The 489,718-nt window shown below is 52.8% G+C and overlaps 1 protein-coding gene, 2 long non-coding RNA genes and 1 pseudogene across 6 annotated transcripts; 1 reads left to right on the plus strand and 3 right to left on the minus strand.

The window, feature by feature from the left end:
• Positions 1-19,788: 19,788 nt before the first annotated feature.
• LOC119873603 lies at positions 19,789-34,652 on the minus strand. Of its 2 annotated transcripts, none has more exons than XR_005365478.1 (4): positions 34,541-34,652; positions 33,292-33,485; positions 32,069-32,195; positions 19,789-20,153 (listed from the first exon to the last, which is right to left on the minus strand). It is a non-coding gene; the product is annotated as an uncharacterized LOC119873603 (long non-coding RNA). The 2 variants fall into 2 exon arrangements; XR_005365479.1 differs by lacking the exon at positions 19,789-20,153 and adding an exon at positions 27,316-27,374.
• An 809-nt stretch (positions 34,653-35,461) lies between these two features.
• LOC119873718 lies at positions 35,462-58,116 on the minus strand. The gene is made up of 4 exons (XR_005365480.1): positions 57,984-58,116; positions 45,077-45,333; positions 44,849-44,926; positions 35,462-35,557 (listed from the first exon to the last, which is right to left on the minus strand). It is a non-coding gene; the product is annotated as an uncharacterized LOC119873718 (long non-coding RNA).
• An 83,145-nt stretch (positions 58,117-141,261) lies between these two features.
• On the minus strand, positions 141,262-475,421 carry TBC1D22A (TBC1 domain family member 22A). 3 transcript variants are annotated; one of them, XM_038550203.1, is made up of 13 exons: positions 475,189-475,421; positions 451,825-451,881; positions 450,459-450,799; positions 445,663-445,839; positions 384,290-384,360; positions 372,452-372,580; positions 368,931-368,993; positions 350,023-350,137; positions 296,418-296,527; positions 276,842-276,917; positions 236,512-236,639; positions 177,019-177,114; positions 141,262-141,838 (listed from the first exon to the last, which is right to left on the minus strand). In XM_038550203.1, the coding sequence occupies exons 1-13, from the start codon at positions 475,248-475,250 to the stop codon at positions 141,710-141,712; spliced, it is 1,554 nt and encodes a 517-aa protein (XP_038406131.1). In that variant the 5' UTR covers positions 475,251-475,421; the 3' UTR covers positions 141,262-141,709. The 3 variants fall into 3 exon arrangements, with proteins under 3 accessions (XP_038406131.1, XP_038406133.1, XP_038406132.1); XM_038550205.1 differs by lacking the exon at positions 236,512-236,639; XM_038550204.1 differs by lacking the exon at positions 177,019-177,114.
• LOC102152907 lies at positions 437,768-443,868 on the plus strand (annotated as a pseudogene).
• Positions 475,422-489,718: the final 14,297 nt, after the last annotated feature.

Raw genomic sequence — 489,718 nt, forward strand, 5'->3', positions numbered from 1 at the left:
GGTTTCCCGCTGCTTCTGTTTTATCTTGTTCTAGAAGTCTTAAAAAGCAAGGAGAATTTAAAAAAAAAAAAGAACGAAGGAAAACTCTGTAATATAAACATTAGATCAGGAAGGAAGGGACAAAAAGCTTCATAATCTGGAAACCATGTCATTCCTTTTTATAGAACGGCCTTGTGGAGACGTAATTCATGCAGCATACCCTCACTCAGCACAGTGAACAATCCCAGGTCCGGGGGAATATTTGGAGTTGGACAACCATCGCCACAACCACCTTTAGGATATTTGCATCGTGACCAAAAGAGAGCTGGTGCCCGCTGGCAGTCACTCTGACCTCCCCCCACCCCATCCGTGTCCTGAGCAAACACTAATCGACTCACCGTCTCTCCAGACTCACCTATTCTGGACACCCAGTTGAATTCGAATCACCCACCATGGGGCCTTTTATGCCCGGCTTCTTTCACTCAGCATCACGCGTGCAGGGCTCATCGTGTTGTAGCACGTGCCAGGACTTGACTTCCTTCTTTTCTCTCTTAATTGAAGAATACCTGACATGCAATATTACATTCATTTCAGGTGTACCACACAGCAAGTCAATATTTATATACGTTGCAAAATAGCATGATGAGCGTAGTTACACCATCTGTCACTGCGACGGTTGTTATTGGACTAGTCCCCGCTGTGTTCCCTGTTTCACACATTACACACCAGGTCTTATCTATCTTTTAACTGGAAGGTGGCAGCTCTCAATCCCCTTCACCTGTTTTACCCACCCCCACCCTCTCCCCTCTGGCAACCACCAGTTTGTTCTCTGTATCCATCAGTCTGTTCCTGTTTTCTTTGTTCACTTGTTTTTTAGATTCCACACATAAGTGAAGTCATACGGAATTTGTCTTTCTCTGACTGGCTTATCCACTTAGCATAATACCCTCTAGCTTCATCTGTGTTGTAGAAAATGGCAATGTGTCCTCCTTTTTATAGCTGAGTGATATTCCCCTGGGTAAATGTACCCCATCTTCTTTATCCATTTATGTACTGATGGACATTCGAGTGGCTTCCATGTCTTGGCGATTGTCAATAATGCTGCAGTGACTATAGGGGTGAGGTGTCTTTTTGAATGAGTGTTTTCATTTTCTCCAGATGAACACCAAGAAGTAGAATTCCACTTGATTTGCATTTCCCTGATAATGAGTGATGTGGAGCATCTTTTCATGTGCCTGTTGGCCATCTGGATGTCTTCCTTGAGGCAGAAAAAAAACATGCAAGCAAAAAGAGAGTTGGGTGAAATATTTAAAGTGTAGAAAGAAAAAAACATTAGCCTAGAATCCTGTACAGAAAGATCACCCTTCAAGCATGATAGAGAATGGAAACATCCAAACAGACAACCAAGAGAACTTGCTGAAAGTGGATCTACCTTGCATGAAATACTGTGAAAGGAGTTCTTTGTAGACAAAGAAAATAATACAGACCATATACTTAGATGGAAATAATGAAAGAAAGCTTCAGAGAAGGAATAAATGAAGGTAAAATAACATTCTTATATTTTCTTTAATCTTACCTGATCTAATAAATATTTGTTCAAAGCAATAATGGCAACAATATGCTGGGTGATCACTGCACATGGATGAGTGAAATGAATGACAATTATTTAATGAGGGATGTGAAGAACAAATGGGAATATTCTGTTAAAAGTTACCTGAATTGGCCACAAAATGGTTTAGTGTTCCTGAAAATAGCCTGAGGCTATTGTAAATGTCTATTGCAAACTCTAGGGCAACCAACTCAAAATTCTAAAAAGCAGTGTAGGGACGCCTGGGTGGCTCAGCGTTAAGTGTCTGCCTTCGGCTCAGGGTGTGATCCTGGAGACTCAGGATTAACTCCCACATCAGGCTCCCCGCATGGAGCCTGCTTCTCCCTCTGCCTATGTCTCTGCCTCTCTCTATGTGTCTCTCATGAATAAATACATAAAATCTAAAATAAGATTTATTTTTTAAAAAGCAGTGTAACCACCAAGAGAGGAGAGAAAAATGGAATTGTATAAAATGCTCAATTAAAACTGCAGAAAGCAGCAAGACGGAGGAGAACGAGCAACAGTGTACAAGTGCAATTCATTGAAAGCAGTTACTAACCTGGTAGATATTAATCCAACTGAATCACTAATCACTTCAACCAATTAAAAGAGAGACTTCCAGAGTATATTTTTAAAAGACCCTTCTCACCATTTGCTCTCTATAAGAAACTGACTTTAGATATAAAGACACAGATAAATTTTAAGTAAAGAGACAGAAAAAGATATCCCACACATACACTAATCAAAAGAAAACTGGAGAAACTATTAATTCCAGACAGCGCAGACTTCAGAATCAGGAAAATATCAGGGATTAAAAAGGATTCTACAGGGCAGCGTGGGTGGCTCAGCGGTTTAGCACCACCTTCAGCCCAGGGCATGGTCCTGGAGACCCAGGATGGAGTCCCACGTCCAGCTCCCTGCATGGAGCCTGCTTCTGCCTCTCTCTCTCTCTGTCACTTATGAATAAATAAATAAATAATCTTTAAAAAAAAGGATCCTACATAATGATGAAGGATCATCCCCAAAAGACATAATGATTAACATGTATGCATCTAACAACAAAGTTCCAAAATATATAAAGTAAAAACTGAGAGACCTGATACAACAGACAAACCCACTGTTGTAGTTAGAGACTTGAACACGTCTCCACCAAGTGATGGACTGATCCAGCGGGCAATCAGTAAGGATATGGTTGAACTGAACAGCTCTGTCAATCAACTGGATCCTACTGATATTTATAGAATAGGTCACCCAACAACAACAGAATACACATTCCGTTCAATCTCCCAAGAAGCATTCGCCAAGACAGATCCCGTGCAGGGCCATGAAACACACCTTACAGAATTTAAAAGAATGGAAATCATACAAAATATGCTCACAGACCATCATGCAATCAAATCAGAAGCCAATAACAGACAGCTTAAAAATCTCAAAATATCTGGAGATTAAATAACATTTTTTTGTAATACCTGGGCTATCTTCTTCATAGAAGTCTCAGGAGAAATTTTAAAATATTCTGAACTAAATGAAAATAACAGAGGGGCAAGATGGCAGGAGAGTAGGGTCCCCAAGTCACCTGTCCCCACCTGATAACCTTCAAATCATCCTGAAAATCTACGAATTCGGCCTGAGATGTAAAGAGAAAACAGCTGGAATGCTGCAGTGAGAAGAGTTCGCGCTTCTATCAAGGTAGGAAGACGGGGAAAAAGAAATAAAGAAACAAAGGCCTCCAAGGGGGAGGGGCCCCGCGAGGAGCCGGGCTGAGGCCGGGGCGAGTGTCCCCAGGACAGGAGAGCCTCGACCCGGAGAAGCAGGAGCTGCACCAACCTTCCCGGGCGGAAAGGGGCTCGCAGGGAGGTGGAGCAGGACCCAGGAGGGCGAGGATGCCCTCGGGCTCCCTGGGACACTAACAGACACCTGCTCGCCCAGGAGAGTGCGCCGAGCTCCCTAAGGGCGGTTCCGGCAGAGGAAGAGGCTCCGCCCGGAGGGGGCTGCGGGGGCGGGAGCGCGAATCCAACAGCGCAGGCCCTGGAGCACAGGGCGCGGGGACACAGCCCAGGATCCGGCCTCCCCCGAGATAGGCAGAAGCTGGGAGGGCCCAGGACAGCGAGGACGCTCCTGCCCCAGCTGAGCAGATCAGCGGCCCCGCCCCGGAGCCTCCAGGCCCTGCAGACGGAGACCTCCGTGGTGACTGCAGGGGCTGACTCCAGGGCTCCAGAGCTGGCCCCACCACTGGGGTTGTTCCTTCAGGGGCCTCACAGGGTAAACAACCCCCACTGAGCCCTGCACCAGGCAGGGGGCAGAGCAGCTCCCCCAAGTGCTAACACCTGAAAATCAGCACAACAGGCCCCTCCCCCAGAAGACCAGCTAGACGGACAAGTTCCAGGGGAAGTCAAGGGACTTAGAGTATACAGAATCAGAAGATACTCCCCCGTGCTTTTTTTTTTCTTTTTGATTTCTGATTGCTTCCCCCACCCTTTTTTTTTTCACCTTTCTTTCTTTTTCTTTCTCTTTTTCTTCTCTTTTTTCCTTTTTTTCTTCCTTTTTTCCTTTTTTCTTTTTCTCTTTTCTTTTCTTCTCTCTCTCTCTTTTTCTCCTTTTCCCAATATAACTTGTTTTTGGCCACTCTGCACTGAGCAAAATGACTAGAAGGAAAACCTCACCCCAAAAGAAGGAATCAGAAATAGTCCTCTCTCCCACAGAGTTACAAAATATGGATTACAATTCAATGTCAGAAAGCCAATTCAGAAGCACTATTATACAGCTACTGGTGGCTCTAGAAAAAAGCATAAAGGACTGAAGAGACTTCATGACTGCAGAATTTAGATCCAATCAGGCAGAAATTAAAAATCAATTGAATGAGATGCAATCCAAACTAGAAGTCCTAATGATGAGGGTTAACGAGGTGGAAGAACGAGTGAGTGACATAGAAGACAAGTTGATGGCAGAGAGGGAAACTGAGGAAAAAAGACACAGACAATTAAAAGACCATGAAGACAGATTAAGGGAAATAAACGACAGCCTAAGGAAGAAAAACCTACATTTAATTGGGGTTCCCAAGGGCGCCGAAAGGGACAGAGGGCCAGAATATGTATTTGAACAAATCCTAGCTGAAAACTTTCCTAATCTGGGAAGGGAAACAGGCATTCAGATCCAGGAAATAGAGAGATCCTCCCCTAAAATCAATAAAAACCGTTCAACACCTCGACATTTAATAGTGAAGCTTGCAAATTCCAAAGATAAAGAGAAGATCCTTAAAGCAGCAAGAGACAAGAAATCCCTGACTTTTATGGGGAGGAATATTAGGGTAACAGCAGACCTCTCCACAGAGACCTGGCAGGCCAGAAAGGACTGGCAGGATATATTCAGGGTCCTAAATGAGAAGAACATGCAACCAAGAATTCTTTATCCAGCAAGGCTCTCATTCAAAATGGAAGGAGAGATAAAGAGCTTCCAAGACAGGCAGGAACTGAAAGAATATGTGACCTCCAAACCAGCTCTGCAAGAAATTTTAAGGGGGACTCTTAAAATTCCCCTTTAAGAAGAAGTTCAGTGGAACAATCCACAAAAACAAGGACTGAATAGATATCATGATGACACTAAACTCATATCTGTCAATAGTAACTCTGAACGTGAACAGGCTTAATGACCCCATCAAAAGGCGCAGGGTTTCTGACTGGATAAAAAAGGAGGACCCATCTATTTGCTGTCTACAGGAGACTCATTTTAGACAGAAGGACACCTACAACCTGAAAATAAAAGGCTGGAGAACCATTTACCATTCAAATGGTCCTCAAAAGAAAGCAGGGGTAGTCATAAACTAAAATTTACCCCGAAGACTGTAGTGAGAGATGAAGAGGGACACTATCTCATACTTAAAGGATCTATCCAACAAGAGGACTTAACAATCCTCAATATATATGCCCCGAACGTGGGAGCTGCCAAATATTTAAATCAATTAATAACCGAAGTGAAGAAATACTTAGATAATAATACACTTATACTTGGTGACTTCAATGTAGCTCTTTCTACCCTCGATAGGTCTTCTAAGCACAACATCTCCAAAGAAACGAGAGCTTTAAATGATACACTGGACCAGATGGATTTCACAGATATCTACAGAACTTTACATCCAAACTCAACTGAATACACATTCTTCTCAAGTGCACATGGAACTTTCTCCAGAATAGACCACATACTGGGTCACAAAGTGGATCTGAACCGATACCAAAACATTGGGATCGTCCCCTGCATATTCTCAGACCATAATGCCTTGAAATTAGAACTAAATCACAACAAGAAGTTTGGAAGGACCTCAAACACGTGGAGGTTAAGGACCATCCTGCTAAAAGATGAAAGGGTCAACCAAGAAATTAAGGAAGAATTAAAAAGATTCATGGAAACTAATGAGAATGAAGATACAACCGTTCAAAATCTTTGGGATGCAGCAAAAGCAGTCCTAAGGGGGAAATACATCGCAATACAAGCATCCATTCAAAAACTGGAAAGAACTCAAATACAAAAGCTAACCTTACACATAAAGGAGCTAGAGAAAAAACAGCAGATGGACCCACGCCCAACAGAAGAAGAGAGTTAATTAAAATTCGAGCAGAACTCAATGAAATCGAGACCAGAAGAACTGTGGAACAGATCAACAGAACCAGGAGTTGGTTCTTTGAAAGAATTGAGAAGATAGTTAAACAATTAGCCAACCTTATTAAAAAGAAGAGAGAGAAGACTCAAATTAATAAAATCATGAATGAGAAAGGAGAGATCACTACCAACACTAAGGAAATACAAACGATTTTAAAAACATATTATGAACAGCTATTTGCCAATAAATTAGGCAATCTAGAAGAAATGGACGCATTCCTGGAAAGCCACAAACTACCAAAACTGGAACAGGAAGAAATAGAAAACCTAAACAGGCCAATAACCAGGGAGGAAATTGAAGCAGTCATCAAAAACCTCCCAAGACACAAGAGTCCAGGGCCAGATGGCTTCCCAGGGGAATTCTATCAAATGTTTAAAGAAGAAATCATACCTATTCTACTAAAGCTGTTTGGAAAGATAGAAAGAGATGGAGTACTTCCAAATTCGTTCTATGAGGCCAGCATCACCTTAATTCCAAAACCAGACAAAGACCCCACCAAAAAGGAGAATTACAGACCAATATCCCTGATGAACATGGATGTAAAAATTCTCAACAAAATACTAGCCAATAGGATCCAACAGTACATTAGGAAATTATTCACCATGACCAAGTGGGATTTATCCCCGGGACACAAGGCTGGTTCAACACTCGTAAAACAATCAATGTGATTCATCATATCAGCAAGAGAAAAACCAAGAACCATATGATCTTCTCATTAGATGCAGAGAAAGCATTTGACAAAATACAGCATCCATTCCTGATCAAAACTCTTCAGAGTGTAGGGATAGAGGGAACTTTCCTCGACATCTTAAAAGCCATCTACGAAAAGCTCAGCAAATATCATTCTCAATGGGGAAGCACTGGGAGCCTTTCCCCTAAGATCAGGAACAAGACAGGGATGTCCACTCTCACCACTGCTATTCAACATAGTACTGGAAGTCCTAGACTCAGCAATTAGACAACAAAAAGACATTAAAGGCATTCAAATTGGCAAAGAAGAAGTCACACTCTCCCTCTTCACCGATGACATGATACTCTACATAGAAAACCCAAAAGTCTCCACCCCAAGATTGCTAGAACTCATACAGCAATTCGGTAGCGTGGCAGGATACAAAATCAATGCCCAGAAATCAATGGCATTTCTATACACTAACAATGAGACTGAAAAAAGAGAAATTAAGGAGTCAATCCCATTTACAATTGCACCCAAAAGCATAAGATACCTAGGAATAAACCTCACCAAAGAGGTAAAGGATCTATACCCTAAAAACTATAGAACACTTCTGAAAGAAATTGAGGAAGACACAAAGAGATGGAAAAATATTCCATGCTCATGGATTGGCAGAATTAATATTGTGAAAATGTCAATGTTACCCAGGGCAATTTACACGTTTAATGCAATCCCTATTAAAATACCATGGACTTTCTTCAGAGAGTTAGAACAAATTATTTTAAGATTTGTGTGGAATCAGAAAAGACCCCGAATAGCCAGGGGAATTTTAAAAAAGAAAACCATATCTGGGGGCATCACAATGCCAGATTTCAGGTTGTACTACAAAGCTGTGGTCATCAAGACAGTGTGGTACTGGCACAAAAACAGACACATAGATCAATGGAATAGAATAGAGAACCCAGAAGTGGACCCTGAACTTTATGGTCAACTAATATTCAATAGAGGAGGAAAGACTATCCATTGGAAGAAAGACAGTCTCTTCAATAAATGGCACTGGGAAATTTGGACATCCACATGCAGAAGAATGAAACTAGACCACTCTCTTTCACCATACACAAAGATAAACTCAAAATGGATGAAAGATCTAAATGTGAGACAAGATTCCATCAAAATCCTAGAGGAGAACACAGGCAACACCCTCTTTGAACTTGGCCACAGCAACTTCTTGCAAGATACATCCATGAAGGCAAGGGAAACAGAAGCAAAAATGAATTAATTATTGGGACTTCATCAAGATAAAAGGCTTCTGCACAACAGAAGAAACAGTCAACAAAACTAATATTCAACCTACAGAATGGGAGAAGATATTTGCAAATGACATATCAGATAAAGGGCTAGTATCCAGGATCTATAAAGAACTTATTAAACCCAACAGCAAAGAAACAAACAATCCAATCATCAAATGGGCAGAAGACATGAACAGAAATCTCACAGAGGAAGACACAGACGTGGCCAACAAGCACATGAAAGAATGCTCCACATCACTGGCCATCAGGGAAATACAAATCAAAACCACAACGAGAGACCACCTCACACCAGTGAGAATGGGGAAAATTAACAAGGCAGGAAACCACAACTGTTGGAGAAGATGTGGAGAAAGGGGAACCCTCCTGCACTGTTGGTGGGAATGTGAACTGGTGCAGCCACTCTGGAAAACAGTGTGGAGGTTCCTCAAAGAGTTAAAAATAGACCTGCCCTACGACCCGGCAATTGCACTGTTGGGGATTTACCCCAAAGATACAGATGCAATGAAATGCCGGGACACCTGCACCCCGATGTTTCTAGCAGCAATGTCCACAATAGCCAAACTGTGGAAGGAGCCTCGGTGTCCATCAAAAGATGAATGGATAAAGAAGATGTGGTTTATGTATACAATGGACTATTACTCAGCCATCAGAAACGACAAATACCCACCATTTGCTTCAACATGGATGGAACTGGAGGGTATTATGCTGAGTGAAGTAAGTCAATCGGAGAAGGACAGTGTATGTTCTCATTCATTTGGGGAATATAAATAATAGTGAAAGGGAATATAAGGGAAGGGAGAAGAAATGTGTGGGAAATATCAGAAAGGGAGACAGAACATAAAGACTCCTAACTCTGGGAAACGAACTAGGGGTGGTGGAAGGGGAGGAGGGCGGGGGGTAGGGGTGAGTGGGGACGGGCACTGAAGGGGACACTTGACGGGATGAGCACTGGGTGTTATTCTGTATGTTGGTAAATTGAACACCAATAAAAAATTAATTTATTAAAAAAAAAGAAAATAACAACTTATCAAACCAGGTGGGATATAATGAAAGCATGGCCTAGAAGGAAATTTATAGCATTGAATGCATGTATTAAAGAAGAAGAAAAATCTAAAATCAATAAGTTAAGCTTCCACCTAAGGAAGCTAAAGAATGAAGAGCAATATAAACCTAAAGCAAGGAAAAGAAAATTAAAAAAATAAAATTTGGAGTAGATATTGATGACATTAGAAATAGGATATTCATAGGAAAAGTCAATGAAATCAAAAAGTTCCTTCTTCAAAAAGATCAAAACTCATAAAATGTTATCCAGGCCAACAAGATGAAAAAGAGAAGACACAACTTATTAACATCAATGATGGAAGAGGAGTCATCACTCTTGATTTCATGGACACAAAAGGATAGTAAAGATTATGAATAACTCTATGACCACAAATTTGATAATTAGATGAAATGGACCAATTCCTTGAAAGAAAACAGCAGCCAAAACTCACATGAGGGAAAGCATGCCATCTGAATCTAAATCCATTAAATCAGTTGAATCAAAAATTTAAAACATCCCAAAAAAAAAGCACCAGGCCCACATGGTCACACTGGCGAATTCTACCAAATATATCACCAATACCATTCCTCTCCAACTTCTTCCAGGAAATAGAAGCACAAGGACAATTTCCTATGTCGTTTCATGAGGCTACCGTTGCACTAATGCTAAAACCAGATAAAGGTGTTACGAGAATGGAAACTCACAGACCAACATTCATTATGAACAAAGAGGCGAAAATCCTCATCAAAACATTCTTTTACACCAGACCTAAAGATAAACTCAAAATGGATGAAATGTCTAAATGTGAGACAAGAATCCATCAAAATCCTAGAGGAGAACACAGGGGAAACCCTCCTGCACTGTTGGTGGGAATGTGAACTGGTGCAGCCACTCTGGAAAACTGTGTGGAGGTTCCTCAAAGAGTTAAAAATAGATCTGCTCTGACCCAGCAACTGCACTGCTGGGGATTTACCCCAAAGATACAGATGCAGTGAAACGCCGGGACCCCTGCACCCCGATGTCTCTAGCAGCAATGTCCACAATAGCCAAACTGTAGAAGGAGCCTCAGTGTCCATCGACAGATGAATGGATACAGAAGCTGTGGTCTATGTATACAATGGAATGTTACTCAGCCATCAGAAAGGACAAATACCCACCATCTGCTTCAACGTAGATGGAACTGGAGGGTATTATGCTGAGTGAAGTAAGTCAATCGGAGAAAGACAAACATTATATGGTCTCATTCATTTGGGAATATAAAAAATAGTGAAAGGGAATAAAGGGGAAAAGAGAGAAAATGAGTGGGAAATATCAGTAAGGGAGACAGAACATGGAAGACTCCTAACTCTGGGAAAGGAACAAGGGGTAGTCAAAGGGGAGGTGGGCAGGGGGTGAAGGTGACTGGGTGACGGGCAGTGAGGGGGGCACTTGATGGGATGAGCACTGGGTGATATGCTAGATATTGGCAAATTGAACTCTAATAAAAGTATATATATATATAATTTAAAAAACAGTAGCAAATTGAATCCAACAATGTGCAAAAATAAATATATGCCTGCATCAAGTAGGGCTGATTCCAAATATACATTCAATTAATGTACATCATCACATCAACCGGTTAAAGAAGAAAGATCACGTGGTTATACCATAGGTACGGAAAATGCTTTTGACAAAATCCGACACATCGTTGATGATGGAACCTCTCAGCACACTAAGACTAGAAGAGAATTTTCTCAACTTGATAAAGAACGTCGACAAAAAACTTACATCTGGTCCCGTATATCATGTTGAAAACCTAGGTGTTCACCCCTAAGATCAGGAACCGGGTGAGTTTGCTCCCTCTCACCCCTCTTATTAACATTGTACTGGAAGTATTAACTAAGCAAGATAAGAAAGAAACCAATCTGAGAAGGCCGCATGCTGCATAATTCCCACTATAGGATATTCTGTGAAAGGCAAAACTATACAGACAATCAATTAAAAAAAAAGAAATCAGTGGTCACCAGGGGTTAGGAATAGGTGAAGCTCAGGGGTTTTTAGGGCAGGCGAAGTGATCGGAATTCTGTAACAGTGGACACAGGACATTGTACATTGGTTGAACCCCATGGGATGACAATATAGAGTGAACCTTTGTGCCAACCGTGGACTTTGGATAACAGTAATGTATTGATAATGGTTCACCAGGTGTGACAAATGTATCCCCCTAATGCAAGATAACAAAAACAGGAAGAATGGAGGAGAAGTCTGTAGAAACTCTCTGTACTATCTGCTCAATTTTTCTGGAAGGCTAAAACTGTTCCAAAAAATAAAGTCTGTTAAATTTTTTTAAACAAAGAAAACATATGGGGTGCCTGTGTGGCTCAGCGGTTGAGCATCTTGCCTTCAGCTCAGGGTGTGAGCCCCGGGGTCCTGGGATCGGGCCCTGCATCAGGCTCCCCGCAAGGAGCCTGCTTCTCCCTCTGCCTGTGTCTCAGCCTCTCTCTCTGTGTCTCTCACAAATAAATAAATAAAATCCTAAAAAAAAAAAAAAAAAAGACGGTGTCATTTCTGCAAAGTCAATGCATACGTGTATCGTAATTCCAGTCCAACCTCAACAGCGTGCTTCGTGGAACCTGAGAAGCTCGCCCTAGAACTCATCTGGACAAGCAAGCAAAGGCTCAGAACTGGCTAAGAAAACACGGAAGTACAGAACAGGGGAATGGGATGCGTCGCCCCGAAGGGCAGAGAGCAGTCACGGGGGCAGATACTAGCACAGGAACAGAAGAATGAGCCTGTGAAGCAGGACTCACAGAAACAGACCCAAAAAGCTGATACTCACAGAGTGACATGATGATCAGTAGGTGGGGGGCCCCCTCCCACCCCCATACCTGGGAGTAAGGAAAGAGCTGAACCCCCCCAACCCCTCAGCCCTCCAGCCCCCCAGGGACCAGGGCTCAGCTCCAAAGCTCAGTCTCTGAGTGGGGAGTGCGAGGAACTGCTCCTGAGCGCCCCTGCTTCCAGCCAGAGATCTGCAAACCTCCAGAGGGAGACCGCAGGACCTTAGGCTTGAAACTATTTCTACTGTTTTCCAGCTCCGATGCCCAACATCCATCCAATCGATATGAGCCAAGCACACAGCAAGGCAAAGCGCGAACCGGTAGGGAACAAATGAATTATTCTGCAAATGTCGCTGCAATGAGTGTTCATGTACAGAAAATAAAATTTGAACCCTGATGTAGCCCTGCAGCGCACGAGGCTGGAGGCCTGGCTAAAATATTTTGCAGCAGCAATACGCTGTTTCTGCAAGTTCGAATTACGTATTCGCAGCCGATCCAGCCGATGAGTGCGGCTGGGATGTGTGTGTGAGCACGACCCTCAGGACGCCGGCTTATGGTGGGGACTCGCAGGGGCCCGCGGGGATGGTGGCGGGTTGCACTGCGGTGTTCGGGGCCTGAGAGCTGCCCCGGTGTCAACGTCCTCGTAAAGGCCCCCGGGATCTCCAGTCACGTTACATCAAAACTCCACCATAAATACTTTATGTGGTCAAAGAAAAGCTCCTTTAAGAAGCCACATTCCAGAGTCCAGTATCGTCTCCTGGGTGGCATTTGCTCACAACACCAACCCCCCGGGCTGCGTTGTGCATAGACCGCAGAATAGTGACCAGAAACCCCAGGCTTGCGGTCTCCGCTCCGTGAGCCCCTGACCAACATGCAGTGAGCGCTTGGCAACACCCGGCAGGGCCTGCACCCAGCACGGCCCCACCTCACCCGACACACTCAGCCCCACTTCTAGTGGATTAAAAAAAAACAAAAAAACAAAAAAGATCTACGTGGTAGAAAGAAAGTTCTGAAAATTCGTAAAGAAAATATGGGAGCACGGGAGATTTCTTAACACTCACACGCAGGTGCGCACACACCCCCACACACAAACCCACGAACTAGGAAGGCAGGGAATTGTGTTCATCAGAGAGACAGCACACAGGGAAGCCGGCGCCCGGAGGGGAGGTGATTCCAGCCAACATACCGGAGCAGGCGTCAGTACTTGGAACATATAAAGGCACCACGGGCATGCCACCGAAAAGAAAACGGGAATTTGAGTTCTGCGGGGAAGCAGAACCAATCAGGAGATAGATACTCAGTGTTTGTTTTAAGGAATCAGCTCACACAGTTACGGGGGCTGGCGGGTCTGACGTCCCCTGGCCACGCCAGTGGGCTGGAAACAGAGGCAGGAGTTTGTCGTTGTGATCGTAGGGCAGTGTCTTCTTTTCTGGGAAATCTCAGCAACAGCTTTACGAGTCCTTCAACTGATTGGGTGTGGCCCACCCACACCTTTACTTAACGTCTGCCTACTGTAGGCATCAACCACATCTATGGGATACCATCACAGCAACCCCCAGGCCGGGGTTTGATTAAGTACCTGGTTCCCATAGCCTCATCAGGCCGATACCTGAAAAGTAGCCGTCACATCCCTAAAGGTGACGGGATGCGCACAGAGGCTACCGGCAGGGAAGCGCACGTACCCAGCACAACATCCCAGCAGCATGGCAGACGGCCCGTCCGACCACACCGTGGGTTGTTGAGGGTGTGGAGGGACCAGATGGCGGCTGCAAAGAACAGGGGTCGAGGCCTGGGACAGCTCCTGAGCGACCCAATGCTGCGCTTTCCCTCTTCAGCCCCAGAGCGGGGTGGCCAGGGATGGCATGCTGGCCCTGGCGTGTCTCGGCCCTGGCACAGCACAGGGCAGCTGTGTCCACAGCAGCCAACCCCCGCCCCCGAGAGCAGGAATGGAGGGACAAGCCCCCATCGGTGCTACGCAGCCAGTCAAGATCAATGGGCTCCTGGGTAGATTTTGAAAAAAATAAAAATAAAACACGGAGATTCCACTCATAGGGAATTTCAAGCACACAAACAATACTGGATATTGTTTATGCACAAATAGAGTAAAAGAATAAGAATAACGTCCACCAAACCCAGTGTGGGGGCTGCTTCCTCAGAAAGAGGGAGAGAAAGGGGCTTTGAGCGAAAATGTGATTTTTAATCTTTCAAAAACAAAGTATCTGCAGCCAATGTCTCAAAATGCCAATATGCTTCAAATCTCGCTGGTGAATATATAGATGCGGAGCGCATTTTCTCCTACTCCTCTAGATTAGGGCTTGGCCAGCTTTTCCTGTAAATGCCTAAACTAATGGCCGTGGCTGTGTTCCGATAAAACTTTATTTACAAAATCACCAGCCAGACAGATTTGCCAACCCCTAGTCCAGATGATTCAAATTCTTCAATCTTTTTTTCCACTCCCGTCAGCCTGTCCTTTGCTCTGAGGCAAACTGCAATGACAAAGGGACCGAGGGGGAGGAGGCCACCACCCCACCCCAGACACCACACAGAGTGGACACGCAGACGGAGCGGGGCCGCCGACCCAGCCGCTCACGCACGAGCCCTTGCCACCCGTGGCCAGACCCTCCCCGTCCGGCATCCTCCGTCCTAATTGGTTGGGCTCAGATCTGCAAGGGTGTTCAGGGTTCTTCACTTTTTTCTCCTGCAAGGTCCTCAAAGCAGAAGCTGCAGAGTCAGCTCCAGATCTTGGAAACAGAATCACCAATTTCTGGGCAACAAGCGGCCGCTGTTTCATCCCGAGGCTGCAGACCCCGCATGCTCCGTGCTCCTCATGAGAGGGACTCCCGTGGGGTCCACCGGCCTCCAGACCCCGCTCACCCAGCATTCGATGGCCCCAGGCCGACCCCAGGTGCCCCCCAGCAAAGCCACGGGCTCCCTGGAGCAGAAGCGGGCCCAGCTGCAGGACACATGGTGGGGACACAGTGGGCGTTCGCCGCACCCGTGGGTCAGCCGTGCTCGTGGAGGCTGACGTGTCACAGGCCGAGGATCCCCTCGGTTCCCTGGAAACTCTGAGTTACAGGTGACCATGGTATCCTGAGCTCCAGCCCGTGGGCTGCAGCCTGGATGGCAGTCACCCTCCGTGTTTCACATGGACCCCGGCCCTGGGGCCACCAAGGGGCTGGGAACCCGGCTGCAGGTGATGCAGGGACAGGAGCTCAGAAACAACCCACCTTAGTGCCATTTTACTCAAAGCAGCCTCACCGCTGTGCAGCCAGGGGATGAGGGGACGGTGGGACGGGCAGCTCGCAGGCCCAAGGGTTCCTGTGGGGTCGGCGCTGACTCGATGACAGAGCCTCACGGATGCAGGATGACAAGCAGTCAAGGGTGCGGGCTCCGAGCACAGAGAATCTTAACACGGGCGAGATTTATCGGCCTGTCACGCACCAGATGTACTTACAATAAAACCTGACATCATGAGTTTCTGGAACAAATATTTCCTTATTTCATGCCCTGGCTTTGGACCCCGTCCAGCTCCAAGTGGCCCCATGTGCGTGGGCAAACAGCAACCCGGAGCCTGGTATGTGGGGAGCAGGCAGCAGGCGGTCCCCTCAGGTCTGGATCTTGAGCACACGCCACCCACCCCTGGTTCCCGGGGCAGTCACACCTCCGACGTGCTAGTTCCTGAGGAGCCCGTGCAGCACAGGGACAGGTGACGAACGTTCCTCAAGCCTCGGGGCTCTCCGTGAACTGGCAGGGGACCCTCCCTGAGTGCCTGGAGGGGTGTCATGTGGTTTCGGTGACTAAGTGAGCAAATGCCAGGAGGGCTACCCTCGGGACATCGCGCCACAGGGACACGCACGGGGAATGGTGCACGAAGCCCCCGGGCCAGCCCGCGGTCACGTCTGCCCTGAGGACCCGCTGGACCCCGGGAAGAGTCTCACCCTCACCGTCCACGGGAAGGAGGTGAAGAGCAGGAGGGAGGACGTGTCTTTCCGAGCACGCGCAGTGTCTGTGGAACCAAGCTCGGGACTTCGACACATCTCTCCTTCTGATCCCAGCCACGGCTCCCAGGACCATCCACAGCGTCCCGTAGACAACAGGATCCCGATGAACCGACACCACTGGTCCCCGTCAAGAGCACAGCCTACTTATTTCCAGTAGGACGCTGTGCCATAGACGTCCAGGTCAAATATGGCCCAATAGTTTGGTTTTTCGAAAAAAAAAAAAAAAAAAAACAGAGGTACAGAGTTTGGAGGAATCTTGTTGGGGTTTAGAAACTGCTTTGAGTTTTTTTTTGTTTTTGTTTTTGTTTTTGTTTTTGTTTTTGTTTTTGTTTTTGGAGATTTTGTTAAAACCCTTTGTCAAAGCCTGTTTGCAGGGGGAGGGCGGCTCATGGGGCTACAGCTGGCCTACAGTGTGAAGTGGAGCGGTGGCCATGCCTGAGCAAGCTGTACCTGAAGGTGCTCTGCTCTGCAGGACGCTTCACCAGGGAAAGGCGCTCCAGAGGTGCAGGCAGTGTCGGCAGGCCTGAGGGCAGGGTGTACCGTGACGTGGGCTCTCAAGGGTAGGGATGCCCGTGGATCCACTGAGAGCGCGTGAGCCTCTCGGGGCCAGGGCGCAATGAACGTTGGCCGACGATGAACACACTTACCTGCCCTTTTTCTCCCCGGAATATTTTCGAACACGGCTTCTCCCCGGCCCCCAACCTCCTTCCCAGCATCACATTCGGCGTGAAGGGCGAAGCTCCGGTTGTCTGGAGACCACCTGTGGACCCTCTCGGCTTGGACAGGGAGAGAACGGCTCTTTGAGATGAAGCTGTTGGTCACCACGGTGCTTCTGGGCCTCGGCCAGGCCGGGCGCAAAGCTGGGGGACCCCTTGGCTCAGCAGGCTTGGTGGGGGACCCTGGGACACCAGCAGAGACAGGCAGCTGAGGCCGGGGTCCTCCGACTCCAGTGCGCATCGGCATCCCCCGGACAGCCGGGAGCAGATCCAGGCCCAAGCTCAGAGCACCGGGTTCAGGGGGTCGGGGTGCCTGAGCATCTGCATTTCTAGCAAGTTCCGGGGTACTGCGCTGCTAGTAGGCGGGGCCGGCCTTTGGAAGCATGGCCCACGGAAGGGGAGGATGCCTGTCCAGCCCCTGGTCACCGTGGCCCCTACAGGAGGGGGTGGCCAGGTCCCCGCCCGATGGAGGACACCCCACGCCGCTGGGAGTTGCATCCTGGGTCCCTTCTCGACAGCACGAGGATCACACCCCTGCCTACCCTGCAAAACCAGGAGGATGGAATCAGGAAAACGGCCTCACGGGGCTTCTGGGTTCAGTTCTGTGTGGATCAGGCCCCACCTGATGCCCCAGTCCCATGCGTCACCCCACAGCGGCCACCGACCCTCCCAGAGTCTCCCTGGAATCGCCTCCCGAGAGCCGGACACCTCACCTGTACCCTTTACTCTGCTGGCAGCCTCCTCACATGGCTCACCTGCTAGTATCCTGGCCACCACCCCTGTGCCCGGGAGCCCCACCTGTGCCCCTTTACTCAGCGGCATCCAGGCCCCCCACCCTGGCCTTGCTGCCAGCAGCTGGAGGTCACCGGGATACAGAAACCAGCCAAGTCGAGGTGCTCACCCTGCTGGAGGTGACCATGTGGCAGCGGAAACATGCCCTGACGGACCCGTGAGGTGGGCAGCGGGGACCTGATGAAGGGGAAGGGAGCACAACCCCGTGCACCCCACACATGTTGTGTGTGTACCTGCTGTGCACTAGTGTGTGCACCTCCTGTGCATTGGTGTGTCACTGTGTGCAGCTGTGTCTTTGTGTGCACCTGTTGTGTCGCTGTGTGCACCTGCTGTGTGTCTGTGTACACCTGCTGTGTGTACACCTGTTGTGTGTCTGTGTGCACCTGCTGGGTATACACCTGTTGTGTGTCTCTGTGCACCTGCTGTGTATACACCTGGTGTGTGTACACCTGTTGTGTGTCTGTGCACACCTCCTACGTATTCATGTTCAGCTATTGTGTGTGTCCACCTGGTGTGCACTGGTGTGTCTTTGTGCACCTACTGTGTGCCTGTGTGCACCTGCTGCACACTGGTGTGTCTGTGCGTGCACCTGCTGTGTCAGGGTGGGCATCTCTAAAACCAATGTGTGTGCACCTACTATGTGTGTGCACCTGCTACTGCCTATCGATGCGTCAGTGTGTGCACCTGCTGCATATCTGTGTCCATCTGCTGTGCCAATGCGTGTGCACACACCAGATGCCACGGTGCACACCTGCTGCATGTTGGCGCCTGGCCACTTTGGGCTTGGATCCCATCAAATCCTCACAAGCACAGGGCGTAGCTACACCGCTTCCCAGGTTACAGACAAGCAGACAGGCTCGGGACACTAAAGGCGTTGCGGCATGTGCACGGCGGAGGTGGGGCAAGACCCCATGTCCAGGTCCGCGCCCTCCGAGCCCTGCCCCCTCCTTTGCCCTGTCCCAAATACTCCACATGCCCCCCTGCCCTGGACAAAGGCTCATCCCAGAATCGTGACTCCCCACTCCTAGGTCTGAGGACTTGGCTCCAACAGACTCAGAGGGGACCTGACCCTGCTTCCGTGAGCCGCGAGCCTCGGTGTCCGGAGCCCGAAGAGCACTCTCAGCCTCACCAAGCACCCACTTTCCCAAGCACCCATCTGAGTTGGGCTGAATGGCAGCCCCTGAAAGGAAGTGTCCAGAACCTGTACATGTGACCCTAGTTGGGAAACGGGAGTTTGCAGATGTAATGAAGTCCTGGACGTCCAGGTGGAGCCCTGAATCCAACTGCAAGTGTTCTCAGAAGAAACAGAAAAGAAGACACGGACTTGGGGAGAGGCCCGTGACGACATGGGGGGGCTGGTGCTGCAGCCACAGCCCAGGAGCCGGGGCCACCGGCAGGCAGCAGAGGCCGGAAGGGGCCATCCCAGAGCCTCAGAGGGAGCTCGGCCCTGCTGACCCCGGGATTTCAGAGGGAGGGACTCGAGGTCTGTCGTTTCAAACCCCCTCCCCGTCCACGGGGCACGAATGCACCTTCCTGCCGTGACCCAGATGCACCTCCCCGTCGGGCAGCTCTGTGGGCGTCCCCGGAGTGGTGGCTTCTCAGTCTGGGCCACCCGCCACCTCTGGGAGGAGCTGTGCCGCTGTGTCGGCTATGACGCCCGGGGAGCTCTGCACTCGGGCCACCCCCCGACATCCCCGGAAAGGGTCATCTGGTCTGCCAGGGGTGGAAGAGGATGCAGAGGGACAGGGACGGGAGGCCTGGACTGGGGCAGGGCTGCCCAGCAGGGACCCCTCAGGGCTCAGCAGGGAGAGCGCCCAGCACAGGCTGTTCCGGCCGACGCCCCCAAACCCGGGCCCTGCTCCAGGCCTGGGCATACAGCGTGGACACAGCACCAGCTTGCGTGCCCCCGTGGGGAGCCTCTTGACCTGCTGGTCTCTCGAGAGCCCATCGAAGCAGGAGAACGCTTGATGGCTCTGGAGGCCCCTTGAGGTCTCATATTCCTGTTGCATGAACAGGAATCTGAAAATCGTGACCCTCCAGGCCCATCACAGATGCACCCAGCATTTGCCCCACAGACAACAAGCGCTTGGTGACAGGTGCCTCCTGTCATCCACATCCTCTGCTGACCCACTTTGAGCCTGCCTCCCGCTGCCACCCACCCCCGCCCCCCGCCGGATCCCCTCCCCTCCCACGGGGGCCCCCCCTCCTCACCCGCACACAGCCGCCCAGCGCTGCTGAGTCAGGGGACGGGCAGACGGATGGTCCTGCCACTGCAACCGCTTCAGAGGACATACTTAAATAAAACAAATCCTTCTATTGGAAGTAAAACCTCAAAAACATTTTTAATAAATGGGCATTAACGTCTCTCCTGGCAATGGAAACCGTGAATCTCTTAGCAAAGTTCCGGCAATAATTCAGGCACATTTTCCTACCTCGCGTGGCAACGATTCTCAGCGGATTCCCCTGGAATAATCGGCCCATTCGGGTTGTTAGGACGTGGTCTTTAAAACTGAGTTATTCCTGAACATCTTGGAAAATAGGCGCTCTCCATCTCGCCAATTATGAAATACTGCAGACATTGTTTGCTATCAGAAAGAAAGATTTATCATCAAAGATAATGGCAAGGCTGCGGCCTATGCTCCCCAAGACCCTTCTCTAGAGTTTTTCATCATTTTGCAAGTAACATTTGGGGAGGATTTAACTACTGTGCGGTGGAGGAGAGGATGCTGCCCGGGCGCCCCTGTCAGGGAAGGGGGTGATGGAAGGAGGCCCCGCCGGCCTCCGTGGGAGGAGAGCACCGGGATTTACGGGCTGAGTGGGGCCGAGGCCGCACCGGGTGGCTCTCTCATCCCCTCCTCTGTGCCGGGCGCTGCCGCAGGGGCTGGCTTCCTGGGCGTCTGGCCACGAGACACCACCCCCGAACCCTCCTGCCCACCCAGGAGTGCAGGGCTTGGAGGCCGCTGGGAGGGAAGGTGAGGCTGGCCGTCCCGGCGGAGCTGACCCAAGCTGAGGCTGTGGGATGCAGGGGCGCCCCGCGGACGCACGGAGACAGAGAAGAGATGTTTCCAAAACGTGAGGCCTAAGGAAGGGCATCTTCCAAGCAGCTCACGCACCTGACTCTGGCTGGGATGCGGGGCAAGGGAGGCATTTGGGGCCAACGCGGGGGGCAAGCACAGAGGGGCAGGTCCACCCCCATGGGGAGCACAGGCACTGGTCCCACCTGCCCAAACAGTGCTCCCCTCCCCGCCAGTGATTTCACACCGATGGAGGCCCAGCCAGTCCTCCACGGCCGCTGCGAGGAGCCTGCATGGGGCTGGAGGCCCGGAGACGAATGGGTGTGCAGACAGGGTGATGGGCCCTGGGCATGGGCACCCCAGGGGCAATGGGGACACTTGTGTTGTTCGCAGCAGAGCTCACAGGCAAGGGGGTCCTGGGGTGGGTTGACTATGATGCCCCCAAATTCATGTCCACCCAGAAGCTCAGAATGTTATTGTATTTGGGAATAGGGTTTTCTAGCTGCAAGTAAGGTAAGGATCTTGGGATGAGATCATCCTGGATCAAGTGGGCCCAAATTCCGCACACTGGTGTCCCCAGAGGAGGGACACACACCCAGGGAGGAGCCGGTGAAGACAAGGCCAGAGAGGGGAGGGACGTGGCCACCAGCCTGGGAGCCAACCAGGAGAAGGGAGAGGCAGGGAGGAGCCTCCCCCGGAGCCTGGGATGAGCGCAGCCCTGCCCACCTGGCATCAGACCTCAGGCTCCAGACGGGGTAGAGAGAAAATCCTGCTATTTGAAGCCGTCTGGTTTGTGGTCCCTTGTGAGGGCAGCTCCGGAACACCAGCGCTCCCTGCCCCACGTCCCCGTCACTGCCCTGCAGCCCCTGACATGACCAGCTGGCCCTGGGACGCCCCGTCCACCCCGAGCTCCCCAAGCCCCCCACGGGCACTGGTGGCAGAGGTCCTGACCCCTCACCCCCTCGGGGCTCCAGGCCCAGTAGGAACCCTTTGGGGGAAGACCTGGTGATTGGCTGAGAGCTGGGTGAGCATCTCCTCCTTCCTCCAGCCAAGCCTCTCTGTGTCACCACATGGCCCCATAGGGCAGGGGGTCACCGCCAGCCCCACGCCACACGGGCCAGCACACACCTGGCAGGCTGGGATGCTGGGACGCCGGGAAGGGGCCACTCACACCTGCCTGTCACAGCTCCCTGCGTGGCTCTGGGCATGCCCCTTGCCCCCTTGTGACTCAGTTTCCCCAGTGAGCCTGGTGATTGCAGAAGGACAGTCCGGCCTCCTATGATCTTAAGTTAAAAATGTGTCTCTAGATATCCAGCGATTTCATGAATTTCTCAGCAAAGGGGCACCTAAGTTCTGAGGGCGGATGGGGGTCTGCGGGTCTTACTCTACACGATGTCACTGTGCTCTGCACGTACACATCACCATCAGGCACTCGATTGTACGACATGCACCCCTGGAGCCAAGGCCTGCCCCCCCCCAGAGGGCCACTGAGGCCTGGCCCTGTCCCCCCCTCCTCTCCTGGGCTCAGCCCCCGCTGGGACCTGCACAGACCCCCTCTAGGCAGGTCTTTTGGAGGCACACAAACCCCATCCCGGGACTTTCCTCCTAGAACCTGTGAGAAGCCCACTGGGGCCCCGGGGTAAACACACAAACCTCCCCCTGGCAGCCAGCCCTGCACAGTCCACCTCGCCAGCCTTAGCGGCCCCGCGCTCCCCCTTTCTGCTTGCAACAGACCTTTCAGACCACCGTTCAGTGCCTAATCCCACCCTACTGTTTCCAGCCATGGAGCTGTGCACACACTGTGCCTTTGGCCTGGAATATTCTTCTGCTTGAAGGAGGAATTTCTGATTCCTAAGGCTGGTTTTCCTCCCTCTGTGGTGGAGGCAGCAATGTGGTTTCCCAAGCCCTGCAAGCTCTACCTCCTGCATTCCAGCAGGTGAAGGGGGGGGGGGGGGACAAGACAGGCTGCAGCGCCCGCCTCCCCCTGTGGCGAAACCCAAGGATAAATTATCTGGGACTCAAAGGGACCCACCGGCTGGAAGGAGCTTACGTGGGACTCTGAGCATAGGGCTGCAGCGGGAAGGCTGCCCGACCTCGGTCATAATCACGTGGTGGCACCTGTTCCCTGGGAGGGCGCCAGCACTCAGCCAGCACCGGGGCCAGGCCACAGGCAAGGTCTCTTCTCTGGCTCTTTTCTGTAGCACAAAGGTCAGGGGTGAGCGCACAAGGGGGGACATCTGGTCCGGGTGCAGCGTCCTACAGACGAGGACACCCAGGCCCTGAGGACGTGTGAGCTGGGCACAACCACGAGGGGTCAGCTGAGGCCCCAGCACCAGAGTCCAGGTGCCTGGGTCCTGGTTGGCCTACCTGAGGTGGCCGGCGGGGAGCCAAGCTGGAAAGTGGAGGGAGGGGCCGTCGCAGGTGGGGCCACTGGCAGGGTGGGAGGAGGGGGTCGTGCGGAGGGCCCATCAGGCCTGGCCGCAGTGGTTAGCGGGATCCTCTGGGCGCCCCGCCATCATGGTCCTGCTTGAGAGCATCTAGAGGATGCTGAGTGCCTGATTCTGCCCCACTTGTCTCTCCCCCCAAAGCAGGGCATTGGGGCTGGGAGGAACATGAAGGAATCCGGCAAGCACATCCCCCCATTCAGCTAAGCAGGAGCACTGTCAACGCCCCTCCTCCGTCCCGCACCCCAACCCCCCCCCCCCCGGCCCTCCCAGGCCTTCCTGCACACCCTCTCAGAGGTGGGCATCCCTCCCCCACTCCTGGTGCCCACCCACTCTCCAGCGAGCCTGAGCCACCCCCAGCTGTCCTCGGCCTGAGACTCAGAGCCCCGGCAAGGCCACAGGTAACCAGCGTGGTGTCCTGGAACCAGGGGACCTGTGTGCCTGCATGACCGTGAGCTCCCCGAGGAGGGACCCCGCACAGACAGGGCTGTGCCCCTCAGGCCTGCCTCCAGCATCTAGCACAGCCACGTCCCAGAGTCCATGCTGGGCACAGGGACGCTCCAGAGTCCCAAAGGCATCCTACAGGACAGAGACCCCCACGCTCTGGGACTCCTGAGGAAAGGGAGTCTAGGCTCCTGCGGGAGGGGTGGAGGGTGAGAGCACACACTCAGGTCTGTCCCAGAGCGTCTAGGGCAGTGGTTGGAAGCCCACATGTGGCGCAGCCATCGGTGACTGGGGAATGCCATCAATTGTGAGCCCGGGGCCCTCGGCCTGGGGCGTTGGGGACCCTGGGGTGCAGGGAACACCTCAGGAGGCAGCTCCCACCCTGTGGCCGGTCATCCATCCGCGGGGCGGGCGGTGGGCCGAGGCTCACCCTCGACGGCACAGGAACCGGGCATTGGTAAGACGGGAGAGCAGCTGAGGCACCCGGGCCGAAGTGTGAACCTGGGACCCCAGGGGAGCTGTGAATTCTCACAAGTAGCACCAAGACCCCGTGGCGGCCACCAGAAGGCGGACACGGCCCACCCAGGGGCCAGCGCTCGGCGGGGCGGGCGGCAAGGCCCCGCGTGGGCTTCAGAGTCAGGAGGGGCCACGGGGAGCAGGACCAAGGTGTGGAGCTGACCCTGGCGCCCCATCTCCCTGGTGAGGAAGGCCCGCCACAGTGCTCTGAGCGCTGCTGAGCTCGTCGCGCTTTGAGTTATGTCAAGTTGCTGCTAGAAAACCGTGTTTAATTTGCTCAAGTGTGCTTTGGTCACTGTGACAAACCCTTTCACGGCCGGCTTTATAAAGGCCAGAGCAAATGAGCCCTATTTATGGTCGTAAGTGCTTACATGGTCCGAGGAGAACCACAAATCCTGGTTCCTGGTGGGGGAGCCGAGAGTTTCGTGAACTGCAGACGGGAGGACGGCCAATCCCTTCAGCAGCCGCACTCAGTCTTATCCTGGATGCTGCAAAAACTCCTGACTTAGAATACATTTCCAATATTCATTGTCACTGAGAAACCACACAATGCAAATTTAAATAACAATGAAAGCAGTTTTTAAATGGCAGGGGAGAGACAGTGGAATCCCCCCCTCCCTGGCCCTCCTCGTCCTCATAGGCGTTAACAGAAGAACAAAGCAAAATAAGAAACAGAACTGCACCTGCAGGCCTGACCTGAGTGTGAGGAAGGGCTGGGTTTGCACTAGAGGTCACAGGACGCCCGGAAAGAGGCCAAGAGGGATTGTCCTCCAAGGCGGCAGGTGTCTGGGGTGGGGGAAGCCAAACCATGGTGGATGCTCAGCTCACAGTTTCACATAAGGGGAAGGGGATGTAGACATGTGACAGAAGCCTCCGTGGGAAAGCAGGTGTCCAGACTCAGGAGGCTGGAACCGAGTGGGGCTTCCGTCCAGGATCGACGTCTAAAGGAAGCGGCTTCTTACAGAGGTGGACTCCAGAGAGGTGACGCCGGGAAGAGCCAAAGGAGCATAAGCAGCACACACCAGCTGCTTCACCAGGACCAAGGAAAATGAAATGTTTAGGGGACCCCTGGGGGGCTCAGCAGTTGAGCACCTGCCTTGGCTCAGGGCGTGATCCTGGGGTCCTGGGATCGAGTTCCACGTCGGGCTCCCTGCATGGAGCCTGCTTCTCCCTCTGCCTGTGTCTCTGCCTCTCTCTCTCTGTGTCTCTCATGAATAAATAAATAAAATCTTTAAAAAAATAAATAAAAGGAAAATGCAATGTTTAACAGAGGACTCTGTTCTATAAATAAGAACACAGAGCAGAGATGAACCCGTCAAGAGAAGACACAGAGACGGAACGAAACCCAGCAAAGCTCAGGAAACAACAGGAGGAAAGCAACGGGCCTGAGACGCCAGCCCAGAGCAGGTGGACAGACACCCAGTGAGGACGACAGCCACGGTGACAGAAGGGAGCACCGGGGCTGTGGGGAGCAAGCCAATGCAGCAGAAGCCCACGGGGGCGGGGGGTGGCAGGAGTGTGAGGAGGGGGCGAGCACAGCCGTGGGACACCCAGCACGGGCGGAGCAGGTGTCTCTGCAGAAGACAACAGGAGTCACCGAACAGAAGAAATCACGTAAAATCACCCACGAGCCATTTTCACCAGTAAATGGGACTCGTGTCTGCAAATTGAAAGTGCGTGTCTCGGGGTGGGGGTAAAATTGGCAAAAGATGGTGGTAAAATTGCCGGATTTTAAAGATAAACGGAGAATTCTTTTGGCATCCAAGGAGAGGGGAAAAAAACTCAAGTCACGGAAGAGGGGAAAACCGTTAGACCGGCCTCCTTGATGTTACCATGACGACGCTGGATGCTGGGCTCCAGGGATTAATGCCTACAAGGTCCTCATCGAGGAGGCGGCAACCCCGGAGTCTCACAGCCAATCTGTCTTTCAAATACGAAGATGAAAGGCAAATACGTTTTGAAAATCCAACATCTAGAGGAACATCTCCAAAATGAGCCCATCCTGGTGAAACCGTCAGAACACAGCCTTGGCCGACAGAGAGACAGATGGAGAAAGTGTCGCGGGAGATCGGGTGGCGGGTGTGCTAATGCATTTAACAATAAGGGGAAGATAAAAACAAATATGTGTTTTAGTTACCAAAGAAAACATAAATGTGAACTACGAGAACACTTGAGGATTTTACCTGTCAGAGACCGGGAGGAAAAAGACAAGGAGGGTCAAGAAGTGGTGTCAGAACAGATGTCCTCATCTGTCTCCACCAGCGACAAAATATATTTACATCTGGTAGGTCGATTGCCAGATGTACATGTAAAAATATAAAGATGAATACTGAGATTCTGTAAAAAAATAAAATAAAATAAAATTAGGGAACCCTAGGTACTTCAGCAGTTGAGCATCTGCCTTCGGCTCAGGGCTTGACCCCAGGGTCCTGGGATCGACCCACATTGGGCTCCGTGCATGGAGCCTGCTTCTCCCTCTGCCTGTGTCTCTGCCTCTTTCTGTGTGTCTCTTATGAATAAATAAATAAAATCCTTTAAAAAAAATAAAATCAAGAGCAGAGGAAGCTGAGATGTACTTGCTCTATACTCATCCATCGTGTGGGCTCAGTAAAGAATTGAGTAGAACATACAAAGTCAGGGGTATAAGACAGCAGCAAAACAAACTTCCAGTTCTTTCCAAATAATAAAAATAAACAGACAAAACAGAGGAAAGGACACAGAGAATCTATAGAGAAAGATGTCCTTGAGGCACATTCAAAAGTGGAAAGTAAAACAGTAACAAGCCTCCAACATACTTGCACGTCCCCACGGGGTGAAACCGGAAGGATCCAGCCACGGGCTGATTCCGAAGATTATTCAATGACCAAGCCACAGAGATGGGTTAAAAATACAAACATACAACAGAAACGCACTTTAAAAAAAATGCAGGGACAGCAATCAATACCAGACACTGTTTATTTGGGGACAAAAGGTGTTACACCAAACGGAAAAGCGCCATACGAGAAAGGCCGCCACACACAAGGATGTGTGTCAGTTGTGGATATTAATGCATCACAACGTGAAGTTGGGAGCTTGGAGAGGACCTGAAGAAGCCGGGGTGCGAGGGTGGGAAATCGTCACGCGTATCTCCCGGTCCATGACAGCTCAAGGTGAAAAAATTAGTCAGAACACAGAAGCTCAAGAATATAATGAACACAGCCCGCAGGTTTTAAAGGAGTCGGAAAGGGACCCCTGGGTGGCTCAGTGGTTGAACATCTGCCTTCGGCTCAGGGCGTGACCCCAGGGTCCTGGGATCGAGTCCCACGTCGGGCTCCTGCGTGGAGCCTGCTTCTCCCTCTGCCTGTGTCTCTGCCTCTCTCTGTGCCTCTCATGAATAAATAAATAAAATCTTAAAAAGAAAAAAAAAAAAAGGAAAAGGAGTTGGAAACATGTAGGGAAGCACGGGGAGAGCTTGTGAGGAGCCCACTGCCTCGGCTGCGACAGGTGTAGTGCAAAACCCAAAATCCATAGAAGAAAACAAGTTTGACTACATAAAACATTATTTTAGTCTTCAAGAAAAATACAGATAAGCTAACTCGAAAGACAGACTGCAAGCCTGAGGAAGGGTTTGCGATCTATGCCACAGACAGTCCCATTTCTTTACAAAGAGAGGGTTCCTTCGATCAACATGAAGACTAGCAGATAATCCATGGATACGAACCTGGTTTGCAGAACCAGGAATACAAATGGCGCAAGCGCATAAAGAAGGTTCAGCCTTACACATGCACACACACTTCTGAAATCACATCTACAGTGAGATCCCATCTCCAGATTGTGACCGGATGTGGGCACGCACCATGGTGCGGAGCCTGGAGCCGTGGGCACACGTATGGAAGGTGGATACACTCCAGGTACTTCAGTCAAGAGGGGATTTACTGCAGGCAATTACAGGCTTATGAACCATCATGAGACCCGGAGGTCACGGAAACTTCTAGAGTGTTCCAGAATCCGGGAACTCGACGCTGCAGGGAGCCACCACTGCAGACCCGAACGGTGCCCACGGCATCTGCAGGAAACTGCCCCAGCCTCTGCAGACGCTCACATCTCACACGCCCGACACACGTGGATGTCTCCTGCTGGGCCTCTGACCCCCACACCAGCGGCCCTCATGGGCAGACACTGAGCAAGAAGCAGGTTGGGAGAAGGACTTGGGCGAAGCAGGTTCCGGGCTCCTCCCCCTGCCACGCAGAGGGACACAGAAGAGAAAGCAGCAGATAATCCAGAAGAGTGTGCTCAGGCAACTGCCCCCCCCCCCGCCCCCGCCCGAGTCAGAGCACCCGTGGGATTGACCCTTTGACCAGCAGTTGCACTGCCAGGAATTTATCCAGCAGGTGTTTTAGGGCTTGTGCGAAATGACAAGGACTCCTCATGGTGGTGTTGCAATGTCAAGATGGGAGATACGGCGAAAGCCCGTTAACGGACGGAGGGGACAATCCGATACGTCGCATCCACGTGATGGAGCACCGGGCGCCTGCTGAGAGCAAGGGGGCAGCTCCACCTCCAAGACGTACTGGCAGGCGAACAAAGCCAAACAGGGCGTGCGATGTGCTACCCTCTGTGCCAAAAGCATACCGTTGTGTAAAAATTTAAAATAACCACGTATAAATACACTCGCTTGGGCACAATTAACTTTCCAAGACTCATGAGAAGCGGCGACGTAGTTCTACCTGGAGGGACCTGGGGACGGGCCGGTCGGAAGGGTCACCCCACACAGTCTGCACCGGCACATCTCCGCCAATTGCCTCATCACAGATAATAAGTTGTATCAGCCAAGGTTCACTCGGAGCAGCAGACCCGCGGATACGGGGCAGGGACAGGGACGAGGAGGGGCCCACGGCCGGGAAGGTAGATTCGCTGCGGGGACCTGAGCTCAGACGGCCGTGGGTGCTCACGCCTTGGGACGGGCAGTGGGAGGGCGGCTGGCGGGGGGGCTCCAGAGGAGGGGCGGAGCCCACGTGGGTCTGGATGCCTCCGATCGTGGCGGCGTGGGCGTTCTGGCAAGCTGGGCAAGTGGGCAAGCTGGGCCCTTGGTAGTGGACACGAACACACACCAGCCTCGGGGGTCAGAGGGCGGAGGCGGCCCCGGGAACAGGTGCAACGTGAGGCCTGACACGGGCCAGCCTCTAAGCGACAGCGTGTGGGAGCCACCGCGGCTGCTGTCCAGGTCTCCTCGCGGCTCACCGAAGACCCCCCGGGGCAGCTCCGACCCGAAAGCGCGGGGCAGGGGCTTCTGGGAAGTGTAGGTCACCTGGCCAAGGTGACACACCAGGAAACCACCACGCTCTGAGAAAGAATCACGTGGTGGTGTCTCATATTCCACTTTGAAAGACACTGAGACATGAGCCCTGATCCTGGCGAGAGTTCAAGAACATCGATGCGGTCATACGTTACCGGTGACAGGACAAACGGGCACGGGCTTAGAATATAACTGGGACATAAAGTCAAGAGCCATGGGGGCCCTCATTCCACTTGTGGGAATTGGACAAGAAGCCAATCGTAACCCAAACCTGGGGAGGGGGCGGAGGACGGGGGGGTGTCCCTACTGATAACTGTAACCTCCTCTCTAACAACAATGAAAACCAAAATCAATATTCAGAAAAAAAAAAATCACCAATGAGTATAGTCTCACCGTCCCTAACTACGTGTTTCCATCTTACGAGCCCTGGCAACGTGAGAAATGCTGGCACTGTTAAGTGAAATAAGGCAGGAGACCAAAAATGCTCGTGTCTCTGCAGTAAAATGAGGTACGTGAGCCCGAGGCCAGCCCCCACCCTCTGCGAGAGCCGGCCAAGGGCCCTGGCAACTCCCCAAATATCAGACCTTTTCCAGAAAGCAGGTGCCTGCGGCTGGCTGCCTTTCACCCATCCCTTCTCCCCGCCACCTGTGATGGAGGGTGCCTCCGGCCCCCCTGCCTGGCGAGGGAGCGTGGCCGTTGTCAGCCCTGCAGAAACCAAGGTCGGGCCAGTTGAAGCCACCAGCCAAAGCGTCAGAACCTCAAGTGGCCGACCCAGCCGAGCCACAGCCCACTGGGGGCACCGTACCATGCCGCCCCCCGTCCCCCAGGGTACATCCAAAACAGGGCAAGCGGGTGCCTGCTGACTGCCTTTCTCAGAGTAATCTCACGTTCCATCCGACTCCAGGTAGCGGTTTGGCGGGGGCTTCTAGTCCCCTAGCATGTCCATCCGTATCACATGGGAGCATTTTCCAAATTGATTGAAGAGCCTTGCTCCAGGGGCCTGGGTCCCGGCAGGCTGGCGAGGCTTCCACAGTGGCTCCTAAGTGATTCTGATTTATTTTAGAACAGAACCGAGGATGGGAAGGAAGCTTCCAGTGGAGCTCGTGGAGACCGGGCGCTCCAGAACCGGGGGACCCACCGACTAGCGCGGCACAGCCTTCCGTGTCCCGTGGAAGCCAGAGATCACGCAAGCAAGTGGTGGGAACAAGGCCACCGTCTAGCAGCCACCAGCCACCGCGTGCCCTGAGCCTCTGCCACCCACGGCGAAGAGCGAGTGGCCGTCCAGCTGCTCGAACTCCGAGGCCCAGGCCGGGCTGTGAGGCAGCTGGTCCTCAAACCCGGCGCACATCTCCCTCCCAGCACCCAGGCTCCTTCACCATGGGGTGCGGCCTCCCTCCGGTTTCTGTACCCCTCACCCCGGGGCTGGGCTTGCTCCGGCCTGCACCAGCCTGCACCTGGAGCTGTGCCAGGACAGGTGTGACAGTGCCAGGCCCAGCGGCACAGCCACCCGGCTGACCTGAGGCTGACCGTGAGCGCCCCAGGGAGTCCCATCGAGGCCCAGAGACCGTCCCAGCTGCGCCCAGCCCACAGGGCCGCCCACGGAGGCCTGCACTCAGTGTTGAGGTGCAGGGTGCAGCCTGAGGCTATGGAAGCCAACAGACTCCAGTGGCTTCATGACTGGGTGGCATCACGAGCACCCTCGTTTCATCTCTGGCTGTGCCTCTCCTGCCCCTTCCCTCTGGGTGGAGGATGAGCAAGCCGAGGGGCCATCCGCCGTCTCCCCGTTTGCATGCAGGCCCTGGCTGTGGCACCTTAGGGCTGTTCGAGGCCCCCGCCCCCTCAACACACCGAAGCATCAGGACCCCCAGTCGCCCACCCCCTGGGAGTCAGATGAAGCCGTAGAGCCAGACGGACCCCAAGATCCAGACCGTGGCTGAGGGGAGACAGGGACCCCCGTGCACACCCGAGCCCGAACTTTATGCTCCAACCAGCCATGCAAGTGAGCCCTGCCCGGGGTTCCCGTCGTCGATCACACACACCACACCTGCGTGGCCGGCGCTGTGCTCTCAAGCTTCAGAGCCGAGCGTGAGGGACGGGCCGGGACGTGAGGGTTCCTGGGTCCCCGGCAGGGACGCCACCGAACACGTCAGAGTCCCCCCCCCCCCCCATCCCTCAGGAAACCTCCAGTCCCGTTCACACGTGTCTGGGGTTCGATTTAAGGGAGGAATCGGACAAGTGCATCAAGATCGATATTGGGGGGCGTCCCCGCAGCCTTATGACCGCGGAAAACAGGACGGACAGGGAGCTGGCTAGACGAGGCGCATCCGAGGATGCAGCAGACGGGGCTCCAGGGCCCAGAGCCGAGGACTGTCATCACCTGCTACAAACAGGCCGCCCCGGGGCGCCTGCGGAGGAGCACGGCCCACTCACAACCTCCTGGGAGCCAGAGTCTGGGGAGACCCGGGAGGGGGCACTGGCCGGCTCTGAGGAGGCGGGGTTGGCTCCCCCATCCCCGGGCCTCCAACCTACTCCCCAAGCCCATGGGTGCCCCCTCCCCCTGCCCTTCCGTCACGGCCTGACCTCCTGCCCCCAGAGGCCATCCGGGCCCACGCTCTCCCCGTGCTGCTGCCCCAGCCCCTGTCCTGGGAGCACGGCGTCATTGCTCACTGCCAGGGCCCCCTCCCTGGCCTCCACAGGCCTGCCCGGCCCCCCCTTCTCCGCCACAGCCCCCACCCCTCAGCTCTGCCCCTTAACCCACAGACATGGTCACACGCGGCCCCTCCCCTCCCAGCCAGCCTTGCACTCACCGTCGGGAAGGCTCGCTGTACACGTCTACGCGGCCAGGCTGAGGCGTTGGTCGAACACCGGCCCAGGTGTGTCCGCGAAGGTATGATGCAGGTATTACAGGTGTCATTAGCGCTTGCCATAAGCTGGCTTCAAGGAAACAGGTTGAAGGTGTTAAGACGAAACAGGCTGAGGTCCTCCGAGGAGGAGGAGGGGTCTCCCCACCTGCCCACCGCCTGCAGCCCCGAGACGGCACGTGAACTCCTCCCTGGGCGTGCAGGCCGCCCCGAGGGCTACGGACGTGCCCCCACAGTCACATGAGCCAGTTCCCTAAAATCAGCCTAGACTCTCCGTGAGTGTAGGTATTTGTGGATGTGTGTATGTATATGTGTGGGTGTATATATGCATGTGCACCTGTGTGCATGTAGATGTGTGTGCAGGTATGCACAGGCATCTCCCATTGGTCCTGGCTCCATGGGGACCCCCCACAGATGCAGCATCCTAACCCCAGCCATCAGCCGCTTCCCCAGGACTCACTCCAACCTCAGAACAGGCCTCTGTTGTCACATCCACGGGCTGTGCTCTGGGCTCCCTCTGCAGGACCTGTTACACACCTGGCCCTGCTGCCCCTTGCCCCCCCGCCCTCCCGACCCCATGGAGTGGTCCTCCCTCATGCTCCTCCTGCCATCTCTCAGAAAGGGTCCTCTCTGCCCGTATGAACTTCAAGGGCTTCCTTTGATCATGGCCTCAGTGCTGTGGATCCTGGGCCCCCCTGTGCAGCCCCAGGCCCCTCCCTCCGTGTCCTTCCTCTGGGGAGACTCATGAGGAGCCAACGGGCACTGGCCCTAATGACTGTCAGGGGCTCGGTCACCTGGGGCTCACGGTCACTGTATGTACTGAGACACCAAGCCTCCAGGACCCCTCCCCAGGCCTGGGCTGCCTCCCTGAGCACTACCCCCTGGTTTCATTACCCACAGTGCACCCTGCCCAGCCCACATGCAGGCCCTCCAAAATTTCACTACCTCCTGGGCCCCAGGACTCTGCAGGGAGGTCCCGGCAGTCACCACGCAGGCCCCCACCTGCCCAAGCTGCTGCTTGGCCTGCCCGACCCGGATCCGAGCGGCACCTGCAGGCCCTGGACCAAGCCGGGGGCGTACAGGTGCAGGCTGACGACTGTCACTGCTGGAGATTTGTAATCATCCAACAATTTTCTTCCTCAGACCCTGGGTGGTATAAAGCAGTTTACCTTAGTTTGAAATTCTTATTTTCAAGTCCTGCCTTGAAAAAGTTTTCATTATCAGACTGATTTCGAGATTTGCTGGGAAAAGGTGATCGTATCTTCCTTCTGGGATTTCACTCTTCAACCAATCAATAAATCGTTTCTGATGGCTTTAACATGGATTAGCCCACGAGAGGAGCCACGTCAGGGTTTATTTAGCTCTGCGGAGGGGAGAGACTTTCAACATTGAGGTTTAGGAATGGAACAGAGGTCTGCAAGCCCTGAGCTCTGGGGTCACACAAATGCCTGCCTGAGGCCCAGGGTGGCCCGTCCCCATGGGCCCGAGAAGCCCGAGTCAGGGGTTGCACCCCCCACGCCAGGGACGGCCGTGCTCCTGGGAGTCCATCCTGACAGGTATTAGCCCAGCCCCCCGGCCTGTGGGAACGGGAGGGAGGGGAAACCAAGGCAGACGTGTCAGAGCAGGAAGACGGGGGAGCCGTGCTGGGCAAGTTCCCTGGGCACACACCCACCCCTCAGCTGGGCCCCTGGACCCCACCCTCCAGCTCCGACCATGCTCCCCGGTGAGCTCATATCTCCTCACACACACACACACACACACACACACACACACTCATATATACATCACATACACCACATACACAACACACATCACACACACACGACACATACAACACATACACACACATACACACCGCACCAGGTATCACATATACATCACACATAGCACACAATCACACACACACAACACATACACATACCCACACCAAATACACACACACACCCCCCACACCAGACATTCACATAAACATCACACACACCATAGATACACATGCACACACACGCACATACCACACAGATGTACACACACAGACACACCTATACCACACACATACACATCACAGGCGTGCACACACACACACACACACACACCTCACAGGCTCGTTTGCGAGCACCCCAGCAGCCCCCACACACCCTCCCCATTTGGGAACTGGGGGGTTAGCTCATAGCAGCCCCTCTACAAACAGCGCTCTCGGTGCCCTTCCCGGAGCCAGGCTCTATGTCACCTGCTGAGGTGTCAGGCACAGCCGCCCCCAAGAGGACCCTCAGCAGATGGCCGACGGAAACGTCCTCAGGGACGTCTGTGCCCCAACCGTGTGAGAAGCCCCAGGGAGAGCCTGCGGAAGACAGGTACGGAGCACACACCCCAGGACCATTGCAAGCAAACCAGGACAAGCTGTCACCTCAAAGCACAAACCTCATAGGCCGGAGGCCCCAGAAGGACACACAAGGCTCTGGAGTGAGAGTCACACAGCCAGGGATCCTCACCTGGGAGCCTGCACCTCGGTTGACAAAGTCCTGTCAGCCTGGAAGAAAGCAGAGGACATGGGCATCCCATCTAGTCTCCTTCCTTAGATGGAGAGCCATGGACGCTGGCAGCTGCCCGTCCGCACCAGGACTGCGGGTGTCCAGGCCCAGAGGGAGGCCTGAGCACAGGGAGGGACATCAGCCTCGGGCCTGCCGGGCAAGTGTGTGCTCTTCTAGGCCACTCAGTCCGTGCCGCTCTGCAAGGGCAGCCCGGGGGACCCTAACATCTGGCAGGTGCTTGTCCACTGGTCACAAGGTGGCTGCTCCTCCTCCTGTATGGCATCTGCTCTTAGGATGGGAAGAAGGGGAAAGCAGTGGGTAAAAGCTATCCACCCGCCAGCTGAGTCTGCCTTCCCTTAGAAGAGCCTCCTGAAAGCCCCAGCCAGTGACTTCTCCCTACATCTCATCAGAGAGAACTTGGTCCCGTGGCCTGGGCCGCAGAACATGACAGACAGTAGAGGTATCACTGTTCTCCCGCCAGACACATTCCCACCCCAGCAGACTCAGGATTCTGTGGAGAAGAAAGTGGGTGATGTGGGTGCTTTGAAGGCGAGTAGCAGTGGTATCAGGAAGGATGGATGAGGTCCTGGTGCTGAATCATGCCCTCTGGCTGGAACCTCGTTGCTTCCTTGAGGACACAAATTATTTCTCAAAAAAGATACATAATACTTATAATATTTACCATGCACCAGCCACTGTCCTAAGAGCTTCACCTGTACAACTCATTTAATCCCCACAGCACATCTGAAGGAGCTCATCTCATCCCATTTCATAGGTGAGGGAATTGAGGCAAAGTGAGATTGAGAAACTTGCCTGAGGTCATGCCAGGGAAGGGGCTGGCATTTGAGCCAAAGCCCCATCATCCTCTCCACAGTGCTTAAAACCAGCTCTGCTGACATTATAACTGCTGCAAAAAAAAAAATATTTATTTGATTAACTAAAGTGCATAGGAAAAATTAATTCAAAAAAATGTCCCTTTGAGCCACAAGTGACACACGCCTGAAACCGTGTGGATCTGCTTTGCCCCTCAGCAAGCTGGGAGCCAGGACAGTCAGGATTCCCTCCCATGAGAAGGGCTCTGAGGTGGGTGCTGAGCCCCTCATGATGTAGGCGGAATACCAACTTCTAGAAATTACAGAAATAGATGTTCATGTTAGCATAGGAAGAGCTTCTAGGGGTCTTGGAATCTAGTGCCACATTAGGCTCTGTGCTCAGTAGGGAGTCAGCCTCTCTCTCTCCCTCTGCCCCTCCCCTCTGCTCAAGCTCTCTCTTTGTCTCTCTCTCTCTCTCTCTCTCTCTCTCAAATAAATAAATAAAACCTTAAAAGAAAAAAAAAAAAGCAAGCGCTTCCCCAAGTTGACTAAATACTTCCCTATTGTGCCATTCGCAGCAGGTCAGCACCAAAACCATCTGAGCTTTGACTTGATAATCTCCATTTTTAAGCCTCTCGCTCACCCACCAGTGTTGTCACAAATCTGCAAATCCCATTCTCCGTGGAGTCTAAGCTCCATTCTGGTTCCCCGTGTGGATGGCACAGGCCGAGCACTTCATCGAGGGGATTTTTATCATGATTATTAATTTTGAATGACATTTTCCACACCAGAGTTTTCTCCACCTCTTCTCTATGGCGATGAAACCGAAGAATTCTGCACTTTGACTCGATATCAAAGAAAATAGCTCAGCTTTTCTGTAATGATCATCAATTTTCTGGCCCATCTCTGGCCTCAGTGATCCATTCAGTCCCAAATTATGGCGAGGCTTCCAATCCCTGGCTCACAGCTTCACCCTGAGCCGCCTTAGCTCAGCCCAGGCTGACTCTTCATCCTGCCTGAACCCCCTGGCTCCCTGCCTGTTGGTTACTTCTGGAACATTTTCTTCCCTTTGCCCAGATCTCCTCAGTCTCCCAGTAAACCTTTTGCTTATTTATTCCACAAGTAATTATGGAACACCTGCTCTGAGGCTCACACTATCCTAGGCAGTAGGGTGAGCAGGGAAAATGAAGTCCCAGCCCTCTAGGAGCAAATATTCAAGTGTGTGGGTCAGACTACAAAACCAGAACAGATCAAGGAATAATATAGTTTTGGTTTACATGGGGCTAATAAAATAAATACTGGGTAGGATAGCCAATCGCCACCTCCTGCTCTTCTTTATCTGTGCACAGCAGACCTACACTTAAAATTTTAAAAACTTACATAAACTTCTTCAGGTGAAGTAATGATATCAGGTGGAGATGTGGATCCACACAAAGGAATGAAGAGCAGTGGAAATGGTAAATATGTGGTAAGGGTAAAATCTTTTTCCCTAATTGTTTTTTTTTTTTTTAGAAATTAATAAAATGGACTGTTTAAAGGAAAAACACATATTTGGAGACTGTAAAATATGCAGGAAAACTATTAAAAAGGACAGAAGGAAAACACACAATGAAGCACATCGCTCTAAGTTCCTTACACTGCATATAATGCACATAAAATGGAATCAATGCAAAATAAATTGATCAAAAGAAGGCAGGAAAAGAATAGAAAAGAAGAAAGGACCAGTGGGACAAGTAAAAACCAATAGGAAGGTGAGGGGGTTGAAGCCAATTACATGCACAATATAGCTCAAGTAATTGTTGCTCTGGATGAATAAGTAAAAATCAACAATATTCTGCCTGTAACAACTTATTTAAATATAAAGACACAGAAAAAAAAATAAATAAGTAAAGACACAGAAAAAAGGTTAAAAGTAAAGGATGGGAAATATATGCCACGCATACCGCTAAGCATAAGAAAGATGGGTGTTACCAGCAACAAACGGAGATGTTTCATAGTAATGAATGAACGGATTCCTTAAGAGTGCATAATGACCCAAAATGTGAATGTACCTAATAACAGTCCTTCTAAAGACATAAATCAAAAGCTGACAGAACTGAAAGAAGTGGACAAACCACATCATAACTGGAATTTTAGAGACTCTTCTCCAAGAAAGTAACAGAACACGAAGACAGACTATCAGCAAGGATGTCCAAGACTTAAACAATGTTATCAACCAGCTGGACCCAGTTGGCACTTGCAGAACACTCCACTCACGGACGACAGAATATACATTCTATTCAAATACACATAACACATTCACCAAGTATACCAGAGACTGGACTGAAAAATAAGTCTCCATATGTTTAAAAGAATTGACCTCTTCAGGTTTTCTATTTCTTCCTGTTCCAGTTTTGGCAATCTGTGGTTTTCAAGAAATACACTTGCCAACAGGCACGTGAGAAAATGTTCCGCAACCCTTGCCGTCAGGGAAATACAAATCAACACCACAATGAGATCCCACCTCACACCAGTGAGAATGGGGAAAATCAACAAGACAGGAAACAACCAATGTTGGAGAGAATGTGGAGAAAGGGGAACCCTCCTGCACTGTTGGTGGGAATGTGAACTGGTGCAGCCACTCTGGAAAACTGTGTGGGGGTTCCTCAAAGAGTTAAAAATAGATCTGCCCTACGACCCAGCAACTGCGCTGCTGGGGATTTACCCCAAAGATACAGATGCGGTGAAATGCCGGGACACCTGCCCCCCGATGTTTCTAGCAGCAATGTCCACAATAGCCAAACTGTGGAAGGAGCCTCGGTGTCCATCGAAAGATGAATGGATAAAGAAGATGCTGTCTATGTATTCAATGGAATATTCCTCAGCCACCTCAGCAAAGGACAAATACCCACCTTTGCTTCAACGTGGATGGACCTGGAGGGTATTATGCTGAGTGAAGTAAGTCAGTTGGAGAAGGACAAACACTATATGGTCTCACTCATACGGGGAGTATAAGAAATAGTGAAAGGGATTATAAGGGAAAGAAGGGAAAATGAGTGGGAAATATCAGAGAGGAGGCAAACTATGAGAGACTCCTAACTCTGGGAAGGGGTAATGGAAGGGGAAGTGGGTGGGGGGACGGGGGGCGCTGGGTGATGGGCACTGAAGGGGCACTTGGCAGGATGAGCACTGGGTGTTCTACTATATGTTGGCAAATCAAACTCCAATAAAAAAATACATATAAATTTTTTTAAAGTGACTTTCTGTCGCTTTAAGGTTGATATTAAAAAGATAAAAATAAAATATTTGTAAAACAGCAATGATAAAATGTATTCAATGAACAAATCTACATTGTGGTTTGCCAGGCCTTATTCACAAGCTGAGCTTCATAATTTTCTATATTCCTCTAATACTAAGAGGTTATACATGTTATAGGACAGTTTAAAACAAACATTAAAAGGGAAATCTGAAATTACAAAAAAATAATTGAAATAATAGCAAAACAGAAATTTTACAAAAACAAATTAGAAATCAATAACAGAAAAAGATATTTTTAAATATCTTTAAATCCCCAAACATTTGAAAATTAAATGACATACATCCAAATAATCCACGGATCAAGGAAGAAATCCCAAAGGAAAATAGAAAATAATTTATGATGAGTGAAAATAAAAAGGACATTATCAAAATGTGTGGGATGTAGCTAATGCAGTATATAGAGGGAAATTAAAAGCTTTAAATGTTTGCATTAGAGAATTAGAAAGGTTTACTCTTAATCATAGGAAACAAACTGAAGTTTGCTGTGGGAGGAGGATAGGGGATGGGGTAACTGGGTGATGGGCATTAAGGAGGGCACAATATGTAATGAGCACTGGGTGTTATATACAACTGATGAATCACTGAACTCTACCTCTGAAACTAATAATAATAATACATAATAACTGTATGTTAATTAATTGAATTTTTTAAAAAATAAAATATTTTTAAAAAGATAATTAGAAAGGTTTAAAATTAACTTTCCTATTTTTCACTTTAGGAAGCTAAAGAAAGAGTGTAAGAAGTAAAGTTACTAGAAGGAAGGAAAATATAAAGTTAATAACAGAAATAAAGCAGAAAAAAAAGAGAAACAGAGAAAAATCAATGTAGTCAAAATCTAGTTCTTAGCAATAATGAACTAAGTTGATAAACATCTGGTATGGCTGATGAAGATTATAAGCCAGAAGATGGATTTACCTTCAGGAATGAAAGATGTGACATCACTATAGATCTTATGATCATTAAAAGGACAGTATGAAAATATTATGAAAATATTGTAAGCCAATAAATTCAATTACTTGGATGAAATAGATTTCTTGAAAGACTCAAATTACCAAAACTGACTCAAAAAGAAATGGAAAACTTGAATAGCCCTATAATTACTGAAGAAATTAAATTCACAAAAATCTATGTGCCCACAAAAATAACTCCAGGCCCAAGTGGCTTCACTCATGAAGAGTATTACACATTAGGAAACTTTACAACCAATTCTACACCATTACTTTCAGAAAATAAAGAGAGAGGGAATCTTTCTCAATTCATTTCCTAAAGCCAGCATTACCAATTACTAAAACCTGATAAAAATATTACAAGAAAAGAAAACAACCTACCAATATTTCCCATTACATACTCACAAAGAACTTTAACAAAATCTTAGCAAATCAAGTAAAAGTTTGTGGATTACAGTAATGCAAGGTTGTTGTAGTATTCAAAAAATCGAAACAATTCACTAATGGAATATAGGAGAAAAACTATATGCTCTTCCCAGTAGGTCATAGGAAAAGCATGTAACACACAATTTAATATCCATCTGTGTTAATAATCCTCCACAAACTAAGAACAAAAAGGAACTTCTTTAAAATAATAAAAAGCACCTACCAAAAGCTACAGCTAACATAATATTTAGTAATGAGAGACCAAATCCTTTCCCCCTAAGATTGAGAATAAGACAAGGGTGATTCCTTTCGTCATTTCTGCCCAGCTAAAGATCTTAGCTGGAGCCATGAGGCATGAAGTAGAAATAAGAAGCACTTGAATTAGAAAAAAAGAAGCAATATATTTTCACTAATAGGTACAGACTCATATCTGATATCATTAAATGAAATGAATCATAGAGTTACATGTTAGTACTAAGCTATAAAAGTTTGAGAAAAATATCTTAGCAAACTTGAGATAGCAAACATTTCTTGGATGTGACATAAAATACACAAACATCAAAGGAGATGTTGATAAATTGGACTTCATAAAATTCAAAACTTCTATTCTTCAAAAACATCACAGGGAAAATGAAAAAGCAAGCTACAGACTATAAGATGATATTTGTAACCATATATCTTAACAAAGAACTGACATCCAGAACATGTAAGGAACTCCTACAACTCAATGTAAGAAGACAAGTAAAAATGGGGCAAAGATTTGAAAAGATCCTTCATAAAAGAAGGTAAAAAAATAGTCAATGAGAACATGAACAGATGCTTAATATTACTAGTCGTCATATAAATGCAAATTAAAAGCACAATCAAATACCACTATACACCCTCTGCAATGGTCAAAATATGACCAAATTAGGAGAATGTGGAGTAACCAGGACTTTCACACAATGCTGGTGATACAGCATAAAATGTTACAATCATGCTGAAACATCTTAATATCTTAATCTTGCCCTAACACTCCTGTTTTACTCCTATTATTTGCCTAAGATAAAGGAAAATATTTGCTAAGACTTGTACATAAATATTCATAACGGCTTTATTTGTAAAAGCCAGACACTGATTACAACCCAAATGACCATCAACAGGTGAATGGGTAAACAAATTGTGATATAAACACACAGTGGGATACTACAAACACCACAAAACCACACACACACACAAAAAAAAACCCTCACAAAAATGAACATACAACATACAAGCCTGACACTCAAGAAAGTGAAATGCAGTGAAACTGAAATGACCATACTGGATAGAAGAACCCAGAGAAGAGTATCTATGGTAGGATTTCATTCATATAAAATTCCAGTAATCTCTAGTGATGCAAAGATCAGTGGCTGCCTAGGACCAGGGGGGAGGGTGGGAGTTGGCTGAAAATAGGCAAGATGTGGTTCAGGGCAATGGAAATATTCTGTATCTTGATTGGGGTGATGGTGACACTCATGTGTACATTTGCCAAAATTCATCAAACTCTACATTTAAAGCAATTGCGTTTTATTATTTAATAAAGCCACTTTCAAGGTGAGTAGGAGACTTGACCAGACACCTGACTAAAGAAGATATATGCATGGCCAATAAGCATATGAAAAGATGCTCAACATCCTTAGTCTACAGGGAAATGCACATTAAAATGATAATGAATAGGACATCCCCCCTCAGAAAGGCTAAAATGCACATGGCAGATAACAAATGTTGTGTGGATGTGGATTGAGGGGGATTCTCAAACATTGGCTGGTGAGGGTACAACTGCTTCGAAAAATCTTTTATATTTTCTTATAAAGTTAAACATATCTCCATCCTATGAACCACACATTCCTCTGCTAGCTATTTACCCAGGAAAATGAAAGTCCACACAAAGACTTTTACCGGAAAGTTTATAGCAGCTTTGTTCATAACTGCCAAGGGCTAAAAGCAACCCGAATAACCATCACTAGGTGGATGATAAATTTTGGTGTAAATATGATATACCGTAAATTGGTACAGTCATCTAATGAAATCCCATTCTGTAATAAAAAAAAAAAAAGAAGCAAGCTACTGATACACAAAGCAGCAAGCCTAAAAACTTTATGTTGAGTGAAAGAAGCCTGACACCAAAGAGTAAATATTGTCTAATTCCATTTACACAGAGTTCTAAAACAGGCTAATCTAATCTACAGTGACAGAAATCCAAATGGTGGTTGCCTCGGCAAGAGGGATACGACATTGCCCGGAAAGAGGCACCAGGGAACTTTGCTGATTGAGATCTTACTTGAGTGTATGCGTACGTCAAAATTCACTGAGCTATACATTCTGTGTAATTTATTGTACATAAATTATACCTCAATAAGAAAAGCTCAGGAAAAAAATTTACAACAGCATCTAAAAATATGAAGAAGTAAATCTAACAAAGATGTAAAAGGTCTTAAGGAAACTGTAAAACATTTATTGAGACATTTTAAAGCTCTTAAAAATGGAGAAACTAGAATTTGCATTGATTGGAGGACACAAGATTATAGGCATGTTAATGCTGCCCACAGAGAGAGCCTATGTCATACCAAACCCACTCCCCCAAAAAAAGAATTTCTGGGGAACTTGGGCGTGTTGGTTCGGTCCTAAAACTTCTATGGAGATTCACAGAGCAAGAAAAGCCAAGACATTGTTGACAAACGAACAACACTTGAGCTCATTTGCGCTACCTGACACCAAGATTTACTTATTTTTTTAAGATTTTATTTTATTTTGAGAGTGAGCATGAGAGCATGAACAGGGGGAGGGGCAGAGGCAGAGGGAGAAGCAGACTCCCCGCTGAGCAGGGAGCTCCCCCCCCCCCCCCCCGCTGTGGGGCTCCATCCCAAGACCCTGGGATCTTGACCTGGGCTGAAGGCAGACAATTGACCAACTAAGCCACTCAGGCGCCCCCACCAAGACATAATCATAAAGCTCCCATCATCAAGCCAGAAACAGGCCATAGGTATGTGGACACTTGATTTAGAGCAAAGATGGTTCTGGAGAGCAGTGATGGGGAGAAAGTTGACCCCTCTGCCACTCATGATACACAAACATCGATTCCAGGCAGATGGAGGTCCAAGTGTGAACCCCAAACACATAACAAAGCTTTTAAAAGACAAGGTAGGAAAACATCTTCACAATCTTCAGATGGGGGGATATTTTTGAACAGGATTCAAAATGCAATAACCATCAAGGAAAAGTTGGACAGACTTGGCCACATAAAAATTAAGTATTTCAAAAAAAATTGAAAATTGAAGTATTTCTGTTCACTCAAAAACAGTAGTAAAATCATGAAAAGGCAAGAGAAGTAGAGGCAGAAAGCATTTACAACACACATTCACAGACAAAGTTCTTGTATCTGAAATACATCAATTCCAAAGACTATGAATCCAGAAACCGAACCAGGCCGGACACCTGAACGAGCACATTGCAGAAGCACGTCCTCAACCGGCCGTGGGTCATGAGGGAAATGTACATTGAAAACCCAACGAGTGGGCAGCCCGGGTGGCTCAGCAGGTTAGCGCCAAACTCGGTCCAGGGCATGGTCCTGGGGACCTGGGATCGAGCCCCACGTCGGGCTCCCTGCATGGAGCCTGCTTCTCCCTCTGTCTGTGTCTCTGCCTCTCTCTCTCTATGTCTCTCATGAGCAAATAAATAAAATCTTTAAAAAATAAATGAATAAAACCCAACGAGCAATCTCTGCAAACCCCCCAACGGAGCTAGAATGGCAGGGACCGGTGAGAACACGCAGCCAGGGAGACTCTCCTGCGATGCTGTTTGCCCTGAAGCAATGGGCAAGGGACAGAATTTTCTAGGAAATTGTAAGACGCACATGCTCCATGACCAGCCACTTCACTCCGAGGCATGTGCGCCACAGAAAAAAACGTGCACCAAGGCACCAGCGCCCAGATATGCTTCAACAGCAAAGCAGATGAATGAATCCTGGTACCCAGCACTGAGAATGATGTGGCACAGCTGCACCCAACACTATGGATTAATCTTGAAGATGTAATGTTGGGTCAAGAAAGTCAAACACAAAACTGCATACTCTCTCATTTTGTTTGCATAAATATCGAGGAAATGTAGAACTCAACTGTATTACTTGAAGATAACCACCTCCCTCTCTGAGGATGGAAGGTTATAGAATAAGGCAAGAGTAGACATGAAGATCAGGGGGATGGTTATCTCCTGGGAGGACAGAGGCTGGGAATGAAGGGCGGGGGGGTGCTGGAGGTGACCCTGGAGGGAACAAGACGGTGTGGGGAAGTCTGTGCCCAGGTGGGGTGGGCTCAAGTGCCCGGGCAGCTCATCCAACAGAACAAGGATCCAGGACAGGAGGCCAATAGCTGGGATTTCCTGTCTGGTTCCTTCCCCGGGAGATCTGGTCAACCAGCCCCCCCCCCCACACACACACACCCCTGTCTGCTCAGGTGCTGATGGCTCCCCATGGTGAAACTGTGGGATGCTGAGATCCCTAACACCCATGCTGCTCGCAGAGTCCAAGCAAGGGGCTGGAGCTCTCACCTGAATCCCCAGAGGCCAATCCCTGAATGGGGGGGACACGTGCTGATAAAAGGGGCATCATGTGTGGGGGGGAAAGAAAGGGACCCAACTGGGCAATGAGTTTCTCCAAGAGGTCTTTTCGAGAACATCGTGGAAACATCCACATCTCACCAAGAGGATGTGCCTGGCAGGAGCCCGTTCTGGGAACCCCGGAATTCAGGACCTTCCATGCAAAACCTGCCGGTAGATCTGAAACGATGAAATTGAGGGATTTGGTCACTACCGGCTGTTCTTGGCTTCCTGGGAAGCGGTGGGATCAGAGCCCCACACGGCTCCTTCCCAGGGGACGGCGGGAGGGATGGGGTCCCGAGTTTCCACCCCGACGGTCAGAATCCTCACTTGGCAGACTGATCCGAGGCAGAGTCACGGGCTCCAGAAACAGCTGACTTCACGGACATGCTGAGCACGGAAACACACTTGTTTGAAAATCGCAGGAACTGCGTGAAAATACGGCGACGTTTAATGATGAGGCTCATGGGTTCAGAGCCAAAGCGTCGACGTCGGAGAAGTGTAGCCAGAAAGGGCTCACCCGCCATATGCGGTGGGGGTTGTAATCCGAATCCTAAAGAAGAATGATGGGGCTGGCAGGGCAGCAGCTGTGGGGGCCGAAGAGGATATTGTCGTTATTTTGAAATATTTGATATAAAGAGTTCAATTAGATTCAAAATCCATTTGCATTATCTCACACACACACACACACACACACACACACACATTCCAACATTGTATTTGTCAACGAAGGAAGACAACGTGTGGTTCGAGTTGACGCAGGTGCACCCGGCAGGGGGTTCAGCTGAGGGGTGGGGCGCTGGCTGGTGGCAGGAGGGGACTCTCTGCCGAGCCGCCTTCGGCGACCTTGGGCCACATGCGCAGCCACTGGCTGGGGTCCCAGCGGTGGGGACTGGGGCTACCAGGAGCCTGGGGACGCCCACCCTGGAGCTGCCCAAGCCCCCCAGATATGACCCTGACCGCAAGGAGGTTGTGCGGCTCAGCCTCTGATTCTCATTTTTTCTTTTTTAAGATTTTATCCATTTATTCATGAGAGACCCAGAGAGAGAGGCAGAGACACAGGCCGAGGGAGAAGCAGAAAGCTTCCCCCCCACCCCCCGACGCGGGACTCGATCCCGGGACCCCGGGGTCACACCCTGAGCTGAAGGCAGATGCTCAACTGCTGAGCCACCCGGGCATCCCTGATGCTAAATTTTTGAAAGAGTTTTATTTCAAAGTTTTACATAAATTCAATATTCAATACCTTCCCTGCTACTTTGCATTTTTTTTCTGAAAATTATATAATATGAGAACATGTGGACATGTTCCCCAAACCCCACATGTGCGGCCCCGGATCGCCTGAGGTTTGCCCCAGCTCAGTGTGCAAATGCATGTTCTGTGTCCGCCGGGCCGAGAGCGGGGCTCGGAACCCTGTCTAGTCACCAGCCGGGGACCAGAGAGGCGGCTCTGGACACACAGACTCCGGGCGTGGTCCCCACTCCGGCTGCAGACCGTCCTCGATCACCTGGGCTCCCAAGCCCCATGCAGTTCCCTCAGCTGTAAAATGGGACAAATAACAAAAGAGCATTTTGTCAACGTCGAGCAGGCTAATCCTGGCCCCAGATGACCACTCGGTCTGTCTGAGACCACTTTGCAAGCGGAGGGCACACAGGCCACTGGCCAGAGCAGCCCCCCGGTGACGGGGTCCCCAGGCGGTCCAGCCCTCGAGCTGGGGCTCTGCCCACCACCCGGAGGCTGGGTCCGGCCACCCATCCGCACACCTCGCTGCCCGGGGTGCCTGGGGTGACACCTGAGGCCTGCTGCCAGAGGGAAGGACCCCTCTCCTCCGGGAGCCCCCAGCCCAGGCAGGGTCTCCGGGAAGCACCCAGCTCGCGGCAGCGTGGCTCCCACGGGCAATGGAGACATCCTCATCCAGCTCGCGGAGTTATCTCCGCTCCCCAGCCAACATTTCGGCTCATTCCATGGCAGGGCGGGGGGTGCGGCGAGGGGCACGTAGGGCACGGCCCACCCCTGCAAACCTAGGCCATGTGACCAGGGCAGGTCAGGGAAATGTGAGTGGGGTTATGGGTGCATCGTGTGTACGTTGTATGCTGTGCACAGGTGTGTGCGGTGCATGTGCAGGAGGCCATGGGTGGCATGCGTGTGTTGTGTACATTGCGTATGTGGTATGTGAGCAGCTTGTGCATGTGTGTGTGGTGTGTGCTGTGCGTGTGTGTCTTCCAGCACAACACAAGCCCCCGCCCAGCTGGTGCGGAAGCAGCTCACTGGGCCTGGGGCCCCTTGATTACGGGCCCTGCCTCCCTCTCCTCAGGGGCCATGTGGTGAGTGACAGACAAACCTTCCCCCTGGTTGCGGGCTGTGGCTCACGGCTACACATCCTTGCCCGTCCTCACTGATTCCCCCACCATGGTGCCCGGAGTGCGCCCAGCGCTGGTGGCCAGGGGACGCTAGCGGGGCCGGTGCAGTCCCAAAGGCAGCTGTCCTAACCAGAGCCCTGGGTCAGGCCAGCAGGTGCCCCGGGGGTGCATGTGGTCCGGCAGGGGCCCTGGAGCTCCCCGCCGCGTGGCCCGGGCTCTGCGGGGCTGGCTGTGGCTGGAGCGGGGTCAAGAGCCCTGAGGGACAGTGGCCTCTCCCCCAGCAGCAGATACCTCTGTGAGGCGGACAAGGGTTCTCCCCCCTCCCGCCGAGAGGGGCAGGCGCCTCGTCTCTGTTGTCTTGTCAAATCCAAACGAGTCTAGGTAGCAGGTGCTTTCACATCCGCCCTCCACACCCCTCAGGAGGGGACCCAGCTGAGATGCTCACCACCTGTCACACCCCTGAGCCAAGCTCACCCAGGGGTGACTCTGCCTGGTCCTTCCCAAGCCCTTCTCCGGCCCTCACGTGGCTCTGGTTCCACTAACCAGTCGTCGGCCCTTCGGTAAAGATCAATACTCCCAGGACGCCCGGGGGGCTCAGCGGTTGAGCATCTGCCTTTGGCTCAGGTCGTGACACCGAGGTCCTGGGATCGAGTCCCGCATCAGGCTCCCTGCAGGGAGCCTGCTTCTCCCTCTGCCTGTGTCTCTGCCTCTCTCTGTGTCTCTCATGGATAAATAAAATATTAAAAAAAACAAACAAACACTCTCTGGCACCCTGTGGAACCCAGGCCGCTGCCTGTCACCCCGAGCTCCTTCTTGGCCTTGCTCCCAGGTGCGTGGCCCCCTGGGCCCTCCTCCCACGGCGAGGCCCACAGCTGTAGGTCAGACCCCACACACCAGCTCGGACAGGCCGTGCCGTCACCAGGGAGCCCACATTTCACGGCTTCCTGTCATGGACACTTGTTTGCTTCCCAGCTTCCCACCTGGCAGGCTTCCCCGGCCTCGCCGATTCCGTCCCTGGCTGTCCCTGCCTAGGGACCCTGGGGTCCTCCACGGCCAGCCAGCAGGAGAGGGGGCAGGTGAAAGAGGCACACCCCCGTCTGCAGCCGCCTGGCTGGAAGGACCCGGTGCTTCCCCATAATGCCTGAGCACCGGGGCTCCAGGACAGGAAGTTAGGAGGACCCGCCATGGCAGCAGCGTCCCAGCAGGATGGCAGAGGGGACATGTCACAGATCAGGGCAGCCTCGCAGCTACCAGGCCCCTCCTGCCGCCCAAATGCTCTCCACTTGGCCCCGACCGGCCGAGCCCCCGGACTCAGGCTGTGACCTGGGCCTTCCTGGCACCCGGCCAGCACTGTGGCCCTAAACCCAGCTGGGGGTGGCCGGGCCCTAGGACCAGCCACTGGCTCTACCTAGCTGTGGCTTCCTGGGGGACTGTGAAAATCCCTTCAAGCTTCTCCGGGCCGGTTTCCGTCCCATGAAGTGAGGGCCCTGCACTCAGCACCCTCTCATCCCAGCCCCGCGTGATACTTTTGGGGTCAGTAACTCAAATCAAAGCCAGGCCCAGCACTTGATGGGATGAGCACTGAGTCTTATGCTATATGTTGGCAAATTGAACTCCAATTAAAAAACAAAACAACAACAACAACAAAAAAACAACAAACAAAGCCAGGCCCAGGGTCCCAGAAGACGACAGGCCGGGGTTGGTGTCCTCCGGGCGGTAACGCATGACCACCGAGCACTAACCGGAATCCAGAATCCACCAGGCCGGGCCCGAGAACCGGCAGCGTGTCACAGAAATGTGTTTCTCCACAGACAGCATGAAAGCAGCCCAGGCCTAATTAACAGCAGCCGAGCGGAGCTGCGCGAGCGGTAGGGGTGAGCCAGCAACCCTGCAGCCCCGCGCCAGCCCCGGGCGCCAGGCCTCAGGCTTCTGGTGGGTTGTCATTAACTGCTCCTCATCGTGGCCACAGCCACCTGGGGAGCACCCGACAGGTGCCTCAGCCTGGTCAACGGCCCAGGTGCCTTTGGAAGCACAGAGGCCCTCGGAGGGCCGCAGGGGCCCCAGAACGTCCACCCCTCACTTCACAGGTGGGACTCCAGTCCACGGCCAGGTCACCAGTGGGTTACCAGGGTGCCCTCCCACCACCCTGTGCCTCACAGGCTGCACAAAGGAAGGAGCTTCTGGCTGAATGGATGAGCTCAGCCCTTCCCAGCCCTGGCCTCCGGCTGTGGCTCAACTCTTTGAGGCAAACATCATTGCATGAGTCAGCTCGGGCTGCGTAACAAATATCACAGCCGGGGCTGCTTAAACATCCGATGTTTATTCTCTCCCCGTCCTGGGGCTGGAGTCGGACACCCGGCATGGGCAGGGCTGGCTTCTCCAGAGGCCTCCCCTGACATGTAGACAGCCGCCCTCTCCTCGTGTCCTCACACAGCCGTCCCTCTGCCCACCTCCGTCCTAATCCCCTCCCCTTATAAGGACACTGGTCACATCGGGAACCCACCCCAATGGCCCCATTTATCTTAATTACCTCTGATCTTAATTACCTCTGGTCACACTCTGAGGCATTGGGCATTGAACTCCAATTACAGATTTGAGGGACACAACACAGCCCCTAACGCTCATAATCATGACATCTTATGTATCTCGATGGCCTCAGCTTGCTCGCATGCGGAATGGACCCACAGATAAGTCCCTTTTTCAGGGTTACAGTAAGGATGAAGGGAGGTTTTAGGTGTGGAGCCCCTTGCACCGTGCCAGCCTGGCACACAGGGCTCCACGGGGTCTCACCTGCCTCCTTTACGTGACTAGGAGAAGACTGTCCGTGGACAGAGCTGTGGGAAGGCCAGCTCCTCATCCTCAAGGGAGCCCTCCAGGACAGACCCTTGGGGCCCCTGCACCAGCCCCGACTCGGCCCTCTGAGGTAAGAAAGCTGTGAGAGGTGAGGGGCCCCTGCTGGATTCCCCTCATCCCTCCATCGGGGCCTAGGGGACCCTACTGACAGGCACCTGCTTCTCTGGGCAGACGGTTCCCAGATGTCCCGCCCAACAGCGGAAACAGCAACATCCACTATTTGTGGGGCTTTTACTCTGACTTATGAACCTGCTAGATTCTTATTTCATCTTACAACAAATAGTGAGTTCCAGGGCACGATTATGACCCCTACTCTTCCGACGAAGAAATGGAGGCGCAGAGAGAGATCAAACCACGTGCCCGAAGTCACACAGCAAAGACGGGGCCCGATCCAGGCTCGGTGCCCACCCAGCCATCAGCCTGGTAACCGTGGGGTTAATTTTTATGGAAAATATTAAAAATAGCAACTGTATGATCCGCTACAGTGGAGGTGTTTCTTGTTTAATTAAAGTCCAACCGAGCCCAGAGCTCCCAAGGGCCGGCTGAGCTCTGTGCTGACTCCCAAGCTGGCATCCCCTCACCTGCGAGAGGAGAGGCCAGGCCTGGGCTTTGCTGGAGGAAACGTGACCCTGAGCCAGCTCGGCACCCATGTGTGACCGATGCCTCCCCGTGCAAGGGACAGAGCTGGGCGCTGGGTGCTCGGGGGGCAGAGGCAGTCACAGCACAGGGGCCCCGCCTTGGGGAGAACATAGGACAGCATCTATCAATGTCACAGGCGGTGTGACCAGGCCCAGCTCAGAAGGGCTGCGAGGAGCCCACGGGATCGCTGTGGTAACACCCCTGCGGGTCAGCGCTCCTGCCCACTGCTGGCAGGGGGGCGGGACGGGGGCCCTCAGCCCCACCACGGCTTGTTGGAGGCCAATTGAGTGATGTGTCCTTTCAAATGTGTATCCTCTCTCCAGCATATCCACGCCTAAGAACTTACCGGAGAGACTCTCAAGGATTTGCGTAAAAACAGACCAAAAAGGGCAGCTCTGGTAGCTCAGTGGTTTAGTGCCGCCTTCGGCCCAGGGTGTGATCCTGGAGACCCGGGATCGAGTCCCACATTAGGCTCCTGCATGGAGCCTGCTTCTCCCTCTGCCTGTGTCTCTGCCTCTCTCTCTCTCTCTCTCTCTCTCTCTCTGTGTCTTTCATGAATAAATAAATAAAATCTTTAAAAAAAATATACAGACCAAAAAGATCTTGGTGCCAGCAATGTCTGCAGGAGTGAGACGGCACAGCCGCCGGGTACGAGTTGCCACAGCCACCAAAGCGGGGTTGCAGATGAGGACCGGGGCAGGAGAAAAGTTTAGAAGATGCTACAAAGTGAAAGATGTAGCCTCCGATTGTCTGCAATCAAGTTTCCAACACAGGAGCGCGCACCACGCACCGTGTCGGCCCTGCGCTGAGGGCTGGAAACCCAATGATCCTTCTCCTTGGGCCACCCTCTGGGTTTTCCAAGTGTCCGATAATGAGCACGTATATTTTAAGAAATTAGTAGGATCTAGTCTGTGCAACATGCCGTGATGTATTCCCAGGTCCGTGGGACCAGCCGGCCCCAAGTAAAGGGTGTGTGCACGCCGCCGTGTGCCGCAGACGCAGGATGCCCGTATGACAGCCTGATGACAGCGCACACCACCCCCTCGGCTCAGCGCGCTTCTCAGCTCGTTGAACAGGGGAGTTCACTTCCTCCAGCGCCACCCAGAGGAGGGGCCTTCATGCTCCCATTTCGCAGATGAGTGGCCGAGGCACAGAGGGCTGAGTAACGGGACGCAGGCTGTCACCCCCTTTGCACGGGGGCCTGGATAAGAAGCACCCAGGCAGCGTGAAGGCGCAGGCCCAAGGCAGCAGCGCTGACCCCCAGCCTCGTCCTCCAGGGCTCGGGGCCAGGCAGAGAAAGCAGAGGACCCCTGGGAAGAGGCCAGGGTGACCCACCGCCTCCCCTTGAGGCTGGCCTGGGGCGGTTTGGCAGGTCCGCAGGTGAAGGACGTGAGGCCCTGACCAGGGGAGAGGGGCGACCCTGCCACGGCCGTCCGCATGGTGCCTGCAGCCTAGGACCCTGCAGACTGTCGTAGGACTCCCCGCCAAGGGCATCTAAGCCTCCCAGAGACCAGGGCTGGGCAGGGCCTGCCAGGACATGGTGACCCTCATCCTCACACTAGTGGGGGGTCCAGAGAGCCTCTGCCCCACGTGTCAGCACCCGGGCCAGCAGGGGCCAGGGCAGAGGTCAGGGCAGAGGCTAAGGCAGAGGCCAGGGTGAAGATCAGGGTGAAGGTCAGGGCGGAGTTCATGGTGGAGGCCAGGGCAGAGGCCAGGGTGGAGGCCAGGGCAGAGGCCAGGGCAGAGGCCAGGGCGGAGAGCAGGGTGGAGGTCAGGGCGAAGGTCAGGGTGGAGGTCAGGATGGAGGACAGGGTAGAGGTCATAGTGGAGGCCAGGGCGGAGGGCAGGGCAGAGGCCAGGGTGGAGGGCAGGGCGGAGGTCATAGCAGAGGTCTGGGTGGAGGCCATGAGGGAGGACAGGGCAGAGGTCAGGGCGAAGGTCAGGGTGGAGGTCGGGGCGGAGTTCATGGTGGAGGCCAAGGCAGAGGCCAGGGTGGAGGCCAGGGCAGAGGCCAGGACAGAGAGCAGGGTGGAGGTCAGGGCGGAGGTCAGGATGGAGGACAGGGTAGAGGTCAGGGTAGAGGTCATGGTGGAGGCCAGGGCAGAGGCCAGGGCGGAGGGCAGGGTGGAGGACAGGGCGGAGGTGAGGGCAGAGGTCATGGCGGAGGTCTGGTGGAGGCCATAAGGGAGGTCAGGGTGGAGGCCAGGCTGGAGGCCAGGGCAGATGTCAGGGCGGAGGTCAGGGTGGAGGCCAGGGCGGAGGCCACGGTGGAGGTCAGGGCAGAGGCCGCGGCAGAGGCCGGGGCAGCAGCTGGGGTGGAGGCCAGGGCAGAGGTCAGGGTGGAGGCCATGGCAGAAGCCAGGGCAGGCCACCCAGTCGCAGGCAAGCATCAGCCGGGAGACGTAGCTGACCACAGGGGAGGTGCAGAGATGCAGGCCTCCGTCCCTGGGAGCAGGCGACCCACTGCACCCTCCGCACCCAGGTGGCGGTGACTGTTGCTCCCACGCTTCGCGGATGAGGGACGTGAGGCTCGGACGGTGCACGGAGCAGGCGGGTTTGCTCAGTTGGAGGCGCGGGGGTCGCGTCGTGTGTCAGGAAGCTCCTGCGTTCTGGGCCCTGGTGAGGCCTGGTGTGCGCAGCCTCCCGCCCGCTGCCTGGCACCGCTGTCCCCCCCCCACGTGAGCACCCACGGGTCACGGAGGGTGAATGATCGCCCCTGCTCACAGCCCAGGGAAGGCGGAGTGACGTCAGACCCGGCAGGTAAGAGGTTCGGTGCCTCCGGGCTCAGGCCCTGCGGGCAGGAAGGTGTGAGCTGGTCGAGACCAGGGAGGCGCGTGCACACACACACACACACACACACGGGGAGGGCAGGCTGGCCTCGCCCTCGCTGAGCCTACAGGTCAGCTGGACGTGGACGCGGCGGAAAACGGTGACAGTGCAGCGTGACGCAGGCCAGGCTGATGAGCAGAGCAGAAGACGCCCAGCCCAGCCCTGGGGGTGACGGGAGGCTTCCCGGGGGACGAGAACATCATGTCACAGAGTAATGGGGCCAGGTGCCCGGGTCAGCTCTGGCTGCACAACAAACAGCTCTGAAACCCGGCCCCTGCTCGCCGGAGGCACCAACGCTCACGCGCCTGGGTCGCGGGTCACCCGCACTTGGGTCAACCAGGCTGGGCCCCTCCATGCAGGCTGGGTCCGGGGCTGTCCCTGCAGGCCCCCGGCGACAGGGCCACGAGCCCAGAGCGGGTCCACACACACGAGTGCACGCCAGGTCACCGGCCTGCCGCTCCCGGGGTGGAGGAGGCGGGAGACGGCAGGAAGAATGTTCCAGAGTGTTCCAGGCAGCAGAACCAGCACGGGCAGGCGCCCAAGGCTGGAGGAGGTGCAGGCGGGTGAGGTCTGGGGGCGGGAGGGTGGCCTCGAGAGCCCAGGGGGAGCCCGGCCGCCCCCGAGGCCAAGTCCCAGCGCTCGGCCCCTCCTCCAAGGGCAGAGCAAGGGTGCAGAGCCAAAGAGCCTTGTGCGAACCCAGGACCCCGATGCCTCTGGACCGACAGCCCCTCGGTGCCCCCCGCTCTGTCCCAGAGGGGAGGCCAAGGGCCCGAGGGCCTGGGGGACCCCTCCTCGAGCCCTGGGTCCCGCGGCCACACTGCAAGGCCTCGTGGAAAGTAAGGTGGTGGAGCCCCTCCCATCGTCTCTCGGGCCGTGTCACCCTGGGCACGGACCCCGTTGACGGAATCAGTATCGGCACACGCGTTCCACGGCCTCTTCGCAGCAAATTCCCAGGCCTCTCCGCTTCCACCACCGCGGCAGAGTGCGAACCAGCAATTAACTCCCCAAACCTCCGGTGGAAACCAGTCTTCCTTGATTCTTGTCAAATCCCTTTAATTATGAACTTGCAGTTGGCCCGCTCCTAAACTCGTCTGAGCTCTGAGGCCGCTTGCCTTCTGCCATGTTTCCCAAAAGCATTTTTTTTTAAATGAGCCCTGAATTTCAGCCAAGAAGTGAACTTTATAAAACATACTCTTGCTTAGAGACGGGAGGGTCCCACCTCCTCCAAGAAGCCTTCCCGGACCGAGCCCATCCCCGTCGTCCGCCCTCTGGGCTCCAGGAGGACGTCCTGCCAGCATCACCGGCCCAGTGTCCCAACTGCTCCCCGAAGGCGGGGGCTGTGTCCTTCCCCTTGCAAACGGGCGGGCGCCGTGATTCACTTTGGCCAAAAAAATCCAGCCGAGGTGATGTGTTGGTGCTCTCGGGCCGGGCTCGGGGGGCCCCGCAGGCCTCCACTCAGTCACTGACCCCCCCTGCACCCCCCGGGCCATCCCAAGGCCACAGGCTGTACTGAGCTGGGGGTCCCCGGCCCAGGCCGACCTCACCCACTACAGCTCCTCGGGGACACGGGGAGACCTTCCCGAAGCACACGGCTGCCCGTGATGCCACCACGGGCTCCTGGGGCCCCGAGTGAGGCCCTGCCTCCCACGCGGACACTGGGCCCTTCCCGACCGGGCCCTGTGCCCCTCACACACGCTTTCTCAGGCTAGGATGCACCCCTCCCGGCCCTCCTGCTCCCGACACCCCCCTGCTCCGCCCTCAGGAGCCACCTTGCCTGACGGCCCTCGGCCCAGGCGGCCCCCAGCAGGCTGCGCACAGGTGACCTTGACCTTGGGAGGTCGCCGCCTCTGCCGCTGAGCTGCTGGTGACCCACGGCCATCACCAAGCCCTCTGAGCCTCGGTGTCCCCATCTCTAACATGGACACGATATGGGGACCTCCCCCACAGTGTTGTCACCAGAGGTGGGTTGTGCATATACAAGACAGGCCCAGAGACGGGGCCCTATCCCCGCTTGCCCTCCAGGCCCCCCGCAAACCCACTGTCTACACTTGGGACCCAACGGGATGAGTATCCGATGCCAGCCTTTCAGCCAAAGCGCTGGATTTGGGCAGATTTGGGGGCCCGTTCCCCCTCCCGCTCAGCCCCATCGAGCGGCCCCAGGGGCCGCCTGCTTCACTCAGCACCCGAGCGTTTTGGGGGCGGCACGGACGCAACCTCTCCCCCTCTTTGCAAGGTGATTAGCCCGGGACCACTGGGCTTCGTTCCTTTTTTTTGTTTGTTTAATTGGAGTTCAATTTGCCAACATTTAGCATAACACCCAGGGCTCATCCCGCCAAGTGCCCCCCTCAGTGCCTGTCACCCAGTCACCCCATTACCTGCCCAACTCCCCTTCCACTACCCCTTGTTTGTTTCCCAGAGTTAGGTGCCTCTCATGTTCCGTCATCCTCACTGACACTTTCCCTCCTTCCTAACGCCCTCTCCCTCATCTCCCGGCCGCCTCCCTGAGTTCCTGCACCCACACCCCACCTCCCGCCCAGGGCCACCCCGGCCCCAGCCCAGCCCGCGCTGGATTGGGCCTCCCCATCCCTGGCATTTGCACGACGGGAGGGGGACGTTCTGAGTGTCTGTGACCGCTGATGACGCCTTTCCCTGCAATTTTTGCAGAAGGCGCTGGCTCCCCAGCCAAGGGAGGCAAGGGGGGATTAACTGGCAGAGCCAGAGGAGGTCCGTTCCGCCCCCAAAGTGGGCAAGGGGCAGGGAGAAGTCGCTGTTTAATGGTTATGTGTGACCCCCTCCTTTTGTTTCCTATTTAATTCTAACTTTTCACATCTGAAGCCGCATCAATATTAATTATCACTGCCTCTCTCTGCGTCCCCTCTCTCCCAGGAAAGGGCAGGTCCATCCCTCAGAGACCGGGGGGCGGGGGCGCCCAGAGCTGCGGGGCGCGGCAGCCAAGAGCAGCCCCGGAGAGTCGGTGTCTGCAGGTCCAGCCCTGGCTCCTGGCCCGGGAAACTGAGGCCGGAGAAATGAGGCCTGACCCAGGCCTCGCAGCCTCCAAGCCGGCCCAGTGAGCGCCGTGGGTCTCATGGACGCCTCGCGCCTGCATCCGATGAGCAAGGAGGAGGCCCGGTGGAGGGGGCACAGGCGCTCTCGCACCCCCCAGGCGGGCAGCAGGAGCCCTCTGCACAGTCGTGAAGGACGGTACCCCAGCTGCCACCGGAGGCACCCGGCCTGTCCCGTCGACGTGACCCCACCGCCTGAGGCCGGGTCTGCGCAGGGGTATCGGGAGCCGAGCCCTGACCTCCCAGGACTCAGCGGCGGGAGCGGCACCAGGGTCCCCCGCGGCCCCAGCGACCCAGGCGGCGGGATGGGTGCTCCCCGCCACACAGGTCCACAGCGGCGACCGGATTGCAGGCATGTGTCGCAGGCCCGGGGACCCAGCCTGGTGCCCGACGTTGGGGGGGGGGGCGGACTCCTCCCCCTGCTGGCCCTCCCCCCCGTCCCCGCCCCGTCTGTGCACACTGCTCGAGCCCCCCGGGGCCGGTGCTGGGCGTGTGCGGCCTCGTGCCCACAGACCTGCTGAGGGCTGGTCCCAGTGACCTGAGACTGGGGGACGAGGGCGCTGGCCGTCAGGGTCACTTGGTGGCCTCCCAGGCCCCCCACCTGCCCCGAGATGACCCCCAGCCTGGTGCCAGGCATCGGAGACTCAGCAGGAAATGAACCCAAGGACCAAGCCCATCTTCCTCCACGCTTGCTCCCAAATGCTCCAGACGCCAAGTGCCAGCCGGGAGGACCTGATGGGCCCATCTCCGGGCTCCTGCTCACCCCAGCCACCCCCGGGGGCCCGGGGCCTCGACGCACAGCCGGCCGCTGCCACCTTCCTTCCCGACAGGCCCCACCGCCAGCCACCCGCCTGAAGTTTCAAGTCTTCACGCCTTTTCCAGAAGCTTCCATCACTGGCTACAAAATACAGTCCTTTGAGCCGCCCGCTCTAATTGCAGATAGCGATGACTCCCACCGTTTCAGGGCCAACAGCTAGGCTAAGTGGCCATCCCCAAAACCCATTTCCTGCCTGGCTGGGTACAGAATGTTCTTTCCCTCTAAGTAAAATAAACAGGTCTGAACTCATTGGACTTTTCTATCGCCGTCCACTAAAGCCTCCTAGCTCCTGGGTCTTTATACAACTGAGATTTATAGGATCTATTCTCACCAGTGCAGAGTCCCCAGATAATGTTAATAGATGGCTAGTTTTGCCAATAAATCCCTCCAGCAGCGGAGAGAAATATCTATTTCAGATGAGTTCTCCAGAGCTAAATCCACATTCCAAGTGGTGGAGGGCACTTAAGCTGAAATAGCTCCACTCCACACACAAGGGCACGTCTGCAGGTGGCACCCGGTCCTTCCCCTCTGCAGCCCCGGACCTCCCCGGACGGGGACAGACCCCAGGCTTCCGACCCTCCCCCAGCCTCCCCCAGCCTCCCCCCTCCCCGCCCGCAGGGCTGCTGACCCGGTCTCCTAACGGGTGCCTGTGCCTCGGCCCCCTGGCTCTGCACCCACACCTGTGGCCAGGTCACCCCTGGTCCAGGGACCATCTCTACAGTCCCCTGGGTCCCTGCCGAAGTCGTCCCAGGATCCCAAGACCCAGCACAGATACTCGCCAGACAGTCTTCCCGGTCAGCCGGTTCGCCAAGTGCGCACCACGCACAGCACAGTCCCTGCGCCAGGAGGCCGGGCCCAGCCCCCCACCCTCCTCCCTCAGGGCCCAACTTCCTGTTCCTGGAGGCTCTGCTCATCTGGGCCCCGAGGTCAGGAGCCGGGTTACCCTCCAGCACAGGACAGTCTGCGATGGCCCCTCTGCCCGTCCAGGCAAGGTCTGCCCCGTTCCAGGGCCACAGGGGAGCCCAGCCAAGGTGGCAGGGACACGGGCAGTCAACCTCCATCTTCTGTTTGAGAAAAAAAAAATAGCAAGCTTCAAAACCATTTACTCCGCGTGACCTCAAACACAGAGGAACAGAAGCATGCAGGGTCACAGCCAAAGCCAACACGTGTGTGCAGAGCATGGCTCCGGGCCACACACCGCACCGTGCGTGCGTTCACACGTATCCTTGTGTGATCCACCAGGAGTCCTCGGAGGCCATCCGTGTGGTCAAGTGCGGGACCGGCACACGGACCACACGGACGGCGAGGTGGCGAGGCCGTCGGGACCCAGGTGGCGAGGCCGTCAGGGCCCAGGGAGACCCGGGGCTGCTGTCCTTGCACGTCCCAGGCGGGACACGAGCAGGCGTCCGACACAGCGACACAGGCCCTGACGCCCCATGAACCACGCGCTGTGCTGAGCCAAGCTCAACATCCAGGGTCCATCCAGGTTGACTTGCCCCCTCGTGAGCATCCCCGGGTCAGTGCACCCCCGGCCAGGGCTAGTAGCAGTCACCGCCCTTAGACCGTCTGGGGCAGGCCTGACACCTCTCCCCAGTCCAGGTGGAGGCCCTGGGTCTGGAAAGACCAAAGATCCCAGAGAACGTCAGCATCTTCTCCAGCAGACGTCGTCCTCTGAGGGGGGAGCTGCCCTGCGCCCGTGGAGACAGACGCTCCCACGACTATTCACAGGGCACCTTCTGACGCCCGAGACAAGCCCCTCGTCTGTCACACGCCCACGGCAAGTGCACACAGGGTCCACCGCTCCTCTCCCCTCCTCCACCCACCAACCGTCCCAAAGTGCCACCAGACCTGCTGTGAGCCCTGGGGAGGGGGGGCTGCAGAAACAGACGAGGCCACAGGGCCCAGGTGAGGCCCGGCCCTCCGCCAGCCCACCCCGGTCTCCAACACCTCTCAACACCCCGGTGCCAAGGATAAACTGAGTCCCGCCAGGGTCTGCAGCTGCCGTCTTCTCAGGAGAAACGTCCTGAAATAAGGCGGGGCGTGGGCTCAGCTCTGTTGTGTGTTTCTGTGGCTCCCTGGACCCTAACGTTAGCACCGCATCATCGTCGTTGATAAAATGAACAGGTGCTTCCAGAGCAGTAACTACCCAAACCCGGGGCAGCATCTCAGAAATACTGGGGGGTCTCAGTGCCCCTGCTGACGACCAGCTTGGGTCAGTTAGACACAGACTCTGGAAAACAGGGATGGGGGCCGGGGAGGGGGGGTCACGAAACAAGCCCTGTTGGTGCATCCTCCTCCTGAGGAGCTGGAAAACAAAGGAGACACAGAGACAGAGGAGAGGAAACTGGCCTTACCCGCCCCCCCGCCCCCCGGGAGCCCAGCGGCCCCTGCCCACCAGGACCGACCAGGCCTCTGGTCCGCGGCCATGAGCACACAGCTGGGACCCCGTGCGCCCTAAAGTGTGTTGTGAAGAGCTGGGCAATGCCCCTGACTACAAACACAGCCCCACAGGGACTGCCCAGCGCAGGGTACACACCTCAACCGCCCAGGGTTTGCTTGGGTCACTGGGGGCCTCAGCCTGGCCACCCCATTTATCCAAGCAGAGGGTCAGCCCAGCAGCTGCTCGATCCGTACGGGGTGATGAACAGATGGATTCCTCTGCTTATCCTCTGTCCACTCCGCACCAGTGCCGACCATGCCCCTTGAGCGGGACGCAGGATCACCCCAGGGCCGCACAGACGGGCCAGACTTGGCCCTGGTCGAGGGTCCGGTGAGGGCGAGGGGTGAAGCCCTGCAGGGTGTGGTCAGGGCCCCGCGCTGGTCCCGGAGGGCAGAGGGGCTCCACCCAGGAGAGAACCAGCTGCCTCCCACCTGCCAGGTGGCCCACGGTGGGTGAGCCTTCCAGGATGGGGGGGGTGCAGAGGGTCAAGCTGCCCATCCCTCCAGGTGCCAGAGACCAGCATTCCTTTCAGAAGGCCCCCAAAGCAGGGGGACCCCCATTCTACCCCACGGGGACTGGCGGGATCACAGGATTCAACACCCAGAGCCAAGGACCCTCCCCCCGCCACGCAGAGCTCCCTAATATGAGAAGCTAGATGCTGGTGCGTAGGGTGTGCAGGGCCCGGAGCCAGGCCCGGGCTCTGCTGGGAGGACAGCGGTGGTCCCAGGGGATGGGGGCCGTGGCTGTGGCCGCGGGGGGTACCTCGGGGCCGGGAAGCATCAGGAGCCTCAGCTGGGAGAGGCCCGTGACGTGTGACATCCAGGAGAAGAATTTGGACCCACGTGCCTGGCCTCCAACAGAGGAAAAAGCAGGGGGGTCTTTTCCGTCGGGGCGGCGGCATCTCAGGGGACCCGGGGCCACTTTTGTCTGTATGTCCATCCTGGGTTCTCACCGCAGGGCAAGCTCCCACCTGACAGAGGGGAGGGGGCAGGGCCACGTTGGGGCTGCGCCGGACACAGGGCCACGGCTCCCGGCCCCACGGCTCCCGGCCCCACACCTCATCCACCCAGGAACTTGGGGATGTGGCCTTCCTTGCCGCCCCCCTGGCCCCACCGCAGCCCACCCAGCAAGAGGAAGAGGGGAAGTTTCTAGAACTTCTAACCAAGGGGGCCCTGGGGGGGATTCGTGCCCTCCCCCAGGGGTGGACGGGACCCCAGTGAGGCTGGATCCCTTCCAGAGTGACGTGGTATCTGCTCATTCATTCATGCATTCATTCATTCGTTCATGCAGGCATTCGTTATATGAAAGCCCCTGCTGGCTCCGGCCTCCTGCCAGGTGTGCTTCTGGTCACAGGGACTCCACAGTGAGTGACTCCAGTGAGGGGTCCCTCTCGGGGCACTTACATATGTCCCCAAGCCGCCCCGACTGGACCAGGGTGCTCACTCGTCCCTGCACCTACACGCAATGTGGGCAGCACACACGGTTGGGCAGCAGCCCAGGCTGGCCCAGGGGGACCCTCGCCCCGAGACCTTGGCTCTGAGGAGCAGAGGCAAGGCCGTGAGAAAGTGCTGTGCTCGGCAGCGGGGAAGCCAAGGTGGCAGGTGGGCCGGAGATGAGAGGAAGCCATCTGTGGACGGAGCTGCAGCCTGGGGGCTTGGGGCGAGAGTGAGCTGCCACAGGCCTCCACACGTCCCCCTTTACCCTACGCTGGGGGCCCCGTGCATTCTACCTGATGGTTGATGCAGGGGCTGAGAACGGCAGCCTGACGCAGGGACCCACCCCCTGGGACTCGGGGGCCTGGGCTCCAGTGGCCACTCCTGCCTCACCAGCTGGGGGGCCTCAGCCCCCCACCTGGGCAGAGGGAAGGTCAGCATCCTAGGGTGTCAGGCATTCTGTGATGGGGACTGGGGATTGCTGTGGAGCCCTCAGCCCTCTCCTCGGTACCCCCCATAGAGCCGCTCACCCTCTCTCTGAGTTTTTCTTCCATCTGTCCGCTGGTCTTCACCCCCAATCACCCAGGAAGCAGAGCCAAAGCATCCAAAGCATCCTGCCCCCAGGTTCGGGGGCCCCCACCACACCACTGCACACCCCCAGCCCTCCCCCGGCTTGCCCTCCACCCGGGCGTCCTCGATCAGGATCCCGGGACCCCACGGCTCCAACCGCAGAGGACCCCAAGCCCAGCGCCCAGGCTGGCCAGGCTTCAGGTTTCACGTCTGGTCTCTAACGGATCATCCATCCTTGGGAGCACAGACGCCGCGTTGTCCTGTCCTTGTCCCCAACACTGTTCGGAGGAGGGCCTGGGCACTCATCTACTCGCTCACCGTCCTGCATCAGTTTCTTGCAGTTCTGGGTCAGAACTCTTAGTGGGTCCCACGGGGCTGACATGGACGGAGGGCAGGGCTGCCTCCCCCACGGCGCCAGGGGACAGGCCGGCTTCCTGCCGCCCTCAGCCCGTGCTGCTTGGCCTCTGGCTCCTTCTCGGGCTTCAAAGTCAGCAGTGACCGTTGGTTGTCTTTCACATGTCACGTCCCCTGGACCCTGAAACCTGCCTCCCTCTTTCACTTATGAGGACTCTTGTGATGACACGGGACCCACCAGATACCCCTGACTCATCTCATCATCTCAAGACCTTTGACTTAGCCACGTAAGGAAGTCCCGTTGGCCACATAAGGCGACATATTCCTAGATTCTAGGAATTAGGGCACCGACGCCTTTAGGGACCATTACCGGACCCACCACATACATCCCGGGGCTAACGTGCCAGACTCTGTGGGCCGGCCCCCGGGCCGCAACCTCATTCTGCCCCAGGACGTTGCAGTGTAGCAGGAAGGGGGTCTGGCCGGATCCCACCCCGCCTCTGCCTTGCCTCGGGCAGCCCTTCCTCCTCTCTGGGCCTCATCTCCTCTTCTTCCAAGCAGGTGCGACCACTCCTGCATGGCTGGCCCTAGAAGGGACCCCACGGGTTCCCTGGATTCCACAGGTGAGCCCAGAATGGGGCAGCAGGTGGGTGCGATGGGATTATTGTGGGTAGTCTATCCGCATCCAACTTACACCTGTCTGATGGAGTCCAAGGCCCAGGAAATCGTACAGTGAAGACAAACACCCACACTTCCCTGATGCTCATTTTCCAACAGGAGGAGGGAAACTCCACTGTGTACGCACCACAGCTTCCCAGGGGCCACAGGTCATGCTCAGGAAGCAGGGTCTGGCCCTGGCCTGGAGTGAGGAGCTCACCCGTGAGCCTGCCTTGCTGGACACCCCAGGGAAGTGGCCTCCCAGCCCTGAGCCCTCATCCCTCTGCAGGTGCGGGGCTGGTTCAGACACCGGGCTGGCCCCCACCCCGGCCCCTCCAGCACCTCTGAGTCTGACTACAGCATCCCTGCATGCAGTGCCTGCCCCGGACCAGGAGGGCAGGGCTAGGCCAGATCTGCCCACCCGCCGCTGCCCACTCCAGAACCGAATTCCAGCTGCAACCACCTGGCACCCCTCGCCTGGACCCGACCCTCACAGGGGGCAGCGCCAGACTCCAGAGCCCCACCCACCTCCATGGTGGGGACATCCGTCGGGGGAGGCAGGAGCGGGCCACCCCCTGCCCAGCCCAGGACTGTCCACGTCCTGTGCACGTGATTGTCGGGCTCGGGACCCTAGGGGCGCGTGCAGGACGGATGCCTAGAGACGCAGCCTCATAAGCCCTTTTGGAACAGACGCCCCAAGGGACTGAGAGACCTTGGCCAGAGTCGCCTCTGGGGCCGACAGGTTTAGCGGCGTTCACACTCTCCATCTGGAATGTAGCGGGGATCCCAGGAGGCTGGTGGCGCGGTGCGCAGGGGTGTGGGCTCTGGGGTCAGGCTGCTGAGACCCCAAAATGCCTTCAATGACAAAAACTGTGAAGGAATCCTTTCACATCCGTGTAGGGGCCACCACACGGTCCCAGAACAGATGAGTCACAGCTCCATATGGACCCTGATTTAGGGTCCAGGAAGTTCTATTGTTCCTAATGACTCACTCCCCTGCCCTGAGCGAATTACTGCCCTGCCTGCAAACTGGCCGACATTCCCCACACTTCCCAAAGCGCCACCTAGGTCCCTACAAGCAACCATTTACACACCTCGGAGGATGGGGAATGCGACAGGGAGGTGGTCCCAACACTCACAGTGGCGATGAGACCCCGATGACGAGCCAGAGGCCACCGAGGGCCACCCCGCGCCAGCGCCCACCTGCCCTGCGCTCACAGCCACTCAGGGCCACACGACCCGGCCAAGGAGAAGCCGGGCTCTGGAGGTCGGGCCCCGCCTGAGCCGGGTCCTGACCCGTCCCCCCAGCGCCGGCCTCCTGAGCGCCGCTCCTTTGCGGAGCAGCCTCCCAGCGACCTGCCCACCTCCCCTCCTCCCGCTTCCCTGCGTTGGCGTCGCAACTGCTCCACATTCTCCCAAGTTGCTCAGGAGTCACCCAGCCATGAAATAGCAGAGCCGCCGCGCCTTCCAGATAAACTGACCGTTTGTCCGCGCTGCCCCCCGACTTCTCAGGCACCGGCCCGTGGGGACCGCAGAGGGGCTGGGGGCGGCTGGTGGGAAGGAGCCGTGGAGGCCTCCCGCCCCTCCCCGGCCCGTGATGGAGAGTCCTTTGCTGCTGTTTTATCAACTTTCCCTCTGCAGGGGATTGCCTTGATCCAGGAGCTAATTGTATTGACATTAACCTGTTTTAACAGGTCTAAAGTATCAATAAATCATTTTTTAGTAGCTCCTCTTATTACAGCACTCTGTTAATGTATTACACTTGAAGTGACAAATAGCCCGAGAAATCACGGCTTTCCTGTAATACACTTTGTCTTTTTTAAGCCTTTTCTTTCCTCCTGGTAGTTCAGATCCTTCTAAAGTTGATTTAGACGCAGATAAAACGCAGGCGAGGCCGGGGCTGTGAGCGAGGCCATAACCCTCCACCGCCTGTGGGCTCCGCTCGGGCTGGACCAGAGCCACCCGCACATCCCGCCGTGTCGGCAAAACACTCACATTTGGATGATCGCAAGGTATTTGCTCATTTCTGTGTGAGACAGGCCTGCATAGAGCTCGTTTCTGTGTGAGAAGGACCTTGGTTCCAAGAATGGCCTGAGGCCCAGTGTCACAGGGAGCAAACTTCATGCAGCCCTTTGAAAATGTCAAAAACCCCTCGATGGGTAAAGAAAGAAAACCTGTAGAAACTCCAGCTCACTTCGAGGTGGCCAAGAGCCAAGATCTAGAACTGAGCTTCCTGGCGGCCAGGGCAAAAAGGGGAATACGTTCTTGTATTTAGTTGGTATTTGGAAGAATTGGGCAGCTGGCCGGTTGTTCAGGGTCAGGGAGCTCCCTCGTGGTTCTGCGTCATGTGGGGCTCCGTGCGGCATGCACCGTGGGTCAACAGCCTTCCTAGCATTTCATCCTTGCCGAGCACCTGCCAGCCCCAGGAGTGAGCACAGGCTGTTCTAAGTGGTCTAGCGTGTCACATCTCCTATGAGACAGAAGCCATCCTGACCCAGTGGGCAGAGGGGAAACCGAGGCATATGATGAGGTTAAGGAGCTGGCGAGACACCCAACAGTCTGGAGACCGCAGACCTGGACCATGACCACCCTGTAGGGTCTGGACTCCTGCTCGGACCCACCACTGTGGGCTGGGGTATGCCTTGAATGTTCCGGAATACATCCGAATACTTTTAAATGAAGGCATGAGCGGCAGTGGCTTCAACAGATATGAGGACCGAGTGACGTGGACGGGGCACCGCCCTGCGCTGAGCCCCCATGGCTGTCTGTGCTTCACGGGGAGGCCGGCCACCGAAGCTCTGGACCTGCCTCCTCCTTTGCCAGTGCTCTCAGTGAGAACAAGGGGACTTGGGGCAGCGGGTGTTCAGAAGAGCGGGGAAGCACTTGTCTCCCTCCCACACTCCACCGGAACATCAGCAAAGTCTTAAGGTCAGAGGAGAACGGGAAAGGAGGCGCCACAGCCAACGGCTGGAGGCCACAGAAGGGGCTGCGGCAGGTGAGCGGCGTAGCTGCCCCTGGAAAGGCCGATTCCAAACCTGCAGCCGAAAATGCAGACCCAGGACACTCCCAGCTGGGACCGAGGGAAACAGGCACCCCTGGAACCCGAGATGAGAAGCAGGGTGACACAGGCAGAGGACTCGGCAGTAACGGTACGAAGGGCAGCCAAGGCCTGATGCCCCCAGCTCCGCACACCTGCACGCCCACCCCGGCTGGGGGTTGGAGGCCTACCCCCCATGAAGGAAAACAGACGGATTCTGGACTGAGCTTCCTGCGGAGTGGACAGGGCTTGGAGTTTGGTTTTAGTGCCAGCTCAGGGTAGGGGGTGGAGGGTTGGGGCGCGAACACGAGATTTTTTTTAAAGATTTTATTTATTTATTCATGAGAGACACAGAGAGAGGCAGAGACACAGGCAGAGGGAGAAGCAGGCTCCATGCAGGGAGCCTGATGTGGGACTCGATCCCGGGTCTCCAGGATCACGCCCTGGACTGAAGGGGTGCTAAACCGCTGAGCCACCCGGGCTGCCCGTGAACACAAGATTTTAACGCAGAAATTCCCACGCTGCCCAAGGGGCTGGCAACCAGCCCTGCGCCCTTGGGAAAGGAGCCTGGAAGAGCCACTCCGGGGCACCTGACAGCGCCGCGGGGGACGCACCCTGGAACACAGCCCACCCGGACTGGCCCAGAGCAGAGCAGCCCCCCACCCCCGACACTCCCAGCTCCCCGACGCTCCTAGACGCCCCCTTCCTAATTCCGAGCTGAGGGCCAAGGATCAGCAGACAGTGCCTCCAGCACAGAACACAGAACGCTGGAGCCGAACTTGGGAAATGCCTGCGGGGAGCCGGCCCGGACTGCTCGGGAAGAAGAGATTTCTGGACGGTGCCCTTCGTATCCTTAGAGACAACGTGACATCCAAGAAACAAAATCAGGAGTTCTGAAGAAATTTGAGGGGAGGGTATCATTTAAGATGGATGAAAATTAAAAAAACAAAAAAAAAGGATGCCTGAAAATTTCCCAGGAAGGAAAATCGTTGACAAATTGCCACGGCCGCCAGCGCTGCGTGCAACAGATGAGAGCGGGCCTGCCGCAACACACAGCCCTGAGAAGTAGCCGAAACTTCCAGAAAGGGGAAGCAGCAGGTCACATCCAAAGAATCAGATAACAAAACGGGTTCACATGCCTCCACAGAAGCCTGAAATCCGGTCGCTAGCGAAGCGTCCAGATCCTCAGGAGAAATCATTCCCAACCAGGATGCTTTACCCGGGAGGATGGCAGCCAAGCGAGAGTGCGAAATAATGACATCTGCCGATGCACAAGGTCTCAACACTGTAGGCTCCTTGCGCCGTTCCCAGGAGATGGTGTCCCCAGAACTAAAGCATAACAGGGGAGGGGAAGGGGAGGCACGGGGGTCAACGCAGAGACCCCCCACCCAGGAGGGGCATGAAAGGAGGGGGAGGGGAGCGTGGGGGGGGACAGTCCAGGCTGGAACGGCGCGACCCAAGGGACAGACGTGCTAGGGTGGGCAGCACCAAGGAGCTCGCTGCCGTCACACCGTCCAGGGACGCGAGGACAGACACCGCGGTGACAGTGGCCAGAGTGGCGATCCGTGCTGGGCTTGGCCGCCTACGGAGGAGCCGTGCTTCCCTTCCAGACCCATCACCCTCCCTGCAGAGCTCCAAAACACCGGGCCGCCCCACAGCGCCTCTGGACACCGTGAATGCGGGGAGCCCTGGGCACCCCGGACAGACCTCGCCACCACCCCCTCCCCAGGAGGGACTGGCTAAACCCTCGGGGAGCTGGAGGAGAGAATGAGACCGGAGGCTGCTGGCTCGACCTCTCCAGGGCACCAATGCCCGTGCTCACACATCATGCCACGCAGGCCTGCGGGTCGTCAGCGTGCACAGCGGACCCTCCGGAACCTCCGGCAGCACTTGGGAAGGGTCGACACGTTGGGCTCCTGCCTCCAAGCCGTGGGCCTCGTCCTCTGGACCCCGGGGCTCCCTAGACATCCCCCAAGCCACCCACTAGAGAGTCCCTGGGCACCACCTTCACTCCCGCCCGCCCGCAGCCGGCGCCCAGCGGGCCCAGGGCTGCAGCCGGGACGCCGTTCTCCCTCCACGCCGGGCCGCGGCTGACCTTCACTGACCTTCACTCACCCGCACTCACCGTCACCGGAGAATCTGCCATGACACGCATGTGGGGTCCGTCCTCTGTGACGCGTGATGGGGACCGTCTCCTGCCAGAGGGTTGCCCTCGTGTGGGTGGTAATGCACGGAACCCCATCACAGCGATGACACGTTACAAGCCAAATTTCACAGTAATCTGGTTAAATTTCCAAATCGGTGTATTCCTTTAAGAATATATATTGAAGGGGCGCCCGGGGGGCTCAGTCGGTGGAGCATCTGACTCTTGGTTTCAGCTCTGGTCGTGATCTCAGGGTCGTGAGACCGCGCCCCACGTCGGGCTCCGCGATCAGTGGGGCGTCTGCTCCGGATTCTCTCTCTCCCTCTCCCCCGGCCCCTCCCTCCACTCTAAAAAAAATAAAATTTAATTTAAAAATGTATGGACAACCCCACCTGCTAGGGCCTTGGCAGATCAAAGTTTCTCCAAATTGAAATTAGTTTTTAGAAACTATCTAAAAACTACAATAACTCAAGAAAGGGTGTCCAATTTGTCATGACTGTCAATACGATGCAAATTACGTGAAAATCTTAATTATAACAACATAATGAGTGATATTGCTGAAATGAAGGCGAGAAAATAAATTTTATAGAATAAACATACGATAATTTAAAAATTATGCATGTTTTTGTTTTATTACTCATCCAAGCATTATTGGCCCATCAACAGAACACCCAGGCATATGCGATAATAATTAAATGCACTTCTCTTTGATATTTTGCCAGCTTTCAGTTAGCAAAATATAACCCATAATTTTATACATTTTTTCAATTTTGTTAATATGAAGGTATATTTGTCAAGGCAGGAGGCTGGAACATTTTTTATTTAACAGTTCGTTAACTTGATTTATAATTTATAAATATTTTGACATATGGTATGTGGGGCTGTGTTTCTATTATCGCTCTGAGCCCCACAAATGTTAGGGGTGGGCTGGGGTGAGGCAGGGAGGGAGGGAGGGAGATCGAATTTGGAAGGGGCACACGGAGGCTCCCAGGCCCGGAACATTCCATTTCTCATCCACGGGGTGGGTGTGTAGGTGTTTCTTGAATTATTTTTCTCTAAACTGTATTTATATTTTATGCATTATTTTTCTTTTTCTCTTTTTTAAAGATATTTATTTATTCAGGAGAGACACAGAGAGAGAGAGAGAGGCAGAGACAGAGGGAGAAGCAGGCTCCCTGCAGGGAGACCGATGGGGCCTCGATCCCAGGACCCTGGGGTCGCGTCCTGAGCTGAAGGCAGATGCTCCACCGCTGAGCCACCCAGGTGCCCCCCGTGCATCCTTTTTCATGTGTGATACGTTCGGAAGTAGGAAACAAAATAAAATTAAAACTGAGTTGAGAAAAAAAAATTCACCCTGTGTGCCATGCAGAGGTCATCTGTTTTCCCAGACAAGGTCAAACGTAGGAAAGCAAGGTGTGAACCGGAAGCCCGGCTCCGATGCAAACTGTCCTTACGGTTAGTCTGGCCCTGGCAGGGGCGGGAGGGGAGGGGGCTCTGAACACGCTCGGCTCAGTCGGGAATGAAAATCCTGTTGACATTTCCCATACCAGAATTTTTAATAACACGCTTCCCTTCATACTAACGCTGAGCACGAGACTTGCCCATTGTGGAAAATGAGGAATCTGAGGATAAAAAAACAAGGCTAGCAGCTCACCGCGGAGACAAAACCTCGGCCGAAAGGCTGGCATTGTTCGGTGCTTTAAAAAAGAAAGAGAGAGAGAGAGAGAGAGAGAGAGAGAGAGACGTGTCTATCTTTCGATCTGTAATTTTGTGTGGTTGAGATTGGCCTCCAGACATTCTCTTTTACCTTGTTGGTTTTCTCACTTAATATGCCAGGCGTTTCCCCGCCTTATTACAGACCCGCTGTGGGCGCCTCTGGCTGCGTGATGTGCTTCACCGCGAGCTCGTTAGGGGACACGAGGTGAGGTCTGAGTCCCGCTCACGGGCTGCCCGCGATGAGCACGCCCCGTCCCCGCGCACCTCCAGGGCTCCTCTTAAGATGGACACCCAGAAACGGCCTTGAGGGCTTCTTACAATTCCCAACACAGCCCCTGAGACGTTTATTTGGAATCTACGGGTACCACTGACCTCGCCGTCTGGTCACCTGCTGTCACCCTGGTGCACAGCGTTGGTGGCAAAGCGGCTCTAGGAGCCCCGTGGAGGCAGGCAGGCTTGGATCGCAGAACAACGTCGGGTGACCTCTGGACGGTCACTAAGGCTCCCCAAGCCTCACTCTCTCGCCTGCGGACACCTACCGACCAGGTACAGTACCCATAAGGCTCCCAAACCACCTAGGTAAACACCTAGCCCTGTGCCCGGCACACAGTAGGTGCTCAATAAATGGTGAGAACACTTACATCTGTTTAAGTGCCCTTTTTCTGATTATTCCAGGAGGCCCCAGGGCGGACTCTGATTGGCCGGCCTGAAGTTGTGGGGTCTTCTTGGGCCAATCGCTGTGGGCTCTGACGGGCCAGAACTGGGTCTCCTGCTCATCCTACTACAGGGGGAAGTGGCCTGGGGACGGCCGCGCCTGAGCCTCCAGACCCCACATGCACGGGTCCCCGAGGAAGGGAGTCTGCTGTGCTGCGGTGAAGGGGACAGCCCGGCGTACGTGGAGCTCACCCTCCACGTGTACAGAGGTGGCCTGAGTCTCAGAGGGAGGACGAGGGCGGGCCACGTGGAGCCGTGGTGGAGGCATCTCTGCTGCTCCCCAGGTGTCTGCCTTCCGCCTCTGCTCTGCGGTGGCCACAGCGCCGTGTACCACAGCCGGTCAGAGGGCTTACCTGTCCCCCCCGGGCCACTGCCGGGTGCCCCAGGGTCGGCCGGCCACCTCCACGTCCCTGCTGCCAGGACTGGCGTCAGAGAGGCAATTTCTCCGCTAACTCGGCACAACCGGTGCCCCCGTGATGGACATGAGCTGGGCCAGCACGTGGTGGGTCCAGGCCTCACAGAGGACGTGGACGGTTCTGATGGCCAGGCCCAAATGCAGGCATTTTGATGCAGAAGCTGTGACTCCACAGCGGCAGGGACTAGTTCCTGTCAAGCTTCCTGATGATCCTGTGCTTAGAGGGGACCGGGACCCATTGGTCCAACACACGTCCATGCACCTCACAAATGATGCCCTTGGCACCAAAAGATGGGCCTCCAGCTGGGGGGATGCCCCCAGCTAGCAGGGAGGAGGCCCTCAGGCATTGAGTCCTCCACTGGGGTCAGTCCGGATGCAAACGCACGACGGAAACCCCTCAGCCGGGTCGGCTCAGGCCCGTGGGGGCCTTCTAAGGCTCAGCCCCCGCAGGCCCACAGGGCGGGAGCGGGACTTGGAGCGAAAGGACCCGCCAGCACTCACCGCTCACGTCCTGTGTCCGGGGGTCGGTATGTCCCTGGACAGCCCTGCAGCCCACTTACAACACAGGGGAACCCCGTGGGCCGACCGCTCCTTCCAGGGGCCACAAACCACAGGAGGTAGGGCAGGAAGGGCCTTGAGCTTCTTGCTCCGCACTGCCCTGGACGGAGGGGGAAACTGAGGCCCAGGTGGCTGAGCCCTTTCAGCCAGGGCCCAGCTCAGGGGAGCGGATCCTGCTGCCCCAGACCCATCTCCACCCGCTTTCCTCCCTGTCGTCTGACGTCCTGGCATGACCGATGCTCTCCCAGAGGTGACGCTCCTCAGATGACCTTGTGAGGACAACTAAAGCTAGCCTTCCCTTTTTAAGTTTGGCTTGAAAATCATAAAACAGGGGTGGGGGGGGCAGGATGCTGAAATTTGCTCGTTTTGCGCATCCCTGGGCGGCACCTCGAAATCGAATCCCAAACTGTGCTAACTTTAAAGACACAGAGAAACAGTCGGGGGGAGAAAGGTGGACGGGACCAGGCCGGGCTCCTGCAGCGTCGTGGGCGCTGGGGGCTGGTGCAGGCGGGCAGAGGGCGCCGCGGGCTCGGGGACGCGGGGAGAGCTCCCCCTGAGGCCTGGAAACCCGGGGGACCGAGGCCAGCAGTTCGCTGGCCCGGGGCTGTCGCGGCGGCCTGGGGGCGGGGTTTCCAGATGGCCGCGCGGGGACCGCGGGACAGCCGTCCACTCCCGGCCAACGCAGCGCTGCCACCTGCCGCGTCTATCACACGCATCCTTTAGGCCTCGACAGTCACTCAGACTGGGAGTTGGCAGATTTTTTTTTTGGCAGATTAATTTTATCTAAAATCTTTAGCCAGTGGAAATATCTCAAAATGGAGCTTTTTTACAACCAGACGCCTGTGCTTGGGCCGCTAGAGAGGCGGCACCTCGAGGGCCAGTTCGGGCCACGGCCATGCTCTGGCCGGTCGAGGAAGCCGTGACTCACCAACAGGTGCACCCAGCGCACCGACTGCACGCGGGCCCGCCTCACGCTGACCGAAGCCCCGAAGACCCTCCAGGCGCGCGCTGCGTGCTGCGGGGCTGCGGTGCGGGGGCTCCTCGTCCAGCCTCGGGCATCAGGGGGATCTGAAAAGGAGGGACCGGTGAGCCCAGGAGTAGCTCATTCATCCACCGTGCGGACAGGAGGTGGGAGCCTGAGCTACGGCGGCTGAGCCGGGTCACCCAGCAGCTGACAAGCCCAGGAGGACAGACGCCCAGGAGGACAGACGCCCAGGAGAATGGGACAAGGACGGCTGACAACCACGGTGACGAACCAGGCTGGGTCCAGGGGCTGCAGCTCCAGAAGGAAGGAAAAGCCCTAATGGAACCGGGCAGACAGCACAGCGGGCTGGACGGCAGGCCTTCTGGGCACGAGGGGGGGCTGCAGGCAGAGGGGGCAGGACCAGGGTGGGGGGCCTCCCCGCCCCACTACGGCCCCACCGAGTCATGGGGGACCCACCCCGTGGAGCAGGCGAGGCTCACCGGCGCCCCTCCTGAGGACTGAACAGAGCAGGAGCCCCGCGTGGAGCAGGGGCTGGGCCTCCCTCCAGGACAGAGAGAGAGCAGGCCTGAAGCCCGGCCGCGGCGGAAGGTGCTGGAACACCAGCAGAGGGCAGGCTGGCCCTTCAGGCCCCAGCCGAGCGGGACCTGGTCCTTGGCCCTGCCAGCTACCAGGAGACGGAAGTGCCTGTGACATTCACGTCCACTCGTCCTTGCCGCGGCCCGAGTCATCGTCCCCATCACAGGAGAGAACGCAGGCTGGGGCAGCGAGCGACTGGCTCATGGACCTGGATTGTCCGGCCACCCCCTCCGCCCCCACCCCTGCCCCGGCCTCCCCTGGACCTGCTCCCGCTGGACCTCCCTTCATCAGCCTCCAACAAACCAACAGGCTAACACATGGATTTCTCACCCTAGGGCTCCGGGGCCGGAGTCCGAGGTGGGTGGCAGGGCCGCGTTCCTTCTGGAGGCCCAGGGAAGGCCATGTCCTTGCCTCGTCAAGCTCCTGGGGTCACCCACGCTCCGTGGCTTGAGACCCCACGTAACTTTGACCTCTGTCTCCATGGTTCACGTCTCCTTATGACTCTGACCCTCCTGCCTCCTTCTAAGTGAGGGTCCTTGTGATCACATTGGGCCCACGTGGGTGATCCAGGATAATCTGGGGGTGATCCAAGGGGAACCCCTAAATTCCAACACCCAAAGAGCTCAAAACGCCAACAGGTTTTCCATAATTCAGTTCGGCAAGAAAATCTCAACCGTAGTCCCAGGTCGCTCAGCACCTTTGTGGACCCCCAAGTGGTTGAGTTTTTCTCCTAAAACGACAAATTGGATTGGGGAGGGGCGGGGGTGTAATGCCTGCTGCAAATCACCTTCCAAAACCCAGAGGAAAAGATCTGAAACGTGGCCCAGGGTTTGAGCTGGGGAGTCCGAGGCCTGCATTGTGACCCGTGTTACAGGTGAAGATGCTGAGGCCAAGCAGGTTGAGAACGTTCCTCGTGGGGAGGGGTGGCTGCTGGCTGGACAGCAAAGCGAGATGTTCCCCTCTGTCCCCAAGCCTGCACTCCCTCCCAACCCGGCCCCTTTGTGCCGTCAGCCCTGACTCTTCATGCCTCACACCGGGTTCCCCGGCCTGCACGTCGGCAGTGGGGGCCAGGCCGTGGGCACCCCGTGAGAACCACTCACGTGTGAGGGCAACGGCAGGCTTGATCTCCAAAGGGACGAGGATGGAGACGGGACTACGCAGCTGGCCTGTCCGCTTGGGTCTCGACGCCAGGATGTGATCGTGGCTCCTGAGGGCCGTGCCGAGTCCCGATCCCCGCGGCCTGTGCTCGGGGCGCCAGGCGCTCTCTCAACCCCCAGGTGTGGCTGAAGCCAGCCGGGCCCCGAGCAGCCTGGCTCATCTCTAGCCGATTAGGTTAATTAAAAGCAGGATGGATGCCTGCCCGTGTTGGAGGCGATCATTAGACACTCCAAATGCTCGGGTACAAGGAAGTAATTGCACTTCACGAGACCCTTTTGCCATGAAGGCAGAATCAATCAATAATTAAATTAGAAGTGAAAATGAGTTGCTCAGGCCCACGGCTCGCTGCCTTCACAGCCACTTAGTGAAGCCCACCGCGTGCTGAGGGCAGGGAGACGGGGGGCGCCGCCCGAGCCCCGAGTCCCACCGGCGGCGCCCCGTCGGAGAGCAGGAGCTCTCGGCAGTGCCGGGAAAGGCATTTCACACGGCGGGCTCTAAAACCTCAGGAGCACAGCATCCTCTCAGCTTAAAAAGTTAGTGTACTAATGAGAGAGAGAGAGTGTGTGTGTGTGCAAGCGGGGGAAGGGGCAGAGGGAGAGGGAGCGAGACTGTCCCATAGACGGCGAGGTCCGATGCGGGACTCCATCCCACGACCCCGAGATCATGACCTGCATAAAACCAGGAGTCAGACACTCAGCCGACGGCACCCCCGGGCGCCCCATCTTCTTGGTGTAAAGACACATAGACAAGAAAGGGGAAGGTGCAGTCGCTGGTGTCACAGACAAAGCCCCGAAGCTCAGTAGGCTGTGCCGTGGCTGCAGGGGTCGGGGGCCTGCTGACCCCGGGTGGTCCGAGCCTCCGGCTGCAGGTGTCCTCTTCGGCCTGGGGGCAGCTGCTCACGGGGCAGCGCCGGGAGGTGCCCAGGATCTCCAGAAAGCCCCATCGCCACCCTGGGTCCAATCCAGGGCGACTCCCTGCAGACCCTGACCCAGAGGGCCGCAGGGGACATTTGTGGTCATGCGTCACGGCCGCAACAGAGGCTGACACCATCGCCTTCACTAGGAGACTGTGTTGTGTCACAGCCTCCCCACAAACATGCACATGCATGTGTCTACACACCTCTGCACACCACATACATACACACACATCTACACACATGCAGATACATGTTCCTAAACACATCTGCATACCATACACACACATACCCCACACATGTGTATCTACATGCATAAACCCATCTACACACACATACACATTCATGTGTCTATACACATCTGCACACCACACACATGCACATACATGTTCCTACACACCACACACACCATACATACACTACACACATACATAACACACATGTATATCTACATGGGTGCACACATAAGCACACATGTATACAGCACAAACACATACACAGCACAGACACACACACAGCACACACATATACACAGCACACACAGCACAGGCATGCACTCAGCACACATGGACACAGCACACACATGCACACAGAACACACATGCATATAACACACATGCACACAGCACATGAACACAACACACACATCTCCACAGTCACACATGCACACACCACACACAGGTACACAGCACACGCATGCACATAGCACATACATGTACACAACACACACATGCACACAGCACACACACAGCACAGACCCGAACACAACACACATGTACACAGCATACACATCCCCACAGCACACACGTGCACAACACACATGCACATACCACACACATGTACACATGCATACAGCACACATTACATAGCACACGTACACAGTACACACATGCACACAGCACACACATACACAGCACAGACACGTACACAACACACACATGCACACAGCACACACATGCACACAGCACATTACACAACACACATGCACACAGCACACGTACATAGCACACGCATGCACATAGCACGGACATGTACACAGGACATGTACACAACACACATGCACACAGAAGACACATGCACACAGCACACATACACAACACATGCACACAGAACATGCACACATACAACACATATGCATATAGCACACGTACACAGCACACACATACACAGCACAAACGTGCACACACACAGCACACGTGTCCCCACAGCACACACATGCACACAGCACACACGTACATAGCACACACATGAACATAGAACACACATGCATACAACACACATGCACACAGCACACAAAGCACCCATACACAGCACACACACCCCACACCCCACTGGAACAAAAGTTCTGCTGAAGAAATAGACATACTATGTGAGATTTACTTAGAAACCATCCACTGTGCTTCTTGAACACATGTGTGGCCCAGCCACGACCCACTAGTCGGCCCCACAGCCCAGCCGCTCAGCACCACCAGCAGGTCAGCCACACGCCTGAGAGTAAGCACCAGGCCACACGCCCGCCTCCATACTCAGGTGTGTCATTCAGGGAAACACGCAGGGACCTATGTTACCACCTCTGCCCCGGGACCTGCCCTCTTGAGCTTTTCTCATCCCTCTGTGACCAGCAAGGCCATATCCCCACAGGCTCTGCTTACAGGCTGACTCTTCAGGGGACCCCACCAGCACTCCTGCACCTGCTTGGCACCAGAGCCCTGGCTGGGAGCAGATCGAGTCCCGGGAATCCCTCTGCGCCCATGTGGGTGAGACCTGGGGCAGAGGCCAGGCCTGCAGCGCCGAGATGGGGCCAAGCCACCTGCGGCACAGGAGGCTCCACAGGGTGGGGTGGGGGTGAGCAGCTGGCCACCCTGCAGCCCCCCGGGACCCCACATCAGGCCCCTCACAAATACTGTGCAGGGGAGCTTCCAGAATTGGGGATCCCAAAACAGTTCTGCTGGAGTCTAAGTGTGGAGTGTAGACGCTGAAAGCATGGAGCCCCTGAGGTATAGAAAGTGGCTGGACCTGGACTCAGGGATCGGAATGTGGATTCAGATGGAGTGCAGGGCCCACACGCTGTGGGTCAGGAGTCCCTGTTAGGCTCTGGGGACTAGGCAAGAGGGTCCGGACATGCCCGTGCTCTTGACACACACTCATGCACAACCAACAACAAAGTCTCCCGACAGGAGGGATACGGGGCCACGGAGACCCAGGCGAGGGACAACTAACGTTCCTGGGGCAGGGAGGGCCCGGCAGTGGAGAGGACACCAGCTTGCAAGGAGATGGCTGGGTCCTGAGCTCGGGGAGGTGGGACAGGCCGAGACCCTGGGCCCGCATGACCAGGGGAACCTGAGGCTCAGAGGTTGGGCCTGGGAAGCTGCATCTCTGTGAAGGCCTCCAGGTGACCTGATGCTCAGCCACCGGCCCAGAGGGCTGCCCACACCTGCGGGCTGAGCCACCCTGGTAGCGCCCGCAGGCTCCTCTCCCTGCACACCAGGACTTTGTGCGTGTCGCCTGAGCTGGGGGCCGGACGCCTCAGGGCTCCGTCCTTGTCACATGTCGGTGCGACCTTGGGGTGGGGAGCAGGGGAGGACACTTTGCAGGACTCAGAGCTCATGCTCCCCGCCCCCCCCCCCCCCCCGCCCCAGGACGGCCTGGCCACGCGCAAGGCCATATGCCGCGCCAGGGCCAGGGCTGGCGACAGTGACACATCTCGGCTCCGCGCCGCTGCGGGCTCATCCGTCCCCCGGAGGACAGGCTCCATTTGCACCACAAATGGAAATGAGCCTTCTGAGGCGATTAGAATTTTTCAACAAAATGTGAGCCGGCACGGAAGGGGCATGACAAAACATCTCTTCTCCTGAACCCCCGGGGTTGAGCGTGCGGTGTGCCGTCCCTGGAGGGCCACGTGAGGGCGATTGTGGGGATGGGGAGTGACCTGGCGGCCCCAGAACTCCCACCAGGCCTGCAAGGGCACCAGGTGTCAGATGCAGGCCAACTGGCGGGGCAGGGAAGGGGCTGGAGGAGGATGCGGGCCTCCCTGCGCGCACTGCCCCCCTGCTCTTCCGCCAGGGGCACTGCGACATGACTCACCTCCCTGATCCCAGCTGGACCCCATCACCTGGCCCAGCGCCTTCAAGGTCTAGCAAGGTCAGCGCCTCGTGCTCTGCTCCCGCCAGGTCCTGAGGTCCCTGCTCCGGGTCAAGGTGGGCGGGGCAAGCGCATCTTCCTCGGCTCTCCATCGCCAAGGTCAAGGGGGCTTCTGTTAACCCCGCAGCACCTGCTACTTGAGCCCGTGTCCTCAGCGCTGAGCGGGCACCTGAAGACAACCGTGAACAAGATGGACATGGTTTCTGTCCCCGTGGGAGCCCAGCGAGGTGGCCCAAGCTGGGAAGCCAGAGGCGTCCGGACGTGTGGGTGATGCACAGAGCAAAGGTGGACGTGTACCCCATGGACGCAGCCCCCGTGGACGCCGTTGAGAACCCAAGAGTCAGCGGGGTGAGTTCAGGGAGCAGCGATCCCAGTGACTCAGCGGGTCCACCACCCGGCGCCAGAGGTCGCTGACCCGAGGTCCCATCCCATCTGCCACACTGACAACCGAGGCTGGTTGCCCCTAAAGGACCAGCGGTGACCCAGGGGCTCAGGGTCACCTTGACAAATCTGCAAAGTCACCCGGACGTGGAAATAATGGCTCCCACACACCCGCTGGGAAGCACCCAGGGCCCAGCCCAGCAAGCTGGGTCCAGAGGCCGGGGTCCAGGCGAGTGCCTGCCCCAACACACGGACCTGGCTGTCGGGGGCTGCATGTCTGCATCCCCTGAGGGCTGCACACTGAACCCCTCAACCACCGTGTGGCCGCACACGCAGAGGGGCTTCTAGGGTGTAATTGTTAAAGGAGGTCGTGAGGGTGAGGCTCTGATCCGACAGGGTCACTGTCCTTGTAGCAAGAGCTACCGCCCCCCCCCCCCCCATCATATGAAGAGGCAGCAAGAAGGGGGCCGTCTGTGAGCCCGGAAGAGAGCTCTCAGCAGAAACAGAATCAGCCAGACTCGGGTCTAGGACTTCCACCTCCAGAACCGTGAGGAATAACCGTCTACTGTTCAAACCCCCCAACCCCCAGCCTGTGGTATCATGTTACAGCGGCCGGGGCAGACTAAGATGATGACCCAGGAGGAGAAGAACCAAGAGAGTACTCAAGGAAGGCTTCCTGGAGGAGGAGGACCCCGAAAGGAGCCTCGGGAAGGGTGTTTCTGGGAGAGCAAGCAGCACAGATGAAGGGTTGGTGGGACAAAGAGGGAAAGGCCGCTTTCTGGAACTTGAGCTGAGGAGGGGAGTGAGAGGTAAGCCTGGACAGAACGTGTCCCTCAGTGCAGGGTGTACATTTGTTAGACATCAGGGAGCCCCCTGGGGCTCGGGGGAAGCAGGGGACAGGGGCAGATAGAAAGACTTATCAAAACGGCCCTGGACATCTGAAAAGAAATTTGGTTTCATTAAAAAATCATGAGACCCTAAGTCAAAACAGCCAGACGGTGTCATTTCACATCAATGAAACTAAAAAGAAATGCAAGCATCTGACAATCCCAGTGTCAAGCAGGACGTGGAAGGTCACCTCCACTCTGCATTGGGGCTTTGCTGGCCTCATCTGGGGGGTCAAGGTCACTCTCAAGGCCACAGTGACACCCGGGGGCGTATCCTGTGCTGACATGTTAGCCATTATGTCATCGGGCGGGACCCTCGGGTGAAGGAGAATGGAGGGACCATGCAGGCAGGACAGAATGGGTGGCCTGTGGAAGTGCGGGGCGGGCAGCTTCAGATGCCATGACTGGACTTTCGCTCCTCGTACATATGGCCCAAAATGTGCAGAACCAAGCGACTCCTATAGACAGACGCAGCCTTGTGGTACTGCTTCAAGGCAAAGCACAAAAATGGTAGCTGCCAACCCCGGGGCCACAGTTGCTTCCAGGGGGAGGCAGGCAACAGGTACAAGGGGCCCCCAAGGCTGCCAGTGTAACACGGCATCCCCTGAGGTTGCACCTATAGCCAGGGCACAGGGCTCGTCTGCGTACTTTGCAGATACCTGATAAGTATCTTTATGTTACTCAGTATTTAATTAAAAAAAAACAACAACAAAGGAAACAAATAAGGGGGGGTGATGACAGAAGTGTGGGGAGGGTAGAGAAAAGAATGGGGCCCTTTAGCTACATATGGCCCGTGTGGACAGTGGGGTAAGTGTGGACACGCACATGCCTGCAAGGCCATCACCACCATCAAGGTCCTGGGAAAATCCATCATGCCTCTTGGCTCCTCTGTGTCCCCAGGGTACTTTCGTGTGTTTGCCGTACATTCTGATTTGGATTTGTTTCGCCTTTGGTTTTGGTAAGAATGCTGAGGAGATCTACTCTCTTCGATGTTTATGCATGATGCCGTATTGTTAGCCACAGCCGCCGAGTACACAGCAGAGTGCCACAAACTCGGGCAGTCGTTACAACAGGTGTAAAGTTGGGTTAGCAAAAATTTCATTAATAGTACATTTTAGGGCAGCCCCGGTGGCTCAGTGAGTTTGTGCCTGCCTTCAGCCCAGGACGTGATCCTGGAGACCCAGGATCGAGTCCCACATCGGGCTCCCTGAGTGGAGCCTGCTTCCCCCTCTGCCTGTGTCTCTGCCTCTCACTCTCACTCTGTGTCTCTCATGAATAAATAAATAAATCTTTAAAAAAATAATAATACATTTTAAAAGATTTTACAATATAAAAAAAAAAACACACAACAAAGGGGTGCCTGGGCGGCTACGTCAGTTGAGCATCTGATTCTTGGTTTGGGCTCAGGTCGTGATCTCAGGGCTGCTCCTCGCTCAATGGGGCATCTGCTGGAGATTTCTCTCTCCCTCTACCCCTTACCCTGCTTGCACACTCTGCCCCTCTCTTAAATAAAATCTTAAACACACACACACACACACACACACATGCAACAAAATATTGCTCTGCTTGGTGGTCACGTGGTCTTCCGTAAGTGGCTTCTTCTTTTTCTTTATTAAACATTTTATTTATTTACTTAAGAGAGAGTGAGTGTCCACACAGAGGAAGAAGGAGAAGCAGACTCTACGCTGAGCAGGAAGCCCAGTGTGGAATTCAGTCTCAGGACCCGGGGATCACAACCTGAGCCCAAGGCAGACACTCAACCACTGAGCCCCCCAGGCGTCCAGGTAAACGGCTCTCCTCAGCAGCTCCCACCTCCCTTACAGCCTGGCAGCTGCGGCCTCACGGTGCTCCTGAAATTTAAATTATGGATCCACATGTATTCAATGTTATACACATACACCTACGTGTGTGATTTAAATGATAGGGTCATTGACCAGTAGTAAATTCGTTCAGTTATGTTGGTGGACCTAAAATACTTTTATTCAGAAGCTGTTCTTACATTTCAAGAATGAACATATAACATCTCTATGAACATGAAAGCAAAATTCTGTAATTATATAATTATCCAAATGTTTACAAGCTGTAATCGTTCTCCTTCTCGTACGTACGGTTTCACTGTGTGTCTGTGGTTATTTGTCAGGAGGGTGTATATCAAAAGGATTACATTATCTTATGTTTTCCCTAAAATTGCACATAATGGTCCTCACGTTGCATTTATAAGTTGTTAACGTGCCAACCAGCTCTTCTCGGGGCTCGGTATTTTTAATTTAGAAGCTATGACCTCCACAGGGATGGAGGTCCTGGTAAGCTCAGAGCAAATTCTGTTAAATAGAGAGCACTTCCAATCCTAATATTTTTGCACTGAAATGTGTGAAGATTTCAGAAACGTAGTCATAGACACTGCATTTTGCCTCCATATTCAGGGAACTTTTCTTTTTTTTTTTTTTTAAGGATTTTATTTATTCATGAGAGACAGAGAGAGAGAGAGGCAGAGACACAGGCAGAGGGAGAAGCAGGCTCCCTGCAGGGAGCCCGATGCAGGACTCGATCCCAGGACCCCGGAGTTACGCCCTGGGCCGAAGGCAGATGCTCAACCACTGAGCCCCCCAGGTGCTCCCAGGGAACTTCTTTTAACATAGTTTTTCATGACAAAATATGTCAAATCCATCATCTCTAGCCTTGACTCTTTTTCAATATTTTTATTTTATTTTAAGTAATCTCGATGCGCCAGCGTGGGGCTTGAACTTAGGACCCTAAAATGGAGAGTCATACGCTCTATTGACCAAGCCAGCCAGGCACCCTTGTATGTGATTTTTATAAACGTTTTACCAAATGCCGCAGCACTCTAGGCCGTCCCCACTGGGTACCGTCCCCGCCCACGTCAGGAATTCTTGCCTTGAGGCAGAGGAGCTTCATTTAAAGATTGGGTGACGGGCACTGAGGGGGGCACTTGATGGGATGAGCACTGGGTGTTAATATGTTAATATGTTATATATTATACATATTATATATATTAATATGTATATATGTTATATGTTGGCAAATTGAACTCCAATAAGAAATAAATTTACAAAAAAAATTCTGTACAAAAAATAAATAAATAAATAGAAAGACTCTTCTCGGGCAGCCCTGGTGGCTCAGTGGTTTAGGGCCGCCTTCAGCTCAGGGCGTGCTCCTGGAGACCCGGAATCGAGTCCCATGTCGGGCTCCCTGCATGGAGCCTGCTTCTCCCTCTGCCTGTGTCTCTGCCCCTCTCTCTCTCTCTGTGTGTCTCCAATAAATAAATAAAGTCTTTTAAAAAATAAATAAGACTCTTCTCGCACGTCTAAACAGGAATTTCAAATCCCGATGTGGCGTCCTGAGCTCCACCAGACAGCACGCTCATTCCCCCTCCCCTCCGCTTTTGGAGGGATAGGCTTCAATGTCTTCCTGCTTGCAAACTTTGGTTCCAATAATTACAATTTGCAGGGAGAAAAAATAAATAAATAAAAGTCAATAACTGACGTTTGGCAGCTTCCACCCACTAACCGAGTCAATTACAGATTTCCAACTGATTTTACACAACTGCGCCCGAAATTTAGAGGATCTGTTTATACAAAGTTTCGAGTCAGCGGAGGACACTCGAGTGGAGTCCCCAAGGAATTGAGCCAGGGCTCCAACATTTCTCTGATTGATGAGAAAAATGAGAGAGAAAGTAATCACCACCGTGCAGAAAAAAATTTTTTTTTCCATGCAGAAAAATTTAAACCGCAGGTTCTTTCGTATTTAATGTTAACTTCATCTCAAAAAAAAAAAAAAAAAGTGTTTATTTCACGTTATTCTGGGCACACACACAGCACTTGCAAATCCCTACAAGGACAGCTTCTCTGTGGGGTGGTTCATGAGGCAGCTTCTCTGAGGACGTGGGTCGTTTCTGGGCCTCGTGGACAGCGCCACGTGCACCAGGACACCGGCTTCGCCCAAATAATGCCCTTTCGGCGGCAACAGAAGAAAAACTTCAAAAGCTCTACTTTGATTCCATAAATGAGATGAAAATGCTCCAACTATCATCGGAATTAACGGATTCTCTCTTTGAAGCATCTGGTTAAAATGACATAAAACTGGGATAATTTGGCCCATTCCACACTCTGCCGGTGGAGCCAACACATCCGCCAGCCCTTCCAGAAAAGACGTGCGGCCCGCGGCAGGGAGCGTGGCTGCTGCTGAGTGTGATGGGGACTCCTGGGCCACCCACCCTCCCCGGGGAGCCCTGGGGACCAGGCAGGCGTGCTCAGGACGCCCGGGCATCTTGGGAGAACACGGCGTCCAGCAGGCCCAGACCTCAAGGCAACTCGGGGTGGGAGCTCTTCGTTTTAAAAGATGTAAAGTCTGGGGACGCCTGGGTGGCTCAGGGGTTGGGTGTCTGCCTTCGGCTCAGGGTGTGATCTTGGGTCCTGGGATCGAGTCCCACATCGGGCTCCCTACAGGGAGCCTGCTTCTCCCTCTGCCTGTGTCTCTGCCTCTCTGTGTGTCTCTGTGAATAAATAAATAGAACCTTTAAAAAAAAAAATAAGATGGCAAGTCTGGGACAGGTGCTGGGGGAAGCCAGGCGCTCTGGGGCTGCGTGGGGACCATGGACATTCCTATCCACAGTGGCCTCTGGGGACAGCTGAGGGATTGTCTTAATGTTCAGCAGAAGGTGGTGGCCGTAACACCGTGGTGTTGGCAGATGGACGGCCGGGCCCCTGGCTGAGCCCCGCAGGCCCCCAACCCCGTGTGCCTGTTGCTAGGACACTCGGGGGCAGGATCAGAGCCCCCCCCCCCCACAGCTAGCAAGGGACAGAGTCGGGGCTCGACTCTGTCAGGAGTCTCCTGGCCCCAGACCGCGATATGAGGGTGCGCAGGCCGCCAGGCGACAAGGAGCCACAGTCTTGGTGGAGAATCAGACACAGAGTCCTGAGGCACCCATGCAGCAGTGACAGTGTGGCCGGGAAGCCGGGGTTCAAGTGGAGGCTGGGTCTCTGCGGGGTGCTGAGCTTGGATGGGAGCAGCCTGCAGAGCGCGGAGGTCTAAGTGGAGGCTGCTGTCCTCCAGGGAGGAAGAGGAGGAGGAGGCCTGCCTTCCAGGGTCAGCAGTCCCCAGTGGGGCAGAGAAGTTGCAAAGCCCCCCGCTGCCTCTCCCGCTGCCTCCAAGCATTGGAACCATGCGTCCCCCACCTGCCCCGTCCAACCGTGTGCCACTGAGGGTGTGCCCGGGGCATGTGTCCTGTGGCCCTGGGGCGTGTGTCCTGTGGCCCCCGAGCGGCCTCCCAGGCCCCGGTGGCACTCACGCCCCGAGGGTCACCCACATGCTGTCCCTGCTCAGCTGTCCCCTCCCCAGCCTGCCTTGAGCCTAGGGGACCCGGTGCCCTTCTCCCTGCCCACCCACCCCCTGCGGGAACTGGGTCACCTTCCAGAAAGCCGCCCTGGCCACGTCAACCGTGGCCTCGGCAGCAGCAAGAGGAAAACGGGGAGCCCACAAGTGATCAATGCCCTGGGTCCCCTCCTCCCAGACACCCCCGCCCCAGGTCCCCGCCCTCTGTGCCCCGCGGTTCTCAGGAGCAGGTGCACACGCATCCGGCCGCGGGCCGCCGTGGGCGTGTCTCCCCGCGTGGGCGCCGGGCCTGATCACACACGACCCCCGGGGCTACCGGAGAGGAGGCCAGGCCCGCGCCCCAGGGGTCGGCAGGTGCCGCGGGTGCTGAGCACCGGGCAGGGGCGCCGGGGCCTTGCCTGGGCTTCCTGCCGCGGGGCTGGCTGACCCCCCACCCCCACCCCCACCCCCCACCCTGCAGGGGAGTCCAGCTCAGCCCGGCCTCCAGACCCAGGCCCGCGGCCGCAGAGCGCACCGGGTCCTTCCCCGCCCCACCCCCCCACCCGCCCCCGGGCCTTGGCACAGGCTGCTCCCTCGGGTGGAAGCCCACCCACCCGACCCTAGGACCTGCCTTCAAAACCCGGGTCAAAGGTGTCCCCTCCTCACGGGGGCTCCTGACGCGACACCCCCTGTTCCCACGGCACCGCGCCCTGCCTTTCCTGTGGCTCCGTCCGTGTCCGTCCGCGCGTCTCCACGGCAGTCCCTGCAGGTGGGGCCGGGCGGGCCTGGGCCGGGCGCCCGCAGAGCCCCGCCTGGGGACCGTGGCCCGGGGGTCCCGTCTGACCTTCCCGAGCCCCAGGCGTGCTCCCAAGGGCTGCGCCTCGAAGGCATGGACGTCGGCCACAGCTTCTGGAGACGGGGCAGCGGCAGCCGCGGCGCAGACCCGCGCGCACCTGGCGGAGGTCACGCGGCCCAGTGAGGGCGCCAGGTGGGAGACAGCGGGCCTGGCCCTGCCCTGCCCACGGGGCGGGACGTGCCCAGGGAAACCAGGAGAGTGCCGGGCCGCGGGGAGCCCGGGAGGTGGGGGCAGGGGAAGGGGCAGGGGAGGGGGGCCCGGGGCAGGCTGGGCCACGGTGAGCCCAGCACCTGGAGCGGCCCGCAGGCCCCCGCCCCGCCGATGCGCAGGGGGACGGGTCCTCCCAGGAACCCTCCCCCGCGCTCCTCCCCTCGGATGGAGGCTCCTCCCCTCACCTGCTGGCTCCTCCCCCAAATCACCAGAGGGAGAGGCGCCTATTGCTGAGAGGGCCTGGGGGGCCGAGGAGAGGGCCTTGCACCTGAGGAAGCCTCTGGAAATGGGGTCGCAGCTCGGAGGAGTGGGGGCCGGCCCGAGGCCCGCCGTCACAGCCTCCTTGGGGACGCCAGGCAGAGGCTCCCACAGCGGGATCTGGCCCTCCGGGGCTGGGCTGCGAAGCCCCTCGGCCCTGAGCCCCGTCGCTCCGGGTCGTCCAGGTCCCTCCGGTCGCTCCGGGTGGCTCAGGTCGGTCCAGGTCGCTCCGGGTCGCTCCGGTCGCTCCGGGTCACTCTGGTCACTCGGGTCCCTCGGGTCACTCCGGGTCGCTCGGGTCCCTCGAGTCCCTCAGGTCACTCCACGTCGCTCGGGTCGCTCCGGTCGCTCCGGGTCCCTCGGGTCGCTCGGGTCGCTCAGGCCGCTCCGGGTGGCTCGGGTCTGCGGCCCCAGCACAGCAGCCGCCTCTCGGCTGTCGCGGCCCACCGGCCCGGTGGGTTTCTAAACAGCCCGCGTCTTGTTTGGGTTCCTTGGGTCTCCGCCCTGAGCGCCTTCCAGCTCGGGGCCTCGGGGCCTCCTCTGCGGACGGGGCGGGATCGCACTTGGAGGGCGGCCCGCGGGCCCACGACCCAGGCTCTGGTGCCCACGCACAGCCCCCACGACCCTCCCCGCCCGCCGGGGACCGAGGCCGCCACCTGGCGCTGCCCACACCCCAGGCTGTTCTAAGCGGTCACCTGCTCTAGCCTGACCCTCGCCACAACCCGGAGGGAAGCGCCACCTCCCCTTTCTGCAGGTGGGAAACCGAGTCACTGTGGGCTCGGGTGACTGTCCCCCCCCCCCCCCCCCCCCCCCCCCGCAGGTGGACTCACCTCCGCAGGTGGACTCACCACCCCCCTTCCGCAGGTGGACTCACCTCCGGCCCCCACCCCGTGGGCTCAGGGCCAGGAGGAAGGCGGCTGGTCTTCTAGGGGCGACTCAGTGGCACCCCGGGCCCTGCTCCTTCTTCCCCGCCCTGATGTGCCTCCCTGGGTCTCAGTTTCCCTCCTGTCAATGCCAACATCACTCTCCCCAGAGCGTGAGCCCGGGGACAGGACGGGAAGCGGGATGCGGAGGCCCCGCTGGCCCCAATCCACCTCCAATGCCTCACTGCAGAGATTGCTTTGGATGATGTGTTTCGAGAGAAAACACTATTTCAGACAAGAAGGGACCAGAGTCCATAATTGATGCCTCAGCAGCCGGGACCAGAACCTCATTAATTTGTGTATCCAGACGACATAAATATTCACCACCAATAAATCCAAATATGTTGGGCGACTGCAGCTTGCTCAGAGCTACTCTGTGCTCAACGCCCCCAGAAGGCTTGCGCAGCCTGACAGGCTGCCGGCGGTCCCAGCCTATGTTCAGGGACACCGTGGGCCTACTCCCTCCCCCAGGAAGCCCTCCCTGCCCACTTCCTTCCCCACACCCATCTTTGGTAAAGCGCTTGTTCCGACCCCCTGCCACGTGGGACCAGCCCTTGGGGAGCCTTGCTCTGGGGACAAATCCACAGAGGGACAGTGACCATGCATGGGGCTGCGTGGTGCACAGCCAGACACCGAATCCCGGGGGAGCAAGCAGGAAAGTTGAGGGCAGGGCAGAGGAAGGAAGGGGAAGGGAAGGGGATGATGAGAGGGGAGCAGAGGACCCCAGGGTGGCAGGGGGAGGGACTGAGACTTGGGCTTTGAGCACCAGCCCCTGCTTCACACAGTATTGTGGCTTCTACTCTGTGCTGGTAGGTCCAGAGGGTGGGGACAAGGTCTCATTCACTCGCTCATTCATTCATTCATTTGCAGTGTTCCCTGAGCACCCACGGGGCACCAGGCACTGCCCTAGGTGCTAATACACAGCACAAGCAAAGCAGGCAGGCCCGGCCCTCAGGCCTGGCCCATGCACACGGCCCAGAGGCCCCGACAGTGCAGCGAGCCTCAGGCTGCCAGCCGGTGGGGAGGAGGCCTCAGGAACCTGCTTCCTGCTCCCCGTGCCATGTCCTCAGGGAGCTGCAAACACCCGGTGTCCCAGGGAGCAGTCAGGACTGGACCGAGCGGCACGTGCATTGCTGGTTAAAGAGAAGAGTTAGGGTGACCAACACCAGGCTGGTGAGAAACATGCAAGTGAGCTTGAAACTCGTCCCTCCTGCCTCAAATGCAAAGTGTCCACTCGTAAGGTCACGGCTACGGGGTGCCTGGGGGGCTCGGGTTGAGCGTCTGCCTTCAGCTCAGGGCAGGATCACAGGGTCCTGAGATCGAGTCCTGCATTGGGCTCCCCACTGGGAGCCTGCTTCTCTCTCTGCCTGTGACTCTGCCTCTCTCTGTGTCTCTCATGAATAAATAAACAAAATCTTTTTAAAAAATTTTAAAAGCTAAAGTCACAGCTGCAGCAGCGTCCTCAAGAGAGCCACCTGCTGCCCAGCCTGGAGCTTGCCTGACTGTGGGACGATGAACCAGCCAACAAACACATCATCTGGTCCCATCAGCTTAGCGTTCAGGGGCCCGGACAGGGGAGCCCCACCCAGCCTTACAGAGGCTTTTTCACAAGAGCTGGATCCGGGCAAGTCTTGGGGTCGCCCCGTTGGTGGGGGGAGGGGCGCCTCGGGCTTAGGGGGTGGGGGGGGCAGGGCACCTCAGGCCCCGGGGGTGGGGGCCGGGGCGCAGGTTGGGGCTGTACCCCAAGGCGCTGCCCGGGCCGCTGTGCCCACCTCCCCACCCCCAAACCCGGGGACCCAAGAAGGCTGTTTCTGTGAGCACAGCTCTCCCTTCCCGATGACCATGTTTTTTTTGAGTTTAAACAACCATAATTTTCCTTTTATGCCCTTGCATTTGTTTTCCGAGAAGATGATTACCCATTCACAGAGTATTAATGATCTATTAACATGGAACGCTGGGGAGAGGGCTGAGTTGTGGGCGGACGCACATTTTTATTCAAATAGAGTGCATAGATTTTCGATTAAAATGCTTCACTTAGAATGGACACTTGGTTCCAGGCCTCCGTGGGCATCCGCTGCCAAGCGCCCCCCTTGGTGCGGCCTCGCTGAACAAAGGGTCTCTATTCAGAGCGCGGGCTGTTTGCGAGTCCAGGGCGGCCGAGTCCCCGCGTCCTCGATGCTGCTCGGCTGGTACAGCTCGTCCCTGGAATGCGTTTCTGCAGCAATAAATCAGATGTGCGGGCTGGTGCCGAGGGAGGGGAGCGCCCTCCTGCCCCGGGGCCTCTCCTCCTAGGCCTCCCCTGCGCCCTGGGCTCCCTTCCCATCTCCCAGGGACAGCAACGGGCAGGAGGGTAGTCAGCCCGCCCCGGCCTCCCTCCCAACCACAGCCCGGGCGGCGCGTCCCTATCCTGACCGCCCTGCCTTGGCTCCCGTCCTGCCGCTTCCCCCGGGGCCATGCCCTCGGGGCTCCTGCATCTGCCCCCAAACCAATCAACAGGCCCAAGCACACCCAGACGGCACAGGCAGCGGAGACCAAACGCTACCAGCACCCCCCTTGGGGTTCTTCTGTGTGCGGGGCTCACAGGTCCCAGGACCGGCCTTCGACCTGGCGGTGCCCCCGAGGGCTCAGGGCTCGGCGACCGGGCTGCCCCAGGACCGGTTAGGCACGATGCTCCCTGGAGAAGCAGCACCAGGACCCGGACTCGCCACCAGCTGGCCGCCCGCCGCCCTACACACTGTCCTCTGCGCCTCCATGTTCTCATCTGCACAGTGGGTACAGCCAAGCTCCGCCGTGCTCTCCGCACAAGGAGGAGCTGTGATCGCTGCGGAAAATAGTAAAGTAGTGCGGTGTCGCCATCATTAGTATTATGGCAATAACAACACCGGGACCGGACAGCTTACCTCCAGTTCAGACCCACAGAGGCAGTGTTTCTGTCCGTCGGCTGCGGAATGGGGTGCATGGAGTTACAGGACTCACCCGAGATGCCAGATAAGGGTAGAGCCCAGTTTCCCACGCACCGTGCCACGATGACTTCCCTGCTGCTGGGAAATACACTCAGTTTCCTGAGGTTTGGGGACCTCTATCGCTCCCTCTATGCCCCTCAGACCTTCAAGACAAGTACTTGCATTGGGTTTGGGGAAACTCTGGTTTGGCCGAGGTCAGGCCTGTTCACACCTGAGCCCCAATCCCGTCTGACCACCTCAGAAGTGAGCTCCCACACTGGGCCTGCTTGAGGTTCTGGAGGGAAGTAGGGTGGGGGTCTCGGGACACAGTCTGGGGGCTCCTGAGTGTAAACGGCCCTTGAAGATCTGCACTTCTAGAGCCCTTCCTCGATGCTCTGCAGCACGCTGCATTTCGGAGCCCCCCACCTCCCGTCCTGGAACACTGCCCTCCTATCAAACTCTGGACAGTTCTGCTGACGACCAGGCCACAGATATCAGGACAGCCCTGGAGCCAGAGAGACCCGGGTTCGAGGCCTGCCACCCCGTGGCAGGTGGCAGGTGGCAGTTTGTAGACTTTCCTCAGGACGGCATCCTGAGATTGAGCCCCCACTTTGTAGGGCTGCCAGAGGGGTGAGAGAACATGGCGTGTTGGTATAAATGCCGTCACATGGTCCTGCGAAGGGTGGGCATGGTCCCCGAGGCCTGTCTTTGGCCCCAGAATGCAGGCTATCCCACTGGGTATAGTCAAGGACACCACCTGCCAAGCCCCGCTTTGGGCAGCCACCGGCGAGGGAACAGGACGTTCCCAGGACTCAGGTGGGCCCTTCATGCCTCCCCCAAGAAAGTCAGGCTCAACAGATCTGAAAGCCAGCCCAAGGCTCCATCCTGAGTTTCCCCCTGAAGGGCAGGCCCACATCTCTACTGACTTCAAGCGATTCTGGTCAGATTTGAATCCACCATTGTCCTTCTTGGCAGTCCCATCTGCCGAGAGGGTCACCAATCCTCCACTGACAGCAGGTGTCAAGAGTCAAGCTCTCTGGGCCTCAGTGTCCTGACCTGTGAAATGGGCTGGGTGTTCCCTGCCCCCCACAGCAGGTCCTCCTTTAGGCTCTGGTCATCCCATAAGGAAACTATTCACGCTTGCTGGGCCCTCCTGGTGCTGGCTCTGCTCACATCCCACATCTGGGAAGTAGGACAGCATCACCCGCAGGTGGAAGATGGGCTGGTGGACTCAGGAGGGCTCGGGACCCCAGGAGCCATGCATGAATGGGGGGGCAGGGCCCAACTCACCCCAGCCTCTCCTGCCCCTCAGGCGACAGTGAGGCACGCCTGTGCCGAGCCTCCAGAGCAGGGCCGGGTCCAGGGTCATGGGAGGGAGGTGACCAGGGTACGAGGTGGAAGGTGGAGCAACAGCACAGACCCTGTGTGACCCTGTGAGACACACTTCCTTGAACCTGGCATCCTTGGCCTGCCTCACTTCACCCTGGCCCCAGCCCTACTGAAATGGCCACGAGGACGGACATCTTACTCCCAGGGCACAGGCACCCGGGATGCCCGCACTGGCCGGCTGGCCCCCACCATAACCTGCTGTAGGCCACACTGACCCAGCGTGCCTAGCCATGCCCACATGAGTCACGGTCAAGATCCCGGGCTGGCCAGCGGGGATATCACCTGGAAGGCTGTCCCTGCCAACCTGTCGCACGGCCAAGAGCACAGTCCCTCTTTCTTCACTGCCACTCAGCTCATCTTCAGGGTGGAGACCTCTTGAGAGCAGCATCCAGATTCTCCGGAGAGATGGGATGTCTCGAGCTATGTGAGTTCATCGTAAAAGGAACCAACCTTGGAAGCAGGGGCTGGGGGCATTCATAATACAGCCATGTCCCCGGAATCTTCTCCGGGGAGCAGGCAGGGTCCAGTAGGCCTCCTTGGTCCTTGGCATGTCTATGAGGGCAGCATGGCCACCAGGTCACATTCGTCGTGACAAGTATCCAGCCCCCTGGCACCCCTAGAAGGCTCACTCCCGAGCTCCAAAGACAGCAGACTTATTCCCTGGGTCCCCTTGGAGGCCACCAGGCAGACGGAAGAACACAGCTCCCTGCTTCCTGGTCATCAGTGACAGATTCTCTCACTGACAGACTCCAGCTTTAATTTCTTTAAGCATTTTGGACATAAACATGCTGCACGAGAATCCTGATAAAATCCTTGGGTATCATATCCATTGCTTGCTATTCTGCTACCTCTTGCTCGTGGAAGCTTATTTCATGATGTGTTGGTAAAATCTTCATTGTGAGCTCACATTCCCTTGATGTTACTATCTGGCTGTCCTCAGGGATCCAGGAAACTGCAAGAGGGATTTATTTGCTTTGTCCAGAAGCCTGTGGTTGATTCTGGCCCGAGACCATAACAGACTCTTAGCTCCCACACCTTGCTGGGGACTCAAGGACTCTCCAGAGCAGAGGCCCATGGAGCTTACTTTGGCCTCATACTCACTCTCCATTAATGTTCGAGAGTCCTCTTTCTCCTACTTTTCCCCTTAGTGATGCCTCTCACTTCCCAGCCATGCACCAAAACTCCCTCTGCAGCAGAGCTCTGCTTCGAGTTATGATGGAAGGATGACCATTACTCTGCCATAATAGCAAGAAAATACCACATAAACCACAAAACTGTGCTCTATAAGTCTTCAAAGGGCTATAAATGGAAGAAAAGTCTAAAGGAACCAAATTCCAGAGAAAAACAAGGCCTTCATAGATGACCCAAGACCAATGTCTGCCATCTGATGTGGGGTGGCCACCAAGTCTGGGGCCTCACGCCTCTAACTGCCATAGGCAACGAGACTTCAAGCTCAAGGAGAAACCAGCCAAACTTTTAAAGCACTATGGGCTTCATGGGCAAACTGGAATTTGAAAGTGCTCCAATGGTAAAAATAATCCTTATTGCTTGATACTGGGCAGATGGGGGTGAGGTTGGAAAGCAGAGAGACCTTGAAGATTCATGATGTTTAAGGTCCAGGGTCCTGCTGGGGATGAAAGGGTGTCTGACTTTATTCTCAAAACAGTGGAATCTCTAGGTGAACTGAAATTAATCAGAGCTTTAGCTGATTCCCCAATAAGCTCAACTCCTGATAGGACCAGAGATTAGCCCCTCCATGGAAGTTGCAAGAGAAATTGGAGTTTAGGGTTGAGGACAAAGAGAGATTAATATAGTCTCCTGGGCCTTGCAGAAAGAAAGGGACTGACCCCATATCAATATATTTGAAATCAGACATCAACTAAAACTAACCAGCAGTGAGGCCAGCCCAGCAGCTGGACTCTTGGTTGAAAATGTGACCAAGAACGAAGAGATAAAACAGTTAATAGGAGCAGATGCACAGGTGATCCACATGTTGGAATTAACACACAGCAACCTTAAATTTTTATTATCATTTTGTTAACTAATTTAAAGGAAAACATGGTAAGAATGAATGAACAAAGATTATGGACTGTTCAAGGCAAAAATATTAGAACACTGTGGGGTTTATAACATGTAGAAATAAAATATACGACATTATAAGAGCACAAAGGGTGTAAGAGTTTAAAGGGATTTATAAAGTTGTAATGTTCTTATATCATGTTTGAGGTGGTATAATATTAATGCAAGGTAGATGGTGATCATTTAAAGGTTTGTGTTGTAATAGAGCAACCTAGAGCAACCACTTCAAAGAAAAGAGGTACTAACAAGCCAAGAGAAGACATACAATGAAATATTTTAAAACACTAAAATTCAAGAAAAATTATAAATAGAGAACAGATAGCACAAATAGAAAATAAATAGCAAGAAAGTAAACTTAAATCAAACTTTATCAGTAAGTTAATTAAATGTGTATGGAATAAGGGGATCCCTGGGTGGCTCACCAGTTTAGTGCCTGCCTTCGGCCCAGGGTTCGATCCCGGAGTCCCGGGATCGAGTCCCACACCGGGCTCCATGCATGGAACCTGCTTCTCCCTCTGCCTGTGTCTCTGCCTCTCTCTCTCTCTCTCTCTCTCTCTCTATCTGTGTGTGTGTGTGTGTGTGTGTCATGAATAAATAAATAAAATCTTTTTTAAAATGTGTATGGAATAAATACTCCAATTAGCAAGCAGGACTGTCAGATGGTATAAAATTAAATCAAAATATTCCCAACACCATTTGGTGAAGAGACCTTTTCCATTGGATATTCTTTCCTGCTTTGTCAAAGGTTACTAAGCCATCAAAAAGGCTGAAATTTTACTATTTACAATGACATGGATGGAACTGGAAGGTACTATGCTAGGCAAAATAAATCAATCAGAAAAAGACGATTATGATATTGTTTCACTCATATGTGGAATTTAAGAAACAAAACAGAGGATCACAAAAGAAGGGACGGGAAAATAAAATAAGATGAAATCAGAAAGGGAACAAACTATAAGAGACTCTTAACCATAGGAAACAAACTGAGGGTTGCTGGAGGGGAAGTGGGGGGGTAACTAGGTGATGGGCATTGAGGAGGGCATGTGATGTAATGAGCACTGGGTGTTATATGCAACTGATGAATTACTGAACTCTATATCTGAAAATAATGATACATTATGTTAACTAAATGAACTTAAATAAAACAAGTTTAAAATTTCTAAAAAATAGAATATGACAGGTCAATATGTCTTAAAATCATAGATGTAAAAATTTTGAACAAAGTATTAGCAAATCAAAACCTGTGTGTGTGTGTGCGCATGTGTGAGTGTGTGTAATAAACAAATGGGATTTATTCAAGGTGCAAGGTTGGTTTAACATTTAAAACTTAATGTAGGGGCACTCGGGTGGCTCAGTGGTTGAGGTTTGGCACAGGTCATGATCCCAGGGTCCTGGAATCGAGTCCCGCATTGGGCTCCCCGCAGGGAGCCTGCTTTTCTCTCTGCCTGTATCTTTGCCTTTCTCTGTATCTCTCATGAACAAAGAAATAAAATCTTTAAAAAAAAAAACTTCAGTGTAATTCACCAAATCAATAGAATAAAGGACAAAAAAACATTATCATCTCAATAAATACAGAGAATGCACTTGATAATATTCAATACCCACTCATGATTGAAAAGAAAGGTCTCAGAAAAATGAACTAGAAGAAACTTCTCAATCTAATCGAAAGTATCTACCAGCAACAAAAAAGAAGAAAACGAAAACCCTACAGCTAAAATCAAACTGAAAAACATTGAACACTTTAAGATTAGGAACAAGGCAAGATATCCTCCTTCACTACATCACCATTTTATCATTACTGGGGAGGTCCTACCTGGTTCGGTGAGGCTAGAAAAGAAGCAAAAGAGAGAAAGATTGAACGGCAAAATGTAAAATTGTCTTTATGGGCAGATATGACTGTGTATACAGAAATCCTAAGGGAACTATGAGAAAAACTACTAAAATTAACAAGCAAACTTATCAAAATCACAAAATATAAAGCCAGTATACAAAAGTAACTTTTATTTTTATGTTAGTAACGAACAATGGCAAAATGAAAACTTTAAATACCATTTATAACAGGATCAAAACATAGCCAATGGCTAAGGACCCATCTAGTTAAAGATGTGCAAGACCTTTACATCATAAACTATAAAACATATTGAGGAAAATTAATTTTTTCAAATACGTGAACAAGTATACCATATTCATAGATTAGAAAATGCAATATTGTGAAGATGTCAATTCTCCCTAAGCTGGTCTCTAGAGTTCACCTAATCCCAATAAAATCTCAGCATATTTTTAAAGGAAATTTCAAAGCAAATCTAAAATTAAACTGGAAGTGGAGGGCAGCGTGGGTGGCTCAGCGGTTTAGCACCATCTTCAGCCCAGGGCGTGATCCTGGAGACCTGGGATCAAGCCCCACGTCAGGCTCCCTGCATGGAGCCAGTTTCCCTCTGCCTGTGTCTCTGCTTCTCTCTCTCTCATTCTGTGTCTCTCATGAATAATAAATAAAATCTTTTAAAAATAAAATAAACTGGAAGTGTAAAGGACTTAGAATATCCAAGAAAATCTTAGGGAAAAAAAAAAAGAATAAAGTTGAAGGGCACTCTCTGATTTCAAGATTTACCATAAGGCTACAATAATTAAGACTGTGTGGTATTAGTGCAAAGACAAATACATCAATGGAATAGAATAGAGTCCAGAATAGACCCACACATATATATTCAGCTGAGGTACAAGAGCAATTCAGGAGACGAGAGCAAATCTTTTCTTTCTCTTTGTGTGTGTGTGTGTGTGTGTGTGTGTGTGTGTGTGTGTATTTTTTATTGGAGTTCGATTTGCCAACATATAGTAGAACACCCAGTGCTCATCCCATCAATACCCCCACTCAGTGCCCGTCACCGAGTCACCCCATGCCCCCAGGTCCACCTCCCCTTCGATTACCCCTTGTTCATTTTCCAGAGTTATAAGTCTCTCATGTTTTGTCTCCCTCTATAATTTTTCCCACTCATTTTCTCTCCTTTCCCTTTTATTACCTTTCACTATTTTTTAGATTCCTCAAATGAATGAGACCATATAATGTTTGTCCTTCTCCGACTGACTTCACTCAGCATAATACCCTCCAGGTCCATCCACGTTGAAGCAAATGGGTATTGTCCTTTCTAATGGCTGAGGAATATTCCATTGTATCCATAGACCACAGCTTCTTTATCCAACATCTGTAGATGGACACCGAGGCTCCTTCCACAGTTTGGCTATTGTGGACATTGCTGCTATAAACATTGGGGTGCAGGTGTCCTGGCATTTCACTGTATCTGTATCTTTGGGGTAAATCCCCAGCAGTGCAATTGCTGGGTCGTAGGGCAGGTCTATTTTTAACTCTTTGAGGAACCTCCACAGTTTTCCAGAGCGGCTGCACCAGTTCACATTCCCACCAACAGTGCAAGAGGGTTCCCCTTTCTCCACATCCTCTCCAACATTTGTGGTTTCCTGCCTTGTTAATTTTCCCCATTCTCACTGGTGTGAGGTGGTCTCTCATTGTGGTTTTGATTTGTATTTCCCTGATGGCCAGTGATGCGGAGCATTCTCTCATGTGCTTGTTGGCCACGTCTATGTCTTCCTCTATGAGATTTCTGTTCATGTCATTTGCCTATTTCATGATTGGATTGTTTGTTTCTTTGCTGTTGAGTTTAATAAGTTCTTTATAGATCTTGGATACTAGCCCTTTATCTGATAGGTCATTTGCAAATATCTTCTCCCATTCTGTAGTTGTCTTTCAGTTTTGCTGACTGTTTCTTTTGCTGTGCAGAAGCTTTTTATTTTGATTAAGTCCCAATAATTTATTTTTGCTTCTGTTTCCCTTGCCTTCATGGATGTATCTTGCAAGATGTTGCTGTGGCCAAGTTCAAAAAGGGTGTTGCCTGTGTTCTCCTCTAGGATTTGGATGGATTCTTGTCTCACATTTAGATCTTCCATCCCTTTTGTTTTTATCTCTGTGTATGGTGTAAAAGAATGGTCTAGTTTCATTCTTCTGCACGTGGCTGTCCAATTTTCCCAGTGCCATTTATTGAAGAGACTGTTTTTTTTCCAGTGGATAGTCTTTCCTGCTTTGTCAAATATTAGTTGACCATAATGTTGAGGGTCCATTTCTGGATTCTCTGTTCTGTTCCATTGATCTATGTGTCTGTTTTTGTGCCAGTACCACACTGTCTTGATGACCACAGCTTTGTAGTACAACCTGAAATCTGGCATCGTGATGCACCCCGCTCTGGTTTTCTTTTTCAATATTTCCCTGGCTATTCAGGGTCTTTTCTGATTCCACATAAATCTTAAGATTATTTGTTCCAACTCTGTGAAGAAAGTCCATGGTATTTTGATAGGGATTGCATTGAATGTGTAAATTGCCCTGGGTAGCATTGACATTTTCACAATATTAATTCTTCCAATCCAAGAGCATGGAATATTTTTCCATCTCTGTCTTCCTCAATTTCTTTCAGAAGTGTTCTGTAGTTTTGAGGGTATATATCCTTTACCTCTTTGGTTAGGTTTATTCCAGTATCTAGTGCTTTTGGGTATAATTGTAAGTGGGGCTGATTCCTTAATTTCTTTCTTCAGTCTCATTGTTAGTGTACAGAAATGCCACTGATTCCTGGGCATTGATTTTGTCTCCTGCCACACTGCTGAATTGCTGTATGAGTTCTAGCAATCTTGGGGTGGAGTCTTTTGGGTTTTCTTTGTACGGTATCATGTCATCTGCGAAGAGGGAGAGTTTGACTTCTTTGCCAATTTGAATGCCTTTTTTTTAAACGATTTTACTTATTCATTCATGAGATACACACAGAGAGAGAGAGAGAGAGAGAGAGAGGCAGAGACACAGGCAGAGGGAGAAGCAGGCTCCATGCAGGGAGCCCAATGCGGGACTCAATCCCGGATCTCCAGGATCACACCCTGGGCTGAAGGCAACGCTAAACCACTGAGCTACCTGGGCTGCCCTTGAATGCCTTTTATTTCTTTTTGTTGTCTGATTGCTGAGGCTAGGACTTCTAGTACTATGTTGAATAGCAGTGGTGAGAGTGGACATCCCTGTCATGTTTTCTGATCTTAGGGGAAGGGCTCCCAGTGTTTCCCCATTGAGAATGATATCTGCTGTGGGCTTTTCATAGATGGCTTTTAAGATGCTGAGGAATGTTCCCTCTATCCCTACACTCTGAAGAGTTTTGATCAGGATTGGATGCTGTATTTTGTCAAATGCTTTCTCTGCATCTATTGAAAGGATCATATATGGTTCTTGTTTTTTCTCTTGCTGATATGATCTATCACATTGATTGTTTCATGAGTGTTGAACCAGCCTTGCATCCTGGGGATAAATCCCACTTGGTCATGGTGAATAATCACATGTGATTTGTGATTTTATTAATTCGAGACTTTTCTATTCTCTTTTTAATAAGGCTGGCTAATGTTTTATCTATCTTATTAATTCTTTCAAAGAACCAATTCCTGGTTTTGTTGATTTGTTCCACAGTTCTTCTGGTCTCGATTTCGTTGAGTTCTGCTAGAACCTTTATTAACTCTCTTCTTCTGCTGGGTGTAGGTTTTATTTGCTGTTCTTTCTCTGGTTCCTTTAGATGCGAGGTTAGCTGGTGTATTTGAGTTTTTTCCAGTTTTTTGAGGGATGATTGTATTGCGATGTATTTCCCCTTTAGGACTGCTTTTGCTGTATCCCAAAGATTTTGAATGGTTGTATCTTCATTTTCATTAGTTTCCATGAATCTTTTTAATTCTTTTCTAATTTCCTGGTTGACCATTTCATCTTTTAGCAGGATGCTCTTTCACCTCCACGTGTTTGAGTTTCTTCCAAATTTCTTCTTGTGATTGAGTTCAAGTTTCAAAGCATTATGGTCTGAAAATATGCAGGGGACAATTCCAATCTTTTGGTATCAGTTGAGACCTGATTTGTGACCCAGTATGTGGTCTATTCTGGAGAAAGTTCCATGTGCACTTGAGAAGAATGTGTATTCAGTTGCGTTTGGATGTAAAGTTGTGTAAATATCTGTGAAATAATCTGGTCCAGTGTATCATTTAAAGCTCTTGTTTCTTTGGTGATGTTGTGCTTAGAATATCTGTCATTTGCAGAAAGTGCTATGATGAAGTCTCCCAATATTGGTGTATTATTATCTAAGTATATCTTGACTTTGGTTATTAATTTATATAATAAGGCAGTTCCCACCTTCGGGACATAAATATTCGTGATTGTTAGGTCTTCTTTCTGGATAGACCCTTTAAGTATGATATAGTGTCCTTCTTCATCTCTTACTACAGTCTTTGGGATAAACTTTAACTTATCTGATATGCGAATTGCCACCCCTGATTTCTTTTGAGGACCATTTGAATGGTAAATGGTTCTCCAACTTTCATTTCAGGCTGGAGGTGTCCTTAGGTCTAAAATGAGTCTCTTGTAGACAGCAAATAGATGGGTCCTGCTTTTTTATCCAGTCTGACACCCTGCGTCTTTTGATGGAATCATTTAGCCTATTCACGTTCAGAGTAACTATTGAAATATATTAATTTAATGTCATCATAACACCTATTCAGTCTCTGTTTTGTGGATTATTTCTTTGGACGTCCTCTCCTCTTTCTTTCAGAGTCCCCCTTAATATTTCTTGCAGAGCTGGTTTGGAGGTCACATATTCTTTCAGTTTCTGCCTATCTTGGAAGTTCTCTATCTCTTCTATTCTGAATGAGAGTCTTGCTGGATAGAGTGTTCTTGGCTGCATGTTCTTCTCATTTAGGACCCTGAATATATCCTGCCAGCCCTTTCTGGCCTACCAGGTCCCTGTGGAGAGGTCTGGTGTTCATCTAATATTTCTCCCCACATAAGGTAGGGATCTCTTGTCTCTTGCTGCTTTAACAATTTTCTCTTTATCTTTGGAACTTGCAAGTTTCACTATTAAATGTCGAGGTGCTGAATGGTTTTTATTGATTTTTTGGGGGGAACCTCTCAATCTCCTGGATCTGAATGCCTGTTTCCCTCCCCAAATTAGGGAAGTTCTCAGCTATGATTTGTTCAAATATGTTTTCTGGCCCTCTGGCCCTCTAGGCACTCTCTGGAATCCCAATTATATGTAGATTTTTTCCTTCTGAGGCTATCATTTATTTCCCTTAACCTTTCCTCATGGTCTTTTCATTGTTTTTCTCTTTTTTTCCTCAGCTTCCTTCCTTGCCATCAACTTGTCTTCTATGTTGCTCACTCTTTCTTCTACCTCATTAACCCTCATCATTGGGACCTCCAGTTTGGATTGTATCTCATTTATTTTATTATTAATTTTGGCCTGATTAGATCTAAATTCTGCAGTCATGAAGTCTCTTGTTTCCTTTATGCTTTTTACCAGAGCCACCAGTAGCTTTATAATTGTGCTTCTGAATTGGCTTACTGACATCGAATTGTAATCTAAATTCTGTAACTCTGTGGCATAGAGTACTGTTTCTGATTCTCTCTTTTGTGGTGAGTTCTTCTTTCTAGTCAGTTTGCTCAGTGCAGAGTGGCTGTATGAGCAGGCTAAGTCAAGAATATCAACCATGACCTAAGTAAATTTCAGCCTAGATGATTCTGATGAGGTCAGAGACCAGAAATTGAAAACAAAGATAAGAATGAAATAAAACAAAAGGACCACTAAAGTGAAAAACAAACTTTAAAACAAAGTAGCAGAAAATAAAAGGCCAAGAATCCCAAAGGAGAAGAGGGAAAAAAAACGAAAAAGAAAAAAGGAGAAGAAAAAAGGGTGGGGAGTGGGAGATGGTGGTGATGACAAAGTTGTAGTGGAGGGAGAATGTAGTTTACCTGAGGGGTCCTAGAGGGTGATCCTCTTGGTTCTGAGTATATTAAGTTCTGTATGTTAGAAGATGCTCAGTCCCAAATGTATATAAACCAGAAATACTTGTAGAAAGCCCCAACATTGACCACAAAAACATAAATGAGATAAAAGAGGGGGGCAGCACAGTAACTTCTTGCAAGATACATCCATTAAGGCAAGAGAAACAAAAGCAAAAGTGAACTATTGGGACTTCATCAAGATAAGAAGCTTTTGCACAGCAAAAGAAACAGTCAACAAAACTAAAAGACAACCTACAGAATGGGAGAAAATATTTGCAAATGACCTATCAGATAAAGGGCTAGTATCCAAGATCTATAAAGAACTTATTAAACTCAACAGCAAATAAACAAACAATCCAATCATGAAATGAGCAAAAGACATGAACAGAAATCTCACAGAGGAAGACATAGACATGGCCAACAAGCACATGAGAGAATGCTCCGCATCACTGGCCATCAGGGAAATACAAATCAACACCACAATGAGACACCACCTCACACCAGTGAGAATGGGGAAAATTAACAAGGCAGGAAACCACAAATGTTGGAGAGGATGTGGAGAAAGGGGAACCCTCTTGCACTGTTGGTGGGAATGTGAACTGGTGCAGCCACTCTGGAAAACTGTGTGGAGGTTCCTCAAAGAGTTAAAAATAGATCTGCCCTATGACCCAGCAATTGCACTGCAGGAGATTTACCCCAAAGATACAGATGCAGTGAAATGCCGGGACACCTGCACTCTGATGATTATAGTAGCAAAGTATACAATAGCCAAACTGTGGAAGGAGCCTCAGTGTCCATCAAAATATGATGGATAAAGAATATGTGGTCTATGTATACAATGGAATATTCCTCAGCCATTAGAAACGACAAATACCCACCATTTGCTTCGACGTGGGTGGAACTGGAGGGTATTATGCTGAGTGAAATAAGTCAATTGGAGAAGGACAAACATTATATGGTCTCATTCATTTGGGGAATTTAAAAAATAGTGAAAGGGAATGAAGGGGAAAGGAGAAAAAGATGAGTGGGAAATATCAGAAAGGGAGACAGAACATGAGAGACTCCTAACTCTGGGAAACGAACTAGGGATGATGGAAAGGGAGGTGGGTGGAGGGTGGGGGTGACTGGGTGACGGGCACTGAGGGGGGCACTTGATGGGATGAGCACTGGGTGTTATTCTACATGTTGGCAAATTGAACAACAATAAAAAATAAGTTTATTTTTAAAAAAGAGGGGGGCAGAATGGGAATGAGGAATCTCACAGTATAAACCAGCCAGTATACCCCTTGGTTCTGGGTGCATGCTAGTCATGTTTTAGAAGGTATTAACTTCCGCCATTGTAGAACAAAATGAGGCAGAGAAAACAAAAAACACAAAACAAACAAACAAAAACATATCTTGTATATTTCCCAAAATTAAGTTGACTGTGTTGAAGGTAATCTTGAAGTGGAAAATATATCTAGGACCTGTAATTGTAGAAATATGAAAGTCAAAAAGGAAGAATCTTAAAAATGAAGAGGTGGTAAAATATTGTAGTTAAAGTGGAAAAAGAGAAAAAATGGAAATTTACAGTCTGATATAAAAACGAGTTGTACCAGAAAAGGAAGAAAAAACTAGGAGGAGTACCCTCTAGTTCTATATACTGTAAATCCCTTGACTTCCCCTAGAGCTTTCCAGTGCTGCTCGGTCAAGAACTTGCTCTTCCCTGGTCCTCTCAGCTGGCCTCTGGGGGAGGGGCTGCTGTGCTGATTCTCAGGTGTGTGCACCTGGGGAAGATGCCCCACCCCTTTCAGCTCAGTGGGAGCTGTTGACCCCGTGAGGGCCCTGTTCCCTGGCGGTCCCGCTCCTTCCCAGGCACAGAGTGACACCAGGAGAAACAACAACACTGGTGGCGGCCAGCTCTCCAGCTCTGGAGTCAGCTCCCCCAGTAACTACCCGCAGCTCCCAGTCCACACTGGTCTAGGTGCTCCCGGGGCAGTGGAGGGTGCTGACCTGCACAGCTTGGGGGTGCTCAGCAGCAGGAGGGTCCTTGCTGTCCTGTGCCCTCCCTGCCTCCCCCTGTCCCATGGGGACCACAGGATCATGGGCTATGTCCCCCAGTGCCCTGAGATCCGGGGCTTGTGCTGCTGGAATCGCACTCCCAGGATCGCGGCTCCCAAAGGCAGCAGGGCCCAGCCCCCTCTTCCTGGAGCACCCACCTGACCGACCAGCACATTTTTTCTAGAAGAAAAAATATCTTCACTATTTAGGGGTCGGCAGATATTTTTAGAGAGGACAAAAAGAAGTAATCGTGAAGAAAAAAAATGTAATTTCACAAAGATTTAAAACTTCCATTCCTCAAAGGTACCACTAAATGAAAAGCAAAAATCAATAATAAAAAGTCAATCTGATTAAAAATGGGCAAAAGATGTGAATAGGCAACTCACAAAAATGGATATAGTCTGGGCCAATTAGGAAACACCCAGTTCTCAGACTCATTAGTCATCAGGGAAGTGAACATTAAAACCACAAGACACCATCTCACACTCACCAGAAGGGTTAAGAGTGGAAAGGTCCACTGTGACATGCATGCGTGATGTGGAAGCACAGGCGCTCTCATACCCTGAGGTGGGTAAGGCGTAAATGGCAAAACCACTTTGCAAAACCTTGTGGCAGTGTATTCGGAAATTAGGTGTACATTAACCACCAACCCAGCCATTCCACGCCTGGGGATGTACCAAAGAGGACGTGTATGGCCGCGGAAGGAAGAAGTCATGCTATTAGCTAGAAACTGGAAATAACCCCAATGGTGTTCAATGGGAGATGAATAAGTGGTCACACACGCACGGAGTGGAGTACGCTGCGCAGTGAAAGGAGCAGACCTCAGGTTCGCACAAACACACGGTGCATCTCACAGAGGGTGTGACATGTGGGAACGCACAGGGCATCCTTCCACCCGCACAGTTCAGGGCCCGGAACTAAGCTATGGTGGGAATGTCAGATCGGCGGCGGGGGGCAGGGAATGGCCGAGAAGGGGCCCTTTGGAGCAGACAGCCCGCCACGTGGCTGGGACCCAAGTCTAGCCAGCGCTGTTCTCCGCTATTTCTCAAGAGCTGCTCCCGTGTCACCCAGGCCTTGCAGGGTGGGGGTGACACGTGGCCATGCCTCATGCCAGAGGAGCTGCTTTGGGCACTTCGGGTTCCGTGTCCTCGAGTGCATTCCTGAAACTCTGTGGGCTTCGGGTTCCCCAGCTCTAAAATGGGGCCAGGCAGCTGACCCCTGCGCCCTGTGCTCACCCTCCAGAACCTCCAGCCTCTCCTTTCAGTTGCCTCTGTGGGCAGTGAAGGAAGGGGGGCGCTGGGTCGCTGTAGGGAGCACGCAGTGGGGGGCAGCAAGGGGAGGGCCTCTGTGCGCAGGCTCTGCAGGTGGCCTCTGCTCCCAAGTCCCTGCAAGGAGCTCCTCCCCCGGCCTCTGTTCGGCAAGGGATGGAGCATCTCTGGTCTTGTCAGATGCTGCAGTTCCTGCCTGTCCATGGGAGCCAGTGCCACCCCCCAGCACCCCTGGGATGGGCACTTGAGAAGAGCCTGGAAGAGCCTGGAAGAGCCTGGAAGCCAGCACCTGCCCCGCGGTGCTGGGCTCCTTCCCCGGCCTCACACAGAGGCAGGCGGGTGGGCACAACCCAGGCTGGGATCCTCACCTGCTGGGAGCCTGTTCCTTAGGGCCCCTGTCCCTTGTCAGTGGCCCTGTCTCCCCGGCCACCCCACTGGTAGAGCCCCAGGCAGGGCTGACGCTCCCCAGCCTCGTCGCTGCTTCCCCTATAGACACGCCAGCAAGGGGGGCTTCAGCTGACGGGGCTTTGGGGCGGGCGAGAGGAGGCGCCACCACTTTGGGGTATTGAGCAAACAGTCAGCATCCTCATTGAGAGGGAGCTGGGGTCCCCGGCAGTGCCTGGCCCTCTCTAGGGGGTTGGCCGCAGCTCAGCCCACGGCAGTTCTCGAATTTCAACTGTAAGCTTGGTCCTTGGTGTCCTTGTAGCCCGCAGAGGGAAGACGAGCAGGGACAAGACTGTCACCGTCTTGGCGGCAAGGACGCATCCGTCCCCCTGTCAGCGCCTTGTCTGACGCTCGGACACCCAGGGGAGTTTTCACACTGGAGCCCGACACTTGCCAGGCCCATGACCTCGTCGACCTTATCTCTAAAGGCCAGTGCACAATCTGTGCATCCTGCCATGCCCCGGCCCCACCTCAGCAGCTCCCCCATCAGGTGCCAGCAGCAAGGCCGCCCGACCCCAGAAGGGCAGAGGCAGCCGCCCTCCTCTGGCCCCCGCCCAGCAACATCCCCCCAACTCTGGGGGTGCTCCTGGGCCCGAGATGGAAATGAATTTTTTTCTTCAGAGAAAATGGATGAAAATCTAATTGTGGCTTGAACGAGAAGGGGTGGGGGGGGCCGCTGGGGGGCGGGGCTGGGACAAAGGGGGGAGAGCGAGGCCTGATCAATTGTTTCAATTTCAAGAGGCTGCAGTAAAATGGTTGGAAGACAGAGTTATGTGCCTCCCGAAAATGTGGCAATAAATAAGGGAAATCACCCAGAACGAATAGCAGCAGCTGTTTAGATGAGCAGAGGAGCCGGGACACAGGAGGGGTGGCCCCGGCCAACAGGGGGTGCGGCGGGTGAGCAGAGGCCCTGGGGTGGGGGGGCCCCGGAGGGAGCACAGCCCCCCACCTGTGGTGCCCTCAGGGGTCTCCCCTGAGCAGGAAGCCCTTGGGGAAACCCCTGACCAGAGCCGGGCCGTGTAGACACGTCCCTAGCCATGGCCTAGTGGTCTGACCGATGCTCTGCAAGCCTCACAGCCTGTGCCTTGACATCATGACGGCGCTGCCCCCGGGAGAGAAACCCGGGCCGGGCACGGCACCTGGTCTCCCTGAGGCCCCACGCCGTGTGCCTCTTCCCACCCCGGGGCTTGCCTGGCTGCCCTTGCTGATGAGCCGCTTGGGCCCTGAGATCACAGGCGCGGGGCAGGCGCCTCCGGCCTGGTGGTTCAGTTTGCAGGACAACCAGTCCCTTCCCCAGCCAGGCCCAGGGGTGTCCCCCAAAAGCTGTTCCTCTGCAGGGAAACGTGGGGGGGGTGGGAAAGACATGGTTCCCTGCTCTGGCTCTGAGCGGTGGCTGAGTGGAAACAGCCCGGGCACCCACTGCCCACTGTCTCTGCATCCATGGACAAGTCGCCTCACTGTGCCTCAGCTTCCCCGTCTGTGTCATGGAGACAATAGAATCCCAAAGTCGAAAGAGGCCACAGAAGTCGCCTAAGTCCAGTCCCTTAGACCACGACAATTACGCTCTACTTACACCCCTTCCCAGGTTGGGTGCTCACTATACCCCTAGGTCTTCAGGGACAAGAATTTTTCTTCATATCGAGCCTTGAGCTCCGTCTCTTGTCCTGGAACTACTCAGGAAGTGTGTGGCTTGGGGCAGCTCCCCCTGAGCCTTTGTGTCCTCACTGCCTCCCCCTCCCTCTCCCATTCCAGCCTAGGCACACAGCAAAGACGGAGTCCCAGTCACTTAGAGCCAGCCCACTTCCTATCCTCTCCTGAGGGCTAACACTTTTTTCCAAAACGTTTCCTGCTTTCTGCATCAACTACTGGGTCACAAGAAAGCTTGATGGTGTCCAGCCCTTGCTCTACTCAACATTGGGCAAGTCACGTTAACTTCTCCAGTGCCACGGATTCCCCACCAGTAGAGTAGGGATGAGAATGCCTCCTCACAGGGCTTCTGTGGGACTTAGAGGGGTTGATTTAGGTACAGTGTTTAGAATAGAGACTAGCAATAGGCACAACATAAAGTTAGTAGTCCTCACCATCATCTTCACCACCATCAACATCCCTGCCACCATCACAATCACCACCATCAGCACCATCACTACCATCACCATCACCATCACCACTATAATCATCACCATCACCATCACCACCACCATCATCACCACATCACTACCATCACCACCATCACCACCATTACCACCATCACCACCATCAACGCCATCAGCACCATCACCACCATCAACGCCATCAACACCATCACCACCATCACCACCATCACCACCATCAACGCCATCAGCGCCATCAGCACTACCACCATCACCACCATCAGTGCCATCAGCGCCACCACCATCACCACCATCAGCACCATCACCACCATCAGCGCCACCACCATCACCACCATCAGCACCACCACCATCACCACCATCAGCACCATCACCACCATCAGCACCATCACCATCAGCGCCACCACCATCACCACCATCAGCACCATCACCACCATCAGCGCCATCAACGCCATCAGCACCATCACCACCACCACCACCATCAGCACCATCACCACCATCAGTGCCACCACCATCACCACCATCAGCACCATCACCACCATCACCACCATCAGCACCATCACCACCATCAGCGCCACCACCATCACCACCATCAGCACCATCACCACCATCAGCACCACCACCATCACCACCATCACTGCCATCAGCGCCACCACCATCACCACCATCAGCACCATCACCACCATCAGCGCCATCAACGCCATCAGCACCATCACCACCATCACCGCCATCAGCGCCATCAGCGCCACCACCATCACCACCACCACCACCATCAGCACCATCAGCACCATCACCACCATCAGTGCCACCACCATCACCACCATCAGCACTATCACCACCATCAACACCATCAGCGCCATCAGCGCCACCACCATCAGCACCATCAGCACCATCACCACCATCAGCGCCACCACCATCACCACCATCAGCGCCACCACCATCACCACCATCACCACCATCACCACCATCAGCACCACCACCATCACCACCATCAGCACCATCACCACCATCAGCGCCACCACCATCACCACCATCAGCACCATCACCACCATCAGCACCACCACCATCACCACCATCACTGCCATCAGCGCCACCACCATCACCACCATCAGCACCATCACCACCATCAGCGCCATCAACGCCATCAGCACCATCACCACCATCACCGCCATCAGCGCCATCAGCGCCACCACCACCACCACCATCAGCACCATCAGCACCATCACCACCATCAGTGCCACCACCATCACCACCATCAGCACTATCACCACCATCAACACCATCAGCGCCATCAGCGCCACCACCATCAGCACCATCAGCACCATCACCACCATCAGCGCCACCACCATCACCACCATCAGCGCCACCACCATCACCACCATCACCACCATCACCACCATCAGCACCACCACCATCACCACCATCACTGCCATCAGCGCCACCACCATCACCACCATCAGCACCATCACCACCATCAGCGCCATCAACGCCATCAGCACCATCACCACCACCACCACCATCAGCACCATCAGCACCATCACCACCATCAGTGCCACCACCATCACCACCATCAGCACCATCACCACCATCACCACCATCAGCACCATCACCACCATCAGCGCCACCACCATCACCACCATCAGTGCCACCACCATCACCACCATCAGCTCCATCACCACCATCAGCGCCACCACCATCACCACCATCAGCACCATCACCACCATCAGCGCCATCAACGCCATCAGCACCATCAGCACCATCACCGTCATCAGCGCCATCAGCGCCACCACCACCACCACCACCACCATCAGCACCATCAGCACCATCACCACCATCAGCACCACCACCATCACCACCATCAGCACCACCACCATCACCACCATCAGCACCATCACCACCATCAGCACCATCACCATCAGCGCCACCACCATCACCACCATCAGCACCATCACCACCATCAGCGCCATCAGCGCCATCAGCGCCATCAGCGCCACCACCATCACCACCATCAGCACCGTCAGCACCATGTTACCATTACTTTCCTGCTGTTAGCATTCCCCCCACCCAGCAGACAAGACTGCAGTAAGTGCTCTGAAAGGGACACTCCTGCACTGGAATTGAGAGTCTCTTCAGCTCTTGCTCGGTCACACGTTTCTGCTGCCAAGTGACAGCTGTATTGCAGACTTATGTGAGGTCACTCATCCCACTGCTGTAATTGACCTAAGCAGCCTTAATGAACTCAATGCCTTCCATCCCGCCCTCGGGATAGAAAGGGCTGCTCCATCTCTGCTCATCCCTGACGCAATGGCCTCCTCTGGGTGAAGTGTCACTCAGAGGAGGGCGGGAACACACATCTCATTGGCAATATTCATTTAGGGCAGCCCAGGTCCACCTTCACGTCTATAAAGCCCAACATCTACTCCAAGTCCACCCTGTTCAGGCAGGAAGGGAAATATCTGATGTTTCCATAGCAACCACCCAACCCATATGTTCATAGGCTTTGCTAGGGGATATGGGACCGTCACTGCCATGCCATGACCCAGGCCCCACCATCTCTCACCTGGGCCACGGCAATCCCCTCCTCTCGACCTCCTTACTCCAGACTTGCCTCCTCCAGCCCATCCTCCACCACCACGGTCCCAGCAACATTTATAAAAGACAAACATGATCAGGTCACTACATGTTTAACAACCTCAGAGCTCCCAATGCCCACAAGATAAAATTCAAAATATTCAGCCTGGAACCAAGTGACCCCTAGGATCTGTCCCTCAACTACAACTTTCTCTGCCTTGTCTTCGGTTATTCCCTGCCCATATCAGGTTCCTTCCACAGCCCCTGCCCACAGGAGGTAGGCATTCTGTTCCCTCTGATGGGGAGGCTCTCTTCCCCAGTGCCTCTGCTTACAAACCAGTATAAGGTCATCTCTTTAGTTCCAGCTCACAGTACACCTCTCCTGGGAAGCGCCCCTGCATCCCCTGCAGACATGCCAATGTTGGACCCCCCACCACACCAGCTGCATCCTGTTAATATGTCTGTTTCCAGATTGCTCTTCACCATGTGCATGCTGACAGAATCAAGGGCGAGAAGCACAGTCGAACCATCTCTGGATCCTGGGCACCGGCACAGGGGGATGCTCAGGTGTTGGATAGATGATGCATGATAGATGGATAGATCCTTCACAGATGGATGGATTCATGTTCCTGGGACATCATGACTGCCTTGGGCCACAGTAGAGTGGGGCTAGAGCTGGGTCACAGTGCTGCTTCAGGACCTGCTTTGGGACCCATGGGTGGATGGGTGATGGGTGGGTGGATGGGTGGATGGAGGGATGGTTGGGTAGCAGGTGGGTGGGTGGATGGAGGGATAGATGGATGGGTAAGTAGTTGGGTAGGTTCCAGGATAGATGGGTTGATGAATGGACACATCAGTGGATGGGTGGGTAAGTGGGGAGATATGCAGGTGAAAGTCTTCAAACCCAATTTGAGAGCGTTTTTTTCTCTAGCAAAGACATTAAGTGTAGCTATTTAGAACCCAAATGGATATACTTGATCTGCTCTATCTTCGTTTGTGCTTGGGGTTTTGTGCTTATTTCTTGTGTTCTTTCTTTTCTTAAAAATGTTTTGTACACATTAATATAGTGATGTTAGGCTTTCATTCTTAACTACTGATTCTGAAAGTCTCAATCCTGTTTTCAATTCTGCAAGAGCTTGCCTTTATGTTGGTGATAGTATCCTTTATTCTCCAAGTCTCTGTAGGTCAAAGACAAGAATGAATCTTTATCTTCTGACTCCTTCCTTTTTAGAAAAAGTATTGAATGCACTGTCTTCAAGCCACTGCGGAGCCAGTGGAAACATCGGGGAAGACTCAATTCCAAGAGTCCCAGGAGGCGGCTGGGAAGAGGGATCAAGGTGGCCCCAGAGCTGCGAGCCCACTTCCTCATTCACCCAGTGCCCCCCTTCCCCCTGGTGGAGCCTCTTGGGTCAGCTCTGGCCCTGGCTCCAAGCAACCCCCAGTGGGGCCTTCACCAGCAGGGCTGTCATCATGTCCTGGGAGAGCCTGACATCCAGCACGTGTGCCCCAGTTCTGGGTCGCTGAACTTTGCTATAGCAACTATGCATTTTGAATGGAAATGTACGCAGAGTGAGGAAGGCGATTTTTCTCATCGCTAAAGCAAGAGAAATCCCATGTTCGCTGTCACTTATATGCAGGGTGCTCAGGTCCTGCAAAGGAAGAGCGTGTTCTAGAGGAAAACATTTCCAAGGCAGGAGGTGGGTGGGCGGCCCTGGGCTGCATGCCTGCCCTCCCAAGCCCTGGGCTGTGTCCTGACCTTTTTGGTAACATTTCATCCTCACAGCAACCCTCTGAGCCTCCATTTCACCGGTGAGCGCCAGGGGACAAGATGTCACTCACCCCAAATCAACAGCCACTAACCAGCAGGATGGGATTCCCAGCCCCACGGTGTGGCTCGCAGCCCCTGCTCCTTCGGGCGCTCCAGGCCTGTCCCTCCTTTGTCCCTCTGCCACTTGCCACGAGGTCTTCCCTGGGCCTGGAATGTTCTCCAGCTCCGCCTGGGCTTAGATGCACAGAGGGTCAATGTGCAGGCCCTGAGAGAGACGGCCTGTGTGGAGTCCCGGCTTTGTCCCCTCCGGCTGGGGGTCAGGAGCAAAGTCTCCAATCCCGGGAACCTCTAGGCCTTAGCTCTGCAAAGACAGTGGAGCACTGACCTCCCGGGGCAGCGAGAGGGTTGAGACGTGAGGCAAGCCCTGGGCTGTGCACAGTGATGGCGCCATGTGGTGCAGCTGCTGGGCGGTGGCGCGGTTATCACAGCCTGCCCCCTCTGCAGGAAGTGGTGCCGGCGAGGGCCTCCCTCCCCATCACAAGCTGCTTCCATTCCCGGCTGGGCCTCAGTCCCTGGGGGTGAAGACCTGACCTCTCCTTCTGCAGCCACTTGGGAGGCACCAGGTAGAAGGACGCTGAGATCCCAGAGGTGAGTGGGACAAGGAGGAGAAGGCCTCGGGCCCAGCTTGAGGAAGGCCTCCAGCCTGTGGGGGAGAGGAGGCCTGGGGGGTGAAGAGCAGCCCCAGAAAGTAGACCCCCAGGGCTGGGGAAGCTTCCAGGTCACTGAGCCTCGTTCCCCCCTGGAGGATGAGTCTCCATGGTACCCAGCCTATGGTTGTCCAGCTTGGTTACCTCTGACGATGGGCAGTTCACTCCTCCTTGCCTCTTGTTGGACAGCTCCAATCAGTTCTCAGAAGGATTCTCCTTTTTTTCCTGAAGTCCAATCTGTTTCTCTTGGTTGGTTTGTTTTGCAATATTATTTTGATTTCTTGGGGATTTCTCCAAATTTTATCAAAAACGTATTCTCTTAGAATTCAGTAATATTCTATTTCAGGGCACCTGGGTGGCTCATTTGGTTGAGTGTCTGACTCTTGATTTCAGCTCAGGTCATGATCTCGGGGTAGGGGGTTGGTTGTGGGATCAAGCCCCGAGTCAGGCTCCACATTCTGTGAGGAGTCTGTTTGAGATGCTCCTACTCCCTCTCCCCCTCCCCCTGCCCATGTGCTCTCTCTCTCAAATAAATAACTAAATCTTTTTAAAATAATATTTTATTTCATTTTTTAAAAGATTTTATTTATTTATTCATGAGAGACACAGAGAGAGAGGCAGAGACCCAGGCAGAGGGAGAAGCAGGCTCCCTGCAGGGAGCCCAACACGGGACTCGATCCCAGGACCCCAGGATCACACCCTGGGCTGAAGGCAGACACTCAACCGCTGAGCCACTCAGGTGTCCCAATAATATTCTATTTCAGAATCAAAACTTATTTATAGGGATGCCCGGATGGCTCAGGGGTTGAGCGTCTGCCTTTGGCCCAGGGCGTGATCCCGGGGTCCTGGGATCAAGTCCTGCATTAGGCTCCCCCCAGGGAACCTGCTTCTCCCTCTCTCTCTCTATGTCTCTCATGAATAAATAAATAAAATCTTTTTTAAAAACTTATTTATAAAGTATTTGTCCTATATTTAATGACGGGTTGTTGACTTAATAAGGAAGACCGGGAGATTCACATTCTCAGCCCCCATCTGCTCGGTCAATGCGTGAAAACACTGAAAATGGTGAAGAGACGCAAGGAATGCACTCTGGGGAAACAGGGTGAAAGTGTCAGTAAGAAGCAAAGATACGAGAGCTATTTTCTGGGCTTATAAATGCCGGTTTCCTCCACCGCGGCTCGTGCAGCAGGACCTGTGGGTTAGCCTACAGACTCTTGAGACCAACCATCCCATTTAAAGGAAAAAGAACGGAGGGCTTTAAGCATAGACGTGAGAGGCTGAGAAGCCAGAATTTGCTTGTTAACAGTTTTTCAAAGTAGAAATGCTAAAGCCACTGGCGTGCCTTCCAGAGCGGCCCTCGCTCACACGCGGGCAGAGGCAGTGGCCACACCAGGGCCCGGAGGCCACTTGGCCCAGAACGGCAGGCAGGCCGGGCCGAGAGAGAGTCCGCGAGGGACATCGCAGCAGAGCCGCCTTCCAACGATCGGCAAGTCATCCTATAAATATCCAACCACAAACATGAATATTGAGTTAATAGTTGGTGGCAGCATGGCCCTTTTGCCCTGCTTCTAGAGGAACCTACAGGCATGGCTGGGCTTGCGGTTGGTGTGCAGACGTCCCCTATGAGCACTGCTCAGCGCCGAAGGTCTTCACTTAGGTGACATCTGTCTTTTTTTTTTTAATTTATTTATTTATTCATGAGAGACAGAGAGAGAGAGAGGCAGAGACACAGGCAGAGGGAGAAGCAGGCTCCATGCAGGAGCCCGACTCAGGACTCGATCCCAGGACCCAGGATCACACCTGGGCCAAAGGCAGATGCTCAACCGCGGAGCCGTCCAGGCGCCCTACTGACGTGATGTCTTGACAGCAAGCGCACGTGCACTGAACTATTCAGGCTGCAGACCTCCTTCGTGAGTCCTGTCATTGGCTCCGGGACCACTGTGGGGACATTCGCAGTGACGCACTGGCAGAACTGGTGCAGTGCTGGGTGCGGTGGAAGCCATGCCACCGAGGCACACCAGCCACCAGGGCACCCCTTGCCCACACGCTTGTGGGCAAGAAAAGAAAAAACAGCATGTCCTTGACAAGCAGCACAAATCGTTAATATTATCAAGTTCTGATGACCACACACCGTTTTAACATTCTGTGTGTTACAGTCTGAATAGTTGATGTCCCCCGATTTGCAAATGGGGAGATCCTACCCCCAAAGTGATAGCATTGGGAGGAGCTGGGAGCTCTGGGGGCGCTGAGGTCATGAGGGTGGAGCCCTCGTGAATGGGGTTAGTGCCCTTATGAAAGGGACCCCACAGGGCTCCCTAGCCCTCCCACCGTGTGACGGCGCAGCGAGAAGATGCCGGCGGTGGGCCAGGAGCGAGGCTCCCACCAGAGAACACCGTGGCAGTGGCCCCCAGATCTCAGACCTCCAGCCTCCAGAAATCCCTACTGCTTACAAGCCACCTGGTCTGGGGACAGGAACCAATTGAGACTCCAGGTAACAAATGGCAAGTGCTGAGAACAACTCTGTCACGTGCCGAGTGCTCCCCTCGTCTTCGGGGAAATCGTTCAGACAATATTTGAGTTATGAGCTGAACTAGCTCCTTTTCTGTGGAACGCGATTTTTACTTAACAGGACCATTGACAAAAGGTGGTTATCCAGATACGGGTGTTCGGCAGATATTTCGTTCATCCAGACGTGAACAGGGTAAGCCTATCATTCAAGGAAACAGCCGTTGCCAATAACATCTGAGTTTTATGTGAAAATCTGAATTTTAGAGAACTTGTCGCTAGCACTGTGATGAGCTGCTTCTCAGCAGTGATTTTTCTGATGAGATCAGTGATGACGATAACAAGTTTGATTATTTGTATTGAGGTTTAAAAAAATGACATAAAAAATGACATAAAATTCACCACCTCGACCAACTTTAAATGTCCACCTCAGGGGCGAGGAGCACATTCACGGTGTCATGAAACAGATTCTGGAACGTTTATGTCTCGCAAATGTGAGACATCCATACCCATTAGGTATTCCTCCTCCTCCTGGAGTCCCTGGGGACCACCACTCTGTTTTCTGTGTCTGAGTCTGACTATGCTAGGGACTGCATATTAGTGGAAGACAAACACGGTATTTGTGGTTTTGTGCCTGGTTTACATCACATGATGTCTTCGGATGATGTCTTCAAGGTCCCCCCATGTGTGTGACGGCATTTCCTTCCTTCTTCACGCTGAAAATAGTCCACTGCACGTACGGTCCACGTTTCGTTTATCCATCCATCCGCTGGTGGAAATCCGGGTGTTTTCAGCTCTTGGCCACTGTGAATACTGCTGCTATTGACATGGGTGTAGCATCATTCTTCAAATCCCTGCTTTCAGTTATTCTGGAAATACACCCAGAAGTGGTGTTGCGGGATCATAGTCTAGTTCTCTTTTCTATTTTTTTTTTTTTTTTGAGGAGCTGCCATCCTGTTTTCTATATAGAGGTGGCACCATTTTATGACCCCATCAAAAGTACACAGGGTTTTAATTTCTCTATCTCCTCGCCATAATTTGTGGGGTTTTTTTTTTCTGTTGTTGTTCTTTTTCTTTAACTAGTCACCATCCTAATGGGTGTGAGTTGATAACTCACTGTGGTTTTGCTTTGCATTTCTCTGATGATTAATGTCGAGCATCTTTTCATCTACCTGTTGGCTTTTGTGTATCATCTTCGGAGAAATGTCTATTCAAGTCCTTTGCCCATTTTTAATTGGGTTATTTGATTTTTGTTGTTGTTGTTGAGTTATAGGTGTTGTTTATTATTCTGGATATTAACCCCTTTTCAGATACATGATTTGCAAGTATTTGCTCCCATTCCATAGGTTGCATTTTGACTCTGTTGCTCGTGTCCTTGGATGCACAAAGCTTCTTAAGCTTGATATAGTTCCCTCTGCCTATTTTTTGCTTCTTTCAACTGTGCTTTTGGTGTCATATCCAAGAAACCATTGCCAAGTCCAGTGTCATAAAGTTTTTCTCCTATGTTTTCTTCTAGGATTTTTGAAGTTTTAAGTGTTATGCTTAGGTCTTTAATCCTTTCCAGAGTTAATTTTTGTGTCTGGTGTGAGATAAGGATCTAGCTTCATTCTTTTCACGCAGACATCTAGTTTTCCTAAACCATTTGTTAAATAGATTTTCTTTTCCCCATTGAGTGGTCCTGGCTCCCTTATTGAAGACCACTTGACCATACACACAAGAGCTGATTCCTGGGCTCCCTATTCTATTACATTGGTCTATTTGCCTGTCTTTATGCCAGGACCACACTCTTTTGATTATTGTAGCTTTATAATATGTTTTGAAAATAGGAAGTTTGAGTCCTCCAACTTTGTTCTTCTTTTTCAAAATTAGTTTTGTTTATTTGGGGGTCTCTTAGGTTCCATATGAATTTTAAGATGAGTTTTTCTATTTCTGAAAAAAAAAATGCCATTGTGAGCCTGTAGATCACTTTGGATAATATTGACATCTTAACACTATTAAGTCTTCCCATCCATGAACATGGGATGTCTTTTTAATTATTTGTGTCTTCTTTAACTTCTTCCAGCAGTGTTTTATAGTCTTCAGTGTGTGGGACTTTCATCTGCTTGGTTAGTTAACAAATGTGATGTTTGATAAGGTGTAGTGTAATGTGCCACATGTGGGATTTCTGCATCACTCAGGGCCCTTTTCCAAATGACCGATGCATAGTGTCACAAAATCATGAAGAGGTAAATGGTTCAATCCAAATACAAAATAAAAGAATAGAATTTAAGGTGACAGAGTACAAAAAAAGTCATTGATATGGTTTGATTCCAAATGCAGACAACCTTAAAAAAAAAAAAAAAACACTTGCTAAAGAAAAATACCTCCAACTGTCTGAAAAGAGTATTAAAATACTCTTCCTTTTTCCAGTTACCTATCTGTGGTAAACCCGGTTTTCTTCAAAATTCAAAACAAACAGTATATTACAATGGATTGGGCGCAGAAACAGATATGAGAATCCACCTGTCTTCTTAAGTCAAACATTAAAAAGATTTGCAAACACATACGGCAAGGCCATTCTTCTTAACTAAGTTTTTGTTTTGTTTTGTTTTATAAATATGTTATATTTCATTAAAATGTGTTATTTATGTTCACATGTCATGGGTTTACTACTATGATTTTATTTTTTTATTTTTTTATTTTTATTTTTATTTATTTATTTATTTTTTACTATGATTTTAAATGAAATAATTCACATTTTCAAAATTTCTCAGTTTTTGTTCCAACACAGTAAGAAACAATAGCTAACAATTTACCACACAAACAAAAGCTCTTTGGGATCTTCCATGGTTTTGAAGAGTGAAAAGGGGCCCCAAAACTTGAGAATTGCTGGTCTAAACAGAGGATGATTATGAGTAATCTATAAATGCACAACTAAAAATTGCAACCACCACTGACTTACACACTTTAAAATGGTTAATGATTAACTTTATGTTAAGTAAGTTTTACCTCCATGAAAAAGAAAGATGACCATTCAAATAAAACATGCATTTTAAATTATCAAAAGTAATAGGGACACATAAAACAAAATGAAACAAAAACCGGACTGGTTACTAAAAAGACACATAAGGTTTGAACGGAAGGCATATACTAAAAAAATCAGGACAATTAAAATCAAACTATCTTATTAATATATCTGTATATTGATACTTGTATCAGCTAAACTTACACATGAAAAGAAAATGACTAAAAAAAATTGGTTAGAAACTCGGTGTGCAGTCAGCCCCATGGGGTCAGCCCACACCAAACAGTGATGAGGGGTTGCAATGGCACTGTTCACCTGTCTCAAAGAGTATGGTTTTCATTCGTAAAAAGAAAACAAAATGATTCTAAGATTAGATTACAAAAGAAAACCCGTATCTATGCTACCTATAAGAAACACACAGTGATTCAGAAAGGGGTAAAAATTAAAATAAAACAGGGGGCTCAATCTTAAAACCTTAATATCAGATGAGATTGATTTCAAGACAAAAAGCATTAAAGGGAGAAACACGGCCCATGGTGATAAAGGAAGCTACCCACAAAGAAGGCCTCGCATCTACACATACCTTCACACCAGCCAAAAAGCAATAGCATTCAGAAAGCAAAATCTTTAGGAAATGCAAGGAAAATAGAGAGGAACACAATTCATCTCGGTCCAGAACTGCATGCATGTTTCAATATTTGGACATTTATTAATATAATTCAACATATTACTAGATCAGGAAACAAATCATATGATCATCTCTACTTACGCTGGAAAGCATTAATAAAACACAACATCCGCATTTTATTTTTAAAACCTCTCAGTAATGATGGGGTTGATACTTAAATGTGATAAAAATGTATTTATCTCATCTCAAAGGTCAACGTTATGTTTAGCAGGAAAATACTTACAAACATCCTCCCCTGAAGACAAGATAAAAATATCTACTACTGCCACTAGTACTGAGTATCGTCCTGGAGATACCAACACAATTAAACAAAAGAAAGAAAGAAAGTATACAAAGATTAGGGAGAGATGAAATTATTACTGTCTGCAGATGATAGGATTGTATGTCTGGAAATACCAAGAAAATGAACTGAAAAAAATTACAAAGAAAGAAAGAATTCATCAAAGGTATTGACATAAAACTGGTATATGGAAATCAGTAGCTTTTAGGTGTTAAACAAAATTCACTGGAAGCGACAATGAAAAAACTGAAATACCTACAAATAAACCTAAGAAATATATAAGCACTATTTTAAAAAATAAAAATGTAAAATAAAAATGAACATAAAAGATGACAAGCATACATATATACATAACCGTATTTGGGGGCAGGAAAGTCAGACAACAAGATGTTTATTATCTTCACGAGGAATATTGATGGAATGTTCTGAAAAACCAGATAAGCTGATGCCAAGTTCTCATGAAGAAGAGGAACGGGTCATTAGCCTGACTAGATAGTAAAATATGTTAAAATTATAATAATTTTTAAATACTGGTACAGGTGCATCCAAACACAGATCAACAGGGGGATAAAGAAAATCTCAAAAGTATATGGGAATTTACTATATGATAAAGGTGGGAAATCCCCTAATTTAAAAACAAGATGAATCACACAGCAAATGGCATCTGAAAAAAGTTTAATGTCGACCTTACATCTTACAGAAAAATGATTTCCAGATGTATCAAAGATTTAATGTGAAAAAATGGAACCATAAATGTACTAGAAGAAAATATGAGGATTATTTAAATCTGAAGATGGCCATGCCTTCCTGAGTATGTTAAAACAAGTGCATTTGCACACACACACACACACACACACACACACACACAAACTTGAAAATGTTGTGGACTTAAACGTTTTTAAATGATGTGCCACAAAAACAATATCAAGAAAGTTGAAAGACGTGTGAAAGCCTGAAAGATAAATGCATTTCACATCACAAAAGGAATGTGTTACTTTAACAGGTAAAGAGTTTCTATCAACCAATAAGAAGGTCAACAGCCAAAATGAATAAACAGGTCACAGAAAGGGAACAACATGTCTCTTAGACATTTGAAGAAATGCTCAGCCTTACTCAGAGTAACGACAATGCACATAAAAGCAAAGACGAGTTTTGTTTTTGTTTTTGTTTTTGTTTTTACCTACTGGATTTGCGAAGATGAAAACATTGGTCACCTGCACGACAGTAAGGGCGTGAGAAAGCAGGTGGCTTGGGGGATAGATAAGAGCGCAAACTCCGGGGCCGGTGCCTCAGGTCTGGCTTCCAGTTTCATGGCTTAACCAACTGGAGAGCATGGCTTACCCTCCCGAGCCTCAATCTTCTCCTCTGTGAAACGGGCTGCTTTGAGTCAGCATCTCAACAGCACTTTGACCACAGACGTGCCCGCGCGTGGAAAGCATGTTCAGTCCAGCGCCCTTTGGGGGCCTCGCTCAGGACGGTGAGCAAATTGCCGGCCACCCACGTCACGGGAATCAGAGACCAAACAAGACCGGCCCGGGAAGGACCAGGGACGGGAGCCGGAGGGATCGCTGCGTCGGAAGAGCAGGAAGGAGCACCCGTCCATTCATGCGATGACTTTCGCTGGTTTTGTTTTTTTAGGAGAAAATTGATAAACACCTGGAAAACATAATGCAAAGAGTAGGAAAGAAGACAAACAGAAGTGCGTAAATTATAAGGATGCTACGTCCACTTTTATGTCGCTGTAGTTTGAACGCTCCACAAAATGGGCGTGTTTTTCCTAAGGAAATATAAATTGTACAAGTTCTAGAATGTCTCCGTGAAGAATAATACAGCGAGGGAATGTTAAACAACAGAAAAACCTCTGAATTGTTCTCGGCTTAGATGCTTTCAGGGAGCTCGTCCCTTGGGGCCAGAGAAGCAGACCCTTAAAAACAGGGCCCCGGGGGCGCCTGGGCGGCTCAGCGGTGGAGCTTCTGCCTGGGGCCCAGGACGTGACCCTGGGTCCCGGGATCAAGTCCCAGTTCGGGGTCCCCGCAGGGAGCCTGCTTCTCCCTCGGCCTGTGTCTCTGCCTCTCTGTGTCACTCATGAATAAATAAATAAATTCTTAAAAAAAAAAAAAAAAACCAGGGCCCCCGACTTGTGTCAAGACATTTAAGCAGCCACCACCCCATGGGGGCAGAGACGAGACGGAAGCCACAGGCCGGGCTCAGTCACTGCGAGCTGAGCCAGGTCGCTGTCCTGCCCAAAGGGTGAGCCTGCCACCTGCCGGGCCCACGGGGAGCGCACTGTCACACGAAGCAGGCGGCGCTGCACCGAGGGGGCGCACCGAGGGGGCGCTGCACTGAGGGGGCATCAGGGTGTGAGGCCTGGGCGCCGACCGGGCACCTGAGCAGGTGCGGCAGGAGGGTGGGGGGCGTGGGGAGCGAGTGGGCGCAGGTGCCCGGGGCTCTGGGGCCCCCGTCAGAGTCCCAGGACCTGGGGGCACCGTGCAGGCTGAGGCCCGGGGGCCCAGGGAGGCTCCGCCCCTGTCTGCAGTCGTTGGGGTGCCCTGCTGGGGGGCGCTCTGGTCTCTGCCTCCACATGGCCCGGCTGTCCCTGAGGCGCTCGCCGTCCCCACATCCCCACGCCTTCCCGGACACCAGTCTTCAGATCAGAATCTGCCCGGAGCGACCCCGCCTTGATCTGATCACTTCTGCAATAACCCAGTTTCCATGTGAGGTCACACTCACAGGAACCAGGGTCAGGACCCGAATGTGTCCTGTCGGGGGCACAGTCCCCCCATTCCAGGGGCACCAGGGGGAGGAAAGCCCGTGGCTCTCGAGGGAGTCTAGGTATGCGCACCTGCGTGGTTAGAGGGCACGCCCGTGCGGCGCCTGCAGGGGCGTGTGCACCTGTGTGCACGTGCGGATGGGAGGCCGACCTCCACCTCACAGGGGCTGATGGCCAGGGTGGTCCTGGCACCAGAACACGGGGGTGTCTGGGACGGGGGGCGCGGTGTGGCCAGCACAAGTGAGGCTGAGGCAGGAGACCGGGGTGTGGGCTAAACGTGGGGTCGCGAACACGGGGTCACGGGGAGACTTTCCTGGAAGGACCGTGCTCAGGCGGGTGGAGGGGCCGCAGGGGTAGCAATCCTCGGACGCCGTGGGTCTTGGGCAGCCTTTGGGGTTCCGGGTGGAGGGGCTGCTGGGCAGGGGCAGACCCGGGACAGAGTCTCAGAGAGGGGTGGGGCGGGTTCCCCGGGGCCCCCCACCACGTGCGCAGGGCCGGGCCTGCCGCCACGGGCATCGGTGGGACGGGAGCAGAGGGGACGACTGGGAAGGGGGCGGGGGTCATGGGGGTCCGGGTGGGAGGAGGGAGCCGGCACAGAGGTCACGCTCGGGCTGCCCAGGAACTGGCAGGGAGACGCAGGGCAGGACAAGGAAAAAGGGTCCCAAGACCGTGGAGGCGGCCCTACTATCCGGCCCCATGGGACATCCCGAGTAAGAGGAGGCCTCGGGGTGCCCCGGGCTCTGGAGACCCGAGGTCACAGGGGCTTCTGTGGAGGCCGAAGATTCGAGGGAGAGAACGGCCGACCAAAGTCCCCGGCCGGTGGACCGGAGGGGACCCTCCTGTTGCAAGGGCTGGTGTCCCGTCATCTCAGGACAGGACCCCCGTCGGGATGCAGCCCCCAGTCCCGTGCAGGGGCCTGCGCGTCGCCGCAGATGCCCGGCGGCTGTCACTCGAGGGCCTGAGGCCTGACGGCAGGTGCGGCCCGGCAAGCCGCTCGCCCGCGGTTGTGGTGCCGTTTCCTGAAGTTTTAGCCAACGACGCGTCAGAGCCGACGCAGGCCGGACAGCTGTAAGGACCAGAAGGGCCGGAACAGCCTCTCGTCACCAAGGACGTGCAGATTAACACCCAGGAGACCCAGGAGAGGGAACGTTAACAGAAGAGCAAAAATGACCCACCGGTGCCGACGGCTCAGAATCTAAATGAGTATTTTAAAATCCATTGTGTTCCTACAGGGTCGCGGGGACCGGGAGCACCTATAATGGGGGGAAAGGATTCCACTCAAAAGAGCAATGGATTTTTTTTTTTAATGTAACACCTAGAAATAGCTGCAACAAAAAGCCTTCAGTACCTGTGTGAAGAGGAAACTATAAACTCCGCCGGGAAAAATATGTAAGGACGCGGAAGGCTGCGCGCCCCGACGGGGGCCTCAGGCTGTAAACACGCCCGATCCCCCAAAACTCTCAGACGTTCACGGAAAGGCCCTAAGACTGATTTGTGGCGACAATGACACAACTCGGTAAAACAACCGGAACCACTGCCTGGTACCCTCGCAGAGGGGGGAGTTGCAGGACGTGCAAAATATGTCTCAATTAAGCTATTTTTAAAAGAGTTTATTTATTTATTCATGAGAGACCTGAAGAGAGGCAGAAACGCAGGCAGAGGGAGAAGCAGGCTCCCTGCAGGGGCCCAGCACAGGACTCGATCCCAGGACCCCGGGGTCACACCCTGAGCTGAAGGCAGACGCTCCACCGCTGAGCCACTCAGGTGCCCAACTGAGCTATTGTTTAAGTGAAAAAAAAAAAGTGTTCCAGGACACGTCCTGCTCAGGATGGGGGGTCTGAGCCCACAGGCTGCGCTCTTTTTTCTCCCCAAATGCCACATAAAGGATTTAAAAAATACAGAAGGCGGGGATCCCCAGGGGGCTCAGCGGTTTAGCGCCGCCTTCAACCCAGGGCATGATCCTGGAGTCCTGGGCTCCCTGCGTGGAGCCTGCTTCTCCCTCTGCCTGCGTCTCTGTCTCTCTGTCTCTGTCTCTCTCTGTGTGTCCCTCATGAATAAAATAAATAAAGTCTTTAAAACATAAAAGGTACAGAAGTCAAGAGCAGTGCCAGGAAGCAGAACCAGACATTCTGAGGAAACTCTGAACCGCGTATGGATGAGGTGAAGTGAGGGCACGGGCTCCCCAGCAGGCCCCCCCGGGATCCCAGAGCCCCAGCACCTGGTTGGGGAGGAAGCCCCGAGGGACAGAGACAGCGGCCGGGGTGGCCCCTCGCACACCCTATGCACAGCAGGTGTAGACAACCACCCACCCCAGTGACCCGGGGCGCCCACGGAGTCTCCCTGCAGGGGCTGGGGGCCCACGACAGGTCCAGCGAGTCTCCCACACCCCCGGCCCCTGTCCGCGCTGCTCTCCCGCTGCGGTGGCTGCACCAGGGCCACTTCAGGCCACTTCATCAGACACGGGCAAAAATAGACTTCTCTACAGAAAAAGTGGTTCCTCGGGGCAGTTAAATCCTTTAAATCACATCTCAAAAATGACCCTGTGCTCGACTAATCCGTGATGAAACAGGATTAATGCAGGAAACAGAAGGGAATTTTAAATTTCTAATTAGCATCCACAGAGAGACTCAAAAGGGTACCGCGTCCGGGAAATAAGAACTAGCCACAGTTGTTTAAATGGGGGATTAGGGGACCGGAAAAGGGGTCTTTGAAAATTTAAAAAAAAAAAAAAAACATGATTACTAAAATAGTACAACTCAAGAGGAGCAGGGCGGTGGGGGTGGTCACAGGGCTGAGACCCTCATGGGGGAATGAGAGGCAAAGCCGGGCAAGTCTCTCTGCACGTTAGGACCAAGGGGGGGCCGGTGACCCTGGAAGGAAGGAGGCTGGGGTGTGGGCGCCCGGTCATTCCAGGGGGTCCCTGGGGGGCGCGGAGGGGAGGCCACCACAGCGCAAAGGGAAGACCGTTTCCTCTGACATCAGAAGGGCTCGGGCTGGGCGTCCGGGGAGGAGCGATGGGAAGACGTGTCCTGGTGCGAGGCATGAGTCGAGGGGTTGGCAAGACCTCAGGTTTGCAGAGTAAAAATAATGATGATGATGATGATGATGCTATAATAATAATGACAATAATAATAATAATAATAATAATAATAAATAATAGATTGACAGCAAAAAGAAGAAAGTTCCGCTCGGCGCGGGTCATTCCCTCTGCAAGACGGAAACTCTGGAAGCGATGCCGCTGCAGCGGCTACAGGGCTCCGAGCACCCGGAGCTGCAGAACCTGAATTCCACACCTGGGCAGCACGCAGCTGCGCCGTGAGGGACAACACGCTGGGTTCCCGGGGACTCGGAGGCCGCGAGGGCCTGTCCTTCCCGGCGGGACATCAGTGTGGGGTGCGGTTCAGCAGAACCAAAGAAACAGAAGGACAAGAAGGCATTGGGCAGGAGGAACAATCGTGAGCACACAGATAATTAAAATTTACAGTCATGTCCAAACAATTACTGAGAAAATGAGGTTTGATGCAGTTGTCGGAGAATAATTCCCCAAACAGGCACGACGGAACGTTCCTAAAGTAATTGACATAATGTGACAGAAAATTAATAGCATTCTGGAGCTGAAATTCTGAATGATTGCAATAAAATCACGCCAAATGTCTTGTCATACTCAAACGGTAATTTATGGGCACCGACGAATTCTTAGAGTTGATAGAAATATGCGTTTTAATATTTTATCGATCGGGACTCTCTGGGTTGCACGGAACAGAAGCGCGACTCAGCCCAGGCTCGGGGGTGTGAGCCTCGGGGCGCCCGGGGGCTCCGTGCTGGAGCGGCTGCCTTGGGCTCAGGGCGTGGTCCGGGGGCCTGGGATCGAGTCCCGCGTCGCTGCTCAGCGGGGAGCCTGCTTCCCCCTCTGCCTCTGCAGTGCCCCCTGCTTGTGCTCTCGCTCTCCACTCTCTCTCGCTCAGTCTCTGACAAATAAATAAAATCTTAAAAAAAAAAAACAAAACCTGTGAGCGTTCTGCAGGGACCCTGAGTGTCCCGTTGGACCCGAGGAGCAGAGGCGGTGGGGGCTCGGGACACGCGGGGCCCGGCTCAGAGGCTGGCGCGGCCCGCATCCGTCCCTCCCGTCGTCTCACCTCCGCCCGCCTGCGTCCTTCTCTCTGCGGAACCTGGCTGTGAGGTCCACGCGACCCGGACGCCCCAGGAAACGTGCAAATCCCTGCCTCAAGCCTCTCACAAAGGTTCTTTTGTATTTTTATTTTATTTACTTTTTTGAGACACAAAGAGAGCGCGCACCAAGCAGAGGGAGCAGCAGACCCTCCGCTGCGTGGGGAGCCCGACGCAGGACTCGATCCCAGGACCCCGACTCGGGACTTGATCCCAGACCCCGACGCGGGACTCGATCCAGGACCCCGGGACCACACCCCAAGCCGAGGCAGCAGGCGTGGAAGCCGGGACTGAGTGTGAGGCAGGAGCGAGTGTGAGGCAGGAGCGAGTGTGAGGCAGGAGCGAGCCGGGAGAGGAAAGGGAGAGGCCACGCCTCGGGTTCCTCCCCACCCAGGAAAACAGAGAGAACCAAGGGGGTGCCACGGAGGTCACAGCAGAGCGAACTGATCAGCCAGGCTCCCCGGCTCCATGTGCGGGGGCATCTCCCCCTGGCGGCTACGAAGTGATCGCAGACACCCACACATCGCCAAGGGGTCGCTGCCAGGACACGTGTCACCGAGGGGTCCTCGACAGCCCCGCTCAGACCAAGGGGCTGAGGCAAGGATGGCAAGGCCACGGCGCCTGGGTGGTTGTCGGTACAAGACGGACCCCAAGGCCCCAGGCAGCGTGATGGGACCCCCCTCCCACACTCGCTCTCCTGTGTCCCCGACACTCCTCTCGGCTCCACGGGCCCAGCACAGGCAGGAGGACGTGGCCGTGCCCCCGGAGCTGCGGCATCACGGGCACCCCCGACGGCCTGGCCTCCACGACCCCGGGTCCCCCGCAGTCCCCACGTCGGCCCTCCTGAACGGAACCCGTGGGGGCTGCGTGGGGGGGGCGCCGTGCTCGATGAGCAACGCAGGCAGCGGCCGGCGGGAGGGCTGGATGAGGAGCACGTCGGGGACCCCGGGCGGCCGGCGCGGGGCGGGCAAGGAGCCGCGGAGAGGCTCCGAGGTGAACACCTTCAATCTCGCAGAGCAAGGGAAGCGGCTGCTACACTCGTGGGCTCTGAAACCCGGACGCGGAGTGGCCCGACCTGGAGCAGCCTGCGCGCTCCCCACGGCCCTGGGGTCGGGCCCCGCAGGGCCTTTTGTTTGGGGGGCAACCTGCCGGTTCTGCGTGACGTGGCCGTACGGTGTCCGTGTCCGTGTCCCTCGGGGCCGGGCTCTACAGGGAGGGCGGCCCGGCCCTCAGACCCCGTGGAGGCTGCTCTGTGGCGGCGCCCCGGCCAGTGAGCCCTCGCCAGCCCCTCTTGTCTCCAGAGTCGCCTCGTGGAGAAGATCCCCCCTCACTACCGTTCCCACCTAGAGAGGGTAAACTGAGGCCGGGCACAGGTGGGTGAGGGAACGAGCGGCTGCAGACTCAGGAAGCGTTTCCCTCGTGAGGCCTCAGGAGGCCAGCGGGTGCTCCCAGCTGTGGGGGGGGGGGACCCTGGGGGCCAGGAAGGAAGGCCGCGGGCGGGGCAGGGGAGCACGGGGCCAGCGTGTGCGCTGCTCTCAGACAAGGCGCTGGCGTCGGGCGCCCGGTTCCCACGCCGGCCTCGCTGCCACGTAACCGTGGAGGCTTCCGGCCTTCCTGGGCCTCACCTGTGTCACCTTGAAAAGACGGGAGAGGGGCGCCCGGGGGCTCAGGCAGTTTAGCGCCTGCCTTCGGCCCAGGGTGTAATCCTGGAGACCTGGGATCGAGTCCCGCGTCGGGCTCCCTGCATGGAGCCTGCTTCTCCCTCTGCCTGGGTCTCTGCCTCTCTCTGGGTCTCAGGAATAAATAAATAAAATCTTTAAAAAAAAAAAAAAGACGGGTGTGCAGGCATCGGCGCCCTGATGGGCCGCTGTGGGTGGGCGTGCAGCCTGGCCGCGGGCAGCTCCGGCTCCTGGCCCCAGTGGCCATCCCCTCCTGCCGGTGACAAACCATCCCCACCTTGGTGGCTTAAGAGCCCCGCAGAGAGGGCTCCTGTCTCGGCATCTGGTGGGCACAGGTCAGGACAGCGCAGCCGTGACCTGAGGGCCCCCCTGGGGCGGGGGATCGGCCTCCAAGGCAGTGGCGCCAGGGCCAGGGTGGAGGGAGCGGCGTCCGGTCACTGAGGAGCCACCCAAGGCCTCCCGCCCCCGCCCGCGCTGCCCAGCAGCTGCCCCAAACCTTGTCGGGGGTCAAAATCCTTCGGGGCTAAGTGAGCCTCGGGGACCCGGATGAGCCCCATCGCTGCCGGGCACTGTCCCAGGGGCCCCGGCTCCGCGGCCCCGGCCAGATTCCACGCTCTGCCCCCTGGGCGGCTCCCCTCGGCTGCGTCGCCAGCCCCCCAGAAACAAGGGTCGTGGGGCATCGGGGAAGCAGCCCAGCAGCATCCCCCGAGGGCCCCCGGGTGCCAGGGGCAGAAGCTCAAGAGCACGGAGGTCACAGCGGCAGCGGTGAGGTCCTCGCAGCGGGGGCCCAGGGGGCAGATGAGCTACCAGGTCCCCGGGGGCAGCACACACCCAGGAGCCGCACTGCTCCCCGAGTCAGACGCCCACGGTCCCCGCGCTGACCCTGCAGGCCCCCGAGAGGCCCGGCCTGGCCCAGGAGGGGCCCAGAGACACCCCGCGGCTCCCCACGGCCCCCCCTGCGGCCCCCCACGGCCCTGCAGCACAGGCAACAGTACGAAGGGGAGTCGGGTGTTGGGGGGCCCGGCCCAGAGCTCCGGCACCGCTGGTCCCGCGGCCTCTGCCGAGAAGCTTCCTCATCACCGGTGCACGTTAAAGCCAAGGACGCAAATAACAAGACTTAGAAGCAGGCCTTCGAATCGCAGCAGCACGAAGCTCGCAGCCGGGTCCCCAAAACAGCAGAGCGCGGACAATCGGATCGCACTCATTGGGGGGATGTGTCTAAGCAGAATATTTTAGTGAAAGCAAAAGGGCTTTAGCGGCCCGTGGAGATGCTTTTAGAGTCGCTTCATCTCCGACTTCATCTTTGTCTTGGCGTCTCTCATCCCATTAGAAGTATTTCCTAATACGCTTGCGCGTGTGCTGCGTGCAAGGGGATAAACACACTCATACTGGCGTATTGGCTCAAACTCTGCTTTCGCTGGGAGGGGGACCCCGTTCTAGACCTTGGAAGCCTCCCTCCTGGCAGCAGAGGCCCCTGCTCCCCGGGGCCGCGTGACCCAAGCCAGCCGGGGCTTCGCCACGCAGTCGCCGCGGGGCCCTCTGCCTCTGCGGGCCTTGGCTCCACTGCCTGGAGGTGATGTGAGGTGAGACGGGGTCTAGACCCTCGTGGGCCTGGGACCAGGGGTGACGCTCCAGCCACAGTCCCAGGGCGGACTGGCTCTTGCCGCAGTTCTTTTTTTTTTTTAGAGATTTATTTATTTATTCATGAGAGACAGAGAGAGAGAGAGGCAGAGACACAGGCAGAGGCAGAAGCAGGCTCCATGCAGGGAGCCCGATGTGGGACTCGAACCCGGGACCCCAGGGTCACACCCTGGGCCAAAGGCAGACTCTCCACCGCTGAGCCACCCGGGGATCCCTGGTTGTTTCTTTTTAACCTAAGAGCATCAGTGGAACAGAAGAGAGAGCCGAGCAAGGAGCCCACGCTTACACGGTCACTTAACCTACAACAAAGGGGGTAAAAACACGCAAGGGGAAACATCGAGCGGGGAGAAGACCGTCCCCCCCACAGAGGGGTCTGGAAAGCTGGACGGCCACACGCGGAACAGGGCAGCCGGCCACTCTCTTCATACACAGGAAAAGTCAAAGTGGATTAAAGACGCAGCTGGGAGACCAGAAACCCTACGAAGCACGGAAGGGGGAAGACCAGGTGGCGAGGGGTCTGTCGTGAGCCACAGCGACATTCCCCAGGCACGTCTCGGAGGCGAAGGAAAGAAAAGGCAACATGAACGGCTGGGACCCGAGCGAGAGAGACAGCGTCTACATGGCGAAGGCGACAGTCGGCAGAGCCGGAGGCCGGCGGGACGGGGGCAGGTTTGCCAAGGACGCGTCTGATTGCAGGCTGCAGTGAGACCGGTAGCACCGCGCGGTCAGCGCCCCACGAGAAGGCACTGAACCCAAAAATGGGCAGGAGACGTGAACAGGCATCTCCCCAAGGAGGCCATCGGGGCGGCCGACAGACGCGGAGAGGAGCCAGGCGCCACTGGAACCACGAGGGGCCCCGGCGTCGCACAGGGCGGGAGGCTGAAACCCACAGCACGGGGAGCTGCAGGCGTGGGCGGGACGCACTGCCCGCGGGCCCTCGGGGTGCAAACTGCGGAGCTCGGGACGGAGGCTCCTCCAGACAGTACCACGGAACTCGCCCACCGTCCAGCAATCTCACGATGGGGTCTTTGCCCTCAGGACACAAGTCAGAGGGACCCGTGCGCCCCGAGGGTCACAGCAGCAATGTCCACGGCAGCCAAATACAGGGCCGCGTGATCGGGAGGAAACGGCGGGGTGTGTGCGCCGCTGAGTATTACTCGCCCCGAGGAGGACCGAGATCTTACCACCTGCAGCACCACGCGGGGAGCCAGGCCCGCGGGGAGGTGGGGGCCCGCGGGGAGGTGGGGGCCTGCACGCCCCAGGGCCGGACGGCGACAATGACCACACGTGCCGGGGGCTTAGGAGGCGGCCCGCGGCCTCGGGCCAGAGTGCTGGACCTTCGGAGCCGGCGGCCGCCGCCACCCACCACACGCCTGCCCGCGGCGCCCTTGGCCTCTGACAGCACAGGGCCTCCTCCCCGGGGTCGGGAGCCGCAGGCCTGCCCAGTCCTCCCTGATGCAGGGGGGGCCTGCAGGGGATGGGGGACGGCCTCCACACCAGCGCCTGCCTCAGTCCCGGGGGCCGCCCACCCGCCAGCCAGGGTCAGCGAGGCTGGGACGCCCCCTCCGGGAAAGGAGACCAGGGCCGAGGAGCGTGATCCCCCAAGGAGCGTGGCCCCCGGGCCGCAGGCGCAGCGGGAGGAGCTCGCAGCAAACACACCTCGGTCCTGCTGCCGGACCCAGGCCACGGCCTGACCTGGGCAGAGCCTCGGTGCCACTGGCGGCTCCCAGGAGGGTCGGGCCCTGGACCTGGGACACGTGGGGGCCCCGGGGGTCGACCCCTGTGATGCAGGGCCTGGCCCACCAGCTGGGAGCACGGGGCCGACCATGGGCTCTGGACTCACAGAGCCAGGCTCTTGTGTCCCCCGGGCCAGGGTGCCAGGGGGAGCCTGGGGTGCAGAGACAACCCCAGCCCTACAGGACAGACGGCGGGGGGAACTGGAGCTCTGGCTCTGAGGGCTGTTGTTCAGCAACGTGCCCCCCATGGCCCCACCGCCCCATGGCCTCCTGCCATCCTCATTGGCCCCACTGCCCCCCGCTGCCCCTGTGCCCCGTGCCCCCTATGCCCCCTGTGCCCCTCATGCCCCCCATGCTCCTGTGCCCGTGACCCCTGCCGCCCCTGTGCCCCCACTGCCCTTGTGGCCCCACTGCCCCTGCACCCCCTGCACCCCCTGCCGCCCCAGGAAGGCAGGTGGAGGCCCCGCCTTCCCGCCACAGACAGTCACGGTCTGTGATGTTCCTGCAGCAGGTGGGCCTGGGCGAAGCCGCAGGGTCCTATAAAGAGTGACCTCGGGGTCGGGGGGTCAGAGCGGCATCGCTCCATCCCTGTCATAATCCCACAAGTCAGCAGAACGCCCTCGTGTACACCAGGTGCCCCTGTGCTCCCCTGCCTGCCCCTGCGCCCTGCGAGAGGAGCCCCGGGCACCCCGTCCAGCTGCCCAGACTCCTCCTAGACCGTGCGGCGTAACCCCAAGCAAGTTCCCCTCTGTGGGCCCGGCCCTCTGGGCACGGGTGTGCAGAAGGAGCGCGTGGGGCCTGAGTCTGGAGATGCGGGGCCGGCTCTGGCCTGGGGCCGGCCACGGGGCCTGTGTGAGCACAAGTCCCCATGTGCAGGGACTCCTGGCAGGGCCACTCCTGGATGGGGGGGGGGGGTGGTCCTGGCCATGGTCGCAGCTCCCACAGCTGTTCTGGGGCTCCAGGCTCGTCCCCGAGGCCCCTCGGTGCATGTCACACATACCCCGGGGGCCCAGGTCAGCGCTGGGTGTGCAGGGGCGGGGATGGGGGGGGAGGCCTGACCCAGGTCAGGGGGTGGGGGGGTGCCGCAGCCCTGCACGCCTCCCTCCCTCGAGCGCTGGGCGTACTGGGGGCCGCGATGGCCCCTGCTCCCCCACGCAGCCCCCCAGGCCACCCCCTTACATGACCGCCTCTTCAGCTGACGAGTGGACCTTGTCATAAAGGCCCAATGACGACATCAAGGACACCTGCTCATGCGGTCGCGCCCTCCCTCCTGCTGACGCTTCACCGCGGCTCCCGGGATGCGGCGCTGACCACGCTCAGTCACAGCAGGGAGCAGGGTCCGGGCCCTGTCCCCCCTCCGCAGCCCTGGTGACATGCAGGACGGAGGCTGCAGCCTGGGTGGGGGACGGACACCCTGGCAGGGCTCGGTGCACATTTGGGCCATGTGCCCTCCCCGCCCCTGCCCTGGGTGACCTCTCGGCCGGCGCTGGAGTGTGTGACCTTGAGGAGGTCCCTGGACCCCGGGGCACAGTCCCCATGGCCACCGTCCTGCTGCTGCAGGGATGACACGAGGAGGGAAGGGGTGAGCACAGGCCAGCGGCCGACCTCCCGGGCTCCCCCTCATCTACAGGACACGGGGGTGCCACGCCCGGCAGGGGGCTGGCGTTAGAGGGGCAGCTAGTCCACGCCACCCGGGCCCCGGGGACAAGGAGGGGGAGGCTGCGCCCCCCCAGGGGACCTCCCGCTGGGCCAGCAGACAGAACCAGGGGGGAGGGTCGGGGGGGCTGAAGGGGTGACGTCCAGGGAGACCCGGGGAGACGGCCCCCGCCCCGGGCTCGTGGGGACATGCGCTTCCCCCCTCGTCCTCTGCGGTCAGGCTCCTTCACGACTGCACGGCGCCTGTGGAGGGGCAAGGCCGGGGACACACTGACACGGACATACGGGAGGCAGGAGGGCCCCTGGGCCAGGGGTGTGGGCTCGGGGAGGCCCAGGCTGAAGCCGGTCGGGGCCGGGAGGAGGGGCGCGGGTGGTGGGCCCTTTCCCATCACCCACGGCAAGTGCGGGGGCCGGTGCTGGGTGCCGCACCCCATCCGCATCTGTCCCCACGGAGCCACCGCGTGGAGACCTTCCAGCAGGGGGCAGACAGACAGGACGGAGAAGGACGCTCTCTGGTGGAGAGGATGGAGGAGAGGAGCGCAGGGCCGGGGCGAGGCCGGGAGGGCGGGGGGGTGCCGGGGCCCACACCTGGCCGCAGGTGTCCCCAGGGAGGCAGAGCCGGGCCTGAGTCAGTGTCCCCGCCAGCCCGGCCCGCAGCCACCCCCCAGGACTCCAGGAGGCCCCGGAGCCCAGCCTCCATCCCAGAACTCAAGCCGCCTGTGGCCACTGCCCCGCGGTCACCCCAGGGCCAGGGGCTCCGATGCACCAGCCCCGAGCATGCACGAACACGCGCGCACGTGCACATATGCGTGCACACACGGCTGTCCCCCTGACCCGGTCCCCCACCCCCGCCTCCCTCAGGCTCCTGCTTCTCTGCACAGATCACAGGGTCATCACTGGGCTCACAAAATTAAATATCTAAAAGATGCGGGGAACTTATCTTGGTTTCTATGGCAACAAGAGAATAATTCACGTTTCCTGGCCACACTGAAGGAGAACAGTTTTCCCCACATTGTGGGCAGCCAATTATTTTTAATAGCCAGGTCAGGAGGTGCCCCTGGGTCCCGTCCCCCGTTGGCTCCCCAGGCAGCAGCCTCGAGAGGACAGTGGTCACGGAGGGTTGTTACGACAGTAACAGCCCAGGTGGGGAGCAGGGACACGCTTCCCGCCACCTGCCACCTGGGAGACACGGTCGGCCCGTCCCTCGAGTCCACGGCCATGACCAAGGGTCTGCTGGGGAGACGCAGGCTGCTGGGCTCCCCGGCCTCAGACACCATCGTCACATCCTGGGGTGACCCTGAATGTCCCTTCTGCCCTCTGGCCCCATGATGTGGACACCGAGAGTGAACTCCCAACACCCGCCCGCGGGGCCATCAGGGCCCCACAGCAGGTGCCCCGCAAATGCTCACCGAGTGGAAGGCCCACCCCCTCAGCCCGCACGTGGCCGGCCACCTCCTCGTGCCACTTGCTCCTGCGGGGGCCCCGGAGTCCTGTGGGGTGGACCCAGGGTCCAGGCCAGCCCAGGGCCCACTAGCCACGTGTCTCGGCATCTCTAGGAGGCCTCAGGGATTCCCCAGGGGGAGGCGACCCCCAGCTCATGAACTTTTGGCCACGGAGGTGGCTGTCCAGGCTCTGGAGAAAACAAACGGGGTGGGGGCGGGAGCCGAGCGAGGGCGCCGGGCGACAGTCTCTGAGGACCAATGTCGCCCTTCCCTGCCCACCTCTGCTTTTCCGGGAGGACCCCAGCTGTTCCACGGCGGCCGCCCCGACTCATGTTCTGAGTCCTGAGACACGGACCAGCATTCTCAGGCCCTCAGTGGTGGGGGGCCGCTCTCCCAGACCTGCCCCCAGTGAGTGCCCGGCCCTGACCGGCCCCCTCCCCATTAGGCCCTGACCCCAGCTCCCCCATTAGTCCAAGGCCCTGACCGGCCCCCTCCTCGTTAGGCCCTGACCCGAGCCCCCCCATTAGCCCCAGGCCCTGACCCCGGCCCCCTCCTCATTAGGCCCTGACCGTCCCCCCTCCCCGTTAGGCCCTGAGTGGCCCCCTCCCTGTTAGGCCCTGACCCCAGCCCCCTCCCCGTTAGGCCCTGATGCCAGCTCCCCCCCATTAGCCCCAGGCCCTGACCCCGTTGGGCTCTGACCCCGGCCCCCTCCCTGTTAGGCCCTAACCCAGGCCCCCACTCCATTAACCCCAGGCCCTGACCCCGGGCCCCACCCCGTTAGGCCCTAACCATGGCCCCCACCCTGTTAGGCCCTGACCCCGGCCCCCACTCCGTTAGCCCCAGGCCCTGACCCCGGCCCCCACCCTGTTAGGCCCTGACCCCGGCCCCCACTCCGTTATCCCCAGGCCCTGACCCCAGCCCCCTCCCCATTAGCCCCAGGCCCTGACCTGGCCCTCTTCTCGGATGTGCAGTCGGGGTGCTTGTCCACTGCCTCCAGACTGTAGCAGGCCCCACGGAGACCTCCCTTCTCTGCTCAGCCCGCCCTCTCCCTTCTTGCCTCCCCCTCCTTCCCTCTTCCCACCCAGTGCCCGCCCCCTGAGCCAGCTCGTGGCCTCCTGGTTGCTGGCGGCAGTTCTGGGGGCGCCTCCACCCGAGGAGATGCCATATTCTCTTGTCAGTATCCCCATTTGGTCTTTATTTATTTATTTATTTTTTTTTTTATTTATTTATGATAGTCACACAGAGAGAGAGAGAGAGGCAGAGACACAGGCAGAGGGAGAAGCAGGCTCCATGCACCGGGAGCCCGATGTGGGATTCGATCCCGGGTCTCCAGGATCGCGCCCTGGGCCAAAGGCAGGCGCCAAACCGCTGCGCCACCCAGGGATCCCCCATTTGGTCTTTAAACACAATCTGCCCCCAGTTTGGGTGGCTGAACGACTGGTTGACCAGAACAACCTGAGGCTGACGTCGGTCCCTCCATAAGCTCCTCCGTGGGTCCTAAACCCAGTTTGAAACCGCGTAACAGGAGCATGGGGCAGCCTGGCCCGAAGGGGTTGTAGGTAAAAGCTGCATGATTAGCCCCAAAACAGGGGCGGGGCGGGGGCCGTGACCTCAGCCTGCGGACCTCAGAGGACAGATGAACAAATCTACAAAAGCAGCAAGTAACCCTCCCTTGTGGCCGCATTCTGGACTCAGCCTCCCCAGGCTGCTGGGTGTGGGCCTCGGTCGAGCTGCGGCCCGACCCCACGTGCGCAGACCCCGGGCCGTCCTCGGTGACACCCCCACAGCTAGCCTTCCAGGGGCTCAGGGACCCAGAGCCCCGCCCAGGCCACGGAGGTTAAATGGCAAAGACGCCACTGTAGGGAGCGGCTCCGTGTCCAGGGGAGGCGCGGCCCAGGCTCCAGCCCCCACTTGGGCCGCCGGCCCGGAAGCCCCCACCTCAGGCACTATGCCGCCCTCCACTTCTGATCGCTGGCGTCGGGCAACACGTGCGGCAATGCCGTCTGGGCCGCTGGAAAGGGCACATCTGTGACCCCTGCATGTGCACGGCCTCCTCGGCCAACCCAACGGCCCCCCGCCAGAGGGGACACCGATGCGGCTTCAGCACCCCCGAGTCCACGGTTCCCATTAGGGCTCGGGTGTCGTCGGTGGGACCGGACGATGGGTGACCTGGATGCACCATCACAGAACCGCACAGAGGAGTCCCCCCGCCCCCGCCCTAACATCCTCCCGCTCGCCATCACCCCTGCCCCAGCCCCTGGCAACCACTGATCCCGTAAGCATCCCCACGGGTTTGCCTTTTCCAGAAGGTCCCAGAACCAGAATCACACAGCACGTGGCCTTCTCAGACCGGCCTCTTTCATTTCACAGCATTTAGGGTCCCCCCTCGAAGTGTCTTTTTCTGGCTTCCTAACTCATTCTTTTTGGCGCTAAATAACTGTCCGCATGGACCACAGTTCTTCTCTACTCACCCACTGAAGGACATCTTGGCGGCATCCAATTACGAACAAACATCCATCCGCAGGGTTTTGTGTGCACAGTCGTACCCCCTTGGGTCAATACCAAGGGGAGCAGTGGCTGGGTCACATGGTCACATGGTAAGAGTATGTGCAGCTTTGGAAGAGACCACCGGGCTGTCCCCCAGAGTGGCCGCGCCCTCTGCGTGCCCGCCAGCCGCCAACAGGCGTTCCTGTTGCTACCCGTCCTCGCCGGCACCGGGTGTGGCCAGGCTGTGGGTGTGCGCCATTCTCATGGGTGGTGCGTAGGGGCGTCTTGTGTGACTCTGCACTTCCCTGACAACACGTGGTTCAGCGTCTTTTAATATACTTACCTGCCACCTGACCACTTCCTTCGGGGAGACATCTATTAGGAAGGCCACCGGCACATATTTTAATCAGGTTATGCGTGTTCAAACTGTTGAGTTATAAGGGTTCCTTCCATATATTTTTTAAATATTTTATTTATTTATTCATGAGAGACACAGAGAGAGAGGCAGAGACACAGGCAGAGGGAGAAGCAGGCTCCATGCAGGGAGCTTGATGTGGGACTTGATCCCAGGACCCCGGGATCACGCCCTGGGCCGAAGGCAGATGCTCAACCACTGAGCCACCCAGGTGCTCCCTTTTTTTATCCTTTTATTTCAAACCTCGTGCCATTTTGGTGTCAGTCTATCTCTTGTAAATGGTATGTTATTGGATTTGATGGGGTTTTAAAAAGCATAATGTGAATCTCTCCAAATAGGTGCGTTTAAGTTACCACGATCGCTTGCTTGTCTGGACCTATGTGGGCCCTGCTCCTATTTGCTTTTTTCCCCATCCTCTTTCCTGGTTTCTCTTGACTGGATCAGCTTTATTCATTCACTTTCTTTTCCCGTTTTGGAAGTTATACACTATTCCTAGTCTTTAAAGTTACCCTTAAATTTTAAATGGTTTCTTAGGGATGCCTGGGTGGCTCAGCGGTTGAGTGCCTGCCTTCCGCCCAGGGCACGATCCTGGAGTCCCGGGATCGAGTCCTACATTGGGCTCCCTGCATGGGGCCTGCTTCTTCTGCCTGTGTCTCTCTCTGCCTCTCTCTCTCTGTGTCTCTCATGAATAAATAAATAAAATCTTAAAAAAAAAAAAAGGTTTCTTAAACTTGCACTAAGACGTTCCCCAGTAAGCCAGATGGGTGGACCTGTGGCCACCTGCTTCAGGTCACTGAAGATGGGGGGCTGTGGTCATCCTGCCAACTTCCCCGATCCACAATAACGACTGGGGAATCCCAGTACAGAGTTCTCCCAGTCTCTGGAAGTGGAACATTCCTAAAACCTTCCCTAAGCCAAAATGGCATTAAAGCAAAGAGGCAACTGCCATTCATTTACATGCATAGATGTGTGAGTGTTCCCAGACCCCAGGAAAAATCACCTCTTAGGCTTTTCTGATCCCTGAGGACAGACCCATCTCACTAATAGATGCAAAAGATAAAGCGACATAAAGTACTGATGCTCACAGATGGTTCAGAGCTGTGCGGCAGGTGCCGGGATGCTGAGTGGGGTCCTGGGGAAGGACGGGTGGGGTGACGCCATGCTCGCTGCGTCCAAACCAGGTCGCCGTGGAACCAACGCTCAACACCATTTTTCATTAAAGTGAAAATCCTAAGATTTCTTTCAGTTCGTGAAAACAGATAGTGCGTGTGTGTTCTTCGTAGAAGTGTGCTGCGGTAACACAAACTTTTGAAAGGCAGGGAACGCCTCTCCTAGAAAGGATGGAAAAGCGTCCAGGAACGGCGATGGTGTTCACAGCATCATTTGCAACGGGAAAGAAACAAGTTGATGTACGGCAAGGGAATAAACGAGTTGTGTTAATCCACACAACAGAATATCGTGTGGTCATAAAAATCATGTTTTTGAAGAATTTTAATGATATAAGAAAGCACTTAGGATATTGGTACAAGACGCCCTATGCAGGTCTCTTTCTGTCCGTGGCAGGAAGGAAACGGACGCTGCCTTGCCTGGGGAGACGTGAGGGAGGCCGGGGTGGGGGGAAGAAGGCATGCGACGCCCTGACCCCAGATGGCCAGGGCCATTCCGTGGCTGAGGATGTCAGGGAACGAGGTGGAAATGTGCGTCGGCAAACAGTCCGCCATCATCTCCTGGGGGGGAAGCACCGTGCGGCCCTGCGATTCCACTTCTCCAACTCCCGACAGAGCAGTGGGCTCCACGGTGCACACGGCGCCTCGGCCTTTCTCCGGGCCGGTCCCGGGAGTCACGCTCAAAACGCCTTTTGCCACTCCCTGTTATAAAAGAGGTCTATTTCTGTTTTGAGCATTTGGGGAATTTTTAATGTTTAAATCCATTATCTGGAAAGTATTTGGATAACGCATATTTTTTTAAGTCATCAGCCTGATTGTCAGCGAAATGGGCTGGCGGGTGAGCTCCTTGGTGCAAGGTCACACGGGCTGCGAGCATCCCCTGGCCATCCTTCGCAGGTCTACCAGGCTAGAGGAGGAGGGTGGCCAGCCTCGGAGCCAAGTGGGGCAGACCCCGGAGCAGCCGTGGCCCCGGGGCTTGAGCAGCACTAGGGGAGGGGAGGGGGCAGGGAGCAGGGTGAGCTGGGGGACAGGATCGGGGAGGCTCAGGGAGGCCCCCACTGCCTGGCCTGGGGGCGGGGGCGGCCTGCGTCCTGAGCCTCACTGAACAGCGGCTCCACGGCACACACACCGGCTGCGGTCCAGCGAGAGGCCTGAGCTCAAGGCCTCGTGTGGCCCCAACATCCTGGTGTCAGAGGTGCGATCGGTCCGTTCAGACACGGGACGGGGTTGGTTTGTCCCCTTCCAGGGGGATACATGGGGCACGGCAGCACAGAAGCCCTGACTTGTTGGGGCCTGGCTGCCCTGTGAACTTGTCTCTGGCACTTTCCGTCTGGCAGCAGTGCCAACAGGCAGAGCCCCTCCAGGCAGCCTGGCAGACGGAGCCCTGTGGGGACAGGTGCTCGGGGCTTGTCTCAGGAGCCCTGGGGTTTGAGCCCCTGGGGGTCTGTAAGACCCCGACGTGCACCTGAGGATGAGAGCCAGGCCACAGGTGCCCATAGACCGTGGCTGCCGACGGGTCACCCAGGCTCTGACCTGGCACCCAACACCCCCATTTCCAAGTGAGGGAAGGGAGGTGCATCCCCACCCTGCAAGTGCAAGCCAGCAACAAGGCCAGTCACAGGGAAGAGAGGTGCGTGCTCCACCCCCCTTGGGGTCTCCTGCCCACCCCACCCCACCAGCCGACCCACAAGAGAGTAGAGAGCCACAGGCTGGCCTGGGGAGCCCCACTATGGGGGGACGTGCAGATGTGGGGTGCCATCCAGGTAGCCCCGAGGAGCTGGGGCCCACGGGGCCTTGTTTCAATGACCCATGAGGGTGGGAGGCTGGGAGCCCAGGGAGTGGCCAGGTGTGGAGGCCCTTTCCATCCCGGGCCTGGCAGGTGGTCAAACAAGGGGCCGGCCTGGGTCTGACCCTGAGTCGTGCAGAGTCAGGGTTCAGGGTGCAGCCCGAGTGTGACCCCTGCACTGCCCCAGCCCACCTTCTCCCCAACAGGTACTCCTGGGCTTTCAGCAAGACTGTGGGTGCTGTGCCCACTGTCAGGCCTGAATGGAAAGGCCAGGACTCGGCCACTGCCCCGCGCTCGGCTGTCACCCGGTCCCCGAGGACCAAAGACGCTGGGTTGCGGGGCAGTCCCGTTCTCTTAGGACAGTCCTTGAATCGGGCCAAGGCTGGGGGTTCGCTGCATCCTTATTCCCGGTTCAGCACATCATATGCAGACAGAACAGCCTCCGATCGTTTCAGATGCACCTGCCAGGCTCCTGGGATGCTCGCCAACGTTCAATTCCAGCTTCACAGACACGGGAAAATACAGGTGGAGCCTCGTTTAACTTCGCAGATCCTCCTATCGGAAAAATTAACTGCCTCAAGAGGCAGAGGTTTCGTGTGCCCAACACCCTGGCCACGCAGAGCGCTCTGAGCTGTGACAGCAGGGGGCACGCGGCCAAGCAGGATGGGGCTGCCAGCAGACAGCCCGGGGGGGTAGCCCTAGAACCGGGTGCCCTGGCTGGAGAAGGAGCAGTGGCCGGGGAACCACGGGGCGCTGGGTGGAGAGGAATCCCCGACCCCGGGGCTGGGGGCTGTGCTGGCTGGTCTGAGGCAGATACCTCCGCGGATGTGGGAGCCCCTCACGTTTGCACGGTACCTTGGGCTGACTTCCACGCCACATGTAATGAGCTGAGAATCGTTATAACAAAACAAAGGACACACACGACACGCGTGTACGTTTTCCACCCCATCTGCAGCCTCCCCGCGCGTCCTCGCGCCGAGCCGAGCAAGGACGGCGCGCCCTGGTGTGGCTGCCCCAGGACGGGCTCACAGCAGGAAGAGATGCCTGCCAGCAGAGGGGGCTGGGAGTCTGTCCAGGCTCGGGGGTCAGAATGGGCCCATGGAGCCATGGAGTGTGCACATCCCTGCCAGCCCCACGCCTGGGGCAGGTGCTCCTTCACACGGGGGTGGGTGGGGAGTGTGTGGGACGCACATCTGGCCCCCGCAGAGCCCCAGGCAGGCCGGGCCAGGACCTTCTGCGCTTGGGCTCTCTGCACCCCTGGCCCCAAACAGCGGGAAGCAACTGTGTCCGTAACCGGCCTGAGATCTGGACGGTGGGGCGAGGCTGCGGACGAGTGCTCTGAGGACTCTGATGACAGCAGCTGAGCCCACCTGCCCTGATGGCCCAACTCAGAGACCAATGTCCTCGGCCGGAGGCCTGCGTGGCTGTCCCCAGGGCAGCAGGGCCCCGAGCGCCTCACCTCCCAGCAGAAGAGCCCACGGGCCGGCGAGTTCTCCCACTCAAGAGCCAGAGATATGAGCAGGACCCCGCTCCGCTCCTCACCCTGCGCCCCGCCCGCTGCAGCCAGAGCTCCGCAGCCGCTCGACCGACCCAGGGCAGCCTAGGCCAAGAAAGAAGGCACGCGCCGAAGCCAGAGTGACGGGCAGCTACAGGGATAAGGCCAACTCCGAGGAGCCCTGCGGGGACAGAGACATCACAGGTTGGGCAACATCCCACTTGCTGTTTTGTCTGTTTTATTCTCTTTCACTCAACAGAATAGGAGTTTTGCATTTCAAAGCAGGTATGAGATGACGACCACCTCCTCCTGCCCCGGGCACCGGACAGCAGGCCTCTCCCAGAGGGTCTGGCTCTCAGGCTGCAGCGCAGCAGGGGCTCCAAGAGGCGGTCATTTGGCAAGGACGCTCCAGGGACAGGGAGGGAGACGACCACCCACCTCCGGGCTCCCAAAGGGCCAAAACCCTCCCCGGCTCTCTTTGGTATCCTAGGAAACAGAGGCCGCCCCAGCCAGGCGCTGGCCCCCGTCTGACGCCCAGTCCTGGCCAGCTCCGGGGAGGGCAGGGCTGCTCCAGCAAGGCCTCTCCTTGACCATGGGCCTGTGGCCACCGGCGACATTCGGCGCGCTGCCCTAGGGCGGGGTGAGGCCTGCTGCGCTGGCCCCGGCTCATTTCTTGTAGTGATTGGGGGCATCCGCGAAGGCAAACTTCAGGCGGTAGGCCTCAGCCAGCAGCAGGCTGATGTCCTCATCGCCCCAGTGGGCTGTCGGCAGGTTCTGAAGGAAGAGCAACAGCTCCTAGGGGGAGAGAGACAAGCCCGAGTCAGAGCAGCGGAGCACAGCGGGCAGGGGCTGCAACCCCGGGGCTCCCCTCGCTGGGGACTGGCCAGCGGTGGCGGTGAGCCAGAGCGGCCTGGGCGGCTTCCCAGATCCCACCATGTGCCCCCTCCCCTCTGGACCCCGAGAGACCCCAACCCCACAGCCAGGAGGAAGCCTCGCATGGCTCTGCACACTTTCCAGCGATGCTGCTGGGATGCTGGGGGCAGCTGTGACCCCCCCGCCTCCCGAGACTGGCTACCCCGGGCTCCAAGGTCCAGCGCTGGTCCGGTGGGGCCTGGCTGCCGATGTGCCTCCTCGGCCCGCGAGCCTCCCACTCACTCCAAGGCCCTGCAGGACCCAGGAGGAAAGTGCCAGCACCCCACCGGGCCCAGGCTGACTTCACACAGAGACTTCTGTGCATCTATGACATCCCTCCCGGCACCAGCTCCTTAAGCGGGGACACTGCGGGTGCTGTGTGTGCACTCCCGGCGGGCACAAGCTGGCTGGGCGGGGACACAGGAGCAGCCCTTGTCACTGTCATTCACTGGATACTCAGTGTTTCCAGGGAGGACCAGGCTGCAGACCCTCGGCTGCCCGCAGCCCATCCAGCCCCCCAGCGGGCCGTGTCTCAGCCGGCCGGGCTGGGCACTGAGCTCACCCCCCACAGGACACAGGAACTGTCTCAAGAGCTCGCAGTTTAGAAACCACAGACAGGAATACTGAAGAATGTGCTGGAAAGGACAAACATGACCAGGACCACAGTGATGCTAGGACCCAGCCCTGCACACTAATCAGCTCTTCTGATGGACCACAGTCCTCGTCCAGGGCACCCAGTGACACCCCAAGGGCAGGGAGGGTTTTGGGGGAGCAAAGGCCCTGGTACCCAGAGCAGTTGGGGGATGGGGGGAGGGCTGTGTGCCCCGGATGGCTTCCCGGGCTTGGGTCTCAGAGGAGGAGAAGTGGGGGACGGGGCATCAGGTCAGGGCAAGGCCTGAGGCCAGACTCCTCAGGAAGTGGGCCAACCCTGTTGGCTCCGGTCCTGGAGAACCAGCCCACACAGAAACCACACCTGAGTGAGCCTGATGGGTGGCTGGCCCCTCTCCGAGGGTCCCAGCAGGGGACAGGTGACGGGGCGGGGGGCGGAGATCAGATCGGGCTGCCCCACCCTGCCTGCCCCGAAAGGAGCAGCTCGGGGAGACTCACAGGCGCCATCCACTGAGGCCCCTGTTCCTACAAGGCTGGGACAGGGGCACGAGGTGGGGTGCCGAGGCAGGTGGGCGGGCGCCCCTCCTCTCTGAGCCCCCCCTTTACTGGAGGTCGGGGAGGGCCGCGCCGTCCATCCTGCAGAGCGGCACCGTGAGCGCTCAGGCCGCGGGCTGCGCAGCCCGTCTAGGCTCAGATCCCGGCAGCCTCAGGCGCCTGACCTGCAGGATGGGCCCCAGGTCCCACCGGGGCTGCCGCGGCATCTCGGGTCCACCCCGGGTCCACGCGCTGTGCGCAGCCCGCCCCCACCCGGGACGCACATCCGGACGGTTGTCCACGCCGGCTTACCGCTGCGGCTTCCTCCCCTCCCTCAGCCCCATTTCCTTTTGCATTTTGGATACTTTCTGGGGACCTTTAAATTGAATTCACAGAGCAAATTTCACTGGCAGAGTGTCCCCTGGGACAGATCAACATCAATCTGCTGTCTCTCACCATTAGATGCAACTTACACGGACGCCAATCCAATTCTGAGCAGGTCGTAAATAAATACCTTTGGTTTTATTTTTAATCCACTTCGCTTCATATTATCATGACCTCGCTACTTGCAAGGTGAGAAGCAATACCCTCCCATTACGGGAGCTCACCGACTCCCCTGCACACTCAATTTCAGAATCTAATTTAGTCCCCAGGTTCACTGGACGGAGGGGGAATAGAAATGCCCGGCGCTCCGCAGCCTGCAATGCTAAAGAAGGAAAAATCTATCCGGGTGACCTTTACGGGAGGCAAAGAACACAGCCAGACACGTCCTTAAATACAGATTTCTTTTTTAAAAAGGCCTGTCTTATTTATGCACTGGGCAGAGACGTCCCCGAGGCGGGAATCGCGGACAGCGATTAGCTGTGAGGGGTTTTGCATCAGCACATGGTCCAGGCCAAGGGCCACTGCTCTGAAGCTGTCCCCGATCACGTCACAGGGTCCGGCCCTCCCAGGGACAGACCCTCCTCTGGCGGAGGAGCAGTGGTAGCACAGAGGGCCGAGCCGGGGCCCCATCGCCAGCCCAGTCCCACAAACCTGGAGGGTTACAGCGCTCGGCCCCGTCAGCAGACACGAGAGGTGGAGGAAGGTTTGCCCAGGATGCTGACGCCCTGAGAAGTCAGACGTGTCGGGTCCCTGTAACTCTCCTCCGGTCCTGGCCTGCGAGACGCCACCATGTGAACACAGCCACAGCACAGGTGCTCGGATTCCCACACCTGCTGCTCACCCCTGGCTTTCCACATGGCTCCACAGCGACACATCCTGACAGGGTGAGCAGTGGAACCCGCCCCAACTGCCCGCCCGGGGGTCTGCAGGTCTGAGTCCTGTCACATGTCACCTTCATCTGGGGAGCTCTGGAAACCACAGGGCGGCAGCCCAGCATCCCGGGGACAGGCCTGGACACGCTGTCCCGCCTCTTGGTATGATAAGCGGCTTGGACTGTGCTCTGGACACCGACGGGCTATCCTGAGCGTGTGGAGGCCGTCCCCAGGGAGGCTCCCCAGCGCCAGCCTGGCAGCAGGCGAGCGGACTCACATGGCCCCCAGGCAGGCCAGGGTGACACTGAACGCCCTGGGGAGGGGGCTGTGGCAGGAAGGCCCACAGCCCTGGGCTGCCTGTTCCAGCAGCTGCCCCCGCAGACACTGCTGCACCCGACCCCAGAGTTGTCTGTTCGCTGGCCCCTCACAGAGGCTCCCGGGAGTGTGGGCAGCAGTGAGGGGGGGCCAGTGGCCACCTCGCAGCTGTCAGAGGACCCCGCTGCCACCATGGCCCCACGGACCTCTGTCATGAGCTGCTCTGTCTCCTCTGTGACATCTATGGGTCTGCACGTCCCTGCATCCCTGAAACCAAACGCACAGTACGTGGGAGCGGTCAATGAGGAGTTTGCTTGGCAGCCCGGCAAGTCAGCGAAAAGTCTGCACGCTTTTAAGTGATGCTAATCCACTAGAGTTCAAATCCCAGTCCTGCCTCAACGGGTCACGTGACCCTGGGCAAGCCTCCTAACGCTGTACCTCAGTTTCCTCATCTGTAAATGGGGACAGTCATGTCCCTCCATCCCTGAGCTGTCACCACATGCAAAGAGCCCATGACGGGGCCGGCACGTGGCCCCGCTGCTGCTCGTCCCCGGTCACTACTACACAGTCATCACTAGGTTCAGTCATGATCGTTGTAATTACTGTCACAGGCCAAAGCAACTGTCACAGCGGCAGGAGCAGCATTTCTGATAAATAAATGATCAGTTGTGGAAACCAAGAGATGAGCAGACAAGTTGAATATGGAGCGGAACTCCTGGTGGACGGTCCGCCTGGGGGCATGAGGGCACACAGGGGGACGGGGTGCTACCTGCAGCGGGGACGGGGCCCCCACCCAGCGGGCGCCCGAGGCCCTGCAGGGGCGCCGGGGCTGCTCAGTCAAGAGGCTGCTGGCAAACCCGAGGGGACACTGTTTAGCCTCTTCGGCCCGGATCTTCAACTTCTAATGTCAGATACTAGACGAACCGTATTTAACTCAAAATTCTCCCAGAAGTCTGCCCATGCCTGAGCTGTGAGGAGCATCGGAGTAAAGGCCCAGCCATCATCGGTCTCTGTGCCAGGACCGTCCATCACCAAGCGGCATCTCACGGCTGACCCCGGGGTGCCCTGCAGGTCGCGCGGCCTCCCCCAACTGTGCAACAGCCCCCCTCACCGTGCAGCGGGCCGACCGGGGGTGCGCAGAGGGAGGCCGCCGGCCCGCCCAGGCCATGGGGCTCTGGGCTCCAGGCCCAAGGACACCTCTGTCCCAGTGAAGGTGTCTGACCCTCCCCTGAGCGATGGGGCGTCGGTCGGTCTTCGGCAGCGAGGAGGTGGTGGGGCCAGCACCCGGCAGCGGTGGTGTGAGCAGGAGAGAAAGGCACGGCAGAGAACCCAGGAAGGGCAGACGTTCCTGACCTCAGGCATCCGTCTGTCTGCTGGCTCGTGACCGCACCCCGAGCTGGGGCTGTGTTCCAGGCACAGTCACATACTGTGGGCACTGCGCAGGGGATGCCAGCAGCTCCGCCCCCGGGGGCACCGCCTGCAGGTGCACCTGTGCCAGCATCAGCAGAGGTGGGTATCAGGTGACGGACAGCTAAGTGACCACGAAGCAGATGGCACGTGGGCCTCAGCCGAGTCGTGGCTGGGTCCCCCACTGGCCCAGTCCCCACTGAGCGCCCGCGGGGACGTGTCACGGAGAGCACACCCCAGGCTTCTGGTCAGTCTGCACGAAAGCTGTACAAATGCTTCTTCATAGCTTTTATGGGGATTACAGGCTGAAAGGCAGTATTCTGGATTTCTGGGATAAATAAAATACTAGTGAATTCACCTGGATGTCTTCCACGCAGCTCCAGGAAATTTCAGATTTCCCACGTGGCAGGGATCACACTGCTCTGAGGGACACACACCGCCTCCCACCTGGGTGCCCGGCTGGCAGACGGTGCGCACCAGCGCCTCCCTCCTCGGGGCCCTCAGCAGAGAGAACCTCCCGGAAGGCTCCCAGGGGTGGCGGGAAGGGCGGAGCACACGCCAGCACCTGCTCCTCCGCGTGGCACAGAGCGCAGAGGTCGGCTCTAGTCAGGGGTTTACAAATTGCCAACTCTCAGAGATGAATAAATTAATCATGACGGGGCTAAAAGGGGCCATTTGCCAACTCTTATTATTTCCTCCCCTTAACCGAGAAGGAAGAAACGAGTCACTCGCTGACACACAAGTCAGGTAGCAGGGCTAATTGGTTTAATTCACTTTTCCGTCCGCATTCTGACGTTCGATTTGTGCAGCTTGGCTAGAAAACCTAACAGCTCAGGCGCGAGGCCGAGGTGCTCAGGGGCTCCTGGCGCCAGACCTGGGGGGTGAGGCCAGAGCACAGGCGGCCAGCAACCCTGTGAGCGGAGTCCCTCACCTGTGCGCTGGGGACCGTGACGGGCCAGCTCGGGGCTGGGAGGGCGGGCGGCAGTGCTTAGAGTGGAGCTGGTGCCGGGCAGGCACTGCGGGAAGGTGCCCGTGGCTTCACCATCATCTCATCCAGACCTGGGGCCCCAGGGCACTACCGACACCCCTCTGAGGCGACAGGAGCCATGCTGAGGATGGAGGACACGGCACACATGCGTGGCATGACGCCTGGCCACCTGCCTGGCCACCGTCCTGGCCCCAGCTGGAGCCGGAACAGGACCTGTGTGTTCCTGCGCGCTGACGTGCACCCTCTGTAAGCAGAGGTGCTGGTCGGGCCACTGTAGCTGGCCCCTGGCAGCTCCTCACCAGTGGGCCATCTGTACCCCCGGGCCAGTCTCCAGGGACCATGCGGGGCAAGGGTCAAGGGTCACGGTCCCAGCCCCAAGCCATGACCCCCGACAGTCTGCAGAGGGACAGGTCATCTGTATTCCTGCCTGTGCAAGAGATGCTGGGGCCTGAATCCACATTCAACATAAAACACCTGTTCTTGGTAAGTACATGTGTAAGTGGAAGATAAAAACGTAGCCAAGATTAAATTACACCACTGGGTCTGAGGCGTCTGCAAGCAGTGCAGACACGAGGGGACGTGTAAGGGATTTCAGGAGCTCCTGGCCGGGCCTCACCGGGACCCCTGGGGTGGGGGAAGGACGGGGAGGCACGGCAGGTGAGCTCGGAAGCTGGGATGCGTTGGGCCGTTCTTTCTGGAATTGGTGTCTGCTCCCGTTGGAACACCTCAGGCAGCGACTGGCCTGAGGTGTTCCAACCTCAGGGAACCTGAGGGAACACCCCCCAGGGATGGCAGCTGAGCCACCAAGTCCACTCCTGAGGTCCCCAGCAGATGCTGACCCGGCCCAAGAAGGGAGACTCCCTGCTCCCTCAAGGGCGGCAGCTATGCTGTGATGTCCTCAGGGTCACAGGGCGGCCTGCTGGCCCCGATGCCCTCCAGGAGCGGGGAGTGGCCAGGCAGCTCCCACCTGCCTGACGTGGCCCCCCGGTGTCCGGCTATCTCTGCAGCTGCTCCCCCCTCCCCCGCCCACGTTCTCCCTCCCAGACCACCCGACGACAGCTGATTTCTTTGACATTCCAGTTATTAGTTTGAAAATCTTGTCAAGTTCTGGACCAAACCAAGACTAAAAATAGAAGGCTGGTGACAGCCGGCTGGGACAGACGGCCAGCTGCCAGGCCAGCCAGCCCACTGGTGACAGCGCTCGGAAGGTGGAGAGTAGAAGGTGACACTGTGACGGAGTCATCTGAGGGCCTCTGACGGCTCAGCGAGGCTCCCTGTCCTTGTAATTAGTTTCCTATTTCTTTTCCCAAAGAGGAATGCTAAACAGAAAAACACCTTTGGGTCCTGGAAACAGGAGCGGGGCATGGGGGCCCCAATCGGCCAGCCTTCCTGCTTCACGTCTTTGCACACACCGAGGGACGTCTCGTCAGCACACAGAGTATTTTAAAGCCTGGTTTGGTGATCGTCAGCTTCCTCCCGGGAAGACCTTCCTCTAGGGATCTTCTATGGGATGCGGGGCGGGCAGCCGGTCACAGGGCATGGCAAGATGCTGTCCACTGAGGCCTCCTCAGGAAGGGCTGGTCGGAAGGATGCCCACATACAGGAGGGGGGCCCGCCTGCCCCACACGCCCACGTACAGAGTGGCAGAGAGGGCGCCTTTGCTAAGGGGTGGGAGCCTGGAGGCAGTGCAAGTGCTACCTGGGAGGAATCTCTGGAGGGAGGGCAGGGGAGCGGGGAGGGAGGGTGCGAGCCGCTGCAGGCTGTGGGCCTGGCAGGCCAGACACGGGGGACCGGGGTCTGAGCGGCAGTGTCCACTCCCGGCCAGAGGGCTGCAGGCTGAACCCGCCCCGCTGCCCTGGGGGTGCTGTCCAGACAGCCAGCACAGCTCCCCCAGCCGAGGCGACAAAGGCCCTCCAGGGCTCCCACACTGGTCCCACCCACCATCTCCAGTGGTTTCCCAAAGCCAGTCCCCCCACTTCCTAGAGGCCCCCCTCCGGTTGCCTGGGCACCCTTGCAGTCTCTTGGTGACGCTTCTTTCTGCAAGGCCCTCTCCACCCCTGCAGCCTTCCTCGGGGGTGCCCTGTGGGGCCATGACCCCCCACCCTGAACTCCAGGACCAAGTGTCAGAGGGCTGCCTGCACACCTGCCACCTGTGGCCTCCACGGAGGGTCTAAAGGCATCTGAAACTGAGCGTGGCCCCACTGCGCTGGTCTGCTCTCCCCGCCATCCCCCCACCCACCCGGAGCTGAACTGGGAACTACGCTGTGGCACCCACGCTACCCCCCCAGCCCCAGGCCACAGCCGAGACACAGGCTCCCCCCGCCGCCCCCTGGGGAGGAGGGCCGCAGCCAGAAGCCAGGCACCAGCCCGCTCCACAACGACGCACCACTCTTTCAAAGGCTACGTCTCAACAGGTGGTAATATTGACTTTCGGCAGAGCCGATTTCATAGGCTAGCTAACGAAATGGTATTTTCCTTGTGATGCACACCATAAAAACTGTTAGATTCCCCAACCTGTTCAGGGGTGTGTTCTCACACTGATTTTCCTCCTGCCGGGAGGCCAGGAGGAAAGATGTGGTGGCTCAGGCCTGCCAAGGCCAGCTGTGCCCTGCTGCATGCTGGGGGCTGCTGACCTGCCAGGCTGGGGAGCCCGGAGGCTCCACAGGAGCACAGCACCCGTCACAGGATGGCCTCAAAGCAGCTGAGAGTGGGTTCAGAGTGATAGCCTCGTGAGGTTGCAGGTCCTCAAAACTGGCTCCTGAGGAGGCATCTGGGTGAAGGAAACCGGCATCCTCCAGCCGACCATGCTGCTCCCGACAGGCCATGGAGGAGCCCAACACCCACAGTGTGCACCAGGCAAGCCCGTCCTGGCTCAGCCCTGGGGGGTCACCTCTCTACGCCGTGTGACCCTGGTGGGGGGGTCCTGCATCCTGGGCCCCATTTCCCGCAGCATGAAATTGGAGAGGACAAGCTTTCTGCCTCACCGGGCATCGCAAGGTCTAACACAAGACGACGGAAGGGGAGGGGCTCTGTAAATGACCGTGTATTCCCTGATGGATGTCACTGGCTGTCACAGAAGTCCTCCTACCAAAGGGTCTCCTATGTCCTGGTCCCATGTGGGTTCAGGGACTGTGCAGAGGGCACATGGAATGCTAAGCTGTTTGGGGGGTGATTCCGTGACCTAGGACAGAAGAGGCCACGAGGCTGGTGGAGGCTGGAGCGCTGGACTAGGGACCTGGAGAGGTCAGCGCCACCGCTTGCTCACGTGTGCCCAGTGCTCAGCATGGGGCTGGCTCTCGTGCCTGCTGAATACATATGGGACCCAGAGACGGGCAGGCCCAGAAGCAAGGAGGTGCCAATACAGCAGGTACAGAGGGCCAAGGCACAGGGAACCCTGGCAAGAGACCTGTGCCTCAACAGACCTGGACAGAGAAGGCTCCAATGCCCACGGGACAAGCTGGAAGAACCTGGATATGCTCACGGACCAGAGATCACAGTGCTGGGTGAATCCTGGGCCACGTTTGCCTACTTAAAAAAAAAATACTTTTAGAGCCCTTGTGGGTACACAGTAAAACTGAGCAGAAAGTAGAGTTCCCACATACCTGCTCGCCCCCCCAGCCTCCTCCACTATCAACAGCTCCCACCAGACGGTGCATTTGTTCTAACTGGTGAAGCTACCTTGACACATGACAACACCCGGAGTCCGTGGTCCTACATCAGGGCCCTCTCTGGGCGCCGTATATCCTGTGGGTTGGACAGATGTGTAATGACCCGTGGCCATCACTTAGCACGAGGCAGGGAAGTTTCACTGCCCTGAGAACCCTCTGGGCTCCCCCTGTGGTCCTTCCCTCCTCGTCACCCCTGCCCACCACCGGTCCTTTTCCCGTCTCCACGGTTTGTCTCTTCCAGATGTCACAGAGCTGGCATCATCCAGCAATGTGTCCTTCAGACCAGCCTCTCTCACTTACTGACGCGCATTTATGGTTCCTCCGTGTCTCCTCATGGTTCAGGAGCACCCTACTTTCTAGCGCTGAATAAAACTCCACTGTTTATCCATTCGCCTCCTGAAGGACATCTTGGTGGGCTCCAAGTTTGGAAAATTATAAATGAGCATTCACCTTCAGGTTTCCGTGTGGACATAAATTTTCCACTCCTTTGGGTAAATACCACGGACAGCAACAGTTGGGTCCCACGGTTTAGGGCACGGCTACCTTGGGAAGAAGCCACCAAGCCATCCTCCACGAATGCGCACACCTGCTGCGCCACGTCCTCCCCTCCACTGGGCTCGGTCAGTGCTCCAGATGTGAGCCACTCCAGCAGGTGTGCATCTCACTGTTTCCACCTGCATCTCCCTGACGACACAGGACATGGAGCATTGTCATATGGTTTTTGTGCCACGTGTACATCTTCTCCAATAAGGTGTCTGTATAGATCTTTTGCCCATTTTTAATTAGGTTGTTTGCTTTCTTCTCCTGGAGTTTTGAGAGTTCTTGTATACACAGGACAGGGGTCCTTCATCAGCTATGTTCGCGATGGTTTTCTCCCCGTCTGCGGCTTGTCTTCTCACTCTCCTGATGGTGCCTTCCACAGAGAAGTTTCTAATTGTAATGTAATTATAATTACAATGTCATTATCCATTTATTTCCCTCACAGACCATATGCCTTTGGCATTGTGTCTAAAATGTCACCACCAAACCCAAGGCCATCTAGGTTTTGATCTACTTCAGGAGTTTTATATAAAGTTTTGCATTTTACATGGAGCTCTCTGACCCATTTTGAGCCAATTCTCGTGAAGACCATAAGGTCTGTGTCTAGATTCGCTGCTCTGCTGCCATGCCTGGTGTTCCAGCGCCATTTGCGGAAGAGCCGGTCCTTGCTCCGACGTGTCGTCTCTGCTCCTTTGTTAAGATCAGCGACTATATTCATGGGTCTGTTTCCGAGCTCTCACGTCTGTTCTGCTGATCTATTCGTCTATGCTTCTTCTGGCAACAGCACAGTCTTGTGTGAGGTCTTGCTGACAGGCAGTGTCCGTCCTCCCACTGCGGTTGGCTGTTCTGGGGCTCGTGCTCCATATGCATTCTACAATCGGATTGCGGATATCCATAAAATAACTTGCTGGGATGTTTATCGACTTTTAGGATTATGAGAAGGAGCTCACAGAGCTCACAGAGCCCTGGAGGCAGAGCTCCCAACTGTTGTGACCGCTTGCTGCTCCTCTGCCATCTTCAGCTGAGTGGGAGGCCCTGTTCCTAGCCCTGGGTCACAGGGACCCATGAGGATCACCAAGAGGGGCCTAGATGCCTCCCTTCCAGTCCTTCCATGTCCCGCTCATGGACCGGGAGATGACCACACACCAGTGAAGCCACCTCTGCCGATGCTGATCTTGGGGTGTTTACAGGGTGCCGGCTCCGTGCCCCCCACCTCTTTCTCACTTAATCTAACAAGCTCAGAGAAACATATTATATCCACTTCACAGGCGAGAATCCTAAGAACAGAGAGGTAAAGTGGCTTTTCACAGTCATGCTAGAGGCAGCAGATGACAAAGCCAGCAGACTAAGCTCCCCACAAAGTCAGCAGGACCAGGCCACGCTCTCTCAGGTGCCACGGTGCCCACTCAGGGTCGGTAGTGGGCTGGGTCCACATGGCTGTGTCCATGCTGTGTCAAGGGCATGACGGGTGGTGCCGGTGGGTGCGGGTGGCAGCAGCCCTGGGCTCAGTGCCCAGCGGGCCAGAGGTGGCCCTTCTCTCTGCTCTTGGGCACAGACCTACCCTCGCTGCCTCTAGGAAGGAGGCAGAGCATGGAAACAGGACCAGGACACATGTAGGGGGTCTGCTGTGTGCAGCCCCAGGGAGATGCCTCCCAAGGGGTTCTTCTGAGGTCAGTCAGGAGCTCTGCACAGCAGAGTGGGTGGGGAAGGGGCAGGGCCAAAGGTTCACATGTCCTTGAACTTAGAGACTGTCATCACCCAGGCTCCACATTACAAGCATCACCAAACTCCTGGAAGCTCCCAGGGGAGTCATCAAATTCTCAGGAAAATCAATGTCCAAAAGGCCGAGTGTCCTGAGCCCACAGAGCTTCTCGGCTCCAGGGTCATTCCTCTTGGGACCCTCCTTGACTCCACACTGGGCACACGGAAGCGCTCTCGTCTGCAGGGGGCTCCCATGATGCCTGTGAGCCCCCCCGGAGGCAAGGCTACACCCCTCCCCTGCCCATGGCTGAACGAGCCCCCTAGGAACCGGCCAATGCAAGCTTCTCCCCAGGCGGCAGGGCAGCCCCCAACCCAACGTTCTGTCCCCAGCCCTGCCCATCTGCAGAAGGCCTCGGGCAGCAGCAGGCTTGGGCACCTGCACAGAATGCCCTGTGTATGCGGCACAGCCCCTCCTTCTGAAGAACTAACACTGTGGCCAAGCACAGGAATAAATGCTCTGGCATTTTGCTAAAGTCTAATTATCGTTAAGTTCTTACTTTTAGAACTTTCTGAAAAGCATCTGAGAGAGGTAAGTGGAGCTGCCCACAGTGCCATGAAGCAGGTGCAGTAAGGTCTGTAATGCCCCTCGCGGGCTCTCAGACTCTCCAGGCTTCGTGTCATGGAAGCCAGTTGGAGGCTGTTCCCATGAGGACACAGGTGTGTTGTTAGTGTGACGCCCCCGGACACATCCATTATCATCAGCAGTCCCACAGCCTCTGCGCGGGGGCCCTGGTGCTGCATGACACTCCCCCCCTCCACAGGTGACAGGACAAGAGACACTAATCACTGGTGGCTGGAGACAGGTGAGACGTCCAACCATCTGGCCATTCACCTGCTCTGTCACCTGCCCTCCCTGCCCCCTGCCTGCTTGGTCCCTAAGAGCCCAGGGAAGCCTCGGCTGGGCCAGGGCAGCAACATCGAGTCAGGCCGCCAAGGAAGGCATGGAATAAGAGTATTCACTGGGAGCGCGGGCACCCTGGGAGAGACCCCCCACTCGGAGACAGAGGTCTACGGTCCTGCCAGGTCTGTGAGACCTGCTCACAGCTCGCAGCCAGCAGGGGCGCACCCACGGGAACCAAGTGATTTCATCCCATTTTAATTCCTTTCTGGGTGTATCACACGGTTCTTCTTGCACGTGCTCGTTGGATCATTCTAGGACTTGGTGGGCAGCAGCTGGGGTCCCCACATTACGGATGGGGCCTCTCTAGGCAGCAGGTGTTCAGCAGCTGGAGTGGCGTGGCAGGCCCTGCGCTCCCTTCAGGAGGTGTTTCCTGTGGGAACCACTGTCCAAGGTGGGGAGACACTTCAGGTCAGTTTTGGTCTGTGTCTCACTTTAGGCATCTGAGAGTTTCCAGCAATGGGAGCCAGCTTTTGTTCTTGGGCTTCGGATGCAGCCTTTGCACATCCCCAGGGCTCTCTGGCAAGCCGGGTCCCCAGGACAGCCTCTTCTCCAACATGGCCCGGACAAAGGAAGCTGTGGGCCATGGCGCCAGCCCACTGGGCAGAGTGGGGGCGCTGGCCAGGCCCCGGCTTCATGCCACCCCCTCAGAGGCCTCGGGCTTCTCTCGGGTCCCAGGCCGGGGCTCAGACCTGCCTCCAGGTCTTCTATCCACCTGGGCCACAGACTCCAGGTCTCACTCACCACGCTGGCTCGGGGCTGCTCTACCTTTGCGGGCACAGTGAGCTGGTTAGAGCTGGAGGAGTTACCGTGCCAGCCAGGCTTTCTGTTTGGAGCTCAGTCCACTCCTGCCAGTTATGGACAGGTGGCAGATGACCTGCAGAGGGGCACAATTGTGCCACGGCCAGCCTCGTGCCACCATATTATAGTTGCTAAGAATAGACAACACCAGAGAGTGTCTGCCGCAGATGCCAGGATGCCAGGTGCAGCCTGAATGGGACACACGGTGACCGCACGTCGCCCACCTCTCTGAGTGCACCACCTATCAGCCCCCGGGCCCTGACGACGGCGCCAGGGTGCAGTGTGCGCGGGACACATGCTCTGGGACTAGACCTCCAGAGGCTGCGTGCCAGCTAGAAGGCAATACCTATTAGAGAACAATAAAATGTGCTCATTTGAAGCTTACAAATACGCTGTAAAGTAAGAGCAGCCACAGAAAGTTTTTAGAAGAACAAAGTAATTATTATGGGGGAGATACTTTTATCTCTGTTTATGGTTGGCCGCTTCTGGTTCTGGTGAACGCAGGGGACGCTGGCCTGGTTTCACTAGGACTTCCCAGCCCTCCCTGGGTTTCCAGGCCCGGCAGTCTTCATGGCCCCTCCGCGCCTCCGTCCTCCCCACCTGCCCATGTCACCTGCTTCTACCTCGTTCCATGCTCGTCTCTCAGAACTGGTTGGCTTTTCCCGCCCCTCTGAACCTCATCTCGGGCCGATGCCCATCTGTCTAGTTTGGGGACAGCCTGGAGATGTGGGGGTAGGTGCCGCTCTCTTGGGAGTACTGGTGGTCGGTGGTATTTGAGGGTGAGTGAGGGCCTGAGGGGTGGGCGCCCCTGGAAGGCTGCGGGGAGGCCCCTCCATGCCCCTTCCCAGGCGGCCCCCAAGGCAGGAGCCGCTGCAGGGGTGGGGACTTCTGGCCAGGGTCCCAGAGCGGGCTCGCAGTCCCGTCCAGCACGCCATCTGCTGCGTCATCTCTGACAGGCAGCCGGGGGTGAGCTGCCCACGCTGACGGGCCGACACAGAGGGCAGCAGCCTTGTCTGGGCCGGGCCCCAGCTCTCCACCTCCAGGAACGGACCTTACAGAGTCCCCTAACGTCACTTCAGCTGCGGCCTGGATCACCTCCGCCCAGCAACCGGACCCGAATGGCTGTGGCTTGACTGCCAGGGTCTGAGCTGGAGACGCAGGGCGCACGGCTCTTTCCACGGCTCCCCACCGGCCGGGGGTGTCCCGGCAGCCACGCACAGGAACCCGCGGCTCTTGGACAAAAGGTGCCACACAGGAGTCGACCAGAGAGCTCCCGGGCCTCTGCTAGAAAGTTCTTCCTGCCTCTGGCTCAGAGGGCATTACGTGGGCTGACCTGGAAACCTGGTTAAGCCGTAAAGGTTACAATGGGGAAGTGGGGGGGGGGGGCGCACTTAAGAAAGAGTGAAGGTAAATATACAAATTTAGGAGTAAAAGTAGATGGTGACATAGGAAAAAAAAATCAGAACTAGTTAGTATATTTTCAAACCTGGCCAACAGCATAAACATCAACAATTTATAGGAAAATTAGACTTTTGTTAATTACCTAGCCCAGCCCTTAAGTTTCGGCTGCGGCTGTGTAACATTTCTCCTCCTCCTGGAACAGCATGCCTTCGGGGAAGACTACAGAGACCACACCTGGTCCCCATGGCAACCTTTCTGGGGCTCCGGGCTGGCATCAGTTCCTGAGCCCTCAGTACGGCCTGGGAGGTGGGACTGGTGGGCGCTGGTGCAGGGGAGATGCCTCTACCCTCCTTCTTTGTGTTTATGCAAAGCCTGTGTCAGAAAAAGGCCCTCGTGCCTCTGGAGAAGCGCCCCGAGGGCCCAGCCCAAACACAAAGAACCTTCTGGGATGAATGGACACATTCAGAGAGAGGAGCTTTCGGAATGCAAATGCCCCGTCACAGCCCACTTCACCTCCTGCTCCACTGAAGGCCTCAGGCCCCAGCTCGCCACTCTGACAGCTAGAAGGCCCCGAGATGAGAGGCCCAGCTCAGGAAGCCTGGAGGCGGGGGTGAAGGGAGTGAAGGGGGTGAAGGGGGTGAGCGAGGTGAGCAGGGGTCAGGCTCTTCCTACAGAAGAAGCCAAAGGCAGCTCTGGTGTCTAACATCCTTAACCCGGGTGTACGGGAAGGATCTGTGTCTGTCTGCAAGCACGCAGTGCCTGACACCACTGGCCAGGGCCCTCTGGCCCCACCAGGAATGAGGGGCAGGCCGGGGGCCTTCGGGAAGTCTCTCACCAAAGGCCTGACTTGCATGAGGCCAGAAGGAGAGTGTGGAGCAGGGCACCGAGTGAAGGACGCCCTCCCCATGCATCCAGGAGGCTGCAGGCCCTCATGCTTCCTCCCTGGTCTCCTGCCCTGGGCAGGTTCCTCTGGCACGGCCTTTCGTGTTCCAGCAGCTAGGCTGTGCAGGCCCACGGGCGCCTGTCGGAGAGTCCAGCATACTGAGGGGACAGCGGACAAGAAGGCAGCACGGCCAGGAAGGGACCCCATGTACCGGGCCCCGTTGTTATTCAAATCCCTTGCTTTCCATACAGTAAGCGCTGTGTCACCACCATCCCGGGTTCAGTGTCATCCTGCTAAAGCTATGGGACAAGCACACTGATGGCAATATTTAAAATGCAAGCTTACTCCTAAAAGCAGTTCAAAACCACCTAGCCTGCACGGCGGGGTTCGTACCTCCTGCAGTCAGGAACCCTGGCTGCATGCTGTCTGCCATTAGGACATTGTTCTTTTCAGAAATGTTAAAGGGTCACTGCCAAGTACTCAGACCTGGGGGGTCTTCATCAATCCACGGAGGTGTTTACAGAGTAGATTCTCACTGCCCCCCATCTGCTCTGCTGAGGTCCTCAGTGACACAGGGGACACTGCCCAGCTCAAGCTGGCCGGGGAGGGTAGGCGGGGGTGGGGACAGGTGACTCCTGGTTGTGACCACCTGCACAGTGTCCCTCCTGGGGGGTGGGGGGGCGCAGAGCCAAGAGTTTCCAGGAAAAGAGAGCCTCCTTTTCTTGATCGGAGATCAAGGCTTAAGTCAGAGGACTCTGTTCCCCCAGCACTTTCTTCTGGGGAGCTGTGTGGTTCCTCACACCATCTCCACGGGGCACCCGCCCTCAGCATCTACAGAGGATTCCTCCATGGGCCTTAGCACCTCACTGAGATCCTTGAGAGCAAAGACTCAGACAGCCTAGGCCCCACAGGGCTCAAACTTTACAGCGCTCAACTGAGAGCAGCAGGGCATGTGTCCAATTAAATGCTGAGTTCTGGATGGGTGGAGGGATGGGTGGGTGGGTGAAAGATGAGTGGAAGGGTAGGTGGGTGGGTAGTTGGACAGAGGGCCAGGTGGATGGGTGGATGAGTGGATGGACAGGTGTGCGAGTGGATGGAAAGGTGGATGGATGAGTGGATGGATGGAGGAAAGGGTGGACGAGCAGATGGGTGGAAGGGCAGATGGATGAGTGGGTGCATGGATAAGTCGATGAGTGGAGGGGTGGGTGGATGAGTGGATGGACAGGTGAGTAGAAGGATGATGGGTGGAGAGTGAATGGGTGGGTAAATGGAGGTGTGGATGGGTGAAGACGTGGGTGAACAGACAGATAGGCAGATGGGTGGGTGGCAGGTGGTGGACAGGTGGGAACATATAACTTCTGAGACAGGCCTGAAGGTAGGCCCCACAGCTCTATTCTTCCCACCTTCAGAATCTGGAGGCTACTAGCTCCTTCCGTGAGCCACCAACGGGCCACAGCTGTGCTGGACTCAGGTACGCACTCCCGGGGCCTAGCAGACAGCCTAGCACACAGGAAGCCGACGTGGCTTATGTTCAGTTAGAACCGTTACTGATAAAACTAATGCATAAAAATGAACACGTTACATGCCAGTAACCATTGTGTGCAACAGACATTCCAGTCCCATCCAGAGTATTACCACCTGAGTTCTACATGGGAAGAACTGGACTCTGACACATAAAACTGTCGTCTTTACAGCATCAGCCCATTTTTTTTCCTCCCTCCACTTCAGAAAACACCACAAACAATCCCACTTTTTAAAGAAATCCCCACTAGATACGAGCAACAAAGGAAAAGTTAAGTTCCTTGAAAATCACATTTGGTAAAATCTCCTCTGGTCCCACTTCTTGCAGAATCCTGGGGCCCCCTTCTGACTGGGGAGGCTGGGAGAGGCTTCCTGAGCCCATGGTGGAGGGCGGGAGGGCCCAGGTGTGAAGCGGGACTACCCTGGGGTCAGGATCAGCTGTGTGACACTCGCCAGGTCAATCCCGTTGAACTCCAGCTATGAGGACAACAGCCCTCTGGTGGGGCTGCTGCAAGGGTTAGAACTATGCACGTGAAGAGCACAGTGAGCTCCACAGAAGCCAGCGGAAGCAGGGGACAGCTCCTAGGACAACTGTCATCGGAGCCTCTCACTCTGCAGACCGGGGCAGCTAGAACAAGGCAGTGTGATGAAGGCCGGGGCTGCTGAGCGACAGAGCTGGCCCTAAGCCCACCCCACAGGCCTGCACCCCAGGCCCCGCCAGATCAGCACCTGTTCAGGCTGCCTGTGGGCAGGCAGGAGGAGGCATATTCCCCAGGGAGGCCAAGTTTTCACTGCACTGACCAGGCACCCCAGAGCAGAGAGCCACACAGCAACTGGCCCGCCACCGGGCCTGGACCAGAGCCATGGAGACCCCGGCACCGCTCCCCAGGGCTGCTGGGGCTGCAGGAGCGCCCGCCCCCAGGCCTGGCTGGCTGCCAAGCAGGGGCAGCTCCCTGGTAGGCAGCCCACTCCCCGAAACCGCCCCACTGGGTAGCACTCCCCATGACTGAGGAGATCCATCTTTAAATAAGTGCAGCCAACTGGGAAGCGGAGCGTAGAAAAGAAGAGACAATCCAGCACGTGCCACTTGGAGCCTGAGCAATTTGATTTTTTCAATTGATTTCTAAATACATACAGCTCGGTTTCTGCTCAAAATTATGTCCACTGCTCCCAAGGAGAGGAGACTGTGTTACAAATTGCTGGGCTTCATTTGGGGTGTCATCGCTGCTCCCAGCTACTCATCTCCAGAGTGACAGAGGTGTCATCTGATAATGATTATAAAAAGATATTAATGTGGCAGGGAGTGCAGACAGACTCACAGGCTGGTATTTAGGAGTGAGATTCTAATCAAGAGTGATAATGTAATAGGAGATGTCACATTATTTGACTTTGTGACAGGTGCACAGGCTGGTATGCATGTTTGGGCAGGAATTAGGTTTATTACAATGGGATTATTTTGAGACATAAAACACGGCACTGAGAGTGGAGCTTCTCCCGCAGCAACGCCTGAATACAAATGCGCATCCTGGTGGAGGCAGCCCCGCCGTGGGCGCACCGCAGCTGGCGCCGGCCACAGTGGCCAGAGAAGCAGGTGTCACGGTGCAGGCTCACCACCCTGACACCCCCGGGAAAGGCGGTGTCACTCTCTGCGAAGCCTCCCACGGGGACCTTGTGAGAATACGGGCCTTGCCGCTACCTGCAGAGGGCGAGGGCAGTGGCCCCATTGGCAGGGAACGCAGGAGCTGGACTGGACTCCTGCAGGGCAGCTCACGGGCCCTGAGCCCCATGTATCCAGGGCCTACCCAGCCTTGGCTACGTCAAAGGGCCCAAATCCAGGCAGGGCCACCAGGTGGGACAGGCAGACGGAGCCAGCCGTGTGTGTGTCCTGGGCTTCCGCTAAACAAGGCAGCTGAAGGACAGAGCTGCCCCCCAAAACCCTGAAGGCTCCCCAGGGAGGCTCTTCAAGGACATGCCAATCAGGTCAGTGGGAGAAGAGTCCCCCCAGAAGGACAGCATGCCAGGCAGACAGATGGTGCCCAGCTGCAGGTTAAGCGGCGTCCACTGCCTGGCCCGTCCCCGAGGGGAGCACGTCCAGGGACAGGAGCCGGAGCCCTTACCCAGACCACACAGAGCTCACAGCAGGCAGTGGGCCGGGTCAGTTCACAGCCACTTTCTTATGCTGGGATTCCGGGCCGTTCCTTCTTAGTAAGCGAGGGGCTGGGAGTGACCCTGACAGGCTCCCGGCATGGTTTCTCCACTGCTCTCTGTCTGGGGACCCCGAGCCCCTGGGTTACGGAGGATTAGGAATCCTATTAGGTGACCATGATGTGCCGCAGAGCATCCCCGACCCCTGCATTCACAGCACCCCTGAGAGGGGGCTGGTACCCTCTGATGGTGGACATACCGAGCCCCAGCCAGGAAGCAATCTGCTGTCAGCTAGGAGGGTCTCTAGGGCACAGCGTGTGCAGCCTGGGGCAGAGGCACCTGGCTCCAAGGTCAGACTGAGCAGAAGGAAAGATGGTGGCACAGTGGGGGACATCAGCTCCCTGATAGGGGCGGACAAGTGTCCCACCGGGGGCCGTGAGTGGCAGCATGGCAACCACAGGCACCGGGGCTCAGCAGCAGCCTGTCCTGGCCAGGCGTCCAGGCACCCCAGATCCCGGCTGGGTGTCCACGGAGCCCCAGGTCCCATCCAGGCTGGGTGTCCACGGAGCCCCAGGTCCCGTCCAGGCTGGGCATCCATGGAGTCCCAGGCCCCGGCCGGGCGTCCACAGCGCCCCAGGTCCTGGCCAGGCATCCATGGAGCCCTAGGTCTCGGCTGGACCCCACTACCCACCCCCCGCCAGCCCAGCTGAGAATCAGACGTGGCAAGTAAGGCAGGAGCAAATACATCCTCTTAGCGTGAGGAATTAAAGATTGATGCCATGTCTTCATGGGCTCTGTCACAAAAAACAAACACCTCAAAACTGAATTGAGAAATCCTTTCCGTTTGCCCTGAAAAACCTCAAACTAATTAGGGTGAGAGAATGAGCCTCCCGTGCAGTCAGAGGGCCTTCCGGACTGGCCGTGGGTTGCAAGGCAGCCCGTCCAGCTTGTCTTGGTCTCCCTTTGCTGGACCTCCCGAGCCAGGACCCCGCGGCTGGGCATGGACTTTGTGCCAGACCCGCAGGGGCACAGGCCGCTCTGACAGGTGACCTGTGGTGACACCGGGCCCTTGAGGCTCCCTGATGGGGGTGGGGGCTCAGGTCAGGGGGTCTGGCGGGAGGGGGCCAATGGGCCATCTGCTGTTGCTTTGTCAGGACGCCGGCAGGATTCCCACTCACCGACACCATCTGAGCAACTCGCCAGCGCCAGTCACCCGCGGAGAAGCTAAGTGACGCCTGTGGTCTCACACAGGCTGGTGGCTGGGAGGGCCCAGCCCAGGCCTCCAGGTGCCCTGGGCTTTCTGTGCCTGTGGCCCAAGGCTCTGGGTTCCAGGAGGCACGTTACAGCCTGACCCAAAGAGGTCCCCAGCCAGCTGAAATGGGCCTTCCCCCATGAAGGACCTGAGTATGGCCCTGGGGACCTAGGGCATGGCTGTGGGCCTAGGGTGTGGCCGAGGGGACTGGGGCAGGGGTGGAGCTGGAGGGGGCAGGGGGAGGCCGAGGGAGACCAGAGCGCCAGCCCTGTGGGACCCCAGCTGCCATCCACAGCTCATGGTCCTTTCACTTCCACTGGAAGTGGGGATCTCAGAACCTTGAGGTCGCCAGTTCTTTCCTTTCCCACGGCCCAGTCCCAGATGCCAGGCTGCCCCCCAGACAGGTCTTCCTGGCCAGACCCCACAGGCTAGACGGTGCTGGCAGAGCACAGGCTGGGCGATATACAGACCGCGGCCTCCCTGGGTGCACGTGCCCCTCGTGAGCAGAGAGCCCGGGAGGCTCAGGGGTGCACGGTGGTCTCATGGGAAACGCAGGATGTGTCTAAGTGGGAAGAGACAAGGGGGAGTGGACAGAACCGCCGTGGGGCATAAGGGGCTCTTTCCACAAGGTCCAGAGCTTAGCAGCTGACCCAGCGAACCCCAGGTCTGGAGCGAGGACACAGCCTCGGGGACACGGCTCCCACTTGATTCCTTAACCCCAGGTTAAAGTACGAAGTCTCAGGCGTTCCCCGTGCAAGCGTCACCAGCCTTGGGGCCAACCCGTCCCCCTTCCCAGCCTGTCTCCACAACCCCGCCAGGGCTAATCCCGAGGGAGACCACCCACCGCGGCCGGCATGCCTTCCTGAGACTGCCGGCCAAACGCACGGCACCCGGGCTGCGCACCTGGCCGGGGTTAGGGTGCCCCCACACCCGATCCTCCTGGGGTCCGCGAGCACGGCTGCAGCAGGGAGCACGTGACAGCTGACAGCAAGACATTTCAATGAGGCCCAAGAAGTAATTACATTTCTTCAGGGACTGAACAAATGAGCTGCTCCAAGTTTATCTGCCTCAGATATCAAACACCATTAATGAGATAATAAGGGCCTTTCAATTAATGATTTGAATGGTGGGTGTAATTTGTTCCTTAATGGCAAGACTGATTCACAGGCAGGAACGAGCAGGGAGAGAGTCACTGGCAAACCCACGGTCGGCCGCAGTCCACCGCACCTGCAGGCAGCTATTCTGGCGGAGGCTTTGCAGAGACAGCTGGGCTGGGCACAGGTGGCGTCCCAGGCCGGGGGGAGTGGGGGAGATGCTCCCCTAGACACGAGATTCCTTTGTGAAAGGGGGAGGAGGGAACACGGCCCACATTCCCGGGGGGGTTGACGACCCAAGTGTTTATGACCGGGCCCAGGGTGCGAGTGCCATGCAGCCGGCCAGAGCTGCTGCCTGGTCAGGGAGAGGGCCCCGGGGGGGCACAGGTGTGGGCGCGGAGGCTGGCTGCCCTCGGGGTTCCTGCCAGCAGGGGGAGGGGCCTCCAGGCGGGGCCCGGGGAAGCCGCCACCTCCGTGCAGAGTGTCCTGAAAGCCGCCTGCAGAGCCAGGCACTGGCCCAGCACCTCCCAACCCAGGCCCAGCTGGAACTCCCCGGCCTTCCGAGGCAGCCTGTGGTGACACCAAAACCTAGACTTAGGTGGCCGGACCCTGGTGTCACACATGCAGGCTGGGGGCCCTGGGACGGCTGCCCTAGGACTTGTCCCAAGGACCTGCAGAGGCCGCACCCCTCACAAGCATATGTGCAGCCATCATCCACATCAAACATAGTTTTTAAATAAAAACACAGAAGGATTTTTGTGATTCTGCTTTGGAATTATTTCGCTGCCAGTGGCTTCAGGGGAAACCGGCTGTGGTTTCCAAGAAGTCCCGTGCACGCCCAGGGTGGGTCGTGAAGAAACGGATTCTAATCCACAGTCCGGGCTCAAGCGGCAGCAGGTCTGCATGATCGCGAGGCCGAACGGTTAGGGCGGTGCACAGGATGTTACCTGCTACAGACAGCACCTCAACACGTGCTCACGCCACTTTCTGGAGCCCAGTTTTTTCATGTCCCAAGAGTACACACAGCTTCCCGAGACCGTGGTGGCCGCCCAGCCCCAAGCTCACAAACAAACTGGGCCCTGAACGAGGCCAAATCTCCAGGTGAACTCAGCGTCCATCCCAGGGAGGTCAAGGGCTTGGTTCAAACTGAAACACAACCATGTGGTTATCTGAATATGTGTCACTTAGGGAACGTGGCATTTCTGCAAATGCCGAATATTCTCCTGCACACCTGACATACGGCACCATGCCTCCATCCATGGCCGACATTGATGGCCCATTGACGGCCCATTGATGGCCCATTGATGGCCCCCGACTAGGCTGTCAAGGAAGGGAGCAACCCCTCTCACAGAGTGCAGGACAAGAGCCATAGGCGACCAGGACAGCCAGGAGTCGGGCAGGCCTCCCAGGGAGGCCTGAAACCCTAGTCATGGGATGAGGCACAGAGGAAGGACGGCCACTCAGGTGGGTGAAGCAGGAGCCACAGGCCAGGAGGCTGCACACGCCCAGGCCAGATCATGGGAGGCCTTAGGGCAGAGCCATATTCTGTGGGCTTCATGGAGCCAGAGAGAGCTGGCTGCTGCCGAGCCTGCAGGGCGGTGGTGTGGCTCACCTGACAGCCTTGAGGACTCCCTGGTTGGGGTGGGGAGCATCCCAGGCCTCACCAACCAGGCTCTAGCAGGTGCTGTGACTGGCAGGGCAGTTGCACAGGGAGGGCCAAGCCCTGGCCTCCTCCAGCACAGGAGGCAGCCCTGCTGTGCCTGATGGGGCACCCCAGATGGGGAGGTACGAGGGCACAGCAAGATCTTCAACACAGGCAGGTAAGTGCTGCCCACTTCCCGGGAGACGGCCCTTCACGGGAGCTACTGGGATGAGTCAGTGAACGGTTCTCACAGGAACTAGGATGCCTGTTAACCGGGAGGCTGACAGAGGGGGCGTGGGGTGGAGCTGCGGCCACAGCCGTGCGTTAAGGGACTCCACGTGAGTGACACCTACACAGCCCCAACGAGGATGGGCGGGCAGCAGACGGTAGGAAAGCAGGTCTTTCTGCTGCAGAAAGTCTTTAAAGTTAAAAAATCAAGACACAGCTAGTTAGATTGGCAGAGATAAACACACTACTTAAAAGAGGCTGACAGTGGCCGCCTTCTGAGCTGGGAGGAGGTAGGGAGAAGGGCATTCGGTAAAAGGCCTCTTAGAACTTTCTGTCTTTAAAAAACAAACACATGAGGCACCTGGTGGCTCAGTTGGTTAAGCATTGGACTCTTGATCTCACTCAGGTGTTGATCTGGAGGTTGTGAGATCAAGCCCTGCGTTGGGCTGTGCAGTGGACATGGAGCCTACTTAAAATGAAATAAAATAAAAAATAAAAGTAAAAGTAAAGTAGAGTAAAAATCATGCACATGAATGGCTTTAATAAAAACCACCGTTAAAGGATGTGCTCAGAGCAAGAATACTCGGGAACGGTCCCACCCCACGCGTCTCCTCTCCCTTCCAGAAGCCTCTCTGCCGAGCTCATTACTCTGAATTGATGGAAATTCCATGTCATGAAGGGAAATTGCTGGAGCAAGATGCCATAATCCTCGGGCTCTCGGGGTCTCCACTGACGGCAGGGAGGGTCATGTAACTAAAAAGTCAACTCCATCTTACCGTGGGGCGTCAGGCTCATGCTAACCACCCGCCACTGCCGCCCAAGTGCCCAGAACGCGGAGGAACGTGCTGGCTGGGCTCATGCTTTCTCTCCAGGAGCCAGGGTGGGGGCTGGGAGCGGTCCGGGGTCTCGCAGGCTCAGGTGCCAGCAGCTCATCCCCACGGGGAAAGCGAAACTCACCGCAGAGAGAGATGATTTAATAAAAATAGAGATATGTCTGAGGACAGTCATGGGACAAAATCGATTTTCTCTAGTCTTGTGCAGACTCCCATTTCCCTCAAAAAACACCTGGTGAATTCTGATCACGGTGAGCAGGCCATGGTCAGGGGCTGGGTGATGGCAGGCAGGACCCAGCGACAGCGACAGGGGACAGGACGGGATGGCACAGGACCCCAGCTCCCCCTCCCTCAGTCTTGCCAAGCTGGCCACCACCCCTGCGGGGCTCCCTCCAGAAGGAGGAGTGGGGAGCCATGGGGTGGACGGCGAGGCAGCAGGATGGGCAGGTGGGTGGGCAGGCAAGGGGAGGCCTGAGCCCCTTACTCAGGACCCGAGTCTAGCCTGCACAGCACGGGGTGGGAGGGCCGGGAAGCCCACCTGCCCCGGGGAGAACACCCACCAGGCACGTCCCTCAAGGCCCCATCACTCGACCGTCCCAGTGGAGGACCGCATGCCAGCTTTCTGACACCAGCAGTGCCACCTGCCCTCCCGATGGTGAGGGTGTGGCTCAGCCCCAGGGGACAGCCAAATGCCACACAAACAGGGCTTTCCTCTGCAACAGTGAAAGCACAAGGGGTCTTCCTGTGGAGAGAAATCCAAACAAATTCCATGGATGGCAAAGGAGAGTTTTCCTCACAACCATTTAAGCAAAAGTCCCTGTGTGCAATGAGAAAAGGGCCGGGTGTTCAGAGGTCAAAACAGAAGCAGTTCTTTCCCCCGCTTGGTTTTGTAAGAGATTCTGGGAGTGTGTGAGTGTGTGTGTGTGCATGCAAGCATGTGCGTGTGCAAAGCCGCTCCAAGCCCCCCTATGTCCATGACCTCTCCAGCAACCAGGGAGCTCAGATGGCGGAGTGCTCCCATCTCCCCCTACCGAGGAAGCTGAGGCCCGATGCTCATAACCATCCCTTCGCTGTTCTGCCTCCCCTTCTGGGTGGGGATGGCTGCCTGGGCATGGCTCCACAGCACACACGGCCACACAAACCCCGCACAGACGCAAACACAAACCCTACACTACACACAGCCACACACCCTGCTGTATGTGGCCACACAAACCCTACACCACACAAATCTAGGCAAACCCACACAACAGCACAACCCTCACACCAGGCCACACTGCACCAGCCACACACACCCCACACCACTCTGTACACAGCCACGCAAACCCCACAGTTAAACACAGCAACCCACGGGAGCACCTGACGGCACAATAATCCACTTAAAGATTAGTTTTCAATTGACCTAATTTTGTCTTTAAAATGTCTTGAAATGATAAAGAAGGAGAGAATTGATCTTTACTTTGGCATTTCGTGACATTTGCTGCTTCAAACGAACACTGGATGAAATACAAACCACATAGAACCATTAACCCACCGAAGGGCACTCGGCCCTGCAAGACTAGTCCGGTTTGACAAAGACGCGACACCCTGCCCAGGGAGCCATTGCTGGGATGGCCTGGGCAGGACGCTGCCCCGCGAACGAACCAGCTGTCAGCAGTGAGTGCACCAGTGCAGCAGGACAGTGATGGTCTCGTCCGAGGGGACACTGGAATGCCACATGAAGGTGTGCAGAGCCACGCTCGAGTTTCTCCCTGTCAGAAGGCAAACGCTCCTTCCGTCTGTACCACGCGCTGCACGCTGGGCAGAAGGCGGCGGCCCTCGTGGGGAGGAAAGGCAGCCAGAACATCCGCACTGACTCTGACCCCTCTGGCTTCGGGGCAAAGCGGAGAGCCGGGGCGGCCCATAGCAAAGCTAAGCGGAGGTGCTGTCCAGTCCTCCCAGAAGGCAGGCCCCCAGGGGACACTCCTCGGGCTCCTGGAGGGGCTAGGGCCTCGCGGTAATCGCTGCACGGCCCTCCCGGGGCGCGAGTACTGGACACGACAGCCCCTCCCAGGCGAGTGAGCGCGGCTTCCCTCCACCTGCTCCCACACGAAATGCAAAAGCCGCAGGTGACCGTCAGAGGCCGGAGTCCACACAGACAAGGCCTGAGCTAAGAGGCATTTGCTTTGAGACCTCTCGAAGCTGCGGCAGAGGGGAGCACACGGGCACCCACGTCTGAGGCTGGAGGACAGGCCGGTGGCGAGGTCACCTCCCCACGCTCCCACCCACAGGCCCTGCACAGTCTCCACGACGCTCGGGCTCTGGCTGCTGCTGCGTTTCCATCTTTTTAAGTCGGAGATGCCCCCCCCAACACACACACACACACACACACATACACACTTTTAATGTCTTTCCCAGCTGTTTCCTGACCACAGATCTCTGAAGTGTGCAGAGGCGCCTGTAGGGAGGCCTGCAGAGTGCAGGGCTGTACCCTTCGGGGCTTGGAGGTCACGCGCTGGAATTGGGCCCAGCCTGCATGCAGACCCTGCACGGTTACTAGAGATGACCTCATCCGAGCCGCTTCCACGGAAGGGGACAGATGAAGGGGCATAAAGCTCTGACCAATGAACAAATACAGATTCTGAGAGTAACCTACCGGCTGGCTGCACAGAGCTGTTCAAGAAACCCCCAGCAGCTTGGCCACAGGGAAGGGACGGTCCCAACAGCCCGTGTGCAGCCTGTGCCACTGTTGGGGGGGGGGGGGAGGAGGAGGTGGCTCCAGAGTCCACGCACCTCCCTCTTCATGCCACCTTCTGACCTTTCACCTCCTCCCCTCGGTCCTCCTTTTAGCAAGAACTCATCCCCCTCTCAATGCACACAGGAGCCTATGGGCACTGAGGGTCCTCAGAGGGCAGGACACGGTTGTGCGTGTGTGTGAGCTGAGAGGGACATGTGGGAGCACAGGGGATCCCACTACAGAAGGACACCTGCTGCGGCATCAAGGAAGGTCCCGGATCACGGAGGCCAGCGTCCCAGAGCACTGGCTCGCAGCCGGACACCTCACTGAGCGGTCTCACCTCCTCAACCTGGGAATTAACCCAAGGGAAAAAGCCAAGTTGACCACATACTGAGAGGATGTGGAAAATTTTTTAAAAGTTCATATAAGAAAATTAAAATATCTATAATTCCACTGACTAAAAACTAAGTGATGCTAACAGTGTCATTTGCTTCTGTTCAGTGTTTCCTCTGTGCATATGACACAAACAAAATCAGGATCATTTTTATATGTAAATGTGCATACAAATACACATATTTCACATATGTGTACAGCGGTAGATATGTTGTTACATACATAGCACGCAGATGTAGACTCTACACACACACATTTATATGTGGTTGTGTATTTGTGTGTATCTTGTATGTGCCTGCATATGGAGACCACGTGTGTGTGTGCATACGTGTGCACATGTAGCTGTGCGAGCACTGTGCACGCCCATGTGCGCATCCCACACATGCATGTAGATGAAACACACATCCACACACATAGACGTATGTACATATGTGAGCGTGAGATGTGTGTAATTCCAGATCTTGCTTTTCCCTCACACGGCAATCAGCTGGGAGCATTTCCCACATCAGTAACTATTCTCTGAAGACAGAATTTGGGGCAGTTATGGAATATTCTAACCAGCAAATCCTATAACCTAGACAACTGTCCTCCTAACACTGGATATTCAGGGTATGGACAGTTTTCACAAAATTCTAAACCAGGGGAGTGACTGTGTCCAGGTAGGGCTTCTGACGTAAGTTACGAACAGCTCAACACCCCATAGGAGGAGGGAACACACCTGCACATGCCGGCTTCATCAGTGTTAAAGAACCGATGGTGTTAAAGAGCGCTGCTAATTGAGCAGGTAGCTTCTGTTTCACTTTCCAATTCTTGATTCAGGACTGGCCGATACGTTCACGCTCACCAGACAGCTGCACGAGTCTTCCGCAGACTGGCTGCTCACCTCCCTCCACCAGGGATTCGCCGCAGCTCTGCCACTACCAAAGTGGGCTACACCTGGATGCTGGGAGGCCTCTCCTGCATCCACCTGCTGCTAACTGCTGCTGGTGTTTGAGACACACAGACGTTTACGGCTGCAAGGTGGAGCCTACAATGGGTCACTCAAAGAGCTGGCATTTTCTCGGGTTAGGCACCTGGGATGCTCGCTGGCCACTGTAAATTAATGTTTTCATGTGAGGTGTTCTCCGACAAGGTAGTAGGAGCGGCAGTGGAGCCCGGATCCGGAACACCTTTCTCTCATTCCTGCTCCACTGAGAGCCAGTCTCAGGCCAGCAGGGGCCACGCACCCAGCTCTATCTGTTCTGGTTCACTTGCGAGGGTTCGGGGTTCCTCATGTCGGCAAAGGGTTTCTGATTCACCCCCACCTGCTCAGACACCTTTCCTCTCCACCCAGCAGGAAGGGGCACGGCCCTTGCCAGCAAACACCAGCACTGGTGCTAGCTCATCCCTGAAGAATCCATGCACCTAGAAAACCTGTTTTTACTGTCCCTACCATGTGTGTGTGCGCATGTGTGCACTGTATGGGGCAGGAGCAGGGGGACTTTGCTCACCCTGTATCCATCCTAACACAGAAACCGAAGTGTGCTCCGGATTGAGAGCGGACTGTCCCCAGCATCACCCACATACTGCTGCCTACTGACCACAGCTCGTCTTCAGTGAGTTAAGTAGTATTCTTTTATTTCTATTTTAGTAAGGGTAGAGTTGTTCTTTTCCTATTAAATGCAGGAAAAGCTACTATAGTTCTTAAGAGGTCATGTGATTTAACGCCACCGGCTTATCACTAGGACATCACGTCAGCAGTGAGAAGAGTTAGCACAGCAGACCCGGTTCTCAAGGGGCCTGGCTGCACAGTTGAGCCCTGGCTGGCATCTAGAACATGACTCTGGAGATAACCCCACTGGGTAAAGCTGGGGCTCCACGCCAGCCCGCAGACACTGTTCCTACAATGTTCGCAGTAAACACCAGCTTTCCTTTTGGGATCTGGAATCTTGGTGACCTGTCCCAGTAAAACCCTGGGCTCTGGGTGTCTACAAGGCTTCCCTGGACAGAGACGAGCCACCGCTCTGTGTAGACTCTGTGGGGAGGGTGTGAGGAGCTTGCACGCGGCTTCCCTTACACTGCCCCTGGGCACCATCCCCCCACGGACCCAGCTGCGCATCTCTGTGGTCGTGACAAATCTTAGCCATGAGCAGGACCATATGCTGAGGCTCGTGAGCCCTTCGAGGGAAGCCCTGCACAAGTGGGACCCCGACACAAACAGATTTATCAATAGTAAGCCACTTCAGAATTCCTGGGGAAAAATTGTTTTATGGACTATTTTTATTTAATTTATTAATGGGTTATATCTGCAGGTACTTTATTAAGGATATTTGTATTTCTACCACAAGTGAAACTAAATTCTAACTTTATGTTTATAGGTGCTGTCATTCATATTAATAAAAACCTATGTTTTTATTAATATTCATTAATGCCATCCTGGGTCAGGAGCTGGGCCAGGGCTGAGGGAGGCCAGTGAGCAGGGCTGAGACTGGTCCGACTGCACGGCATTTTCCACGGTCAGCTCCGTGTACAGACAGACACACAGGGAGCAGACTCAAGTCAATAATAATCCAGAGTGAGATGGGCCGACGTGAAGTAAGTGCCTGCGGGTGCAGCTCTGAGAAACACAGGCAAGTCTGCTCTTCTCTACATCACAGGTCACATGGCGACGGATTCTTTGAAAGTTTGAAAGAACTCACTGGAAAGACGGTTTCTGACCTCAGAACTGTATTAAAAGTAAGATTTTGGGGGCAGCCTGGGTGGCTCAGTGGTTTAGCGCCACCTTCAGCCCAGGGCGTGATCCTGGAGACCCGAGATCAAGTCCCACGTCAGGTCCCTGCAGGGAGCCTGCTTCTCCCCCTGCCTGTTTCTGCCTCTCTCTGTCTCTCATGAATAAATAAAATCTTAAAAAAAAAAAAGTAAGATTTTTGAAAATATTGGAACTTAACCCAAAATTATGGGTCTGTTTAAAGGTTGTTGTTTGTTTTGTTTTAATTTCATCTTATGGAAATGCTGGCACTTTATATTCTCCCTAAATCTCTGCAGTCTCCATTCCCAAAACGCAGGAGGGTGCCTGTTTCCGCCCGTGTAGCTGGGTCCGCATGAAGGCCGGCCTGCTTCCCTGCCGTTTGTAAACACCTTCTAAGTGAGATGTTCTTTACTCATGAGTCCATTTTCTGACCCCTTCTTTTGTGTTTACTCACTAATTCCTTTACCACCTTTATCATATGTTGACTTCATTTTTCCATATCTAACTTCTTGAGTTAAAAGATTCGTATTTTTTAAATGTTTTTACATAACAAAAGTATGCTGACTGAGAATCTGTGTTCAAACCTAACAAGGGTCATGTCCCACATGTTCTTTTTTTTTTTTAAGATTTATTTGTTATTTGAGAGAGAGCACGCACACAAGGATGAGCAGGGCAGGGGGCAGAGGGAGAGAGAGAATCGCCAGCAGACTCCCATTGAGCGCAGAGCCCGATGCAGGACTCAATCCCACGACCCTGTGATCAGGACCTGAGCTGAAACCAAGAGTCGGATGCTTGACCAACTGAGCCCCCCAGGAGACCCATGCCACACGTTCTTAAAAGCCATTCTATATTTATAGGACCACTTTCTTCCTGAGCAGCCTCCTTAATTTCTAAATGCCTGATTATTCAGTTTTAACTCTGTTAGGATCTCGCTGTAAACGATGATGCTCAGCGAACACACCCCACATTATTCTAGCTTCTCACACTTTGACATGTAGGCTGAAGTCAGATGATTCACTTTGTTAATGTTCCACAGAAACTCGCGATTTGAACAGCTAAAACTCCGCCCAGAGCTCTCAGGCCACCCCTGATTTCTGCACCCGGGTTCACAGTAACCTTTCATCCTGATCAGGTCCGCCACGTCTCCTACTACGCTTGCTTCATCCGAGTCTGTCTCTTTTAGAAAGTCTTAAATGCAAGTTTAACGTACAGACGGAAGAGCGCACAAACCAAGACCTCGTGAAGGGGCACTGTGGCACGCTCCCAGAAGTTTGTGCCCCACGATGTGTAAGTGCAGAGGCGCCACTCGGGCCACCGTCTGACATCACTCCCTCTACTTTGTTGAATGGCTCCTCCTACGACCTGATGGGGACACGGCCAGCCCGGCTTCCTTCTGAGCCACCTGCCTGTGGCCGCCCCTTCGCCTGCATGTCGACGGCCCTTAGGTCCTGGCTGCCATCCTGAGTCTGCTCCCGCACCTCTCCCTCCTGGCTCCTTGCCCCAAGTCCATCCCGGTCCTCTTCCCCAAGTGCCTGGCCCTCAGACAGGGCCCCTGTTGGGTGCTGGGAAAGCCCAGGAGGACTCCTGGCTCTGTGCTTCTCAGGCTGTCTCCCAACGGCCATCCAACCCTCGGCGCCCCACCCCAGCTCCCCTCCACCCCGCACACTCAGCACCAGCTTCACTGACTTACTGCCTGTTGTAGGGCAGATTGTACAGCATAGGGTGGGTAGGGAGGGGCCTCTCCTGAGTTCCCTGCCAGGCTCTAGGCTGCTGTGACAGGCTCCAGCTCGGGCCCCATGGCCCCCGTCCCAAGCCCTGCACTGAGCTGTCAGCAGCCCCTCTGCTCATCTGTCACCCTCAGCCACCCCACACACATTGGGGAAACTGAGTCTGGGAACAGACAGCACAGGGCCCGGCCCAGAGGGAGGGCTCCAAGGGCCTCCATTGCACCACCGAGTGGCCGTCTCATAGGACCAGGAGTATCAGAGCAGAGGCCCTGCCAATGGGTGCTGCATTCCCCCTGGTCCTGCTGGTCCCAATCAGCCACCCACCACCCACAGGCACCAAGGTGCCAGGCGTCAGGCCAGCACCCCAAGGGCCTTCTCGTGCCACCTAGGAAGCAGGTGGGAGCTCTTGCCACAACGTGGGGCACAGAGCCAGGCCAGCTCACACTGAGCACCTCTCTCTGCATGCAGGGCTTCAGGCGACGGCCGCCCCAGCTGGTCCTGCCCTGTGCTCTCGGGCTCCCACTTCCAGACCTCCACACTCCCAAGGATCCCACGGAAGGCCCAGGGCTCCACCGGAAATTCCACACTCTGCTCCCCAGAACTTCTTTACTTTCCTTACTCTGAAACACAAGGCACCAACACTGCCACCTCTTCTGAGTGTCTAAGGGACTCGCTCTCTTCAAAATCAAAACGATGCCAATTCCTGCATGGGGAGAATTTCCCAGTCTCACAGAGCACCTCAGTGTGCACGCTGCTTCCAGGCCGCAGTTCCAGGAGGCTGGCAGGACAGGAACAGCCCAGCTGGGTGCCACCCTCTCTGCCAAGCACCAGGATGGGCTTGCCAGGCCCCAGAGGCAGGGAAGGCTGGCTGTGACGGAGGACCAGCGGGCGGGGGCTGCTCAGGGCTGCCCTCGGACCCCAGGATCCTGGGGTACCAAACGAAGCAGCTTAGACTTTAGGGGATAAAGCAGATACAGTTTTAGAGTGGCTGACTTTCAACTATTTCGTGTGCTCTATGTATCAACCAGCCCAAGATGCCCGCGAAGCCAACACCCGAAGCTTTACCACACCTCCCATCAGTGAGAGGAGCACCTCAGAGGGAGCACGAAAAGTGTCACAGACAAGTCTGCAGCCCTGGAGCAGGGCGGGAGCCCCGGCAACAGGAGCCACACCAGGTCTCCGGCCACCGGACGCCCTGGGGCCAGTCCTTCATGGCTTATAGGACACATGTGCCTGACGCGGGGTGCAGAGGCACAGAGGCTCCCTCACCCACCCTCTGTGCCAGGAGCTCTCTTGCTGGGAAACACTCTGCCCCCCAGAGGCCCGGGAAGAGGCAGAGCCTGCCAGGTGCACCCCCAGGGAAGGGCCTTCCATCCAAAGACCCAACAAACCCTCGTTAGGAAAAGGCAGAAGGGGGAGAGAATCTGGGCTGTGAGCACTGAGGCTCAGAGAGCTGGGCCTGGCGGAGATGGGCGTAGGCAGTCAGTGGGAGAGCCATGCTCTGGCGCCCGCAGGTGGGCAGGGAAACTGAGTCATCTGCAGGGTTGGGGTGAGCAGGATGGCTGGTCCTCCCAGACCAGTACAAAGCTCCTGGGCACTAGGGCTCAGGGCAGGAGTGAACGCACACTCCAGAAGGGGCCTCCCTCGGTCCACAGGGCCCAGCGCCCCCACGGCCCCAGGAGGCCCTGAGGACGTTCACAGAGCGGACACAACCAGACCTCCGGCCTAGGCAAGTCTCCAGGGAACTGAACCGAGGCGGCAAAGCCCATCACCCCCTCCCCGGCACCCGCAGCAGGGGGCCTGGTGGACACCAAAGTGTCTCCTAGCTCCTGGGAAGCCTTCGTCCTCGGGAAGGATTCTGTTCCTATGGAAATGACTTACAGCAATGCTCATCTCCCAAGGGGCAAGTGACAGGTCGGCACAGAGTGAGAACGAGGGCTTTTAGCCTTTTCCCTGGAACGTTCTCTGCTGGAGACTTGGGCTCTTGGTCTGGGTCACTCTGGCCATCTGCCCTGGATGCACTCACTGTCCTAAAATGTCACCATTGCAACCTCCATTTCCCCCCACACTCACCAGGGCCCCGGGGGCTCTTTGTTTCACTCCTGTTCTCCTATTTCCTCTCCCATTTGGTTCAGGCCTCCACAACACCCTGCCGTGTTTGTACCATGCGCGCCATCCAACCCCCTGCCCCTGAAGCCCCGGCTCCTCCCCTGCTCCCCACGCTAATCTCAAGCTCCTGAGCAGGACTCTGGGAAGGCTGGCAACCCACTTCAGGCAGCTGCCCAGGCCTATCTTCTGACCAGCACCAGGCATTGTCTCCAGCCAAAGAGCAAACACACAGGCTTCTAGAAACAGTGGTAAAATGTGGTGGCTAATGAACAGTGGGACTTGGCATCACAACTCCCAAGCCGCCAGGATCGCCGCTGCCTGGGGTCACCTGCCACGCGGTCCCCTCACGTGGGCTCTGTGTGAGGAGTGGGAAGACGGGCAGCCCAGAAGGGCCAGGGGCAAGGCCGGCCGGGCACCCCCAGACCAGGGGGGATCACAGCCCTGTGTCAGCCCCTTCGTGGTGCCTGGCACATTTCCCATGACCTGAGTCACCCCCTGGGAAGAGGGTCCTGGGGGCACTGTCCCTCTCTGGGGAGAGGGAAGACACAGAGGGCAGAGTGGCCAAGCCCCTCGTGCAAGGTCTCTCCCCCGAGCAGACCTGAGGTGCCCACCCTCAGGCACGTGTGGCTCAGGGCCACCCAGGGCTGGGGGGCAAGAGTGGTTTCTGGGGCAGTGAGGAGACTCATGTGCAGCACCCCACAGTCACAACCTCCCATCGCCCCCGAGTTCCATCACACCAGGTGGAGCCAGGAGGGAGCCAGTGAGGATCCTGGTCACCTGCTCTCACCTGGAGAACCTGGGGAGTCAGCCTAAGCACAGGGGCATGTGCAGGCCAAGGTCACACCATGGCTAGCCACGGTGCCCCAGGGAAGCTGGGCCCTTCTCCCTCAAATAAACAGCCAGCTGTCCTGGGCCCGTGTCTGGCTCAGCCAGCAGTGTCCTCCCAAACCTCCCATACGGAGCCAGGGAGCCACAAGGCTGAGCAGACTGCTGTGACCCAGGGCCATCGGGTCCCTCACTTAAAAGCCACAGAATGAAGTAGCCAGAGTGACCCCCAGCCAGGTGGGGCAGAGCCTGGTCCCTGGTCCCCACGCTGGTGTTCTCTTCAGTGTAGCTGGGAGGCCTCAGCTTCCCAGGTCACTGGGCAGAAGGCCCCAGGCACCTGGGGCCACAGTGGCTAGCACCCAGTGGAGGGGTCAACACCGCCCCTGGTTCTCAGGCCACCAGGTGGAGGCCCACTTGGGGTAGGGACGGGACAGGCTGGCACTCCGCCCCACAGAGCCCCAGTCGAGCACTGAGCTGATGAGTGGGTGCCAGTGTGGCTCTCCACTAAGTCGTGGAGGCAAGTGGCCCAGAAAGGCTAAGCGACCCACCTGAGTCACACAGCTGTCAGGTGGCCAGGCGCCCTGGCCGTCGGCTCATGGGCCAGCACCTCCCCTGGCGCATCACAGCCCCGCAGCCACCCCCGGTGGCACAGCTCACACCTGGCGAGCATGGCCTGCGCGTTCCTGGGTTTGCCGAGGTTCCAGGAGATAAGGCTCCCAGCCCGGGCTCGGAAGCCCTGGATGACAGCGGAGAAAATGAAGCACAGACCCTTCTGAGGAGGCATTTACTTACCTGGAAATCCTTTTCTTCCAGAATTTCCTTCCTCCATCTCACCAGGAAAGCAGCGCAGACGTACAAGTGGAAGTGAGAGAAGCCCTCGGGTTCCGACTGCAGGAGAGAACACAGGGGCCGTGAGCACGCCTGCAGGACTGCGCGGCCACCAGCGGTCAGAGCCCCAGGAGGGCGCAGACAGCCCAAGCATGCGTGACTTGTTCTTGCCCCCTTAACATAAATCCAGGCTTCTGATTGAAGAGGATGTGAGCAGGCTGTTCCTCTGCGTCTCCTGCACGGGTGACAGCCAGCAGTAATGAGGGCAGACCCGTGAGCGCACCTTCTGTGCCACGACCCGGGGTGGACACCTGCCCACAGAGGCCGGGTCACTGGCCGGGGCCAAACTGTGGTCCTTGCTCCCCCGAGGGCGCCCCCAGGGAAGTGAAGCCAACGGAAGTGGTGGGCTGGCGTAGTGTAGGGGGGCTCCATGCACCTGCTCCTACCCCACCGCTCCTCAGCAGGCCAACGCCCCCTTCCCACCGGGGGTTCAGCTCACCCCCTCTTCAGGGCCCCCCGCCTCCCATGCCTGGCCTTAGTTCAGGCGCATATCACCAACTCCTGAAACCTGGCTTTTCCCATCCTCATACAACAGAATTGGGTTACAAATCAGTAACCAAAGAAAGCTAAAAAGTCCCAAACAAATTTAAAATGAACCACGTATGTTTATAGATTTTAAAAACATGCTAATAAGTAAGCTACGGTTCAGACAAGTAAATCATAAAATGAGGCAGAAAATTCTTAGAATTCACAGAGAGTGAAGAGATTATTCAGCTGCAAAACGCAGCTACAGTAGGGCTCACAGAAGACAGTTCACAGCTTCAAATGCTTGCTTGTGTTGAAAATGAAATATAAATATGGTATTAGTCTCCAGTAGGATCCAGCCACAAGGGCAGCAGGGATTCAAAGAAAGCTGGGGCAGTATGAACGCGTTTGAAAACTCAGATGACAAATTCTTAGAGAAAGAAAAATTTTCGGGGATGCCTGGGTGGCTCAGTGGTTTAGTGCCTGCCTTCAGCCTAGGGTGTGATCCTAGAGTCTCAGGATCTAGTCCCACATCGGGCTCCCTGCATGGAGCCTGCTTCTCCCTCTGCCTGTGTCTCTGCCTCTCTCTCTCATGAATAAATAAATAAAATCTTAAAAAAGAAAAAAAATAAAAATTTTCAAAAATTGTGAAAAAGTCTGAGGAGTTTAAAATCTGAATCAGGAATCCACATATTCCCACAAGGAAAACAGCAGGCCTAGGCTGTTTTCCAGGGGATGCCAAGCAAGTGTGCCAAGGGGGGCAGATGTCCTAGTCTGATAGGAGTCTGAGCGTGGAAACAGGGAGAAAGAGGCAGGCACAGACTTCCTGCTTAACCTGGACACAGGGGCAGTTCAAGAAAGGACGAGAGGCCAGTCTCAACAACATGGATGTGGAAATGCTCTAAATGAAAGATGAGCGAACGGGACCTAACTGCAATGAAAAAACATAATACACTGTGACCAGATTGAGGTTATCTGGGAACGCAAGGTTGACAAGGCATAAGGACCTGAGTATACAGATGTCACTCATCCCATGAACAGATGAAACGGAAACGATCTTATCACCTCCACCAGTGATAAGCATCTGACGAAGTTCCATAAATACCCACAGCAAGGACTCTAGTGAATTAGGGCAAGTGCTCTAACCTGCTCTGTGTTATTATTTACCCAAAAGACTTAGGGGAAAGCGGGCTTCATTATCGGGGCTGAAGTGTGCAAAGCAGGGGTCCCTGCTAGGTAAGGCTGTGTGGGAGGGTCGTGCCTACACCGTCAGCACTTCTCGGAATGCAGTGAAGTCAGACTCCAGCTCCAGTGTCTCTCCTTCCCTCCTCCCTAGCACTCCACACTCAGCCCTCCTGCCTGCCGGGGACCTCCACGTCTTGTGTGGTAAGAGAATGTGATTTAGGGGGCGCCTGGGGGGCTCAGTCAGTTAAGCATCTGACTCTCGGTATGGGCTCAGGGTCATGGGATGGAGCCTGAGTCTGTTTAAGATTCTCTCTCTCCCTCTGCTCCCCACCAACCCAGTGCGCTCCCTCACTAGCGCTGTCACTCTCTCTCAAATAAATAAATAAATCTTTACAAAGAGAATGTGATTTAGATGATGCTGATTCTTTTGTTTGTTTAGATTTTTTGGAGTAGAAGACAATTAGCTTCCACAAATGCCCCATTAGGTAGCACAGTTAGAGATCAAACGCACCCTGGAGCCAGAGAGTGCCTAGGTTTGAGCCCTGGTTCTGCCACTTATTAGCTATGTGATCAAGACAAAGTATCTGGCCTCCTCGTGCCTCAGTTTCCCCATCTGTGAAATATTACGAAGATTAAGTAAATTAAACAATGTAAAGTACGTAGGATAATGCCTGGAACACAGTAAATAGTATGCAAATGGCAGCTATTGTCACCAGGTGTGTGTTAAAACAGTATATATTCTGGAGTTCTTGGATACAATATCCTATATGTGTCCATTAGGTATATTTAATCAATAGTGTTGCTCAGATCTCCTATAAATCCTTATAGACTCTGTCTCTTTGTGAGCTATTAACAAGAGAAGTGTGTTAAAAAATCCCATTACAACAGTGCATTTGATTTCTCCTTACAGTTCTGCCGATCTTTGGTTTATATATTTGGAAACTATGTTATTACATGCATACAAATTTTAAATTATTTTATCTTCCTGGTGTAGTGAACATCATGAATATACATGATCTCCTTTATCTCAAGTAATGATTTTGCCTTAAAGACTTTTGGAAGGGGGGGCCAAGGATATGATATAACCATAACTACTTTCAACTTTTGTTGGGTTCGTTTATCTTAAGCAGCTCTTTTTGAGATACAACTGACATACAATAAATTTACATATTGAAAGTATATAATTGCCTAGGTTTTGATATATGTCTACACCTGCGGAACACTTCCTCTACTTCTGTACAGAGAGGACCTATGACGTGTGCTTTTGTCCAGCTACCTTCACTGAGCATTATTACTTTGCGACTCAGCCGTGTTGCTGCATGGCCACCGCCTGTGACTGCTCAGTAATATTTCATTGCTACCTGTGAGTGCTTGTTCACCAGAGCTGCTTGCCTGTTGACAGACACGGAGTTGTTTTGGGTTTGGGGCCACGACAAATTCAGCTGCTGTGAATGTCTGTGTATCAGTCTTTGTATGGTTATATGCCCTTACTTTTGTGGGATAAATACCGAGGAGCAGAAAGCTCATCACATGGTAGCAGTACTTCAACTTCGAAGACCCTGCCCAACTATCCGCAAGGTAACTGCACCACTGGACATTTCCACCAGCAGCAGAGGGAGTTCCTGTTATCACTCCATGGCCAATAGATGAAACGGTCAGTGTTTTTAATATTAGCCACTCTCGTGGGCAAGTGGTAGGATCTCACTGTGGTGTTAATTTACATATTTATATTCCTCTAATGACTAATGATTTTCAACATCTTGAATGTACTTACAGACATTCTTGATGGAGTGTCTGTTCAGCTTTTTTCCCTGGGTCGTTTGTTTCTATTGTTGAGATTTGAGCAACTTTCTGGATACTCTAAATACAAGTCTTTGATCAGCAACGTGCTTTACAAACACTTCTCTCTGCCTATAACGTATCTTTTATCCTCTTGACAATGACTCTTGAAGAGCATGAATTTTAAAGTTTGATGACGTTCAATCTATCGCTTTGTTCTTTTATGGATATTGCTTTTGGTGTCATTTCTAAGAAATCTCTACCTAACCTAAGGGCGTAAAGGTTTTCTCCTGAAATAGTTTTAAGCTTTACATTTAGTTCTGTGATACATTTTGAATTATGTTATACGAAAAAAAATGTTATAAAAATGTTATACATTTTGTATATGGTGTATGGTAGCGGTTGAAGTTCATTTCTAAACACACGGATATCCAACTGCTCCAGGATTTGTTGAAGACTATCCTTTCTCTGCTGAGTTAACAACCGGGTAGTGCTAGTCTTCTAGTTTTGCTCTTTGTCAAAGTTGATTTGTCTATTCTAAGTGTTTTGCACGTCCATAAAAATTTTAAAGCCAGTCTGTCAATTTCTCCAAAAAGCTTGCTGGGATTTTACTGGAGTTGCACTGAATGTATAGATCAATTTGGGGGAATCGTATCTTAACAGCATTGAGTGCCCTGACTCATGAACATGGTATAGCTTACCACTGACTTAGGTCTTCTTTAATTATTTGCAGCAATGTTTTATAGTTTTCAGGGTACAAGTCGGTTGCATCTTTTGTTAGATCTTCTCAAAGCAGCTTATATTTTGACACAATTAAACTAGTGTTTTGAACAAAAATAAAGTTGATTAAAGACTTTAATGTGACAGCTAAAACCATAAAATTCCTAGAAAAAAACATACGCAGTAATCTCTTTGACACCAGCCATAAAAACATTTTTTCTGGACATGTCTCCTCTGGCAAGGGAAACAAAAGCAAAATTAAACTATTGAGACTACACCAAAATAAAAAGCTTCTGCACAGCAAAGGAAACCATTCACAAAACAAAAAGGCAGCCTACTGAATGGAAGAAGATATTTGCAAATGACACATCTGATAAGAGGTTAACATCCAAATTATATAAAGAACTTACACAACTCAACACCAAAAACACTGTTAATTGTACTTGAAGTTTAAAAAATACTAAGTTAAATTTTAAAATAAAAATGGTAACTTTAAAAACTTTAATTTCTGATTGTTTGTTGCTAGTTGCTGAGATAGAATTTGCCTGGAGCATTTTCTTCATCCTTTAATTGTACTCTTCCTGTGTCATGAAATTTCTCTTATAACTACTACAATATTGGATTTTTAAAAATCCAGACATGGTCCCTATGGAGTTGAGTTCCTGCTGACTGTGATTCCTGATATATTCAGAGTAATTCTCATTCTTTTACTTTCAAATTTATAATTATTTCACTTTTTGTATTATTTTCCTTTCTTGTTTATAACTAGACTGATTTACTTTTCCCCCTTATCCTAAAGCCCTACACTAACTATTCTGGAAGTTACTGAATTGTTTCTATTATTTAGTTATTCTATAAATGTTAACATGCATGTTTAACTTAGGGTCTAAGATTAATCATCTTTATTACCTTCCCAAACAACACAGAGGTGAGGAGTATCTTCATTCCAGGCATACCAAAGATGCACACAGATCTTATGTTCCCTAGTGAGATGCTAATATTGGCCAAGATCTTAGTTCTATCTTTGTTTTTTAACATTACAAATTCGGATACTCTCTTTTTTTTTTTTAAGATTTTTATTTCTTTATTTGGGGGGGGGGGCATGAGCAGGGGGCAGTGACAGAGGCAGAGGGAGAAGCAGCCTCCCCACTGAGCAGGGAGCCCAAAGCGGGACTCGTCCCAGGAACTGGGATCACGACCTGAGCCAAAGGCAGATGCTTCACCAACTGAGACCCAGGTGCTCATCAGACACTTTTTTTTTTTTTTAATCAGACACTCTTCTTATCGTTGTTTCATACATCAGTGCTTAGAGCTACTCACAACTTCACCTTTTCCTGATGATTCCTTTCCTAGACCTTTCTTCTGAAATCAGAAATGGAACCGTTAGCAGCTCCTTCAGTGAGAGGGTCTTTGGGCAGCAGACCCTCTCAGTATTCCTGTCTAAAAAGTGTCTTTATGTCCTTCTCTCTCCTGGAAGGTAGTTTTGCTGGATACACGAGGCCACATTGGCTCTCATTTTTAAAGAGGTTATGGCACCATCTTCTGGCCTCCACTGTTTAACGCTCCATCTGCCGTCCTCCCTGCACAAGACACCTAACTTTTCCTCCACCTGCCTTGCAGGTACTCGGTATTGGGTGCTCTGTCATTTCCATACACTGTCTGTCCCACCAGGGATCTCTCGGGCACCCTGAGTTCTCAGAGGAGGGCGCTTCCATCAATCTGGGAGACATCATCACTCATCCCTCCGCATTCTCTTTCATTCCTCAGAGCCTGGATTGGGTAGAGTTGAGGCCTTTTCTCTAGTCTCTATTTCGCCAAAGTTCTGTCTCCTGGGAGAGGTACTTTCTAGGCGTCCCTCTTCTAGCTCATTAGTCAGCTCTCCGATGTATCACAATTCCTGGGCATCACATCCAATAAATTTGAAACCAGTCTCTTTTCTCACACCTGCCCCAGAAATTGTGATCATTTCCTTTCCGTTGTGCTTGTGTTTAGTATGCTCCTCTCCTTGATCTTAAGCCCAGTGAGCTTATTGTCTGGCTCATCTCCGATAACCCTACAGTCCGTGAGGTCTCTCTGTAGTTTGTTTTCTCTGCGGATTCTTGCTCCCTGTGGCCTGCTTCCTTGTTCTTTAGTGGGATTCCCCCTCTGGACCTTATGTTCCTTGGAACTTTCAACTGCTGGAATTCTTTGAAGCTTGCATCAAACATGATTTTCTTCAGGGGAAAAAACTGTATTTACTTCTACCTGAATCTAAGCACACTATTAGCCAAAGACTACTTTCAACTAAATTTTCAGCTTGAAATTTTTTAGGATAAGTAGGTCATGTACATTAGGGTTCCAAACCCATATGAATCCAGGACTGTGGTAGCATCTCTAAGGGGAAGCATTTTCATTCCTTTTCCTTTAACTTCCAGGGCCAAAGCCAAGAAAGGCAAACACCAGCACCCGCTTGGTGTCTGGACGGTCCCCAGGGTTTGTCTCCCACCCGTGGCTCGCTCCAACATAGTTATAGACCCTAAAAATTAATTGGCTGATTCCCGGTGGGCACCTGCTTTGATGTTGCCCCCTTCTCTCTCTAGACTTACATTTTCTTATGATTCCTGACCAATGACAGTATCCTTTCCTTTGTGCTTATGTCTCTAAAGAGCACACAGGCGTCCTTCAGTGTATTCTGGGACACCAAGTTCACCACGCTGCCAGAATGAGCGGCTCTGCCCTATTGGTTTTCTTCAAATCAAAGGGACTATTAGCATTTAAAACTTCTGTGTTAGAACTGAAGCCAACTAACACTTCCAACTTGGTAAAACGCTGCAAGGGGGCCTGTAACACCCACAGCACTGACCTCTCGGTTCGCAGTTGGGTCCCTGCAGCCACCTGCACCCTATAACCAGGATGCCCTCTCCATGGACTCTTGGCTCATCATGGTATTATTCCTAAATGTCCACTGCCTTTAGGAGAACATCCAAACTACTTAACGTGACACAATCCTCTGACATCAGGGGCCCTACCCCCACTTCCCACCTGACATTAGACCCTCTCAATCTCCTCTAAAACGCCAGACCCTTCTAGCCTCACCTCCGCTTTTTTCCCCGCTGCCACTCCCCCCGCAGCTAATACTTCCTGAGTTTCTCAGCCACAGAAACAGTATTCATCCCTCAAGGTCTTTCCTGTGCCTCCCAGGAGCCCGGCCAGCTGTCTGCTGCGGCGCCTGCCACGCTGCGACCCTCGAGGCTCACCTGTCCTTTCTCCCACCACCCTGGGAGCCTCTCCTTTCCTGACCGCCTATCCTTCCCCAGCCCTGTCCCAAGCCCCACAGCAGGAGCAAAGACTGAAGTCACACACACCCAAGCCTACTCACCTGGGTGCACAAGGGAAATGGGCAGGCGTGACTCTGAGAACAAATGTAAAGACACGTGCCTTTCTCTTTGCAGAGACTGAAGGTGACCAAGCAGAAAACAGGGCCCTAAGGCCTTTGGGGAAGCAGCCCTGGCGGCTCAAGACTGCTGATTAGTATTGCAAAGCCTGAGGAAAGAAAGTCTCCAGGAGTATTTAGGGATGTTCCCGAACGATGACTTCTCTAAGGAACCCTGTTTACACTTTTAATTTGATTAGGGGCCTTTGATTGAAGGGCATGCCTCAGTCAGCCTGAGCCCTGCCCTAGGCCTGCCCTGGTGCCAGCCCTCGCTGGGACTCACAGGCTGGCTGGCCGGGTGAGCCACTGCCCCACGAGACACCCCTGGGGGTGAGCAGGATGCTGAATGAGCCACACTTCCGGAGGCACACACCACTAGGGGAAAACGGGGTTTTACAATGTCACTTAAATGGATTATTTGTCTTTGATGACTTGGTAAATTATCGTAAAACAGCAAGTTAATAAATAAAAAAATTCATATCATAATGGAAAAAAGGGAAAAAAGAAAAAAAAAAAAGAAAAAAGGCTTCTGCTTTAATGAAGCTTAACTCGGACAGTAAGTACCAGCAGCCACACGGGGCATCGTCAAGAGGCTGGGTCTCAGAGGCGGTGGCCCACTGCTCACCCCGGCCCCCGCCGGCCCCACTCAGCATGGAGGGACCAAGGGACGCCCACCATCTTCCATCTTCGGGGTCTGGTACAGCCAAACAGGCCCTTCCTGACTGGTGCAAAGTCAGCCAGGTTGACAGGCATTTCCAAAGGAGAAACAGAGCTCTGGAGGGAAGAGGAGGTGACTTTGACGGCACCCCTGGTGCATGTGGCAGGTGGGGGGCTAGGTGACCAGGGTGCCATCCACAGGGAAGCACACCACTGGGGGCTGGGAAGGTGTCCCCCCCGGTGCCCTGGGGGAACTAGGTGAGTGGGGACAGGCCACCTGCGGGGTCACAGCCCCTCTCTACTGCCATGTCAGCCTGCACCAGCTCCTGTCCCACCTCCTCTGGGGCCCGTGCTCCTGCCTGCCCTGCCACACCTCCCAGCCCAGGGCCCAGCCTGCCGCGGCAGAGCCTGGGAGCTCAGCTCATGGCTCCCCTCCTACAGATGGGAAGACACACAGGGACCTCGAGCAACTTGCCCAGGTCATCATGCAGGACTGCAGATGGTGAGCCGCCTGCGAGCAGCACCCCTGACAACAGGGGTCACCATTGGGAACCATCCTGCCCTCATGACATCAGCTCTTGTTTCGGTTGGCAGGGGTGGTGCTGGGTGGCGCCCTCCCGCCGGGCTCACATGGTCCACCAGCCACCAGGCGCTCCACCGCCTGACCCCACTCTTTCTGCACACCCCACACACCTTCCCACCCTCTCCAACACTTCCCTCCCATCTGGAAATGAGCTCACATGGGACCGTGACCGGCCGGCCTCTCTTCCTGTGGCTTTTCCTCCCAGCAGCCTTCGAAGCTCTCAGCGACAGGGCACACGTTTTACTGTCTTGACACCCTGCACAGCACAGCACAGAGTCTGCGGCAGGACTCCTGGTTTCTCAAAGCAGAACTCCCACCTCTGCAGGGGCCCTGGCAACGCTGCCCCGTGACCGGCCGGGTAAGCAAGGGCTTTGCCCCGGAGCGCTACGCTGCGGGAACAGGGACTGAAGATGTTCACCTCCAGGAAGCCTCCAGCACAGGGTCTAGTCCCTCGACGCAGACCCGACAAGTCATGGGCCAGCCCCTGACCATCCTTGTGGTCGTGGGCTTCTCCCTGCCTGGGGTGAGAGAAATGCTCACCCCGGTATTCGCAGAACCATCCGCCCTGTCCTCACAGGAAGTCCTAGCCTGAGCACAGGACACAGCAGTTGGCACAGATGACATGTCACCCAGAGCTGTATGACTCCCTGGGGACCATTTTTACCCCAACAAGTGAGGACTGTCCATTATCATAAGGTGATGGGCCACAGGGAGGAATCCCCCAGGACCGCCAGGCCACCACCGAGTGGCATCTAAGAGGCGTGATATACCTGCAGGGGTGAAGCAGGTCGGGCTTCCGCTGCACTAGCCCTGGGTAACGTGTCCAGTCCCTGCACCATCCAGCCCTGCAGTGTACATGCAGCCTGGTACCAACAGAACAGCGAGCTCAGGGCTGTGTTTGGACAGGCTTCACACTGGCCCGCTACTTCTTTGGAAAACAAGTCTCTTAAAATGCTCACTCAGAATAAAGTCAGGATTCTGAGGACAGGGAATTATGGAGGTCAAGGAGAAACTGTGTTCCTATAACTAATAACATTTTAAAAATCCTAAATCTCTCTAGCTGAGGAAGAGACAATCCATATAAGTGCCCAGTTGCACTTGGAAATGACCATAAAAGAGCCCCCAGCCCACTGCAATTGGATCAGACAGCTACAATCTCCAGGTCCTAAGGCTTTACTGCCTCCAGTAAACTGTACCTAATAAACTGGGCAGCATGCCACAGAACCTGCTCCAAAAGAAAGCTGCACAGTGAGGGACACCTATGTCACTCCCGGGGGACCCCTAGCACCCAGCGCCCCATCCCCACACATATACCAGGCAGAGGTGATGATGAAAAGACATTAAGACAGGCCCAAACCATGGGCGGGCAGCAGCCCTTGGGAGTGTGGAGCCTACCGCCTAGCAGAATTTTCACTGGGGAGAAGGATGGGAGCACTCAAGAATGCATCACACCAAATAAGTGCAAGACGTTTATGGAAAAGACACAGATTCTCCGAAAGACGGAAGGGAAAACCTAACTAAATGGGAGTTATACCAAATTAATGGGAAAAAGATTCAATACTGAAAAGAGGTCAATTGCCTTCCATTTTAATGTACAAATTCAATGTGTCTCTAATAAAAACTTGGGTCATTTCGTACCGATGAAGCTTATTCTGAAGCTGACACTGAAGAGCAAAGGACCAAGAATAGGAAGACAACCCCAAGATGAAAAAATAGGATGAAGATTTACATCTCATATTGAGGCACTCTGTGAGGCCAATAAAGACCATGTGTCCTGGGCAGAGGATGGACAGATGGGCCAGTGGAGTAGAGCTCAGACATATGACTGTGCTGATGTGGGTGTTAGGTCTACAGAGGATGGGTGCTACAGATCAACAAGAAAGGGTGGACTATTGCATGGAACTGAGACACCTGGCTATATATATGGAAAAAACAAACATTAGATTCCTACCTCATGCCATACGCAAAGCCAGTTCAAAGTGGATTACAAGCAACATGTAAAAAAAAAAAAAAAAAAAAAAGCAAAACCTTACAAACGTAAATTCTTTAAATCAATATATTTACAACACAAAAATTTCAAACTGGTATGTGACAAAGGCTTTATAATTAAGGAAAATAAGTGAGTCACAGACTAGCAGAGAATATTCATAGTGCATACATGACTTTGGTATGATTAACATCCCGAATATGTATATACTTAAGTATCTCCCTAAGAATCAATAAGAAAAGTACAAACTACCTATGGGGGATAAAATGGGTCAAGGATATGAACAGTGGTCAGTAGAAACAGGCGTGACTCATGCTCACTGGTTTTTAGGGACATGCAGAGCAAAATGAGAAAAATGAGAGGTCAGTAGTTCATGTTTCTGCGCAAAAACTAGAAATTTTGAGGAATGTAAAGTATGGGAGAAATGATGAGCTGAAAAAAATCCTGCATAGGGTGGAGGATGTGTAGCCACTTTGGAGGGCAACTTGGTAACATCTCGATCGATGTTCACACCCTGTAATCCAGAAATTTCTTAAACAAAGCATCTCCTACAGGCAGGTGTAAGGAGATGCATTAAAAAATGTTGGATTGTGCACAGTTTGTAATTGAAAAACTTGCTAGCAACTCAAATGTCTTTCAACAGAAGAATAGATAAATTATAGTACATTCGTACAACAGAAAACTCCAAAGGATGAAAACAAGTAGGACACAACAGCTACATCCACCAACATGAATAAATATTAAAACAGAAAGTAGAACAAAACAAGCATACTGCAAAAGAATTGTTATGTCCGATGCCTTTTATGAAAGTTTCAGGATACTCACTACGATACTAGGTAGTATTTATGGATACATGTACATGTACCAAAAATACTAAAGAATGCTTAGAAATGATAAAAACCAAATTCAACGTAGTGGTTACTTCTGGAGAGGAAGGGAGGAAGTTTCCATGGTATAGGTTAAATTTGATTTCTAAATAAGATATAAAAGTTCTGAAACAAAAATCATTTTTAAAAATGATAGATTTGACCAAGCTGGGCAGTAGATACAGAGGCATTCATTAGATTATCTACACTTTTCTGCATATTTAAGATTTTCTGTAATTAGAGAAAAAGACCGAGGACTACTGGAGATGGTCTTAACTCTAGAGGTGCCAAGAGGTCTATGTGGAGGGCCCACGGACTCCGTGGCTCAGCCCCGCAAGGGGCTCCATCTGGCCCCAGCCCCCAGCTGCCATCCAGACTCTGTGGCCACAGATGCAGCCCGTCCCCAGATCCTGACCGTGAGTCCCCTCCCAGGTCCGCAGGCTGAGGCACGAGGCAGCCCCTCGCTGCCCCGTCTTCCCTGTGACCTTCGCTCAGAGGCTCTGCCTTCCAGCCTTCCCAGAGCCAGGTCCCTCACACAAAGCGACCCGGATGAGTGCAAGAAGCTCAAAGGATGAGCAACGCAGCACAGCGGTGATGCCGGGCCGCCCACCCCCCTTCAGGTACTGGTTGAAGGCCAGAGATAAACCCAGATGCCCCTCACATGACGGAGTTTCTTAAAAGGGCATTTCCAGTTCCTTAGCAGGCCTGGTTTTGCTCATGAGATGACTGAATGCTGGTTTGAAATGACTGCACGATTAGCTAAATGCAGATTACTTACACGTGACACACACATTCTAAAATGTAGGAAATAAGGCAAAGAAACAGGTTCCCTTTTACTTTTTATAACAGAGAAACTGTGATAAAAGGAACAATTTTTCACCTTTAATTGCATCATTAAGCCTTCCTTATAATTTTTGGCACTGAAATAAAAACGAATAGCCTTCTGGTGCCAGGAGATTTTCCTATGTACACGTATTTATGTAGATGTATTTTTGAGGCCATTCAAATGACAGGAATTGTTTCGCATTCTTTGTTCAGATTCAAGTGCACCAGCTTCAGCTGTGCAAGCAAAATCTCTGCTATGATTTCCTTTGAAATATTCATCTCCAGGCCACTGCACTACACAATTACCTACCAGGAATGCAGAGCATGGCCATTTTAAAATTCGCACCCACATCCCCGGGTTTGGGGCATGGGCTAGTAATGGAACTGTAGAGATCACGCTACGTTATGCAGCCAAATCCTGAGGCATAAATGAGCCTGGTGCTCATCCGGCTGGCCTCCAAGTGACTGATCTATTATCTCCATGCCAATCTCTATTATCCTTCACCAGATACTTATTGGCATGTGTCTGTCCACGTCAGAGAACATTCCAAATGGTTAAATGACAAAGGTCACAGCCAATCAAACTCATTCTGTGTGTCATCAGATGGATGCCGACCTGCACAGCCTCCAGAGGGCTGATCTGGGAAAGGGGGGGCGGGGGGTGGCTCCCAGTCTGCTCCCAGTCCTGGGTTGTGGGCTGTTGCTCTAGCGTATCCGCAATTCCTAACTGAAATGAACATTTTAAAGCTATGTAGAAAAAAAAAAGAAAGGAAGCCCATAAAACAGTAAAAAGTACCAGAATATTTCTACAGTTCCTAATGAGTGTTTATTCCTACGTTGATGTATTATTAGTCAGAGTTCTCTAGAGAAACAGCACCAACAGGATCTGTGTACACACACACGGAGGAGATGGTAATCGATTGGCTGATTTTAAGGAGCTGGCCCACATGCTTCTAGAGGCCTGGAGAGTCCGAAAGCTGATGGAGCAGAGGCCCCAGAAGAGCTAACGGTGCAGCTGCGGGCAGAAGGCAGCACTCCTTCAGGCTCGAGGACAGCCTTCGTTGTATTCAGGCCTATAACTCACCGGGCGGGGGCTCACCCACATTGTGGAGGGTGACCTGCTTTATTCAAGGTCCACCAGCCAAGGACACCTCCACAGAAACATCTGGAACAATACTGGACCAAACGTCTGGGGTACCGCGGCCCAGCCAGACTGACAAACAAAATCAACCATCGCAGCTCATGACCACCCAGACCGAAGTCTGTCTTCAACTTCAAAAGACACCCTTCAGGGCAGGGCTGCTGTTCCAAGGTCTTTTCAGATGCCAAACAACTGGTATGAATTTTTGGTTAACAAGCAAAATCATCAACATTCCCGAAGGAGCTGCAAACTGCTAAGGGCTCATAGATAAGCATCTCCAGGGGTGTTTGGAGAGAGCTCTGGAATGGGAAGAGGCTGGGGCAGCTCTCTGCCTGTCTTCAACACCTGCTGCCTACAACCCACCTCAGCCTCTGGCCATGAAGGGAGGGGCTGACCCCTAAATGCACAACGGGCACACCAGCAAAGACCAGTGAAGAGTCAAAGCAACAACGGCCTTGATTTAACTATGCTGGAGGGTCTCACGACAGGCAGGGGCGCCTGTCACCACCACCAGAGGAGGAAGGGGCCCACACATCACAAGTTCACATCACAAGGATCAAGCTGCCCACAAAGTCCTGTCTCCTTTACGGATGGAATCAAAGACATCCTTTTAACACTGCTCTGTCAAAACTTCATGAATTATACAAGCTCTGAAGGACTGTGGGCGCCAGCGCTAAATTGTGAGAGGGATTAACTCTGTCACCAACCGCAGCTGCCCTTGCCACGGCCTCTCCATGTCCCAAATTTAAACACTGCACACCTGATGACCTGGCATTCTGTGAGGCCATGGATCACTGTCTGGTCTGTGAGCCCCACTCCAGGGGCATCTTCACTGCCCTGTCCAACCTGATAAACTCTACCATTTTTTAAATTTGGTCAAGGACGTTCCTGGCAAATTAAAAGGAAAGATATCCTGCTGTGGGTCCTGATTATTTTTTCTTTGAAGCAAGAAATGACATCACAGCAGTTAATAACTCAAAACCCCGATCCTCTCTGTAGACAGAACTTGGCCCAAAGAGCATAACGGTCAGAGCCAGCAAGTGTGGCTCTGCGGAGGGAACCAGCACTGGGTCCCCACCCGGCACGCTGACGCCCCGGGCAGCCGGACACGCGGGGGATGGGGAGCCCACCCTGTCAGGCTCCCTCCCGGTGGCAGCGTGCCCCCCACCCCGTGCCGGCCCCGGGGGCCTGTCCCTACCTGTGGCTCTCCCAAGCCCTCCGGCCACCACCGCCCAGGTCGCCCCAGAGTCAGCAGCACCAGTGTCCGCGGGCCAGAGAATGACAAGGCCCAAGAGCACCTTTTCTGCTTCCTTAAGAAGACGCAGCCTCCATCTCCTCGGCTGGCAAGGGTGGGCCCGGGGTCCACAGCCAGGACCCCACTATGCACTGCCAGGCTAGGCTTGTGGGGGGCAGCGTGCCACGTGGGCCAAGCCACAGGCCCACTTCCCAGAGGCCACTTCTGGTTCCACCTCCCTGGTGACCAGCAGCTTCCTCAGGACACGTCCCTGTCGTACACGACGTGGGACAAGCTGACAGAGCAGGGGAAACCCCGGCCGACACCTGCCAGATCTGGGTGAGGGCCTTAGGACCCCGTCTACCCGGACAGGGGACAGACTCACTCTGTTCCTACCATGGAGCAATCAAGGACCTGCGCCTGGTCCCAACTGTTAGGTTTTCAGTATCTGTGACAGGGATTCCCCAGTAACTCAGCTGCCCAAACCCATGGGAGGAGCGAAACTAGGGCCGCGACCCCCACCCCAGGACCTTGGGTGAGACGGAGGCAGGGTGTGGGCCGGGCCAGCCTCCACAACGCACCCTCACCACCGCTGACACGGAGCTCCTGGTGGCAGGGCCGCACGTCCCCTGGGTCCTGTGCCAGCTCCGAGCTGGGCACCGCTGGGCGGACGACGCTCAGATGGACCAGCCGCTGTTCTCAGCATGGAGCAGAAGCAGATCTCCCAGTGGCAAGCCCGGGACTCTTCATTTGTAACAAGCTCCTGAGATGACAGTCATGCAGAGCAACTCCAAGAACCACTGTGCTGGGCTGTGAGCTTCTGGGCAGGAGGACCCAGTGTCCCTTCACCTGGACATCCCCAGCAGCCAGCCCAGTGTGTCCACACACAGCGGCTACACAGAAAATGATGAGTACCAAGGCGGGGGATGAGTGCTGTGCTCAAGATGCAAGGAATTGGCTCAACCGACAGCCTCCCAGCGGGCCCCTCTGACCCCTGCTCACCACTGTGACCAAACATTTAAAAGGGCCTCAGGCTGCCAACCCTGGGCTGATACTTAGAGCTGCCCCTCTGTAAATGAGGCTGCAGACGAGACTCTCAATGGATCTGAACAAAAAGAATCCACACTCACGTACTAGCCATTCTCTAGGGAATCCCCAGATTTAGCAGAAAATAGAACAGCAAAAAGAATTTATGAGATAAAATAAGGAAAATTATACAAGCCCCGTGGCACACTGAGAAGTCGGTGCAGCTATCCAAGCCCCGTGACGACTCTGAATGATGCTTCGCACCCTCCAGGCCTTGCTGCTCCAAACTCCTTCCCCGGTGGAGGCCTTCTCTCTCATTCTCTCTCTCTCTCTCTCTCTCTCTCTCTCTCTCTCACACACACACACACACACAATGTATGCATGTGATTTTTTTAAAAATTTCAAAATAAGACTTTTCAAAAATCCCCCAAAGTAGAAAGCACAGAATAAAGAACCCCAGGTCCCCAATCCTCAGGATCCACCATGATCCCACGTGACCAAGCCTGTTTCATCTGCTGACCCCCCAGTCTGCCCACATGCTGCTGGGAAAATCTAAAGAAAATCCCAGACATCACATTTCACCCACAAATAGTTTCTTTTCTAGAGAAGGGCTATTTCTAGAAGCCTCAGCACAAGACCATTATCATATCTGAAAATGGTAATTGCTTACGGCGACGGGAGCACGTCTCTGAGGGGGTTCAGGACACGTCACCCCAAGATAGGGCTCCTGGCAGAGCATGTATTTTGAGCTGCAGGAGTGTGATAAACAGCAGGTGCTGCAGGGACTGTCGGACCCTCCCCCTGAAGCAGGGCTGGAGTCATGCACGTGCACAGTCCCCTCCGTCCACCTGGAGGAAAGGAGCATCCGCATCTCTGTGGACAAGGGATGGGGACCTGGGTGAGCGGGCCCCCACCCTCTGCCCTGTGGCACCCCTCCAGGACGTCCCACCCTCATCAAACTGTGCAGACACTCGGGACGCAGTGTTTCTCCAGCCCTCATTTCCTTGTGACAGCAGCCATACCACAGAAAGCTTAAATCAACCTGGGTGCCCCCCTCCTGCTGCTCTGGCCTTGCACTGGGCCTCCCGCCGAGAACCTAAGACGGAGGGAGGAGCGATTCAGTCCCGTCATCTCTAGACCATGTGCCTCGTTCCACATGGGGGCACCGGGGACCCCTGCCCTGAGGAATGGTGTGATCACCAGAGAAGCACAGCCCTTGCTCAAATCTTACTTAGGGGTCATTATCAATTCATAGACTTTAACATATTTGATGTGCTTCAAGCCTCTGCCATCCTAATTCTTCCCGACAATCTTCCCACGTCTGGCCAGCAGGAGCCCCTTGAAGCCGGGCTCCTCTTCCTGAGACCCCCTGCTTTCCTGACAACGACGTGTTCCAGACGCATTGTGAACACTCCTCGCCCAGACCTGGCGTCAGGTTTTCCTGGGGGCCCCCGGCTCCTCCTAATGGGAATGGCGTGAGACTCCATGGGGTGCTTATTTCCGCCGGGCTCGTAGCCGGGCCAGTAATTTACAGTGACGAGGTCTAGAAGATACGATTTTATTTCTTTTAAAGAGAAGAATAAAGCATGGGTTCACACTGAGTCTTCATTCATATTTAAGATTATAGGGTTTTTACTTCTTTGATTCTATGCTTGATTCTCTCTTGTGTTAAAAATCTTAGTTCCCATAACATTATCATAATTACTTGCTTGCTCTATCCTAATATATGTATTTATGAGTAATATATGTATCTCAATACGTGTGTATATAAATACGAGTTTCAGGACAGCACTAATATGATTACTAACAATCTGATTACCAAATAGCGTTTCAAATGTTTTCCTCAATTCTTTTTGTTCCTCAGATGCGTCCTGCTAGGGCCGCCCATTCAAATTGTTTGAAAGCCTCTCTGAAGTAATCTTTCTCCATGTGATTAAGCCACCAACTCGAGATCTAGTTAGGTTCATTTTTTTAAGTTTTAATTTTGTTCTTGCTTTTTGAGGACAGCTTTCTTATTTGGGTTTAGCTGGGTTTCACAATTATGTAAAGCAATACGTCAGTGCAAGGGAGGACCTGAAGCAGGCTGCATCTGGGGGGCCAAGCTGCCTCCCTGCCCTCCGCCGGGTCCCGCCCCCTCGGAGCCCAGATCTGCTCCCCTGGTTCTGCTTTAGCCTTGTGTTGACACTTCTGTTTGTAATAGAAGCAAACGCATGTGCGTGCATTCAGGGAAACAGGTACGTGTATGCATGTGCGTGTGTATGTGTGTGAAGCAACCAACCGACAGGTCAGTGATGAAACAGCACACACACAGGCTGTCCTCCAGGGAACGGGGCACACACAGAGAACACCTGCACCCCTCCTCACCCCGCATGCGTTACAGCTAACAGGCCTGTGGGTACAGCATTTCCTATTTTCTCCGATGTGCCATCTGGATGGCTCCAGGGTCACCAGGACAAAGCAGGTGTCAGCTGCCCGAGGCCACCAAACACTCCTGCGTTCTGTTGCACTGGGTCCCTGCCCTCAACCTGCTGGAGCACTCCTACCTCACTGCCATCTGCACACCCTTCTTGTCCGTATACGGGGCGGTCATTACGGGCCTCTGGTTCGCCTTTCGTGGGCATTAGAGGATGTCACTCCTGCACAAACACAACTGCATATACACTGCATATACAGGAATGAGGGGCTATGCTGGTTTTCTTTTTTTAAGCTTTTTACTTTAAGAGAACTGCAGTCTCACATTCAGCTCTAAGAAACAGTGCAGAGCGACCCCACGTACCTTCCCCCAGACAGGGCTACCTTTCTAATCTACAGGCAAGGGACAGTGACCAGTTCTGCGGCCTGTATCTCCACTCTTCATGGGACCTACAGAGGGGCATGGGGCGGCACAGCCAGGTGTCTGACACACGCTGCTAAGTCAAGGCACGTTTCTCCCAGTGCACACGGATGTGCTAAAAACTTTTAATGTGGGCACATGATTTTAACTTCACTGTTTAAATAAAAATGTCACTTGGTTAGCACTGTGCATTCCTCAGTGCCCGTGGGTGTGGATGCGGGATGCACGTGTATCTGTGTGCATGCATGTGGGCGTCGGTGTGATTTCTTCCAAACAAAGTTTAGCTATTCTCTCATCTCTGAGTTCCTGGTAAATAAATGTTAATTCCAACCATAAAAAGTATATTGTTCAGATTCTTTGTTTTTCTCTTTGGTAATTCACCCGTTAAGAAAATAAAAGTTCTCCAATGCAGCTGTAATCATCATACAGCTTTACGTTTTCTTACCTCCATGACTTAGGACATAGATGTTTACTACTGGTGTGCTACCACAGAACGGCGGTCTATAAGGAACGTAATACACTTTTCCTTGGTCTTTCTTCATCTTGATCTTATCACTCCTAGTTTGCTTCCTGGGGTCTGATTGGGGTCAGTATGCTCAAAATTTTCTTTCTAATCCTTCCACGTCCCCAAAGGAAGAATAGCTGCTAAGATGGAAACTTCTGGCAAAATCTGACAAACATGCTTTAAGAGGACATGAAGGAAATAAATACCCATCTAATCTGTGGGCATTTAAAGTAATGTGTTTTGGTGCTTTTCGGGAAAACTTAATTCATGACCAACCAAACACTCTGATACTAAACTATTTTTAAAATGCTTAACTAAATATTGAGTAAATACAAAAACAATTTCTTAACTTACGAAAGTAAAAGAATGTCAAGAAAACAAGAACTCTTGGGTTTAAGGAGAGGAAAACAAACATCTCCTTGGGTAGCTCTGGCCAAGCCAGTCCTGCCCATGAGACCCCAGAGCTCTGGAGGTAATGTTGTCCTAAAATGGTTATTTCTCTGGATTTTTCTTGATTTCTCTTTACCTTTGCACCACACTGGCTTCCTTCTGGATCTTCATTTCAAATAGTGTACCAAAAGGCATGAAGGAATCAAGGACGTACTCTTCATTCCACGTTATGTCCCTGAAACGCCTCCTGTGGCTGTCAATCACCTGTAGACTACCCCTCCTTCCTTGTCCATACTCTGCTAATGGATATTTAGGCTCTGCCCACTTTCTGCTGTTATGACCCATACTGATGTAATCCTTGTGTGTTTTGAGGGTTCTTCTCGAGTGGTGGCTCTCAACCTGTGTATGCTCCAGAATCACCCGGAGGGCCCTCCCCAGCATTTCTGATTCAGTACGTCATGAGGAATCGGGCCCCAGGATCTGCATTTCTAACAAGTTCACGGGTGGCGCCAATGCTGCCAGGCCTAAGGCCACACGTGGAGAACCACTGTTCTACGGCAGCACCTCGCAATGAAATCATAGGATCACTGCAACGTCTTGTGTCTGTACTGTCCACCTGCCAGCCGCCAGCCACAGGGGCGTCTTGAGCATGTGGTCGGTGCGATCACGGAGCTGAGTGCTTCGATGCCTATAATCCAGTAAACACGGATTTAAGTAGCCACGTGTGGCTAGAGGCCATTGTGCCGGACAGCGCAGCTCTGAGTATGTCGGACCCAGGAGCGGAACACCTGCATCATAGGGAACGCACCTCCTCAACTTTCCCAGGCAAAGCCAAATTATTTTTTAAGTGGTTTTTACTAGTTTACACTCCTACCAGTGTTTAGCAGTTCGCAGTGCTCCTCCCTAAAACGTGCTAACTGATCTTTCACACTTAAGCAGAGGGTTCCCAAGCCCTCCCTGAAACAGGTAACACACACACACACACACACACACACGCAGCTCAGTTCAAGGCCCCTGGGGCAGGGCACAAGTGGCTCACCAGGCTGACCCCGAGCACAGAGCCCTCTGCGAGGGCTTTATCCAGATGGCTTTCCCCGCAGCCTCATCACCACTCTGCCCCAACTGCTTCGTGAAGCCTCCAAAGTTGAAGATCAAGTCAAACAGATTTGAAAAAGGGGGACTCCAGTGTTCCACCTTCTGTTTCAAGTATTTTTAGACAGTATTTTTAAAAAATTTTTATTAACTTTTTTGATGTATAATTTCTACAAGGTAAGCTACAGAGATCGAATCATACCCTTTAATGAGTTTTGACAAATGAATTCACCAGTGGGATCGACACCCCTAAGGAGCATGCCCTTCCCCCAGCAACCCTGCGCTACAAGAGCAAACTATTGTTGCGACTTTTATCACTACTGATTGATTTTGTCTGTTCTAAAACTTCACATAAATGAACTCATGCATTATGTTCTCTTTGTATTTTGCTCTTGTCGGCTAACATAATGTTTCTAAGATGTAGCCACATGGTCATTGAATGGCATTCCACTGTATGCATGTGCGTATCCATTCTGCTGCCGAAGGATACTTGAGTTGTTTCTAGTTTGGCCTTGTGAATAAAGCTGCTATGAACATTATTGCACAAGCATTTGTGTGCGCACCTGTGTGTGTGTGTGTAAATGTTCGTTTTTTCTGTGTAAATATCTAGGAATGAAGTTGTTAAATCAGAGGGTAGATGCATGGTCGTATCATGGGAAACTGTGGGTTTTCCAAAGCAATGGTATCATTTAGCATTTCCACCAACCCTGCATAAGAGCTTTGCACATGCGTGTCAATGTTCACTTAACATTGTCCATTCTGTTCATTTTAGTGATTCTGGTGCTTACGGCATAATGGTACCTCACTGTGTTTAATTTGCATTTTCCAGTTGAGTACTTTTTCAAGTGTTCATTGGCCATTTGCCATCTTTTTTTGTAATATGTCTGAACCTTTTGTCCATTTTTAAAATTGGGCTTTTTGTCTTTGTGATATGGAGCTACAGGAGCTTGTATACATCGTGGAGAGGAGTCCTCCATCAGGTATACATATTATAAACATGTCCTCCCTGTCTGTCTCTTAATTATTCTGGACTCTACTTGGTTCTGTTATTCTTATTGTCTCTCTACAATGTCTTGGTTACTGTAGTTTTATAGTATATCTTGAAGTCAAGAGCTTAAATTCCCCAACTTAGTTCTTCTTTTACTAAGTTTTGCTATCTTAGGTCCTTTGCATTTCCATATAAATTTCAGAATAAGCTTGATATTTTCTACCAAAAAAAATCTTGGTAGGAATTTGATTGGGGGCTGCACTAATTCCTAAGAGCAATTTGGTAGAATTCTTAATAGCAAGAGTCCTTCAATTCGTAAACATGGTATATCTTACCACATATCTCTTTCATTTCTCTCAGCAATGTTTTGTGATTTTTAGTGTAAAGGTAAGTATTTTCAGCTAAATTTATCCCAGAGTATTCTTATGAGTTCACGCTATTATAAATGGTATTGGTCTCCAGATTTCATCTTCCAACCGTTCAAGGCTAAAATATACAAATTCAGTGGATGTTTGGCTATTAAGCTCATAGAGAGGATCTTCATTACCATCGTTTTAATAACTCTTTGGTATTCTCTATATATGCAATCAATAAAGACAGTTTAACTTTTCCCTTTTCAATTGTTATACTATTTTATTTTATTTTCAATCCTGTTTCCTAGTCAGGCCTTCAAGTACAATATGGAACAGAAGTGGTGAAAGCAAATATTCTTGCCTTGTTCTCAACATAAGGGGAAAGTATTTGCCAACCTCACCATTAAATATGATGTAAGGTCACAGGGTCACAGAGATGTCCTTCATCAGTGAGAGAGCTCCCCTTCCATTTCCAGTCTACTGGGAGTTCTTTTCATGAGTGGGTACTAAATTTCATCAAATGTTTTTTTTCTGCATCTTTTGACACAATCATATGGTTTTCTCCTTTATTGTTAATGAGATCAATGACATTGATTGATTTTTGAATGTTTAACTGACTGTGCATGCCTATGATAAATCCCACTTAGTCACAATGTACTGTCAATTTTTATATATTACTTGATTCAATTTGCTAATGTTCTGTCAAGCATTTTTGCATCTATATTAGTGAAGGATATTGGTTTATAATTTTCTTTTCTTATAATGCCCTTGTCTCACTTTGGTATCTCAGTTATGTTAACAAAAAGAGCTGAGATGTGTCCACTCCTCCATTATTCTCTGAAGAATCTGTATAAGATTTAGTTATCACTTCTTCCTTAAATGTCTGAACATTCACCAGAGAGGTCATCTGGGCCTGTAGTCATCTTTGTAAGAAAGTTCTTAATTACAAATGCCATTTCCTTAATGGATACAGGGCTTTTCTGGCTTCTTATTTCTTCTTGTGCAAAGTTTGATCATTTGTATCCTTCAAGGAATTTTTCCATTTCATCTAGGTTGTTAACTTCTTGATATAAAGTTAATAACTTTAATAACTAAATAATTCCATTATATTTTAAATATCTGTAGGATCTATAGTGATGTCTCCCTTAACTCATGCTCTTTCCTTTCTTTCTTTCTTTCCTTTTTTTTTTTTTTTTTTTTTTTGATTAGCCTAGCTAGAGCTTTTTCAGTGCTATGGATCTTTTTAATAAACCAACTTTTGGCTTGTTCCTTTAGCTAAAGCTTGCCCATTTTCGATTTCACTGATTTTTGTCCTTTTCATTTTTGGGTCCTTCCTTCTGCTTACTTGGGGATTCTTTTCTTCTTTTCCTCTGAAGCGGGAAACTAAAATTATTTATTTTAAACCTCTTCTTTTCGATGTATGCATTTATAGGAGTATATTAGCTCTCTCAGCAGTGCTTTAACTGTATCCCACAAATTCAGATATTTTATGTATTTAATATTCATTCAGTTCAGAATACTGTGATTTCCCTTTGACTTCTTTGATTCAAGGGTTCTTTAGAGGTGTGCTGCTTACTTCACAAAAATTCAGAGATTTTTTTTAGGCATCATTCTCATTGATCTCTAATTTAATTCTATTACGGTTAGATAACATATTCTGTATGATTTCAATCTTTTTTTTTTTTTATTTCAATCTTTTTAAATTTTCACACTTGCTTTATGTTCCAGAAGGTAAAGTGTCTTGGTTACTAGTCATTGCATACTCAACAAGAATGGCTGCTGGGTATCTCTAGTTGCTGGATTGTTAACAAGACCAAGCAAACTGCTTGATGATATTTTTACATCTCCTGCATCTTCACTGATTTTTGGTCAATTCATTTCATCAACTGCTGAGACAAAAAAAATTAAAACTTCTGGCTACACTTGTGCTAGATATTCAGTAATATTAACAGTCCTGATTATCTTTTTATGTTAATTGTTCTGTTTGTGGGTTCCCAAATTACTGATTTTATAAATTCAAATGCTAAACAATGGTAAAAAGTTAACAGGAAAGAACATCTCTTGCCCCATCCCGACCTGAGAGACCAGGCTTGAGACAGAGGTTGTCTGTCTGTCCAGTTGTCTCCCAGAGCTAGCAAATGGATTTCTTTCTAGTTCACCCTTTGTCCAAGAATATAGCCTTCCAGTGCTCTGGCTTGACCTATGTGCCTTAGCTCCGCATTCCCTACCTGTAAGGAGTATAATATTTATATCCTGTCTCAAGTGTATGTTCAAAGCCAAGCCTAGAGACCATCAGCGCCCCCTCCAACCACCACTGCCAATTTTTACTTAGCCTTCTGGTGACCACAAGTTCTTGTGGTTTTGATAGTCTATCAGTGTTTGGCTATACTGAGGATTATGTAATATGCCATATTCAAAGCTCAGCATGCTTTATTTTTTTATTTATTTATTTATTTATTTATTTATTTTTTTATTTTTTTATTTATTTATTTTTAAAGCTCAGCATGCTTTAAAAAGCTGTCGCTGACCCACACAGGAAATGACATAGGGATCTGAGAATCCCCCTCCACCTCTGGGGTTAGCACTTAGCCCTTGACAGTTCCTCTCTGTTCAGTCTAATTTCTAGCAGGCGGAGTAGCCTCCTGGACCACATCTTACTTGCCTCTGTGCTCTCTTCCTTGCTGGCCTGGCTCTACCTTGTGCTCATGAGTCTCCTGATGAATGGGGCTAGAAGTTTAGGATGGGGTTGGATGGTAAAGATCCCTAACAGTAGGTCTGAGCTGTCTGGGCTTTACCTGATGGACAAAAGAGGTGCCAGCAAAGGCAATTAGGCAGGAGGGCAAGGCAGCTGTCTGGGTGGCATGGAGCTTCTGTGCCTTAGGGGACAAAGAGAACCACAGAATGCAGGCAGCACTGTTTATGCAGCACTGCCTCTTTTCCAAGAAGCTGGCTATCAAGGAGACTCCAAACAACATTTTCTTTAAAATGCTTAAAGAAAGGAAATTAGATAGATTGTGTGCATCTGTTTCTCTAAACCCACACAAAAAAAGTGAATTATTCACTTGAATGGATGTAGCTTAGGAACAATAAGAGACACATTTCATTTCTCTCTGGACAAAAGATTTCAGAGTTGCCTGAGAAGGGTTAAGATTTGAAATTAAGCAAAGTGCCTGCTTCCAAAACCTCCTGAGTTGTCATGGTGACTCTTCTAGCTGGAAGTCATTGATACAGCCCATCCTTTCTCCCAAGTTCTCCTAAAAGATGAGGTGATACCCATCGGGGGGAATGGAATAAACAGGCCATCACCTCTAGCTGCCACCAGGGTCTCCACCAAGGCCATGACCTGGCCTGGGTGACCAGTTGAAGGGACAAGGGACTGGGGCACTGGCACCATCGCACCATCACTTCCACTGCTGTGGAGTAAAAACAATAGGATGTCAAATCTGAATCATTTTCTTTTCTTTTCTTTAAGGTTTTATTTATTCATGAGAGACACACAGAGAGAGGCAGAGACACAGGCAGAGGGAGAAGCAGGCTCCCTGTGGGGAGCCCGACGGGGGACTCAATCCCAGGACCCCAGGACTACAACCTGAGCTGAAGGTAGACCCTCAACTGCTGAGCCACCCAGGTGTCTCCATTTTCTTTTAATATTATGTTTTATTACAATGACAATCCAAGGCCTACCAAGGAATAAAGGACAGTCTGGCCTGCACTAACCTACCTCAGCCTGCTGCTGTGGGACTTGAGAGCCTAAGCCTGATTTCTTCACATCTCTTCCCCTCTCTACTGTTACAGCCTGTGGTCTGGTTGTCAGTTCTCCATGGCACTAGCACCCCTGGGTTTCTTTTCCTTTTTGCGGGGAGGGGGACCTAGGCCCAGCCATCCGTGGTTTTAACCACAGCCCCAGATAGTTCAAAAACCGCCCTGGTGGAACTCTGTGGAAAGATGCACCAAGAGAACCAAGAAACACTTGCATGACTAATGGACACAGCTTATCGTATGGGCCCTTTCTGCCATCCATTACAGGGTTTGGACTTCCTGGCTTCTTTACTACAATCCTGCAGTGCTCCAAGCAGGGAAGGCTGCATAATGAATTCTAGAAAGGCATGGTGTTACTATGTTAATAAAGGTGCCAACAGCACAAAATAGATTCAGTCCTTCAATATCTTGAATAAAAATTGTTGTTTTCTACAGCCTGGAACAACATCATGTGGTTGTGCTTTCCATAACGTACATGATTTCCTATTTCCTTGTGAGTTTTCTGGGTCACATATATTTCTGCACCAAGTCTATACTTCTGCTCGAACAGTTAGAAGAGTCTTTCAGTATCTTTTTTCCTGGAATAATTTGTTATCCATCATTTTTATGGCAGCATTAAATTTTAAGAGAGAATTGAGAGGGATAGAAAATCTACTGCGTATTTCCAACCCCAAAAGAAAGCCTTTAATAAATTTAGGATTTCTCAGTTTTACATTCAAATCTGACCCTAGGACCAAAAAGCTGCCTGGAGCTGTCCGTCCTTTATGCAGGAGTGTGGGGTGAGAATCTGCAAACAGAGGATGGCTCCCCACTGGCCCCAGCTGCCAGGGCAGAACTTGGTCTGTTGAAGCAGACTCATGATGTACAATGCCAGAGGCCCTACGATGATGGCTGGAGGACGGGGCCAAATTATCCTCCACCTAAACAACATCTGGCAGGTGTTTACAAGTGCGTCCCACAGGACACCAGGTAAAACAGATCAGGGAAGCAGGACACCTCGCCATCCACCTATGTAGCCCATGTGCAGACGCCAGCACACCAGGTCCTGTGCAAGGTGCCCGGGACACAGAGCTGAGTCACAGTCCCTACCCTCAAAGATTCCTGGCCTAGGATGTGCGATAGGTATGAACACAGTGGGGCTATGACACAGCCAGCACGCTAACAGGGTCCAGCAAAGTGCTGTACGTGCACAGAAAAGGAAACCCTGCCTCTGCCTGCATGAAAGGCCACTCTGCTAACCCGACCTGGTATGGCACTTTCCGCCAAATGTGGGCCGAGGCGCTGCACTGCTAAAAGCCAAGAACACTGTGATAAAAAGCTTAATGGGCTTATTTTCATCAGTTGCCTAGTGCTGGGAAGCTGAGACCAAGCCCAGGCCCCGCTGCTCCCCCTTCCCTCCTCACTGCCTCCCCACCAGGCCTCTGCCTCTGTGGACCCTCCACGAGCACATCTTTCTTGAGCACACTCAGAGGGCTGAGAGAGAAAAATGAGTCTCTAGATATCCACAACACACTTACCCACCCAGAAATGCAAAGTTTTATACAACGATACTCTTAAAGACCAAGGGAACACAGGGTTGTGCATAATTGCAATACTAAAAGACAGGCAGTCCCAGGGGAGGAGGACTGAGCCCAGCCAGGCACGCCAGGCACTTCTCATCCCAGCCCAGCAGGATGCACAGGGAGAAATCTTCCCCCCCTCCTTCAAGAACAGAAAGATTGATGTTTGCATCATATTGACTCCCTGGACTCAGAAATTCAAATGAGGAAATAACTTTTATTTACTAGGACTGGCTTGTTTGTTTTCCTTTTTCCCAGAGCTTCCACCAACCACAGCCATGAAGCATGAGCAAGTGTTTCTGGGTTGGTGGATCAAATCACGGGGTGATGGATGGACAGTTTCACTTAAAAGGCTTGGATGGAGATGGCAGGGTTTCCCTCTGTCTCTGAGCCCAGGGGTTCTGCCTGTAAACACAAAGTGTAAACATGGGGTGCAGCCGACCTCTGAGTGGCGTGGGCCTAGGGGAGACGACGAGCATCCAGCAACCGGGGCAGGGAGAGGGGGTCTGCATTGTCACCAGAAAGGGACTGAGGGGAGACAGGCAGCTGAGGGTCACAGGCACAGTGCCAGCCTCGCAGGGGCCATGGGAAGACCGGGGTTCTAAACGTGGATCTGCAGCCAGGGCTTCCTGGTGGGGAGACCTTGCATCCACAAACATCTCCTCAGAGCCTCAGGTGCACCGAGAGGCAAACAGAGCCTTGCTCCTGGTCAGCTATCGCCCAGCGACGCATGCCAACATGCACTAAGTATTTATGATGGTGACGGGCACATGAGGAGCTTCATCAGTGTGGTTCATTTCCTTGTTTTATTAGAGTTTTTATACTTTTATCTAATAGTTTGGGAGACTGACTTCCAGAATGGAGTTCAAATTTAATATCAATAACCTCAGGAAATCTCCAGCCCCTGCGATTCCCAGAAACAGAGCCGCCAGACTGACCATCCTCAGAATAAGCGGGCAGGTAGATGTTCAGTACCGGTTCAGCTGGGGCAACTCTGGTCCCTCCACACACTAGGATTTAACCCAGGGGGACAATGCTAACCTGAGTTCAGGCCTATAGAGTTCAAATGCGTCGTCTGCACCACAGTAAGCCGAATCCAGCAGCTATCCAGGGAGCCTGATGCACACCAGCCATCACCGTGGGAACGATGCTCCCTTAGATTCACCAGCTCGGCGCTCAGCCTGCGCTCCAGAGGGGCGGCCTCCCGCCCGGACCACTTTCCCCAGCAGGAGAACTGCGGCTCAAGGTTCACCCTCTGAGCAAATGCACCACAAAAATAATGTGAACCTGCAGAGTTTTTGCTGAAACTCTTTCAATTTGGTTCAAATACCCAGAATTTCGTTTGGCAATTCAGTCAAATTAACTCCTTTAAAAACTTGCTTTTGCAACTTTTGTTGTATTATTAGATTTTGCAATAGTAGTTATTTTAACAATGTACAATATAATTAGGCATTTAATGTCATTAAGAAAATTTATGAGCCTTTATGAGTTGAAAAACAGCCCCAAATGGTATTTATTAGCTATCCAGGACTAAAAATAGGACCCTATTGCTTCAATGAACCACGTTTAAAAAAATGTAGTCACAAATAATATGTCTAATTATGTATTAAACTAATTCTCGCCTTCACCTTTTGAATTTCTAAACTCCTTACCTCATGTATCATTTTAATTATTTTTCCAGTTCATTCCCAGGGAAACTGGCTGATGGGGAATTAATTAATGGGTCCAATAAAGAGGCTGCCAGCATTGTTCTACCACAATCTGAGCCCTGGCCTCATTTGCATGTCTCCTTTATTCTAAACAATAGCACTGCTGAGATTTCGGCATGAAATTGTTAGCTCATTAAAGAGGACACAATCATATCCATTCCCACAGATATTCATCAATTATCACATTTTACTGCAACATGAGTCCATGAATAGAGCAACCACTGGAGTTTCTGGCCCTAGGGTGTGAGAGATATGACAAGTATTTCAATACTCCACTGCAGATTCCACTTGATGAAATGATTCGGGATTATTCGGGCCCAGGAAAGATCCTACATGAAAGGCAGCAGCACGGAGGCACACGTTGGAAGAGCCCCTTCATCTGCACACGTCCTGTGTCCCAGCTGCCTGCTGCACAGACTTCAAAGAAGAAGCTCAGACGAGGCTGGCTGTCCCGCCTGCCCACCATAACGGACATCCACTTTACCCCCAGAGATGCTGGCAGGGGGCAAGGAAAGGCGCCGGGGAGCTGGTCCTCTCCCCAGTGACGGGCCACACACCGGGGCCACCTAGCTCAGGGCCAATGGGGTCACATGGCAGGTGTCTTGCTGGAGCATGCACCCAGTCTTCAGCCCATGAGGTGCCCCACTGCCGAGAAAATGCCAGGACACCAGAGCCTGCCTGGTACCAGACAGCTAAGCCACCCTCCCTGGACATCCCTGCCTGGCACTTGTTACTAACCTCTGTCTCCCACTCAGCTGACGGCGGCTCCAGGCAGTGGGCAGTTGTCATCTGCCTGTTAACATCTAGTATGTAGCACTGGGGCTGGTCCAAATATTCAAATAGGTGTTCAAAGTGTCATCCATACATGGCTAGGCAGACGGACAGATGGCCGAGCACGCTCCAGAGAGACAGGACTGGTAGGCGTGACTCTGCGATTGTAGGCAGATCCAGAAGAGCCTGAGAGGCCTACTCAGTTGGTCAGACGCTGAGGAAAGCACAGCTAGGTATGTGTGGTCATAACCTGTCTCTTTCAAGTTATTAAGTAAATGGCTGTGGTTCTTGCCCAGGGCTCTGGCTCCAGGCCCGAGCATCTCGGCCCGATCCCCCAGCACGCTCGCAAACCTCCTCCCACCATCCTGTGTGGGACCACCATCCTCCGAGGACCTGGCGTCGGGTCAGCTGGCTCTGCCACCCGTGGAGCGGCCACTGTTGAGAGCTCACTGTGCTCACACAAAGGGAAGTCATTCAGAAGGACAGAGGGGCTCGTCCGTCCTTTTGTGTATCAATGCCTGTCTATGCACGCCCTGCTCCCTCCCGAGTTCCGTGTCGCCTCTTCATTACAGGATGAATAGAGGAAGAGGCAGGATTTATTAATCTAAAGACAATGCCTGAAAGAGCCGGCGCTAGAATTCACAGTACAATGGTTTTCTGTGGCCTCTAAAGTACCAGGAGAGGGATGGAGTGGTTAGCACGAGTCCTTTAAGATGACTGGTTCAGACGAGACAAACCAGGTACATGGACACAAACGGGGAGCCACAAGAATCCACTTTTTATTAACAGTGCTGCTCCAGCTCAAAAAAGCCTTGCGATCACCTGCCCACATACAAGACACCCCGGTGAGGAAGTGGGGAGTGAGAAAAGAGACACAGGTGTCCTCTGAGGTCGAGCAGGGCCATCTCCCCGAGGAGACGCCTGCTCCGTGGCAAGCTTCCCAGGTGGGCGAGCTACAAAGAAGCCAGGTGCCCCAGGCAAGCTCAGTCCCCTGAGATTCTGGGTGCCAACGTGCAGGAGTCCATGTGACGGAGGAGACCATTCACTCTGCCTTCCACGAGCACAGGCGCGGGGCTGCACGGCACTCTGCGGCCCCGTTGGAGCCAGCCCCTCTCCACAGCAGTGCGAACAGAAGGGACTAGGCCACCCTGGGTGAGCTTTTCCTCTTCACAGTGAGCCGGGACCCTTTGGGGAGAAGCAGGTCCACCCTGCCCAATCTCCCTGACGCGGCTGGGCTGGCACCCCCACAAGCTGGCCGGGAGTGCCAGTCCCCCCTCCGGCTGCTGCCTGCCCACCCAGGATTTAGGAACAGCACACATGCCCGCACTGAGCGCAAGGTGGCCTTGCAGTTGCTCGCCTGTATCTCGGGGAGCTTTTCTCTTTTCAATAAAACCACCAACACTTTGAGAGTGACGGTGTGCTTCACACGTCTCCCTCGGTTTATTTCAATGCCAGTGGCTTGGTTCCCAAAACGTGCTTGGCACATCACAGTGACAAATCTTTTGATGAAGTCAATTGCCTTCCCCAACTGTCCTCAATAAAAACCTTTCCTTAAAACCAACAGCACTACGTGGTCCATGAAGCAGGGTCCTCCTTTCCCGGCTTTTCCCAGGCCCCCGTGTCTAGTAATCCACTGGGTATGGTTCCCGGGATGTGTGCCAGGTTCTGCAACTCCGCAGGTGCAAAGTGGGGCCCAGCACTCCTCCAGAGCCCTCCACCGACCAGCCCAACTTCACAGCCAGGCCAGGACAGTGGCCAAGAGGCTCCGAGTGGGATTCCAAAAGTGGGAAGGAGTCCCTGAGTCTCTGTGCCCAAATGAGGACGTACACTTAAGATGAGACAGCCACTAAAACCCAGCTCTCCTCTGAGCACCAGGGAACCAGAGGGCGAGTCGGGAAGCCTGCGCCCAAGGACAGGGGCGTGGGGAGGGCTCCAAGCAGCCCTGAGCTCTTCCTCCCTCCCCTCTGCTCCTCTGGACTGAGAGACAGAGAAAGAGGCTACAAGGACCTTTTAATTGTCTCAGCCCCAACACAAGAGGAATCCATTCCATCAGGTCAGCCCTTCCCCCTGAAAGACCTTGCTGGGTCCCCACGGAGAAGCAGCCTTCAACAAGGCCGACTGCTCACACCATCCCGTTGGAAGCAGGTTCCCGAGCGCTCAGCCAGGTGGACAGAAGCCCCCGCAGACCCCAGCTCACCTGCTCTGTCGGAGAAGGGCCGTCCCCCAGGTGGAAACCGTGTCTGTGCTGGCACAACTCTGAAGCTGGAGTGGGGACTCTGACTAACGCTCACTAATGTTAGTGAGGATCAAAAGTGGACTAAAAAATAAAAATAACTCTAATTTATAATGGAGATTCCTCTCATTTAAGAAAACATCGATACAACCTTTAGAATTGTTTCTCTGTAATGACAGATATCAAAGTGTACAGTACACTTTTCAAAAGACACTGTCGGCTGCAGAAAAGAAATTAGATGCTTCTAGAGTTAACATTTATTCTTTGTGGAATTTAATTAAAAGAAGCTCATTCCTGACATGACCTCAACACGCCAGAGACCCTGAGTATAAAGGAAGAGAAAAGACCCTTGCGGTGACTATCTCAGAGTTTAGGAATGCCCACCGCTCTCAGGATTCTGCTTTATGGGGACAGTGACGGTACAAAGGGGGCCCAGTTCTGCCCCACTGCTGGGCAAGCCCAGGTCCGGACTGGTCCCCACAGCCATTAATGACAGCAATAAAAAGAGGAATTTCCTTTTTTCTAAAAATACACTACCATTGCTGTACTTAAAATAAAATGCCATCAGGTGAAATGGATCAGACTGAACCATTTAATCCTTGCTGACATTAACCATATTGAGCCAAATAGCTCAATCTGCACAGACATTCAACAGGGATTTCAATTTTCCTGATCCTGTGTTTACTAAAGCACAACTGGCCTCCCGTGGACAAAGCTGCCCAGCGCAGAGCAACAAGACCGTCCACACAGCTGCCCGGGGATGAGCAGGGCCCTGGTCTGTACTGCACAGCGGCCAGGGGAGGAGGGCCAGGCAACTCGCCACGAGAGCCCATCGGCTGGGCGGTCATGTTCCCCCAAAAGACACTGCCAAGTCCTAACGTGGGGAACAAGGTCTTTGCAGATGTATTTGAGATGTCGTCAGACTGGACGAGGGTGGTGTCCTTGTAAGGGGGAGATTGCACATGTGCACCCTTCATCCCCATAGGGCACCGTGGTCATGGAGGAGTCTGTCCTACGTCTCCCCAAGCCCCCGAAGGGCATTTCAGAGGCCTTGCCAGCCAGAGCAGGCCGACCTGTCAGAGCAGGAGACAGAAACGGCTCCACATGCAGGTCCAGCCAAGAGCCGAGAGAACAGGTGTCACCAACTGGATGCACTAGGATGCCAGAGGACAGACGCAGACCCCAGTGTGAAGAGCGCAGAGGGGGACCGTCGCTGGCCCCACGAGCAGGTGCTGTGATGAGCGCTCTTTTACCGCTGAGGACCCTGAGGGTCAGAAAGAGTAACTCATCAGTCCAATCCCTAAACCTGGGAAGAGGGCCACCACAAGTCCACCTCTGGACCGCATGCATCACCTCCTAGAGAGGAATCCATAGCCCACACTCTGCCCAGGACCCTGAGCCACAGGAGTCAGGATCTGAGCCCAGCCCTGGAGAAGGCAAGCCCGTCAGCATCTTTGCTTTGTGTGCCTCTAACAGCTAATGTGATGAAACATCAAGGATTTATCACGTGGCCTGTGAGGGACAGAGACAGGGAAGCTGAGCGGTTAGAAACTGCCGGCCATCAAAGTCCCTCTCCTTCAGCCAAGAAACAAAGCACAGCTCTGAGGTCACTGGAAGGACAGGGAGGCCTGGCTGCAGCTCCAGTGTCCCCCTCCCTGGAGGAAGCCCATCACCACGGAGCCCTCGGCAGCTGGATGCGCCAACAATGGGATGGAATGATTACACTCCATCTGTGTGTGCTCCTGTGTTTTAATATTCAAGAATGAGAACTTGCAATCCTTCCTTGCTACCTCACAATACTTCGTGCATACTTAGGTATTTTTTGGTGCGGCTGCTGCTTTGCTGGCTCTCCTGGAGCACACAGACCCCCTTGAAAGGCAGGCTCCTGCTCCCCCTGCAGGTTACCCAGCACTCGTTGGTCGGCTCGATGGGCTGTTCCACGCAGCCAATGGGACCAGAGGCTGCCCAGGTTCCACAGGGCCAGTGATGCCTGGTGAAGCAGGGGTGTGGCGGTGCTGAGCCCGACAGGTCACATACAATGAGGCACACCCATAAACTAAAGGAGCAAACTCAAGTTTGCTTGATCTCACTGATAATCCAACCGAAAAATCGTTCTGAGAGAAACTGCTGGCTCTGTCTTCCTGCACCCTCCCTCTGGTGATGGCAGGGCCAGTGCACACACCCGCAGGGCCCCAGACAGGAGGCTCTGGGACCTCACCCCCCATGGCACATGAAGGGCCACCTCCTCTGGGGGGCCAGCAGCTGGCCCATCCAGGACCCACGATGCCAGAGAGCAGAGCACCCAAAGGAGGCTGCCCCCACGCTGCCCCAGGAGAGCATAAGTGCAAAGTCACACCGAGTCCCAGCACCCGTGACCCAGCACACAGTCCCTGCTCCCATGCAGCCCGTAGAGATGGGCACCAGGGCTGTCCCAGTAGAAAGAGATGAGAAAGCAGGCGGATCCCACGGACAGGAGCCCCTGGTGCCGCCATCCAGAAGCTCTCTTCCTGGCCACCTGCTCTTCCCAAAGCTGCCACCACTCCGGCAGGAGAGTCTCCATCCCTCCCCTAAGGTGACCTTTGTGCAAGTGCCTTCCCCAGCTGGTTTCCACCTCATGCTTGAGTGTGGCCACCGTGCTGGGAGAGGCCTGAGTGCCACAGGCCTGCTGAGCCTCATGCGGCACCAGCACGAAACAGTCGGTGGGCAGGCCGTCGTCAGAGCGGCTCTCCAGCCTCGTCAGGCCGCCCAGCAGAGCCGCCCTGCCAGGCCCTGGGTCCGCTGTGCTTCTACAGGCAGAGCGGGCATCGTGCTCTCTGCCCTGAGGCTCAGGTTCGCAGCGGCTCGCGTGCCAGCGACACAGGGAGCAGCGGGCCACCCAAGCTGAGGCATCCAGGCGAGGCAGGCAGTGGCCAAGGAGCTGCTTGGGCACAGGAGGAGCTGCGTGGGCCCCAGGACGGGCAGGGGGCACAGCAGAGCCAGCACAAACCTGGAAGGATGCCGTGTAGCACAGCAGGGGCCGGGGGGTGGCCAGGGTGCAGGGGGTGGGGGAGGCCAGGGTGCCAGAGGGGTAAATGGAGGAGCTGGCAGGGTTAGCCCAGATGCCGGGGGGCGGCACTCGGGTGCAGGGGCAGAGTGTGGGACAGGGAGTGTGGGACAGGGCTCCCCTCGGCAGATCTGGATTCACCCACGTAGGGTGAGGGCCGCTGCTGCCCCGATACCCAGATAGGCTGCTCCGCAGGGCATGGGGCCGCTGTGTGGTGGGGCGGCGGGGTGCCGAGGGCCCCGGGTGGGAGTCAGGACTCAGGAGCCCCCCCTCCCCACCTTAGCCCATTGCACAAGGACGCCAAGAGACTGCGGTCATTTTCGCACCGTCCTCCACGTTAGTGTCATGCTGTCCACCTGTCACAATGTTTTGCATCTTGGAAGCAACAGGAATCTCCAGGGACCCAGAGCAAAAGAACACGGTGCAGCCGGTCAAGCTGAAGGAAGCAGGGCAACGCGCTTCCTGTGAGCCGCCACTCTGCCAGGACCCTCATCTCCCCCTCCCTGCCGGCCCACTGAGCAGTGGCTTCCGGCCTGGGGGCACCAGGATCCCCCCACCTCTGGAGGCTTGATGATGCAGGGGGCCCACGATTGTCCTCGGCAGGTCCGGGCCGCTGGGCTGGTGCTGCAACACAAGGCTGAGAAGCACTGTCACCGCACCGCAAACTGTGACGGCCATGGGAGGGGTGCAGCACGTGCCACTCACACTTCTAACCTTGGGGGCGGGAAGGAAATAACCTGATTCTAGGAGAGGCTCCTTCACAGTGAAGGATTACTCAGCAATAAAAAGGCACCAACTTATTTATAATGTGAAGCTATGGGCAAATCTCAAAATAATTAGAAGAGTGAAAGAGGCCAGACAGAGCACCTGCCGCAACAGCTCCGTCTGTGTGAAATTCTAGAAGACGCAGTGAAATCCTGCAGACAGTCTGTCCTGAGGCCTGTGCGGGTGGTGGGAGGTGGCGTGGCGGGACGGAGCAGAGTGGGACATGCCCCCCAGGACAGAGGAAGGAGCTATGGGGGGACGAGGAGAGGCCCCGCTCGCCCGGAACTGCTGAGAGCTAGCGCACAGGCCTTGCACCCGAGCATCCTGAAGGTTGCGGCCCCTAAGGCCCTTTGGAGAGGACAGTGCTTATGGACAGAGGGCTGTGCCCCACCCCACCCCCACTGGCAGCCCCCACGTGGAGGTCAGAAAACTGAGACCAACGCGAAGGCATGCTTCCAGAACTCACACTCCAGAGATCCCGACAGTCACCCTGAAGGACCTGAGCATCACTCTGGGGGCTGCAAATATATTTCAAGTGAGCAAAGACAAGGCCCCGAACAGTAAAGTGTTGACCACAACCTGCCTTCCACGTGGCCTTGAACACGGGATCTGCAACACGCTGCCGTGCCAAGGAAGACAGAGGCGTGACTCACAACACAAAGCCGCCAAAAAGCACAGGCTGCTGAGCCGTTTTGTAACTAAATCGTCTGCCCGATAGCATTTCCCTGCTATGTAATTTGGCAATTATTTGCCTGCCGAGCTATCAGCAACTTTTCCCGAAAACAGAGTTGGAAACCTTGGGCAACAGTGGCAAAGCTTAAGGAAGCCCCGCTGCACTTGCCGGAAACTCGGGGACCGGCCCCTGGCATCTCTGTTTTGATGGTAAGCAGATCTGACAAGTGCACAGAATGTGCCCAACAATCAGGCTCACTGCCACGGTCCTGTCCACGTGAGCACCTTTTCCCACAAGCCCCAAACCCCCAGGCTCCCACTCAGGGATGCAGATGCCATTTCTCCCCAGGTCCCTGGAAGTCAGGCAGCTCACGACGGCCCCGGAGCGTGGCACGTGGGAGCAGATGCTTCCTCGGAGCTCAGCACGAACAGAACACAAAACAGCCACACGCTCACTGCACACACGTAGTTGGTTCTCATCAAACATGGCTCTTACAATAACATTAGGACCCTCCTGTTGCTGCAAAGTCTAAATGCCAGGAACCATGCTGGCCTGAGTGTGCAGGGTGCCACCATGGCCCGGGCATGAACGACCCCTGCGTGTCACTCCCGTCAGCTTGTGACAGAGGGAAAGGGATCCGCTTCCCCCACCCAGGCAGCAAGGGGAATAAACCCCTTTTAGGAAATCTGAGATTCTTTAGGGTCTTGAACAACCTCTGTTACTGTTCAATCTGTGCAGCGAGCAGAGCTCTCCAGGTGAGGGGCACAGGCTTGCTACAGGTGCTGGAGCGAGGACACACTAGAGACTCGGTATTCACGTAAGCATCTGTTCCATACGCAGCGCCAACAGTCTCAACAGCAAAGAGACACACACTCAAAAGCTGAGTGTGAGTCAGTGTGTAAGAGTGGGGGGATCCACTCATGAAATTCTCTGCTTTCTTCACCTGCATCTTACACTCTCTACCCACTGCTCCTCCTGAGCAGAACGGGTTCCATGTATCAACCAGATGCGCGCCTGGGTCGGTGGGCTCATGGACATGTGTCAGGACTTGAAGCAGCAACCTCAGGTGGCACAGGTACTCATAGGGAAGGCCTGCCTCCTGGCTTTGCTCCCTGCCAGCCGGGTAGCTCTGGACAGGGCACTAACTAACCCAAGTCTCAGTTTTCTCATCTACAGGATGGCCTTAACCAGGCCTACTGCATCCGGCTTTTAAGGGGAGGACACAAGGGAGGTGTGTGGATGCCCAGCACAGGCCTGACGCTGCCCCAGCTCTGGCGTGACAGCCCTCCCTCATGATGCTGCAGTGGGGAAGGTGGCGGAGAAAGGCTACCCAGGGGTCCCACCTCCCTCTGACCTGCCTCCACCTGCCCCAGCCGCACCACCACCTAAGCTACTTCGTTCACCACCTCCAGCCACACATCAGTTCTTCCATGTGATTTCTTTTAAGCCACTCATTTAAGCACCAGTGACAGAGTAACATGCCTGTGTCAGACGCTGCTCTGGGCACGGGGCCCTAGAGACCAATCCAACCATGGCCAGCCCTTTGGGAGCCTGGCTGGAGAGCACGTGGCCCTGTGTCCAGGGCGCGGCCTGTCTTCTAGGATGGCCTCCCTCGAGCCTCGTCTCCACTCTACAAAGGAAGCTGTCCCAGCCCTGAAGCACCTTTATATGATGTTGTGGCGCTCTGGCAGCAGGTGGACCAGGAGGCAGAGGTGGCAGGAAGTACAAGGATGAGGGAGAGGCAGCAGGAGCTAAGAGGAGGGAGGCTCTGGGGTGGAGCCTGGCTGGACTAGGTGGTCACAGTCATGAGCAGACAGGAGAAGGGAGGGTGGGGTACGAGCTCAGAGTCAGTGACAGGTTCGCCTGGCCTGGCCTCTAGGCCTGCAGTCCTCCATGGCCCTCAGGGCAGCCCAACAGGCCAGCACCACACGGGAGCGATGGCAGAGCTAGGGCACCCACTGGGCCCACCTGACTGCAAAGCTCATGGTCTTCACTGCTCACCTGCCCTTTATAAGTATGGCTGCACCTACCTGGGCAGGTGTTCCCATCTCCACACAACAAGTAAGGAAGCTCAGACCCAGCGGGTAAGGGACTGTGCCTGCCCACGTCTCCCGGCACTGGACGTGAACCCATGTCTATCTGTGTCCAAAACTGCCCTGGATCCCTATACCTGCAGAGGCACCTGGAAACCTTCTAGAACTTTCTAGAAGCTGGGACAGAAAAGGAAGGGGAACATAGGGTGCTGGCCTGAAGGCGCTCAGGTGCCCGGAGACAAGGCCAATGGCCCTCTCTGCTGGCTGATGGAATCAGAACTGGGAGGGAGGGGCTGGAGAACATGGGGCCAAAGCCCCTCCCTCCTCTGACAGAGTCTATACCAAGCAGACGCTCTGAGCTGGAACTCCCTGCAGACTCTCAAATGACTGAACTGAAACCATCAAAAGAGCCCGGGTTGGGCAGGGCGCCCACAGGCCAGGAGCAAGGGGCATGAGAGAAGAAGCGGGCTAGCAGGGAAACACCCTGAGGCTGCTGTCCCCGGGGACAGGCCAGAGTGGTGTCCTTGGGAGCCAGTGGCTGACAGCCAGGAGGGCAGCAAGACGTCCAACTGGGAACCACTGTGGTGGCTGGATGGGAGGTGGGCTTTGGAGAGAGGGCTTGGTGAGGGAGGATACGGGGCAGGAAACGGATGCTCCTACTTCCAGCTTCCACATCAGGAAGGGGGGCGGGCTCATTCTGAAGGACGCGGCTCCAGGCTCCACGGGGAGTCCACTGTCGGCTCACAGGCAGCCCTGTGCCTTCAAAGCCGGCTTACACTTAACCACACTCTCCACTACTGAGAGCACCCAGCAGGAAAGAGTCCTTAAAGGGTGAGCTCAAGCCCTGTGGGCACCAGGAACATAGAGGGAAGGGATCAGGCCACACCACTGTCGGCGTGGGCAGTGCAGACTATCACCTACCCCAGCCCCACGACCCTGTGTTCCACAGGCAGCCTCTCTCAGGCCACTGCTACGAGAGCAATCCACTCCAACAGATCTGATAACAGTCACGTATGCACACAAGGAAACAGAATGCACCAGCAAGCAAGGCGAGAAGCCCCTGTGCCAGGGAACCCTGCCCACCTCACAAAGAAAGGGAGCCCCCACCCCATGACAGGAGCCCCGTTACTCTGGACGGTGCCCTCCTTCTCATCAGCTCAATGGCAAGGCCCCCCGCTGGATGGCCCCCACCACGTAGTGTGGGTCGGGGCGGACATCTATACCAAGGGCTGCCTCCTTCAAGAGAGCCCCCCCAACTTGGCTGGACAATTCTCCTCCAGCATCCTGCAGCACCTGCGTACCTGCTCCCTCTCCCTGGTCTCTCCTTTGCAAGGGGGGCCTCTCTCTGCACCCCCATACCTCCTGGCGATGAGAGCCTCCAGAGCAGGGGCAGCATGGCCCCCCTCACTATGACCCCTGCGTTAGAACAAGGTCAGGTTCCAAGTTCTTATAGGACAGATCTTTGCCAAATATAAAATGAATATAAAATACCCCAGGAGCAGTGCCTGACTGAAGTTCTTACTATCTTACTGGAGAAAGGAAAGGAACAGCAACATTGCCATAGTGACTGTTGGGATCGATTTTATCTATCGCTCTCCCCGTCCATGGCAGCACCGTGACCGCCAGGGGGGTGCTGGTGTGATGACCCACTGAGCATCAATCCCAGGCGGTGCCGCCAGGGCTCATGGGCCTACCTCACCCCTGCCCCCTCCGGGGATCTCGCTGTGCAGACGGAGAAAAGGACTAGGTGAAGAGGAGAGCAGAGCGCACCCAGCCCAGCCTCCGCCTGCTGCCACTGCGCACTCTGCACAAAGCCCCACACTCACCTGCCACCACCCCCGGAGGCCCACTGCCCGGCGAGGTTCACAATGAGGAGGACGAGGCTCAGGACTCTGGCCCAGACCTCTCCCAGGAGAAGAGAAGAGTGGCCGGGGCCCAACGCGGGGTCGGGTTTCCCCTTCCTCCAGAGGTGAGGACTGACTGGGAGGAAGCCCGGCCACAGCAGCGCCCTGGACCTGCCCACACTCGGGCGCTGTGCGCGCCACCCGGGCCAGCCTCCCCACGGAGGCTGCTCATCGGCAGCCTGGGCAGGACAGCTTTGCAGTTACCGCGCCAGCGAGGGAGACAGAGGCCCGATTCCACGGCCTTCAGAGAAGCAGGGTGCACGCTGAGTAGCCACAGGCGCACTCCGGCCACCTCCTCCGGGAAGGCCTCCCAGCCCCGCGGGCGCCGCACAGGCCGGGGCTGCGAGCGAACCCCCAGGGCACAGGCCCAAGGCAGATCTGTGGAGCACAAACAGCGCGGCGAGGGGCAGCGGGGGGAGCCGGGTGCGCGGCCAAGGCCGCGGAGGACGCAGGCACCTTGCGATCGGGCGGCGAGTCTGAGGTGGCTCTCGTCGCCCATCAGCTCTCCTCACGGGAGACCCTGCGGATGCACCTGTTGCTTCGCGACGAGGCAAGACTTCGCCGAGGCCCCCTTGCCTCCGCGGCGTGTTGCTGCCCCACTCCTGCCCGAGGCCCCCCGCCCACCCTAGGCTGCTCAGGCTCGGGGCTCAGGCAGCCAGGCCCGCAGCCTGGGAACCGGGCACAGCTCAGAGCTCCTGGGCACAGATGCCGCCGCCCGGGAGCCTTGGTGCATGCACCAGCCTTCTCACCCCCGAGCCAGACAACCAAGGACAGGTCAGGGCCTCTGTGAGCCTCGGTTTGGCAGGACGGCCGCCCCGCAGGAACACCTGCCGCCTATCGAGAGCCTGTGTCCCAGGTGTGTGGGGCTCGGCTCACCCTTCCATCTGGGGGTCCCTGGGAGATAAATGCACTAGCACATGGGCAAGCACAGGGGTGATGTAAAGAAAAGCCACGTGCCTAGAGCATGGACAGCTCAGGAAACGCCAGCAAACGCCACAGTCAGCTGATTTAGCAGAATGCACGTGGTGTTCCTCCACCAGGGACTAGCTTGGTGCGACATCATGGATTTACCCCAAACCAACCTTCCAGCCGTCCCTTTGCACAGAGGTGTCTGCCCGCACTGGGGTCTCTTGATGGCTCTCTGCTCTCCTGGTCCCCAGCAGGCAGAGAGAAGGCACTGGATGCTGCCCCCAGGCCCCTCTGGAGGCCCAACCCACCAGCAGCCCACCCACTGACCAAGGGAAGGCATAGCCTCCAGCAGAGAGGGCCACCTCCCAAGGGGTGAGGCACTCTTCTCAATGTAATGGGGTCAAGCCAACCCTTCCTGCACCCCCTCCCACCCCAATCTTGAGGGTCCCAGGGCCCTCCCATGGTCATCCAGTACGCCCATCCTCTACCAAGGCATCACTAAGAGGCATATGGGTCACACGGGCACACAGAGGGCACTCCTCGCCGAGGCAGCAGGTGCACGGTGGAATCCCTGGCCTCACCTCTGGACTCATAAACGATTTAATATTACCTAATGGACCCAAGTATTCAAAATGAATGCAAACTGCTTGAAATAAATGTTCATAAAAACAAGTTACCACATTAAAAGCATCCCACTCTAACTCCAGATTTGGCTCCCCCAGGGCATTTGAGACTCTAAATGAAGATTCAGAGCGTGCTTGCAAAGGCTCATGATAATCAAGTGGCAGGGCCTGCTGAGACACCATTCAGAGGTCAAGGGGACCCAGAGGGTGCTGAGGAGAGCCCATTGCTGCCCTGTGGAGGGCTTTGGCCCCCTGTGTTTCCAGGTCATGCTCAGCAAAGCCACGGAACTAAACGCCCTGTGCTGCGTGCTGGTCCTCAGAACAGCTCTGCCTGCGGCGGCCACACCTCAACAGCCAGGACGGCAGCATGGAAACAAGCCTAATTCTGGAACACAGTCGGGAAGGACACGCCTCCACTTGTCCCCGAACACAAAGCAGAGAAGGATGGGGTTAGGAAGAAAGGCAGGATGGACAGGGACCACGAAATCGCCTGTACCACCTCCTCTGTTGGCTAGAGGCCATCTAGTGTCACCACCCTGTGCTCACCAGGCACCTCCTGCATCGGGGGGGGTCGACCAATTAAGAAGTCATTGAAAATTCAAGCCAGCAGGCACTTATTTGGGAAATCAGAACTTCAGGAGACAGCACCCCAAGGAAGATGAGGGTGCGGGCTCATAAAGGCCAGGGGTCACGGCACCCCTTTACGTCCACACAAAACAGGGACTGAAACTAGGGTCCCGGAGATGAGTGGGGTCGATATGCAAACGAGGGGCTGACGCCCGTTAAACTGGACTGGCTGCACTGGAGGGGAGAACGTGGATGATCCGGCGGCCATGCCGAAGGCAAAGTCCAGGCCTAGAGCCCGCAGCTGGCTGAGAAATTTAAAGGTCCACAGTTCCCTTGATGAGGACGTGCGTAAATCCCCACCCCCATGGCCTTCAGCCCTATGTTAGAAGAGACTCCCCAGCTGGGCTTGCTAGCTCCATCATGATGCGCAGGATCTGCCCCCCAGAGCTGAGCGCAGCGCTGGGACCCTGGAACGGGAACCCGAACATGCCAGGTGAGCCTCACACCTGCACGGAAAGGTGAGCCTCTCAGGTAAAAGAGGACATAATGTTCTGGGTCCCAGCTCCACTCAAGCACACCTGGAGGGAGGGCGGCTCTGGGTGGGGAACACTGAGCCCGGTCAGCACTGACGGGAGGTCCAGGCAGACGGTGGTGAAAGCTAAGGACCACAGTCTCTAAAACCAAGATGGCTTGCAAGGCCTGAAAGAGAATATTTTCCAAAGGTGTGCATCTGGGAATATGAAAAATCTGACAAAGATATAAAAATGGAATCATCTCAAATTGCACAATAACCTAGCACCTTCCATGATAAAATATAATTCTATGGGACTCTGCTCTAGTCTGGAAGACGCAAGCTTATAGATTTAGTGTTAAGCAGGATCACTGGGATTTCGTGCCAAGATGGAGCTCCTCTCTGCTCCCCTCACCCCGACTCTTGTGCAACAAGCCACAGCTCCGGCAGGAGGAGAGGCCTCCGCACAGACCCCAGCCTCCCCACACACCTTGTACCTGACCACAGCACAGGTGAGGGCTGCGGTGGGACACACACTTGCCCTGGCTGTCCTCGCCTCCTCGCCACCCCTCACCTCCTCTCGCCTCCAAGGGTTACCCTTCACTTCACCCCATCGAACCAGCCGGCTCTTCTTGTTGCATCCTGAGCCCCTCCCCAGAGCCTCTTCCCACCCCACACCCCCATGCATCTCTCCCTACCCTTAGTAACTGTCTCCCAGGGCCACTGTGTATTTCGGAAAGACCACGAGCACCCAGAGAGAGAGGAATGCAGCCTTCCCTGGGAACCGCTCACCAGCTGGAAGCCTGCAGGTCACAGCTGAGGTTCTAGACTAACGCTGGCGGCAGCCATCAGTACGCTCACCCGACCTCGACAGCTTAAAAATGTTCGGAGAAACTATGGATGGACAAAGTAAAAGGTTATCTTAAAACGTTGCACAGCCTGCTACTGAATATGCGCAAAACTTTAGAAATTTAACAGTAACCACAGAATTAAATATAGAATCAAGATCTTACCATCTATTGCTCAGTTGAATCAAGAAAAACAATGCTAATTAAAATGCTTGGTGATGACAAGGGTGAAGAAAATATCCCTCTCACTCTGGCTGGTCCCGATATATACACAGTACCTTGGAAACAGAGGTACCCCTTCACCCCATAACGCCACTCCTGCAAATCTGTTCTCCTGGACCACGGATACAGAAGCAGCTTTCGGCGCCCCGTGATCCCACCGCAGCGATAATCACAGAGAAAGCCCGCCCACCACCGTGAGGCAGACTGTCACGTAGCCACAGGGCAGGACACCACGCAACCACTTAGCAGGTGGCCACAAAGATGGTGAAACAACACGATGGGATAGCGTGACGAACGCAGGGGGTAAACACGCAATGTGCTGCCGGGTTATCATGCTTAAGGCACTGTAGACAAAGTGGAACAGGAGCAGACTAACCCTCTCGCACGGGGGCCACTCGTGCCGGGCTGGAGACGGTCTGGGGGAGGGCTCGCCTCTCCTCTAAAGGTTCCATGACATCCTCTCCCAGGAAACTGAGAGTATGGCACTTGTGAAGCATGCAGTTAAGGGGCCGCCGGGACCCTAACCTCACCCTGCCCTCAGCACCTGCCAAGGCCACGCTGCCGTGCAGCAAGCCTGGCCCACGCACGGCCTGCACTTCAGGTCTGCCAAGGAGCTGGGAGGGTCACATCTGGAGACCTCAGTCCTCACACGGTGAGAGGAAGCCCGTGGCCGGTCCAGGACATGGTCCTGGTGGCACCAAGCCTGGTCCCGAAGGAGCCAGGAGGGAGTCGAACCTCGGAGCCAAGCTCTGAGGGCTCGCTACAGGGACCCGGGCAGATGGCTGCCTTCTCTCCTCGTGGTCATTAACAAAAGGTCACAGAAAATTGGACGGGAAACCTTGAGAATATGTCCCACGCTTGGGAGACACCAGGCCAAGCTCCTGAAAGCAATTCTTAGCCTAACTTTAACTTTTTGAATTTCTTCCAGGGCACGCAAAAGGGAAGGCAATTACTGGGGATGCTGGACCTCAAAAGAAGAGTCCATAAATCCAGAACACACGTAGACAAGGTCACCACTGCACGGACAGCACTGACGGCAGAGCTCTCTGCACCCCAGCACGGGGCATCCCTACCGCCAACTGCTGTACTGAGGAGCAGCAGGTGCCCCCCTCATGCTGGGGGGCAATACGCTGCCCCCATCCCACCCCATCCAGGGTGCTCCTAGGTTGAGGAGATGGGGCGGTGGGTGGGGGCACCACATCTCCGTGCACATGAGGATGCTGTGAGGCCACGAGCCGGAATCAGGAGAGTCGGGTCACAAGCCGGGAGGGGCAGGGGCAGAGGGAGGCATCCCAGTGCCTCTGCCCCCATCACGAATGCCCCCAATGCCAAGTCTACCTGTCCTCTCCCTCCACCCTCTGCCTGGTAAGGAGGGCTCTGTAACCGAGGACATGGCCACTGAGGCACCATCTCAGCAAGAGCAGAGTAACCAGATGTGCATGAGAACAATTCCAGGCCCCGGGCCCCTCGCTGGTCCCACTGAGGAACACCCACCCCAGGGGCACAGAGGGGCCATGCCCTCATCCGTGCCGTAACTGACGGCCAGCAGAGAGCCAGCACCACCACCTCTTCTCCTGATAGTGAGGACGTCTGTCCTGGCCCAGGGCCACCGCTGCTTGGGCCTCGGCTGACCTCAGGAAGTGCTCACCAATAAACCAGGCTTCCCCTTGTGCCTACCCTCAGGGAGATGGCTCCCAGACGGGCCATTCCTGTCAGGACGGCTCAGGGAAGACTCAGCTGGGACCCCTCTCACAGTTTTCTTACTCTTTCTTCCACTGGGCTGACAACCATCTTTCATCTTTCATAGAAGGGCCAGGTGAACAAGCCCTCCCTTCTGCCCTCAACCCACTAGGATAGCAGACAGGTCTCCGCAATGCTGGGTCAGCCCCACCGTGGCCACGAGGCTGCAACAAAGCCCGGCGTTTGGAACAGAGATCCGCCCGGGGTTAGTGAGCAAAGGGAACCTGCAGAGTTTGCACCAAAAGGTGGGCGGAGCTGAAGCACGGCATGGCCAGGGGAACCCACCCAGGCACCGTGGAGCTGATGACCGGTGCAGGGACCGCCCCCTCGCCACACACCCTTCTAGAGCCTCGACGCTGAGGGAGACGGTAACCGGCCATGTGATGACCGGCTCCACGAACGGGCCTCCTGAGCATTTGCCCCAAGCCATTGGCACTGCATCTCCTTACACCAGTGGCTGCTCACCTCGGTCCCTGCCCGGCCTGGGGCTTTCCACCCTCTGCGACCCTGGCCGCAGAAGTGGCTGAGGGTCTGGGTGGCCCAGCGCCCATGGGGCCCCTGGAGGTGTTCTGAGCACATGCCCTGGGCAAGTGACGGAGGCAGCCCTGCAGGACCACGATTTACGTCACTGGTAACGAAGACACACTTCGGTCATTTCCCTGCACATGTATTACTGGTACCTACTGGGTCACAGTCACTCCCTCTCAACCATGGCAGAGCCTAGAGCTGTGCACTGGGCAGGGGCAGGGGTGGCCTCCTGCACATGGAGCAGCACCCCCCGCCGCTGCCCAGGGCTGGCAGGCCTGGCCCCCCACCTGCCCACTCCTTACTCGGGCCGGCCCCCCAGGAGGATACACACCCTCCTTGACGAAGCAGGTGAAGCCAGCCCTTCCGTGGGCTTCCCCTAACAGCCCCTGGTTTTCTTGAACCTTCTGTCCAAAAGCCTAAAGATGTTAGACAGGCTGCTTAAGGTCACACTGAAGATAAAATATTCATGAATATATCACCTGAGAGCTCAGTAAAACCGTGACGAGCCATTACCCACAGTGTGACCTTACGTGAAGCCCCCAGCTTTCTCACCTCACACTCCCAGCCAGGGGCTCCAGCAGCCCTGTACTGGGGATGTGCAGATCCCGGCTCAGGGCTCGGGGTGCTGGCCATAGCTCTCTGGCTCTGACTCCTCATGAACTAAAACCTGGGCAACGCCAGGGCCCCACACCTGTTACGGCCTCACCTCCAGCACGAAGACGTTCTGGTTACTAGGCCCTGTCCCTTCTACTTACAGATTCCAGTTCCTCCTCCAGAGCCACCAAGACCAAGTCCCATGCCAGGGCCCAGGCCAGCCCTTGGACACAGGTGACACCTGTGTCTCCAGGTGTCTCTCCCAGCCACACCTCCCCCCCTTTTACAGGAGGTGGGGGCACCCTCCCTGCTGGTCTGTGTTACCCATTCACTCAACAGGCATTCTTGGTCCTCCCATGTGCATCCCAACCAGTCACTCAGGAACTAAGGGGCCTATCCCAACGATGCTGCAGCCTGCCAGGACCCAGTGGTCCATGGTCCCCGAAAGAAGTGGCAGGACATGCAGACCTTGGGCAAAGATGGAGCAGCACAGGGCTCGGTCCGAAGGAGCTGGAGACTCTAAGGGGCCAGAGAATCTGGTGAGGCCTGGGGGCTCTGGACAGGATGGCAGACAGGACACACCGCTGACTTCCAAGAGATCACGCAAAGCCCCTGGTTCTTTCTCAAACTCACAGGTCCAGGCTCTCCCAGCCGCTAGCAGGCACTCAGCCATGGTGAGCTAGTTCTCACCAGGAACGGTCCCTCATCCCAGCTCCAGGAGTGACTGTCACTTTGCAATAGTGCTTTCCTGCAGTGAGCGAGTGGCTGTCAACAAGGAGCTGCCCTGTCTGGCCTGGTGCTGGGCAGGGGCACCTGACAATCACTCCTCACATAACGTCCCAGAAATAAAGATTTTACCTGTTACAAGTTTAGAATTCAGAGACTAAAATGTCGAGCAACCTTTTCTTCTCACTCCAAGGACAAATTGGAAGTTCACCTACACAGAAGCAGGAGATGACCACCCACATCAGCGACTGCGTGGAAGCTGACAGATGCCCCAAGCCCCCACCCAGAAAGTCCCTCGTTCCCAGGAAGCACCTGGACCAGACTTGGGCCCCCTAGACCTGGCCGACTGTGCTAGAGCAAACCAGGCCTGCAGCGGAAAGGTGTCTTCTCCTTAGAGCCCAAACCCTGAACGAGCTCTGATAAAACCCAACCTGATTGAAATATGAATGAAAGTCTTAGAGTCACTAAGGACATTCCAGATACTTCTTTAAATACTACTTCTAAATCCCCAGGACACTGACTTTATTGGCACTCTGAAAGAGTGGAGACACCCTCTCCCAGCTCCTTCCTGCAAAGTTATCAGCAGTGAGCACCGTCTTGCTGAATATTCTCATTTCTAAATCCTTGCCCAGCTGACAGTGATCTATGCCTGCTCCCGTAGGAGGGCAGACATGAAAAGCTTACGACCTCAAATCTTAATGGGCTTATGAAAAAGTATGTTGTAAGGAGACCTGCTTCTCCAGTTTATTAGATTAACCCAATCCATCAGCTTCAACGCCTGCGAACCAGCGCCGCAGCAGCCTGAAGGTTCAGGAGCGCCACACGACTGTCACCTGGCTCCCTGGGCAGAGCTCCCATGGGGGCTGCACTCAGAGGGTGCTCTCCTCCACGCCCAGGGGTGGCCAGTGACCTCCTGCAGGTACAGCGCAGCGGAGAGGCCCCAGGTAGCCTCTGAGAGCTGGGACCCCTGGGACACAGGGGAAGCCGTGGGGCAACCCTGGGCATGATTTAAATTCGGCACCAATCACTAAGGCAGGCACAACCTGCCTAGAACGCCACCTGAGTGCAGAGCCGGCCCTAGGCCTCACACACAGGGCCCCTCCACCACCCAAACCCCGCCTGACAAGGACAACTGCCAAGGACTGTGTGCCAGGCCCCAGCACCCTCAACTCAGCACTTCCTGCAGGGGGGCTGGTGGGCCTGCTGGAGGTCCAGCCACAGCACCAGGCCCTCATCCTGGGGTGGAGGAGCGTCCACAGCACCAGGCTCTCATCCCGGGGTGGAGGAGCAGCCACAGTACCAGGTCCTCATCCCGGGGGTGGAGGAGCAGCCATAGCACCAGGCCCTCATCCTGGGGTGGAGGAGCAGCCACAGCACCAGACCCTCATCCTGGGGTGGAGGAGCAGCCACAGCACCAGGCCCTCATCCTGGGGTGGAGGAGCAGCCACAGCACCAGGCCCTCATCCCGGGGGTGGAGAAGCGTCCACAGCACCAGGCCCTCATCCCGGGGTGGAGGAGCAGCCACAGCACCAGACCCTCATCATGGGGTGGAGGAGCAGCCACAGCACCAGGCCCTCAACCCGGGGGTGGAGGAGCAGCCACAGCACCAGGCCCTCATCACAGGGTGGAGGAGCAGCCACAGCACCAGGCCCTCATCACGGGGTGGAGGAGCAGCCACAGCACCAGGCCCTCATCACGGGGTGGAGGAGCATCCACAGCACCAGACCCTCATACCGGGGGTGGAGGAGCAGCCACAGCACCAGGCCCTCATCACAGGGTGGAGGAGCAGCCACAGCACCAGGTCCTCATCACGGGGTGGAGGAGCATCCACAGCACCAGGCCCTCATCCCGGGGGTGGAGGAGCATCCACAGCACCAGGCCCTCATCCCGGGGTGGAGGAGCAGCCACAGCACCAGGCCCTCACCATGGGGTGGAGGAGCAGCCACAGCACCAGGCCCTCATCCCGGGGGTGGAGGAGCATCCACAGCACCAGGCCCTCATCACGGGGTGGAGGAGCAGCCACAGCACCAGGCCCTCACCATGGGGTGGAAGAGCAGCCACAGCACCAGGCCCTCATCACGGGGTGGAGGAGCAGCCACAGCATCAGGTCCTCATCCCGGGGTGGAGGAACAGCCACAGGAACCAGCATCAAGCTCTCGTACAGGCAGAAACCCAAACCTACAGAAGCTAAGTCACCCTCTGGGAACATTGCTGAGAGCACTGAGCCTGGTGGACGAGACCATGGACCTGAACCTGCCCTCCCACCCCCATCCAGGCCACCCAGTGCCCGTGGCCCCCAGAGTTCATTGGCCTCCATCTGCCCAGCACCCAAATATCCGGATGCAGCCACGCCCACCACACCTCCCACACAGCAGGCTGTGAATACCTGCCTCTTCAGCCTCCACACTTGCTCCCCCTTCAAGCCAAACCACGCTCCTTTCCTGGCAAGCACTTCCTGGCACCTGGCTCTGGGCCCGGCATGTCCTCGGCTCAAGGTCCTGCTGAAGTGTCCCCTGGGAAGCCTCCTCAACACCCCTGGGCAGAGTGAGGTGCCCTGGGTGCCCTACCTCGTCACCTCTGGCACAGCACATCCTGTAACTGCCACGTGTCCACCTCCCACACCAGGCAGTGGACCCCTCAGAGCAGGAAGGCCGCCTCAGACATCTCGAGAGACCCAGGGCCCACATGGTGCCCCACACAGACCAGGGTTCACGCTGCAGAGGGTGGACGACTAGAAGAACTGACCGGTGGGCAGACAGGAGGACAGATGGATAAAGATCATCCACAGATACACGTCCCTGGCATCAGGTACAATCACACACAGTGCCTGGTTATTGCCAATCCAGCATCTTCTCGCCAGCTCCCACGACCACTCTGTCCCCTGCCTGGAGCGTGCCAGCAGCCTCTGGGCCCTTCCTCCACACCCTGTGTGCTGCACATCCGCACCCACCTGCCCTCGTTCCTGGTGGCCTTCCTCCCGCACACTCTTTGTTCGTTCCATCCTGGCCGGGGATCTCAGGACTCCTGCCCTAAGACCTTCTGCTGGAAGCCTTCGTCACCAGGCAGTCTCACTCCGGGGCCCACGACGCCTCCCTATATACTGGCTGCACAACCCTGGGGACCAGGCATCCTGGTGCCCCTTTCTCAGCAGAGACGTACATGAGCGACTGTCTCACAGCTGGTGGCCAGGCTCTCCTGCTGGGTGTGGGCTCTCTGAGGTCCATCACTGTGTCCCCAGGCCTGAGAGCAGGGCGAGGCCCAGAGTAGACGCTCAGCAAACACGCCCGAACCGAATGACTCCAGGGGCACCCCACAAGGTGCAACGATCAAGCTCTTCCCCACAGGTGTGGACACATCCTCTGAAGCGCCGCGAGGCCCCACCTCTCACGATCTCTGACGCACCTTCTCCCAGAAAAGCAAAGAGTGCATAGGCCAAGTAGCACAAAAATGAAAAAACTGGAGAGATTTCACTGAAAATGGTGCACAAGGACCAGGTGCCATAAGGATGTGTTCCCAGCAGCAAACCTGGCTGTTTCCCGATCAGAGCAACATCAGGAGATGCATCTTGGAGCATCCAGGGGTCTGTGGCAGCCCCTCTCAGCAGTGGGCACACGGAGGGGCCCTGACCCCCTACCCTGCTGCCCCGTTGGGCACCACCAGGTGCTGGGGAACTTGGAGCCGTGTCTCAGAAAGGGCACAGCCAGCCCACAGAAGCCCACGGCTGCTCCTCGGCTGCCAGGGTTTGAGAACAGCACGATTGAGACCGGCTTCCCTTCATTCACCCCTCCGACTCTGTGGCACGGTGGGCTGAGCAGTGCCGGCTCTCCACAGACCACAGCCCCATTGCCACACGGGCCCTGCCGCTATAGCACGCTGCAGGGCCTCCAGTCAGGGCCGCAGAGATGGGCACTCACAGCCGTGGTCCCAGCTGCTGGCCGCTGCTCTGGCCACACTGCCTAGAGTGAGCTGGGGCAGAGGCCACTGTGTCTTCGTCACTGGGGCCTGCACAGCACGTCCACACAGATCCCCTTCTGGAAGGACCCAGTTCCATTTGGCTGCCCGTAGACCAGCGCTTTATTCAGCGCTTTACTGGTACAACAAACCCCAGAGACGGATGGCCCTCATGCCACTCCCCCGATGTGTGTGCATGAGGGGCCTGGGGCCGCCCACCTCGCCCACCAGCAGAGCCTGCCCTGAGCCCATGCGCAGTGGCTCTGCCTCTAGAGGTCGCGACCTAAGACAGACGGCATGCAGATGACCAGATCCGAAGAAGAGCTCCGCAGTTCATCGCCTGTGATTTACTGCCAGCCTCTTGAAGAGCGTGACTGAAGCCACTCTTCAGGGTATGGACAGTGGAAGTATCCTAATTAGAATTCAGGTGGCCTTTGGATAACACGAGGAAAGAATTTAATAGATGCTTTAAGCCAAATGAAGTCATCTTGCAATACCTGGCAGAAGAACATTTTTTTTTCTTAAAACGAAATCCCCGGGTTGTAGGAAGCGTTAAGCCTCCAAGGCCCCATCAGCACCACCCTCGTTTACCAGAGCGGTCTTTGGCTCAGAAAGGAGGAGGGGAGCCCACACGCCCAGGGGCTGGGCGGTGCTGGAGAAGGCAGGTGGAAGGTGGCATTCACAGGGACACACTCCCACTCAAGGGCCCGGTCCCGCAGCGGCTCACGCCCCCAGTACCAGACCCCAGCCGGAGCGGCAACTGTCCCCTAGGACCCAGCTCTCCCATTTCCCTCGGGAAAGCCATTGGTGTCCTTCACTTCAGGAAGTGCCCGGCGGCACACTCACTTCCGAATCTGCCTCACAGGACCCTGGGGTGGAAGGGACCCCGGCCCGGGGCAACGTCCCCACCACCCAGCCAGCTTCCCTCACTGCACCAATGGCAATCTCTGTGAGCTAGGAAACGCTCTGGACTGCCCACCATGTAACCAGCCCTCCGTCCCCTTCCCGTCCCGTGTGCCTCCCCACTCACCGCCACACCACTCAGACAACGGGGGTCACCTCAACACAAGCTCAGGTCAGCCCAGCCCACCCAGAGTGCACCTGTCTACAGCCATCAGCAGCCAAGGCACTGCTATGCGGGGCCCACGGGCCTTCCAGGTGGAGCCACCTTCTCCTCACCCCGACCTACTGACCCCACCACCCCCTTCCCAGGGCGGCACCCCACGTAAGGCAGCCACTCACTGAATGGGCTGTTCAATTTAAATTTGAATAAATTATAATTAAAAATTCAGTTCCTCGGTCACATTTTTCCATGTTGAATAAGCCACTGTGCCCACAGGCTACCCCACCGGACACTTCCATTACCCTAGAACCTTCCACTGGATGCCTTGCTCCAGAATCCCTCCCACTGGCTCTGTGCATGCCTGGGCTTCCTCCCCACTGGGCTCCCTCACCCCACCCCACCCCACTGGCACCCCAGCCAGGCCCCCTCGCACGGTCACGTGCCTGCAAACCCACACGTCACTCCCGTGTCCTGGCTATTGTGAACAATGAACACGGGGGTGCATATGCCTCACGAGATGCTGACCTCGTTTCCTTGGCATAAACAAATAGTCAAGTTGCACATTGAACATCAATATACAAAAATCAGCTGCGTTTCTCTACCCCGATGATGAGCTATCAGGAACTACCCCACGGACAAGTGCCTTGAATAAAATAAAATACTTAGTGAATCCAACCACAGAAGTGACAGGACTGCACACTAGAAACTGAACACTGACGAACAGAACTGAGGATGAAACAGATGGAAAGACAGCCTGTGCTCGTGGACCCGATGAATTAATAGGGTGAAAGGCCCACAACCCCCAAAGCCAGCTGCAGACTCACCGCAATCCCCATCAAAATTCCAATGACACTTTTCACAGAAATAGAAAAACAAACCTAAATTCATATGGAACCACAGCAGACCCCGAGCAGCTACAGCAATCCTGAGCTGGCTGATATTCTAATGCCATTTAGCACAAAAGCAGCGCAGTCCAGAAACTTCACCCCAGTCTCTGGCCTTGGGGAAACCCACATTTGCGACCCCTGTGGGCCAGTCTCCTCCCTGGCACGGTCCTCTCTGGTGGACACCCCACGAGGAGGCAGAGCAGAAGCATAGCAGATGCATGACTGCAGCTCACCCCAGACCACATCTTGGTCAGGGAGCCCTCGTCAGCAGAGCACGAGGCACATCCTCTGCGTGATCTTGGGGGGGTCCAGCAGCCAGGCTCAGACACGATGGCAGCTTCTGTCCCCAGACTTCTGGACATAAAGGCAGCTGGGGACACGGGGAGGGAGGGCAGGTAACGATCTACCTCTGTGCCCTCCCTGGACCCTGCGGCTGCAGGCAGAGGCCCTAGGAGCAAGGCCTGGGCCTCAGAAGGCAGAGCCCGTGGGGTCCCAAGCCATAAACACAGTCCTGGGCCTGCCAGGGTCACTACAAACAGAGGCCACATTTGTGCCATTTTGTCACAGATAAGCAACTGCACAGAATGTGCATGAAATGCGAGGATGGTGAGGGAGGGGCCGCTGAGGCCAAATCCTGCTGGTGTCCTGCCTGAAGCAGCTCGAGGAAGATGGGAACGAGTGGGGTTGGGAACCTGCAGCCTCACTCGATGCCCAGGCACCAGCAGGATGTACCAGCCGGGCCCTGGGAAGTGCGGCTGAGCCCCCTTCCTGCCATGATCTCGCCCTCCACCCCAAAGGTTTAACCCAGGGAAGTGCCCAGACCCCAGTGGGATGGTACCTGGACATAGGCCCTCCACATAGCTAATTATAGGGGGTCATAAGGGCAGCGCCCTGATCTGATAAACCTGGTGCCCCCATGGGAGGAGGAAGATGCGTCAGACAGCGCCTGCTCCACGTGAACAGGGGAAAGGACACGTGAGGACCGGGGAGGGGGCAGCCGTCCGCCAGCCAGGGGCACAGCTCTACCAGGAATCAACTGTGCAGACACCCTGACCTCAGACGTCTGTCCTCAGACTGCGAGCAAACACCTGCCTGCCGTGGTGGTTGGTGGTGGCGTGAGCTACGGCAGCACCTGACTCATCCTCCTTTGGAGGGTGTGACCCTGGGGGTGTTCTCATCACATGGAGCAAGATGGGCAGGACCTCGGGAGCCCCAGGAAGTGGGGGACGTGCCTGGGGAGGGCGCTGCTAAGCATGGACAATATGGACAATGAGCCAATACTGATGCACGGCTGCCGAGTAGTGTCCACACTTCACTCAGTTCTCCTTATTTGCCTCAGGCTGTCTGCCGCCCGAGGGCGCCGTCCAGGATACGACATCCAGTGATCCCGTCTTCTTGGGGTTCTCCGGGTCAGGACAGGTCCTCAGATGTAGCTTTGCTCTGACGACCCCGACAGTTCTGAGGAGCACGGGGCAGGACGTTGCAGAACGTAACTGGGGACGCATCTGATGTTCCTCTGGGGGGGCGGTCTGGGGCCGCGGGTCTGGGAGGAAGGCCGCAGGTGGGGCGCTCTCCTCGTCCTGCCACTCTGGGCACCAGGCTGACCCTGCCACGTGACCTCGGTCTCGGGGCCGCGGCGTCCATCCGTCGGGCTCCCCATCCACACTGCCCTCTGGAAGGGGGTCCGTGTGCCCGGCCCCGCTGGGGGGGTTGTGCCCCAGCTCCTCCAGGGCGGGCTCGCTTCGTCCTTTATTTGGAACTCCTCTGGGCGGGAGACTAACCTGTGGGGTCTTCCTCCATCAGCAGGACCCCCGCCGAACTCTGCGTTCTGAGTTATTTGCCTCGTTGGAGCTCTGGCCCCAGCATGGCTCCGTCCTGGGTGGTGTGAGCATGGCCTGTGCCCCGGCCCCGTGGGCGGCTCTGGGCCCACCTGCACACGTCCTGCCCCAGCCCCGCGGCCTGCCACTCCCTCAGGGGCCCCCGCTCCCTCTGGAGCACTGGGAGGTCGTGTGTGGAGACTAACCCGTGCGTGTAAGCACACGTCTATAAATATTTCCACGTGACCTCGTGTACCTGTATCAGGGGTCACCTGTCCCCGGGAGTGACAAAGCTTGCTCCCGAAGCACTGCTCCCTGTCCAAAACCTCTCCCTGGATGCTCACAGGACTCATTCCACCCTTCACTCAGGTCCCAGCTCAGCCCTGCACGAAGTGGCCGTCCCCAAACCCACAGGGAGAGGGGCAGCTCCCAACGCCCTGGCTCCTTCACAAGGGCTCCCACGGTCACAGCCTGCGCTGACGTCACCGCCTCAGCTCCCCCGGCACCAGGAGGACTGCAGGTCCGGCCAGCTCCGGGATCTAGGCTGTTCCCCTCAATCAGGCAGGACAATCTGCACGGGCCACTTCCCCTCACTCTCCCTCACACGCAGCTCCCTGCACCTCACTATCCTCTTCACAGCAAGAATCACGATGTAATGTGAGCCGCGTTCACCAAGGGCTCATTTCTGGACGCTCCTGCATCTGTCCCACTGGGACATCAGTGCCACGAGGGGCTTCTTATGTCTGCCCAAGGCCCAGCACGGCACCTGGTACACACAGGCTCCTGACACGTGTTCCTGAAAGCAGCATCCGCACAGGTGGGAGCAGGAGGCTGACAGGAGGCCAAGAGCCACACACCGTCTAGCACCCGGCCTGCAGGGGTGACTGCGAAGCCAGGCCACACCCCATGCTCAGGGACCCCCGCTGCTTCATGCCCTACCTTTCCCTGGAACACGAGAGTCATGTCAGGTACCGCTCACACTCCAGCTCTCCGTCCACAGCGACGGCGAACCCAGCTGCCGCTGCATTGCGGGCAGGACACGTGCTTACGGGGCAGCCCTGCTCTTGAGCATTCCCTTTCACACGACACTGCCACTCAGGCCTGCTCCCTCCAAGTGACTCTCACAAGAACCTGTGGGAGGCATCCACCGGCCCACCTCGGGGTGGTCTCAGAGGAGCCCTTAGGGGGTCCGTACGGGGGAGTACCCGCACGCTCGCATGGCTGAGGGGCTGCAGGGGCCTTCTGTCCAGGTGCCCGTGAGCATCAGTGAACGACAGCACCCAGGAAGGAACTTCTGCTCAGCTGGAGGCCAAGGGCCGGCATGTTACCACCCTCCCTCCACCATCATCCTGCCGGGAGTCACTCCAGCCGCAGCTCCGTGCTGGGACCGTGCTGAGGGCAGAGGGGAAACTGTGGGGACGTGCCTCCCAAGGGATCCTCAGCAGGGCTGCCCATGCCCCCCGAATCTGCCACCAGCACAGGACAGCAGGGTCCCTCAGGGCCAAGAGACTGCAAGCCCCGGGCCAGCCTCCTCAGAGCTCACAACGTCACTGTCCAGTCACGGCAGTGCAGCGCGGGCACTGTCAGGCTGGGAACCCCGCCCCTGACCCCCTGCCTGCCAACATGGGGTCCATCCTCGCTCACCTGAGAGCAAAGCCCGCGCACCTTCTCACTGACATGGATGCAGGGGCTCGCTTGGAGAAGAGAAGGGAGGGTCAGGGAGAAACAGCAATGAAACCAGAGCATGGCCTGGCTGACCGAGGGCCCCTGAGGGCCTCACCCCTAGCCGCAGGCCGGGGGTGAAGGAAACAGGCCCAGGGGTCTCTCTCATCCCAGGTGATCGGCATCCACATGCCGGGTGAAGGGTGGAACCCACCCTTTCCGCGGTGCAAGGACGGGGAGCCGAGGGCAGAGCTGGCGGCCAAGTCCCATGGCCGAGGCTCTCCGGGAGGGGCCAGCCCACAACAGCTGAACCGCTCTGACAGTGGGCGCACTATGCCCAGGAGCAGGGGCCACCTCCCTGAAGCATGGGCTGCTTCTCCATCGTTTGTGCTCTTAAATGCCCGTCTCCATGCCTGTGAGGATGCACCTCATTCATCTCCACACCACTCCCTCGTCAGGAGCCTGGGACGGAGCAGGTGCTCTCGAAACCCTCCGAGGACACATGCCCCCAGAGGACTTCAAGCCCCCATGAGGGGTTAAAGAGCTACTAAACCTACCGTGGCCCAGCTGGTAAACACCCCACTTTAGGGGAGAGTAATCACCCGAATGCCATCCTCTGATTACTATGTATTTTCATTGCCAAAAGATGTAATACAATTTCATGGTTACTTGGGCCTGTAAAATAGAAATACCCCCAATTTTTAAGATATGAAAAGGTTTATGAGCGGGTACCGTCAGTTCAAGAATGAGCCCATGGTACAAATGAGTCAATTCATGACAAAATTTAATTTCAGGAAAATTAATGCAATAAAGATGCCACAACTGTACTTAAAGTTTTAATACCTATTAGGAGTTTTAGCGAAGTGGTGCAGGACCACAGACGCACAGATCCATTTCCTAGCTCCTCACGATGCAATTGACTTCATACCTAATTTATCTGTAATGGGGACAGCATTACAAGGAGCTGTGTATTTAACGAGGGGGCCAGGGTCTTCAACGGCCGAACCCATCACAAATGGAGAGCGTTCCCATGTCACGGGATATTAAGTCTGTTTCCTACAATGCTACTGAGACCCGGTTAATAGCACCAGGCTGACGGCCACGTTCACCAAACAGCCCAGGGAAGGCTTTATGTCCCAGCAAACGTCAGTGGCCAGAAATTCTGTAACTGCCAAGTACCCAAAGAAGCAAAACAAAGTGGGGGATCTGGATGCAAGCAACATGAGTCGTCAAAATTTCTGCAGTGAGCATTATCAGAATAAGCAAGCCACAAAAACAGAAAGCCAAGTCAGAGCACTGGACGTCAGAAGCACGAAGCACCCCGAGTCCATGCGGGACACAAGGACCTCCCTCCCGCAGGATCAGAACTCTGGGGTGCTGCTCTAGCAGACTACCGTGACGCTAAGCACAGAGTCAGACGCAGCGGCCGCCGGGCCAGGAACAGCTGGAGCTCCAGAGATCAGCTGGAACTCCTATCCCACCGGCAGGATGCAAACCAAGGCTCCTTCCATGGAGGGAAGGAGAGGGATAGGTAGGACCCGCTCTACAGGGCCTCCCGCCTCCCTACTCGGCAGCTGCTGTGCACCCCCTTTCCTGGTCCAGGGCCCATGAGGGGCCAGCGCTCGGTGGAGTAAAAACCTGCCTCTCAGAGCCAAGAACCAGCCTCCCCTGGACTCCACTCCAGGTCCCACGGAGGCTCCTGCTCTCTGTGAGTGACGATGAAAAGCAGGCGTGTAAGCCCCGCAGGGCGGCCTCAGCTTCAGCAAACATCTCCAGCAAAATGAAAAGGTGCTAGAATAAGCAATGGGACACTCAAGGGAACAAAGGTGGTTTGTTCCAGAAAACTCAATCTCCTGAAGAAATGAATTTCACCAAAATCGGTGGAGAGAAAATTTCATATCGCACTGAATCTGTCAGTGACTTAAAAAAAAAATCTTTATTATAAGTGACTCAAAACAGACAACGTGTGAGTCCTGAGTGTGAATGTTTGTGGCAGCCGCAGCACAGACGTAAGCCGACTTACAAGCCTCCCCACTGCACCCCGGGACCCTGGCAAGGATGCTGTCTCGGCACCATCGGAACAAAACACAGCTACAAACACAATTACAGGAGGGTCTTCCTCGCGGTTCTGTCTACTCGGGACAAGGACACCAGAAAAGGACTTCGGAACAACCACCTGTGCCCGAGCAGACGCCAAGCGGGAAGAGGCCGGTGGCAGGAGGCAGCGAGCGGGGGCAGGGCGAGGTGCGGGCAGCTCACCTGGTAGGTGTCCCACAGGCGGATGGTGCAGTGGAGGGGCACTTCCCGCATCAGCAGGTTGTTCATCCAGCGGAAGGCGAACTGCAGGTACCTCACCTCGTGCTGGTCCAGGTGCCGGTGGACTTGCTCTGCATGAGACAAACAGAGACCCCCAGGCTGTGAGGGAGAGCCCCCGGGGGCCGCCCTGGAACCACCCACTCCAACCGCCTGATGCCCAAGCAACGTCCCCAAGGGGCCGGAGAAGTCATCCTTATTAGAAGAGTGCAGATAGACTCTTCCTCGGGGAAAGTGAGCAGCGGGGGTGCCGTGACAGTCACAGCGGCAAGGGTGGCTCCCGGGTCATGTGCATGTGACCCCAAGGATGCCTCCCCACCCCGTTGTGACAAGCAGCAACTCCGCAGCTTGGACCTCGTGCTCCCCACCCAGGCCTCTCTGCAGGGAGGCTCCAGAGCTCCATGAAGCTGCACAGTCTGTGGACCCTGGAGGTGCCACTGCAGGGAGCAAAGATTCTGGGGCTCATGGTGGCCCTGTGACTTCCCAACATTCTGCCCCATAAAGATCTGCTCCAAGTGGCCTGGGAAGCACCCGTGCGATTTCACAGGACAAGCAAATATTGCCAAACGGGTCCTGCCTGGGAACTGGAACCCTCCATGCAGACTCCTCAATCAGGGCCCACCAAGAGCTGCTAAAAGCACTTTTTCCGCATACGTTTTCCTTCTCTCTGGGGCTTATTACCTTCCCCTGTAACCAGCCCTGAGAAGTGACCCTGAAAAAAGTTCATACATTTTCCAGCTCTCCCCAAAAAAGTTCTAGAACTAACAAATAAATAAGTGTTAGTGTTTTGCTGCTTACTGGTTTGTTTTCACTCGTGTTCCTGGTAACTTGCAGCACTGCAGCAACAAGGCTTTCCTAAGCACTAAGTATGGGGTGGGGGTACGAGGGGTGGGAGGACCCTGTCCTGAGACCCTCTGCACCTTGCAGACAGGCACTGTGGCTGAAGCATGAGTTCTTGGCTGGGAGGAGCTCTTGCCTACAGGAGGGGGAGGCTGGCCACAGAAAAGTTCCGGACGGCTCTGGTTCTCGCACGTGGAGCCAGTTCCTTCACTGGCTCTGCTACGACATCCCACCCCAAGCCACTGCTGTCCCTGGCTGTGCAACAAACACGCCTGGGCACCCTCGTGTGGCCGGCGGGGCAGGACACATGCGGGCTGGGTGTGGGGGAACAGCTGAGCCACGCAGTACAGCAGACCCAGCAACACCCTGAAGAACAATCCCAACAAGACAGTGAGTGACTACTCAGGGGTGAGAAGAACCGCACAGGCTGATGATTGAGCCCTTGCAGCCAGCTGGGAGCAAGGTGCCAGGGAGGGGCTGGCAGGACTAGGCTGTGGAAGACCCCAGAGGCCCTGGCCACATGCTGCCTCTTCCGGGACAAATCTGGGTCCGAGGGCTCCAGGCGCAGCACAGGGCAGGCTGGGCCCAGGGTGCGGAGGCCAGGAAGCAGGCAGAGAGGGAGGCTCCTCCGGCTGGGGTTTGCTCACCCCAGTATTCAGCTCCTAAGGGCAGGGGCCCCTCTCCCAGGAGGGGCGATTCACATGCTGGGAGGGGGCATTGACCAAGCCCATGCAGGTTCGAAGGAAGACCCCTGCGTTTCTACATTACCAATCCCACTTGTCCTCCCCCGTGAAAGCCTAAGGAGGAGAACATTTCTGTGGACAAGGGGCTGGGATGGCGTGTGAACTGGGGAGCCAGGCGCTATCAGGGCTGGCGTCAGCAGGAAGCGTATGGGGCCACGCTAGGGCAGTAAGAACAGGTCACCCTGAGAAATCTCAAAGCCATTCTTACAGTAAAGCAAATAAATATGCAGTATGAAATGAAGTCAATCGTCATCGTTGGCTTTTAAGATAGAACCTAAGCTTTCAACGGAAAGTCCTCTTCATCCTGGGCCCCTCTGAGCTCCATCCTGAGTCCTCGGCCTGCAGACAAGGGCCTGGCCCCCTGCCCTGGGGGCCCAGGGCCCAGGTGAGCGCAGGCTGGAGGCCCTCAAGGAGTTCAGGTCTGAGCGACCTCTGGGACCCGGGGAGCACAAGGCCAGCTCAGGGGTGGGCTGGCCTGACGAGCGGGGCCACAGGGGCTGACTTCGGTGGTCCCCACACCAAGCTGCGCAGCACCCGCATCTCAGGGGCTGAGAACATAGGTTCTGAGGCTCATCTCAACTTTCCTGATCACAGTCTTTCGGGGGCGGGGGGTCTGAGTCTGTGTTCAGTCAGGTCTCCAGAAGATTCTGATGTACTGGGAACCTTTGCAGGCACCCCAGGGGACAGAGGACAGACACCAGGACTCTACCCTCACACATGGGGTCTCTGTTCTAGAAGTTCTGTGCATAGGACAGGGCAGGCACAACCCACAGGTGGTGCCTCACTGGTCTTTTTAACCATGTTCTTCTCATCAGCTTATATTTTATTAAATACAATTAATTTTTTAAAAACTTAATTTCACCACCAAAGAGAAGTTTCCACTCACTCGAGCGGAGGATAAAGTGGCCAGCAGTCAACGGCGTGGCACTAGGCAGGGCCTCCCCAGCAGAAATGAGTCACAGCTTTTCATGGACAAGAGCCCCCAGACAGGAGAGGGCAATCCTCTCCCCGTGTCCCTAGCCGTCAGCTCGGGAGCGCTTAAAGCCACGAGGGGGTTTCTCTCCAGATGTCCTGAGGGTCCCATCAATGGCCCACGGTTTGAGAAACACTGGTCCACAGATACAACTGGAAAGCCTCAGAATGCACCTCGTCCTCAGCCCCCAGACTCCCAACACGCCCCACAGGGAGTTTCCCTCGGGTGGCTGACGACACCCCTTCAATGCCCAACCAACCACCGGGCCCTCCCCTGGGCCTCCTCAGCCGTTCCGGCGCAGCGCCACTCACGGCCAAACACTGGGGGAGATCTCTGAAGCTGCCCGTGCGGTCAGCCTGTCCCTCTCCTTGCTGCTACGAACACCCGGAGAAAAGCATCTCCCGTGGCACCTGGCCTTCACGGCTGAGGGTGCATGCCCGGCCTGGGGCAGGTACTGGGGGCCAGTCACCTCTGTGCCCCCTGCCCCGGCACACACCAGGCGCCTGGCAAGGGTCTGCGAGGCGCCTGAGCGAGGGCAGGAGGGGGGCAGGAGCGTGCAACTGCACGGAGGACCCTGTGACCACACCGGGCACGGATACAGCCCCAACCACCCAGCCTCCCCTCCGCCTCTGCTCCCGCAGTCAACACCAAGGAGCGTTCTCAGCAACGCGGCGGGACACTGTGTTCTTTGTAAAGAACTGAAGAATGATTTCTAGCCTGCAATTATCCTCAGCTCTGAAACCAAAGCTCATGAGAGCTCCAAGGGCCCTGAGTGGCCCTTCCATCCAGGCCTGACTGCTGCCAAGGGCAGAAGCCCCACCGGCTGACGGCCAGCCTCCACCACCACCCAGGGCACGGACTCAGGCGCTCCAGTTAGCCTGAAATTCAAATATGAGAACCCTAGAAAACAGCAGTTTAGAGAATTTCTGATTTTACTGAAGAAGCCTCCTTCACATAGAAAAAGTATACAGTTGGCAGCATGGAGAAGACCAGCAGGAAGAGGGTCGACACTGGGCAGACGGGACCACCGCCCGACAACGGCCCGGGAAGAAGGGAGGCCGACACAGGGTGGCTCCCAGGATGGGCAGCTCCCGGGACAGGTTGGTCCTGCCGGTGGCTCCTGGCCCCACCGGTGGCTCCTGGCCCCACCAGCTCCTGGTCCCTGCTGGTGGCTCCTGGTCCCTGCCGGCGGCTCCTGGCCCCGCTGGTGGCTCCTGGCCCCCACTGGCGGCTTCTGGCCCCACTGGTGGCTCCTGGCCCCACTAGCTCCTGGTCCCCGCTGGTGGCTCCTGGCCCCGCCAGTCACCCCGGCCTGCTGCTCTACAGAGACAGCTGGGCCATGCCAGTGGCTCGTCCACCAGAGCAGGACAGGCCCCAGCGCTACAGCAGGTCAGCAACCCGGGGCCTCCTGAGGCACAGCGGCCGGCCCACCTATCCCAGTCAAGTCATCCTTGTGGCCACGGCACCACCCCGACGCCATCAGAGACAGCAGTGGGTCGGTCACGGGGTTAACGGTTGGGAAGGAAAGACTAACTCTGAGTTTACCGACGTGGATTCACGTTATGTTTTCAGGGGCCGCTGCACACTGCTCCACACCCTCTGCTCCTGCGCGGGACACCACGGGCTATTTGCTGAGGGAGCATCAGGCCACTGAGGGAGGCCGTCACCCAGGCTCTCCCTGGGGTACCAGCAGTGGGTCTTCCCCCGGACCCTGGCCTCCTGCGGGCCGGGGACTCCATTGCCTGGCGTGCAGGCAGTGCTGGGCACCACGCTGAGGGAGACGATGGCCAGAACTGGAGGTTCTCAGGACGTGGCAGGACAGAAAGCTGGGAGACGAGCTGCCCACAGGACTTAAGGACAGAACGGCCTCTGCCTCCCCAAGCAGGCCCACGCGCGGCTGTAGTGCTTCCAGCCCGTGTAGGAGAAGGTCACCAGTTTACAAACTGGGGAAACAGCTCTGAAAACGTGCCTGGGAGGCATGAGTCACCTTTCTAATGTAAACTGGCAAGCGCACAGATTTGAAAAATTAAACACATATTTCTGGAACATCTACCACTGAAGTGACCCAAGAAACCATAAAGATTAACCCTTTCTCTTCTACAGTGAGTTCCACGTGAAGTCGCAGGAGCAGAGGTACCAGGCAAGTTCCCACCTCTCCCCCGGGATGCAGACAGAGGCAGCCCCTGTCCTAGGCCTGGCCAGGGGGGCCCATCCTAGCCAAGCGTGATGACCCGCACCCTTCCTGAAGGGGTGAGGCCTGCAGGACCCTGACCCGGGGGCACGCCCACCCTGTGCCTGTGCAGTGAGGCAGGCTGGGTCAAATGTCCCGATGCAAGCCAGGCGGCAGTGGACTGGATGCGGGACTCAGGGCTGCCCCTCCCCGTGTCCTAAAGTGAGGCCTGCACTGCCAGGTGGGTGCGCGGCCTTGCCCTGTGTCTCTGGGTACCAGCTCCAGGGCACAGCGACTGCCCACTGCCCGTGTGGGGAGGCAGAGACATCAAGAATGACCAGAAACCCGACGCCCTGCTGATCCCACAAGGACACAGGCAATGTCCTTCCAGAGCAAAGGCTCCTCATCTATCGCTCTTCCCGGGAGGATTTACCAGCCTCCTCCCACCCCCACATACCTGGCTGCCTGGGAGAGGACACTACCAGGCAAATGAGGCCTGCGGCCTGCCCTCCAATAGCTCAGCAGCCGAGAGGAGAGAAAATTCAACCTCGAGTCTCACATTTATCTGCTTCATCAGAATAAGCAGCCCTGCACGCCCAGCCTTCTCTCTGCCAGGTGTGGGCCTCGGAGGCCCTGGGCGGCACTGAGAAGGCCAGTCCCCTCCCTGCCCCTGTGGCGGGGCTCTAAGCCCCAGGCATGAGCTGAGAGGAGGCACCCCGAGGCCGCCCCCCCCCCCAGCCACCCCCGATGGCTCAGACCCGCAGGAGCCACGGTCCCACCACCAGCACAGCATCGCTCCTGCCAAGGTGGCTTCTCTGGGAGGAAGTGGTGGAGAGTGACAAAGTGGACCCACTGCCCGCCCTCCCAACCCTCCTCCTGGTTGGGTGGGACTCCTGGCAGGGCTGCATCCTGTCTGGAACGCGTAGAAAAATGGACTAAACTCGGCACATTACTTTCAATTTATAGACGTCAGGGCTGCAAACATATATGCTGAAAAGCTTCATTTTTCCTATTTGATAAGTAATTGTGAGCAGATGCTCTTTCGCTGATGAAGGTAATTTGGTTAGCAATAATTCTGAATTTGGAATTTCCTGTTTCCCTGGAAATAAGAGTGTACGTACGAATGAGTGGGCAGATGTAAGTATTGTCATCTTTCACGTTGAAAAGTTTTGTTTTTTTTTTTCACAAAACCCTCCATGGCAAGCCAGGGCACTGCCATCGTCACGGTGTCCCCAGAAGGTGGCCGTCATGCTGGCATGCACAGAGGCCGCCAAAATATTTGCCGGACCCTTTTCTCAGTACTTTAAACAGCAGATCTACAGATTGAAAATTCTGCTGAAACATCTTGTCTTCTTGATTAAAAATAAAAATACATTATGCAAACACACTGTGTCCAGGATTTATGCTAAAGAGGACAAAAACAAGGATCCCATTGACTTGGCATAAAAAAACACACACTGTCTGCCCTGCAGACACTACTTAGATTTATTTGCCCAAAGAGTAAGGTAAGTGCTCACACTTAGGTACCTGACAAAGAGCGCCGTGCAGAGCCCCTCCACAAAGCTGAGAACAGACATGAATACACCACACCTCTGCCGGGCACGGTATGAATAGGCTTTGATTTGGAAGGAAGATTTCAATTCTCTATCAGGCAAGGAGATAAAAAAGGAACAAAACAAGGGCCACCTGACAGTGAACGTGGGCCTCTCCGCAGCTGAGAAGCCCTGTGTCTGGGCCCACCCACGCTCAGGGTTTGCAAGCCTGGTGTATGTTAACACTGCGGCTGGAAAAGGCAGGCCCCATAGGGAGGCAGGGCCCACATGCATCCACGGGCCCGAGGACCCTCGCTGTGTCGGGGGCACAGGGGCACGGCCAGGAGGAAGGGGCCGAGTCGGAGAGCGGCAGGAGTGGGCCTGTCCCAGCCAGCTCCATGACAGGGAGGCCTAGGGCTCCCCATTACAGACCCCACAGAGGCCCCCACAGGGATGGAGGGTCTGAGCTGGAAGGGGACGGGGGTGGATACACAGGGGAAGTAAGGAGACAGAGCAGAAACCAGCACCTGTGATTCCACCCTCGAAGCACAGGACACTCCCGACAAATCCCTGCAGACAAACGGTCTTGCCAGCCCCACACCAGGGGCAGGGAGGAGGCAGTGGCCTGAATCTGGGCTGCTGGCCTGTCTTCTCCCTTGGGCAGCAGGGGAGCCTGGGCCAGACCCTAAGGAAGAGTGCTAAGACCTCAGGTGTAGAATCAGGAGAGCCTGGGTTCAAATCCCAGGTCTGCTTCTGGAAAGTTCTTGGAGGCTCCCAGTGCCCTGAGGCCCTCCCCTGAGAAGCCTGCTGCCTCATAACACTCTCTGCAAAGTTCCTGGCATAGCAGCAGCCAACAAGAGGGGAGAGCCACGGCCCTGTGTGTGGCCAGAGGGCGCAGAGGATGCCAGGAAGGGCCTCCCGGGGCCAGCCCCACAGCACAGGTGCACAAGGGGGACTTGGTGAGGGCAAATCTGTCCCACGGTAGGTGTACTATCAATGGCAGCTGATCAATATTGCTACACCATGTGCTTCATCAGGAAACCATCAATGCAACCTTGTTGCATTTCAATAAGGATCACTACAATGTCTTCAAAAAAAAATTTTTTTTGCCATGGAAATTGTAATGGAAATCAATAGGAAGTGAGATTTATTGAGACAATTTAACACCATTTTAGGAATGTGCTGACGGCATAAAGAGACAAATCCCAACCCCTCACCTCCATCCTATGCCAAGAACCCAGGGCACCACGCGGGCCCCACAGGGGGACATTCCACACCTTCCTCCTGCTTCACGAGCCAGGAGCAGCACACAGAAGGTCAGTGAGAACCAACAAAGCCAGCTTCCGAGAAGTACCTCTGTAACGTCAAACACTGCAGATGCACCATTTTGCAGACTCTGGACCATGTGCCTGGTCAGAGGGGCCTCCTGGTTCCCTCGGGGGGCTGGCCTTGCCCCCTTCCTGGGAGGGAAGCTCTAAGTCCTCAGACATCCCCCAGGGCAGACTGTCCCTGTGATGCTAACAAGAGAGGTTCTGGTGAGTGCACCCCTCAGCAGGGTCGGGATGGAGACTAGGTGGGACCCTCGGCTGCCAGCTGTCAGGGAGAAGAGAGGAGCTGGAGACTGAGACCAACATGGGCCCCACGACCCAATGGCGCCCACATGAAGAAAGCCAACACACTCTGGACACACAGACCCGGGAGACCTTCCCAGCTGGTGGTGAACACTTGGATGGGTGGGTGGGTGGGGCAACATGGCCTGACTCCATGGGGGGGTGGCAAATGCCCAGACCCCACCCAATCTCATCCTACGCCTCTCTTCTTTTGCTGGGTCTTCCTTATCTGTACCTTTCACAATAAAACCACAATCACAGCATAATGCTTTCCAGAGCTCTGGGAGCCCTTCTAGCCGATTGCTGAACCTAAGGAAGCCACGGGAACTGCTGAATTTATGGCTACTGGGTCAGAAGTGCCAGCAGCCTGGGGACCATGGAGGGACAGCTGCCGTCTGAAGTGGGGCAGTCTGGTGGAGAACTGAGCCAGCCCTTAACCTGTGGGGTGTGACATCACCTCCGAGGGGTGAGCGGCAGAACTACATACCCACTTGGGGTACAAACAGAATACTCCTGCCACCATCAAATGGCCCTGAGGCTGTGATCCAGAAAGACATTAGGGCAGAGGCTAAACTGCAAATATATTCTCCCAAAATAACTGCTCCAAGGCTGGCTTTAACATCAAGGTCATGCCATGGGACTGCTCTCTTCTTAGATGCTGCACAAGGGCACGGGTGAAGGTGGGTCACCCCACAAGGCTGCTAACCGATCCTGAGCAGGAGAGCCTAACACGGTCACTGCACAGTGTCAGGGAGCGGTCCGAGTGCAGTCCCTCCAGGGCCCTGGGGCACAGACGCCACCCGCACCCTGGGGACCCAGCCTGCACACAGGCGGGGAGTGAGGTTAGGGCTCCCGACAGGATGTGAGAAAACAGTGTGTATCTGACACCACGACACACTATCTTCCCATCTTTAGAGAGGTATTAAGGCATATTTTTTTGACAGTAACATTATCTAAAATACAAGCTCTTCTAGAGCTACCCAGAATTGGAGCGACGAGGCGTTAAATCATTCTCACTTCGCAGATGTGCTCATGAGCTTCTCAACAAACGCCTGTGTTCGTATCAGGAAGCAACAACCAACCTGATTTATTAGAAAAGAACGCAGATGACAGAGCGACTTCCCCGGGCACCCAGAGCGCAGAGGCACGGACAGCCTGCCATGCGCACGTGCTCAGCAGCAGTGGCCCAGGCACCAGAAAAGGTGGCTGGACGCCGACCAGGTGGATGGGAGCCAGAGGTGGCCTGGCTTCTGGCTCCATCCCACCCAACACCCATACAAGCGTCTAGATGGGGACATGGTGAGGACACTGATGAGGGGTCCTAACTGAAGTCCTGAGATCTGATGGGCTGGCGGGGTGGGCCTGGCCTGGTCTGCAGCTGAGGCAGCAGTAAGCCCCCGGGGATGCGGGTGGGGGTCTCTCGGGGCTCGCCGAGCCCACCGACAGGGGTGCAACAGGAACTGTACCTGTGATGGTGGCCAGCAGAGCCCTGCTGGAGTGAGGGAGATGGGCTCTCATTCCCAGTGAGGTGGGGAAAAGAGGGGGGCTCTCGGGCATCAGCTGTCCTTCGTCCACTGGATTCATTTTCTGATTCCATATAACAAATGATCATCATGAATCTGTTATTTCCCCCGTGGCTCTGAGTCCAGACAGGACCTTGCTGGGTCCACCGCTTGGGGCTTTGCAAAGCTGCAGTCAAGGCTGCACTCTCCTCCAGAGTCTGGACTGAGAAGCGCTCACCTCCAAGTTAATTCAGGGTGTTGAAAGAACTCAGTCCCCTGCCGGTGAATGCCCGAGGGCCCCAGCCCTCTGCTGGCCATCAGCTGGAGGCCATCCCCATGTCCTGGCCACGTGAGCTCCTCCGGCATGGCAGCCTGCTCCAGGAATAGTCGGAATCTCTAGGTCTTCTGCTAAAATGGAGTCTCAGATGCTGTAATATAATCACGGGACAGATAGCCCGTCACCCCATCTCCATGGAGCCAAGGACTCACCCAAACCCAGCAGCAGAGTGGATACCAGCAGGAGAGACTGAGAGTCACCAGAGGGCCCATCCTGCATGTTCACTCCCTGCATCTGCTTTGGCAGGAGCAAACCATGTGAGCCTATGACACGCCAGCCCCTGTGCTCCCCTTTCCAGCGGGTGGGGAAGAGAAAGGCCTGGGCTGCCCGCAACTCCAGCCGTAGCCAGGAGCCAGGAGAGCTAAGGAAGGCTCTGCTAGACCTACACCACCAAACCAAGAGGCAATGCCCTTTTTCAAATGAGACAGAAAGCAGAGAAAAAATAAACTCTGAGCTAAACAAGCACATGGCTCAGATACACCGTTTGCAGGTTGTCTCATCAGCAAGAAGAGAGCCCTAACGCGACCCAAATCTGCAAGGAAGTTGAAGATGAGGAGCTTCCCCAGAAGTGTTCCTTCCACCATGGCATATTTTAAAACTGAGAACACTGCACGAAAATACCCATCTGAGTTCAGACCACGACCTGCGATTCCCACGCCTGGGCTGGCAAGCAGGTCTGTGCCTGCCCACGGTCGAGACTCAGTGCAAGCACCACTGCCCTCCTGAAGCCTTGCTGACCTCCACCAGAAGCTGAGCCCACCGAGCCGCCTGCAGACTTCCGGGAGAAGATGGACAGCACATTCGTGGCCTTGATGGTCAGCACAGCCATCTCGCCCATTAAACTGTGAGATCATTATTGACTGGGTTCCTTCGATTTTTTTCAACACCCAGGACTGAAAGGGCAAGACAGTAAGTTTTCCATGAAAGTGGAAAGGATGGATGCATGGATAGATGGACAGATGCACTGATCAATGGATACCTTGATGGGTGGACAGACAAATGAGGGATGGATGGATGGATGGATGGATGGATGGATGGATGGATGGTTGAAGGCTGGGTGAGCAGATGGATCGGGGGAGACAGAATGAACTGCAGGAGGCTAATCAAGAAGTAAAGGGAGAGACACATGGGGAGCTCAGTGATTGAGCGTCTGCCTTTGGCTCAGGGCGTGATCCTGGGGTCCTGGGGTCGAGTCCCTCATCAGGCTCCCCACAGGGAGCCTGCTTCTCCCTCCATCTATGCCTCTGTGTATCTCACATGAATAAATAAACAAAATCTTTAAAAAGAAAAGAAAAAGAAGAGAAAGATGGATGGGATGGATGAAAAGCATCTTTCCAAATCAAGTTCTAGGACTCTGATATTCTCCTCATCATAAACCATTACCAAAGAGCAGAATCTAGTTGAGGGAATTGACTTGTTTTTGAGGGAAAGAAGGCATTTCTTTCTACACCTTTGGACACAGACACGAGTATGTAATAAAGATAATAAAACTGAACCACACATATGAGCACATCTTTATTCTGGCTTGCACTCTTACCTAGAAAAAAAATTGTAGAGTACATGTAGTCTCACTCAAAAACTTTAAAAATTACTAGTTTATAATCTGTAGTATACATTTGAAGGGAACAGGACGCAATCGAGCACATACTGGGAGGACAGCGTAACAGGTCATAACAACTCAATCAACGCCCGGCATTCCCACACATCCTGACAGGTCCTAATGACATTCTCTACCACCTAAAACCTGTCAACAGCTCTCATGAAGGTGCCAGGGTCCTGACCAGGCCCCTTCCTTCTCCTCCCACATCAGTGGTACACTCAACATCGAGGAACAGGCTCCCTGGGAACAAGGATTTCTAGGGCCCAAATTCTCTGACCATGGCTGCGTCCTGATGTCATGTCTCTGAGTACTGGGCTAGGGGGAAATGCACAGATGGGGTCTCCAGGCCCTTGCCAGCCTGCCCCAGCACACCCCACCCCGTCTACACCCCAGGCCCTGCCAGCCTGCCCCAGCACACCCCGTCCTCACCATCTCCCCCGGCTCTCCAGGCCTGGCCAGCCTGTCCCAGCACACCCCACCCCATTTACACCCCAGGCCCACACCAGCCTGCCCCAGCACACCCATCCCCACCATCTCCCCCACGGCCCCCCACACTGCCCCCGCTGCTCACACAACCACCCACAGGTCCCAAAATGGTCCTGCCACTTCACACCACCATTCCCTCAGTCACCACAGCAAACACCCACACGAGACTCAGAGCCACTGTCGGTCTTCTGCAAAGCCTTCCCCGACTGTCGCCTCTGACTCCGTGGGGCTAACCAGAGAAGCTGGCTGCACTGTCATCCCCTCAGTCTGCTGTCTCATTGGATAAGAGCTCCCCAACAAAGGGCTCTAATTCATTCCCATACACCCAGGACCTTGCATACGGAGCACATTTCACAGACACCTGCTGAATTGTGTGAAGTCCATGGCCCAAACCAGAGGCCCCTCAGTCTAAGATCGGGCTGCAGGAACAGCGGGTCCCCCAAAACTCGGGGAAGATGAGGGACCGTGGCCCAGGCACGCAGCTCACTGGGCGGCCACTCTGAGGGCTAACACAGCCACAGGGCTCCCTCCCCGCATTAGAAAGGACGTGCCAGGAGAGCAGGGCACAGACCAGGCCAATGAGGGCAGTCAACGGGACTGTCACCAGTCCTGCTCCGCCTGGGCCCCTCTGCCTCGGCCTGGGACGCTAGCAGAGCACCCAGACTGGTCTTGCTGGCAGGGAAGAGGTACAGCCCGGAGGAGAAGGGAGGGGACAGAGGAGACATACCTGAGTGTGCCACGTGCACAAGTCAAGGGAGCGAGCGGGGCCCGAGAGCCACAGGACTCTCACCTCCCTCTCCACAGCCCACCACCAGAGCTGTCTGTGGCCATGAGAGCCCACACGCAGGAGACACGGAGGCACGCTGCCAAGCTGCACCCATCTGTGTCCTAGTTCAGGCACGTCTAGGACCGGGGCCTAATCTCTGCCATACCTCATAGGGTGCTCAGCGCCTCATGAAGTGGACGCTCACTACGTGTCCCAATCTTCTATCACAACAGCAGACCCAGAGTCTTCACACATTCATGGAGATCACTGAATGAAGGCCAGAACTGGAACCAAGGCGTGACAGCTGCTGGGAGGTGACATGAGCAGCACTCCCCGGCCTGGCCTGGGATGAGGCCACTTGCCCAAACCACCCTCCTCCACCGATGGGAGGAGCCTGTGACTGCAGCCAGAATACCAGGGCAGGGAAGCCGGGAGCTGCACGAGCCACACGGGTGGGACCACCAGCCACAGCGGCCCCTGCCCGGCTCTCGTCACTGTGCCTGGGAGCAGACAGCACAGGCCCCCGGGGTGCGCCCCGTCAGGCCTGCCCAGCACCGGAGCCTCCCAGCAAGGGCGCTGGACACAGCTTGCTGCCCACCCCCAGCCCAGCACCCGGCAGTCTGCGGGAAGCAGGGACGTGTGGACAACAGTCTGATTCTGGCGTCGGGGGCTGATTTTCCGCCTGGATACGCCAGTGCCTCACGGGCTGCTCCTGTTCTGTTCTGTTTGAGTATTTACGAGCAACCCCACGGCTGCCAAGGTATCATGCCGTGAACTTGTGAAAAGAACGTTAGCGGATGTAAAACAAGCAGACCAAAGTTCACCAAGCACTTTGCTTCCATACCGTTTTTTAAAAAATAACCAGAACACAGTTTAAAATGATGAGTTTCCAGGGAGGGTCTATCATCCATCATCATCATACGGAAGGTCCTTTCCCCCTCCCTGATGGAAGGAATCTGTTCCTGCTTCTGGCACTGAAAACCCACCCCAGATAATGGAGAACCGCTCGCTTCCCGTAACTGCCTCAACTTAATGCAATTTACCCTTTGCTTTCTTATCTGTAACCCAGAGCGTGAACGGTCACTTGCCTCATTCTCTGTGCACCAACACCCCCTGCCCCAGAAAAGCAGCTATGGGCAGAGGGGGGTGCCCACAGCCCACCCCTACCTGCCTCTCAGGAGACGCGGCTACGCCGAGGAAGCCGACCACAGACCCCGTCCGTCCAGGCTCTTGGGGAGCACCCAGGGTGCCCCAGGACCACCCCCCATGATCTGCAGACACGCTCACGGGGCTCTTACACAAAATGTGGTGTCCCACTCCAGAGCCACTCCACTGTCCCCTTCTTTTCGGGGGAACATTCCCACAAGGACCTCCTGTACCAAGCTGAGAAACTGAGCATAAGAATGATTAATTTTAGGAAAGATTTGTAACCTTGTGAAAAACACAGGACTCCCCAAGCTCAGACACACAAATACACAGGAGAAAGGGGAAAGCTTTTACCTCCAGCAGGAAAGCGACCAACAAATGCAGGAAAGTGGGTACATTAACAAACCCCAGGAGCGACTGCCCCCGACAACATGGTGACCCGCAGGTGCCCAAAGCAGCGTGAGAGGCCTGAGCATGGCAGGACAGCTCTCCATCTGGGTCTCCTCACAGGACACTTCTCAACACGAACAAAAGTACTGGCTCGCAGCACAGAAGCCTGCCAGACACTCCTCAGCCCACAATCAAAGTGAACCAGCAACAAGGCAGCCTGCTCTGCGTGTCCCCAGCAGATCCTTGAGGAGGACACAGACACAGGTCTGTGGATTCCTGCCAAAATCTGAATCTCAGCACCAGGAAGCAACAGATAAGCCCAAATTAACAGACATTCTGGCAAGAAAACAAAACAACAATAAAACCTGAATGTACACACTTCAAAAACAGTGAAGTCATAAAACACAAAGCAAGGCCAAGTCTGTCCCAGGAGAGAAAAGATAAGTGAAGGCAGCACGGGATTGGGGATGAGCAGTGACACCTGGACAGGGTCCGCAGGCGAGATGCCAATACTTCCATCAAGGTCAGTTTCCTGGCTTTGGTGGGAGCGCTATAGTGGAGTGGAGTGGAGTGGAGTGGAGTGGAGTGGAGAGGAGAGGAGAGGAGAGGAGAGGAGAGGAGAGGAGAGGAGAGAAGGCTCCTATTTAGAGGAAATATACTGAAGGATCCAGGAGTAAAACCCTGCTGTCCTTCCATCACCCTCCAGGCCCCACCCTGCACACTCTCTTCGTACCCCAGGAGGACCCATAGCACCCAGCACCCCCTGAGCTGAGATGCAGCGGCACCCCAGAGTCTGCACACTGGGGTCTGCACACTAGGGTCTGGTCTGCATATAGTGTCTGCATGCCAGAGTCTGCATGCCGGGGTCATCATGCCGGGGTCATCATGCCGGGGTCAGCATGCTAGGGTCGGAAGGTCTGCACACCAGGTCTGCATGCCAAGGTCTGCATACAGGGTCTGCACACCGGGATTGGCACACCAGGGTCGGGGGTCTGCACGCCGGGCCTGCATGCCAGGGTTTGTATACAGGGTCTGCACGTCTGGGTCGGGGGGTCTGCACGCTGGGGTTGGCATGCTGGGGTCGGAGGGTCTGCACGCCAGGGTTGGCATGCTGGGGTTGGGGGGTTTGCACGCTGGGCTTGGCACGCCGGGGTCAGGGGGCCTGCATGCCAGGCCTGCATACAGGGTCTGCGCGCCAGAGTCTGCACGCCGGGGTCCGCACGCCAGGGTTGGGGGGTCTGCACGCCAGTCTGCACGCCAGGTCTGCATACAGGGTCTGCAAACCAGGGTCTGCACGTCGGGGTCGGGGGATCTGCACACCAGGGTCTGCACACCAGGGTCAGGGGGTCTGCATGCTGGGGTCTGCATACAGGGTCTGTGCACCAGGGGCAGGGGTTCTGCACACCAGGGTTGGCATGCTGGGGTCGGGGGGTCTGCACACTGGGGTTGGCATGCCGGGGTCAAGGGGCCTGCACACCAGGCCTGCATACCAGGTCTACATACAGGGTCTGCGCGCCAGAGTCTGCACGCCGGGGTTGGGGGGGGGGGGGCGGTCTGCACGCCAGGTCTGCATACAGGGTCTGCACACCAGGGTCGGCACGCCAGGGTCAGGGGGTCTGCATGCCAGGTCTGCATACAGGGTCTGTGCAATGGCGTCTGCATACCACGTTGCACAAGAGGTGACTTCCTACCCCACCCTGTTTTTCTGGGCACAAGCCTTCCCAAGTGCTCCTCATCCATTTCTTGGAGCACAAACAACAGAAAAAGAAAACCTCCTCCTTCTTGAAATCATTTCCCAGGGTTCTTGCTGGTCTGTTTTTTCTAGAGGACAGTGTCAGCTCAAAGCCTGCCACTGCTGTGTGTCCTTAAGGTCCCTGCCTCTGAGAAGAAGCCTGGGCCTCAGGATGCCTGCCACTCACTCAGGTGCAGGGATATGGAAGCAGGGGTCCAAGAGAAATGCTGGGGACACAGGGCAGGAGTGAGGCAGAGGCCCACCCAGGGCCGGCACTGCTGAGCACAGCCCAGGGCCACCATGGAGCCATGGCCTGACGCCTGGAGGCCTCGGCCCCAGGCTCCCCAGCAAGGAAACAGTGAGCAGGAAACAGAGCCAGCTGTAACTGGGGCAGAGCCAGCTCCGCATCAGAGGGCCTCAGGGTGCAGCTGAATGGAGCCAAGGCAATGGGCAAAGGACAAGCTCAGGGGGTACCTGCTTCATAAATGCAAGGGCAGTGCTGCACTGTGCTCCTGAAGACATCTAGAGGATGGGGCAACAGAGTTCTGGAACCTTCCATGGACACTTGCAGTCTGGGCAACAGGTGCTCTCTGCAGGTACAGCCTCTCCTGGCCTGGCCCTCAGGATAAGCACACGGTGAGGCCCGTTCTCTCAGGGAACACATGGGTAAACTAAGGCAAGGACATCCAAATACTCAACGGCAGGTATGGTGAAGGCAGCTTCCTCAAGCATCCACCCAAGGGCGCCTCAGGTGTGAGCTGGCCAGCCACAGGGTGACCACAGCGAGGTCGGGGACCTGGGTGGTTAAACAGCAGGCATCTGCCGCCAGGATGCCAGCACCCACACCAGAGTCCAGGCTGCTCAGACCAGGCTGGCTGATGGGCCAGCAAGTGCCCGGGGCTTCCCCTCGAGGCTCCCGGGACCAGAGCACAGGGGCGCCAGCTCACACAATTTTAACGAGCTAGAGAAGCCTAGTGCTACCTGGAGGTGGTGGGCTCACGGGAGGCAGGCAGGGCAGAAGCAGGGAGTATGTGGCAGGCGCCTTCACTCGGCCCGTCGCTGCTCTGTCCACCTGGGGGCTCCCGAAGTGTGGAGGGCCCGCCAGAGGCTTGGGAGGCCAGGCAGGGGGCTGCAGGCACCTGCGGGGCAGGTAAGCAGAGGCTGCCCTCCACAAAAAGATGGGAGGAGGAAGAGGACAGTCCTCAGTGGCTGGCCTGGCCACCCAGCTACACAGACGAGGGTTACGGCCACACACCCAGCGTGCTCCGGGGCCAGGCCGCCCTGAGGAACAAGGCCTCTTGTCCTGCCCGGCTGCCACCTCCCCATCCCAGCAGATCTCTCTGGCTGCCGTCCTCAGGAAGCAGATGGCAGAAAGGCCCTCGTCGGCAGTGCACAGAAAGCTTTGCTTAACCGGAATGACTGTACCAGGGCAGCCGCGAGACAAGAGACACCTCCTGCTGAAGCTGTTTCTGCACACAGGGGCGAAGCAGAAAGACCTCCAGGAAGATCAAGTGGGAAATTACAGATTCAAGCTGAATCGCGGGTTTCCTTGCAATTAGGAGGGAAGCATCCAAGTGCATAAGGGGGCGGGCCCTGGATTCTCACACCTCTATAATTCACTCATCGAAACAGAAACACCAAGCTTTAACTGTTCTGGAAATGCAGACCAGATGAAGAGCCGGGCGTGGGGGGCGGACACTCAGAGCCGGCCGTGGGGGAACCGCCTCTGGGCTCCCTCAGCACCCTCAGCCCTATGTCTAGTCACATGGTGTCACTGGATACAGAGGACAGACTGTGTGACAGCAGCTCCCACCCCATGTCCCGCCTCGGCCACACGACAACCTGCTGCATCCCCAGTGTTCCTGCAGACGTGGCACCATCAAGTTACGGGGGAGAACCTACGGGCTCATATGCTCTGTGCCAGCATATGACCATGGGGCAGGTCCTGAGCACCCGGGGAGCCAGCTGCCCACACCCTTTGCACAGGCTCTCACCCTTAGCCTCATATCTGACCCTTAGCCTCCGTGGAGGGGAGGTGGGGGGGACACCTCACACCACAGCAACCAGAGCCTGGAGTGGTCACACACATGTGCACGCATGCACAGGGTGTCGATAAGCCCTGGCCTCGGGGCAGCACAAAAGGGTTCCCCACCATCGCTGTGACCCAGACTCGATGCTCTCAGCCTGCTTCCCTGATGGTCAAGTGCAGACACCAGGACCGCCATAGGAATACAGGGCCTATGGAGCGTGTGCTGCTCAGCAGTCTGGGGAGCCAGGAAGAGCTGAGGGCACAGCGAGCCCTCGGAGGGCACACACCCGGGCTGGACCTGGGGTCAGCTGTACGAGCACATTCACAGGCCATGTCCCTAGAGAGCATGGGCACTGCTGCCTCGGGGACTCCATCCTAGGGCAGGATGGCTAAGAGACCATCAGAGGTATTTCCAGCACCTGCCCTCTCCCCTCCTCAATGCCTCACAGAGTGACCGAACTGGGCAAAATGCAAGTACAAGAGAAGGGACAAGAAAAATCTGAGAAACTAGACAAAAACAGACAAGTGGTGTCTCCCCAGAGGAGCTGAAAAGCTCAAGCCCACGCCCGCACGGCACAAAGCCAGGAAGGAATTCTGCACCCAACAAGCCTTCAACCCAGAAACGGCAGCTCTGTGGACGTCTGGAGAGGTGGGCTCCCCACAGAGTCTTCAAGAAGCAGCGGGACGGTCCCATGCCTGCATGCCCCTGCCCTTCCCCATCCTGCCCTAGAACCCGGACACAGGACATTTACCTGCACAGATGTGAAAGCAGGGGTCAGACGGAGGGACCCAGCAGAGGGCAGGAGGTCTAATCTTAGAGAAGAGCTGCGGGCCCATCCTCCGCCTGCCCTGTCCCCTGTGCGGTGACAGGGTGGAGGCTGAGAGGGAGCAAAGCATGGGGAAGCATGGTGCCATGCAGGGGTGCCCACACGGGGCCCAGAGGCTGGGGCATGGAGGACACGGCAGGCCGCCAACAGTAAAGACGAGAAGTGCTCCACTGTCTTTCATGAGAGCCAAGGGCTTACTGGCAGGGAAGGTGACCTCCGCTGATATAAACTGTCCCCTTCCAGCCAGCCCGGCATGGACATGTCCAGCTGCAAGGCTGCCTCTGTCCTGGTTTTAAGAGGGACGCTGGTGCTTGATGGTGAGGGAGATAAAACCACTCACATTCTCCAGCAACCTGTAGCCACGAACGAAAATGACTTTGGGGAATCATTTCAACACCAGATTTGATGGCCTACATTCAAAGCCAAGACCAGTTTTTTCTTCTTAAGGTCAAGGAGAATCACTTTATTTGGAAGTTTCTACTTACAATGTAATTAACTAGTCTCAGTTTGGCAATAACCCTGATCATCAATCTCAGGATGCAGGGTCACAAAGATACCATCATTAAGGAGAAAAACATCTAAATCACGGGCTCAGAAGGCCTCACGTGCTTGCGTTTCATGACACACTAGATGGCCATCACCACTTCCCAGTGTAAACACGCTGCCCACTTGAGCAGCTGAATCACTGCTAATCACGGTGTGGGCGCTCCAGCTCTAGCATCTCCGACTGGTTCTGGGGGAGTCACAGGCAGACAGCATCCCTGATGCTGGCACATCCGCCCGGCCAGGGCTGCCCTGTGAGCTGAAAGCACAGTTGTAGGGGCCTCCCTGGCCCACCCTGCCGTAGCCTGGCCAACACGAGAGCAACAGCCTCCAGAGGCTGTAAAGTGGGCTGGGCAGTGGTGGCCAGATGACCTCAGAGGGCCTCTCCCCTCCATCCTCCAAATAGAGTCTCGCATGACTCCATGCTAAGTGCAGGCCTGGAAGAAAGAACTCCCAGAGCAACTGTTACTGTCCTGTCTACTGATATAGGACAGAACGTCCTCAGCGGTCAAAACCCATCCACACACATCAAGTAAAGTCTTAAAAACTCAGCTGACCCCTCTGTCCTGCAGGGGATTTAGGTGTGGCTCTACCCGCAGGCCAGTAGCTCCAACAGCCTCTTGGGATCCCGCAGTCCAAATGTGGGAGGAGAGATGTTGCTTGTTTGTAAAAAAATAAATCCCTCTCTACCTATTTGGGGGGACCACCTGAAAATAAGCTTAAATTAGGAGGAAAACACAGAGGGTCAGGGAGGCAGCAAGGCCTAGAGACAGAGCAGGAAGCCAGAGGGGGTCACGGAAGGTCCCCAAGTGATAAGGCTACAGCCCCACTCTCCTGACACATTGCTCTGGCCTGGGAGGTGGCAGGAAGGGCTACGGGCCTGACCCCAAGGCCCCGAGGTGACAGTGGGAGGGCCCTGGGACCTCGTTCCTGGCTTCCAGGGTAGTGGCTGGTTGGTGCGGGCAACAGCAGAGCAGAAGACGTCCAGCACCGTGTCAGCCTCAGGCTACAACAGCCGCAGGGCTGAGGAGCTCCGGGACCCCTGAGTCACTGGGGCACTCAGCTCCCTTGTGTCACGGTGGAGCTCGGTATTTCAGAGCTCTGGTAGGTGCCACCTCCTTTGGGAATGGTGGGAAGTATATCCAAAGACTGTCACTCCAGACTGAGGCTCCTCCAAGGAGAAAGCACTGTCCCTGCAGCCAGCGGGATGGTCAGTTAGTGGGAGAAATCAATAAATCCCAGGGACCAGCAGGTCACAGTGTGTAAACGGCCCAGCTCAGTCAGCTGGGGGGACAGCCACGCGGCAGTCAACACCTACCCAGTCATTAGCACTGCACGCCCGGTGTTTTCCTGTCACTTCTACCAATTACACAGCAGTTAGTAGGGGTCGAGCGGGCACAAATTATGGAGGCTGTCCACACACCAGATCACCCCTTCCAGGGATTAAAGGGCAGAAGGATGAGGCCTGGAGAGCCTCAGGCAGAACAGAAGCCACGGAGGAGAGCAGCAGGGTAAATAAACGCCTAGAGACTGGGATAACCCACTCAGGGACTGCTTGAACCCGCTGCCCCTGATGCTCTCTCTAATGGAGAGCTTCATCTTCAGACCAGAGTGAAGCAGTTCAAAGCCTTAAATACCATGGGAGCCCTCGTGTGCAGGACACCACAGTAAACACTTTACCCATCAATCCACCAACACACCAATGGGGAATGGGCACAATCTGCATGCTGGGCATCGTGCTGGCTACTAGGAATTCTGGATGACAACCCAGGCACAGGCTCAAACCAGGAGGAGGGACCCGCTTTTTATTTAAAGATGGCACTTTAGAGTTTCTGACCTCCTGTGTCCTCACAGAATGACAGGGAGGTGGGGCACCAGGACGCACAGGATGCTGGCCAGGTGTCCCAAGAGGAACCACGTGAAGGTTGGGGACAGGGATCCAAGGGTGGGCATCACCATGGCACAGCTGCAGGCTGTGGCTCCCCGAGGCAATCCTGGGGTGCAGGCGGGGACAGGCAGGACTCTGAGCCCACAGGACACTGCTGGGCCCCCACGTGGCAGAGAGCGGGGACGGCTCTCTGTGTTCAGTCACAAGCCAGGATGGCAGAGCTGGAGGCAACATGGGGCTCGCCCAGCCTGTGGGGAGAGGGAGACCAGAGGAGGACCTGGCCCCTACAGCGGGGAGGCTGATACACCACACCTCGCAGCACCGCTGTGGAAAGTCAACCCAGTAACTGAGGTGAAGACCCGACAGCGTGCCTGGCACACGGCAGGCAGGTGCCAGACTCTAGCTGCTACTGGCAAGGGCAGCAGCGCCCACCTCGGGTCTGCGACGGGCCGACCCAGAACCCAGGCACGTGTTCCTAACAGATCACCTCGGGCCCATACAACTTCCTCTATTCCTCTGATCTTCTGTACCTGGTAAGGCATCCTTCTTCCCCAGAATGCGACAAAACATCCACACTGGTTTCCACATGCAAGCACATTAAATCAGCCTGGCTGAAGGAGCCCCTGACGTCCCCGGTGCCCGGGTGGCTCTGCATGCGGGGGCCCGACATGCACTGTCCCCAGCCGCAGGACCATGGTCCCACTGGGAAGGCTCTGGGCACCAGGTGCGGGGACAAAGCCCAAGCCGAGACCAGGGACCCGAGCACGCTGCACCTGGCCATGCAGCTCCATGCCTCCACGCCGCCGACGTCCCTGCCCGTACGCGTGCTCCACCAGTCCCCAGGTTCATGTGTCCCCAGTGAAATATCGCTATCATTCCAAATGTTCACATCAGCCATCCCAGGGCCTAATGAGGACACAAGGGGGGAGCAGGAGCTTGTTATTTTTCACTGTCGCACACTGAATGCTCCACGGCTGGAGCCACGATGCTGATTTATTCTCTGCTCTCCGACTGCTTACCTTGTAGCAGTAATAAAAATATTTTCACTTGGATGGTAATAAAGCTGAATCTAGTTTACTAGATGTAACTGAATTCTATCTTGAAAGAATAAGTCAATTTGAAACTTACAATGCAGTCAAGACAGCTTTCAGAGAAATTTCATTAAAATCACATTTACCCTAAATTAAAACACAGAGGAGAGGGAAACGTACAAGCGGATGAAGCCGTGCACACGGAGAGTGCTGTTCCCTGGGAACGCACTCTGGCATCTTGTTCCCTGGGGCTGGAAGAGCACAGTTTTAAAAACACTCACGGCCACCCTCGGTGTCCTGGGTTCAGGCAGAGTGGTTGCACTAACGGGCTCCCCGGGGATGAGGCAAGGGGCTGCGCAGGGAGCCAGTGCGCACAGGGCACTTGGCCACCCAGCAAGGTGACCGTGGCCAAGTGGACCCCCCAGACCACACTCCCCAGCCCCACAAGAAGTGTTAGCCCATCCGCCCCTCACTACCTGCGAGGCGGGAACACAGATGGCGGTGAGAGTGGGGGGCACCGATGGCGAACGAGGCGGCTCCCAGCACATAGGCACGTGCTGCCTGCCACGGCCCTCATGTCCGGGCACACGAGGGCTCATGGGGGATGAAGGGCAGCCAGGACCCAAGCCAGCCAGCCTCTGAGGGCACACACTGCGCTAACCAGCGGTTAAGAGAGCCGAGGTGGTCAGGCATTCCTCCTCAGGGGCCGGGCAGGGCTCCCCCGTCTTCTCTCCTCTAACCCACAGGTCTGTCTTTAACCAGCACATGGGTCAGCATCCTCCCCTCACTTGGGGACCAAAATTTTGGAACCTAATGTCCTTCTAACCCTCCAGTCGGAGGTCAACCTGTCCCTCGGGTCTGTACCTGTTTACATGCCGCAGCTTGCTCATTCTTCTTCAAGCCCCAAATCTGCACCCCAGAAGGAAGGGCTTCCGCATGCTCACAGCAGGGATGGGGCCTGTCCCTCCCGCCATGCAGCACTCGGAGAGCCAGGGCTCGCCTCCAGGCAGGGGACACGCTGCCTTCTAGATCCAAGCCCGCAGCCCACCCTTGCCCTCTCCTGCTGTAGCTCCCGACCAGGTGAGGTGGGGAGGTCCTCCACGTGGCAGTGGGTGGGTGAATAGGGCACGGAGTCTGCTATACACCCAGCCCCCACACTGACCAGCCACAAGAGGTGGATCCAAGGGAGAGGTGAGGAGACCCATCCTGGCTCAGGCCTCGGGCAGGTCCTCAGGCCAACTTTATGAGGGAGCCACCTAGGGAGGAACCAAAGCAGGCCCCACTGGCCATCTGCCTGGGGTCCCTCTGGGGCACCTCTGGGTCTGAATGGGGAGAGATAAAGACCTACTGCCTCTCCCTCGTGCTCATACAACATGCCTGTCCTTCTGTGACATTTGGTCACTGCCACCGGGACTAGTCCCCTTCTCATTTGTATGCAATCCCCCTGCCATCACACCAGAGACACCTCGCAGAGAGTCCTGGACATGTGTTCCCTGCCCCGAGCAGTGCCGTGTGCACAGCAGACTGGTGGTGGCACACCTCCAACACACTTCCGGAGTACTCAGTGACAGACCACAACCTAAAGGCCTCACGGAAGAAAACTCTGTGGGACCCAGAACCTTCGGGCCTGCCCTGGGCCTAGGTCAGTGTGATATCTTCCTGGGACCGTCAACAGCATGTTCTCGGCTCTGGGCCCAAAGCAGGGCCTCCTGTAGACTCCCCTTCATGGTGGGCACACAGGGCCACGGAGCACACAATTCACAAAGCGCTTCCCAGGGTGCATTTCACTATCTCCTGCTCCCCGTATGCTGATTACCTCCCCAACCATCAGCTCCCTGGAGGCAAAGTCCCTCTGCCACTCACTCCACACTGGCTGCCCTCCCCTGGATGCAGCAAACTCTCCCTACCTCCCGTGAGCACGTCTGCACTCGCAGTGACAGGGAAGGAAGCTGCAGGAGGTAAAAAGCTTTTCAGGCAAAGAAAACAACAAGAACAAGGACCAGAGCAGAAGCTGGGAGCCCATGTCCTGCTGGAGGGAAAGTGACCAGTCAGGGTGTGCCAGCCTAGAGCTGCTGGCGGGGGAGGAGGGCTGGTTCAAACTGAGAAGGACCTAGAGGTCCAGCTGCTGTCCCAGCAGCACATCGCAGCCGGACGTGGACAACGCACCAGAGAAGAAGATATGAATCCGACTAAGCCACTGAAGGCAGCCAGGAAGAGCCTCCTCTGGGCCTGCCTGCATTTGCCCAGCACAGGTCAACAAGGCACCTGTCCTGCACCGCCGTGGGCTGGCCATCACGAGCCCATGAGCCTGACCCACACAGCGCAGATCTCCGAAGGTCCTGTCCACAGCCACTGCAAAGAAAAACCCAAGCACCTGCAGGGCAGTCAGGCTCTGCACGCCCGTGAATGCATTCACCAGCGCGGTCAAGGGCTCCCAGATCAGCCTTTCAGAGAATCATAATTAGGAAGTCATTCAGAGACTGATCAAACCTAATGAAGAAGAGTGAGTTCACTTGAAAACTCGCTCGGTGACCAGTCTCACCACCCCGTCTCCACTATGAAGTCAAAGGAGCTCAGCGGGCGGACAGCTCAACTGAAGCCCTTGGCCACGAACAAGAATTCCCCCGGAGGACACAGGCGGCCCCTTCTCTGACACCTCGGGCAAGAGGAATGTGTGATGAGCGTCACTAGGCTCCAAAGGAAAATGGAAAAGTAACTGGCTTCAGACACAGTAACCAAACCACTCCAAGAGAAGGAAGCCCATCTAACATGTGGGGTGGAGGAGAGTGTGTGGAGTGTGCGCGTGTATACACAATGGGCTCTTACATTCCAAAGAGCCCATTACACGTCGGCAGATTTTCACCACCACCTGTGACCCCGGGAGCACTGGCCCCACACTGAGCTCAGCTGGTGTAGACCTGCCAGATGAAATGCCAGAGGCCCAGTGGAATCTGCATTTCAGTATGTGTCACACTTAACGCTAAAAATTATTATGTGAAATTCAAGTTTAACTGGGTGCTCCTCACGTTCACTTGCTAAATCTGGCCCTGCTGAGATTAGGCAGGAAGAAGGATTTATCCCCATCTCCCCTGAAGAAAAGGCGGCGAGGGCTGGATTAGAACTCCAACAGCGGACACTTCTGGGGCTTGGCTCTGGCCTTGCCAAGGAGCCTGGAGATGGGCTCCATGCCGAAAACGGAAATCCTTGGGCCGACATCCACAGAAAATCTCGGCTCCGCCTGGCTGATTAATGAGCAGGTTTCTCACCTCCTCCTGGACCACTAGGGCCTCTCTGGTTTATAGTCTCTGGGAACAACTTTAGAGCAGAGCCAAGCAGACCCAGGGCCCAGGGGACAGCAAGCAGTTTGGGGACCAGGGGTGGGGTGGGGAGTGGGTGACAGGCCTGTCTCTGTCCTGAAGCAGCCCCATCCCTAGGAACAATCTCCTGGCCGCCCTTCTTGTGCCCATTTTACCCCCCACGGGATGCTAATCTATGAAGCAATGCTTTACAATCTGACTTTAAGCTTTCTGAAAAAAACAAGCACAGACATAATCACATTTATCTACCTACTAAGGCTGTGCATCTTCAAATACTCCTTTTAATGCTGAAAGAGGATCTCATTTTGTTTTTAAACAAAAGATGTGGCAAGTGTTCCTTTCAAATCCTCCTAGTCCCCAAAGTTGTGTGACGAGAGAGCCCACGATGGGGCTGCCCAGGCTCTGTCACAGGGGCTCTGACTGCATACGGCTGCTGGGAGGGCCTGAGGTTGAACGTCCGGGTCATGGGGGGCTCACGGGCTCTCCAGGCTACTGTCAGATGCAGCAGACGTAACGGCAATAAACGTATGAGGGGTACTGTTTGGCTGTACTGCAAAAATGTACATTTCTTTCCAAGATACTTAAGTGTTACACGTGTGATGTGGAGCAAACACCCCCGTAGGTGCTTTAGAGGGGACATCTTCCCAGTCTGAGTGGGTTACTCTCTGCTTGTTACCACAGCAGTGAATTACTAAATCATTGGTGGGAACTTAGGATTTTTACGTACAAAAATCATTCAACAAGCAGGGAACAGACTGACAACGACCAGAAATCCTGAGAGCACATGCTCTTACCTGTGACCTCGTCTCTCTGCTATGATCAGTGCGCTCAGCGCTGTCCACCAAAGCACCATGCTCTCCGCGAGCCCAGGCAGGGGGACCCTTCCCTTTGCTCTGATTTGTACCACAGCACGTGACTTGGTCTGGCCAACGAAGGGCAGCAGAGTTTTAGGAACCGCTTTCTGTCAGAAGTGTTATGAGCCAGTGAGGATTTCCCTAAATCCCTTTCCTTCCGTCACAGCACCCACAGAACAGAGTCCCCAGCAGAGCTACAAAGGACACACCTGCTGTTTAAGCTGCTGAGACTCACAGCCCCTGCGAGCCCACTGTGACCATAGCAGTGACATTCTGCTTCTACCCCACATGGAGTTTTACACTCAGCCATTTGGGGTTTGGTCAATGTATATGTTCAATGCACCCTGGTGCCAGGCTACGTGCTTGTACACTGTGCCTGAGAGTTCAGATCTAACCAGTCCTGAAGAAGCAGAGGACATGACAATGTGTGCCAGAGTCTGGCAAGAATGGATGGTGGCCAACAGAGGGGAAGGAGCTGCAGCTAAAGGGAAAGGAAAAGCAGAAGAAGGGGAGGTACCGCCAGTCCTGGGGGTGGGGGTCAAAGGGGCACCTGCAGTGATTGGGCACTATTAGGGTAAAAGGACTCTGGGAAATCCAACACGGCAGCCAATGCGAAATCATCCCCAATCATCAGCCTGTACTGTCTGTGTATGTGCACATACACTTGCTCTTCCAGCACACCTGTGCACCCACACACCTCTGTGCATGCACATACACCTGCTCACCCAGCATACCTGTGCACCCAGCACACCTGTGTACACACACCTGTGCACCCACACACCTGTGCACCCAGCACACCTGCGCACCCACACACCTACTCACCCAGCACACCTGTGCGCACACACCTACTCACCCAGCACGTACCTATGTAGCCACTCACCTGCTCACCCAGCATACACCTGTGCACCACGCACCTGGTCACCCAGCACACCTGCACACCCACACACCTGTGCACCAACCCACCTGAGCACCCACACACCAATACACACACACCTGCTCACCCAGCACACCTGCACAGCACACCTGTACACCCATACCTCTGTGCATGCAAACACCTGTGCTCATGGGTCCTCCAAGTTCTGCAGACACAGAGAATAATCCAGGCTCCACAGGAGTGCCAAGGGCCAGCACAACAGCAGTGCCTATAGGCCCACCGTTGCTCCTAATGTGCGCAAGCACAATCGGAGGTGTGTGGCAAAGATGGCAGAGGGTTTTCAGGCAGTGACTGTCTATTTTACATAGATGCCTGTCACATGTCCCCACAATTACAGTGATGATGGGGGGTTTCAGGAAATTCAAGTGATGCTGCTGTGAATTTCTGTGAACACTGGCTCTGTGCACAACCCCTCCCAGAAGGAGTCTGACCACTGTGCAAGGGACAAGAATTCAAGAGGCAGCCCCGGTGGGCTAGAGGACTGTGAGCCACACCAAACACTGGGGGCGATCTATTTCTCCCCAAGAGAGAAGAAATGGCATCTGGTAGCAGATTAAGAAATCAAATAAATGTATGAGAAAAATTTAAAAGCCTGAGGTTGCTTTTTGAATAAATGACAGTCTCCAAACTTATGCTTGAGATCTACCCCCCAAGTGCACGGCCACCATCCCCTGCCAATCAGCTCTCCCCTGGATCACACAGCACCTGCCCCCAAGTCTGCTGGTGCCCAGAATCAATCCTCCAGTCTGCCATCCCACTTGCACCCAGATGCTCCAAGGAAACACCCCCGTCCCTTGGTGGGGAGGGTGCCGCTGGAGGCTAACTTGCCATGGCAGGAACTCATTTGCTCAGGAAGCTGCTTACTCTACTCCAGGGCCAAAATTAAAAACAGGAAGAAGTCCCTGTCCCTAAGGGAACACACACTCCCAGGAAAATGTGACCCAAGAATTTAGCTCCAATAGCACATAACTGTCAGAAATGGGTGTCCGCTAAGGTCTTAGAGGCCACTCATCCAGGAAATCCCAAATCCTTTCTCAGTTCCGAGGAGCCAGTGCTATGATCCCCCAGACCACAGACCTGCTGTCAGTCTCCCCATTCTTGGCAGGATTTCAAATTCTTGGGATGGTTCCATCTGGTTCTATTCCTCCTTAGATACCCATATACCCTCTTCCTCTCCCCACAGACATTTTACATGGACAATCCACCTCTCCCATGGGCTGGGGATAGATGTTGATTTGCCTATTTAGAGGGGATTTGGTTTCATAAAAATTACTGCCCCTACATACACTGCAAGAGTAGGTTGTATGTGTTTTTATTTGCATGGTTTCTTACAGGGAATACAAAACAATGCAGATTTAGGTAGACTCATGGAATTCCGAGTTCATTCCAGACAGGCATTCCTGCTGGATGTCAACCCTAAAGTGAGTTATATTCTTGCAGCAGGTTGAAGACACTTTCTCACATTTTTGTTGAGAAGTCAGTTCTCAAATAGCCCTTCTTAGAAAATAATTTTTTCCTTCAGGTGCTTTAAGCCTTTGTCTGTAGTGTAAATAAACATCATAGGACATGCTTGCATAGTTTTCCCATTACTAATTTTCTTCTGAACCCAAGGTCTCTTGAATCTGTGAGTTGGTGCACTTTGGGACTTTGGGGAAACATCTCCAGCATCATCTCTCCAAATTCTCACTCATTCTCCCCCCTCACTCCTGTGACTCTAAACAAATGCCCATCAGGCTTCCTGCCCACACCCTCCAGATCTCCTACCTTACATGTTTTCCATGTTCTCACTCTCTGTGTTTCATAATGGCTATTTCCTTCCAAGGTCTTTCAGGTCACTCATTTTCTCTTTAGCTGTGTCTAACTAACCACTGCATTCTTAATTTGGCTAACATATTTTTCAATTCCAGAAATCCTATTTGGTCATTTTTTTCAAACCTCTTCCGTGAAATTATACAGTTTCCTCTTTACCTGCAGATATCTTAAGGATTACCTGGTTTTATTTCTTCATCAGAGTTAAGGATAATGGTTTCACGGTGTATGCCTAAGAATTACAGATAACAGTTTCTATTATCTGTTGTTTCTATTTGGTCTCCTTAAGGAGTTTCAAATGGGTGATAAACTTTGACTGTAGGTGAATCATTTCATTTTATTTGAAAAATTCAATTTGAAAAATGTATATATTTGTAGAAACAATTTCAGTTCTGGTGACTTCCTCCAGAAAAGATTTTGCTTGGCTTCTCCAAAGCTCTGTGAGTGCTCCACCAGAGAAATACCATAATTGAGGTTCAAACAACCCTGGTCCTCCCAGGTGACATAAACTGAGATTACAAGACTGTATGAGGGCTGTTTCATTCCAGTTTTTCCCTGATGGTCACTCTGCTCAGTCCCAGGAAGGTTATGGGCATTTCCCACATTCTCTGTCTTGAGTAGCTTAGACCCATTCACTCCAGAAGACTGTCAAGACAACAACTCAGGTTGGGATTCCTTTTCTTGGATGAGCAGATGCCCTCAGAACAACAGCAGCCTTTAGTACTGGGTTCCTCTCTCTGAGCCCCATGATTCCCCTAGAATGTAGCCAGAGAGTTTCATTGTCTTGCTGGCAATTCAATGCTTTTGAGAAATTTGTTTCCTTTTTCTTTCTCTTATTTCTTCCTTCTACTCTTTTTATCCCCCTGTTTTTTACTAGCTTTAAAATCAATCTTCTCCAGTTTTTAAGGTGTGTACAGTGGGCAGCATGGTTGGAATCATCAGGCCCATCACCACTGGAAGGGAAACTCATCTACTCTCACCCTTGTCCTCCATTCTGAGTTAAGTGGCTCCGATCTCCACCTCTCCTTCTGAAAGAAGTCCTACCATTTGTGCCCCACACACCACAGGGGAGTCCCCTGGGCTCTCATTAGCCACCTTAGCTCTCCAGAGACACATCATTAACCCATCCAGCACACAGCCTCCGGCTGTGGCCCATCTTCCACTCCGCTTGGCTCTGCTACAGACATGCCTGTCTCTCCTCATGCAGGGCACCTTCCTGTTTACCAAACACACCTTCACTAAGAGTTTAAGGGTAGTAGAGAAGGGGTACAACACTACTCAAAATAGAAAACCACTTAGAAATGCTTCTGAGAAATTCTTTAGTCAACCCTCCTCACGACAAAATAAGACAGTGATGCTGTCTTTGGGTTTTCCCCTCACCTCTTCACTGTGCTTCCTTCTGTGTCCCCAAGACCATGTCCTTCTCCATCTCTCCATCCTTTTCTTCACAACACAATGACTGGAGCTCCAGGATTCCTTTATTTTTACTTTACAAAGTAATTCAGCTCTTTTCTAAGCTATTCCTTTCTGGAATGCATATAAAATATCAACTTTCTCCTTTTAACTTTTATCAATGTATTTAAAGTTAAAAAACAAAAGAAAAGGCGGGGGGTAGACTCCTGGGTGACTCAGTGGTCCCAGCCACTCAGTCCCACAGCCTTAGGGTCGCCTCACTGGATCTGTGGTTGAGCATCTGCCTTCAGTTCAGGTCATAATCCTAGGGTCCTGGGATCCAGTTATACATAAGGCTCCCTGCAGGGAGCCTGCTTCTCCCTCTGCCTATGTCTCTGCCTCTCTCTCCATGTCTCTCATGAATAAATATATAAAATCTTCAAAAATAAAAAATTTTAAACTTTTAAAAAAAGTTTACCCATTTCTCTCACCCCCACCCCAGCCCATAGCCCCCACCTCTTGCAACCACCAATCCATTCCTTGCATCTAGGAACTTGTTTTTCAGTGTTTGGGTTTTTTTTTAAGACTGCACATACAAGAGATCATGCAGAATTTGTCTGGCTTATTTCTCTCTGACTTACTTCCCTTAGCATAATGCTCTCAAGGTCCATCCATTTCTCAACGGTCCTCCAACGGGAGGATTTGCTTTCTTAGGGCTGAGGAACATCCCTGCGTGTGTGTGTGTGTGTGTGTGTGTGTGTGTGTGTGTACTAAAATTTCATCATCCATTCACCTATTAATGGGCACTTAGGCTGTTTCCATATCTCGGCTATTGTAAATAATGCAGCACTTACCATGAAGGTGTGGGAATTTTTTTCAAATTAGCATTTTCATTTTGTTCAGATAAATACACTGAAGTGAAATTGCTAAATCATATGGTGATTCTATTTTTAATTTTTTGAGAAACCTCCATTCTGTTAGTGGCCTTACCACTTTGCATTCCCACCCACAGTGCACAGGGGTTCCCTTTTCTAGAACAGCCATTCTAATAACAGGTAAGATGTATTATCTCATTATCATTTTGATTTGCATTTCCCCAAAAATTAATGATATAGAGACATGTGCCTGTTAGCCATCTGCAGGTCTTCATTGGAAAAAAAGACCTAGACGATATTTTCCTTGGAAAAATGTCTATTCAGATCTTCTGCCCATTTTTAATCAGATTTTTTTTTTTTTGGTATTGAGTTATATGAGTTTTTTTAATATATTTTGGATATTAGCCCCTTATCAGATATGTGATTTATGATCATCTTCTCACATTTAGTAGGTTGCCTTTTCATTTTGTTCACGGATTCCTTGGCTGTGCAGAAGCTTTCTAGTATGTTATAATCCCAATCATTTATTCTTGTTTTTGTTGCTTTTGCTTTTGGCATCAGATGCAAAAAAAAAAAAAAAAAAAAAGTCATAGCCAGTACCTATGTCAATGAGCCTGTGTTTTCTTGTACAAATTTTATGTTTCAGGTTTTACATTCAAGTCTTTAATCCATTTTGAGTTAATTCTCTGTATGCTGTAAGATAATGTTTTCATTCTTTTGTATAAATTTTCTCAAACCATTTATTGGAGAGACCATTCTTTCCTCATTGTATATCCTTGGCTAGTTTGTTGTAAATTAATTAACCATATATGTGTGGGGTTCTATCTAATTTCAATAATCTAGGTGTCTTGAGATGCCTGGGTGGCTCAGCAGTTGAGCATCTGCCTTCAGCTCAGGGCATGATCCCCGGTCCAGGGATCAAGTCCCATATCGGGCTCCCCACAGAGAGCCTGCTTCTCCCTCTGCCTATGTCTCTGCTTCTCTGTGTCTCTCATGAATAAATAAATTTTTAAAAATCATTAAAAAAATAATAATCCATGTGTCTGATTTTATGCAAATACCATACTATTTTAATTACTATACCTTTTGTAATATAGTTTGAAATTGAGACACATGATGCCTCCAGCTTTATTCTTCTTTCCCATAATTGCATTCTCTATTTGGGATCTTTTGTGCTTCCATAAATATTTTAGAAATCTTTGTTCTATTTCTCTGGCAAACACCATTAGAATTTTGATAGGGATTGCACTGAATCTGTAGATTACTGTGGATAACATGGATATTTTAACAATGTAATTCTTCCTATCTATTAACAGCAAATACCTTTCCCTTTATTTGTATCTTCTTAACTTCTTTCATTAATGTCTTGTAGTTCTCAATATACAGGTCTTTCACCGCCTTAGTTAAATTTATTCTTAGGTATTTTATTCTTTTTGTTGCAATTATAAATGGGCTTATTTTTTTAACTTCTCTTTCTGATGATTTATTATTAGTGTAAAGAAACACAACAGAGGATACAAAAATCAATGCACAGAAATCAGTGGCATTTCTATACACTAACAACGAGACTGAAGAAAGAGAAATTAAGGAGTCAATTCCATTTACAATTGCACCCAAAAGCATAAGATACCTAGGAAAAAACCTAACAACCAAAGAGGTAAAGGATCTATACCCTCAAAACTACAGAACACTTCAGAAAGAAATTGAGGAAGACACAAAAAGATGGAAAAATATTCCATGCTCATGGATTGGAAGAATTAATATTGTGAAAATGTCAATGTTACCCAGGGCAATTTACACATTCAATGCAATCCCTATCAAAATACCATGGACTTTCTTCAGAGAGTTGGAACAAATCATCTTAAGATTTGTGTGGAATCAGAAAAGACCCCGAATAGCCAGGGGAATTTTAATAAAGAAAACCAGAGCCGGGGGCATCACAATGCCAGATTTCAGGTTGTACTACAAAGCTGTGGTCATCAAGACAGTGTGGTACTGGCACAAAAACAGACAAATAGATCAATGGAACAGAATAGAGAATCCAGAAGTGGACCCTCAACTCTATGGTCCACTAGTATTTGACAAAGCAGGAAAGACTATCCACTGGAAAAAGGACAATCTCTTCAATAAACGGTGCTGGGAACATTGGACAGCCACGTGCAGAAGAATGAAACTAGACCATTCTCTTACACCAGACACAAAAATAAACTCAAATGGAAAAAAAAAAAAAAAAAAAAACTCAAAATGGGTGAAAGATCTAAATGTGAGACAAGAATCCATCAAAATCCTACACGCAACACCCTTTTTGAACTTGGCCACAGCAACTTCTTGCAAGATACATCCATGAAGGCAAGAGAAACAAAAGCAAAAATGAATTATTGGGAGTTCATCAAGATAAGAAGCTTCTGCACAGCAAAAGAAACAGTCAACAAAACTCAAAGACAACCTACAGAATGGGAGAAGATATTTGCAAATGACCTATCAGATAAAGGGCCAGTATCCAAGATCTATAAAGAACTTATTAAACTCAACAGCACCCAGGGGAATTTTATCAAACATTTAAAGAAGAAACCATACCTATTCTCCTAAAGCTGTTTGGAAAGATAGAAAGAGATGGAGTACTTCCAAATTCGTTCTATGAGGCCAGCATCACCTTAATTCCAAAACCAGACAAAGACCCCACCAAAAAGGAGAATTACAGACCAATATCCCTGATGAACATGGATGGCAAAAATTCTCAACAAGATACTAGCCAATAGGATCCAACAGTACATTAAGAAAATTATTCACCATGACCAAGTAGGATTTATCCCTGGGACACAAGGCTGGTTCAACACCCGTAAAACAATCAATGTGATTCATCACATCAGCAAGAGAAAAACCAAGAACGATATGATCCTCTCATTAGATGCAGAGAAAGCATTTGACAAAATACAGCATCCATTCCTGATCAAAACTCTTCAGAGTGTAGGGATAGAGGGAACATTCCTCGACATCTTAAAAGCCATCTATGAAAAGCCCACAGCAAATATCATTCTCAATGGGGAAGCACTGGGAGCCTTTCCCCTAAGATCAGGAACAAGACAGGGATGTCCACTCTCACCACTGCTATTCAACATAGTACTGGAAGTCCTAGCCTCAGCAATCAGACAACAAAAAGACATTAAAGGCATTCAAATTGGCAAAGAAGAAGTCAAACTCTCCCTCTTCGCCGATGACATGATACTCTACATAGAAAACCCAAAAGTCTCCACCCCAAGATTGCTAGAACTCATACAGCAATTCGGTAGCGTGGCAGGATACAAAATCAATGCCCAGAAATCAGTGGCATTTCTATACACTAACAATGAGACTGAAGAAAGAGAAATTAAGGAGTCAATCCCATTTACAATTGCACCCAAAAGCATAAGATACCTAGGAATAAACCTAACCAAAGAGGTAAAGGATCTATACCCTCAAAACTATAGAACACTTCTGAAAGAAATTGAGGAAGACACAAAGAGATGGAAAAATATTCCATGCTCATGGATTGGCAGAATTAATATTGTGAAAATGTCAATGTTACCCAGGGCAATATACACGTTTAATGCAATCCCTATCAAAATACCATGGACTTTCTTCAGAGAGTTAGAACAAATTATTTTAAGATTTGTGTGGAATCAGAAAAGACCCCGAATAGCCAGGGGAATTTTAAAAAAGAAAACCATAGCTGGGGGCATCACAATGCCAGATTTCAGGTTGTACTACAAAGCTGTGGTAATCAAGACAGTGTGGTCGTGGCACAAAAACAGACACATAGATCAGTGGAACAGAATAGAGAACCCAGAAGTGGACCCTGAACTTTATGGTCAACTAATATTCGATAAAGGAGGAAAGACTATCCATTGGAAGAAAGACAGTCTCTTCAATAAATGGTGCTGGGAAAATTGGACATCCACATGCAGAAGAATGAAACTAGACCACTCTCTTTCACCATACACAAAGATAAACTCAAAATGGATGAAAGATCTAAATGTGAGACAAGATTCCATCAAAATCCTAGAGGAGAACACAGGCAACACCCTCTTTGAACTCGGCCACAGTAACTTCTTGCAAGATACATCCACAAAGGCAAAAGAAACAAAAGCAAAAATGAACTATTGGGACTTCATCAAGATAAGAAGCTTTTGCACAGCAAAGGATACAGTCAACAAAACTAAAAGACAACCTACAGAATGGGAGAAGATATTTGCAAATGACATATCAGATAAAGGGTTAGTTTCCAAGATCTATAAAGAACTTATTAAACTCAACACCAAAGAAACAAACAATCCAATCATGAAATGGGCAAAAGACATGAACAGAAATCTCACAGAGGAAGACATAGACATGGCCAACATGCATATGAGAAAATGCTCTGCATCACTTGCCATCAGGGAAATACAAATCAAAACCACAATGAGATACCACCTCACACCAGTGAGAATGGGGCAAATTAACAAGGCAGGAAACAACAAATGTTGGAGGGGATGCGGAGAAAAGGGAACCCTCTTACACTGTTGGTGGGAATGTGAACTGGTGCAGCCACTCTGGAAAACTGTGTGGAGGTTCCTCAAAGAGTTAAAAATAGACCTGCCCTACAACCCAGCAATTGCACTATTGGGGATTTACCCCAAAGATACAGATGCAGTGAAACGCCGGGACACCTGCACCCCGATGTTTATAGCAGCAATGGCCACGATAGCCAAACTGTGGAAGGAGCCTCGGTGTCCAACGAAAGATGAATGGATAAAGAAGATGTGGTTTATGTATACAATGGAATATTACTCAGCTATTAGAAATAACAAATACCCACCATTTGCTTCAACATGGAGGGACCTGGAGGGTATTATGCTAAGTGAAATAAGTCAATCAGAAAAGGACAAACATTATATGGTCTCATTCATTTGGGGAATATAAAAATTAGTGAAAGGGAATAAAGGGAAATGAGTGAAAATGTCAGTGAGGGTGACAAAACATGAGAGACACCTAACTCTGGGAAATGAACAAGGTGTAATGTAAGGGGAGGTGGGGGGGGGGGTTGGGGTGACTGGGTGATGGGCACTGAGTGGGGCACTTGGTGGGATGAACATTGGGTGTTACGCTATATGTTGGCAAATTGAACTCCAAAAATAAAAAATAAAAAACACAATAGATTTGCTGCACTGATTTTGTGTCCTGCAACTTTACTAATAAATTCATTTATTAATTCTAACAGATTTTTCGATGGAGTCAGGGGTTTTCTAACATAATACCATCTCATCCGCAAATAGAGACAATTTTACTTCTTCTTTTCCAGTTTGGATGTCCTTTCTTTTTCTTGCCTAATTGCTCTGACTAGGATTTTCAATACTATGTTTAAAAAAAGTGGTGAGAGGAGACATCCTTGTCTTTTCCTGATCTTAAAGGAAAAGCTTTCAGCTTTTCACAGCTATGAGCTGTGGACTTGTCATACAGGGCCTTTATTGTGCTGAGGTATATTCCTTCTAGACTTACCTTTTGTTAAGAGCTTTTATCATAAATGAATGTTGAATTTTATCAAATGCTTTTTCTATTTTTTAATATTTTATTTATTTATTCATGAGAAACACAGAGAGAGAGAGAGAGAGAGAGGGAGGGAGGGAGGGAGGGAGGGAGAGAGGGAGAGAGGGAGAGAGGGAGAGAGGCAGAGACACAGGCAGAGGGAGAGCAGGCTCCATGCTGGGAGCCTGACGTGGGACTCAATCCTGGGTCTCTGGGATCAGGCCCCCAGCCAAAGGCGGCACTAAACCGCTGAGCCACCAGGCTGCCCCAAATGCTTTTTCTACATCTACTGTGATGATCCTATAACTTTTATCCTTCATTTTGTTAACATGGTGGACCACACTGACTGCTTTGTCATATCTGAAAACTATATTAGCACCCCTGGCCTTGGTCACAATGTGTGATCTTTTTAATATATTGTTGAATTCAACTTTCTAATATTTTGTTGAGGATTTTTGCACCAATGTTCATCAAGGATACTGGCCTGTAATTTTGTTTTTGCATGGCATCCTTGTCTGGTCTTGGTATCAGGGTAATATTGGCTTTGCATAATGTGTTCAGAAGAGTTCCCCCTTCTTCTGTTTTTTGAAAGGGTTTGAGAAGGATTAGTATCAATCTTTCCTTGAATATTTGGTAGAATTCACCAGTGAAACTGTCTGGTCCTAGACTTTTGTTTGTTGGGAGACTTCTGATTACTGACTCAGTCTCCTTGCTAGTAAGGGTCTAATGTTCAGATTTTCTACTTCCTCCTTGACTCAGTCTTGGTTGGTGGCTAATCAAACCAAGTTGTCTGATTTATTGGCAGATAATTGTTCGTAGTTGTTTTTTATGATCCTTTGCACCTCTGTGCTATTAGCTGTACATTTCCTTTTGCATTTCGGATTTATCTGAGTCCCTTCTCTCTTTTCTGGTAAGTCTACCTGAAGGTGTGTCAACTCTGTTTACTTTCCAAAGAACCAGCTCTTTGTTTCACTGATCTTTTCTAATATCTTTTTAGTGCCCACATCATTTATTTCTGCTCCGATCTGTTACCTCCTTCCTTCTACTAGCTTTGACCTTCATTTGTTCTTCTTTTTCTAGTTCCTCAATATGTAAAGTTAGATTGTTGATTTAGGATGTTTCTCATTTCTTGAGATAGGCATTTATTGTATGAACTTCCCTCTTAGAATGGCTTTTGCCACATCCAATGAATTTTGGTATGTCACTTTCCCATTTTCATTTGTCTCAAGGTATTTACTAATGTCTCTTTTGATTGGTTGTTCAGCAGTTGTTTAATCTTCTCAGATTTGTGAATTTTCCAGTTTTATTCATTAACTTCACCTTTCTTAATCAACAAGCCCATGAAAGTGTGTGCCTTCACCAAAGTGCCAAAAAGCTCTGAAATACATGCTATCCTTCCCCTAAAATGTAAAAAGGATGCAGTAGGATTTTTTAGAGCAATTTTTCTTCCTAACAAATCCTGCCCTTAATAAAATCTTCATAGTCCCTACAAAAGTTCCTAGTCTACAATTTCTCTCTCCGAGAGGTGAGTGATAAAATGTGGGGGAGGGTGAACTCCCCCTGGCTGAGGCCTATAGGTGCTTCTCCCAAGGGGCTGCTGAGTAACATGGGCACCCACCAGCCAGAGCCCAAGCTCTGTCCACTGTGTGCACTTCTTTTTGGAAAGCCTGGGTATTTAAAATTTCCTTTGGAGAACAGTTACAAATAAGCTACACAGATTTATCTATTATGTAAAAGAAGCTTCTCTGCCATGAAAAACTGATCCTTTAAGCAAAACAAAACAAAACAAAACAAAAAAAAAAAACACTGCAGGACAAAAGTACCTTCCCTCAGAAATTGCCCTGAAAAAATGGGATTTATGAAAAGGTACAGCTTCAGTTGGAATTCCTTTGGTCATTGTTGCTGCTCTTTTAAACCATCATTCAGCAAATCTGCAATGTGTTTCTTTCTAAGCCACAGCACCAGAGAAAATCAATTCAAGCATTTCCCCAAACTACAGCCCTGGAACAAACAAGCACTAACCACCACTTTCTAACATCCACGAAAATATAAAATATGCCTTCGAAGGGACACGAGAGGAAGTGAAGAGCCTGCTCGGGAAGTGTAATTCACATCTACTGCAAATCAGATTTTAAAGAACTGAGACTGAGGACAGTTGTGAACCTGCTAGTGGGGAAAACTCAGAGATCTCGCTGTGAGGTTAAGATCAACGCAGTTACACAAGCAGGAAATGGCATTTTGAGTAGACACGTTGGAAAGCAGCTAAATATACTGAATCAAATTAAGTATTATTGGAAGAACCGTGAAAAACTTCACCGTATGGAAATCAGGTAATAACCATTAGATACATAGTCGAAAATCAGATTCAATCAAGGAACAAAATGGAGTTTATAATTTGTATGACTCCATTTTATAACATCATTCGATAGTTCCCCAAACCAAGCACCTTTCTGGGGGGAGCTTATAACTGTTAAGAGTTTGCTACTGCTAACAGCACAGGAAGGGAAGAAGCACAGTTATGTGCAGGGACACAGAGGCTGCGCCAGAATACACACCACCACCTCTACCTTTCAAGCAAACTACAGTTTCTCTGTACATTCAGTGAAATTACCTGCTGAGCTCACAAGAGGCTCTTTATGAAAGAACCTTTCACTTCTCTGTACCTCACTACTGACCGGCTGGTGCCACAAATCTACGCCTGGTTCTGCTTGGTATCACTTTGTTAATGCTCTGTTCATTAATGTAACAAACTATCAGGAGAATATGCTCGGAATGGGCAGGCATTATCTCTCAACTTTCATTTAATTAAACTCTGCTATTGCAATATGACAGTCAGCACATCATAGGGGAAATTATTTTAAGAATGAAGGTAAAAAGTATTTCAAAGCCCTCACTTAAATATGAAAGCATAATCTAAAACGGCCGAGCACACACTATAATTTTTCTATAATACTAAAGATGTTATTTCCAGACTTGGTAATTAATTGGATTCCATGGAGAAATTATGCCAGCATCCTTGATAACAAAATGATGCACAAAGGCAGGGAACACAGTGCCAAAGGACAGCCATAAACAACCATGCTGTCACCCAGATTATGACAATCATCGGGCTTAATAAGGAGTGAGAGCTGCCCACTTCTGGTCCGCACTCATTACTCCCTGAGAAGTGCCTGCACTGAATTCTGATTATGTCACCTTAATAAAAAAAGAAAAGGAGAGGCTCCTGCTCCAGCAGCCTACTCAGAAGAACGCACAGCCCTGCCCTGCGGGAGCCAAGGACCACAGGCTGAGTGAGGACAGCATCTTGCCAGGGTGAGGGCCAGGGACTGAGTCCGGAACCTCCTACCACCTCCTCCCACTGTCTCCTGCCCACCCCATGCGGAGACAGGTGCTCAGGAAGCAGACTTACCATCAATCCGGCTCACGAGCTCTTCCAACATTTTCACCTTCATCTGAATCCCAGGCTGGGCAAAGGTATAGTTGTCCTAAGGGAAAAATAACAACAAATATCATATGCACAGAAGACAAAACACACCCTCCCAAAGGGAAATAGGCAGTTGGAACAAAAGTGAGCAGCTTCACAGCAGAACAAATTCACCAACTGATCTATGCATGCCACATCGGGCCTCATCATAGGGCCTAGGCACAGCGTAATCTGGTCTGGGGTCAGGTCCAGCCCCTCTTGACGTCAGAGGGCGAGCACACCTGTCTCAGGGAGTATTTACTGGAGCATCTCTTTATGTAAATACAGATACTTACATTTACATCAAACAAATGGGCGTGGGCACATACAGCCCATTGACAAGTGTGCTGGAAGCTGCTGCCTGGCCAGAGCATGGGCAGCAGGCCACTCGGCAGTGCCAGAAGACTGGATACGGAACAGTGACCAGGCCCGATGCTGACGGTGCTGGCATCACGCCCTCAGTCCCAGGGCCAACGACATGGCCGCTCCACAAGGGAAGTGTCAACATGTGACCACTGTCGGTGAACTCAGGTGAAGGAGTCAATAAACTAAAGTAAACCAGTGTAGGCTTTGAGCAGGACAAGTCCTCGGTCAAACAGACCCACAAAAGGAGCCCTGCTCTACTGTTCAGGAGTTGTGCAGCCTCACAAGCAACATCACGTCTCTGGCTCCACCCGGTCGTCCACACCAAGAGAATAACGCTGCCTTGTAGGCCTGCTCTAAGGTGTCTAGGAAACCAGGTCAGGGACCGTGCTGGAGGGCCCAAGACAAGCAGAGGCACCAAGGAATGAGGGTGGGACTAAGCCAGCCTCCCATCACCTTCAGAAGGGCCCCTGGGCCCCAAAGGCACAGGCGTCCACGCAGGGACACACATGCAAGGCAGAGACAGCCCCAGAGAGGCCTACGGCCGAAGCGCAGAGCCTCCCAAAGGGCGCAAAGGTGCCAATCCTCTGACCAAAAGGAGTTATCTGGACCAGCGGAGGGCTCACCGCAGACCCGGGAGCCTCACAAGTAGAAGGGGGATGGGGGGACAAGAGTCCAAACGAACATGAGAAAGACTCCAGCTGCTGCAGCAACACTAACACAGAGGCAGAGGCCGCGAGCCAAAAGATGCTGCTGGAGCCAGGTCAGCTTGGGAGACCTCCCTGGAGCCTCCCGCCCACACCCTGAGTTAGCCCAACCAGGCACACGTCGGAAGCTGGGCCTCCCGAGCTACGAGACAATAAATCATCTGTGTTGTTTGCAGCCACAGGAAATGAATACAGTAGATCGGGGGTGTTCTGTCCCAGGGCCTCTGCGGCCACTAATATAAAAGGACAAGAAGAGAACCTGGAGCAACGGAGACCCCAGAGCATCCCTGCGGATCCTGGACTCATGTGAGCACAGGCCTCGGCCCAGCCGCTCACACGGGGTCCAGTGCGGCCAGTGCCGGGCAGGAACGGTGTGTCCTCAGGAGCAGCACCATGCAGGCCACACAAGCCCCGCCAAGGGCAGCGAGCCCCCTGTCCTCAGTGGGGTGTGGGTGACCTGGGCAGGGTGCAGGGCATGGAGGCAGGGGCGGGGACAGCTCCTGGGCGGCCCCCCACATCTCCACCTGGAGGCGCCCAGGCCGCTGGCGGCACAGCCTCGGGGGGGCCCTGGGGACAAGCCGGCAGCACCCACCGCCACCTGCCTCAGAACCTGCAGGGAGGTTTCAGGGCCGAGGTCGGCCTGGAGCAGTGCGGGAGCCCAGGCTCAGAGGCGGGGACCTTCGCCACCCCCGCCCCCCTGCCGCACAGTGGGCCCCCCCCCCCAAGGTCACCGCGCACCCGCACACACAGCCCCCCAGGGCCACAGGGCACTTCCGCCTGGGGCAGCAGCGACAGAACAAGGATCACCCACGGGGCATCTTCCCCGTCTGTGGGAAATGTTCAGGAGTCAGATCTGCCCTCTCGCGGGGAGACCTCCCCACATGGATTTCGAGTGACAGGCTCTGGGCTCCACCCGGGGTGCCGGCCAGCGCACGTCCCAGAGCTGCGCCTAGCATGAAGGCCGCTCCCGGGGTGGCACCGCGGGGCCTGGCGTGACCGCCTCTCCATCGGGTGGCCACCCGGGGTCCCGCTAACCCTGAGCTCCACAGAGGGAGGATGGTCAGGGATCGCATCTCACGTGGACTGGGGGGCTCTGGGCCTGACGGCATGGGCATCCAACAGAACAGCACACGGTGAGGACACACTGTAAACTCATCAGTACTCGCAGGGACAAAGAAATCTGGGGTCTGGATGTGAGCTTGCCAGGGTTTAGCCTTTGAGACTTAATTCCTCCCTGGAAATTGGATAACAGAGGAGATTTATATTCAAATCTGGAGTACACTGCCTTGTTTATACACTATCACTTAACCTCACAGCAGAATTTCTGATGAGCCAGGTTGAACAATATCCCTGGATATAATTCAGGATGGGAAATAAACTGCAGACTGATTCTACAGCCCTGGGCAGAGGTCTTGCAGATTATGTAGCTAATGTTCAGTTCCAACAAATTCCAGAGCCATCAGGGTGCATTCTATTACCCTCCCCTGGTGGTCCCAGGTGAACAAAGGTGTGGGGTCTTGGCTGGAGCTGGCCCATCCTGATGGGCTGTGGATGTCCTCCTCTCCCTCTCTGAGGGGACTCAGCTGGCACCACTCCTGGACTTTCTCTATCCCCAGAATACACACCGCAAGAAGGCAACTTATCAATTGCTAAACCTGGCAGGACAGAGAGCCGATGGGTTCAGCCCTCCTTCCACTTTTCCGAGCCGGCTAAGCCACCAGACAGGCTGCTCCCCCTTGAAGGCTCTGCTGCACGTGAGGGGGCCCGCCCTGCCCCGGCACTGGCTGGGTGGGTGGGTAAGCCCGAGTAATCCTGGGATTCGGTCAGCCGCTTTATTTGGCTCTCACACCAAGATAGGATTTCAAGATTCTCATTTAGAAGAAATAAAAGTTATTCTTCGGTGTCCATCTGCCACTATTTTGTTTTATTTCTCAATTTCTTCAAAACCCAGGTAGGGAAGATAGGGTTTCTTGGAAATCCAAACAATGAGAAAAGAGTAACACCTGAGGGCCTTTAAAATTTTTAAAACAAAAAACTCTGTATTTAGAAAGGAACAGAAGAGATTGATGGGCTGTGGCCTTGGCATTCTGGATTTGGGTCCCAGGCAGGGAAGACTGGCTGGCCTTCAGACAGGCTCCCACCCAGGTGACAAGATGGGGCTCAGAGGGCAGCACCCAGCGAGGCAGGGCACAGCGGCCAGCTCAGGGAGCCCAGGCTGTGGGTGACCCTGCACAGTGGCCAGGATGCCTTTGAAGGGCACACCAAGGACATTCCAGAGCCAGAACACCGAGTGAGAAGATGTAAGGGAAAAAAACATTCTGTGGCCCCAGCAACAGCCCCTCTGGGAGATATGTGGTACACGGGCCAGCCCTCCTGGCGGGTGCCTACTTCCCAGCAAGACCCCACCAGTGTAGCACCTCCCACCGGTTTTGTCTGCTCAAGACCTGGACACCAGATGTACCTCTGGGACATCATCCCCGGCGCCTCGTCCACAAATGTACCTGCACACACACCTGGCAGAGAAAACACCCGCTACATGAAGCCGTGAAGGCAAAGGCACACACAGGATACCATATATATATATATATATATATATATATATATATATATATATATATATTTTTAGGATACTATATATTTACAGAAATATTAACAGTAATGAGATCACTCCCTTCACAAACACTTAACATTCACGTCCTTTATGAGATCTGATTTTATGTCTTTAAAAAAGAATACTATAGGGGAGCCTGGGTGCTGTAGGTAAAGCATCTGCCTTCAGCACAGGTCATGATTTTGGAGTCCTGGAATCGAGCCCCACATCCGGCTCCCTGATCAGAAGTGAGCCTACCTCTCCCTCTCTCTCTCTCTGCCTCTGTCCCCTGCTCGTGCTCACTCTCTGAAATAAATTTTAAAAATCTTTAAAAAAAATTTTAATTAAAAATAAATAAATAAATGAATATAATATACCAAACTTACAAGTCTGAGGAATACAGTGACCTTTTGGGAATGTTTTCTAGAACGTAAAGTCTGTATTCGCAGAAAACAAAGCACAGACGCGGCCTGCCTTACATCTGTGGCCATTCCACCCACACTGTGGCAAAAAGAAAGAGCATTTTCTGTGTTCTTCAGGAGAAAAGCAGAATAATGTTTTCTAAAGGAGCACTGCAGAGATGAGCTGAAAATTAAATTCCCATGGGCTTAGCTGGCATCCCTACGGCCCCCACCTGCTAGAGCGTGCAGCCAGGGGAGCAGCAGGAGTCCCTCCTTAACACCTGCGATGAGGAGCTGCTTCCCCGCCCCATCCCTGGAACACGGCTTCTTTCCTGTGTTCAAATCACAAGCAGCCCGCCCCTCCGCCCTGGGGGACTTGCCTCTGGAACAGCCCAGCAAATTCTTTTCTCAAACAATAGCCTGAAAGACTTCTGTGTCTGCCATCTCTTACAGGTGCCCCCAGGCCATGTGGCACAGCCCCAGACAAAGTGGCCCACCACCCAGGTCCAGCAGCACAGAGGTCAGAGAGCAAACTGCTGCCGCAGCAGTACTCAGCATTCACCTATCAGACGTCACTCCAGCTGCTACAAGTAACGTAGCCGTCTAGTTCGGGGCAGAATGGTCGGACCGTGCACTCTCCTTCATCTCCCCGAGAACCACTTACTTCATCTTCCCAGTGGCCAGGCGACATGAGGTGTCCCGGCGGAGGTGGCATTACAAGAGCAGGTCTGGGACCGCCGTCCTCAGACGGGCTTGGGTGCAAGGCCAGCCCTCCTTTTGGCTGATGGCTGACCCCCGAGATTTCAGGAGTGTCCCATTATTCCCTAACAAATAAGAATGGTTCACTGGGCCTCACCCAACAGCATAGCTTATGCTGAACTGCTTTCCTTCTGGGAGTCTGGAATTTTGGAAAGTGCCAGAGGGTGTCGAGGTGATGAGCTCTCAATAGAACCCAGGCACAGAGTGTCTAACGAGCTCCCAGGTGGACACTTCACACCTGCTGTCGTGACTAGCCGCTGGAGGTATTAAGTGTGTCCTGTGCATCTCCACCAGGACAGGACTGGAGAAGGCTTACCCCGGTTTCCTCTGGGCCTCCCCACGTGGCTGGTTCTGCTTTGTGCGCTTGTACTGGAATGAATCACGGGCATGAGTACAACTATACACTGATTCCTGGGAGGCACTGAGCCTTGGGGTGGCCTTTGGGTACCCTGACATAGTTGGGGAGAAAAACAAACAGGGCCCTTGTGTTCACAGAGACCAGGTAAGCAAATGTTCATCACCCAGGCCACATAAGTGCATGTGAAGGGATCACTGTGATCTAGGGAGCCCTGCCTGCCATCACAGAACAGAACAGGGAGCCCCACCATTTATGTGTCATGCTGAGGATGTGAAGCCTGAGCAAAGCACAGAAAGAGTAGAGCAGTGTGCAGGACACACCCTGGCAGCAGCCCAGAACAGGGCACCTCCCAGGAGGGGAATGAGGGCCAGGACAGCTGGAAAGGCAACAAGGAAGCTGTGGGAAGGCAGGAGAAGACCATTCTGAGGCTGGGAGACCATCTGGGAGCAAAGAGTAAGACCAGAGCAAAACCATGGAATGAAGTTACTGACATGGACATGGGGAGCTACCACACTTATAAGATCTGCATTTTGAGAAGATGGCTCTGGCCACAAGGCATGGAGTAATAGAGGGGCAAAGAGGATGCAGGGGTGTCAGGTGCCAGACCAATGCCCTGATCTAGGCCGAATGACAAGGAGAGCCTCTCACTGAAGACGCAGGTGGCCCAAATCATCCAAACTGCTTTCAACGACCTGTATTAGTGGTTGGGTTTTTGAACTTGAACATAGGGCTTTTCATTTATTCCTATTAGCTTGTTCACTTGATTGGTTCTCGGGTGGCATTCCAGGCAGCTGAACTCATTCTGAATCTTGATTATGTCATCTATCACATTAGCTGTCCCTCCAAGCTTAGAGGCACTGGTTAAACTTACACCTCAATGTCTTCATTAGAGTCTCAGAGAAGAGGGGGAAGGACAAGGGCAAGGACAGAGCACCACAGCACGTCTCTCAGAGACCCACACTCAGGTGGAAGAGGGTCGTAACAATATATCAAGCCAACTCCTCACTTTCTTAGCTCGAACTTAATTTCTCTGCTCTCCTGTCTTCTCATCTGTAAGTGAGACAGGAATGGCCACTTCACAAGGCACTAGTGGGTGTTAAATGAGTCGCTAGACCTAAAGAACCTGGACTGTCCCTCTCAGCACTCACCTTCCACGGTGACACCAGGCACAGGACAGCGGTGGAGATGGAGGCTCCTGCTCAGCCTGACACAGTACCCAGCGCTCTCACTGTCAGCCACTCCAAAAATGGGGACGATGCTAAATGCCTGTTATCAGCCACTGACCTCCATTTTGGCAAATTGTGGAGACAGTAGAAAAACCAAGGTTGTCAAGGGTCTGAGGGGAAGACAGGATGAATGGATGGAGCACAGGGGATTTTTTAAGGCCCTAAAATCACCCTGTGCTGCTGTAATGGTGGACACATATCAGTATGTATTTGTTCAAACCCAGAGAATGTGCAACACCAAGACAGAACCCTAATTTCTACTCTGGACTCTGGCTAGTAGTAACAGATCAGTGTTGGCTCATCAGTTGTACCAAATGCACCACACTCATGCAAGATGTTAATAACAGAAGCTGTGTCTATCAGAACATGGTGAGGGGGTACATGGGAATCATATTTTCTGCTTAGTATTTCTATATACCTAAAACTGCTGTAAAAAATGAAGTCCATTCATTTTGTAAAATAGTCAATTCATCCAAAAGAACATAAGAAAAAAAGAGGAAATAAGAAAAGATAAGAGGAAAAAAAAAGAAAAGAAAAGATAAAAGGAATAGAAAATAAATAGCAATGTGGCAGCCTAAGCCCCAGCCATACAAATAATTATGCTGGAAACATATGAATGTGTATCAACTAAACACACTTAAAAAGATATAGCAAAATCCAAGTATAAGCTATCTATAAGAAATGCACTTTAGACAAGAAGACACTCACAGATTAGAAGCAAAGGGAGAGAAAAAGATGCATCAAGACTGCCCAAGGAAGATGGAACAGCTATATTAATATCCAATGAGCTGGACTCCAGAACAGGGAAAACAGCAGAAATAATGAGGATTTCATAACAATAAACTAAAATAATCAACATATAAATTAATTAAGAAAACCTAAAAGCTCATCCCACGTGTGTGTATCTAATAAATGAGATTTAAATTATGCGAAGCAAAACCTGACAAAACTAAAAGAGACAAATCAACCGTTATAATTGGAAATTTCAAAAGTCTTCACTCAGTAGCTGAAAGAAAAAGGAGACAGAAAATCAGTAAAAGCAGAAAAGACTGGACTAGCACTATCAACCAACCTGACCTGACTGACATTTATGGAAACCTCCCCCAACAAAGCAGAACATACATTCTTTCCAAGGACACATGAGACATTTACCAAGACAGACCACATGACAGATCTCAGAACAAGTGTCAGTAAATTTAATTACCAATGTTAGAAAGTAAAGACATCACTATAGTTCCTACAGATATTAAAAGAATTAAGGTGTATTATAAACAATATGTCATTAAATTAGACAACTTGTGTAAAATGACCAAATTCCTTAAATGACACAAAGTATTAAAACTGACAAGAGGGGCACTTAGGTGACCCAGTCAGTCAAGCATCTGCCTTTAGCTTAGCATAGTCATGATCTCAGGGTCCTGGGATCAAGTCTGATGTTGGGTTCCCCGCTCAGCCGTGCCCCACCCTCGTTTATGCTCTCTCTCCCTTTCTCTCTCAAATAAATAAATAAAATTGTTTTAAAAAAAGTTTTTTGAAAACTGACAAAAGAAGAAATAGAAGATCTGAAGCCCTACCTAGAGCAGAAATTGAATTTAGGTTAAAAATTTCCCACAAAGTTCCAGGGCAAGATGGTTTCACTGTTGAACTCTATCAAATATTTAAGGAAGAAATAATATGAATTTTACATAAACTCTTTCAGAAATTATAGGCTATCACTTCCCTAGTGCTAAAAAAGAAAAGACTTTAGAAGAAAAGAAAGTGGAACACGATATACCTTATGAACACAGAAGTGAAAAATCTAGAGATATACAAAAATCTAGTATTTCACAACAAAATGGGATTTGTCTCAGAAATGCAAATGGGATTTGTCTCAGAAATTAACAAAGTTAATAAAGATCTTTCACTACATTAACAGGATAAGTAAGAAAAGTCACATGATCATTTCAACAGAAGAAAAAGCATTTGACAAAACACCAACTTATCATTTTTTTAGAAGAATCAACAAAGCAAACTATAATCTGTCATCCTGGTCTTCTTCCACCAGGCCTTAAGAATTCAATCCTCAACCTCTTTATGGCATTATATACCAGTATTGTTCAAATGTAAAGACCTATCAAAATAAACCAGGGTGTTTATTAAAAATATAGACTCCTCGACCATGGAATTTTCACTGTCAGCAACCACCCTGAAAAAGGGCATCTACAAGACGCCAACAGCTACCATCATACTTAATGTTGAGAGCCTGAATGATTCACACCACCCCCCCAACACCAGTATATGGAAGGAGGTAAAAATATCTGCTCATATCACTTGAGGACCTTGACAATGCAGTAAGTCAAGAAAAGGAACTAAAAGCCATGTGATTATATAGAAAGAAGTAAGACTATCTTTATTTGTAGATGACATGACTGTGTACACAGATACTCCTAAGGCATCTACCAAAAAGCTCCTAGAACTAGTGAGTGAATTTAGAAAGATCACCAGAAAGGTAAAGCACATTACATTTTCCAAAAGTGACCACCACAGTATCTCCTATCCCACATGCTCTTTTATTATATGACCATGCCACTCCTGTATCAAGAGATGGAGTCCAATTTCCCTCTCTTTGAATCTGGGAAGACTTGAAACTGTTTCAACCAAGAGTACAGAAGTGATACTATGTGATTTCAGAGGCTCAGTCATGAAAAATGCACCTTACATCTTGTCTGCTGGAAATCTTACTGGGAACCCTGCACCATGATGTAAGAGGTCTGACTATCCTAAGGCCACCATGCTATGAGGCTAGGGAGTCACAGGGGGAGGCCATGAAATAGCAGTCACTCTGCAGTCCTAGTCTCAGAGCTCCCCACCTCCCCTCCCAAGTCCAGGAACCAGAAGGTCACACATATATGAGTGACACTTCAGATGAATCCAGCCCCTAGGCATCAACTTGTACCACCTTTAGGCCTCCCCACCTGAGGCTCCAGACATGGATAAACAATACATGCCATGTCCTAACTGAAATCCTGACTGAAAGAATCTGTGAGCATTATAAAAGAGTTCTTTTAAGTCAGGAAATTGGGAGCAATTTGTTATACAGCAATACTGGCTGGAAAAAGATGTTTCCGTTTACAAAATCAACTATATTTGTATATCCCAACAGTAAAATTTGAAAAACAAAATTTACAAAGTTGTACCATTTAAAGTAGCATCAAAAAAACCCAAACTATTTAGAAATAGATGTAACAACATATGAGCAAAACTCATACTCTGAAAACTACAAAATGTTTGTGAGGATAAATTTTAAAATATCTAAATTTGAAAGCTCAGCATTGTTAATACTGTTAATTCTGGGGAAATTGACATATAGATTCAACATAATCCCATTCAAACCCCAACTCCCATTACTTTTTCTAAGGCTTTTCTGGTAGGAAATGGCTAATGATAAACCTTATATAAAAATGTAAGGAACCAAAAATACTCGTGACAATTTATTTAAAAAAAAAAAAGTTGGGGATCCCTGGGTGGCGCAGCGGTTTGGCGCCTGCCTTTGGCCCGGGCGCGATCCTGGAGACCCAGGATCGAATCCCACATCGGGCTCCCGGTGCATGGAGCCTGCTTCTCCCTCTGCCTGTGTCTCTGCCTCTCTCTCTCTCTCTCTCTCTCTCTGTGACTATCATAAATAAATAAAAATTTTTTTAAAAAAAGTTGGAGGACTTTCTCTACTGGACTCTGAGAAAAGCTACAGTAATTAAGACAGTATGTACTGGCATAAAGATGCATTAACAGATCAATGGAACAGAACAGAGTTTCCAGAAATAGACACACATTTATACACTCATTTGATTTTCAGAGAAGGGGCCAAAGCAACGTCTGGGGGAAAAAACTGTTTTCAACAAATGATGCTATGTTAACTAGGATACCTATATTCTAAAAATGAGCCACTATGCCTTCCTCACACCACACAGAAAAATTAAGTTAAAAGTCAAAACAAAAATTATAAAGCTTCTGGAAGAAAAGCAAAGGAGAATGCCCTGGCATCCTATGGGTATGTGAAAGACTTTTACTTAAATAAGGTTTTAAATTTTAAGTCAGATTTTTTAGCTAAATTAGATTTCATCTAAATTAAAATTTTCCACTCATGAGAAGATATGGTTTTCAAAAACTGGAGTGACATACCACAGACATGAGGAAAGCATTCTCGTGCTCCCCTCACCCTCTACACACACACACACACACAAACACACACACACACACACGCACCCTAGCAAAAGCCTGCCACCCAACACACATGGAGAAGTAGGGAGGGCAGTGCTGGTGAGAGAGGGTGCAGCCCGACCTTGCATGTGTGGCTGCTGGGTATGTAAAACAGTATGGCCCATCCGGGGGAGATGCTGGGCTGTTTTGCACAAAAACCACCTACACTCCCCCAGCATGACCCAGCAAGGCTAGGCACAGAGCAAGAGAAACAAAGCTCACGTCAACAAGAAGACATGTGCCTGAACACTCACCAGAATTTATTCCTAGCAACCGAAGGCCAGAAACAGCCTTGGCTTCTGCCGAAAGATGGACGGATAAACAGGCTGTGATATATTCACACAGTGAAATACTACGTGGTAATTAAAAGGAATGAACTATTCATTCCGGCAACGACATGGATTTTACATTTTTCAATGCTATTGTGAATTGAATTTTTTTAATTTTCATTTTTAAATTGTTTGCTGCTCAATGACTCATTCTTAATGAATCTTCTGCTGCAGCCCAGTAACCACCACACTCTTATCTGTTTAATAAACCTTTCTAAAATATTGCCAAGAATTCTCAATTTTATCGATGAGGTCTCTAAAATCACATCTCTAAAGATCCTTCCCCACACAGAGCATGATTCATCTAGTGCTTGAGATAGGAACACATTTGCGGGGACGGGGTGCCTCCTTCTTCATTTTTCCATCCACGGGGCTGGGCACAAGGCCTGGCTTTCTGTCCCTCCCCACGATGGCTCTGCTGCTCCTTCCATGTGTGGACAGAGCCAAATCAGGGCCAAGTGAGTGAGCTTCCTTCCTCTCAGCCACCTTTCCAAGCAACAGACCAGGCCCTCGCCTCTTCTGTTTCCCAGCTGAGCTTAGCTAGGAGAGAACAATGTCCCCAGGCCTCTGGACGCCCCAGGTTCTGGCTGTCTAAGCTCATTTCTAAGGATCTCGGGCCACCGTCCAAGCAAGCCCTGGGCCCCTCTCCTTCTTGGAGCGTAAACCTCTCCAAGGGCTCCCCGCACCCGTTCTGGTTTCCCGTGATACGTCTGTCCCTTCTCTCTTCACTGGCCTTATCTTCAACAGCTGACACACAGCGGCTGCATCTGAGGGACAGCCTGCAGCCCCCTACTCTGGGGACAGGGCCGGCAGTGGTCCAGACATGCTCTAAGCGAGTCACCACGCCATCACACTCCCAGCCTTCTCTCTGACAAGTTCCAGGATAACACAGCCCCTTCCCCCAATACCCCTGTCACTCTCAGGCCACTGGCCAGTACTCAGAACTGAATCATGCTTCCCCAAGGAAAGAAAACGTAGAAGACTAATTATAAAAGGCAACGGCTCTCTTCCACTCAAAGAGGCTGTCCTATTACGTAATGAATCCAAGAGTAATAGTATGACTGCAGGGGAGGCAAACAGGGAAGCTGTAATTCAGCAAGTACTAGCTGGCCAACAGCCCTGGTGCTGGTGCTGCTAGTGACGTGAAAAGATGGGTGAAAGCCCAGGAAGAAGCCCCCCAAGAGCCTGGAAGGCCTCCCGCACTGCACTACCGGCAGCATCCCCCAGCACAGGGCCGCGTCCAGAACCTTCCCTATGGGTGTTGGTATTGCATCCCGATGGCGGGCAGTCCCCCATGTACAGAGGGGGCTCCAGAGAAGACCCATACCCCAACGTCTCCCACAGCAGGTCCCCAATCCCAAATACCAGAAGCACCCTCGCTGGAGCCCCCCCAAATTATTTTTAAAACTTAAATCTCTGGCCGGGCCCCCGATGTGCCCAGAGAGCAAGGCACACCAAGGGCGAACTCAGGCAGTGGGCAGGGAGCCCGGGTGGGAAGGAGGAGAAACAGGAGGAGGGAAATGAAATGAAACATTCACCTAAATTAAACATCTGAACTTTAAAAGGCATTCACACTGGAAGCTGGTAGAGGAGGACCCTTCAGCAACTCCCCAGCACTGAGGACACTCCCCCTGAAGCCTAGCAGACACAGAACTTAAGCCCATGGCCACAGCTTCCACCCTGAGTGCCCCCCCCACCCCGTACTGGCTGCCCCGTCTGGGCCCAGCCAGCCCCAGCCAATCCCTGTGCCGTGTGAATCTCCTGCTGCACCCTCCACCCGGCAGATCCACGTGGCCCCTTTCACCACAAAATAAAGGATTTTCTCATGACCACGTCCACTTATCAAGACAAAACCATCCGATCAGAATAATTAGCAGGGTCACATGGGTGGACGACTTCCACCCAGATCTGCCGGCCAGACCTCCTAATGAGGTACTGGTGAGACTCTTCCCCGGGCAGGGCTGTCCGTGCACTGCTGGACATTTAGCACCCTGATCCCCATCCACTAGTTGCCTGTGGTACTCCCTAGCCAAGCAAACCCCAAAGCACCCAGACACCCCCCGGCAAACCAAGGGAGGCAGTATGTAGCCCCAACATGGGTACTCACGGCAGCACCACAGAGGAGGCGGCCTGTAGTCTGCCCGGTGCTCTGTCCCCTCCGCTGGCCCTCCCTGCCTGTCCCACTAGCACCTGCTGAGGCTCTGGTATGGGAACGGGTGGCCCCTCCCTAGCCCAATATGCCATCCCCGAGGGCCACACCGATGGACCCCCTTCATGCTCGCAGAGCCAGCAGTAGTTCTGGAGCACCATCGGCAAACCGAGTCCCCCCCCCCCACCGAGACTATTTCACCTGGAAATGCCGCTGCTTCTCCGTTCCCCCAGCACCAATGTCCCTCAGTAAAAAGAACGTCCCCTAAACAAACACATGGTGTGAAGATACCACCCATCAGAAGTGTGTGAGCAGGCCCGAAACCTGGGGAGGGCTGAACTGTGGGGCGTCCTCACTGTAGGGCGTCCTCACTGTGGGGCCAGCCTTGCACTGCAGCCTACTCTCCCCCTCCCCAGGGAATCTGGGTGAGTCCACATCCCAGAGCCACGGCCCAGAGGGAGGGTCAACCCCCGACCCTGGTCTGCATGGCCCTGTGGTAACCACGGCGCAGCCGTTGCTATGATGTCCCGTGCATACTGTGTGCTGGCCGAGGGGTTCCAGGGAGGGCCGGCAGCTCAACCTTAGCAAGTCTGCGGCACAAACTTGATCCCACAAGTTCTGGTCTGCTTGATCTGCTAATTCCTGAGGGGCAGGAAAGCTGGGGCCAGATCCCATGAGTCGGAATCCCAACTCTGCAACTTAGCAGTCCCACAGCGGGAAACACCTTACTGTCCTGTTGCGGGGACACTGAGGTCATAGCAACGGTTCACAAATGCACAGAACTTAGAACAGCGTCTGCCATCGACAGTGGTCTCCTAGCCCTTCTGCCAAATTTCTGTCTCTCCTCCTCCCCGCCTGCCTCCTACACACACTCTCACAAGATACCCTTAAGCACATGCACATGCAGTGTTGTCATAGCAGACATTCGGGATTGTGTCTTCGCTGGCACATTTATCCACTTGTACCTCAGCAATGATACTCTTTATCCCGACTAATGCTTTCCGCCTTAAACTCTATTTCATCTAATAACGCATAAGAGCCACGCTGCTGCCTAGCTATTATTTCAGTTGATCTGCTGCATTTCTCCCAACCCCTTCCTTCATGCTGTTCTATAATCTTATGTTTTCGGTGAGTGTCTTCTAAGTAGCACACAGCTGGATCCTGTTTGTAAATCCAATCTGGCCTAACAGTTACCTTCTCCAGAACCAAATGCATCCTGTCTCATCGGGCCTCTGCTGCTCCTGCTGTGGCCTGTTTCCCATCGAACCGTCCACCCAAACCACACATCTGTCCATCACTGGCCACTGGGAGGTTCTCTGACCTCCCATCCCCTATTTAGCGACTTCACCCTGTTTCTCCAGGTGTGATATTTTAACTCTCCTTCCTCGAGACTTGTTTGTTTAGTGAACATAAGTGCTGGCTCTTTCACGGGGGCTGGAACGTCCCGGCCACCACCCACATGCACAGGGCTCCATCCCGGGTCTGGTGTTCACTCTCTCCTGCCCTAACCTCTCTTCCAAATCCATTCCCTCCCTCAGTGCTGGCCACCCAGTAACTCTCTCATTCTACTTTAACTAACTCCTTCTTCTGCTGTGTCTAATGAATTTTAAATTGCAACAACCATGAGTTCGGTTGCTAGACGTTCTATTGGGCACTATTTAAAAATCTGTGAATTTTTTTTTCAGTCTTGTTCTTCCTGCTAAACCCTTTTTGTATCCTTCATTGTTTGAAACCTCCATGTTTTCTCGGTCCTGCTCATATCACTGTTGTAGGAGGTCAGGTCCCTGGGGGAGATCCTTCCTCATCAAAGCGCCAGTTGATGTTGACTCCTGGCACACGCTTCCTCTGTCTCGTACTTTCTCCAGCATCAGCTCATCCTCAGGGGACTCTTTTATGGGAAAACCATGGGCCTGTGTGGGGAGGGCACCCCCCAAGGCAGCAGTTCTCAGGGGTGGTCAGCCCACTGCTGCCACCAGGACACCCTTTCTGGGGATCCCAGAATTCAAAACCACGTTTCTAATAATAGCAACATAATCTACCTTTGTCACCATGCTGACACCCGAGCTATTGGCACAAAATATGAGTAAAGGGTAGACATGCTGGCCCGAGGCGAGGCAGTGCCACCCACGCTTAGTGAAAAAGGTAAATAAAAGACAATTTTGCTTAAGAACATCCTTGATGAAGTTCCTAATGTTATGATTAATACTGCGTCACACCCCGACCCTCAAACATCTTTTGAATGTTCTGCATGGCAACATGAGAAGAACACAGAGAGCACTTGAGATGTGCACCAGAGAACAGTGATTCTTCCTAAAATAGCCCCTGCTCAACTGTTTGAGCTGTGAGCTGAATCAGATACATTTTTTAAGAAACATCATTTTTACTAGAAAAAATGACTAACGGCAAACTGGTTATTCAAGCTTGGGTCTTTGGCAGACATTTTCTCAAAAATGAACAAAGACTGTCATTTCAAGGAAAACAATTGACACTATGTGTTTCCAATAAGAATATTTGAGCTTTTAAGCCTAAATCTGAATATTGAAGAACTTTTACCCACTCTCTGGGCTAAACAGCTTTTTCTTCCAAGATGGTGGTAACACTAGCAGAAGAGATACCAGAGGACGGAGTGTGTCAGCATCCAGAAGACCTGCACACCTTGACCATCCAATATTCCCCAAGTGGCCAGCATTCGACATTAAAGGACCATGGGTGAGCAGAACACCTGCTCAACGTGCAAGATGGCCCAATGGATTTCAAGCTGAGTACGAAATGTTGGCTGGCATGGCTTCAGGTGTCACACTGCAGGTGACCTTCCGGGAACCACCACGTGGGTAAGCTACATTCTAGATTAACAAGAAAATATCCACAGTCATCAGAGAGCACCATGAAAATTCTCCCTCTCCCAACGGCCTGCCTGTGTGGGGCTGGACTATTTTCACACACTCCAGTCAGAACCAGCACATCACCACAGACTGAATATAGAAGCACAGGTGAGAATTCGGGTGTCTTCTATCAAGTCGGACCTTAAAGAGCCTTACCACAGAGGAACACAGTGCCTTTCTTCTCACTAAATAGCTATGTTTCAGAAAATATTAATTTATCACCAGATTTATTACTTATAATAGCATACAAAGAGTTCATATCATTGTTATTTTAAGATAAATTACTAAATATTTTTAAATTATCTCCGTTTGAGTCTCCAACACAGTAAATACGGGTAGGATTAACCCACATGAGTAAAAGCTCTTTGAGTTCCTCAAGACTTTCTGAGACTATAAAGCAGCCCTGAGACATGAAGTTGGAGAGCCTCAATGAGAGAGCCATTATACTTTTGTTTGAGTAGCACCTGGATTTCCCTATGCAGGACCGGCTTTCCTATTTTTTACCCCTTGATAGGACAGTAAAACCTCAACTGTTATACATTACTATGTCAGCTTATTCCCTTCAAACTTACTAGCGTCCACTAGTGCGGTCATCACTCCTCATTTCTAGAGGACACCCCTCCCGTAGGTAAGCAGTCCAGCTATGCATTTTAGACAATTCTTGCTCAACATCACCCAATGCCTCCAGGCATATGCAGGGAGGGAGCAGCTTCTTCTCATGCCTAGTCTTTCATCCTCCTGGGACCAGAGTCCCCCACCCCCAGAACCTCCAGAATTCTGCCCTGTGCTAGCAGTCCCCTCCCTGCACCCTGAGCTACCAGGATACACATTCTGCAGGGACACTGGTTGGTGACCATGAGCAGCAACTGTACGCAGCAGGTGCTCACCACACGCTGGCCAAATGCAGAACACAGAGTCTTAGCCTGAGGCTCCAAGGTGAGCTGAAAACGTAGTAACCTCTCCAGGAAAATGAGAAGATGTGGTTTTTTGCCCTCTAGAACTTACCCAGCAAAACAGCAGTTACTTCCACTGATTTTAGCGGGACATGATTACAAAGCAGAGCAGAAAACCACAGGCCTTGGGGCTCAAATGTGGGTCCCAACACGTACTCTGACCCCAGGCCACGGATCCCTCTATGTGCAGGGTGTGACGTCTGCTCTGCTGTGAAGCTAAGAGCCACTTGGTACATGTTAGCTGTCACTGCCTCCCGATGCCCCACTGTGACTGCCAATGGATCACAGCTGGTGAGGAGAGCCGCTGCACAGGCCTGGCCCAGCAACTGACTCCCTGTGGTCTCTCTGGCATGTGGATTTAGCGAAACGCAATAGATAGGCCTGAACTTCCTAAAATGCAGGGAACTGGTGAAGGCCAGGCTGAGAGGCGCCACTTAACAAAGCCAAACATAGTTCTCAGTGGCTTTCAACCAGGGCAGTGATGTGATGAAGTGCTCAGGGATGATGGCTCTCCTGTCATCAGGAGAGTGGAGAGGACAGGGCGAGTCCAGGAGCAAGACAGTGAGTGTGGCAACAGAAGCTTCCAGCACCGCAGGGCACTGACACCCAGTCCATCTTTCCTCTTGCTTCTATGTCTCTTAAGACCCTCACACTTGTCCAAACAAAGCAGCAGGGGCACCACACACACCAAACCGTCCCCGGAGGAGCTCGCCTCGTCTCAGAGAACGACAGATCTCCCCAAGCCCCAATGATGCTGGTATCTGGCTGGCACCCCTCAACCCTGCTCAGGCGAGAGCCGCCTGGCCCCCGACAGCCTGCCCAGGGTGGTGAACATGCATACCAGGAGCACCGCCCTTGTCAAAGAGCCATCCCATCAGACAGCAAACCTCAGGTGAAAGATGAAAAGCCAGCATCACTTCCAGCACAGAGCTGATTTTATTCACAAACAGAAGGGGGATAATCGTATATTTAAATTGCAGGAATTCCATCACTCATGATCAGAGAAGTGACATTTGAAATTTATAATGTGTCACATTATGATTCAATCCCTTTTCTAAAGAGGGGGAAAAAAGTCTTAAGTTTTGGGAGAAAGACAAAAACATTAACGTGCAGGGGAATGATCAATCGATGCTTGGGCCAAAATCGAGCAGGCGTATTTTTCGTTGTAAGATGCAAACAAGGTTCGTGTTCTTTAGTTACAGAAAGGGTTTCCACTTGTTCTTTCTCACTCCTCAGTTATCAAAAGTAAGGGGAGCCCACACCATTCTCTCCAGCACAATCATTCTGCCTAATTTATTCAAATTACACCTCAGGATCCAGATCTGGAGTCTACACTGTGTAAAAGCCTTCCTTGGACCCCCTCGGCCCCAGCAGCTGAGCTGAGGCCCCTCCAGGCAGCAGGGCCAGAAACAGGACAGTGACAACAGCTCAGGAAAGCCAGCCTGACGGGAAACACAGGCGACAAGTGCACTACCTCAACTTGTCTCTTGAGGCGGAAGTGCCCCCCTCACTTGCAACGAGAGGGGTCCCAGCACAGCCTCCAGCCCAGGGCAGCCACCTTTGGGATAAAGCCAGCCCACGGAGGTCCCTCGGGAAACTCCGTCAACCAAACCCTGCTCCGGGACTCTACCCCCATGGCCGCCCCTCCACCAAGTCTCACCGCACTCCCAAATCAAGTTTTCGGGAGCACATATCTTCTGCCCTCACCAGGTCTACCCTGTGTCCCACCCCAAGCTCCTAAGAGGCACGTGCCCAACACTCTTCTTCCCCGCAGCAGCATGCGGCACCTAAGAAAGGCATGTCAGCACAGAAGGAGCTGAAAAAGGCCCGCAGCCCACTGGAGGACCTCCATCTACCTCGGCCACTTGTGCTACAGCAAGAGGCTCCAGTCCTCGTTCCTACTCTGTGTAGGGTTCAAACTACTTCCATAAAGTCACCCCTGGCGCTGGGAGACCTGCGGCCTTTCTGCAAAAATCTCCACTATCTGTCCCAACTGATACCAAGTGAAGCAGAGCCCCAGCCATGGGGACAAGGCCTCCAGCAGCTTGTGTTTCCCTCCAGGCCTGGGCACAGTTACGGGTCAAGCAATCAGACTCCCAGCCTGGGGCCCACAGGGGCTCTGTAGGACCGGCTGCTCATAGGCCCAGGGTGACAGACTAGGAGCTGAGGTCCTACGTCAGAGGCCCCGTAAGGGGTGGGCTGCCCTGAATACAGCTCACCAGGCATGGACAATGGAACGGCTTATCAACAACCCATATTCGGTGCTGGTACCACCTGGCATCACGGTCAGCAGAGCCGGGGAGCTTAGAATGTGTGGAGATCAGACTCTGCAGAGGAGGGGAGAGCCTACTCCCTCGGAGTCCTGCTCTGCACCCTGCTCCGAGCACATAGGATTTCTCACACCTGCAACCCCGGGGAGGCGGCACTAGTGCAGGTATAGAAAGGGAGGCTTCAGAAGGCAGCACGCGGCCACAGAGGCAAGCCTGCACGTCGGGCCCAGTGCTCCCCGCAACACTGGCTTCCCATATGGAGCGGCGCCTGCCTGGGGTCCGGGCCGCCAGGGGCTCACCTGAATACCGTCCAGCAGTTTGCTCATGCACCAGTATGTGTCGGCCTCGACGTTGCGCAGCACTTCTGCAGGCACGCGGGAGATGTCGGCAGCATCCACGTCTTCCTCCTCTGTGTGCCAGGAAGCATGGAAAAGACAGCAAGCGGTTAACCCACAGGAAACACGACGGGGCGGGGGCGGGGGCAGGGCGGGCCGAGACCTGCGCCACCGGCAAGGTCATGCTGGGGCTCATTTTTCTTGCTCTAACTAGATGACTCGTAGGCTTCCACCTCATCACTTAATGGCTCTCAATTTTAATACCTAATTAGTTGCAGATAATTAATATTCTGAGTCCTCTCCAATTAATTAACATAATTAACATATTATGAATTATTGCTTCTCAGGCATTTCACATCCCAATAAGAGAGGGCCGAAAAGACTGTTTATTCCTAACACAGATCTGAAAGTGTTTTCATAAAATTTCATGAATTCTGCTTCTAATAGGGTCACATTTTCATTGGACAATAATTTCTCTAAAAACTTGTTCCCAAGGTTGGCGTTTCCAAAACCCCACTGGGCAAAGACCCGTCCGCTGCAGGCGAACACCCAAGAAGAGACAGAACAGGCACCAGTGCTCCGAACAATCTCTTTCCTCGAATATAAAAAAAGCCCACTAAGGGAACAGAACTGAAAAGTTTTAAAATGCAGAACAGACGCTTAATTGAAATGGCTTCTCAGACATTTAAACAAACTAATTTTAGATCCTTACAAAAGCTGCTATCACCCAGCACAACACTCATAAATGTTTTAAAAATTGTGTGTTCCATTTTTTTCATTTTATTTACTTTTGTTTTATTTTGCAAACATGCACAGCATCTTTGCAAAGAAAATGTTCTTAAAGAAAAGAAACATTTCTGCCAAGAATATATTTGGAAAGTTTTAAGTGGGTAGAAATGACAATAATTTTTTTAAGAGTAATAATTGCTGACACTTGTTGAGCAGCTATGAGGTGCCAGGTGTTCCTTTCCATTGATCGAACGTCCTCACTCATTAACCTTTGTCACACATCTGCGGTCACCACTGAGGCACCCCTTGGAGATGGGGTGCAGAGAAACATGACCCCAGGGCAGCCGGTGGTGGTGGATCAGAACAAGGCGCACCATGCAGCCCAGAGCCTGTGGCCGGGACTCCCCAGCACGACGGCGCGATGCTCTGGCACCCGCCTCACACCAGAGCTCGTGGCTACAAGAGCCACAGTGAACCACCTTCTACTCAGACTCTGTTGGTGACACAGACCACAACGGTAACAACAGGCCAGGATGAGTCAGGCCAAGCCCGGCCAGGCCCTCCAACTGGGTCACGCAGGTCTACACAGGCAGGCCTGGCCCTGGACATGCATCCAGCCCAGCTGTGTACAGCTTCGAGGACCTGTCCCAGCCAGCTCTGCTCTCAGGCCTGTCACCGAGCATCCCTGGGGCACCTGGGAGCACACCTATAGGGATTGTGGCCGGGAAAGTCAATCCATCCCCGCTTATTCCTTCACTCCCCCACATACTCAACACTTATGTGGTTTGGTTTGGTTTGGTTTGGTTTGGGGGTTTATTTTATTGACACGCATTCATATGCCATAAAATTCCCCTTTTTAAAGCATACAATTCAGTGGGTTTTAGTATATTCACAGAGTGGGACAGCCATCGCCACCATGTAATTCCAGAACATTCTCAGCACCCCACGCAAACACATCAGCAGGCACTCCCATTCCCCAGCTCCTGGCAACCACCCCTCTGTGCTCGGCCTCTGTGGATTTGGCCGTTCTGGACATTCCACATAACGGGATTGCACAGTACGGCGCCTTCCATGTCTGGCTCCCTTCACTTGGCACCGTGCTCCCGGGGTCACCAGGGCACAGCCTGTGCCAGCACTTTGGTCCTTTCCGTAGTAGAAAAACATTCCAGTGTATGGATGGGCCACACTGCCTATCACATGTCCCCTCTGGGACACTGGGCTGTCCCCTTGCTGGGGCAATGTGACAACACGCAGCAGGTGCTCCCCATGTGGTGGCTCTGTCCCTACACTCCAGGCCCTTAGGCACAGAGATGAGTCAGAGGTGACACCCTCCAGAAGCTCAGAGCCCCTACCCTCTGATACAGGACTGGGATGAAGAGTGTCCCCAGTCTGGCCCAGCCGGCTCTGAGCTCCTCCTCTCAGCAGAGCGCACTTGGGACCTGTACCCTGTCCCAGCTGCCCCGTGGGCTGTGGGCTCTCCCTCCCACAGCCAGGCACACTCTGCCCCCCAGCCATGGCCCAGCGAGGCTCCTGGCCTCTGAACTCAGCAGTCCCGGGAGGCCCACGTCTGGCCTGAGCATGCCCTCCGATGAAGCCCTACCATGACTCTACCAGAAAATGCTGGCTCTGGAAGTGTCCAGGCAGCCTAGACGGGAGGCATCAGCTCTGTCCATCTACAGAGGAGGAAACGAGGTCTCCCAGGGCTCACTAGTGAGCACACAAGGGCCACCCATCATGATGCCCTCCTGCTGAAGAGCAAGCTGGCGGACACAGGTATAAGCGACCTCCTCTGGCTTCGGCAGACTCGGTTCAGCTGCCACCACCCTAGAGCCGGCCTGATGTGATCTTCCACCTTGAGGAACTGCCGCAGCAACAACCATCACAGGACTCCCCTTGAGTTTTCCATGGATGCCTTCTCTTTCCAGGGCCTTCAAAGCACCGAGATATCTCCTCAGCTGTCACAACAGGGCAACAGGGAACCAGCCTCCCCAGGCCTCCAGTGCCACCGCCCCCGCCCCCAGCTCACAGGGGGTCCCCCCCACCCTGCCCAGGGGAGAAGCGTAGGATGCAGGCCTTGGAAATGTTTCTCGGTCGGTTTAGCTGGCTTACTGCCTTATCCCAGGAAAGGTCGGCAACCTCTTTCAGGTGTCACCCCTCACCATAGGCCATTTGTCACTCTTCAATGTCCTGAAAAAAGGGCATTTAAATCAGAGAATCTCTATGCCAATTTGTCTTCAAAAAGGCCGAGAGAATCAGAATGACCCTTATTGTCAGAATGAGATAAATATCCATCCTCTTGGAGAAAACAACTGCCGACACAGGAGAAGGCGTAGAGGGCAGCACAGAACACTCCGGAAGGCCCGCACAGGGTCAGAACCAAGAAAAGAACACCCTGAGGCTGGTGCAGCTGGGAGGGGGTCCTCCTGGGGGCTCCTCACAGGAGACAGGGCTCTAGTGGTTCCTGGGGACACAGCCAGGAGCCAACCCAGAGCGACATGAGCATGTTCAGCACAGGTCCTTCGGGTAGATGCTGACTTACTGCACCATCTGCCATGAAACCTGGGAGACTCGACGCTGTGGAGTGGGAAGGGGTCCTCAGAGTCAAGACCCCAAAATGGCCAATGGTCATGACAGGTTATAACTCACCAACTCCAAAGGTCCAGGCCCCCAACCAGGACATGCTGCCTCCACAACCCTGGGGCAAGGGGAGGGACCAGGTGGGGCAGGAGCCTGAAGGGGGGGGGGGGGGTTCCAGGGGAACCACCAGGGAAGCCACCAGGGAAGCCTTGGACCTAAGGAGCCCTCATACCAGCAGTCACGGAGCCGGCGTCACGTAGGACTCTGCCCCTAAACATGAGCCACACTAAATGCCACGGAGACAAAGAAAACTGCTCTGGCTGAGAACATGAATGAGGGGAAACCACAGCAGGGGAGGGATTCCAGGCAAACCCAGGGTGCAAAAGAAGAAACGCAATTCAAACAGGAAAATGGTAAATTCCCAGGGAAAAAGAAAACAGGAAGAACAAGCCTGTCAAAGACGGAGGTGGGGCCGCAGCTGGAGCAGGGGCCCCTGGGTCCTGGTCCCTCTGGGCCACAGGATCTGGGCTTGGCTAATACTGACCCAGGCTGCACAGATGCTGCACCAGCCGCTCAAGGAAGTGGGTGCCACACAGGGCCCCCTGGACTGTGGCCCTGGATGGCCCATACATGGCCTTCTCCCAGCCAGGCAGGACGGACAGGCCCTGGAAGCCAGCACAGGGAAGGTACATGGACCCTGGAAGGTGGCATTTATACCAAATACAGGATTACAAATGATGGAACTTAAGCTGACCTGTTTCATCTGAAACTGGACTGGACTCCATGTCCCACTCTACCCTGTCAGCACAAACACCGGCACTGCACCTGCACTCCGGTCAGAGAGCTGCACCCAGGACCTCCTCCCCACACTGCCCACGCTGCCACCCTTCAGGGCTCAGGGAGACCGACACATGCACAGGCTAAGCCCAGTGGCACCTGGGGAGGCAGACAAGACACTGCCCCGCCCGGGACACACAGCCCACCGCTCAGACAGGCCACAACGGCACATGAAGTCACAAGGTGTAAAAACAGACATTTAATTTACAAAATATGTCACTTGCCTTCTCAAATCATAAAAAGGCTTTAGGAGATGATTTAAATAAATTCTTTGAAAATGCTACCCTGCCATATTGTTTAAAAAGAAAACTAATCCCATCTTTATCAACGACACCTTTTATATCAGAGACTCCAGCCCTCGCAGCCTGTGTGCACAAGCACGCAGAGAACAGTGCTCAGAAAGATGCCAGAAGCAGGGCCGTGGGGCCCCTGGGAAAGAGCGGGGTGGGGGAGTGGTAAATACCACCCTTTACTTCCTGCAGAAGGGTAGAGAGTAAAAAGAGAATGCAAATTTTCACAATTTTAACACTTAGGACTTTTGCAATAGGGAAAAACACACTGTTTAAGCTGCTGACATAGTTTCACTAAGGTCTACTTTTCCACAGAAAACCCCAGAGAAAAAGTTCCTGAGGGTGGTGGGTGTACCGCCCTTCTCACTGCTCTCAGAAGCTTGCGGGGGCCCTTGGGGGTCAGAACAATTAGGGTAGGGGGCCCACTGGCATTCGATGGTGGGGCCAGCACTCCTCACCCTACAGCATGAACAGCACTGCACAATCAGCACATCCAGAGTGATTCGTGACTAGTCCACCCACGGGGTAGGTGGGTGGGTGGGTGGATCAGGGCTTAGCAGAAGGACAGGTAAATATAAGAAACTAATACAACAATGGAGGACATTCGGCCTGGTAAGGAAGGAACCAAGCAGGATCAGTGGGGAAGGAAGAGGCAGGCTGATGGGCTCAAAGCCCATGTGGCGTCGAGGCTGCTCACCGGACAGCAAGGGCACTCGCCACTACCAATGGATAGTGTGCATCTTCCGAGTCTGCAGAGCGCGTCCCCATGCGCCAGGGCCCGCTGCATCTGAAGCAGCCCACGGAGGTAAGCACGACCAGCTGACGAGCAAGGGGCCTGCAGGAGGGTAGCGTGCCAGGAAGCAGCCAAGCCCGGCGGCGAGCGAAGTCCAGCTGACAACGGTCAGCCTCTCGGTCCCGCTGAGCCAGAGCAGCATAGAGGCCCCCGGCTCAGCAGGGACAGGAGGGAGAGCTGCTACAAGGCTAGAACAGAACCACCTCACAAGTGAAACAACACTCCCTAGGTCATAAAACACATCGTGGGCAAAAGAGCCCGTCAGCACCACAAGCTCTCTGGAGCTCTGGGTCTCCTGGGGGCTCGCTCCTTGGGGGGCGGGGGGGGCTCCCCTCCAGGACGACACCTGCCGGCCTCCACGAAACGGCTGCACAGGCCCCGGAAGTGGCCAGGCCAGCACAGGCCAGGATCCTGTAAGGACCAGCGTGTACTAGAAAGTAAAAAGGCCTGCCACATGGCCAGGCTCTCCCTTGCAGGAAACCAAATGGGGCGTCTTAGCAATCAGAAAGGGAGAATCACCTCAAATTTCAACACAGCCTCTGCCATGGGATCACCACTAAGTGCAGATGCCAGCCTCACCAAGCACAGCGCAGGTTAGGGAGGGGAGCACGCCAGGGCTGCTACGACTGCGTTAATCACCCGCATCACACAAACCCTGCAATAAACCTCTTCAGGTAATTAGGAGCTTAACTGGTAATCAAAAATATTCTCTTCTTCATAAGCTAGCTGGAATCACTCCATGGTCTAATCTTATGCTTTACCCAACTTGGGAGTTTTAAATTTGAAACCCTGACACTTCGGTGATGGAGGTTTTAGCACTTAATTACATAGATTTGGGTTCCAAGGCAGAGGGAAAAGTCCCGCTTTGGTAAGAGAGGTGCTGCCACCCAAGACCATAAATTCACAAAACTCCATGGCTCAGCAAGAACAGCTAAGGTTATGATCAAGTTGGTTTAGTGTACGAATGTTTGATGTTAATATAAATAATGTCCAACTCAAGGTTACAAACTAAACCACCGTCAGAGTTCCCAATTCTGTTACGTGGCTGCAAACCAATAGCACACAGACACGGACAAACGGTCAGTGGACGATGGGACACCGGCAGACAATGGTCACAAATCAAGGACAAACCAAGGACGATGCACTTGATACAGGCCAGGCAAGATGGCACAATGTGGCCACATCCAACTATCCGTCTCCTGGCCCGCAGCGGGCCACAAACGTCAAGAACCAACCTCCTGTCACAAGCAGCACCACTCTGCTCCTCGTCCACCTCCACCCCAAGCGCACCCCCAATCAGGGGTCCCCAGCCTTGTGCAAACTGCAGGCCGGGGCCAGCGCTGGGTGGTGTGGCTGTTCCTCTCTGGAGGAGCTCCCTGCTACCTGACACCACACCGAAGAGAGCTCCCAGCAGCCCCTGGGGAGCAACAACAGCGGTGTGGGACTGAGGGAGAGGGGGGAGGGAAAGTCTATTTCCTTAATGATCCTTGTTTCTATAATGTCATTTTTGTAAAAGAAAGAATCTTAATTTCACAACATTCTTTTGGCTTGACTGAATCTTTGATTTTGTAATAATGCTTGTGAGTAGGAGTTTTTGTTAATAGAAATGCTATTGGTTGAAATACTGATGGATTCTATTAACGTGTACTCTCATATGCAAGAAACCAGCTGCGGGGAAGGCAGAGATGGAGCAGCCACCATGAAGCCAAGAGAAGAGGCCGCACTGCACACGTTCATTCACGTTCTCACCTGGCTCACTCACTCCCCGTTGGCTGGCTGCCTTACTCATAGCACTTGTTGACCAGACTTATTTACAGAAAGATGTACGTAAAGAGCTGACCACATGGCAAGTGAGTGGTGTGACAAGGGATGGGGGGAGGCATGGCAGGTTCGGAGGAGCCGAGTCCTCGCCCCTGGAGAAGGTGGCCTTGGGAGGCCTGGGGGCTAAGCCTTGGAAGACGGCGAAGCAAGCACAGAGAAGGGAGGGGGGAGGCTGCAAAACCAGAAGCCAGAAAGCCTGCGGGTCATCCGCATGACCTAGGCAGGGGACAGCTCTGCAGAACCATGGTACCGCAGCCCTGGGCATAGGCTCCAGAGCTGGACTTCCTTCTGGAGGGAAGGGGGAGCCCCTGGAGATGTGTGCGTATCAGGGTAACTCCTCACACTGGTGTTTGCCAGCAGGGGTACAAGCAGGGAAGGGATCCCATCTGGAGACTGCCAGAAAAGGAAAAGAGGCCAGAAGCAGTGGAGATGTTCCCGAGCAGAGCCCACAAACCCACCAGCGAGGCCCAAGGGAGAGTCCAAGCCCGCCACGGACGCCCCTCCAATGAGGAAAGCCGGCCAAAGCACACACAGGGCCACACCGTGAAATGCCAGGCACTGGGCCACTCCCTGCAGGGGACAGGAGGTGGCGCACAAGCACATATGGCACTGCCCACTCGCAGCATCTCCTGCACGACAGGGTCGGCGGCTGCCTTCCTCCCTATCTGCGTACTGCGTCTTCATGTCTGCATATCCCTGCGTGACCCAGGAAGAGCTCCTGGAGAGCAGGACCGCACCCACCACACTATCCAAATCCCCGCACGTCTGCGAGGGCACAGCACACAGCAGGGACTCGGTGAACATGTGCCCAGGAGCGTGTGAACTACCGGCAAGAGTTCACAGTCGAGGAAGGAGAAACAATTATGTAAACAGTTCCAACGAGAATATGGTGAACATTATGCCAAGATGATCTGTGAAGAATGGAAAGACTTTAATCCCAATCTCTCCAGTTAAGAGAAATAGCCAAATTATTGCTAAACGTTAAGACAATAAATCAAGTCTACCTTGCTTCTACTGATGACGATGCAAACAATGCTTAAATCAACAGGAGCGGGCAGCCCAGGTGGCTCAGCAGTTTAGCGCCGCCTTCAGTCCAGGGCCTGATCCTGGAGACCCCGGATCGAGTCCCACGTCAGGCTCCCTGCATGGAGCCTGCTTCTCCCTCTGCCTGCACCTCTGCCTCTCTCTCTCTCTCTCTCTCTCTCTCTCTCTGCGTGTGTGTGTGTCATGAGTAAATAAATAAAATCTATAAATAAATAAACAAACAAACAAACAAGAGCTCATCCAAACTGAAGGAAGCGGTCTTGCAAACAGCATCAGACACGACCAACAGGCTCTGCACCCCGTCCTTCCAAAGCTCAGAGTTCTCTAAAAAGGCAAAAGTCTTTTCCAAAGTGAGACACCCTCTCACCCCCCGAAAAGCTCTGACAGCTGCGGAGCTTGCCTCTGAGAGAGACAGACGCCTTGTCTCAGGACCAGAGGGTGCAGAGGCGAGCCCAACGTCACTCGCCAGCGTCCCCAGGAGCTCTCTGTCACTCTGCGGGCCCTCACGAGGCACACACGCACTGGAGCCTGTGGTGGCCACTGGAGACACAGTGGCACTGGGAACCTCTTGTCAGGGCACAGGACGAGAGCCTCCCTTCTATAGGCACTGCACTGAAAGGTGCAGGCCGCTCGTTATTTGTTCCCGAGGCACGAGTAAAAGACGTGCGTCTACGACCTTGCTTCTGAGCTGTGTTGCCAGGCAGGAGAGTCTGCAGAGGCCCTGGTTCTCCAGAAGGCAGGTGGCAGGCACTCATACTGAGTAAGCCTGCGTGAGTCATGATCATCTGAACGTGCAAACTGATCATAAATCAATCCATTAAACTGATTTACTCCCTTTACCTAATTAAGTCAAAAATAATTCCTCGAAGGATGAATGGGTCTTTAAATCAATCAGCAAAAACGCTTCCTCACTCAAACCATTAATAATGCAGCCAAATGGAAAGAAAGATTGACCAATACAAGACAGCACGTTCCTGAAACCTTGGTGCACGACCTCAAGCAGGGGGTCGCGGGGTGCATGTGGAGTGCTCCCCGTGCAGAAATGCCACCCAATCGTGTCAGCAGACATTCCACCTGGGGCAATGACGACAGCCTGACCGCAGTACAACCCCAGGGATAGCTGGACTCCGCTAGTGTGTGCAGGTCACAAAGTGCCCCACCACCACCACCAGGAGAAAGCCCAGCATGGAAGGAAAAGCTGGTCCACATCACCACACACAAATCTCTAATGGTTTTAAGTGAAAAAAATTAGAAAGTAAAACAGATTGCAAACAGTAAAACATTTGCAACATGTTACAGGCCAAGGATTAATATCAAAAACTCTACAAAGAAAATATATGCAATGAGAAAAATACATCAGTAAGCCCATGAAAAATACCTGAAAAAAAGTTATTTATAAAAGAAAGTTCAAAACAGAGAATAGTCAACAAAAGCACCAGTTATAAACAAATACAAACACATACAATGAGGGATACCAGTTCACCTACAAAACTGGTCAACTGTCAGAGTTTAAAATACCCACCATGCTGCCAGCAATGGGACCCAGACCATCTGAACCACAAGGGGCACCCCAAAACACAGAAGCTCGGCTAAGGACAGGATACATAGGTTTGAAAAACAGCCTGATGGAAGATGCCAGAGCCCTTTAGAAGCCACAGAGCTCTGCTGAGCCCAGATGGTATGCCAGGCATGTAATGGGGACTTGTGGGACCCCAGAAGAATATGGCCTGGTCCTCACACAGCTCACGGTCTGGCCTGGAGCTGGGCCTCAGGGCGAGTCTCATGCCAAATGAGAACCTGTGGGAGGCCCCTGCACCCCACCAGTTGGACAGTGAAATGGGAGGTTGTATGCCTAAGATGCCATCACACTTTGCTAGTAATAGCTCAGCAAAAAAGCCAAGAAATTCATTTACAGGAAGTCATACTGCAAGTTCGTTTGTTGCTGAGATGATGTAGGATCCTCAAGTACTGGTTAATTGGAAGACTTTGCTGCTTTAACGGATGCACAACCCAGCTTTCACGGACAGCTCCGACAAGGTAATTCCGGCTGGGGCCATTTACAGAAGACTAAGCTGCTTTCACTGTCCATTCCTGGTCCTCAATAAATCACGCCGACACATCAACTCCCAAATTCTGCTCAGATATTCCTGCTATCTCACACCCTGGTTGGGATTCCTATGATCCAGCTCACAGCTAGACGAGGGTGTGGCATTCCCTGGTGCCCCGCTTCTGGGTGTCATGCACAAAGACTAAAATGAGGTTTACGGTCATTGCCTCTGCGCGGATTCCAACACGTCCCTTTGAAAGGCTGTCTGTGGTCACTCCCCAGGCAGGGCCTTGCCAGGAACCAGGCTGGCAAACCAACCCCGCAGCTAGGTTTCAGCAGGCCGGGCCAAGGCCTGACAGCCCATCAATCAGGAATTAATACATTTCAGCACACTCTTCCCTCTCTGTTACAGCCAGCAAATGAACCATAAACAGGGCCTAAAAAACTGCTTACGCTGTAACTATCCCAACTGGATGGAACATAATCCCAGGCAGGGTATGCGGCAACCACAAGCAGAACCCAGACGCGTGGTCTGGACCCTGCCACAAGGTCAAAGCAAAACGGGACTGCTCTCTTTCCTTTTCTGAAACACACTCCTGCTCAAAATAACTGAATTGGCTGTGTGGCTCTTTGATTTGTCAATAAAAAGAAATCTGTTCCCCAGAAAAGAACACACGAGGGCCCTTCCCTTCCCGCTGGTCAGGCATCCCAGCTCCCAGCTGCTACAAATGCCACAGGTCACCTGGAGTTAGGAGGCCAGTGCAGCTGCCACATGCCGAGAAGCTACTCAAAAGGCAGGACTATGGAAAATTCCAATATATAAACCTCTAACAAAGTGACAGACATCTGATTTGCAAACAGCGCTGTCCACTCCCCATCCCTGTCCTAGAAGCCTTCAGATAAAGAATGCGGGTCGCAGGCTGCCCAGCCTTCCTGCACAGGTGGCAACAAACCAGGGCTCCAACCCACAGCTCAGCCAACTACTCTGCACCTGCCAGAAAATCGACAGCTGACAGCCAGGAGGGGGCGGGCGCCCCTCCCCAAATGACAGCAACCGTCGCCCACAGTCCAGGCCTGAAGCTCTGGCATCACAATGGGTTCCGTGGCCCCTCCTGCTGGACCCGAGACCAGAGCACATTTCATCCGGGGAGGTTTTTATTTCCCAGAACAGTAAGTAGAGAGCGAGCTGGGAACTGGGGAAGGCAGAGGAGAGGAATCAGTGGTCGTTCCATTCAGGCCAACAAACTCCGCCAGACACCCGGCCACAAGCACGAGTGCGTCCAGGTCTCAGGAACTGCGGGGCTCAGGGCAGGCACAGGATGAGGAGGCAACGTGTCCCCGAGAAGAGGCACCAGGGCACGTCCGGATCCCACTGGAGTGTGATGAGCAGGCACTGGCTATTTGAAATCACAGTCACAGAAAATTTGAGGAACTCTATTTTAAATAAGAGGAGAAATCTGCCACATTGTGCCACCTAAAGCACAACCAGGATACCTGAGTATAATTACATTCCAATTTTTCTGCATGTGCTTTTTGCTCAGCTTTTCTAGGAATACAGTTGCATCATAAAGATAAATTTGTATCCTGTGGAAATCTCACATTTATAATGAGATTTTTCTATTTTATAGGCACTACTTGAAGCCATGCTTTAGAATGGTACAGAAGAGGTTACAACCCAGTTAGCTGGCCACATCCCTACCCTGGGATGCTTACTGAAATCATATAAACACTTCCTATGACAAGGAATGTCCCCATGAGCGTCTTGAACGCATAAGGGATTTGATCCACACTGAGAATCAATTCCTCAAGATTAGCATTTTTTTTTTTAAAGATTTTATGTATTTATTCATGAGAGACACAGAGGGAGAAGCAGGCTCCCTACGGGGAGCCCAATGCAGGACTCGATCCCAGGACCCCAGGGTCATGCCCTGAGCCAAAGGCAGACGCTCAACCAGTGAGCCACCCAGGCTCCCAAGATCAGCATCTCAAATGAAATCGGCAGGTAAAGAGTAAGGACATTTTAGGGCTCCTGACAAATACGGGGGAAATATCTTCAAGGAGGGTTTGTGATTTACACTACAGCTACCTCTTCCAGGACCACCGGCCCCATCACTCTCTCCCCGGGGGCTCTTCTGCTTCTGCCAGCTGGGAAGGTACACACAGTTCAGGAAAATGAGGCTTACCACATGTTTCTGTATTTTCTGGTGAAGTGTGACTCTTCCACAACTGTTTCCCCGACTGTCCCTTAAAGCCATCTTCGATTCAATTGGCTCCCAGTGGCAGCCACGTAGAGTGGGAGGAGAGCAAAGAGGAGGCGGCTCTCCCTGCGTGGAGTGGGCCCTCCCCGGGTCGGGGTTTCAGGCATCCCCAGCTCCCACGGGAAAGTGCATCCTTAAGAGCAGAACCGGGCCACAGGCCACGTCGCCCTGGCCCCCGCCAGGCCCAGGGGCAGCCTCCGGAACCGGTGGGAAACACGCGAGAGACTCAGCCACCCCCATGACAACAGCCCAGGGTAAGCTGTCACGGTGCACACGCACACACGCTCACCCCGGCTACCAGCAAACTCTGCAGGGCGTGTACCTGTCCCCCCACCATCACTGAGGGACATCGGCCCATCCACAGCCTCCCCGCACTATCCCGCCCCTCCGCGGGCTGAGCACTGACGGAGCCCTGGGCCCCAGCGGCCTGCAGGGCAAATGGTCACTGGCTGAGGGGCTGGGTGGGTAACAGTCTTCCGGTCTCAGCCGTCCACACTACCTGAAGACGTGGCTTCTGGGCTGCTTCTGTCCTGTCCGTACCTGGACTACACAATGCCAACTGATGGCGCAGGCCCCAGGTGGTAAACCACGCGGCAATCTGGTAACTTCTGACGCTGACGTAGGAAATCGCTGCATTTGTGACACGTGGGCATGAGCTCTGCGGTTCAGCTCACAATGCCAAGTGCCAGGTCAATGTGCGATGGCATGGAAACACACTGGGGTCTGCAGGGGAGTGCTATGGGGCGCCACGTGGGAGCCAGAGGACAGTCGGCATCACTCACACGCTGCCTGATGTTTTCTGAAGCCCTTACCTGGTTTCCTAAGTGAGACTGCTTTCACGCCCCAGTATAAGTATGTGTGTTCATTCAAGGGCAGCTCAGAGATGAGGACTGAAAAGCTACGTGGGTAACAGATGAGCTAACGCTAACTAGCACTGCTTACCATGCAACGAAGGGGTGAGGACTCCCAGCAAAGCCTCAGAGCCTGTACCTGTGGTTAATCATTTTCTTCTCATTTCCCACTGACCTCTTGGGAATCTCCTCATGCTAGAAGTCCCAGGCATGGGTTTCTTGTTGTTTTGAGGAAATGTCTTTTCTCAGGTGGAGAGGATCACATGCTGTTCTCTGCGGGGGGGGGGGGGGGGGGACAGGGGTGTGCCTGCACCTGCATACTTCAGCTCAGTGGGAGGGTCCTTGAGTAAGTATCACAAGATACTTACTTTCTTTCACACAAGATGCCAAGAGAAAACAGATCTCTAAATCTGGTCCAACACCGAACCTCACCTAATCTTTGTCATGGCAATATATGCCGCCAACAAGTGGGAAGGCTCTCCTATTAGCTGGGCTAGACTGGTTCAAGGGCAAGTAGCAGCAGAGATCGCTGATCTGCCTTGTGTTCGGTCACCAGCAGCCAGTCGCCACCGTGTGACTCCCCATCCCCAGGCACTAGAGAGAAACTCCGATCTTAGTCTCTGACACCACCTTCCATGGTACCCTGAGAGTAGCTGGTCTGTGTTTGGGCAGAAAAATTCACAAGGAGCCTGTTGACAAAACAGAGGTGTTCAGAAGTACTCCGGGGCAGAGCCAGAGGCGACATAATGTAAGTTTGCTCAAAGGACCCAGGGGCCAACAGAAAGCAAAAGGCAAACACGGACCACAGGTCAATAGAAGGAAGGAATCTGAAAAAGCCAAGTCTACACTGACTCCAAAGAACATAAAATACAAAATATGCCCGAAAAATAAAATAACCTATAATACAAACCAAAGAACAAATGTGCAAGCGAGAGCACACTGACTGGTGCCAGGATGCTCAAAGGGGGGGTGTGGGGGCAAGGAGGGCCTTGGTGGACTCTGATAGGTGCAGAAGCAAAGGGTAAATGAGCCCAGGGGTGAGCACTAGTGTGAGGGAGCACAAGGACAGGGGAGTGAAGAGACGGGCCTTTCCCTTCCTTGCACACCAGGGAGGGAGGCCCACTGGGGAGGGAGGCCTATGCGGGCGTACATCCACCCTCCAGGGCAGTGCATGTCCAGTAGGTGGCTGAGCCCAAGCAAGGCCCTCCTGTGCGCCCCGCCCCCTGCAGCAGCGCACGCTGGCCCAGCTTGTCTCCGTCCCCACACACATCCAGCTGTCTCCTCCCGTTTGGCAGGGTGATCACGGACAGAGGCAGTGACAAAAATGACACATGGGGAGTTCCAGCAAATGCCCCATTCATCACTCACATAGTTTCAGGGTCACTCTCTTTTTGCTTTTCACCATGTGAAATGGAAAGTACAAGCCATGACCCCAAGGCCTCGCGGTGCAAGAAGCAACAAAAAATGCTCCTGGGGGTTGGGGGCGGACAGTCGGGGACAAGTGCTCGTCCAGGAAGCCTCACTGAGCCACAGCCAGTACTTCTCTCATTTCACACTTAATTAAAAGAAAAGCTTCACACTTCAGTCAGATGGAAAGAAGGACCCCGGTGTGGTACCCAGAGGAAACCATATTCTTCCTCCATGGATATCATGAAAGCGCTCCAACACTCAGAAAACCTGCAGCCCCAGAGGAGGTGCCCGCAGGAGCCGAAGCAGAAGTGCCGTCTGGGCAAAGGGAGGGAGCGTTCCTGTCGCTAGAAGTGCTCACTCCGCTCAGACTGGGCATGTCCACAGGTGAGGCAAGGTCGAAGAGAAACTCCTGGGGAGCCGCGAAGTCCACGGTCCCCTCGGGAACCCGGGGGAAGAGCTCCACCAGCGAGGGGCAGAGTGCCCGGCCGCCCAGCGTTGACACGGGAGAAGCTCATCCCCGGGGCCCCGCAGGGACATGCTTGCTGGGAGAAGAAGGATTCCTGCTGAATGAACGCATCTGAACCGTCCCGACCGCCCAGAAACCACAGCTCTCCGACGGCATGAGTGCCGCCCAGGTGCCCAAGGCCGGGACCCTGCCCCAACAGCCCTTGACACCCTCCCCCAGCATCAGGACGGGCACTAAGCAGCCACACAGGGAACAGGGTTAAGACGCTGGCCCCAGTGGGAGCAGTGGGACCACCGGCCCAGGGAGGTGCTGTGGACGTGCTGGGCTGGCAAGCTCGCACAGCCCCAGGAACTGGGCAGCCAGCACTCAGCTTGCAGGCACAAGAGGAACCAGAAACACCTGATGTGGTTTTAAATGCCACCCCTGGAGACCACGAGCACCCAGGGAGGGTGGCATGTATGACAAGTGAAGGACTTGCAAGGCTTTTGGGCTGGGCCGTCAGGACCCGCTGACCCGAGCCGCCACCTCCAGGGCTCCCGTCCCAAACTGTCCCCTTCCTCTGGGGCCCGCTCTCCTGGCCTGCCCTGGCAGTCACAGCCCTGCCACGTCACCACACTGCCTCCCACCCAGAATGCAGGGGACACGGGGTGCCCTCTGGGGAGTCTTTCACAACCGGGGGAGACGAGGAGGTCCTGGGGGTCCTGCCTCCACGCAGGCAGAGAGCTCCCTGTACAGAGAGCCCACCCGCGGCACCCATCAGGGACGCTTCCCCGGGCCTCGCTGGCCACCCGCTGTCCCTCTCCCGAGGGAGGCAAGCTGGTCTCTGGGCAAAGGGAGTGCCGCCCTCCCCCCGCAGCCTCTCCCACGCCCCACCCTGCAGCCTGGCTGCCAGCTCTCACGGAGCAACTCCAGCCTCCAGAGTGTTGGTTCCCTGGGGATGTCAGAGGGAGCCCCCCACCTCCCAGGCCGCATTCCTGCGGCCCTGTCCTCTCAGGTTCTCTTCATCGCCACCCAGCTAACTCACAGGCCTCCTCCTGGGACCCGGTTCAGGCTGGATCCTGCTCCAGGCCTGGCAAGAGAGAGGGTGTAAATCTCAGATCCCAGAGAGCCAGAGCTCAAGGGGCACACGGTGGTCTCCCACTAGGCCCTCACGTGAAAGGCAGGGGGAGGAGACACCTCAGCCAAAGCCCCGCAGATCCCTCACTCACACCACTGGACTGCGCTCACCAGCCACTACCTCGACATACAGAGCACCTGCCTGGTCCAAGGCCATCAGCCTCTGCTTGCTTTCCCGACGCCACACCCTGGAGACCACTTTAAGGGCTGGAGGAGCCATCCAGTATACCCCAGGGCACGTCCCTCCGCATCCGGGTGACCAGGCTAACATCCACAGAGGAACGGGTCTTCGGCCGTCTGCTTACTCCAGCTCTCCATATGGACATGGAAGCAACCTTTCCAACAATGCTTTTATTACAATATGTGATTCTCGTAAATAATTTGGAGAATACTGAAAAGTATGCAAAAGAAAAGCTAAGCATCTATCAACACAGCATGCAGGCCCAGGAGCGCCCTGGCAAACGTCAGTATATCCGTTTGCTAGGATCACCGTACAAAGGCTCACAGACTGCTCGGCTTACACAACACTGACTGTCACACGGTCCCAGAGGTCCAAGGTCAGGGGTGGCCAGGGCTGGTCCCTCCCGGGCTTGCTGATGTCTGTCCTCCCCGGTGTCCTCACATGGTCATCCCTGTGGTATCTGCGTCCTAATATCTTCCCGTTATAGGGACAATTTTTACTGGATTCAGGCCATTCGAATGACTTCACTGAATCTTAACCTGCTCTACAAAGACACTCTTTCCAAATTTAGCCACATCCGGAGGCTCCCGGGGGTTAGAAGTCCACCTGATGAGTTTGGGGAAGGAAACAATTTAGTCCATAACATTCATATGTACACACATTTTTTAATAAACTAGAATTGACACTACATAGGAAGTTTTATGCCCTATTGTTTTTACTTATACCCTGGTCTTTTGTCACATATTGAAAAAAGCATTTCTTATGAAATCAAGTTTAAGCCTGCATGGACATCACTGAACCACAACTGGTTTAAACTTCCCTGATGCCTGGGCCTCTGGGTTGGTTTGGAGCTCCTTCTAGATCAAACACTGAGCCGTGAATCCCCATACCTCACCCTTCAGGGCATCTCCTTCTACTTCCTCAAGACAAGGAAGCACCGAGCCTTTTAATAAGCATCGAAGTGCTTCCCAGAAAGGTTTCACAGAAAGATTACAGGGTGTCAATCTCACCTCACCTAAAAAGCACCGAGTATTATCTTTTTTAATCTTTGCTAATTTGATAGACAAAAATAGAACTGCATTACTGGTTCAATTTGCATTTTCATTACTTACAAAGCTGCACTTTCATTTTGAGTTTATTAGTCAATTGTGTTTCCGACTTTACTGAAAAACATTTTTTAGCTATATGTCTGCTTTTCACAAATATAAGTAGTTCTTAGAGACAAATACCACCACAAAACCCCACACACACCCGCAACAAGGAGAGAGGCACGGGCTGCTTTACACACGGGGCACAGCCCTGGCGGCACGGAGTGTGGAGGGAGCTGCCAGGACAAGCAAACCTTTCTCGTAAATGCAGAAAATAACTGGAATCCTGGCACCCTCCTGGCGTGGCTGTAGAATAAGTTATTTTGTTTGACCTTTCTTATTCAACATTAGGGTACTTTTAATCAAATATATCAATATGTACTAATTAACCCTGCTTGGGATAAGTCAAAATTAACAAACCACTTCAATAATAAATCAGAAAACCATAATTGGTATTTTAATTTTTATAAGTAACATACCACATAACACTAGACTGAATATGATATCACCACCACATAATTACACCACCACACACTCCACAGCGCATCCTCCACACTCTTATTAGACTCATAAAATATGCTTCCAAAACGAGAAAAAATAGCTGTCAAGAACTGCATCTTATTATTCAACTATTAAACTTTCTTAATCATCAATCAGTTTAATTGCCCCTGACATGGGTTATAAATAACATTTTGTGGTTCAATAAAATACTACAAGTATAACCCCTTCGCTCCCAAAGCTGCTCCAAAACCCTGCCTTGGATATTCCAGAACGATCTATGCACCCTTCAGTGGGGTTTGGCCATTTCCATTTCCATTGGATAGAATATTCTGAAACATTTTTCTAATTTGTGCAAAAAAGGAAATGTGAAGAAGTTGCTGTATTAAACTGCACAGTATTATTTTCTGTTAGATCCCTAAAGGGTGAATGACCCATCTCACTCCTGTCTAGTCCGCAGAACGCAGACAGCAGTGCCTAACCCTGTCAGCTGCTGTGACTTGTCCCCTCCTCCAACCCAATGGCTGAGTGCCCCACACTCCTGCTCTCCACCTCAAGCCTGGGGCTGCAGCAGGTGCAGAGACAGCAGCTTCTCTTCAAGGGTCTTGAAAGTGAGAGATGACTACAACAAATGGAAGACTTAACTACTGACCACAGTATTTTCCCTTCATCAATCATGACCCAGATGCCACACGCCAGGCTGCATGGGACCGGCACATCATCCATCTTCAACAAGCATGCCTGCCTGGTGTTAGTGACATTCAGCAGTGGGGGGATGGGACTCAGCAAGCCTGGGGGTGCTCACTGAACACTGAGGGTGGGCCCACTATCTATTAAAACACATTCACACAGCCTTTTCTTCTCCTTTGTAAAATCCCCATCACTGTTGTAATCTAGTAGCTATGTAGCTAACTGTGTTAGCGTAGGTCTCGCCTGATAAAGTACAAACTCCAAAGACCTGGGAGGGACAGCGTGCACCAAGTCACCTATTGGGTGCCCAAGACATGTCTGGCTGCAGGCTGGATGGAGAGGGGGGCATACAGCACACTAGCCTCCGAGAAGGGGGAAAGCCCATCCTGCTTGGAGGAGGAAGGTTTAGGAAGGTTTCATGGAGAAGGCGGTCCACGGATTCAGGCCTCAAATGATAAACAAGCAAGAGTTTAAGATCTGTGCATTCAGGGGCACCTGGGTGGCTCAGTCAGTTGAGCATCCGACTTGGTTTCGGCTCAGGTCATGACCTCAGGGTCCTAGGACTGAGTCCCGCATTGGGCTCTGCACTCAGTAGGGCCTGAGGATTCTCTTTCTCTCTCCCTCTCCCCGCTCCCCTGCTCATGTGCACATCCACCCTTTTTCTCTCTCTCTGCCCCTCCTCATTGCTCACACACACATGCTCTCTCTCAAATAAATAGATCTTTTAAATAGACCAGCTACATGCATCCAATACCTGACTCTCCTGAGTACAATTACTGTTCTGGAACATCCTGACATCCCACAATAAAATCCAAGCCCACTGGCCAGTATCACCAGTCACCAGCAGGATCCCCTTCATGCTCACTGCGAGGTCCTGAGACCTTGCACTGCCAGGTCTCACCATGTGCCCTGTGTCTGCCTCACATGTCTGTCCCCTCCTCCTCTGAGGTCCTCCTCAGGCTGGCTGCCCTGCCCATGACTCACAGCCTCAGAGCAAACACACTGTGTCTCTCATAGTGAAGGATAACCATGTAACCTGCTCCCAGATACTGGGGTTCTGGGAGTTCTCCAAGAACCAGGGCCCAGGGCCTAGTGTGGTGCTCAGGGAAAGCACTTAAAAATGCATGCGGAACAGGCAGGTACATAGGCACAGATAAAAAAAGAAAAGAAGAAGGAAGAAGAAAAGAAGGAAGAAGAAGAAGGAAGAAGAAGAAGAAGAAGGAAGAAGAAGAAGAAGGAAGAAGGAAGAAGGAAGATCGAAAAGAAGAACGCCGAATACAGAAGAGCCTCCTCACCTCCCTCAGACCGAATAATAATCCTAAGCATAAGAAGAAGAAAGAAGAAAAGCAATAAGAAAAAAACAAAAAAAGAAAAAAAAGAAGAAAGAAGAAGAAGTGCGTACCCAGGGCTTTATGGTTTATAAAGTACTTTATGTTAAATGAGGTCTTTGGGGTTTTGTTGTTATTTTTTAATACAGATGATTCTAGGAAATGGGGTTTTAATCAAGAGTATGCTGAACAGAAGCCTAGAGGTTGGAATGATTATGAAGCAGGTTCTCAGAACCACGGGCAGAAAGAAGGTAAGAGGTAGGAGAAAGGTCGGGGGGACGAGTGGTCAGGGCTCTGGGGTAGCACTCTGTATCAGAAAAAGGAAGTTACAGGGAGCCACTTAGTGTGTTATGAAATGACACTGCCAGGGCCATTCTTAGAAAAGGTAAGCCCAGCTGGGGGAGCCAATCAGAGGCTATTATGTGAGGCAGGACAGTAGGGTGTACACCATAAGCTGTAACTCTTAGCCATGAAGGGGAAACTGATGTGATTTCTACTCTGAGCAAAACTTCAATTCACTGATTCAACTAATGTAAACCAACCAAAACCCAACAAAGAGCCCCTCCACAGGCAGACTGTAGTGCCTGGTGCTACGCAGCTGATGTGCCATATGCCACACTACTTAATCCTAACCCAGAGCCAACAGCAGGCAGCAACTCTTGCCTATTGCAGAGGTGGAAAAGCAAACCCAACAAGGCCATAGGACACATGCAAAGTCACACAGTCTGTGAGCTGAGAAGGGAAGAGCGTAGGCCCACCTATTAGACGGTAATGTTCTATAGGTCGTAGCATGGAGACAGCATGTTAAGCACACTCAGATGAGCTCAACCCACTCCTTGAGCTTCTGGAGAGTCTGAACTTAGAATTCGGGCTCTGGAGTTGGGCAGTCAGGGCTCTGCATCTCATGGAAGTGGCCATGGGCAAACCAGTTCATCTCCACGACCCTCAGCTTCTTTCCCATAAGCTCTACTAGCATCAACAACACCCTCCTCTTGAGGTGGTTGGGAAGATACGTGCATACAGCGCCACGATAAATCAACTGACCTAAGTAATCACTCAACTAATGTTAACATTAGCACTGGTTAACCTCCAGGGAATTCGACCAAATTAACAAGTGGAACAAAAATGGTAACACGGTAGATTTCCCACAGAAACTATGCAGGACAAAGGGCAATGGAATGGCAGCATTAAGGAATGGAAAGAACCCAACTATCCAGCCAGGGTACTGCTGGTGAGAACACTGGTCACAAAGGAGGTAACACCTCTTTACACAAACAGAAGCTACAGTATAAAAAATGCTCAAGAAAGTTCTTCTGGCAGAAAAACGTGCCACCAGGGAGAAACACAGATCTACATAAAGACACAAAGAAGATGAAGACAGGTAACAGTAAAGATGAGGGTACGTGAAAGGTGTTTGTCTGTCCTTAGGATTCACTTGGGAGAGAGCTGACATCCAGTGTGCTGGCCGCGCAGACCTTGGCTTGGGATGCTGTTCTCCAACCAGAGGGCCGGGACCCAAGGAGGGACAACCGCACACTCACAGCAGTGGCTGCTGTCTCAGGAGCCCAGGCGCCAATGGAAAGAGTGCTCAGTCGCCAAACCTGAAATAATGTGAGCAAAAAAACAGATAATGAAATACCAGACTGCACCCCAAAATGTAAAACAAGTAGCTATGGGTTCACACCGATGTATATGGCTGAATAAATTAACAGATTGGGAAACAGACAAATCTCTTGTGCAGAAGAATTTGAAATGATTTATGTAGATACTCTGACCTCAAGGAAGTGGAGGATGACTTACCTCCCCATATGCGCGGGTGTACCGTGACTCCCTTTCAGAGGGGACAGGAGGGAAAGGGGAGAGAAAGAGGGACTTTTCCATGGAGAAACTGGACAGACGTACCCCAGCCAGGCACACAAGGTCAGCACCAAGAGCGTAAATCATGTTGACAGCACGTGCCCACGACCAGATGTGATAAGAAGAGCACTGTGCTTCTTTGTCATTCCATCCAAAAACCCATAATGCTAGTCTAATTACAAGAAAAACATCAGGTAAGCCCAAATTTAGGAACATTCTACACAATACTTGGCAAATACTCAAACTGTCAAGGTCATTAAAAACCAAAAAAAAAAAAAAAAAAAAATCTAAAAACTGTCACAGTCTAGAGAAGCCTAAGGAGACCTAACAATTCAGTGTCGTGTCGTTTCCTGGATGGGATCCTGGAACAGAAAAACCACATTAGTAAAAACCAAGGAAATCTGAATATAGGTCATAATAAGTTTAAATATTGATTCCCTCGTTGAGGCAAACATTCTCACATACAACATTAACAGCAGGGCAAACGGGCAGAGGGCAGATGGGAACCCACATCCCATTTTTACAACTCTTCTAGAACTCCAAGGCTGTTCTAAAATTTGAAGTCTATGTAAAAAACAACAAGATAAGTCCCAAAAGCCAAACGTACAATAAAACACCACACACACATATACATGTGACACACGGCAGGAGACAGGAAGCAGGAGCACAGTGCTATAAGGTTTTACACCATATGTAAAGCAGTAAAATATTATTGGAAGGTAGGCTGTGATAGGTTAAAAATGCATACTGTGAACTCTAGAACAATCTCTAAAAAATAAAAAAAGACATGTAACTAAAGAGCCAACATAGAAGATAAAACGGAATCGTAAAAAGAACTCAATTAATCTAAAGGAAGGCACACGAGAGGAACTCTGGGGCAGCCGGGCCAGCCCACTGAATCTGGTCCTCCCTCTGGCTGCGTGACTGCCACCATGACCTTCCCTCACCCCCCAGGGCTGAGGTCCCGGCTGAACAGCAACACCAGCCTCTGACACCTGCAGTCTCGGGCAGCACCCCAAGGACCCCACCACTGTGGAGAAGAGGGGTGGGTGGAGAGGAAGCTTGGCCACAAGTGTCACTCCAGGGCCGGCACTGTCACCACCTGAGTCCCTGAGCACCCAGCAAATGAGCACTGGCACAGCCAGGCCAGGAAGCTGGGGAGGGGCCAGAGTGACAGCCACAGGGAGGACCCTGGAGGCCTGGGAGGCCTGGGTGCTGAGAGCAGAGGGAGGATGTGTCCCGTCAGACAGAATGAAAGCCAGTCCCAGAAACCCGGGCCAGGGGCTGCTGCTGAGGACCAAGGCCACAGGCTGAGCAACAGATGAGGAGCTCGTCCTGACCCCCAGGAGATCAGGATGGGCAGGGCTGGAAAGGACAGGCTTTGAGGAGGTGGGATGGGCAAGACCCGGAGGCTGACAGTGTGAAGAGCAAGAGAAAGAGAGCCGCAGGGCACTCACGTTTCCACCTCGGGACAAAGGGCAGAGGCATGGAGCCCGAGCCAAAGAATCCCACGAGGCAGAGGGTGTGGGACAGCGTGTGGCATCTGCCCCAACAGCATGCTGCGGTTCCTGCACCTTCTAGCAGGTGCCAAGAAGGCAGGAGGACAGGCAGGAGCAGAGCTCGGGGTAGATCTGGGCAAGAAATCTGACAGCCAAGAGCACTACATCCCCACCTCACAGGTCAGCCCTCATCCATCCAAGGCCGGTGAAACAGTGACTCCTTTCCCCAGGAAAACATGCCCACGTGGCATAGCCGGCATAGTTTCAGGAGGCCCCTAAACCTGCTCAAACCACCACTGGACATCCAAGAACATGGAGTGGTGAAGCCCCCAACATGCAAGAGGCCACCCAAGTGGAGAAGGAGAGGGGACTGACAGCCTGAACTGAGGCAACCAGGATGGGGCGGGGGGGTGGCCTCCTGGAGCTGGCCAAGGAGAAAGCCCCAAGGAAGGTGTGGCCATCACAGGGACAAGCTGCAGGGGGACACGACAGCTGCAGAGCACAGGAGGGGTGGTCACCAATGATGTCAGAGAGAGGGCACTCACCAAGCCTCTGCTGGCAACTGCCCCACTGGACATCCGTCCACAAGCTCTGGGTTCAGTTTCCAAAACTAACACTAAATGGTTAGTGTCTGTCCTCTCCTCTCTGTCTCCTTGGAGGTTCCATCTAAATGCAATAACTGGTCTGACTCTGATAAGCCCAACACAATTCCCAGGGACAGGAGAGGAAGGGGACAGCCTGCCTCCGGCCTCCTCACCCACACATCCACGGGCCCTCGAGCGCTTCCTGCTAAATAAAGCTCTGCACTCCAGCCTCTGCTTCAAGCAGCACAGATTCCATCGGTTATAAATCAGGTTTATGAATTTTGTATGGATCTGAAAGAAAACCCATCAGTCACCACTTAGACGCTGGCCCACCCCACCTCCCCGCTGTAACTGGACAGCTGACAAAAGGCGCTCGGCCCTCATGACACATTATCACAGAGTCAAGCTCCACGGGTTCAAAAGCAGCATCAAAGGCTGGTGACAGCCCCTACCCCGAGTGAAATACAACTGTGTCAACGCAGACATCCCCTTGCTCTTAGTACAATCACGCCAACTGTATATTCCCACACCCCCTGCCCTGGGCAGGGCTGCAGAGCCTTGATTATTCTCTGCAAATACATAATACATGAATCACAAAGCCAACTGTGGAGGCCCCAAATTAGACACTGCTGCCCAGCCCCAGAAAATGCTATCACGTTAGAATGTTCTTCTGAAGTGGTTTCGTGTTTTATTGGCAAAATGGTGTATTATTATTGCAATAATAATGATTTAAATATAAATACCATTAGAGCTATAATAATAATGCACATGTACTTTGTGATTTTATTTCAAAGACTTCACAGCACTGTACTATACTCAATCATTAGCCTCCCAGCGAGAAGAAAAGCTGAAACCATTGTCTCTATTTTGCAGACGGCAAGTCTACGGCAGGGAAGCAAATGGCAGGCAGGCCCAAGGCTATGCGCAGGAATGATGGGAGCAGGAACACTGCTAGCTTACTTCAGCCCACAAATATGCATGTGTGCTTGCTCACACACACACACACACACACACACACACACACACATACACCTAACCTGGATGTTCATAGGGAACATGAGCGAGCAGAAATATCAAAATTCTGCTATAAACCAGATAGAGAAGCAAGGCGATTGAGCATAGCGGGGGTTGTTGTTCTGTGCCTTTCACACACGCACACGTCAGCTCTAAAAGACACATTTCAGGTGGACACACAAGGTACGCAGCCAGGATAGGGCTACTGACGTCCCTCCAAAGCCAGTGCCTCTCCCCGTTGGCCTTCTCTGGAAGGGGTGATTCCATCCTTCCTATGAGTATGGGGAAGCCTGGGGCTCAGCACTGTGCGCCTCTCCCACCTTAATCTACCTACGCAAATCTTGCAGGTTTACCTTCAAACCAGTCAAATCCAACCAGTTGCTACCACTATGCTCCAACACCTGGATGAGCTCAATGAGATCGCTGCTCTCCCCGAATCCACCCAGCTTCTCTCTTCAACTGGCTCTTAGCTTGTTCTCCAAATGCTCTATTACAAGTGAAGCTACATTAACCCTCTGGAACCTTCCCTCTTCCAGATCAAAACCCGAAGTTGTTCCAAATGCTTACATATCCCACAGGATCTGGGCCACCACAGCTGGAAAACCACTTCTCTGGCCACCCGAGCCTCTGCACAGGCCCTCAGGCTGGCCGGACCACTTAGGAATCTCTGTCCTCGCTCAGAACATCAGATGTAGTGACTGACTCTCGCCCAGAGGCCATGCATGATGGAGACCTATCCCTCCCTCCCACTGAGGGCTACAGGTGGACCAGGTAAGAGAACTTCAGAGTCACGGCTCCTGGCTCAGGCTCCCCACCGGCCACCTGCTCCCGCAGTGGACCATGGGCAAATCGCTCACTCTATCTAGACAGTCTCATCTGGCAGCATAGCGTTTGTGACTGTCCGTCTGTCGGCTCAGTACACAGGGTGGACTCGAGATGAGGGAAACACACCTGTCACGTGCCTCTCCCAGCTCTGTCTTCTGTAGCCCATCTGTATGCCTTTGGTCGGCAGTGTCTGCAAGACAAAACTCCTTCTGTGGAGAAAGTAGTTACTTGTCTCACAGGGTCTCTAAGTGGCAGGGATGGGCTCAGTTTAAATGACTGTTCTTCCTTTCTTCCTGAAAAGCCCTTCGAGGACACAAGCCATGGAGCAGAGATGCCCTTGGTGTGCCATCAAAGGAGTCCCAAAGGGAGCGGCCACCAGCCCCAGAGCCAACACGGCAGGAGGCAGACATGGAGCAAGGGGCCCGCCCCAGGCCCCGCAGGAGCCGAGTCGGTGAGGGGCAGGCCCCGGGGGGCCTCCTGCAGCCATGGTCGCGTACCGGTTCTCAGAGTCCTTGAGAACCTGCTCCTGCTTCTTTATCCAAGTCTTGCCCTGGGACTAACCAACGGGAAGCAACGTAAAGATGGCATCAGCCTCGTCAATTCCAGGGTTAAAATAATAATGAGAATCTCTTCTGCTGAAAAAGCTTTGATTTCTTGTTCTCTTTCACCTAAAACGTTTTACTTGAAGATAAGCTCTTCGTTATTGTCATTTGCATGGCTTCAGCAATCTCTCTCAATCTTGCTGATGCTCCAGCCCCTCGCCCCGCCGCCTCCCCAGGCAGGTTTCCTAGACAACACGCCTTGGCTCTGAGCACCTCGCCTGGGCAGGGTACAAAGAGCATCCCTCTCTACTCACAGTCGGCGTTAAAGGGCGAGTTTATCAGGTGAGAGCAGGACTCTAAACGCCCTGGTAATTTTTCTGTGTCTCGTGAAGAAAGAGCTAAACCACCAGGTCCCCCAAGTCAGCAACAGAATGGAAGAACAGCAGCAGAATCACCACCAGGGAGCCGAGAGGCTGAACCGGCTGAGAATGCCAAGGCCACACTGCTGTCATGACCGGGGGCCGTGTCCCTGGGCAGGAGGCCCAGCCCACCCCTAAGCCTGATACAGACAAATCCATGTGCCTCAGATGTAGATGCGTAGAGACATGGAGCAAGAGGGGCAGGGGAAGGGAGACACTGCACCACCAGAGGTGGAGTCAACATCTAAAGAAAACCAGGACATGCAACACAACCGACAGACAGGCGGACAAATGGTGAACAGCACACACGGCTTCCACAGGCCTTGAAATACGCTAACACTCAATCGTTGCAACAGAGACGCCGTGGCCCAGATGCAGCAGTGCAGGCCCGGCCCTGAGGGCTGCCTGTCTGCTGCTGTGACAACCTGGGTAACTGTGCCCACTCCTGCCCTTCTTCCCCACCTGCACGGTGAGGGCAGAGGAGCGAACCATCGGAGACCCCATCGCCCCCCAGGCCTGTACACAGCTTCTGAAGTGAGGACCGTGGCTGTGGGAGCTACAGGATGTAGAGGACCACAATCTCAGCCAGCATTCATCGACCAAACTCACACGCCTAAACCCAGGGGAACTTAAGAGGGTCCACAGACCACATCCACACAACACGGCGGCCCTGGATGAATGAATGGTCTGGGGACAACCAGCTGATATGGTGGGCACACCCCTCTTAAACTGGGTGCTTCTCAGCACCCCCTACAGAAAGACAATCCCTGGACAGACACCCAGAAGGGCCCATAGTGTGACCCAGCGCTCAGCTGCACCCCTAACTTGGCAAGTCCTTGACCTCGCAGGGCTCCCACCACATTGTCTACATGGTCCCCAGAGACCTTGGGCCTGAAGCAAAGTGCCCCAATGAAGGCTCTCTCCTCCTGGGGAAGGCCACTGCTCCATGCAGAGCCCAGGACAGGACGCACACCTGGGCAGCACCAAACACAACTCAGCAGGGAGCAGCCCGGCTCTCCCAGACCACATGGGCACATCACACGCCAACTTAAGAGCAGGGCAGTGATCACACTGCAGGAGAGCCTCAGGGCTGCGCCGCACATGCTCCTCCTGACCCAGCCATACATGCTCATGTGAAGACAGGGCTGGAGGATGAGACCCAGGGCTTGTTCTCCCCGCTGTGCTCCTGGGGATAAAGCGAGCAAGGCGCGAACTGCATGAATGAAACACCCTCAGCCCAAACGAAAATCACCCGTGAAATCCTACACTGCAGCAGGCACGAGCTCACCATCCACAAGCAGGCCCTTCGTGCACACCCACTGAAGGCTCTGCGGGACAGCATTGTGAGGCGGCACCTTTCCCTTGGCATCCCGACACTATCATCTGCTCTCCAGCACACGTTTTGATTGCAAAGCTCCCACGTGCTCCTCGTCCCAACGCTGCCCTTCAGACAAGAAGGCAGAGGAGCCTCTGAGACCCGAAGTCCTGGCTGAACCATAGACAGGGAGGGAGACACCCAGGCCCCAGGTGTCGGGGACACATCCCCAGCCCCTCGCAGCCACTGACCACCCTCCGTCCTGTAGGAGAAACATCAGTATGTCCTGGCCGCTCTCTCTTCCACAAGGTCCGCTCTTTGCACACCCGGATGGGCATGTGTGGGGCAAAGCAAGTCCACGGGCGGCCCAAGCAGGTGCCCACCACATAGGCAGGACCAAGAGGGCAGCTTCCACGGTGCACCCAACGATGTTGGCCTGTCTGGCAGAGGACATGAACCTCAACAGAGCGGGCTGGGAGAGTCAACAAACACATGCCACTGCCTCGTTTTCAGAAGCTGTGTCCACACGTCTATGGGGAGACTGAGAATGCAAGGTCATTACTGTGCAGGGAGCTATGATGCTGCCCTTCTAACCAGAGCTGGAGCTGCACAGGACAATGGTATTGCTTCGATCCCGGATACAAATTATTCTCAAGTACTTGGTCATACGCAGCAGAAAAGCAAATTCTGGAAAAGGAAGCTCATGATGTCTGTACGGTGTAAGTGTGAACAAGTCATTTATCTCCTTGGTGTCTCCATCCCTCCTCTACAAGGACATGACCCCAGAGCCCACCAGGAAGGCAGTAAGCACCTGCCCCCCACCCCCCACAAGTCAGAGCCAGAGTCAGGCCATCATCCGTACAGAATTGGCATTGACAGAGGGAACCCCTAGAGCCCATAGAGGAAAAGGGTGGAACGGTCACATCGCTGAGTGATGATACTGCCACCCCCACCACTATCATAACTGGTGCCATCTCTGTTTCTCTAGCACCTCCCAAAAACTGAACGACTGAATACAATAAATCACCACTGATCGACCCAAAATGTAGCTATCTAAGAGCAGAGCCCACAGCTCACACATCTTGGTATTGCAACACTGACCACCAGGAGAGATTTTACAGAAGTCTATGGAACTGACTGGAACTGCAAGGAGACCAGTACACAGGGACTCTATTTGGACTTTAAAACCTAAAGTCATAACCAGCCCACAGATTCTGAGGTGGCTCAGCCGCTGGAAACGTGAAGCTATAAAGTTGGACAGGTGGTTCTCCCTCCCAAGCCGTCCTGTGGCCTCTCTCCAGCACAAGGTGACAGAAATATTCTCACACAAACCTAAATTTCTGTCTTAAAAATCAAACTCTACTTTCAGTTTGGGGGACCCAAAAAATAAATCAAATATTTGCACCCATCTAAGGATATGTTTTCCTTAAAAAAAAAAAAAAAAGATGATGAAAAAGTACCTTAATTTCACAAAATCTAAAACCAATTCCAGGAGGTTGTAAGATTAGTAAGCACGGTATGTAGGGAGTCTGGGGGAGAAGGGCTCAGTCGGTTGGGCATCTGCCTTCAGTTCAGGTCATGATCCCGTGTCCTGGGATCAAGCCCCACATCGGGTTCCCTGCTCAGCCGCAGCGGGGAGTTTGCTTCTCCCTCTGTCTCCTCCCCCAACTTGTTCTCTCTCTCTCTCAAATAAATAAAATCTTTAAAAAATAAAATAAAAAGCAAGGAATGAAAAAAGTTTATTTAAACCCAAATAAAGCATAGAATGTACAGACTTTAATACCAGCAAAATAAGTCAGATGTTAAAAGATTTTTAAGTGAATCCAATCAGCATCAAATAGCACATGCAAAGGCGCTCTGTTCTGCAGCACTAGCCATCAGGGAAATACAAATACAAGCTATGCTGTGCACCCACTAACACGACGGTAATAGAAAGACAGCCACCACCACGTGAGCACCACGTGAGGGTGAGGATGCAGGAGACCAGAACCCTCCCGTGCACCCGGGGGAGCGTGAGATGCTGCAGCCCCTCTGGAAACCAGTCCCGCAGCAACTCCAACAGTTAAACCCAGAGCCACCACGTGACCCCACAACCGCACCCCAAGGTGTACACCCAAGAGAAACAAACACACGTGTCCACATAAACAGTCAGGACCCCATCACTCACAACAACCAAAAATGTGAAAACCATCTGAATGCCCACCAGTCAATGAGTGGACAAAATGTGGTCTACTATACAACGAATCTTCAGCCTGGAGAAGGACCAGCATCCCGACACATGCTACAACACAGAGGAACCTCAGAAACATTATGTTCACTGAAGGAAGTCCCCCACGAAAGGCCACATGCTGTACGATTCCAGACACTGAACGAAATGTCCAGAATAGACAAATCCACAGAGATGGAAAGTAGACAATAACTGCCAGGGGCTGGGGGGGCGTGACCACGAGCGGGCACAAGGGTTTCGTCTGAGAGGTGGAAAGGTGCTGGAATGAGTGGCCAGGGTCACACATCTCTGTGAATTCACTTCAAGCCACTGAATTATCCACTCAGAGCAGCCACAGGCACCTGCAGGCAGCAGAAGAGGAGGCGGACAGACTGGTCCGTCGATGGCTCCGCCAGAAAGAATATCCAGCCTGGGCAAGGAGAGCTGCTTTCCTGTCCCCCTACAGCCACAGCCCAGCCGGGTCCGGCCATCCAGCGGCACACTCCACTGTTCCATCCTGCCGCCCCTGACAGAGGAGCATCTAAGGCCTCAGCTGGAAGACGACTTCATTCTCCGAGCTAGTTTCTGTTCAGAGTTGTGTCACAGGGGAAAAGAAACCACAAAGCAGCCCTGTCCCTGGCTCCTGGCTCCGGGCCTGATGCCAGGCCGCCCACCAGCACCAGCACCCGTCGGGCACAGGGACGGGGGCCGCGGGGAGGCAGGGAGGCCAGCTCTCGCCAGAAGTGAGGCAGGCAGCTCCCCCCGGAGCACATCTCTCTCCTCGTAATTACATTAACTGCAATTAGCTCTCTCCTCCTTCACAATTCCTTTGCTCTGACACCTGCTTCCAGAAGTCCCCTGGCTTGTGTTCAAGCCCGGCCTCCCGCAGGCATCAGACTCCCGCGCGCCTTCCCCGGCTCCCAGAGGCACGACACGGCTCCAGCCCCGGTTCTGGGTGAGCGTGTCTCCGTGGGCACCCTGGGTCTACTTCCACCAATGGCCACCCAGTCCTCATAACGAAACGAGTTCCTCTTGTGTGCAGCCCTGAAATAAACTGAGCAATGACCGATACTTCATTTCTTCCTCATAATTCAATCGCCCTTAAGGAAAAGTTTCATAAGTAATTAAATTGATTTTCCTTTCTGCTCGGGACACAGATCTATTTAGACCCGCAAAGGAAGAGAAAGCAGGACTTGTCAGCTAGGACGCCTCTGGGAGGCCGGCGGCCGTGCGGGAGGAGCGCAGTCTCCAGGAGACAGGCTCGCAGGAGCCTCCGCGGACGGGGAGCCAAGCGCACCCCATCCTTCTTCCTAATTGACATGTGCCGTATATATTATATCCAGGAGGGTTTCACGGGCGCTTGCTGGATCCGAAATGGCTCTTAAATATTAATGCAGTTTGAATCCTTCTCGAATACTATTCAATTCTTATTATTGAAGCAAAAACGTAGACGCCTAACATGAATGGCACAGCTAACAGCCGAAGGAGTGTGGGCTGAGTGGCCATTTCTAATCACCCACGAGAGAGTCCCTGAAACTCCCCGAGGGAACAAACAGCAGTGGGGATGTGTGGGGCCCTCAGAAGCCAGTAAGATGTCTTTATGAAGAATGAGGGGAAAAAACATCTCAGAACAAAGTTAAAACAAACCAAAGATGGCTCTATTACCGATAGCTAATGTGGACAGCATACAGAGCAGCCTGATTTCCAAGTGAAAAAGGAAAGAACAAAAGAACTCTGGCACCACTCACTTCTCACAGGCCTGCAGTCCAACCTGCTGAAAGGCCTATGACCTTGACCAGGTTTCTCCACTGAATGAGCCTGGCGCTCCCGGCTGGAATATGGAATCCTTTTCAAGCCTGAATGCACCCAGAACATTGGGCACAGTGCCTGACACACCAGGAGTGGGTATTCCTGCTGAAGCAATTCCAAGTCCTCATTTTTCTTGCAGGGAGTGAGTGGGAAGAAAAAAAGAGAAAGGGCCGACCATCCAGGTCCAGGCTTTGTAAGTTAACTCACCACAACACAAATTCTTAAATTTAAAGAATCAGCTGGCTACCTGCAAAGCACACACATGCCCCAACCCTACAGAGCAAGTGACCCGTCTAGAGAGCCTGGCTCCAGCCAATGGCCAAAACTACCCAGGTGTTCCAAAGCTACCAGGGTCACCAGCTCTGCCCCGAGCTCAGGAGGGTGACACGAGCCCTCCCTGCCAGTCACTGTCTTAGAAACAAGAACCAGGAGTCCTCACTGCCGTCAGGAGCCCCACCAGAGGCAGTGTAGAGGTACCCGCTCAAGTCTACCTGACGCTGACCTGCAGTGACTCTAAACCCCCATTTCCAGAAGTTTCTTAGACACCACAGAGAACAACCTGCAGACTACTCATGGGACACCTCAGCAACCCACAGCATATCAAGAAAAACCGCCACTGTTTGTCACCTGAGTCCAATACACATTTCTTATTTTTATGCATTTTTAAGTCATTTTACAAATAATTTAGAAAACTAAAAGGGAAGATTTAAAAAAAATTTAAAAACTTTGTTAGAAATTTTAACAGGATTTTAAGCATAGTACAATTTTTTCCCTATACTTTTCTGGTTGTGAAGGTACAAAATGCTGGATATAGGCAACATCTCTTGCAAGCAAATCAGTGATCACCCCTGTCATGACCGAGGCCAGACCATACTCGTATCATAAACACCGGTGACAACTTGCGGACTCACATCCAGCAGTGTGGCTCACTCGTCAGGGCTGTGGCTCTTCCTGTACTTACACTGTTGAAATGCAATCTAGGTTCCAGGTTTCAGATCCTTCTCTCACATGTCCTAACTTGTCATGACTTCTGGTTCTTTTACTTTCCAAATTCAATGAAATTCCTAGATTTCATATTCATCTCCAAAAGGTTTCAGTTGATTGTTACTTGTAGTTTTCCTTGCTGTTTTTAAAATTCAACTTTTTTTTCTTTTAAAGATTGATTGATTCATAGAGAGACAGAGAGGCAGAGACACAGGCAGAAGGAGAAGCAGGCTCCATGCAGGGAGCCCGACGTGGGACTCGATCCCAGGTCTCCAGGATCACACCCCGGGCTGCAGGCAGCACTAAACCACTGCGCCACGGGAGCTGCCCTCAACTTTTTTTTTTTTTTAAAGATTAATTTATTTATTTGAGGGGCCGGGAACAGAGAGAGGAACAGAGGGAGAGGAAGAGAGTCCGAAGCACACTCTGCTAAGCATGGAGCCCAACATGGGGTTGGGTCCCATGATCCCAAGATCACAACTTGAGCTAAAACCAAGAGTCAGTCACCCAACCAACTGAGCCATCCAGGCACCCCCAAAATTCAATACTTTTGCAGCTGTTGTGGCTTACAATTCTGTTGAAGAGAGGATAGCCAACTTCTCTGCTGTAGAAACACAAAGAATTTTCACTTTTTGATTTATGGATGCCAGTTAGAATGATCGGCCAGTGCTTTCCTTCATTTATACGACTTCCTCTTCACCCCCTCCAGTCACCTCTTGAGCACACAGTGCTTTCAGCTTTTGTCATCTGTATCCAAGTTTGACCCACAAACGTCAGTCATAGAAAATTAGAGAATACAGATCTTTCTAGCAAGAGAGGACAGTCCTCATAGTTGCCACAAAGTATTATGTGATGAAGTCCTTACTGTTGAATGACTAACTGGACGAGAAAGCAGCTTTCCTTCACGTGCTGAGAATTCTTGCATTCACTCACTGATGCCTGCGCCCAAGACACCCTCAGTGAACGTCAGCAGGACATCTAGATAGCTGTTCTCCACCTCTCTGCACCCAACTTCCAATTCACCCAACAGTGGGCAAGGGCCATCCTCTGCCATTCTTCTCTTCATCATTATGGGTGGAATATAAAAAATTCCAAATGCTCTGTCTTCAATAAAAGCTTAAAAAAAAATGACAAAAATGCCTCCAGACTTCTTTCACACATTTTTGAAAGACAATGTAATCGTCTGGGAAACACAATAAGAAAACTGAAGGATCATACAAAAGGGATGGTTTATTTCACTAGAAATGATAAAATAATACCTAGAATGATAAACTAGCAAAATACTTTAAGATACAGAAAAAAAATTAAGATCATTAAGATCTGACACTGTATCTTCAATTTACAAAAAGGTATATGATAGCTATAAGAATGGATTTTACTCTATTTTTCAAAAATAAGATTTTCTCCCTAAAGAATAGAATAAAAGTCATCAAATGCCAAGCCTTACAAATAGTCTGAAATGTTCAAAGAGTAAACTCAAAAACAAAAGGGTTCAAGTGGACCCTGAGAGTCTACAAGAGGTCAATACCCTTCTTCAAAACTAAAGAACATGTCTGTAGTCTCAGCCCCAATCACGGGTCCACTGGAGAACACTACTTGCTCCCCTCCCTCAAAACACTTAAGATTATGTTTGTGAGGTATAAATGTGAATCTTAAGAATGATCACACACTTATAAATCTGACAAAAGTTTTTTTTTAATATTTTTTTTTAATTTTTATTTATTTATGATAGTCACAGAGAGAGAGAGAGGCAGAGACACAGGCAGAGGGAGAAGCAGGCTCCATGCACCGGGAGCCCGACGTGGGAATCGATCCCGGGTCTCCAGTATCGCGCCCTGGACCAAAGGCAGGCGCCAAACCACTGCGCCACCCAGGGATCCCTGACAAAAGTTTTTTTTAAGATTCATTTATTCATTTGAGAGAAAGAGAGACAGTGAGCGAGCATGCGCACACACACAGCAGGAAGAAGGGCAGAGGGAGAAGCAGATTCCCCGCCACTGAGTGGGAAGCCTGACCCAAGGCTCGATCCCAGGACCCTGGAATCATGACCTGAGCTAAAGGCAGAAACTTAACCCACCAAGCCACCCAGGCACCCCATTGACAAAACTTTCAGTAGTCCCTAAGTCGAGCCTAGTTAGTGAGGAGCTGAGTGGGTGAGACATTCTCTGGTAAGTTCGGTAAGCCCTCGGGACTGACTTTCTGCTCCATCGGCCTGTGTGTCCACGCACGAGAGAGCTCCGTGAACAAGGCCCCTCCGCACGTTCTGTTCTTTATTCAGGGATCCATCGCAGAGCCTGAGCGACTACCTGACAGCCCTTGTCCAGAATCCGACAGGAAGATCCATAATTACCTCGAGCCTGTCTCACGCTCTGCTTGTCCGCTGGTCCTCAGACCTTGGCTCGTTGATGGAGGTCATCAAAGGAGGCCTGAAAGCCACCCGGGGCCCAGGCTGGGGGGAGGTGCTCGCACTGCCGGCATATCAGAGTTGTTTCTGGAGGACTCCTGAACCCCTGCAAGCGTCCGGCCAGGGAGGCCGTGCAGGGTGCCCAGAAGGGAAGGCACACTGTCCCTCACCTGCACCTCCCGTGCCCATCTGGCAGGCACACCTACCTGACGTCCAGGAACTAACTCTCACCCACTCGACCTCTGCCCACTGCTCAGCGGGTCGCTGTGACTACAATCATGCCTGACCCTGGTTTCTTTGGAGAAATGACCCTGGAGAGAGCGCCATTGTGGTAGGCCTGGTACTGGACGCTAACAGCTCCAAGACAGGAATGGGTGGTTGGCGGGCCTCCAGCAAAACATAAAAATGTCAGAAGGGAGCAAATTCGAGAAGCAAAGGAGGGTGGCAGTCGCCAAACCACCCATCTCCCAGTGTTCCCTCTTAAAACAACACCGAACACGAAGGAGAAAACAAAACTACACTAAAACCACAGCCTCAGAGCTTGGAAATGGAGAATGCCCGCCCTCAAAAGAACAGTCCATGGGGCAGATGCACCATATCTCAGCAAGCACCCCGCCCCCATGCTGTGGACACTCCTCACACTAGCAACCACCATGTGCCCCTGAACCTGAGGGGCCACCCAGGGTAACAGCATAAAGAAGTGGGCAGATGGAATCCAATGTCACACCACAGTCCTCACCCGGCCACCTCTGGCTTTGCTCTGACAGGCGGCCAACTGCCTGAAAGCATGAGTTTCGGGTGGCAACCCTGGTGACATGGGGCACCTGATGGGTGGCCTCGGGCAGCCCCATCTCCATGCAGAGCCCCCTGTGCCCGCAGTGACATGGGACCTGCAGGGATGGCCCGTGGTGATGGTTCTGATGCAGTGAGCTCATTGACAGCACACTTCTTCCCATGAATCAAGCCTCACTCTGGCCTCAGAGCATGTGGCCACCTGTAAGCTCACACACGGTGCACACGAGTCAGAAAAGAAAACTCACAGGGCGCCTGGGTGGCTCAGTGGTCGAGCAGCTGCCCTTGGCTCAAGGTGTGATCCTGGAGTCCTGGGATCGAGTCCCCCATCAGGCTCCCTGCAGGGAGCCTGCTTCTCCCTCTGCCTGTGTCTCTGCCTCTCTCAGTGTGTCTCTCATGCATAAATAAATAATCTCTAAAAAAAAAAAAAAAAAGAAAAAGAAAAGAAACCTCATAATATCAGAATAAAGTATTCCTTCACAATAAATCAATCTGTAAGCAGGGATATTTTTCCCCAAGTTGTAGCATGGAACTGGAAATACAAAGAAAACAACAGATCGTAGAACATACCATAAGGATTCATAACTAAATGCCATCAATTAAAAAAATTCCAATGACATTTATGGGTAAAATAAAAATAACATGTGACATGCAATCACCAGGAAGAGGTCACAGCGCACCTCCAAACTGAGTACTGGTGATGGCGCCCCCTCCCGGTGGGGGGGGGGGTGGTCTGTCATGTCCAGGGGCCGCCCTGTGGAGCTCAGGCCTTGTCCACAGACTGTCCCCTTCACGGCCTGCCCCGGCCGGCACACCACACAGGATGCTCTCACCAGTGCTGGTCACCCTCCGGGGTTGCACGGGACCCAGGACAGTGCCCATCTGGGCAAGGCTGTCACATCTCACCAACAACTCTTGTGACACTCTGAGAGGAAAAAGCAGCACACAGCCTGAGTGCAAGTATGCACTCGTGAATGGGCTTGGCAAACCGGTATTAATAAAACATAACTTGGTCTGCAAGTGGCCTTGGGACTTTCACGATCACCTAGGATAAAAGGGAAACACACAAGGGTGCTGGAAAGCAAAGGCCACACTAACTAATGTGCAGCACACAAAAACCATTCTGTGAACCCCCAACTCTAACAGAGGAGAATATAAAAATCCAAGGAGAGCTATAGTCCATGGGAGGATGGACAAGGTTCTCCAAATGAAAGTGGCAAAGCCTCCCCTGAGCCCACGCGGCCCTGCAAGGCCTCGATGCCCGCAGGGACTCCTGACCCAGGCCCAGGAGACAGGGCCCATGTGCAGCATGTGGGGCCAGCTGTCCCTGAGGGAGAGGACACAGAGCTACGCCACGGTCCACAGTGCAACCGGTGACACCGCCAGCCCCGAGCACGAGGCTCAGCGCCCATCCTGGGCTTAGTGCAAAGTGGATGAGGTCACCCTTCAAAGTCTCCAAAGGCCCTGGGCTAGATGACTGAAGTTTCTGGATATTAGGGTGCACAGGCTTATATCACATGGGTAAAAAGTAGGGGACAGTTCTGTTGGTTTCTTCTTGGCCAGAGGCAGGACCACTTCAGCACAGATTGCAATTTAAAAACAGGAAATGAAGAGAAACTCACCTAAAAAAAAGTGAGAATGTGTTTCAGTGGGAAGGAAGCAGAACCTGCTCCCTGAAGAAAGGATTTTTACAAGTCTGTACAAAGAGCCCCAACCAACAGGATAAAGTCCCCGCACCTGAGGCTTGAGACCAGGCCCGACAGTGAGGAAGGATTCAGGCAGCCTATCGAGAACAGCGGTAAGGGGGGAGACAGGCCTTGGAAGAGCCAGCGGCTCGCACAACACTCGCGTGATCCAGAGCCTTCCTGGCTCTGACAAGACCTGGGCTGCCCCAAACCTGGGAGGCTGTGCTGGGCCGGGGGCCGCCAGCCCGGCTGCTGGGAGGCAGGGGCTCCCCCCGCCTGTCCCTGCACTAAAGGCAGTAATGCCTGCCCTGGACAGCTGTCGCGGGAACTGAGAGAGACACCCCGTGAAGTTAATTAAACCACAAATTTAGATCGAGGGAATTAGTGGCAGCAGGAGGGTGAGGGAGGGAGAGCCCCTTCTCAACCCGTGACCCTACACCACTCAACCAACACGGTGGCTGTGCGCACAGTGGGGAGGCCATCATGTCACTGCAGGGAGAAACAAGACAGTTCACTCCTGGATCTGGAGGCCCCTAGTCCGAGGGACTTGAGAGACTTTGAGGGCAGTCTCGACTTGCAAACCTAGCCCACCACCGCGTATGGACAACACGCAGCCCAGAGTTGGTGCTGCAGGAGCATCGGGATCCACCACCTAACACACAAACGGCTGCACCCAAGTCGTCACTTCTGGTGACGGAGGAAAGGCGAGGTGCGGTCAGCCTGGGGAGGGAGGCGGACTGGGGAGCAAGAATGGGATAATGTAAAGCAGGGTCCCAGAAACAGGCCCAAACGCCAAAGAAAGGGCTGGTTCTCTCTTGGCAGGGGCCCTAATGCCAGTATGGACCTCACGTCACTGTTCACCAGGAATACCACCATCTCCCCTACGTGCAAGCAAATCAGAAACCCGGCTGATACCACATTCCAGCAAAACCGCACCAGCGGACTCCTCCACCACCATCCTCCAAGTGGGACCCAGTCACCTGGAAGGGGCTGTCGGTCAAACATGAGCTTCTGCAACATGAGCACGCACGCATGCATTCACACGCATGCATTCACACGCACACATTCACACGCACGCACACAGGCGCGCACACACACACACTCTGGTCTTTCCTGAGTTCCTAATTAGACCCACTAAATAAGATTCTTGCAGGCTGAAAACTCAAATGTCAATACTGTAGAGTGTATTAATTGCTCCTGGCTCTTCAATTAATTCACCAAGTCACTTAACATCTTTGAGCTCTGGCCCATGTCGAACACGCTCACGCGTAAATACTGAAGTATCTACCAGTGAAGGCAGTGCATATGTAAGTGCACAGACACGACGTAAGGCCTGTCTCAAGCTAGCAGATCAAGGACCCATTAGTACTTAATGTTCAGAACACACCAGAGCCAGAGTGAGAGCAATCTCTTGGGTGGCTGGTGGGTGTGGGCCCTCAAGCACCTTCCACGTAAATACCCCCACAAACGTCATCAAGACTCAGAGATACAACCATGATGCAGAAACGCCTCTTCTAACAATGCACGACAAGAAAGTAATCCCAAATGCAATCAGGAACTTATTTACAGATACCACGTGTATTATCAATCACACTGAAAAAGTTGAAACCACACAGATGTTCATCCACAGAAAACTACCAAGCTATGCTTTCTCCTCTCACTAGAACAAGGGCCCTCTGCGGTCTGAATGTCTCCATCCCCCTAAAAATACACACACTGAATTCCAACCCCCAGAGATGATGGTGTTGGGGGCTAGGGCCCTGCGAGGTGCTTAGGTCATGAGGAAGGAGCACCCACGAGTGGGGTCAGTGTTTTATAAGGGCCCCACAGAGTTCCCTCGCTCTTCCACCACGTGAGGACACAGCAAGGAGCGAAGACTCACAACCGTTAGCCTAGGCTGGCGCTCTGACCCTACGCGTCCAGCCTCCACAACTATGAGAGCTAAGTTTCTGTTGCTGGCAGTGACCCACTCTGCTCTTTTGTCGCTGCAGCCCAGACAGACTAGGATACGGCCTCTGCTTTCTTTTTAAAGAGCTTTCCTGAGAATCAACTTACATACCACACAACACAGCCACTTAAAGTGGTTTATGGTCTAGTCACTAAATTGCACAACCACCACCACATCCAATTCTAGGACAGTTTCCACCAGGTGCCCATTAAGAGTCAATCCCCATCGCCCCCATTCTGTACCTAAGACACAAGCGACCACTGATCTGCACTCTGTCTCTATATATTTGCCTGTTCCAGACGTTTTATACCAGTGGGATCCTGCACTGTGCAGATGCTGTCCTTGGGCTCACCCGAGTTAAAGCGTGTCAGTGTCTCTTGCTCGGTGATGTTGCACCATCAGGGTGTACCGCCCTTCACTAACGTGTACATCAGCTGATGAACATCTGGGTTGGCTTTAGTTTTTGTTGGCTGTAATGAACAGCACTCCTACAAACACTCACACAGTAACTGTGTTTAACTCTTCGATGAAATGCCCAATTGTCTGCCAGAGTAGCTACACCAGTGTCACATTCCCCTCAACAGCATAAGAGACTGCAAATTTCTCTGCATCCTCGCCAACATTTGCTGTTGTTCCTCTTTTTGATTCCAGCTACCCTGGTGGGTATGAAATGGCGTATCTCACTGTGGTGTGATTTCCATTCCCTAAAGATTAATGACATCAACCATTCCTTCATGCACTTACTAGCCATTCAAACATCTTCTCTGGAGAAATATCCATCCTAATTCTTTGCTCACGTTTTAATTAGATTGTCTTCTTACTAAGTTATAAGAGTTCCTTAAGTTATTACGGGTTTAAGCCTCTTATCAGATATACAATTTGCTAATATTTTCTCCCATTCTGAAGATGTCTTTCCACTTCCTTTGAGACTATCATTTACAGCACAAAAGTTTTAATTTTGATATTGTCCAAATTACCTGCATTCCTCTTTGATCACCTTCACTTCTGGGGTCATACCTAAGAAGCCATGGCATGGCCCAAGGTCATGAAGATCTACTCCTATGTCTTCTCATAGCATTAGCTCTTCCATTTAGGTCTATGATTCACTTTATTTTTGTGTATGGCGAGAGGCAGGGATGGAATTTCATTTTTTCTTGCAAATCAAGACCTAGTTGTCCCAGCCCTATTTATTGAAAAACACCATTTCTCCAATTTAATTGTCTTGATATCCTTGTCAAAAATCAACTGACCATAAACCTGAAGATTTATTTCTAGACTCTCAATTCTTTTCCATTAATCTACATGTCTATCCATATGCCAGGATGACACTTACGTGATTATTGAGTTTTGTAGTAAGTTCTGATATTAGTAAGTTTGAGTCCTACAAATTGGTTCTTTTATAAGATTGTTTTGGTTAATTTGGGTCTCTTACATTTCCATATGACGTTAAAGATAAACTTGTCATTTTATGCTAAAAAGTCAATGGCTTTGACAGGGTTGCACTGAATCTTTACATCAATTTGGGAAGGACTGCCATCTTAACACTACAAAGTGTTCCAATCCATGAACATGAGATGTTTGCCCATTTACTTAAATCTTTAATATCTTTAATGTTTTACAATTTTCAAAGTATAAATCTTATACTTTTCTTTACAAGTTCATATCTATTTTATTCAATTTGAATGTTAATATAAATGAAATTATTTTCATATTTTCCGTTTTGGATTTTATATCACAAGTGTATACACATATAACTGATTTTTTTTTTTTAAGATTTCATTTATTTGAGAGAGAGAAAAAGGACCCTGAGATCATGACCTAGCCGAAATCAAGAGTCACTTAACTGACTTAGCCACCCAGGCGCCTTATAACTGATTTTTATATCTTGATCTTAGTACTACAACCTTGCTGAATTCATTTATTAGCTTTCATAGTTTTTTAGTGGGTTCCTGTGGACTTTCTATACACAAGATCTCTCATCTGCAAAGAGAGGTAGTTTTTACTTCATTTCCATTCTGGTTGCCTTTGGCTTCATCTTCTTGCTTACTTGCCCTGGCTAGAAGCAGTGCTGAAGAGAAGTAGAAAGTGCAGATCCTCATCCTGCCCCTGGTTGTAGGGAGACAGCTCTGTCTTTCCCAGCAACTATGGTGTGAACTGTGCATTTTTCATGGATGCTCTTTATCAGGAAGTTCTTCTGTTCTTAATGTGTTGAGTGTTTTCATCATGAAAAGGTGCAAAATTTTGTCAAATGCTTTTTCTGTCTCAAGTGAGATGATTATGTGGGTTTTGTCCCTTACTCGGTTAATAGGTGTATTACACTGATTGGTTTTTATACGTTAGACCAACCTTGCATTCCTGGGATAAATCCCATCTGTCATGATGCATAATCCTTTTACTATGTTGGTACATTCCATTTGTCAGTGTTTTACTGAGGACTGTTACATCCATATTTATAAGGCATACTGGTCTGTCATTTTCTTCCCGTGTGTTGTCTTTGTCTCATTGTGATAGCAGGATAATATGAGCCTCAGGGAATGAACTGAAAAGTGTTCCTTCTCTTCTATTGGAGAGTCTGTGAAAGGGTGGTATTAATTCTTTGTTAAATATTTGGTGGAATTCACCACTGAAGTCATCTGGTCTTTTGTGGTATGAATTAGCAATTCAGCCTCATATAAATTGCTCTTATACACGGATACTAACACTGATAAACATGGTCTCTCTCTCTCTCTCTCTCACACACACACACACACACACACACAGAGAGAGAGAGAGAGAGAGAGAGAGAGATTTATTTGAGGGAATAGGTCTCACATAATTACAGAGACTGGCATGTCTGACATTTGCAGGACAGACCAGCGGGCTGGAAACTCAGGCACATTCTGTGTCTTAAGGAGAATTTCTTCTTCTTCAGGAAATCTCAGCCTTTGCTCTTAGCCCTTCAACTGACTGGTTAAGGCCTATCCACACCAAGCAAGATAATTTGCTTTATTCAAAGACTACTAACTTAAATGTTAATCACATCTAAAATATACCTTCACAGTAGTGTCTACATCAGTATTTAACCAAATGAGTAGGCACCACAGCCTAGTCAGGTTGGTACAAAGTTAACCACCATAGTCAGTTTATAGATGGAATATCTCAATTATCTGTATTACATCATTTAGAGAGCTGCTCATAGTATCACCTAATGCTGTTTACTTCTGAACCCCCTCATGATTTCAGTGATGCCAGCATTCTCTTCTTCAAGGTCAGGCTAGACTACAGCTTGCCTACATTGTTGATGTTTCTGAACCACCAGCTTTGGTTGTGTTCGTTCTCCCTATTGTTTTTATATACTGTGTTTCACTGGTTTCTGTTCTAATCTTTATTTCCTTCCTTGTTTGTTTTGACTTCAGTTTACTCTTCTTTTTGTGGCTTCTAAAATTGAAGAAGTCAATGTTTTGAGATGTTCCTTCCAATACAGTCATTTACGACTACAGATTCTCTTGGAGTACCGCTGTAGCTGTATCCCATAAGTTTTGGTATGTTTTCATTTTCATTCATCTCAAAGTAACATCTAATTTTCCTTATGATTTCTTCTCTGACATATTGCTCTTCTCTATATATTTGTCAATTTCTTCACATTTCCTGCTATTACTGATACCTAACGAAATGTCCTTGAGGTCAGAGAGCACTCTGTATGACCCCCATCCTTCCCAATGTACTGAGGCTCACTTTCTGGCCCGGCATATGGTCTACCCTGGACACTGTCCCGCATGTGCGTGAGAAAGATATGTGTCCTATTGCTGTTGGGTGCAGCACTCCGTTAGCTCTGTTAGCTCTAACTAGTATTCAGATCTCTAGTCTTCTTTCTAGTTGCTTGCTGATCTTCTGTCCAGTTTCCCACCCACTACCAAAAGTTGTGTGTCACTATCCATTAAAAAGACATTTCAGGGGATCCCTGGGTGGCGCAGCGGTTTGGCGCCTGCCTTTGGCCCAGGGCGCGATCCTGGAGACCCAGGATCGAATCCCACATCAGGCTCCCGGTGCATGGAGCCTGCTTCTCCCTCTGCCTGTGTCTCTGCCTCTCTCTCTCTCTCTCTCTGTGACTATCATAAATAAATAAAAATTAAAAAAAAAAAAAAAAGACATTTCAGGGGGCAGCCCTGGTGGCCCAGTGGTTTAGCGCCACCTACAGCCCAGGGTGTGATTCTGGGGACCCAGGATCAAGTCCCACGTCAGGCTCCCTGCATGGAACCTGCTTCTCCCTCTGCCTGTGTCTCTGCCTCTCTCTCTCTCTCTTTCTCTGTGTGTTACTCATGAATAAATAAAATCTTTTAAAAATACAAAAATAAAAATAAATTTAAAAAAAGACATTTCAGGGCAGCCCCGGTGGTGCAGCGGTTTATCGCCGCCTGCAGCCCGGGGCGTGATCCTGCAGACCCGGGATGAGTCCCACATCAGGCTCCCTGCATGGAGCCTGCTTCTCCTCTGCCTGTGTCTCTGCCTCTCTCTCTCTCTCTGCATCTCTATGAATAAATAAATAAAATATTTTTTAAAAAAAATAAAATAAATAAATAAATAAAAATAAAAAGACATTTCAAAAAATGTTTAATGATTTGGAAAATGCTTAGATACTAAGCAAAAAGCAATGGTAAAATGTGCATGCATAATATAACTGCTACCAGGTAAAGAAAGTACATTGACACAAAGGCCAGAAGGAAATTAACAAAGCATCTCAGTGACAGTTTCTGGGATATGGACCCACGCTGTTACTGGGTTTTCTAACTTATAACAAGAAGTCCATTACTTTGATTATCAGCATGTTTTTAAATAGAAAATATGACTCCATATGAGTCACAAGCTCTGCAAGGACGTGGCACCTTACAGTCACTGCAGGGGCCACACATTCAACGGCCCTCCCCTCTCTGGCTCTGACACCGATTCCCAGGGACCCCTGCCCTCTGCGTTCCCCCCATGGAACCAGAGCTTCCACAGGAAACTCCCTGTTCTCAGACATCTCTGGAGATAAGGGAGGACCACACTACCTGGGCCATGTTGAACACATAAGGAAGCCATGCAGAGGATGCACCTAGCAGTAGCGCTGCTCAGGAGACACATGTTAAAAAGAAAGCACGATGAGACAAGACTCAAATGCAACTAAGGAAAGTTAAAGCAACAATTTCTGAAACTGGTTCATCAGCAGCAACAGTTTTTCTTTCTCTCATTGTTACAGAAGCCCGATTTATACTCCAAGGGCAGAAACAGGCAAAAGAATGACCACACGGCTCACGTGCGGTGAATCACAAATCCCCCACATGATTTCCCCCACGAGTCCTGACTGGTTGTGGAAATGCACTTCCTTTGCCAATGGTGCACTAAGTACAGCTCCATGCCCCTGGGTCTGCATGAAGCGTATGCTGCACATCTTCTCTGGGCAAAACCAATGGGCTAAAAATCAATCCATACTTCTGAGACTCTGACTTCCATACAAGAACATAAAAATATGCGTTCTTAATTTTCTTAAGTAAACACACTATTTCAGTTCCTTTCCATATTTGCAGTCAAGAGTAATTTAAGAGAAAATGACACACAAAATGAAGTTGTTGCTTTTTTTTATTTTTTTAAGATTTTGTTTATTTATTCATGAAAAACAGAGAGAGGCAGGCAGAGGGAGAAGCAGGCTCCATGCAGGGAGCCCGATGTGGGACTCAATCCCGGGACTCCAGGATCATGCCCTGGGCCAAAGGCAGGTTCTAAACTGCTGAGCCATCCAGGGATTCCTCACAAAATGAAGTTGATCAGAGTTTACACATTCTGATAATGAGAACAAACAGACAAACGCCCCTCGCCACCCCGGCCACCCTTCCCACAGGCCCAGTCCACGTGTAATCAGCCCGAGGTGTCTATCCGAAGTGCTCCACCGGAACGGTTTCTAAATTTAATAGCACAGCTGATGGGGGGTAAAGGATGCTGCTTTGTTGTTCACTCTGCTGAAGATATTTAAAGTATAATCCTCTGATTAAACTGTGCAATGCAAGGTGAGGGAATGATTCTTAATTTTAAATCAAATGTAACATTGTTAAAAGGAATATGATAGTTGCTGCTTGAAAAATACAGTCTTTACTTTAAAATTACACCATGCCTGGAGGGAAAAAGCCTTTAAAAAAATCCAACAGTAGAAGGGTTTCATGTATTATGCTGCATTATCTCAACAGAATATTATGTGCAGGAGGTAAAAACGATCTTTACAAAGATTTCTTAATGATACAGGGGAAAGCCTGATATAAGGTTAAATGGGGGGAAAAGCACAAAACAGAATCTTATACATAATATAACCTCGACTTAGTAATCACAATGCACAGAGAAAAGACAGAGGAAGTATACCCAGACAGGTGGTCCCCTGGAGGGCCAACACGGGGCTGGCCCCACCTTGCGCCGGCCTGCTGGGGACACACACAAGCACAGCAACCACAGCGATTAGCAACAGGCAACCGTCAGGGCCCTTGACCCAGAAGACAGGTGGAAAAACACAGCTCAGGCTCCAGGCTAGATGAGACAGTGCAGACCCTAGATGCTGGGACCCACGTGCTGACCTTAGCCTGGAAAGGAAGAACGTGGGGCTGAGTCTGCTTCCTAGCCAGCAGCCCAGAGAAGAAGCTGGCTGTGGGTAGTGGGAGGCAGGGAGGAGGAAGGCCCTGGAACAGGTGACACCGCGACTCCGCCCGGAGGTATGGGGCGGGCAGATGCAAGACTCCCCTGGAGCTGGGCAATGACCCGTCGTCGGGCAGATGCAAGACTCCCCTGGAGCTGGGCAACGACCCCTCAGGCGGGAAGGGTGAGTGCAGGGATGGAGATGCGGGAGCCCCTTGCCCAGCCCTCCCCGAGTGACTGCAAAGAGATATAAACACAGGTTCCCCTCGTCAATGGTGGGGCTGTCAAGGTCAAGGACTGACTCTCTGCCATGTGGCCTCCGCTTCCAGCTTCCCCATGGTGAGCAGGTACTTCTACTCACGCACTGAAAAGCATGTTTTCTAACAGCACAACCCACACAAAAACTCTGCAGGGATCTGGTTCAATTCAGGGCGTGCTGAGCTTCCACTGTGTGCCAAGCACATGATGCGCACATCAGACCCCAGCCCCGCCTCAAGGAGCTGCGATCGATGACGGGGCTGCGGAGAGAGGAGGGAACACCACACGGCAGCGCCAAGGGGACGAGGCAAAGCCAACGCACGGGATTCAGGGGCCGAAGGGACAGCTATAACTTCTACCTCACTTGAAAAACACAAAATTGTAGCAAGTGTTGGCAAGGATGTGGGCACACAGGAGCCCCCACATCGCTGGCGGGAATGTCAAACAGTACAGCCACTGCCGCACAAACACTGGGCACACAGACACTAGGAGAGAGGAACGCATGTGTGCACCAAACCTTGCACACACGGCCCACCGCAGCATTATTCATCATAACCAGAAAGTAGAAAGAACTCAAATGTCCATCAGTGAGTACGTGGATGAATAAAACGTGCTGTATCCACATAAGGGGAGGTTAGTGGACCATAAGTACCGACACCTGCTACCTGTATGTGCCTTGAACATGTGAAGTGAGAGAAGCCAGCCTCAAGAGACCCCCATCATGGACTGCATTTACATGAAACATCCCAAAGAGACGACGTGTGGAGACAGAAAGCAGCTGGGTTCTGGTGCAGGGCTGGCGGAGGAGGAGATGCACAGGGGCCACTGTAGGCACAGGATTGCTTTTTAGGATGGTGAAAGTATCCTGAACTCGCTGACGACCCTCGACGCGGTGGGACGGCCCAGGGAGCTTCATCAAGCCACCATTCTGCTGGCCTCATACATGAAAACCTTCCATGATGAAAGGTTCTCTAAAATAACGTTGAGGTGGGGTGGGGGCTCAATGGGTGAAGGGGGTCAAGGACACAAACTTCCGTTAGGGAAGTAACCAAGTCACAGGGACGGGAAGTGCAGCATGGTGACTACAGTTAATGACACGATGTCCGTATCTGAAAGTTGCCATGAGAATAGATCCTGAAAGCTCTCATCCAAAGAAAAAAAATTCTGTGACTGTCTGTGGTGATAGGTATTAAGTAGACCACAGTGGTGACCGCTCTGCAGGGGATACAAATGCCAAATCATCGTGCTGTACCCAGAAACTGCCAGCCTTAGCCTAGACCCGCCTTCCTCAGGGGCCTGAATTAAGTGCAAAGTAGTAGCTACCTTGCTGCTTTCTCCAACTTCCAAAAGGTAAAGTTCACGAACATAGCACATGCCTGTTTCAGGAGGAGGGGACGTCTCTGCCACGTGTGCGGGCTGAGAGTCCTGCACACTCTGCCTCGCCCCTGGGTCAAGGATGTGATCTGCATGAGCCAGCACCCAGGCGAGGCTCGGATCTAACCAGGCATGTTGACACTTCAGCAAACCTGGTGTTTAGCACTGAAAGCTTCTTATCCCTAAGGCTTCGGCCTCTTAAGTTCCTAAACCTTCCCGGCACAGGGCACTCTTCCATGGTGGAATCTTCTGAGCATACTACACACCACCGTTGCAACACTCCACTCACAGGAATTCCCCAGGCTCAGCTCCCCCTAAATGACTGTATTTAGCAGCCTCCACATCTGGACGGGCTCTGCACGCTGCTACTCTACCTCTGAGATCCTAAGAAGTCTCCTGACCTCCTTCCCAACCACCCTTCCTGAGGACGACGGCACCTCCAGGACCACGGGCCCATTCAAAGGGTAGCCAAGAGTTTGTGCCCCATTTCCTTGGAGAGTTTGTGGCTGGCACCTGTTGTGTGTACAGGTGCCTACATGTCTCATGAGTGCCTGTGACAGCGTGCGTTATACTCATGTGCTAATAAACCTGCAGCTGGGGATGCTGTGACCTGTGACAGTGGGACCAAGCTGCTTTTCCTCAGCGGTGTGAGGTACTCGGCGAGGAGACCTGAGCAGGTGGCATTCATCTCTGACCCATCCCAGTGCTGCACTGGCGGCCCTGAGAGACCGTCAGGGTTACTGGACCAGCTGCACGGCGCTCCCTTGCCAGGCTACTCCTGCTCTCTCCTTGCTTCTGGCTTCCCAGCATTCTCTAAGCATTTCTTTCCACCCTGCAAGTCGCTTCTACCAATCATGCTCCCGGCCAGCCTCTCTACAAAAATGAACCAACTCTGCAAAGAACACCCCCTTTCCAGGAAGTAATCTACTTGATGAGCCAAAGTCCTCTAAATCAGAGCCCGTTTGTCACCCCAGATATGTCAGCCATCGTTCCCTTCCCATATCCTTTTTTCTCAAGTCAAACAACATGGCATGAAGGGGCTGCTATGTGCACCCCTGCTGCTCAGAAGTCACAGTCCCTGGAGCCAATGCCAGGTTCCCCACCTCCCTCGTGAACCAGCAGGGACACAGTGAGCCTGGAGCTGGGGCCCCACAGCACACAACCCACAGGAAGAGCCCGGCTCTCGATCAGGCCTGGCAGCTCTGCCCACCACAGCCTGCGGGTCCCTAGAGGGATCTCACACCCGAGAGCTTCTTATCCTCTTCATTAATGGGGACTGGTTCCCAGAGTTCAGCTGAGAAGAAAGGAAAACCAACACAGCACAGGCTTGCCCTGAGAACGGAGTCACATGCAGCTTTCGGCAGGGAGTGCCCATGCAAGCTAATCCCCGCGCTCCTGGCCTTTCGAGAGCCTGAGGGGTCACGTGAGCACAGAATGCTGACCCCAAAGTCCTCCCAGGGTGCTCAGCTATCCAAACCACAGAATCCTATTACCAAGTTTTACCCTCTGAAGGAAATAAAGGTATTTTTAAGATCTTCAATAAGCAAAGCATCTAAGGTTTCTGCTGAAAAAAGCCAGCAAACTGAAACACCCTCAGCCCCGTGGCTGCCAGCACGTGTGCCCCTGCCTGTGAGCTTCTCCAGAGCACCTCCCATCTCTGCAGCCAAGGCAGATGTCACCAGACAAAAACTGAGCAGGCCATGCTTCAGCTGCACACCCCCAGGCTTTCCTGCACCCAGGAGACTTGGCCCAAAGTTCCCACAGGGACTCAGTCTGGCCTGCCCGCGTTCCCCCAGTGCCGCCGCCACACAGAGCCGCACAACTCCACCCACCATCTGCAGCCCCCATGATGTCAGGACTGGACCATGGACTCCTCCTCTCATCCCCAGAAGAACCAGATCTCCCCTGTCCTCCCTCATCACTGTCCCCAGCATCACAGCACTTCTTCCAGCCTCTCAACTGCACTCCTGCCGCTCTCTCCACAGGGTGCACCTGCTCGTCCCACAAGGCACAGCTGGAGCGTCACAGAATCCAGGTTCCTCCGACCCCGTAGCCTGGGTGTGCTTTCCTGCACCCCATACACCTCTACATAACACGAATGTCCGTTTTCATTAAACTTCCTCATTACTTGTTTAAAACCTGTCTTCTTTTTGTTTTTTTTTAATTTATTTTTTATTGGTGTTCAATTTACTAACATACAGAATAACCCCCAGTGCCTGTCACCCATTCACTCCCACCCCTCGCCCTCCTCCCCTTCCACCACCCCTAGTTCGTTTCCCAGAGTTAGCAGTCTTTACGTTCTGTCTCCCTTTCTGATATTTCCCACACATTTCTTCCCCCTTCCCTTATATTCCCTTTCACTATTATTTATATTCCCCAAATGAATGAGAACATATAATGTTTGTCCTTCTCCGACTGGCTTACTTCACTCAGCATAATACCCTCCAGTTCCATCCACGTTGAAGCAAATGGTGGGTATTTGTCATTTCTAATAGCTGAGTAATATTCCATTGTATACATAAACCACATCTTCTTTATCCATTCATCTTTCGTTGGACACCGAGGCTCCTTCCACAGTTTGGCTATCGTGGCCATTGCTGCTATAAACATCGGGGTGCAGGTGTCCCGGCGTTTCATTGCATTTGTATCTTTGGGGTAAATCCCCAACAGTGCAATTGCTGGGTCATAGGGCAGGTCTATTTTTAACTGTTTGAGGAACCTCCACACAGTTTTCCAGAGTGGCTGCACCAGTTCACATTCCCACCAACAGTGTATGAGGGTTCCCTTTTCTCCGCATCCTCTCCAACATTTGTTGTTTCCTGCCTTGTTAATTTTCCCCATTCTCACTGGTGTGAGGTGGTATCTCATTGTGGTTTTGATTTGTATTTCCCTGATGGCAAGTGATGCAGAGCATTTTCTCATGTGCATGTTGGCCATGTCTATGTCTTCCTCTGTGAGATTTCTGTTCATGTCTTTTGCCCATTTCATGATTGGATTGTTTGTTTCTTTGGTGTTGAGTTTGATATAGATCAGTGGAACAGAATAGAGAATCCAGAAGTGGACCCTGAACTTTATGGGCAACTAATATTCGATAAAGGAGGAAAGACTATCCATTGGAAGAAAGACAGTCTCTTCAATAAATGGTGCTGGGAAAATTGGACATCCACATGCAGAAGAATGAAACTAGACCACTCTCTTGCACCATACACAAAGATAAACTCAAAATGGATGAAAGATCTAAATGTGAGACAAGATTCCATCAAAATCCTAGAGGAGAACACAGGCAACACCCTCTTTGAACTCGGCCACAGTAACTTCTTGCAAGATACATCCACGAAGGCAAAAGAAACAAAAGCAAAAATGAACTATTGGGACTTCATCAAGATAAGAAGCTTTTGCACAGCAAAGGATACAGTCAACAAAACTCAAAGACAACCTACAGAATGGGAGAAGATATTTGCAAATGACGTATCAGATAAAACCTGTCTTCTTGCTGTAATGTAACCACAAGCTCCAAGGGGCAGGAAGCATACTTGCCTTGCTCACCTGCATCTCTACAAGCCCTGTAGAGGGCTGGGAGATGCACGCTCAACATGGGGTGACTTGAACTGATATGGTCTCCACACCCGGTCCTCTGCCCAAGACCAGCACCCCAGCACACACACGAAGGTCTGCGTGAAGGTCCACTCTTCCACCTAGGAGGCTAGAGGGTAGGGCTCCAGGCCACTTAAACAGACATGAGGCTTTCTAAAGTAAGGAGAGGTAGACTTGGACCAACACAGTGAATACTCTCAAGCCCAGGGGGCAGGAGCTAAAAGATCTCACGTCCACCAACTGTATCTGAAAACCAGGGCAGAAAAGTAAAATATGTCCACTTAATGACACAGCCAACCACCAGAAACAAATGATACATTTCATATGAACATCCCCAAAGCACCCTGTCCACCTTCTCGATGCATGTGTGCATCCTTGTGCGTGTGCACATGCCGGGGGGGCATCACAACAAGGCAGGGACAGTCTCTCTGAGCTCTATGGAAGACACTACTTGTAGAACACAAATTCTACTTTCTGCAGTTCTCCTCTCTTGTGGACAACGACCACCATGGTCCTGCTCCTTCACCCCATCTCGCTGATGATTCAGGCAAACTCGGTAAGGATCACTTGGGTCTTACAACATGAGTTGGTGGTAAAGTAGTTAAGACAAGCTTACTCACCACATTAATTAAATGGTCTATTTAACATGGAATATCAATTCTCTAATCACATCTCAGCTGAACTTCTTTCAATTAACAACCCCGAAGTCTACTGACAGGTCCTACTGTTCTAGGATCATTAAGAACATTTTCATTATCTGTCAAGCGCAGGAGTAAGAAACAGACAGGCAAGCGGCTCTCAGGCACCGGCCTCTCCCCTACTTAAGAGCCGATTAGGGAGGGAGCAGTGGTGGTCCTCATTAGTTGCTTAGCAATGAAAGACCTCCTATGAAATCAGCAACACAAACAAAGTGTGAGAGGTGGCAATGAAATGCACTGAATGGGCATGTTCTCATCCTCAGAGGATAATCTGACCAGCCAAACCTCCTCCCTCAGATTACAACAATGATGAGAATCTGAAGCGGGCTAGAAACTGAAGTGGTGAGAAACATAATCTCATAAAAACAAAGAAATATCAAGTCGGGAAGGTTCCCACAAAGACAAATTAAAATCGGTTTTTAATAAAAATGCTACAACCAAACAGCAAATCCCTCCTTTGGTTATTCATTTTTTTAGTCACAGATAAATTAAAAAGAGATCCCATACTTATATTTTCAGAATTTTTTTAAAAAATTAACATATGTTTATAACAGGTAAAGTCATATTACAGTTGACTGCTATAACATAAATGGGAAAAAATACACAGTCCTCAAAGAGACCGCAGAGCCCAACCTAAATCTCTGTTAAACCAATTATTTTACGTGTAATTAACATCCCCATAAAATGAACCACTACTAGTATATCAAAAGTAGAAAGGAGACAACTTGCTGCAGAATGTAATTAAAGAGGGTTCAGGTTTTAGCTTGTAAGCAGAACATTCGACAAACGTTCTATCACCTTGACCCAATCCATTCAAATCCCCACGATGAAAGCCAGCGCTCTGACACCATCAGAACAAAACCGCTCCTCGTGTATTATTAAAAAGAAGACAGTAAGAATAAAAACTGCATCTTAAAGTCTTCAGTAGTTAAACACGTGGATTTACAGGCATTTTTTAAAGCTGGCACCAATGAGAAAACTATTATTCTCTACTTTTAGTTGTCAGTACATTAAACCTAAAGGCGCCTCTCAACAGTGGTGCAACAAAGGCCACCGAAGTTCACATTTAATGTCTGCGAGAACAAACATCATGATATGGTCTTACCTATGTGTTCGCACATGAAGACTACAAAGAAAGGAGTGACAAGGTCATTAATCCCCTGAACATATCCACTGGCAGGGTGACGTATCGCCCATATAAACAATATCCTTTCAAAAATCTGCAAGAGAATTGAACAGGTGGTGAAGCAAAAGTAAACACATCAAAAACTTTAAAACATATGCATTCTTTCACTCAAAATACATATATTGATTGATACTTCTGTCTCTAATACTAAAAGTAAAATTATAAATAAGTATTAATTGCTACTTAATTTTTTCATAAAATTCCCATTGTCCTACTTCCTGACTGATTCACAAGCCATTGCAGCATCTCACCGACCCCCGGGCTCAGCTTGACCACTCAAGCTGCCTCCCACGGAAGACACTCTCTGCTCCCCCAAGTCCCCCGCGGGCACAGACTGCTCATGGCTTCCCAGGACTCGGTCAGGAAGTGCAGCAGCACCTGGCCTATGGGTGAGTACTTCCTCCGCATGGAGGGATGGGAGAGCAGAGGAGTGGGCAGGTGTACACCTGGATGGAGGGGTGAACGGAGAGAGGGAAGGAACATGACAGGAGGCTACGGTCAGGGAAGGGGGTGCATAGAAAGACACTCTGAATTTCCCTCATATGGTAAACATGTTGTTTTCAATGATACAGTATTGACATATGACATTATATTAGTTTCAGGTACACAAGATTTGAACAGTGACTCAATGCTGGCATATATTACAAAATGATGTTTTTTAATATATATAAATCTCACACCTGTTACAAAGTTCTTTTCTTGTGATGAGGATTTTTAAGATCTCTTAGCAACTCTGAGATATGCAATACAGTATTATTAACTACAGTTACCACACCGTATATTACACCCCGACTTCTTTTATTTTGACCCTCTCTACCCATTTCACCCACAACCACCCCCACCTCTCTCAGCCACAAATGTGTTCTATGTGTTGGTTTGGTTTTTTTCAATAGATTTTTTTCTTTAACTACTGCACAGTTATCACCATCCAAGAGGACCTACCCCAGCACTTCCCATCACATACGTTCACACCCAGGCCGAGGACCCAGGAATAGCTTAGCCTCCAATCTCTCCTTAAGAGACTCTCGCTGCTGATCTGGGCCTCATGCTAAGAAGGCACATGGGGCCAGCTCGATGAGCAAATGCCCAAACAGAACATGAATTATATCATCAAACAAGTCAAGCCTGCAGAGCTAGCTGTGCTTGTACCTGAGGCCATCAAGCCCTTCCTGCACTGCCCGCGCTCCCACAAACCACCGAGCTTGTGGTCTGCAACCCCAAATCAGCACCAACCTCGCTCCACAGCAGGGGCCCTGGGGACAAGGTGGGGAAGTCTCTCAACACAGAGCCCATGGTCAAGGAGCGGCACAACCAGCCCTAGAATCCAGACCCCCGTCTGGTACCCACCCTAGTTCACCATCCACTATGCTTGCTCCAAACAAACAACACAGTAACCACCACTTAAGCAGGGCACCTCGGCACAGAGCCCATCCCAGCAGGGCAGCTGACAAGTACCTGCTGGATGAGTAATGCGTTCACTCGTAGACACTCAGACGTTTCTCAGTCTACAGCAACAGCTTTCTGGCGAGAACTAGCGAGAATATTCAAACAAGAGCAAAAGACCAAAACCACTCAACACATGCCACCATCTGACATTTCTCTTGGGCAAATGCTACATGGTTGACACTGTGCTGCCACGTTGGGCACCATCGCCCTGGTGACACTGTAAGCAGTGCTCGACTCGTCAGTGCAATGGCACAGAGGTCAGCTGGGGAAGTGGGGTCCGTGCGGGAAAGGACCCCTCTCACAGACCCTGGCACCCCTCAGCCCCCGGGCAGCAACACCACAGTCAGGGCCCCACCCAGCCAATGGGCACAAGGAGGTTGAGACAGCATCCCAACTGTGCATGGACAGGGTGGGGACAACTAGGGCACAGGCAGCACAGACATGGCACCGGCAGGAGAACCGCTGGGTGGGAACCTCCCTAGGGGCCTGGAGCTGGCAGGGCAGGCAGAGAGACAGCAGGACAAGGCTGCATGAGGATGAACAGGAACAGTGCCAGGCAGGACAAACTTGTGACAATTTACCACTGAGAGCGGTACAGAGCCGTGAAAGTCAACTAAGCAACTCCTCACTAACAAGCCCCCAAACTCTGCGTACCACTCACTGGCAGATTTCTATCCCACACTGGAAAGTTCTAGCAAAGATAACCAGCAAGGTGGGGAATTCACTTGCACGCACGCTCAGTCATAACATGGCCAGGAGCAGCAAAGCCTGACACTGGAGGCACATTCCCACCGTCAGCTGACCGGGCAGGGCCCCAACCTGAGAACACAGGGAAGGCAATAGGGCCAAGAGAGGTGAATGTCCTTGCTCTGGCCCATGCCTCCCTGGTGGAGTCTGGCTCCTTCAATTCCTGGCATGGCCCTCAACACCCCCTGCACAGAGTGAGGCTCAGAGGGCCCCAAGGGCACGCCCGGTTGGGGCTCAGGCCACTCCCTCCACCATTCCTCACATGGCCCTTGTCGCCTGCACAGAGCATCCTCAAGACACGGCAGCAGGGCACCCAGAGATTGGGTCAGCTTGCTCTGCAAGAAGCTCCCAGGCTGGCTAGGGGGTAAGGCACCACAACAGCCACCCACACTGTGCAAGGGGCACTGTCCTCAGCGCCCCCCGGGTCAGAGACGTAGAGCAGGGAGCAAAGACATCTGGGGTTGCCACATAACAGCCAGGCCTGAGGAGAGCTGGGGACAGAGAAGCAGCAGTCCCACAAACACGTGGACATGGCACCACCGTGGAACAGTCTGCAGAGACAGAGCAGAAATACCACATTCCAGAGGCCACTGAGGTCAGAGGAGAGATGGAGGGTGGCTCGAGGGCAGGGAGGAGTCACTGGGGACAGCCCAGAATGCCACCGTGCAGGACGTGGGCTCCATGCCACCACTAATGACCACGCCGATGAGACCATGCAACAGTTGCTGACATTTATTAAATAATACTGTCCTTACCACCTTCAGTAAGCTCATCCTCCCCTAAACTTTGAGGCAGGTATGACTGCTACCCCAGGATGGCCCTGTGCCCCACCTCCTGGTGTACACGCCCTGGTGTGGGCCCTTCCCTTGGATGTGGGCAGGCCCTGCAATCTGATTTGCACAGGGGATGGGATATGTACAATCATGTCACATGAGATTCCCAACCCATCCTGCCAGGAGATCTTCTCCCTGATGGCATCAAGGACACAGGCTACCACACTATGAGCTGCATATGGAAAGGGCCATGTGTCAAGGACCTGAAAGCAGACAAGAAGCAGCAAGAAACCCAGGCCCCAACTCTACAACCTACAAGCCACCAAATCCTACCAGCAACCACGTGAGTCTGGAAGTAAGTTCTTCCCCAGGCAAGCCTCAGATAAGTCTGCAGCCCAGACCACCCCTGACTGCCACCTGGGGAGATCCTGAGGGAAGACATGCCCAGACTCCTGACCCACAGAAACTGTGAGACAACAAATATGAATAAATGGTTTTCATTTTAAATGCTAGGTTTGCGGTGATGTTATTATGCAGAAACAGGTAACTCAGGCACACAAAGGGTAAGCAATTTACCCAGAGCGGCAGAGCCAGGTGTGCGTGCTAGTAGCTGGACTAACAAGGGTCTTATAAGGCTTACAAAATGCCATCACCAGTACGCTTTACTACAAAAGAGGTTTTTTTTCTTAATTTTATTTATTTGAGAGAGATTGAGAGTGAGCATGAGCAGGGTGGGGAAGGGGAGAGGGAGAGGGAGAAGCAGACTCTCCACCAAGCAGGGAGTCTAATGCAGGGCTTGATCCCAGGACCCCGAGGTCATGATCTGAGCCAAAAGCAGAGGCTAAACTGTTTGAGCCACCCAAGCATCCCAAAAGAATTGTTTTCATATGTAAATCAAAAAGGAGAGAACATCAAAAAATTAAAATTATATAGTAAGAAATAGCAAAGTCAATGAGCTCCTGGTGAGCAAACTGCATCTAACTGGCTTCCATCTGTCCAAGGCCCAGCAAGGACCTGGTCATCCAAGGGGTCTGGTGTGCACACATGTGTGTGCACATATATGTGGTATGTGTATGGGGAGGTATGCGGTGCATGGGTGCACAGGTGGGTAGAGCACATGCATGCATGCATGTGTGCAGATGTGTGATGCACATGTGTGCATGTGTGCACTGGAGGAAAAGCCAGAGCTCAGGGCACAGAAATCTCCTTTCCTACTTTGCATCTCACTACCCTAGGGGGTGGTAATGTCAGCAATGGAGCCCTCCCACCCTTTAACTAAGCCCCATACTTCCAGAGAGCTTGGCTGTGTGTATATATGTGTGTGTGTGCATCTCTCCCTCTCTCTCCCTCTCTCTCTCTCTCTCTCTCTCTCTCACACACACACACACACACACACACACTAACTCCATTCACAAGCATGAATGCATGTTTTCCCTTGGCAACCCAGGCACTGAGCCAGCTCTGCCCAGCAGGGAATGTGGAGGGGACAGGAGTCTTCTCCCTGCAACTTGCACCCCTGCAGGCAACTGGGGCAGCCTGCCTGTGATTCCACAGAAGGCCTGAGAAAGCTGCAGGAGGACACCTGCCAGCCTGGGCTTCCCCGACGCAGCCCCAAAGCTTCCCTTGTGGAGAGTCCAGAACAAGTTGTCCTGAGACAGCCTAGGCTCCACTGGCCATTACCTAGGGAAACTGAGGCAGTACTCAGGGGCAAAGGTGACTGGTGAGCAAAGCTGAGCAAGGCGGCAAGAGGAGGCAGCTGAGCTGAGCCTTCTCAGTCACGGACAGCTCACGTGCTTGCAAAGCGCCCTCTGCACAGAAGCCAACGACCCAGCAATTACCTACTGACCCCTTCATCAGGGCCACCATGTGGGGCTTCCAGAAGCATGAGCCACCCACATGCTCACACATGTGAGGAGTGAACTGTATCTGTATTACTTTGGGAACATTTTTAGAATTAAGATTTCCCATTAATTAAGGAAAGCTATCAGTCAGTTAGTTCAAATTATTTAGATTTAACTCTACTTGATCTCTCTTGATAACCTGAAAATTATACTTTTAAGGCTTTAATCCCAGTAACATGTAAATAAAGGGACAAGTGGTTCAAACATAAACAAAAATGGCTTTTAACAAGACAGGCAGGCTAAAGTGCCGAAAGAGCAGAGCCAGCCGTGGAGGTTTGTGACAATGGCTACAAACCCTGGCCCTGCGCTAAAGAGACACATGCCTGCAGGTCATCACCCCCCGGAGGTCCAGCAACAGAGAGCAGGGGCTCCCTCGTGTCTTCACCACCATAGCAGCCTCCAAAACAGCCAACTCCAGCCCTACTCTCGGCTCCACAGCCACAGCTCGTGGCTGTCACCTCGGGGCTGGTCCCCCATGCCGCGGGTGAGCACCTGGACCTCCCCATTCCAGTGACATCCCAAACAACACCCAGGATTCTGACCAGCTCTTCCCATCAGTTTCTCCATCGAGTGGCGTTCCAGACCCAGCTCCTCAGATGTCAAGAAGTCGGGACTTCAGGGGCCCCCACTTGTCAGAGAGGAGGCGAAACACATCGAGGGTCAAGGAGAATCCACTCCACGGAGGGGCAGCAGTGGGGGAGTGGGTGGTACGGGGACTTCAAACAGGGGCGACAGGCAAACAGCATTGTGATGGCTGACGCGGAGGTTTTCAGGAAGCAGGAGGAGCAGACGGCTGAGCGGGACTCGGCTGGGGGGCAGGGGGGACAGCACAGGGCTCGGGAGCCCCAGGGCTGAGTCAGAACCATCACTCTTCACGTGATAACAGACAGTCCATGTTCACCACCGAAAGACTCTCCTACCTCCAGGCCACAAGGTGTGGCTACGGGGAGAATAAGCCAAGTGAGTGCAAGGCAGAGTGCCCACATCCACCCCATCAGCACCAGTCCGTCTTCCACAGAAGTGTCCAAGCATCCTATTTGGGAACGTGCCGCCTGAAGTCTCCCCCTGGGCCCATCTGTTCCAACTCCTGAGGGCAGCACCCAGCCACTTCTGCACTTCTGGGCGCACGCCAATGTCCATGCCAACTGAATCACTTCCGCTAGTCACTCTGAGGTCATGTGCCCTTTACCCTGACATCTGTTCTGGGAGAGCAAGCTCAGTTCTTGCTGTCATTACAGAACTGCACCCAGAGCCACTCACCTTCTTGCATATTATTCCCCTACAACAACAGCCATTAATTTAGAAGACAAAAACCCAGGATTTATGTCTCTTTGGCAGGAAAGGAGGAACAGAAGGTAAGTAACTGGCCTAACTGGCCTTCAGCCTCTCTTCGTGCTGTCAGACTGTCCTGCCACGCCAGGGGCACACCAGGAAGCCACGGGGGCCCCAGCCCCTGCCAAAGCACCCACAGGCCCCAGGCCTGGGCACCTGCCCTGGCAGGCAGCCCCTGCCCTACACGCGCGATTCGGCCCAGGAGCGCAGCCAGACGCCACCCTTGAACACACGGCGGCAGCCATCTACCCACGGTGGTGGGCAGAAGCCAATCTTTTATGAGGTGACAGATAGTTCAGCCTTGTCTAGACTCCCTAGAGGAAAAAACTTTCCATTAATTGCAATAATGTAGAAAAGATATCCATGTAGAGAGAATGCCTGGTGACACTGGGAGCTCATAAATCCAGAACACGGAGGACGATGGAGTCCTGAGCTGCCAGCAAGCTGAGGAGGGTGTCACGTGGAGGGGCACCTCGGGGTGGAGGGGGCCGGCAGGAACTGCAGGGCAGTGAGCATCCCGGCAGCCCTCCTGTGGGCCCCAAGGTTCACTCATGCCCCGGGCCACACGGACGAGGCTCCCTCAGCTCCAGTTGCTAGTGCCCCCTGCCCCGCTCCCATCCCTGGTCCCTTACGGGGGGAGGCAGGGGCTGGAACAGGACAGGGGCCCCGTGGCCCCAGGAGACAGGCAGCTGCAGGCCACCCGGCACAGACCTAACTCTATCGGCAGCGTAACCACCTCGTCTACTAAAGGCTGCCCAGGGACGGACCACAGGCCAGGCTGTGACTGGCAGGACAAGGCCTTCATCAGAAATTACACATGCAGTTGTTAGGCTGAGGGCCACTTTTTCTTCATTTTTTTCTCTTCACTGACTGTGTTTATCCTGTACCTTTCGTCTGAAATCACGTCATCTGAGTTTGCTTTGTTTCTCTTTGAAATCACAACAGCTAGCATGGTTCGAGTGCGAGGCACTCGGCATCATTCAGCACTCCCTCTGCAAGTCACCTGAGATTGTCCCAGGGGCCCCAGGGGCCCACTGCCTCCCTCAGAAAGCTCCTGTCTCAAGCACCCTCACCCCTGTTCATAACAAGGTCTGTGAAGACCTGAGCTACAACGCCCCCCACCCAGATCCCATCCTCGCCACACAGACCAGGGAAGCACCGTGACCGTGGGCACATCAGGACGGGACCTCTGAGGGTGACTCCGAAAATATTTTTCCACTTGACTGCCATTGTAATGAGCACTCGGCTGATGAGACATCGCCGAGGACAAGTCAAGGGGAAAGGGATCCCGTTCCCAACACAGTAGGATGCGTGCTGCAGGGCTCCTAACCTGCATCGGATGCCTGTGGTGATTGCTCAAAGCTGCACGGAGCCATCTCCAAGCTTCTGCTCTCAGGCTGCTAAGAGACATCACCACTAATGGCTTTCCTATCACCTTTTCCAAGCAGGTGTTTTCAAAGCTAACAATGTGGCCCCCTAAGAGGGTACGAGTTAGGCACCAGTTCATCTGACTTGACACCCAGCCTGGGGGCAAGCTGGGAGCAAGCACTCGCCCCTACTGCCTTCTCCACGCCCAGTGCCCGCCTGACACAGTCTCAACTAAAAACAAATTCCAAGAGGAATCTTCTAAAGGACCTCACGTCTCAAGCACCTCACCAAAATCAGCCCACAGCAACAGTACAATCCCAAGGGAATATGCCTCCTGCACGTCTGCACACACCCCACCAAGGAAGGCACCAGAACAGGTTGCTCTGGCCACCGCCAGACCTGTCACTGACCAGGCCCTATTCACCAGAGCTACTTGGGGCCCGGGCTCAGAAAAGTAACAGAGGCCAGAGCTGGTGGGGAGTCCCCCAAGGCAAAGCAGGAAGAGCCAGCAGGTCACCAAAATCAAGGGTCAAGAGCCAGAAGGGGCCAAGCCAGGAATCAGAAGACTCAGCCGGCCAGCCAGTGGCCTAAGGGGGTATGTGGCCCTGTGCCAGCACCTGCCCAGCTCTTTCCCCCAAGGCCAGGGCAGGGAGGCCACAGGGCAGTGCCGCTGGAGCTTCCTGCCACCTGCCAAAGGAAGCTGAGCTTGAGGCTGGAAGCCACCCTCCAGCATCTACACCGCTGCCTGCGCCACAGGCCCAGCAGGACACTCTAGGCCTGCGCTGCCTGCCTGCGGGGTGCAAGGTGGGCGCACCAGGGAGGCGGGGCTGCCCAGCCCGGGAGTCAGGACGTTCTTCCTACGAGGTTTCTGAAGGGCTGGGTCAGGAGACAGAAGCTCCCCAGGACTGTGACATGGAGGACGTCAGCAATTCAGTGTTACCCTCCAAAGTCAAGTGTCCCCAGAGCACCCTGCCCCGCGACTGTCTGCTCTGACCCCGTGCATGGCCAGAACAAGGCCGGCACCGCACATGGATTTTCTCGACGTGATAGGATCGCTACTGCTTCGTGCACGCGTGTCTACACCCGCCCTTCGACGGCACAGTGCCAAGGACAGAGACCACCCTGGGGCCTTGGGCGTCCACAGGCACCTCTTCAGGGGGTCACAGCCCCCACAACTGTCTGCCAGGTGCTTTACTAACAGCCGTGGCAGGAAAGGCGGAAACCAGACAGTCATTTGCAGAGGGCGACCAGCGGGAGCAACACGGTTCGGAAGGAGCAGACACGGCGGGGAGAGATCTGTCACAGCACATTAACTCAAGATTAAATACAGGGCCGTCAGTGTGCGTGGATATCATCTGCCAAAGGACAATAAAGGCAGGATGCCCCCTGCGTGTGGGTACATTCAGAAAACACGGAACGCTCTGAAACGGCTCTCACGCTGAATATGCACTGGATCTTATTAGCTATTAAAGTTCTGTTAACTTTCCTGATATGCTTGTCTTTGTTAGAGTTGGATTCATTAAAAGTAGTTCAAACTTTAAACTCTTCCCAAAGTATCTTTTCAACAGATCAATTTATACTCAGCAACAGTAATAAAACAGTTGCTACTATCTGTTACCACCAGGGCTGAAAAAATGCAAACGTGACAGGCATTCTCGGTTCTCCTGTCAAACCTCAGACACCTGAGCACCAAGGAAGGTTTCTCCTAAAATACTCAAAAGATATTCCTGCACAGAAGGGCCCCGGGAAGGACTGGAGAGGGCCCCGTCTTCACTCTGCACACCTGCCGCACCCTCCCCGGGCCTCCAGGACAGAACCCTGCCAGCCACACGGGTGCTCCGAGAGCTGAGCCACTCTGCATTTTAAGAAAACAAAAATGTGGCAGTGCTCATGAGGACTTAGAAAAATCTGATTTCAGAAATCTGAAAATGTTCTAGCCACACGACTTCACAGCACACAAAGCACCATGGAGATCATTTATGTTGGAGGAGCAACAACATTCACCATTCTGCCGAGAGGACAGTGGGGCTCACAACCCTGGAAACCCAGGAGAACGTGGCCAGAAAAAAGTCTTCAAGGCACAAGCGTTTGCAATGTGACCCAAGGAACACTGGCCCCATGTGAATTCTAACACCTGATCAGTGACGCCAAGGAAGAGCCCCTCACAAATCCAAAAGGTGCATTAAAAAGCGGCCACTGATCACACAGAACATACACTGGGCAAGCCAAGACGGCCACTGATGATTTCTCACAACACTAATTAATAATGTAGAGCTCCCTTCAAGTAAGCAAGGAGGCCGTGTGTAGTGTGTGAATTACTTGCCATTCACCTCCTGCAAATGAGACGATTTATGCCCCAATTTCTGTGCTCAAGGCAGGGTTTGATAGGTTAGCAAAGGCACAGATGTCTCACGACACTCAAAACTGAAGGATGGAAAAGAACCAACACTTTCAAACCAAACATCACAGTGTCACTACTACCAGACCAAATATCCAACCCAACAGACACACTACACGTCAAAGCATCGTGAAGCATCCAGGGGCCAGTCAGAAAGAAGCATTTGTCAAATTCAGGAGCAACCAGACCTCCCTTCTGGCAGTGCCGTCCAAGAGACGGCCACTGGCCTGCTCCTGCCAGGCCCTGGAAGAAGCCACCCTCAACGACTCAGTTTCCTTGAGACACAGTCCCTTAATACCAGGAGTTTGACAAATAAAATCCACCACATTAAGAGAATAAGAAGGCAAAACCATATTCTCGTATCAGATGATGGGGGAGACGACTTGATAAACCTCAACAACCATTTACGACTCTAACAGCACGAGCAAGGGACCATCCCTCACATGAAGACAGCATCCATGATGCTAACAGTCAGTATCCTGAGTGAGCGCAACATGAACAGGCCTCTGTTATGATCAGAAATGACACCGGGATGCCTGCCTCCCTGCTGTACTCAGGGCTGTGGAAGAAGTCTTAGCCAGCAAAACAAAGCAAATTAAAAAAAAAAAAAGTATTAAAATACGAAAAAAAAAAAAACCCTCCTATTATTCACAAGTAACATGATTACCTTCCTTAAAACCTCAACCACATCTACACAAAATATGAGAAATGATGAAAGAGGTTAGTAAAAGGCACTCACAGAAGTCAACAGCCTTTCTAAAAACTATCAATACAAGAGAAGAAAGAAAACTGTTTAAAAATAAAAGATCCAGAGAACTAAAGAAATGCAAAAACAAACATGTGAATTCTCTCCAACTAATGGGCAGATTCAATGTGATTTCTGGGATTTTTATGATACTAACGAGCTAATTTTACTTATATGAATGGCCTGAAAACAAGAACCAGGCAAAGGCAGCCTGGCCTGCAGGACAGCAAGACCATGGAACCAGAAAGAAGAAGCCAGCATGGAGACAAATAGACAGACCAACCGGTGGAATGGATGAGAGCCCAGACACGTATGGAATCCTATGGGTAGGGACACAACCGCTAACCCACATGAGGATCATGTTCAGAATCCACACCAAACTCCACACACCTGAAGTCAATTCCAAACAGATTATGGCCCTAAATGCAAGAAGCAAAACTTTAAAACTCTTGGAAAAAAGATGAAGTCTTTTTTGAAATCATGAGATTGAAAAGAATGTCTTAAGATGCAAAAAGGTAGGGCGCCATGGTGGCTCAGTCAGTTAAGTGGCTAACTCTCAGTTTAGGCTCAAGCCCTGAGAGGGTGGGGAGATCAAGCCCTGTGTTGGGCTCCAAACTTAGCAAAGAGTTTGCTTGAGTTTTTCTCTCCCTCTGCTCCTCCCCCACTACACACACATGTTCTGTCTCTCTCTCTCCCCCCCACCAAATAAATAAATCTTGCAAACAAAAAAATAGGAAAAAAGGCATAATCATAAAGGAGAAGATTGTGCAACTGGCCAGGGTAAATTAAGGTCTCCTCTCAAATACAAATCCAAACCACAATGAGACCCCACCTCACACCAGTGAGAATGGGGAAAATTAACAAGATCAGAAACAACAAATGCTGGAGAGGATGTGGAGAAAGGGGAACCCTCTTGCACTGTTGGTGGGAATGTGAACTGGTGTAGTCACTCTGGAAAACTGTGTGGAGGTTCCCCAAGAAGTTAAAATAGATCTGCCCTACGACCCAGCAATCGCACTTCTAGGTATTTACCCCAAAGACACAGATGTAGTGAAACACCGGGACACCTGCACCCCAATGTTCACAGCAGCAATGTCCACAATAGCCAAACTGTGGAAGGAGCCATGATGTCCTTCGACAGATGAATGGATACAGAAGACGTGGTCTACATATACAATGGAATATTAGCCATCAGAAAGGACAAATACCCACCATTTGCTTTGACGTGGAGGGACATGGAGGGTGTTATGCTCAGTGAAGTAAGTCCATCGGAGAAGGACAATCATCATATGGTCTCACTCATATGTGGAATATAAGAAACAGTGAAAAGGATTATAAGGGAAAAGACAGAAACTGAGTGGGAAAAATTAGAGAGGGAGACAAACCATGAGCAACCCCTAACTCTGGGAAACACACAAAGGGTTGTGGAAGGGGAGGTGGGAGGATGAGGTGACTGAGTGAGGGGCACATCATGATGGGATGAGCGCTGGATGTTCTACTATATGGCAGCAAACTGGATTTAAATGAAGAAGAAGAAAGAAGAAAGAAGAAGAAGAAGATCTCTTCTCCAACAGAGCGAAAAGCAACCCACCACTTGAAGGGAGACGCAAATATCCATACATACCCAGAACAGAGAACTCCTTTAAACCAACAGGTGAAACTAACAACCACAACAGAGAAATATGGAGCAAAAGCATTTCACAAGAAACACAAATGGCCAAGAAACCTATGAAGAAATACTTCACTTTATCTGCACTCAAGGAAATGAAAGTTAGCAGCCCCAGGGGACACCACTTCATGTCCCCACCCAGTGCCGGGGGAGGTCCTCAGCCTGACAATCCCAGCACTGAGCATGCTCCCCAGTACCACCACCCAAGTGTCACCCTGCGCCAGGCCCCGGGGCCAAGCCCCACACACGCCCTGAGGAGACTCTCTACACGCACACTGGGCTCACACAGGAATGTGCACAGAGACATCCTGAGAAAACTCAAAGGAGTGAAAACGGCCTGAAAGCTCAAGCGACATGGGACTGGAGGGATCAACACACAGACCAAGCAGTGGAATGCTACACGGCACAGAAAAATGAACTCCCACCTCAGGCCATCAATGTGTAACCCTTAAAGCCAAACACTGTAACATAAAGAGATAAAGAGCAACCACAAGTAGATTTAGAATAATCCCATTAAAAAATAAAAATAAAAACTAAAAAAAAAGCAAAACACATATTACCCATATAAACACATGGTAAAACGATCCAGAAAAGCAAGAAAATAGTCAACCAAAATACAAGAGAACGGTCACTTGTAAATGGTCACTTGCTGGGAGACAGGGAGGTGTCTGGGGAGGGACCTTCACAGACTCTAGCCTCTGCTCTCTCTTCAGCTAACAGTGGGCATCTGTACACTAATTTTTAGTTGTCTCTTTGAATTTGGACATCTATGGTACAGAAATCCTTCTGCGCTGATATATTTTATCATAAAAACAGAGACAGAAAAGGAAAGATCTATGCATGGGACTCCCAGAAATACATACCAGCAGAGTTTAGTGAACTGATTATCTATCAAAATGCTTCCTAGGCTCTCACAAATGCATCCCCACCTCTGGGGAGGGACAGGTTTGATTATGAGCCCAAACAAAGAGACAAAGACTAAGAAGTGGCAGACAGGTGGAACACAAGCACGACCAACGCTCCAGGCTGCGAGGACCCTCCAGTGCCATGGCTCATGCGAAAGGACACGGGAGGAGTGTCACCCATTCGGGCACCGTGCCACCTGCCAGGCACCACTGTGGGACCGCGGGAGGCCCAGGCCCGGCCCTCGCAGAGTCTGACAAGACAGAGCCAGGCCCTCGGCCAGGGCCAGAAGCCTGGCAGATGGTTCACAATCCACAGACTCGCTGATTCGACCCCACAGACCCCTGCCTGGCAGCAGGGGTGGAAGACAACAGCATGAAGGCCGCTGCCCTTCCAAGGGTGGTCCAATGGGACAGAGACTCTGAATGGGCTAGAGCAGGAAACAATGGGTGCTGCCCCGGCCGCCATGGCAGGAACATGTGGGGCCGACCTGGCGGTTCAGGCTGCCCACGCATCTCTGCACAAAAGCTCTGGTGAGAAAATCAGTCTAAAGGAAGAGCAGAGTCTCGGGCAAGGGCCCACTCTGAGCGTGCCCTGTGCTCTGCCGCTCTCTGCCTCCTAGCAAATGTCCATCCTTCAAGGCCACCGAAAACCCATCACACTAATTCTAGAAACTGCACATAAACAATGTGGCTTAAAAAGCCTGCATGTTTCATTATCCTCTGTATCTGTTTAAATGTAATGAGACATCACTTCTGCATGGCTAATTGGAAAAAGCATCTTATTTCCCTAATATGTGAAACTGCTCTAAGGAGCAGATAACCAGAGGGCAGATAATGTAATAACCACGGAGGCAAAGTCACTCGGTAGATGATGACTTTCTCAGCAGAAAAGCCCCAACAGCTATATTTGAATATGGTTTTTCTAATAAACCCACTGCACCCACCAGAGTAGCCATAGGGCCACAGGTCAGATTTTGTATTTTTAAAAGTATTAGATCGAGTTTGTTCAATAATGGACAGGAGATTAAAACAACAATCAAAAGCCAAAGAGCCAAAAAGTTAGGAATTTTACTTTCAAACAACGAAGTTGGATAAAAATATTAATTACCAATTTCAACAAACTCTCCTAAATCCCATGAGGTTCTAGGAGATGCTCTAGGCACCTACCCAGGACACAGACAGGGCCCCAGCTTGCTCTCGGGGAGCAAACAGGTAGAGTGAGTCACGTTACACTCAAGAAGTCAACACAATCCAAGAGGAAGAGCCATGAAACAAGCAAAGGGTGCACGGAATGGGAGAGCATCGTCGAGGACTGCACCTCTGACACGGCAACCTTCCCGGTAAAACCCAAAGCCCCAAAGGGAACCAGACACTCAGAAGTCACAGGTAAGAGAAAGAGGAATCCTGTGCGCTGTTCAGTCGACAAGGCCTGGCAGGCAGCCACTCTGTGTCACACGCTGCCTGAGGCACTGGAGCTAGAAGGTCTGCTGTACTCCTGGGGTCCATTGGGTCTCGGGGAGGGGCGGAGGCGGTGTCCTCCTGACAAAGGTCACTGGCTCTAGCTGTGCCTCTGCTTTCTGGCTGTGAGTGGATGGGCACTGGCCGTCAGGCCCTACTACTCCCTCCACCCTACTCGTTTCAAAATCTTCCTATCAGCAGTTAAACAAGTCCTGAGGCCTCCAAATCTAGCTGGGCTTCCATAAAAAAAGAATTTTCAGGCTCAGCTAGCCAGGGAACAAGCAAGCTAAAGGTTCCAAAAGCAATTAAAGAGTGAGCAAAAATGGAACACACACTTGATCAAACAAGATCTACACATGGCAAATCAGCATCTGTAAAGCTCACCATCGTTAGTCATCATGGGACTGCAAACTGCAACTCTGTAAGATACCATCACACACTCACTACAAATAGCTAAAATTAAGAAGACTGGCAATACCAAGTACTGACAAGGATGTGGAGCAAGAACCCCCATGCCCTGCTGGCGGGAGTGCAGACTGGAACAGCTGCTTTGGAAATCAGTTTGTCGGTTCCTCATAACGTATATAAACATACACTTAGTGTAGAGCCTCCTTACTCCTAGGTACTCGGCAGAGAGGGGTAAACAGGTGCCTTCATTAGAGCTCTACATGAATCAGTTTTGTGATGACCCACACTTACTTGGAAAGAGCCCAGGATTCATCAACTGGCGAATGGGTAAGCCCACTGAGGTATACACCAGACAGCAGAGTCCTACTTAGCAACAACGTGACAATGTGGACGGGTGTCTGAGCCCCAAGGGAAGCCAGCCCCAAAAGTCTGAAATTCGTGTGATTCCATCAGTATGAAATTCTTAAAAAGCAAAACTCTAAAGACAGAAAGTGGATCAGTAGTTAACAGGGCACAGGGTAGGGATGGGAGGCTGACAGCAAGGGAACTTCCCAGGGTAATGGAATGTTCTACATCACAATTCAAGTGGTTGTCACATTCCTACACACAGGTATCAAACTAACCTAACTGTATGCTGAGAATGGGTGAACTTTATTGTAATCCACTAGACCTCAACGAAGCCCCAGGAGGGAGAGACAGGGAGCAAGGGGACGAGCAGACAGAGCAGAACCGGGCAACACTGCTGAATGAATAAAGGAACATGTGGACAGACGCGGGGACATGCTAAAACCCTTCCTCCCAAGCAGTCATCAGAAGTCCCAGGCTTCAGGGATGCACACAGACCAACTACAATCAGAATTACATTTTCCCACTTCACTCGACAAAGTTCTGAACTGCGGGATATGCGAAGTGCTGCGAGCAACTTCTACAAAACAGCTGGAGACAGACAGGCACATCCTTCTGTGTGTGTCTTCTCCTTCCTGCTGGTCAAATACAAATGTGATGCCGAGAGCTGGAGCAGGTCCACTGGGGCCACTATGGGGAAGCCTAGAAGAGAGGAGTGACCGCCTCACTGCCAGCGAGCTCATGCCTGGGACAGGGACAAACTTCCACCCGGTCAGGCAATGTACTGCCTGTTGCAGAGAGCCCTGAGCCGAGCCTCCACGGTGCCAGGAGCTAGAACCTGGTTTACCTACTGACAATCATAAGACCATACATTTCCTAGAGTCTCCTGCTTGTCACTTCTCACCCCACACACCCAGAGCTGTGCCCAAATGGTGCTCTCAGTCACACGGCAGCCCACACGAGCCTCACGTCCTTCCTGGGAGCCCAGCAGCCCCTCAGCACGTGCTGCCCTGCTAAGCGGGGGCCTGGGCAGGGTCTGCAGCTCCCAGGGAAGCACAGGAGAGCAGAGTGAGAATTTGTTCAGCAGAGAGACCAGCAGGGAAGAGGCGCCTCAAACCAATGGGACCAGGATCCCAGGGCATCACACACAAGCAGACCAATCAATACCCACTGGCAGGGACTGCATCCCTGCTCTGAAACTCAGAGCCTGCAAGCTCGGCTCTACAAAAGATGTGTCAAGTGGCAGGAAAAATATAAAAAAGAAATAAAACAAAGGTCTGTGGCTGACTCTATCTTCTATTTTTAAAAAAAGTGAAAAAGAGGTTAACAATATATTATCTCTTTGTTTTCCAGATACAGTAAATACAACTATTAAAAAAGACAATCAAACAGAAGTGTCTCAAAATGACTACTTCTGTGGAAAACTAATTTTCTCCTTTTGTGTTCTACAATCTAGAAGTGCTTTTGCTTTCACAATCCAGGAAATTTGTTCAACAAACTTACTAAATGTACAAGAGATAGTGAAGTTTAAAAGTGCATTTACAGGAGCACTCAAGATGCAAAACAAGTATTTCAAACAGTAAAAAAAAAAATTCAATTTTAAAGAGATATTGCTTACAATAACAACAAAATATGATAACTAAGAATAAATCTAATAAGGGACATATTTTTTTTTTATGGAGCACATTTTAAAACTACACTGAAAGGCACGACAAACGGCCTAGGATATGGAGGACCCACGTGTTCGCGACAACGGAGACTGGGTTTCATGAATGTGTCCATCCTCCCAAACTGGTCTCCAGATGCGGTGCAGCTCCCAGCACAAAGCCAGCGGACAGTGAACACAAATACAGGGTCGTCTGCCCATGAGGACCAGGTGGGAGCGCACGGGCCTGAGGCCCCCACCCGCACAGGGACACTCAGGGTGCCAAATTCACTGGCAGTTGTGGTGTTGAGGGAAGACACCCTGAACTGAGGGACAAGACAGAGAACCTGGAAACGTGTTTGAGCATGAGAAGGACAAACGCCAGAAGGGACGCCTAGGCAGACATGAGGCCGGGCCAGCAGGTCACTGCACGGGCAAGTTCACCAGATTCCTCCCTCACATGGTGAGCGGCTGGCAGGGACAGATGGATGGCACACACCAGGGTGGAGGGCAAAGGTTAAAACTTTCAGAAGAGAATACGGGAGAAGAGCTGCGTGAAGTATGTGTAGGAGAGTTCTTAAGAGACAGGAGAAGTTCAACCACGCTGAAACGAAGACCTTCTGGTATCAACCTCCACCAAGCAGGGAGTCAGCAGCGGCCACAGCGTGGAAGAGGACACGTGTGACAGGCAAACTGACAAAGATTTAGAAACCCTAACACATGAAGATTGGCAGCCAATAAAAAATTAGATCAACAAACCAAAAGAAAAATGGGCAAAAGATGGAAGCAAGCATCTCCCTGGAGAGGGAACACAGGAGCCCATAAATAAAGGTAAAGATGCTCATCGCCACCAGTAACCAGAGAAATGATGGCCATGACAGGAAAGTCCACCAGACGGACAAGAAGTGGAAAGTCCAGGGACCACAGGAACTGGCGGGGACATGGAGCACAGGACTCCAACACTCCACAGGCATAGCCCGCGTGGGAGCATGCTGACACCATCTTGTAGGCTCAACAGGCTCACACCCCACCACACAACCGCTTCACTCCTTCGGCAGTGCCTAGGAGAAACCCTTGTCTGTGGGCACCTGCGTGAACGTCCCTGAAGGTCCTTATTGCAAAATGTGAGACACGACCCAAATGCCAACAACAGGAGAAAGGCTGCAGAAAATGTGCCATATATTTAAACGAGGGGATATTAGACAACCGGACACACAGATTAGGTGAAGCTTAAAAAATAAAGTGGAGGAAAAACACAAGCTGCAGAGGGATGAGGGTACCAGGGAAGGATGTGGCCCGACTGCTGCCTTGATCTGAACTTGCCACAACACCACACAACACATGCCGAGGGCATGAGGAATCACAGAGCCAGGAGGCTGGTCAGGTTCTGGGGGCCCTCCGAGAACAGGGTAAGAACCGTGAGCAGCCCCAGCACCATGGGTCCAATGTGAGTGGAGTTCTCAGTCCTCAGGTGGGGGTGGACACAAGCATATGCTCTAAGGACACACACCTGTACCTTCTATATGCATCCATATGACACACAAAATATTTTAAGAATAAGTTACCCCCAAACCTGCTGTGGGTAAAGCACCCCGACTGCACCAACCATCTCACTAGTCCCGCGGAAACCCACCACTCCAACAGAGGGAAACAACCTCAACAGGAATTTCCAGATCCCAGCTCTTACCTCTGTCACTTTGGGCTGAAGTATCAATGCTTCTGGACTCATTCGAGGGATGTCGATGTGGATCTGGAGACGCAGGAGAAAGATGTATTATTTTACAAAATGGCAAATGTCATCATAAGCATGTGATTAAAACAGCAATACTTAGTAACAGCGATGAATCCGCTCTGGACTTTAACCTGCTCCTGCTCTGGCTGAAAACACAAATTCCTTATGTCGCTGACTTCGGCTCCAGAGGAGGCGGCAGGTTCCACCTGAGTGGGCCTCCCCCAGTCCCAGCGTGGAGGCTTGCCTGGCACCTCCCAACCTAGCAGCTGCTGCCGAGCATTGAGGAAGAGAGCAGCCCTCAGCTATTTAGCAACATAATCCATAGCAATTAGTAAACATTGATTTCCAGCCTCCGACACGGGGAAGCAATTCAGGTGCATCGATAGTGTACAAGTCCTCCGCTGTGACAGCTTCTTCTGGGTGCCCAGGCCACTTTCTTCTCCGCTTCACAGAGCCCATGGGAATCCAGGGCACTTCTCAAAGGAAGCACTTAAACACCTCTGCTGGTGTCGGCTGAGCCCAGCTTGGCCACCGCCTGATGTGAGAGTCATCATGAAGTCCCCATGCTGCAGACGAACGCACACCCCGAAGGTTCAAGCCGCGGCCAAGCAAGAGCATTCAGGGCTTGAGCTGGCATCATAGGCTGGCTCCCAACATCCCACATGAACACCCCCACTGGCCACCCCATCACCCAGGAAAAGGCCCAAGAAGGCTGAAGGAAGACGTGCACACCTTAATGCCAAGTGGGAGTCTACAATTCAGGTTCATTCCCCCGTCTCTGCACATGACCACGAGGATCCTACTGTCCACAAGCCCAGGACAATGTCCTTCCCCTGCCTCACCAGCACTACAGCCTTGGTGACATCACTAAGGCCCTGGGGCCAGCGTCCTTGTCTAGAAGGTGCCTGCCACCTCCCTCCAAGGGTTACTGGTGAAGAGCGCACAGGAGGATACACAGCCTGAGAAGCCCCGCCAACCGCACCATTCCAAGGAGTTGGGGCTGCTTCCCCACTAATGGGCTCCTGCCTGGGGCTCTTCTGTCAGGCGACAACCCAGAAACTAGGATGAGCGGCACCCAGCCTGGCGAGAGAACCAGGAGGGAGCCGGGGGCCGGTGGACTCAGCACTCGGGGAGCACGGACTGTGGGCAGCAGAGAAGGATAGTGGGAAGGAGAATGAGAGGGAAGGAGCCGGAGGAGAGCAGCATGGGAAATAATCAGCCCCAAGCCCTGCGAGTAACACAGGGAGGAACCGAGGGAGATGTGCCTGCGGCCCAGTGTGTGAAGGAGGTCTGCGCACAGCAGTGCTGGAAGGGAGGGGCGCACAGTCCACACTGGGGGCCAGAGGCCCCCAGCCTGATCTCACCTCCTGCACCAGGCTGTCCCCAGAACACTGCTCCCCTGCCATCACACTCTGGCAGGCACACATCTGTCCCCTCTTACAGAAGAGCTGCCTGTCGTGTGTCTGCTGGGTGGATGGGACAACAGGCACCATAACTAATACCCGCCATCGTCTGTGCCAACGGGAGGATGAGGTCCAACCTGAGAGGGGGTGCTGCACAAGGCTGACCCAGACGGCTGTGTGTGCCCCTCTAGGCCGCCTGCTCCCCATGTACAGGACTAGCATGCAGAGGAGACCACAACTCCCAGAGGAGGGAGGACACACTGGATGAATCTTTCATCAGACCAACTCTGTGTGCTCCGGGCATGACGTCTTCCACCAGACACTTAAGCAGATGCCAGAGGACATGAGGGCATGACCGCAGGCCTGCACTCCTGCGGCCTCCTGGTGGTGTGTGACGGCGGGGCAGCCGCCCAGGGTGGGCAAGCAGGGAGACACCAGAGTGCCCGAGCCCCACACCAGACCAGACTCTGCCTGGACAGGGCAGCGTGTCTGAAAGCGTGGCAGCTAGACAGCACGGGGTGCACCTCCAGGAGGCGGGTCTGCTGGCAGCAAAGCAAGCGGGCCAACAGAACTGCCGTGGGCTACGCTTGTCTCAGCTCTGTTAATGTAGAAACATTCTGGGAATTCGTAATAATATGGAGACTTTTTATTACCTATCATAGTAACTGAATAAAGATGCATGTAACCCGTTTTTAATTAACTTTCCCTTATGAAATTCATAATAGAATACAGTTTGGTAAATCTTATAGATAGATGCTAGTGTCATCCTCTGGAAGTCTTTTCATTGAATGAAAATTCATGAGAAACACAGTCAAACCAATACCAAATTGGCCCATTCCCTAAAATTAGTGAGGTGGAAAAATAAATCAGGTAAGCTGATATTTCCCCACCCAAATCCAAGTGCAATCCCTCTCAAATCAGTTTCTCATGCCCTAGGAGCCACCGAGGCGAGGCTGAGAATGAGCCAGAGGCAGAGGGGCCCCGCCGCAGGAGGCAACAGAGGCGGGTTCCTGCCCTTTCCTGGGCCTCACTCTAAAGCAGGACAGTCCTCCTCCCAAGCTCCCGCACCCCATCCACGAAGAAGACATTCTCCCAGAATCCATGAACTTTAAAGGACCTCTGGTTATCAATCAGAGGGAAGGCCTGTCTTCAGTCCTCTCTAACAGATCTATACCAGAATGACAGAGACACGGCTAGCCCACATCTGAGTCAGAAAAATTCAGCAAGGCTCCTTCACCCAGAAGAGGGATTTCCAAAAGGAAGTATTTGGTACTGACATGTCTCAGGAAAGTCAGAGGTTGATTTCATAAACAGAAGGCAGGGCTACCAGCTGAGAACTACCTTTCTGTTTAAATGCAGCACAATAAATCAATGAATGAATGTGTGCATCACCAACCATTCTGAATTCTCACATATAACAAAGACAGAATCACAAAGCTCTCAAAGAGCTATTCTAACATAAAATTCTGAATGTACTGTGAACTGTAAATCAATTTTAAGTACTTTCCCCATTATACACACCGTCTGTCAATGGACTATTCAAGAAGCCATAATTATACCCATTTTGTATTAAACTAAACAGCAGAAACAATAAAGTGGCCACACGTGTTGCTATGGACCAAACTGCATGCCCCCAAGTCCAACAAACCAGCACAGCTCTCTTCCATCTAAACCCCGTCCCCCAGGGCTGCAGGGGGTCCAGTGCCCACAAAGGCCACAGGGACTCTCCTCGGATCGACCTAGCCAAGTGCCTGCTCCTGAGCCTGCAGGCCAAACAGCAGCTCACTGAGACAAGAGGCGCCCCCCGCTCCTCAGCCAGGTCTCAGGGTGCTGGCAAGGGATCATGGGCATCCATTTTGCAACTCCAATTAAAAACACCCTTTCACTCTTGTAGAAAGAACCAGAGATAAGCAAACTACTACTATTAGAAGCACACCATTTTTATTCTCATTTTTTATTAGAAAACACTAATGTGTGACCCAATTAAGGACATGCTAGAGAAAACACTTCCTCCTACCTATCATCACCAAGTTAAAGTTCTTCACATAACATGAAACAAGGAAGAGAGCCAACCTGTCTGTAGGTGTCCTGGTGAACGTCATCATTCCGAGAGTCGTAATAGTGCTCAATAAAAGCAAAATATTCTTTCTGTTTTCTCTGGAGAGTGGCTGGTCTTCGGTCCACATTGGCAGGAAGGTAACCCTGGGGGAGAAAAAGAACAAAAACACAAAGTGTATATGGTCAATGCTGATTCCCCAAGTCTGGAATGGCATTCTGAAACTGGACACGGGGGAGCCTCAATGAGTTGTGGAAAGAGAAACAGAGATCAAGAAAATCAGCTAGCTGGCCTCTGGGGCACCAAACAGGGGCTCGTGCTCAGACACACGTGGCCTTCGCTGAGCCAGCCACACCTTGGGGCCATCCACTGGGAGTCAGAACGGAGCCCCCCGGCAGGCTGGTACCTCATGCTCTCCCAGAGCAGGGCTGAGATCAGCCCTCACTCTAAATGCCTCACGTGCCTCAAGAATTCAGAAGTCTGCATGCTCTTATGACAACAGAACATACGTGTGTGTTTGCACATACACACAACATATACAGAGGTGTGTGCACATACGTGTATGCACACGCACACACACAATATACATGCACCCACATACATATAGTCACTTATGCAAATGTTCTCCTCTCTCTGAACACTGCTGGGCACATGGCAGCTGCAGCCCCAGGACATAAAGTGAACTCAAATCCAGAAAGGCGGGCAGGTGCAGGTGGTCTTGAAGAGCCCAGACTCCAGGGCCACGCTGCTTGGTGTTTTGGATGCTTTTTTATTTTTGTTTCTACTTTTTAAATCAACATTATTGACATATCACACATAAAATATACCTCTTTTAAGTAAACAGTTCCGTGACACTGGACAAGGGTACACAGCTGTTACCTACACCCACCCCCCAGTGAAGCCACAGAGCACTCCTATCACCCCCAAACCCACCCTGGGCCCAGGGCAGGCCATCTCCACGCTCTGAACCTCGAGAGCCCAGGGAGCTGCTGGGCCCCTCACCAGGGAGCACACTGAGGCCTGGCCTAGAACATCATGCACACGGAATCATTTGGGGACCCACGTGTGGTTTTTACTTGGCCTACTGTCTTTGTGATCTGTGCAGACTGAAGTGTGAACCAGCAGTTACTTCCTTTGCTTACTGAGTAGTATCCCATGGTTCAGACGTAGCAGTTTGTCGGGTCATGACCTGGTTGCTGAACATCTGGGTTGTTGCTACTTTGGGGCTATTATGAATAAAGCTTGTTATAAATATTCTCGTACAAGGTTTTTATGGCTATGCACTTTGATTCCTCCCAGTTAAACACCTAGGAGGGGACTTACTGGGGCACCGTGCAGTTGCGTGTTTAGCCTCCTACAAAACTGCCAGACCTTCTACAAAGTGAGCATATGGTTTCACATTCCAACTAACAGTGTATGAGAATCCCAAATGCTCCACACCCTCCCTGATGCTTAGTATTGGCCGTGTTTAAACATCATGAGCCAGTCTGGGGCTTCAAGGCTGGCTCAGCCAGTGGAACACACAACTCTTGATCTCGGGGTTGCAAGTTCAAGCCCCATGCTGCGTATAAAGATCACTTTAAAAAATAAAATTAAAAAAAATAAATAAATAAATAAAATAAAATCTTTAGACAACTACCATGTGATTTCACTTACATGTGGAATTTAGGAAACCAAATAGATGAATACATGGAAAGGAGAAAAAAACAAAGAGAGAAAGGGAAGCAAACCATTAGAGATGCTTAACAGGAGTGCCTTGGGGGCTCAGTCGGTGAAGTGTCTGCCTTCAGCTCAGGTCAAGATCTCAGGGTCCTGGGATAGAACCCCACGTTGGGCTTCCTGCTCAACGGGAAGTCTGCTTCTCCCTTCCCTCTACCTGTCCCTCCCCCTGCTTGTGCTCTCCATCTCTCTCTCTCTAATAAATAAAATCATTTTAAAAAGAGACAGACTCATAATAATAGAGAACAAATTGAGGGTTGAAGGGGCGGGCTAGATGGGTGTCGAGCACGAAGAAGGGCATTTGTCATGATGAGCACTATAAGGTATTGTATGTAACGGATGAAACACAAAATTCTACTCCTAAAATATTGCACTATATGTTAATTAACTGGAATTTAAAAATTTGGAGAAAAATAATAAAGACTCCCTTACAAAAAAAAATTTCTAATAAAATCTTTTTTAAAGATTTTAAAGTGATCTTAAAGAGATCTTTTTAAAAGATCTCTTAAGGGACTGGTGGGTGGCTCAGTGGTTGAGCATCCGCCTTTGGCTCAGGACAGGATCCCAGGGTCATGGGATCAAGTCCCACACAGGGCTCCCTGCAGGGAGCCTGCTTCTCCCTCTGCCTGTGTCTCTGCCTCTCTCTGTGTCTCTCATGAACAAATAAATACAATCTTTAAAAAAATAAAAATAAAATAAAATAAATAAAAAGATCTCTTTAAAAATTCTTTAAAAAAAATATTAGCCATTCTATTAAACAGTTTTCACTGCATGTCCCTACCAATTAATGACGTTGAACATCTTTCCATGTACCAATCCGCCACTGCTTCTCTTCTTTGGTGAAGTGTCCGTTCAAATTTTTTGCCCTTTTTTTTTTAAATCAGGTTGTTTGTGTTTCCAGTGAGTTTTAAGGTTCTGTATTCTAGACACAATTTACATATTACAATTATATTTTCCTAATCTGTGGTCTGCCTTTTTGTCTCAAAGAGCAGAAGTTTAAAATTTCTATGATCTCCAAACTTGTAAACTTTTTCTTTTACATTTAGTGCTTCTTCTATATAAGAAAGATTTTCTCCTTGCTTCTTCCCTTAATGTTTTAAAGCTTTACCTGGCTACCTCTTGCTCATCGCTCAAGCATCTCTTCCATGGTACTTCATCAGGAGGCTTGAACTGCAGTACACCCAAGGTGGGGCTGGTCACTCAGAGCCCCAGTAGCACCTGGCACGTGACTTCCTCGGGGCCAGCCCCTCACTGGGCCAGCCACATGGCAGCCAAATTTTTATTAAGTGAATCCATGTATGATGAAGCATGTGAATGGATGAACAAATATATCCTATATGGTACTTTCTGCCTTTTAAAATGCTCTCGTGTCTGGGGCGCCTGGGTGGCTCAGTTGGTTAAGCATCCGATCCTTGATTTCAGCTCAGGTCATGATCTCAGGGTCCTGGGATCAAACCCCATATCGGGCTCCATGCTCAGCACAGAATGTGCTTGTCCCTCTCCCTCTGCTCCTCTCTCTCTCAAATAAATAAATAAATAAAATCTTAAATAAAATAAAATGCTCCCACCTCTGTAGTAGCATCACTGTGTTTGCTGCTAAACACCTATGGCTCCCTTGTTCAAACGGAGCCTTGAAGATCCTCTGGGAACCACGTGTCCCTGTTCTCAACCCATAATCCCCTTCCTTCAGGACAGTTCTTGATGGGCCATCTCCTTGGCCACAGGGACTGACAGGCTCAGAGGTAGAGAGGAGACCCAATGCTGGCACAAAAGCCAGGCCCACCACTTTTCTTTGCAGCTGCCTGTGAATCAAAGAGAATGTCCAGAAGTGCACCTGGGTGGCTCAGTTGGTTAGGCGTCTGACTCTTGATTTAGGCTCAGGTCATGATCTCAGGGTCCTGGGATTGAGCCCCAGGTCGGGCTCTGCACTCAGCAGAGAGCCTCCTTAAGATTCTCTCTCTCCCTCTCCCTCTGCCCTCCCACCAGCTCACGTACCCATTCTCTCTCTCTCTCTCTCTCTCTCAAATAATAAATATTTTAACAATAATAATAATAATAAAAGAGAATATGCAGAGACTGGAGCTGTGTCAGCCACCCTGATCACATGGAGAACCGTGGGCTGCAGATCCACCGTGAAGATCTGAGTTGATGGAGCGCTGAGCTCAGAGAGCAGCCAGCCTTGACGATGAGATGGGTCTGAACCCAGCCACATCTTTCCAGATGTATGAGCACATCTGTTCTTTATCTTCCTTGAGGCATTTCTATGAACATCTATTCTATTATCGATTACACTCTCGCATACATTTGCTTTAACAAACTGGGGTCATACCAGTTAAGCTTCTTAATAAATATTGAAACAGAATGTATATGTGCACGCGCTCATCTAAAAAGTGTGAGATAAATAAATAAATAAATAAATAAATAAATAAATAAATAAAGTGTGAGATATTATCACAAACTGACCCATTTGAGGCCCCCTAGGAGCCCCCCAATCACTGTCCTTCACCTCCTCCCTGCACCTAAGTCCCTGACTGCTAACACTGGGGTAAATTTTGTCTAGTTCTGAATTTTGTATAAAGGGAATCATCTTTTCTGTCTGGCTGCTTAAACTCAACATGACATTTGAAAAATTCATTCAATTCTGTAACATGTTAAGAGTAGCCGATTTTCACTGCTGCCTGTTCCCATGTACAAAATCCATTCTACTGTTGACATTTGGGCTGCTCCCGCTCTCTGTTATAAACACTCCTGTTCCTGTCCATCGTGGCACATATACGCATCTTGTTAGATATGTACCAAGAAGGAGGACCCCTGGCCGCGCTTCCCTTTCACAGGCCCTGCTGCAGAATTTTCCAAAGTGATGACCCTCCCACGGAAGTGCATGCCAGTGCCTAATGTGTGTACAAGTGTAGCCCCGTTTTCCCTGAGGTCACCTCCCTCTCCCCGGCTCATCTGCATCTGAGTCCTCTGTGAGCATCTCCTCTTCCCCGCTTGCCTTGCCTTTTCTCCCCATTAATGATGTCTTTTGATGAAGACAAGTTCCTAACTTTAATGGAGCGTCTTTAATTAATCTTTTATGATTAGTCCTTCTCGTATCCTTTGTAAGAAAATGTCCTTTATCCAACATTCCGTGCCCACGCATTTCACCTTAAAACCATGCCTGGACCCCAGCTGTGGTTAGCCCAGCACACGCCAGCCTGCCACACATCGCTGGGAGTAACACTTGGCTACACCTTGGCCACGCCGACTCGTGTGCTAACTGCGTGGGGCTGCTTCTGTTCCACTGGGCACAGCTGAGCAGGCACAAAGCACACCGTGTGACCCACTGAGACCCTGCTAGCTAGTTCTTTCCAGAAAGTTTGCCAACCAGGCTCTTCAACACTGATCCTGAAGGTCTCCAATCATGTGTGTCCATACATGCGTGTATTTATACCTACCTTCCCCCTATCTCTGAAGGCTGGGACTCTCTTTCTCATGGTCCAGCATGCTAAGGTGCATGGCAGTGAGCCACAACTGATTCCTTCCTGACGTAAAATCCCCACAAGTCAACTATTCATTCAAGGAGAAACTAGATATAGTGAAGGCTCCTGATGCCTTATTCCCAAGCATCCCCGCCAGGAAGGGGCCAACCCGGGTCACGGGTGTCACCAGCACTGAGGACAGGCCCCCCTGAGGAGCACCTGCCCTGACACGTGTTCAGTTCATCAGAAGAGGTGAGAAAGGGACACACGCATTGGAGGGTCCAGCTGACTCACACTCACAGCTCAGCCAGTCGGAGCTCCTACCACTGGGAATTCGCCTCTATCTTCTGATCAGATGAGAGATTGCTAATCTCCCGAAGGGCAGATCGATTCTCATTAATTACAACAGCGACAAAAACAAGAACCAGCCCTCTGAGTGTACGTGTCCGAGTGCCTTCCGCCTGCTGTGCGGGCTCCATGAGTCCCCCGCCCGAGCACATCCACCAGCAGGCCTCTGCAGCCAGCACCACCCGGAATATCCGGTGCAGCACCCAACACGGGGCGGGGCGCCCTCCCTGTGGGGAACCCGGCCCTGTCCCTGCTGGGGGGCTACCACTCCAGGCGCTGGTCACACCTGACGGAGGACCTGGTCTCATCACGACAGTGACAGCTTCGGAGACAACCCACCTAGGGACCAGGAGGATCCACCAGTGCCTCTGACTTTACTGCTACCTCCAGACCCCAACATCTCCAGAGAAAAAAAACACTTGTCCTGACGCGGCTATGGCCACAGGCTGAGTAGGTGAAGGGCCGGCTGCTCACCAGGCATGAGCTACGGACAGCAGCACCTCCAACCGTGCTTTGTGGACAAGCTGACGTCATTCTGTTCACAGAAGAGGAAAAGGCTCAGGAGTTTCGTTAAGGTGCCCAGGGTTACAGGGCCTGAGGGCACGCTGCAGCCAGAGCTCAGGCCCGCTGCCTCCGCGCCCTCTGCAGAGGCACCTGCTCAAGTCACAGACACTTAGGCAACATGACCCTGCCCTGTGGAGTCATCTACACACCACACCACACTACACCACACTACACCACACTACACCACACACACTGTTCCCTGAGCTCCACGCATGTCCTGGGCCATCGGACCCTTAGACGCTCAGACCCTGGGCTCAACACCGGGAGGTAGAGATGCTGAGCGCAGCCCCGCACTGAGCTCCAGCAGCTGCCAAGGCTTCTATCACGCCCCTGCACAGAGGCGGACACCCTCCCCGCACGGCTGCCGGCCCCTGGCTCTCAGGTTCAGGGCCTCTGCAAACTCCCTGGGCCTGAGGCTCTGGCCTCCACACAGGCTCAGCAAACACCGCCCCGGGCCAGATGCAGGAGCGGAGCAGCGGGGCAGCGGGGCCAGCGCCTGACCCCAGCAGTGGGGCCGGCCCCCAAGCTCTTCGGGTCTGTGCTCGAGGGCCTGCGGCAGTGTCCTCAGCACCATGCTGTCTCCTGAGCGTCTGCCCCCGCAGCATCAGGCCTGCCCACTGCCTGTGCCAGGGCTCGTGCGCTTCGTGGCTGGCACTCAGCAACCTGCAGCGCAAGGCACGGGCACACGCGCTGCCCTCGGCGCACGTCTCCTCCAGGGGTGCAGCAGCTGGCAGCGCGCCTCCCCCAGGCCCCTGCACTCCTGCCACCCAGGCACCTGCTCTAGGCGACCCCAGGACCAGGACCGCAAGCTCCACAGGGCGGGCGTCCCCACGCTATGCTCACAGCTGCTCCTCTCCCAGAGTGCTGCGGGCACACCACAGACGCCCGACGCAGACCTGCTGCACAATGAATGTGCCAACGGGACGTGCAGCGATACTACCATACCCCGAGGAGGGCCACGGCCCTGGGGGTCTGCGCTGCCGCGTGACAAGTAAGCACCGGTAAGCATCCGGTTCTGGGCTTGGTTAGGACTGGTTTGGGGTGGGCACCAGTGTTGGAGAACAAGGTGGGGAAGAGAAACAGGGCAGACGCCCTAAGAAAAGTCACCCAACTACATCGAGTGCACCAGGCAGCGTGTCCAGGCTGCCTCGGCGAGGCCAGAGCACATGCGGTGAGGAGCGTGGACATGTGCAGCAGCCAACAGGGAGGCCCCGTGTGCCAGCCCGGGGCCCACCGTCGATCCGGCCCAGTGGGGCAACCAGGGAGCCTCATGGGCTGCCGTCCATCAATCCCACCCCAAGCCACTGAAGGGCTCTTACTGACCGTGAACGAGGATTCACACATTCCCCTACTCCCAGATTTTAACTTCACTTCTTAAAAGAGAAATTCTAAAAGGCAGCACGCCATAATGGGAACCAGGCAATAAAAAGCCTCCCCCCCTCCCAACACACTCCTGACACTCCCATTCCTAAAGGAAAACACACATATGCAAGTTGGGGCCTTCAGATAATTAAACCAGACTGGAAATTATGCAAACGAAATATATTCAAGTATGCAATGAATTTTAAATGACAGAACTACAGAAAACTTAATTGCCGTATTAGCATGCTATAAAAACACTAATCATAAACGTAAAACAATAATACCTGCATATACTTATATAAAATTGTCCCAGTGACACACGCATCAAGTGGCTCCCTCCCGCGGGTTTACGTGCGAACCTACCTTGACACACCTCAAGAAGACAGGGTGACGCCAGCACCTCACTTATCACTTGTAACCATTCTGCTCAGTAGCATAAATGTTCAATGTTTAATTAGTTTTTGTTCAATGTTTCTGAAATAGTTATTACTAAGTGGGCCAAAAATACGATTTTCTACAGTGCTAATTTTTAAAAAATTACTGCCATGCTTGCATGGAATTTAAATGTTAAACAGCATTAATGGTGGTTTAACGATATGTCCTAGACTAGAGTATATGTTAGTCCTCCGTAAATGACAGGAGCCAAGTTTCCCATCTTTCTTCATTAAAGGAGCATTTCTTACTCATCCATTAAGAATAGGGCTCTTCAACAGACCACCAGGATCACGTTAATGACAAATCGTTAACATACTGGGGGAAGAAGTCATTAGTTTGCCAGGTCTTGAAGTAGATTCATATTCAAGTGCAGCTTTAGTTGTCTTCTTCAACAGGACAAATGACAGATTCTCCTCGGTCCCTGGGTTCAGGGTCCCGGAAGCGACAGGCGGGGCCGGAGTCAGCCTCACCCATGCCATTGAGCCTCCGGGGCACTACCCTCTCGGTCAAGCCCAGGCACCTCAGCCCAGGCATGCTGCTTCCAGTGGGTCCTGTCTCCCGGCTGGTCCGTGCATGCCCTGCTGTCCCACGTGGAACTCAACCTGGCCACATGTGAGAATCCCTGTGGACTCCAGACACCTAGTTTCCCAGGCACCACTAACGTGCACCCAAGATGAAAAAAACACAGGTCAAGAGGCAGCCCAAAGCCCAAAGCCATCACGTCCTTGCTACCCTCACCCTTTCTCAGCCTAGCGTTGGCTGGAATTGGTACAAACCCCGATGCCTCAGTCCACCCCAAGGCTCCAATCTGCTCTGTGGGCCCAGACCCCAGGATCTGCAAAAGCTTCCCAGGAGAGTGGAATGTGAAGCCTGGGATTCAGGGAGGTGGCCTTCACTTGGGGGACCCTTCTCCACACCCCCATGGCCCTGACATGCCTGCTGGGTTTTCTCCCCACCATGTTCCAAGATTCCTCTGTGACCCAGCACTCGCAAAGGGCCTGGTGGCCGAGGGCAGATGCAAGGGAAACACTCGCTGAGCCAGAAATAAATGATTAGCATCCTTCACGGTGCTCGCCAACTCTTCCGCTACAGAAAACATGCTTCAGCTGTCTCCTTGGGAGTAACCAGGAGGCAAGGTGAGGCTCACAAGGCAGCTCCTGGGTCAATGTTTAGGGGATAGGAGATGATGGCCCCTCAATTCTGACCTCCTTTCCCTCCCCCACCCCCCACCGGCCATGCCCATGTTTGACTAGTACCCCTCAACCTGGTGGTTCCCTTCCCCTGGATGCCCAGAGCCCATCTTACCTCCAGGGCATAGAGCACCGTGCAGAATGTGCACAAGCCTGTCTCTCCAGGCTGTCTGGGGGCACCTGAAGGCTGGGGTAAGACTACTACTCCAGCCCAGAGCATGGTGAAGAAACGAGGAGCATGTGTCCCCTGAATGGGGAGTCCAGCCCCAAAGAACCAACCAGTGTCCCACTACAGCAGGCCGAGTCCCACCCACCCCCGCTCCTGCAGCCTCTAGCCCCTCCTCCCCTGCCCAGTTTTCTGTCCTGGCTGTGCACCCCCTCCTTTCAACAGGCACACTCTTCCACCTCCTGCCAGGCCCTGGTTGTGATACCGACCTAATTGCTCCTGCAGCTCGGCAGCCAGAGACCACCACTTCTGCAGGGATCTCTCGCACGTGCACAGCCCGGCACACAGCAAGCACTCAACAGATACTGTGAAACGAGCAAAAAAGGACAGGAAGAGACACAAGGTGAGCAGTTCCCTGGGGATCTTGACTCCTGAGAGAATGGATGAAATCCCAGTCTGTCCTGGGGGAGACCAAGGAAGGCAGGGACCCCCTCTGTTTTCTGCAGGCCCCATGAGGGACAGAGACTTGATCCACTTCCCTTCTTATCTCCCAGCACCAGACACAGTGCCAGAGACACAGAAAATTGCTCAAGAAATACTGATCAAATGAATAAAGGCACTAGCCAAGAGACCTGTCAAGAGACTCCGGCCTTCCTGCTCCAGAAACAGCCATCCCATCCCCATCCCCCTGTCCACCTCACTCAACTCCTGCAGGTGCTGGCCTGCTCCTGGTCCCCAGCTACCCCTGGCTCCCCACCCCTCCCTAATCCAAGCAGTACACCTGCCATTCCTGGGGAACCAGCTCTCCCTCCAACCCCAGCTGCATCCCCCAGGCCATACACCCTCCCCATCTCCCCGACCTGAGGACACTGACACACCCTTCAAGATGCTCCAGAAGCATCCCACCTTCACCAAGGAGCCTGGCCTGCCATCCACAGGGGTAGGCACCCTGCCCTGAAACCACCCCTCCCCTCCTAAGTGCTCTCCCCCACTCTAGACAGACAGGCTTTGCTCACTGATGCCAACACTTTTTTTTTAACTCATCTATCAATCCACTCCTATACTAACGGGGTCCAGAACCACCAAGTTCACCTCTGACCTTCCCAGTCCCCAGCCTCCTACCTGTAGCACCTGCCAACCCTGGGAAGGGGCTGTCCGTCCTCGGCATCGCACGCCGCTGCTCTGCTGCTGCCCTGCCCTCCCCTGCACCCCATGCATCCCACTGAGCAGGATGACCTGACCCAGTTCCTCCTGATGGGGAGGGCAAGGACCTCATTCATCTCTGTGTCTGGGCAAGGAGTCCCTGTGGTCAGTTAACGGGTCACGCAAGTACGTGTACCTGAGAAGCCTGGATGATCTTTCCTTCGCATCCCCAACATTCCTGGTTACAGACTCTACCCACCTACACCCTCCTTCCCATTCAAACCAACAAAGTGGAGCCCCTGCCTCCTCCCCGTTCTACTCCTCTGCCCACTGAAGCCCAGGTCACATGCCTGCCAAGCCGGGCCCTGTGCAGCACACACAGGGTAGCTCAGCTACGACGGACACAGACCAAGAACCAAAGGAAAGGAACAGGGTGAAACAACTCAGGAGGGCTCTCCACCCAGAGGCAGCACAGCCTTAACAAATACAAAACTGCACTAGAAGGTCTTAAACGTATTTTCGTCAGAACGTCCTACAGTTCCATCTAAAAAGCTTGTAACCTATCCTAGAGGACATTTGGAAATGTAGATACAAATGCTTAAAATAACAGACACCAAACAGAAATATAAGCAATTGTAGCAGGTCTAATTTTAATTGCAAGAGAATATTTAATCTATAAATATTCACTGTTGAGAACGGCATCTGCATTTAGGATTACGAGGTACTAAGCTACAAATTTATTAAGACTCATTAGTAAGAAACAGTCTTTTAAATACTGAAAGTCAGACTCAATTTAGAGTGAACACTTAAAGTTCTTTACTGATTTAGCAACAAAAATAATTTAAAAAGGGATAAAGGAGAAGACGGTCTACAAACTACCCCAAAGTTTTGAGCAGGACCAAACTCACTTCTGATACCAACCCGAGGGAAGTACCAGGGAGTGTGCTACAGCCGCCCCACCTGCCCACCCGACCCCCTCCAGGAGTCTCCGCAGTGGGCAGTTCAGGGAGGAGGAACCCAGAACCGCAGCCTCCATCACAGAATCACAGATACTTTTTTTTTTTTTTCACAGATACTTTTAGCACCAACTTCTCCCCCTAACATGGCTACTAAAGTACATTAAAAAAAAAGAAAGAAATTGGTCAAACATATTTTGCTGTGATGGATTCTTAAGCACTGAAATAGTCTATGCTGGATACTTTATCACAGGTTTGAAAATATTACAAAGATTTTTAGAATAATAAAATCGGAGAAAAAGAATACAGCTGTCATAAATAATTACTTCTCCTCATTCTCTGCCAGCCTTGTCAAACCAAGCTTGAAATTAAGCAAAGGATGGAAAATGTCACCTTAGCTCAGGCAAAGGCCCTGCTCACTGCCGCAAAAACCGGGTGCCTGTCTGGGCCACGGCTGACGGGCCACACTCCAGGCCAAGCCAAGCTGATGAGCAGGCCCGCAGAGACTTACTGAGAGAAGCTTCCAGGTGATGGGACGAACAGGCTTAGGAATTCCGGACCAGCTCAACTTGCGTAATTCCTCTGTTGGCAACAAAGAAGACAAAGAAAACAGGGTTTACAAACGGTTAGCAGACTCCCCATGGGGCTTTGACATATCTCATCAGTGTTCCTGGCAGGAGGGGGCCCCAGGAGTGAAACCAGAATGAACCTAAGTGATAAAGATTTCTGATACTGATTGTTCACAACATACGAGACAAGGAGTTACCTCCACTTTGTCACCTGCCTACATTTAAGCCATACAGAGTGCACCTCTGCTAAATGCATGACAAGTGTCCCCAGAGCCACCCTGAGACAGGTGAGGTGCCACACACCTCCCTCCAGGAAGCAGTGCAGCCCAAAGCGGGGGCTCCCCTCCACACACCCCCTCCCTTGTTCCCTCTCACCATTTCTCTCCCTCTGCCACCACCACCACCACCTGTCCCCACCTCCACCGCCCTCCCAGGGCTCCCTTCTTTCCTGCATCCTGCCTCACTCTCCCCATTCATTGCCTATGAATAGGAGGAGCTCTGCTCAGGACTGCTTTTGAAAGAGATTATTTAATGGAGATAAGTGTGTGCTCACACAGCACTGATCAAGGGTGTAGCCAGGTTACTTATACACATCAAGGACAACACGGTCTTCAAGGTGGACTAGTACAAGTCACTGCTGCCTTCACAAAGACCTACAGGTGGGAAGGTCACAGAGGACTAGGGCCGGCCAGGAGCAGAGGAGCCAGGAGCCCGGTGCAGAGCCTCCCGAGGGCAGTAGAGGGCACAGCAGGGGCTGGGGGGTGAGGAGATGGGCCTCTGAATTCCGTAGGACCTTCTGTGTCTCCCCGATGTCTCAGCCACGTGCCCCGAATGGCTAGAGAACACATTTCAATTTACAAGTATATCAACGCTCAGTCAATCCCACTGAAACTGAAGTAATTATTTCTTTCCTTTAAGTTAGGAATCCACCATTAGGCTCTTCTCCTAACAGCTAGGAGCTCATGATTAATACTAGGAATAAAAGAAACGATTAAAGAGACTTTGGTAATATAATCAACAAAATACAAAGTCCTGACATCTAATCTTTTTCCAATTACTACAGTCTAAGTAAAATAAGTACAGAATAATTGGGCGATGGTACCGGCAATAACTTGCGCTTTACAGCAGAATCTCAGAAAATATCGAATCTTCCCCTGCACCCTGAGGATATTATGAAAAGCAGGAACCTAATATCTGAACACCAATAATGTAATGTTTACCATCATGTTCCCAGGGCCTCTCCTCCCGCACAAGGCTGGTTTTCTGATTATGGTTTATATGAAGAAAGCCAAGAGAAATCTCCGTTGTGTTTTCCGAACCTGTCTCCTCATGGAGGAAACTCACAAACATGGTGCCGGAGGTGTGTGTCCGAAGTTCTGAGTGTGCCAGCTTTAGCATTAACCAGGCACCTTCACGGACACTATTCGCTCCGCATGGCAGCCTGAGCTCATCAGGGCTGTCCCCACCGTGTGAATGAGGAGCAGGCTCAGAGAGCTTAGTGACGCAGCCACAGTGGCCCAGGAACTGAATGACCTTCACATCCCAGAATCTCTCCACTCTATTAACTTCCATTAGTAAAAAGGCTTCATGTGACACAGACCAATCTCACTCATGAATATGGACAAAAGATCCAAAACAAAATCCACACAGATCAAAACACAACCCGATGTTCAAAGAATAGTATGTACAGTTTACTCCAGGAACAGAAGAATGGCTCTGCGCCAGGAAATCTTGTAGCTTTATCAACGTGTTAAACTGGATTGATGGGAAAGTCACAGGATCATTCTGATAGATGTCCAGGGCCTGTTTGTCCCTCCACCTTTCTAGCAGAATCCGGGTTGTATAAAGTGACAACCCACCCACCCCCACCCTGGCAGCCCTGGTAACAAGAGGAGTCAGCCTGGGGGGAAGCTGAACCCACCACTCTGAAGTTGGAACTGACTGATTGTTGCAGAGCTAAAGCTTGCCCTCACCTGGGAGGGACTCCACAACGGGCCTGGGACCCCATCCGAGCTGTAAAGAAGACAGCAAATTAGCTGTGGGCTGCTGAGAAGAAAGCCCCTCCTTGCTCTTCAGAAATCTTCTGGGGACACACCCTCTATGCCTCCTCTGCAGGCTGTAGGGTCCGAGAGGAGGCTGGGGCTGCTGCACTATCTGGCACCAACCAGCCTGAGGAGGAAGCCAACAAGGAGGTGCAGCAATGAGGCCTGAGTTCAGCAGGAAGATACAAGAACATCCCGAAACCAAGAGCTTCTCCCACCAGCAGCCAAATAAACAGAAAAGGTTACAGGCATAAGCTTAACAAAAATTGGCCACTACCATATGAGGAATACTGTGAAGGTTTTGCTTAGAGACATGAAGACACAGAGGAAAACCCCAAGCTCACTGGCAAGAGCTGGTATTCAGGAACACCGCCTCCAGGCTGGGTGCTGGGCAGGCAGAGGGCATGACATGAGGGAACAGCACACCCAGCCCTGTGCTCAGAGAACCCAAAGCAAATGTAAAATTACAACTGGACTCAGAAGAAGTAAGGCTGGGAAATGCAATGGGGGAAAGAATGTTTACCTAGCAGGGAAGGTTTTCTTGAGGAAATGATAACTGAGAAAAGACCCACAGATGAGGAGAAATCTGCGGGAAGAGGGGCTGGAGGGGGATATTCTCAGCCCTGTGAACTGCTAAGGCAAAGCCCTGGTCTCAGTGAGAAAAGGGATCAGAGGGGCCAGTGGTCCCAACGAGACACTTGATGGGCTGCTTCTGCAGCCCAGTGCAGAGGTGATGGTGGCTCGACGAGAAAGAAGAGCAGTAAGCAAGCATGTACCACTGGATCTAGCCTCAACACTACAATGCTGTCGACTGCCACTTAAAAATTCTTTGAGTTCAACGTAAAGCCAATAAAATCCCAGTGGGATATACCATGCATGTTCTGAAACCTGATAAGTTGACACTAAGCTCACCTGAAAGAGCAAATGCATAAAAACAGCCAATAAAATTTCCAAAAAGAATAGTGTGAGAGGACTTGCACTACCAGATAAGCAAATTTGTAAGAGATCTACGGTACTTAAGACCCCAGGGTTCTAGCAGTGAGACTATGCAGAAAGATGAATGTAACAGATGAATGGCTCACATCAACCCTGCACATAGTTATGATTACAACAGCATTTCAAATCAAGGGGCCATCAGCCAATGGTGTCTAAACGATACGGCACCTATTTTTCAGAAAAGGAAATCAGACCATGTATCTTACCATGAAAACCTATTTCCAAATGATTAAAGCTCCAAAGACCTAAATGGAGTATGTGTACATGTATGTGCATGTGTGTATGCATGCATGTGTAAAGGAAAGATAAAAAATACTGTAAGAAAATACAGAGGAATATTATGTTATTTTCAGATGGGAGAAAGGCCTTCAGGCAAGTCACAAACCTCAGAACTATAAATAAGGTTAACAAACTAATTATATAAAAAGTTTGAAAGGACTCTGGCGAAAACCACTATAATGTTAAAGAAAAAAAAAATGACGGATATGGGGTGCTTGGGTGGCTCAGACAGTAAAGCATCTGCCTTTGGCTCAGGTCATGATCCCTGGGTTCTGAGACTGAGCCCTGCATCTGGCTCCCCACTCAGCAGGGAGTCTGCTTCTCCCTCTCCTTCTCCTTCTGCCCCTCACCCCGACTTGTGCGCTCTCTCTCTCTCTCTCCATCTCTCTCAAATAATAAAATCTTTAAAAAAAAAATGAGAGACTTGAAAAATGTGTTAACATACAATACAAAAAGACTAACATCACTAATACATAAAGAACATGTACAAAAGAATGACCAACCTATACAAAAATGGAAAATTCACAGAAGAGGAACTAGAAATAGCTAACAAATGCACAAAAAATAGACACACACATACTCTCAAAGGTGATTAAATAACTACATCAGTAGAACAAGAAATCTGTCACATATTGAATAAAATTTTAAATGAATAATACCCAGTATTGATGAGACTGTGGGTGAAGAGCCACTCTCTTACAAGTCTGGTCTGAGTGCATATGAACAGAACTTTTTCTTGGTCAAATTGTTTCTTTTTTCTTTTTTTTTAAGTAGGCTCCACACCCAGCCTGGAGCCTATTGCAGGGCTCGAACTCATGACCCTGAGATCAAGACCTGAGTTAAAACCAAGAATTGGATGCTTAACCAATTGAGCCACCCAGGTGCCCCTTTGTTGGTCAAATTGTAAAGGTATATAACATTTGAGAGGCAACTTCACTTGAAGAAATCTGTTCCACAGGGACATTTGTAAGGGGTTATTCATAGGGTATTCATTTGAGCCTTGTCATAAGAAAAACTAGAAACAATCAGAGCGTCCATTAATAGAGAGATGATTAAAACACCATTACATCCACACATTGGACTATAACACCACCATGGAAAAGAATGGATGCCTTTCTGGGTGGGTATGGAATAAGTCTGTGAAGACAGAACAAGAGCAAGGAGAGTACAGATGCACTATTTCTTTTTTTTTTTTTTTAAGATTTTATTTATAACAGAGAGATAGCAGGGAGGGGACAGAGCAAAGGGAGAGGGACAAGTAGACTCCATGCTGACCACTGAGCTTGACTTGGGGCTCAATTTCAGGACCCTGAGATCATGACTTGAGCCAAAATCAAGGGTCAAATGCTCAACCAACTAAACCACCCAGATGTCCCACACTGAGTATTTCTGTAAGTGTACACTGGAACCTGGAAACATAGTCAGCCTTGGGGGAGGGATCCAGAGAATGGCTCAAGGGCAATGGAAGAAGTACCTTTCGTTGTGTACCTCATTATGTTCCTACAGAGCTACAAATTCCTGTGGCATTTCCAACTTTACCTCCAATTTTTCAAAATCCACCCAATCTTCCAGGCCCAGCTCAACCTCTGCCAAATCTATGAAGCCTTCCTGACAACTCCAGGCCTCACCCAATTCCCTCCTCTGTGAGTGCCAGAACACCTGGGGCCAGCTAAATGCCCACTCTACAGTGCTGTGTCTGAGCATCAATCTCACCTCCCAGAAGTGGCTTATGAGCTCCTGCAGATCGGATGCCATGATTCTGTTCCTTTGCATCCTGAGGCAGAGCCTTGCAATAGCCTGGCAGTAAATGCTGAAGAAAAGAACATCCAGTTCTTTCCTCTACTCCTAGATGTGGTGTCTTTTGGGGGAGAGGCAGGGATGGAGCGTCATATTTTTTAACTGACATACAATTTGTAGGCAGTGAAAGAATGAATGTAGCCACCTCCCCCCCCCCAAAAAAACAAGATGTAGAACATTTCTATCACCCTTTTCTGTAATTCTTCACCCTCACTCCAAGTTAACACCTTCTGATATCTATCACCATAGATTATCCCTGCCTGATGTTAAAATCCATATAAATAGTACATATAGATTGTACTTGCTTGTATTCTGCTTCCTTTGCTCATAATATGTCAGAGTCATAATGTTGCATGTACAGTGGTTTATTCTTCACAAGCAGAAATACTAATCTAAGCTATGAATACATCACAATATGCTTACACAGTCACAGGTAGCTAGGTTATTCACAAGATTTCATGATTGAAAAGCAGCTATGACCATTCTTATGATCTTATGTTTTGTGAATCTCTGTTTTCATTTCTATCAGGCAAACATGAAGGAGTAGAATTGCTGGGTTGTATGACAGATACGTATTTACCAACTGCCACATGGTCCTTCAAAACGGTTGTATCATTTTACACTTCCCACCAGCAATGTATAAAAGCTTCAAGTGCCTCACATCCTGGTCAAAATTCAGTGCTGTTAGTCTTTTATTTTAGCCATTCTAGCAAGTGTCAAAGGTATCTCTTTACAATTTTAATTAGCAATTCTGTGATGACTAATGATATTGAGTGTAATCAGATTTTCATGTGCTTACTGGCCATTTCTATACCTTCTATGATACTTATCTTGAAATCTTTTACCCTTCTCTTTATTGAGTTGTTCATAATCTGATCTGCTTCTAATGATAGATTTTTCTCCCAATTCTAGGTCATATTTCCTGTTTCATTGCATGCCTGTGATTTTTTTTTTTTTTTTTTTTTTTTTTTTATTGAATGCCAGATGTGCCAGTTATCAATTTACGGCCTCTGTGATAATGGAACTGAGTCTTGTAAATACTTCTTGGCTGGCTGGCATGATGTCATCTTTCTCAGCCCAGAGTGAAGGAGGGACATTAAAGAAGAAAGGGGTCTCCTCCCCCAACTTCTCCTATGCCTCGTTCACCAGCTTCTGGCACACAGTTCCCACAGCGAGTGTAGGTGCTGGATCTTCTTCAGAACATGCTTCTCCTGCATTGGGTCCCTGCAGAGTCCTCAGGTCCTGAGCACCCAGGCTTTTGCCCACATTCAGTTCCCACATTACCCTGATGTGGGACTCAAGAGAGAGCCAATTTTCAGTTCCCAGTTCCTACAGCAGGTGATGGTCAACAATACCCAGCAGCCATGCCTCTGTGAGCTCCAGGGATGATTCAACTTATTGCTTCCTGGGGATGCTTTCCCCTGCTCCAGAATCTTTCACCCACTCATGAATAGGCCAGCGCTCTGCCAAGGCCTCAATGGGGCCCCTCTGCAGGTATGCGGGCTCTATCTCTGTGGAACACTCTGCTCTCCAGCACTGTGCTCCATACGCTCTGTCTCAGATTCACCAGGTTCAGTTTCTGTTCCCTTTCTGTGCAGCAGCCTGAAAACAACTTTCAAGAGTAAACAGAAGTAAATGAGAAGGTCACCTTGCACATTTCCCTTCTCCCAGGGACCACAGTTCTGCACCGCCAGTGACACAAGGCCTAGAAACAGTTGTTTCACATACATGATCCAAGTTTCTGTTTACAAACAGGAGAGCAAGTCCTTTGGCAGCTAATCTTTCATGGTTAAAGCCAAAATCAACTAACATATTTTTAAAGAACTGTTTTTATCTATACTCATCAGGGATATTGGTCTCTAGCTTCTTTTCCTTGCCAATGTCTTTGTAAGGTTTTGGTATTACGGTTATGGGGCCTGCATAAAATGAGCTGAGGTTTTCTCCTCCTTTCTTTCCCGAGACATCTTTTGAAGAACTGGTATTATTTCTTCTTTAAATATGTAACGGAATTTGCTAGGAAACCATCTGACCCTGATATTTTTCTGGTGTGCAGGCTTTAAAAAAAAAAAAAAAATATATATATATATATATATATATATATATATATATATATATATATATTTGAGAGAGAGAGAGAGAACAGGAACAGAGGGAGAGGGAAAGAAATCCTTAAGCAGAGCCCTCACTGAGCACAGAGCCCGATGCAGGGCTCAATCTCAGAACCCAGAGATCATGACCTGAGCCAAAATCAGGAATCAGATGCTTGACCAACTGACCTACCCTGGCGCCCTTGGAGGTTTTTTTATTACAAATGTTTTTTAGGGGGCACTTGGACTTGTGATTTCCACCCAAGTAATGATCTCAGGGTCTGAGATCAAGCCCCACATCTGGCTCCACACTCAGCAGGGAATCTGCTTCCGATTCTCTCCCTCTGCCCCTCCCCCTACTCTGATTTATGCACATGCACACACTGTCTCTATCCAAAAAATAAATCAATCTTATAAAGTTTTTTAACTGGCATAGGGATATTAAGGTTTTCGCTTTCTTTGGCATCCATTTTACTAGGTCACATGTTTCAAGGAATATGACCATTTCATGTCAGTTCTTCAATTTATTGGCATAAAGTTGCAAATAATATGTCCTTACTTTTTTTTAATGATTTTATTATATTTATTCATGAGAGACACAGAGAGAGGCAGAGACACAGGCAGAGGGAGAAGCAGGCTCCATGCAAGGAGCCCGATGCAGGACTTGATCCCAGGACCCCGGGGTCACATCCTGACCGAAGGCAGACGCTCAACCAATGAGGCACCCAAGCATCCCACAATATGCCCTTATTATCTTCTTAATATCTCTAGGTCTGTAGTGGTGTTTTTCATTTCTGATACTGCAATTTGTGTCTTCTCTTTTTTTTCCAATGATCAAATCTAACTAGAAGTGTTTACTGATCTTCGCAAAAAATTAACTTCAGATTCTGTTGATTCTTCCTATTTATCCATTTTCCAATTTATTAATTTCCACACTTGTTTTATTTCTCTTTACTTGGTTTCATTTAATTTCCTCCTCTTTTCCTAGCTTCTTAAAGTGGAAGCTTTGATCATTGATTTGAAGCCTTTATTCCTTTCTAAGATACACATTTAAAGACATAAACTTCCTTCAAAGCACTGTTTCACCAGCAGCACACAGATTTTCATATGTTTTGTCATTATCATTTAAGTCAAAACAGATTCTCATTTTCCTTGTGATTTCTTTGATCCATGAGTTATTTCTAAGTATGCTGACAAATTTCCAAATATTCAAGAATTTCCTGGGCATCTAATTGCAAGACTGATTTCTAAATTAAAGCATTTGGTCAGATGAACTTGGTGTTGTTTCAATCCTTCAATATTTATTATGATTTGTTTTGGCAAAGCATATGATCTATCCGATGAATGTGTCACATGTCCCTGAAAAGAATATACTTTCTTCGGTCATCCACATGTGGTAGATAAATCAACAAGATCCAGTTGGTTGACAGTGATACCTTCCACATCTTTATTGATTCGTATCTTCCACATCTTTGCTGATGTTTTAATTTACCTATTCTATCAACTACTCAGGGAGAGGTACTAAAATTTCTGCCTGTGATAGTGAATTTGTCTATTGCTCTCAATTTTTGCTTCATGAATTATGAAGTACACATACATTTAGGATAGATACATCTTTAGTGAGCTAAATCTTTTATCATTACGAAACATCTCTATCTCTAATAAAACTCTCTTTCTAGATGTTTGCTTCTCCTTATATTATAAGCAAACTAGTTTTCTTATGATTAGTACTTGCATGGAATATCTTTTTCCACCCTTTTATTTCAACTGCCTGAATCTTCTTGTTTAAAGCTTGTGTTTGGCTTTCCTTTTAGCTTTCCATCCCTGTATTTCTTGGAATCCAGGCTGTAAAATCACTAGAAATGCAAGAAAAACTTTAATAAGTAGAAAGTGAATGAGAAATAAAGAGCGTATCTGCCTTCTCCAACAATGAATGTTTTCTGAAAATTAAAATTGTGTAATGTTTTCATGAAAACACCAATATCATTCCATGGTCATCTATTCTTTAAGGCTTTACTTCTCAATATAATTCCCAGTTGAAAAACTCCCATAGCAGACCCCCCAGGACCAAAAGAAGCAGGGAGGTAGGAGAGAAGTACAGAAGAACAAATACTCATTGTAGACTCAATGGACCTGGGTTCAGGGGCCAGCACAGCCAACGAGAATGTGTGTGGCTTCAGACAGTCCCCTTAATCTCTTGAGCTCCAATCTCTTCCTCTGAAACATGGAACAAATTAAAAATACCAGCCTCAGAGAGTCACAGAATTTTCACCAGGCACAGAGACAATACATGAGAGAGCATTTGTGAGCTGTGACACACTCCACAAATGCAAGAAGATGATTCTGCTATGCTTACTGATGTAATTATTCAGCACACTGCGTGAACCCAAACCATGAAGCAATCGGGACTCATTTGTCCTAATTGGATGTAAAATACCACATTTGAGACCGAACCAGAAATCTGTCACAAAATGGTATATGCAAAGAACTCATAATTGTAAGCACCGTTTTCAGAAAAGCCAGGAATAACAGAAAAATCAACTCCTAATTTACGCTATTTTTTCCTAACACTCATCTCTTTTTAGTCGGTTTTAATTCCGATTTTTAAAAATCTTTTATAGCAATAAAATCTGGAAGAAACACTGAATAAAAATAAGAAATGCATGTACATTGCAATCACTTAGGCTTAAATGTGAATCTAATCTAAAAGCTGAGCACTCACCAGCAAAAGGGTCTGCAAAGCAAGCACATTTCTTGCTCCTAAAAGCCACAGTCCAGGAGAGGCTCATAAATCAGTCCACTTGACCAACATTTATCGAGCACCCACTTTGTGTAAGATGCCCCAGGGGCCAAAGCCACTTAAATACTGGCCCTACTTAGAGTCTGTCATACACATTCATTTACCCAGGGAACATCGACCAACACTTACACCAACCGGGAGCTGAGTGAACCTTGAAGGGTACAATCAGACCCATTCCTACCATCCAGGGGCCCCATGGGTGGGTAGAGAGAAAGAAGCCAAAAACGCAAGCATGAAGGAGGACTGCATGATAAAGCTGCACAGGTGACATGGGACATCAAAGCAGAGGTGACCTCCCCTCGGAAGGGAGATGTCCTGGAAGATTCCCAGGGAGCCGCTGCTTAAGAGGCACTCTGAAGCCTAGTTAAAACCCAGAGAGATTTCTCTCTGCCCGCACCCTAGACCTCACCGACATGGTGGTAAAGGAACAAGGTCATTAACAAGGACAAGGGCACGAAGGAGGAGACACAGCAGACAGAGAAGTGGCAACTTGGAAAGATGGATGGAAAGGAGCCAAGGGGGGAGCTCCCCAGAGCAGGGACAGCTGAGCCCACCCACTGCCTGTGGAGGGAGGCCCAGCAGAATGGGGGGTAGCCAACCAGGGCCCGGGATCCCCAGAAAGAGCTGGGTGGCAGCAGAAGGGGGAGGAGCTGCTACCTGGGGATCAGAAGGCAGTAAGAGCCCCCACCCAGGCAGGAGCCCCTGCCTCCCCCCCCAGATTAATGACCTTGGGAAAAAAGAGAACTTACCAGGAGTCCTCACGGCTCAGGCTCAGTCGAGAACCTGAGTCAAAGAACAATGAATGCCAACATCCCAGAAATGGAGGTTAAGAACCGGGGGAGAGAGGGAAGGAGAAGAGGCCACAACCCTGTGCTTCCAGAGCAGAAAAGTAACACCTATGGCTCAACTGTAAGAATCTGCAGAATCTGCACAGCATTTAGAAAGTACCCTTCTGGCACTTTCTTTCATCAAGAGGTAAAGTATACCTGCAATCCTGAGAGCTCTGAAAAAGATAGGGAGAGGGGCCCCTGGGGTCTCCTGCCATTTCCTTTGCTCACAGACTTAAGGACCTGCAAGCTACCAGCGAGAAAACACATGGCCAAGCCAGCTGCGTTCTAGACTCAGCTGCGCTGCTACATTTCAAAACCCCCCAAAGAGAAATGCTTTAAAAGGACTGAAAAACTAAAACAGAGACTCTTTTTATTCTAGAAACTGCACTATGCTTAACAGTTAAGTTCATTTAAATGAGATAAAACACATTTCTAAAAATTAAGCATATTACTTGCTTTCAAATATCCCTTCACAAGACAGAGCTGCTCGGACCAGCGACGCCTCCCACAAAGGAGCCACAAACCTACATCCACCTTCCCTGTCAGTACCATGCTCTGCACCCCCATTTACTGCCACATATGACACTCCTACAATTTATAAAATAGACAAATAATGCATCTCCCATCACAGGGGCCCCAGCACAGTCCCTTGGCAAAACAGGATTCCTCCCTCGCATGATTTCAAAACCAATTCCAGGAAGCATTTTATTCACTAGAAGACATTAGTCATGTCAGAACCAGAAAGGAATAGTATTGTGTGTATTTACATCAAAAAGGATTCTGGTAATCTCACTTATTTTCCTGTCATTTGCTTATGGTGCCCTTGGTCTTGCTAGTTTTAATGTAACTGTGTGTATAACAACTAGAATTCTTTTCGTTTCTTTTACTTTCTCTCATTTTTATAATTTACCTCAGTGAACACACCCAATTTATTTGCAGTGGGGAAAACAAATCCTACCAAGACAGAAGTCACTGTCAGCAGTGCCAGGAAAATAACTTTCCCCTCCTCTATGGTACGTGTCCTGCTTCTCCTTGGCCCTCCCATCTGCAAAGTTCGAGGCCACCTGCCCAGCCAGGCCTGCCCTTGAAGGCAGATCCACTCTACAACTCAGCATGTCCTCACTATCAACTGCTCTCCTGCACAAGAGATTTCTCTTCCCTGCAAATCAGCAGGGGAAGCATCTGGGATGGCTTGAGGCATTCCTACAAGGACACCAATAATGTGCTTGCCCCTGACTGCTTCACCACAAATGTGTAATACGGGACTCAGGCCCAGAGGGGCTAAGCCAGAGATGTACAGGGCTGCCACAGAACAGCCTGCTAGCCCACGGCCAGCTTCCCTGCAGTCTCCTACCTCGAGCCTGATCCTCATGACAACCAACGAGAAGAAATGGATGTTCAGTGTCAAGAGTCTTGGATACCAACAAAAAGACCTATAACCCAATTAAAAACAGGCCAAAATATTTAATAGATATTTCATTAAAGAATATATACTATCAGCTAATATGAATATGAAAAGGTGCTCCACATTTGGCCAAATACAGTATCCTTTAAAAATCCTCAACAAAGTAGGTGTAGAGAGAACATACCTCAACACCATAAAGGCCATATACAAAAGACCCACAGCTAATAGCACCCTCAATGGGGAAAAACTGAGATTTTTCCACAGTGGTCAGGAACCAGACAGGGATGTCCATTTTCACCATTACTATTTAACAGAGTACTAGAAGTCCTGGCATCAGCGATTAGACAACAAAAAGAAATAAAAGGCATCCATATTGACAAGGAAGGAGTTAAACTTACACTATTCACAGATGACATTATACTCTATGCAGAAAATCTGAAAGACTACACCAAAAAATTCTTAGAACTGATACATGAATTCAGCAAAGTTTCAAGATATAAAATCAATGTGTAGAAATCTGTTGCGTTTCTATGTACCAAGAATGAACCAGCAGAAAGAGAAATCAAGGAATCGATCCTGTTTACAATTGCACCAAAAACCATAAGATAGTTAGGAACTAACCTAACCAAAGAGGTTAAAAGATCTATACTCTGAAAACTATAGGACAGTTATGAAAGAAACTGAAGAGGTCACAAAAAAATGGAAAAACATTCCATGTTCATGGATCAGGAGAACAAATATTCTTAAAATGTCTATTCTACCCAAAGCAATCTACACATTTAATGCAATCTCTATCAAAACACCACCAGCATTTTTCAGAGCTAGAACAAACATTACTAAAATTTGTATGGAACCACAAAAGATCCCAAATAACAAAAGCAACCTGAAAAAGAAAAGTAAAGCTGAAGGCATCACGATTCTACACTTCAAACTTATTTTTAAGCTGTAAACATCAAGACAGTATAGTACTGACCCTAAAACAGACATGTAGATCAACTGAACAGAATAAGAAACCTAGAAATGGACCCATTAGATGTCAACTAATCTTGGACAAAGTAGGAAACACTATCCAATAGAAAAGTCTCTTCAACAAATGCTGTGGGAAAAACTGGAGAGCCACATGCAGAAGAATAAAACCAGACCACTTTCTTATTCCATACACACACACAAAAAAAAAAAAAAAAAATCAAAAAAGATGAAAGACCTAAATGTGAGACAGGAATCCATCAGATTCCTAGAGGAGACACAGCAGCAACCTCTCTGACTTTGGCTACAGCAACTTCTTAGCAGACAATCAATCACTGGAGGCAAAAGAAATAAAAGCAAAAATGAACTACTGGGATTTCATCAAGATAAAAAGCTTCTGCACAGGGAAGGAAACAATCAACAAACTAAAAGTCATCCTATGGCATGGGAGAGAAGATATTTGCAAAAACCTATCTGATAAAGAGTTAGTGCCCAAAATCTATAAAGAACTTTTCAAACTCAGCACTCAAAAAAAAAAAAAAAAAAAAACCAAAGAATCCAGTTTAGAGATGGGCAGAAGACATGAATAGACATTTTTCCAAAGAAAACATCCAGACAGCTAACAAGGAAAAGATGCTCAGTATCACTCATTATCAAGGAAATACAAGTCAAACTACAATGAGATATAACGTCACCCTGGTTAGCACAGTTAAAATCAACAACACAAGAAACAACAGATATTGGTAAGGATGTGGAGAAATGGGAATCCTCATGGACTGTTGGTGGGAATACAAACTGGTAGAGCCAGAGAACAGTACGGAAGTTCCCTAGAAAGTTAAAAATAGAGCTACCCTACAACCCAACAATTACACTACTAGGTATTTACCCGAAGGATACAAAAATGCTGATTCAAGGGGCACCTGCACCCCAATGTTTATGGCAGCATTATCAACACTCAAACTATGTAAAGAGCCCAATGTCCATCGACAGATGAATGGATAAAGAAAATGTGGTATGTGTATGTATACACACACACACACACACACAAAAATAATATTTAGCCATCAAAAAGAATGAAATCTTGCCATTTGCAACAATGTAGATGGAGCTAGAGTATATTATGCGAAGCGAAATAAGTCATAGAAAGGCAATTATCATTTGATTTCACTCATATGTGGAATTTAACAAAGAGAACAGATGAACATGGGGAAAGGAAAATAAAAGAGAGGGAAGTAACCATAAAAGACTTTTAACGATAGAGAACAAACAGAGTTGATGGAGGAAGGTGGGTAGGAGATGGACTAGATGGGGGATGGGAATGAAGGAGGACACTTGTGATGAGTTCTGAGTGTTATATGTAAGTGATGAATCACTGAATTCTACTCCAGAAACCAATATTACACTGTATGTTAGCCAACTAGAATTTAAATAAAATTTTAAGGAAAAAAAAAAGAAAGAAAAGGTGCTCAAAATCATTAGCCATCAGGGAAGTCAAAACCATTGTTAAGATGCCACACACCACACCTACTCAGGTGGCTGTAATAAACAATATGAGAAGACTGGAACTCCTCCAATGCAAACTGAGCACAGGACCCGGCAGTCCCCCTCCAGGTGTGTCCCCAAGAGGAATGAGAACACGTCCACCCAGAAATATGTACAGGAACATTCATGGTAGCAGCACTTGTAACAGCTGAAACGTGAAAATACTCCTAACATCCGTCAGGCGATGAAAGGATGAATAAAATGTAGCTTGTCTAGGCAATGGAATATTATTCTACCAAAAAAAAAAATTAATTTTAAAAACCTGAAGGACACCTGCTATAACACAGATGAACCTTGAGAACATTACAGTAAGTGAAAGAAGCCATCCTCAAAAGGCCACACATTACGTGATTCCACTCAACTTATGATGGATGGGGCTACGTCCCAGTGAACCTATCATCACTGGAAAATATCCTAGGTTTGAAAATGCACTTAATACACCTAACTTACCGAGCATCACGGCTTAGCCCAGCTGACCTTAAACGTGCCCACATGCTCACGCGAGGCTATGAGGATCAAATCAGCTAACACAAAGCCTAATCTGCAGTAAAGGACTGAGTATCTCGTGGAATCTAATGAACACTGTACAGAACAGGGAGGAACAACACAGGTGCCAGTATATGGTTTGTTGACCCTCATGATCGTGAGGCTGACCTGGAGCTGTGGCCACTGGCCCATATCACAGGAGAAGAGCGTGTCATGGATCACTAGCCTGGGAATCACTAGTGATGCCCACGGAGCCCTGTGTGTGAGGGCTCCAGGCATCCACAGCAACTCAGGACGTGCTTTAGCCTTCACTAAGTAGGTTTGAAGGCAATTCTATGATTAGCTGCCAGGGGGAGAGATGCCACCAGTGCACATCCCAGCCTACTGAAAATGCTCACATCCTCTTAGCCAGTAATTTCATTTCATTTCTGGGAATCTATCCCAAAGAAATCATCCAAAATGCAAATAAATATTTATGCATCAAGATGGTCACTGCAGCACTATTTCTAAATTTTAAAAAATATGATCTAAATGTCTAATGGTAGAGAACTGATGAAATTAGAGTTACAGCCATCAGTCACTAGCAGGAAATCAAGAAACACACCCAAAATGGTTATGGGGCAACTCATGTCTCGAGGTCTACAGCAAAGAGAAGCAAAATGCAACTCATGTGCACATCCTGCAGCCACCCCACCCATGAACCCCACCCCCCCATCCACCAGCCTCCTCGCCCACCCCCCAGACAGAAAGCTTACCCAGTCACTCGCTATCACTCTGCAAGGACTCACAAGACCCGTTCTCCCTTCAATACCATCGATCCCACAGCCAGTGTCGCGTGGCATTTCATTAAAGGGAAGGCTACTGCTGTTTCATATTAAAAATCCAAATCCTTTCAAGCAAATTAGAAGCTGGGGGTTTGCTTCTCTGCTTTCCAGTGGACCTACTGAAGACACACCCTCAGCCTCCTAGAATTCCTGCACTAAAATATATGTTATACACACATACACACACACACACACACACACACACACACACACACACACACACACACACACACCAGGAATTAGCTCCATCCCCTTCTGGGTCAGCACTGTTTGCCAACAATAGCACTGGTAGCAGGTCAGTCCCTTTCTTTACAAGCATGGTCAGTAACAGGACTGGGATCAGCAAGGATAGTCATTCTGATGCTGAGAGCCTTCATGTCAACAGGGCAGCCACACACAGGCCCCTGAGAGAGAGAGCTTCTGGCCACATGGACGCCTTTGGTTCGGACCCTGAGATTATCATGACCTCCTCCAGTTCTCCATCCTTCCTGCACCTGCTCACTGTGGCTGGGCACCCAGCACTCTGCAGAAGGCCCCTAGACCAAACACCTTCAGGAAAAGGCAGGAGAGCTGTGCTGTCCCCCAGCTCTCCCCAGGTGACCCCTCTGCCCAGTCTCTCTCTCTGTGGCTCTGAAGGTCAGCAGGCATACTCATAAACGTCCCACACGACTGAGGAATCCACCAGAAGGGGAGCTGGATACACCCCACAGAAAGGCTGAAGACAGTCTTGTCAGTGATAAGCTCAATTAATTTTAGATAAGTATGCAATGTAATTACAAAGGCAAACCAACATAATCCCATAGTCCCCTGCATATAATTTCACATGTAAATGCACAGAAGGAAGGCTCAGATGGCAATGAGAGAAAGACCTGGGGACAGTCAAGAACTGATCGTGAACCCCGCCCGCTGGCCTGCAAGGCAGTCAGGCCTGCTTCATCGTGCTGGGGCCTACGCCTGGTACCGATAGGGTGCTTTCACCTAGAACACAGTCCATCCTTGGTGTCTATCAGCAGGTCACTGCTAATCCATGAAACTGATTCCAGGGATCCTGCCCTAGCTCCCAGCCTGCCCCCAGGCCACTTCCACCACACCAAAGTGATGGAATCCCCCTACTCTTCTGGGTGCACACTTCCATCCATGCCAGCAGGAGCCGTATCTGGTCCCAGTCTGTCGGCACCCTGACCTCAGGTTCCCCAGGGACAGGAGCTGTATCTTACATATCCCCGTACTAACTCCTTCCATTATGGCTGCACAGACAAGGTGCTAAAAACCTAACGAACAATACAAAAACCTACCCCTGCCAAGTGAGATGGGCAAGAAATAAGGGCTCTAGGTCAGTCTCTGGAGCTGCTGCTCTGTCACAATACATGTATTCAAACACAGGGCCAAAAAGGGAGCACAGAGCAAAGAAATACTCTTCGTTACACAGAGGCAGGGTGACCATACGATATACTGTTTAAAATCCACACTAGAGGGCATAATAATAATTAGTAATAATAATCAAGTATTAATAATTATGCTACGACAACAGGGATAAACCCACACTGCCGACATCTCAGGCCTGTGATCAACCTATAAACAGGGCACTGACTCAGTCCATCTGGGTAGCACAGGATGGGAAGGCTGCCCAGGGTACAAAGATCAAAGAAAATGAAAATGGGAGGCAAGACACATTTCAGGAGAGAATGTGATCTACTGTTAAGTGTTATTACTTAACTTCTGTACTAGTTGCTTTTTATCGCTGTAGAATCATCAGAAAATTTCATGTTTTGGCATACATTGTAACAGTTCCTATTACTAAGTATTCGGCAGAGATTACCAATCAACAGCCCAGGATCGATATGCTCCTATGTCTGGAGAGAGCAAAAGGATGAACGAGTAATTAGGAGTCCGATTACGAAGGGCATTAAATACCAGGAGTCTGACCTCCATCCTGGAAGCAGCAGGGAGCTGTTCCAGTGGAGGGAGAGCCATGTTTCAATTTGATGCACCTCCTGCCAGTACACGGAATATGTCACAGGAAAAAGGGAGACAAGGCGGCAGAGATAATACAGGTCTGAAGCGGCAGAGATAATACAGGTCTGAACCAGGGCAAGCCCATCAAAGACAGAAGAAAGATGGAAAGAAAGAACGCAAGAATATTTCAAAAGAATGAGAACAGGAAAAAAAAAAGAATGAGAACAGGGAGGCTTCCGCATAACTAGATATGCAGAGGCAGCAGCACAAAGGTTTGATGATGACTCCCAAATTTTACCCTGGATAAAAGAGACTGGCAACAGCTCCACGTTAAACCACAATGGGGAGGGCCAGCTAGTCCAGAGGAGGAAGATCAGAGCAATGGGGGCGGGCGGAGAGCAGTCATCACTGGTGGCAGCTAGGGAGCAGGGCTGTGCCAGGCACGCATCTCCACGGGACAGCTTCTCGGCCCTGTTTTACAAAGGGGGAACGAGGCTCAGCTGCCAGACTCAAAACCAAAGTCCACGATCTTTCTACTACACTTTACACGTTATAGATGGAGAACGTCCAAGGATATGACAAGGGGCACCTCCAGAAGACAGCAGGCTGTGGACGACAGCTCAGGAGTATGTCGGACCCCGAATCACGGGAGAGGATGACAGGACACGGGCTGACAAGTACACACTGGCAAACACATGGGGCTGGAGGTGGAGAAGGAGAAAGGAGTCACAGGGGAACCTCAGAGATGGTGGGGGTCAAAGAAATCCAGGGAGGAAAACTGCAAGAAGCGCTCGCGGCTGCAAAATGCTTCAGGTCAAAGCAAAGATGGTGAAAGCCTCCCACAGGCAGAAGAAGAATGGTGCTTGCTTTCCAGAACTGCCCTGGCCCAGGCACTGCACCCGGCCACTCTGAGCAGGTGCCTCCACTCCACTCAGGGCTGAGCCTTGCGGCCTAGGCAGCAAAGTGCAGGCCCCCATGAGTGCTCAAACGCATGTGCTCAAACACTGACTCTGCAGGCTCCATGCCTCCAGCTACAGAACAGGAAACCGAACCAACCCACTTCTCAGCTCCCATTCAGTTCTCAGGCATTGCTGGGCCAACATCACACCTTTGATGCCCTCCAGACAGGTGAGCTTCAGCCAAGTGGGGAGTAAAATGTAGATTTCAGGAACAGGGCACTTGGAGAACGCTTCCGTATCTCCAACCATACCTGGAAGCAGCTGCAAGTTGAACCCCAAACCCCCAAATGACGTGTGGCCCGCCGACACTCGTCAGCCAGGGGAAAAGTCCTAGCGGAGGTCAAAGCCGGCCACGCAGGTACAGTCACCAGACCAGGGCACAAAGAGCCCCGATGCAACTGAACTGACATCTTCCAGGTGTTCAGAACTTCTGCCCACACTTCCCCAGTGAGGCGATGGGCACATTCCAGCAGCAGGTGCCTCCCTCACCATCAGCACGGCCAAGACTCTGCCTCGCCCTGGACTGACCCCGTCCACCATGCTCGGGATGCTCTATCAGAGCCCGAGTGGCTTATTCGCAACCGTTGTTTATAAACAACAGGTATTGCCTGTAGTTCTGGAGGCCAGAGCCCAACATCAGGGGAGGCTCTTCCTGGTTCACGGACGGTGCCTGCTTGCCACGCCCTCCCGTGGCAGGTGGGCCCAGGGTACTCTCTGGGGTACTGCTCCGGTCCATGGGGGCCCCACCTAATCACCTCTTGGGGGCCCCACCTTCTAACACCATCGCCCTGGGAACTAAGCTTCAACATGAGAATTTGGGGGGACACAAATTGAGCCTACAGCACACCTTCATCATCCCTGCACCCCTGCAGCAGGTTGGAAGGTGACCAGGGCCGGGGCGGGGAGCACAGGTGGAGCATGAAAGACCAAGAGGAAGGCAGGGATGAGGATGAAGGCAGAAGGGAGGCAAGGTCCAGAAGCATGAACGGATGCTCATCACGGGCAAGTCCTCCTCCGAAGCCTCCAGCCTTCCACAGAAGTTTACCTGCTGAGCTCTGGGTCCTAAAGGCCCTTCAAAGTGTTTGCCCACGGCCAGGTAGGGCTGCCAAGGAAGCAGAACCCCCCACAGGAGCGGCCCTGGGGCTCTGGTGCCCAGGCAAACAGACTTTGAGGTCAGCAGGAGCCTGGGGCCTCCAAAGCCCCAAAGCAGGCTTGTCTCACAGGGACGTTCTGGACACCTCGTATCAATGAATCACACACCACACGGCCAGTGTCACTGGCTCCTCACACCAAACACAGTGTTTTCAAGGTTCATCTGGGTCATGGCACATGTCAGTGCTTTATTCCTTTCTGTGGCTGAGTGACACTCTACTCCTTCTCAGTGGAGAGACTGGGTTCTGTTTATCCATTCACCACACAATGCACATTCAGGGTTGTTTCCACTTTGGGGTTATTATGAATAATCGCTGTGAACACTCAGGCCCAAGTTATTAAGTGGATTCATGTTTTCATTCTCCTGAAGGGGACCATTGGGCCACATGGTGGCTCCAAGTTCAACTGTTTGAGGAGCTGTCAGATTGTCCACAGGGGCTGCACCACCTCAAATCCCACCAGTCGTGTAGGAAGTTCCAACGTCTCCACATCCCTGCCAACACTTTCGTCATTTTTCATTACAGTCATCCTAGGGGTGTGACCCGCATATTGTTTGAATGGGACAATGGTTATTTCCCAAAACTTGGATGCCTCCCTGAAAGGGTTCTGCACACCTTATTTCCACATGAGTTTCCCATGCATACACACGCGTGCACACATTCAGCACAATGACACCAGCCCAGACACGCCAAGTCCATGACATCGCTAGTGCACAAAACACTTACCAGTGTTCCCCAAAGGCAACCACAGTGGTAGCTCCTGCTTGGCCCTACCTCCCAAGATGTTGAGAAGAGACTCCTGGGCTTTCCTCACCACCATCACACGCACACATGGGTGCAAACACATGGACACACCTACCCACCGCCATCGCTGCTTTTCCCTTATCCCCCTGACTACAAGCTCCATATGTCAGGGGTTCTAACCCCCACACACACACTGAGCACGACACGTGCCACACAGCAGGCACGCAGCCAGAGGAGCTGCTTCGTGAATGAGTGCACAGGATGGAAGCCCCACGGCCCCCCGACGCAGCAGCTGTGCCAAGGCTGGCTAACTTCTCCAGACATCCCCCAAAGAGCAACCACAGTCAAGCTCAAGAATCACCATCACTGTCACTTACCTGAGCTCATCCAAACTCACACGGCTGGACACATGATTAACAAGAATAACTTAAATGAAGACAAAGAGAGCATGCTCTGCAATCCATCTGGCCACCCAGGGCAGAGCGAGCACAAACCACCCAGGGAGCAAAGCCACGGTTCCAAATGGTAGTTACAGTGTGGAGCAGTCTGCATCTGCATCCAGCACCCCTTCTTGTCTCTGCAAGTCTTTCAGGAGGAAGCTGAAGCCCAGAAGTCGCAGGACCAATCGAAGAGGTCTCCGTGGGAGAGGGGCAGAGATCACAAAAGGCCCCCAGTTCTGGTTATCACTGCTGCCCACTGCCCAAACGTCCATCAAGGCTGGTGCGGGAAGCAGGCAGGCGAATCTGGATCGGCCCCACAGACCAGCACAGGCACCTGACAGAGCCGCTCCCTACCCAAGATGACAGAGGGCCAACAGCACTTGGCGGCCGTGCCAGGAGGTAAGGGGATCTGAGGCCACAGGCCACGAGAAGAGGGGAGACAGGCCCACTTGCCCCCACAGGTCAGTTCAGAATTCCAAAGAAACAAAGGCTGACAGGACTGGACCCAGGGGAGAAAGCCAGGCAAGCAGAGGGCCTCTGTCACAGCCCAGATGCTGCCTGAGAAGGGGGCCATGGAGCCACGGCAGCACCCTCCTCGTCACGTGGGCAGAGGCCTCCACTGAGGCAGCCAGAGCCAGACCCACGGGGAGAACTTGCAGACAGAGCTTGTCTCCTGGAGGAAAGAACGTCTTACTGTTGGAGTAACAGTCACACCACCCCCCTGCCTCTCACGTGTGATCCTCACGACCACCTTATGAAGGAGTCACCCCTCACCTTGCGGAAGAGGCTAAGAAACCTGCCCAGCAGGGGCGGCAGAGGGGGTGCACTGTAAGGTCCCCACGAGGTCCTGAACAACAACAAAACGCTTTCAGAGTTCAGGAACCACGTCATGAAGTTCTGCTGGTGTAGACGGGAGTGAAGAGGCCCCAGTACCATAGGCTGAAACACGCTCAGAGGGAAACACCAGAGGAAACACAAACGGCTCACCCCCCTCCCACGCCCTGCAACCCAAGTGTGTGTGAGACAACTTAGGGAAACGCATCATGATACAGTCAAAACTGTAACAATATTTACGGCTATTTGCAACAAACAGAAATAGTATGCAATAAAAAAAGTAAGACACAGCAACAGCATAAACCCCATCACACAGCTGCAGCCATGCCAGCCGGAAGCCCTGGCTACTGAGGAAGGGCCAACACTCGTGCCACTTGTGCCAGGGCGTGTGGCTGGCTTTGAGCTGCCAAGGCAGAGGCTGCAAACCGCTGGCCCTCCCCCTGCTGTGCCCCTGGGACCCACAGCCACCGCACAAGCAGGACAGGGCCCCCACTGCTCAGCGGGGTAGCACGGCGGGCACACACACCCTGCCTGGACTCGTCATAGGCAGTGTCACACCACGTTATGGGCCCAGAGTCAACAGCAGCTAGCTCTCCGCTCATTGCCCTCCTGCGCCCAGCCCACCGCCTTCCTGTTCTCCTGGCCAATAGAAGGCTGCTACCCTGAGATTTGCACTCAAGGGTCAGGGGAGGAGGAGGGCTCTAAGTTCCCCTGGAATACTCTTCTGAGCCCCTTCCCCACACGGGGCTCCAGGGGGCAGGTGTGTAAGAGCCACAGACCTAAAGGCCAATGAAATGTTTCAAAGCCACTCTTAATCAGCAAAGCCCCTTTTCCAAGTAACTTAGATCAAATTCACGCTCCCAGCTAGTTTCCCATCACATTTGTTCTACAATGGGACTGAAACCCAGAAGGAACTCGCATTGCGGGGGTGTTTGAGGCCCCCCATGGGCATTCACTGGAGAGGCCCCTCGACACTGCTCATTTCTGACTACTTCCCTAGGTGACATCAGAACAGCCTTCTACATATTTTTTAATGTTTTATCTATAAATGTCCACTTGGAACTAAAACATTTTTCATTTCAAACCCATCTCCCCTCCTTGAAATGAGTGGGGCTCCTCTCTACAAACATGGGGCACCACCAAGCTTGGTCACCTCTAGTACAGGATCATCCTGTATGTCTTATGATAAAGGACTCAAAAGTCCTACCTGGACAACACTACACCATCAGCAGACCTGGCAGGCATGAGTTAAGATCAACAGAAGAAATCCAGCACACCACAGCATCTCCCTATGTTCACGTAAGCACGGGGCACGGGGAGGGGAGATCAGGAGGAGAAAAAGCTTATCGTGAAAAGACAAAGCAGCAGAATGCCACCGCTCATGAATCCCAATGTCGGAAAGAAACCTTCAAACAACAGGAATGGGGAACATGACAGACACTATAAACCAAGCCAATCCCGGTACCCGGGAACTGGCCCATGGTAGACAGTGCAGACGGGCACACCCCCTCCAGTGAGTACTCAGATTTTCAGACCTGCACAGGGCAGCCCACAATCCGTGACGGCCTGCCAGGTCCCCCAGAGGGACAACATCTTCCCCCACGTTCCTCAAACCTGGAAATACAAACATCAAAACTAGAGCCATAAAACATAACAAGCACCTCCAGGCCAGGCCTACCCAAGCCAGGGTCTCTAAAAATAAGGGAGGGGTCACAACAGAACTGGCTCTCCAAACTGTGAAGCCTTCCCCCAACCCCCAATCAGCCCCATATCATGGGACTCATGGCCCCCCGAGGCGGGCTGGCATCCGCACCACCCAGCCCTGGGCCCACACAGAATTTGAGGAGGCCGCACCTGCCCACAGGGCGTCTCCACCACGCTACCGTCTTAAAAGAGCAGGAGGTTTTTTTGTTGGGTTTTTTGTTTTTTTGGGTTTTTTTGACCACATACTGAAGCAAAGAGGTGAAATGCCGTGATGTCTGGAACCTGCTTTGAAATACTACAGCAAAGAAAGAGGAAAAGAAAAAGGAGCCAGATGAGGCCCCATGGCAGCATCTCAGGAACACGGAAAGTGGCAGATACATGTCCTGTGCTATTGTCCCGACCTCTGCGTATGTTTGAATGTCTCATAACACAATTGTTTTAAAGCATGAGAGAAGGTAAAGGTGGCGCAGACCTTCTGACAATGATTGACCACGCTCCCACTTTGGACAAGTGCGTCTATTTCGGGAGGAGCAGAACCCACCCCCCCACCACAGGCCCCACAGCGGCCCCCGGGGCCCCCACAGCTCATGCAGTGTATCTGCTCCGAGGGCTGTGGCGCAGGCAAGGAGGCCACGTCACCATGCCCCGCGGGTAACACGCGTGCGAGAGGGACTGCTGCCCACGACGGCCCTAGCCCACTGGTCCTCCTGGCTGGAGGAGCACGGCTGCTAGCGTTTGTCAGCCTCACCACTTAAACCCCCCCAACGCCACATCAGAGTCCAGCGTGTTGCTGAGAAGGGGAAGAGCACTGGGCCCGCTCTGCTGTCCACACATGCTCCGTGGCTCCTGCCTTGCAAGATGCCCATTTCTTGTCCAAGGCAGAAGGAGGCCTAAGAAGCATCTTCTCTTTTAAACATAGCTGTTTCTCTAAACCAACCCACCCGCCCAGCACCCCTGCTCGTGTTGCCCGCTCTCTGCCCCTTCTCCGGAGGGCTGCTGCCTGCAGATGAACTGCAGCAAGGTGCATCTCCTCCTGGAGATTCTTCATCGCCAACTCCCCTTCCCAAGAGCTGGCGACCAGCACACTCAAGAACGACAGCCTCTGAAGCCCCCAGCCTACAACCAGTCCATGATCATCATTCTATCACTTTCACATAAAAGAGCCTAATATTTTGAGCATAATGATTTTAAGGAGCTCAACAATCTCTTTGCATGCATTATTCATTTTGTGACACAAAACTGTTATTTCACTGAGATTACTGTAAATCGCTACATGAAGAGCTGGCTTGCATGAACAATTAAATGATAGATATGATAAACTAGATTTATAAGCTTTATGTTCCTATAACATAAATTCCTTGAATGATTTAACTCAACAGAGCTAGAAAATTCTTTCCAGATGTCAGGTTCATGGATCTGTAGCTCCCCCATCAGCATTTAACAAAAAGTGACTACAGACGGGAGAGAAAAATATTTAATAAAAGGCTTAATATTACTATGGTAACCACAGCAACTTGTTTCAAAAATGAATAATAGCTCTGTTAGGTGCTTCATTAAAATTTTTTCAACCAAATACTGCCCTTAATCTTCTCAATGGAACAAAAGGCTTACTCAGAATACATGCAGAAGACTAAATAACGTCAGACACGACCGTGCATGAGCACAGACGTCCTTAAGTCTGAAGCAAAGAGAAAGATGGCACCTAAGCAGCTGCAGTGAGAAAGTTGGGGAGTTTTCCTAAAATAATTAATTAAAACTCTGTATATCCCACCATCTCACTCTTTTCTCCCTCACTCGACAAACTGAAGAGTGTGCTCACCTCACCAACCTGGCTACCTCCTGATCCCAGGAAGCCATCTGAAGGTGAAGCAGGAATCCCAGGCCAGGAACGCAGGGCCCCTGGGCTCCAGAGGGCTCCAGAGCAGAAGTGCTCGGGAATCAGGGTCTGACTCTGGGAAGTAACCTTCAAAGCTACCTCTGCAGCAGCCGCTCTGCCACATAAGGTTGCTGCACCTCCAGGACAGCCCAGAACCTGCTGTTCCCAGCCAGGGCTCTCCTACAGCTCCCCAGTGTGGAGCCACCTAGGGCTACGGGCCTTCGACATGGCTCAGATTTGCAGTCCTGACTCACTGTGCTCAGCCATGGGCTGCTCCAATGCTGACAAGTGGATGCAAAGGCTTCCTCATGCCTGTGACCAGGTAAGGTCTTACTTAGCAACAGGGCCCTCAGGAACCAGGTGGAACCATCTAGCCCAGCCTCCACCTGGCCCATTCTGGCTCCACTGGACTGGCATACTGTCCGTGCCCACCAGCTCTACCAGTACCCCCACCCACCCTGTCCCCCCTCCAGGCTCACCTCCCAGTGCCTACCTGATGACCCACTACAGTCCTGGTCACAAGGCTTATGCACTATCTCTGTGACTATGGCTACAATGCCTGGCACTGGTGGCACTTAATGATGCCTGGAGGTAGAAACAGGGATGCCCAAGGGCCTTACAAGTATGCATTTTGTTGTCACACTGAGCTTATAAGCTTCTCAGAAGAGGGGAGAAAAGTGAAGGAACCGAGAACAAAGGACCCACTCACTGCCCACGGCTGGCCTGGAACAGTGGGGTGGAGGAGGCCCTCCCCAGCAGCACTCCTGGCGAGCACGTCGAGCGGCCTTTTGAGAATGGCACAGAACCCAGCACGTCCCCAGTATGTCCCCACACATACTCACAGGCACACACCGCAGTGAGGCTGGCTCCACTCATCCCTACGCTCTCACAAATGACAGCCAGCCAGGCAGAGACCGCACAACCTTTCAGGACTGGACAGCCCACCAACCTCTGGCCAGTGGCATGTGACGCACCCCCAAATACTTGCTGGGCACAACGCAGCCTGCAGGTACATCTGTCTGCATGAGGGGTGGAAAACAGCTGTCCTCAGTAATGTGGGAGGTGGCCGTCCTGAGAACCCAGGGTGGTGTCAGGTGCTGCTCACCAAGCTGCTGCATCTGTTCTCACAGGTCAATCTTCTTGCAACAAGATGCAATTTACTTCTATAAACACAAAGGAGCTTGACCTTCTTTGTCCCAGAGCACTAGGCTGCCCTACATCCCAGTTTGCCCAGGTGACTCCCCATTGGTCCTTCATTAGCTGTTAACAGTAATCCCTTTACCTTCAAAACAGATGCACAGATGACAAACAGTCCCACTAAGACAACTCTCCAGAAGTCTCTTGGAGCCAACCATGTAATAAACGACCCCCTCCAACTCCAAATCACTTCTGATTGGGGGCAAAGGCCTCACTCACAACGTGCTATGGCCACACTGTGTGCTCCTTTGTGCGCAGATAACAAGGGGGTACCTTTCTGTAGCTTACTAATAGGGCATGGTTAGCATGCAAGACAGCTTTACACCAGAGCCGAGAGCCTCTCAATCATGTGGCATCCCCGGATGAACAGCTAACAGAGCACCATCTGTGCCAGTCACTTCATACCCATCGTCGCCTCTACCTCTGCAGGGCAGCTAGCACTATTATTATAAAAATGCATGTAATGATCACAAGAATGATAGCAGCTAACACGAGCACAGCTCTTTGCAGGAGCTGCTCTAATAACCTGCGTATGCAATGGTGCACTAGATGCTCAGAACAAGCCCAGGAAGTAGGGATCATCATGACACCCACTTGACAGGTGAGGACACTAAGGCAGGCACACAGAAGTGAAGGATTTTATTCCACCCACTCTGCTAGAAAGTAGCAGGACTGGCCCAGCCTGCACCCCATGGACCATCTCACAAGTAGGGACACGAATGCTTGAAGACATCAAGAACTTGCTCAAAGTTGCAGAACAAGGATGGGAGGAGGTGCCCTAGAAATCCAGTCATCCCACTGACGAGGTGAGACTGAATGCATTTCCCACTAGGCCATAGGGACGCTCAAGGAGGACCAGACTCAGCTCCCCATGCTGCACTCTCCTCCTGCCTTCTCACCAGCACGTGCTGCCCACCTCGCTCAATCCCCTTCTCCTCCAGTTACCTCTCAGCTCACCTGCAACCTCACCCAGGTAATCATTCATGTGGCCCTTCAGCTCCAGAGAGCCTTCCTGCACACAAACCTTTCAGGGCACCATGGTCTTCCTCTCCACACTCACTTACCAAGACTGCCCACTGTGTACAGTCAGGGCACTGCAAAAAGGCGCCCAGAGAACTTTATAAGAGTGAAGTTCTACAATCTGATCACATTGACTTTTGTGCATGAGATTTGTGCATTTCACAATGTAAATTTTATCTCCAAAAATAAATCAATCAGCCTAGTTAGTGGCACACATGCTTAACTATTTAGGGGCAAACTGATCTCTGCATCTTACTTTGAAATTCATTCGTTTAAAAGATGGATTAATGGATGGACAGATGGAGAGAGATAGAACGTGCTCCAGATGGTGGCTTACATGGTGATCAGCAGCAAGTCTTCCAGGCTCTCACATTTGAATGTTTCACAATAAAGTGTTAAAAATAAATTACTGGTCTTGGATTCCAAAGAGGCCCAAACCCAATGACTGGTCAGCTCATTTGCATTTTAGCCAAATAATATTCCACATGTGAGTGGTCCTCTCTCTCAAGTGACCCAAAAGAATGAAGCCTGGTATTTCAGCTCTAGGTTGTTCACAACTTTGCCAGAGAATGCAAAATTGATGGTGCGTGCTTTTTTTTTTTTTTAAGATTTTATTTATTTATTCATGAGAGACAGAGAGAGAGAGAGAGAGAGAGAGAGAGAGAGAGAGGCAGAGACACAGGCAGTGGAAGAAGCAGGCTCCATGCAGGGAGCCCGACGTGGGACTCGATCCCAGGACTCCAGGATCACACCCTGAGCCAAAGGTGGCGCTAAACCACTGAGCCAGCCAGGGATCCCCAATGGTACGTGCTTTAAATCAAGGAAAAATCTGAAAAGTTGCAGTGAAAATATCTATACCTTTAACTTACAAATCTGTCTGTGCTTGTTTCATGTCGATGGGCCAAACTATAACCTATTGGGACCTGTCTGTAGGGCCCCAGGAATACCTAAAGGCAATTCAGATAACATACTGCCAAAACAGCTGTGCAGTCTGAAGGCGCCTGGCAGAGGCAGTGGTGGGGACTGGGCCCCAACTCCCCGTACGGCAGCTCCTTGCTGCAGGGCCAAGTCTGCCCGAAGGAGGGAGGCTTGTGTCTGGTCAGCCTGCTGCTTGCCGTATCCCCCAAACCAGGCTCCAGGGAAACCAGGCCACTCACGGGCTCTAGAGCCACTGCTGCTTCCGAAACACCACTCGTCTCCACCTACAGGAGCCCAAACCCCTCTGCTCACTTGTCACCTCCTTGAAACGGTCTCCTGACCACCTCACCTCAGCCTAACTGCTCCTCCCTTCTCTGAACACTCCGCCTTTCCCAGTGGCTCCCTGAGTCTTACACCCGCAGGAACACGGGAGTCCCCAAGGACAGGGACAGACAGCTCTGGGGCCGGGCAGCACTGGCCCAGCCTATGAAGACCTATGGGACTTGGTGAAATGGAATGAGGGAGGAGCCGGCCACTTCCTGTGCCTGCCCATCTTTTTTTTTTTTTTTTTTTTTAAGATTTTATTTATTTATTCATGAGAGACACAGAGAGAGAGAGAGAGAGAGAGAGAGGCAGAGACACAGGCAGAGGGAGAAGTAGGCTCCACACAGGGAGCCCGACGTGGGACTCGATCCCCAATCTCCAGGATCAGACCATGGACTGAAGGCAGCGCTAAACCGCCGAGCCACCGAGGCGACCCCTGCCTGCCCATCTTAAAGGGCCTCGGGGCGCACAGGGACTGGCAGTTGCTGTGACTGCACCCAGGGCCCCCCAAGCTGCTCCAACTACGAGTTCTCCACCTGCGACTCAAGGATACTTACAATGGGCCTGACAGAAACTTCCAGCAGTTACAGGGATATAAAGTACAGCACAGGGAACGCAGACAATAACGCTATGATAACTTTGCATGGTGGTAGATGGCAACCAGACTGGGATCATCCCATAATGCACCGACGCATCGGATCCGTGTGAGTACACCCGAACCAACACGGTACTGTGTGTCAGCTACACTGCACCAAACTGATTGACTTAATTCCATAGAGCTCAAGCTGGGACCATCAGGTCCAAACATCCCAGCACCCCTATGCCCCCCAGCAACAAGCAGTGGCAGCTGAGGTACAAGACACAGAAAACAGGGCTTTACACACCGATGAGCCAGCACGTGGAGAGACGGAGCCTCGCGTGACTCTGACCCAAGTGTATCTCTCCATGAACCTGTCAGATTCAAATCACGGCCTCCCCAGACATCTGACGCTCCATCTTCCAGCCTGGCCCAGCCCCGGGGACCCCTTCTCACTCAGACAGGGTCCCACACCGCCTGTGTTGCTCCTTTCTCTGCGGGCAGGCTGCTGTTCACACTCCTGCTCACCCAACAAGAGAACCTCCACCACGCAGCCCAGTGGGAGGCAGATGCCAGGTGCCCTCCCGCCACGCTCTCCCCTTCTCCCTCGCTCTCCAGAGAGCCCAGCAGAAACCCAGAGGGACAGTGTAGCATTGAAATGCCCACCTGAGGACATCTGTCAGGTGAGCTAGGTGCTTTCCAGTCCCCTAGTGACGAGCTTGGTAGCTCGTCAGCACCTGGTATCTAGAAATTCACAATACAGTTATAATTCACTGATAACACTTATTTACACGACTATGTAATGATGCATAAAGACAACTTTTAAAATAAGTTCTTTTGTTAAAATATTTCATTAAAACAAACAACCTAGTCTTAAAAAGAATTTACCCTTTCCATAGATTTATACCATTCTGATTCTCCATTAAGCAGAGCACAGCAAAATTTCCAAAGAGAGAAAAGGGACTTCTCTGGGCCTGAGCCGCAGCTCCTCCTCTGCACCTGCCCTCAAGCCCCCGGGCCCCCAGCCCACAGCGCGGCCTTCCCCCCCGACACTGCCCAGCTCAGCCTCTCTCTGGGCCTCCACTGTCCTCCAGGACACAAGACAAGAGGTGGACTTGAAAAAAAAAGGCGTGACAAAAAAACTGACTCCCTCTCGACATCCTGCACTTTCAACTGATTAGCCAAGACTTTCCAACACAGTTACCAACAAATGGCGAGTTTCAGTGGTCAGCTAATTTTCATATTTAAAATATTCTCACTCCGTAGCCTGTCCTTCACTTTACTGACTCTGCCACAATGATCTACTGCCCCTCCTCTTCCAAATGGATTGCCAAACAACATTTTATTGGGGATTTCCTCTAAAAGGCAATTGGAGGTTCCTGCAACACAATTTATAGGTGTATTGTTTCCATTTATTTTAATTTTATTTATAGCCTTCTGCCCAGAGCCTGTTGGGCCCGGGCAGCTATAAATCAAAGATCACAACACAGAGCTGCTTTCTTCCTCTGCCGATGCTCAAATATCAGGGAATTGTTTGGTAAGCTCTAATATGAATACTAATTACTTTTCCAATCAGACCATGGGTGTGAACTCACTTGAAAAACTGCACAAAACAAAATTTCATTATATACTAGATCTGATCTTGAACCAGAGGACACAAGGAGTGTCTGACTTGAAAAGGACTGTGGCCTGCTGCAGGGGCAGTGTGCTCTGTCCCCCAAGCACGAAGCTTACTGTAGATTCAGCTTCGCTCGAGGGATGACCTTGGGGCATGTTCTTCGACCTCTGTGAGCCTCCGTTCCCTCAACTATTAAACAAAACGATAGCCAAGAGAATCTGGTCTGCAGAGTTTGCTGGAAACCAAGCGAGAGCCCCCTGCAGGACTCCCAGTACAACGTCCCGCACACAGCAGACCCTCAAGGTCGGGGTCCATCCCCCCATCAACACGCGGCTGTCAGCCCTCTCTGCCTCACCCCTGCCGGTGTGGCTGGGTCATCTCATCCACCACCAGCTCACTCCTCACACGGTGACCAGCTACCCAGTACCAAAGCCCAGCAACACCACCGTGCCACTCCCCTGCAGCCCTTTACCCCATCGGTCCCCACATTCGGGTGACACCACCTCCCTCTGCGATACTTCTTCAAGTCTTTTCTTTCTTCACCACCCCACAAGGACAGCGTGACCCTCGCCACTCCCCGTCTAGACTCACTCTGAATCCAGCCTCACCTCGCAGGCCACCTTCCACACTGCTTCCTAAAATTTATAAACAGGCTGGCTGGTAGGCTGCCTCACAGTTCCCAAGGACTCACTTCCCTATGAAGGATTATATATTCCTGGGTGAGAAACATATATTCAAGAGTGAGGCTGGCTTTGGCCACATGCCACCCTCTGGCCAATGGAATGTGAGTGGATAGGACACACTGCTCCCAGACAAAAGCTTTCAGAGGCACTGGGAGCTTCCGCCAGCCCCTCCCTTCTGCCCTCTGCCATGACAACAGTCCCAGATGGAAACGGCACTTTTGCGCCAGGGCCTGGGCTGAGGACACACAGAGGGCCGGGAGCAGAGCCACAGCTCCCCGGCACCCCGCACAGAGCATGCAGCCCTGTGACTACCCAACCTCCCTCTGGGGGTTCGTGGGGCACCGGAAGGCAGTATGGGCAGATGAGGAGTCGCACGTGAGCAGCAGTGTGGCAGACACTTAGAGCTGGACACTGAGGACCTTTGTGAACCGGAGCCACCACCAGCCTGACATCCAACCAGCTCCTGTCTTGGTGTCATCGCCCGCCACACCTTTGGCCCACACCGACTCAGGCCATGGCAGCGTCTCCCCGCTGGACCCCTTCCTCACCCAGGGCGCTGCACTCATATGGACAGGTACACAACCTGTCCTCCCAGCAACCAGCAGCTCCCCGGGAAGGGACCCATCTCACTGTACCCCCCCACTCTTTCATGGTGCCCAGCGGAGCTGGTGCTGAATCTGTTCATTTGTGAGGGGATTTTTTTAATGCTTCACTGTCTAGAAATACTGACACATTCGGTTTTCCTCAAATCCTTTTCCACCTGAGCACATAATACTGAACTTCAAAGCTTTGGTCCCCAAAAAGGAAGAGAGCCAATTTCGGAGAGAGAGGCTACAGATGACCTCAGAAATCTGTGAGGAGTACAAGAGCCAGCAGACCTTTGGAGGCGCAGAAACACCCTAATCCCCAGCGCGGTGAATGATAGCCGCACTAGCGCTCCCTACCTCGGGCAAACAGGCCACTGTAAATGCTTATTTTATGACTCAGTCTTTCATAAATTATGCAGGAAGATTCTCTTAACTTGGCTCTTCCCTGGCCTTCCAGACGCAGTATTAATTTGGCAGCAATGTTAAGTAGATGTATTCTCTCCATGCTAGTAAGTCAGTTGTACGAGTTTTGTCTCTAATCAGCAGCAAAAGCAAAGGTGACTTCATGAAAGTCACAGAGCTCAGGAGGAGAAGCTGCAACAGGATGTTCTTCATGAGATCCCCGCTCTCGCCAGGCCGGCAAGGACGGTGAACTCTGAAGCACATATTTTAACCAACTCAAAATGTCCCCTGAGCTTACTAAGTACCTAGTCACCATGTGGACGGTGCGGTCTGAAAGCGCACGGGCCCACGGGAGGCATGAGGCCATCTGTGAGCTGACTGCACAGTGATCCTGCCCGGATGGAGGGCCAGGGCTGCCACCGTGTCTGGGACCTGGACAGGGCACAGGCAGGCCACGGGAGGGAGGCAGAGGTCCTCGACCGCGTGAGCGGAGCCAGGAGGCTGGGAGGGGGCAAGGGGAACACAAGCCCAGGAGACCATCCTAGCTCTGATCCCGGTCAGGAATCCTGGTGAGTGCGTGACCATGGGTACTTCACTTACCCCAGCACCTTGGGCTGCTCACCCGAAATGGGGATAACCAGCGCTTAACACACGGGTTGTTCTGAGCACAGCGTAAGTTAAGGTATGTGAAGCACTCAGAACAGTATCTAGCAGGTAGGACGTGTGCACTCAGTGTTAGGGTTTGGGCGTGCGCACATGTGTGTGTTGCGGGGCACATGCAGACAGCAGAGACGAACCTAGGTGGCTGGAAGTACAGCGAGTGGCAGAAAACAGCCCATAACAAGGCAAGCAGGTGGGCACAGACCAGAGAGGGAGGAGGACCATACAGGAAGGCCAGCTGTGAGACTCCCAAAACATCCAGGCCAGAGTCAGCAAGGACCTGACCACACAGGAGATCAGCGGCTTTACAGGGACCAGGGCGGAGTTTGGAAAACACTGTCATTAAAACTAGGCCATGAACAACCAAGATGACAGCAGGCCATGGGGAAGTCTTCTGGCCTGCTTCCTCCTTCGATACTTTCTCTCTCATCTCCACACATTATCTTAGAGAGACAAGGAAAGAGGTACCTGGCTGGCTCAGTCAGCGGAGCGTGCAGCTCTTGATCTTGGGATCATGGATTCGAGCCTCATGGTGGGTGTAGAGATTACTTAAAAATAAAATCTTTTTTTTTAAGATTTTATTTATTTACTCATGACAGACACACACAGAGAGAGAGAGACAGAGAGAGAGAGAGAGAGAAAGAGACAGGCAGAGGGAGGAGCAGGCTCCATGCAGGGAACCACCAAACATGGAACTCGATCCCGGGTCTCCAGAATCACACCCCGGGCTGAAGACGGCGTTAAACCGCTGGTCCACCGGGGCTGCCCCTTAAAAATAAAATCTTTAAAAAACAAACAGGGACGCCTGGGTGGCTCAGCGGTTGAGCGTCTTCCTTGAGCTCAGGTCATAATCCCGGGGTTGTGGGATCAAGTCCCACAGCGACTCCCCGCAGGGAGCCTGCTTCTCCCTCTGCCTGTGTCTCTGCCTCTCTCTATGTGTCTTTCATGAATAAGTAAATAAAATATATTTTAAAAAATAAAATAGGGACACCTGGGTGGCTCAGTGGTTGAGTGTCTGCCTTTGGCTCAGGGTGTGATCCCAGGATCCAGGACTGAGCCCCACATCCAGCTCCCTGCGGGGAGCTTGCTTTTCCCTCTGCCTGTGTCTCTGCCCCCACCCCTCGGTCTCTCATGAATAAAGAAGTCTTTAAAAGTTAATTAATTAAAATAAATAAAATAAAAAAACAAATAAACAAGGAAAATATACACAGAATACTAGTCGTAGAACCCACACTGTTGGAGTCACAAAGAGCATCGAGCAGCCCCACCCTTAGTAAAAGGCACAGTGGCCTCAGCTGTGAAAGTTACAGCACAGCCCGGCCAGCCTAAGGACTGACTGGGGTTGTCCAGGAAGAGGGGAGGCATGGGGGAGGGAGCAAGACTCCACCACCCAATGTGCAGGAAGAACAGCAGAGCAATTTTAACTCTGCTCACATGGTCTGATCCAAGACTATAAAGATAAGACAGCCAAATCCTGGCGAAGCTTCACGGATTCCCCAGCAGCAAGTGGCCTGCCGTCCTGCAGACCAAGGCACTTCATCCAAGCTCCCTCGGAGCCCTGGGGCTCCGTGTGGAAGTCATGCCATCATGCTTCAAGCAGTGACCGCTGACCCCCCACCCAGGTACCACTAGGCTGCAGGGGCTGACCATAGGCTGACCACGCTTGACAAGTGTCTTTGGCCTGAAATGATGGTGACTCCACCTGGGCGGGCCAGCTGCCTCCAGTGTTCTGTTGGCAGCCAGGTCTCTCTCTGACTTAAGAAGGCTGCCGCTTACAAAATTACACCCGATACACATGTTCAAGTGGGGCTCCCTGAGAAAGAAGAACAGGAGGTTTTAAAGGGGTCGTGGGTGGTCGAAGTCTCTCGGGGATGGCAATGTGGGACAGGACAGTCACATCATAGAGGTCCAATATGCAGCAGGAGTGAAAAAGCCCTCAGCATCACTAGGAAGCAGAGTGATGGCTTCCTTTTCCCCTGAGCCTACTGACAGCCTGCATGCGAGCCCAGCACACAAGGACTCAGCTGGTCCCTGGGTGATGACACAAGGCTGGTGTATGCCAGACGATGAAGAGCGCCCGGGGAGAAGGAACAAGACCCAACCCTCTGCCTCCCTGAGGTCCACGGCCCAGAAGGCAGGGACAGGCCGCCGGAGCCAGCAGCCCTCACTCACCTGGCAGCAGAGGTCATGCGTTAAGTACATCTCAGGACACAGATTATAACCAAATAGTGCTGTTGAACCGTGCAACTTATAAATAGATCGCGAAGAACATTTTAACATAATTTGCTTTCCAGGCACAAAGAACCATGTCAATCAACTCTACAACACGACAGAGGAAAGAGTCTCTGTTGACGGCTTTTTGGCAAAGGAAGAAAAACAGATTTTACAGTGAGCTAATCTGTCTTTCAAAAAAAAAAGGAAAGCTGAAACTGGGTTTGCGTTTTCATTTATTCATTCAACAACCATTTGAGCGCTACCTGTGAACCAGGAGCCAGCCCAGATGCCAGGGCCTCAACTTCTACTTGGAATCAGACAAACGCCGGCTCCCCTCCTCCCAGCTATGTGGCCCGCTCACCTGGCGGGGGCTGCCTCTCTGCAGATCGGGAAGGGTAACCCTAAGGATGCCATGTGTGACTACAGACGACAGGCCCAACACAGGCTCTCGATAAACCCAGCTTTGGTGTTAACTCGACAAGATCAGGGTGGTAAGAAACCAACAGCTTGAAGCTCCTTTAACTGCGATTCTCACATAAAAACGTCCCGGATCAGTCCACACCCAGGGAGCGCTGCGCGTCGCTGAGCAGGGGGAGCGGATGAGCCTTGAAGACAGAAGCCTCCCGATTTAGAAACTGCTCAACACTCAGACGGGAGACGAAAAGCAGGCAGACCCACCCAGTGGGCTCGTTCACACATCAAGGGATTTAAGGAAACTCCTTGGAACAGACACTCCAACTTAGAAAGGACTAGGACTCAGGGTGGCCTGGTGTCTTTGAATATATCTACTTAGCATCCAGCAGGCTAGAGAAACCAGGCCCACCAAGGGAGCCTGGGCTGAGACCTCCCTACGAGTCCATCATCGTGGGTGCTGATCCTATTTCTTTCCTTCTGAAATGACACTGGTCACCACCTTAAGTGTTCAAACACAGGTATGCACATTAGGATGAATGAGAAGGCTTCACAGGCCAGTGCCATGGGCTCCCAGCCTCTAGAATCAAGGAAATGCAGCATTTCTCTCCCTCCAGCTCCCCAGCACCCCACAAGCTGTGCCCCCAGCCCCCGTCCAGCCCCTGTGCAGAAGGGCGACCTGCAGGAAGAAAACGCCGGATGAGCACAGCTGGACTTGCTCCAGGCAGGAAGGCTGATGGGCACCAGGGATGCACCCAGCCCAGGTGCACAGGTGTGACCTTCAGCTGTCTCCTTCGAAATGTACCAGCTGAAAGCAGGTCTGTGGGGCCCAGAACCTTTACAAAACCACAGACTTGATGTCCAAAAAGATGGGAAAAAGCAGTACAAAATTGCTACTGCCTCTTCTTCAACACAAAGTAGAAGGAACATGGAGAAACGTTAACCACAGAATAAACGAGAAAAGTTGTGCAATTCTCTAAAAGCATTGTGATGACTCGGGTCGTCATCCTTCCTTTGAAGCAGAATCTGTGTTGAGGTTGAGAGCACGGGTCCCAGAGCCAGACTGCCGGGGGCAGCATCCTGACTCCACCGAGCACTGGCTGTGTGACCCTGAGCAAGAAAACTCTGAAAACCTCACCATCTGAACTGTGAAAGGGCATGGGGACATCTACTTCGCAGGACCACTATAAGAAATAAATGCCCCCTAACGCTCCCCAGGGTTCCCAGGCGCTATGTGTTACCCGTGTCCCACCTTCCGGCACGACCAAGGGCTGATGACCCTAACATGAAAAGCCCTCTCCAAAACCATCATTGGAAGATCACTCAGGAGACTGACAGCAGAAACACAGATGGCCTATAACATGTGAAAAAAATAAACTTGATCAAGTTTTAAAAATAGGCATATCCTTTTGAAGCAATAATTTTACATCCAGTAATTATCCCAAGAAAATAACCAGAGATGAGAGCAAAGATGTGAGCACAGGGATATTTAAGGCAACATTTAGTGGGGAAAACTTGGAAAAAGCAAATCTGTAACAATAGGGGGTGGCCCAGTAAATCATGGTACATCCAAATGATGGGACTCTGTTGTGGTTATTAAAGGTTTGCTTGTGGACGAATATTTAAGCATAGAAAAGAATGAGAGGCAAAGGAAGAGGCCCGTGACTTATTGCTGAATAAAGAAAGAACACTGATGTCTCACAGCCTGGATGAAGTTTTCTTTTAAAAATGCTTTTTCATATCACATGTTTAATATGTAAGGGCAATTTTTATTTAAAACAACTCATAATCTGGGATCCCTGGGTGGCGCAGCGGTTTGGCGCCTGCCTTTGGCCCAGGGCGCGATCCTGGAGACTCGGGATCGAATCCCACGTCGGGCTCCCTGCATGGAGCCTGCTTCTCCCTCTGCCTGTGTCTCTGCCTCTCTCTTTCTCTCTCTGTGACTATCATGAATAAATAAATAAAATCTTAAAAAAAAAAAAAAAAACAACTCATAATCTTTTCTAGCAAGGAGGTGTTACATAATTCATATCAGTGGAGAAAACAAATGTCTCCACGTCTCCGTTTTGCTTCTAACATCTGCTGGAGAAGAGACAAGACACAGATAGAAGGCCCACCACTGGTCCTCCTGGGCCGCATCAGAGCCTGGGGTGCAGCGGGGGCAGGGGGACTCGCTCTAGACAATTAGCCCACAGGAATCAGGCTCCCCAGGGAGCTGAAGCAGGCCCACAGCCACCAAGAGTGGGACAGAACAGAAAATCGGACCCCCAGCGAGGCAAGAGCATCCCGATGGTACAAGGGATTAGGGGGCCTCAGGGTTGGGGAGATGGGTGGGGAGCATGGATGTTTAGTAGGAGATTTGATTATTTACATGGCTTTTACATGAACCTCCTTGGGGACTCTAAAACTTCAATGAGGCCTGCCACACACACAAATGCCTATTTTAGGAGAAAACTTAAGACAAAGAAGGGTGTTCCCCATGCTGCAACACACAGAGGGGGCGGGGGGGGGCGGCAGGGCACAGGCTGCACAGGCCCCACACCAAACCCTGTCTTCTTTCCACAGGGTGCCCAGCTCCGTGAACAGTCCCCCGCCCCAGTGCCAGCACACCCAACCGCCACTCCCAAAGGCCCTTCCTCAACCCATCACCTCCAGCCCGTCAGCAGGTTCATCTACGCAGCCTTACAAGCTACCCCAAAGGAGCCCCACACTTCCCACCACCTCCTCTGCCTTCCCCGCTCTACATTGCCAAGCCTTCCAGGGACCATGACCAGGCCCCCCGAGTCTTCCCACCTCCACAGAAGAGCCCAAAGCAGACAAGTAAGCCTGGGGTGAAACCTGCGGGCAGCCTCTGCACAGCTGCCAGGAGGTCTGCGGGCTCCGGCCTAAACGCCTCTCCAGGAGCCCCCTGCCCGCCTGCCCACCCGGGCTTCTCTCAAAGGCCGCCCATTCCAGCAGCCCCTGCCCCTTAGAGGGCCCTGCCCCCAAATCACCCCGCCAGTGAGCGGTGAGCCACCTTCCCATCTAAGCTCCCATGTCACTTCATCAGAAGGGACACCCTGACCACTGACCCAGGCAGCACCCCGTTTCCACCCGCTCTAGCCTGTGCTATCAGGGTGGAGCCACTGGGCACCTCAGATGTGCTCTCAGTGTGACCATCACCCCAGATTTCAAACAACACCAAAAACTGAGGGTACGTTATCTCATTCACAGCTTTCCTATTGATTATATGTTAAATGTGTAATGTGTCAAGACAATATATATGTGAAATCAATAAATAAAATACATCATTAGAACGAATTTCACCTGTTCCTCTGCACCTCGTCAATAAGGGTTTGAGAACATGTGACATCATGTACATGGCTCACGGCATCTTTCCCTCGGGCGGTGCTGCCGTCCCTGCCTGTGTCACCTGAGCCACAGCACCACGGCCCACTCCCTGGCACGTGGGTGGCTTTAGGAGCACCTCTTGGTCCTGGTCACCGCTGCATTCCCAGCTCCCAGAAAGCATCTGGCACGTGCAGGTACTCGGGGCACAAGTGCAGTTAGCGGATTAAATGAAATGAAGGATGCAGGGAGAAGCAAGAGCGCAGAGCCAGAGTGACCATGAGGACAAGAAGAACTATCAGAGGTGACATCTACTGAGTCCTGTCCCCATGCCAGGCAGCGTTCTAAGAGCTCCGAGTTAGGGAACTCACTTAATCCTCGTGGTGGGAACAGGATTCAAGCCACGCTGTCCGGCTGCAGTCTGCACCTCAAGCAGCACGGAGACACCCAGGGATCCTGCTGGACGACCTCCCACATGTGCCAAGAACTCAGCGCAGGGCCCTGGACCTTACAGAGAGGACCCACCTTTCACAGGTGAGCTCAGGCACAGGGAGCTACGGAAACGCCGACCACACGAGGGAGGAGAAGGGACCCCGATTCAGGTGGTGACCTAAACCCAGGTGACGATCTCTTGGCAGTGAGAAAGTGCTCTCTGTAGCTCCCCATTATGACATGTCTTGTTTCCCTGACTGCAAGGTCTCTATCCTCTACCATACCCCTGACCAACAGTGTCTGCTGATGCCTCATGGTGGGTAACTGAGGTTTGGTGTTGCCTTACCACCTCCCGGATCCACACGGCTCCAGCCACAAAGGTTCCAGGTACAGTGTGAATACTCCCGGCACCGACTTTCCTGATACCCTCACTCCAGAACAGTGGTGACGAGCCAGGGCTCTGAGGCCGCTGCCCCGCGGAGAGGCCAGGGCCTGGTTCTGCTCTATGGTATTTTAAGCTCCCCAGGTGGCAGCAGCGGGAGCACAGGCCCGGGCTGATGCAGCTCTGAGCCACCATCCGTCCTACAAGGACAAGCTCCTTGTCCTCTGCCAGCCAGCCCGACACGCTCATCTTCTGCCTCAACACGTGTGCAGCCAGTGCCGGCCGAACCACCGTGGAGACCCTCGGTGGCCACCCACCACCTGCCCCCCGGCAGCTTCACCTGCCGGCCCCTTGAGGCCAGGCACCAACTGCACTCCTCCTTGCCGGCTGCCCATCACACCAAGCCCAGCACGCAACAGGCCCTCCTGAAAATCCAGGCCTGCTGAGGACGCTGTGATCGTGGGATGGACTGTCCCCTGAATCCTCCACAGACCCCGCCCCACCAGGCTGGAGGCTAGCAGCTTTGCTTGGTGCTTTGACAGCGGGGGCGAGTCTGAGATGCAGGAAGGTGAGTAACCAGCAGGACACAAAGCAGAGCTCCATCTGCAGTTTACCAAAATCAGAGAGCTTGGCCCTGGGCTGGGGACCCTCTCAAACTGGTGTGTGGGACCCGGGCAGAGGGTCCTCAGGAAGACAGTGTCCAAGGAGGGGCAGCCGGCCTGGGGGGTGAGATAGACAGAGAGCCGGAACCAGCAGGCTCCTGATCAGGACCACAGAGGAGGCACATGGAAAGCTGGGAGGCACAAGAGAGGAAGGATCAACCAGAGAACTTGGACTTTACCCTAAAGGTAAGGGAGACATTCTTAAAGAACCAAGAGAAGGGGAAGGATGCCAGCTTCAAGACAAAATCCAACCACTCACTGCTGCAGAGCCGCCCCTCCAAGCGCTGGCAGGCCCGGCTGTCCAGCTGTGACCCACCCACAGGCCCAGCCGTGCCTCTCCCAGCGTGGCCCCCATCCACATCCATAGGACCCCTCTCCCCTCGCCCTCCATCTCCACCTCCCCGGGGTCACCAGCCTCCCTGCACAAGCCAGCCCGTCTACCATGTTAGCCGGGCCTGCCCATGGGCTGGGAGCAGTGCTTTGGGAAGCGTCCTCCAAATACATGAAGGTGAGCGCACTGGTGAGCGAAGGGCTGAATGAGCTGGGGAAAGAGGGAGTGGACAGGTGGAATTAGGAAGAGTTACAACCTGGTTGAAGCTGCCCACAGACCACGCAGGACACCCTGAGCCAAGCACACGGAGGGAAGGCGGGGCTGCGGGCTCGGAGTCAAACGGCACCAGGCCCCAGGATTCAGACACACTGACAGGGACCAGACGGAGGGACACAGAGTCATCCAGCCACACCGCCCGGGACCATCCAGGAACAGAAGGCCGTGCAGGGCGACACGGTGACCTAGGACACCGCTCATTAGTGGGCCGGGGACTTCTGCTGCAGAGACACACAAGGCGCTCAGAGCTGTGACTCAGGCAAGCCCCCACAGGGTTAGTCACAGATGTAAGTAACAGAACCCCAACTGCAAACATCTGAAATGGCCAAATAATAGGGAAACGGCCTCAGAAACACCCCACCCATGAGCCAGTGGAAGGACGGGCCACACGTAAGGGACATCCCACAGCCGAGTGTCAAGAACACTGGTGTGGAGGGAAGAGACAGCATTTACAGAAAGGAAAAATAGGGAGGTGCAGAGTCAGCAGCGCTCTGTGGTCCCAAGTCCACAAACAGGAAGACACACACGTCATACAGGCTCTCCTAGCAAGACACGAAGCTCGGTCCCCAGCGCACACAGACACACCTCTGTCAGATCCCACGTGGCGATACGAGCTCCTCCCCCACAGAACCGGGGCAACAGCAGTGTCCACCCACAGGGTGGCCATGAGCAGTGGTCAGGAAAATGCCCAGAGAGAACTTAGGGTCACATCTGCCACACGGGGGGCTTTTAATACATCTGATGCTACTATTTCTCTATTATTCGTGGCAAGTACCGAACTTTAAATAAACATTGAACATTTATAATTTTAAATTATATTTAACATCAAAGATAAACACATTTAAAACTCCACAAGAGAAGGAGGCTCTGTTCATGCCACTTGAATACCTGCTGAAAGAGGACCAGGGGCAGCCCGAACATGCAAAGGGCCCAGAAACCAGCCCCAGCCTCTGGCTCCCCACCGGCTCCCCTCTCCAAGGCCCCTGGGCCTTGCTCTGCAGTACCTTCTGCGTCTCCACCGTGCACCTTCCCAGATACTTCCTCGGCATTCGGATCTCAGTCCTGGCCTGGAAGGTGCCCCTCCTTCCCGGGCCCACCGAGGTAGTGGTTCATCCCACAGGCCTAGCCAGACAGTACGTCTCCTCTGCAGCTACCCAGGTACTTGAGGACCCACTGCTCCCACCCCCCAGCCGCAACCCCAGGGGGAGATCCTGACATTGCACAGAATTCACATGTATGAGCCCTAATCCTTCCCACGCTCCACAGTGATTATCTGCAACCCATCTGTCTCCCCTTGATGCAGGAGCCTCTGGACTCCATATACCTGGCCTGGGAGAAACTCACTATGTACTTTACTGGAATAAAATAATCAAAAATAATTTTTTCTAGTAATCAAAGGGTGGTTCTTCCACCCAAGGAAGATGGAGGAGACAGTAAAAAGTTAAAATGAAAATGGGATTTTTCTCTCTTGCACACACACACACACACACAAAATCAGCCACACTGGCCAAAGCAAATTTAAAATCTCATTGAAAATAACAGTAAATTAAATGCTACATACTAAAGATCAAAAAATGACTCTGCGAAATAGATTTCATACTTTACTATTTGGTTTAGGTAATGGGGATAGAATTTTCAAGCACAAAAGGCCCAAATCTAGAAAGTTTTAATGACTTCTGATAGAATTGCACACATAAGAAAATTCGTGTCTTACTAATTCAATATATATTTTATTGAGGAAATAACCATGAATAAATGGAAGAAAAGAGTGTACTTTACTGAAGTATTTAATAGTTTGATCTAGAAGGTCATTAAAGTAAAGGGACAAGCAAATGAAACCCAGTGACCTGCATACAGAAAGAGCTCCGGGCTGCGCGAGAGAGGAACAGAGGAGCCACAGGCAGCACGGGTCCCACGCGGCCCCGAGCGACAGCTCCAGGCGCCCACGCCAGGAGGATGGGCCGTGGACGTGCAACATCGTGAGCGCCACAAAAATAGTGTAAAATGACTTACAAAGAACCAAAGCAAGAAAAAGCCCGATGCTAAGAGTAAGTCAAAACAGGCAAATGTATGTTTACAAGGATTAGGAAACATTTCCATGGAAGCTGATGGTAGTTCCTAAATTTGACAACAGTACTGCAACGAAGGAAAGATCAAGAAACGCATTCCAAAGTACTGAGTCACCCGGCTGCCTCTTTAAAGTGAAAACACGGTGTGCCTTCTGCCGATTCCCCACCAACGTTCACTGAAACCCTGTTCGGTTTCGGCCCCAGCGAGCCAGTCCAAAGGCAGGCGGGGTGCGGGGCCACCAGAAGGGCAGCGAGCCTGCAGCTCAGGGCACGCTGGGTCCCGGGCAGGGGCGGGCCGGCCCACCGGGCCACAGTGGCCTAGAAGGATCCGAGGCAAAGTGACAGACACAAGTGAGCCACACAGCCTATGTGTCTCCAAGGCCAGCTTCACAGGAGCCATCTGTGATCCTCCAGGTTCCTGAACATTCCCACGTTCCCATGTCGATCCCCCACTACAGGCCGGCTCCAAACAGCCTCATTATATTTGAGCCTGCTGTGACCACGGGGTGTGCAGAGAAGAAAGGGCTGGTGCCCGGAGAAAGCGGGAGGAGGAGGAGAGCAGGGGAGCCGAAGCTTCCATCAGACCCGCAAGCGGCACAGGGGAGTTCCACACAGCTACAGTTCAAAGCACGGCTAATTCACTCGCTGCTGAATCTCAGAGTGTCACCCATACATTGTCACTTGCAGCCCTACAGCAGAATTATCACAAAGGAACAGAAGCCAGATTAACCTCCCCAAAGCACGGTTCTAATCAGTCTACTCCCTTACCCAAACACTTTCCATGGCTCCCAGTTACCCAAGAATATCTGCTGCATCCGATTCCTTGCTTTTACTGATAAGGAAACTGAGGCCAAGGATGGATCGAGTAACTAGAAGGTTTGAGGGTGGCAGAGGCAGGATTTGAACCAAGATCCCAGCATCTCCTCACCACGACCCACACTCTTTCCATGGCACCAGGGCTACCTCACAGCCACTTGCCTCTGTTCCAGGATCTGGCCCCACCAGCACTGCCGGCTTTTCCTACCATTGCATTCTTCAAAGATCCACCAACCCTGCGGGGCAGCAGGCCGAACACAGCCTCCCTCGGACACGCCTGGCCTCGAGCCACCCCTGGCTGGCCCCAAGACACTGATGTCACCCCCACTGTCTCTAGGAAGGATAGGTGCTGGGCTCGCACACAGCTCCTTCAGTCCTGGCCATGTGGCCTCTGTGGACACGCAGGCACCCCCACTCAGACTCCACCTCCATGCCTCCTCCCTCGACGTCATGCCTGCACTCATCCATCCGCCTGGACACCCCATCTCTGGCAGCTGAGATCACACCCGCAAGAAAAGACCCACCCACAAACTCTGGCTCTCAGCAGCCTACAGCACGTCAAGGACACAACACCTTCCAACATGGGACCCAGTACTTGCCAACCATCTACTCAATATCTGATGGATGAATGGCAGGATTACTGAACCTTGCTTTCTTTCACCTACAGCCCCTCTGCTGCCCGACCACAGAGTGTGTCCCCCCATCACCGCTTTCCAGCCCAGTGACAGGCACCTTTCCATCGTGGCCTCGGTGACCACCGAGTGCCCGCATGTGGCCCAAATAAGCTCATTGTATATCTGGACACCCACTGTCAACCATCCACAAGAACCTGAGGTCAGCTCACTGACCTGCTTACACCCAGAGTCCTATCCTGGACTGCAGCCCAGTGGCCAGACCCTGATACACAACCTACCATGGACACGCTCTCCGGAGGCCAAAAGCCTCCAAGGCTGGTTGCAGGTCACACCGGAGCCTGGGGATGGCAGCAGGCGTGCCCCACCTCCTCGACAACAGGTAAGGGATAAAAATCTCCCCTCCTTCAAGTCAACTCTCCCCTCCACAGGCCAACCAGGAAGCACCAGGAAGCCCAGCTATGAAGGCAGACACCCAAGGCCACCCAAGGCCGAGTAGTGAATGAGGAGCCCAGGTGTGCCCAGTTGCCTGGAACACACATAAATCAAGTTCAAATCACCAAACTGGCATGAGAACCACATCCGACAAGTATCTGCTGAGCATACTCAACATGCCAAATCTTATACAAATGGCATTAACCTGAATAAAATACAAGGACAAAGGGTGTAAGCCTCAAAGAAGAAGTGACAAGATCACAACCAAGGCACTCACATCATCAGGAAAGGTGACAGGTGCACAAAGGGCAGGACAAATTGTGCTGGGGGGGGAGGGGGATCCCCACACCTGTTTCTGATTCGGAATTCCTCTTCCTCCACATCATAAACCTCTAGAACAACCAAGGTATTGTAGGGAGGACAACAAAAATGAAGGGTTTTATCAGTACTGCACAAAAGACCTCTTTCCCAGAGTAATCACTTAGGACTGAAATATTCTGGGATGGAGAAAGACCATAAACATGCAGTCACACCATGAATCACGTCATCATAGCCCGTGAAGGTCCAACGCAACACAGAGAGGCCTCTGCCTCGCCGTCAGAGCACCGTCCACACAGGACGTGGGGCATGCAGGACAGAGGAGACCCCGGGCAGCTCCCCACACACACAGCAGGAGCCCTGCAGCCCTGTGAGGAGCACTAGCTTTACCTCTCCCGTTCTAGATGCCACCTGAAGACTCGTCCAAGGCTACTCTCGTCTGGTTGTTTCACATGCACCACAAGGACCCCGGACAGCAGAAAAACAAGCGAGCATTCTATCTCTCGAATTGTCCCAGCACACTGGCTCCCTATACCAAGGAAGACCAAGGCCCCCACAAGAGGCAGCTCGACAGAGTTGCAGGTGCACGGGCTCTGGAGTCGGAGACAAGGGTTTAACACCAACTCAGCCATTCTCTCTCCAGGGGACTTGCTCTAAGATGGGAGGACCTTGGCCAGCTGTGAGGAGCTCCACACACCAAGAATCCGCACTGACAGGGCTCTGGGTGGCATACAGCTGGTGGGGCCAGCTCTCGAGGCACTCAGTCAACCACTATCCAGGAAGGAACAGCCTCCCCCCAACCCCGCCAGACCACACGGTTTCCACGGCCTCCCCCTGTGCTGCTCACACACAGGTCTGAGCCTCTGGTGTGATCCTGATGTCAGGTACAAAGCGGGCGCATCTTAGTGGCCCCAAGTACCCACATGTGAGCTCAAAGTCACAGGCTGGCTTTGTCTCCCTTTTTCCCAGAGGTAATTCAACACTGAATGGGGTACCACCTAACCACAGGGCACTCCTGGACACGGGTCATGGTAAGAGCTATCTTGTCAGGTGATAGAAGAATAAAAAACCCCAATTTTGTAACTGCTGTTATACAAAAAAAAGTTCTGATGACTAAATTTCTGGTCGCTCTTCTGCACCACCTTCAGCCCAGGGCCTGATCCCGAGATTGAGTCCTGCGTCAGGCTCCCTGCATGGAGCCTGCTTCTCCCTCTGCCTGTGACCCTGCCTCTCTCTCTCTCTCTCTCTGTGTGTGTGTGTGTGTGTCTCACAAATAAATAAATAAAATCTTTAAAAAAAAAAAGACTATTTTCCTTGCAAATGGAATGATCTTTATGCCATCTGACATTTGTGAATAAAAAGATGGCTGTGCGTATATACTAAACACCATCTGCTCTCAGGAGCCCTGATACACCCAAAGTGAGAACAAGAGCACAGGAGATGAGTGAGTACGCTTCTGTTTGTGTTTTAAAAAAGAACTGGGGGAGGAACCTGTCTACACACACCCTGGCGCGGCTACCTGAACGCACGGAACACTTCTGAGAGCAGAGGAGGAGGAGGGGGCTGCAGGCCTGCAAGGAAAGGAGATTGAGCTGTCATCACATAAGCCCTGAGGGACCACTGGCCATTTCAACAGTGCATAATGTAGCTTTATCAATTAAAAAAAAAAAACTAGTAAACAAGAAATAAAAATAAATATTACCAGTTCCCAAACTTTAAGCGACAAACCTTTGTGTATTCTTACCCCTCTCCTCCTCCAGAACATCAAGGAATGTTTCTGTTAGCATAAATTTATTATGTATTTTGGATACTTATATCAAATGCCTAGATTTTGATCAGATGCACAAATTAAATGATTTAGACAGATATGCAATTTTAATAAAAATTTTAAGTAAAGATCATCTTCAAAACATTATACAGCCATTAAAAATGATGGTTATGAAGATTGTAGCAACACAGCAGAGGCTTACAGCATAATATTACTGGAGGAAAAAAAGGATAACACATCTATCCCTATTCTCACTGCCTCTGTGGGAAAGAAAAAGGTGGGGGAAGGAGGGAGAGAGAAAAGATGACACAAGTCAGGAGGGCAGGCCCACCGCGGGCCAGGCGTTACACTAACCACTTCTTGTGATTAGCTCATCAAGCCTCCAAGGCCATGTGGACGCATCATTATACCCATTTTATTTTTTTTTAATTTTATTTATTTATTCATGAGAGACAGAGAGAGAGAGAGGCAGAGACACAGGCAGAGGGAGAAGCAGGCTCCATGCAGGGAGCCCGACGTGGGACTCGATCCCAGGACTCCAGAATCACACCCTGGGCCAAAGGCAGACGCCCAACCGCTGAGCCACCCAGGTGTCCCTCATTATACCCATTTTAAAGATGAAGAGAGTAAAGTTCAAAAAAAAGGGGGGGGGGGGTGCCTGTGTGGCTCAGTGGGTTAAGTGTCTGCCTTGGGCTCAGGTCATGATCTCAGGGGCCTGGGATCAAGCCCCATGTCAGGATCCCTGCTCAGTGGGGAGTCTGCCTCCCTCCCTCCCCCCACCTTTCTCTCTCTCTCTCTCTAGTAAATAAATAAAATATTTAAGAAAGAAAAAGAGGGTAAAGCTTAAAGAAGCTTTAAAAAAACTCGGGATCCCTGGGTGGCGCAGCGGTTTGGCGCCTGCCTTTGGCCCAGGGCGCGATCCTGGAGACCCGGGATCGAGTCCCACGTCAGGCTCCTGGTGCATGGAGCCTGCTTCTCCCTCTGCCTGTGTCTCTGCCTCTCTCTCTCTCTGTGACTATTATAAATAAATAAAGATTTAAAAAATTTAAAATAAAAAAAATTTTAAATTTAAAAAAAATAAAATAAAAAAACAAAAAAAAAAGGGCAGCTCTGGTGGCGCAGCGGTTTAGTGCCACCTGCGGCCTGGGGTATGATCCTGGAGTCCCGGGATCGAGTCCCACGTTGGGCTCCCTGTGTGGAGCCTGCTTATCCCTCTGCCTGGGTCTCTGCCTCTCTCTCTGTGTCTCTATGAATGGATAAATAAAATCTTTAAAAAAAAATAAAATAATTAAAAAAAAAAACCTACTGCAGCCACTCTACTAATAAATAGCAAAGTGCAACCAGGACCACATGGGGGCGGGGTGCTCCCATTTCCCTCGCTCATGGTCCCTGGGGTGCTGAGGGTCAGAGGCGGCCAGCGGGCTGCCCGTGTAGCTCTTCACCTTCTGTAACGTGTGGACTCTTCCTTCCAGAACCCCAGATAGATACACAGGTTACATCATGGGTTTAAAAGTGGGTTTAAAAAGATATTATCTAATTTTCTTTTTTTTTTTTTATTTTTTTTTTATTTATTTATGATAGTCACACACACAGAGAGAGAGGCAGAGACAAAGGCAGAGGGAGAAGCAGGCTCCATGCATGCACCGGGAGCCCGACGTGGGACTCGATCCCGGGTCTCCAGAATCGCGCCCTGGGCCAAAGGCAGGCACCAAACCGCTGCGCCACCCAGGGATCCCTCTTATCTAATTTTCTTAGAATAACTTATCCCAAGAAAATGACATAAGTTTTTTTTTTTTAAGCATTTTAAGGAAAGTTGAACTTTTTCCCTTTAGGACCAATTTGAACATAGTCTCAGATTTTACCAGAAAGCTTCCCATTTTATTAATCTCAAGAGCTGGCTAAAGACCAAACCTAAGCCTTACCTAAAAACGTGTCACTCTTCACAATAAATTCAGGATAAAGATGATTTCTCTCCCCTCCCTCCACAAAGCCCAGCATGTTCTTTATTCTTGCTAACTGACTTAAAGTTTCACTTCGTCCCTGTGTTAAATCCAGCTGTAATGCCAAACCGGATTATTTTTCATCTCCCAAGCCTTACATTTCTACTCATTAGATACTTCTTCCTCTTTTCTTCCTTCAGCCACGGATGATTTAATCCTGTATCAAATCTCTCACAGGGAGTTCTGGGGTCCTGGTGCGCGTGGGGAGCTACACAGTGTGCAGGACAAAGGACGCCGGGTGAGCAGTCCAAGGACTGTGGGTGCTGCTGACTCTGACCTCAGGCACCTCCTTCTCCTTCACTGCATCTGTGTCCTCATCTGCAAAACCAGGATAATGGGGAGGCCACTAGCTCCATCTGTCACTTAGGGTCAACACCAAACCAGTGAGGTATTTTCAAGGCAAGGAGCTTTACAAACAGGCCATCGTCCTGCAGTGCCCAAGGAGTGCCATGTCTCGTCAAGCAAACGGCTGCCTCAGACCAAGCCTGTGGCCCCCGAAATTCATGTGTTAAACGCTGACTCCCGGTGGGATGGTGTTTGGGAGGAGCCTTTAGGAGGTGAGCAGGTCCTGAGGGTGGAGCCCCATGAATGGGATCAGTGCCCCCATAAAAGAGACCCCGAGGAGCTCTGTCGCCCTCCTGCCACGTGAGGACACAGCGAGAAGGAGCCATCGGTGAACCAGGAGGCGGGTCTGCAGACATGGAATCCGCCAGCACCTGGCCTTTAGACTTCAGACTCCAGAACTAGGAGAAATAGGTGCCTGTTACTAGAAACCCCCAGTCTGTGGCCTTCTGTTACAGCAGCCGGAACGGACGCAGGTAACGGCATTATCACATCCACATGAGAGCGGTACCTCTTCCTTCCAAAACCCAGAAAGCCACCGCACCTCGGAAACCGCTCAGAGCCAAGCAGCACCTGCAGCCCAGAGCTGCATGCGACACATGTCCACAACACGTGCCCTCGGCGAAGGCTCACAGGTCCACGATCCCCAACGCACCCCAGACCCCGGTGGGACCCACCTGCCACAGACACCACCTCCCCCCATCCGGGCTCTGTGCCCTCTCTGTCTTGGGGCTCAGGGGAGCAGCTCACCATTACACTCAAAGCGCATCATCACATTTTCCTAAGTTAACGTGTTTCCAGCCACCCTGAGCCTGCCTTTCTGCTCGGCTCCACGTAGCAGTTCTTAGCATCGGGGGTCATCCTTTACTTTCATGATAGATTCCAAGAAACATAAACCATCTTAAAACAAAAATATCATTTTCTTTGCAGTTCCCAGAGCTAGACCCTTGGCATGCAATTGTCTGTGGCGCCTCGGAGGCTCAGCTCTGTTCCTGGGAACAGACCGGACGCCGAGGAGAGCTCATTCTAAATGCGGTGTCTTCCTGTGAGCTTCAGAGTATGCCCTTCCACTCCCTCCCCACCCAGATCCCGCACATGGTGCAAGGAATTCCAAATTTTCCAGGCCTTTACTCTGCGTCAGACCCAGGGTTAGACCCCAGCACACAGTAAATAGCATAGAAGGGACAGTCCCTGACCTCAAGGGACTGGAAATCCACTGAGGTGACACATGCCCCCAAATATCAGGAGCAAACATGGTGGCTATTTACCCAAGATCCACCCCGCCCCCTTCCCTGCTATCAGAAGCCCAATTACCAAGTGCCGATGGCTGAGCCCACCTGAGATACTTACTGGTTGGGATCCCCGCAGCCCAGGCTGGCCAAGCTCTCTGCTGATAAGAACACAGACGCTGTGGTGACTGCCCTTCACCTCACACAAGACGATGACCACCATCTTGTGGCCACAAGCTTAGATCCTTGATGACGTGCAGCATCTTGCAGAGAAAAATAAACCCCTATTTCTTTTCAAAGTCCCGGAGTCTGATTCTCTGTTACCTGCAGCCAACACAAATGCTCCCCGATCCCCCTCAACACAAGGCTGCCATACCAGCCAGTGAACCAGAGATGCGGATCACCCCCCGGGGATGCCCTCCAGCCCTGCTTCCCAAGACCCTGGGAGACAAGGGCCGGTGCCTCACCGTCCAGCGGGATGACGGGCGGAACTAGCCCCCCGTGAGAGGCAGAAAGTACGCAGAGCCCTGCGGAGAGCAAGGAGCAGTTCACCCCCGTACTCCCCGCTTCCCTCCTCTCCCCCTTGCACAGGAAAGAGGCTCCACAGTCTCACCCAGCATCCAATCTACCAAAGAAAGTATGGGAGAGAAAAGACAAACACGTCAAAGATTGATTTTTAAGACCGCTACTTTAAAACTGTAAAGGAGACTCACAAACATTTTTTTAACATTTGCTTTTAAGATTACGCGCAGAAAACCATCACTCAATAGAGTTCCCTGACGAGCCCTGAAAGGTCTCCTATCAAACTGAGGGTTTACTCTGCTCCAGATACCCAAGGAAATACTCCTTTTCACTGAATCACACTCAATTTGGTGTGCTGCAAGCTGAATGCTCCCACCAGCCGCTCCAACACTGCAGCCAGTGGTGAACCCGTGCAGAAAAGACTAGTTCTGGTGGCACCCTGGCGCTGGGGCGGTGTGGCCCCAGGGCCCTCCTGCTCCTGTCCCAAGCCCAGGAGGCCGCCACGGGCCGGGTGACGTGACACGGAGAGCACCTCCCGCCAGAGCTCCAAGGGCTGGCAGGACACAGATCGTGGCACATCAGCACGTGCACACGGTGGCAATTTTGGTTTGTTGGTTTTTATCCTCTTTCCCATTTCTCAGAGTCCCAACATCATGGTATTAACAACACTCAACACTCACAGAAGCACCAAGGTGGGAAAACGAGGTGGAGGAAGCAGTGTGCACAGCAGAGGGGTGAGAGCGGGGCCCACATGGCCAAAGGTTCTGGAAGTGGCCGGGGAGGCAGGTGGCAGGAGGTGGCCGGGGGCAGTGGGGGCCGGGTGGCAGGAGGTGGCTGGGGGGCCGGCAGGAGGTGGCCAGGCACGGAGCAGAGAGGGCGCAGAGCGTGAACACTGCCCACCATGGAAGGAAGCACAGCACTGCCGCTGAGCCATCATCTGGACGTGCGGAACACTCACTGCGTAACTGATTTTAAAGAAACAAAGGCAGAGACGGAGGACTCTGTGCCCAGAGGAAGGGGAGCAGCGTCTGACAGTTGCTCGGCAACACCAAGGACAAGTGTCTCCTACGGGACACTCCCTGTGCCAGGCACTGAGGAGCCAGCGGTGCCCTGCTCCCTGGAGGGACAGGGCCACAAGAACAAGCAAAGGGACAAGTGGGCAGAGGGTGAAGGGTGCTCTGCAGAAAGACAAAGCTGGCGGAGGAGGGAATGAAGAAGGTGAGGCGTTCCGGGGTGGGCACGGCTGCCCGCAGCTCAGTCAGGAGAGCCACACGGTGAGGGGACATGCGTGCAGAGACCTGGAGGGAGTAAGTCACACAGAAATCCAGAGCAGGACGGCGGTGCAGAGGCCCTGGGTATGGCCATGCTGCTGTGCTCCGGAAATGACTCAACACGGCAAGGGAGGAGCAGGGACAGGAGGCCAGAGAGGGACAAGACAGGTCCTGCCGGGCACAGAGGCTGCCAGCAGCCTAGGGCCGTCCCTCTGAGGGCCGTGGGAGCCCCGGATGGCTCTGCAAAGTAGCTGCTCTGGATCTTATTTTCAGAGGATCATGGACACCATGTGCAGCACAGCCCTGGGCACTGGGGTTTGCAGGGGGCCCGGTGAGGAGGCCACAGTCACCAGCAGGAGACAGGTGGTAGCTTGGAGCAGGGCGTGGGGCAGAGGGGCTGTGCACACAACACCAAGGAGATGCACTGACCGCTGGTGGGGGGGCGTGCGGAGACAGGAGAGAGCAATGGGAAGGGGGAGCCACCGTGTGCAGAGATGAGGGAGTGAGCAGCAGGATGCAGAGTCAGGGGGAGAAACTGAGGCCTTGGGAATTCAACTCAGGCAACACCTTTAACCCAGAAACCACCTGTAAAAATAGATGACCTGCTTAAGAACAAGCTCCCCTCAGGAATGTTCCTGAACAAAGGTCCTTGCCCATGTCCCTGCAGACTACAGAGAGATGCTACAGGGAGAATCAAACACGGAGGCGCTGCAGGAGGGCCAGGTGAAAGGTACGCATAGGGACAGACCTGGAGAACACCGAGGAAGGAGCCCAGACTCGCGGGCCCTGGCCAGCCAGCCATGCCCCATGTCATGGAGAAGGACGGGGACCCCACGTTCACAGGGTCATAAGTGGCAATACGGGGGCTTCTCATGCAAGGCTCAGTCTAGCATGTGGCCATCTGGGACCTCAAGAGGCAGGAGCCACAAGACCAGCAGCAGCAGAGCCCTGTGTGGCCACCTGGGTCTGTCCCCACTCCTGAGCCACAGGCAGGCCTCACAACTCGGGCAGTCTCAGACCTTCAGCAGCTCTCTCTGCAAACCTTGTTTCACTGACAGTACCTCTTCCTCAAACCCCAGATGAGGTAAAACCAGGCCTTCCAAAGGCACCTGCCCAGGCTCCCCGACAGCCTGAGTGGGACAATCACGATGTCCCCCTCTCTATGCTCCTAGTTCCTTCCCAAAAGCCCCACTGGAGCCACAGATGAAGAACCACACTGTCCACGCCTCTGATGCAGAGGGGACGCAACAGGCCAACTGAGCCAGGGAGTCAAAATGCATCCAGCCCAGGAGACAGGGTGGGACCTGAGCAGATGGAGAGAACAGGAAGAAGGCAGAGGAGCAGGAGAGAGGGAAGAGGGCAGTAGGGGAGAGGAGTGGGAGGAGGCAGAGGAAGCAAGTGGAGGGAGAGGAGGGACAGTGAGAGAGAGGAGCAGGGCTGGGGAGGAGGAGACAGGAGCAGAGGCCAAGGTGAGGGTAGGGGTGGTAGGAGCAGGAGGAGGGGAGGGGCTGGGGGGGGACAGAGGGAGAGCAGGAGGGAAGAAGAGGGGAGGGGGGGGAGAAGAGACCAGCCAGTGGCTAGTGTGGCCAGAGCACTGAGCGCGCAGAGAGCACAGCGGCAGCTGCATATGCAGCACAAAGGCTAGGTGGTTCTTGGGTTCCTCTCCCCAGGGTCTCTGCTCTCAGGTAGTTCCAAGTGGCTCCCGGGATTACCCTCGGAGTGCCCCCCAGGGAGACTTCAGGGACAGAGGTGTTAGCTGGAGCTCCCACGCTCCAGCCCCCACCCTCCCCCAACAAGGGCAGGTGCACACTCAGCCACCAGGGCCTGGAGGTCACCATGCAGCTGGGGCGGCAGAGCTTGCACCTGGACACTAGAGGGCGACGCTGGGCGCAGCCGGCCCACCTCCAGGACCCCAGGGAGGGGGTGCCCTCAGGCCAAGGCGCCTTCAGATGCCACCTTCAGAGGCTGCCACGATGCCCAAGACAAGGCCTCTGCTCCAGGCACTCCGACAAGGCCCTTGAGAACAAAAAGGGCCCCTCATCCCTTAGGCGCCCAAAGAGCAGGGAGCAGGCCACAGCCACACTAACCAGAAAGGGCTGCAGGTGTTCCTGCGTCTGGGCCAGCTCCCCGCCGGCGTGGCCCTCACTGTGGGGCCACAGGGCCGGCCTGCTGCACCTAACACTCCACCTCCTCAGCTGCAAACCAGGCCCAGACTCCCTCCCGCAGCAGAGGGCCGGCTGTGGGGCTCGGGGACACAGTGCACACAATCGGACGCGCCTTAGGCGTTTAAAGCTCTCACCTACCAAGCATCACGGCTTAGCCCAGCCGACCTTAAACGTGCCCGCGCATCAGCTAACACAAAGTCTGGTCTGCAGTAAAGGGCTGAGTATCTCGTGGAATCTACTGAACATCGTACAGAAAGTGAGAAAAGCACAGGTGCCAGTGCACGGCTGTTGACCCTTGTGATCTCGATGCCGACCCGAAGCTGTGGCCAGAGGCCCGCATCACAGGAGAGGAGCGGGCCATGGATCACCCGCCCAGGAAAAGATCCACACTCAAGATAACAAGCATAATCTCTAGCGAATGTGTATGACTTTCATATGGTCATAAAGCCAAAAACCAGGAAGTTGGACCCTCCTAAGTCGGGAACCATCTGCGTATACAAATACATACATAAAGTTGGGGATCCCTGGGTGGCTCAGCGGTTTAGCGCCGCCTTTGACCCAGGACATGATCCTAGAGTCCCACGTTGGGCTCCCTGCGTGGAGCCCACTTCTCCGCCTGCCTGGGTCTCTGCCTTCCTCTCTCATGAATAAATAAAATCTTAAAAAAAAAAAAAAATATATATATATATATATACACACACACACACACATATAAAGCACCACAGCCACACGGAGTGAAGGCCCAAGATGACAGCAAGTGTGCAATTACTTGGACCTTGTGGATTCCCCGGCTCTGTGTCCTAAGCACTGGATTCTGTGTCCCCAGTGAAACGACACACCTCTGTGTGCACCAGAGGCCCCCTCCTTACAGCCCCAAGGCTCCCACTGTGCTCCCCAGTCTACCCAGCTCCACGTCCAACCAGGTACCAGGTCCCCCCAGCCTGCCCTGCAGCACCCGAGAAAGCGACCGTCACCCAGCCCCAGCCCACACCCTGGGCCCCTTCCCCAGGCTACCAGCCTAATTTCTTCCCTGTCCCTCCATCCCTCTGCCTACGCGCTCCTGAGTGGCTGCCCAAGGCCGCTGGAGGCACCCTGCCCAGAAGTCTTCCATGGCTCTTCCTTCCACAGAGGAGCAACCACTTTCGGGTGTCCTGTGCCAAGCTTCGCTTCCCCGGCACCTTCCAGAGGCGTCATGCCGCCATGCCAAGCTCCTTCTGGCCCTTGGAGCGCTCAGGACCTGCCCCTCCCTGCTTGCTGGCCTCTGCCCCTCCCCACCCTCCCCCACCAGGCCGGGGCTCAGCAGCTGCTTCCAGTCCCCAAGCCTGGGAGCCTGCTGCAGCACCGGCCGCCCCGGGAGGCTCCTCCCCACCTCCAACTCCATCCCAGAGGCCTATTCCCAAAGGTCTTGGCCGACGGCTCCTCTACAGCAGCACCCAGGCTTTACCTCGGCAGTTTTGTTCTCCACGTGCATGTAGCACCTTCCCGCAGTTTCTGAAGTTTATGCAGTACTGTGTACGTGTGCGTGCCTGTCTCAACCAGAATGTCAGCTCCCGGAGAGCACGGCCTGGGGGATCTGGTTCCCTGTTTCTCTCCGGGGCCTACACCGACAGCAAGTGCTCGGCGAAGCCTGGCTGAATGAGTGGACCATGTGGGTGCTTTCCGTAGATGACCTTCCGGTCACAGGACCCTGCAGGGTGGGCCCAACTTCCCCAGTCACCTGCTGAGAGTGGATGGCGCAGAGCCAGGCCTGGCACCAAGACCAGACTGCCTCCTCCTGTCACCTGGGCCCCACAAGGCCATCCCCTAGCCACGGGCCCTAAGGGAACAGCTAACTCAGCTCCACTGAGCCCTTCCCCCTAGAAAACATGTCTCCTCCCCACCTCCACGTACAGGGACACCCTCCGCCCTCCAGCCAGACTGCGTGCTCGGGAGGGGGAGCTGGCAGGAGGCTGTGCATCCAGCCTCTCTCCCTCTGTGGTCGCAGAGGAAGGCCCGGAAGGCCCGGAGCCCCCGTGACCTGGAGGCCCCAGCACTGAGACACGGCAGCTCCAAGGGGCCTCTGGACGGCACATTCTGCCCTCGGCCCCATCCTGCTCCCACGCACAGACGCACGCGGTAAAAATGAACGCCTCCAAGTGTCATTTTCTTGGGCTTCAAAGCAGCAGCCTTTTGCACGAGTAAATATTGAGTCAATGCTAAGAGCAGAATGAGCTGTTAAGTTCTATTTGCTACTTTCATCCCCAGGCTCATAACAGAGCACAAGCTAAACAAAGAAACACAGCTCTCCGCCGACGAGATGACATTCAGCAGGTACAATCATTTCTGTGGGCACTTCTCACATCAGTGATTTGCTTCTCCAACATTGGCAAATATTTGCCACTTATGTCTTTTATGTAATGTGGAAGATAATATATTCCACTGTCTTCCAAGGCTATCTTAAATGCCTTATAAAAACAGGCAATTTACTGGCTGTGTTTTCTCCTGCCACTAAATACAAATCCAGTAATTGTTTAACTTTGAAAGCTTTTTGGTGTGAGATTTGATACTTAAACAGAATGCTGAAGACAGAAAACACTCATAATGCCACCAACCCAACAAAAGAATCTTATTTTTACGTATTAACCTTCCCTCCTGCCGGCACACAGCCTCTTTCCCACGAGTCCTGAAAGCTCTGTTGTGCGAAGGACTGGAATTGCCACAAGTTATCCCCCTGACGAAGCCCACGGAGAGACCAATGGGGGCTCAGCTCCCGACCCGGAACTGCAATTCCTATCGGTGTATCCTGTCTTCGTTAAGTACCTCCCTGCCCCCTACCGTCAGAAAGCACTTAACTCAGCCAAGAGGATCTGTGCAAACTGCCCTGACTGGCGGTGACCACATGGTGACCACGTGCAGCAGGGCTCTGAAAATCCAGGTAAAGGGTAAGGAGCCCAACACAAGTGAAGAAGGTAGACAACTAGCACTGCTGAGTGTTTACCGTGTGCTGGGCATGGTCCTAAGCGATCTACACGCACCCCTCCCTGGGTCTGCCCACTGCGTGCAGCTAGCGCCGCTGGGTGGGCGAACGAGGGCCCCAGGAGCACTACCAGGCTCGCTTCTGTCTCGGGGCTGAGAGCACTGAACCCACACTCCCGACTCCCAGCAGTCATCCTCAGAACCTCCGCCCTCCCTGCACCCTGGGACCTGCCTCAGGGGTACAGGTGTTTTGGTCAGCTGGAAAGGCAAGTGGCCACGGTACGTGCTCAAACCCCCAACTAGATTCCACGATTCCATGCCCGACCCACCCGACTTCCCAGTGTCGTGGGTGAGACTTCCACCCACCAAGTTCGCAAGCTCCTCCTCTCCCCGACGCACATTTCAGGATGCTCGATGACCACCACTAGTCACCAACACAGGGTGGGGATCACTGGTCTGAAGGACAGTTCCCAAGCCTGTCATAATGACAGGAAGCTGGGAATAAGCTAAGTGCCCATCAGGAGGGGCAGTAAATGAGTCCTGGGCACCACGGAGCAGTGCGCTACACGGCACATACAGGCCAGGTGGTTCCCTAGCGCTATCCCGGGAAATACGCTATGAAGCTTAAAGTGGGGGGCATGGGGCGTCTGGGTGGCTCAGAGGGTTAAGTCTGCCTTTGACTCAGGTCATGGTCTCAGGGTCCTGGGATCGAGTCCCACGTGGGGCTCCCTGCTCAGCGGGGAGGCTACTTCTTCCTCTGCCTGCCGCTCCCCCTGCTTGTGCACTCATGCTCTCTCTCTCTCTCTCTCTGTCTCTCGCTCGCTCGCTCTCTCTCAAATAAATAAAATCTTTAAAAATAAATAAATAGTTCCTTTCCAACTAGGGCCCAGCACAAAGAAGGGTGGCGAGAAGAAGGGCCGTTCTGCCATCAACGAGGTAGTGACCAGAGAATACACCATCAACATTCACAAACGTATGCATGGAGTGGGTTTCAAGAAGCGTGCCCTTCGGGCACTCAAAGAGATCCAGAAATTTGCCATGAAGGAGATGGGAACTCCAGATGTGCGCATTGACACCAGACTCAACAAAGCTGTCTGGGCCAAAGGAATAAGGAATGTTCCATACCGTATCTGTGTGCGGTTGTCCAGAAAACGTAACGAGGATGAAGATTCACCAAACAAGCTCTACACGCTGGTTATCTACGTACCTGTCACCACTTTCAAAAATCTACAGACTTAAGTTAATGTGGATGAGAACTAATCGCTGATTGTCAAATAAAGGTACAAAACTGTAAATAAATAAATAAATAAATAAATAAATAAATAAATAAATAAATAAATAAATAAAATAAAGAGGGGGGCAGAGCAGCATTACCGTGTGTGGAGAAAGAAAGCAAGTATATAAACGTGCAGACTCCAAAGCGTCTCTCCCCAAGCGACTTCTGAATCGCCACAGGAAGAGAGGCCCCTCCCAGGGCAGGAACTGACGGGCATCGTGTTCACCAGCCATTGGAGCGGACTCTTCAACAGTAAGACGAACCAGCCCTGTGGGCTCCTGCCACAGGGACGTCCCTGCCACAACAACAGGCCCAAATCTCATCAGGAGGAACACGAGACAACCCGCGCAGAGGGGCGAGGGGCGTCGCAGAAGAGCTGGCCTGCCTGGAGACACTGTGCACGCCGGGACCCCCTCCAGGCTGACCGGGAGGACCCACCGGGAAAAGCACCCAGCGGACATTCCTGGGACGACTGGCACAGCGTGAGTGTGGACGACCTCGCAAGGAGGAGCGAGGAGCACCGCATCACTGTGAAATGTCCTGACCGATGACAATCTTGGGACCACGCAGACCAAGCGTCTCACTCTCAGGAGCCCGGGACACACTCTCTCCACGGACTCACACGGTTCAGGGATACATGCACATGCTCAAGCACAATGAAAATGGGGCAAAGTGCAAACAAATGGTGAATAGAGGAGTCACTTCTGTTCTTGCAGCTTTTTTGTAAACTTGAAATTACATCAAAATAGAAAGTTTAAAATGTCTTGTGCATCAACTGTCTGTGGAATAAGACGCCCAGAACCACGAAAGGAGGGCAAGCAGGGTTGGGGGAAGGAGTGCCACATCTTTACGGCACATCCTCCGGTGCCCAGTGACTGTGTTACACGGCATGAGCACAACAATAGGGAAACGTAAAGGAAGAAACTTGGGGGAAGGACCCCTTCACACCACTGGGAGCAGCACCCAGGCGCCAGGCCCGCCCCTCAGCTTCTGCAGGCTCCGCCTCCCCGCCGGCTGGGTGCCTCATCTGCGGGCCTCATGCGCCACCTGCTGGCCAAGTGGGGCACTGCCCACCGGGCACACCACCCTCCGGCCACCCAGGCTCCAGCCCCTCGAGGAGCTCAGGACCACGCCACATCCCACGTTCAGGAGAGCTCCAGCATCCAGCAAGGTGCCCGAGGCAGAGCGGCGCTCCACAGAGAGGAGACGTGTAGAGGCAAGAACGACGAAGCAAGCGGAACTCCAGCAGGTGGACCTGACAGCAGGCACACGCCTCAGAGCCTGGTTGCAGCGCGGCCGCATGGCTATCGTGACCCCCAAGAAGCAGAGTGGTGGCTGGATCGTCTCCTGCTGGCCTGCCCACCCAAGCCCTGCCCTGGCTCCCCGGGGTGCTCACGGCCTGTCACATGCTACACCGACGCTAAGCCCCCAAAGGAAGGTGAAGTCAGCAGCGATCAGGACACCAGTCACCAGCATTGTCCCCCCGGAACACTCTGAAGAGCAGGCATGGCAGCCTGGCTGGCCCTACAGCTCCGAGAAGCCAAAGGAGTTCAATAGGGGCGTTAAGAAAAAAAGAACAGAAAAATGCCAGATCAACTGCTTTGGAAGCCCATTACCAAAACACTCTAGAGTAACCTTCGAGGACAAACAACTCCCATCTTCGTGACTTCCTGGCACAACACAGACCACCCTCCAACAAAGTAAACCACACATGGGAGCCTGGGGACGAAGCACCAAGAGGACAAGGCACATGTGCCCTCCCCTAGCGGGGGACTCACCGAGGTCTGTATGGGGGCCAGCAAGAAGCTGCTTGAACTTGTCGAGCCGAGAGGCCTCTCTTTCACTTAACGCTGAGCTGCTGAGGGCACTGGGGTCAGACGTCCCACCCAGTGCGACAGTCACCGAGTGTGGGAGAGACTGGGACCGCTGCAGGGGGACAGTGTCGCTGGCGCTTTCTGCGGAGAGAGAGAGCACACGGTGAGGATGGCTTCCTGGACCCCCCCCAACCATGTTCCCAGTTGGAAGGCTCCCACCTGCCCTCTGTGAATGCCACCGTGTCACAGTTGTCCCTTCCTCCACCACTGGGCAGTGCAGACCTACTACTGCTACTCAGCATGGAGTGAGATCAGTGAGCGCTCATGAAGCCACTGGCTTCCCGGTACAGAATTATTCCCGAGGAAAGTAGGTAGGGGCCCACGCAAAAGCAGGATGACACACAGAAAACCCAAGACCATCTCAGGGTGCACCAACGGTCAGGGCGCCCCCAAAGCAGACCCAGGTGACACGATCCCAGGGTCTGTTGATGTAGAGCTGGGATGAGCGTGCCCGCAGGCGTCACCTGGGCCTGAGCATAGAAGGAAGCCACCAAGGCACACACGGTGGCACTGAAGACTCTTTGCAGCCCTCAGATCTCCCCAGGCCCCAGGAAGGAGGCAGGGCAGGGGCCATCACCAAGACAAAGCACAGGAAGCTAGAGCCCACTGAAAGCTGGGGGGGGGGGGGCCCCACGGGCTGCAGGCCCATCTAACCCCAACCCAGGGTGCCACCCACCGCCACGCCTGACGGCCCACCGACCCTACGACAGGGACACACAGTGCCGAGGGGACACAGTGCACTAAATCCAGCAACCCAAGACAGGGAAGAGCCACAGGAGAGAGCCCGAGGCCCAACAGGTCACTCAGAAGGAGCTGCCAGGACCAACCACATCTTCCAAAACTGGAATTTAAACCAGTGGAGAGGGGCAGCCCCGGTGGCGCAGCGGTTTGGCACCACCTGCAGCCCAGGGAGTGATCCTGGAGACCCTGGATCGAGTCCCACGTTGGGCTCTCTGCATGGAGCCTGCTTGTCCCTCTGCCTGGGTCTCTGCCTCTCTCTCTCTGTGTCTCTATGAATAAATAAAATCTTAAAAAATTAAAAATAATAAAAATAATAAAAAAATAATAAACCAGTGGAAAAAATAAATTCCAGGAAAGGGGACAAGAAACAGTGTGAAGCAAACATGTGGGCTCCTGGCCACCACCTCCAGACTCCCACCAGCTCTCTCCTGCTGGCAGAGCAGACTCGTGAGCCTGAAAACAGGCGAAAGGCTTCACGCAGAAACCCTTGGGCCACAGAGAAGCAAGACGGCCCATGGCCTCCGGGCAGAGTCTGGCCCAGTTAAGCTTCCAGAAACGCCTGCCAAAGTGGGCGTGGAAGAGAGAGCTCCTGCAGGCCGTCCTCAGGGCTGACCCCTCCCTGCAGACCTCCCCATGGGCCTGCCTTGGGGAGCCCAGGGTGGCGGTGCTCAGACCCCCCTCCCCGCCCTCGGGATCTCCTACTCCACCGAGAGTCGTGATTCTCTAGGAAAGATGATCGACCAGAGGGACAGTTCCACGTTCTCCCGCAGGACTAAACATGCTGGGTTTACTCATCTACCATCTTAGAGAGACCGGTGTCATTTATGCAGACACATAAGTACCACTTCCTCCTGGGCAGAGCACAGTGATGCCCCCACCTGCCCCCCGAGGAAGCAAGAAGATTGACAGCCAGCGACCCCTCCGGGGCCCCTGGAGTGGGTCTCACGTGCACCGTCAGTGTCCAGCTCGGTCACAGTCAGCCAAGGAGATAGTCCTCTCCCGGCCATGTCCACTGAGCCCTCCACGGCCAAAGGCGGGCTTCGCCCTTCAGCCAGGGGCACCGAGTCAAGCAAAGGACATCTGACTTCAGGTACAAAGGCACAGGCTTCTCAGACTTGATGAAGAAAATCAGACGATCAAAAGTAAAGAAGCAGCATGGGGAAGGCCAGCCTGGGCCCCCCTGCTGCGCCGTCCCTGAACTTCGAACCGCCATCAATCCAGCACTGAAGGCCACAGCTGAGGGCAGCCGACAGGCCCTGTGGACTCTGCGTGGGGTGACGTGGGCTCCCCACAGAGCCGCACTGTAAAAGGACAGGCATCCGACATAAACGCTGGCAGTGGCAAGGGCAAGCAGCGTGCCAACCAGACCATAAAACATAGTGTCCAGGATTTTCCAAATGACACAAGGCTGCTCCTTCGAGCAATCACGGGAAATGGAACCCACAGGTCCCTCACCTGAATGGATGCCTGGCCTGGCCCACGGCCATGTGGCCCATGCAGGGACGAGGGTGGGACAGGGCGTGGAGGAGGGGGGAGCCCACGGTCATCAGGCCCTGAAGACCGCTCACTTTTCCTCACTGACATTTATGTAATGACACAGGAAACCAAAGAGAAACAAAGAAAATGGGACATGGTCCCCACCTTCGGAGAAGGTGCAAACCATGCAGACGAAGCATGCAGTCAGCCAGCCCAGCCCACCGGCACCTCCCCTCGGCCAGGATGCCCTCACCTCCTGAGCCCGGAACCTCACCCTCCTGGCAACCCTACAGACTTCACCTCCTCTCTGAAGCCTCCCTGACATGCCCCTGGCCCTCCTCAACAAAACTGGGCCTTCTACCCCGGGTGCTTCTGGGTCCTATCCACCGCTCCAAGGCTCCCACCCGCTCACAGAGGTGAAAGACTCGTCCCCGGGTCTCCCCACTTGACTGCCAGCCAACATGTCTGCACCGGGCCCAGCCCAGCAAGAACAAGAACTGACACGGTCGTCTTAGCTGCGACACCGAGTAAGCCATCCCCAGTATTTACAGGCCACCAAGGGGACTGAACACAGGCTTACGAGTCCTGCCCACCACTGCCAGCCCCCTGTGGCGTCGGCTCCCTGAGAGGCCACCTCGGGCTCGAGAGCAGCCCTCTCCCCCTTGGCACTGTGCAGTCGGGCTAGAGAGTTCCTGGGAGCCAGGCACCCGTGGTCCCCGCCCACTTCACACCATGAGCACACACTCCCCACCCCAGATGTAACCACCGAAAAGGTCCTAAAACATGACCTCGTGTGCCCCGGGGGTCAAATGACTGGGGAGAAGCCCTGTTCTCTGCAGCGAGGCCAGTGGCTAGCAGCAGGCCCTGGAGTCAGGGGCCCTGGACTTGAAACCCTGCCCCACCACTCAGCATGGCCCCCATGCCTCCCCCATAAGCTTTCTCCTACTAAAGTGGCTGCGAAGCTGAGGGGTCTGTTCGTTGTCAGGGGCGGCTACAGCCTCCAGGACTGAGACAGAGCCTTCTGCTGAGCCTACACCATGGGCCTGTGGTACTCTTGCCAGGGCGGCCCTGCGGCCCGAGTGGATACCCAGCCCACTCAGCAGGGACGGGCCCCCACCTCCAGGGGAGCTGAGGCCCTCCCAGCAACTGCTCCGATGGCAGGAGTGACAGAGGCTCCACCCAGGCCCCGGAGGTGGGGGCACAGCGAAGGGCAGAGGCACACAGGTTGACGGCACTGCTGGGCCGGGGTGCTCGGCGAGCACTGTGTCAGTCCCAGGGATCCCTGAGCACTCCCAGGAGCCCTAACTGGATTTTCATTTTTAAGCTCAAATACTTTGAAGTTGGGCCTATTTTAGAGAAAAATAGTTTAGATCCCAATATGAAAACTGGTCGAAGGAGCTAATTCACAGCGTTCTCGCCTACGGAGACGTGTGATGCTCTAAATGTTAGTCAGCTCCCGGGAAGTGTTTCTGAAAACTAGACGAGGGATAAACGCCAGCTCTGTGTGTCCCAGGAGGACAAGCTGAGGCTGCTCTTCAGAAGACTCCCTCTTCTGTCCTCAGGGCAAGCCCCCTGACCCTCGGAGACCCTGGGGGAGGGAGTCGGTGAGCCTCTGGCTGCAAGGGCTGGCCCCTCTGCCACCAGCCCCATGCCTCACCCCTTCACCTCACTGATGCTCATGCGTCACGTTCTCAGAAGGGTGACCTGGCAGTCTGATTTAAGATTACACCCCAGGTCTGGCCTGCTCTGTGACCACGTCCCACCTCTGTTGCGACCCATGGCACGTGTCACCTCCCTGCACACTCCAGGCCTCCTTACTGATCACGCATAGGTCAGCGTCTGTCTCCCTCGCCAGAACGTGTGCTCCAGGGCAGGTACTTCCTTGGGGCGTCCCAAGCCCTGAGAGCAGGGCCTGACCCGTCACAGAGGCTCTTCAAATAAGTATGTTGTTTTACATCACAGGCCCCCCAAAACCAAAGGAGCAAAAGTAATGAGCTCCAGGAAGGCCACTGAGCACCAGGCACAGGGATAGAAGTTTATAACCCAAATGGGGCAATTCTGAACCCCAGAACCTCCCCTACAGACCCTGAGCCCACATGTAGTATCCCTGGGGGGATCCTGGGAAGCGGCCAAAGGAGGTACAGCCTCTGAATGTGCAGCTGGCCTGGCCCCACAGCTGGAAATGTCACCCCTGGAACAACCATGGCACACAGCCATGGGAGTCAGGGTCCCCCGGGGCCTCGTGCCCACTGTGGGCCCCTCACACCCTGCCCATGAAAGCCACACACCACGCCCTCTGCTGGGAACACAAAATAAAGTCCACAGCTTCAGGAAGGCCTGCAGGCACACAGGTAACAACCTCAAAGTCTTTCAAGGGCATGAGCTCCCGCCACATGTAGAACAGAACCCCTGTAATGTCCCGCAGAGAAAGGACTCGAGCCTCTTTCCCTCTCACACTGTGTGTCCTCATGCCCCCGGCCCACCTGCAGGACAGGATGTGTGGCTCTCGCTGATGGACTTCACCAGCCGGATGTCACCGCTTGGGACCAAAGGGGGCTCGGCCACAGGCTTTGGCTTCTGCTCAGGGCCCGGAGCCTCCTGCAGCTTGTGGCGCTCCTGCTGCTGGCTGTGGTTGCGCAGGACGCGGTTGGCCGTCTCCATGACCACATCGCTGCTCAGGCTCTCTGCCGCCATGGCCAGGAGCCCATCCTCGTCCTCACCGGCATCCCAGGCATCGCTGGTGTTGCTCTCAAACTCCTGGAAAGTGCTGATTCTCTTGGCCTTCACGGGGGTGCTGGGTGCCTTGGGCGTGGCCTTGAGCAAGCTGCAAAGGAAAGGCAGACTTGACTTGTCCTCCCGGAGGCTAGAGAGCACTCACCCTAAAACCAGGCAGAAAGAAGCCTCCAGACGAAAAGTGTACATTCAAACTTTCAGCTTCAACTGAGCAACCCAAAGAGGCATCCTAAAGAGGACTCCTGGGGCACCTGGGGGGGCTCAGTGGTTGAGCATCTGCCTTCGGCCTAGGTCATGATCTCAGGGTACTGGAATCAAGTCCTGTATCAGGTTCCTTACTAAGCCAGGAGCCTGTTTCTCCCTCTCCCTCCACCCAACCTCCCCACTCGTGCTTGTGCTTGTGCTCGTGTTCTCTCTCTCATAGGTATATAAATAATCTTTTAAAAACAACAAGAACCACCAAGGAGGACTCCTAGGATTCAGTGGCAAGAGGGAGAGGCTCTCGAGGGGGAGTCCCACTGAGCAGTCTCTGCTCAGTGACAAAAGCCATTTAGGAGGAAGCCCAGGACAGCAGTCATGGCCTTCAGACCAAATCCCCAGACCTCACGTCAGCAGGTACCCGCAAACCTGCTAAGGCAGGTGGAGGCCACAGGAGTGGCCGTTCCCACAACCCAGGCCTCAGGTGTATGGACTTGACAACAGCACAGCTCAAGCAAGAGCCCCATGGTGTGTCCTGTAACACCTGCCGGTGTGCTCCTGCGGGACACACCACCCCATGTGCCTCGGGTGGAGGAGCGCACCCACGGGCAGGGCGAACCCCAGGCCGCTGGGCAGAGAGGGCAGTGGAGGGCAAGGGGCGAGTTAACCACGGTGAACAGGAGCCAGGCCCCCTCCCCTGCTAAGGGGGTGCCAGCTACGTGTTCTCCTGCACGGGCCCCTCCACTTCGGGCTGGGCTTCCCCGTCTACCCTCCTCCAGAGGACAAGCCACGCCGGGTCTCAACACATCTGCTGGAGGGAAGACCGCCTTCCTCCCCTCGGGACTCCCGGGGAGCGGGCGGGGGACCAGGGGCTCCCAGGAGCACATGTGATGCAGCCCGAGCGCAGACCCCACTTACGTGCCATGTAGCAGTGGGTCGAAAGGGGGGTGCTGGGCACCATACACGTGCTGGATGCTGTTTAAAAAGACAGGGAAAACCAATTAGCCTCTCTGCGGCCTCCCCATGAGCCCACCCCCGGCCCAGGGAAGGACCAGGTCCCAGCAATCCTCCCTCAGCAGCCACGGGTCCCGAGGGCCCGTCTGGGAGGGATGAATGGCACCATACAAGCCCTCACCACACACACAACGGGGCATTCAGCGCGCCCTGCCAACGGGCCTCAGACCGCATCACCAGGGCCTCGGGCACCCACCCTGGACCGAGTGCCACCGGCAGTACCCAGAATGAATGCTGACATGCTCGCCTGGGAGTTCTCCTCTGGGGCCATTGTGTCCAAACACAAAATGCAGAATCGCAAAAAGAAGTTAAATGTATTTTTTTTAAGACACAATGGTTTTATTATAAAAGTCTTCTGGGGGCCCCTGGGGGGCTCAGTGGTTGTGTCTGCCTTCGGCTCAGGGAGTGATCCCGGGGTCGTGGGATCGAGTCCCGCAACGGGCTCCCCGCTTCTCCCTCTGCTGCCGCTCCCCTGCCACTACGGCACTCACTTTCTCTAAGTATTTTCTAAAAAATAAAATTAAAAATAAAGTCTTCTGCTCATCAGAGTAAACTTGGAAGACAGATGGAAACAAAATAACGCCCACGGCAGAAAGCTGGGGTGGTCAGCTGAGTGACCCCAGCCACACCCTTTCCTCCGCGGGAGACGTCCACCCGGGGCAAGGGGGGACCGTGACCCAGGGCAGGTCAGTCACAAGTAGTACAGACCCTTCCTTGTCTGCCTGGAGGAGCCAAGCCGAGCAGGCACACCCTCGGGCCCTGGCTCCCCTGGCTCCCCCGGCTCCCCTGTTCTTCCTGCCGGGAACACGGACGGATGTGAGGCCCAGGGCTCCCCAGCCTTCACACCCCGGGGAGCAATGAGCAGGAGGTTATAAAACCACCCAAGGACGCGGGCACAGCGGGAAGATGAGCAAGAGCTCGGCTCTTGGATGGCCTTGCAGGGTGCCCACTGCAGCCGCCCCCTCCCCAGGACACGGGATAAGCAGGCCGCTAGCAGCGTTCGGTTCGGCTCAGCCACTAGCGGTGACACGGCCCGTTATGGTCCCCGTGCAACGCTTGGGGGACCTCGTGACAGGGGTGTGCAGGCTAACGCTAATGCAGACACAGAGGCCTTTCGTGCACCCAGAAATGTTTTAATTTTTAAAAATAGAATGAAATCCTACTTTTCACTAAGTAACACATCATGACGGTTTCCCTATATTGTTACCATCCAACTTACTTAAATGCATTTATTTACATGTATTGGCAAGTACAAAAAAAAGTATGCTACATATTAAATTTATAAACAACAATGGGGGTAGCCCAGGTGGCTCAGCAGTTTAGCACCGCCTTCAGCCCAGGGCGTGATCCTGGAGACCCGGGATCGAGTCCCATGTCAGGCTCCTGCATGAAGCCCACTTCTCCCTCTGCCTGTGTCTCTGCCTCCCTCTCTCTGTGTTTCTCATGAATAAATAAATAAAATATTTAAAAAATTAAAAAATTAAAAAAAATAAAAACAACAATGGGGGTGCTGGGGTGGTTCAATGGTTGAGTGCCTTTGGCTCAGCTCAGGTCATGATCCCAGGGATCAAATTCCACACTGGGCTCCCCACAGGGAGACTGCTTCTCCCTCAACCAGTGTCTCTGCCTCTCTCTCTCTCATGAATAAATAATAATAAATAATTAAAAAGTAAAAACATAACAATGAGAAGGCACACAAGATTTCGCCACACACTTCTCTGCAGCCCCTTATAAACCTCTAATTATCTCCAATTGTTTAAAGTTTTTAAAAGTCATAATCAAAGGAGGCGCCTAGCTGGCTCTGTGGGTTAAGTCGTGGTTCAGGTCATCATCCTGGGGTCCTGGGATCCAACCCAGCATTGGGAGCAACAAGCAGGAGGTTACAAAACCTCCCTGCTCAGCAGGAAGCCTGCTTTTCCCTCTCCCCCTACCGCTCCCTCTGCTTGTGATCTCTTTCACTCTCTCTCTCTCAAATAAATGTTTTTTAAAAATCATAATAGAAAAAATAATTTTAAAATAAAAGTCATAGAATAGAATGAGCAGCAGTGAACTCACTGGTGGCCGGTGCCATCTCCCTGGAAGGTCCCACCACATAACTACACCATAACTCATTTAACCAATGTGGCTTGTGATGCACACTGCCACAGGTGGTCCGTCCACGTGCCCCACAGCCATGTGGACAGACCACAAATCACTGCTAATTTAATGGGAGAAAAATGGCCTCGATGCTGGTCATGTGTCTCAATTATTTTTGAGGTTAAGCAATTTCTCAATATTTTTGTGCACTTGTGCTACTTCTGTCAACTGCCTATTCAGACCCTCTGCCCATCTTTCTAAGGGGTGTTCACCCTCTTCTCACTGCTTAGTAAAAACCTGCTGTCATTCAGGCAGCGTGGTTGGCAGAATAATGGCTAAAGACGTCATATCCCAATCCCAGAACGTGTGTGTGTCACCTCCCACGGCAAAGGGGGCTTTGCAGATGCAACAGAAGATCTAAGCCCTAGGAGAGCACCCCGGATTAGCCGAGTGGGCCCAATCTAACCCTGAGTCCTTAGAAGTTCTCCCTCCCTCTGAGGGTATGAAGAATGCTCTGGTCAAGGCTACACTCCTGGCTGTGAAGATGGACACAGGGGGCCACGAGCCAAGAACTGTGGGAAGCCCAGAGAAGCTGGAGAGGCTAAGGAAAAGCCTTCTCCTACGACCTCCAGAAAGCTCTGCCGACACCTTCATTTTAGCCCAGCAAGACCCATGTCCGACCTGTGACCTCCAGAACTAGAAGATAAATGTGCACTATCAGCCTATAGGTTTGTGTTGATTTGTTACAGCAGCAACAGAAAACCAGAATGGAACAGAATAGTGCCAGGTGACAAATCCGTCTTCCTGGCTGATGGAAGCTTAAAGGTCTCTGTGGTTAAGCCAACCTCACTTGTATGCGTTTACCCAGGGCTCTCCTCTGAGGACTCTACTTAAAAAAGCTCACCCCTACCTGTCTTAGTCTGTTCCAGCTGCTATAACAAAAATACCACGCACAGGGCAACTTATAAACAAGGGCGTTTGTTCCTCACGTTTCTAGAGGCTGGAAGTCCAAGACCAAGGTTCTGGCAAGGGCCTCAGCTGGTACCTGCTTGCTGTGTCCTCACCCAGTGGAAAGGGCAGGGAGGCGCTATGGGGCCTCTTTTATAAAGGACCTAATCCCACCACAGGGGGCTCCAGCCTCAGGACCTCCTCATCCCCCAAAGACCCCACCCTCCTTACACCCTCACTCTGGGTGTTAAGGCTTCATGCGAGTTTTGGGAGCACACAAACATTCAGCTCAGCAGACTTACTGAGATGGTGTAAATATCCAACAGTGTTCTTGTTCCACACTTCTGTGCTTTTATTTTCTACCTTGAGTTTTGTGTCACCTAGAATTTATTTTATTTTTGCTACATACTGTAAAATAAAACTGTAAAAAAAAATAATAATCCACTGCTCCAATGCCTATTTGTTAAAAACCTACCCTTTTCACTACTGATTATCTTCAATATGCAGAAGATTCTTCTATATTGGGGCATTTTTTCAGTTTTCCATTAGTTCCTACATTCCTGTGCCTGTGGCACATTTTAATTACAGAAAATGTTCTTTTATATTCTAAAATTTTTCAGCAAAATTGAATGGGCATCTGATAGCCCCCGCTTTGTGACAGGCATCATGAGGAGTACCAGGCAGGCAAAGACAAGCACACTGGACTCCAAACTCGTAAGAACCTTAACGTTTGCTTATAAAAACAAAACAATGAATTGGCATATGTAATGTTCTATGAGAACAAAAACCCGGTAAAGTGGAACATTATTCCCCAGAACAGTACTCAGCTATAAAGTGTTGCACTGGCACATGCTCTGAGGAAGAGCCCTGAAAACAGCACACCAAGTGTACGAAGCTGGTCATAAAGAAACACCTATTACACGATCCCATTGACACAAAAATGTCTAGAACAGAAATCTATAGAGACAGAGGTAGACAAGTGGTTGCTTGGGGGGGAGGATAGGAGGCCAGCATAACAGCGAGAGACTACAGAGCTTCTCTCTGAGAATGAAAGAATTGAATTCATTTCTCAGAATGAATGCCACTGATTTTCACCCCGTGAACGAAGGAATGGTGTATGCGAATTTAAATGTTAAATATTTAAATTTAAATATTATACGTGAATCTCAATGAAGATGTTAAATTTTTAAAAGGCAGCACAGCTTCCACCTAGTTCTCTTGGGTTCTCTCCTGGAACCCAGACACCAGGCTTTGAAGAAGCCCAAGCTAGCCGCATGGAGAGCTCACCTGGAAGCACTAGAGGCAACAGCTTCAGATTACGTCCCAGCTGACGGCCGCATCAACCTCGATGTGTGTGTGTGACCAGCCTTCTGATTTCCATCCAGCCTCTGAACTTTCCCAGTGACACCATGGGAAAGCCATCCCCTGTGACCAGTCTGAATCCCTAAAATCTCTTGGAGGATTCCCTGACCTTGAAAGAAAGTTTCCAGTTTTGGGGCAGCCCCGGTGGCTCAGCGGTTTAGCGCCGCCTTCAGCCCAGGGTGTGATCCTGGAGACCCGAGATTGAGTCCCACGTTGGGCTCCCTGCATGGAGCCTGCTTCTCCCTCTGCCTGTGTCTCTGCCTCTCTCTCTTTCTCTGTGTGTCTTTCATGAATGAATGAATGAATGAATAAAATCTTTGGGAAAAAAAAAAAAGAAAGTTTCCAGTTTTAAGAATCAAAGGGCCTGTATAATTGCTCTAGGCTTTAGCTTCCTTGTCCCAGAGTGGGAATAAGAACAAGGAAGAAATGAGACAGCCATAACTGGCAGCAGCTTGACTACCGCCAAGGGACCTACAGATAGCACTCACCAATATTACCCATCTACCTTGTTCACTTGCACCCTGCCCTCCTGTCTCAATACACAAATACGGCTCAAGACCAACGGGCAGTGGGGCCTCTCTGCCCACCACACACAAGTCATTTCTACAAGTCTTGAAGCATTAGCCCAAGCTGCAGGCTCCTTCCCTCCCAGGACAGCACAAACACATTAATTCTTCATGGGCACACTACTTGTGTTTATTGAGCAGAAAATGTTCCAGCAAAGTTCAAGCTTAGACTAAAAGGCATCTCATTTTATCTTATTAAAACTGCACTTTTATCTGGTCTTGCATAGCTAAACAGAAAAACAAGCTTCGGCTAAAGCCATTTTAAAAGAGTAAGTATCAACTAACATACCTACCTCATTCCACATAATGAAATCGTTCTTTAAAAAATATGTTAACCAATAAACTTTTTAATAAATCGTACTGCTTTAAAACACTACAGTAATTCACCGTTTTGAAGAGGACCCTAGTGATTCCTTACGAAAAGCAGACAGGCATGACATAATGTCACTTCTAGGTACACGCTGTGGAAAACCCTTGCCTAAGGACACAGGAGACAGGTTCGGCAACGTCGCTAATACTAAAAAGAAAAAAAATTTCCAGAAAACCCTAGATATCCATTATCAACTGAATAACGAATAAACAAACTGGAACATACACATATAACAGAATACTAACCATAGTAAACACAAAGGAACTACGAGAATCAAGATCGGTAAATTTATAAACGTACCAATGAAGGGTACCTTGAATATACACAGCATGACATCATTTAAGAAAGCTTAGAAAATGACACTATCTATCATTTCGGATACATACACAAGTGGCTAAAACTCCTAGTGCATGATAGCAGTGAAAACAAATTCAGAATAATGATGGGGGTGGAGGGGTGGGGGGAGGCGGGGAAGCTGGCCCAGGAAAAGAATGCAACAGCTTAAACTGTGTATGTGTGCCAGCTTATCCCTCATGCTGGATGGAGGACCATGCATGTTCCCTGTGTGGCTGCCAGAGGAGGGCTCAGCCACCCAAGGGGCCAGAAAATAGAGTGCCCCTCCAGGATACTACCTGCTGACTCGGACCCCCAGCCCACCCCTGTCCTGGTTACACTGGACACTGAAACCTTGCAGAAAGCAAGCCCAAAATCTTCCATCACCAGAGAAATGCAAATTAAACCCACAATAGGATACTACTTCACACCCAGAAGGATGGTAAAAATTAAAAGGGTAATTACAAGCGTTGGTGAGAATGGAAAGAAATTCAAATCTTACATCCTATCGATGGGGATATAAAAACGGTGCAGCTGCTTTGGAAGACAGGCTGGCAGGTCCTCAAAGATCAGATACTTACCACATGACCCTGTATTTCCACTTCCAGGGTCCACACCCAAGAGAAATGAAAACAAACATCAACACAAAAAAATATACTGTGTCACTTATAATAGCCAAAGTGTGCAGTCGCAAGGTCCATCACCTATGCCCATTGTCAGGTTACAACAAGGAAGGAAGTGCTGACATCCATGCCCCCCCCCCCCCCCCCCCCCCGTGGATGAAACCTGAAAATACCACGTGCAGTGACAGAAACCAGTCACAAAGACCAGAGGCTATGTGATTCCACACACAGGAATAAGCAAATGTCTAGAATAAGCAAATCTACAGAAACAAAAAGTAGATGAGCAGCAGCCAGGGGCTGGGGAGGAGGGAACCGGGAGTCACTGCCTGCGAGCTTGGCGAGCACCGCCCTGGTGGTGAGGCAAGTGTTCTAAAACTGACTGTGGTGATGACTGTCCAACTCCGTGAATAGACGGAAAATACTTTAAGTGGGTGAAATAGAGGATATGTAAATGACAGCTCGAGAAAGAAGAGAGGGAAAGAGATTGGGGGAGGGAGGGAAAGAGAGGGGGATGGAGAGGAAGGGACAAGGGAGGGAGGGAGAGAGGGATGGATGGATGGATGGATGGAGAGGGAAGGAGGGGAGAGGGGAAGAAGCAGAAGGATCTCCTCCCTGACCAGGAGTCCAGGAAGGCGGCTGTGCCTCGGGGGTCGAAGGCTTAAGCAAGGAAGCCTTTCCGCATCAACCACCCGGCTGACCAACGTCACTCGACAGCCCGTTAAACAGATCCGAGTCCACTTCTGCAGCCCCGAACAAAAGTCTGTAACGCTACAGCACAGAACAAAACATCTCAGGAGCTTCAAGTAAAAATGACACACATGGTACCACCCCCCAAACTAAGACTCCCTCAGTGGTGGACGGTCACGAGAACACAGGTAAGCACAGGGGCAGGAGGACCAAGGCCAGAGGGAAGCCGTGATGCTGCAAGGCCTCCGGCTCGGGCTTGACAATAAGGTGATTCTCTCATGTGCTTTCCAGCAAAGGTTTTCCTGGTTTGACTTGGACGCCCCAACACCAAGGCCCTGGTTTTGAGACAAGACGGATGGACAGACGGAAGGGGGACCGAACGGGGCCCAGGATGGCCTTCTGTTTCCCTCAGTGAAAGGCTAGAACAGCAGCAGGGGAAGCAGCCCTGCGTGAGACCACGGAAAGAATCGTGCGGAAATGAAATGTCCTAAGCATCAAAAGGTAAGCGAAGAACGCTGTGACATCCGTCACCTAGGACGAACTGCTGCCCACGGCTCGTGGCGGGTCTGGAGCCCCCGCCTCCGGGCCCCCACGCTCCACAGCGGTTTGTTGAAATATGAACTCAATTAGCGCCTGATTTACCATTAGGTTCATTCTAGCACATGGTGATGTTCCCCAGGTTTATAAAATATTCAAAAGAAGTAAGTTTTCCAAGGAAATTAACTTGAAAGGGCTTCAGAGGAAAATGTATGACACGCCATCACCGAGCAAACAACTGCACGGTCCCTCTGCCCACCACACGCCCGGCTCCTGGCCCCGCGGCCCCAGGTCAGAGGTCCCTCAGGCTGTCCCGGTGCTGGGAACCACAGCAGCCCCCCGACAGTGTCACCTCGCCTGGCCCACATGCTCTCCGCCATCTGGGCCCCCATAGGGTCCCCCGTCCCGCTCCTCGCAGCCCCCAAATCCCAGCGGACACTTGGGCAACTACTGAGCCAATTGGGAAGTTGCTCCGGGGACATCTCTTGAAATAGGTCTTGGAAATGAGCTTGTTTACGATCCGGTTTTCCTTCACCTGAGAAAAGCAACGTGTGGACTCAGGCTGGTGGTTGTGTGGGGCGGGGGGTAGGCAATGTGGGGAAGGTGGGCAGGAGGCACAGCCTCGGCGAGTCCTGGGGAAGGGACGGGCAGCACGGCGACCGCGGCTAACAGCGCGCTGCACACTGCAAAGCTGCTAAGAGGACAGATCTTCACAGTTCCCACCGGAAGACAAACAACCGGGCCGTGTGACGCCTCAAATCAGATCGTCATATCATACGCACACGTCACTGAACACAGTGTTGTGTCAACAGACCTCAACCCAAACGAAAGCCATGAGTCTTTATTATAGAAAACAAAATATAAGTAAAGACAAGCTTTCGGAATCTGCCGAAATCTGCTGAAATCGGGGGCAGCCACTCCCGAGCCCCACCACCCCGCAGGCTCCACTTCTGCTCCTCTGCCGCAGGCCTCTCCCTCCTCTGGCCTCCAGGCTCATGCGTCCAGCCCCTTCTACCTTTCTCTGCGCCCCCCCACCCCCCCCAACCCCATTCCCGCTGCCCACGCAGAGGCTCCTCAGCCTCTCCCCGCCTCCTCCCACTTTACGGGAATCCTGATGCTACTGACCGATGCCTCCAGGTAAAAGCTTCTCAGACGGCTGCCCCGGGTGCCGCTGCCAGGTCGGCCACTCACTCCCCACCTCGCACTAAGGGGTCCGTCACAGTCTGCTTTGCCCCAGGGGCCACCCCTCACGCCCACTTCTCAGCGTCCAGTCCTGGGACAACCACCATGCCAATCGGGCAGGAAGACCAACAGGCGACCCTGCCTCCTGCACCCTCCCAGCCTCTTCCACCAGCAGCTCCTGGGCCTGCTGGGGCGGCCCGCGTCGGTGCCATCTAGAATCCATCTGCTGCCCCCACCACCCTGGATCAGGGCTCGGTTCCTTCTTCTCCTGACCAGGCCACCAACTCCTTCTATGACTTCATCTCCACGAACAGCAACCCAAGACCCCAAGGGCCACCCTCACCTCCTCCCTGAAGCATGCCGCCCCATTCAGCCAGTCTCCACGTCCTCCTAAACCCTGAAGCCTTTCCCACAGCTACACCCTCCCCCCTGCCAGTGTCCCAAGACAGAGCTGCAGCAGCCGCCCCGCTGCCTCTGGTTCTGCCAGGCGGGGGCAGCTTCACTCCCCAGCTCAGAGTCAGCCACAGGGAACACCTGGAACCTTCCCTGTGCCTCTCCCGCCCCTCCCCACACAACCACCCCAGCTTGGGGCGCGCTGACCCCCAGCACAGCACTGGCCCCCAGCATACCCCATCTGATGACCCATCCCCTGAGGTCAGGTCCCTGCTGGCGGCACTCCTGTGTCCTGTTCACCTTTCCCTCAGCGGGGCCCTCATCCAGCCGCCTGGCTGCCAAGGCCAGCGCCGGGCCCTGTCTGCAGAACACCCCCACAACCAAGTCCGTACCTATAGGAACTGACGGTCCTTCGAGGTCCAGGCTGAGGCCACCTCCACCCTCTGCCAGCATCTCCCTCCCCTCGCCCAGGCCACCCCAGGAACTGCAGGGTGCCCCCCAGGCTTCACTGCGGGGGTCCAGGCCAGCACCAGCTGTAGGGCCTGGTGTGCACACAGAAGGCATCCAATAAATGCTTGAGACATTTAACGCTTCTTTGCTACACAAATATTTGAATGACGAAGCATCTTCACCATAAAGGAATCCGGATCCACAGGAGCACGTTCTCTCAGAACTGGATGGAAGGAGAGCCCTCCCTCCCATCAGCTCCTACACTGCCCTTGCCTGACCCAGCCCGTCAGAGCACTGGAAATCACACCAGTCCACGCAGCCAGATCTGATTGAGACATGAAATGCCACGATGGCTCTAGTGACTGGTTTGGGAACAGAAAACTAATCCGAGAGGAGAGCACAATTCCAAGAAAACAAAACGGGGCCCAGAGCCACCACGTCCTCACAGGCCAACCCGTACCACAGCAGCCAGTGTCCAAGAATGCCCAGGGGCACTAGCAGCTCTCCTGGCCGGACAGCTGCCACCAGCAGAGGCAGATGTATCCTCCAATCACAAGAGGTGGCCTTACGTGCCTGCCCCCCCCACCCAAGGAGGAAGAAAATAGCATCACCAATACTTGAAGCTGTGATGAACCATCTCCCCTGTTAGGCCGGCAGGATCAAGGGGGATTGGGAGGCACCAACAAAGTGGCGCGGACCCTCCATCTTGTCACCCTCGCCTCGGAACTTTCCCGCCACCAGCAGACCTCCCAAGGACACATCATCGGGGGAGACAGGACCTATGCAGGAAACCTGAACCGCACCTTACCCAAACCCCATATAAGGCCATGAGCAGTTCTCGCCCCATACCATATGCCCTAATACCTATCACCCCGTACAGACACAACCCCTTACCTCTCCCCTTAAAAAGTTCACATGTACTCCCCTGGGCACCACTTCCCCGGCCCCGGGACATCTCCAGCTTCACTCCCTTGTGGGGCCATGGAACCTTGCCCAAGAGTGCTTTCATTAAAAGCCTGCCTCCACCCACCTTTGCCTGGCCAACCCATCTTTGCCTAGCCAACCCACCTTTGCCTGGCCGACCCACCTTTGCCTGGCCTATTTTGTTTCACTACCAACCATATCAAACTTGACATTTGGTGCTGAAACCCGGGAGATCGAGGCCCCACGCTGGTGGGAAGCCTCTCTCCTCTCATCACCAGGACCTCAACTGAACCCAATGCCTTGAGAGGCCAGGTAAGTTCCCCCGATTCCGTGCCCCTGTCCAGGTAGTCCTGCCTGAAGCCGCGGTCGCACCAGGACAACTCCACTGAGCCACCGGGTGGCTCTCTATTGGTCCCTGGGAACAGGAGACGTCCTCATCCTCACAGTGACCTCTGTTTCTGTCCGTGACCCTAAGCTGCAAACGGGGACACCTATTTTCAGTCTCTGGGTTACCCAGCGGGAATCGTGGGAACTGCCCAATCCAAATTTGACCCCAAAACTCCCTTGGGTTGTCTACTGGCCAACTTCGAAACTCTGGGGTTCTCACAGGATCTCAGAAAACGCTGTCTTATCCATTATTGTACAGTGGCCTGGCCTCAATACCACCGAGACAACCAGTCCCAATGGCCCCAAGGGGACTCTTCACTACCAGATCCTTGCGGACCTGAACTACCTCTGTCAACGCCAGGGTAAACGGTCTGAGGTCCCTTACATTCAGGCTTTTTGGAACCTCCGCTCTCGTCCCTCCCTCTGTTCCCAGTGTTCCACGGCTCAAGTCCTTCTGGCACAGGCACCACCCCCTTTTGTCCCAAAAACAAAAGCCTCTGATTCCTATCCTCCTTCCCCCCTCTCAGAACCTCCTGAGGGTCTCACTTGTCCCCCAGTCAGGGGAACCCCTAGCCCTCCTTCTCCCTACCCAAATCTCCTGCCCCCCTCCGTCTCCCTCTGCATCCCAAACACCCTTACCTATCCCTGACCACCTTCACCTCTTGCCTCTCGTCCGATCTCTACCCACACAAGGTCTCACAGGGTCTCTTCCTCCCCTGACCTACTCTGTCCCTTACGAGAGGTGGTGGGTGCAGAGGGCGTTATACGCGTTCATGTCCCATCTTCACTCCAAGATCTTTCCCAAATCGAGAAACGACTGGGCTCCTATTCACCCAGCCCAGACAACTGTGTCAAGGAATTTCAATATTTGGTCCAGGCATATGACCTGATTTGGCATGATTTGCATGTTGTCCAGACCGCCACCCTTACACAGCAGAGAGGGGCCGCATCCAGGCTGCTGCCCGAGAACACACTGGCCAGGTCCACTCAACGGATGCCGCTCTGCCGGTCGGTGCTTGGGCAGTTCCCGCCGTGGGTCCCGGACGGGACTATCAGGCTGGCCAGGAGGGCTGCCAGCACCGCCACGACCGCACGTCCACTGTCTCATCGCTGGCACGTGGGGGGCCTCCAACAAGGCCGTCAATTATGACAAACTCCGAGAAGTCGTTCAGAACCTGGATGAAAACCCTGCAGTTTTCTTTAATAGGCTCACTGAAGCTTTAACCCAGTACACCCGCCTGGACCCTGCCTCCCCAGCCTGGGCTACTCGACCCATTTTATCTCTCAGTCCTCCCCCAGTATCCGTAAAAAATTAAAGAAAGGCGGGGAGGGTCCTCAAATTCCCATTCCCAACCTGGTGAAAATGGCATTTACCATCTTTAACACCTGAGAGGAAGCGGCTGAATTTAAGAGGCAGGCCGGGCTCTAGCTGAAGGTACAACTTCAGACCCCAACCTTGGTGGCAGCCCTGCGGTCGGCGGGCTCCGGGAGCCCACAGACAGGGGGAACCAACCGCACCCGCCTGGGGCTTGCTTCAGATGCAGAACCGAGGGACGCTGGGCCCGTCAATGTCCCAATCCCAAGGAGCCAACGCAGCCATGCCCTCTATGTCGAATGAGGGGCCACTGGAAATCCGCCTGCCCCAGCCTCCGAGGATCCTCGGTGTCTCCACATGGAGGAAACCCAGCCTTCCAACTACTCGGATTGGACAATGACTGACGGGGCCCAGACTCGGAGCCCCCCCACCCCCGAGCCCAGACCCTGGTAGCGGGTAAGTCCATATCCTTCCTGTTGGACACAGGGGCGACCTACTCTGTTCGGCCTTCCTACTCAGAGGCCAGTTTCCCCTCTCCGGTAGCAGTGGAGGGAAGTGATGGCACCTCCTCTATTCCACGGACCACCCCGCTCCTCTCTCGCAGCCTGGATGGGTTCCCCTTTTCACACTCCTTCCTTATCATTCCTTCCCGCCCAGCTCCTCTCCTCGGCGGGGATATCCTACACAAACTCAAGGCCACCATCCGTCTTTCTCCCTCACCCACAGTCTCTGCTCACCTCATCTTACCCTTAATTTCCCCTGATCCTCCCCACCACCCCATCTCCCTTTACTTATCTCCCCAAGTCTGGGACACCTCTAAACTAATTGTGCCCACTCACCACCCCCCAGTAAAAATCCAGTTAAAAGATCAAACCTTCTTTCCTTCTCGACCCCAATTTCCAATTTCAGAAACTCACCGACAGGATCTTAAACCTATTAATTTGTCCCACTGCTTTATCTGTGCAGCCTTGGGCAAGGCCCCCCTTAGGGTGGCCGTTCTCCTCCCCAAACGATTTAACTGCATCAACCCCACACCCACACCTCCGGGACCTTCTCCCTCTCCCTGTAACATTCCCTTACTCACCGACCCCCTCAACCGCCAATTCCCTTTCTGCTATTCCACCCCTAACTCTTCCCCCTCTGCAACATCACCTTGTCAAGTGTTACCTCTCATCACGCCCCTATCGGTGGTTTCTTTTGGTGCAACGGCACCATTTCTAAATCTCTCAGTACCTCTGTCTCCCTCATCTGTCTGCCGGTCTCCCTGGCTCCACGATTAATGATCTATAGTCAGGCAGAAGTAGCCCTCCTCGCCAGCCCCCCAGAAAAGCAGAAACAAGTGGTCGGTCTTTCTCCCACTAGTTATCGGGGTCTCCCTGGCCTCCACCCTGGTGGCCACGGGATTGGGGACGGGGCCTTAATCTACTCTGTAGATTCCACCAGGGACCTGAAAGGCTTCAAGTGGCCATCGAGGCCTCCCTGCAACGCCAGGTAACCTCAGTGGCCCGGCCGGCCCTCCAGAACCCACGCGCCTCTGGCCTCCTCACCGCAGACAAGGGCAGAGCCTGCACGTTTCTCAGCGAAGGATGCTGTTACTACGTCAGTGAAACAGGTGCACTGGAGCCCAATCTCCACACCCTCGCCAAACTTCGTGAGTCTCTGGAGGCCCAATACCACGCCAGCAGCCCAACGACACCCTGATGGTGGCAGCCCCCACTGGCCACACGGCTCCTCCCCCTTCTAGGTCCACTCCTAATCATCGGCATACTATTAATGGTGGCCCCTTGCGCTCTCCAATTCATCCAAGAATGAGTTTGCAGAATGTCTCTAGTATCTGTCAACCAACTCCTCCTACACCCCTACTCCCGCTTGCTCACTTCCGAGGGACCCCACAACACCCCTTACTCAGCAGGAAGTAGCCAGATCTGAACGGACGCCCTATAACAACAAAAGGATCAGAATGTTGGGCCGGGGAGATCAAGGGGGATCGGGAGGCACCAACAAAGTGGCGCGGACCCTCCATCTTGTCACCCTCACCTCGAACTTTCCCGCCACCAGCAGATCGCCCAAGGACATGTCATTGGGGAAGACAGGACCTATGCAGGAAACCTGAACCGCCCCTTACCCAAACCCCATATAAGGCCATAAGCAGTTCTTGCCCCATACCGACTCCACCAGTAATATGCCCTAATACCTATCACCCCAGTACAGACACAACCCCTTACCCCACCCCCTTAAAAACTCACATGTACTCCCCTGGGCACCACTTCCCCGGCCGAGACTTGCCCAGCTTCACTCCCTTGTGGGGCTGTGGAACCTTGCCCGAGAGCGCTTCCAATAAAAGCCTGCCTCAACCCACCTTTGCCTGGCCTCTCTATTTCATTTCACTACCAGCCGGATCAAACCTAACATCCCCCACTTCCCTCCTGCAGCCTAATTTCTGAAAGACGCATGGCCAGATGCCCCTTCTAGATCCCCACTCTGACAGCACAATGCAGAGTCCCACCAACTGGCTGGCCTCAGCACCTGTAGACAGCCTCAAGGGAAAATGAGAGAAGTAGGTGCATCCGCACCTGGGAACGGGCTGCCCCACCTCAGGTGCCCACGGTGGCGCCGAGGGACCCATCCCCTTTGGGAGACCCTGTCCTCTGCCCTGTCGCTCCACACAGGGCACACCCAAGGCCCTGGGACAATCCCTGTCGCCCTGCTGAGGGCTTCCTGCCACGGATCAGGAGCCCATCCAGAAGACAGGGTTAAATGCTGTTTGTCTCTGGGCACAGGCCTTGGAGCCAGCAGCCTTATTCTGTTTTTGAGTTTAGCAGATGTTGACTCAAAGAAGGGTCCTTTCAAAACCGGAGCAAGGCATATGCGGGAACAAGTGGAGAGCTGCCACGCAGCATGTTTGAGAACTGGATCAAGGGGGGCTGGCCACCAGCAGCCTGGCCAAGCTCAGGGGCGCAGGCTGGGTGGGAAGGGAGACGGCAGGTGACAGGCACGCCAGCCAGGGCAGGGGGCCCCACCAGGGACAGGACGGCGCCTCCGCGGTGCCAGCAAACTCCAGACCCTCGGAGGACAGACCCCAGGACAGGCAAGGACACCCAGAAGGGGCCCCCGGGGAAGAGAGCTAACGCTGTCGGGAGCCCAGAAACACACACGGCTCTGCCCTGAACTGGCGTGCCTGGCCTCAAAGCTGGCTGGCTCGTCTAGGAGCCAAGGGCCTGGGGCAGACACGAGCTCGGCAGCGCTACCCTAACCGCGTGGAGAGAGAGGCGTGCGGGCAGGGCTGCCACAGTGCCCGGCATGCAAGCTCCCCGGCTGGCTGTGCAAGCCGCAGCAGCGACATCTGCAACCCTGATCTCACACCACTGCAGACAGGCTGCCCACGCGGCTCTAACCGGCTGCACTCTGACAGCTACGGGTACCCCGGTGACCCTCAGCACCCGGGCTGGAATTTCCACATTAACCCCGAGAAGAGGAAACAGCATTTCAGAATGGGGAAACAGAAAGACTGGGGACATTCAGAATGAAAGTCCCCCCAGCCCACGGCCCCATAAATGGGAAGAACTCAGGCTGCCCTGTTCCCTCTGGGCCTCCCGACCCCTCTGCCTCTGGTCCACAGAGGGAACATCGGGGTGAAGCTAAAAGAAGCTGCTCCTCTCCTCCTGAAGAACCCCTGCACTGTGCCAATCCGAGTTCCTGGGAACCAGGTCCCAGACCCCCAGGCCCAGGGAGCCAGGCAAGGGCGGAACCCAGGGGGCAGCAGTGGGAGCCAGTTCCCGGGGGACCAGCTCTGCCACCTAGACGGGAGCCCAACTTCCCCAGCTGTAAACCCCTGGCTGCTGGGAGGGCGATGGCATGCCGTGTGTCAGGAGCCGGCATGAGAGGAGCAGCTGCTATCCTGCAGGGTCACAAGGGCCACGCTACCTCGTCCAAGGGTGTAGCACAAAACCCTGCCCTGGGACCTTCATCCACAGTGGCGCTCGGCAATGTCCGTGCCCCCAGGGTCGGGCCCAGGGGCACCCCCACGCCCGCCTGTCTGCAGGATCCCATGTGCGAGGCCAGGCTGCACCCTAAAGGGCCTGCAGGCCAGACGCCATGTTGCGTGTCTGAGGCATGAGGAAGCAGAGAAGCAGGGTTAAGACAGAGCTGCTGGAGAGGACAGGGAGGGGCAGGTGTGTCCGTGCCCAGGGTCACAGTGCCGCTGTCCTCCACGCTACATGCGAGCAGAGCTCCTCCACGCTAAAGGCTGGGGAGCAGAAAAGCAGATGTGGGCTCTCAGGGCATATTCCCACCCATGACCTCCGATCATGCCTTCAGCACTCGGGAAACAGAATATTTCCTCCCGCTCTCATTTTCAAAAAAGAATTTGTTTTAATCACAATCGTCAGGCATTTATTTTTTTTAATCACTTCTACCCTCACTTAAAATTAACCCAAGGATCTAGACTTACGACATTAGACACATACGGAAGAGAGGAAAAACATGATTAGCATTAAGTTTATTTTTCAAAATGTTCCCAAACTAAAAGGCATTTAATAACATGAAACAGAAGGACCAAGGAACAAACAAGCAAAAGCAACAATGTACAGAGCAAAACCCACCCACCGATGCTTCCAAGGGACCAACACAATAAGACCATCTCCACTCACGGATGGAGACCACAGGACACAAAGTCACCACCAGACCAGACTCCCGGGCTCCTTGCACAAAAAAAGAGTAAACAGGCACTCAGTCCAAACAGCCACTTCAAAAACACCAGCAAGGAAACAAACAGGTTTCTAAAGACACAACAGGGAGCCAGTCAGGGCAGCAGCTCAGAGCTTCTGAGAAAAGAGGCAGGGCCTCCCCTGGTTCTTGGACCCAACAGGGCACAAGATGCAGAGATGCAGGAAGAGTCCTCCTGGCTTTGTTCCTGTCCTTCGGGATTCAATGCACTTTGCAGAGGTTGCTGGTGAGGGGCCAGCCCACCCAGGAAGATGGATGCAGGTACCCTGTCCACGTCCAAGGGCAGGACTCTGCAGGGGCAGGTGTGGAGGGCCACCCACGACCCTTTTCCCAGCCAACATCCTTCCAGCACATTTCTCCGACCGGCCTTCCTCTTTCCCCTCTTAGGGTTTTTTTCTGTAGCTGCTGTAACAAACTGCCACAAACCGTGGCTCAAAACATACACGTTCGTTAATCTTAAAGTCTGGAGGTCAGAAGTCCGAGGCGGATCTCACGGGGCTAAAGTCTAGGTGTTGGCCTATATTCATTTCTGGTTGCTCTGAGGAGAGACTACTTCCTGCTCATTTGAGTTGTTGGCAGAATTCAGTTCCTCGTGGTTGTAGGACTGAGGTTCCTACTGGCTGTCAGCAGAAGTCCACTCCAGCTTCTAGAGGCCACCACACCCTCCGGCTCGCGGCCCCTTCCTCCATTCTCAGAGCCCACGACGGCAGACCAGAGATTGTCTCCAGTGGACTCTGACCACTCTTAAGTACTCACTTCATTCCAGTGGACCCACCAGGTCATCCAGGACAAGGCACCATCTCAGGGTCAGCGGATCTGCACCCTTCATTCCATCGGCGCCCCTCACTCTCCTGTGCCATGACACCTGCTCCCAGGTTCCAGGGGTAAGGACGTGGACATCTTTGAGGGTCATTATTCTGCCAACCACACCCCATCCTCTGGCCAGGACCCTGGTGATCACCTCAACCCCCGACAGCAAGCCCATCCATGAATGTTGCCTGCCCTGCCTGCAGCCCGAGGAGAGAACCTGTGCTCACGCACTCTCTCGTCCTCACCCTCTCCTCAAGGAGGATGAACAGGACTGCAGCACACCCTTCGGTGCTTTCTCACAGTTCTTCCATGGACTTCCAATCCCTGCATGCTTCCCACCCCTCCTCCCACACGGCTCCCCTCCTGGTATCCTCCTCAGGATGGGTGTCCCTGCACCACGCCTCCCCTACCAGGCACACTCTGCTGCCCACCCCACATCCCCGCATCCCCGCATCTCAGAGGACTGGCTCCCCCTCCATCTCCATGACCTCTTCTAGAAGGGCACGGCCTTCCAGTGATGCAGGGTCCTGTGCTTCTGCCAACAGCCCTGGATGGTGGCCCTCAACACAGACAGTATCTCCCTCACCCCAGTGGCCTGAAAGCCACATCTCCTGGGTCAGCACGCAGCACAGCACCTGGCACATGAAGTACGAAGTACGTTCTGAACAAATAAACTGTCCCAACAATCCCTCCCCACAGCTGATGAGTGATGGCAGCCTGTTAAGATGACCACGGAACTGACATCTCACTGGCTCAGAGACTCCTCGGGCTGTGACAGCTGGAAGCTGAAAGCTGTCAGTCACAACCCCGTGAGCTATCTTCTGCTCCAGCTCTACCCCGAGCACCCACAGCCTCGCCATCTTCAATCTGGGCCCTTCTTGCCGCCATCCCACTCATGGTGTCACCTTTCCCAGGCCCCAGTCACCTGCATACCCTCCTGTTGGCAGAGTCATGCTACAAGAGCAAGCACTGGACCCACACTGAAAGGCTGCCTGTGCCTGCGTGCTAGACTTCATCTTGTCACCTACAGTTAAGTGTGGCAAGAGTGCCCCCACAACTGCAGAAAGCAGCCGCCCTCAGGAGCCAAGCGAGTCAATGGCCTGAGAAAGAACCGGCCCCAGAGAGTCAGACCGAACCTTTCATGATTCCCACCATCCATTCTCTTGACTCTTACGGCGCCACCATCATCTCTCACCTGGATGTTCGCCACAGCCTAACTGCTCTCCCTGCTTCTGTCCCTGCACTCGCAGCCCCCAACCTACCATCCACCCAGAGCCCAAGGTGATCCTGCCACGCCAGGGGCGGCTCAAGCCACCCCTGTGCCAAGACCCTCCAAAGCGTTCCCCCGTCACAGTAAGAAACTGAACGCCCACATCTTTACACTGTGACCACGAGGCCAGCCTCCACCGCCTTCCAGACCTCGTGCCTGGGACTCTCCCCCTCCTCCCTCGGCCACTATCATCGAGGGTTCCTGCTCTGCCCAAGCACGCTGGCGTCCCTCCCGACCAGGGCCTTTGCGCTCACTGGCCCTCTGCCTGGACCACTGTCTTCCCAGCCACCCAAGGGGCCTGTTTGCTCACCCCCTGCAAATCTTGCTCAAATGTTACCTCCTCTGTGAGGGCTGCTCTGGCCACCTTATCACCAGGAAACCCTCTCCACTCCATGTGCCTCCAAACTGTCTACCCCAATTCTCTGCTTTATATTTTGATAACAGGATTCCAGTTGCCACCTTCTCACGGGTAACACTCTTAACTTAGCTGTGGTCTTTATTCTCTGCCCTTCCTGCTCCACTGTAAGCTCTGTGATAGCACTGGTTCCGACGTGTTTTGTTCACTGGTGTATCTCTAGCCCCTGGAACTGTGATTGGCACAGAGTGCTGGTTAAACGAATATCTACTGAGTGAATTAAGTTTTCAAATTCTCAAAGCTGGTCCAAGAGGCCTTCTCTCATGCTCATCAAAAAGAATCAGACTTGAAAAAAAAAATAAAAATAAAAATAAAAAATAAAATAAAATAAAATAAAAAGAATCAGACTTGACTAAACAAATATGTGCCTGCAGGTCCCAGCCACTTAGGTCTAATCCAGCTTCACAGGTTATACTTGCAGAAACCGATGGCCCCAAGGGTGACACGACCTGGTGAAAGTCACACAGAGATTAATAGGAAAAAAAAGGCTGAAACACCACAGAACCAAGTCAGACGTCCTTCTAACATATCACACATCCTGCCTCACTCAGAAGAGAAATTTCTAAGAAAGCACTGGCCAAATAGACAACCCAAGAACCAGGGTGTGCAGAGGTCAGGGGGTCCACTGGCAAGACTGCCTCTCATGTAGGGTGAGACCCTGGCCAAATCACTTACTCCCTCTGGGCTAATCTGGAAGGTAGTCTAAATAAATCACCATTTATCAGCACTAGCAATGCAACGGGGAGGAAGACAGGCTCCCGACCCTCGCAGAGCTCACAGTCTGGAGGAGAAAACGAGCACGTAGCAGCAATGCTGAGTTTGATGCATAAAATGGTACTCTATCCAAACTGCAAGCAAGGCTTTACGAGTAGGTGAACTCTGAAAATCAAAAAATAAGCCAAGCAAAGGGGGGGGAAAGGGAGGCTAAGAACATTGTGGTCAGCTCTGAGAGCATGAAGCAGACAGAGACATCACGCAGCATGGACATCAAGGAACCTGCAAGCCCGTCGGCACCACTGAGGGCAAAGTTCAAAGCAAGGGGGGATGGGAGATGTGGCTCAAGAATTGGGCAGTGCCTTACTGTGCTTCTCCACAGGGCATTTCAGGCGAAACAAGCAAGGCCTTCACCACAGCCGACCTCAGACAGCACATTGCTTTGTGACGCTAAAACACTAGCGAGATGCAGCACTGTAGGGACCAAGAATTGTGCCTGGCCAACAGAAAGTTTGGGAGATACCAATCAATGATGGCAAATACTCTCCCTGAGTACCAGCTATAACTGTCTTACTGATGGGCAATGACAGAATGATTATCAAAATTGTGAAAGACTGTGCTATATAAATAACCCCTTAGGGTAGCCCGGGGGTCTCAGCGGTTTAGAGCTGCCTTCAGCCCAGGGCGTGATCCTGGAGATCCAGGATCAAGTCCCACGTCTGGCTCCCTGCATGGAGCCTGCTTCTCCCTCTGCCTGTGTCTCTGCCTCTCTCTCTCTGTCTCTCATGAATAAATAAAGTTTAAAAAATAATAATAACCTCTTAACAGTTCAGTAGTCTGTGGTTAAATCCATCCTTCCTCCTCTGCATTTCCCTAAGCTAATGTCCACGCTCAAGGAGTCAGACAATCCTGGGAACCACTGAAAGGGCTGGCAGAGATGCAGGAATCCGGCCACGACCTCTGACAGCATAGTGCTCGCGCAGGTAAGGACTAAGCACGTGGCAGGTGATCACATATGACAGTGAGCTACTCACTGGCAAAAGGGCATACCTCCGCCAACTCCTGGTGCCCGAAACAGAAGCATCGCCAGAGCAAGGCCGTGGCAGGCGAGGGGCACAGGGGGCTGGGCAGGCCTTTCTAATGGGCCTGCCCTCACCTCTGTGCCCCGCCCTCTGCAATGACAGCCTCCGGCAGTTCTCCAAGACTCCACTCCAACTCCATAACTCCGACAAGGGAGCTGCTCTCAAAAATGCCTAAGACACGCGCAGCGTTGAAATCAGAGGGCCACAAAGGTCTGTCTTTGGTGACACAGAACCTCACAGAGGAAAGCTGAGGACCACAGTAGCGTCCCAGGGCTGTCGTAACACAAGAGAAATTGATCCTCTCGCAGCTCTTCAGGCTCGGAAGTCCAAAATCACAGTGTTGGCAGGGCCTTCACAGGATCCCTCCTTCCTCTTCTAGCTTCTACTGATTGCCTGGAATCCTTGGCATTCCTGGGCTTGCACACACATGGCCACAACCTCTGTCTCCGTCTTCACCTACCATCTTCTCTGTGCCTGTGTCCAAATCTCCCTGTCCTTCTAAAGATACCAATCACTGGACTAAGGCTCATTCTATGAGCCTAGGTATGACTTTCCAGTATAACCTCATTCTAACTTGATTACATATGCAAAGATGCTATTTCCCAATAAGGTCACATCCACAGGTTACAAAATGAATCAGGTGCGGGGGTGGAAGGGGAGTGGGGGGGGGGGGGACGCTACTGAACCCAATACAAGGACAAATTACCAACAGATACAGTCCTCAGTCCAAATGTTTATTCGCCATCGTAATTACATACCGCAGCTCCACTATTCTTACAGCTCAGCTGGTGCTTAAGAGTTGGGGTTTATTTAGACTGAGCAAGAACCAGGACCTAAAAGCAACACACAAAAGCTCCACTGCCATGTGGTTAGTTTTCCCTGGAGTCTACGTTCTGGGGCATCTGCATCTGCAACCACTGGGACCCCCTATTCCCTACCATTCTGGAATCCTCACATCACCTTGGACCCTGACTTTGGTTGCGATGAAAGCTCTCTTATTCTTCAGTCACACACGATGCTGTGGAGTAAAACGGGACCTCTGGCTGCCTCTGGTGATCCTGTCCCAAGTCACCATGTCTGAGCGGTGAGGAACCACTCTGAAAATTAAACCTTTCTGGCCGAACACAGTGAATTCCAAAGTTTGCCATTCTTTCACTCAACTGACGGTGTTAATTATGCAGCACTTACAAATAAGCTGTGCTTGGATATGATTCCACGTGGAGTGGTTTTAATACCACAATTCCTAATTATCAGCATGTCAGACATCAGCTTCCAAACAGAATAGTCCGCGTTGTAAAATCTTGAAATCTGGGACACCTGGGTGGCTCAGGCTGTGACCCCGGGGTCCCAGGACCGAGTCCCGCGTCGGGCTCCCTGCATAGAGCCTGCTTCTCCCTCTGCCTGTGTCTCTGCCTCTGTGTGTGTGTCTCTCATGAATAAATAAATAAAATCTTTAAAAAAAGAAAGAAAGAAATCCTGACACTGGTTTCTCTCTAATCTGCTTCCACCAGCAGCTGATCTCCTAGGCACGGTCCACTACTGTCTTCACATTCCCGAGGCCCCGGCCAGGGCACAGGGACACGCCAACCAGGACCCCGGAGCTGTCGTTGCAAGCACTTCATTTCTTGTTTAATTTGTTTTTTTCTTAGTTTGCCTCCCGCTGCTGCCTGGAGGAAGGAGCTGGTTTTGAGGCCAGAAAAGTGGGATACGAAGAGATTCACAGGGAGTCAGGAATCGGCTTGAACAAATTCTCAATAAAGGCAAAAGTAGCCCTAGGTGGGCAGGACAGAGCAGGAGGCCAATTGACTGCCCCTCCCCCTCCTCCCCTCCCTCCCCTCCCCCTTCTCCCTCCTTCCCTCTCCCTCCCCTCCCCTCCCCCCTCCCCTCCCCCCCCATGCTCCCTGCGGCCACGGTCACCTCGCAGACCCAGCGCTTGACACCCCCCCAGGTCCCCCCACGCCCCTCAGGTCGCCAGCGGCGCCCCCACAGCGCAGGTCGCCCTGCCCCAGGCCCCCAACTCCACCCCACTGCCCGGCGGGCCTACGCGCCCATTTGACCTCCGACCCCTGACCCCGACCCGGCCTCCCCGTCACACCCACCTGCCCGGGACTTTGCTGTTGCTGCGCTTCCAGAACTGCTTTCTGGCCCCGTCGCTGGCCATGGCCCCTCCTCATCCCTCAGACCCGCGGTCCCGACACCCCGAGAGCGAACGGTCGGCCTCGGCGGCCCCTTCCTGTACCCCGGCGGGGGCCCGTCCGCCGTCCCGGGACGCCGGAGCCTGGAGCCGAGAGGCTCTTCCGCCTCCCTGCGGAAGTTGTGCTGCCGCGCCCGGAAGTCCCGCCTGCGCCCAGGCGCTCGCCTGACGCACGGCGCGGGCGCTGACGGCATTAAGGCGCGACGACGGCGAGGAGGAAGTGAGGTGGCTGCGGCCTGCGGGGCGGGGACCCGTGTCAGGGCGGCTCACCGGGCCCCGAGGCCGGCTCTGTGCTCTGCTGCCGGGCCCGGCGGCGGGCGGGGGGACCCCGCGGGGGGGCGGGGGCGGCGGGGAGGACGGAATTAGCCTGTGCGGGGGACGTGGTGAAATAACGGGGTGTGTCGGGCTCAGAAAAATACGCCGCTGAACTTATCTTCACGTTTCTTCTTTTTTGTTTCCTTTTTTTTTTTTTTTTCTTTTTTCCAGTTTAACGTAGCGCCCGGAACATGCGAGTTACGTGGGTGGCTTGCCCTCGGTGTCGGCCGCAGAGCCGGGGCCGGGACGTCGGGGCTGGCACCTCTGCGGGCGACAGGCCTGCGGTGCGCTGTGACCTTGGGAGCCCGAGACACGCCTGGGCCAGTTCTCACCTGCCGCCCACCTGCCGCTCGAGGGGCTGCGTGTGCAGCCGCGCCCAGCACGGGCCGCCCCTCCCGGACCTGAGCTCGCGCCCTTTCCACAGCTGCTTGTGCTCCCCCTGAGCCTTGGCCTGTTTGGGTTGTATCTGACCCCGCACGCGGCTTGGGAGACGCTGCTGGCTCAGCCCTAGGTCTTCCGCCTCTGTAAATGTTTGTTGGAGGGAAGCCAACGGGGACTCTCCAGGGATCCCCTCGTGTCACCATAGAAACCCCAGGAATCTTCTCCGTGGATCCTCGGTGACCCGCAGGTGACACGGCCTCAGGAGGGTTTCAGGGCTCCTTTGCTGCACAGCCTGATGAACTGTCCCGGATCCTGTCCTTACATGAGCTCAGGGAACCTTCAGAGATGTGCTGATAAAGTTTCGGTGGATCCTTGGGGACTCCTTCCCTACACAGCCTCAGGCAGCCTCCTGGGATTGTCTCCTAGGGGAGCCCAGGGAGGCCCTAGGGGTCTCTTCCCCAGGTATAGCCCCGAGGCCTCAGACTGGTGCCTCACAGCATCCGGGATCCCCGGCAGACATCACCGGGGATCTTAGGGGTTCTCGGCAGCTCTTCAGGCTCATTGCAAGAATCAGTGAGATGGGGATCCCTGGGTGGCGCAGCGGTTTGGCGCCTGCCTTTGGCCCAGGGCGCGATCCTGGAGACCCGGGATCGAATCCCACGTCGGGCTCCTGGTGCATGGAGCCTGCTTCTCCCTCTGCCTGTGTCTCTGCCTCTCTCTCTCTCTCTCTCTCCGACTATCATAAATAAATAAAATAAAATTAAATTTAAAAAAAAAAAGAATCAGATGACAGCAGGATGAAGATGGAAGCACAGTTGACGGAGCGAAAATGGACAGTAGTACTGATTGGCTAGATGCGATTATAGCAGCTTAGATCAGTTGTCCCTAGAGCTTGAGGATGCTTCCCTGCCTCATCTCCTAGGGGAAGGAGCAAGATGACACCAAGATTGACGAAGGCTTCAGGACCCGCTGAGCGAAGGGTTGGTAGTGCCAATGACAGAAACAGGAGAGCAAGGGGTCAGCCTGCTGGTAGCCTATGTTTATGATGGGTTTAGGATGAATTGGGTTGAGGTCACAGCTTTAAGGCCTCACCCATGCATGAGGTTAGAGGACAGATTAGCCTCCAGATGAGGGAATGGGAGGACCAGCCAGGGCAAAGTCACAGGAATAATAGGGCAGCATCATGAGCAACATGATCAAAACACAAGGCCAAGATAATCTCCAGAAATGGGTTTTGGCCAAAGGGTGTGGTAGAGATACGGTGTGGAAGAAAGAGCATCTGGTAAAAGTCCAAGTGTATAAAATACGGTAGCTATAGAGTCTAGAAATGGGATCTCTGCAGGCATCAAACAGGACATGAATGAACAGAATGAATGAGTGGGGCCTTTTGCATTCATTTGTGCAACAAATAATTGTTTTAAAGATTGAGATAGGGATCCCTGGGTGGCGCAGTGGTTTGGCGCCTGCCTTTGGCCCAGGGCGCGATCCTGGAGACGCGGGATCGAATCCCACGTCAGGCTCCCGGTGCATGGAGCCTGCTTCTCCCTCTGCCTGTGTCTCTCCCTCTCTCTCTCTCTCTCTGTGACTATCATAAATAAATAAAAATTAAAAAAAATTTTTTTAAAGATTGAGATAGAAAGCATGTGGGGTGGGGGCAGGTGGGGGGGAGAGCGATGAGCAGACTCCCTCGCTAAGTGCAGAACCCAACAGGGCTCAATCCCATGACCCCGAGATCTGAACCAAAATCAAGAGTCAGACACTCAACAGACTAAACTGCCCAGGTGCCCCTGTGCAACAAATAATTTTTTTAATTTATTTATTTAAAAGAGAGCATGTGGGGGATCCCTGAGTGGCTCAGCGGTTTAGCACCTGCCTTTGGCCCAGGGCGTGATCCTGGAGACCCAGGATCAAGTCCCACGTCAGGCTCCCGGTGCATGGAGCCTGCTTCTCCCTCTGCCTGTGTCTCTGCCTCTCTCTCTCTCTCTCTTTATCTCTCTGTGTGTGTCTCTCAATAAATAAATCTTTAAAAAAATAAAAGAGCATGTGCACTTGAGAGAGCACAAGTGGGGGATGGGGAGGGAAAAGCAGACTCCCCCAATGAGCTGGGATCCCGACTCGGGGCTTGATTCCAGGACCCCAGGATCATGACCTGAACACAAACCAGACATTTAACTGAGCCACTCAGGCACCCCAACAAATAATTTTTGAGCAGCCAACACAAGAAGCTTACTTTCACTACAATTTAGGCTAATGGAAATCAAGTCCAAGGACATGCCATTTCACACATAAGAGATGGGCAGAAACTTAAAAATCTGTTGATGCCAACATTGATGAGGCTGTGGATTTGTGAGCAGTGCAGAATGAATGGATTAACTGCTGGTGGGAGTATGAATTGATTCAGCAACCCTTGACAGCCATCTAGCAATTTCAAGCAGTTGATGCACATATCAGACAACCCAGCAATTCCACTGCTGGTGTTCTAGAGCAACTCTTCACGTGTGCAAAAACAAGAACATTCATTGCAACAGGCTGCTACTGCTGGTGGGGAGAAGGTCACACAATCATCTACAGGAAAATTGATAAAGGATACATAGCTATCCAATAGGATGCTATGTGGTAATGAATAAATTAGTTACATATATCAACACAAATGAATTTCACAATATTAAATGAAAAAAACTTTGAGTATGGATGCATATGCTATTTAATCCTATTTTTTTTTAAGATTTATATTTATTCATGAGAGACGCAAAGACAGGCAGAGGGAGAAGCAGGCTCCCCGCAGGGAACCTATTGTGGGATTCGATCCTGGATTCCAAATCCCGGGATCACACCCTGAGCTGAAAGCAGATGCTCAACCACTGAGCCACCCACGTGTCCATTAATCCTAATTTTTTTTTTTTAGAGTAAAAAAACTGCTACATGCTATATTCAGGAGAGTGATTTCCTCTGGGTATTGGTGGGGACTGATCAGTAAGGACTTCAGGGGCTTCAATTTTATAATGATGCTTTATTTGTGATGGCAGAGGGAGTGTATTCAGCTGTTCTATTATTTATGACTTCTCTCATGTATAAAATATTTGCCAGCAAGCACATGACGATTATGGAGTTCCTACTGCTGTGTCTGTGAGCACACTCTTGGAAAAGGATGCAACAATGAACAAGCAGTGATCACGGAGGCTGGGGGGGTGGGGTCAGGATAATCAAGATCTGTGGCTGTTGTTTAAGGTGGGGGGGGGTGGGGGGAGATGGAACAAAATGCAAGGAGTGGTTCCAGGTAGAGGGAGCGGGTCACCACTGCAGCAGGGAGACAAAAGAAGACTGGGGTGCTGGGTAGCAGGTGTCTTCTGCAGGCTGCAGGTGATGTAGGTCGGATTCCCCAAGAGGCAGATGGTTACATGCAGGCGGCTTCTTGGAGGGGAGGTTGAACAGTGAGGGGCCGACGGGCCTGCAGAGATGTCCTGAGTGGAGGTCTGGGTGGAGCGTCTGCCCCGCGCACAAGCCAGCCATCGCACGGCCGCCGCCCTGAGCAGGGGTGCCTGCAGCTGCCTTTGCTGTAAATGGGTCCCCTGGACCAATGCAAGGTGGCACAGAGGCTCCTGTTGATGGGTCAGACTCCCTGAAACCCACTCGCAGGACACCTGTCCATGAATGTGGGTCCTCTGGCCTCCACTCACATGCCCTGCGACCACCCTCCGCACAGGGGATGCCAGGGCATGTGGTCTGGCCAGGCATCCATTCCCACCCAAACCTCCTGAGTCCTCAGGACCCCGGGTGGCTCAGCAGTTTAGCACTGCCTGCAGCCCAGGGCATGATCCTGGGGTCCTGGGATCGAGTCCCCCATCGGGTTCCCCGCAGGGAACCTGCTTCTCCCCCTGCCTGCGTCTCTGCCTCTCTCTCTGGGTCTCAGGAATAAATAAATAAAAGTCAAAAAAAAAAAAGGAATTGACTCACACAATTATGGAGGCTGAGAAGCCCTACAGCCCAGCACCTGCAAGCTGGGAAGCAGGAGAGCAGGTGGTCGTAACCCCAGTCTGGGGGCAGAGGGAGATGAGAGAAGTCCCAGCCCAAGCAGCCAGGCAAAGAAAAGTCCCACTCCTTCCCCTCCTCCTCCCCCGCAGGAGTCGCAGGAGTCCCCTGAGGCCCCTGCCCTGGGGGGAGGGCCACTTACTTTTCTGAGTCTACCAACTCAATTCAAATTTCACCCGAAAACACATTGCACAAACACCCAGAACAGTGTTTACTCTTGGCACGCCGTGGTCTGGCCGGACACGTGAAATTACCCACCACCCAATAGACGGCCTGGGGACGTTTCCTCAGCTCCAGAGGCTCAGACCTGACAAAGGCAACAAGCTCAGGCGTGCTGCCTCATGGTCACAAGATGGTGTTGTAGCTCCATCCATCACGTGCTCCTGCCAGTGTCCCGCCAGACAGGGAGGGAAGGAGGCCGAAGGAAAAATGAAAAAAAAAAAAAAAAAAAAAAAAAAAACCTCTCCAGAAGTTCTGTTTTCTGTTTTATCCAGGAAGGGCAGGCCCCCAGGTGGCTTCCTTAGGAGCCAGAGCTAAGTCAGACACCCAAGGAGGGACCAATGGCTCGGGCTTGGACGCATGAGAACTTCCCCTCGGGTCAGAGGACAAGTCACTTCCCATCCAAGCACTAGGTCTCGGCCCGCTCCGAGCTCAGGCCGCCTCAGGGAGGAGGGCAGACTGGCCAGAGAAGCCTCGTGTTGGTGGAGGTGGCCCCACGGGGCGAGGCCCGGGGCAGGGGCCCCGGGAGGCTGCCAGCCTGACTCCTCCCACTCCCACCTCCCGCCCGCAGCTCTGCACACCTGCAGCACCCCCACCCGGGCCACCCTCACCTGGGGGAAGGCCGCCAGCAGCCTCTGTGCTGCAGAGACAGGAAGCAGAATGAGAACCCTGACAGAGGGAAGGGGGGCACGTCCAGCCCACAGGCGCTGCGGTCACCCCTCGGGTCGCCGAGTCCTCGGCAGCCTGCCTGCCGCCCCCACCTACACCTCTGCCCTTGACCTTCAGCCCGCAGGGCGTGCCTGTCCCCACAGGGAGCCTGCAGACGCTGAGTGAGGCCTAGACATCTGGGTGCTGTGCTGCTCTCTCTGCTGGGGTCAGAGGTGGCCTCTCCTGGCCGAGTGACCTCAGACTGAGTTATCCGCTGAGCACTAACAACTCCCGCCTTGAAGAGGGAAAAAGGAAACAAACCCCAGCATGACCCCCAGCAACGCAGGCACCCCCAAATCCTCGTAAACCTCCATCAATCTGCCTCGGGTCAGTTCCAAGGGCTGGGATCCAAACATCCTACTAATGCGGAGCATTTAAACCAGAAATGTCTGTCCCCTGGCACTAGGGCCTGCTACCAGTCAGCCCTCCTGTCTCCACTATGGGGCCCCTGGCACAGTGCCCGGTACGTGAGCCCCGCTGCCGGCTACATAGGTTTCAGCTGCAACCCACAAAAAGAGGGCTCGTCCTCTTGGCCAGAGACATGCTTGGGGGGTGGGGGTGCCTGCGACAGGCCCGGGCCGGGCTGGGAGTCCCCTCAGCTCCAGCCCCAGGATTCCCCTGCTAACTCCCCAGCCTGCCTGCTCAGCTCTCACTAGCTTGGCTCAGAGTGAAGTCTTGGTTTTCTCGACCTCCCACCACCTGGAGGGGCACAAAGCATCTCTCTTAGCCAAGTCGTATTTTCGAGCTTCTCTGCGCTTGGATGGGCCAGCTTCAGCCTCTCCATGCCTCGAGACATCTCTCAGGAGCTTGCTGAGTGAGCCACCCAGCCTACACAATGTGAGGGCTCCGCTGACTCCCTGGGTGCTGTCACCTTGGCAGAGACAGAGCCCGCACCCCTGGGGAAAGAGAAGATGGTCATCTGTGTACTGGTCTCCCAGGGCTGCGTGGCAAATGACCCCCAACAAAGTGCTGGAAACAACAAAAACACAGTTCTCTGCTCAGAAGTCCAAACACAGGTCCACAAAAGAGCTGAAGTTCAAGGTAGGAGTGGGAATGCGTTTGTTCTAGAGGCCCCCAGGGGACCTGCTTTCTTGCCTTGCTCCCGGCGGCCACCCACTGTCCATGGCTTGTGGCCTCTGTCTGTCCTCGCTGATTCCTCCCAGACCCTTCTCACAAGGACCTGCTCAGATCATCCAGCACCACTGCTCCATCTCAGGGCCCTCAACTTAATCACGCCTGCAAGCTCCCTTTTGCCGTAAGAAGTAACATTCACAGGTTCTGGGGGGTAGGGTGCAAAGATCTTCAGGGGTCTAGTCAGCCGACCATGATATTTCATGACATCTAGCAAAAGTTCCCAATTTTCCCCCATGAGAGATAAGGTCCTCCTTCCTGTTCCCTCCCTCATTCAATTTGGCCATTTCTAGAGTTTAGGGTCTGCCCCTAGCAACCCCACTTCCTAGTACCAAAGTCTGCAGGAGTTAGGGTGTTGGCAGTTGCAGGAAAGAGAAAATCCAGCTCAAACAGGCTTACGCTGTAAAGGAAAGTTCTTGATTTATGCAGCTGAACAAACCCAGAGGTGAATGAAGTTTGGAGAAGGGTTGGAACAACAGGATGATGGCCCTTTAGGGTCATGGGATGTCTCTGTTGGCCCAGTTATACCATATGCCTACCCCTGAACCAATCACTATGGCCAGGATATGCCACCCTGGCATGCTCCACACCAAAGGGGTGATGGGAGTCCATCCTTCCAAATATTATGGCTGCTACCCAACAAGGAAGGGGTGGCATGGATGCTGGGAGGGAACCCCAATGTTTGCTGTACCACCCAAGGCACAAGCCATGTTGACAGACTATGTGATTTGATGACCTAAACATATTGACTTATTTGTCAACGTGTTTTAATTGGGAAAATGTATGTACGATGCTGAACATGGTGTGAACATATGGAAATATTATAAAATATGGGAGTAAAAGGGATGCCAGGGTGGCTCAGTTGGTTGGGCATCAAACTCTTGATCTCAACTCAGGGCTGTGAGTTCAAGCCCTGCATGGGACTCCATGGTGGTTGTGGTGTCTACTCAAAATAGAAAGAAAGAGAAAGAAATAAAGAAATGAAGAAATGAGAGAAAGAAAGAAAGAAAGAAGGAAAAGAAAAGAAAAGAAGAGAAAAGAAAAGAAAGACCGCAATAGGAAACAGTCCAATTTTAAAAATCAAGTGTATTTTTTACATGTTTGAGGAAATCAATCACAGGACATATTAAAGAAGCAAGGCAAATGGTAAATAAAAATAAAAATGGGACTTCTAGCAACTTTTACAAATAAAAAAATCAATGAAACACCATTTATGGACAGACTGGCAAAGACGAAAACAGATGGTGTGGGTAGTGGTGCAGGAGGCGGACACGCTGCAGGTGGGAGCAAAAACCCACATAGCATCTGTGCAGCTCTGTGTGACAAGACACATCCGAAGCCCTGAACACACATGCGCTTCAACCCTGCCATTGCCCTTCTAGAAATCATCCTAAGAACCAGTCCGGCAAGTGAACCAAGTCACCTGCCCACGGGGCTCTCAACATCACTGCAAACAGTAGAAGTCTGGAAGATATCTAAATGTCTGACTGTGGGACACCTGGGTGGCTCAGCGAGTGAGCGTCTGCCTTCAGCTTAGGTCATGATCCCAGGGTCCTGGGATTGAGTCCCACATCGGGCTCCCTTCATGGAGCCTGCTTCTCCCTCTGCCTGTGTCCCTGCCTCTCTCTCTCCTTCTCCATCTCTCTCATGATTAAATAAATAAAATCTTAAAAAACAGAAACAAAAATAAAAAAGCGTCTGACTGTGAAGGAAACCCCGAAGTGAAGCATGAGACCACCGCTGTAACACGACACAGGCTTTGAAAATGAAGGCATTGGTCTTCACTCTCTTTTTATGAGGAAAGTGGATGGCTAAGTGGAAAAGGCAGGTTACAAACTTTGTTAGAAAAAGCTTTACAAAAAAAAAAAGAAAAAGAAAAAGAAAAAGTAAAAGCTTTACATGCAGACCTGGAAGAAAATTTGTAGGAGGGCATCACATCAGTTACGCTGCTCCCAGATAAAGAGAACATAATTCAGCTGATTTCAATAGCAAGTGCTGGATGAGTCCGGGTAGGAGAAAGGCTTTGGCACAGCTTGAGCCCGCCGGAGATGCACATCAGGGCAGTGTTATCAATTCAGAGCCCTTCAGTTTTAGAATTTTTAGATTTTTTTCAAAATAAAAAAGAAAGAAACTTACATACAAATATCTTTCAAGGCTTATCTTTCACACAAATTACATGACCCACATCATCCCAATAAATTCCTCTGATTGATTCCAGTCATTCCTTTTATGAACTTTGGTTAAAGGTCTATTGCTTCTTCAGACATTCCTTGCTGAGTTTTCTATGTGTTTTCTTTTATAAAAAAATATTTATTTATTCATGAGAGACACAGAGAGAGAGAGAGAGAGAGGCAGAGACACAGGCAGAGGGAGAAGCAGGCTCCCTGCAGGGAGCCCAATGTGGGACTCGATCCCAGGTTTCTAGGATCACACCCTGGGCCGAAAGTGGCTCCAAACTGCTGAGCTACCCAGGCTGCCCTCCTATGTGTTTTCTATTGGTGGGCTTGAGTATTTTGGCCTTCTATCCAGCCCTCGCCCTGTGAGATCATCTCTTCTTAATTCTAATGGTTTGTCTTTTTTTTTAACTTATAAAATAAGTTAACATTTTTTAATCATCAAGAAAAGCAGGAAGGCTGAGATTACAGAGGGAGACCTTGCCTGATGAACTATGGTGTGGGATTCACTGTTAGACTTCAGGGATGAGAGACATGAGGCCGCGTGTGCTCACAAAGGATACTCTGGCTGCGGGAACCCCCGGAGACCACCTGCCTGGCGACTCATCCCCAAGCAGGAATCTCCCTAGATTGTCCTCTGGACACCCTACCCCAGGACCAGAGTCATCTTGCAGCAGTGGGTGTGTGGCAGGGCAGCAATAGGCTCCATTCCCACACAAGAAGCTGCATAATACGAACTGGGGAAGCTTGGGGGCCATGTCCCCTATGTGTGGAGGAAGGGGCAGCAGACGAGAGACTGGGGAACAGGCAGGATCTGCTTGTTCGGGAGCACCAGCTGTCACCTACCTGCACAGAGGTCCACCAGTCCAGCGGTGGCCACCCCGGGAACTGTGGCAGCCCGCCAGTCAGAGAGCACGAGGCCAACCCTGGACAGCCTCAGCCGGGTTTGGCTCCGAGGCCTGGGCATGTCAGACTCACTCCGCAAACCACTGGCTGCAGCTGAGGCATTGGGGGTGGGGGGGGGGTGAAGACCCAAGCTTCCCTTTCTATCTACCTTCCAGGTAAAGAAGGAAAGAAATTAAATTTGCTGGGGGCACCTGGGTGGCTCAGTGGTTGAGCATCTGCCTTCAGCTCAGGGCGTGACCCCTCAGTCCCGGGATCGAGTCCCACATCAGACTCTCTGCAAGGAGCCTGCTTCTCCCTCTGCCTGTGTCTCTGCCTCTTTCTGTGTGTGTCTTATGAATAAATAAATGAAATCTTAAAAGAAAAATTAAATTTACTAACTTTAGTATATGAATTGATAGAGGTACATGAACATAATTCATAAAACAAATAATGGGATTTGTGTTCAAAATATTTTTTCACTGATAAACATGGAAAATAAACTTAGAAAACTTCTGGCATAAACTGCTCTTTATTTCAATGTGATGTTTTATTGCCAATAAGTAAACACCACCTCCTTTCTTCTAAAATGCAAAATGCCTCCTCCACCCTCCTGCCTGGTCTATGGGCCTGCTCCACTCAAACCAGGTTCTCCAGCAAATGGGAACGGCCACCTGTGACACCTACACTCATTCAGTGTCTCTCTGAAAAAGGTGTGGTCTGGCTCGCCATTCCCCAAACACAGTCTGCACCCAGCCTCGGCTTGATGGATTGAATTTAAAGTTACAAAGTTTTCTTTTTTTTAATATTTTATTTATTTATTCATGAGAGACAGAGAGAGAGAGAGAGAGAGAGAGAGAGGCAGAGACACAGGCAGAGGGAGAAGCAGGCTCCATGAGGGGAGTCTGACGTGGGACTCGATCCCAGGTCTCCAGGATCATGCCCTGGGCCGAAGGCAGGCACCCAACCGCTGAGCCACCCAGGGACCCCCAGTTACAAAGTTTTCAATGCCCAAAGTACCATTTGCAGAAGCTGACATCCTGCCCATGCTTCTTCCCCTAAGATGCAGATCCCATGGGCTAATAAATGTTTCCTCCTGGTTCCAAGGTTGGGGTGAATATTGCAGTCCAGAAACTTCAATGGGTTCAGGTGCTCAGAGAAGAAAAGCCATCGGAAGGACAAGGACTGTGGCCACCAGAGAGCAAGGAGACGCACCAGCCACGGGTCACCCTAGTGCTCCACAGAACTCAAGTTAGTTCTTTACAGCCCAGGTGCTCAGTGAGCTGAACACAAATTAAATTCTGAAACCGGGTCTTCCTCCACCCATGTGGATGTGTGACGATAACAACAAGCCGCAAGGTGCACAGGTGCGCCGTGGGGCTGCACTGGCGCCTCCTGGTTATCCTCCTACTTCCTGGATGACCCGCAGAGATGGCTGGTTCCTCCAAAGGAGGATGGTGGCTGCACCACCAGATCCCCTGGGACACGGCAGGGGGACAGGGACAGCCCTTCTGGGGAGGTCAGCCTCCCCAGTAATGGATCTGAAGGCAGCCCCTGCTCAAGGGACCAAGCTCCAGGGCAGAGCTGCTGAGAAGTGACCCCATGGCCCCATCCCAGGGACCTCTGTCACACTTCAGCCCCCCCCCCCAGCACTGCGTGTCCCAGGGCAGGGCGTGGGCAAGACGTCGGGGGACAGCGCCGGGCAGCAACTGGGCGGCCCCCCACGGGATTCCCGTCCACCTCCGATGGGACACTCGGCTCCTCAGGCTCTCTCCTGATGCCCACGCCCCTGTCCCTTCACACCGTCAGCCCTGTGCCCAGCCCCGTGCTCCCACCTGGACCTTCCCGGCTGGGATCCTCCCAGTCCCTGGGGGTGGGGTGCAGGGGAGCCCCGAGGCTCTGCAGGGAGGCGCATTCCCAGCCATTTCTAGATGGCACAGGGTGGAGCAAAGACCTGGGCGGCCCTCCGGCCAGGAAGGAGCAGGGGCCAAAACTGAAGCCTGGGTTAGACTTGCTTGGGGCGGTGCCTGGTCAAGGGGAACACATCACACTTGAAATGAGAGGCCCGGACAGGGTTCCAGGAGCCTGAGGAAGCCCGGCCTAGGGACATCTGTGCCCAGAGCCTCCAGGTCTTCTTGGCCCCAGTAGCCTGCGCTGTACCCCCGGCTCGGGGTACCCAGGGGGCCCGAGACTGGGACCCCCCCACCAGTCCCCCAGGCCCTGACATCAAACAGTGTGCAGAAGGTGCTGGGCAGCAGAGGTGGAAGCCCAGGTCAGGTGCCTGTGATGCCAGGCACCCTCCCAACTGGCAGGGCTGGCCACACTCCCCGGGCGCCCCACAGCACTCAGCCCGTCCCCAGGGATCTGGCCACTGGGGTTTCCGGTAGGCAACACTTGAGCTGGCTGTGTCTGGGCCACCTGGTCAGGAATTCAGGACGTGCTCGCCAAGTGAACTGGATAGAAGTGACCAGAAGGAAATGGAGTCGCAGAGAGCCAGGGCCACCCTGTCCGGCCCCGCAGGCCTGCAACCCTTTCACCCCTTCCTGGAGCTCTGTCCCAGCTCCCTCACTGGGCGGCAACTGGCTGCAGCCGGACTCAGGATCCCAGGGAGAGCTCGGGCTCCCCAGCTGCAACTCATGGACATCAGCGACCAGCATGGGAGAAGCAGCCCCCCTGGGGAGGCCTGAGGCCCGGGCGTGTTATCCCTGCTGCAGGGAGGGAAGGGGGATGGACAAAGTGTCTGGGGTGAGTCCCAGCCCCTCTCCAGACCTCACCTTGCGAGTCTGTAAAATGGGGTCCTAATCCGCTCCTTCATGCCTCACGGGTCCTCAGAGAGATCAAGGGAGAAAGGAAGGAGCTGGACAGGAGTGGGGAGGAGGGGAGAGGACAGGAGGACGGAGGCAGGAGACAGAAGGGCACCTTCTCTCATTCCAAGCCCACGGGACGCTGCTGATGCATGACTGGTGACTGCTGTCCTCCCAGGCTCTTGGCCCAGGGGTCACTCCTGGGAGCTGTCGGAGCCCAGCTGCGCCCCTACGTCCAGCGGCGGCAGCGGCGGCTCCTGGGCTCCGGGCCAAGCGGCAGCCTCGCCCTCCCTGCCCTGCCGGCTTCCTTGTTTCCTCGGTCACTCCTGCCAGCTGCTGACCCCAGATGCTCCTCCACGGCTGCCCGCCTCGGCCACACCTGGCGTCTGGGTGGCCTGGCGTCCTGCCTGAGGCCCAGCGGGGGCTACGGGGAGCTGACAGTCGGGCCTGAGTCATCACACTCACAGGGACAAGGGGTTGGGGAGGGTCAGGGACTGGAGGTTTCGGGGAAATCGGGAAGAGGGGCCGGACGGTGTCTGGGCTTCCCTTGTGCTAGCCACCCAGGGTGGCAGTGTCAGCCTCCCGCAGCACCTGCTGGATGCCCAGGCCCCACATCCCCTCCTCCCCAGAGCATCCTCCTGCATCACAGGCGTGGCAGCATCACTCACTGTAACCTGGGAATGACGCCGGGTGCAGCCAGAAAGCTGGCTGGGGTCAGGCGGCCCTACCTCCCTGTGACCTGGGCACAGCCAGCCTCTCTCTGGGCCTCACCTTCCACATCTGTGAAGGGGGGTAAACCTCTATCTCACGGACCTCCCGAGGTGCTTCTGAAGTTCGGACTCCTCCCAGTTCCCAACTACAACACGCAGCACAGACCCACTTTCCCTGCAGGATTCCTGCCCCGGCCGCCGGCCGTCAGCAGGCCCCACAGGCCCCGACACGGAGCCTGTGGGCTGGCGGGGCGGGGGGTGGCAGCTGGGCAAAGGAGCATCCTTTACATGTCTTCCCGGGGATCTGGATTCACACGATGACTCACAGTCACACTGGCTTCAGGCCATCTCCTTATTGGAAGAACAGGGCAATGAAAAGGTAATTTTTTTTTCTGTAGGAGTTTAAGCAGGAGACAAAGCAAGCTCTGTGTACCTGGAGACTTTGCCCTTCCTGCTTGCTTACTGCTTCCAGGGAAGTCACAAGGTGTGCAGAGAAAACAGCAGGCGAAGGCCGGGAGCCTTGCAGGTATCAGAGCCAGCAGTGTCCTAGGCGATCTCTCCTGCACCCCTATCCTTGCAGGAGGGCGAGCTGAGGCCCAGACGCCAGCAATAATTTGAAAGCTGAGCTGGACTGAGCCCCAGCATCCCTGACTCCCAAGCAATCGCAGGAAAGACCTCTCTGCATCCTGACTGCCCTAAGCAGTTGCCCAAAGGGAAGCGCAGCTGCCTGGGCCCTGACCACTGAGACCCATGCTGCTCTTTGAATGGGGGGGAGGGGGACTTTGGGATAGAGAAGCCCATTCGGGACCCCAGTGTCAGCGGGAAAGACCCTGAGAGACCATCTCTTGCACCATCAGTGCTTTCTTTTTTCTAAAGATTTTATTCATTTATTCATGAGAGACACACACACACACACAGAGAGAGAGAGAGAGGCAGAGACACAGGCAGAGGGAGATGCAGGCCCCATGCAAGGAGCCTGATGCGGGTCTCGATCCCGGGACTCCAGGATCACGCCCAGGGCCGAAGGCAGGCGCTAAACCACTGAACCACCCAGGGATTCCCCCATCTGTGCTTTCAAGGGA

The sequence above is a fragment of the Canis lupus genome, chromosome 10, assembly GCF_011100685.1.
Source record: "Canis lupus familiaris isolate Mischka breed German Shepherd chromosome 10, alternate assembly UU_Cfam_GSD_1.0, whole genome shotgun sequence".
NCBI lineage: Eukaryota > Metazoa > Chordata > Mammalia > Carnivora > Canidae > Canis > Canis lupus.

Coding starts and splice junctions, on each gene's coding strand:
- TBC1D22A (XM_038550203.1), bottom strand. CDS start 475,250: ATGGCCAGCGACGGGGCCAGAAAGCAGTTCTGGAAGCGCAGCAACAGC. Junction 350,138..368,930: donor TTCAGCCCAAAGTGACAGAG/GTAAGAGCTGGG, acceptor ATTCTCTTGCAG/ATTTTTGAAAGGATATTGTT. Junction 236,640..276,841: donor GCTCGTGAGCCGGATTGATG/GTAAGTCTGCTT, acceptor TGTCTCATGCAG/AGCAAGTCCACCGGCACCTG.